Raw genomic sequence first — 457,926 nt, forward strand, 5'->3', positions numbered from 1 at the left:
TTTTATTCAGTGTTAAAAGTTTTTTATGAACCTCAGCAAAGATGAGTATAATGACATCTCTAGCGCTGACAAAAAAAGGAAAGTTGACAAAATTGCTGTATGCTGCGGATATGTACTAGAATTTTAAAATACAACTTTGAGGACTTCTCAAGAAAAGTAAAGTGAGTTCTCTTCGTAAAATCAGCGGCGTAGCCAGAAACTGTAAAAAAGTAAAGCCGACCACAAGTGAGCCATGATATAAAAGGTCTCATTTATTCATTTATTACACAGGATATTTGTTAATAAAACATCTGCAAAAAATAAAATCAACCTCACTCTGTAGATCTCGTGTTATAAGGGTATATGCGACCAGGATAATTTTAAAGCACAAAAGCTCAGACTTTCTTTGCATAGACTGCACCACCATTAGTTCCCATCAAACACTCGTATCAGCTTAACAAGGCCGCACAGTACAAAGCACTGACCCCGTTTAATTCGCAATCCTCTAGAGTTTACTTACCAACGGGCCCCTTGTGTTTGGATTCCTCTTTGTAAATGGAAGGTAAGAGCATCATTAATTGCGCTAATTGACCTGAACTCTTTTTGACTATGATAGTTTAGCTGTCGCTCTGCAGCATTACAAACAGTTTGTGCAGAGTTTAAAGGGGTGTCTGGAACATCTGGAGGCAACGGTGCTACATGTTTCTATTTTCCTCCTACTTTTTTCTCATTTGTGAATGTAAAGTTCCTCTTCGTTTTATTTACAGGTCAAAAAAACAAAGGTAAAATATTTTCAAAAATACACCATAGCTGATTTTATTCCTCTAAATTGGTCCATAGAGTAAATGATGAAGAGAGCACAAGGTTATGAGCTATCTACCTAGTTGTCTAGGGTGCACATCAAATTAACAAATGCCTTAATCCCTACAAGTAATCCCTCAAGTAATCACCATAATTCATAATTCTTTGAGTTCATTTGAATGTCAGTGTTTATTTACATAATCAGGTTTGGGGGTAAAAAATCAAAAGTGCTATAAACATCGTGGAAGGTGTTTCTAATCATGTTTCGAGTGTTTTCGTCCCTTTATGGCTGAGCTGATGGTGAAGCTGATCATCAAAGTGCCTTCATAGTCAGTAATCCAAGACATAGACATATTCTTACCTCACACAGGTATATAAAGAAAAGAGGAAATTAATATAAAGAAATCCATTTCATCCAGCAACGCTGCCAGCGAACGTCTGTGTAATTAAATTTTGTCAAAATTAAACTGATTTTGTGTTATAAGACCAGACTGATGTTGCCATTTAGCTTTTAGTTAGACTCTAATCTGAAAAATGTTTTTTTCTTTCGGCAAATTGAATTATGGATAAAAGTTTCCACCTCAAAAACACACCAAAAAAAGAAAACGTAAGGTATCAAGTATCACAAATTACACACCATACCATCATATCCAGTGTCCACGCTTTACCTTGCAGAAATTCAAGTGATGTACCATCTGAAGTGGGGAAAAGGCTAGAATCTATGTTGCTTAAACTGCAAGTGGTCAATAAAATTACATAGAAAAGCAGACTGGCTTGGGAAAAGAACTGCATTTTCTTTTGTAATTGATTATAAGGATGTCTGAGACAAAATCACATTAAAAAAAAACCCTTTTGAGTCACACCTTATGTGCCCATTGAGTCTTTCCGTGAAGTTTCAGCCCACAGTTGTTCCAGAAATCTGAGAAATCTGCAGACACGTCAAGTAATCTCTCACAAAGAGGTCTTTTATTCCAGCAGTGCGCACAGCTGCCCCCCATAATGTCCGAGTTTGTACGTGTTCCAGGTCTCCTGTCCACCATCGACACAGGCCACATTCATGATTAAGTGCAGCGTCCTTTTTAAAAGGGGTCAGTGAAAGCAGCACCTGTCAAGTGGCGTATTTCAGCTTAGGTGTCTGTGAATTACAGGAGAGACTGGAAAGAGAAGCGATCCCAGTGGTGGTCGCGGTGCCTTGGCTCTCCACAAACATCGGGTCCAGGCAAGCGACTTTGGCAGCGAAAAAAGCGTGAATACAGTGAAGCACTGCGAAGAGGTTTGAGAACTCCAGCTCCTGAGAGAGACAGAAAATCAATCCTCAAATCACACACGAGCGATTAATTTTTATAGAGCCGTGCTGCTTTGAAAATCTTGTTGACTTATTTTCTGGCATGCAACATTAAACATCCGTCAAATTTAATTACCTTTGCTTCGATAGATTTGGAGTCTTGATTTTGGAATAAAAACTTGATCTTGCTTTTCCCGTCGTCAGACGACCCTTTTAGTTGGGAGAACTTGTATCTCCACAGCACTGCCTGAAACGCAAACGCAACAACATAACTAAAGCAAAAACAATATGTCTTTATTTTCCGCGCTCAGATTTGTGAATCATTTCTGGTGTCACTTTTTTCATGAATAAGTCACGTTAAAATCCACGCGGATCCGGTGAGAAATGGGGCACGTCAGCAGATCAACCAGAAACTGGAGTGTTATTTTTACCACTGGGGAAATTTAACCAGCCACAGTAATTTCACCTGCATAGCAGAGCTTCGGTGATTCAATTAATGCCGAACCGAATAAACAAAAGCTGTGCATTGACTCAGTTTCATGGCTCCTCTTGTAGACAGCTAGCCAAGTTATTTGCACATTCCTATACTGTTGAAACAACTCCCAGCAGCCTAATTAAAACTGCAACATCAGTCTGATTAAATCTTTTAGCCCTGCAATACAGATGAACATTTTTCATTTAACTTAAAGCAGATATTCACGAAGCATTTTCGGTGTGCAGCCACAGAAGTGTCACCTCTCCTCTGCTTTGCCTTTAAAATTCAATCTGGCTCTCGCTAACCTTGTCAGAGGTGCCAATATCACCATCTCCTTCATGTCAATCACTGCATTTCATATTCTGTATCTTTCTTGCATGAAAGATAAAGAACAAAATCAGCTTCCTCCTAAAGCCACACCCGACCAGTGCAATGCTCATTTTTATTCCTGCTTCTACTTTTCCTCTATTTTGTACCACAAAATCAACACATTAATTTGCAGTTCATTCACAGATGAAAAGAAAGAAGTAAATATTGATACTCTGATATGATTAAATTACCACAAATCCTGAACTAAATCAAAGCATCTCCATTTTGACTGCATGAAGCATTGAACCAAGGCTTGCACATTACTGTGTCAGTATTACAATCCAAAATATAGCAGTACGAGTGCTTAATGACCTGTATAATGAGAATGTTTGTAACAATCATTTATATTGCTTATTTGTTTTAAATATTCAGTTTATTGAAATCAGATATTATTTTTCATTCAGAGGGCAACTGTAATGCTTGATAAGGAAAAGCTGCTTGTGGTGAGTAGGTCATATACAGACTATATGAAAACCTATCATTTCAGTCTTGCTGTTCATTTCAGGGACAAATGATCTAATTAACTGCAAAATAACTCACCGCCCACTTTATTAGGCGAGTGTATACCCTCCTAGTTCCTTTCAGTATTGCACTAATTCCTCAGAGATTTGGTCTGTATTCACATGACATCATCACACAGTTCGGCAGAGTTGTCGGCTGCGCATCCATGATGTGAATCTGCTGTTCCACCGCCATCCAAATGTGCTCTATTGGATTGCGATCTAGTGACTGTGTTGTGGCCATTTGAGTACAGAGAACTCACTGTCATGTTCAAGAAACCAGTTTGAGCTTGTTTGAGCTCATGGTGTGTTATCCTGCTGAATCGATCAGAAGATGAATAGACTGTGGTTATAAAGGGATTGACAGGTTTAGCAACATTACCCAGGAAGGGTTTGGTGAGTAAATGATCAGTTGATATTAAGGAATCCAAAATGTGCTGAGAAAATACCCCCCAGACCATCAACACCACTACCACCAGCCTGAGCGACTGATACGAGGAAGCATGGATCAATGCGTTCATATTGTTTACGTCAAATTCTGGCATTACCATCTGAATGTCAGAGCAGAAGTCGAGACTCTTCAAACCAGGCAATGTGTTTCCAGCCTTCTCTTGTCCAGTTTTGGTGAGCCAGTGTGAACTGTAGCCTCAGTTTCATGTTCTTAGCTGACAGGAGTGACACCTGGCGTGCTCTTCTGCACGCTGGTTGTAACGCGTAGTTATTTGAGTTACTGTTCCCGCTGCATCTGCTGCATCCTTTGATGCTCTTTACCCCAAAGAACTGCCGCTCACTGGATATTTTCCTCTTTTTTGGACCTTGTACTATAATCTCTAGGGACAGTTCTGTGGGAAAATCCAGGTTTTTGAAATACTCAGAGCAGCCAATGCTCAAAGTCACTGAAATCACCTTCCTTTCCTATTCTGATACTCAGTTTGAACTTCTGCAGATCCTGTTATGGGCTGATTAGATATTTTAGCTACCAAACAGCTGAATCTAATTAAGTGGCCGGAGAAACAGAACAAAATAAACAGCAAGAAGATTTTAAAGATGTGATGTTTTCAACGTTTCTCATTGATTGCATACTTTGTCTCCAGTAACCAAAGTTATCTAACATAGTGACCTAGTGCTTGGTATTTGCTCTGATTATTTTCTATTGTTTTGTGTAGGTTAAACAGCACTATAAGTGCCTCAGTTTTTTTTTCTCCAAAAATAAGCACCAGAGTGACTGCATCAGTCATCAGTTTAACAAGAGAAAGAGTGTCAGCGGGAGCCATGATTTCTTTGTTTCCTGTATAAATCACTGTTACAACTGTTTCTTCCAGGGTGTACATCTTTTTTATGATGCACGAGTGGCCCTTTGATTTAAAATCTCCAAAAAAACAACCATCAAGAAAAAAATGATGTTTTTTTCTCTTGTGTTTTTTTCACTCAGCCTGCAAAAGTGGAGGATGTGAATATTTGTGTTGCATGAGTGTAATAGTGCACTGTAGGCTGAAAAGAGACTGTCTTACACACACAAGTTCTAGCCACATTTACATTATACATGTTCCTGTGTTTGCCATATTGTCTCCATATCTTATCTTATCTACTGTACTGATATCATACTGATAGCTTTCACCTTTTAATTGTATGTTTCATTAAGATTTTTTATGGAAAGGCAAATTCTGATGAAAAAACACCTCAGTTATATTTCTGCCTTTTTTCTTCCTCACTGAAATTCACATTAACCCGGTTTTTAAATCCTGCCTTTTCCAGCTTTCAATCATGGAGTAATTCTGCTCCATGTATTTGTCTGCACTTGCAGTTTACATTTGGATTGTAATTTGTGCATTTCTGCCTGTAAACAATATTCTGGCAACATTTTTTATCATCCCTGGGGGACACTGGAGCTTCATATTGCAGGAATTAGGGCCAAAATCTTACAGAACAATATGTCAGTGCTTGTGTCCTGCTCATCCACATAATGTGCACCAGTTGAGTAGTCTGCTCTAAGACCTGGTGAAAGGCCAAAATGAACTGCAGGCAGGAGTGAGACGTTTGAGCTTGGGGGAACCAGCTGTCAAAACGAATGTGCTCAAACTCAAAATGCACACAGTGCAGAATAAGTTAGCAGCACCATAAAAAGGAAAAGGGGAAGCTGAGGTGCCGTGATTAGGTTCATCAAACTGGGTAAAATAATGAATCTCCTATTGTAAGTGTCCCGTTTTTGTGTTGATGACAAAACACTGTCCTTCACTCACCTTTGACGCAGCATCAAAGCACACAAAGCCCATGCCGAAGTCAATAGTGAGTCCCATAAGGTGGCTTTCCATAATACAGGCGTACGTTTTACACTGCAGAACAAGAAAAGAAGATGTCAACCACAGGAGTTACATAAGGACACAAGAGCATCTTTGCTCTTCTGCTAAAAGTCATGTGGGCGTTATCAATCTCTGCACTAAAACAACTGAGAAGGAACCGCATGCAAGATTTAAACTGTCACAATTCCCGGCACATTTCCTGCCGTTCAGGCGCAGACCTGTATCCTCTCCACCTCCAGGAAAGTGGCCATCTGGAAAGCTTTCTCCCAGATCAGCAGCTCACACTCCAGCTCCACGCTGAAGAACATGTCCTCCCCGCTCTCTGTCTGAACACTGAAGCAGTGCTTCCTCTTGTCCAGAAGGTCACTGTCCTAAAATAAGTACAGCAAGGCAGTCTCCTGAAGCGAATTGCTGAAGCATTTTAGCAGACAATGTTTTCCTCTAATGGGTCTTTGCATAGCTTTACATAACCTAAATTGTACAGGCAGTCTAAGGTCAGCCTACTGTATATCTGATTGAATATGTGAATCTATATGAATTAGGTTTGCCATAATGAGTTTCTAGATAATGAACTCAAGATAAATTCCCACTATGAAATTCAAAGTGACCTCGAACCTGGAGAGAATGAACAATGAAATGTGAACCTTGAGTGTCTCTGTGGGACTGGAAAAGAACACATGCAAATTAATAAGTGAGTTATATAAGGGCATTCCTCAGATTCAGTTTGCTACTTAGTATTCTCAGTGTATCCGATCTGAGAGATGCTTCTGTAAATGTTCAGGGAAGCAGATTAAAAGAAGGACTGACGTACCTTTAAAATCTTGCACATTATCTCGTACACAGTAAAGCTTTTCTCTGCTCTCGTCCAGTCCCATGTTGTCACCTGAAAATGTCACATCCAATTTTAAAATTTTATTTGAGGAATGTATTTGCTTTGGTAGAAATACTTTTAAATAATATTGCAATTATTTGCAAAAAAAAAAAAAACAATGTCAGGACAACATAAAGATAAGTTTGTGTTTCATTCTTGAAATATAAAATCAAATAAAGAGCCGCTATATTTACTATAAACTCCAAAAACTGCAGTTCCTCTAATGACCACTTGAGGCTATCTCCAAAAGAGGGGCCAATCCCCATAGAAAGTTTACAACAGAAAGACACATGGATATTGACTTGGCCATTTTTCAGCCATCCTGTATTAGATTTGCTGATGTGATTGGGATCCCTGTCCTGTTACATGATCCAGTGTAACAGGACAAACCTTAGCTTCCAGAGTCAGACTGACATTCAGGATGACTCAGTGACTGCAGGGTACCCAAATCATCACCCCTCCACCACCGTGCTTGACAGTCAGTATGAGGTGTTTGTGCTGATATGCTGTGATGTTGCACATTGTGGGTAACGTCTCCACTTTGGACATTGTCCCAGAAGTCTTGGAGTTTGTTCAAATGCAACTTTGCAAACCTAAAGCTGCCATGTTCTTTTAGAGAACAGAGGCTCTCTCCTTTCATACTTACTGAGTCTTTCTCTATTTGTACTGTCATGAACATTTTTTTTTTTGCAGTTTCTCTGAGCATTGCATGGTCTTATCATGTAGTAAATTTGCAGGGACATCCACTCCTGGGAAGACTGGCATTGCTGATGATCAGTTCATTGTTTAGCAGCACCTGGCTCCTACCTACTCTATAGATTCTTACAGTGATACTAATAGGTAACATCATGCTGGCTCTAAAAAGTTTATATAGTCTGTTGTACTGAGCAAGAATTGTTTTTACTGTAATCTTTTACCCACTGATATAAAACAGTTGGTTAATGTTATGTAATTTAGAACAAATCCGAGGTTACACTGTAAGTAATAACACAACAGATAAACTCATTTATCAATCTTTTACACTTTAACGTTTACATTTTTGGTTTTGAAAAGTCTACAGAAAAGAAGCCACCAACCTATACTCTTTATACTTTCATAGAAATGTTTGAAATCCAAAGCCCTCGAGGCTTGCCGTGCCCATCCACAGATTTCTAAAACATGACTGTACAATAACCATTTGTGTCCACAGTTATTGATGAATGGTTGTCGGACTCAGCTGTCTCCTTGCCACGTGAATGGAAATATTTGTCACAGGTAACTTCAACACTAAAGAATCTGGTCGTCACTGCTGAATGGGCAGGCTCCTACATCCCACCATCTATTCACATTAGCATTTTCCATTTATATCAGCACATTCACATTGAGAAGGCAATTTCAGTTATCTATCAATCTTTTCTCATCTCCCGGACCATCGACAGCTTATCCCTCTTGTCATAATCACCTAAGTGGCTGGCAGAATGTAAACAGATTTAATGATCGCCATCAATCAAGTGAAAGATCAATGCAGCACAAATGATTATGAGTGAGCTGCTTCCTTTTTGCCTAAGCATTTTCTCCCTAAACAATACATTAACATCAAATGAAAATCTCCCGATGGAGCTGAATGACATCCATTCAAATGCAGACGCTGGCAGGAAAACTTACAGGAGGTGCAGAAAACTTGAAGAGGGAGGAACCCCTCAAAGCGAGGAACTTTGGTGAATACATTCGGTCCTGAACGGAGTCCTGCTCCTTCTCGTCAACCCAGCCCATGTAGATAATCTATCAGAGGGTAAAGACAACAATAAAAAGGCATGTTATTTTATGCCACTCTGTAAAATCTACTAAATAGTTGTTAAAAAAGCTCTAAAAACAGACTTTAGTCAGTTTAGTTTAGTGGTTATTCGGTGCTGCTATATTTGACCGAGTACAAATGGCTCAATTGGAGCCTTTAGCTTGTACAGTAGTCATAAAAGCAGTGCACTGTAGTCTTTTAGAGAAATACTGATCTAATAGTAAAGTTGAATAAACTTTATGGGTTTTATGATCCTTTAATAACAAAAGATTTAAATTAAAATCTATTTTCCATCGAGCTCAGGCGTCTCAAACGTGTGGCTCCACGGCTACATACAGCTCTTTTTCCCATCTGCCTTTGGTTTCCTGTGGCTTTCACAAAAAATTAGATGAAAGGGAAAATAGCAGAGTTAATTGTTTAAAATTGTATTTCTCATCAAAGTAAAAAAAAAAAAAAAAAACTATAAAAAAAACTTTTAAAAAACTTAAAAAAGTATGTCTATGTTCAAGGGTGTGTCCAGAACCCCACCATGGGGTGGCACCAGCCCCCCTGAAATATTACTTGGTGTATTCTTCCCACCAAAGCACTAGATCAGAGTACTGTTAATGTTGTGATCTCCAACACCATTAGAATGGAGCATATTAGCTCTTTAACGAGTACTTTAACGAGGTTTGATTTCCACGTTATTCTGCTTTTATTTTGAAAGCTTTAATTACTTGTTATTTCGTTGTTAAAATGTATTATAACAGATCAACAACAATATAAGTGATTAAAATCAGTCATCAACAGCTGCAATATGAAGATTTACATGTCAGTAATTCAATATTCAGTAAATATTACGTATATGGCCCAGAAAGCAGTCATTCCACCTAATGAAAACATTTACTTTAGCTACTTTAAATATATTTTGAATATGTGACCTGTGCACTATTAAGCTACGTAAGTAGGATTGTAGCTTTTATTATTATTATTATCTAAATACTTTTTTTTCACTTTACAAAACAATTTTCCAACACAAAATTATATTTGAACCCTTGTGCAGCGCCACTTTTCACATAATAATAAATTTTTAATATGTCACAGAGATGACGGGGGGGGGGGGGGGGGGGGGGAGCTGTTTCTACACTGAGTCAGTTTAAATACTCGGATTTCCTGTGGGCCCCCCTGCTAACTGAAACAGCCCCTGCCTTTAAATTTATTTGTTTTGCTAACATAAATTTATTTGCTGGCTTAGTGTATCTGTCGCTGGGTTTTAGTCAAAATGCGATTAAAACTGGCTAACCCCACACTTTTACTATTTTAAAGCTATTATATGTTTTATGCTATATATTTTATTTTTGAGCATTATTGATTATTATTGAGTCGTTTATACAAACACGTGCAGGGCTCATTGAAGGAGTACACCCTGAACCTAGAGTTGCCAACGTCTCACAAAGCTAACTCTATAATTTCTTAAAAGCAAATAGAATATGTTATTATTCTAATAAAAGTCCAAAAATAAAGTACCAAATTATCAATTATTATAAATAACCCAGTTCAGAATTTCCAAATTGGCCAAGATCAGTGAACAAACTGGTGACTGGTTTTCAGGGTCCCTGCATTTTGGACCCTGAACTCTTTCTGAGTTCATGATTTGTTTTGGTTTTAAGAAATGATTTATCAGGTCTCTCCACTCTGCCTTCTTCCCTCATGTGTGTATTTAAGTCCTCAGTTCTTTGTCACGTCGTCCTCTTGAGCTGCATGTTCCCTTTTACCTGTTTTCTCTTAGATTCTGAGTCTCCTGCATTTTTGACTCCAGCTATCTTAGTTTTTGCATTTTAGTTTTCCTGTGAGTTTTCCAGCAATAAAGCTGTTTTGAGTTTAGTTCTGCTTCTAAATCCTGCAATTGGGTCCACACTCTGCCTTGTGCCGACCAGTGTTGTGTGTGTGACACGTAATTCTCGCGAAAGACGCTGGCTTGTTGTTTTACACTGTGGGTTTTTTTTGGAAAGATTAAACACATAAGCTACAAGGTATTAATGATTAAGCTTTAGAGATGTTGTAGGATTTTGTTATTTTTGGAAAGACTATCCTTTTCCCAATTTCCTGTCTCAATGCTGAGGGTGGTAGCTTCACGTTTAGCACAGAGAGTGAAATCAGAGTCTCAGAAAGGACAGCGAATAAGTGAATTTACTAAAATTACAAACTTTTCTTTTAGGATTGGAAATCAATAGTCTTTCTTTTTTTCCAACAGATTGAAAAACCTGATAAATTAAGGTCACAAAGTAAACATAAAAACACAATATTAGAAAGCAACAGTTTATTAGATTTGCCCACAAAGGTTTACAATGCCTACAGGTGTTTAATACTGCAGTATGACAGGTTTAGTTACCTATTAAGCTTTTGAAAACAGCATTTAATAAATAGTTTATAGCATTTTGTCCCATTGCTTTAAGCAGACACAAGACTTTTTTTAGGGGTTATATTTAATAAGGGGCCATCATTGAGCTTTTGTAGCGACCTACTGCAGGTGTTAGCTGTCATGGCCCCTGTTGTTAACCTAATTTGCCTTGTAGGACAATAAACTATTGAATTGAACTGAGCTGAAATATATATTTGACCATAGCTTCATATCACCTGTAAAGCTATAGTGACTAGTATTTGATTGTATTTGAGTGCATTTTTTCTTCTCTGATGAATTAGTTTAAAGTTTATTAATGTGAGTCAAAAAATTAACCCGAAAGTTTCATTTCTCACACTTTACGGATCTGTTTATGTGTCCAATTACACAAGTACACCTTTTCAGTCCTTTATATTGTAGTCTGACCAAAACAATTACATGTGATGTGTGTGGGTGAGGAAAGTTACAGAGAAAACTGACACTGATTCATGATGACACACGGCCATCAGCCACGAGATTAAAACCACCTACCACCTGCTACGGTGCAGCGTTCTGCTCAGAAAGTTTGGTGCCTGACATTCATGTGATGTTACTTTGTCTGTTTTAATGTTGTGGCTGATGTGTGTACTTCATTCTTTTCCGTACCCCAGCAAACGCTTTGTAATTTAGCACTCGCAGCAAGGACAAGCAGCTAGACAGACGGGGAAATGAAGAAAAAGAAAGCAAAGCCTCAATCGGCAGTGCTGCAAGACATCAGTTCAGATATTAAACATATCATAGCATCACTCTTCAGGAAGCCACAGGTTGACTGTGCCAAGAGAAAATTGTTTGTTTGCTTTTCTTTTTGCAGGTTTTTGTTTGTTTATTTGGGTTTTTTTAAAAAGAATTTGCAAGCAAGTGAAAGACTTGGGACAAGCACGTCTCACGCTGTTTCATTTCTTGAATGAATTGTCAAGTGGATTCATGTCTCTTTGTGGGCCAGAAAACCAGATTGAAAAAGTAACAAAGAAGAGCCTCGCTGTGGTTTTTTAAATGAAAGATGACGCACTGCGAGTTAACTGGCTGAAAGCGCTTAAACAGTTTTCTGATCATGTCTCAGTGGACGGACAAAAATGATGCAAACGCTCCTCTTGTGCTGCAATAGATGGCTTCTTTTTAATTTATTTATTTTTCTTGACTGGTTATATTCACTTCTGATTGTCAGGATAAGGATGAAATGAATGCCCGACAACGCAAAATGAAGATCTTAAGACGCAACCGCTGCAGGAGGAAAAACATCTTACCTGCTGGTTAACTGGAAAATTCCGGTTAATCTTCTTCACCTGTGAAATTTAATGAGAATGTCAGTAACTCATTAAAATATCTCCTGCTAACAATCAGACACAGCTGACAAGGTCGACATATTTGCAGGACCCCACGAGGCCCGCCAATCAGTGACAAAGCTTCCAAGAATAAATAAACATGAATTACAGTTTCCGTGCTAACATACTAACCACGGCACTGGAGGAAAACGGTTTGAGATACTTCATTTAGTCAAAGCATGCAAATTTCAAAATGAGATAGAGTCATTTCCACAAGGACCCGAGGCTGTTCCTAAAAGAAATCCTTTTTTTAAAATCCATTCTCTCTGTGGTAATAAAAGCGGGGGGACTACAGAGTGAGCAGTCAGCCTTTAAATTAAAACATTCTCCTCAGATCACAGGTATCGCTTGCACCTAATCCACACTTTACTATCAAAATAACTCTTCCTTAGGAGCTGAACACCAAATTAAGCTGTCTGGTCCTCATGCCGTCCTCCTATAGAAGGAGGAAAATGTCGCAGCAGCTTACTGTGAGATGTAGCTGAAGTTTGGGTCCAGAGAGAAAACAAGATTTTTGGGTTTTTTTTCCAGAAGATGAACTGTCAGGATGTGAGCCGGGTTTGAATATATGTGAGCGGTGACGGTGGGTTTGTTCAGATGGCAGGTCTATCCTGTTCTAACACAAATTAGGAAATTCTGAAGGGTCCGGTTTTTCAAGTTTTGCAGGAGCTTGTGCACATTTCACCGTATCTAAAAATACAAACAGGAGAAGTTTGACTGAAGTTTGTGGGCGCCCTGGAGGTGGCGTTTTCACACCTATAGTTTGTTCATTCTGTTCATTCTGAGTTGATGAGCTTGTGAACTTGCAGATTTTCCTCATTGTTTGGTTTCTTTTTGCACAAAGAAAACTCCAAGTGAACTCCAAGTGAACCAACATGCGTCATGAATAACCAGTCTGCTTACTGGCCGGATGTGTCTGAGGCAGGAGCCGCAAAAGTAAACACAGAAAGAAGGAACCGTATTCTGTATTAGTGGAAAACATGGATAATTTACTCCTAATGAGTTTTTATTTATCTGTGGGATTTTTCAGGCACCTGAGGCAAAACAAACAAACTGCTCTGGAGTTTGCACTCTGAGAACTGAGAACACCTCCTGTTATTGGGCAGATCTGTCTCAGGCGGGAGCAGCAAAAGTAAGTACAGGAAGAAGGTGCTGTGTTCTGGACTAGCGGATATCAAGTGAGCCCTTGGTTCATTTTACACAGCTATGATACTTTTCCACATCCCGGGCTGGAAAGCATACCTGGCAACAGGATAGCGTACACCTGGTAGTTGGGTTGGATCAGGCTTAAATCACATTCTCACCTGAAATAAACCACTTTGGAGTTTGTTTGTAACCGCACAAAGACCACCTCCTCCAAAGGGTCTTTTGGTGGTTGCTTGGTCCACAAATGAGTGCAAGTGCTGCACAAATGAACTGCACCAAAGGCTAACGAGCCCAGCAGCAAAAACACCCTATATTCATATAGTTATATAGTATAACTGCACAAATTTAGCACTTGCACTTCATAGTAGAAGAAGAATACTATCCACTGGGTACCAGACTCTCCAACAGGTGATATATGCAAGTATATGATAAATATCAGGGGTTTTTAATAAATCTATATAATAAATGTCACTGTTCAGCAGAAGTGAAAAAAACACCTTTTTTTCTTCCTTGTTGATATCTTCTAATTTACTTATTTGAAATCTTAAAGTTAACAGCTGCAGTTAAAACCTTTAAATGAATAAATATTGTTTAGTTCAAATGAAAATCATCAGAGAAAATATAAATAACTTTATATTTAAACACAGTACTTGTATAAATATACTTCGGTGTTTCCCACCACTGGGGGCTTGTGCTTTATTCGGGTGTTTGTAGAAACTAAATAACAGAGCAATTCAGTCTTCGGCTGTTATAAAAACAACTAAATTGCCTTCCAATTTAAGAAAATTGGCCTCAAAATTCATGACAGCACACTGTAAACCAAACAACTGCATAATGAAAGGTGAACAGCTCGCTGACAGGGGTGGACAGACACTTAACAGTGGAGCTGCTCAATGCCACTGAGCTACAGCTTTGAAAATTGCCTCAGAATCGAATCAGCACCTCTGAGCCCAAGTCTCGGCAGAAAATACTGGAACGAGCTGGAAAACCTGAAGCACAGCTGTGCTAAAGAAACCACAAGGTCAAGGCACAAAGACATAACCTGGTGTGGGGAGCAGTAAACAAGAAAGAAATGAGTCATGACGAATGAGTCACGATTCAAGCTCATTCTTACTTCTGATTTGATTCACAATTACATTTGGAAGGGAGGCGGCAGGACGAGTTCAGCCTACGATATCTGTTGCTTCGCTGTGCAGCTGACTAGTGGGAGTTGTTAGAAGCAATGGAGTAAAAAAAACTTCCCTTCATAATGTTTCCACACTCCTTCAAATGATGCCTTAAAGTGCGCTGCTACATAAATTAAAGAGTGGTTTCATGAACACCGGGATGGCCTCTCCAGTCACCAGACCTGAACATCATGGAGTCTTTATGGGGATTTGTGCAGTGCTGAGTGGATTTCCTCCTCCATCATCGCCTAGAGAACTGGAGGCACTTTTTTCGTGACGAATGCTTCAGTGTTTGAGTACAAACAGATCAGCTGAAATGTAAGCGAGCGAAGGATGACCCCCGGCCCCCATTAGAGCCTTAATTTTAATATATCTCTGTCTCGTTTCCATGATTTTCTCTGGTTCTTAAGTCACTCTATTAACATTTACTTTGAGTTCACGATGCAAAGCCACAAATAAGTTTGGCGGTTTTATGGTGTTTTTAAAATCTTTGTAGGACAATTTGTGGCTGATGTGCAGCACAATCAACCAATCAATAAATCCTTTATTTGTCTCTGGAGCGTAATCAGTTTTATAGTGGTGGAATAACAACAGGATGAAACCACAAAGCACATTAGCATGTAATATAAATACAATTATTATGCAAATTCTAAAATATGCCAGACCCTGACTGGTTAAAGTGTATCTGGACTCACAATGTAGCTGGAAAACGCAAATTAAATAGTTATGTAATACTCTCTAATACTTACAGTATGTGTGGTTAGCTACACTGTGCAGACATGTTGGTCTGGTGATTTGCTCCAGACTAAAATATCTCAACATCTGCATCTGGATTTAGATTTTGGACAGATTTGTGATTCCCAAACATGCATGGAAGGAGTCGCCATGATGTCACCTAAAGCTTTATGTTCAACAGTTTCGAAGCACTAGCAGGAGGAGCCTTGATTTCTCCCGTAAGACTATTTTTTTGATTTGGATCATTTTTAAATATATTTTCAATGTAGTAACTCAACAGCATAGTGGTTTACACATGTGCCAACCATGGTTTGATGCTGTGAGGAGACACAAATTCCTTTGGGGTTGCGTCAGGAAGGGCATCAAATAGTCCTTTCACCATCACACATGCTTACTCAAAGGGGGCTGTTTATTGTTGGAGGGTCTTAACCTTACAACATAAAGCATCTTGAGACAACTGTTGTTATAAATTTGAAGCCATAATAATTAAAATTGTACTGAATTCAACTGAAAATATGCAGAGCTACCCACTGCAGTGACTCCTTCTGAATAGGGGACTAGATGAAAGTGTTCTTGGGTACCAGCAAACAGCAAAGAGAAACCTTCATAAGCATGTATACAGTTTAATTAGGTTTAGGCAATTAAATTACCTGATTAGGTTCAAGAAAAGAGACAAATGCGTATCTTCAACGAGTCTGTCTCACAGAAAGCTCTAAAGGCCAAGACAATACGCATGCCCTACTTTGTTGTTGATATTATAAAAAATGGGAACATTTTATTTAAAAAAAACACAAAGACGCTATCTTGAATACGCTTTGAAATTAGCAATTGAGACCATAAATCATCAGCAAAATGTTTACTGAGGTAACAAATACAGTGAGTAGTGGGCTACTTTTCTTGTAGCCCTACTGCAACCTTCTCCTTTTCGTAATCAGATGAGTCGCCTCCTGCTGGCCATTAGAAAGAATGCAGCTTCCACTAGCTTTACCGTTCACACCTCGAGGCTATATCTTTCAGTTAGTATAACAGATTTGTAAATCCCAAGAAAACAGAGTGCAATTTTAAGACAGGGAACCTCTGACATTTTTTCAAAGCCCATCTTCATCTTCTGACATTTGTGTTAACAACTGGACAGCTTGCACTCTCAGCCTTTTAGTCATCATCCTCTCATCATGAACTGTAATCACATTGATGATCGCATAGTTTTAAATGTGGAGTTTTAATTTATTTGTGTGCAATATTTCACTGCATTTTCCTCAATCTGCTCACTCCTACAACAGTGAAAGGTTGTAAATGATGCAGTGTAAACAACAACAATGCAGTTTGTGACCATGGTGAGTGGTGAATGGATGTGTATTTGTGTAACACTTTCTAGTCTTGCTGAGCACTTAAAGCATTTTTACACTGCGAGACACATTTAACCATCCACACATCATACAGTGCTTTTTTCCAAGCACTTAAGCTATCACACCAGCTCACACACCGGCGGAAATATCCAGGGCAATCTGGGGCTTAGTATCTCGCTCAAGGACACAAGGCCACCACCAGCAGTACCGCTGAAGTCGGTGATGCTTCATGAACAAATCAGTGCAGAAACCCCCCCCCCCCCCCCCATCTCACATGGAATATTACACTGCATCTGGACATTCTCTGCATTCACATTCACATGCAATTCACATGCTGATGTGAATTGCTCAGTCACATCAGCATGTGACTAAAAGACAAGTGACAAGCTGCAAAATGAACCGTAAGATCACTTTCTGATGAGTGAAGTCAAAATAAACATTTTTTTAAAATGTCATGCAATAAGACACATTTTATTTCAGCAGATCCATCTACTGTATGTTACCAGCTCACTCACATCCTTCACTAAGTACTCAGGCCAGAACAGGAATACATTCTCAACTGTTAAAACTGCTGGCAGTGAGTCATCAGTGTTATGTTTAGTATGTTCCTCACTTCGTCCACTCTAATTAATCAGGGCTCCATTATCCCCCCAAGACTCTCTCTCTCTCTCTCTCTCTCTCTCTCACTCACACACACACACATGCTGCCATGCCAAGGGACACATGATAATTACAAATCCCTGATTTTAACTGCTGCTCAGTCGGTCCCGTGTTTTTATCTATCTAGTAATTCCCAAAAAATACCAGAAGTTTCTACATGGAAATGAATGAAAATAAACCAAAATACAAAATGTTAAATGTATCAATTTTTCATATATGAGCAATGATGTGCAGCAATGGAGCTTGTTAAGCAGTATTGGTATTTCAGACCCCTGCTGAGCATGACCACTCATCTGAAAACACATAAACAGGTTTTCCACAAAGCTGAAGTAGAGCTTGGAAAATTGTATTCACAATAAGAGAAAGAATAAAACGCAGTCATTTCTCTGTTTCTTTCTGCCTTGTGACTTCATTTTAATGCAATATTTTTGGATGAATTATAGATAATATGAGTGCATACTGGCAGCTGGAAGGATAAAGTGTAGTACAGCGAGGCTGCTGTTATTGTGACTTTGAGCACTCAGGAATAAAATTTAACTTTATTCGTAGTGAGGCCCACTAGTACGTGTCTACGGCCCTTAATGTTGTGACATTCAGAAAGGAACTGTTAGATAATCCACAAACTGCAAGCGTGTTGCATGAACACCCAAACCAATTTCCTGCTGGTTTACATGTGGGACCACGAGAGCTAACAACTGTTATTGCTTCTTACTCACATTGTGCTTGGTGAGGCTGGAAATGTTGCTTGCAATTGCCTGAAGCCAGTCCAAGCATTCTTCTGCTGTGGGAAACTGTATAACTCCACTGCAAACACCATCCACTGCTATGACCTGGAAAGCATTTTTCCTGAAAGAGTAAAAAAAACACAAGCCAAAGATCAGGGGAGGATTTCAAATATTTTACACATTCATATTTAGTTTCTGTTTTTATTTTAAAAGGGGATTAGAGACAGTTCATTGCATCCCAGCATTGGAAACTCTTCCTCTGGGATTCCTGTGATAACAAACTAAGCAAAACTGACTGTGGTGAAAAATGCTGCTGTTTAATAACTTGAAAAACTGAGTGTCCAATTTTCCAAGATTAATTAATTTAGCAACGTAAGCTAAGTGCAAGCTCACTAATTAGTTACTTTACTTGTTTAGGCGATCCACATGCATAATATGAAAACAGATTTGGGGGAATTTATATTTCTTTCTCTCTTTTAATTTTTTTGAATACTGCACTACTTTTGGAACAGGCTGGTCAGGTGATGAAACACCTCAAAATATTAAATGTTCACTTCTTTTTTTTAATATAAACCAAAAGCCGTGCCTGCAATATGAAAAATAAATGCAAAAACATATCCAGCAATATGCAGTTATTGAGATAAAACCAGAACAGTTACATATGTGATCTGCCCAGATTCCAGGTTTAAATGCATTTATTGGCAGCTGTATGGCGTCATATGCCATGTTCTGTTTCTGGTTTGTGTTCACACAGTTAGTTTTTTTTAAAGGGAACCTGCAGGAGTAAATATAAAGAGATGCAGACAGTGAAGCTGCTCATACTTATGAAATGCCATCTAATGGTAGAGGATGGTTAGTCTCTGTGTGTTATACAACTCTTTCTAGAAACACATATTAAGTCCTCTGCTAGTTCAATAAGGAGAGATCGTTTGGACGATTTAAAGATATTTATTGAGAAAGAGAAATGAATGAATTTATTCTGTGATAAGACTCGGAACGAGATCCCATTGGTGAGAGGATTTAGGAGTTGACCTCCCAATGTCTAGACACTGGTGGTGGTGAAGATGAAGATGAAGGTTGGATGGAGGTCTGAGTGACTCAGGTGAGGTGGAGATGGGGAGGAGGTTGGTTGCACAAATGAGAGCCTGAAAGGAAGAATGACAGAGAACACAGACTTAAACCATACAGAGTAGAGGCTGATTGGCTCAAAGAAGGTGATGTTGGCATTGAGTTTGATAGTGTGTGAAAGTGGCAGTGATGTAATGAACAGACTGGCAGCCTAGGAAAGCGGCTCGGTTCACTCTGGCAAAGCTGGCTGCTGGCAGAGCCGGCGGTCATGCCACTGCAGCCCCCTCTGGCTTCTGCTCCGTGGCTACTGGGTGACCCCTCATCTGGGGCTCTCCTCAGCTCTTCCCATGAGGGTGGCACGAATGCCCCTCCGGTGGTCCGCCTTGGGCTCTCTCACTCTGGGGCCTCTGGATGTCTGGAGGCTGGATCTCCTCCATGCCTGCTTCATGCCCTGGGGGACAGGGTTATGGCTCTCTACATCCTCTAGCAGACCATTACACAGGGAAACCTTTTGAATACAAGCGCGCTGATCCACACAGGTGTGCGCACAGGTGTTCACTGTTCATAGACATAAACTACACCTTTATTGGCTGCTATTTCCAAGCACATTATGCGCTGTCGGTCCTGCTTGCTACACAACAACATTCAATATTTAGTATTTACTGCTGTTTACACTTAGCTAAAGATTATGTTGCTCTGGTTTTTTTTTTTGCTTGTTTTCTCTTCTTTTTCTCTCAACAGGTGATCCAGGAGATTTTTTTTTCTTCTTTCTCTTTTTAAGTGCCCTTTCTCACTGTCCCTCTTCCCTTCTGTTTTTCTTTTCCTTCATCTTTATTTCTCCCTTTCCTATCCCTCAGTCATGTCTGTCCCGTCTGTAACAACTGAAAATAAAATAAAATAAACAATAACAACAAAGGTTGATCAAATGGACCAATACGGCAAGGCCGTGATGATCCATTTGGCAAAGCAAATCCATTGGGTATCCTTGTTGGTCTTCAGACAACAATTCTGACGGCTAAAGAACCAAATGGGACAGGCAAAAAAAATTTTTTTTAAAAAAGCAGGCAGCTCAGTGATTACAGATCTTCCTTATTGAAGTTACATATATAGAGCTTTTCTACTCTAACTGAGCACTTAATACAAGCTTTGGGTGCACAAAATCTGGGGTTCAGTATCTTCCACAAGAGTACTTTAAGGTGTATTTAACAGCAGCCAGGGAATCGATCCACCAACCTTCCGACTGGTAGATGATCTGTTCTACATCCTGAGTCACAGGTGGCACCGGGTGTTTCCTACAGGGACTGTATGATTGTGGGAGTTCATGCTAATATTGCAGGGTTTTACTTTACACTGTAAAGCACCATCAGACAGCTGTTGTGAACTGGAACTACAAATACAGTGTATGTACTACTGTGTATATAAAATAGTTTCTTTTGCTTTGTGGTAAACTTCACTATCATGTCCCTTTTCTGTTCCAGACAGGCGTCAGGCAACGAACTATTGGCTTTTTGGTTCAGTTACTATAATCCTTTTCTCTGCGTATCCAGGGCTCGCAAAATCGCTAGCCCGACGTCCCGGGGCTAGCGATTTTTCCAGTCGGGCTACCAAAATCTATCTCTGCCCTGCCCGTCGGGCTATTGTAGGAAGGAAAAATATATGTCAATGCTTTTGCATTCTTTCAGAAATGTAGCTGGGTAATTATGTCATTGGCATCGGTGAGCCACTGTCAATATGTGACATATTGAAATCGTGTTTGAATTTGCGCTTGTTTTTTGCTTTCACTTTGCAATCGCGCGAACTGTGTATAGAGAGCGACAGCACTGATTGGTAAGTGATGATAATTTGCGCACCAATTTCTCTGACATCGTCTTATCAATCGTTAGCTTACTATGCAAACATGACAAGTGAAATCTCCCGCAGCAAGCTTAAACATATGAGAGGTTGATCGCGCAGAGAATCGCTGACCGTTATGTGAGTGCGTGTGTAAAAGCAGCAGGATATATATTTCAGTTCTGCTGAGCCAAATAAGACAGGTCAGGGTGAAGAAGTGACAGCCAAAGAAAAGCTTACCACAAAACGGAAAAGTTATGACAAATCAGACTATAAGGCGAAAAGAAAGTGCAGCTTTATGGTTTCATGGACAAAAGAATTTCTGTGGCTGCAATATGACGAGCTAAATAACCGGGGCTGCACATAAGTGGTCCGCAGGTGCGCATTCGCTGTCAAAAAAAAAAAAAAAAACGCGCACAAGATATGAAGTTGCAACGCGTGTTTGCATACATAAGATTTTCTGGAGGAGGACAGACATTTGTTTAAAACTCTTAAAGATGTCGAAGAAGCTCCTTTAAGCAATTACTTTGGTGTTCCTCTACCTCCAAAGAAATGTCAGAAGGAGTCCGAACCACAAAAGAAGCACGTATTCTCGGAAAAGTGGTTGCAGGAGGTGAGCTGGCTTCAAACAAATGATGAACGCACAGAGATGTGGTGCGGAATGTGCCGTGAAAATCCCACTCTAGCGGACAAAAACAGTGCTTTTTATATGGACGCAAACGCGCGTTGCAACTTCTTATCTGGTGCGCGTCTTTTATTTTGACAGCGAATGCGCACCTGTGCACCACTTATGTGCACCCGTGTAAATAACATAATGTTATTTTGAAATTTTGAGAGCCCTGGTATCCAAAGAGTTGCCCAAACTGACACGAGCAGAGGAACATAAATCTGGCTTTACTCACTAACCCAACCAAATCACAAGACACCAGTGAGGCATAAGTTAAAGTGTTAACCCAGCCAAATACTGATCGTGTGTTTAATGGGACACTCTACACAGTCTATTTATAGATGGAGCATTGCAGTGTGGTCTATTTGAAAATCCCCAAGCATTTAAAATGTAAGAGATCTCTGCACTAACATCTTAAGAAGAAAGAAACTGACACTTCAGCACGAAGTCCCAGAGCTCACCTGGAAACGTCAGAGCCGGGGATATACTGTGACAAGCGTGAGTGTAGCAGAGGAATAAGGCGCAGGTCCACCCATCTCTTCTCCCAGCGAAGCCCTGGGGACGTGGGCCAGGACGAGCAGGACAGGGTGTCCTGCAGAAGTGTGAAACCGAAGTTAGAAGAGATGGCCCTTTCCCACCTCCAGCATTTGAAGCTGTTCACATGTCAAAGAGCCCGAGTCCTGCTGCAACTATACGGTTGTTGCGGCTGCACAGACAGCACAAGCTGCAGATTAAAAGTGATTTGCCATCCTCAAAAGATAAAGATAGAACATCCTAGCTATCAGCAAGCAGTGACAGTTGCATGGAAACAACTTTCTGGCATCTGCTGCTGCGTAGTTACAAAAGAACAGCTACTAAATCAGCCAATCAAAAGAAAGGCTAATGAAAAAGTACCGTGTTGTTAGGATGGTAGTTCAAGTGCAGGCCACTATCACACAGAGGAGAGGAGGTCCCACTACTCTGGTCACTGGGGATGCCTGCAGCACACAGGAAAACAACAATAAACCCACAGCTACACCCCCGTCTATTTCAAGGTTTCTAGCAGCAATGAATCACAGCCATCATCTAAAGCGTGTTACTTTGTTCTGCTGCTCAAGTCGGCTCCAGCTCTCTGCCAATTTGTATTCCGTTGACTGGCTGGATGGCCAGTCAACCTGCCCTATATACGCAAATGAAAGGATTTCATGAAACGCTTTCATGTCTCACAATAAAGCTCTGACATACGAGAGCAATCAATCCCGAGATTTTGTTAATTACTTCAGTTTAGTCTTTAGCATCTTTTCTGAAGCTTGAGATGGGTTTACTCCTCAAAGCAGCATCTTTACTCAGTGCTTAACAAGACAGGAAGTCCAAAATAAATGGAGCAGGAGCTGGGTGTATTTTTCTTTATTTCTCTCAAGTCGACTCAAATTTATTGTTTCAAGGGCGACCAATTCTAGACAGGAAAAAAAAAAAACCCCACCAGCTATAAATACTCTTGGCCAATTATTTTCCACAGCGGTAATAGTGATTATGTACTTAGACCTAATACCGGGGTGAATGAGAGGGTTCTCACATGTACAGTCCTCACAAAGGGGCAGTTTCAAAAAGGCTGGAGTCTTCTTTAAGAAAGAGACCGTGAGAGTCACTTCTTCACCAGCATTTCTTAAAACCTGGACCTGGAAAGCAGAAAAACAAACAAACCTTGGGAATATTTTTTTTTTTTTGGTCTTCTTTACAGAAGCTGTAAACTGTGAGGTTTTTCTCGCTGAATGCTTGCTGTGATGAAACATGGTGTGCCAAAGCCTCGCTAAGAATGGAAATCCAAGATAAGGGATTTACAGAGTGCAACTTTTATGCTCCTTACTCACACATATTGCTTACAGATGAATTTAGGCAGGAATGAAAGAGAAAAAGAAATGGCTTTACATGTCAGAAAGATACAAATCATGAAGTGAGACAAGATAAGCTGTTGAAAGAGTTGTTGCAGCGGTGAGAAACTATGAGATATGAGCTGACAGCTTACCACTTCCTCGTGGCGATAGCTCCTGACATTTATTCCATTTATCTGGAAACAACAATAACACGGTTAGCCTAAATGATACTGCTGGCATCATATCACTGTAGCTTTATCTTCAAAATGATTAATGGGGCCAGCATAATAATTGTTATGACATCTGCGGCAAAAACTGTTGCCATGTGGGAGATTTTCTTTAATCGATTTATTTATTTATTTTGGCTGAAAGAGATGCAACAAATTAAAGACCTTTATTAGCCTATAGGGACGCATAATTACGCCACACAGTTTTATGGACATGTGGCGCATGAATTATTAAAGAACGAGGAAACGTGTTAGCTCGCGGTGTGGGATGAGATGTGTAAACGCGCACTAATGCGGCGTGTTACCTGAAGGATGCCGTCTCCGATGAAAAGCAGCCCAGACAGTTCAGCTGGAAAGAGAACAGTCGCTTTAACGCAAACAAACAAGAGGAGGGGGAAAATGACGGGAAGTGGGGAGAAAAAACCCTGATGTTATACCTTTCTGCTCCTTTGATATTTTTGATATCACAACAGGGATTTTGTGCTCTGCTCCACCCTAGAGAGAGAAATCAAAAAGAATTGGATTACGAAGGTATCACAAATGGAGAACAAGACTCTTGAGATCAACATCCTTGGCTGACACAGTTGTTGCACATTGACAAGGAAATAATCAATACCACTTGTTCAGACTTAATTCTAGGAGCTTGGGAGGAGCGGCCCTAATCTGCTGGGATCTAAATTACCTTGATGCTCAGACCGAACCCTCCAATCGTCTGTCTCCTGATCGTTACAGTCCTCTCCTGCAGTTAGAAAAGAAGAGTTTAGACTGCAGGACATGATTTCAAGCTGTGGAAATGTGGAATTAAAACGATCTAACTCCTGAAGCTTTTCTTTAACTGTTTTAATGATTACAACATTTTTTAATACAAAACAGGAAGGTGGTTTATTGATTTCAGCATAGGTTTGAGCATTTTACAAATATTTGCCTTCTTTTGGTACTTTTTGTTGTATTGGGTGTGTTTTCTTCTCTCAGGTGTAGTTTATGGATTTTCTTTTACAGTGCCTTACTGGCCACTTTAGTAGGTACACCGGTTCAACTCTTCGTTAATGCAAATATCTAATCAGCCAATCACATGGCAGCAACTCAGTGTCTTTAAGGATGCAGAAATAGTCAAGACGAGCTGCTGAAGTGCAAAATGAGCATCAGAATGCAGGGGAAAAGGTGATTTTGAAGTAGTCTTGATGTAGTATGGTTGTTTGTGCTCAGAAACATGTTTCAGAAACTGCTGATCTAATGGGATTTTCAAACACAGCCATCTCTAGGGTTTACAGAATGGTCAGAAAAAAGTAAAAATATCCAGTGAGTGCTGGGTGAAAATGCCAGGTCTGAGGAGAATGGACAGACTGCTTCCAGCAGATGGAAAGGCAAATATCAGCTAGTTACAATCAAGAACATTGAAAGACGTGGACTACAGCAGCATAAGACAACACCAGGTGATATTCCTGTCAGCTACGAGCAGGAAACCGAGGATACAGTTCATGTTCTTAGTGGGCAGGAGATTGGAAAACATTGCCTGGTCTAATGAGTCCATTTCTGCTGCAACATTCAGATGGCAGGGACAGAATCTGGCAGAAACGTCATGAAAGCGTGGATCCATCCTGACCTGTGTAAACATTTCAGACTGCTAGTGGTGGTGTGATAGTGTGGGGGATATTTTCTGGGTTTTTAAACACCACAGTCTACCTGAACACTGCCACACAGAAGACCACATCCATCCCTTTATGACCACAGTGTACCCATCTTCTAGTGGCTGCTTCCAGCAGGATAACGCAGCATGTCACAAAGCTCAAGTCAGACTGACAGACAATAAGTTCACTGCAGTCAAATGGCCCCCACAGTCTCAGTAGAGCACCTCTGGGTTGTGCTGAACAGGAGAGTCACATCGTGGATGTGCAGCCAACAAACCCGCCGCAACTGTGTGACGCTGTCGTGTCAACATGGTCCAAAAGATGATCTCTGAGGCAATGTTTCCAGCACCTTATTCAATCGATGCCATGAAAATTTAAAGAAGTGTAGGTGAAGGTGTACCTACTAACGTCACCAGTGAGTGTATTTTATGTTTTGCAACAACTTTTGAAGCTAAAAGTTGTCTCGGGTGGGCTCTGATACATTTTTCAATGACAGTCAGGTTTGTATGGCATCGAATTACGAACACTCTGTTGCTCAAGGTGCATGCATGCAGCGTATTCAGCAATTTCTTAAATGAAATGTAAAATTCAATCCAAATATTCAACTGAACTTGGTCACCAGCACTTGGACTGATACGTTGCAGTTGTATTTGCATACCGGTGCCTTTGCCCTTTTCGCTGATTATTAATGATGTTTCACAGGACACAAACCTCCATTTGTCATTTGAGGATTTTTATCCAGGAAAATGTTATTGAATGAATAATTCCATTTTGGGAAAGGTCACGGTCTCGGGTCTCAGCTGAATATTTTTTTTCGCACAAGAAACCCGCGCAATAATTAATGTGAAGGAAAAGTTGTCAGGGGTGATGACAAGCGAGAGCTAAATGTTAAACTCAGTAGGTGAATTATTATTTAATGACTACACTTGATTTATGAGGAATAGATTCACTCATGTAGGCTTTCCATTAACACAGATACTGAGCTGTGTTCTCAGCACTTTTGTGTTGTAACCTTCATTACCCTGCGCTGCTGTATACGTTACTGATTTCAGCGTCTGTAATTATGGCTGGGTTACTTACGCTCGAATAGAAAGGCTCTCCTGACACACAGATGACATCTTGCTCTTGAATGGTCAGAATATCTTTGGCCAAGTGTAGTCGAATATTAAACGGCTCCTCATTACCTTCTTGCATCAAATAAATCCCAGTCTTTGTCTGTGAACAGTCAGAGAGATAAAATCATTCATCATCCCTCCATGACTAAATTAACTGGCCATGAAATGAAATGTCATTGAGAATACTCGCTGCAGAATGAACATGGAAATTAGGAAACAGGGTTTTGGTGTCTATTATTTTCTTCTTTTTTTAAATTACTCTTCTTGTTAAGGATAATGTCGGACCAAATAACCACAATAGCAGCTCTGAGTAATAAACAACCAATTTGGATAACAAAATATACAAGAAAACAATTGATATATGGCTTATAAGCCGCATTCTGCAAGTCCAAATAACACTTTTGTACCCTCTGTTCCACGCTGAGACACAGAAACCCAAATTATATCATCACATTGTATTATTATATCAAATGGTGACAAATTAAGAAGCTGTGAAATTCAGTGGCTCAAATCAAATCGACCTCTGCATTTGAATCTCCCTGCTTTCCACGAGCGAGTGTGAGAGCGGCGTGTGTGTTTCCAGTGAACCGTTTAAAACACGCTAATCTGCATGCATTTGCATTCTGCGTATCCTTCCTCATCCCCAGCTAATTGTGATGCCTGTCCTGTCCTTGACTTAAAAAGGTCTACATGAAAGGAGCACCTTCACCTGACAAGACTGCTAATAGAAGAAAGCCACCAGTGTCAGCATCCTTGTCGCCCAGGATACGCCACTCATCGGTTCACAAGACAGGCTGGTTGCATGACTGCTATTCTCAGACAGAGAGAGAGCGAGAGTATCTCTCAAAATTGCGGGTCGAACTTGAATCAAAGTCAGTTTGCGGAGCATATTATCTTTCACCCTAAATGAGGAACGTGAAGAGCCAAGCCCTCGCCTGCAGCTGCAGCGTGAGAAATGAAATGAGGGAGCCATTAATTCACATTATTTGAGGTAATGCGTGTCTGTGTGAAAGTCATTAGCCAAGCGAAATGAGGGTAGTAGTGTTTGTATATTAGCCGGGTCAGACAGCATCTCAGGTGACTGAGCATTATTTGACCCGCTGCAGTGCTTGTATAATAATGAATCTCATCCTTTATCCTATTTTATAATTCACTATAATTCACACCAACCTCCGAAACACCCCACCATTATCAGCTGTAGTCTGCTGGCGTGCATGTGGCAAACTATGAGGGAATCTTCTTTTAATCAAGGGCCATTACAGCGAACGCCAAACGAGATTAATTTTTTTTTTAAAGGAAAATAAATTTTTCTGATGTTTCCTATCAAGAGGACCTGCAGTGAACTTTGTTGCATTTTGAGAAAAGACGGTCGAGGAGCAAAAACGGAAAACCAGCTTGTCAACATCGCGTGCCTCACATCTCAGCTCCTCCCAGCTGTGAGATGCGATGCAAGGCAGAGATGCCAGGAAGCTGCCCAAAGAGAAATCCTCGGTTCCTCGGGTCAGTCTTTAGCAGCATCAGTTACTTGTGATGTGCTGCAAAACTGTCAACCCCAGCTGGTACGAGTGCCCACAGAACCTCTTCTCTAACATAAAAAAGAGGTCTTTATTCGTTCCGATGTACACTTTGATCAACATGGCTGCTCTGTAACAGCAGAATCACTGTTAATGATTTAGTTATCATTGAACATTCCTTTTAATCTTCTAAGTCAGTGTTGCTGGGGTGGGTTTTTTTTGTTATGATTTCTGAGCTATTTATTTACTTGCAGCACCATCTGCACAATGATGCACCATACAGCAGCGTCAGATTGCAAATTCAAAAAATAAATAAATAAAAAGCTGTGGCTTTGATGATCTGTATATTTTACATTTCCTCATTCATCCATTAAGCGAGTGAAAAAAGCTGCGACTCTGTGACGCCAACACATTTAGCAAGTAATCAGCCTGTATATTCTGAACTGTCAAGATTGATCACCCTCCCATGAGTGTGTATTGTGTTGCATCACAACTGCAACTTTGTTCTGTCATAGGCGCTGCAAGAAAAAACTTGCAGCATGTATACATCATTCCAGCATATAAAAGACTTCAGCACAGGGTACACCTGTGTTTCCTCACTCTTACTCATCCAGAAGCCTCCACTCTCCGTGCATTTTCCAGGTCAGGGAAGGAGAGAGGATGCAAGTAAGCAGAAGTTAGCATGATGAAAAGCACAGAGGGTTTCAGTGTGCCTTTGTGCCGGCATGTTACATGGCTAGCCTCGCTAATTTATGATAGCTGGGTGATAAATGAAGCGGTTGAGAAACGCTATCAGAGAGTAAATCAGCTGCAGATCCATCATCACCACCTTCCCTTGTTGCTCAGGATGTCAGATAAGATGAGCTCATAAAGTGAAAGCTAAAAGACATTAAGTGGTGTGTTTTATTGTGTAGCTTTACTTGTTTTTTTTGTGGGGGTTGTTTGCAGTTGACAGATTAAAGGGGGATAAAGGGGGCCCAGTGAGACTGCACATGCACAAACTGCACTGTATGTGCCCCGCTGCTGTTGTAGCCACAGGCTCTCAGATACCTTGCATGCTTTAACACTGTTTCCAAGTGCCTGAAAATGCCTCGCTGCTTTCTATAATCTTGCTCAATTGTTACATTGATTAAATTCTACCAACCTCTTCATTTGAAGTCTTGAAATCCATGTGCTACTATGCAGTGAGGGATACTGCAATAGAGAAAAACAAGACTGAGTTAGTCGGAGGAGACAAATGCTTAAAGACACGACTGGCCTGCTGCAGCAAAACCAAAGAGCTGATTTAAACCAGCATTGTTAGCGGGATGCCTATTCTCATTATAGTCTCATACAAAACACAGACAAAGGAGAGAAATGTTTTTTTCATCGAAACGTGCCTCTTCTAAGCGACAAGAACAAAAGAAAATCCTCACTGAGCAATGTCAGGAGACAACCGGAGACCATTAAGGGTTAATGAATAATTTATTACAAAGGTGAGAGCCCAGGTATCCTAATAAATGTTTCAATATCGAATCCAGCGCTCCCAGAAATGAACCGTGTTACTGGTGGAAGCAGAAGACTGTGGAAAGTGCTACTACAAAACTACTACAGATTATGTGTTTAGAAAGTAAAAGTGCGCTCTGCCCAAAATAACATGCACGCTTTTTAAATTATCTGACTGCTTCCATACAGACGCAAGTAGTCTTTGAGTAATGTTGTGAGAAAGCCGCATTTACATAAACCGGTTCCACTCAGTTATAATCAGACATGACTGCCACTTGACTCGACAAAACGAACGCAGAGCAAAAATGGCTCATACTTGAATTATAGAACCTGTGCTGCAGAGGGAGTCGGAGACTTACCTCAGCAGAAAGGCCCCCAGCTCTTTGTACGTTCAGCCCTAGCCATCGAGCAGTGAGTTGATCCCCGATCCGAGCCGTAGCAGAGGGCCTTCCCGGATCATGGCTGTCAGACTTGGGTGGTGGGGGAGCAATGCTGTCACCTCTCCTGCTACTCTGTAAGTGCTGCAGGATTATTCCCAGAGGAGCCGGTGCTGGAGAGCAAAAAGAGGCTATCGTGAAGTGAGGTTTCTCTCCTCGAGGTCCCTTATCGGTGGTCGTGCTGCAGTAACAGGAGGAGGATGTGGCTATGGTATCATCCTGATCCTAGAACCACTCGAGAGCTGAAACAAACAAACAAAAGAAAAGAAAATGCAAGTCTTCAAGTAATGCTCTGAAACAAGGCTGACTGTTGATTACATGCTTCTGGCTACGACTCAAAAGATGTAATCTTAATACAGACAAGTGTGTTTTCACTGCAAATGCTGCGTTTATGTGGGATGTTGAATCAGAAGCAAATTCACAGCTTTTTTTTTTTAAATAACCACCTGGTTAAAAAATACAAACAAAAAAAAGCAGAGATGCAAGCACAAACTCACAACTGTGAATCTCGTTTCTCAGTCTAAGATGAAGGATGCACTCAAACACCCCACTGTCGATTCATGAACGCAAATGCCGAAATGCAATTAACTCACATTCTTCGCCTTTCTTGTGTTTTTCGTATGCTAAGCACACATGACTATCTCAACACGTTTATTAACTTCCAATTGCTCATCCTTGAGAAACCCTCCTCGTTAGTATGTATTTTTGGCTCGTTGCCACCCTTTTGTTGAGTTGCGGCGTTGCTACTTTGATCATTGTTCCGCGCGATTAAAAGAACTCACAGTATATGCATTTGAGGCCACATTTCATGCATAAATCACTGACTTCTGATTATACTGTAAAAGTAGACTTAGTGAAACTTGCAAATGTTTGTTAATCACTGGAGAACAGAGAAGGGAACAAGAGCGCGAGCACCTTTAAGGAATATGGGCTGAATCGAAACAGAAGAAATTTTCAGAAAACTCTCAAATACTAATATTATGTCAGAATCAGCGCAAGAACTCAATATAGCTGTGTGATATCATTATTCTTTTAAAAAATGATCAGTCTCAACAGATCTCCAGCTGCTGATTCAAGCTGTTGGACAGAAGTATTGGGCCTCACCTCTTACTTAAGTCTGGGAAAGAACGGATCATATTAAAAGGCTTAACATAATCGAGCGTGGTAGTGTAGGACGCCACCAGTGCAACAAATGAGTCGGTGAAATCTTCTTCTCTCCTAGATGGTCAGCTATCAACTTTAAGAGGTTTTATTGCCAAGTGGAAGAGTTTAGATAAGCACCTCAGCAGACCACGTAATGTCACAGAGCAGGGTCGCTGGTTTTGGGTCCCAAAAACCTCCTCTGACATTAAAAGCAGAACAAAAACTGTGCGCTGGGAGCTTCGTGGGATGGGTTTCAATGGATGAGCAGCTCCTACGGGTGCAGCGTGGATCTTTTAGTCAGTTTCTTTTAAACTTTCTTTCTCATGCTGTGTTGCATTTTGGAAACTTGAATGTTGAACTCTTTAAAATGAATAATGTCTGTTTAGTGTTTATTCTTTTTTACTATAGCTTAGCTACGCAGTTTTCTTTCACCTTTCATTGTGATGATGTGAGAATGTTTTTCTGTTACATGAGCGGACACACGAACAGGTAAAGGCAAAGTAATCCTGAAGAAACAATCATTTACTGAGTATCTACTGAGCAAGATGCTTTATTATCTGAGGCGGCGTGAAAACAGTAGCTGATAATTAAAATAAGTAGCGGATCATTATGATCTAATTATTAGCTAATGACTCACCGATATCTCCTCGCTTGGTCTTTAGAAAATAAGCAAGTATTTGTTTCCCTTAGAAAGTGTTTCCAACACAGAACAATCAATACACCTAAAATAGATTAAATACCAGCTAACACAGTGTAATAAAGCCCACAATGACAGTTTCAGTGTTTGTTTTCTGTTGAATGTGATTCAAAAAGGTGTTGATTTAACCTCTCCCAGGAGAGAGGAAAAGTCCTCACACAAAGTCTGAACTGGTGACGACTGGTTTCCAGCATTAAGCACCTTAATGCTGGAATGAGCTGCAACACAGCTTGAAGCTGTGAAGACATTCATTTCTCTGGGTAGCTGTAAAACTTTACTGGCCCATATTTCTCATACATTTTGTGTGTGTGTGTGTGTGTGTGTGTGTGTGTGTGTGTGTGTGTGTGTGTGTGTGTGTGTGTGTGTGTGTGTGTGTGTGTGTGTGTTTAGCAGTTGTCTTTAGCGGATTATATTACTACAGAGGTTTTGTGTGCAAAAGAGGTCTTCATCTCAGTGGGATGTCCTGCATAAATAATCCTTCACTAACTAACTATAAATGAGGTGGATTTTTATTCACCTCTTCAATATTATTAACCTCAATTTATGGCAAAAAGATCCATTTGTTTGTGTACATGGTCCCAAATTAGCCTGTGTTTATAACACAGTCAGCATAGCTTTGAGTCTTTCAACAGGAAGCATGTTTCCAGCCTGAAACATGTATGTTGTGTGGTCTTCATAGTTACCCTGGCAACCGAGAAAGTGGAGATTTGAAAAAGTGGCAATCATTTTTGGACCTTTCGTTGTTTATTTGAAATTATAATTAAGTACTATTTTTCTTTTGCAAATGTTTTATTTGGAAAATTTTAAAAACACAAAAACAATCCTTGTAGTCCTAGCTGGTTCCCGTGAGCTGTGAAATGATGTAAGCCACTTCCAAAGAGGACTTTTCCTCTTTTAAAGGTGGGAAATCTTCAATTCAAGTTCATGGACATGAATGAATGAATAAAGCACTGATCTGATGCAAACTCATGCTCAGGTTAACAAAAATAAGGAGGTAAGATTCCCGTCCAGTAACACACGCTCAGGCTGTTTCACAAACTGCAGTGAGACTGTGTTGCATGAGAATATACTGCACTACATTTGCTTTAACAATATGTTCTTAATAAACTGGCATCCGGCTGTAGTCTGAAACTGTTCTTTACAGTGTAGTGTGAACTGTATTGCATTATAGTACCACTACTAGTTAATAAGAAGAATTTATCTTTACCAACTTTGATTCGATTTTTTTAATTCCATCATTTAATGATTTTTGTGCTTTTCTCTATGTTTTCCAAAAATAATTTGATTATTGGTAAGTTTGAATGAATGTTTATTAAGATAAAACCAGCTTAAATATGCAAAACCTGGATCTTGTGACTCCCAATATTAGAAATTTCCTGATGCAGTAAACTGAAAGGATGAGTGGGAGATATGGAAAGCAGTAGTAAATGTTGTAGTAAATTAGATTTTAGCATCTATGACATGAACTGTCCTGTTTATTTCTGATTATTATTACAGAAGAATAAATGTTTGTTTTTTTACCTATGACATGTTTTTTTTCTAAATTTGTGAAAGTGTGTTAGTTTCACTGATATACTGATTGTGCTAAGCGCTGTTGCTAACTTTAAAGGTTGAACTTTTTAAGGCTTTTGCCTCCACTTGCTCTCCAAACTGTTAGAGTCAGGCCGGCTGTGTGTAACGGATGTAAGAAAAATCCTGACATCATTTGCAAGCCTGCTTTAAAACTGAATGCCTTCACATGGTCAGCTGAAAAATGTGTCTGCAGCTCTGATATGAGCACTTTGTCTTCACAGGTGCCCTCCTGTATATCCTGTCAGATGCCAGCGCTTCTCCAAAGATGAAATAGGCCAAACCTTTTGTGCCTTTTAAGTCGAGTCAGCAGAACTCCTTTTACAACCACGCCATCAGATATTTTCAGTCCTACCAATTTGCCAAGCAATGTTTTTCAAATAACGCTCTTGTGTCTGACACAATGACTGAAAACACAGCAAGAGAGCAGCGTGAGATTAGCTAGATGGTGTGGAGATTGTAACGTGACATCTCCATCTCGTAGACCTGAGGACAGCTGTGGCCCATACAGGATGATAAATGGCCGTTTGTGCGTAGGTGGAGCAGCTGTCTGCAGAGTGCTCCGCCACACGTAGCTTTCCCTCTCGAAAATTGAGATGGGTTTCACTTACTGTATGTTCATTTGTTCTGCAACCTGGAACATATGGTGCCTGAGAGTGCAGCTTTTTTAATTTGGAGAGCGATGATAGGAGGTATTATGTTACTCAAATATTATGGCGTCTCAGAAGCAGTTCCACTCAACAGCAACGGCATTGCACTGATGAGATTTCACAAGATCTGCCAGTTCACGTGAGAAAACAATGACACTTCTGTTATGAGCTGGCAGCTTCATCTAATGCCTGATATGTTTACCTTCTGAATCCAGCCTATAACTTTTAAAGCTGTAGAGACAACGTGGGCAAAGTATGAATTACATTTAGCGCTTTGTAAAAAAATTTACATCATCATATCATCATCCTTCGACAGTTATTTCTGATCTGTGATCATAACTGTTTATCATTACAGACAAGCAAGCAAGAAACATGACTTGTCTTGCTTTTTAGCAAGGTAGAGTCATTCATTACCACCAGCATTACAAAATAATATTTGGATTTAAGAACGTCGGTGCAGCACAGTCATGGAAACCGTCTTGTCAGTGCTCTGTGCGTTGAATATTTAGCAAGTGACAAAAATACGACACTACAAGTTTTATAGTTTTATTCATGTTTACATTCACTGCTGCTGTCTTGAATTGTTGGCTCAGGGTTAGTGGAGCAGCTCTGGCTTTCTGAGAAGGAAATCCGAGGTTAAGGGGGCACCAGAGAGGTAAAAACTGACTTAATCTGGAAAGCACCAATATTCTAATATACTGCCAGATTTATATTTATTTCAGATTCTTGAAAGCTAAACAGTTTTTTCTAGCATTTGTTACGTGTGGTTATTTAATGACTCCTTTACGCTTACACCTGCTCGGATCAGCTGGTTGTTGTAATTGTGGCATTCCAAACACGTGTGGCCAAAAGGGAAGTTAAAGATTGCCATTTGGTGGGCAAACTATGCAACATTAACAGTGATAAGATATAGTCCTTTTCCACTAGAACCTTCTCTGCTCGGCTCGGTTCGTTCCACCGATCGGCCAGTCAATAGCATCACTCGATGGATCATGAGAGCGACTCCTTAAAACCGCCAAACCCGGCAATAAAGCAAATGCCTGCACACAAATCACGGGTAACCAAATCTGACAAACGCCACACACAGGTATACCATCACCTCCTCGTCCTCCATTGTTGTGTTGTGTTTGAGTCGCATACAATGACATAACGGGACTTTTGCTTACACTGCTATAACCAGGGGTGCACATACGTGGTCCGCAGGTGCGCATTCGCTGTCAAAATAAAAGACTCGCACCAGATAAGAAGTTGCAACGCGCATTTCATAAGATTTTCTGGAGGAGGACAGACATTTTTTTAGAACTCTTAAAGCTGTCGAAGAAGCAAGCTCCTGCAATTACTTTGGTGTTCCTCAACCTCCAAAGAAATGTCAGAGGGAGTCCGAACCGCAAAAGAAGCACGTATTCTCAGAAAAGTGATTCCAGGAGGTGAGCTGGCTTCAAACAAATGATGGACGCACAGAGATGTGATGCAGAATATGCCGTGAAAATCCCACTCTAGCGGACAAAAACAGTGACTTTTATATGTACACAAACGCGCGTTGCAACTTCTTATCTGGTGCGCGTCTTTTATTTTGACAGCGAATGCGCACCTGTGCACCACTTATGTGCACCCCTGGCTATAACAACCCCATGCACATTTGGTGGTACTTAACTGTAACGGAAAACAATCAAAATCAAAGTGAGCCAAGTAGTCTTGTCTCTTCTTGTTATATCTGTTATAAATGCCGATACCAGTAGATCAGTGCAAAGTATCGGTCTGCTGATATCAGCCAGGCTCGATCAACTCAACACAAACAAAAAGACAATCATCTTTATATTTGGTTTGGTTGGGTCTGTTTCCTCTAGGTAGGTACGAATTAAAGTTTTAAGAGCCAGCACAGTGATCGGCTTTGACTTTGTCTTCTGGTGTATGAACTATATGCTTCATAAAAAACCGAACAGCACATAAAGAAAACCTTCACCTTACTACACTTGACTTTATAGCTATAATTGTCTTCTAAAATACAAATATAAATACAAAAATTAAAATACAAAAAGCACTGAAGTTTCTGGGATCGATGATCCATCACCCAAATAAATTCCATTTTCTACCAAAGAAGACCAAAAATGCAGCAACAATTACATTTGAAAAGCTAAAATCTATGAATTTTGATAATCTGTGAATCGGCTGTTACTTTCATAATAACAGCAGGCAGCTCGAAGCAGTAACAACAAATGGACACAACTCTGAAGCCAGAATAATTCTCTGCTGACTGATTATTTGGTTTTGACACGAAGAATTGTGCTAAAAGTGTTGTGTGCTGGCTTGTCTGCTGCTGACGCTAATAAGCTCACCCCTCAGCCTTACTCCAGCAGTGAACAGGCTCATGTCAAGAGGCAGCTGTTTGAACAGTTGCGTATTTACAGAGTACATCTTGTATTCAACAGGGCCTGTTTTAGTGTACCGCTGGAGGTGCTACACTTCTTTCTTTTTTCTCTGATTACGTTGGAGATTGATCATTGGGGCGAGATGTAAAGAACATCTCCCCACGTTTTCAGTTCTTTTAGCGTATTTGTCAAAAAAAAAAAAAACGTATTTTATTACCTCGTAAGTCGATACCTGAGATCTCCAGTTACAGCCAGCGGCACTCTTCATGCCAGATGCTCGTGAATGATAGGCAGAGGAGTAAATTAGTGATAGACACATTTATAGACTGAGCTCATGACCTTCCTGACTATGATTTATGTTTTTTGGCAGCAGGGAGCCACCAGATATCAGGTAGGTGCCAACTTAAATCAGTGAGAATCATCTCACAAACTGGTTCCCTATTACATCGCTGGATATCTGGGGGCAGAAACAGGCACACGATGGATAACAAACTCTAAACTAAACCGATCCCGCAGCATGTTTGCTGCTGACAGGTTCTTTAATTGAATTGCATTTTTTTTAATATATATTACACATGACATTATGATGCAATGCCTAAGGATAAATAGGCTGGGCAATTCAAGCATGATATCGTACACGAGGGTCTTAATTGGGTTCATCAAATGAATGCCACAGCTTTTATACCACACTGAATAATAGAATTCACTCTCCTAATTATGAACAGATCCTAAATATATATACAATGTGCATGTCATCATTTTTAGATTTTAACCAATGAAGCCTGGAGTGCCTCACAGGGGAGGACTTTGGGGCCTGGAAATGGCACCATGCTGTGTGTTGAGTACATGAAAGGATTAAAAAGCTCAGCATATTGCTGAAGGCTGGGCTACGCTGAAATGATGCTACACAGTCGAGGGACGCAGCTGTTCACTTACTAAATATAAAGTAGAAAAGTATAGAGCCATCTCTCAAACGCTTGGACAAATTATTTATAAACTCATAATGTGTGATGTGAAAATTACTATCTTGGGATCGGGTAGGGGGATTGATGAGCGTATATGTATGTTGTGCATGGGTAAATCTTCTGTTTGGAAGATTTTTATATGAATTAATACAGGAAAAAGCCACAGAGATATGAATGATTCCTCTGTGGTCATTTGATCTGCAACATATTTACCAGAAAACTGCTCTTAAAAAATCCCTTTGCATTATCCACAAACTTTTAATGCTATATAATATGGGGAAATAGTTTAAAATGCTCATCAGAGTAATATCTTCAAAAATGCATTAAAGTCAACGTGATTTAAAACACAAGAAGAAAACAGTAAATCCTCACAATCGAGAAGCTGTAGCAGTATTAAAGCTTGATTTTTTTTGGTGATGTCTCACTACTCTGGAGAGATCTATAAGGCTCATGCTTGGTGGAGCCTTTGCAGGAGTGCAATGATCTAACCTTGAGGTCTCTGCTGAGGCATCTTTAATCAGTAGGTACCAAGGACCAGCCAGGCTTCCAGGCTGCTTATTATCTAATTTTAGAGAACCTATATGTTCTTCCTTTTCTGCTCTTTGTGGAAGGATGCACTCGAGAACCGGATGAAAGTCCCTGATTTTCCCCTTTGATATCAAGTATTCCAGTAATAAATGTATCTATATTTTATCATTTACAGCTGCTGAAGCTCTTGAAGTTATTCCTGCATGAGTGGACGCCACGGTGTTTCATGGCTTAAATAAAATAACTTTGGCTGACTAGCTGCTTCACCCAGACATAAACTTGTGGTGCGCACCGATCCACAGTTGTTTAAGTTGGGCCCATAAAATTGTTCCACAACTGTAAGTAAAAACTGTGCAGCTGAGGGCTGTTTTACTATGTTTGCCCTATTTTACTATTCACATGTTGAATGAACTGCAAATCATTCACAAGGAAACACAACACCGCAGTTTACAGTGCACAGGATCTGCTTCCACTGAGGCTGATTTGCGACTCTGGCTTGCTGTCAGGGCAGCAGTGCTTAATGAACAAGCAGATTCTCCACATTAATCAAATGTGACCTAAAATTGTCCGGCCTGGGCTCCTTACAGGTTGTAAAGCACAAAGGAAACACTGCTCACCCTCAACAGAAATCCACTCGTGCCGATATAAAGGTTCTCTACACTGGGTTTTGTTACTTCCAGCATGCTTGTCTCATTTTATCATTATTGGTATTATAAGCTCTTATTGGTTTTCTCAAAGCAGCTATCATCTAGGTGTAGCTTTCAGTGAGTTAAGTCTACATTGCAGTCTCAAAGCTCTAAATCAGATGGGCTGGTATATGAGGTGCATATAAATGAGAGTTGTGTCTTCTGTCTTCCCCGCCATGAAGAGTTTGGTGCGCATTTGCTTCATTAGCCATCAGTCTCTGCTAAGCCAGACTAATGGTTTTCCTGTTGCATGACAGTGACTTTGTGGCACAGACCACTAATATATTTTCCCCGCGCGCTCCCTCGGAGAGAAATATACAGTTCTCTTTTTATTTGCGCTGCTCATACATCACGCTGCAAATAAAAGCATATGGCTCCTCCTCTGTGGATTCAACATCTGGAGCAGTTCGTATGGATGGCTGGACAAACAGTTGCTGTAAAAGCCCCACAGACACATCAGGTGTGATACATTTTTCCTCTCTGCTTTTTGGCTCTGGGGCTAGATTGTAATGAAGATGTCCGGCCTTTCAAATGCCTTTCAGATAGAACAACTGCTGGAGGTAAAATGTCAGAAGGACTAAAACACTTCCTTTAAATGTTTTCATTTTCACCTTCTATTTTCCTTACCCTGGCTGCCACTATTTGAGTTTCCTCTGCCACCGTTGTCAAGAAATTTGTGCTACGTTTTCAGCCCGGCACTCATTTTTATGATCAAAATAGGTCACTGAATAAAGCCATGTGGCATTTTAAAGAAATGAACTTCTGCCTCGCTTAGAGTACAGAAAGTGGAACCCTTGAATATGCAGAGTAACTCTTATTACATATCAAGCTGCTGGCTAATGCTGGGGGAGTATAACAGCACTTCGAATGTGTTAACATGTATAATTAATGGCAATGTGTACATTCCCTGCTTCTAGTGATGCCTTAGAACGGCTTCTCCCACTTGTGTATTTCAAGACGTTTAACTAGTCCCAATTTTTAAATGACCCAGTGGGATACAGCTGCAGGAGGAACAGCAGATTATTGATTAGTGTGTGGAGGAACACTTGGTTGTGCAGTGCAGACATTGTTTCCAAATCAATCAACAGTGTGTGTGTATGTGTGAAGGTTTTAGATCATGATTTTGTTGGGTACAACTCAGTGTCTAGTCTCCAGTTATCAGCAGATCCGGAGAGCAACACAGCAGCATGGAGGATTCAAACAACTTGTCCCTGGCTATCTCGCGCCTGACATATGGAACATCAGCACAAACGGGATGGGAGGGAGGCATGTGCTAGGACATAAAATCATCAATGACATGTCAATGTGTGTGTCCCCTCCGTAAGAAGTGAGACCCACAGTATATCAAACAGATTGCACCTGACCTATGACCAGGGAATGGAGCAGCTCAGCTCAATATGCCTGTACGAGCAGCGAGCTGGATACACTGAGGCTACAAGCTGAAAGCACTGAAGTGAAGCCCGATTTCTACATCTCAGTGAGCTCCATAGATGCACACTGCACTGACTGTCTGTCAGCCCATAATGGATTAAAAGCAAGCCTTCCTTGTAAGCACCCTGCCACACCAGCTTATAGCGAGAGAGGCATCGTAAATTTTGTGAAACACTCAGGGATTCAAGAGTTTTCTGCGAAGCTAATAAAGCACACAGGGCCAGCAGCATCATCCTCATCAGCAGCAGCAGCAGCAGCAGGCTGAAATACTCCTCAGGTTTACCACAGATGGACGTTTGCCTTGATGCTTTCTGTAAGAAGCAGAAGCTGGGAAGGCTCGAGAAAGAGGATACAGGGATGATGATGGATTTGTGAATAGTTGTGTGACGTTTGAGCTGTAAAAATGGCCTTTTTTTAAAAGAAAAGTGGGAATGTTGTCGATTACTGGCATCCAGGGCAAAGAGACTACTTTAACGCAGCTGAATAGCACTATGGAGGTCTGCTGCCACTGCACTGGCTGGAGGAACTGCGGGTGCTGCCTGTGTACCTGCACCGAGCCAATGTTAAAGGTTTCTACAAGCCCATATATCGCATGCATGTCATCTACTAAGGAAACTGATTTATCACGAGGCCCATCGCAAGTTCCGCTAACTGCATCACACAAACGTAACTATTGGTGGATGCCACGGTTTATTATCCATTACACCATAGGTGACTGACAGATACATCTCAGCGCACCATTAACGCAAATAACATCTCCACCAAGAAAAAGTGCATTGCGCGTGGGTTAATGCTTCATTTCAGAGATGCTGGACATTATAATTAAGTACCAATGCTCGTCATGGGCTGTGAATGTAAAAGCAACAAAAAGGTATGTGAGGCTTACCTGGTTTTCTAGTAACAGGTGGTGATGTCCTATTAGATTCCTTTGGACTCCAATCAATCAATCAATCAATCATGTGATTGTTTTTTTCTCCTTCTTCTTCTTCTTATTTTAATTTATGCATCGGTTGCTAAAACATCTCTGCGAAATCACAACGTATCCCTTGTGGCAGCATCGCCCACACGGCATCCTGGTCCACTACACTGTAGCAATATGCAAAAACCGACAGAAAACAGCCCGCACTCGCACGCCGAACCAGATTTGTCCATATTTCCTGGGCAGCGGTGGTTTCAGGGATTCCTCTCCGTCGACATCTCTGGCAGAAGGTCCGCTTTCATAGCTCCGCGTCTGTCTCTCTCTCTCCCTCTCTCTCTGTCTCTCTCGCATCGCGCTGCCAAAATGACTGAGGCTGGAGATCACATGCGGCTGGTTCAACGCGCGCGTCAATCGCCTTCGTTTACCCAAGGCACCCGCACAACTCCGGATCCATAAATATTACATGATTCTACTTTTTTCTTTGCTGTTTTCAGGGACCCCTGTCGCTCTGTCCCACATTACACACACTAATATATCACAAAGCATTTTTTAAATTATTTCTACCAATCACATTTGCGTGCACTGCGGTCCTCTGTGCTTGCGTGTGCTTGTGAGCTCGTACGTCTATCTTTGTTAGGACCGGTTTGAATTTTAGACCTTGGGATGGGAGGACATTTGTGAAATGTGAGGACATCGTGGCCGTTGCTCACTTTTAAAATAGGGCGTGGGGGTGGGGGGTTAGTATTTGGTTCATTATTTGGAAACTACAATCCAAAAGTGTGTGTTTATTAGTATTGCACATGTTGTGCAGACATAAATCTGTCCAAACTGTCACATTGTGGGGATCTGGCTAAGATTTGCAAGCCCCTTTGGCATGAATCACTGATTTTTTTAGATTGAAGCTGTGGTCAGGATAAGGTTAGGCTTAGATTAAAGGGTCAGGTTTCTGATAGATTTTTCTACCAAGCTATGCCCTGGTGCAGATGACCAAAAGAAAAACATTATTTCATGTCTGCTTACATGTGTAGACCATTCTTAAAAATGATTGGCGCACGTGAGTTACAATGCTCTGAGCTGAATGGTTTATAAAAGGGAAAAAAAGGCATGGGTGGATTTTCTCAGTCTTGCACAGTCAGACACTGACTCAGTTTTTGCTGTCAGTGAGCACATGCACATACACACACACTGTATATGCATTCAGTCACTTGGTAGTATTTGGATTCTCTCCCTCAGGCCCTCTCGTGAGCAGCTGCGCAGGCTGACCAGGTGCTCCTTATTTTCCATGCTGTCATCATGCCAGCTGAAAGATCCCGCTGTTTCCCCACATGAAGCAAGTTGACTCCTCTGACGTTTCAAGCTGCCTTCTCGGGCAGCACTTACTCATAAACTGTGCAGCACTCATACCACATTCCAGTCTGAAGTCCACATATACCGGATTTCCAGCCTGTTAATTAAGGCTTGTTAATTAAGGGTCAAAACCTGCTGCACTGGACGGCACAGTACTGCTGCAGCAACCTGCAGCTGCTCTCTTGGTTCTCTATGCCAAGGGGAGATGTGTGATTGGGAGATAATAAATAGAAGTGCTCACTGACTTCACACTTCACTATACAACAGCAGCCTCTATAGGTGTCTTCAGCAGTAAGGCTGTCCTCCTCAAAAGCTTAACTGTGATCCATTATCACCAAAGCTAATTCACACCTTTACTAATGTTGTTATATATTCCTCAGGTAGGTCCCAACAGAAGCCTTGGAGATATTTTGACCTTATTACAACTTTAATCTATTTGACTTACAGTTTCTTTGGCTATGTCATTAAAAATTCAGACTTTCCACCATCACTTGCAATAATTCTGTCATAACTATTATGGCAGCTGACTCAGCTTTACTGCTTTAGCAGGCAGGCCATACAAGTTATTTCAATGTATGCCACTCCCTAAAGACTTTAAAATCAAGAAAAATTGGCCGCTGTGTCAGATTAATCTGCATTTTAGGTACACCATCAAAAACTGGACTGTAAAAAAACAACAACAACAACAAAGGTGGAGCAATGGATCTATACCCATTTTCTTAATCAGCTTCTTACTATGAGTGATGAGGGTCTGCACGAACAGACAGTTATGTGCCAAAACGAGGACAGCTGCAGTTATTTCACATGAGAGGTTTCTGTGCGTGCGTACGTGTTCTCGTCTGTGCTCTCCTCACTGGTCCAAAGTGGGAAAGGCTCATTAGGAAAATGGTGATAACATATTCGTGCACTGGTTGGAAATTGAATTTGAATTCAAATGTGATGAAAGTCATTGATCGTTTCCTATTTGCTGGGGAAAATTCTTTGGTTGTGATATGAAAACGTGACACTGGGAAAACAGTTTGAACCTGCACTGTCCTGATGGATCACACTCAACTGCAATGAAAAACATGACTGTGTGGCAGAAAACACCTGTGCTTGACCACACGGTCCTGTTCACATTTTAACCGAGCACATTTAGTTATTTATTTATTTTGCTGGCGTTACACTGTCCTGATTTGACATAATGTAGGGCCAAGGATTCAAGGCTTCCTCTCCGTTAATTAATTTTAGAGCTCATGAAGTACAGCCTCTGCTTTTCAGAATTAGTGATATGATTTCAGTTGAGCCCCGAGCTTCTGCCCACCCTCCTTCATTACTGTCAGTAGAACAGCATCCTCATGCTCTGAATGCAGAGAACATAACTGAAGCATGAAAACTGCAAGGAGACATTTTTCACCTAAGCATGCACGCAGTGCTTCACTTTCTTGCTGGGTAATATTGATTTCAAAGCATTACCTTCTACAGTGCACAATGTTTTCTGCTGGATCACCACCAAACACCACCATTTCTCACCCATCCTACGTGCCTACAGAGTGCTGAATGTGTGACAGTAGCCGGGAGTTATTATGCACAGATAACCTTCCCTTCCCTTTATAATCCAAGCAGGCACAAAGGGAAACTATTCATGATCTGCAATTATGTTTTCTAGATAAGATAAGCAGTTCACAATTAACTTAAGGCTTGCCCCAGACATAAGGAGCTTTTCATATCTGCTGACCCAGCCAATCAAAGTGCTCCAGGAGCTGCTTTTCAATATCACCATAGCTAAGCCTTTGCCTTTGTGGCTTTCTGTTTTTTTCCTGCCCTGTTAGTTTAGATGTAAGACTCACACCCTGTCTCTTAGAACTGACTCCAACACAAGGGGGCGTACACTGCTAAGTTTGCCTCTCCCTCTCCAGTTCAGCAGCAGCAGGGATAAATTTGATTATGGTATGATGCTGACCTTGAGAGGGAACTACACTTAAATTTACATTTAAAGGATGAATGCCTTATTGCATTATTGGCAAGGAAATGTGTGGCTTTCCCCGCAGAAAACTGCATTAGAAAGGGACCACTCTTTGCCTTAGCCAGTGAATGAGAATGTGGATGGCAGCATGCAGTTTTGCCATTCGGTGGTTTGCACTCATCCTGCAGTCACTTGCCTGGTTAATAAACATGTATATATAAATATGTGTGTGCACTATAAACCTCCCCTTTCCCTTCAAGCCATTTATTATCATCATCAACATTATTATGCATGCTGGTGTTGGTGGGAGCTTCCCCCAATTCAAGCATGCCACCCATAAAGGATAATCAAGTCCCCAGAGGTTTATAACACAACAATCATCAGTGACACTGTGCACACTCCGTGCAGTGATTGCATTAGCGATGGCATTTTAAGTAGCTAATCTATGTCACCCTGAAGTCCTAATTCCTTTTCTTTCGCTACTTCGATATTTAATAAAAAAACTCTGCTCCTTTTCCTCATCTCACTGCACTTAACTAACCCACTTGCACGCTTGAATCACAACCAAGTTTTTGCACATCTATGCACAAAGCACCTGTCTTACTGGAATAAATGGCACTAGCCCAGCCCCTTAGGGGTGTGCAAGCACTACCATAGGCTAAACGCGCATTTTGCAGTTCAGCGGTACACACGAAATGTAATTGGTTTGAGCTTCCAGTTTATGTAAATAGCAGTCGGTGGCTCCTCCCATGCACCTGATAGGCAGTATTTACAGCTCTTTACAGCTACACTGTTTCCAAGTGCGCAGCGACGCAGGATGACACTCCACTGGACTTAAGCAATAAGGATTTCCGTCTTCGCGCAGCAAACTGACGCTCATCTCCTTTTTACTAAGAACTAAAAAAAAAAGTTTGCCAAAAGTTGACTTCTTGTTTTCCAAGATGCCACGCTCCTTTCTGGTCAAGAAACACATAAACTCCGCAAAGAAGCCAAATTATAGTGAGTTGGAAAGCCCAGCAGGTAAAGTTTCGTTTGATGTTTTTTTTTTGTTTTTAGAAATAAAGCAGCAGTGTTCACTTTCTAAAAAGTTTAAAAAGTTGTGTTTCCCACAGGCAGACGCGTTTCATGTTTTTTTGTTTTTTAACTTTGCAGAAGTTAGTTTCGTTTCAAACTCACTGGACTACCTGATTTGAAATCTGTGTTTTTCACTGAAGTCATGACAGCCAAACATCTCATAACCCTTGCTGTCTTTTTTTGTTCCAGTGTTCATCACACCGCACATCTACAAGGCTCTTCCCCTGTCAGTCATCCCCCAGCCGGAGATCCTGAGCCCGGCGGCGTACAGCCCCATCACAGTGTGGACTACCAGCAACTTGCCGCTATCTCCGCTCCCCAGTGACCTCTCTCCCATCTCTGGATACCCCTCATCGCTCTCTGACACCTCCTCTAAAGACCACAGCGGCTCCGAGAGCCCGAGGAGCGATGAAGACGAGCAGATGCTGCCCAAGCTAACAGACCCTCACGGAGTTGAGGCAGAGAAATTCCAGTGCAGTTTGTGTAGTAAATCCTACTCCACGTACTCTGGACTGCTCAAGCACAAGCAGCTGCACTGCGACGCCCAAACGAGGAAATCCTTTAGCTGTAAATACTGCGAGAAGGAGTACGTTAGCCTGGGGGCTCTCAAAATGCACATCAGGACTCACACCTTGCCTTGTGTTTGCAAAATATGCGGGAAAGCTTTCTCCAGACCGTGGCTGCTCCAGGGACACATCAGGACGCACACTGGTGAGTTGACTTGGTGATAAGAGTGGGGCCTGCTGTGTGAAGAAGCAGCTTTAGATTCATCAGGAGCAGATTCAACATGCTGATATATGATGTAGTGGTTCTAACAGCTCCCCACTGTGTTGTAGTGAGACTGAACTCTCAGACTGATATTCTTTTTTATTTTCTTTTTCTCCTTTTGAGTCATCAGCAGTGCTTGCCTTCTAAACTGTGTTGCAACCGTTACAAAAATATATAGTCCACAATTTCTCTGTGTGTGCAATCGCTGACAAACTTCTTCTCTCATTTCTACTCCAACAGGAGAGAAGCCCTTCTCCTGCCCTCACTGCAACAGGGCGTTTGCAGACAGGTCCAATCTCAGGGCTCACCTACAGACCCATTCGGATGTGAAAAAATACCAATGCAAGAACTGCTCCAAAACCTTCTCCAGGATGTCTCTTCTGCACAAACATGAGGAATCTGGTTGTTGTGTAGCACACTGAACTGGGATACCTTTTCCACCACCACCAAAAAAACAAACGAAAGAGAAAAAACACCCTCCTCTCTTTCTTCTTTATTGTTTTTTTTTGCCCAAACCCAGGAGAACTGTCAGGGAATCACACCAAAGTGGGTTTGTTCACAAATTTACAGACTTTTTTTTTTCTTCTACTACCGGCCGATTTCATTTCAGAGTGCGAAATAGCTCAGTGCTCGCAAGCCTCTCGTTTCAAGCAGTGTTTCTGTGATTGCAATCAGTGTCGAGCTTTGTCAAACCATGTACTCACCTACCTGTGCTATTCATGCACTTTTCTGCATGTCTAGAAGTTTTATATGCCTTCACAATGTTATCTACAGTGTTTGTACCAATGTCTCTCTCAATGGCTGTTAAGCAGTTTATTATTGTTTTTTTTTAATGCAAGCAATACCAAAAGGTGCATTTTGAATGAATGGCAGTATAACCAGAGGAATATTGAAGCCATTGCTAGTTAGGGAACAAGTGCAAACTTAGACTTAGGGTGAATTTATTATAACTTTTGCACAGTCTTTAGAAACAGTTCGCCAGCACTCAGAAAGCAATAGAAGTGCCTCAGATTTACTCAGCAATAATATGCATTTTCCAGCGACAGGTTCCTTTTTCTATTTTTATATATTGAATGTAAGTGTGACTGAGATGATTGTATATTAACAGTGAAAACTGTGATGCTAAATGATTTTGATATTTTCATATTATCATGACACTTTTGAAAATAAAGTTTCATGACATTTTGTATAATTCCTTTGGCATCGTGCATGAGTTGCTTTTTCCTCTGTCAAGCCTTCTTTGATTTACGAGCAGCTCCTTTGACTGATCGTCGCACGCTTCAAATGGAATAACGACCACAAAAGTAAATGATATATAATCCGGCTTGCGCCATCCCGTGCTGTGAAGATGTACAAAAAGGAAAAAAATGAGGAGAGAGGTGACTCAGCTCTGAATCAGGCCTGAACCTGTTCCCTGTGAACCTGTCCAGGCATCAAACAATCTTGAAATTTAACACATACTGGCTATATTGATCTGCACTCACTTGTTATACCCTCCTAGGGCCCGCGACACCCTCTTCGCCCGAGTTTGTGTAAGCTGTAACTGTGAGGGGAGTTGTTCTTATAGAAAGCCGTCCTCGCTTTTGAAACCCGTGCCATCAAAGTAGATAAACCAAAGCAAAGTTGGCTTTCTTTTATGTTCCTGCTCAATCACAACAATCACTGCAGGGTGCCAGGGCATACCAATCTCCAGGTTTTAATATGTTTTTACAGAAAGATCAAATTTGCATCTGCTTTGACGACCTCCTTGAATTCTGGGATGCTTGCCATAAAGGATTAAATAGACTTCCCCGGGCTACGTTTTGTTGTCTTTTACCATATGCCGTCTTGAAGCAGATAGAGATTAGAGCCCGAAAAAAGAAAGTACAATGCCTTGAGGGATACAGTCAAAGCTGAACTCTTTCTAACAAACCCCAGAGTGTGCTCCCATTTGCCCTAATGCCCCAAACCTGCGGACCAGAAAGATGTGATCTGACAAACAGACACTTGTTTTTCTAGCTGCGAGGGGCTGAACTCCTCTGTAGGTAGATTCTCCTCGCTCTGAGTCATCGTCAAGCTATTCCAGGTGCTCGCTGCAGCTCTTTGGACTGGGCCAGGTGGCTCCAGGGCTCTTCAACCTCGCTGAAAAGCAGGTGCAGCTAGAAGGACATTAAACTGCAGTCACCACAGGTCTGCTGATACTGTAGAAACCACAGCCATGACCTAATGTGCAAACGTTACAAGCGGCGGGCCCTGTTATTCAGATCATTTGCCTCATAAAAGGAAAGTGCCATCAAGAGGGCACTCTAAACTATCACAAACACCGCCTGTCCTCGCTTTTCTTTGGAGAACCTAATATCTTCTTTCCATAGGCAACACTTTATCATTCTGGTGTCAGCTAGGAGAGGGGAGGGGGGAAAAAAATGATGCATGCATAATGACTATTAGCTTCATAATCTTGCAAGATTTTCCTTTTACAACAACAATTAACTGCATGACTGATTTCTCAGATAACAACAACGTGTTAAGCGCTTTCCCCTCCAACACGAATATTTGATTTAGCTGCTGTGATAGTAGTGGGTGGAGATGGGGAGGAGAACGAGCAGGAACTCATTTGTTCCAAAGCATATGGCTATTAGAAGATGTGCTAAAGGATGTGATATCAAGTATTTGTTAGGTGTGGAGACCGTTACTAGGCGCGCTAGTCTGTTTTAAGCTGCAAATCTACTGAGGATAAATGCAGGTAGATACCCTGTGGGTGTTTTTGCGGGTAGATTCAAAGGGAAATGAAAAAAATGTAATGTTTTGAAGGATAAACTAGAATAGTCATTTCTTCCCGGTCTGTTCTTCTTTAGCTGTCACTCAGTTTGGCCGTGTACTGCTTTCATTTGTTTCCCCCAAAAAATCTAATAAAATGAAGAATTTAATTAGGCAATTTAGCACATTTAAAGCAACCTATTAGCCCCATTTAGTACAAATCAAGGCTGCAACTGGCAATTGCATCATGTTTTATTAATTAATCTGTTGCGTCTTTTATTAATTGATTTTTTTTTTTCAAAAAACCTAACACTAAATAATTTTCCCTTAGCCCAAGGTGATGTATTCAAATGGTTTGCTTTCATGGACCAAAGCCTCAAATCAAAACGTATTTAATTACTTTGATAAAGGACAAAGAAAAGCATAAAATCCACATATTTGAGAAGCTGTCACCAGAAAATCTTTTTTCCTTGAGAAATGACTAAAATGATTAACTGGATATCAAAACATCTGTAGTAATGGATTCATCGGCTAATCCTAAAATAAGATTTTGCCACTCCTTTTCTTCAGATGTTATTTAATTATCACTTCCCGTCGTTTTCATCATTGACCACCTTTAAAGCCTGCATTCATAAGGCTGTTTATTTCATCGCAGGCATTAAATCACACATAAAATAAATGTCCTCACTCTGTGGATTTACGCACCCACAGCGACATATTAAAGAAGCCTCAGAGAACAGTTGTGCTGAATGCAAAGCGGGGCATGACTCCCCCCCGACCCCCCAAAAAAGTCTGCTGACTTTATGGTGAATCGGGGAGTGTGATTCCTTTATGACAATCAAGTGGAACAAATACAGTTGAGGGCGTCCTCTGAGCTCCAACTGCGTTGGCCGGAAAGTGATCCCCAGCCCTCCTCTCTAACCCCAGCACATCAGAAAGGAGATGATTGTGTATTCCCCTTCGCTCCGACCGCCTCAAGGAAGGTTTGCCTGCTTATTGAGCTCCCGCGTCTTGTTAAAGACTATTCTCTTTTATTTCCGTTGCCTCCTCAAGTGACTGGGTAGCTATTTAGGATGATTCTGCTTTCTTTTAGCACATTCTCCAGATAATACCGTTTTCCTCTAATTGTATATTGTCCTTTGTGTTTGTTGATAAATTAGATTCATGTGGATCAAGCCAGCGTGATTTAATCAGCAGGGAAGATGAATTCTTTTGAATTTCTTTTTCGCTTTCTTTCAGTTTTATGTCTTTATCTCGTTAAAGTAAAAGAATTAATTCAAACAGTTGTTTAAAGACTCTGAAGAAATTGGATTATAGTTCGATGGAATAAGGATCAGACTGCCTGTTTGATGTGCGCCAGGCTTGAGTCTTGCACCGAGGGATGGCAGCTGACCCTCCATGTAGGTCATAAATTATTTTTTTTCTTCGGCACGTCATTACGAGCAGTGAAGTGTAGAGTCCAGCAGAGACAGACGGCGCTCTGTTGTCTTAATCAATAGCTCTGTGGCCTCTTTTTGTTGCCTTCTTCTCGAGCAGAGGTCAGCTGTCAGAGAATCCTGTGATCATATTCACTTGATTGTGTTTCCTCCTTAATGTTTAGCACTAAACCCCATGACCACAGCTGTAAAAGAACATCACTGTAAACAACACGGCCCTTTGTGACCACAAAATGATCTGATAGGCTTAAAGGTGCCCTTTTTTTTCACTCTCTAACAGTTTTCGCAACTCACACGTTAAACTCTCAGATTCTCAGTTTCTTGCAGCATTTAAGCGGTAAACAAACCAGCAATAAATGATTTAAAAACACAGACGCATTGTAAGGCAGAGATAAGGGTTTATTCTTTCATCCATTAGAGACGATCCACAAAGTAGGGGAGCTCACTGTTTCGGTCCCTGCTTCACAGATTAATCTATTCTCTAAGTATTTTTAAGTAAACACATCTGGAGGGTAAATAAATCACAATAGACTGCAGCCTTGTTGTTGGCAAAGAAAACCAGCTTCACCCATGACTCAAGAAGATGTCTTACCACCAGCTTATCGTGTCACTTAAGACCGTTACTGACGAAGTATTTCTGCATGTGATGTTTGCACTTTAACCGCAGCATAGAATTATTTTTCGAGTTAATTTTAAACGGATGGGTTTATAATTCTGTTATAAAACAGCATGCATGTTTGAACAACCATTAAAATCACGATGTAAAGAATTCAAGTCTGCTAGAGCAAGTTAAGATTACTAGTTGTAAAATTATCATAGTATAAAGCCTGACAGTTAGCCTTTTAGACTGGTATTAATACACTTTATACACTTACAGGCCTATATACTTTCTGAGGAATGTAATTCCAGCAGTGATGGAGCCAGACAGTTTTATTGGAGTGGACAGGTTGAAGCCATTACTTACACTGGGGTGGCACAGGGAAAACTGGGACAGGTAAATGGCTCTGTAAAAGGTTCTACTATAAAAAATAGCAGTTATTGCATAAAACTTCAGTTTTAAGTTGGTGCACACCCTCCGAGCTCCTCCCCTAATGGGCTTTACTATTGGTCGCCTGTGGTGGAGCATGACTAGCCCCTGACCACCTGTTTGCTTGACCCCTGAATACAAGCAAGGCTGTTTTTGTTCTGATTCTCGTGGCTTCTGGATGAACAAGATACAGTTTAATACATTTGAAAATTAGATTCACTGCAGAGATTCACAGCAAAGTGCATAATTTTTACTAGAGTCAAAAACTGAGGGTAGTTATAAAGCTACATTGTGCTGAATTTAGCTGTGGCTTTGATCATGTTGTTGACTGTCTTGATGCTAGTGGAGAACCAAACAAAAATCATTAAAAATTATATTTTTTATTCATCAATAGAATATGGTTTAGAATTAAGCATTAGCTATCCGAGTAGCTCTATTCTTTTAATGCCATGGGGGTTTTTCAAGCTCACAACCTGAACAACTGCATCGCACAATCATACCTCAGCTCTGGGAAACTACCCTGACCGGCCACTTCACTAGTTACAAGTCGGGTACACTGGGTTGGAAACAAACATCCCTCATAGATTTTGTTCCATACTGACATAACATCATCAGACATTGCTGCAGATTTGTTGGCTGCATGTCTGTGATATGAAGCTCTCCTTCCAGTACATCTCAAAGGTAATGCATTGGATTGATATGATTGTGGAGGCCATTTGACTGCAGTGAACTCACCATAATGTTCAAGAAACCAGTTTGAGATGATTTGTGCTTTGTGATCTGGTGCGTTATCCTGCAGAAGATACACTGTGGTCATAATGGGATGGACATGGTCAGCAGTGATACTCAGGTAGGCTGTGGTGTTTAAATGATCCTTGGCCTGAGCTAAGAGACTAAAAGTGTGCTAAGAAATATATCCCCCATACCATTACAGCATCAGCATTCTGAACCATTCATATAAAGCTAAATGAAATAAATGAGCTAAAATGGATCCATTATTTTATACATCAAATTTTCTATTCAGTTTGTTGAATCCATCTGAATTATAGCCTCGGTTTCCTGCTCTTATCCGACAGGAGTGACACCCAGTATGGCCTTTTGCTTCAAAGTTTAATGTGCTGTCTGTTCAGAGATGCTCTTCTGCATACCTTGGTTATAAAAAGTGGTTATTTGAGTTACTGTTGCCTGACTATCAGCTCCAAGCAGACTGGTGGTTCTTCTCTGACCTTTGACCTCCCCCAGAGAACTGAGCCTGGTTCTCCTGGAGGTTTCTTCCTATTAAAAGGGAGCTTTTCCTTACCACTGATGGGGTTTTCTCTGTATTATTGTAGGGTCTTTACCTTACAAAATAAAGTGCCTTCAAGTGCTATATAAATAAAATTCAATTGAATTGAACAGAACTCAAGTATTCATACCACCCTGCCTGTCACCAACAACCATGCCACTTTCAGCAGGTCATCTTGACCATGTCTACATGTCTAAATACACTGAGTTGCTGCCCTGTGTTTGGCTGTTTCAGAACTGGGTGTAGCTTTTTAGTTTAAGACACTGAGTAGGTTTGTTTATGTGTGTAGATGCATATCATTCAAGATTATTCTATTTTAACAGTGTAACAAATGAAACTGCTGGGTTAACAGTTAAGGATGTTTCAGAGGCTGCTAATGTAGTTGATAAATAAACCCATGATCACAAATGCCTCTTTATCTCTGCAAAACTACATTACAGTGTGTTAATAACAACTGATTGAGTTTGTACACTTGTTAGCTTGAAAATAATGCTCTGCTGCAGTATTTTGTATGGTATCACTCCATTGTGAAGTCACTCTGAGAAACTACTTTTCTGTCATCTGTCGCTGGACCGACTCTACTTGTTAAACCTACAAAGAGCTTAAAAGCTTGTAGTGTTTTGGTGGCTAAATTCCAGCCCTATACCCTTTAAATTCTGCAAGTTTTCAATACAGTTGTGCGAAATTCTCCACGACAACCTGTTCTTCATGCAGCTCAGTCCACTTCCTTTCCATCCTACAGGAATAGAGACCATCTAGGAGTCTCCTCTACTGAGTTTCAGGACGAAGTAATACTGGATGTCCGTCAGATGGAGAAAATTATAAACCCACAGATCCTCCTTGAATGGTTGTCAGTTTCACAATGTGGTGCAGGAGACTGGTGGTTTGACGTAAATCTGCTGTCACACTAAGTGGGGTGAGCCTGCTTTTAATTTGAATAATGATGATGACATTCTTTGAAAAGCAGATGCAGCAAATTGCTCATTTTTAATCCTTTTAGTACTCAGAGCTGCCTTTGACACCGTTGATCATCCAATTTAAATTTGAATGCCGTAAGCACTGGGTGGTATCACCTGTCCTGTGCTTGACTGATTCATCTCCCTATATAACAGAAACTTTTATTTTACATATGGGAACTCGTCTTTCTCTTCAGTGAACATGATATTTGGAGTTCCTTCGGGCCTGTGCTCGGGCCAGCCCTCTTTTCATTCATGCTTTATTCAATTTGCAAACACAATGTTTGATTTTGTTGCTTTCCACAGGTTCTTTTAAAGCCTCCTAATCCAAATATTGGTGACATTTAAGTCCCATAACTGCATCTGGCAGCAGATCTGTGCAGATGTTTTAGCACCCTCTGAGCTTCGAGGTCAGCAGAAACTGAATTTTGCTTACTTTGTCGATCCATTAAATTTTTCCTCTAGCGCTACCATGAAGTTCATGTGAGATTAAGAGTGAAATGACTTGATAGCCTTTGGATGGATTCAATGGAATTTGCTTCAGAGATTGGTGCTCCCATCAGAGTGAATAATAAAAACTTGATTTCAGTTTTAAAAGTGTATAAAGATGGTGTCCTGAAGGCCAAAAGACCTGCTCTTGTAATTTGTCCAATACTACTTATATGTCACTTATAAGAAAAAACCTGCACAGCTCATGCCTTTTGGATCAGCCCCAATAGTTTGTGATTGATGCCAAATGAAATAAATCTGTAAGCTAACTCATTAAAGTTTCATTAAACTCATTAAAGCAGTTTTTAACTGACCTGCCATCCACCTGCATTTAAGGAGATTTTAAGCATGATAGTATGCTAAAAAATCTCACAGAACCATATATGTGACCAGAGTAATCATAAAACAAATATTAGACCTCATTCACAGAAGCCGAAAGAAAACCATCCAGCACTCACTGGTCATGACAGAAAATCTGTATTCGCTGACTGGTTGGCGAGCGGTTGCTGAGGTGAAATCATCCACAAAGAAGACACTGCACAAAAATATTCCTTGTGATTGCTGTGGTTGCTCACAGTTTACATAAAAGACACCAACTTGACTGCAAGTCGCTAACTACTGGGTTAGTGGTAGTAAAACTTGAAAAATCCTTCAGAAAAAGTTGTCTCACTGCTACAGCAGTGCAACAAGTTTTCCATCTTTGATTTGCATCATATCTTTCATAGGTGGTTACCACTCAGAGCAACTGTAGGAATCTGCTAGTGACCAAAGCAATCACAAGGAGGTTTTTTGTCCAGCACTGTATACCTCTTTGCAACTGGTTTCAACTTGTGAGTGCCAGCAACCTCCAGCAACCACTGGTTTCCAGTGGGTTGCTGATCAGTCTATAGACCTGTATGGCTGGGGCGTAACGGCTTAGTCACATTAGAATAAAAATAGGATGACAAGCTATTTGCAACTAGGAAAAGTTGGTGATTGTCCAAACTGAAGTTTTTCGTATTAGGCGAATGACTGCAAATAAGTTGCAGTGACCAACTTCGGCACAGGTCACCCATCGGGGGGCAATGCATATCCAACCAATCGCAGACAGATTCGTAAACACAGAGAGATTACAAACACATTTCAATCAGTCTCAGCCAGTCTGTTGCGATGAGCATCACGTGTCTCTTTGCAGTAGGGGATCTGACTTAACTGGTTGCCAACTGCTTGTATTCCTGTTATATTCTGTGTAAAACCAAGGTTGCTGATTTGCAGTTAAATCGCCAGCCTGCAACACTTACAAAACTAAATTTATGTTTCAAATTTATGAGGTTCTGGCTGGACTCTAAATAAGCTTTCAAACAACTATTCAGAGGCAACAGAACATAAGTTTACTGTGCATGCTCGCAATATATTTGGTCATGCCATGGTCTCCAACCACTGTTTTCCCCAGTGTAACTGCAGCATAATCAGAGCATAAAACAGACTGAAGGTTTGAGGAAGAAAACAATCACAAGCTGCATCATCAGTTTAATTGTATTGCATAGCATTTCATTTATTTTTTCTTGTTCGGCTGAGACCGGGATATTTATTGCTGACCTTTGAAACAAATGTTGACAAAAAGATCTCACCACAAGTTTCATGTAGCTGTTCGGGACCTTTTTGATTATCATTTCTCCTGTGAATGGAGCTGAATTTAGATTTAAAATAAATTGAAAAGTTCCTCTCATCTGCAGAAACAAAACAGTGCTGATTAAATGTCTTTTTAAAAAGCTGCGTAACTATAAAAGAGTTCAGGTGATTGAGCCATCGGGAAAAAGGGATACACCGGAAGTTTTCTTTGCAAGGTGTATTTTTTAAAAAGTCCGGTTAATTCTCTCTGTTTACCATTTTTTAACTAAGATTTTCCCAGTCTATATATATTGTCACTATCTGTATGCCACTTGTTTCATTTCAACATTATAAATAGATCATGTGGAGGTGTTTTGTTTTGCATTCGCATCTCAAAGGTTTTGATCGTTATTTTCAGCAACAGAATTCTCAAAAACATGAAATATTAATATTTTCTTCATTTACTAAGCCAAAGCAAAACTTGGCATGCCTCCTTCAGAGGATGTTTTGACAGCGATCGGAAGCTACAAGTAAAGTGATCCCACTGGAGCTTCACATACAGTCTGTTCACACAGAATGGTAGGTTCACAGTAATTGGTTATCATAATAAATTTCAAGCGCTGGCTGTTTTGTCTTCCACCAAACTCAAAAAAGCATAAACACTAAAAGGTAGGAGACAGGTAATAACGAAGGTAGTTCAACGGTTAAATGACAAATCAGGAGAACAATAGCGTGGGTTTTATGAAAGAAAGAAAAAAGCTTCAGCTGTAAATAAGCTGGTAAATGTTTATTGTGAAAGCACATGTGGGTGTTTGCCCTTTGGGATCTTAACTCAATCCAGCTAGAAGAACCAAATCTTGGCTCTCCACTTTCAGACGTGATTATACAATTTTACAATCAACTCTGCTCTGAGCAACAAATTAACGGTGGGAAGGTCCGAGCCAGTTGCATATTTACCAGCCGTTTGTGTCCAATAGCAACTGGGGCTGCATTCATTCGCGTCCAGATAAGGAGGAGAAATGAGAGAATAGAAACAGACGGACTTTAGAAGACAAATGGAAACAGGATGTCCTCTCTAATTGTACAGCTGTGTCCCGAGTCACTTATTGAAATTACTGTCCTCGCTGTTGTGGGCCGCATGTTGCATGCCAGTGCGTTTATTTTTCAATCTATCTGTGAATACAGAAAATTTCACCGGGCGCTTCTCATAAAATCCACTGATGAGGAGACACATAGTAAAAGCTATTATCCTACATTGATTCCAATCTCCAAATCCATAATAATCACACCGGAGAAGACTGAAACGCGGAGGACGAGATGGCTTCATAAGACAACAGTGGCACTAAATAGAGGGTTGCAGGTAAGAGGAAGATTACTGCGCATTCATTGTGTCTTATTTTTATCACTGATTATTTCTGAGCGCTGTAGACGGGGCACAGCGGTGTATGTGAGGGTATGAACGCGAGATGATCCCTGAGAGGCCAACAGACAGAGCCAGTGACCTAATTATGATGAATCAGGGCTGGGAGAAGCTGTCTAGCCACCAGCCGTGTCTAAGTGGTTGCGCACGCGACACCAAAGGGATGCACGGCCTCCACACACCAGCAAAACACAACAGAGATGTACTCAGCACCACAGGGGTGATCAGGGAAGTTTCATGACACTTACTGTTATTATTGAGCACAGGAAATGCAATGAAGGAGACGTGAGGTGATATTTTGGTGACAGTTTTTTATAAGAGTAAGCGAGAAACAGAATTCCAATTTTGTGCAAATATGAAACAAGCAGTGGCTCATTTGCTTACTATAAAGCCTGGAAACAATTGCAAACAGCTAGCCAGACTGTGTGATAAAATCCACTTAGCAGCACCCGTAAAGCGCACCAAAGGCCCATGTTCAAGACTCCCTCTTGGCTGGGTGCAGTGATGTTCTCTGTTGTAGCCTGCAGTGGTCATCTGGCAAATTCATAGCAAGAACAAGACTCCAGAAAGCCACCGATCCCATTGGAAGATAGACATCGTTACCATGATGTCACCCACTGGTCCGTGAAGCTTCAGCAGTCTTAGGATTTGGTCACTTCTATGTTTGTTTGTGTTTTTTAACAACAGAGTGGACCACATCTGGAGAGGGTGGAATGAGTTTTCAGCTAATCCTAGAAAGCTTGTGTTTTGACTTTCAAACCTGTCGTGTCTGCAGTTTTTGTAATCAGAATCATGATCTAAATGCTGTTGTGCCAGAAGTATTCGCTTTGTCAAGACAAGCTCGCTAAACTCTTTATAGGCTTGTGTTATTAGTGTTTATCTTTTCTGTATTTATCTATTCATTTTTATTATTATTCATACGAGTAAACAGTCGACCCCGCCTATTCACGGTTCGGTATATATAGCATATCTAAAATATTCACTAATTGTTTTCATTAGGATGACAGTTTAAGGTATATTTAGTGTTTAAACTATTAAAATAGGCAGTTATATCCGTTTTTAGAGAAAGTCTCAAGTATTTGTGGATATCAGCTAATCGCAGGCTGTTGTCATCACTAACCTCGACTGTATAGCAATGTCTAATATAGCAATGCCAGAGCTGCATTGCATGGGTGCAAAACAAATCAAAATGATCATTTCACCCACCAAAACTGGAGCACACACTATGTGGACGGGCTGTAAGTATAGTTAAACATAATGCCATGTTACTTTGTAGTAATAAAGATGGCATCAACACCACAACAAGGCTGAAGCAGTCTAAATAAGTGAGTTGAGGTTAGCATCAAACTGTCATATAAAAGATGTATGTAGCTACCTTGACCGTTTAAAACAGTTTAAAACAAAATAGTGATTATTCTGAACTATTTCATATTTGCGTTTAGTCTTCTTGTTTTGGAAAGGTGCAATACAAATACAAAATAACATAAAATGTTTGTATTATTGTATTCTTGTTTTATAATCATTGTCATCTTATTTTTTAAATTGATTAATTCATTATTTTTATTTATTTGGTTTTAAGTCACCAGGATAAGCAACAGGGGTCATACCATGCCGTAAGCATGCCCAGCTAAAGAAGTGATTATCCTCTTATTTATTTAACTTTCAACTAAAAAGTAAAAAGTAAAGTAAAACGTTTACTTTTTACTTTTTACACTTTTACTCTTTATTTTTAACTATAAATGGTTGGACTTTACAAAATATAATTTAGTCTTAAATAAATCTCAAAAGTAGCAACTGAGACATTAAACACCCCCCTGCTGGCCATTAAAAATAATGCAGTCTTACCCTTTACTCTACGTCCATCTTCCATATACAGTTAATGTCCTGACATGTGAACTTTTGAGACGTTTGCCTCTCTTTTCTGTCTTTTTGCTAACCTAAACAAACTGTAACTTCATATTTAAGAAATACCTGAGTTGATCTTGTCATCAGACTTTTGACAACATGATAAATAAATGCATTTACAAAAACATCAAACTATTCCTTAAAGACAAAAAAAAGCTCATATTGGTCCAAATACTGTGAGCTTGTGACTGGAATATGCCTATGCCCATTGAGTCCTAGGTAGCAACATCAAAGAGCAGCTGTTCAGGGACACACACATTACCGCATGACCTCTCTTAACTTAGAAGTAAATAGTGAAACTGAATCTTCTTGGGGTCTTGAGAAAGGCCCTCTCTGTAGTTTGGCATGACATTGGGCCCCTGAGAGGTATTAAGAAAAAATCCACATGATATTTAGGCCTTGAAAGTGTTCTTTTGGATTTCTTAGCTGGATCTTTTAGCCCTAAAGCACGATGCAGTATGAAATCATACTATAATATCCACTATGACACATTCTGCAAAGAGCCAGTGGCAGCTAAGGCTTCTCTGGAGATGGTTTGGATTTTTTTTCCACTCTCCTTTTACTCGTTATCTGATCATCTGTGGAGGGAAAAGGTGAGTATGGAGTGTGAACAAAAGGTGCTTGAATAAACTAGCTCCCGGCCACATTATTCAGACTCCGGGTATTGTACTCGGCTGACAAGCCTCAACAAGACACGAACCTCCAGAGAAGCTTCTCTAGGGATGAGTGCGACTCCTTTGCTTGGAGATCTCAGTGGATTAAGGGGAAAAAAAGTGTGTAGATGATCTGTATCTTTAGTTCCACATAATCACAACTGTTGTAGTACATTAAAAAAAAAAACTACCTCGAGGATGTTATACAACTTCACACAGCAGCCTTGAAGTAAATACTTTCCATTAAGCTATTACTAACAAAGCTGCTGTGCGTTGACTTAGCGGTGTGTCAGTTTGGACGGTTGTCTTCGATTATGTATAGGTGTTACGCTTTAAACTACAAAAATGTAATCAAAACAGATATAACTAATCTAGACATTTAAATGGGCCAGTAGCGCTTTGCAACCTTTTTGGTTGGAGTTCAAAGGAAGCCAACAGGTAAAATCAGCCAGGAAAACACAGGTGAGTGTAAAACTGTAAGCAGCTTTGTTCTGTTTTTCTATCACCTTGTTATTCCTCAGATTTACTTTGCAACCCACTAATTGCAGCGACCCCTTGACCTTTCCTCATGCCTAGCTTCACATTTACACAAGCCAACGCCTCGAACGCACTGTAATGCTATGGATATTTACCCAACACTTTCAGTTCCCAGACGGGAAATTAATTTGGTGTTTGATGTCTGTTATTAGAGCGTTAATGAGTCGATGAGGCCTTTAATAGTCTGAACCTGGTTATCGCTTACAGAAAAGAGCCTCGTTGTTTTCAGTCTTGCTTTTTACTTCCTTTTGGTGTGTTTTTATGTACACGGATGCGTGGAGGAGAATTTGCCCCTTTCTGATTTCTTTGTTTTTTGTCCCAATAACACGTTTGTGATCATCAAACAAATTTTGATATTAGACAAAGATAGCCTGAGTAAACACAAAATGCAATAGTTATCCAAACATAGCTGGCCCTGTGTGAAAAAGTAAAATTAAAAACTGGTTGTGCCAACCTTGGCAGTAATAACTGGCAATATTTTGCAGAATTGTTTTAATTAACCACATTGAAGGGTTTTCAAGCTTGAGCGGACTTTGATGAGGCCAATCTAAAACCTTCATTTTGTTCTTTTGAGCCATTCAGAGGTAGATCACTGTGGTGCGGCACAACCCATGTTTTTGGTTTCTTTAGCTCGTGGCTCGATATGTTGAGATCTTTTAATTTGCTTCACTTTGTCAGACAGGTTCTGTTTAAGTGATTTCTTGATTCCACAGGTCTGGTAGTAATCAGACCTGGATGTGGTTGGTGAAAGTGAACTGAGCTTTCCAAGAAGCGTGGTAAATCACAGTTAATTCATGATTTAAAAGGGGCAGCTTTTTTCCCTTAACAATGGCATTTTTTATTCACTCGGTTTGTTTTTGTCTACTAGTGAAATTGGTTTGATGATCTGAAACAAGTGTGACAAATGTGCGAAAAATGTAAATAAAATAAATAAGAAATCAGGGAGGAGGCAAATGCTTTTTCACAGCGCTGTATAGATCATATTTTATTTTTTAAAGATTTATGGACTGAGCGCTTGTACTTCTCTGCCACGTTTAACAAAACTGTTGGTTACATAATCACAAAAAGACAACTTCAGTATGTGTTTTTTTTTTCTTTTTAACACAGATCTCTCTGTGATCACTGGAACAGAATAGACATAACAATGTTTACAGCAGCATCCAATAAAACTGCCCACGGTGAAGTGTAAACTCCTCAGGGACTGCCGGTTTTTATTTATGCTGAACAAAACTTGCTTTTGTTATTTTCCTCTTTTTTCAAGAGGGATCGGAAATATTTCAGCACTCTAAGATTTCAAACACAACCCAGCAAGCAGCTGAATATTTGTATGGAGCGATGTTTTGCAATTATGAGTCTTATAAACACTGCATCAATATTACAATCCCCCTCCGAGAAACAGATTGTTTGTCTTTCCAAGCTAGTAGTCACAGCCTTCCCTGCCATAAATATCTTCTGTCTTTGGTGCATTCCTCTGCTCTCACCGCAGCCTTTGAGTATTTTCGGAGATTGTCTGGTCTGCACCAATGCTCTCATTCCAGTGGACTGATCACAAGAGACCAGATCCAGCTGTGTCATGAGCCGCAAAGAAAACCACAGCTGATAAGAGACAGAGAAGACGCGGAGTGATGTGGGATAAGGCGTGCCTTTAAAGGCAACGAGCATTTGGATTGCATTAGGAGATAGGGCTAATGACGTTCAGATTAAAACAAATTTAGGCCGGTGTGATTGAAGTAACACTAAATCAACCAATGGCTGGAGATCACTGATGATAGCGTCGACATGAGACATGCCGCTGAGCACAGGAATGGATATGGATCGAGGGCCTGCAGGGGCAGAAACGTCATCGTTGAACAACAGCAGCGTTGGTTGCCACAGACAGCTGGAATGTTCCACCGGGATGACAGAAGGTGTGTCCAATCACAAAAACATCCCCCCCCAATCTCTCTCAACACCACCCTTTCCCATCAACATGCCTCCTGGTTGACCCACACCCCCAGGCTCTAATCCCTCAGTCTGAGGTAACTGGTCAGTCGAGACAAATGGCGAGAAGCTGCCTAGTAGTGAAGACGCAGCAGGTGCTGCGCTGTCAAAAAGCCACTTCACACTTCTCTTTCTCTCTCACATCTTCACCACTATCAGCCCCCTGCAAGCCCTGGCCACCCTCACCACAGGAGGGAAGAGCAGGGCTCTCCAGGGTTTAGTTTGTTATCAGCGTACTCCAGCTTTGAAGTGAGCTGGGACAAAATCTGGACTGTGTTTACTTGAAGCCATCTCCCTTGTTGTGTGTGTCAGCCCGAGGTAATTACAGCTCAGCGAGTTGCCCTGACCGTGATGACACGGTGTGGTAGGTGTGGAGAAGTAGGCAGGGCTCAGTGTACATCAGCGTCTGGAGCTGCTCTTACTCACTAGGATGTGGTTTAGACAAGAAAGCTTCCAGAGGGGGGGTGGACGATTTGTTAAAAAAGACGACCATGGCCAATATTGTCCTATAATTGTATTGTTATCATCGAGTGCAGGCCTGCTGTGATTTTTTTTTGACTCTGTAGGGTGTCACATCAAAGCAGTAAACTGGAAAGTGCCATTTTTGTTGCATAATTTAAAGGGGCACAGTGTTAAAGTGGTTGTTTTGGCATATTGATGTTTGGTAAAGCACTTTTAACTCATTCTATTTCACTGTTGGACTCTTACATTTTGAAATCTTATTAAGCTTCTTACTTGACTTCATACCAAGAGTAAGTTTGTCATGCAAAATACAAAACTGATGGGAAACAGACAGGTTTTGTGTACGCTGCGCGCTGTTTATGTGCTGTTTATGTGCAGTTTATGCATCCGAAACTTTTAAATAAACTACATTTTTCTAACAAACACTGAAATATCGGAAAGTCCGGTTGTTCTTGATTGCATCACTGCTTAGTTGTTCATGTGCGCAGCTGGGAGTCTCCGTCTGTGTCTTTTTGTGTGCTGAGTCACATATATGCTGAATATATTTTACATGTGTCTAATACTTGCTGATCTTTCAGCTCCAGGTCTAGAAAACACAGAAGCTTTAAAAGAGAGTCATAAAAATAGACAGGTGACACATTAAATAAAAATCCTGCATCTTTGACCTCTACAATGAGGTCACCATCTAGGGTTTGTCCTGGTTTGCGTGCACTTATTTCCCTTTTAGAGTGGAGGATCATTGCAAACAGCCATCGTGTTATGATGAAACACATTTCTATCCTGGTAGGTGGGGTCTCGTCTAACATCCACGGAGCACAAAGGGTCACTGAGCGGTCTGATGAGTGTGAAAAATGGTCAAATCTCAACCCAACTTAACAGCCGTGTCAAATTTTGGACTGATAACTACCACTGTGCTCTACCAAACAAAAAAAGCAAATCTAAACACGTTTAACATAATGAAAGAGCAGGTTTTAGAGTTTTTCTGACAGTAATTTAGGAGAAATACATGGCAGTATAAGGGTTTCTAATTACGCAGGCAAAACTTGCTGGTTTTGCTCAATTAATAGGATTGTTGCAAAAAATACACCCGTTACTATTCTTCACTTGGAGCTTCAGCTGCATCACAAGCGTCCTGTGAGATTATTTTTGCATTTCAGCAGCTCTATTTCTAATAAAGGACTCAAAAAGACAAGCCAGATCTATCAGCGTTATTCCAAATACACTGGGCACACACTGCTCAGGCTCTCTAGTGAGTGTTATATGATAATGAGGTTTTCCTCCCTTCAGCCTGTTTAGTAGCCAAGACATGATCTTGGTAGCTCTCAGAATACCAATTAACTGCAGAAGCCTTCAGAGCTGTTGGGGGGCAAAAAAAGGAGAAAAAAGAAGAAGTGAATATGTATATTAGAGTAGTCAGGTTTAAATGTCACAGCATGCGCTACGATACAGGTTTTTATCATCGATTGTGCTGTACAATCTTGTTTCCCCGACTCCAAACATGCTGATGATGTCACTGTTAGCATGAAGTCAAAGGTCAGATTCCACATAATGCTGCTGAAGCCTCGCAGAAGGGCGGACTCGCAGACCCAGGCGCGCGGACTCTGTAATCTGGAACTAAAGTGCTGCTGGAGCTTGGTGCATTGCAAAAGGCCAGATATCCCCCTGCAGTCCTAATGCAGTTGTCAGAGAAGATGTGTAAGCGCTCCGTCACAGTAATACCACAGAAAATAAGTCTTGTATCATCTGTAATATCCTGTGAGGTAGATTCTTCTAACCTCGTGCATCATTTGAGCGTATTACAGGGTGACATGTTATGAAATCCTGTCCTCTTTGTGCTGGCTGAAGATTTCACTTTATTTTGCTGGTGCACATATAAAAAAGAAAAGAAAAATCTGAGCACAGTTAGGATATTTATCTTGTCACTCTCTTTCTTTTTTATCTTGCTACAATTAATTTTGATTGTTATCCCGATTTAATAGATTGTTCTCACATCTGAAAGACTAATCGTCCTTCTGCTCTGAACAGCGCTGCAGCACACGGCTAATTTGAAGAAAAACGTAAATCAAAATCTCTTTACCGAATAAAAGCTTTCATTTTAACGACGTGCGCGCACACAGGTGACGAATCGCACATGGCAGGTGATTTAATGTGACAGTGAAAGCTTTTCTCTTTTTTTTTACTTTCAAAGTGAGTACACACACAGATTAGGGAGGATCTACAAAGTGTATCGCAATCTGATAAGACTTGTGGTGTTTTCATTGGTGAGTGTCCCTGCTTTTATCTCCCACAACTGCCGAGTTTCTCTTATCATGTGCAGCACAGTCTGGAATTCCAGCCTCTGATAATTGTCTTGTAATCTTTGGTCAGCCGAGCAGAGAGTTAAACTATTGAGGACTGTAAAATACTTCAAAAAAACAGATCAGTGAGTCACTAAATTTACCACGAGGGATCTCTCACTAATACAATCTTTGCATTTTGTTGTCTTCCCCAGACCCCCTCAGCTAGATCTTCTGGTTATGATCAGCTGAGGAATGCAATTGAGTTTGGCTGTAAAGGAGCAGCAGAAGATAAAGATGCTGCAGAGGGAGGCTCTGCGTACGTACAGCCTGAGCTTTAAGGCTTGTTTCGGTTCGACGTGCTTCGCTGACTGCTTTTCTCTAAAGTGAAAGAACATTTTAGGGATAAACATCATTACATCTATTATAATAATCACAAGATCATAAGTAAATCCTTTCTGTGCTGGAAGAGGTGGCCGATCATATGCTGCGCCTTTTGAAGTCTGTTCATTGCTAGCAATTTTGATAATCAATTCTTTGAACTAAATTTATCAAATAAGAATATCAAACAGTTGCTATTTTCCAGTTTCCCTCACAAAAGGATTGATGCCACTCACGCACGCAGCTTAGTTTCCGATTAGCGCAGACTATGATAACTAATCTGCCTTCCAGCACCTCTAAAGCCTCCTAATGAACATGCTGCATGTATTTCATGGATTTATTTGATCCATATAAAAACTAAAATGTGAAGACAACATGTTCCGCTTCAGCTAACTCACCGGCTGCAGGCTCTAGCTACACAGAAAATACAGATATAAGAGTGCTATTGGTCTTCTCATCTAAGTGAATAACCTTGACCATGTCATTACAATGTTCTGCTAGGAAATCTTGGGTCTTGTCATTTCTGTGGATGTTACTTGACACATAACATCGACCTGAACATTATTGTAGACCAAGCTCCCCCCCCCCTCCCCCCACCCCACCCCTCCCAGTGGCAAAGGCACTCACCCGACAGAGTCTCTGTACCGCAGCAGGACAGTGTCCCCATCAGAAACGACTCGAGGAACATGACAGAGCGCCCGAGGTGTTTGCTTAGTCTCCAAACTCCCCGGATCCCAATCCGATCAAGTGTCCCATGGATGCTTTCTGAAACAGCCAGAGCCACATGTGGCCCAATGCCAAACACTACAGGAAGGCTCCAGTGGTCCCTGTCAGGTCAGAGCATACACAGTACCAGGCAGGTGGTTTTAATGTTGTGGCTGATCTACAGTGATTAAAGACTACAGTGACTTTGTATGTTGTACTCCTTGTGATCTTTGAACCTGCTGCCAGTGTATTGTTATGTTTTGCCAATAAAAAAAAGTCTCTAATAAGAGTTGGAAAATATGTATTTCATAAAGTGTTTTTTGCAACATGTTTTTAAGGCTGGTTAGATTTTCGATCTCCCGCTGCAAAATAAACCCGCTAACAAGAAGCCCGGAGGAATACAGCTTGAGCATTAGGTAAAGCTCCTCTGCCTTGATGCCAAGAGAAAGCCGAGGCAATGGCTGACCTTGTCCTTCTTTGCTGTTGGTCTGTGGGTTTGGGCCAGGGACAGGAACTCCCTGTACAGACACTGTGTCTGCGATTGCTAAAACTACTCCACAGTAGAACGCTTTGTTCACTGCCACCAAGGAAAACCTAGACAACAAAAACACACACACTCTGGAAAAATGAGCACTTGAGAGGGGCCGTTTTCTCCCCAAAATGTCTTGCTTGGGTTTCAGTGGTCAATAGTATTCCCTTCAGAAGGGGAAAATTCATGCAGCTTTTTCTTTATTTTTTTAAAGGAATACCTCAAGATAATGCATATAAGACCTGTTGTTATCAAACCATTAATCTATCTTTACAAGTGTTGAAGGGCTGTGATTGGACGTGTTAAAAAAGAGTGCATAACCGCACAAGACTCAAGTTGTTTAACTGCGGGGGGAGTGTGACTTGAGGGGAAACTTATAACTGATACGGTTTGGGGGTCATGTGGTTATTTGTATCACTTATCTTAGCGATCTTAGCGTGAGCCAGCCAAAGGAAATAACAGCATAGCAGTAGAGTTTATTAGATAATTAGATTGTATGCACAAATATAATCTAATACTGGCTCGGCAACTCTTGTGACAGTATATTTAAACACCAGATATTTGGCACCCGCACGCTAAAATAAATATTAATGTTACAGCAACAGTTGGTGCTGTGCGGGCATTCAGCATTTGTCATTCACTTCCAATCCAGCTGACCAAATATCGCTGGCAAATAGTGTCATTTCAATCACAGTGCCCTCAAAGCTGATAGGTTATCCAATTATGTGTGTTGATGCATTTCCTGTGAAGCTAGGACATTGCTCATGACCTTTTCTTGATAGAAATGAAATTTTCTCCCCCTCAGGCTAAGCAAAATCTCACAGCACTCCACCCTTTGAGTGAGTCATGCTGGGATAGTCAAACAAGCCTACACGATGATGAATCTGCAGACGTTACTCCTGGAGAAGAGCTGTTTAGAAATCAGCCACCGTGCTCTCCGATGTGTCACATGGCTCTCTTTCCGCACTGGCATGTCTCGGGGCGTTAGAGAGTTGTCGACTTTGGGGGGGTGGCGGCGGCAGCGAAGGTGGTGGTGGCGGAAAGTCCTTGCCGCTCTTTGCTCAGCGTCTTAGAGCAGGTTATCTCTCCCTGCAGCAAGCCGCCACGCGCCTGTTGCACCTGATTGTCTCATCGGCACATTCCAGGTGAGGAGGCCTGACAAGCCAGGACAGAGCACCCAGACAGTGATACACTTGTTCAGCAGCCGCAGGTGTAGCTGTCCTCTTTTTCTCAGCTCTCCCAGAGGTGTTTGGCGTCGCGGAGGAGTGAGAGTAATTTGAAGCCAAGACAGGGAAAAACCAGTGACAAATTACTTTTTTTCTATGAAGCACAGTAAGAAAAGAGCAGCCATTTTTTATGTGGTCATCTTATTGACCCACATGCCCATCCATCACTCAAAGTAGAGTCTGGAGTAAAAAGAAATAGTAATAAAAAATACAATAATTGACTGAGTTCAGAAAATATCCGCTGCGAGAGGGAAATTTTCAATGTGCACATTAATTCTGCAACTGGGTCGAGCATTATGACATTGTTCAGTCAAGAAATTGAGTGCAGCAGACTATAGGGGCAAAATAATAGGAACACCTTATAACACGGTAAAATCCAAGCGGGAGTTAGCTTGAGCTCGCTGTTCTATATTTTTTTTAGTCAAATTAATAAAATAGCTGTAATTTTCATGCACAAAAGCAGCCACCTCGGCTTACGAGACTTATTCAGATAATATAAGTGGGAACAAGAATTTGTGTCAACCACAGATACAAAAAAGAAAACCAATAAAATACCAGAAATCAACTCAGGATGGCCCTTTAACAGCACGCCAGTCCCCTTGTTCTGATGTTCTAAACCGTGACCGCTCAGTAATCACCAGTACTTCATGACATCAGCAGTCGTGAGTCAAACCACACATGTATTCACACTCAGCGTTCATCTGCAGCTCAGCTAACGACCTGTTTTGTGTCTGTGTCCTGCACATCTTTGACGCTGTGTTGTTTAAAATCTGTCGCAGACAAACACCTGCCAAGGTACTAAAAACCACCTTTTGTGGTTGTTCCCACTACAAAACATCATCATGACACACACACACACACACATATACTCACAAGCTGGAAACAATACCAGCCACGTTGCCATGGCTGCTAATTATTCAGGCCTCCCTGTTGACAGAAAACAACCGTAAATTATACATCGTATAATTATATCATTAAAAACATCATAAGAAAAACTAATAACGAGCCCATCTTCTTTTACAGGTTTGTGAGAGAACAAAAAAGTAGGTTTCGATATTTACACTAGAATATTTCAGAGGTTTTGTAATTATTTTTTTATTTTTCCATACTTAGTGTGGCCTTTATATCATATATCTGTCTGCAGTGGAAGCTCTGTTTAATCTTCTTGTGGTTTGTTGTTTTTGTATTCTTCCAAAGTTGTGTTAAAACAATTACTTGTGACGTCAATAAGTAGGAAAAGCACCAGCAATTTTCATCGTGATTTCATTACCTTATTTATCAAGTAAAAATGTCCAACATTTGCTGTCTGCTTTAAGATGAATAGATCGAGTTATAATATTCATATCTGTAGGGTGTTGCATATTAAAGATGATAGGTTTGTAATAAGCTAAAAAAGATTTATTAATGAAATCCTTGAACTTAATTCTCTAACAAAGCGTCAACAAAAGCATGAGCATATTATACACCCCTATTATCTTTTATATAACGGTAAGGTGTTCCTGTGGTACCACTCCTCTACTCCTGCACCTAAAGTAGTTTCTGATTAGAAATTTTATTCCACCCCTCCGAAACCAAATAACGATCCTACGCTGTGTCCTCCCCCCCAACATTAATAACGTCTGTTCATCCCCACTGGTACGTGCACCTTCTAAATTTAGGACTTCATGGGTTTGTTCGGCCGTCGCTGAGGGGCGATCAGCCATTCAGGAGGAGGGAGGAAACAGGAACTGAAGCATTCTGATGATGTAATTGGCAGCAGATGTGGGGGAAGACAGAGATAAAGGAGAAGGAATTCAAAATAATATCTGTTTGGGCATGCATGAGGGAGTTATCATGAGCGCAGTGGGATCGTGTTTTGACTTTTGTTTCACTGATTCAGTGTTGACCAAGTGCTTTCATTTTACAGTGGTCTGAGCGGTGGAAATCTGACATTTCAGTCCAGAAACAGCAGTGGAAAGATACCGAAAGAGCCCTTAATGAAAACATAGCTATACTTCACTTATCAGCGCGCACAGAGGGCCTGGAAGAAATAAAGTGTATATACTAATACTTGTTTTGAGCTGTCAGGGAGCTATAACATCAACTGAAAGGAGGATTTTAAAACCTGGCTTCCTAATGCAGGAAACAAGCAAAAAATAAGCTCGCATGTGAAAGTCACGGCAAAGACAGCGACTGAAGAGGGTCAAGTAGCCACTTTTTCCTGCCTTCCTTGTGGTCTGACAATGAGGCGGTGAGAACAACAAGACAGGACTGAGTAAGAGGATGCAGAGGGGGGCGGATGCAGGCTGGGACCTGCTTCGGCATTAAGTTATGCCTTTGTAAGGCAGAAGCACTTGCCTGTGGCAGGTGCAGGTAGCAGACGTGACGCTGCTGAGGTGTTTCTATTGAGAAGTACCCAACCTGCTGAGTTGTCGGGACAAGTTAGAGGACTCAGTCACCACCCTGCTAGAAAAAACTAACCAGATCCGCACACTATGACTTGCACTTCTAAAGATGCGACGGAGGAACTGGAAAATCCCAGGGCTTGAACGTAAAATTATAGGATTGTTGCGACGCTTGTCATGGAAGCTAATGTGGAAGATAATACATCATAACAGCAATTACAATCTCAGGGATTGTCTCTTTTATGTACCACCCAAAAAAAGCACTAAAGGCAGATTTAAATAAAGGCATATATCATCCACGAAGTGCTCAGCAGTTATATTTAAAATTTGAAATGTTAGCTTTTATGGGAGTGGACTAATCCTAAAGCTTGGGTTTAGAGGGATACATAATAACCAGGGCACTTCTGAAGCTTTCCAGGAGAGGATTCACATTTTCCACTGAAGTCCCAGTCAGAAATGTTTCTTAATAAAAACCCATCCTTCCTGTTCATCGGGGCCCTCGCGGTTATTCGTCCTTCTGGCTCTGTGTGCGAGGATGATTAAAACTCAGCCTCCCCTGTATTTAAGCCACAGAGAGGCACCTGTAGCTGCCGTCATACACTGCAGCGGATCGCCAACAAATGGAAGCTTGCAAGCCTAGCCATGTCAGGTGGGATTCCTGTCATCGCGGCGCAACAGTAATCATCGTCACAGAGGAGTCTGAGTGAGGGAAAAAACAGGAATGAAAAGGTTCAGTGTGTTAAAAAAATGCAAAGAAGAAGCTTCTGAAGGAGACGTGACTCACCATGTGCAGCACTTGCTCAAAACATTTTCTTGTTGTAGGAGTGGCAATGAAAAGCCCGAGGCAATCGTTTCTCATCAAAGATGCTGCTTGCAAACTTGTTTCTGACATACTGCAGAGAGAGAGAGTGGGGGGGAGAGGGTTTCCTCGATGCGATGGTGTTTAGCTATAACTTATCAAAATTCCATATCAGGATGTTTGCAGTTGAATCTGAGCTCTGATATTTAAGATTCAGAGCCTGTTTCAGCCTGTGTTGAAAAAGAGAGAGAGGGGGGGAAAAATCCCCCCCAGTGAGATGATGTGAAAGATTTTTAGCCCTCATGCTGGTTTAGAGAATCAAAGATCACGTCAATGCCCACCAACACAGAGTCACAGGAATTTAAATTTACCTCTTTAAGCCCTCTTTAAGCCCCACAGCCTTGAGCATTTTATCAGCAGGGAAGTTCAGTCTGGACTTAACACAATATGCTGGTATTTAAAAATTGTCTTAGTCCCTATAACTAATGGGGCAAATGCAATGATATCCATCTAAAAGCACAAAGTTTAGGGGCAATTACTGTGGACACCTGAAGGACTGGAGGGTTTTAACAATGAGAGCAAAGTAAGCAAAAGGATCCGCCTTTCCCTCCCCTGTTTGCTTTGCCTGAATGAATAGCAGATCCACCAGCATGGCAGTGTCAGAATAGATTAGCGCCATGGTCCATCTCCCTGCCTTCACAAAATAAAATCCTCTTAAAAGCAGAGGATGTCACTCAATCTCCCGAGACACGCATTTGCTTGGTGGACTCGGAAGCTCTCGCTTCTGGGAAATATACCTGCACAAATAGAGGAAGTTTAAACTGAAAATGAGCTGCCAAAGAGGAATTTGCCAAAGTATAAATCTCCCACACTGACTGTATTTCCTCAGACAGGAATACACGCGCTATTAAAGTTACTAATTTTTAAGGCAGCCGTGTATACTCATGCATTATGGAAGTGCAAACAGTCATTAACTTCAACAAATGATGCCCACTTAATCTTTCGTTTTAAAGAGAATACATTTAGGTGGCCATCTTTAAAGGATCTTTACGCCGCCTGCAGCTATCTTTTATTTTATAAACATAGCCCAGGGCTGCGAGTAAAAGGAGGATTTTCCAAACCGTTCTGTGTTTTCAGTGCGTGTAACTAAGAAAACAACAGGAAGTTCCTCTATGAGAGCCCAAAGGCAGAGGTTAAGAGTTCAGCACTCGCAAACCACTCTGCTGCTTTCCTTACAAAATAAAAGCCTTTATTTATTCAAAATAAGAAACTTGCAGGATAATGAATTTACAAAAAGCGAAGCATGAAGATGAAAAAAAAACACATAACTAATAAAACACACAAGGTGATATAAAGAAAAAGTGCAATTCTAAATATGCCCACATTTTGAATTACGCAGAGTATAAGATGGAAAAATCTTAGGCTTAGGGTGACGGCATGCTTCTCCATAGTGATTTGCACAGTCTGAGACTAGGAGGAGGCACAAACTCCTTGGGGCTTGCATTATGAAGGGCATCTAAAAGAAACAAATTTGTGGAGCTACCTTCTGTGGTGACCTCTTGTAAATAAGGGAGCAGCTGAAAGTGGCACACAGTCTGTTCATTCAGGCAATTTTTTACATTTTCCCTACAAGGGCACCTAAAAGCAGAATAGTACTATTGGCATGGTCCCGGCAGGCCTGCTCCTTTTGCTTCCCCTTGTCTCTCCCTCTCTCTGCTCTCAGGTGGAGTTGGGCAGGCCTTGGTGCCTTGCCCCCTTGGGTGGAGCATTTCTGCCTTTAGTCTAGCCAGCACACCTTTCTTCCATTAACTCATTATCTCCTGGGAATAAAAGGCTAACTGAAACCACGCTTTGCCCGATTGTCATCACCTTTATGGTGGTAATCAGCCTATAGGTGGGTTTAGGGTTTTTTTTGTTTATACCTGACCCTGTTCTCTAGTCTTTAATCCTAGTTTCCTCCCTGTGTGTGTCTTGACTGGACTCAAGTAACTTGCAATCTGAAAGTCTCACTTACTGTTCACCCAAAAAGCAAGGATATACCTGCAAACCCAAAGCTAGCCACCTCTCATTATGACTTACCTAGAAACTTCACGTGCCTCCCCCACCTGTACATCACAAAGGGAAAAAAAAGTCAAAGTTTCACTGGTTGTGGCAGCTTCAACACCAACCTGCCAACTCCTCTCTGGCACTTCCTTCTGCCCCCTTCCCCCGAGTTGGTGCACGCTCAGAAAGACCACTTACCTGAGATTAATTTACCAATGCCCTTGCTTTTAAATCCTGTTGACATAAAAACATTTAAAGCTTGCATTGATCTCAGTTGTTCTGCTTTTAAGTCAGTTTGTTCCTGTAACTGTGAAAAATATAATTTTAATCAAATTAAAACCAGTTTTAAAGTCATATTAGTCACAGTGTTAATTGATACTGTGCTTGTTCGTTTTTAAGGTTATAGTTCATGCAGTTTGAATGTATTATATTAACAAATGCATTTAAAATTAAATTAGGAATTGGCTTTTATAAAAAAGGGGGGAAATATTCCACATATTACATATATGCACATACTAAGCAATAAATAGGCCCAACACATGTTAGCTAAGAGCATCTCAAAAAAGAGTCGATGAAGGACTAAGTAAGTTGGTGGGTGATATTTCCTTGATATTTCATATTTTTTAAATAATGTGAAAACTTTAAATAGACTGTGGGATAGACTGATAAATATGCAGAAACATACAGGGCTGAACACACTGATTCCACCACCTGTCGTAAAAACAAGAAAACACAAATATTTTCGCAATCTGTCAAAAACTTGTTTAAATTTGAGGCACACTGGACTTCAAAGAGAGTCAGAAATTAATCAGCTATAACATGCAAACACTCTTCAGCAAAGCAAGTAAATATGTTTAGCATCTTACTGAATGAAAAAAATAATAATCTGCTTTTTTCAGCTTTTTTGTAAAACTGGATAACATTAATAACAACAATAATTCTGTTTTAGCATTAAAAATATTTTAAATAAGTTAAAGCACTTGCACATAGTGGTGGACTAACCAGGTGGTGGTCTAAATATGTTGAACTGCACATTATGTATTATTTATACTGTACTCAGACATAGTCCCGGTATAAGTATCTGATGTAATAGTTGCTATGCCACACAATTTTGAAATAACTCCTGTGTTTTGTGTTTTTGTTACCTACCGCAAAATTACAAAAAATCCAAAACAATAAAACAAACTTTTATAAAATGTAGAACAAATATGAAATTAGTGCTGACTTTATCTTGGCTACAAACACTATGAATCCTGGGTAATATTTGACATTAATCTCCACTAGAAAATATTTATAAATAAAAGAGTTGTTCAGCTGTTATAAAGATTTAGATTTATACGTTTATTTTGAGTTTTTAGCCCCATGGCTGCTTCTTGCTTTGAACCCCACAGACCTGAAAGATTCATGCACTCCATACTTTCTATTCATCTTCATCTTCCAAGGCTTTTCTCTCCTGTAAAATACTTTCTAAGGTCCTCTGACCAGAATTTTTTTTTTTTTATCAAACAGATGATTGGGATAAGATACATGCACTCGAAGCTCTTTATTTGTTATCGTCATAATTTGACAGCACAGTGTGAGGAAATGATGATTCAGATGTTTTGACTACATGCACACAAAAAAAACCATCCTGCAATCCATTTTATACAAGTCACACACAGACACTATAAAGGGCAAGGTGTGCAGGAAAATGCAACAGCCGACTGGTTTTCTGTGCTTGATATGTACAATGTTACAACCTTTACTGTGTGTATGTGTGTGTGTGTGTGTGTGTGTGTGTAGTTTAACACACTACAGAGTGTAAGGTGTGCAGGAATAGCAGGCAGGTTCTCAGTGCAATGTTATGTCGAGTGTCAGCCTGAAACGTTTTTTTCATTACAGTCAGCATCACTTTCAAACTAATGCACTGCAATTGGAAAAATGTTTTCTGCCTGCACGATGTATGTTTTTGAAACTTCCCTGAGGGGGACGCGTCACACTGGCAACCAAGAAAAGGCAGCTTTAAGTTTTTTAAAGATTCCTGCAGTTTGATCACAACTATTACCAAATAGCTGATTGCCTGTAATTAACCAGGTTTGATGCCTAAACCTCACCGATTGTTGCCCCTAAACTCAACCAAACAGCACGTGGAAACAAAAGTAAGCAACAAATGAAATGTAATCCAAGAGAAATTGTTAATAAATAAAAGCCTGCAGACTGTGGTGTGAGCGGGAATTCATTTAAAGGTAGAAACAATATCAGTACACAAAGGTTGGTGTTCATGTATACATGAACTGCCATGAGCATCTGTGTGTACGTGGTGCACAGAGCAGCTGGGAGGACTATTTTATTTTTGCCACGTTTTATTGTTTTCATGTACAATCATTTCCACACTTATTTCTTATTATTGCATTTTACTCTCAGGTCCAGTGAACCTGACTGTGTAGGGAATATACAATCAGTTTCTTTCAGTGTTCTCAGTAAATATATTGGTGTTCTTTTTTTACAAGTAAATTTATTAATTTTTCTTTTAATAAAGACTGAGAACACCACACAGGGGTGAATGGCTAATCTGCTGTATGAATCATTTTCTAACCAGATAATTCAATCAAACTACAGCGAGCTGGATCAAAATTAAAAAGAAAAAAACAAGCTTAATGAATTCGAAAAAATTCAGTGAGTCAATACTCTTACTCTCAGTCTGCTGCTGCGCTGCTGTCAGAAATGTTGATCTGCTGTGTTGCACACTGGAAAAACATATTTCTGAGAAATGTTGGAAAAATTACATGGAAAATTGGAACATGTCTCAAGGTAAAGCAACATAATATATATCTGACAACCCATTAACCATGTTTAGACCACATCTAACAATAGCCTTCACTGACTTCCTAGCTCACGTTACAGGATGTGATACAATGGTTAAGCTAGAAATCAATTTTAAAATATCAACACAAGTTCTGCACACAAGGCTGAGTAAAAATGTATTATTGTTGTTCTGGTAGAGACATGGCATTTCATTCAGTATATATTTCGCCATGTATTTCTGCGTAATGTTTGTTTAGATTTCATCAAACACAAACGTGTCTGCCAAGCACGATAGCAGCAAGTACAGAAAAATGTCTGCAGTGTAACTCTCAAGGAGCAAATTAAGCTAAAGCAGCAGCAAAAAGTGCAGTTCCTCTGGTGGCCACTTGAGGCTGGCTCCAAAAAAGAAAATTTGTCTCAATACAATCCGATGTTAAAATGCCTGAAGTTACTGCATTAAAAAAAGCGTGCTTACGGCTACAGCTGTGTAACATCATATCCACAATAATACCTGTATACATTTTTAAGTATCATTATCATTGCTGTAATACCATCATGTGTTTATGTTCCCTAGTACAAGAAAAAAATGAAACAAGTCTGGGCAACTCAGGGAGTGAAAGCAGCACATCAGCCTAAGATGACAATTTAGCAACTTAAAAGGTGCAACTTCCACAGCCTCCAATAAGATACGATAGTACTTTGCTACAAGAAAACTCTTCCTGTCGAAGGCTACGATGGAGGAGATATTAGCAACTGGTGATGTGTGACCCAAATGTCAACAAATGACTCTACCAAGCCTTGCTGGAGCACTCCCTAGCTGCACTCCATATGACAGGAAGAGCAAACAGAGGATGGAAATTAATGATGTTGTTCCACAGTGGAAAAACTGGACTTTAAGCAGCTGGTTAAAAATCCAGACCCAAGTTACAACATCCCAAGTAGAAACTATTTTTCTGTCTTGTTATGCAACAGCATTGTGCAGCTCCTGGTGAGTTACACGGTTACGTTACTTTACTTAAACTAAAGTGTTCCAGGGGAAACACTAGCTAGATAGGCTACTTTGGTGCTTACATTTAAATGACACTGCGTCACTACAACTGTGCTGCTGGTACACCTGTAAATAATGCTTCCTGCAAGCATCAATAAAACATTGTTCATTCTGTATTTTTGAAGCTATATAACCCACACCCCACTTTTAGCCTGTTGCAAAATATAATTTTTACCTCTGTGGAGAGTTAACCTGCATGGGCAGAATCTTTTGATTGGTGTCTGCTAGTCCTTATCCCCAACTTTGAGTCAATATACTGGACCTCTTCATTGTCTGCTGATATTTCTGGTGCCTTCCTGTGAAGTAGACGCATGCGCTTCAGTTTTGGTGGAGCAAGGCAGAGCCAATGTTAATAACCATTATTTGGTGCTTAGCTTAGCCAGGTCAGTGCTCTGTTTATGACTTATTTACTTACTATGACATAGTCAGAAATATCAAACCATGGTTAAGCAGTTTTACTCATGTTCGCTGCTGCCATCCCAGTTGGCGAATCAGAGTTGGTGGAGCTCCAACTTTCTGGGTTGGAGATTCAACTTGAGAGCGGCTTTCTGTCTGAGAATTCCTGATTTCCAACTTTCCACTTCAAATGGGACACAGCATAAAGAGCTGATATGTCTGTATTTGCGTTGCATAGAGTTTGAGACAGATTGCCAACCAAACTAGCATTAGCTGGTTAATTAGCATTCCACCTTTTCATCCTAATACCATGTTGATTTTTGGGGGCTTCTGTCTCAAAAAAACACAACATGGTGGGCAAGACACTAATGCTGAAGCTTAAATTAAGATTCCAAAACGAGTAAGGAGCATCGCTACCATTTTTTAAACCGTCTCTGTCTCAGTATAGTGATTGAAATACCAAGTTAACATAAATCTATGCACAAACTTAGCTGATCTACTCCACTAAGTTAAATATACTACTAATAGTCATACCTTACTGTTAGTACAAAGCTGTTTTGTTAGCATTGTAGTTCTGTATACAAACTTGTTTAAGCACTAGCCTAGATCAGTTGACGACCATTTGGCAACCAACATTCACACAGGGTAAATATGTATATTCCACGAGTGGTAGGTTGCAGGCCATCAATGTGAAAATGACTGCAAACATCCCAGTCACGCAAGGGCTGGTGCTAGGGTATAATTAATATAACAGTTAGCATTATGAGCTTTATTTTAAAAAGACCGTTTGAAACTCTGTTTGGTTATTTTTCGGCAATGAGGTTATTCACACATAATTATCATTAATATAAATGGCCTGTATTTGTATAGCACTTTACTTAGTCCCTATGGACCCCAAAGGGCTTTACACTACATTCAGTCATCCACCCATTGGTGATGGCAAGCTACATTGTGGCCACAGCTGCCCTGGGGCGCACTGACAGAGGCGAGGCTGCCGGACACTGGTGCCACCGGGCCCTCTGACCACCACCAGTAGGCAACGGGTGAAGTGTATTGCCCAAGGACACAACGACCGAGACTGTCGGAGCCAGGGCTCGAACCGGCAACCTTCCGACTAGAAGACGAACTGCCAACTCTTGAGCCACGATTGCCCCACAATATAATAGAACAGATTTATTTTATAAGCTGTTGAAACTGTTATTAATGCAATACTGAATAAGGTAAGAAAAATGCTAGTTCTCTCACCTCATGATGCCACAGACTGCCCCCTGAGATATCCGGGGACAGTGACCTGTAAGGTGGATTGGGAAGGAGACACACTGCTGGCCTGTCAACCTGGTGCCTACAGCAACATCCAGAGTCTGTCAAAATGATCAAGTCACTGCAAACCCAGGCTCACAAATTATGTAGAAGCACACATCAGATCTACACACTCACAGTGTAAACATTTCATCACCGTCCATGGTTTTTGTTTGATGTGTGGAAAACGGTTTTGGTCTGAGGTTTAGCTCCTTCTCATGAGCTACAGAGAAGTCAGATTTATTTTTCCTTTTTTCTGAGCTTCTAAGTAGGATCAGCTGTCATTTGAGGCAAGGACGTAATAGTCTACATTTTCAGCAGAGCAGCGTTTCTCTCTTCAAATTGATTGGAATCACTTTCTGTACCGCAAGAAGAATCCTCTCCCGTTCTCCTTTTCATCTCTTAGTCTCACTGATCATTGGTGCTACTGAGATACAGAGTACAGGTGTGATCATCATCCTAATGCATCTTTGAGCATGCGTGCGTGTGTGTGTGTGTGTGTGTGTGTGTGTGTGTGTGTGTGTGTGTGTGTGTGTGTTGCACAGATAACATTTCAATAGTGCGATCTGAAACTAAAAGAAATGAATGTTGACACAGCATCCGTAGTCATCCATAATTTATATCAGCTCAAAACACTTTGCAGAGCTTTTTGAATGTTGATTTCCATCATCCCATTGAATATAATGTTGTAACAATTTGGTGCTCAAAAATAGGCTGAATCGTGCTGGAGGAAGTGGACAGCGCAGTATGTACACGTGTTTATGTACTCCTGTGCCTGCATGCATATGTGTGTGTGTGTGTGTGTTTCAAACCTGGCATAATGATAGACTGACGCTGAGACCGACAGCACCACCCCAAGCAAGTAGAAAAGCCCTGCATTCCTGGGCTGCGAGCTGTGAAGCACATATTGCAAGTTAAAACATGCAGCCCGGAGCCACCTATGTTTTAGTAAATAGTTTTAGAGGTAGAGCTTAGAGATCATAGCTTCAGGTCAAGGCTGGGATTGATTGAATGTTTTGTGGTTGTCCACTTTTATGGAGAAGTGTAAAATAAAGGGCTGGATATTCAATGTTTTCTGATGCTTTGAAGTTGTATGTAGTTGTGTGAAGAAAAAAGGCACTTTCCTTTTTATACAGCAATCGGAAGATAAAATTTTTGTGATTTTCATGTGTGCGCTGTATGATGCTACACACAGCACCCTATTAGCGTGGTTTAGCAATAGAAACTGAAAGCAAGGAGAAACAGCCAACCTACTTCTGTCCAAACATGATCTGGCCTCCTCCTGAAGCTTCTTATTAAACTGGACGTGAATGTGACATCAACGCGCTCATCGAATTCTTCACTAAAATAAACATTTCAGAAAGTGGTGAAATACGCCGTGCTAAAATAAAGTGTAAAAGCAAGTTTGTCCTTTTTTAAAACATGTCTTTAACTCATACATGTGTGCAAGTGGCTTAGAAACTGGATGGGTGGAGTTTCATTGGTAAGTGCTTTAAAGTGGCTCTGTTTGTATTCCAGCATGCTGTAATAAGAAATCCTGTTTTCATTGAGTGGCTCACTCTAGCCGCATAGATCTGCATAGATCACCACCTGCCACTCAAATCTGAAACACCTGTATTCTCCACAGCATCCACAACAGTTGGCTCTCTGCAGAAAAACCCTAAAATAGCCATAAAAAAATGACTGACTGAGCCCAGAAACAGAGCCTGATCATTTAAGCTCATAAATGTAGATAAGACTATCTCACAGCTCTTGCTTATCCCCCAATTTTCTAATACTTATTCCCTCTCTGTGTGCTGTTTGTTCTTCTTTCATTCCAGCAGCCCGGGGGGTGCTTGAGCTATGAGAAGAACTTTCTGAGTTCCCTTCCAACATAATCAAATAGAAGACAGTCACAATAATAATACCCACTCATGGCATCTACTCCCTAACCTTTTCCCCTTTGTCTTTAATTGACACATTAATCAAACAGACACGTTAGTTAGATTGTGCCGCGCTCGATATTGCCAGACTATAACGAGAAGGAATGGTGATTGCACATCAGCGTGCTTTACAGTTAGATGGTGGAAAGCTGATCAAGCTTCACGCTTGGAGGCCACATATAGGAAGGAGGATCCACTCCACCTGCAGGATTTCACTGGACACAACAGAGTTTATTTCCCTTCAGCTGTATTGGCTCATCCCAGCATGCTCTGCTGATTCCTTTCGACTTGACTTGATAACGAGTGTATTTGGCCTCCTGGTTCGTGTGTCTGCCTCGCTGATTTTCTCATTGTAATTCACTGCCGTTCTGCAGAATTCTGACCCGCTCTGTTGCATATGATTGTGTCTGATCCGTGGGGCTCCTTTGAACGCTTTTCACATCTTCGGGCCTCTTCCTTGACAATTTTTGAAGCTTCTTATCACCTAGTTTTCATTCTTTTGTCTGATCTCTGGTGGAAAAAGCAACGAGATACTTTCGTTCAGGAAAGAGAGCAAAAATTCAGTGCAGAAGTATTCCATTACTAGAAAAATGACAGTTATAAATACATTTAGTTATAATTAATAGAGGCTCAGGAGAGCTGATATCTTTAGTATGAATTGTGAGTATTAAAAGCAAATTAAATTAATATTATATTCAGTATAAATGTCACTCAGGCACAGTTTGCTGTTTTGTCTCTTTTCAAAAAAGACAAATATAGAAATACTCCAGCTTATAACATGTAAAGATGGACTACTACTGATCCAAAAGAAAAACACTTTGAAAATGTCCTTTATTGCTGTGAAAAAACTGTGAATGTCATTTCTAAATACTTTCAGTTAGAAAAAACTTTTACATTTTCATTTACTCCTTAGACTGATAAACTCATTGATTAATCAGTAAATTTATGAGTAGATTATTCAATAATGAAAATCAGTCGGTATAAAACAGAAATGTAATCCTTGCATCAGTCACACTTTTTTACCTTGCAGTAGGATTGATGCTAGATTTAAGTATACACTCACTTCCTTGGTTATACCTGTTCAGCTGCTTGTTAACCCAAATATTTAATCAGCCAATCACATGAATCACATGACAAACACATAAATATCTAGTAGGGAGCAGTTGAGACAACTCAAATAACCACTTGTTACAACCAAGGCATGCAGAAAAGCATCTCTGCATGCTCTATATTGACACTATATTGACACTCACACTATACTGAACCTTGAATCAGTTGAGCTACAGCCACAGAAGACCAGACCAGATGCTCCTGTCAGCTGAGAACATTAAACTGAGGCTACAGTTCAACGAAATTAGACAATAGAAGTATATAAAAATGCTGCTTGGTCTGATGAGTCTTGATTTCTTCTGCGACATTCGGATGATAGGATCAGAATTTGGTGTAAACAACATGACAGCATGGATCCATCCTGCCTTTTGTTAACAGTTCATGCTGCTGTCATGATGTAATGGTGTAGGGGATATTTTCATGACTCACTTTAGGCCCCTTATGAGCATCGTTTAAACTTTCTTGCTTGCTGCCGACCACGTCCGTCCCTTAAAGACCACAGTAGTTCAGTGAACTCAAATGGCCTCCACAGTCACCAAATCTCAGTCCAACAGAAAACCTTTGGGATGCAATGAAATGGGAAAATGACATCATGGATGTGCAACTGAGGAGTCTGCTGTAACTCTGTGATGCTATCATGTCTATATGGACCAAACTTTCTGGCGAATCTTTCACTTTGTTGAATCTGTGATGGCAGGAAGGTGTTTAACGTGACACTAGTATGGTGTACCTAATGAAGAGGCTCTGTGTGTGTGTGCATGTGTGGTTGAGAAGATTTATTCATAATAAGAGAGAAATATATATTGTATATAAATACACCTTCCTACTTTACATTGTGTAAGACACACATTATATATAGTGAAAACAGGTTTATAGGATGCTATATGTGGCGTTTTGCTTTTTTATTGTTAGATCGACTGTTATTTAATGAAATAATTGATGGAATAAATCCCTCCAGCTTGAACAGTCAAAATCCTGGTTGCTGTTTGTCAGACAAAGCTGCTTCAGCTTGTCCAATTTGAATGACGCAAGCAGAGTGGAGGATTTCCAGAACCTGCTTCAAACTTGAACTCACTGGACGTTTTTCAGCCATTGTTTATGGATAGATGTCAATTTAGTCCAAGTCAAGTAGTGATGCATTCAGTCCTCAAAATTGCTGGTTAAAAACGGCTATTTTGTTGGGGGGAAAGGCAGTAAGTTTAACAGTTTAATGAAAAACAATGTCAGCATTAGCATTAATTTATCCCAGTGTGAGCAGAATTGCAGTAATGAGGCTATTTAGCTCACTAAATGGAGGTTAAACAAATTAATTTAACTGATTATAGTATTTTTGTTCTCTTGGTAACTTTTTTCTATTTTTTAACTAAATGAGAAACACTTTGAGGCTATTAAAAAACACAAAGGGACATTTAACATTTAAATCGCTAAAGGTAGACTTATTGAGTTGGGATCGTGTGCTGTAGAGTAAAAAAAATCCTCCCATTTTAACTGCAGTGTGTAGGAGTGTAAAGTGTTTGTTGTACCCGATGAAGTGAGGGCCTGTTGCCACCAGCTGGAGCAGAGCTGCAGTGCAGCATCACCTGCAGGGAACACCTGGATCCAAACAGACAGGTGTGTTCAGTCATCCTAATAAGCATGTGTTGTTTATACACACATAAGCATTTGTTTGGTCAGAGTGCCATGTTGATGAGAAAAGGTGAAATTAATGTGGGAAATTTGTCTGAATTCTAGAGAGGCTGCTTATTATAGGCAAAAAACAAGCTTTTTAATTAACAGCAATCTCCACACAACCGCGGCTGTGATGTGTTTAGCGCTCTGTGTGAAACTGATGAGCATGGCAGCTTACTGATAACATTTCACATGAAACCTGGCACACATTATTGCATGTCACTGGAAAATAGTTGAAAAGGTAGGGAGCAAGGCCTGCTGAGTGCCGTGAGCGATGATTCGCATGGTTTTTAGTGATGAAAAGGAGGAGGATTCGTTAGAAGTAGTGGTGGAAGAAGTATCCAGAATCTTTGCTTAAATGGAAGTGGCAATTATTTAGCATGCAAACACTCAATTACAACTAAAAACTAATGCAAACTATTGCCATAATTAGGTTAAAGCATGGTGGCAGTGTGGTTAGCACTGTTGCTGCACAGCAAGAAGGTCTTGAGTTCAATTCCACACCTTTCTGTGTGGAGTTTGCGTGGGTTCCCTCCGGGTACTCCGGCTTCCTCCCACTGTCCAAAGACATGCAGCTTGTGGGGATAGGTTATTTGGATAATTCAAATTGCCACTAGGTGTGAATGTGCGAGTGAATGTGAGTGCGAATGGTTGTCTGTCCCTGTGTGTTGGCCCTGCGACAGACTGGCGACCTGTCCAGGGTGTACCCCGCCTCTCGCTCTATGACAGCTGGGATAGGCTCCAGCACCCCCCGCGACCCTGAAAAGGATAAGCGGATGGATGGATGGAATGGATGGAGGTTAAAGCATGTAAATGTTATCATAGAATGCTGATGCTTAAAGTGATGTATCAGCAATATCTTCAAACTGATATTTTTAATGGTACATCGATTATTGATACTGCGTGGGATTGTACAAAATATTTAAAAGAAGTCAGAAATATTCACGATGATCACAAACAATATCCGACATATGAGCAATACATTAAAATGCTCTAGCGATGAGATCTACTGTCACTCCCAGCATGTCACAGAGTGATGCCTGGTCGGGATATTTGGAATCGCTGTAGTGTAATTTTTAACACACGGACTTTAATGGTGTTTCTGTCACAGGCTGACATTTAAACCATAGTGTGAGCTCTTATTAGTTCTGAAGCCAAAAACGTACCGAACAATAACAGAAAAAGGAAAAGTCAAAAAAAAGGAAGTGTAAAAATAGCATTCCTAGCAGCTAGCTGAACTCCTTTTTTCTAGGAAGAAACTGTGAGGTGTGATTATCCCACCGGCAGCCCACCAGCCACTCTATTCAGTTCAGTTCAGCTTTATTTATATAGCACCAAATCACAGCAGCAGTCATCTCAAGGCTCTTTATTTAGCGAGGTGGAATATTCGAGAGAAAACCAAATCAATGAGGGTATCCCCTACGAGCAAGCTCTTGGCAACAGTGGAAAGGAAGAACTCCAATTTAATAAGAAAAGACCTCTGGCAGAATCAGGCTCAGGGAGGGGCCCCCAGACATGGGGTGATGGGAAAAAGAAGAGAAAGGGAGTACACACAGAGACAAAGACAACAAACAAACCCTTGGAGGAAAGAGAAAACAAACATTAATGACACACGGTAGCAGCATGTACAGTAAACGCATCAGGGGTCAAAAGAGGGGAGTGGAGAAGACAAGCTCAGTGCACCATGGGAAGTCTATTCCAGCATGGTTCAGGGTGACCTTATCCAACACCCAACTTTATAAGCTTTACAAAAAGAAACATTTTAAGCCTATTCATAAAAATAGAGAGGATGTCTGTCTCCCGAATCCAAACTGGGAGCTGGTTCCACAGGAGAGGACCTGATAGCTGAAGGTTCTGCCTCCCATTCTACCTTTAGAAACTCTGGGAACCACAAGCAAGCCTGCAGTCTGAGAAGCAATTGCTCTGCTGGGCTCTGTTGGCATTTTCCCCCATTCAGCAAAGTGTTATTCTGCAGCAGTTCCCTGCATGCTGTAAAATTACTCTAAAAGGGTACCTGGAGTGTTAAAATGGGACGAGAAGGGGTTGTGACCAAGCATCAGTACATTATTGACTTAGGAGTAGGAATGTGTTGATCAAACACACTTCATCTCCATTTCCTGACACCGTGCATCAGTCAGGCATGGATAAAGGTAAGCCCTGAGATGCAGTGAAACAGTAAATGCATGATTAAATTTCTCTTTCATTCAGGGTTCAGTGGAAATAAAGAAGAGTGAATATTTGCAGAAAGGAAGTGTGCATCCTAAGTACATCCATAAATGGGGTTTTACTTACTGATTAGATCTCTCCTTGGGAAAGCAAAGACATGTGCAAACTGCTCTTGACTGACATTACTTTTACCCTGTGATTGGTTTTGTTCTATCTGTTCTACACTGTCAAACTTACACCGGACAGTTTTAAAGATTTAATAAAAATCAATTCAGCAGAAGCGGACATATAAATCCCTAATCAAAATCTGGCTTCTGCATTACCCACAATAAAACTCAGTCTGTTATGATACCAACAGCTAATGGAGCCTTAAGACATGAGGAGCACATTTGAGTTAGGTCACTTCTTTCTACGATGATTTTTAAACCATTTACAAGCAGGTAATCTTTACTAAGTCCTCAATAGCTGTCAGCAGACGTGGCAATTTCAGCCACTCCCTTATTTACCAAAGGGTCGCCACAGCAGATAGATCCTCCTTATTTGATTTGACACATTTGCCTTTGCTGACGCAACCTTCCCATTTACCCAGGTTTGGGACCCTCACAAGGAGTAATAATAACAATAATAATGGTAATAAAAACCTTTATTCATGTAGCACTTTTCTTTTCACCTTTTTGTCAAACTACTGTTAGCAGTGCTCTACGTAAACTACGCCTGACAACAACAGTAGATGTAAACATTTAAAAAAGTATTCAGTAACTATATCCTTCCAATAAATATATATTTGTCTTTTACATGTGGTAGGTATATTTGCACACCTCCAAATAATGAATTAATGTCTTTGCCCATAAGTACAGTGTTGAGCAACTGCACTTGTTACTTCACGCCACTGGTGAGGAGGGCTGGACTGTCAATGGGAGCAAATCTCCAAAGATCAATGGCTAGTGAAACAATGGCATTGGGAGTGAATGCAGCAAGTGGCTCTGAATCAAATTCCCGTTTGCACAGGAAGCTGTAGAAAACCAGGAAAGACACTGCCCTCGCTCTTCCTTTGGTACGTCAAAAATACTCCAGCTCACGGCACCAGACGCTGCCCGATCAGGATCCTGTTTTCACTCTTTCGTTTTTGTTTTTTTTTTTCTTCTGTTCAGCATTTCTAGCTTCCAAACAGGAGAAGGGTCAAGATATCATTAGCTCTGTGCCATACATGTGACTCCTACTATAAGGGAAGTTATAATATTCTAGCAAGGCATCTAATTTTAGTGGATACATATGACCGAGTTGGCTGATATCTAACTGTACTGTAGTCTAAAGACATTGAAAGATTTGAAGAGTTTGTTCGGTTTGAGGAAGTGATTACTGCAGCACTGCAATGATTCACTGAGCTATTTCTAACTCATGAATTCTAGTCACATTATTAAAGTGACAGTGATTCATAAGTCACTTGACATTATTAAAAACTGCTCGTGAAAACTCGAGCTTTTCTCTCTGACCTTTAAGATGTCAGATGTCCAGTGTTGGAGTTGTTGCTTATTTTCTCTCCAAAGAGGGTAACCTGGTAATAAGCACGACACATTACACAACGTGGTCTAAGATGTTTGCAACACAACATAAATGGATAGACTGCACTTCATTAGATACACTTTTCTAGTACCACGCCTTCAACAAGGTGCAGTTAGTCCAGATTTTATAATTGCACCACATCCCAAAAATACTCTATTGCCTGGAGACCTGCTGACTCTGGACGCCATTTGAATACAGTGAGCTCATTGTCGTGTTCAAGAAACCAGTTTGAGATCAGTTGAGCTTTCAGACATGGTGTGTTATCTTGCTGGAAGCAGCCATCTGAAGATAGGTTCACTCTGCTCATAAACAGATGGTCAGCAACAATACTCCGGTAGGGTGTTGTGTTTAAATAATGTTTAGTCGGTACTAAGGAGCTCAAAGTGTGCCAAGCCTGAACTGTTGATGCAAGGTAGGATGGATCCATGCTTCCAGGTTGTTTACACCAAAGAAATCAAGAATAATAATCTTCTGTTTGGTAAGCCTGGTTGAATTGTAGAGTTTTCTGTTGTTAGCTGACAGAAGTGGCACCCGGTGGGGTCTTCTGCAAGATTTGACATGTTTTGCTTTTAAAGATGCTCTTCTGAATACCTCTACCTGTTGTGTCCGGTGGTTATTTGACTTACTGTTGCCTTCCTTGAAACAGACTGACCAGTCTCCAGTCACCCATCGACTCACACATTCACTCAGTGCTTCTGTCTGTCACACACACACTGAAATGAGGACTGAAGGAACTGGAACTGCACCACTAAGCTGCCTGCTAGCATACAGCACAAATCCTTACCTTTACAAGGATATACACAAGATGCTAAATCTCACACTCTAGTCGTTTCACACAGCGAATTAGCAGTACTGTGAATGCCAGAATTTAAATACGCTTGATACAAGATCTCGTAATTATGAGGTGCATATGTGCTCCTTGGTAAATCCTGTGCACTTTGCATTGCTAAGCATTAGTGTTTTGTTTTTGCTTGTAGCTTCCTAAAGAAAGCTCTATACTGTAGTCTTACATCTCAGGAGTGTCAGAGTCACCAAAGACTTAAAAATTTAAAAAAAAAAGCACCAAGTACAGTTTATTTTTTTAATGCTTTGAATGGGTCTGACCCTTCAAAGCATAAACAAGCTTCATCCATCGGTATCAAAAGTTACTTTCAGCAATAGTTTAGCATTTGATGCTTTGAGCACTTGTTATTGACAAATGTGCTACTTGCAATGAAATATTTCTATGTCTGAGTACTTCCTCCACCGCTGGAAGCACAGCAGCAGCTTGGCATACAACACAAGTAATGAAACAGAAATGGGAAAGTACCATGTAATGTAGTATCTGCATTCAATCTCCATCTCCTTCCTTGTTAAACTATAGCTGTGCTGCACTCCTGCTAAGCACAGAGGCTGAACTTCCAGCTGGAAATGTTCTATTGGGCTTTGGGCCCATTTCCTATAATCTTTGCTTATTAAAAGCAGCCCCTCCTGCTTTATTCACATGCTCTGTGCGACAGAATACTATAAATCCTTGTAAAAGACTGAATGTGTGAGAGAGACCAAAAGACAGAGAGAGAAGGAGGGAGAACAAGAGAGTGAAAATGAAAGAGAAAGAGGAATGGGCAGAGCAATTATTCACCATCATTATTACCATCTTGATCCATTATCCTACTAATTACTGGCTCTCCAAAGCAGGACAGGGGACAATACTTTAGAGTGAACTCAGCATGCATGATTCTTCATTTGTTCCACTTCTTTTAATGACAGAATGTATTACGTTATGAATAATTTGCAAACTGCTGGACAAACACTACGACAAAAAGGTGTTTCGTGTAAGTTTTTATTACCTGATGTATGGTTTTGATATTTGCCAGTGATGAATGCGAACAGGACATCTATAATCAGATCTCTGCATAATCAGGTTTTTGGTGCTTTTATGTTGGACTGAATGGAAAATGACAAATTAATAAGACCTTTCTAATAGGAAAAATATGCAGTTTTAATTAATCGTTTGGGGTATATTATTGATACCGATCGTGCTTCACTGCACAGACATCAATTTGCAACACACTGAGGAAAACTTTTTTCTTCTTCTTCTTCTTTTTGGAAAATTAGTTTCAGACTTTTAGTTTGTTTTAGGGTGCATAAATTTCGTTGCAAATTAATGCTAATAAAGTGAATCCATTTAATTAAAATTTAATCAAATGTTTGCATAAACTCCAGGGCTTGTTTTTCAAATTACCAGGCGCAATATCACATGTCAGGACAATCTTCTTACAGCGAGCTGGGAGGATCCAAGTGATACACATGTTCTGCCACGATCCGAAGGGACCTCCACGTCATTCCCAGCTCCTAAAATTAAAATCAAGATTCCTTTGAACTTCCAGGCTTCTCGAGCAGTTAGAGATTTTTTTTTAAAAGGTTATTTCTGGCGAAGAAGAAAACAAAGATTATCGAGCAAAAGATTTTTTTGATCTTTTCCTCTTATTGTTTTTTTAAAGGCATTTTCTAAATTTAGATTTTTTTTTTTTTCATATGTTTCAGCTTCATGGGCATGAGTCAACATGCAGGCAGGGGCTGTGGCAGCATGCTTCCTTAAAATAAAAACAGGGGTGCAAGTCACTCCATGAACAACACAAAGAGATCAATAAATTGCGTTTGTTTGTGCGTGTGGGTGGTTTTGTGTGTCCCTCTGTGTGTCGTGGGTGGGGAAAAGTCATAAATGCACACACACACAAAAGAGACTGCGGATGAAAAGCTACATAATCCTGAAAGTGTAAGCGCACGCGTGTGTGTGGCGTTTTGTGTAGTACTGAGTTTGCATTTTCTCTAACAAGGGTCTGGCGTCCCCACAGCCGTCAGTGGGATCCACGCTGGGCCCTTTCGCAGTAATCAGCCAGACTGTCTTGCTCTAATTGTTTCCAGATTTGTGTGGGAGGTCAGAGCCCCAGAGTGCTGATCCTTGCCAAGTTTATAAACAGAGCAGTGTTTCCAGATGGCCACTGGCTCCAGACTGGCTAGCAGGTTGATTGGGACCAGAATAATAACAGGTGGAGAACAGACAATGAATTCCTTGACACTTTTTACCTCGCGCACACACACACAAACGCAGACACGCTCGCAGACGCACCGACACTGTCTCAAACGCACAGTAACACGCTTTCAGTACGGTGAGCAGGAGACGCTGCCTTTGTGGTTCGACCTCAGCCGCAAGAAGGTCTGAGAGAAATCCACAGCAGCCTATTTGAATATTTTATACACAAGAAAACGAAGAAAAACGAATGATTTTAACATTTTTAGCTCTGAATTTGAAGATTTAGTCAGTTTTAATCTTGCGCTGTTACAAGAAATGACTTCTTGAACTACATTCAAAAAAGAAACCAGTTGCAGATTTGACTTCTCTTTTGTGTTGAGCGATGTGTGACGTGGTTTTTGTTTTTTTATTTCTTACAGTGTCATTTTCCGGACTTGGCCTTGTCTCAGCTTTATGAAACCTTTCCTTTTTGTGAGGAACAATGTCAGCCGTGAATTGCAAAAGACGAGGTTACAAAATATCAGGTTCCTCCAGGAAACCATCTGCTTTCCTATGTTGTTACTGGATACCATGTCAGTTTGTGAAATGATTTCGAACCTGTGAAGCTTCCAGTCATTCATGTTTTTACATTGCAATCATACATATATAAATATATTTATACACACACACACATACTGTAAAATCTATGTATAATTCAAATCTCTCCCTCAGTATTTTTCCCTTTAAAGTTGCCACTTTTCAAAGTCTTCATGTTGCAAACTTTGTCAAAGCTGAAGGTTCACTGTGTTCATACACACACACACACACACACACGCAGTCACACTTTCAAAGTGGAGACTTCAGCAGCTCCGATGAAGACATTCCCACCACAATCACATCATTAGCTCCAGCATGTCTCTTAATGCTTCTCTCAAGTTTTTGTTTACAAAATCCAGTCCTTCCAAGGTCTTTATAATAGCTTGAGATCTGCACTCTGAAGAGAAGGGGGAGGGGGGGGGGGGGGGGGGGGTTTGAGGATGTGTGTCTGTGTGTGCGGAGGGGCTGCCTTTCATCGGCTTTGCTCGGCTACACTTGTTTGGGCCAAGGTTGGCCCCTGTTTTTCAGTAAGCGTACTCCACTCCAGATGTGCGGCGGCTCCAGAGTGGCTGCCATGTACAGTAAATCGGCATCTGAGGGCTCGTCAATCTGTGGGGTAGAGCGCTGCGGTGTCGTCAGCCCCAGCCACTGGTATAAACGGAAATTTGTACTGCTGAGCTCCCACGAGGCCCCGGGGGAGGTGGAGGTGGTGGTGTTGCAGGGAAAAAGGAGAAAAGGGGGGTATTTGGAAGTGAGAAGACCAAACTGCAACTGATGAGTAGCGAGGGACAGGGATTGTTAACATGCACAAAAGATGCAGCAAATGTCTGAATATTCTCATCCAAAAGAGATAATGAGCTCAGCTGGCTCAGCCGCGGGTCGCTAAATGAGCAAAAGAGGATGACGTCGACGGGAGACTAAATGATGACTTTTGCAGAGAACTTTATCCGCCGCTGAAATAGGAGACATGAGTGTGGAAGCAGGTCACAGTCGGGGTATTTCAGGGCGCTTTCAATCAAATCTTCCAGCTCCAAGTAGATAAAATGATACAAGTTCATAAAGCGAAGAAACAAGAGCGTTCAGCAAGCAAAACCAAATAAAACCTGATTGTGCAGGAGGATTTTACAGAGCTGCACTGTAGCTGTTCTTGTGAGTGGAAGTGTCTGAGCCAAGCGATAAATACAGAAAAATGGAGGTTATTAAACAATACAATATGACTGAGTTAATGTAAATACACAAGGCTTGAGTCATAGTCAGACTTGAGTGAGGACACAGAGCAGACTCTGGAGTGTCATCAGGGTAGACAGCATTTCCCCCGCACATTCCTCTCTTTACATTTTCCCATGCTCTGAGCTCAGGCCCTGAGTCAGCGCCATTATCGCTGAGACCAAGTCATCGGAAAGCTGCTGATGACTTGCAGAGTGAAGCCCTCATGTCCAGACTAATGTTTTAGCTCCACGTTCGATGTGGTTTCCTCCCGCCTGATGTTAGTGAAGGTCAGCCGCGCTGCAGTGTGAGGCATGAGAAAGCTACAGCTATGAAAGGAATTAAGTGGATAAGCCACTGATTGTGTCTGGACTATTACCTGAGCAAAAGCTTTATTAGAACAATAAACAATGTTTGTGTACACTCAGATGACTGGGTTATGGCTTTTGTATGCAGTGTAATTTTGGGCTGACGGCAAATTTAACACCAAACTTTTCACTGTGAAATTTAGAACAAAGATCAGTGCGCTCCAAGTTTTGCCAGACAGTAAGTGGTCAGCTCCACATCTTTAATGATATGAACAGATGCAATCTAATAAATAATTTTTTAAAGACATTTAATATCATTCTTGATGCAGAACTTCAGTCAAATTTCTCATAAGGAAGATATATACAATTAGTTGGAATGCAATCTTGTTATTGTTGAAATTGCTTAAATATGTTACAGAATATTTTGTTTTTGATCACCTAATTAAATATCTGTGGCAAAACTTGAAATCCCAGTGCTGCTGCTCTCCTTGTAGAATTAGTTTTTTTCTCTAGCTTATGGATCGTTTTCTCTACTTACTGTTTCATCAAGCATCCAGATAGATAGATAGATAGATAGATAGATAGATAGATAGATAGATAGATAGATAGATAGATAGATAGATAGATAGAAAGGGAAGTGCCCAAAAGGCAGACTTTCTGAATAAATGATATATGAATTATGAATTAATGATTTGAATTAATGGATGATATAAATTTATAATAACGATTTCTTTAATAGGATCTATGGGCTTAGGTGACTAGAGAAATCTCCTTTCAGCAGCTAGATTGAATAACCACGTAACCATGTTTCTAATCTCGTTCTAACATCTACATGTACAAGACCAAACGTGGGTGACTGCAAAGTAATGGATCGTCAAAGCTGCTGGATACCGAGTGCATATCTTAATTGTTGCTCAGTTGTTGTCCTTGTGTAGGAATGCCCACATCATGACCTTTTCCTCTTTGAAAGACAGACTCACTGCCCAAAGTCTGTCCCAGCTTTCCTCTGGGATCCCCCACACTCAACTTTGGGTTCCCTCCCCTCCCTGCCCGGTAACGAGGCAAGGCGTCAGAGGCCTGATTATTTGCACTGACCCGGGTCTGTCTCCTCAGGGCGGCTGCCTCGGCACAGTTGCACTGGATCCCATTGACACGGTGAGAGGGAGAAGACGGGGGGAAGAAAACAGGACCTGGCTCCAGTCAGTCGGCCCTCCTCGGCAGGTTGATGAATGTCCAGGACTTCACGAACTTTGCCACCCAAGCCAGTGGAGTCAGGCTACAATGAGTTACAGTCTCTAGGTTAGAAAACCCTCCTGCCTGCCACCAACACCACCACTAACCCCCACCGCCCCACCCCTGTCAGCCAACCCACGAGCCCCACAGTCCCCCCAGAACCCGAGCTGGCTGGCCTCCCTCCCTGCACAAACACTGGAGGTCTATCCTTGACTGCACCGCGCCGCACTCCTGCCACCACCTCCCTCGTCCTTTGCGCGTTTCTATCTGGTAGCACGCACACACTCGCAGGTACAACCACACAAGTTTGCCCCAGCGTGCCACTTGGAGCTGCTTATGGCTGCATTCATGAATCTGACACCTGACTGTGACTGAAAACATACCTTGAAGTTAATTGTAGTTTTCCCTGTGACGGAAACTGCAAATAGAACATTTTGTCCCCCTGAGGGTGACACACATCGCCACCAGCTGAAATATACTAAATAATAAATGAGATACATATTTTTTTAAACCCTCCGCCTTTCTTTGCTCCTTACATCACAATGCGTCTACCTTGTAAATGCAAAACAGAGGCAAAAACGTGTGCCTGGGATGGCCATAAAACTAAAACCGCAATGGCAAGAGGAAAACAACAGCATTGTTAAGATCAGCCCCCTGCTGCTACAGCTAATTGTGTTTCAGTCACAGGCTATTCAGAGTCACAGCTACAGTAGCTGGAGGCACGAATCAACTGACTAAGAAATTCTCGCTCAAGTGTTTCTTCCATCATTTGCGCTTTAATAATGAAGAATGGGCTGATGATAGTGGCTCTGCAGAAGGATGAATGTAATCACAGCCTCATACAACTGCTGTAATGTTTCGTGACACTTGCTGTCTCGTGTGAATGCAGTCTCCGAACATGTTTGTGTCAGTAGGCTGAAACTTTGCTGATAAGCTGAAATCATTGGAATGAAAGGGGGGAAAAACAGCGGGTGGTATGATGCAACACCACAGAGCTGAAGTCAAATATGCCATGCTATTAGAATTGCAATTATTCATTATTACAGCAAAGCACACTCATTATGTTACCCTACAATTGAGACTGGCAACATTCGCGGTAATTTGATGACGCACAAGTCCTGATGCTTTTGGCTGAAGCGAGTCTGAGTCTGAGTGTTTAACGCCATTTTTCCATCTTTAGCCAGAAATCCAGGCTGACCTTTTTTAATCACTGCAGATTTTTCCCTCTTTCTGACTCGTTGGCCCACTGGGGATTTGTTTAATGTGAAAACATTAGAATAATTCCACCAAGTTCTGACAACGTTGTTTCTCTGAGAACTTTATTCATTTGTTAACTCAAACCCTATGAAACATTGTTGGGGGAGCACTGAGTCAGCACTTGACTTGAATCTAGAAGCAGGTTAAAGTTTGTCTTGTATGAATACGTGTTGTTGCACGCAGACATTTGTATATATGCCTCTCGTCTAAATCAATGCATGCATGTACCCTCATATCAGGGTTTAATGAACCTGTATATGTCACGAAACCATCCATTTATGAAGATTTGGGGTAGATTGATATATCAATCATGAATCTTTGAGGATGGAAAGTTTTAACCCTTTAAACTCTAAACCATGAAAAAAAAACCACTAGCAAAACTTTTGAAAATGGATTGTTTATAGAAACGTCTGACAAATTAATTAAAAAAATAAATTGAATATTCATTTGCTTTTATGGATTTTAATTTGGACCAAATTTTCTACATCCGGCATTTTTTTATTTTTATTTATTTATTTGCAATTTAATGTTTAAAATAGTATCATGGAATTTATGTAGGCTTTTTGGGGGTAAATGATGTAGAGGACTTAAAAAACTCACAAACACTTGCACGTCAAATATGGTGTTAAAGGGTTCATTTTTTTAAGTTTCACTGACCTGAATACAGTTTGCGTTATTCAAACCACTCTGAATTCCCTAAAAGTTCAATTAGATAATTTCAGGTTTGTCTTGTCTTCCAATTTACACGCAGTACAAAAACTTCAGCAAACGTTTGAGCTGTCACTCGAGAAAGGATCGTGCCAAAAACAACAGAAATCAGTTTTGACTTGAGAAAAAGAATAATTGAAGAATAATTGCTCACAAAGCAGGAGATGGATATACAGCATATATCACAGCGTTTCCAAGTGTCAAGAACTGTAGTGAGAAGCGTCATCAAGAAATTCAAAAAGAGCGACAGAGTACAGAACAAGCCTGGCAGAGGTACGAAGCAAAAAATGTCAAAGTCTTTGGAAAGAAAACTAATGAGAGATGTATCTAAAGACCCAAGGACAACTGGCAAGACAAAAATGAATGACTTAGCCAAGTCACCAATTGTAGTCTCAAGAACATAATCACTAGAAGACAGCACAGGAATGAACTGCAAGGTTGCAGACCAAGAAAAAACCCAAAGAACAGCATCCCCAGTGAAACACAGTGGTGGTAGTATTATGCTGCGGGGATGCTTCAGGGCATCTGGAATTGGGAATGTTATCAAGGTGGAAGGACTCATAAAGAAAGAAGAATAAGTGAAGATTTTAAAAGAAAACCTCAAACAGTCAGCAGCAAAACTGGGTCTGGATCATTGCTTTGTCTTCCAACAAGACAATGATCCAAAACATACATGAAGGACTGCCTCCAGAGGACCAAAGTAAAGCTTAAGGACTGGCCTGCAGAAAACCCCGTCTTGAATCTCTCTGAAATCCAGTGAGGTGAACTGAAGATCAAGGTCCATGCCACAAGACTATGAAAGGACTATGAGGAGCTTAAGAGCTTGAGAAGAAGAATGGGCTGGGATTGGTTAGGAGACATGTGTGAGACTTGTTGCAAACTACAACAAACAACTGCAGCCTGTTACTCAGCAAAAAGAATACGCAATTGTCTATTAGCATCAAGGGTCGTAATAATTTTCGCCCTGGTAGTTTTTGGTTTTTGTGAAAAGTTTCAAGTACAAAATAAAATAATGTAAGCAAACTAGGCTGTTTCCTCCCTTGAGATACTTGCTGCTTTAGCTGCTCCCTGCCTCCAGTCTGGTATTTCATAACAGTCACCCACGTTTCATAAGAGTATGCTCAGTTGGGTTGAGATTAGGTGACTGACTTCACCACTGAAAAATATCCAATTTCTTTGCATTGAGAAACTCTTGGGTTGCTTTCGGGTCATTATCCATTTGTTCCGTGAAGCTCTGTTCAATCAGTTTTTGGTCTTTCATGCCTTTTGGTGTTGCTGAGCTGGCCGGTGCATTCATTCTTTTTAAAATTGGCCCGAAATTGTTGATTTGGCCACTTGTAGCATTTTTTTCTATCTCTCTGAAAGGTTTATTTTGGCTTTTGAGTCTAATGATTGTCTCCTTCACTCGGATCAACATCTCTTTGAACCTCATGTTGAGAGTTTCGATAAACAACTACAAAATGTTACTTCGGCACTTGATTTTCAACTTGATTTGTCATGAAATAACAAGAGAACGGGCCTCGTTTGGCCATGAAGCTGCTTTTCAGTCAATTGACTAATTAATTTTGAGCCTCTGAAAAAATCCTACAATCACATGTGGACTCTTTGATTTAAAATCTACTGTTGTTAAGTATAGAGGCAAAGTTATGAAAAACAACAACATCCTTAACATTCCTCAAAATATAGTGATGTAGAGGAGTTCTCCAGAAGGAAGTAGTAATGGAGAAATTATTAGAAGTTATTAGTTTTGGTCCTTAACTGGATTGGAGGACTAAACAGGCAGACAATGTCAATATAACACTGCAGTGTCTGTGAGGCTGAAGTGTTTCTTCACATTAGAGAAAACAGCCAAAGGACTTGTAATCAGCTGACAAAGTCTCTGTCAAAGGACTCTTTGAATGGCTGTTCAAAGGAAACACTGTCCGCACACGGTTCATCTGTCTGTTCCCTTTAAACCATGTAACTTCCGCTCAGCTGCCCCCCCCCTCTGGTGCAGGAGACATTCCTCACAAGACGGTTGAATGGCAGTCCTGTTGCAGGTCAGCCTAGGCGGCAACAACAGGCGATTTACAGGGTCCCTGCTGTGCGGAGCTGTGACCCGGCCTCAGAGCAGTGCTCCCAGGTGACAAATAAAACACTGGCCCTCACAGTGGCTGACTTCAGGCTCCACAATGCTAATACAACACAATGTGTCTAATTGTAGCCTATTCCAGAGTGGCTAGCAAGATCCTATGCCAGCCATTCAGAGGATTACTGCTAATTGGGAAATAAATGTGTAGTAAAAGAGTCCGGGAAGAGGTAGTTTATGTGGAGCCATCTTAATGGACACTTAGAGCTTATTAGGTTCATTCGCAGAAAGTATTGTTTGATCAGAAAGGCACCATTATTTTCTCTTCATGGGTTCCTTGAGATTTGGGATGCAGATTGTTTTGGTAGGCGCCACCAAAAGGCAGCAGCAAAGATGTTAAGCAATGTTGCTGCTAAATATCAGTTCAGCTATCTAGTCAATTTCATGCCATGCATTAAAGCATAAGAAGTCATGGAAAAGTGTATTTTAGTAACAGACATGAGCTGCTATAGATACAGACTGGTCATTAACAAATCCAGAGACCAGACGGCTGCAGCTTATCGTTGATGGCTTTATTTGATATTTTGTGGAGCAGCTAATGTGAGAGCAGAAACTATGGACTCTACCAGTCCTTTAAGCGTATGCCAGCTTTTGCACAACATGATCTAGAAATCAGTAGGTAGGCAAGCCTCTTTTAAAGGGGTGGCTATAGCTCAGATGGTAGAGTAGTTCCCCTACTAGTTGGGAGGTTGGTGGTTTGGTCCCCGTCTGCTCTAGTCTGCATGCTGCTAACCCCAATTTACATCATGGAACCATGCTCTTAAAAACTGGCATAGATGTAGTGCTTTGAGAACATGTGCAGGGACTCACCCTATGCAGCTGAGATGGGTTCTGGCTCCTTTGTAACCCTGAACTAGATAGGTGGAAAAAGATTCAAGAAAACATTCAAACTTTAGGTGATGCTCTGTTAGGATTCTCCTTAATGTTTGTTAATGCTGCACTGAAAGCACTTGCATGAGTTAATTGATGGCTGAGAGCTGCTTTGCCGTCTCAGGTAGGTGTTTTTATTTTTGTGGCTGATCAGTGTAAATCTGTAACTGTGATAAATCTCCAAGTGCTGATTTAGCTCATATAAAATTACACAGTCTTAAAATTGCTGTTATTTCTTTCTATATATCAACAGGTGAAAAAAGCTTGAGATCTATGATCTTATTTCTGTGTTCTGTGTTTTGACTTCAAATGATTTATTGCTTCAAATTGATGTATTTTTTAAAATAGACAGTTTCCAGTCTGACCCAGAAGGTGTTTTGACCTAGAAATAGCTGCCCTATATGTTGGTAATATAAAATTGCTATCATTTCGGAGGCAGTGCTTTAAAATAACACCTATCTGCTGTGCCCTCAATTTCAAGTTTGGAACATCAAATTGAGGGCTTAGGTAGTTTGGGTCATCAATAAGACATATGGTCTATAAAGCGAGACTCACTCTGAAACATTGCTGCATCCCATTTGTTTCAGCCAACAGCACAATGTTGTTTCCTTCTCAATTAAGGGCATGAAGATGACCCTGAAAGCAAATTGAAACTGAGTGTTAACTGTGTAGGGATTAAGCTGAAAGTCTGTGGGGTAAGAAAATACCAGAACTGGGCCCTGACCAAATATGCTGTTGTTTCAGTGGCTGATGAGGCTCTTATTTATTCGTTTCCATTCACTTGTTGTATCAGTAGCTTCAATTATTCAGTGGACCTCAGCAGACTGCAGGATAATATTTTGGTAATTACCTGCGTGACAAGAAGAAATCCACAAATATGAGCCCAATATGTTTAAAACATGTTCAGCACATGGCACAGGAAGCCTGTTGTCTCCGTGCAGGAGACTGTTCATGTAACACCTACATCTTGTAACTTTCACTGACCTTTTGCATTTTTAATAAACTGCGTCTCTGGTTTACTCAAAAGGTCACGCTGGTGCTTTTGCATAATTTCGCCAATTCAGTAGAAGTCACATATACTTTGCATTTCGCTGACCAATTTCCTAAAGCAAACTAGAGCTTTTAATACATTTATCATTTTAAAACAGCTGCAGTCAACTGCTAAACAGCAAACGTTGTGATTAGAGTAGTTTCCAAATTCAATTACTGTCAAATGAGGCTTTTCATAAGAACCACATTTGGCTTTTGTTTGTGGAAAGAATTTAGAAAAATAAAACTTATTTTCATTCAAAATGTCTGCACTGCATTATGTCATAAAAGCAACGTCACAATGATAAATGCACTCACCGGTCACGTTATCAGGCGCATCGGTTCAGCTGCTCATTAACAAATATCTAATCAGCCAATCACAACTCAGTGCATTTAGGCATGTAGAATGGGGAAGGAAGGTGATTTAAATTACTTTGAACCTGGTGTGGTTGTTGGTCCGAGTGTTTCAGAAACTGCCTGTCTGCTGAGATTTTCCCACACAAGCATCTCTAGGATTTGCACAGAATGGTCAGAAAAATGAAAGTCATCCAGTGAAAATGTCTCAGACTGCACTGAACTAAACACTGTTTAAACACCACCGCCTGCTTGAGTATTGTTGCTAATCATATCAAACCCCTATGACCACAGTGTGCCCATCTCATGATGGCTACCTCCAGCATATCACAAAGCTCAGATTATCTTAAATTGGTTTCTCAGTACTCAAATGGCTTTCCAACTTCAACAGATCACAGTCCAGTAGAGCATCTTTGAGATCTGATGGTACAGTAGATTCTCATAGATGTGCAGCCATCATGCCATTTGCATCAACTTTGTGATGCTTTCACATCAATAACATCAATAACATTTTCCAAGGAATGTTTCAAACACTTTATTATAAGGTAAAAGGGTTTCCAACCAGGTACTAAAAGGTGTACCCAATAAATAAGTGTAAATGAAACATGTTGCTTATTCTTGTATTCAGTTGATTTTAATTCTCTTTTATATCAGTTATACACTATATACCTGTCATAAAACAGTAAGTATTACACCATTACATCGGTCAGGTTATTGACTTGAAACAGATCAAGGAGTCTTTTGTCATCATGAAGTCATGTGACCATGTGTCAGGTTTTATAAGCATCAAGTAATAAAAGGTTTATTAATGATTAATCAAGAATTTTATATAGCTCTCACAAGCTCCTAATGTCATCTCCTGGCTCATTTCTGGGTTGTACAACATTCCTTTGTGTTTGGTTTTATTGCTTTTCAAACAAGGACCCTTACCAAATGTACGATTATGGACTGGATTTTTTAAAAACATAAAAAAATATTTTTTTCTGATGACCTATAAAAACTCATGTGCATTTATTAATAAATTACCAACAATTATTCTTGAAATATTGTCATATTTTGAAGCTAATAGGTTTTTATTAATAATATAACATGAATGTATAATAAATAACAATTATTATACGCCCAAGAGAAACAAACTTTAGCACTAATAGCTATTTCTGTCTTCCTTGAACCATTTTTTTCAGTAAATTGACCTGCACTTGCCTCTAGTGTGAAGAAACTGAATCTTGAGGATTGTAAATCTCATTTTGATATGCAGAATGAGTCGCCTCTAGATCACCCACCACTGAGATATCCAAGAAAGCCTCCCACAGAGCAGCCTGCATTAAAAAGAAAAAAAATCCTCTTTTGGTATATAGGACAAAGAGTCTGTGACCTAAAATTGCTAGTTTACATATCAAACTTGTTCCTGACTTTTGAATTAAACTTGACTTTTAAATGTGTCCTTTATGGGTCAGGTTTTTTTTTAAATATAGACACATAAAGACACATTTTTATTGTTGGTTAAACACACTTTAGTTTAAAGGTTGGATATTAGTGTGGATTTGTATGAAAGGAGACCAAACATGTGCATACTTATCTACAGGATTATAAATGAACTTTCTGATATAATCAAGTGGAAGACGCTGGTTGTAAAACAGTCCCAAGCAAGCTGTTTCTGGGATCAAATGGGCAGGTTCTCAGCATGCTATCAGCACTGTTAACATTGGCTGTAAACCAAACCTCCCTGAAGGTCAAAGGTCGAAATGTTTGGGCTTCAGAGAGACGCCACAGCTTGAGCATGGCCAGGATTTAATATGAAGTATGACACACAGTTACTGCCTGTGAATAAGTGACCCTCACATTCACTCTCATATATGGAGCAAGACAGTGAGGAAGTCCAGATGTACATCATTCAGGCATTATATGTTTTATATAAACATATAAAACATATAAACATATAATATGCATTGTGATATATAATTATACATACTTCTTCACAATATTGTTTGTTTTTTTAGCAACATGGCAACACTCTGTGGATCATGTTGTTGCGGTATAACAACTGAGGTTATTATAGTTACTACAGCTAAACTAAAAACTAAAAGTAGATGTCAGAAGTAAATATCAGAAAAATGTGTTTTTTCGTTGTGTGCTTACAAAACTAAGTGAAGTATAATAAAAATGTGATCCCTTCTGTTTTAGTGTTTGTGCATGCGGTTGAAAACAACAAGCTTCAGGGGGCTTAAGTACATTTGTTTATTTAGACTGGAATGTCTAAGTGACATAAGGTTTTGTGTTTGTGGGGCAATACCCACTCTGAACTTCACCTAACACGACAACTAATAAAACTTCTAAAATAAAGAAACATGTTTCAAATAATAAAAAACAAGAGAACTCACTGGAAATTGACTGAAATTAAATTTGAAAATGAAAAGTCAAAATCAAATAAAATTTCAAAAACTGTAACTGTAACCACTGTAACATCTCGGTGGGTTCCTGAAGGAAATTAGTGTGTAAAAGTTCTTAATAAATATTAAATTGATCATCATTAGGTTTGATGCGTTTGTCCATCTTCCCCAGTGGGAAAAACTGTAACACTCCTTTTCCCCTGTTTGGGGCCAGTTAGCAAATGTTAGCATGTTAACATAATAAACAAAGAAAATAAATATGGTAAATTCTTCACCTGCCACGTTAGCATTGTTATTATTGGTATATTAGCATGCTAACATTAGCATTTAGCTTTAAGTTGTTACTGTGGCTAAGATCAGGTGTTAAAGTTGGCCAGAACAATCCGGAATGGCCTATCCTCGTTTAATAAACAATTACATCTGATAGGAAGGTTAACACTTAATTCTGTCAAATACGTTAATCATCAAGTGCTTCCACTTACACACACAATATATACTTTTGTCTTCTCACCCCTCACAGTAATAAATTAAAATCCATAAAAATATGTTACAGTTTACTATTTTAAAATGAAAGAATTTTCTTTAACAATTTTTTAAGAATGTTTTAACCACATATTGACATTTACCACTTACAGAAACTTCAGAGGAAAAAGTGATAATGTACTGACAGAAAGTTACCATTACATTTTGTTTGTTTGTTTGCTCTTTTACTTGACCCCCACTAAGTAGGATGTTGTAAGAAAGAGATGACAGTAGAGGAATTATTTCAAAGGTTGCTCAACAAGTGAAATTTCATAAAGGGCAAATTTTAAGTTCCTAAATAATTTAGAGCTTTTTAATCACATGATGTGCATGATGCGTGGCTGAAATAGTTTTTCCATGTTGTGAAATGTCTTTTAAAGCAAACTGAAGCATACTAATTTTGTGTTATTCAAAGGCCCCGTGAGGCAGTTGAGTTGAGGATAAACTGGTTAGTTTGCAATACTGAGGGGAAGTCTATAGTAATGCATTATGTCAGACTGGTGCAGAGCAGGCTATGGTGTTCATGGTCAGTGAAAGGTTACATTGAGGATAGTGGACAGTAATTCAAATTTGAGGTGATGATGCTGATTAGATTCACTCACCTTCATACTAGCTGTTTACCCTATGTGGGTTGAAAATCTATGGAAGCTTGTTTCCACCACTGAAAAAGAAAAGGTTAATTCAAAATTTCAAGTTATTATCTAAAGAATTTAACTTACCAGAGTAGTATGAATTTCAAGTACCTAACTCAAAAGTTTGAGTTATTAAACCAAAATTTCAACGTATGACCCTAAACTTTTGACTTTTGAAATCAGCTATAGCCGCTGATTTAACATCTGCTTTTGTCTTGTTCAGTTCAGCTGTTTAAATACACAAAAATGTACTGGAACTCAGATTTCAAATTATCATACAACTTATTTCTTTCCAATTTCCAATCTTAGGATTCTCTCACCTGCCAAATCCTACTTTAGCACCTGGCTATGATTGTTTTTCATCATATTAACAACTATATTTCCATCCACCAACTTAAGTTTGGTATCATTGTTCTATATATTTTGTGTTTCAGGGGGTGGATCAGTTGTCTTCTGGTATAATTTATTAATCACATGTTAAGCTTCTTCTCCAAATAACCCCTGTTCATACTATTTAATTAATAATAATCCATTACAGAGAATAGGCTAATGTAGAAAAGTCAAAAATATGCAAGTAAGTACACAAAGAGAATAAAAAACAAATGATTAGCAAACAAAACCTATGCTGTTGTAATTATAATCCTGGGGAATTTACACCTCTTTCCCTTGACACAACAGGAGAGAAATTAATAATAGTGTACCTCATAGTTGCTGGACCTCGTAAAACACGATGATACATTCAGTCTGGTGAGTGTACAGCACTCAGTGGTGGTGCTGGATGATTTAACATGATACCACATCAGGAATCTGGAAACTTGTGTGTGGTGTGCATTTGGATTAACCCCGTTCACGTAGACTGGAGCAAGTGTGTCATGACGAGCTGTCCCGTGACACATTCAGGTGAATTTTCTTGTGGTTCTTTTGATTTCATTGTTTAGTCGGTCACCTAAAAGAGAATTTCTTTCGAGTGGTTTTAAACTTGGGTTTTTGTTTTCTGATATTATCTGTAAATTTCCATCACAGCTGTTTCTGGTTACAACTAAAAGGCTCAAAGTTGCTTCCATTGTGAGAATAGACAGAAGCAGCAGTGTAAATACTAATGCAACAGACATAAACAAGGTGGGGGAGTTGTTTCATAAATACTAAGTGACAACATGGACAGTGAAAAAGATAAGCAGTAAGCCCCCAAGCTTGTAATTCATTTTCATAGGTTCAAAGGCTCCATTAAGTTAAACAGGAACTTCACCAGACAGAAAAGCAGTTTGTTGAGAGGACGAGGTTAATTTAAAACACAATAGTTTTTTTCCCCTCTCTGAGATGCTTATACGATAAGGCAGATAGTGAAAGTGCTTCGACAACGTGGCCAAAAAAGCTACACTTCTGCGTGCACTGCCTAATTGAAGGTTGCTTCAAATGAATTATTTCTTTAAAGAAATTTCAGTAACACCCCAGATAAGAGACTTAGAGCACTCTTGCCTGCTTCCCATGCTTGCTCTTCATTTGGAACGCATTTTGGCAGCCACCTCAATGCACTGCGCTCCAGGCTGGTGCAGATGATAAAGGGAGAGGAAGAGGGGGGCAGGGAGAAGGACATCCTCACGATGGGGAGAAGAGAAGGAAGGGAAAGTGGTCTGTTATCAGCAGCTGGGAGCAGGAGCTTTTACCTGAGACGTGCACCTGCTGGTTCAGCGGGTGTACTTGCAGAGGACAAACCTCCCACCGTGCTACATCTGGACACACTTGGAACGTGGAGCCTAATTACCAAGAGTATTAAAGCGTCCTGTGACTGGTATCACAGAGATTTGTACGCACAGCACTCTGCAATGGCGCAAAGCCTAATTTTCACACATTTGGAGGTCAACCAAACTGAGCACAAGACATCCAACTACATGCGCACAAACCATGGAGACATGATAAATGAGAATAAAGTACTACAATAGTTTGGTGGAGTACGTGTTTTCAAGAGGAAAACTTACAGCACTCTTATATCTGAAAAGAGCTAGGAGCTCATTTTTTTATCAAACTAAAGGTTGTATCTAGTTTGGTCTTTGGGCCATGTTTGTTTGTATTTTGATGTGAGAGTGCTAGGTTAACAACTAACCCTTACTAGCCTTGTTTGCAAGCGGGGTTAACCACACTTACCTGCTAATTAGTGCATATGTGCACTCATCAGCAACTTCCTTAGGTATACCTGTTCATCTGGTCATTAAGTCAATCACATGGCAGCAGCTGAATGCATTTAAGCATGTAGACATGGTTAATACGGTCTACTGTTTCAAACCGAGTATCAGAATGGGGAACGAGGGGGATTTTAGTGACTCTGGCATGGTTGTTGGTGCCAGTGTTGGTGGTCTGATTTTCCCACACTAGAAAATGTCTTGTTTATGCTAGAGGTCAGAGGAGAGTGGCTGGATTGTTTTGAGCTGATAGGAAGGCAACAGTAACTCAAATAACCACTTATTACAGCCAAAGTGTGTAGAAGAGCATCTGAGAATTCACCACTTGTGAAACCTTGAATCAGATGGGCTACAGAAGGCCACTCCTGTCAGCTAAGAACAGGCTCACAAAACAGGCTTTGCCTGGTCTGAAGAGTCTTGATTTCTGCTACAACCTCTTTATGAACACACTGTACCCATCTTCTGATGGATGCCTCCACCATGATAACTGATTTTTTGAACATGACCATGAGTTCTATGTACTTAAATGACATCCAAAGTCAGCATAACTCAGTCCAATGGAGTACCTTTGGGATTTGCAGCCAACAATTCTGCAGCAACTACTCGATACTATCATGACAACATGGACCAAAACCTCTGAGTAATGTTTCCAAGACCTTGTTGAATCTTTGCCATGAAGATGTACAAGCCTCAGTGGCTTTTGGCTTCATTTTCCCACCTTGGAGGGAGATTCCACCTTGGCCTGACTCTATATGAAGGCAACACAATCCATCTATCATAAAGCTTATTTATGGAATGGATATCACATTGATATATATAAAACCCAAAGCGTAACAATCACACCATTGTATAAGATTAACAACATCTTGTGGCTTGATTTTTAAATCAAGCCACAGCTAGCAGCTGGTCCAGCTAGCAGCTGGTTAGCTTAACTAAGCAGGAAGTCTGGAAAGTAAACAGGGTGGAGATCTAGCCTGGCTCAGGATCAAAACTTATTTTTATATCAGCATGCTTAAAGCTCAGTAATTAACATCTCATATCTCAATTGTTTGATCATTTTCCAGCTCGATTTTTTAATATGGATTTAACAAACATGATATAGTGGGTTAATTGGTGAGCTTTAGAGGTGCTCATACATGGATTATGTTATCTTTGGACAGAGCTCGGCGAGCCATTTCCTCCTGTTTCCATGCCAGGCTAAGTTAGCCGGCTGATTGCTGCAGCTACATATTTATTTTTAATGGTATCACACTTCTTTGGCAAGAAGCTAACTATTTGTGTTGTGTTATCTTGTTGTCAGCTTTACTCATAAAAGCTAATCAGTCGTTTCTTCATTTGTGTCTTTGTGAGGGGCTGATTACCCTCCTGTCCCTCCTGTGTGACTGAGCCCAAGATGAGAGCTATTGTAGGGCGCGCTAATACAAACCAGATGTTAAACTTGTGTCCTCAAAATGAATGGGTCTATTGGGAAACCAAAGCGAGTCTCGGGGGACATTCCATTGGAGGCTAAGCTGATTGGTTCATATTGAAACAACATGGCCAAGATAAACTGGGATTTCAAGAACGGGGGTCTCTGGACGCTGGAGTCTAAAATAAATCGTTAGGGCTAAAGGAGGAGCTTAGCTCATCCTCTAAGGAAAACAGTGAGTTTTGCAAGTGACTGACACACATGATGACTGTGGCGCCAGGCAACCTCAGTCTACAGCCCAGTTGTGGGCTGCATGGGAAGTGGAGAGCATCAGGGGCCATGCTTCTTTTGTGCTGATGTCACAAAGCTGTGGGGTATTACTTTTTCCAAATTGTTGTATTTATTTTCCCCTCATGACTTGACTGTTTTTGGCAAGAAGAAAACTATGGCTCAAGTGGTCTTGTAAAGACAAAGATTGCCCTTTTAATCATAAATTTAAACACTGCTCATTTGTTTAATCTTGCATAAAGACATCAAAGGTATCATGTGTGACTTCATAACTTTGGAGACAGAGCTCTGTCTTAATCTGCTCACTTTAACACAGTTACTTAATTCATAAAACGGATATAATGAAGAGCAGAAAACCATTTAACGGTCCTCTCCAGTTGATTATCATTTCAAATCCTTTGCTTTTCATGTATTCATCATTTAAAGATTTGGCTGACACACAGCCATACAGAGTACAGTGTTCACTGATATATGTGTGAAAGACTGAGACCTACATACAAAGACAAAAAAAGAACATTTTAAAAGTAGAAATTTAGCAAAACTTTAAAAAGTATGTTATCATAGATGCGTAACTGCTGCTGGCTCCAGTCTTGTTTTCGTGTCAGGAGGTCATTTGCCGAAACATTAAAACCATTTAAAACACATTTTAGGATTTAGGGTTTAACCCTTTTGCAGATTGCATCGAAGGTAAGTAAGTGTGCACTGCATACTTTTATTGGTAAGTGGGAGCGCTATATTTAAGTGCCACCATGTGTAATGGTCTGCTTTTCTTGCGTGAACTGATGTTGTCTCTTGTTTGTAATCCGACTATCTTCATATTCTTGACTTACTAGACTGCATTTTTTTTCTCCAGGAGTTTTCCTACTAATTAATCTATAACTGAGATCACCAGATACTTTTCTTTTCTCGGCTTCTTCTTCAGTGAGCGTTTCGGTTCCACATTCGGTGCAATTAAGCTTCTTCTTTGACGTTGCCTCATTTGCCCTGCGTGAAAACTTGAGGTGCAATCAGCAGTTTCTTATGCAAATGATAAAAAGGAGAGTTTCTGCATCAAGTGAAAACAAGCTTGTGCGTATCCCTAAAAATTTCAGGTTGATTGAGATTTATGAAAGAGGACTGCATGCGTGCACAGCTTGATAAGCGTGAAGAAAAGAATGCATATGCACTCCTCAGTTTTAGTCATGAAATGAGCTGCATGCATCTGGGCCCTGGACTGTTATGACCCTTCGTTGGCATTTCCTGTTCTTCTTCTTCTGTCTGCTGCTCCCTTTGGGGGTCGCAGCAGCAGATCATCTGGCTTCATCTTACCCTATCCCTACCATCCTCCTCTGTCACACCAACCCTTTGCGTGTTCTCCTTCACTACCTCCATGAACCATCTCTGTTTGTAAACCATATTTTCTATTTTAGTCATTCCACATAAAAAAAAACTAAAAAAAACCTCTACAAATGTGAATATTTTCGTCAAAACTGAATAACACCTCAGGGTGCTTATTCCTAATTAAAAATAGAGTTTGGGCGGCTTGGAAGCATGTGCACAGGAGTGTTAACAGCAATTAAGCTAACGGGACTGTGCTCGCGTTATGAGCCTCTCACCAGCTGAGATGATGTAATAGCGTCATTGTGCCCCCTGCTACATATATCCACCATAGAGCTTCATACATTAAAAAAAATGTAAAAAAAAAATCACACAGATACCAATTATAAGAGGTATTTTATGCCAGTGAGTTTGTGGATTCTCATTATAGCATTTCAGCATCAGTGGTGCGAGCAGTTTTGTAGCCATGTGGTCGTCACAGTGCTACCACAGCTTGCTTCCTTTAGACTTTTTTTTAAACCTTTATTTAACCAAAAATTGAAAATACAAAGAATAAAAGACCAACGTATCTTCCAGGTCTGAAAAGTGAAGTCCTTGAAACCTGTATTCTGTTTAATGGCCACCAGGAGCAACTATTCCTCTGGTTTCCCAAAAGGCATTTGGTCTTATTGAGGTTTTGTAGACACAGGACCACTAACCAACGGACGTTAACTTGCCCACCGTTTTGGACGTGTCACAATCACGGTGACGGTGTAGGATCAAGTGAACAAGGCCGCAGTCACGCAGGCTTAGAGAGCCTGACACCCAGCGGTCAATAAGGATACATTTGTATTCCCCATCTGGTTGTGAATGGTAGCTTTGAAAATTATTTCTAGCCCCAGTCACACAGACTCATCATTGGCCCCCTGACAACCACCTGTCACGGGAGAAAAGTATGCATTTCCCAACCAACCTGTTGGCAAAAACCTCCTTGTGACTGATTTGGCTGTTAGCATGTTGTTGTGGTCGTAGTTTGAATGGAAGTGACACATTTGTCTGAGCAGTATTTGAACTTTGAAAAGTGCAACGCAAACCGGAAATGTTTACCGTCAAAGTAAAGAAGTTGCACCTTCTGAAGCAGGATGGCTGCAGCTTTGAAGCACAACGTGTACTTTAAAGTCGAACCTTCTCCAATTCTAGTTTGTGTCGCTCTTTTTCAAATTGTACTGCTGCTGAACTAGTAGTTAGCAAGTGCTTATAGACAAACAACAAAAACTACATGCAACAATGGCAATCTGCTAGCAACCAAAGCAATCACTAGGAGGTTTTTGGTGCAGCGGTGCAGAAACTTCTTTGCAACCAATGTCCCCCAGTGACAGCCAGCAACCTCCAGGAACCACTGACAACCAGTCGGAGAATACATGGTTTTCCCTAGCAACCAGAGGTTGTATCACGTCCAATATGGCAGATGCCCATGATGTCATGTGGATATTATACATGGTTATGCTCAGGATATGTTGGCCAATTTCCACTGGAAATGCCTGTTGGTTAAACAGCAAGGAATTTGCATTTGCACTGTTAAATTTTTATATAGCTTTAATGTACATAAAAACAGCTGCTTGTTTAAGTGAAAATACACTCAGTGGTTTTTTTTTGCACTAATAAAGTTGTGGGGTTGTAAAGTATTTTGTCTCGCTTCAATTATATCATCAGTTATATCGTTATTGCAAATTTTCAAATATATATCGTGATAAATATTTTGGGCCATATTGCCCTGCCCCACCATGAACTCATCAGGTAAATCTTTACTGAGGTCATGGACTTTGGTACTAGTTTCGAGTTCATTTTGTAAACTTTGGTTATTCTAATGGCCGAAAGCAGGATTATACAGGGAGGGTGTGCTGACTGGGTAATAATTTGTGACTGACAAGTGTTTAGCCAACGACTGTGCAGTTAGATCCACCTTTTGCTTATCACGTCCGCTTTCAAAATATCAAGACTGCAAAAACTGCATCAAGACTGCAAAAACATTCAGCTCGAGGGTTGGAAAAAAGACTTTGTCAACCAATGTGTTACATCACAGTGGCAACGTCAATATTTTATACTCGCTCTGAGAGTAAAACCATTGAGATAAATAATCTCTTTTCTCCTGAGCTATTAAAGCTATCAGGTTATCCTGGCAGGTTTTTCGGCGGTGGGAGGAAACTTGTGCAAGTACGGAGAAAACTTGCAACAGCTCACCGGAGCTTGGGACACTCTTACTGTAAGGCAACAATGCTAACCAGTGAGTCACCGTATTCCTGTGTGCTGCCCAGAAAGGTTGTGATGTAAAAATAATAATAAAATTCTCAAGGTCACAACAGTGGCATTTAATTACCATCAGTCAGTCATGGAGGTAATTGCTGGTGCCATGTCCTCCAGTACTCTGAGATGTCAGACTTCACAAAGAAAGATCTAAAAAGAGAAGCACGCTTCCACACAATAGCTGGAAAGCGGGAGTGCGGCGGTGCTTTCCTCTGTCAGTGAGCCGGCTGGCCTGTTTTGTAAGCACTTCCATCCTGTGAAAGCCCCCTGGTAGACCTCCACCTGCTAGCTCGCCACTAGTCTGCTGCGACTTCTCAGAGAGAAGTGAGCCAGCCTCTCCCCCTCATTTCACTGGCGCCAGTGCTCAATGGGCCCTGCACTTTGATTATTTGTGTTAACAGTTAATTTAGCACCACAGACACATGTGCCAAAGCTGGCTTCACTTCCTCATGCATCACCAACAAATGTGACTTTTATGAGTTCCTTTTCACAGGGCCACCCCCCCCCCCCCCTCGGCTAAGTTCTCGCTTCTCGGCTCAGTCTCCCCCCACCTCTCACCCTGCGCACACATACGTACGTTCACCCGTGCAGACACCATCTCCTCACCTCCTCCTCCTCCATCTCATTTTCCAACCTCCTGCCTCCACTCACTTATTTCTTTGGTTCAGTCTTAATCTCTTCCACATCTTGCCTGGGAGAGTTATTTCTGGCTCCCCGGTTCCCGATGTTTGCATTATCAGGAATACATTTCATGTCAATTTATTCATTGGTTAAATACCACAAGAGAGTGGCTCTCTGGGAGATTTGAACTGCAGTCGAGAAGAATGATTATTCCCCCAAAAGAGGGTCCTCTAAACATTTTGTGACTGCTCTTTCCACTTGGATCAGATCTTGCAAAAATAACTACTCGGGAGGAATGAAAGAAAAAACAATTTTGTACAGTAAGCTCACTTAAAAAGACATCGCAAACCACAAAGTATGCACGCTTTATTCCGATTGATGATAAATGTGGCTGTCCTCCAGAACACTGGCTGAGAATAGCCACTATTGAGCAAAGTGTACCAGATATCAAGTAAAACCTGAGAAGTTGACCTGCACTTTTCACTATTAGGTAACGCAACGATATAATCTGCCTTTATGAAGACCTCTAGCCTCAATACCAAGTGGAGCCACAGTCTGGAGGGGAGTGGGAAAGGGAGCACAGAGGACTTTGTCAATGCCTAGTTAGCACTGACATTGATACTTAAAGACTGGGAAAGAACTGTGCTGAGGGAGCACAAACTAGCCGCACACCGATGAGCTCATGCCAGGACTATGCAAGCAGAAGGCCACAGGAGCCATGGAAATATTTGGACATCTTTTTTGCTCCCCCGCTTGTCTGTAGTGCAACCCAGTGCATCATCTTTTGTGGTCGAGAGACACGTTTTCAAGTGGCCAGAGGCAGAACCTTAAAAGGTCGGGCTTGCATTTTTTTTTTTTTTTTTTTTTTTTATTGTGCGACTGCATTTCAGCCACTCAGCAGGAGCAATTTGCAACCACATCACGACACCAGATTCTTCTTCATTAATTCCCCATCCGTGCCATGTAGTCTATCACTGCTTGGGCGCTGATTCATGCGCAGTGATCTGTAATAGCTTAGCTCGGCCACTGTAACGCCCTGTTTTCAGTCAGACGAACACGGTCGCTGCTTGTATCCTGAAGCGGTGTTATATGTGACGAAACAGGTTGTGGAAACACGAGAAACTCACACGTAATCGCTGCTGCTTTAACATGTTCACAAAGGGTCACTGACATAAATTAAGCTACATTTCAGTATGGATTCAAATGTCATTCGAATTTCCCGTATCGAGAGGAACAAAAAAAGTCTTGACTTCAACTATCAGCATTCATTTAACCAACATATTTATTTTTATGATTATTTTATGCAAATATTTACTACATGGGCATAAGGTGTTGTATTAGCAAGTATTTCTAGCTGTGGCTAGCTTGGTTAGCAAGATGCATTCATAATTGTCTGTTACATCACAAGGAGTCCTGGTTTAGAGTTGTGAAAAACAGGATTTAAACAAAATGCACTTACTCTAGAAACAGCTGACTGCTCAGAGTAAAGGCAGATTATGCACTTTTCACCCAGAGCTGTTCACAAATTCACCTCACATACAGTCAGGTGAAAAAGCAAGCTTTCACTTTGACAAAAAGAAAGTTATTCAGGCCTGTGAAAAACTAAGTACACCCCATGATTAAAGAGCTTACAGAGCCAGTCGCTCAGGTGGTTTTGGAGGAACTTTGGCCCACTCTTCTTTACAACACTGCTTCAGTTCAGTGATATCCTTGGTCATTTGTTTATGCTGTCTTAAGGTCCCCCCACAGCATTTCAGTGAGATGCCTGAAGGTGCCTGAATCATCGCCCCTCCACCACTGAGGTGTTTGTGCTGATATGCAGTGTTAATGTTTCTCCAAACATGGTGCTTTGCATTATAGTCAAACATTTCCGGTTTGGTCTCATCTTTCCAAATGTATTTCGTCACCCTGTATTCATGCATGTGTAATGACAATAAAGTTGAATCCTAATCCAAAGGACACTGTTACAGAAATATTGTGGTTTGTGGTTCAAATGCACCTTTGCAAACCTGTGAGTCCCATGAAATCTTTCCGATTCCACAACTATGAAATGTCAGGAATTGTGAAATTAGCTAACAAAAGTGGCTTTCATTTCTGCTGGGAGTCTATGGGGATGGACTTACTTTTGGAGTCAGCCTCAAGTGGTCATTTGAGAAACTGCACCTCTATGTTGGCTTCGTATTTTAGCACCAGAGGTTTCTGCTAGTTTTAAGTCTAAAAACATATAAAGTACCATTTCTACATTGCTCCCTCTGCTGATGTAAGTAAACTTGAAAGGGAGTTTTTCAAAAATTATTATCATAAATGAACCTGGATGCTACAAATATCTCATTTTAAACATATTAAACTTAAAGTTTTGGGCCAAATCATGAAGCCAGCATGGGCCTACCTCTATTAATTACAAAACCATGAATTGTACAAGTGTAGGAAGTGTGAGTCAATATGTCCATTGTCCTCGGTCTACATTAGTGTCATAAACCACTTGTTAAGAGGTTCAATGTTGCGTATAAATGCTAAATACGGGCATTTAAATAAAGCTTCTGAAGCCAACCAAGTGATGGGAACACCTAAATTAAAAATGAATAATACCGCAGAGTAGCTGGACAAGAAGCAATCTGTAGTCTCGTTCCTTGGCCATGCAAAATGCAGAGGATGACAAAGTCTATCCTCCGGGGAAGTGGGGTTGGAGGGTGTCACAGGGGAGTGCTCTCACAGACACCCGGCTGACCGGGCTTCTGCACACAGCTCCGGGATTCCCTCCTCTTCCTTCCCAGTATTGTCTCACATCCTGCAGGGCCACATCTCCTCTCCTCTGTGGCCAGCGCTGCCACAATAGCATCAGCGGGCACCGGGCATTGAGGGGTGACCAGAGGGACACCAGCAGTCAGCCTGACAGGATGTGACACACTTCTCTCAACAATTAATGAGTACAAAAGGAGCAGCTGACACGACATGACAGCTTAGCGTGGCACTTCAGGCCCTAATGGCTCTCTGAGTGGCAACTTCACACACGGCCATCGCGCTCCGAAACAGAAATGGCCAGCGATGGAAAAAAACACGATAAAATGTTAAACTCGACAGGAGGTCATGCTCTTGTAAGGGAGGAAAAAAATGACACAGCATTAGGAAATCGGTGACAAAGCTCATGCTCACTGGTAAAAACAAGTGCACTTGTGGATAATTGTATGTAGACATTATGATTTAGAGCCAGAAATGTCTTAATAAACTGCACCGGATTGCTTAAAACACAGAATACTGCATGCATAGTGATGCCCTGGCAATAATAACCCAATTTTATAACACTTACAGCCAGCTGCCTAATGAATATTTAGACTTTTAATACTTAAAGTACAACTTGCTGCTCAATCTGCACTTTTATTTCCTGCAACAAAGCTCTTTCCTAGCAGCAGCTTTAAGTAAAATCACTTCACCTTCTCCAAAGCCATTAAATAGTAAAGAACAAAACCTTGGCCCTCACCGAACTTAAAGCAAAGACAGTTATTTGTTGTTATATCTGTCAGGAAGAAGCCTGAAAAGGCGCCAAGATAAAAACCTTCAGCAAACTAGTATTGATATCTTCTTTCCCCAGTGACTTCTCTGGCCTCCGTAAATGAGCATCAGAGCTGAATTACTGCCTCCTTTTGGCATCTGCTGCCTGTGAACAGCAGCTTTCTCAATATTAATAATAATATTACCGATGGCAGCGCTGAAATAAAAAATAAAAAAAAGAGGGATTAGCGCTCATACTGCTGGATGAGAAGTCACTGCCTGGCTGGTATACATGTGGGGATTTGATTTGACTTTTCTTTAAACACAGCGAACGGGAAGCCAAAAATCTTTTTCATTTAAGAGCAATTAAGTGGATCCCAGAATCACTGGCTCCAGCACGCCGCCGAGGCCTTTTTTTTTTCCCCCTGGTTTTATTACCCATTTCCTCTCCCTTGCGCCAGCAGAAGGAATGCTCACTTTTCTCTCACAAAGCCACATTTCCAGCGTCAGAATCACACAGGGACCACCATGATTAAGTGCAAACCAGTGCTTCCCTAAACATGTGAGACATTACCCCCCCCCCCCCCCTCCCCCCTCCTCCTCAAAACACTGGAGAAGTGTTGTGTTCCAACATTTATGTGAAGTAATTAAAAACATCCACCAGTAATTTAATAGTTCTCACCAAGCAGAGACATGAAGTCTACACAGTTTTTTTCTTTTTTTCACTCTGTATAAATAACCTGGAATGCAGTGAGTACACAGACAGACGATTTGGTCATTTTCTCCCCCCCCTCCCTCCTTCCTGCTTTTTGCAACATTTTGTAAGAAGCCCTGTTCTGTGTCACTTTGACCCGCGATGAGGTTGTTCACTTACAAGCAACACGCTCGGCTTGACTTTTAAATTCATGTTCCCGATAGCGTACGTCCATACATCATACGCTGACGGCAGATTCAAATCAAAGCTTCCCTATAAACTGCAGGCTGTCACTCTGCGAGTCTCTCTCGACATCAGCGAGCATAGAAATGACCTCGAGCTCTCGGCGTTGCATCCGAATGTGGACGGCTGTGTGAAGTGCATGTCAATAGCCCAGGGAGCAGTGCAACAAGACATGTGGTTCCAATCTGTCTCCTTTCTCACAGCAAGAGTGGGAGCGTTCATTTATCTCACTGTAAGTACAGCACTTAAACACTTATGCACACACGTTTCCAAGCCCCCAAATACTGTCTGTGTGTGTTTGATTAGCTTATGCGAGCAATGTCACTGTGTTTTTTTACCCCATTCTCTGCCACCATTTAAATGTATTATTTGAATCTGTTTAATGTTTGGATGCAAAACTCTGTTCCACATTAAAACCTCTGTTTGTTAGATGGGGTGAGGTAGCTGTGGCCCAGGAGGAGGTGAACAACCGGACTCCTTCTTCCCGCCTAAGAAAATATAACTTAATTGATAAAGGAAGTTGAATTTTCTCGTTTAGGGTTGCTGCGACTATCCACCTGTTTGTGATTAAAAGGTGCAAGAGAAGAAGAAAAAAGCCTGATTAAGCTGGCTGTTTTGTTTTCATGGCACATGTGTTTGTTTTAGCCACAGCAGGGCAAAAAGCTTGGATAAAAGTCGATATGGGACCCGATCAGTACTGCTGATCCCAGTGGAAGGTCTGGCAGCTTTGCAGTGTCATATTTCCAAGAAGCAACCTGAGGAGCTTAAAGTGCAAAAACCTGCATTTCCTCTAGTGGCCACTTGAGGCTGACTTCAAAAGTGAGTCAACCTCTATAAAGTGCCATGTTTAAACATCCACTATACAGAAGTCACAGCTGGGTGTCACATCTCTCCAGTTAACCTTGTTCCAGTAGCTTTTATCGCTATTTCATGTCTATTGTGTGTGTTGTGTATAGATACACCTGTAATTTTTACACCTGCCTGGTATTTTCTAGAATTGCTTTAAGCTTTCCACAGAGATTAGTATTACAGAAGATATTCTAAGCACTTCCCTTAGTCACCATGCATATATAGAGAGGGCCATCTCTCTGGAACAGTTTACCTACATCATTAAATCAGTAGCTACATTATCGCTGTTTAAGAAACATCCAAAAATGTTTACAATTAAACACTTTTTAAATCATATTTTATATGTTTGTCAACATATCTCTTATCTAAATGTAATTTTGTTGGTTCTTTTAATTTAAAAGCTCTCTTCCACAGTGTGTCTTTCGTCCCGTCTCCCTCATCTCACTCCCAACCGGTCGCTACAGACAGCGTCCCTGCCTGATCCTGATTCTGCCAAAAGCTTCTTCAAGTTAAAAGGGAGTTTTTCCTTCCCAATATCACCAAGCGCTTTCTCACAGGGGGTCGTCTCGTTGCTTTCTATTATTGTAGGGTCTTTACCTTACAATATAAAGTCTCTTGAGCTGATTGTTGTCATGTGGTGTTATATAAACAAAATTGAATTGAACTGAATAAATTCTTACTGTTGCCTGTGTTGATATTTAGAAGGGTGGTGTCTTAGTGCGTCTCTTTTGTCTTCTAACCTTCGTCCTATTTTATTTTACTTTTACAATGAGTTTATTTCTTTTTATATAATGCACAGATAAACTACAGTAGTAGTTGGAAAAATGCACTTTGTTCTCCTCCAAGCAAGGCAGACACTCAGCTATCAGCAGCAATACAACAAGCACAAAGCAATGCCAGTGTTTTTACACCTAAAAGTGCTGCAGCAGCACGTTCACAGATAGAGCCTGGCTCTTTCTGTGTGTGACTTGTTTACTGAGTCACAAACACAATACAGTGGTAGTACAGATTACGAGTTTTGCAGTTTTACTGCTCATGCTCACTGCTGCCATCTTGGATTGCAAAGTTGGGGTTGGCGTGGCTTCTTCAACTTCTTGAGTGAGAAATCTGCCTTGTGGGCCCTTTCCAGATAAAAATTTCCACCATCCCACTTCAAATGGAACACAGGATAAAAAGCATGGACTCTGTGGATAGTTTACACTATCAAAACAACTCTAGTTGAGGTACAGCTTTTATAGCTCATTCATCTAGATACAGGAGCAAGAGCTTTAAATGATAGGGGTGCCTGTGAACAGGCAACTGGTGGCTGAGGTGACCTCACGTTTGCCTCACTGAACTGTGCTGTTGGTGCCTTTTTTCAGTGGGCTTTATGTTTTGTGCAGTCCATCCAAGGAATCAGTGCTTCAGTTTTTGTGAGTAAGATTTTAGTCTTTTCTTAGTCTGTTACTGTTTGTGGAGTCAGTAAACATTAGCAGATATCTTAGCACTCCGCCCTTTTGTCCAGATAACTTAAGCTAACATGAGACTGGAAATTGTAGAGTCTATATAGGATTCCCTCAGCACCAGGTGGCGACCAAAATAGAGAAAAATCAGAATCACATAAAGGATTTAGATTCAGGGTGCTACAAATTACAATAAAACTTAACTAAAGCAGGTTAGCTTGGAATAAGTAAGTCAACATGTTGCTAAATGGGTCAAGGTCTCAGAGGATGCAGTTTTCTACAATTTTACAAAGTGCTGTTCTTCATATTCACAGGTGATCCTCTGGTTCTCATCATGCTGGATCTATGATATTCTGCACGTTCAAAGGAGCCAGTTAAGGTGGGTCGGGCATCTGGGTAGGAGGTTTTCTGGGCCAAATGATATATCTCGTCTGGCCTGGGATCTCCTTGGAATGTTCCAGGGAGGAACTGGAACGTGTGGCTGGGAAGTAGGATGTCTGGAATACCCTGCTTAGGCTGCTGCCACCAAGACCCCACTTTGGATAAGCGGGAGACGATGGATGGATGGTACAACACATGTTCAAAGAACCTCAGTGCAAAATATAAAATGTGTCTGACGCCAATATCAATATTTTAGAGAAATCTGACATTCTGCATTAGTGAAACACATGAATAATTTCTACACATGGGTACATTTTTTTCATATTTCATATCCTGTTCATAGCCTGTACATAGCTTGTACTCACTACAGCCTGTACATACTTATAGTTATAGCATATTCATAACATACTTCATACCGTGTACATTATAACATACCATAATAGACCCATTTCTGTAATATACTTACATATCTATATTATTACTAATATATATTGTAATACATCTATATCATGGCTAAAGCACTTCTGGATGGATGCAAAGTGCATTTCGTTGCCCTGTACCTGTGACATGTGCAATGACAATAAAGTTGAATTCTATTCTATTCTATTCTATGTGCAAAAAGCCAATATCTGTTAGCTGCAGATACTATAGATATTTATGACTTAATTACAGGGGACTGTTGGGAGTATGAGGTTACCCTGAATAATGCAGATTAGAAAGGCGCTCTTCGCTTTAAGACTCAAAATGTAAGTGCATGGGGAACAAGTAGGGTTTCCCAGGAAGACGGACAGTCTCTTTTTAGTGGACATAAAGAAGACAAAGCTTTTTACAGTATCAACAGACACAAGACGCGCCCTTTTGGCCCCTCGGGGCAAAAGGTGAGAGCTCTGGGAGCAGAGGCCTGGTTCCAGCAGTCTGCCGGCAGACAAGACGTATGTCCTCCTCACCGCATTCCTTCCCATCTTAGATCACTGAACAGCTCTCTCCGGCTTTGTGCCTCGAGTCCCTTCCAACCCAGAGCAATATAACTCTTTATTTTTGCCAGGATGGCACCTTAAAAAGAAACTAAAATAGCACAGTTGGTACAAGTGTAATAAGCTCAGTTGGCTTCCAGTGCTGCTTCAGATGGTGCTTTTGTGCAGGTGCCTGAGTCTAAAATTCAGATTAGTCTGTTGGGACTGGAGGTTAAATAGTCAAGCAAGGATTTCCTACTTCCATTCAAATGAGATTCCCCCCCAAAAAAGAAAAAAGTGGTTCAGAGAAGTCTACTCTAAAAATTCATGTGGTGAATAAAGGACTAAGCCTGTGTAACCTGGGGCTCTGCCTTTTATATATATGGGAAGGCTGAGCCGCTGAGTGAACTGGCTGCAACACAAGCCACTTCTGATTTCATATTCATGACTTCCAAGGGGACAAGAGGGAGGAAAACAAACAAAACAACAAGCAGGGAGAGTATAGCTGATGGAGGCTAGGCCCATACACTAACTGTCACATCCAGAAAGTCAAATCCCGTCTTGCACAGACTGAGGATGAGCGAGGTCATCCTCCGCAGCAAACACTGACTCATCTCACACCCACATGCACGCACACCAAGTCGAAACAGGAACATTTGCCAGCTTTCAGATATCCATTGGCTTTATAGTAGAAATGCTAGTTAAATGTGCACAACCTCAGCTCCTTTTATAAAGACACATGGGGACACCAGCTAGGAGCCTCTGCACAGCAGCAGGGCTTCAGCTCCCTGAGCAAAGTAAAACACATCATGTTTCTAAAAAGTAATGACAGCATGTACAAATGGAGCCTGGAAGCATCGCTGCCTTTTCAGACAAGCCATGTCCTCTAAACACAAGTCCCTTCTCAGGGCACTGCTAGGGACATACGTGAGTTTGGAGCGCCCTCTAGGGGACAGAGCTCTGATTTGAGAGGACACAGTGTGGCCAAGCACACAGACACACACAGACACACATAAAAGCTTATTCTTTGCAAACAAATTAGGAAACAAGTTACTCAGCCATGTCTTGTTTTTCTATAAATGACGCTTTCTCAATTATGCAAATGTGTAATTTCCTGCCATGTAATTAAAAGATTCCTTTGTAATTCTATTCACATTCAGCTCACCTGTTTTTTAAGTAGCGTATTTATTTAACATGTGACTTAAGTCAAAAGGCAGGGTTTTACCAGCTATTTAACAAGCTGCAGACATGGCAGACAGGTGTGCATTCATCTCAGCCCCGAGACGAGACAAGCTGCCCACAGGCCACAGCGAAGGAGATATACAGCTGGGAGGTCACACAGGTTGATCTAGGACCACTGCTCATCATTTTTAGAGGTCACACGCTCACTTGGGGCCTGATTAATAAAGAGCTATGGTAATTTAGAAAAGTGGCCTTGCACTTTTTAAAATTCAGCATTCATCGTTGCAGCCCAGTGTCTCACCTCCACATAAAGGAAGAGTTATGAAGACATTAAATGTCATTTTCACTGGGATGTAACTTTGTGTGAACGGGCCAATATTAATCCTTTCAAAACACGTTCAGCCTGCTTCTTGTTGATTGTGGGAATTTAATTCAGCAGAAATAATGCAAACTGCAGTGTTAACCCTTCTTTCACAACCCAACACCCTCAGAGGAATAAAGGCTGCAGTCTTATTCAATCTTCCTGGTAATTAAAGTTTCAATATTAAGATTCAGACACCTCACTGCACAGTTTGACAGATAAATTTAATCTGCTACATATACACTCACTGGCCACTTCATTAGTCCTACATTGTTAGTACCAGGTCAGGCCAACTTTCACCTTCACAGGTGCCTTAATTCTTTGTGGCATAGATTCAACAAGGTGCTGAAACTTTCCTCAGAGATTTTGGTCCATATCAGCATGATACGTTGCACAGTTGCAGCAGATTTACATCCCAAAGATGCTCTATTGGGTTGAGATCTGGTGACAGTGAAGGTCATTCGTCGTCATGTTCAAGAAACCAGTGAGATAATCTGAGCTTGACATGGTCCTGCTGGAAGCAACCATCAGAAGATGTGTACACTGTGGTCACACAGATGGGCGCGGTCAGCAGCAATAACGAGGTGGGCTGTAGGCGTTTAAAAGATGCACAGTTGGTACTGTGGAGCCAAAAGTGCACCAAGATAATATCCCTCACACCATTACACCACTATCAGCCTGAGTCATTGCTACAGGGCAGGATGGATCCATGCTTTCATGTTGTTTCTGACACCATCATCTGATTATTGAAGCAGCAGTTGAAACTCATTAGACCAGGCATTTCCAGTTGTCCGGTTTTGGTGAGTCTGTGTCAACTGTGGCCTTGGCTTCCTGCTCTTACATGACAGGAGTGACACCCACCGTGATCTTCTGCTTCACAAGTCCATCTGCTACAAGGTTTGACATGTTGTGCTTTCAAAGACCCTCTTTTGCATACCTCGTTTCTACTGAGTAATTGCTGCCTTCCCATCAGCTCAAAACAGCCTGGCCCTTCTCGTCTGACATCAAGTTGTTTTCACCCAGAGAACAGCAGCTCACTGGAAATTTTCTTCTTTAGACCATTCTCTGTAAACCCTACAGATGATTTTGCAGGAAACTGCCAGTAGCTCAGCAGTTTCTGAACTACCAATCACCATGTCACATCTAAACTGAAATTACTTTTCCTCCCGATTGTGATGCTGTTTGAAACTTCAGGTCCTCTTGACCTCATCTCCTTCTAATAGCACCAAGCTGCTGATTAAATATTTGAATTAACAAGCAGCCTAATAAAGAGGCCTGTGAGCGTAGATGATCACAGCATCTTCTTTTAAACACTCTGATATGCTCATTTGGTTTATTAAACTTTACGACTAATCCCACAGCTGCACAGAGGAAACCTTGCTTCTGCTTCTCAGAACAGATAAAAAGATTTTTATTATTCTAACTGGCACAAGTGACTGCAGCGTGGTTTGAACCGGCTTTCCCACAGCATAATCCACGAACTGTGTATGTATCCGGCTGTTTAGAGGAAGTCTATTTGTCTGGCAGGGCCCTCTGGTGGAAAAACTAAAAAAAAACACTAGGTGTGGGAGTCAAATACACGACGAGCCTTTTTTTGCAGACAGTGATTTAATTTGAGAAAAATCACAAATTCATACACCTGCCATTTCCACTAGAAGTTAAATGCAAGGGTTTCAGAACCGAACAGGCTTCAACGTCTGTTACATGTCAAAGAGCCGCAGAACAGAAACATATTGGTATCGTGTCAAATACAGATATATATATATATTTATATATATTTATAAAAAAAAAAATCTTTCTTACCTTGTGACACTACTTTTAGACTACAGCCACAGTATTCAATATTCAGCGATCTGCATGATATTTCAAAGAACCTGCTAAATTTTACTAACATCTCAAAAATGTGGCTTCTCTTTGACTAGGTATTAGTTACAGAACATGCCTTCATACACCCCCTTCCCCCCAATCTTGCCTTTTACTTCAAGCCATTTAAACAAAAGTACTGGGACTCTGGTACAGCCTCAATGTGGCATCATGCTTCCCTCTTCAAGCCTACTCAAGCTGGAACCGGTCAAAACAGAAAAGTCATTGTCAAAGAAACTTTATTATAGGCAGATAAGTGTGGTCTTGTAGTCTTTTTACTATCTATTCAGTGCTTAACTGCAGGGACTTTTTTTTCCATTTTTTTGAATGAGCTATGTAATAAGAAAGTCCAATCTTGCTCTTGCAGACGATACTGTTGATGTGCGAAGTGAGCCTCTTGATGATTTTACACAATATTTCTAAGAGAGTAAGGTTTAAGACAGAGGGTCGAAACAATCCATTACGATTAAGTGCTGTAGGTCTGTCCTTCTGGTGGTTGTGGAAGCTTCATATTTTCTTTGGACATCATTAGACGCCTTAACTCTTGAAGAACAATTTTAATGGTATAAGAATTCTGCCATTTTGCTAATATTGGTATGCTACGTGAATCCACCTGCGAGACAAAAGGGGAGAAACAAAAACAAAAAAAACAAACAGAATCAGTCATTGTGACAAGACTGCTGACAGTGAGTTATTGCACGGCTCGCATCCGAGCATCACAAAGCTGCGAAACAATTTCACAACTCCCGAAATGATAGAGAAGATAGCGAAAGCCATACATAACCTTGACAGATCTGTGATGACACTCACCGTCCCGTTGGAATTATTTATCCCATTCATGCTAATTTTTGTTACAAATCTAACGGTCGGTGCTGTCTCTGGGTATCTAGGTCCACATTCCACTTTCAGACTGTATATCCTGTTCTCGTAATTGGTCTGAGGAAGAAAAGAACAGAATGGCTTTGGTTACGGTGTCTAATATGAATAGCGGGCAGTGTGTTCATTCGCGAGTTTCCCGTGCTTACTCTCGCTGGTCCGATGATCATGCCTGTCCATCGTGTGAGAGTCATGTCTTCGTCATCCTCCAGGCCCCAGCTGACTGTGCCGTCGCCTTCGCCCTTCTGGCCCTCTTCAAGCTCTTCCAACAAGCGAAAATTGCGTGGGACTTTAACTCCTAAAATAACAGAGGAACGAAGAGAATACGAGGATCGATTTAAAGGTGTTTGCATGGCCAAAAAAGACAAAAACTAGCCATTCTTTAATGGGTTGAAGAGATTATGAAACTCTCGGCTGATAACAGGACTTAAAATAATTTGTCTATTGGTCGATGGCATTCGTTTTCTTGGGCCATTTTACTTAGACTAACACAAAATCCCCAGTGAATCTTTCAGCTCTTCACCGTGCCATCTGTGAACAGCAAAAACACATCAGCCAACGCAATAAAGTTGCGTCAAAAGAAGCAACTATGTGGCAACCAGAGGCCACATGAAGTCAATGACATTCAGCAACGTCAGCCAATGACAGGCAAAATAACTGCTGCCAAAGTGAAATGTACATTCCCGAGTTACATCAGCAACTTTTTTTTTTTTAATAAACACTGTCTACCAGCGAGGATGAATGATACTACTCACTGACGTATGACAGTGTGTCAAATAACGTGGAGGGTTACCCAGGCAACTACTGCCTAGAACAAGCCCTAGCGACAGCTACAAAACCACTACAGTGAGACGTCAAGGGACAAATTTTTATAAGTCATCCAGCTGGATACTTCAGGTACAGAAACTAATTTCCACTATTTAAAAATAAATAAATAAATAGTCGCGCATAAGACAAAATTTAAGGTCATTGCCTAAAAAAAAAAAATGTACTCAGATTTTGAGTCAAAAAGGCAAGAATTTTGAGATATGCGACTTGAAATTTGGAGTTGGATGTCCCCGTTTGTCCTCGCTTTTTCAGGAACGCATTAACTCAGGAGTGACGTTATTCCCAAGTCGAACATCAGAGTTCCGAGGTATCCTGAACAATAACCTGAGCGATAGCGGCGTGGCTGCTCTAAATGACGCATGTCCAGAGCCAATCAGCGTCGCCAGGCCTCATCCACTGCTTCAGAGTCATTAAACTAAAACTCTCCACAGCATTGGTGCCTTTTGCAGTAACGCATTATCTGACTAATATTAAGGCTTGCTGCATGCATAACTGGATCGTTTATCACACATATCCTCAGGAGGCAGTGATCTTAGGACTAGGAATCGCTAACAGGAGAGCAAACAGAGTAGTGAGGCTCAATGAAGTCATTGTTTTCTATAAGTTTAGCTTTCACGAGATTTGTAACTAAAGAAAAAACTAAAATATTCATAAAGTATAAACAGATATGTCCATAACAGCTGGTTTAGAGCTGTAATGATCACCTGGTTTTATGGGAAAGCTGCATTTTGTTATGTAACATTTGTCACCTACTGAAAATCCTACCAGTCTGAATTTGCCTTTCGCTGTTTGTATGCAAATCACTTTTTAAAATGCCGATCTGAAAACGATTTTCACTGTATGACAATCTACAGGTCAAAAGATCAATTGCCTGACTGAATATATGGCAAATTAATTGGTACAGCGCACGAAGCTGAAACAATTAGCTGACCGGCAGGAAAATATTCAGCAGCCACTCTGATAATCTGCGGTCTGCTTTTTTCCGCTGCTAGTGTTTCATGAAAATTTGACTTCACACTTCGGATCAAAACATGCAATCCATGTACAAGAGTGAAGCAGTCAAATGTACGTAAAACAGGACAAGATGATACAAAAAAATAGCTCGGCAGACCGTGGCTCACAGTATGTTACGTTCACCTTCTGTGCCTCGAATTTGATACCTTGATCAGAAGTCACTCGCTGAAGACATGCGATGCCGCGTTAACACTGAAGCTTGAAATATATCGGCGCTTTGACAGCTGTTTGGAAATGGTCACGAGAGCTGAAGCACATGGGCCTATACTGCTGATTTTTAACACCTGATTCAGAGTAAAATCCATCTTATGACCAGCGTCTTAATATCTGGGCCGATGAGAACATCGCTCAAAACTCTTCAACCCAATGTTTGGCTGCTCGGGGAGGAGGGTTGATAAGTTGGCATTAAACACATAGCCTGACAGGCACTCAGCGGACTGTAAATGATGAACTTCTTACAGGAGCAGTGGCTGCGCTTACGTGAAACTACTGGTATTCATAAGTATGATCCTAAAGACAAACCAGCAGAAAGGGAAGTGAAGGGAGTTATTTTCTTCAAAAACAAACAAAAAAAAAAAAAAAAAAAAAAAAAAAAAAAAAGACCACATGCCTGGAGCGGAAGGCGAAGAAATGTAATCTTTCATTTCACCTCATGGTCAGACTTCAGAGATAAGTTCTAAAGAAAAAAAAAATATCAGCCCTTCATCCGAGACTGAAATGGCTGACTCTTAAAATGTCTCTGCTCCCTAGAAACTGTTGAAAGATTTCAGTCATTGCAGAGACACCGATGTCAACAGGACTGTCTGTAATGGGGCTGTGCGATATGACCAAAATCTCATATCCTGATATAAGACATCTATCGTCCGATAACAATATAAATCACACAAATGTAACATTTTCTGTAAATTCTGTGAATCTCAGGCAGCTCGACTTGCGTGAAGTGTTTCCAGCTGGGTGTCGCGTACCTGGAGTCGAATGTTTTAACCGATGCATGATACTATACATTTTTAGACATAAGTTGTAACGGTCGCCGTTTTCTTTGGGAGTATTTATTACAAGGCGTGCTGCGGGGAAAAGCCTGTTCTAACGTCTGAGTCTAAGGTTTATTTTTTAGCACCTGATGGCTCTTTTTCGCTTCTCATCCGTAAATACTCTGCATACTCTTTCACGTGATTCAGTTTATTTTGAAAAGTCTCAACAGGATCTTGAGCTTTATTGTGAAAGGTTTATGTGGAAAATAAGTAAGCCACACGCAGGGATTTACCGTCGTTGTTGCTAACGACAACGCATAAAACAGGCGCTTGTCCATCCGTAGTGTGGTTATATTAAATATAAGAGAAAGAAATAACTTTAAGAAATTAATATAGCCACTACAGTGACCATCAAAACGATGAAAAAAATATTGCCGTAAACAGTTTATTTTGCGACACCACGAAACAAACGATAGCATAAAATGAAACGATTGACGTTTTTATATCGTCATCTGATATATATCGTTATATCGAACAGCCCTAGTCTGTAATAGCAACATTATAACTGATTGAGAAAATAAATGACAAGTTAATTGACTAATAACGGAGTTGAAGATCGTCAAAAGATGCTCAGAAATTCTAATGTAAGACGAGGAAAAAAGCAAGACTTTACATTACATTTATATTCACTGTGAATGGCTTTTTTTGTGCAATTTGTTTTATTAAACAAAAATTATTTATACCTTTCTGTAAATACTTAGCTAATTACAAAGTTTTAGCTCTGGGAAAGAAATTAAATTCCCAATGGGAAATTTGTTGTTTGCGTTTTCTGGTAATGGTCTGTTTTTCAAATGGAAGATGAGCCACTAAGTGCAACGTTTTGGTCACAAAACATACTTTGTTTGTTTGTTTGCAAAAATTCAGCAATTAAAAATGTAAAATACTGATTTATCAGTCAATATTATCTACATATACACACACCAGGGTAAAGTTTAAGTGAAAGAAAGATTAAGTAATAGAGCACAGGAGCGATCTTGAAATGTCAGCTGTGCTAAAAACAGTCAAGAGGAGCAAAAGAAGAGGCTCTAAACCAGTTACCAGCATTTTTGTCTGTAGTGCTAGTTAAAGATTATTCATTAACACATAGATACGGACAAATGCGACTGGTTAATATCAGCAGACTGATTCATCAGCTGGTCTCCACAACAGCACGAGCCGAGTTGGTGACTGTTGGTCTATCATGTCAGGTTGGTGCAAAGGCCACAGAATAAAGGATCGGCTTAGTAATGAGTGTGTTCGCCACATCCATCACTGTCCAAACTGAATGCTAGTTTTGTTGCCCTCACCTGTCTGACAAGTATTATCAGTTGCAGTGACGGTTAAGGGTATTGCTGCAATTCAAATTAAGAACTCGACTGGAAGACATCTAAACAGCTCCCCACGTCCCCACATGTGTGTTGTTAATGGGGCAACTTAAATCTTAAACTAGGTTAAAAATGAATCGGCAGGTCGCGCCAACTTCTCAGTTTCGATTACGAACTTACTACTTTCTCTACTTCGCTCCCTTTTGCCGTTTCGTCTCCGTTATGGTTGCTTAAGATCTGCACAAAAATAAAAGCCGTTTGCTGCGACTTGCTATTATTCATTTGTTTTGTCGTTCAGGGCGTTTATTTTGCAAATTTGAAAAGCCACGCTTCCTGTTGGAGCGCTGAAGGCAAGCACGGGCCCCGACTACTTGCTGAAACAAAGCGTGCCCACTACAGCGGTTGTAGTTAATCGATCTGGTGCTCGACTATCTTCCCCGCCCTACAACTGCAAATACCCACCTCGTGTAAATACAATACATTTTTTTACCTAATGGAAAACGGGTTAAACAAAGGCGTTAAGCGTGTCACAACAATAGCGAGCAGCGTGCTAATGAAAGCAGAGGCGGAACTGCTCCCCACATTAAAACATTTCCGATACCATTATGTGTACTGCCGTGTGCGATGCTTCATGGAGAAGCTATACAAAATTTCTCATAAAGCATGTTTAACTGTTCGGTTATTGTGCTTTTGTTGCCATTTAATCACAAAATACGCGTTTACGACATTCATATGCGATAAGAATATTCCGATCAAGCTAGCTGGACAAAATGGGAGTGAGTGCCGCGCGGTGCTGGAATATTCTAGTCGCTAAGTTAGCTTCACTAGCTAATGCCATCTATGGTTGTTTGCAAAACACATTAACAGAAACCTACAAACCAAATCAAAAATTTATACTGGATTTTTATAGCTAACGTTTGTTTCACATGCACGGTGTCCGTATGGGCCACAGTGAAGGCCACCTTAAGCTATTTCAGCTAACTCACGGGGCCAGCTAGTCACTTCTTCGCTATATAGCTAGGGTTAGCCAACACACCAGTTCCGTGACATAGATGGCTCCCGTGAGGCTCACTGCTTCATCGACTGCAGTAAATTACAAATCAAAGCGATTTCATAAACCTCTCTCCTAAGTAAAAAGTCTCAGTGTCGTGACTGAAATAACATCGAGGCCTCGACTTGTGCTGCACATTGCGTCGCTGTATATGTTAGTTTGAAGACACACAAACCTGAGGAGGCCGCCATCTTCTTCAGCCGAGTCCAGAAGCACACAGATGTGTGACATCACGGCGGTTAAAAATCGGGCGAGCAGCATCACATCGGCGGAGAGCGGCATTGCACGCTGCTGACAGGCTGTTCGCACCTGTCCACTCTCACTCTCGTTCCATTCTTTCATGTTTCATATCGTCAAACTAATTTCAGTGTTAGACAAAGGTAAACACAGCAAATAAAAAGTAGTTTTTAAATTCCATTCATTAAGGTTACAAAGTTACTCAAACCTGCCTGGACTTAATCCTGATTACTGGTTGTGGCACCCTTGGCAGTAAGAACTGCAACCAAGCATTTGTAGATACTGGTAATGAGTCTTTGACATTGCTATGGAGGAATTTTGGCCCACTATTCTTTGCAGAATTGTTTTAATTTAGCCATACTGTAAGGTTTTCATGTATACAGTGGGGCAAAAAAGTATTTAGTCAGCCACCGATTGTGCAAGTTCCCCCACTTAAAATGATGACAGAGGTCAGTAATTTGCACCAGAGGTACACTTCAACTGTGAGAGACAGAATGTGAAAAAAAAAAAATCCATGAATCCACATGGTAGGATTTGTAAAGAATTTATTCGTAAATCAGGGTGGAAAATAAGTATTTGGTCAATAACAAAAATACAACTCAATACTTTGTAACATGACCTTTGTTGGCAATAACAGAGGTCAAACGTTTACTATAGGTCTTTACCAGGTTTGCACACACAGTACCTGGTATTTTGGCCCATTCCTCCATGCAGATCTTCTCGAGAGCAGTGATGTTTTGGGGCTGTCGCCGAGCAACACAGACTTTCAACTCCCGCCACAGATTTTCAATGGGGTTGAGGTCTGGAGACTGGCTAGGCCACTCCAGGACTTTCAAATGCTTCTTACGGAGCCACTCCTTTGTTGCCCGGGCGGTGTGTTTTGGATCATTGTCATGTTGGAAGACCCAACCTCGTTTCATCTTCAAAGTTCTCACTGATGGAAGGAGGTTTTGGCTCAAAATCTCACGATACATGGCCCCATTCATTCTGTCCTTAACACGGATCAGTCGTCCTGTCCCCTTGGCAGAAAAACAGCCCCATAGCATGATGTTTCCACCCCCATGCTTCACAGTAGGTATGGTGTTCTTGGGATGCAACTCAGTATTCTTCTTCCTCCAAACACGACGAGTTGAGTTTATACCAAAAAGTTCTACTTTGGTTTCATCTGACCACATGACATTCTCCCAATCCTCTGCTGTATCATCCATGTGCTCTCTGGCAAACTTCAGACGGGCCTGGACATGCACTGGCTTCAGCAGCGGAACACGTCTGGCACTGCGGGATTTGATTCCCTGCCGTTGTAGTGTGTTACTGATGGTGACCTTTGTTACTTTGGTCCCAGCTCTCTGCAGGTCATTCACCAGGTCCCTCCGTGTGGTTCTGGGATCTTTGCTCACCGTTCTCATGATCATTTTGACCCCACGGGATGAGATCTTGCGTGGAGCCCCAGATCGAGGGAGATTATCAGTGGTCTTGTATGGCTTCCATTTTCTGATGATTGCTCTCACAGTTGATTTTTTCACACCAAGCTGCTTGCCTATTGTAGATTCACTCTTCCCAGTCTGGTGCAGGTCTACAATACTTTTCCTGGTGTCCTTCGAAAGCTCTTTGGTCTTGGCCATGGCGGCGTTTGGAGTCTGACTGTTTGAGGCTGTGGACAGGTGTCTTTTATACAGATGATGAGTTCAAACAGGTGCCATTCATACAGGTAACGAGTGGGGGACAGAAAAGCTTCTTACAGAAGACGTTACAGGTCTGTGAGAGCCAGAGATTTTCCTTGTTTGAGGTGACCAAATACTTATTTTCCACCCTAATTTACGAATAAATTCTTTACAAATCCTACCATGTGGATTCATGGATTTTTTTTTAAATGTAAGGAAACAGCCTGTTTAACATCATGCCAAATCTGGACTTGGTCACTCCAAAACCTTCATTCAGATCTTCATCCTGCTGCATAATCCAAGTACACTTGAGCTCCGGGGCACAAACAGATGACTGAACAGTCTCCTCCAGGCTTTTTTAGTAGCGTTGTTTCTGAAGTACCATAGTAGCCCCAGACCATCACACTACCACCACCATGTTTGACTGTTAGTGTGATGTTATTTTCTTTGTTAGTTTGTAACAAAGAAAATGTAACAAAAGCTTCCCAGAAGTTCAGCTTTTGTCTCATCAGTCCACATAACATTTCCTCAAAGGTCTTGGGAATAGTCACCATGTTTTTTTTGGCAAATGAGAGACGAGCCTTTGTGTTCTGTCAGTTATTTGATTGTATCGTCAGAAGACGGCTGCATTTATTTGTTAACTTGCTTCGTGTGGTTCAGATTCTGTGCTCTTACAGTAGGCCTTTAACTTGCTTGGTACCATCCTTGGCAAACTGGGGCTGAGGGGCATTAACGAGTGGAAGTGTTTTTACATTCAGCATATAAAAGAGGGGCACAGCTGGAGTTTGCAAACCAAAGCAGTGGCAGGACTTGATTTAGAGTCATGAGTTAACCTAACTGGTCACAGTCCAAACTCCATGTGTTTGGACTGTGAGAGGAAGCCATGCAGGGATGGGGATCATGGAAACTCCACACAAAGTGGCCCCAGCCAGCCAATGCATTCAAACCCAGGACCCCTTTGTTGTGAGGCAGCAGTGCTAACCACTGCGCCACCATGTTGAAATTAAAGTTAAGACTAAGTCAGTGCAGCTTCTTTTTGATTAGGATTAGAGCCCTAACAACTTCACTAACAGATTTAATATAAATACGTGCAGGCTGTATTAGTTTTCTATCATACCCCCATACTTTGGACATTATGACCGACAAAAACTATCATCTTTTTCTGGTAAATTTCAGCCTGGTTTCAGCTGACAGCTCGGCAGGTTAGGATTTTGCACACGTCACACATCACCGTTCAAAATTAAGTGAGCATCTCCCAAATTGTCGGGCTTTTGACCTTCTTAGACAAAACCTCGTCTGCTGATTTGTAGAGTTCAGTTACATTTAAAACAGGATGAGAAGGGTCAGATATTTCACAAAAAAAAAGATTTATTTTATTTTTGAAACTTTAAACACACTTTTGTGGATAATACAGGTGTCCATTCCAGGTCCAGAATTTATGCAGGTTGCACTGTTAGAAGGAAAGAAACAGTTAAGCTATCAAGAGCAGAGATCTGAGAGATTCGAGACACATCTGGCTTAACTGCATCTTTTCAGTGGTCAGGTTATTGGATAATTTAATCTTACAGATCTGGATTAAAGGTTTTTTCTCCCTCCAATATTTTATCCATTTATTTGGCTAATGTCAGACCTGATAAAATTGGACTACAATAAAAATACAATAGCAAAAAACATACTTTATACATGTATAATCAGGCCAGAGATTAACTGCTAGAGGATGTGCAGCAGATTTGGGAAGCAGATGAAGTGTGGTCACAGATAAGACAAAATGGTGGATGTAGCTGGTCAAGTCACCCACTCTCATCGCTGACTCTGATTGCTGCCATGTAGCTGTAGTTGCTATAGCAACACATCATTCTGGCTCCAGCTGCAGGTGTACAAACTCCGGGGTCTCCACCATAATCTGAGATAAAGCCACAAAAAAAGAGCCGCTTGGCACGTCCGTTTAAGCATGATTTTATACGACAGCAGGCTCTCGCGCTCATGTTTTACCACTTCAAACCCCCCCCCCCCCCCCCACCCCCCTGCTGAGTAGGACAAACTAACTTTTAAATTCATGGCTCAGATTGCTTCACAGATATTGACAGATATTGAGCTAAGCCAGTGTGAGTGAAGGACTGCACCAAAGTGCCAGGGAGCACAAAAGCAACAGTACACTGAACACTGGGACAGATAGAGTCTGACTACATTTATTCTAGTTTGGGTCAAGATAAATGAAAAATGGTTGGTTGGTTCTAGTTTTGATGATATGACACAATGCTACCAAGACCAAAAGTTCTTAATTGAAAGCAGAAATGACTATCATACATTTTGACCTTTGGGAAAAAAATGACCTAAAATAGCCACTCTTTCTGAACTGGCCATCTAGTTTTGATTAAATTGGACTCTCCTGAATAATCAAAGTATGAAAGTCAAATTAAAATGAAATTATGATTTTGACCCTTTGACCTCAATTCTGACCTTGGACCTTGACCTTCTGGGAAAGGTCTGGGAAACTCAGAAATGCTTGGAGAGTATATTTTTGAAGTCTTTTTAAACCATACTCAATTATTCATGCACCAGTGAAATGCTTTCAACATTTGCATTTCCTCTGCTCGAGCCCTACATTGTTAAATGATAAAACGGGTTTGGTAGTGGAGACATTCATAGACAAGTAGACACATGACGAGACCAGCATGTCTACATGTCATTATTTAATGGTTCATAATAAGTCTCTGTATTCTTTTATCACTTGTTACATAATGGAGGAAAACTGCATTACTGTGTAGAGTGGCCACACACTGATCATCAGAACAAGGAAGAGAGATGTCTCAAGTGACTTGTAATGTGGTGTGGTTGTTAATACCGTTTCAAAAACTGCTGGTTACGAGGATTTTCCCACACAGCCATCTGTAGAGTGTACAGAGAACTGTCCAGAAGAGAAAACATGCAGTTCTCTGGGTAAAAATACCTTGTTGATGCCAGAGGAGACAGCTTTGAGCTAATAGGAAGGCAACAATAACTTAAATGATCACTCCTTACAACTGAGGTATGCAGAAGAGCATCTCCAGACCCATGGGCTATAGCAGAAGACCACATCAGGTACAATAAGAAAGAAATTAAATTGGAAAAACATGTAATAAGTCAGTTTCTGACATGTGACTTGGATGATGGGGTCAGTATCAGTGTAAACACGAAAGCTTGGATCCACCCTGCCTTGTTTCAATGATTAATCACTGGCTCACCTGCACATCAGAAGCATATTTGGCCAGGATACTGGAAGCTGGAACAAATCTCAGTCCATTTACTACCAAGATTTACCCAGTAAAGTCAGCAGTAGGCTCTTCCGCATATATGATACAGCTAGCAAACAACTTAACATAGAGAAACTGGTGAAATATGCAGGTCAGAAGTAAGAAACCTTTAGTGAACATCATTTTATTTATTCTCTATAAACAAATAGTCAACATGAGCTACTCAATCCAAAAGAAAAAACACAAAGTAAGTTCAAGCTTGCGTTAACAGTTTCTTGAAGACAAAGTCTGCGATTATAATGTACAAGTTATCCAAAGAACTTTTTAATCACACCACAAAACAAGTTAACAAAGAAAATAAGTACTTTCAAATATGAGCTCTTTAAGTCAACACTGGATGCAGTTTTTACACATTCCTATAAAAACTGCAACAGGAAACCAGCGTTTAATGAGTCATTGGGTGCATCTGAATCACCAATCTGGGGTCCTATAAACATCTAATACACCCAGATATTCAGCACATGCTGGTTCGGTTAAACAAATACGTTTTTTTACAGCACGAGTAAAGAAGTCGACATGGGATAGGATTTAAAATTAAGGACTGTACATAATTGCAGGGTGTGCCTCAAGCAAGGAGACGAACAGTCTTTCCAGTGACTGTCAAGTAATCCTCGTCAGCCAGAGCTCGCAACGCCTCGTCGAACAGCTCCTTAGTAATCGCCTGCAAACGGGGCAAGACAGGAGGAAGCCATTAGAGAGGAAGTGATGCAAAAGTGCAGCAAATACTCAAAGAGTGCAAACGTGTCGACGGCTACTCTGGCTGAATTTTGTGATATTTCAGAGGATACAGAGAAATGTTAGAGCTTGGCTTTTGTTCAGTCTAATGAGGAACGAGTGCCACGCTACAGCCATAGCGATCGCCATCTGAAGAGCTGAAATCAAACTGATATTTGAGCTTTGACTTCATGCTGGCTTAATAAAAATAAAGATTTAAAACACTCACAGTTTCAGACTGTCCTCTGAGGTCATCGAGCAGCTGCTGGTATTTCATGGCTGGCGTCTTCGCTTTGGCCTGGATCAGCTTCTTCAGGGCCTGGGCTACCTCCTCCTTGCGCTTGCGTGCTGTGGCACTCATGCCTGTAATCAAGCAAAGAACAATGCATAAACCCTCATAAAGTGCATCTTTAATTTCTCATGTCAGCACCTTTAGAAATACTTTCATTGTCTTCCGTACCTGTTGTCAGAATAGAGATGTCTACAAATCCTGTTCTAGGATCTGTGGCCGACTGTTTCAAGGCCTCTCGGTGCAGCCGCTTGGCCTCCTCCACGTCAATGGTCTCCACTTTCTCGGAGAAACGTACCTTGGCGTGGGCCTCTGCCAAGCGGATCAGGGACTCCAGCTGTCTGGGGTAGGCGGACACCATCCCACGGCCGCTGCCTATCTTTCTCATGTCAACGTAGGCCTGCGGATGAACGTAAACAAGGTCAGCTGCATAGAACTCTAAGAATCGACTGAAATGTTTGCTAAAAGGGTTAAATTAAGCCACAGAGTTTCCACAGACCTCAATGAGGGCCTGGCTGGCTTCTTCGCTCAGTCTTGGGTTGATGTACGTTCGCGCGTACGCGATGTAGTCCTTCAGCACGGCCATGTCCAGGAACTCTTCCTCCATCTGCTCCTCGGTCTGGTAGTAGAGAGACACCAGGTGGTGAGCCAGCCTGCGGTCGTAAGCCTCATCCTGGGGATCCAGCATCAGGAAAATGAGGTCGAATCTGACGGTGCAACAAACACAAAGTTACGTTTAGTTTGCAACACAGCAACATGTGGATCGGTGCATCGGGAGTTTCAATGCAGTGATGTTCACCTGGACAGGAGAGTGTGAGGCAGCTGGATGTTCTCGATTGTGGTCTTTTTGGGGTTCCACTGGGATTCCACTGGGTTGGCAGCAGCCAGCACGGCGGTGCGGGCGTTCAGCTGGCAGATGATTCCAGCCTGAGGGCACGAAAACACAAACGCAGTGAGACCGAAAGCTCCTTCCGTTTGCGTACTTCCAAACGATTACGTATTAAATGTGGTGACATATACCTTTGCAATGGAGAGGGTCTGCTGCTCCATGACCTCGTGCAGCACGGAGCGTGTGTTGTCGCTCATCTTGTCGAACTCGTCGATGCAGCAGATGCCGTTGTCGCTCAGGACCAGCGCGCCGGTCTGCAGCACCAGCTGCCTGGTCTCTGGGTCCTTCATCACATAGGCGGTCAGACCCACAGCGCTGGAGCCCTTTCCTGACGTGTACTGGCCGCGGGGCACCAGGTTGTAGACGTACTGCAGCAGCTGGGACTTGCTGGTGCCGGGGTCTCCGCAAAGCAGGATGTTCACCTCGGCACGGAAGTTCCCGCGGCCGGTCTGACTGAAGTCCTTTCGAGTGCCCCCAAACAGCTGGAGCAAGATGCCCTGGTACCAGGAGACGAAGAAAGAGACACAATCAAATCACAACTTTAATCTAAATTCATCTTCAACCAAAACTTTTATTAGGGCATTTCTGCATTTCACCTCTGCTTAAAATGCTCTTTTTTTAAAAGCTGCAGCAGAGTGACCGATATGCAGGAAAGAGGGCGTGGCTGTTGTGGGCCTTTTTGGCTATGTGATAGCCAAGTGTTTCCACCTTAACAAGTAGCCTTTGGTCTTACCTTTTTGATGTCTTCGTGTTCGTAGATGCTCGGTGCAAGGGCAGAGGAGAGGCGTTCGTAGACGTCCGGCTTGGCTGCGAGCTCCTTCAGGGTCTGCACGCGGTCTTCGGTGAAGAGCTTCTGCTCGGCCTCTTCGTCCAAACCGTGCAGGCGCTTTTCGTCTGTCTTGCGGAAGTGGATGGCATCTATGTGAGTCTTGTAAACCGACTTCACGTTGCTCTGGCGTGGGTTAACGCGCATTGGGACGGCTCTGTAGATACCTGCACAGACGACGAAGGCTGTTAGTGATCCGACCACAACGTGACCTTCAACGACCTCCTTGCAAAAAATTTTTTAAAAAATGCTTTAATTTCATGCCAAACACTTTAAATCCACCTGATGACTTTCTGCATCCAGGAGCTGCCCCCTGCTGGTCATTAGAAATATTGCAGCTCAGCTCTTGCTTCCATTTTCAGCCCCATCTTTTACTCTTCATACAGGTCATCATGAAATTAATATTATCAAGATATTAAAGAAATCTCACCAGTGATGTTCACCCTGTCTCCTGGCTGCACTTTGTCAACTAGATCGTTGTGAGCGTAAACGATAGTGGTGTGAGGCGTCTGACCGGCCGGCATGTCTTCGGGAGATTCCTGAATTTTTATCTGTTGCGAAAGGAAGAACGGTAAACAAACAGTCGCCATGACCTCCGCAGCAACACATCGGCGATTACCATCCGTGTATTCTGAGATAAGGTGTCGCTGACTATGAGCAAACTCTCACCATCTGTTTGTCTGAGAAGACGGAGCGATTGTGAATCAACGCCAGGCTGTGGGTGGTGTTGCAGTGGCGACACACAGCCGGCTCGGCGATGCGCCCGCGATCCACCTCCACGCGGGTGCTGTAGGCGCACACCTGGCACTGGAAGAACGCCTCCTGCATCTCAGGGATGAGCTGCGAGGTGCGGATCACCATGCCGCTGATGGTGATCAGCTGATCGATGTCTGTGGAAGAAACACAGAAGCTGACACCTCACTGTTTACAAAAAACAGAAGACAACATTGTTCCCGTAACATGTGTGACGTCAGTTCAAACCTTCTGGGTTCAGGCTCCTCATGCTTTTGGTTTTCACGGCGTTGTAGGGGCGTACTTGGATCTGATACTCAAGGAAAGAGTCGGGGAAACGCTCGAAGAAAAGCTCGTTGACCGCCATGTCAAAAGTTGGGATGACTTCCTGAAAACGACATAGTTAACTCCATTAATACGCAGCCAAATTCCACAGAATTTCTTCCACAGAAACAGGGAACGATTTAATCTTTAATAGAGTGCAGATGCCAGTGGTCCTGTGGATAAAGTGACTAATAATATTATAGATGGATATAACAATAAAAATTTAAATAAACCCTTCATAGAAGAAAAAGTAAAATTTGCTTCTGTATTTGTCTTTGGATTCATTCACCTATCCATTTGTTTTCTATATAATCTTGTTTGCGTCACATTACACATCACTTCTCCCTTTGCATTTGCATCCACTTATTTTATTTTTATTTATTCAAGACATCACCGTATGGCATTACTTCATTATAAAAATCAGAAGGCCGCCATTTCACTCATCAGGGGCTCAAGTTTTCATCCTCTGTTTAATCCGTACTCACGAATACACCGAATGACGTAATAAAAACAACAGCAATGAAAAAAAATAAACAAATGATGGCAGATGAAGCGAGCTTTACCTGTGGGTAGCAGGTGAGCTGTCTGTAAAGTTCTGCATCAAAGGACTGCACGTGGCGGCAGTTCACGTTCATCACAGGATCGCCGACGACGCTGATCTGTGGGACGAGAGGAGAAACATTGATATTACGTCTTTGAATGCAATCCCGCGCAACCGCCTCCTCCTGTATTCTCTCATTTCTTGGCTGTTGTTCATCATTCAGAAACACCATCGTGCAGTGCGAGTCTGACTTAAAAACGTTTGGAGCAGCAAACAATAAAAATTGCACCTCCTCCAGCTTCTGCATGTATAACGGCTCGTTCAGGTCCAGACCAGCGTTCTCATCTTCAGTGGAGGTCGGGTCAACAAACCTCTGGAGAAACCTCTGGAAGCAGCGAAACGCAAAGCATGCCGATGTTAACTCATGGACTCCCTACAGGACATTTATTATGGGATCTAGCTGACTCGGCTTCATACCTGAAACTTTTCCTTGCAGGTGCCGACATTCACATCAGTCCCCCAGATCACCAGCCTCTGCCCGGCGTTCGACTCGCTGGCCACGGCGCCATCTGTGCTCGGCTGAGAGAAGATAGTGAATAGTTAACTTCTGAGGGTTCAGGCTTCATGTGAGCTCAATACATGACAAACACAAGGTTACTGACCGGCTCAGAGTGAAGATCAACTTGGGGAGCCTTCCTGACCGATCCCAGATCAGGACGCTGCCTGGCTGGTGTGCCCCGCACTCCGCTCCGTGGGGTTCCCTCAATCCTGGAGCTGGGAGTCCCGTACATCAAGGGGGAGCTCATGTCCACCTCGTTAGGAGGCACTGTTAAAAGGAGGCAGACTTATAAAACAATTTAAGAATCCAAACTTGAGTCCACAAGACCACAACAACTCAAACACGTCATACCTGAAGGTCGGGGGCTGGAGAGCAGAGACGTATCCGGGGGTGCTGCAGGACTGAGAATGTCCGTGGCTGGGGAGGTGGGCATCGGCATCAGGTCCCCGGTGGAGGAGTCCTGACCTCTGCGCCGCTGAGAGGGAGGCGAGGTGGGGTCCTCACTGCTGGCTAAAAATCGCACAGACATGAAGAAAAGTAGGCAACGGTCATCATACAATCACAGGAGGTCCATATGCAAAAGGATGGAGCAGGTGGGGAACTTACGTGTAGGTGGATTGGTGTTCCTTCCACGCTTACGGCCACCAGGGGTTGAAGCTGGAGAAGACATTGCTGCTGGGAAATCAACAAAAGGTGACACTCAGTAACGGAAATGTAATAACACTTGTTACATACTGTCGCTCTGGCTGTAGGACATCACTGATGGCTTCAAGTTTGACTGAGCATTTAGAAAACTGACATTCACATATGTGTCTGGCTGAAAAACTTCAACTATTTCCTTTTTGTTTTATTAGATCTTTTTTCAGCTTTGTGGAGAAAATGACATGAGATGGATATAAACTGAGCAGCCTGCCTTTCGCTGCCTCGTTAACAGCCCGGTTATAATTACATGCAATGAGGTAATATTTGATGTAGCACAAATAACCTTGTGTAACAATTAGTCTTTAATATCCAAGGTTGGGGCATAAAACAAACCAACTGTTTTTCCTTACATTTGGTACTTGGATCTATGTTATGAATGCGTGCTTGAATCGCTTCCAGATATCAGTCAAACAGCACGAAAAGTTCACTTAACTATACAAACAACACTTCCGGCGCGCTGATGTGCTACACTGCGTGTCTTTTTTAGATGTTTTGAAGTGTCTTATTTTCACTAAAGCACTAACTGCATTAAACCCTCGACCTCCATTTGACATGTGGCTGCGGAGCACACAATAAGCTGATCCTCGACTGCGACGATTTAACTTCGATTAACATTAAACGTCAGCGTAAAACAACAAAACACCTTCGTGCACGTTTAAGTCAACCTGATTAACGTGTCACGCTTTCACGAAACCACCAAAACTACAGATGTAATAACCTAAAAACTATCATTATATACGTCTCTTCTTACCTCTTCTTGTGTATACGTCCGAGCGGAGAAGATGTGGCGCGAAACTGCGGGTGACGTTATTTTCGCGGGGAACTTTGGGCCAATGAGAGGCTGGGATTGACTTTCTTTTCTTTCCGGTCGATCCCTTCACCGAAAAAGGGGGGGGGTTCTTGTTCAGCGTTTACTTATCCGGCTTCAGTTTAGCATCTTGTAGACTCAATAAACAAACAGATTAAATAGGAAATAAATAAATTAACTTTTACTTTTAATTTGTGATATGTCAAATAAGATCTGCGTTTCCTGTGCGCTCATGTGCTCCATCAAACCCTCAATCGATTTGGTTTGGCCCAGCAGTAAGGGACTTTTTTTTTTTGCCCCTGCCCTAATCTTTATTGTAACGATGCAAACAACACGCAAGTGTGAAACCGCCTCCCAAATACAAAATGACAGCAAATCCGTGACAGGCTACGGATGTAAAGATGTAACATTTGAATTAATACAACAGCAGAAGCTAACCGGGAAGTACTATTCACCCTCTTTTCCTACTCTACATGTAGGATGTATGTTCACCCGGTTATGTTACAGCGGTGGTTGTACTGGTTTCACTACAGGTAGAGGTACTCATGTATGCCAGTGGGTGAGAAGAAACAGCTCTCAGTATGATGAGGTCCAGCGCATCCCACATTTCTGTGTTCACAGTAATGCACAGAAGTTTGTGTACACTCATTGTGGCCATGACTGTCATGATGATTTGGGGGTTTTAATGATTTCTTTAACTGATTTTCCCCCCCTGTGTTGAATGATTGTACAGCACAACTCTTTAATGGCTCCACATGCAATCACTTAAATCTTTTTATAACTGGTGCTGAAGGTTCTGCAGTGTCTTTTGACTCAACAAGGAAAGGGCGTATTAATTTCCCATTGTCGATAATGATCGACTATAAGTAGTTCATCTCTCCCAGCATTAAATTGATTTATTTAACAGCACTCATTGGATTGACCAATACTCAGAACAATAGGAAAGTCCAAGGAACTCAGTGAAAGTCCAAGAATGAGATTTGCAGATTTCCACAAGTTGTGAAGGCTTATTGGAGCCATTTCCAAACAACTGCAGATTCCAGGGTCATCAGTTCAAACTATTGTAAATAAGTATGTGTTATTCAGATGTGTCAGTTCACCAAGGTCTAGAAGAAAACCCTTAATTGTCACCCCCAGATTACAGGAAATTGGTTAAGATTTTCAGGAACAACCCAGAAACCACTAAACGTCAAGCCTGCCAGCATTACTGCCCACAGTGAAGAGATTTTTACATCAGCATCAGAGACAATGCTGACCAACAGAGAATCATTGATGGCTACCAAAAGCATCTGGGTGAGATGCAACTTGACATTTGACCAAATATTAGTAGGGCTGTATAGTATATCTGAGTCTGTATGTATACATTGGACCCTGGAAAATGAACAACTCAGAAATCATTAAAAAACTCAAATTCACCATGACATCAATGCCCATGATGAGCGTGTGCAAACTTCTGACCACAGTTGAGACTCGTGGATGTGGAGAAGGAGGACATGCAGAGGTTCGGCGTGACAGAGGAAGATGCTAGGGACAGGGGGAGATGGAGGCTGATGATTCACCGTGGTGACCCCTAAAGGGAGCAGCAAAAAAAAGAGAAGCCTAAAAATAATTTGAATAATTTTACATGAGTTTAATACATCAAGTCATGTCATATAAAACCAACGACTACAAAGCATCTGCACTTTTTGTGCTCGTTAAGCAAGTTTATGGCTTTGATCATATTAGCACTCTCACCTGTATCCTCTCCATGAAGCACAGATTCAGATGCATTCACGTAGCTTTGATCTGCTTCACCCACAGTGAAACAGGTGGTGTACTCTGCACTGAATCAGCTCCACCCTGACCAAGGAGAGGCAGAACTCCATTCTTCAGAGACATGCCCCACCCTCTGGTTTGCACAACATGCAGCAAAATAACGACCCCAGAAACACCTCAAACTCTACGAGAAGTACTTGCACACTAAAGTGTAAAGTTGAGGATTTTGCTCCACAATCACCTGAACAAAACAAACTTTCACTCACAATTTCAGAGCTTTGAACCCCACTCTTCCCCCTTTCAAAAGAATCCTGAACAGAGATATTTGAAAAGTAAGAGGACCAAATGTTTGTCCAACTTCAAGACTGACTTTGCCACCTACAATACTATGTAAACCTCTCAAGTCATCTCTCAATCCTTTTTTTCCCCTCCAAGGATCCAAACATGTGGTCTGGAGCAGCATTTCTCCAGGCTTTCTGGAAGTCAGCGAAGGTTTTTCTTTGTATTTGGGTTACTTTTTCACTTATTCTCAGTAATCCCGGGTTTGAGGCTCACCTCATTTTGAGTCAAGTTATCGTACATCATGACCACAGTTTGCTCATTGGAGATGCCATTCCTGTGGACAGTCTGGTAGGGATGGTAAGCACTGGTCGGCGCCTGTAGTTGTACCAGCTGTTTGAGTTGGCCACTGCTTTGCGGTGCCTTCCTCCTGGGTGGGAAACCCATTAACAAGCCCAAAAGTAAGACAGAGCAGAATAGGACAGACCAACACATCTCCTTGCCTTCTGTGGTATTCGTTTTCTAAAACAACACAGGTGGCTCTGGCTCAGGTGGTAGAATGGGTCATTTACCTCTCGGAAGGCTGGTAAATCAATCCCTGCCTCCTCCATCCTGCAGATACTGAACCTCAAGCTGCCCCCAACAACATTCACATTTTCCAACATTCACAAACACACTCACACTGGGTGTGTTTGTGAATGTTGGAAAATGCTCATGTATAGATAAAAGGGCTGTATGAATGTGGGTGTGGTTGGGTGAATGCGAGTTGCAATTGAAAATGTTTTGATCGCTCAACTGAGTAGGAAGGTGCTATAAAACTACCACCCCATTTATCATTTAAGTCCAGTCTTTGTACCTGAACATTTTCAGAGGAATGCTTTTTGTTTGTTTGTTAAGCGTCTTCACACTGATCTATGAATCATTCATGCATGAAAAAAAAAAACCCTAATTCAAGAGATGAATGAGTGTCGTGCCTACATATAACAGACAACTTAGTAAAAATTCAATTTTCATTTGTATCTTTAAGCACTTTGTTAAAAGTAGCTTGTCTAATTTCTTCCCATTTGTTTGATTTAATCTATGAAAAATAACATAGCTTGACAATGTGATTCATAAAGAACTATAAGCTGAAAGCCCTGCGGTGTGCAATGCGTCCTTCAAAAAATCTGAGGAAACTGGGCGAGTGGAGGACAAAAGAAGAAATGGAAGGCCTAAGGAATATCTATATCAGGTGAAGAGTTTCTCAAAGTTAAGTCCTGAAATAGAGAAAAAGACCTAACACAGGACCTGAGAGATCTAGCTCTTCAGTTGATCCATCTACTGTTCACTGATGGTTCGTCAGAAGCTTTCTCAGTGAAAGGGTGGCTGTCAAGAAGCCATTCTTGAGGAAGGGAAACGGGGAGAAAAGGCTGAGGTATACCAAAGTACACAAGAACTGGACTGAAAATCAGAGGCGATGGGTTGTTCAAGTAGATGCAGCAAATATTAGCAAATATTAAAGATTTGTTTCAAATCATCAGTAGAGGTCAGCAGAGAGCTACAAGACTGAGTCTCTGCAGTTATCTGTAAAACACAGTGGAGGCTCTTTCAGTCAGTGGTGTTGGAAATCTTGTGAAAAGTGACAGAATTATCAATGTAGAAAATTTCTGTCAGATTTTGATCCACCATACAACACCATCTGGCAAGCACCTGATTAGCAACGGCTTGATTTTCATCATTACCCTAATGATCCCAAACACACTCCCAATGCAGTAAAAGCATAGCTCACAGACAAACACACAAGGAAACACTATCAGTCATGGACTGGCCTTCCCAGAACCTGGACCTTAACATCATTGAAGCAGTGTGGGATCATCTCAACAGAGGACAGAACAGAAGTCAGCCAACATCCAAAGAAGAGCTTTGAATGTCCTCCAGGAAGCCTGGAGAACTATACCTGAAAGCCAGCCAAGAGAGTTCACGCTGTGTTGAGGAATAAAGGTGGTGATACCAAATGTCGACTTTCAAGCCTGTTAGAATTGTACAAACTTTGTTTTTTCTTATATGCTGTATTCCATTTATGCTTGCACGTTTCTGTAAAGTACCACAAGTGTGATTTCCCATTTTCCTAGCAAACTTTGAAGAAGTGAGGAGAGACTCAATACTTTTTCACAATTCCTGTTAAATCCAGAATCTAATTTAAAATCCCTCTCCTCACATACATCCTCTTTAAGAATCAGAGCCCATCTTATCTTAGAGATCTCATGGTACTGAATCACCAATAGAGCTCTTTGTTATCACACTGCTGGCTCACTTGTTCCTAGGATATTCAAAAGTAGAATGGGAGGCAGAGCCTTCCGGTTTCAGGCCCCTCTTCCATGGAAGTACCTCCCAGTTTGGATTTGGCCTCTCTGCTTTTAAGATTAGGCTTACAAATTTTCTTTGATAAAGCATATAGTTAGGGCTGGATCAAGTGATCCTGAATCCTCCCTTAGTTATGTTGTAATGGGTTTAGACCACTGGGAGCTTCCCATGATGCACTGAATATTCCTTCGTCACTCACCTTTTTCCACTCACTATGTGTTTACACACTACTCTGCATTTACTCATTAGTTATTATCAATCTCTGTCACTCTTCTACAGCATGTCTTTTATCCTGTCTCCCTGCCGTTAAAAGGGAGTTTTTGCTTCCCACTGTTGCCAAGTGCTTGCTCATCAGATTACTTGTGTATTATTATGGGTTCTTTATCTTACAATATAAAGCACCATGAAAGGACTGTTTCTGGGACTAATAAGAGTGTGTGAGGGTGACAATAAGTGTTACTTAAAATATCTGCAGGTGCAAACGGTGACCAGCGTGTGGCACTGTTTCCATTTCAGAAAGGCCAATGAAAGAGGACAAATACTGCAAACTTCCAAAGCGGAAAACATTGGAACAATTCCCAGAAGTATCGCAGTAGATATTTGATTTATGGATAATATTCAAAATATATCTATATATGTAGAGACAGTTGGAAAAAAAAAACTTTAAAAGTTTCGGCACATCTAATTCGAGGCTTTCTCGTTCACTATAAGAGCTGAATGAGTGCTTTACAATGTAAAACTATTTGAAGCATGTTTAGCTCCAAACCAGCGCTGACTCTGAGAGCTGCTGGGAACTGGTTTGTGTCAGAAAGTTGACTCAACTTTTGAAAAGTGATTAGAGACGTGTGCTCCCCCTTGTAGTTTCAAATAATTGTTACATGAGTTGCCACACATCTTTATGATGTAGCAGCATATAACTACTGCCACTGCAGATTGTGAATGAATGTCTGTAGGATAAATGGGTGTAAGGAAGGCAGCCTGTGGCCTTCGGTTTCTGCTGGTTTCCCCTCCTCTATAGCACCTTTTGTTAACTTGATCCCAGAATCGAAACTTAATCGCAAATTAGAAATGACGTGATATAAAAACTGAACTATGAATCTGAACTATTATAAAAGTCTATTTAAAGCTAACTAGAGAAAAATAGGACTGTAAGATTGTTTGTTTCAGTGAAATTTCTCCCACTTTTACACTGTTATTACCTATTATTAAATAAATAGTAGCTAAACTGAGCTTTACTATAAAAATAAAGCATCGATTAAGAATCCAATCATACATGATATTAATATTGATATTATGTATTGTTACTTTCATTAAATACTTTAATTACAGTGTCCGGGTACTTGCAGTATTTTTTAACATGCTATGGAGTATTTTTCTTGCTTCTTATACTTCAGTAATATTCTGAGCACTTCCTGCGCCACTTTTTATCTCTGCTGTGAAATGAGTGCTGGTCCCAAACAGCCAGAGCCGAGCCTTCACTATGTAAACAACTCTGCACCATTCATACGATCATAGTAAGGAGTGGGTGGCACGAGCAGCACGCCCCTCGCTCCTCAAATGGGAAGTTACGGTGCACCACGTGACAGCCTTCTGGACTTGACTGGCTCGTGAAAGGGCGGCGTGTGTGACGTCAGCTGGTGCAGACGATACAAAACACTGCGCGAAAGTAGAGCCGCTTCAGAGAAGTGACAAGAGGTGTGTTAGGGTTGAAAGGGACGGGAGCCTGACAGTCAGCACCCAGGGATAAAAAGCCAAAAAGTTTTTTAATATCGCAAAAAGGGAGAAAAGCGCCTGCGCAGAAAGAGAAGCCGCAGCAGGATTATCGCGCTGCAGAGCTGTCACACCTGAGGGGTATCTCTATAAGAAAAAAGTTTATTTTCTCTCTAAAACCCACGTGGGACAAGTCAGCAGGGTTCATGTGTGACATATACAGCCTGGACTCGCACTGCGTGTCTCCACAATGCAACATGAGCTGGTCCGTGGAGCCTGCTAACTTCTACGAGAGCACCAAGCTGGGGGGTCCGCAGCAGGGGGTCTGCAAGCCGGGCAACAGGAGTGACGGCCCGGCGGAGGACGGCACCATGGTGGAGCTGAGCACCACCCCCGCCATATACGACGACGAAAGCGCCATCGACTTCAGCCAGTACATCGAGTCCATGACAACCGTGCCAAACTTGGAGCTGTGCAACGATGAGCTCTTCCTCGACCTGTTCAACACCGTCAAGCAGGAGAAGGCGGGTTTCCACAACATGCAAAGCTCCGGTCTGCCCGGCGGCATGCAGCAGCTGTCAAACGCCTACACAGCAGAGAGGAAGACGGACGGCGCGCTGGGGAAGAGCGCCTTCAGCGCACCCATCAAGCAAGAGTCCGATTGGAGTGACAGCGACATGTCTTCATCTCTGCCTTCCCAGATCGAGACCTGCGCGCAGACCTCCGTCAGCCTCCCCACGGGGCAACCGACCCCGCCGACCACCCCGGAGCCAGTCTCCGCCGTCAGCTCGGCCAAATCCTCGCCTCGTAAGCTGGGCAGGGAAAGGGGGAAGAAGGCGGTGGACAGGTTCAGCTTGGAGTACCGACAGAGGCGAGAGAGGAATAACATTGCAGTGAGGAAAAGCAGGGACAAAGCCAAAAGGCGCAACATGGAGATGCAGCAGAAGCTGATTGAACTGAGCGCCGAGAACGACAGGCTTCACAAAACCATCGAGCAGCTAACTAGAGAACTCACCGGCCTCAGAGAGTTCTTCAAGCAGATGCCCAGCTCCAGCTTTGCGGGCTCCACGAGTGCAGAGAGCCGGTGACAAATTCTCGAACTGCTTTGAACTGAACTTTCAAGAGACATACCTCAACAGACACTTGTTTTTTGTTTTTCTTACCATCTGTACCAGATGTATTAAGCTTACCATAATGGCACTGGAAAATATGATGCTGCCATATTTTTGTGGGATTTTTCCTCTGTATTAAATTATTTTACCACTGCATTTATGTGTTGTTATACCTGATATGGTACCTTTTTTTTTATAATTCCAAACTTTCTATAAGAGCCAGAGCATGATCTTTTATATAGTTTGTATGAAACCTTGAAAAGTTTGTTTTTGTTATCTGTAATAAAAACATTGCTGGAAAAATTGCAGAACTGCCTGGTCTGTGGGTAATCTTTGTGTGTCATGATTTATGCTTGAGGAAACTGACACAAGAAGTGCAACAGGAAACAGAAAGTAAGGTCAGCAAAAATGAGCCTTTTATTGACACAAAACGAGTTAATCTTAAACACAGAAAGGATGACAAAGTTTAAAAAAAGACAACATTTAAACCCAGAAATCTGAAGTTAATGAACCCACGTGGGCTCCTTTTGACAGCCTGCATGCCACTGCTCTACCCTTGGGCTGTCAACCCCTGGCTGGTTAGATCACATATCATTAACACAAACAGGACCTTGTCTCTTCACAGCCTGTTCCCTTCAGCAGAGCCTCAAGCTGTCAGGGGGAGGCCTTCAGAGGGAGGGAGGAGGATAAACTGGCTCGGACCGAGGCCCAGCGTGCAGATCCTTGGAGCCAGCTGAAGCCTGAGGATTGATCTCATTAGTTCCTTGCCCTGACAGCCTCAGAGGCAGATTTCTTCCAGGCCCATCCACAGGGCAGGCTTCCTAGTGATGACTCTGACATAAACGGGGATGGGGCCCACCTCTTTTCCCAACACGGCCTCCACATCGTATCCTGGGAACTGAAACAGCGAGGTTAAATCACTTGGCAGTGTTAGAGCGTTCAGAAAGCAATCAACACTTAAAATAGCTCCCTCCTATATCTCCCATACATAAAAAAAAAAAAAAAAGTTTGACAGTAATATGCAAGCATCCTTAAGCTCCCTGACCTCTGCACTCTGGCTCAGCAGTAATTCTAGTGATCTAAGTCTGAAAGCGCACATTGCATTTGTATGTTAAAAATAGCTCCAACAGCACCAGTGGGTTCTTGAGGTTAGTAAAAGCCAAAAAATGATAATCAGGCCGGGAAAAAGAGTGTGTCAATATTTTGGAAACTAATTCCTTCAAACATATCAATGAACAGCACGTTTTTTGTTTTGTTTTTTTCAACTCAGCAGAGAAAACTTAATGCTGACTCATGACATATTGACAAAAGATCAATGCGCTCTTCAGATGAGCTCAGAGTTATGTAACAGCTTGATAAGCACACCTACCTCACCCTCTTCCACCTCTGCGGCATTCAGGATGGTCATGATCGTCCTCTGCTGCAGCTGATTTTTAATAAAAAAAAAGAAGACGTGGACACAGTAATGACTTTTTAATCATCACCTCAGTGCAGTAAATCCAAAACCAATGCTGCACCATGGCACTGTGCCCTCTGCTTAGTGACAGCTCTCAAGGGTTAATGTATCAGCCGTTCGATAAGAACAACTCTGATAACTTTATCAGTTTGGCTTGCTTAGCTTTCTGATTGCAAAGTCACACACCAGCCTTTCCACAATAAAATATCTTTATGCAGATGTGCTCAGCCTTTAACTGTGCAGAATGTGGTTTTTATCTTTATGAGTCTTGCTGTAAAAGAAGGCCAAGGCAGCACGGGATGATCCACTGTCCTCAAGGATGGACACCTGATCTATTCTGAATTCTGTTATTTAATAAACACTTTTTTTTTTTTTTTTTTTTTTAAAGTGTTGCTTAAATCAACAGCTCAGCACCTAAAACATCCATTCATTTACCTTCTTATCGCTGTCACACCTGTGTAGTCAATATGAGGCTAGGCTAGATTAACTTTTCACTTGTTTGTGCAGTGCAAATAGCTACCCGTCTCTGTCCAAAGGACCTTTCTGATTATATTTTGTGCACGTGTAGCTCAGTTTTTCTGTACTTTGAAGGTCCAGCTAAGGTTGGGCATTGCAAAGTAGCTTGGGCTACAAATACTGCGGTTTGTGGCATGGTTCAGGAGACTAATTAAGACTTTATATCTGATGATCTGCTGTTCAGAGAATAAGAGAAGTCACTACGTGTGTCATTACGCAGACTTGGACAAAAAGTGACACCAATTTTCACATTAAAAAAAGTGTTTCTGCGATAAGTGGTCATAAATGTTTCTAATTTCTTATCTGGCAATCGGATGAGGAAGTGCTTTCAGTATCAGATTTAATATGACTGCTGTTGTAGCTCTGTTGCTTTCATAGCATTAAAGAAAATAACAGACAAAAAGTTGAGGAAGTGGCCGTCTTATGGTGGGCAACAACAACTGCTGACTGCTACAGAGGGACTTTTCTGTTGGGGGACTGAATTTCTCCTTTTTGAAAGACCTCATATTACAGATATTGACCAGAAAGTTACTGTCCCAACCCAGAAGAACCGTAGCACATCATTCCCTGTAAAATACTGAACTGTCTTTTCAAATCTCAGGTTTGTGTGGACTGAACAGACCAGATAATCTGTCTAAATCAGTGGCCTGGTAGGTGGATTCACTTACGACTCAACCTCCTTGCAACTAGTTAAAACTCATGGTCGCCTGGTGACTGCATTACATTTTTTTTCCTGTTGGAGACCGATTTCAAATGGTGCAGCAAACTACTCCTTGGCCATTGCATGCAATTCATTTGTGGTAATACGATCATTAACTGTGATAAACAACTGAAAGATGCAAATCCGTTGATGTCTACGTGCACAGAAATTCACATAACTACTTAAAACTAATACAAAATATTTACAAATAACTGACTGTAAAATGACATGAGTGCTTGTTAACCTGCTATAAAATAAGACAACCAGAGTACAACCAGTTGGCAGCCAGCTGAGTCAAGTCCCCAACTGCAAAGAAGATGAGTTGCAGACAAACCGCGTTCATTGATGTGCACCAACTCAAATTTATTGCAACATGCTGGCAGTCAGTGTTTATAAATTAGCAATTATTAGCAAACCTTCGCCAATCTGTGTAGGAGTGACTGCAGTCAGTGCGAGTCAAAATTGTGATTGTTTTGAGACAGGTTGCCTCCCACCAGGCGATCTGTGCAATCGCCTTGCAGTCGAAAGGTTGCTGGTATTGCAATATGCATTGGTGAGCTTAACTGGTTGTATTCTCGTTATATCTTTTTACGGCAGAGTTACCACGCACCTTTATTATTTTGCAGTTGGTTATGAGCTTCTGGCTGAAATCTGAATCGAAGCCTTTGAGGTTAATCACCATATTGCCACAAAGAAAGTGCATGCAGTTGCCAACTTGATCATATTCAGTTGCAAACTCACATCAGACTGAATTGGTCTTATTGTTGCTTTATCACCATCTTGAAGAACAAAAGCTGCTTTGAAGAAGAAGGCAACTGACTGTGAGTGCTTGCACACCTATCACTCTTTTCCCTTGTGTGACTGTAGCATTAGTTCAGAGCCAGGCTGATGCTAAACTAACTGTCTTCAGGTTGTTCTGTCATGCACGAGTGGTAGTGATCTTCTTATCGAACGGGGCAAAGAAGTACAGTGCTTAACAAATTCATTAGACCACCTGTCACAAAAACAAGAAAACGCCAATGTTTTTAGAAATCTGTCAGAAACTTGGAGCCGGCACAGTGGACTTCTCTGAGAAGTCGAAAAATTCATCAGGGTGTGTTGATTAACCATCACAGAAACATAAAATGTGAAGAAGTAACAAACAATATATTTTTTAAATATTACACTATTCTTTTAAGTACAGCCCTGAAACACTTGGATTTTTTAAAGCCTGCGATGCTGTTCTCACCTTCACCTTCATGGTGCAGTTACTTAATGAAGAAGAAGTCAGGAAGACTTCCAGCTGAGTCTTTGTGTGCGGCTTATCCACGGCAGACTTACAAGAAACACAGTGGAACTTCTGACTGCAGAAAAACACAAATATAATGTGATACATCTGCCAGGATGACAAACATGAAGCTAGTTTGCTTAATTGTGAGGACCTACGGCCTTTCAGCTGAAAGCTCTAAGTTGTCACTTCCACAAAGATTACAGGCAGGCCACGAGTACGCCGTGCTCTCATCCACACCGACAACCACGCCTGCAGACAGAAACAAAACCATTAGAAATGACAGGGGGGACATTCATGCATGCTGCACAGCTCTGCAAGACTTTAGTTTCTGTTTTTAACCGGTTCTTTTTCATTTCTTGATATTTTTAGCCAAAGGAACAGCGATAAATGTTCGACGCACAAGTTTGAAAATGTGTGCATGCTGGTGACAGGGTGTAAGCGATAAACACATCCCTTTCAATTTTTATCTGAGATTGTCATGATAAATGCAGCAAAGACGCACTCCCTGCCTAAACATCATCACACTTGACAACCACAGTTGCAGCCCCACGACTTTGTATCCTTACACAGGATACTAAATTCAAACCTGATAATAACTTCTTGTACTTTCCATTTTGGGCCTTTTTTTTCCACTGGTGATTTCCAGAAGGTGTGAGTGCAAGACACAAGCTTGTTTTATTTTCATTCAGCCATCTGACCAAACATGTAGAGCAACAGAGGCCAGAACACAGTGTGATTTTCGCCCTCCATGCTGACATGAAATCAGCAGATGTAGATTATTATCTGCTTGAAGCAGCTCTATAATACACCACATTTACATAATTGTAGAAAAACAAACCAAGAAAGCTTCAAAGCAAGGATGTTTAACCAAAGTAAGTGAGGTTGGTGGCAATAAATTTAATCAGTTGATATATACTTTAATTAGAACTCATACGAGTAGTTTATCATTTATGTTTCAGATGTGGCAGCTGGTGGCGATCATAACTGGTGTTAGCAAACATTATAAATCCCTAAAAGCAGCAAGACTGCTTGTGTGCACAAAAAACAATTGAGGGAAAATGCCAACGTTCCCTCAAACTGTAACTCATTGTCACCAGAAGTTTAAAGCTTCGGGGGAGGCAGGCGGTTTAGTGAAAAAAAGTAACAGGAATGGACAAGAATCCAGTCATTTTTCATGTTTTTGTTTGCAAAAAAATCCTTTACAATTCAACCTGAGGACAGTGACTAACAAACAGAGTGCAAACTCCTGCATCCACACCAAAGCCTCTTCTTGCGCTGTAAGCACACACTTGCCATGTTCTCCAGGAATTGAGCTAAATGGAAAAGCACGGTATCGAGTGAAAGGCAGAAGCAGACCTGTGAGAGTGCAGAGGGAGTTGGGTGTGGTCTCCAGACTCAGTGGATCCAGTCTCGCAGGCTGGGGCAGGGTCTTCGCCTCGGGCTCAGGCAGCGACTGCAAAAGTAATTCTGGCCTGTTTGTGGACTCGAGGCAACCGTCGGAGCATACCTGAATAACTGACTGCTCTGCGCAGAGAAGGACACCTGGAGGTGCAAATGCCAAAAATGAAATATCACAATGAAAGAACAAGTTCTAGTCTTAAAACTGCTACTGTGGTAAAGATGTAGAAACTACCAAGTAGAAACTGCCAAGGGAAAACAGGAAGCACCGCATGCTTCTGATGGCTGATTTTACAGGTGGGCTTCAGCTGGCCATGCAGAAGTACAAAAAACAAAATATAATGTAGTGCAAGTACGGTTAGGTTCATAAGTTTCTGGGCAATGACGTGTTTTAAACTTTTCCTCTGTTCACCACCACAAAGGCTTTTAAATAAAATGCAATGTGATGTAAATAAAGCGCAGCTTTTCAGTTTTAATATGAGCGGTTAACCAAATGTATTGGAATAACTGGTCAGGAATTGCAGCCAATTTTATACTTTGTCCCCCTTAAAGGCTCAAAATTAATTCGACTCTTGGTTGACAAGCAGTTTTGTGACATTTTCGACATTAGGTGAGTCCCATTTTCTAATTTTTCCACAACAAATACAAGCAGATAAAAAAGTTTTGATGATGTGACTGATAATAGAAGTAACAGGATGAACTCTGATGTTTACATATCTATACTCTCTGCTCAGATTCACAGAAAGATAATGACCCAGAGCAAACTGTAAAAGCAACCCTAAGCGTTTCTCAAGTCATCCCCTGATCTCAACCCAATGAAATATGCTGTTCAGTTATAAAACTGAATGCAGAGAGACCCACAAACGAGCAGCAACTGAAGGCGGCTGCATTAAACCCCTAATAGAGCAAATGAGGAAACACAAAACTCAAAAGGTCTATGGATCCATGGTTTCTATACTTCAGGAAGACACTACAAAGGATTCTCAACAAAGTATTAAAACAACCCTGATATTTAAAATTATGCTAGTTTGTAACAATTGACTTTGAGGCTATGAACATGGGTTACTATGAATAAAAAAAATGACTGCAATTTTGAAACAGTAATGGAAATCCCCTCAAATTAAAGCTGAATGTTTGCACTTTGATCACATCTTGATTAGGTGAAATAAAATTAAATAAAAAATAAAAAATGTGCCACAGTCTGAAACTTATGGACATAACTGTATAAATACTGAAAACTAGTGACTAACTTCTGTAAAAAAAAAAAATGAAGAAAAACACTTTTTTTAGTATAATTCTTGCAGCTCAAACCCCGGCAGCCTCATCTCGTCACATTTCCCATACCAGCTGTGAATCATGCTGACTTTGGCTAAATTTCTGGAAACGAGGACTCCCTCTGGGAGCAACTGCACTGAGCTCTCCGGAGCTTTCCAACAAATGTGACTTTTACAATAATAAAATGTATTTTTTAATGTCTGATTGAACATAAACACAGAGTATCTGTTTGTTCCAGAGTGACCACTACATTCAGATGCTTTCAGATAGGTGAGCTTGTGCACATCCGCTGTTGAGAGATCAGCAATGTGTGAAATTCACCTGTATTTTGATCCTACGAATCTGCCACTAGGATAAATAGTATGTAAGGAATCATTTCCATATTTTTAATTCTTGGGCTCTACTCGAGTATCTCTGCAGTTAAAAGAGGCGTGTGCTTGTGTGACTGTTACTTTAAGCTGTTTCCAACAACACTGCCTCACACATGAAAACAAACCAGTGTGTGCAGATGAACTGATAGACATTAAGTCAGCCAACAAGTTGTCCAATAAAAAAATAAAAAAAAAATAACAAAAAAATCATAAAAACATCTGGAAAGATTCAGGAAGTTCACACTTTTTGTAACGGCATACAACTGTTTGTGCAACTTTTCCCACACAAGAGAAGGAGAGTGCAAAAATAAGTACAGAGCTACAACAACCACAGTGATGGGAACTGTGCCTGATTGAAATTTAAAACAAAATCCTCAAACTACAATTTTGAGGTACTTACACTTTCCTAGTTAAAGCTTCAAATGTCTGTGTCCTGTTATCAGTTTCACCAGAAACATTTCACCTCTAAACTTCTCACCTGCTTTAACCTTTCTATTTATCCACTGCTTTATTCACAGCGCTCAGGTCCTCAGACCAAACTCATGTTTGCAGTCGTTAGGCCTGATGGCTGTGCCCTGCAGTAGGCACCTACTGCCTTCCTGGCACCTCCATCCTCAACATCCTTTATCCAATATATCCATCTGTACAAAGCTGTCCAAACCATCTCAGCCCAGCTTCTCTAACTCTTCTCCAAGCAACTTTTTTCTCAAGCTGAGTTGTCATTTTTATTCCCATGCATCCTGGTCACTCCAAATCAAAATCTTAGAATATTAAGCCCCGCCTCCTGCCATTTTTCTCAGACCTCAGGGATTAATAACCATGAACATACTTCTTCCTCTTCTATTTCAAACTTGATGATTAGTTATTTAGATTTTGTTTGAGCACATATGTGTAAACATCTGTATGCGTACTTGTATAAACAGGCATCTGTCTAGATGTGTATATGTATAAATTGTTGTTTTATGTCTGAAATGAAAGGTTATCAACATCATCTGCCCTAAAAAAGGTATTTGTATAGCAGCTGCTTTGATGTATGACCTTTGTTGGGGTCCATCCATGTGGTTGGGAACTACTGAATACCACCTCAAACAGTCATACAGCAGTTTAACAGTGAAACATATCATAAAATTTGTAACCATAGACGTTTTATTTTATACCTACCAGTGCTACAACACTAAGTTTATGAAGCTGATGATCCCAGTTTTGATTTCGTCATGAACACAATTTTAAATGCAGCTCTTTTGCTTTCCCTCCCTGTCAGAGTGACTTTTGCACACATGAGGCCACTGTTAATGCTCAAATGGTTTACATAAAGCTCTACCGTGTTCTTTGATGGCATCGCTGAACGACAGGCGACACACAGCGGGAGAGTTTAGTGTTTTGAGGACGGAGGAAGTGAGCACACAGGAAGTGTTCACACACAGAGGCACAGTGCGCCTGCACGGCCTCTCTGACTGCTCCTCCTGTAGACTCGGGTCGGTGAGCACCAACCAAACCTCACCCTGGCCTACATCAGTGTTCTGCAGAAGAAACAGAGGCAAAGACAAAGAACACAGGCAGGGAATTACGTGGAAACCCAAATGACCTAGAAAGAGGCCAATTAAAGGAAACATGACACAACATAGCTTACAAAGCAGAAATCAGATGGTATTTATCACTTCTGTAGAAGAATTGCTTGAAAAGACCTACGAAAAGAGGAATCAATCAACAAACAATGCTGCTGAAGGAGTGCAAGAACACTAAAAAGTTAAATAACTGTGTTTCAGTGCGGTGAGTGCATGGCAAAGTCCACCACTTTGATCTGAGCTGTTATCTCATCTTGGTCAAAGTTTAAAGGTTTCACCAATCAATGGTGAAGAACAGCGAGGCCTCGCACAGGCTGTCATAGACCGGGCGATATGAACTCTGCAGTCTACGTCAGAGCTTATCAGCACGTTGGTTCAAATGATCTCAACAGGAAGACTGCGGCGCTCCAGAGGGAAGAGTGTTTGCTCTGTTCTTTAACAGAGGTTCAATTAAATTGCTCTTTTTGTGGCGTGACAATAAAGATACAATACCTGCATTCTCTTGTATAAAACAGTGGCAATAAAAGTGCAGCGGCAGGTTTTCGTCTCGCTCTGAAAAAGAAAAGGTTCAAATCAATCTGCTGAAGATAACTTATCTCAATCTGCTGAAGATTTCTGTGTGCGTGCTCTGAGAAACTGTTCACCTGCAGTATATCTCGTAAGGTACGTTGTGCAGGGTGAAGGTAAAGCAGGGAAGCAGTCTGATCCTCGGTGGGCTCCACTGAGCTCTCTTGGCCTGACAGCAGGTAGCAGAAACTCGGAGATGGAGCCAAAGGTCGGCGTTCCTGTGGACACAGGACACGGCTAAGTCACAGAGCGTTCTCAGCAGTCTACTGCCTTCACACGGCCCTGAGAGCTCTACACACTGAGACCAAAGGAGATGAATGAAAACACATTTTGGAAATTGGCAGTGTGGATTTCTCTTTTTGACGTTTTCATGGATTCATCTAATTTAATTAAGCTGCTCTATGCTGACTTCCCCTTTGTTAAAATGATCCATTTGACTCTTCAGCAATGCTACATTCCTGTTTTATTGCAAGAAAAAGCTGGAAATAAGAGACAACTGCAAACTCAAAGTGGTTCCAGAGCTCTGTGAACCACCGCCCACATCTCAAATTTGATATGTGATTCAGGCAGGTTGGGTGGTGTGTTCAATAATGACCAAGCAGAGTTTAGTCAGTGGGTGGGGTTAAGAAGGGTGATTTTATCTGTGCTAAAAGTGCTGTGCGCAAGGATGAAACAAATGCAGTTAAACAAAAACTGTGACTCTGAAATGTCTTTCTCTTATTTTCTTTTGTTTTGTTGGGACAAACTTTTCACCGAAATCTCTACCGCAGGTTTCACGTATGCTGGAAGAAAACATCAGCTGGTTGCTGCCAACTTATAGATCGCATCTCTGAATGAGCGAGCATGAGGAGGAAAGAAGTTCAAAGTTCAATTTGGTTATCAGGATGTCAACTAAATTCACAGTTTATATAAAAGCAGTTTCATTCCTGTTGCGTTTCAGTTGTCACAGTTTTCGGGGATTTCTTTCTGTGTTGTATAACAATGCAAACTGAACATATGTGTAATTAATTAGGGCTGCAACAGTAGCTGAATTCATTCATTATTAGTTTGTGGTTTTACTTGACTCGCAACGTAAGCATGGTCAGTCCACGTCCTCTTGTTCCTGCTTTATTGGAGGGAAATATTTCATCTAATTTCTGATCACCGAATTTAAAAAAAAGAAAGGATTGTACTTGGAAATAAAGCATTGCAAAATAAACAAAAATTGGTTTAGAAATTATTTTACTACAGTGCTAATGATTTTGTTTGGGATCTGAATAAAAAAAAAAATAATAATAATAGACTTTTCAATCACAAGTTTTAAATGCTGCCTTGGGCCATTTTAAAGGCTTAACAACTGATCAGCTGAATACAAAACTATCAGCAGGTTAAATCTGGTTTCAGCTCCTGTTATAGGGCTCAGCTGAATTATCTCTACAGTGAGGACTTACACTTGGCATACTAAGTGAGTCTCCATGATCCTTGAGAGGCATCGCTGGGGGCCACAGGCTGTCTATCAAGCTGAAAAGCCTGGAGCTCCTGGGAGTGAGACAAAAGAGAGAGAGAGAGAGAGAGAAAATACCTTGATGTATGCTCAATCATCCAGGTAATCAACAAAAAGTTGCTTCTGTTATGTGGATGTTGTGTTTTCAGTGGGAGAAACGTTTTATCACTCATCCAAGTGACTTCTCTGGTCTCAGCTGAATGCAGGTTTCTTTAGGGTTTATAAGGTTGCTGAAAACACTAAGACCAGATGAACTGAATCAACTTTTTGGGAGAGAGAGAAAATGTGAAAAGAGGGGCACGGGGGTGGGGGGATGGGGAGGTGAAACTAGTGAATAAGTGAGATGGAGAGCTTTCACAGCCAGTTTCACTTCCACTGAAACAGTTTTCTGCTAAAACAGAGCTTGTCCTAACAGCACCTAGAATTAACAGTGAGCATGCTCGGGCTGGCAGAGAGGAGAACCACGCTGAAACTGCTTCTTACCGGCAGGTTAAAGGCTGGGAAACATTCACACCCTATGCAAATTATGATATTATTGTGGCACAAAAATAACAAGGTTTGGAAAACCAATTACAAGTGACATGAATTGTCTGTGACTTTAAGCCCTGATGACTGACATTTGCCATTTCTCACCGCAGTCTTAATCACCGGAATGACAGACTGGAGCAGGATCAAACTGGATGTGCTTTTATGATGTTTAAGTGACGTCAAACTCCAAGCAAGGACTCAATAATTACAAACGGGGGAATAACAGCAAGTCGCAACTCCAGCATATCACGTCAGTCTCCCGCTCTTTTGTCTCTCTTCTAAGAAGCCCCTTCTGAGTTCTGCTTAGGTGAGAGCTGCCAACTTGTGCATGTGTGAGCTGTCATATCACCCAGTGGTTAACAACCTGTTAGTCAGCCTCTAATCACAGAGTTTCTTTGTGTGGAACTGGTTCTGCAGCCCAGTCGAGTCCAGTGAGGACTGCTCAAGGATGAGTAATGACAAGCTAACAGGTCTCATTCAGGACGCGGTGATTTTAATGCTGCCTTTGAACACTTAGTTTAACAAAAGTTAAGCACACGCATCTGAATGCAACGAGTGGCAATGGCCACCGCAGTCTGTTGTTAGTGATACTTAAATCTCTTTTGTTAGTGGGTGATGACTGATCATTACACATTTTCTATTTGATTTTGTTGGCAAATCTCCAAAAAAACAACAACAAAAAAACCCAAAAAACCCACGATCAATCAATCATTTCCTTAATGACAACCCATACGGCTCACATGCCAGGCTGATACAGTAACAGAATAGTTCAACCATTGTTCGGTGACAAGGGTTTATTGACACTCACATATCTGTCTCTAAAATAACATCAAGTTAGCTCGGGCTACGATAAAGACCTGAGGAAATCTGATAGCCTAAAACAACTAAAAGACACCTAAAACAAGTGTCGTTATGTTGACATACAGCCCTGCTACATGTAGCCTGATATTTAATGTACAGACACGAGAGTTGTGTTAAACTTCTTATGTAACAACTGGCAAGACAGCAATATGTTTGCTAGCTGAAACGCGTGCAGCAGATTTAACTGATCTCCATCAATTTCAGATATTTCTGGTTTGGCCAAAAAAAGATCAAACCAAGATCTGCCATATAACTGGTGTATGACACTATGAAGTAACTATAACCAAGTGAGCATGAGTTGAGGTTCAAATACAAATACAAAAAAATTGTTCTCTATTTATCAGCAGCAGTGACTTCTTGCAGTCTTGTTATCTCAGAGGTGTTAATTAGTTTGCTTTAATGTGGATTTATGGTCTGTCTGAATGTTAGGTTTTTGGTTCTGGGTGTACAAATCTATCCCACTTCAACGTTTCACATCTTTAAGACACACTATGAACAGACATGGGTGGAGAGCACGTCTTGTTGTGAGAGACTGTAAATTTCTTTTTAGGGAATATAAAGACTAAGAGTATCACTCCATGCAGTATCAAACATGCTGTTTTAGTTCCCTTCCCTCCGTTTTTAAGCTACCTGCTTAAGCCTGTTCCTCGCAAACAGAAGGTTTGAACAGCAGGTGGGTGGGGCTGCAGAGCTGTGTTCCTGAGAAGACCATATTAGGCATATCCACCCTTACTGACATCACACAGAGCAAAGAGTTAAACAAACTGTCTGAAGCTGAGTCTGATCCACCTCATTTACTCGTACATACTCTGACCACGATTAATATGAGCAGCCACCATTGCAACAAATGACAAAAATAATAAGGGAACACATAATAGGTCCACATTACGGTATGATTTCTAGGATATGCTTAGAAGTCCAGTAGTCACAATTTCTCAGAAACACATGCCTGATTTAACTCAACCTCACGTGTTTTGCCACTTGAGCTAATAAGATGGTCAATGTGCACCTCTGAAGATAGCCCATCCATCAGAGTCTCACCACAGACACCCTCTGGGGAAATTATAGGCTGCGATGGCACTGAAAATACCAAGGATGTAAACATACCCTCAGTCGGTGTCTAAATGTACCCATGTCAGTTCTTCTAACTGCTACTAATCTGGGATCTTGACTATGGAAACTCACGAGGAAAAGCGAGTATGCACCTCAGTATCATTTTACATGTAAACACAGTCACACTGCTGGCAGAACAAAATAATCTTGTTCAAAGCCACAGCACTGCCAGTTCTCACTGTATTGTAAATGTGGTTGTTAATGCTTTAAAAAAATCAGGACATCCAAAGACAAGCATACTGGAGAGTCACTGAGCACAGCGCATATGGTCCCCAGGCTACTTTACAAACACTTCTTAAAAGGACTTGTCTATCACAAGCATCCACCCAGGGCAGTTTGTCCCTGATGGCTAAAGACTGACAAGATAACCTGTGAAGCAAGATTGGTATCAGTCATAGCACGAACTTCCCCCAATTTCTGGGAACTGAAATCTAGATAAAAAGGCAAAGAGGACTTTGTGTGTGCGTGTGTTTGTGCTCTTTTTTAATGCGCTATTATTGTGTATCCTGTTAAAACCAAATGACAGCACAGGTGGTGAGGGCGAAGAAAGGGGAAGGGGGACTATGGATTACATAGTTCTTAAAGCAGGGTGATTATGCGATTAGAACTGTATAATATTACAATATTACAAAGAGAAGTGGAAGATATGGGTCTCACCTTTCTCGTGTGACCCGCTGTACCACTTTAATGCCTCTCAGCATGCAGGTCTTCCCCTGCCACATCTGGCAGTACCTGCTGAGGTCATCCTCACAAGGCAGGAGTTGCAGCTGGACCACACTGAACATCCCGTAGCTGTCCTGGACGAGCACACACAACCTGGGAAAAGTTAAGTGATTAACTATTAACATATTAAGTAAATCACTTTTTTTTTTTAAAGTTGTGAATCTCCTTCTATAACCTTGAAGATACGTATTTAATAGACATGCCTAATGCATTTCCTTCCTCGTAAGTGCTATTCTTATTTCAGACTCCTCCTTTGACTGAATAGAGTAAAAAGAAATCTAAGGTTCATTTTCTATCTTAAACAAGCCGTTCTTGCTTCTCTCCCCTTAAGCCTGCTTTCTTCTGATTGGTTGACCACCACAGACAGAAGGTTTGAACTGTAGGGGAGTGGTAACAGAGTTGTGTCCCTGAGGTGAACATTTAGGTGATGTCTGATCTAGGTGACTTAGCCAAGAGGAGAAAAAACAGAGCAGTCTGGAGCCTAAGCTTTAGGGCTTACAGGGCTTATTTCTTAAATGCTGACCTCACTTTTTCATTTGAAACTGGATACGTATTGTAACAGATACATAAACAATGTGGTATAAGGAGGATAAGTGCATTTGACTCTTGTCGATGGTCAGAGATTTATAGAAAACTATAAATATTCGTCATAACACCCTCTGAGAGGATGAAGTGAAGTACACCTGACAGCTTGAATCAAATGACGGTATTTTTTCAGGTCACTAAGAAGTCACTTTTCTTTCAGGACTCTCTGCATTAACGTAAGGTTCAGTCGTTCACCTCTAGCTGACCACAGATGCCTACATTAGGTTTGTCCTCCATTTCTAATTGTTGTTGATATCAAGAGAATCACTGACAGGCCTTCGGGACCAGCATGAAGCAAATTTTTCTGCCTAGTTGACAAATTTTATCACACATAACTGGCATGAATTTGCGTCTCTGCAGACTTTTAAATGTAACCATAGTTTAGTTTCATTTGCATTTAGCATGAACAGACCCAAATATTTATAGACAGACTATATGGCCATGATATATATGCTAGAAGCAGTTTAATTTAAACTGCTTTCCACAGCATGTTGGTGTGTTTTTTTTGGGACACCGTTCACCACCTTCCAAACTCCAGATATATTTAAGATGTGTCTTTGAAAAGGTGAACAGTACACACAAAACCAGAACCCACTTAAACAGCGTTGCTATTTTGCACCTCAAAACTTCACGCAATATCCTTTAAATGTATGTTTACACGTTATATAGATGGATTTTTCAAAAGAAGCAGATAATTACAAGCATTTTCCACCAAATACTTGTCAGGGTTTGTTATTCTGTAACAACAGGATTACTTTAATCAAACTCAGCAGCAACTACTGGCTTGTTACATGGGTTGATTGTAAATGCAAATTAACTGATCAATAAATAATGTCGAAATAAATGGTTTAGCACAAGTGTTTGTGTTGAAAATATTAGTGTAACATATTTTCTTATTCCCCTTTAAATGAAATAAAAATTTTATTTACACCCATGTAGTTCAGGATTAGTCCTGAGATTTATGACTGTTAATGCTGGTGGCTGGTTTGACAGGTTGCCGCTGACACAGAAGACCTTTGGCATACAAAGTTATGAGGCAGTGAACTGCTGTGTATGCCTGCACTCTGCTGCTCCCATTGAGCGAAGAGCTTGAACTGCTACAGGCTCCACTATCTCTCCCAGTCAAGCCCAGACACAGCCCTGTACCAGCCCTGAGAGTAAACAGGAGAGTTTATATCCCCTGGTTAGACAAGCAACGGCCAGAGAAGTAGAAGAGAAGGAGGAGGAGGAGGAAGAAAAACAAGGGAAAAAGGAGGACTGTCCATAATGCATGTGGATGCATGTGCATACAACAGACAGAGGAAAGTTTTGAGACTGTTTTTAACCGACTGATTGGGCCTACGAATGTTTTCTGTTGCTATACTTGGGTTCTGTCTGTATTTGTTTTGAAGGACCTGGAAATAGATATCTAAATATCATTCCAGACATGACTCTCGGTGGTATAAGCCAAAGATTTAACCAAGATTATTTTCAGTTGTTTGCTTAATCTAAAATCCCAAATCAGACATATACAACACTTTGTTAAATTAACAAGTTATTTTTGACACACCAGACCGAGACAAATGCTGCCCTCTCTGGGGTTTTTTTTTTTTCGCTTACAAAGCTGTAAACATGAGTGCAGAAGTTCAGCCTGTATAGCACAGTAAATGAACTCCTGCTCATTTTATACATGATGTTTATCAGAGAAAGGAACAGCCAGCAAGTCAAAGACAAAACTTTAAAATTCTTCCAAAACACAGTAATGTTTAAAAACACATTTATATCTATATCTATATTGACTACAGCTGGAGGAAGCATGGACTCCTACTAACACTATAACTTGATTAACCAGTTCTTTTGGGGTTTTTTTAATATACAGCCACACCTCGTCTGAACCTTGTTTTCAGTCCTATTGCCACCGGTGTATCAAATCCAGCACGTAGCCATGCAGTCTGCCTTTACAAACATTTGTAGAAAAATTGATAGTTTTAAAGAGCTCTCTAAATCTGAGTGTAGTTCTGCAATAGGATGCTGCCATTACAGCAAGTCTGTTTGTGATATTTCTTCCCTCCAAGATACTCCACCCTCAGCTAGAACTGATATTACTGTAAAGTGCAACCATTTGCACCTTTTCAAATTCTGAAGTGGAAGCATTTAGGCAAGTCAGCCACAAAGTGTTACACCACAGAAAGTCACAGAGCAAAGTTACAAAGTGCATAAAATAGAACAGACTCCCACATGAATCCCCACCAAAGCAAAGCATTTTATGTGCCCTAGTAATCCTATGAGGTATGTTGCTGGGGTCAACCTGGTAGGATCTCCAAATGCCTATTTGTTTTAAGTTAATAGGCGGGCAAGGTGATTTTTATGGAATTAAAAGAAACAAAACAATGGATCGTGGTACCTTGCCCAATCCAGGAGCCAGGCCCAGGACAGAGGCGTGCACGAGAGTGTCTGGTGGTCGGGTCACAGGGGCCACCCGTTCTGTAGACCTATACCTTCCCAATCTCCGGTCACTCCATTATCCTACTGAGCAACTTCACCTCTGACATGCGCAATGATACTATGACCCTTTGGGGTGTAGTTGGATGTGACACTGCAAGATCTGAGGGTAGCATGTTTAAAACTGAACTTCCAGATCTTACACCAGTCTTCGGGTGTTTTCACACCTCTGGTGTTCAGTCAGTTTAAATCATACCCTTGATGCACTTTGTTTGTGCAGGTTGAACACAGTGCAGTAATTGTACTCTGGTACAGACCAAAACAACTGCACCGAAACAACTTTGGAGGAAGTGGTCTTGATGTGATTCCAAATGAACTCCGGAGTGATTCGATTATGATGTGAACAGGACCCGACCTCTATCCAAATCAACTACCAATTGGTTGCAAGTTTGACCGAATAACCTTCCCGTAGACAACTATGCTTTATATTCCAGGATGCGGCAAGGTACTATAAATGTATAAAAGGATAATTCTCCAGTAGCCCAGAACACAGCACCTTCTTGCTGTATTTACTTTTGATGCTCCCACCCCAGACACATCTGGCCAATAAGTGGACTGAACATTCTCATGTAGTTTGTAGAAACACATTTTGGTTCGCTTGGATTTTTCTCTGTGTGAAAACAAACCAAACCACGGGGAAAAAATAACTAACCAAAGAAAATGAACTATAGGTTAGAAAACACCATCAGAGAGGAAAAGGGGCTATGCTTCTTACTGCTAATGGGAAAAAAACTGTTACTTTGTTGGTTTTGGACTTCATTGTTCAGAATCTGGTCCCAGAGGGCGACGGGAAGAATAGGTGATGTCTTTAGTGGGTGTGATCCATTAGGATACAAATGGCTTTCCCTCGCAGTGGCCTAGTGTGACTATTACCAAAGAAGTATAGAGTTCCACTGATAACATTTTCTGCCTTCCTCACCACTTGTTGCAGGTCCTCTCGGTGAACCACACCATACAGCAGTAGGGCAGAAGGCTCTCCAGTGCTGACTAACAGAAGTCGGTCAACATGTGATAAAGGAGGTAAAAGTTATTGCTGACTCAATAACATCAGCATAAACTTCGCACTAGGGGCTTTGTGGCATGGATTTCCATGGCAAAGCAGCTCCTGTAGGTGTAATGTGTAGGTGGCCTCGTATGCCCCTAACATATTGTGTATTTTGATCAACTAATAACTAAACCTCGAATCAGAGTCATAGAAAACAGAGCAAAGCAGCAAATCTTCTCACTCGAGTATGTGAAACCACAAACTGCGAGGTATTTTAGATAAATGGACGACTTATCAGTCATTTGCTTAAATACAGGATGAAGTATTTTTTATGATTTAAACAAAAACTTGACTGTTAAACATATCATTAGCACTTGGGAATTCGCTCTCTAATAACTATTAAATGGTTTGCTTGATTATATCATTTAGATATGTTAGTAATACAACTGGCTCAACTTTAAACGTTTTTAATATCTTGAGAAAACAGGCTGTCTGTATTTTTTGCATGTTTGTTTGTTGGTTGACAAATCCCATGAACAAGTGCAAAAGTAACAATGCTTTTCTGTTTGTCCAGACCTGACCAAGCCTGGTGTTTCCTGCTGGAGGTGTTCATATTTCACTGATCCAAACGATTATTTTCTTAAAGGACATAAATTGCAGTTTTTCTAAACCAGGAGTAAATAAAGTTCACATTGAAAATCTTTTAGTTCATTAATACACATTTCTAATGTTCTATTGAGTATTTATTACAGCATATTTGCTACTGATAAACACTCAATAGAACATTAGACATTAGAAATGCTAATCACAGCTTGTTGTGATTCTTATGCACTCACTAATAGTTTTGGAGGTCTATAGCACAAAGTTTTTAGTATTTTCATTTAAAAAAAGAAAGAAATTCATCATTTAAAACCACAGTTACCAACAGCACAAAGCGTGGGTGATTAAAAAAGCTGCATTTTATCAAAACAAGCCAGACATTGTCAACAAATCAACATCTGACCTTTCCTAAAATATAAATACAGCTGGTAGAGTCTTGCTTGGTGTAAATGCACTTTTACTTTTCGTAGAGCATGTTCAGTCTTGAAGCATGAAACTTGATAGGACACCTGACAGACTGGAGAGAAAAGGGTGACGGGACTTGTTGTGGTGCTGGCTTGTCATAAACAACTACCTCCCCCCTCTGTCAGCCCTTTTAGCTGTTCAAAGACCTACTTCCTCACTCCCCTCACTCCCACAAAAAAAAAAAGAAGAAGAAAAAATATCCTCAGTCACTGGCCAGTTTTAGCTACAGGCCATTTTCAGGAATTTGTTTTTGTGAGCGATCACAGAATTCTCAGCAACTCAGGTTTTCTTCCAGGAAGTGCGATCCACTGGGTCTGTGCTTACACACATATGAACTCTTTCAGGCACACTGCGAATGCATGGAAGCCAGCGCACATTCACATTACTTGGAAAAACACCAAGTTAAAGTCCCACACATTAAGAATACAGCAGAGAGGCCTCATTGGCGGGGGGCGGACAGGCGGGATTCCTTCCTATGTGCTGTCCACCAATCACTGCAGGCAGAGTGATAAACACGTTTGTAACAGGATCCCTGCGGCACATTGTGTTCCTGCTCAACGAAGAAAAAAAGAAGGAAAAAAAGAAAAAGAAAAAACAACCAGTCTCTCTCCACTTCCTGCAAACAGTTAATCTCCTTGTTTATTCCATCCCAAATTTACGGGAACTTAACATCTTCTTCAGGCATAAATATCATACTGGCCCGTCTCCCTCGTGTTTTAACACAGTGGCTAAACAACAAAAGGATCAAATAAGAGCGCTGACCAGGCGAGTGAGTCATAGAGGCCAGGGACACAACATGAGAGGTACAAACTGTCCTCGTGTTTACACAGAATGAGCCCAGTGGGCTGTGAAGTAAACTACACCGCTCTCCGCAAAGCAGCCATGTATTCTGAAAAAAATAACACAAGCAACAGATTGTAGCACATGATGTTACTTCTGAGCAGCAATGCAAAGCAAAGACTCTCATAAAAAGACATACAAGTGATCAAAGTGATGCAAAGCTTGCCCATGTTATCAAAAATAAATAAATAAATAGTAAAAATTATAGTAATAATAACAAAAAATTAAATTCAGGAATGGCTGGGAAACAAAATAAACTTTGTGTACCATGTTCACATCTGTCACAATAAAGGCGGCTGAGTCATCCTGATATTCTAAACTTGAACCCTCGTGATCGACTGCTAACCTCAGCCCCACCTTCATCCTTTCACTATAAACCCGAGGCTGCTGAATCTGGTCGAGCCAGAGAGAAACTGAGGAAAGGGTAAGAGTGTTTCCGGTCAGAGGGCAGCTCATTTGTTTACCAGCCACAGAAGCAGCATGGCAGGAGTGTCATGTTACAACCGCAGCTCATGTAGCCTGTCAGCTGACCGGGGGTCTCCTCCCCTTACCGCCGATGGTCCCTCGGGTCCCTCTGCTTGGAGAAACCGCTGCTTTTATTACTCAGCAAAAGGACAAAAACAACATGCCTGGGGAAGGCCAAGGAAACTGAAGGTCATACTTACTGGATTTGCTTCAAATGTAGCACTTACTGATTTGTAAGACCACACGAACAAGTCATTTCCGTAAGACAGGAGGATTTTTGATAATTTAGCATGTATGAAACAACAAAAAACATATTTTCTTGTATCTGCAGTGGAAACAAACCTGCATTTTATGTGTGGCAAATCCACAGATTCATTACTCATCCCTGGTAGTAAACCACAGCTCTACTGAGCATTCGAGCATGTTTCATTTCATTGCAACTTCACTGTTTTGGTTCAGTCTCGGCGCTCTCATCTGCGTCATTTGCTGCCACACTCTTATGCAGCGCTACATACAAAGTAGGACATTTGGTAACTGAGGAGACAAATATTTATCTCAGGCATTGTTGGAAACAAAAACAAAGCTTGAAGGATTTTTTTTAAATTTTATGGGTGGCTTCAAACACATCTACAAAGAAACGCTAGTAGACGTGAGACTCTGAGCGGCTACCACTTGGTCATGGCTGAAGGAGAGACCTGTACCTCGCTCACATGACTTAATGGTGATGCTCAGCAAAGTGGAAGCGAACAATTTGGTGCATTACGGTAATCAGAATCAAACGGGAAAGAAAAGCTACTTTCCATCCTTAGTGGACAAGTATTATGCTCCCATAATCCTGTTTACAGCAAATAAACTTTAATGAGCAAATGACTCAGTCTACGGAAACATGATCCATACTGTCAGAGGATCATAAACATGTAAAAAGTCTCAAGGCAGACGATGAAATACTTACGAAAAGTAATCAGATTTATGTTCCTGGAACTTGATTTTTTCCTTTCTTCATTTACTATTTTATTGTTGGTGTCATAGCTAATCATTTAGCTACACAAAGTGATGCTGTTCCAGGTCTAAAAGGACAAAATATGCCCATATTTTTGGAGCCTAGTCGGGGTGACGTAAGTAATTACTCCTCTCATACCAGAGACCGCAGCTCACTTCCCACACATCGTTTTTATACTTTCTTTGGAATTACTTTAACACTTCAGTTGCTTTTTTTTTTTTTTTTTTTCAAAATTCTTTCTTTGACTGAGTTTAGACAATCAAACTATTTGATTAGGGTTAGAAAAGGCTAATGATTACATTGAACACAAGAACACAAAGCTGGAACTTCATCAACAAGTGCCCTTGGTATATTACAGTTCAAACTCAATACAGCCTTTTCAAATTAAAAGCAGTCTAGTTAGGTGGCTTTTATTGTGAAATATTTGTAGTCAGATATTAAGAGTGTGAAAACCCCCCAAAACCGAGCGAGTCTCTGAATGTAAAAATCTGTTCGATTTTTGCAAAGTGTAACTAACTGGTTATTAGCAGCAAAACAGTTGTCTACAATGTCATAGGTGGGTGACTCTGCAGAGCCCAGGAGGGCAAACCGCCTTTCAAATACACTTCACAGTAGAAGACCACACGGTTGTCAGTTTCCCATCGTTTTCACAGACCACATAACAACTCAGAAGTGGAAATACAAAGACATGTGAACAAACTGTAAGTTCTGGGCCCTTACGATCCACATACAGCCCTTCTGTAGTATTACAATGACTAAAAATAGCAAATATCTGCCAGAGAAACAGTTTCACAATGATTTAGAAATGAACTGTAAATGATATACCTACAAAAAAACAAAAAAAAAGTAAGGACAGCTATATGCATTTTCAGGTAGGATGGGAGTGAATTACAAGGGAGAAGAAATTCCTCACCTGAGCCAATTAGGTGCATTATTTATTTATTTTTCTGTTTGTTTTAGGGCTCACAGTCTTATTTATCACTGAGGGCAGACAGGACCTGGAGCTTGGCAGCTGGATTACAGTTGTACTAGTCTGCCATTGTGATGAAAGAAAGTCTATCCAGAGGCTTACTCTTACCCACAGCCATGAGCTTGTGACTAAAGGGATCACATTCAGACTCAGGCCTGATTTAGACAGGGAGGAATCGTTATAGAGCCTACGGCATAACACGCACAATTTGCCAACATCTTTGCCGGAATTGACGCTTGTGCTTGTGCATGTGCATGTGCATCATGGGTTATTTACTATGTGGTGGTGTCCCGATGACTTAGAAACAAATAAAATGCTGGAACTTTTTGCATCCTGGGTATCAATTCTTTGTTGGGGTTATTTTTTTGTGGGGCGGAGCTTACGTTTTTCTAGTGATTTGTAGTCAGAAGAGGAATCCCTGCACCTTTCTGGTGAAAAAAAGCCAGAAAAAGTGGTGCAGGTATCTGATCAGGTTGTTGCTTGAACGCCTCCCAAGGGCGAAACATGGCAAACTGGGTTATACTGTGCAACTCTTTTGGTCAATGAATGCTAGAGGATACTAGGCTATTTTACCAAAACAGCAGAGTCCATAAGCAGATTCTGAAGACTGCAGATAAATGACTGACAGGCGACACACAGTGTAACAGTTAATGTTTTGTCTTAAAAAAAACAAAACAAATGAATAAAAAGATTCTTAAATTATTTGCTGATTGAATGAAGGAAAAACAAATCTGCCTCATTTGTTTATGACCATACATTTTCTGCAGTACCAAGAGGAATTATGTTTTAACATGTGAAGGAAAAACACTTTGGTTTCCCCTTATTAAGGTAAGAAAAAAAAACCTGCTACAAAGCTGCTCCACCCAGAGGAGTGCGAACGGGCAACAATTCAACTCAGACTTGCTGGTGCACGAGATTCTGAAAACATCATGCTGTCTTTCCTGAGAATTGGCCAGAACCATTCACAGAGGGGCTGGATTCAATTAGAAATGTTTGTGTCCTTTGTCAAGCAATGCCATATGGCTGGAGACAGCATGAGCACTTTGTGGGGCCTGCTGTGCTGTGAACAATAGCTCGACCGCTGAGACACATCGTGCCACCGAGGAGAAGCATGCAAAGCCCGAGAGCAAAGAAACTAGCATGAAATTTGAACAAAAAGAATAATCTCAATTGGGGCAGAGCTCTCACAGCAGATAAAATACGATTCATTTTTCCCAGCTGTTTCTGGCTTCAAGTGACAAACCAAAAGGCCTCCCTGGGATCCCAATTATGAGCTCGCCCAACAATACCTTGTTTTGCCTTTCTCTGCAGGAGGAGCTGTAGAGGACCTGAGGGGAAGTCTTGGTTTGAGGATGGACACAGGAGAGCAGTCAGCAATGGGGATGGAGTAAACTCTCTGCACAACCACCTCTACATCTTGCTCCACAGAGCCAGCCTGGCCGAGACCTTCGATAGCTTCCAGGAGAGAGACGCAGTATCTTGTCAAAACTCCAGAAGGCCCCAAACTGCACTGAGCAACCTGTAACAGAGAAACGCAAGAAAATAACATCACATCGCCCCAAAGTGTGACTTCTCAGAGCTGAATAGGTTATTTAATCAATTAGCTGACTGGTAGAAGATTACGCTGATAAGTACTTTGATAAGTTTGTAGGCATAAACAGTCAACTGTCACTTGTCTCAACATCTCAGATATGAATGAATGAATGAATGAATGAACATCTGGATTTCTTACTGAGCTTAAAATCAAAGTTAACTGGATAAAACAATACATGTATTGAATCTGGAAGTTAGTGATAAGCAAACAATTCATTCACTGATAAGATAATCAATAGATTATTTGATATTTAGAGATATTTTAACATTAACATTTTAACATTAAGAGACATTAAAAAAATGCAGGCATGTCTTATTATTAGAAAATGCCCTATATGACACTCACCAATACATTCAAGTATGAATATAAGACACATCTTTGTTGGAAGAGAGTGCAATAAGCTCCTAGACTTTAAGGTTGTTTGTGTTTTTAAATAATTAAGCCTTTTTTTTTTAAGATAAATGCATAAACAATACATAAATACACAGACGAACATGGCCAGTTTACACTGTTCTTAAAACACTCAGACAAAGAAATGAAAAAAAGACTATAAAAGCTATATGGGCAAAAGTACTGGGCCACCTACACATTTCACAGGCGGAGGTTGGCCAATGGAAATGCTGTGTGGCACACAGTTTTTTGTGCTGATGTTAATGTCAGAGGAGGCAAGCAGCTCTGCAGATAGTGGGTCTTTTTTATTTATTTAATTTGTTTTAAACACACTATATGTCTCAGCACTCGGTAACCTCACTTTATAATGTTACGTGGTCTGGGACTTCTTGGCTGAGTTGCTGTGGTTTTTAAACACTTCCACTCTGTAACAATACCACTTACAGCTGATTGTGGAATATCTTGGAAATCTCACAAACTGACTCACTGTAACAAAGGCATCCTATTACAGTATCATCCTTGAATTCACTCAGCGTCAATGTTTGTAAAGGCAGACTGCATGGACTTTATACACCTGTGTTACTTTTGTCCATGTAGTGTATGATCCTTCACAAGTAAAAGAGAACTACAATTTCTGCCTTTCTTAGCTCCATAAAGGAGAAAACAGCTAAATGTTCTTTTTTTAGTGGATCAACTAAACTTCATGAAAGTACTGCTATTAAAACTCACTCAGTGAATCAAACATATACATATATCAATCACTTCTGATTGCGACAGCAGCAGAATAGAGTGATTCTGCATCCAACTGAGACCATTTATTGTTTATATCTGAGATCTGTATAAAGTGAGCATGATTAAACCTGGGGAAAAAAACAACACTCTTTCAGTGTTGATTTCATAATTATAAAGTCATAAAAAACATTGATGCAAGCCTCAGAGTGTTTTGTGTTTATACATATTGACTAAACCTGAGCACAAACCTTACAGCCAGTAGAAACCTACTGCACACATAATCATAAAGTGCAGTCATTTTCTTAAACCGATGACAGGAGTTTTAGAGGCATAATACGGTTTGTATAATCTCCTAAACGCCTTCCTCTTTATGTCAACAAGTACTTTACATTTTGAATTGAAATAAAATGTTACACACTTGACTGTAAAGGCGATAAAACACACACACCTGCTTCACATTGCTCTCCTCTGTGGTCCTGCATGCATCCAGCACTCCGAATGTTTTTCCCAAATAATACGGCATGCGCCTTTCTGCAAAGACTGGGCCTCTAGGAACAGACGCATTGGCCGATTTGGAAGCACAGAAGACCTTCTTGCTGAAGTGTGTGTTGAGAATAATAGGACAGCTGAAGCCCTCAACAGAAAGGCTCTGCCTGCAACAAGTAAAGTTCATCAAGTTTAGATTCAAGGCAAATCTGGTATAGCAGCTGTTTGAGCGTTTCTTATGCTGGTTCTTAATAAAAGGAACCACGGGGTTTGAGTATTTTAATATTGCATGAAATAAACATCTATAAAGTTGAAGGGCAAAGATAAACAGCTTTACGTTATGATTGTCTTGATAACACTTGAAAACAGTCAGATTGTGAATTAAATGGAAGAGGCTGTTGCATAAACGTAGAGGGGTGGGGGCTGCTAGCTCGAGAACCTTTTGAATGTCAAACTCAGATAAGGTACCAGCCACCTCCACAGGTCTGTTCGCTGCGTACCACCCAGCACAAAGTACAAGTTCAAATACGTTAACCTCCTCCAAGACGAGAGAAGAACGCAACGGATGCATGCGTCCTCTTTTGCTTTACCTAGTGAAAGACAAAATTTCCAAGTAATTACATGTCGCAGTGCTCAATCTGGGGGATGCGGGTGAGAATACTTTCCAAATGTGATGTCATGTGTGGAAAAATACTTCAGTCGTCACAGTCAACAAGCCTGAAAGTGAACTGATGAAAAATCAAACTCAAAGTGTGTGTATGTGTGACCTGACGTGCTGATCTCGCTTTAATTTTTTTACTGTTATCAGCTTAGATTTCACTCATCTGTAAGTGGCACAGAGATGCTGAACCACTCCTTTAAAACCTAAAAAAACAAAAGGAAAAAAAAACAAAAAAAAAAAAACACCTCAGGTCTGGTACTTTGGCTCATTGACATAAATACGGCCCATCTGAGTGGCACCAGCTTAAAAAAAAAGAAAAAAAGTAGGATAACAGTAATTATATAGCACTGTGTTGTTGGTAAGTATAAATTACGACTTTTTCCACATGTAACATTGATAATACCGTGATGATGGCTTATCGCTGAGTCAGGGCCAAATGCACTCTGTGACTGGAACCTCTGTGCATGTCGCAGCTCGCCCAAGACGTGTGGTGATACTTAAACACGCAGATAAGTGTGGAGGGGGGGACTATTTGTTTAGACATATAATGAAAACACCGTGGGAAAGAATTTATGAGCCAAATTATTAGATTCACACGGTTTATGTGCACCCACATTTAATGAAAGGGAGTCTAATGTGACCTTAAAGAGTTCAGACTTAAGAGTTCTGGATTTACAGGAATTACTTTATTTGCTGGTCAGTTTGGAGGCTTTATTTTATTTATTTTTTTTATAGTCCTTACTGTGTAGTACTGATGAGTGTTTCTAATATTTTCCACTTGTCCACTTCCACATGTCTTTATTAAACAGACTGTAGCTGTAAAGTAGAGCCATGTTTGACAGCAAAAGAAGAAAAAAAAAAAAAAAAAAAAGCTAAACCACACAAGTATAAGTTCCTGCCACAGTGTTGTCCCTGATTGCGCTGGACTGTACATACTGTTACTGGCATTGTTTCCATCCCCTGGAGCATTTTTGTCTTCGTTTTTGGTCATGCAAGACTACCAACTACACAATGACTATGGAGAAAATCCAGTAATGGGTTTTTACCACTGCAGGTGGAGACATCTGTGACTCATCCACTGCAAAATAATCTACCCTCTTAATGGCAGGTATATATCAAGTACACATATATGAAAAGAAGTTTTTCCTTTCTTGGTGGCTCTATATCATAAAACAAAGGATAGTAGACTTTTTGGGGCCAGAGACCCTGCACAGGGGATATTTTCTACTACAGCCTCAACTTGTTCGGATTCAGTATCACTTGACAGTGCAGACTAGTATTATTAGCCCACTGCTTTCCAGCCAAGCAGTGGGCTAATAAAGCAAGATGCTTATCAGCAGGGCAGTTTGTTGCACCTGAGAAGACAGAGGTGCTGTGTCACAATCATATGAGTTCATAGTGGCATAAAATTATGACACAAGACACACTATGCTAGCTTTATGAACAAAAATTGCCCCCAGTCTACAGCTTTTAATGCTAAATCAAAACTGTAGGATTAAGAGTAAGATATTGTGCAGAGTTCTGGTGGTCTCCACTTAAAATAACCACTACCATGAAATCTCTGTGATATTTTAAAGACCTCATATTGTAATTTTATCTTACCAGAGCATTTTACTCTCAGACTGTAGACTGACAGGTTCACAGAGTTCATAGCTATCAGGATCCTATCCTGTGGAACCAGCTCCCAGTTTGGATTCATGAAACAGACACTTGCTACTTTTAAGGTCAAGTTTAACCCTTTCCTTTGTGATAGTTAGAGTTGTATCTTGCAAACTTGAAGGACCCCTAGCTATGCTGCTACTGTTATTTACTTCCTGAGACGCACAGTGTCTCCCCTGCCTATTTTTTTTTTAAATATATCACTACTGCATATCATGAAATTTTGTCTCTTTTCAGTGGTTTGTGTTTTTTCTTCATCTCCCTATGGTCTCCTTTTTCCTCACTTCAACTAGTTGTAGAAGACTGCTGTGCCTCCCTGAGCTTGGTCGTGTCAGAGGTCTCTTCCTGTTAAAAAGGAGTTCTTCCTTCCCACCGTCACCAGTTGTTTGCTCACAGTGGAGTGAACAGCGCTTGAGTGTTGAAGTTGTATCTCTAAACCTGTAGGTTTTTCTCTTGCATTATAAAGCACCTTGAGGCAACTGTTTTTATGATTTGGCACCATATAAATAAAACTGAATTGACCTGAATTCAATTGAAATGTCAGTACATAGTACATGATGCAATGTTACCAAAAATAAAGGAGTTATATGATCTACACTATTAAAATAATACTTACATTTTAATGCATCAATACAATAGTATTGTTATCTGAATATCTGGTTTCTTCTTTTTGTCGTTCAGCAGCATTTAAACCAATTCCTGTGTGGTTTGAGTGAGTGTAAGTATTTCTGGTGTACTTTAAATAAATTTGCATGTTCTAAATACCTTAAATAATGTTTGCCAGTGCTTTTATACAAATAAAACTTCTGAATGCAGGACAACTTGAAGTGTGGTATTTTTAGAGTGACGGTACCTTGCTTACTCTGATGATGAGATTAGTTTTTTTTTTTCCACCACAGCTGAATTTTGCCAACCTTAAAAAAAACAAAACTAAACAAGCACAAGACAAGCAACGATTAAGCCTCAGCGATCGTTATCTGACAAGAGATCACAAAAACAATCTGTAAAAGCCGTACTCTAATCTTAGCAGAGCAGAACGTGCTGTTCATATTCACATGAACAACACCCTTACAGGAAGCATGATCCATTGTGAACAGGTGAGTGGGCAGTTGTCATCATCAGACAGGTAGCCAGGTTAAGGAGCGGCACTGACTGCTTGCGTCACAGCTTGTAAGTGAATAATCCCTGCAGGTATTTCCGCTCGGGCCTTGGCCCACTTAAAACAAGGCGTGGGAGGTGGGAGGAGTCAAACTACTCGTTGCAGGAATTATGGGGGTGGTTAACCCCTCGAGTGTCACACAGGAAACTGATAAGAGGAATTTTACCAGACAGGCTGCTCATCTAATTTCTGTGTTTTTTCCACTTTGGCCTGGCCTGTAGCTGTTAACATTAGACTCAGAGAACATCCACTTTTTCTTGCTGTTATGATGTGCTTTTATACAGGCAGAATACTGATTGATTTAAACTGTCAACCCCACACATAAACAGAAAAAGATTTTAAAATACACGCAAAAATAATGCTTTGAAGGAGTAAACGGTTGTGGCTGAAGAGAATAAAACAGGAAAGGAGAGGTGCTAAAGCCAGAGATCCTCTCAAACCACCATGTGTTTTCAATCTCAGGCCTCTGGCTCCCTCCACTCTCTACTCCCAAATGCTCCAGAAAATAATCCTACTGTGTTTTTTCCCCGGCTTGCTGGAAATGACCTAACTACTGCCAGGAAGAGGAATGCGAAGCATTCCCTGGAGCTGTTTGTGACGTCAGAGCGCTGAGGAGGCCCCTGCGCTTCCGCCAGCTTGGATGTTCCAGATCGACCCAAACTCCCAACAGCTGGAGTCAACCGCTACCTCGCTCCAACTCCCAAACAATCCCAAAAACAATCCCCCCATGTGAGGCACTGCTCTTCACATCTGGGTCTCGAGTATTTACTATTGTAAAATGAGAACACCAGGTTTTTACACTTAAAAACACACAATTGTACAACTTGAAAGATTTTTGGCATGCAACTTCCAGCAAACCTCCTATTCAATGTCTTCTGAGCTCCTTGCCCTGCATGTACTGTGTCACTCGTGCATTGAGTAATTGCCCGCAACAGTGTATTTTGCTCTGTAGGTTTTGAGCGTTGGCCAAGAGATGATTTAGAAAGAAAAACCAAAGATGGGGGGAAAAATGGTTTCACTGACCGATATAACTCCCCAAATGTGTCACCCAGTCCCAGTGCTATTTTAGACATTAACAGAAAAAATGCTCTAATTCTTAAAATTTAATTATGTGCCTATTACAGCAGATATAATTCATCCATTATTCCATTAAAAAAATAAAACAGAGGTTTTTCTTCTGTCGTTTGACCATCTGCTTCTCAGTGTGAGGAATTTCTTCTTCTCTGCATTTTTTGACATTTACATGGGACGTCTAAATTTAACCAAGTACCCTCCAGCACCACATCCCCAGATTCAACCACATGTGCCTAATAATAAAAGAGTTTAAAAAAATTAGGACATTAAACATTTAAAAACCCATTCATTGTTATTTTAAATCATAAAATAACATAAGATTATGTACTTTAAAAAAAATCTTTCCTCAAAATTTGGTCCAGAGTTAATTCTCTTTACTGTATTTTTGACCTTTGCACATCATAACAATGGCTGCAAACTGGTTTTGACACAATAGGATCATCTTCTATTCACAAGTGTACATGTCTTACATGTCTTCCCCCACACACCTTGCCTTTATCTGTACAAAGACACTAAGTAGCAGGGCTGGTCAAGGCCAACTGTACCAGTTTACTTCCTTGTCTTCACCAATGTAAACTATGTGCTAGTTTTAAGCTCTTAATACTTTGTCGGTTCTGTCTGAATATTTGTGGTCTGAAGTTTAGTTTCAGCTCGGTCTCCTTGTTTGTACCGTCACAAATCAGCCATATTTCACACTTCAGTGCTGCATTTTCAGGTGCATCAGAGAAGTCACAGCTGATGTAAACACTAAAAGCTTTCCACTGGTAAATGTGGTGCTTTTTTGTGGAGCAGTTAAAGTAACTATGATGTGTTAACCACAGACTGAGCACATCTTCACTATCAGTTTAAGTGGCGCAGTGGAAAAATAAAACGCTGCTTACAGCTGCTCACAGCACAGAACTATTAACACCAGAAAAAATATAAATAAACAAACTCTGCATTATTCACAGTTCAAATTAAACCTTATTCATCTTATACTGAACTCTGGTGTGTTAGTGGGCCTCAGCTTGTCTTCTTTTTAAAACAAGTTGTTTAGGCGGCCATATTTCTTAAGGTTGAAATGTAGCAGCTTGGGTTCAAGTCCAACCTGCAGCACTTTGCTGCGTATTTTCTCCCATTCTTTTTTTGTCTACTTCTTCACTCCTGAACTGTCAAATAACCCAAAAATAAATATCTTAAAAAATAAAATGAGCTGTTTAGTTCTGGGTAAGGCCCAGCTTTCTTCTGAATGGCTGTCCCTCATGTTTGAACAGCAGCTAAGAGAGTTCTCTATGCTCGTTTTCTGACTGATACCACCATAGTAGGAATATCTGCTCTCAGTGACATCACAGAGAGCTAAAAGTAGAAAAAACTGGAGCCACCTGCAGTCCAAGGTTTTGGCTCACTGGAATTATTCTTATATACACTGACCTTTTGAAACTTAAGCCATGTTTAATATGTAACTATAACTTTGTAACAGAAAATAATGAAAGGGGTCAGCTTTAAAAGTGTGCCCTGTGCGCCATCTGCTCACCATGGTGGATATATGTGGATGATGTCACTGGGTGCAGGAATCAGCTGTGCAGCTGTCTCTCTGTTGAATAACACCAACATACGAGCGCTCTCCTCAGAGACCGGGTTAATGTGTTGGTGGCCGTCTCCGGGGGGTTGGTGGTGCTCGCAGTGCGCCAACTGCATGCTGCACTCCTCATGAACCTCCAGCACCTCGAGCACCAGCACGCCAGCCCTGTCCACTGGAGATCAGAGCAACAACAACAACACAGATGTTTAATGCTTGTGTGTGTCTGTGTCTGTGTACACAGTGTACTCATGCTCTCTGTGGGACTCATTATGCATTATGAAATTCTTTTTTAGCATCAGAACAACTTGCACTGCATATCTGTAAAGCTGTTACTGACTCAGCCTGAGCTGGATACGAGACGCAGTAAATCCCAATGGATGACTGCACAAATATTTGGAATTTCACCACAACGCTGATTGCTTGGCGTGAACTATAAAGTCCACAGAGATACTTAAGAAGAGCAAATCACAACGATGCCCTGCAGCTGTAAACCAAAGCGAGATAGGAGGGAGACTTGGCATCATGAAAGCGAAGTGTGTAAACTTGATTGCATTGAATTGTTAAAATTGCAGAAGAGAAGGGGCAAAGTCAATGCAGCTCATTGTGTGTGTGTAGGTAAGTGGCCAGAGGGGGAATTTTAATATGATACGAATGAATCAGATCAAGGAGACTGTTGGAGAGGTATTAGGTTTTAACAAGCATTTGTCCAAACATGAATGTTAAGTGGTTCATTTGTGCTCTGTGCATTGAGATCCCAAATAACAAAATCATTACAATAACACCAGGCAGCACGCCAAAACCGAGAGAGTACTCGAGTCCTCCTCTTGACCTGCAAATTCAATATTTTAGGAAACAACTCAACATCTGCATACTTGTTTTATTGTGGGGTATTTATCTTACAATATAAAGCGACTTGAGGTGGCTGTTATTGTGATTTGGCTCTATATAAATAAAACTGAATTAAATTAACCGTAGATAAGTCGCACACCATCACAATCAGATGTCACAGAACAGGGCGATCCAGTCTGCATCAGTGTTGTTATTGGGAATTATGTGTTCACCAAAATATGAACGAAACCAATGTCAAGTCACTGCCTGGTTTTGGACAATGTTATCATATTCAGATGAAAATGTGGAGTCCTAAGTTATCAGTTAGGGCGGGCTTCACTGGACTTAAGCAAATGACAGACATGTTCCTTTGAATTACTGTAATTCAATTTTATTTAATTAGCACCAATTCACAACAACGGTTGCCTCAAGGCACTTTACACTGTAAAGTAAGGATTCTACAATAATAGAGAGAAGACCCCAATAATTGGACAACCATCTATGATCAAGTACTTGGCAACAATGGGAAGAAAAAAAAATCCTTTTCAACAGAAAAGCACCTAAAGGAGAACCAGGCACGGGGAAGGACATCAATCTTCTGTGTGTGGTTGGGGGGGACAGCAAAAGGACAACAACAACAACTTTAGCGACACTGCTAACTTAAAGTCTAACCGCATTCTGAGGCCTCAAAATTAATGTTTTATTCACAAGCTGATTTCCACAGTCGAAACCCTAGTTTATATGGAAGCCACCAACTTATCTGCAAACCCTCGCCAACTACTGACCGAATGGCGGTGAAATTTGTAAAAACGTGCGACGCAAACCGGGAACAGACTGTTTGCCTTAAAAGTGAAAGTAGCACCTTTTAAAACGTGTTAGTTTCACGAACATTCTCCATTTCCAGTTTGCGTTGGACTTTTTCAGTTTTCACTATCGCTCAGCAGCTAGCTAGCACTGTCTGCAGAGAAATTCGATGTGTGTCATGCAAACCATGGGCAACAAAAGCAATCACAAGAAGGTTTTTTAATGCAGTACCATCTTCGTGACCAGGTTCACCTAGCAACAGACAGCAACCTCCAAGAAACACTCGCAATGAGTCGGGAATGCACATTTTTTTCCTTTTGACCAGAAGTTTCAAGGGCATCGCAGACAAGTGTCTAGGCCTATGTGACTGAGACTTTAGCAACCTGCATCCATAACCTGCTAAATCTTGCTTAAAATGCCAGAATTTCACTCAACAAAACAGAAGCACAAACTCCTCGGCTGAACTCTACCACACAGCGTAGCATTTACCAGATAAATGCCATTAAAATGCTCCGAAAGGCACCAACTACACAAACGTGGTGGAGAGGTGCAAACCAGGTCCAAATTAGCAGAGAGGCCTAGGAGACAGAGACACTCTGCACGTGTGTGTCTTCACACGTGTCAGTCAAATTGGCCATTCTGTGAACTCTGAGCCTTATTAACATCCAAATGTATGAGTCAGAAAGAAGTTCACTCCCATATATATTATAATGAAGGAAATTATTCAGAGAGGCCAAAACTGCCTTTATATGAGGCTGAAAACATGACTTTTAATGCTACTTAATTGGTGATTTGAACCATTGATTCCATGGCGACTGTTTGGCCTGGAGTTTGCGGGTTGAGTGTAGCAGATTAAATTGTGAAAAATGTTCCGGAAAAAGAACATTTTGCACCAAAAGATATATTTTTTTTATATTTAAAAAAATCCTGATGTCAGCCATGTGACGTTAATGGGTTGAAAAGACTAAACAAACAAAAGTCTTTGTGCAAAAAAGACAAAAGAAAGATCAAATATTGATTAGACTTCGAAACCAGGTCAAGTCAAAATAAACTCCTACATTTCAACCCATCTTCGTAGCTCGTTACGCTAGTCAAACCATCGACTGACCACAAACTCTAAGTTAGATCAGGTGGGCGTTTTCATTTTCCACAATCAACTGTCACCTCTGAGTCAATGCTCATGTCCTATTACGAGGAGATACTTAACAACAAGACAATGCAAGTGGTTTGGTACGCCGCGGAAAGGAAAAAAGAAAAAAAAAGGTAGGCAAGCAGCTTCCTGTCACCTACATGTCGAGTTCACAGTTCAGCCAGCATTTCCTCAGCGTGGCCCCTAAGTACAATCACATGTATGGTAAAAAGAAAAAAAAAAAAAAAGAAAAAAAAAAAATCACACCTTTCAGCCAGGCTTCATCCCACTCACAAATCAAAGTTCACTGTTAAACTTTAAGTGATGATTCACAGGTTTATGCGTGTATGATCCTGGTGCGATCTGGCAGAGGACTCGTGTGACGTGGATCACCTGTTGTGGTTGTTGCTGCCGAGGAACCAGAGACGGACTGGTGCTTCCAGAAGCTGATAGCTGACCTCTGCCTGCCCTGAAGTCGATTCAGCCTTTCTGCCAGACCTCCACTGTGAAAAACACACACGCGCACGCCCCCCACCCCCACAGAGGTAGATGATGTAATGTGATAAACTCACAGAGCGCAAGCAGTCTAACCAACGCACAAGCAGAAATGTTTATTTCAAAGTGAAGTAAAAGATTTTCTGATGCACAGAACCAGCTGTCAAAGACTACAGAAAGCCATCTGTCAGATTTGGTGGGCTTAGAGATTGCAAACGACATTTAGCACCCACATTGTGCCACCAGGTGTCCCTTTCATCATCAGTTCTGGCGTGGAAACATTGTCACCAAAGTCTGTCTATCACCTGGCTGCAAGCAATACATCTTGCTTTGTTTGTTCGTATTGTGAAGCAATGCACTATCACACATATTATACGCTCAGGTGCAATTTTTATTAAAACTAACACCGTCCTGCAGAAACTCTAACTCCATGAAGGCTGCAAAGACCAGTGTGGTTTCTTGAGCGTCACTGACGTAACTTTATGATAATTTTGAAGGCTCACCTGTGTGAGGTTAATGTTATTTAACTTGACTGATATCAAACTTCTATAAAACTAAATTCGGTGCAGTAATATGATACGCTCATATGCTGCGTATCAGCAGAGGTACTAGGCATTTAAAAACAGTGGACTGGAACAAAAGTCACACCTTTGAAACTTTCTTCTCTTTTTGGCAGAGTCTTCTGGAGTCTTGGGTTGTCTATTGACTGGTTTCTGGGGCGTTTGCAGCATCGCCTGAGCAGATCTCACCCAGTTGCTGATTGACTTTTTGCTGCCCTCACCAGTTTGGAAAGGAAAGATCTCAGAGTCCAGTCTGCTTGAAGTCACTGGGCTGCCAATATCCTCTCCATCAGACACATACCCTGAGATCTCAGGCTCTTTAACCTGGGAACAAAGTAAGCATTTGATGTGGAGAACAGTTGTAATTTTGTAGTTTGACATTCTTGAATGAAAACGTTAAAAATGCTCAACTGCAGTCAAATGCAACTGTATGTTATATGCTGACATCCAGCTCCACATTTCTATTCTAGGACTCTAAACACGCTCTGAATGATTTACATCTCAAAGTAACCCTTATTTGTCTTGGTGCAACCTCTCAAAAAACTTCATACTAGAAACTGCCAAGGGTTCATTTTGAGCCCTTTGGTATTTTAAAAATCCTGTAGGTTTGTTAAATTAAAATTCAATCATGTCATATTTTCTGCCATTTTCAAAAATTGGCTTATTCATCAAATACTCAATTTTGGGGTGTGGGCGATCAAAAGAATTAGGACAACTTTTACCAAAGCCGAAATGTTATGTAATGTAAAACCACTACTGCAGCACAGCATGTTGCTTAGAAACATGATTGCTTTACACACATTGTGAGGTTGTGTGTAAAGCCTGCCACAAAACGAGTTACAGCTAGGTAGATGTGACTGATAAATACATATAGAGAGTGACTGTAGTTAGATAACACATGAATAATTATTGCTGGGCACATGATGAGTTGGAGCAGAGCGGGGAGTGTTTGACCGAACAGGGCAGGTTGCTGGCTGTGCAGAGCAAGTAAAGTAAATCCAGAGCACAGCTACCTGTGAGGTCAATTTTAAAATGTAGGCAATCAGCTGTTCAACCTCATTTACATTTATTCTAATGTGTATTTTTATTTCACATTCTGTAAGAAAATGCTGTAAATCATTAATAAAACTAATAAAACCCCTTAAAATGAATCTTAAATATGTATTTTGTCAAATCTTCCTTAATATTATAAAAATTTAGATGAAAATTAACAACCTAACTTCTTCAAGAAATGATGCCTTTGCTATTACTGCTGTTGTTACTGCGGTCAAAATGATCCTCCTAGTGTTAAATTCCTTCCCCTTTCTTCTGATTGGCTGACCCTTGTAAACAGAAGGTGTCAGCAGGTGAGTGAGGTTGCTGCGTTAATGACCAGGATATCCTCTCCCTGTACAGAGCTGAAATAGAAAAACTGTCTGAAACAGTGTTTAAAGCCATCAGAAGTCTAAGCTTATTGCTTGCACATACACTCATTTCAACAATAGGAGCACCAATCCCTATAAAAGTGTAAGTGTGTATATTATATATAAAAGGCAAAAAGTAACGCTTTTAAAAGGGTTCATCCACCTGTAACATATTCATGAGTAATTAATGATTAATAAAAACAATAAAATCAATATCAAAAATCAAGAGGATGATACACCGACATGCAGTCAGGCTGATTAATTGTCAAATTAGTGCACTAAACAATCTTTCTTGCTGTATCATTGCTGGCTACACCTGAAGGAATCTGTTCTCATGGAAAAATCCACGAGAAACCTGAGTTCCTGTCATGTGCAGACAAGACCAGCATACCAGGCCCTGTCAGCCAATATGCTCTCTTCTTTGAATCAACTTGACCCTGCTAGGCAGCGTGCCAGCAGACGTCACACTCCAACCAGCTACAGAGAAAAAGGAACACTATGTTCCTGGCCCCGGCTCAAAAATGTTTTCACCAGCACTGAAAGCATTATAAGTACACAGCTCTACGCAGCCTCTTCCACTCACTCAAGTTCTCCTGAACAAACAGTAGTAAAAAAGTTGTTTATAGCCCTTCTCGAGCTCTTATGTGGTGTGGGTGGTTGACCCTTTAAGCACCGATGTCGGTGGGTGTCGGACCGAGCAACACACTTCATCTGGGAAGCAGCCATCCCCTTTGGCCTTGAAGCGCGGAGTCGCCTATACAGCTCCGCCTGTCCTCTCTTAGCGGCTAGTACAAAAACACAGAAATCTGGCAGGGGCACATTAAGTGACTCAGCCATGCGTTTATCTGGAGTAGTAAATTTTGCCTAGGATTAGGATCCTTCCCCCCTCCCCCTCCCGTATCCTGTTAGATCCGGTTTGATTTACAATTGGAAATGTGTAAGTGAGCTTTCCGGGCAGCAAATAAAAAGTCCAAATAGGCCAGAACATTCTGATATTCTAATTAAGTCAATATTTACTGTGCATATACTAAATTTAATCACACTGATAATCGGATGCAAGAAAGCTATGTACTATTCCTTTCAAATATGTAACATTTGATCTGCCAAAACTACCCCGTGCACATATTTCAGTGCGACTACATTAAACTATAAAAGTAGGACTCTAAAGGCTTCTTTCTAGAGGCCCTCTGACCACAAGCCTCCTGTTTGTTGATCTTATATTTTTTTGACCCCAAAGAGCTGATAACAGCAAATTATAAGTGTGACAAGAGGAAGTAGCTGGGGTCTGCGGGACTGATGTTAATCTCTCGTCAGGCTTCCTCTCGATATATCGAGTTAGTGCTTTTTGCAGCCTCAATAAAGGAGCGTAAGCGGCAGGCAGAGGCTATACCAGTACCGAGACAAATGATCACCGGCTTCAATCTGACCCATCCTCGTGTTCAACGGTGTTCTCACAATCCGCTATCTAGTCGACCGCATTCATTCAGTTTTGCCACAACCTGCTGATCTTTTTGTTTTTTAAATTGTAATATGTGGTCTAACAACTAAACTGCATGTGTGTGGTCTATGAGCTAAACACTGTCACCACTCCTTGTACATTCTCACCATGCCAGCCCTGCCTTCAACAAACAGTACCTCTGAATGGCTTGTGAGCGGGAGCAGTCGAGCCACTGTGGGGGGGGGGGTCTTTCATTACACCGTTGAATCTGATGGTTCAGTTTGCATGAATTATGTTTTGTGTTTTGGATTTAAGAAAAAAAAAAGAACAAACACTTCAAAAATATTTAATTTACTTTGACAAAGTACAAAAGAGGAGCGCAAATCTGCACATTTGTAAACCTGAAAGGTTCAAATATTACTCAATAATTTCCATTTTCTCTGTGTCGCAGCTCTACAGTGTTTTTATTTCTATAAATAACACGAGTGGAAACTATGCAATTCTTTACATATTGTACTTAAAGAGAGGCAAGTGCTTTTTTTGTGAGTTTCACATCACGCATAAATTAGCCCCAGTGTTCAGATCTACTTTGCCCTTCACATTAAACCTGTGTTTTACTGCTGGCTCAGCTTCTGAACTTTGACAGAACATAACCCGAATCTAGAAACTACTCTGGTTTGAGCCTATGGGGCCTTCTTAGGACATCAAAACATGGCTGAGACAATGCTCCACCTAGTGGTTTTAAGGCTAAACATTCAACTGCAACAAAATGAACAAAAAATTACTGAAAAAAACCCCCCCAACAACTTTGAGACAAACACTAAAATATAATATCTACATAGTATCTTGCAAGAACACAGGCTTTCATGCAGCATCTGCTACAGCTGCAAACAAAACCATCAGATTAGCAGTGAACAGTATTCTCCAGCAGGACGCCAGAAAAGTTGTTAAAACACACAGATGAGCACTTCTTAGACAAATGCATCAACTGGCAGTCAGCTGATAATTAGAAACACAGTTGGTAATATACTGGACTAAGTTAGTAAGAGCTTAGGAAGGCATATAGCCCCACCTAGTGTCCCCTAACACAAACAGCACTGATCTACAGATCAGTGTGCCTCACTATGCAGGTGTTTAAAAAACAAAAAAAAAAAAAAAAACACTTTCACGGCACAGATAGTTTAATGTTTACTTACATCTTCAGTTTTAGAAGGGAAGTCATTTGGCTTCTCTTCAGAGGAATCACAGTCTGAGATTTGTTGCCCACTGTGCTTTTCAACATCTTCCTGAGACTCATCACCCAGATCGCTGTCTGTGTCAATAACGGGAAGGTCATCTAGGAATGAAAGAAAGAGCTGTGCTAGTGCTGTAAATTTTATCTTATGGCGTTTATCAGACTATAGAGATAACTGAGCTGTTAATATATAACAGAAGTTTATCACCTTAAGTCAATTGCTTTTACTAAGAAAAATATGGAAATGGACCACAAAGTAGACTGAGTTAAAGGAACAGTTAAGCTTTCTAAGAAATTAGTAAATTTACTGTATTACCCAGCGTTACAGACAATAAGCATTTTTTTTTGTAAATTTGCATCTGTACACCAGCACAGTAGGTTAAATAATGAAAATCTGATTGAAGGCCACACTTTGAGATTTTGATTCAAGGGGTTTAACGAAAGCGGTGCATTAACTAGTCACGAATTATAGCCAATACTACACTTAGTCCAACTAGCCCATTCTTGGAAAGCAGGAATGCACTGATCAGCTCAGCAACACCAACGGAGCTGGAAAACAACAGAAGACAACTTTCTCGAGGAGTTAAAGTTTACAATAAAGACATGCTTTCACTTTTTGCACAATGCTCACTCTTTTGCACATTTCAATTGCACTGTTGTGTCTGTATCGTTCTGTTCTCTCTGGTGTTGCACTGTTTTTGTTGTGTCTTGACAATTTTTGCACATTGCACTTTATGTAGTCCTGTGTTGATTGTCTGTTATATGTCATATATAGCACCATGGTCTTGGACGAACATTGTCTCGTTTCACTGTGTGCTGTACCACTGCACATGATTGGAATGACAATGAAGCCATCTGACTTGACTTGATAATGACCCAAAACATACTGCAATAGCAATCCAAGAGCAAAGAAACGGTTGTCTACTGATCTCGACTGAATAAGGGACGCTTTTCAGTTATTAAATAAAAAAAACTGAAGGCAGAGAAACCCACAAACGAGCAGCAACTGAAGGTGACTGCAGTAAAGGCCTACCAGAACATCTCAAGGGAGGAAACACAGCATTTAGTAGTGATGGGTCGGTCGCGAACGAAATGGCTCTTAGAGCCGGCTCTTTGACGTGAACGACGCGAGCCGGCTCCTTATCGCGAGCCGTTTTTTTTGTTTGTTTGTTTTTTTTCCCTCTTTCTCTCACTTTTTTCCGCTTCACTCCGCATGCGAGCCTTGTGCTTTACGCTGGGAAGAGGGGCGGTAGTTACACTCAGTAGCACAGGAACAGAGCAGGAGGGAGAGAGAGAGAGAGAGAGAGAGAGAGAGAGAGAGAGAGAGAGAGAGAGAGAGAGAGAGAGAGAGAGAGAGAGAGAGAGAGAGAGAGCGCGCGCGCGCGCGCGCCAGGGACAACAACATCACATTAGAAAGGTATAGTAATCATCCACAACTATTTTCAGTTGCAGATGATAAAGGATTCAGAAAGTTTATTCATGCAGGTCCATATGACAGAGAATATGCATGTTCTTTTTGTTTTCATATTATAATTTATATTTAATTGTGTTGTGGTTTGCAGTGTTTTGTGTTGTTTCACTTTAAATTTGTAAAAGGAAAAAGCGGAGAATTTAAATAGTTAAAAGTTGAAATGTGAATAGTTGATATTTGTATTATATGATTTATTTATTAGATTTTATGTGGAGTGAATAAATAAAAGTATATTTACGGTGGCTCCTAGAGACAAAGCACGTAAAAACTTCAAATAACATACGAACCCTGAAGCACGTACAAAATCCAAAACACGTACAAAACACAACAGAAGTGCTCCAGGATGCTAGGGGCAGTGTTGAACTTTTGTTACCTAGTGGCTACACAAGCCAGCAAGTACCAACGACCGGATTTGGTGTATGGTAGTAAAAGGTAAATGAACATTTTTTTAAAATTATTATTTGACTATATATGAATGCTTGTGTATAAATACACAAACAATACACATATGCTTTCAATTGTGTAATTTAAGTGATCTAGGTAGCTCTGTTTTGGAAGTTCAGTTCATGCTAGAAATGTGTTTTGGAGTTTGTACGTGTTTTGTCTCTAGGAGCCACTGCATATATTTATATATAAACATATATAAATAAAACCACTTTTTTTTTTACATTAGTGATTCCTTTTGTGCATAATTTTATATTGTTGTTAATAATAAATAAATTAAAGCAACAAAACAACCTGAAGAGCCAGTTCGGAGCCGAAAGAGCCGGCTCTTTTTAGTGAGCCGAACCGAAAGAGCCGGTTCTCTAAAAAGAGCCGGAAATCCCATCACTAGCATTTAGTAAAGTCCACGGGTTCTAGTACTCAGTCATGGACTATAAAGGATTTTCATCTAAATATTAAGAACTACTTTTACATTTAAATGTTATGTTGGTTTGTCCAATTCATTTTGAGCTTCTAAAAATGGCAAACTGTAAAAAAAAGTAACTGTAAATGAAGAAGACTGATAGTACACCAACATATGCTTTTTTGTCATAAAGACTGAAACAAAGAAAGCGCTAGTTTGACCATAAAGCACCTCCAAAGGTCAGAAACTATTTGTTTTGTTGTTAAAAAATTGACAAAAAAAAGAAATGTTTGAAGATAAAGGTGAACTTCAGTTAGAATAACCTGAAATGTAAAATTTCTCCCTCAGCAAGTCACAACTTAATTTTATACCTTTATCAGTGCTGAGCATGAGCAGTGCTCTGCTGTAAGACTGAGTGGAAGCTGTGGGTCTCCCTCGACTGTTACACTGCTGCTGCCTCTGTGCAGTAACTCTGGATGGATGCTGCTCCTGGGTCTCATCATCAGGCTGCTCAGAGTCACTGGAGCTCCATGCAATGTTCACTGGGTCCTCCTCACGGTGAGGGGAACTGCTCTGAACTGGGAAACACATACAGAAGGGGACAATGCAATGTTCGAATTGAATCACTATGAGGTGCTTGTTAAAACTGGAGACTTACTTCTGAAGACTATTGAAGAAATTACAAGAAAGCTTGCCTATAACAGTTGTTGCTGTGCTGAAAAATAAAGGTGGCCGTATAAATACTGACTTTCTAGCTTGCTAGAATTGTACAAACTCTGTTTTTGCCTCAGATACTATTTCCATTTAGGTTTGCACATGTTTTAATAATTACTATAAATCAAGCATGCCCCATGTTTTGTGTTATGTGCGCATATACTAGGTATCACGTTAAGAGAAACCCACTTAAAAGTGATCTTCAGGTGAAGGTGATTTCAAGATTGACCAGTACATTTAATCTGTCATTAATTATGTAATGATTCATTAAATAAGCAATGATACAGAAATCAATATGAAAAGTAAATTTCAAATGACAACTAAAAATATGCAAATATGACAAATATATTAATAACCCTTTTTAAACATTTCCATTTTAAAAAAAACATGTACAAGAAATTCACCGTTTCCACAGACTAATTTCAATTTAGATTAAGAGCACACACCCCTAAAGTGTTTTCCAGTCAATAACCAAAAAGTATGATTTTGTATTTCAAAGTAAAAGAAATGGCATATATGAGCTCTTTTTCATCTGGAAAGCTTCAGAAAGCTATGATAAGGAAACTTCCTGTTTCTACTTAGTAATTGCCCTGGAGTAATAGGATACACCCTCACAGTGTCACCCAGTCTAATTGTGCATTTCAAAGTAAAAGCCCTCTGAAACATCATACATTAGATATTTCTTTTCCTCTGGAAAGCTTCGGACAGCTATTATAAGGAAGCTACCTGTTGCCACAGACTAACTAATTTTATAACTGCTGTACATATTTCCCATTTTCCTAACAAATTTAAAAGAAATGAGTGGGCCCTGACTTGTGAACAGTACTGTACACTTAAGTATGAGGTACTTACAGAGTATTAAAAGTTGTGAGGTTAGATAGAAGATAGAAAAGTCTGAGATGGACCATAGCAAGAAAGGCCAGCAAACTGAGCAAGATACCTGCAGCAGACAACTGTTTCAGCTTCTTTAGAGTAGATAGTTTTCTTCCTGAAGACGGAATGATCTGCAACAAAAAATAGAAATCCACAGTATGAACACAGTTGGAGTAGCAGGGTGATAATGCTAAGAGATGGACGGAAAGCTGTTGATCTTTATCACCTTTGTCACCGGACTATCCAAAAAACTGTCTCCACACTTCTCCCAGCTCTTAGCGGATGAAAGGGAAGAGAGCGAGGAAGGCTCCCTGCCCACTTTCGGGAGAGCATTTTGGATATCATCGGGAAAGAAAACGCACTTTATGTCCCTGGAGTACCTTTTACGCTGCAGAATATTAATGAAGAAGTAAAAGGGGTTAGCTTAATAATAATAATTTTTTAAAAAGCCTTTAACGGTTTTTGCTAAGATAACCCTGCTGGAGGCTTTAATGATAATTTCACATGTATTTACTCTGACAACCGAATTACAAATGACAGTGGATATATTTGCTGTTATTAATAGTTAAAATATGATTCTAGCAACACATGCCTGGCTGGTAAACCCCTTTCCGCTGTGGGCGGGCAAAACCGGATAACATGGGCTGCTAAAGCTAACTAGCTATACTCCATTGAGTAGCATTAACTGGCTAGCTAGTTACCAGACTTCTTACCTTCCTGGAACTCATTGAGAAAAAAAAAACAGTCAATGCAGAGTTACTGAAGTGGTCTGTGTGCGTGTCCCCAAAGCGTCATTAGAAATATAATATATCTCGAACCCATCTTTGTGAAGTTACCGGTGTTTCCTCCCTCACTAGTTTGCTAAGCGCAGGAACAAACTAGTGGCGCTTACCCAATCTGGAGGTGCGTTTCATAACTCACCAGCGTGGACCGGAGGCGGATATGGGTGAGATTCTCACACCAAATCACTCAGTTATGCCTGTAAAATTTAGATTGATTCACTTTTCTTGAAACTCTTAATACAGTTTTCTTCTTGAGTTTGCTTTTCTGCACTAGGCTGAACTGCACAAGTTTAAATACGTACCAAAGGGTATATTATTCTACTGATACAGGTAAAAGTCCAAAAATCATTACTACAGTAAATATACAGGCCAAGTTACTACTCTTTATAAAGAGTCATATCACACTGTCATTATTATTTTTATCATTATTATTATTATTATTATTATTAATTGGAATTGGAATCTATGGTGGAAGCCTCTTAAATGCATTTCTCCTTTTTGCATGGAAGCAAAGGGACCTTCTCTTTAATAATAACAATAACTGTTTAAAAGCCTTTAAGCTTTTCAAGCTTTTCTTCCCTGCCCAAGCATTCAATGCCCTTTATGCCTCATTCTCCCATTCATACAAAGAATGTTAGAGTAGCCCAGACATACATACAAACACTTAAGCACTTTGACACATATTCACACTCTGATGGATGCATCGGAAAGCAACTTGGAATCAATATCTTGTCCAAGGATATCTGGCGTGCAGAATAGAGCAACCAGCAAACCACCAACCTTCCAAGTAGTAGATGATCTGCTCTACCTTCTGAGCTACAACCACTCCCATTTTGAATCCAATTATTGCACTTCTTACTCTTCTACTTCTTACTACTTTTTAAAATGCTTTAGTTATGTATTATTCCGAAAATTAAGTGGATTTTATTACAATGTACAACCTCTGAACTATTAACCTACTTTAAGTAAAATATCTAAACACTTTTTTTTCTGCAACTGAACTATCCATCACAAATTTTGGTTTAAATACTATGCCTTATTGTGTGAAAGGTTCTTTTTACACAATAAGAATGTGATAGGATCCAGGGCTCCATATGAGCTTGAAAATTATGACAGCAATGAAATGAGTCTTGGCTTGCTAAACTTTGCATGGCCACAATCTTGATTTTTGCATCACTGAAGTAAAAAATCTTGAGCAGGACTGTGCAGAGACCTCTACAACAGAGGGAGCTAATTCCTTGGGATGTTCGACTACATATCCACTTCCACTGCTTCTTAAATGTTGAGTTGACCAGACCTTTCTAACCTTGTGTCTTGCAAAATTAGTCTGTCACACTGCTAGCAAAGCCTACACATCAGTTGCAAACGTATTTTTTTTTATCAAATAGTGACTTATGTGAAGGAGAGGATTGTAGAAGAATTGAGTTACGGTACCAAATACTGTAAAAAAAAAATAAAAAAATTAGCACATCCGAATCTACAAAGAACTGTGTCACAAATTTGGATCGAAATATGTGCTTCAGACTGTGATGGAAAACAATGATGTGACTGTCGTTCCAGGCATTTTGGAGGCCTTAAAAGCACAGCTCAAAAAATCAACCCAAGAATCTTCTCTTCCATGTTTTGTGGTTTAAGGAAGACAGTCGCCTGCTGCATAACCACTGAATAACAGAGACAAGGAAATATTTATTTACATGGGAAGTTACAACCCTCTTTTCAAAATATAAGTGCATAGGCTGCAGCAGATGACCACCCCTTACTGACCCTGGTTCTGCCAGGGGTTTCTTTCTGTAAAAGGGAGTTTTTCCTTCCCACTGTTCCCACCTAGTCCTTGGTGGTCCTAGGTGACACACTGGAAAGATTACATTTGTCTGATTGTCAATTTCCTCCCTAATACTGTGAGGTCTTTACCTTGCACTTTTTGGACACTCTAAGTTGTTCACATAAATTGCCTCTTAATTGGAAAATAAAACTAAACAGAAAATGAAATAAATAGATGTTTGTGATTTTCTCAAGAACATTTGACTTTTTGAAGGCAAAGGGGGAAAATGGTTTGTAGTAAATCTAATAAATGATAATATAGAAAGAGGTTTTTTTGGTTGCTGATTAAAACAAACTATAAATGCTGTACTAGATACTAGGGGTGCAACGATACACAAAATTCACGGTTCGGTTCGGTTCGATACTTTGGTGTCACGGTTCGATATTTTTTCGATACAAAAAAAATGTTCATGCCTTTTTAATTTGTCATTTATTAAAATTATAAATATATATTTTAACTCAAAAGTACAGTTTTTAAATTTAATGTTGCTGAAACAAAAGTAATTAAAAAAATAAATATATCACTGTGATTGAGGAATCACTCATCTTTGGAAAAGAGAGTTTATTACAGAGAAATGGCTCTTTCCAAAATAAAAGTTATACTATACGCTTCTTCTGGGCTATATTCTCAGCAGCATATTGTAGCGGGTCAGGGCTGTTCGGGGTTCTGTTTGTACAGTTATGTTTTGTTTATGTTGCCATAGTGACAGGTGACACCCTCTCGCTGCGACGGTGTGTCCTTCCGGGGTCAGAGGGCGCCCTGTGTGTTGTTGTTGTTGCTGTGCGGTTGCCACGCTGAGCAGTTAGCTAGCGGCAGTGTTCTTCTGCAGATGTCAATAAACGGCTGTGCTCCCTGGCTAGCTCACGGGAAGCAAGACCAAACAACACCCCCGTCTCCTCGTTGTCTGAGCTCGCCACATTGGTGTCAGAAGTGGGATGATGGTGGCACCCCATGTTCTGACCCGAGTGACTTTTCTCCCGCCGGTCGTGACCGGCCGGTGCGCCAAAAGAAGGCACCTGGACATTTGCAAAGTGAAAGCAAAACACAAGCGCAAATTCAAACGCGATTTCAATATGTCACATATTGACAGTGGCTCACCGATGCCAATGACATAATTACCCAGCTACATTTCCGAAAGAATGCAAAAGCATTGACATATATTTTTCCTTCCTACAATAGCCCGACGGGCAGGGCAGAGATAGATTTTGGTAGCCCGACTGGAAAAATCGCTAGCCCCGGGACGCCGGGCTAGCGATTTTGCAAGCCCTGTGTTACAGGCATGGCCCTTTAAGGATGAAGCCTGATGGGAAATGTATTCGGGATGTGTGTTAGCGGGACTGCCTGGTGTGTGTGTGTGAGTGAAGAGAGAGAGCGGAGAAGGGGGAAAAGTAACGGTTAGCTACAGAAGAGACGGAAAGAAAATAAATAAAAGGAATATAATAACTCCCTCGACAGCCAGAGTTGTGTCAGCGATGCTCGCTGTGAGTAAACTGTTTCAGCCCACTGTACGCGGTGTTCGTGCCTTAGAGAAGAAATAAAGTTCGGTGAAGCAGTTTCCTGCGCCTCCTTCGATCTTTTTGCTAGCGGAGTTGACCTGTATAGTAAGCTGTTGCCGGCTACGAGTCAGTTATGGAACCTTCAAGTAACTGCCAGAGGTTTCCTTACTACGGTTCGGGCCGCGGATCTGGCGCGGTAACACCTGTATCTGATTGAGGAATCACTCATCTTTGGAAAAGAGAGTTTATTACAGAGAAATGGCTCTTTCCAAAATAAAAGCTATACTATACGCTTCTTCTGGGCTATATTCTCAGCAGCATATTGTAGCGGGTCAGGGCTGTTCGGGGTTCTGTTTGTACAGTTATGTTTTGTTTATGTTGCCATAGTGACGGGTGACGCCCTCTCGCTGCGACGGTGTGTCCTTCCGGGGTCAGAGGGCGCCCTGTGTGTTGTTGTTGTTGCTGTGCGGTTGCGGCGCTGAGCAGTTAGCTAGCGGCAGTGTTCTTCTGCAGATGTCAATAAACGGCTGTGCTCCCTGGCTAGGGAAGCAAGACCAAACGATACCTCCGTCTCCTCCTTGTCTGAGCTCGCCACAATATTAAACATATCAGGTCCCCATAAGGAGAATCATGTGCTAACGGCTGTCTAAATGACCCGGGTAAAGTTTGTAGCATGCATGCTTGTTGTTTTTGTCTGCTTCCACTTGTCTTTGCACTAGGATGATGTCGGCGTAAATGTGCAGTCATATTCGTTGTGTTCCCACTAGTGCTGTCAGCGTTAATCTCGTTGAAATGACGTTAACGCCACAACATGGCAAATCTCCGTTAACGAGCTACCCCTGCGTGGGGCTAGACGGCTAACACGTTAACGAGCTAACTGCGCGCTAACACACTAGTTCCCACCCATGTAATTGAGCATTGCGTGGCACATCCAACATACTGTTTTACTTTAGTCCATGACCAAAATAATTCCAAACGTCAGATCTGAATGAGGGTGGGGGAGGTTCAATTTGCCATGTTGCAAGGAGAGCTTAACTTCTGTCTCGCTAGCTTGCCCTGCTCTCTTCCTTCTGATGATGCTGTCTGTGTTGAGCACCCCTACTAGATACACTATATTGCCCAAAGTATTCACTCACTCACTGTGTTCCAATCACTTCCGTAGACACAGGTGTGTAAAATCAAACACCTAGGCATGCAAATTGCTTCTGCAAACATTTGTGAAAGAACGAGTCGTTCTCAAGAGCTTAGTAAATTCCAGCGTAGTACCATGATAGGATGCCACCTGTGAAACAAGTCCTGTTGTGTAAATCCCTCAGTACTAAATATTCCACAGTCCACAGATGTAAAGAAGTCCTGTACCTTCTACCTGTCCCCTTAAAGCCCCCGATTCATTTGGAAAATGAAGATAAAATTTGATTTGTAATTCCTTCTGTCTGAAATCAGCTACAGAATAAATTAAATCTCAGGTCATGCTAAATTAATTCAGGGTCATTCTGTGATGATACTGGATATGACTGGGTCTTTTTAAAGCTTTTTAGTTTTTTTGTCATTCATAGATCTTTATATATTCTTGAGTATACTGGCATCTTTAGTTCTTGTTGTAGTTAAGTGTTCACTTAAGCTTTAGTTATGTTCTCACTTCCTGTTTCATAGTTTCGCCTCTAGTGTGCTTAGACGGCTGCCCTGCGACCCGGCCCCGAGTAAGTGGAAGAAAATGGATTGACGGACAACAACCTCCCGTGGACTCAAAAGGTGATTTTTATTACAGCAAATCCATTCGAATCTCAACATCTTTCAAAGAGCAGGTTAAACATACAAAAGCTCACTTAACATGTTTTTTTTTGTTTTTTTTTATTAAATATGTAAAAAGCAGGTCAAGTTATTCACAAATAAAATGCAAACATGCAACACGATTTTTTGTCGGGGAATGCATAATGAGTGGGACATAAAAAAAGAAAACAAAACATTTACCATTCATTAATTATTGACAGTACATGTTTACATTCTTTTTCATTTACACAATAATATATGACTAAAGCATCGTGGTGCACTGCCCAGTTCAATATTAGTAAATGCAATATTAAGAAAGGGTATACAATGTACTTACTGGAATATAGTGTAACAAATTGCTCAGTGAACTGACATCTCCCTAAGACCTGTGATTAAAAAAAATAATAATAAAAAAATATCCCAACAGTTCCAGCGGAGGTTTACAACTTAAAACTGCTGCTTCATCATAAGACTACTCCACAATGTTTCTTCCTTCCCTATGTTTACGGTTTAAATCTCTATCACTAAAGCCACCTTGTGTGGTGGGAACAAACGCTAAGCCGAGCACACTGATTATCTGAAATCTTGTAATTTGTAATGACAGCTGTGACACAGTCATACAGTTGGGATTTAACTACATTTTATTATCCTCCTTCACGAGGATGCAATTCAGATCCTTGCACTATTCCTAAGTCTTAATAACAACAACAATAATAAATACGGTGAGGGTCTATGGACAGATTGTCCAATACGAAGTCAAATGTCAGTGCAACATATGGAAGGAGGTTAAATAAGAGCTACTACGAGCCCTTCCAGGGCTTTGCTTATTGCATTCTTATGATTAATATTGTTGATATGAAAAAAAAAAAAAAAAGAAATAAAAATAGCAGGGAGTCTAACACTTGCACTGACAGGTAGTGGTTACCTGTCTAAACTTCAGCATTTCATCACATCTACTGCAGGATTTGAATTGACTTTGCGCCCACACAGTCCTCTGATGGTCTGAGCTTGTCCGCTGGTGGAGGTCATTGCCACAAACCCGCCACAGCAGTTCACCAAAAGTCACAAGAAACATTGAACAGTGAGCAGAGGGGTACAAAAAAAAACCCAAACAAAAACCTGTGATGGTGCTTCTTTCAGGAGGCTTCTTCATGTGCTCAGTTTCGGAGAAGATGAAAAATGAGGACAAATGAAAATCCTTTAACAGTTCTCACATAGTCAAAAAAAATTAAATTAAAAAAATAAAATAAAGAGAGAGTGGGGTGTAACTGCGGTGAAGGATGATGGCAGTCAGTATTCATCCTGCTCCTCCTGCTGATCGTCTGGCACCTCCTCGTGGGCTTGCTGGTCCACTTCCTGTCCGTCGCCCTCAGCTAGCTCCCCTCGTTCCTAAAAAAGAAAAGAGAGCGAGTTGAGGCAAGTGCATGTGACTGCACACAAACACTGAATTAAATCCACATGATTTCCTCAACAAAGAATAAGAACGATCCTGCTTGGATCAATCTAAAGGCCCGGACTGACCTGCTCATCGGAGGCGTACAGGATCTCCATTAGCCGATCGACAAACGGGGCGTTTTCCTCCCCCTGTTCCTGACAGAGCAGCTCCACCTCTCGCAGCTTGCTGAAGTAGTAGTCTCGCTCCTTCTCCACTCCTTCCAGTGCCAACTTTAGTGTGTTCACCTGCAAAAATAAATGTTCAAGCATTTCAAAACACACAAACTCTGAACAGACTCCCAACGTTAAAAGATAAGCAGAGAAGAAACACAAAGCTGATTAAAACTGATCCGAATGATTCTTTCTAAGAAAACGACTCAAGATAAACTGTTTAACTGACACAAGTTGTCTTCAGTTACATGTGATTTGAGCACTAGAGCAGCTCTGAATGATTGAATGCAATCATTATATCAGTAAAGGATCTACTGATCAGTTAAGTCTTTGTCTTCTATTCACCAGTTTCTGCTTAACAAATGTACATAAAATAAATAAATAAATAAAATAAAATGCTGCCTGGCAGCATTTTCTGGCTTGTGGTCACTGCACAAGAGCTCCAAGCCCGCTTCTTCTTAGTTTAATCCTTGGCTTGAATCTGACATGTACTGTACCAAATTTAATGCAGCCAGCAACATTTTGGATCTCAGAGTGGAACAACTACACAATATCCACACAGCATTTAGCAGCTTTGTATGCACAGGGGTTTTTTTTTGTTTTGTTTTTTTAAACCAACCACATACAGTGCCTTTAAAATGCCTCAGTGCTATTTTTAATATTTGGAAACAAGTTGAATGTATGCTAAGATTTTAAATCTCTAGTACTTTGAATCTCCAAATATGACGTGTCAGGTGTAACATTAATCACAGCCTATTTCTATACCAGCTTTCTAAGGAACCATTAGTCTATCCACAGAGTGAGAAGTGGATTTAGGTCTGACTCCTAATTTGACACAGACTGTATATAAAAGATAGATGTAGCTCCAGGTCTGAAAAGTGAAATGTACAAGTGCCTTAAATCTGCACCCTTTCTTACAGCCAGCAGGGGGCGACTTTGGCCATGTTCCACAAAGCAGGTTTAACAAACTCAGTTTGAGTTTTGAGTGCCACAGAAGTTGATCACAGCTATTAGTTATTATTGAATCATTTCTGAGTATGTTCTCTCTCAGTCAAGCGTATGTGTAGCAGAAGAAAAGCCATCATCAATGGAGCTCCAATACCAGGATTCACCATGGCAACAAGTAAATGAAGAGACGACCCTCCATTTTAATCCAGTGGACGGAGGAACACGAATCAGTGTCAGTGAGGACCATGCCAGGAAGCTAGAAAACAGCAATTTTATTCTGGCATTCGCCCACACTGATTACCAACCTGATTCAGTGAGGGCCAACCAACCAATTTTACATTGGACCACAACCACGACCAAACAGTTAAAGCCTGGAGGGACAACATGCAGACAACTGAAGATAAAACTATATCTTATCAAAGAGAAAAGACGGTTTACTTACCGACCTGTAATATTAGACCCAGTAATACAAATCTGGGCAATTTGGAGTGAAAAATGTGTCAAAACTCCTGCACTTAACGACTGTACTTCAACATGAAATGACTCGTCTTTCAAATTTAGTTCCATTCAAAAATATATACATAGTAAATTCAGACTCACACATCAACTCCAACACGATGCCAACTGTGACGGGCAGTTTTCCATTAGTGCAACTGATTATGACACATCAAATATAATTCACATTGATTAGTGGTTGTGTGTCTCTGCAGTTTCATGCAGGCTGATTTACACAGTGATCACCGCAGTAACATATGGGAGATTCAGTGCAGGGGAGCTGGCTGACAGCCTGACAGAGACAGAGTCTTCAACCCTATTTATGCTCGCCGCATTGGTCACTTCTCACACCGATGTGCTGATATTGCACAGCTACGTCCATTTCTACTCGTCACTGTGGCGCTTTTGTCTCTTTGCGACCTTCTTCAGCTGCTGTAGAAATCTTTCTCCATGAGTTCTGTACCATATGGGAATCCCTGCGCTCCTGCATACATGTGTCATATATATGCCCATATAGACTGCCTTGCCTCAAGCCTGTCAATTTTTTAAATAGCTGAGGCTGCAATAGCTCCAAAGCTACGTAAACTGAAAAGGTGCACGGCTGGCCGAAAAAAATGCCAAAACATGCCATGCCTTACTGCAAGTGACATCACTTCTGTCATTTGGTGAGAGCAGTGAGCATAAACTGGCCCTTAGATAAACATAGAATAAATTCTACAGTCTATCATTCTATGATGTTAATAAATTAGGATCCAGTTATTTGAGTCACAATAACATTGAGTAACAATTTTAAAAATGCTAGGTGACTTCCTACTTAGTTATTGCATTCAAAAGATTTCCAGAAAACTTGACCTCTGACCTTGAGGTCACTGAGATTCGAACTCATCCAAGATTTTAAATAGATACACCTGTGTTATCACTTTCAAAATCCTACATTTCCTCATTTTCAAGTTATCACATTCACAAATGGATGTCCATGCCGCCACCCGTTACGGTATTGTTATCGCCCTACCAGCCATTTACAGCTGAAAGGTTTATAAAAAATTAACATTTTAAAAAAAGCTCACAATTGAGCTGTACACAGACATACCTGCTCAGTAAGATGCGTGACTTGTGCTTCCAGTTCTTTCTCTCCTTTGGCAGGAGTTGACACGGATGCGGGGATCTTTTTGGCGGACGAGGGTCTGGATGTTGGCGTTGAAGACTTAGGAGTAGTAGAGCTCGACCTGGATGCTCCTGCAGCGAAGAAATATTTATGAATAAAGGGTCGCTTGTCACTATATCTGAGTGTAAACTTGACAAATCAGACCCAATAATCACAGGAGCTGATATATGAGCAGGAAAAGTAACAGTCTAGCCATTTGATACCATATACATCCAGTGCAAAGGTGTCAAAAAAAATGTGCAGATAACAGTAAGCATACATGCATAATTTATAACCTTCGTTTTGTTTTATTCATCAGTTCAATCTTACCTGCGGTAGGAGAACTGGCTGCATGGTGAGACTTCTTTGGCAGGTTGAAGATTTGCTCACCGGGATCAGGCGGGGGGATGGCATCCTGACCCTGCCTGGCTGCAACTGGGTCGTAATCTTTGCCATCGTAATTGGCGTCAAAGAACTTCTTAAACCACTGGATGAAATCGAGATTGTCCTGAAATCTGCCTTTGACCAGTTTCTCCACAGGAATAATCTGAACAAAAAAAAAAAAAAAAAAAAAAAAAGACTGTTAAAACCCCCGAACAGTAAAGCGAGGTGAAAAAAAAAAAAAAAAAAAAAAAAGGAAGGTAAAAGATATTCAGGACACTCACCTTGTCCACGTTCATCCTTTTGAAGGATGCCTGCAGCAGTTTGAAATTGTGAATGTACTCGTGTTCTAGTTTAGCTTGAAACTTGACCTTCTTAAGACTGATGCAGCCAGGGAAGAGCAGATCCATGAACTGGCAATAAGCAGCTCCTAAAGAATTATTAATAATAAAAATAGTTAAGCACCACAAGAATAATTATGTGTGGGGGGGGGGGGGGGTGGAGAGCAGAACACTGAAAAACATGCCGTGAATAATCCTGACCACACTCTGCACCACTTACTCTCTAACAGACTGATGGTGCTACCACAGTTACAGGAAATCTTTTCTACTCGTGCAATAACTCTTTAAAATACACACGTCTGTCGGGCAGGGAATCATCTGTTCTCCCATGTTAACAGCTTAAATAAACTCTGCCGTCAGAACACTTAAAACTGTGTACAATAAGCAACTTTATTGCACTGCACTGTTATACGGAGTCACTTGAATGTGATTTGATATTTACTGTGTTGTTACTACGTTTAGCCAGCTTTTTTTTTTCTTTTCTTGGTTAAATTTGAGATATTTTACTTTGTTATATTATATTATTACCTATTATTTCATCTTTCCAGCCTGTCCTGGGTCTGTCCTGCTAGCAAGATATGTACAAAACACTTCACCTAGGAGTCATCCTAGGTGAACCACCTCAACTTTCTCAGAGTAGCAGCTGTACTAAGATTTCCTCCTGAATGACCGGTTTTGTCACAGCGCATTTTATCTTATTGATCTATATACTATAAACCCATTTTCTTAAAGGCAGTGTTTAATCTTAAATTTTAGCTGCTGTAACAAAAGCATTCACAAAGTTTGGAGATAAATAAAGTACATCTTATGTTATTGCACACAGTCTACAATTCTTTTTTTTTTTTATGCCTGCCTTTGTACATGTGAGGCTTTTCATGTCCAGATCCTTGACCTCATTTCTTTAAAAAGACAAATATTAATGAGCTTTCACATTAACATGGCTCACATAACCTGAAGCTTAGTGATCCATTTGAAAAGAGGACACCAACTCAACCTTAGGTAAAGCTCACATGAACCCAACCAGGGAGCTCATGAGAAAACCATCTAAACCAAACCACACCCTGAGAAAAGGGGGTGGGTGTGCATGTGTTTGTGTAGGCAGAGGGTGATTGAAATTGGATTACTTGGTCACAGCAGGAGAGCACACGGCAGAGTTTATTTATAGACAACTCTCTTCCAGGGAGAGGTGAACATGTTTCCACAGGTTGCTTTAACCGCCAGCTTACACCGAAAGCTATTCAGGCGAAGACCAACCACTAAAAACACACCCCCCCCATTTCAGACAGCGAGTCGGGCACAGGAGGAGGAAGGAAGAGGATGAGCTGAAGCGAGAGAGAAGAACAAGTTTTTTTTCCTTTCTTTTTAAAGGTCCGTCTGATCTCACCTGAGGAGAGCTGCTCCACTTTCGTGTAGTTTAGGCAGAGGATATCGTTAACCCAGGCAGTAATGTCATGCCTGCTCATAGTCTCCTGGGTTATTGAGGTAGAGTATACGTTGACCGCCATCCCCCAACTGCAATAGAAAGGAAACAACACTGAAAAACAAAAGCTAGGTTGCTGTGATAGATGTCCTATTTCTTTCTGTCTCAAGTCAGTTTGTTGGTCTTCAAAAATGGGACAACTTCTCAAATAGGTTAAGATTTTAAGACATGGTGACAAGGGGCTGCTATTTACTGTGAGACGATGTATTTAAAAAAAAAAAAAAAGTCTCCTCAGAGACTCAGCTATCTGCAGTCCCTGGGAAAGTCAAATAAGAATCGGTAATACACAAAAAAACATCAATAAACAGTTTATACTAATGCAAATTCAGTTGACTATTCAATATACAATAAAACAGCCCGGCTTAAATTATTTCAAAACACAAAGACAATATCTAAATCACATTTCCTTTTCACATGAAATACATTAAAATTATGTCTCAAGACTTTAAAATCTAAAAAAGACCACAAAAAAAGAGCAGCTGGACAGTTAATGTTGTTTAATTAGAACAACTACTGGCCAAACAAATCCTAACTGCTTTGCTCATGTTTAGCCCAATCAGTTAAACTATACAGAATTGTATAATCTCTTAAATAAAATCTTCAGCCTGGAAACCAAACAGTGAGACTGCATCTAGACATAGCACACGAGTTGATCTTTAGCATTTCTCCACATGCCCAGACTGACCCGCAAAGAAGCCCAGCAGCATAAAACATACTCTGAACCCCCCCCAATGCCACTGGACCCCTGGCTGCTACATGTCAACAATACTAATGTCCACATTATCGTCCTCAGGTGTGACACACAGAGTCCAAAGCCCTCCCTAACAGTCTGTCATAGACTGTTAGGCAAACTATAACACAAAGCAGCAGAGGTGCAGATAAGATCACAGTTTGATACTGGAAATACAAGTTTGGGCTTGGAGATTGAAATCTGGCATGAATCAATGTTATCTTGGGCAAAATGATCTCTGTATGCAAGACTATCTGCTTAACAAGTTAAGTCACATTAAAATACCCACACAGCAGTGGAACACGGGACAAAAGCACAGCAATAAATTTAAGAAATTACCCTGGGTTTGTGGGGGTAACTTTGTCTGCAAACTCAAAGCAGATTCAATTATCTCAGCATAAACAGTTCTTTGCTATACACTTTAAGAAACAGTCATATCTGAGCAGGGACTCTCCGCCTTTTGGTTTTAGAACTGAAAAGGCTTCTCAGATGAGAGGTGAAATGTCTTTAAGAAGTCCAGTCCCTTTATTTCCAAGCTCCTTAAAATATATGAGCAGTTTTTTTTTTTTAACCAAATCAATGACTGAGTGAGGTGATGATGTACTGTAGATACTTATAATACATTGCAGGATGAAAAAGGGATCTTTTAATTTGACTTTTCCTGCACAGCGGAGCAGACAGAAGCTGTTGCAAAGGCTGATTAGATTTGATCTGATTGCAAAACTGTGACTTTGGAGGCCTCAGGGCACCTGCTCTACTTGCAGTATGCATACTGAAAGCATGCAATGTGCCAAAGATACATCAGTAAACTCAAACTTTGACCCTTAAGCTACACATTTAAAAGAAGCCAACAAAACAGTTATTTCTTCCTAATTCATTGTTAACTCTTAGCGTGAGACACTGTGGAAGGAAAGTCTGCACATGAGTGGACATCCCACCTGAGAATATCTGAAATATGAAAAAAATATCATTCAGAGAATTGCAACAGAGCATCATAATAATGGAAATGAGCTCTTTAATACACAATCAGTAATATATAAACATGCAAATATGTCATTGCACATATTACTGCAGCTTTATAATGTTCCTGTGCAAGGAGCCAAGCTGTGCAACAAACATTTCACAGACAAGAATAGCTGCATTAAAAGAAACACCCATCTGGTGGTTTTATAACCGCGATAATATGGTGCCAAATCATCCCCCTCAAACAGACACCAGGATATGCAGCATAATAATAACCCCAACCATTCAGCGTTAAAGTTGGGTTATCAGACCACTGCAGCAGCAGCAGCAGCAGCAGAGCCTCGGCTCTAGGAAGGAAACTGGGCCAGCCCCTCTCCATGTCAACAAAGCGGATGTATGCGCCACTTAGCATGCTTTGTTAGCCTTGCAGGGATAGCCTGCCGACACCAGGGCTGGGCATGATGCTTCAATTCAATAAGAAGAAACCGGGCTTGTGCGGCAAGTCTTAGTAGAGGGTCTCCCCCTTACAGACACCCACAGTACAACACCACCCAGACACATATTAATGGCGACAGTGGGGGGGATTCAGTAGCTGCGGAGTGTCAAGTCACGATGGGAATATTCTAGCAGCAGCAGCAGGAGGAGGAACAGGAGGAGCTGTCTGTGTAGTCCTGTCATCTGACAAGCTGGACCCACTCCTCCAAAAAACGTGCCTGTACCATTGCGCACCACCAAATACAATAAAACAGTTGACAGCGTTACATGCTAGTCCCAGCAGTGGTTTCGGGTGCTACTGGAGAAGCAGGGGGAGGGTTTAAGCTAACTTAAGAGCGATTTACGACACAGTGTCGGGTACAGAGGGCTAACATGACAGGGGAGTGTGATTGGTGAGTGGGGGGAAAAAGCGGATGGGTGCAGGGAGGAAAACGCCGAAGAAGAGGAGGAGGCCGGATTGCGGGTTTTTTGGGGGGGTCTGCAGCGGTGTGATTTTCTTTTCCTGACATTAAACCAAATGCAACATTTCACTGGTTTACCTGTAGGCGCGCTCTCCTCGCACTGTATTTTTCCTGTAAGGAATGATGTTGGTTCCGTTGTCCTGGACGATGTCGTTGTTATTCTCTCCATTTGGGGAAAGGGCTTGGGTGGGACCGGGCATTTGGGTCTCTAAAATGTTGAACAGAAACTCTGTTCTCTCTCTGGCCGAGGGGGGACGAGGGGAAAAAAAGCAAGAGGAACGATGCAAAATGCTAAGAAAGTGCCGCACCTCCGGGGCTCTCTCTCCTTCTGTCTGCTTATTCCTCACAAATCTCTGCCCTAATGACGTTGCTGCTCCCTGTACCACGTGACTCGCGGGGTTGGCTGCCTGTTTTCCCTATGGTGGGCTATTTCAGTACACCAAAATTTCATTGATTACTTGAGTGCTGAAAAGTATCGCCGGGGAGGTCAGATCGATGTGTGATGCTCGTCGCTTTTTGAGGTGCGGCGAGGGGATTTATTAAAAGGGAAAAAAAACAACAACAAAAAAACTCAGAGGCGACAACCAATCAGCTAAAAAGAAGGGATGGGAATAAAGGGAAGACGCAGCATACCCACTTCACCTTGATTAGATCATCAGATAGCTGATTGGTATTAAAGCAGATGTAGGCAAACGATACCCAGTAGTGTTGGTGATAAAATCATGTCCATTCATGGTGTGTGATAAAATGCTGTTTTGATTACTAACCACGTGATTGAATCAATTAAATTGTGTCCATGAAAATCAGAGGTTGTTGTGTTGGCTCAATATGGGCCCGTGGAGAGGGGGGACTGTGCGCATACAGTTAAAGCAAAGAGTCCGTTACCTTACTAACATAAGTGTAAGCATTTCCTGTCAGTTTTTGACCATTTTTGTTTGAGTTGATTAAACCCCAATAAACAGTCCTGGGGGTTTTACTTTATTGGAACACCAAAACATCTTGAATTTCAGTCAGAAGTTTACACACGCTCATCATGGGCATGAATATCAGGTTAACTTTTAATGATTTCTTTGAGTTGTTCTTTTTCCAGGGTGGAAATACTGTACAGCATACATTTTTTAAAAACATGGTAGTGGTAGCATTATGTTCTGGGGCATCATGTCTAGTGGTACTGGTATATTGCACAAAGTGGACAGAATAATGAAGGAAGACTATCTCCAAATTGTACAACTTCACCTAAAATAGACTCGAATAGACTTCCAAAACCCAAACCTCAATGCCATTGAAAATTTATGGACTACGCTTAAAGCTGGGTCTGTGCCACGAAACCAACAACTTTACCGATTCTCGTAAGAAGTGTTCAAATATCCAGCCAGAGTTATGTCAGAAGTTTGTTGATGACTACCAAAAGAGTCTGGTTGAAGAGCATCTTGCTAACAGACATATAACAAAATTTTAGTGGGGGTGCATGAATATTTTTGAGGGTCTGCGGATTAGAGTAAATCCAAAATAAGTTCAAACCAGTTCACAAAATTTAGTTTTTTAAAAGTCATTTAAGATTAATGGTTTACAACAATTCCACCCTGGAAAAAGAACAGCTCAAATGAATCTTTAAAAGCTACAAATTAGCATAACCCTCATGACCATGATGCATGTATGCAAACTATCGATCTAATCAACATCAATTACTCAGCATCATCACCAGTAAATCAACCGAGAACAAGAATCCATTTTATTTTACTTTTTAAATGATCCGAGGAATCTACTTATAATCACAAAATGTCCAATCAGTAAAATAAAATAAAAAATATCACTATTATTTGGGATGTACCAATTGTGAAGCTAATGTGAAAATCAAAATTATGTCATTGACGATAGTCATTTCACCTTTGTTCCAGAGAAACAAAGCAATCCATCCATGTTCTAAACCGCTAACCTAATTTGGGGTCACAGGGGGGCTGGAGTCCACCCTAGTGGTCATACAGTGAAAGCCAGGGTATTTTACTATTTTAAATGTAATTTTAATTATCTTATTTTTTAATTTTTATCTTTATTTTACTTTTATTTATTTTTTTTAACTTATTCAATGTATAATTTCTGGCATGTCAAGTGTACAGCACTTCATGTTCAGCTGGGAGTTGTTCTGAAAGTTCTATATAAATAAATTGCTTCCTTGCTTATACTTTTCTAGCTCTTTAGTACATTTTCTTTTAAATAATTTAGCCATCAAAAACTGATATGACACAAAATATAAACACACCACCTCAATCACAAATACTGGCCTTTATATATCAGTGCATTCTAACCATTACCCAAAATGCAAGTGGTGTCTTCAAATGTCATGAAATCTAAGACAAACAGCAGTATATTAACAATTATGACAAGTAGTTTTCTTTGAGAAAGTGGAAAAAGCATTCCTTTTGCAATTTTAGCTTTTACTAGCTTTGCATCAACATATTAGTCCATAGTGTTGCCTACTAAAATAAACTAAGATTATATTTGGCATTGGCAGCTGTATCACAGCATTTTTAAGCTGGATATGTAGTTAAAGACAGTGTAAAAAAGGATGTAAAGCCTTTAAAACTGGTATTTCGTATTATTTTTGATTTGATTGCCTGACACAAAAGGGGAAATGAATAACAAACAAGACTATATGAACAAATATGCTAAATCAGCATCAACCATAATTTGAGAATAGGTCCATTCCCAATTTCAACATTTACAGATTAATTTTCTGTTCAACAGCAAACCAATTAATCCGTTTATAATTCAGCTGAAACGTACGTTAAAATGTATAAAATGTGTGTAATAGATGTAATTATAAACCACATGAACATCATAAATCAGTATGCACGGGTCTGTGGTTTAAGCGCAAACAACAGTCCTGTGGTTGCTAAGCTCTCTTCTGTTTGTGTTACCAATGTGTTGGTGTTAAACTGCTTTGTTTTGTGTTGCTTTTATCACTGCTGGGCAACCACAGTGAAATGGGACACAGAAATAAGGTCTAAAAAGTGAGCTCTATATAGTTTAAACGCATGTGTGAGTCACTCTATTGGTTTTAGTTGTTGTACAGCGCTTTGTAACTTTTATGTCTGTAAAAGGCATTACATAAATAAATGTAACTAATACAAATATCTCATTTGTATTGATTTTAAAAATGAATTTCTTTTTCACACTATAAGAATAATGATTTGTGCAAATAGCCCAGTATTAATCTGATAATATCAAAATAGCAGAGTCAGTCCAGCCTGTTATGGTTAGTAATCAAGAATGCAATAGTACACATGACGGTATTTAACAGGGATGATGAAAAGCTTTATAACAGCAGGGGACTACGCTACCTGCTGAAAACAGTTAAGCAAAGATGCAGGGATTTTATGCACAAACTATGTTCAAATGACAAAGATGAAGCATTTCTGCTCCTGTTCTATTGCCTTGATTTCTTTCCTACTGTTTCTTATATTTTCTCTGCCACTCCTTTATTTAGAAGACCTAACTGCTATTTGAGACTGAGGACAGGCTTTTACAGTTTACATATAAACTTAAACGGTGATGGTGCAAGAAATACAGGTACAGATGTGAAGGTCTATCCTACAATCTATTCACCACCATCATCGGTCCAAAGGTAAACTCACACCTGAGGTGACTGGACTTTTTCATGTCAGCATGTTTTTGGCCTGCAATGTAAGGGAGCAACTTCCGTTAAACATTAGCAGGGCTTATTTACTGTAATTTGATCCTCAAGTCAACACTCACTCTGATGCAGGGGCCAACAATTTTCTGTCAAAATCAACAATACTGCTTCTAATGTCAAATACTCACAATTCAGAGTCAACAGTCTTTGTGCTCAGCTGAAACTCTTAAATAGAACTCTGGTGCCACCATCAGGCCAAAGCTGAGGTCACAGTTATAAATCAATAAATTTAACTCTAGATGAATGTTTTAAAAATGGAAAACGATATATATAGTCCAGTTTTACTCACTTCTTGTCTTTTGATAATACAATTTTCAGAATAAATATAAGGACTATCTTTTTTAATTGCCCCATATGTACACTCACAGGCCACTACGTTAGGTACACCTACTACTCATTAACATAAATTTCTAATCAGATCATTACACAGCAGCAGCTCGATGCATTTAGGCATGCAGACAGGGTCATGGCGACCTGCTGAATTTCAAAAAGTTGAGAATGGGAAGGAAAGGCAATGTAATCAACTTTGAATTTAATATGGTTGCTGGTACCAGACAGGCAGGTCGGAGTATTTCAGAAACTGCTGATCTACTGGGATCCCAACATAACAGTCTCTAGAGTTTATAGACTAAATAAATGGTCAGAAAAAGAAAAGCTCATTGTCTGAAAATGCCTCAGTGATGCCAGAGATCACAGGAGAATGGTCAGACTCAAAAAGGCAAACTGAGGTTACAATTCAGTCACCAAAATGGGACAACAGAAGATTGGAAAAATGTTGCCTAGTCTGATGAGTTTCAATTTCTGTTGCTACATTTAGATGGTAGGGTCAGAGTTTGGTGTAAAAAAAACAAAACCATAGAGCCATCCAGCATTGCATCAGTGGTTTAACCCGTTTTTGGGATATTGTCGTGGCACACTTTGGGCTCCTGAGTACCAAATGAGGATTGTTTAAATCCCACAGCCTGCTTCAGTACTGCTGCTGACCCCGTCCATCCCTGTATGACCACAGTGTACCAATCTTCTAATGGCTGCTTCCAACAAATAACACACTATGTCACAAAGCTCAAACTCAAGAGTTTTGAAAGCAAAAGGAGATCCAATCTTGTACTAGCATGGTGCAAGTGGCCAGTGAATATACAGAGTTTTATTAACTTAGTTATGAAATGATATAGGACAACAGCTTTTAATATTTTTTGTATCCAAGACATACCAAAGGGCAAGTCAAAGTTTAAAAAGAACACTTGCGCTTACATGTGCAGAAAATAGTCATCTGTTCTCTATCATCTGAAATTTCATTAGTTCTTTTTTTCATTATACTGCCAGGTGATGAAAGCACTTTTGAATAGAACACCTATCTTTCTTGCTCCACTAACAAACAGCTTTAATACAATCAAAACAACAACAACAACAACAACAAAAAGAAAACAAATCAGTTTTCTGTTTCTGGTTCAAATTTTTTTTCCTTTTATGTCATCTGCTGAAGGCTGTGGACATCAACTTTTCCAGTTTGTATTTTACAGACATACACAGCCAATACGGTTGTTTATATGTAAAAAAAATCCATCTCTGTTGGAGAAGCAGCTGAGGCATTGAAGGCTGTACTACCCAGGGGGTGCAGTCAGTTTGTTAGCTTGGAAAGCACCCGCTAACTCTTCCCAAACAAATGACAGAAATGTCACTTGCTGAAGGATGTGTACATTTCTGGTCCAGAACACAGGACAGGTAGGTCTTACAGCAGTTTCTCCTGACAGTTTTATTGCTTTAGGTGTATGTTGTTTTCTCCTTCTGTGATCAGTTTTTACCCCCCTACAAATGTCCACATCAGTATAAATCAGGGCCTTCAACATGTCAAAATTCCATGCATTACTTTTTGTACACTCACAACAGTAATTATAGGGCTTCAACATTTGGAAAACAATGCAAAAGAGCTTTAATCTGAAGCTGCAGATTCCTATATTATTTAACTGTGAAGTTGCTCCCATAATTTACACTATGAGTCTTATTTTTTTTCCATTTGAATCACTCAGATGGAGGTAACAGAAATAAATCAAGGCAGTGAACAGTATGCATAATATTAATCTCTAATTTAACTTGGGAATCTTGTGTGGTCACCCTGAAAGACATTCCCTCTTCTTCTTCTGTAAGGGTGTCAAACATCCAGCACAAGGAACACCCAAGGGTCCAAATTGTGAAATAAATGTAAAGAAGTCATCGATACTTTCAATTAGTCATTAAAGAGTACAAAAAAGTTCATGACTATGTCATGGCAGTAAACTAAGTGTGGAAAGCTGAGTTTGCTCTTATTTTTCATAAAGACTGAGGCTGCACTTCATTATTTGTTAATTTACTGAATATATTTGGTGTGAGGTTTTTTTTGTTGTTTTTTTTTAAATGAGATATTAAGAACTAAGCCCACATTGCTAGTAGTTGGTTTTACTGGGCTCAGCTCATTTGAGAGCAAACTCAAATGCAAGCAGCCCGCAAAACTGAAATGAATTTGACACCACTGCTCTGCTGGGTCAAAAGTACTCTTTGTGTAGTAGTCTACACAAATTCCTGCAGAGCTGAACACAAGGCATAACCAAGACTAATCTCATTAATGACTGAATTGCAGACACTTCCACTGACAGCCACAGGCATGCAATGCTACTTTTCCACTATGGTAATGCTAGAAGCCCTTTCAGACTGACAAGTGACAGCCATACCGTAGCACACTGGGCACAACACAAGCACAGAGGTCTGCTTTGTGTCTGGCAGCAGCACACAGTGAAAGCATGTCATGGTCAAACTTCAGGGAAGGCATGAAAACAGGAAAGTGCGCTCGTCCCAGTGGCCAGAAACTGTACCCCCACCATACCGTGTCACTGCAAGGTGGGTGGGTTAATGTTAACTCTAGGCTGTCACAGGAATAAATTTTTCACTTCCCAATCTGAAGGGCCTGAAGAGGTGGAGCATGCATAGCTTTTTCTAAATATATGGTCAGGTTGTAAAGCCCTAAGAATGAAATATAAACACACACATCCTCTGGGTCTATTACTGCTTACTTCAACTGCAGAGGGATGTTCCTCCGTGCTGCACTTGACAAAAAGAAATTGAAATAAAGAACAGAAATTCTCTTAAAGACAAAAAATGTCCAAGTGCCATTTGACCAACATTTTGAAATGTACAGTATCATCGCAATCTGAGGCAGGTAGCTGATGCTTACCACTACATTACAAAAAAACAACACACTTATAGTTATTGACTGAAATAAAAAGTAGAGTAGATCCATTAACATGAACGCCTATTAGATGCTAAAACACTGTATGGTAGGTTATAAAAACAAAAAAGGAGCAGGAACAAGGAAGCGTAAAGTGCACATCTTTTCTAATTCACACAGGATCAAAGTATATATACAGGCTCACAAATATTCACTCACTCAAATCTTTTCATAAGTGGTACTGAAGGTTGTTGATGGCTACCAAAAGCATCTGGTTTAGATGCTTTTGCTAAGAGACATTTAAACAAATCATTAGTGTGGGTGTACATATATATGTTTGAGGCTGTGTGGATTAGAGTAAATCTAAAATAAATTCAAACTCGTGCACCTAATTTTGTTTTTTTTAAAGTCATTAAAGATGTATGGTGTACAATAATTCTACCTTGGAAAAAGAACAGTTCAAAGAAATCCCAAATTGCCATGATATTCCTGCCCATGATGAGTGTATGTAAACTTCTGACCAAAACTGTGGATAAGTAACAGCGACATTGCTTGATTAAGTCATGGCAGTGGGACGGTAGAAATAAAAGGTTTGTGAGCTTTGCTAGATTGTTTTGGCTCAATTTTAAAGGACCTAATCATGAGGTGAACACAGTCATCCCTTTACAAAAAGCATCAGCATGTTTGGACTAAAATATCCAATGCTGGAGTTTTCCAACTAAAAGTGTCTCAGAAGCTTTTTTCAAAACGGTCTCTTTAAGCTGTGTGGATGCGAGACAGATTAGGAAAAATTACATGTTTTGAAAACTAAAGCATAGTTTTTAGTATGGATGTACCCTAACACTAAAATGAAAAGATATACATCAATCAAATGATGTGTCACATAATGTAATCTTGAGAAACAGCAATCTTATATAATCCCTTGATATAGTTTTAAATGGGGTAAGACAAGGAATACTGAGAGTGGAAATATGGTGACCATTTAACATTCATTCATGTAATTTTAGGAGTACAACTATAAGTTAACTCATAAGTTTTACTAACCTAATAATATGTTAGTTGAGTCAGACTTGAGTAAGACTATGAGTAAAAATGCATTTAGGCTGCAAATTCTTTATCTTTATTCAGTTTATTTATATGACAAGAAATTAATGAGAAATCCAAAAGGGTATAGGTTAAAGGTGAGACTTTTGGAACACCTAAAATCAGCAAAAAAGGAACATTTTAAAAAGAATCGCAACTAAATAAGAAAAAGAAATAAATCGCTCATGTCAAATCCAGCTACAGATGAACTCTCAGTACTTAAAGCATCTTCACACTAAACTGGATAATCATCATCATACATCGTCATTTGTATTCGTTATCCCTCATTTTAAACAGCTTCTGGATATTAAGTGGTAATTGTGGATTGCATGCTTTGTACATCATTTAAACTATGTTATAGTCTACTAAATCTTTGAATTTCTGTGTATTTAATTGAATAAATAATGGATTTAATGACTAGTCATAGAGTTTGTTATCGTTCATATGGCTTTTTTTTAGTAGTAAAAAGACTGCTCGCCTTGTGTTTCCCCACATTCCTACACAGTACGTCATATATAGAGCAATAAGTGAATCTTTTTTTTTTTTAACATAAAAAGTCTTTAAGTGTAAGGGAGCAGCCAGACAGCCGAGAGCTTTTTTTGTCTTGTGAATGCTGCTTGCTGAGGGTTTTGTAAGGGTGGGGTAGCATGTCAGCCCACATCTGGAAGATGATGCTCTTACAGTAAGTGTTGCTATACGTTAGCCTGCAATGAGTCAACACTGGGCTGTGAAGCATCAGGCAGAGTTGTGCTTGCCCTTTTCCCACTAAGAGCTACCCAACCTTTGGTAGAGGATCCCAAATGCACCTCTGTTAATCCGAGCTGCAGGTTGTAGAGGTTATCCAGAAAAACGGGTTAGGATGATATTAAGGGAGAAAAACCCTGTTAGACTGCGAGGAGTCTTTTCCTAAGACCTGAGAGATTGTTAACCCGCTACTTTAGAAAGAAAGTTTTCCTTTGGCATTTAGAAAGGGCATTATCTGCACCCAAGACAAAAGGCGACACTCGTCTATGGTGACCCCTTCTTCATTTCTTCTGTCCCTTCTTTTAGCTGTGGTTGCTGATGAGGGAAAACACCAAACAGTGCTCCTCTTTTCTGAGATTTTTTAAGCGCCTCCACCGCCACCGAGCAGCTAGCTGCTGCACCAAGTCTCGTAAATGAAGCTAACTCAACTTTGTATTAGAAATGACAGACTGCCTGGAAAAGCAAGCTAATGCTATCAAACAGACTTTTACTAAGGTAGACGTGACTTATAAATACAGTATTACATCTTCTCCGGCTAACAGTCAAGTTACAGTTGGCTAATATTTCCTCCTGCCATTACTTTGACAGTGCTGTGACAGCCGACGTATGTCCTGACCCCGGGCAACATCACGGTACAAAACAGCGACCGCCGCTTAAATACGTTCATATTTCCGCATTGATTTTCGCCGTTGCACGTTTCAATTCAAATTCCACACTGAAAATTTTCAGTAAAAGCAAATCTCACTCACCAGTGAACTCCGATCCGCAGGTTACAAGGTGTTAAAAAAAAAAGGCTGTTTTCCGGCTGAGTCACCCCACCCTCAAACGCCCATTCTCGTAAGACGGTGAACTGCGAGCGGAGAGCTGAATGGACAGCGTCTCATCGCTCTTTCTGCTGATTGGTGCGTCGCCGACCTCTGTCATGATATTGACCAATCGAGTTGTGATGCGTTGATCGTTCACAACAATCAGACAGCTTTCTGTCCTGTCGCCTCGTGTCACTTCACTTTTACTCCAGGAAAATGCAAATCGTCCATCTGAAGATGCACGCAGCTGAACACCACCGTTTATAAAATAAATATGTAAAATAATACGAATGAAAGACCTCAAAATTAACAACACCCACACAGGATAAATACTGCTGTATTGATCTGTACACATTACCACACCTACTGCACTCTATGTACATACATTTCGGTGTTTGTTTGTTTTGTTGTTGTTGTTGTTTTACTGTGTATAATGACCATTTGTATATAACATAGTGTTTTGGCATCTATGTACACTATTCTTGTTATTTATTTTTCGATTTTTATTTTTCTAATATAACTAATTCATTTTTCTTCCTGACCCTAGTAATAAATTAATGTTCCCAGTGTGGGATTAATAAAGTCTATGTTTATGTCTAAATCCTGGAAAACTTGTGTATATAGTCAGGCATACTGAGTGATACAATGATGTTTTTTTTTCTCTTTTCTTTTTTTTTTTGCACTGAAGAAAATGGTATTGCTGCTGATATGAGACAGTGGATGCATTTGGCTGATTAATTAATTTCCAAATAATAACTACAGGGGTTTAATCAAGCAAAATTTCCATATATTGTCTGTTTTCAGCACTTGAAATGTAAGACTGGCTGAATTATTTAAACTGAGTATCTGCATATTCTGAGCTGTTGTTCAAAATTAAAATTATATTATTGAAAAAGGTTGTAAGTTAGACATTTGAAGCCATTTTTTTAATTTATGCCCATTATTTTTAAATTCCATATATGGAATGATTGATAAATATAATCATCTTGTGACAATATCATCTTGTAATCATATTGTCATAATGAAAATAATGTTATATGAATACTGCATCATATTATTGTCTCTTGTCTAGTATTCATATATATAATTCATAGATTAAGTTAAATATACAGTTAGATTTTTTTTCCCTCATGTACATGCTAGTGTATTGAAAAACCCAGAATATGATTAAAGTGTAGACTTTCAGCTTTAATTCGAGGTACTTAACAAACATTTTGCATTTACTGTTTATGCTTTTTCAGTGGCTCGTAAATAATTGGGCAACTGACTAGCAAGCAGTTTCATGACCAGGTGGGGCCTTATGTATATCTGTGTGAAAAATTCAAATAAACCTTTCACACAGTTGGCAAAAACTGTAGCAATGGCTAAATTTGATACATGTCTAAAAATAAGGAATGCACTGACTGACTGTCAGTAACACCAAAATGTCCCCCACAAAACACAAAGACAACCAAAAGGGATGATGGCAGAATTATTTCCATGAAAAACAGCTTCACAACACCTAAACAAGACAAGAACGCACTCTGTGGAGGCAGGTGTATTGTCCACGACCACAATGAAATACAAATGATTTACAGCAATGTGCAAACTACTGGTTACACTCACTTATCATAGAACATCCAAAAGAGCCTAAAGCTGAAAATCAGTTCATTATCTTGAGCATACCACATCATATATCAAATATGGTGGAGGAAGTGTTATGATATGGGCATGTATAGCTGCCAGTGGAACAGGGTCACCAGCATTTATTGATGATAGAAGAAGTAGGATGAATTGTAAGGTTAACAGGGCTGTACTCCCTGGTCCGATTCAATCAAATGCTGCAAAACCAATTACACTGAGCTTAACAGCACAGATGGATAATGGCCCAGAGCATACTATAAAAGCAACACAAGAGTAAAGGTAAATAAAAGGCATAGTCTTCAATGGACAAGTCAGTCACCTGAACTCCACCCAGCAGAGCACGCTTTTCACTTACTGAATGCAGAAAAGCAAATGAAAAGCAACTGAAGGCGGCTGCAGTCGAAGCCTAGCAGAGCATCTCACAGCATTTGGTGATGCCCATGGGTTCTAATCTTTAGGCAGTCACTGACTGCAAAGGATTTGCATCCTGGTGTTAAAAACAATCCTGATATTTAAAATTGTCATACATTTTCCCATTACTTCTGAAAATGTATGAGTCTGTCTAAAAACATCTGTAATTCCTTAACAGTTCATGTGAAACTGTTGCACTTCAATGTTTTCCTCCCCCAACCCGGATGACCAACCCTCCCCAAGCCTGGTTCTGCCAGAGGCTTCTTCCTGTTGAAAGGGAGATTTTCCTCCCCGCTGTCACCAGGTGCCTGCTCATAGGAGGTTGTCTGTTTGTTGGAGTTTTCTCTGTATAAAACACTTCGAGGCGACTGCTGTTGTCAGGTTCTTCTATAAATAAAATCTTTGTTGATTGAATTAAAATCCACTGTGGTGGTGTCCAGAAGCAAAAATACAAAAAATAAAAACGTGTCATTGTCCAAAAACCTATGGACCATAATACATCTTTAGTTTTTCCACCAGAGACACAAAAAGTGAATGTTTCTGATTTACCGTTGAAGCTGCACTTCTCCGCGTTTACCACCAGGGTGCAGTGATGCACTTTTGAGACAGGACAAAAGTGCCTTGGACTATATTCTTTGTTGTATTGTTAGTTTTTGTTACATATTTTACCTGAGTACACACAACATGGAGCAGATGAAGGCAGAATATATTCTTTATATTGTGCTGTCATAAAGTGGTTAGTAGTCTGTAAAGAGTTGGAGATGAATGTTCAGTGTGTATCTATTTAAGCGGTCTTCAAACGATGAAATGATTGGCCTTCGTTTGTGTGTTTAAAAAAACAAAACAAACAAACCTCAAACCCATATTACAATAATAAAGCCTAAAAATCAGTTAATTCATATGCTTTTGATGGCGCCTGAGCCAAGAGCAAAAATCTCCCTCCTAATATGCACATGACTATGAGATTCAGTGCCGGATGGCTGCTTTTATGTTACCTCAGATGGTGGGTCTCTGTGATGAATTATAGACAATAGGTTGAGGGCAGTCAACAGTGCATTTATGACAGATAATAAATGTGCACTGCCAAACCAAGCCAATTGAAGTGTGCCGTTCTGGAATGGAAAAAGAAAGAGAAAGGAGTTCATAGGCGAAAATTTTGATATTGTGTCAACACTTTATTATGCACCACCACCATGCAAAATCACTGCTATGAACTTGCTCAAAAATCAAACTAGATATTTCACACATTTATGATTTTAGATTGGCTTGCCACTTTTCCTAAAGTGACTGGGTAAAGTTTGGTGCACACTCAGAAAATACATCGAGTGTGTGTGTGTATGTGTGTTTGTGTGCAAGTCACAAAGATTTGAGTGACTAGCAAAGGGAACAATGGCAGATTATCTATGATTTAACCTTAATTCATAAACCACTGATAGTAAATGCAGTTTCTTCGATGCCCTCATGGTTGTAAATCTTTAAGTTTGAGTGATTTGGATCCATTTGTGTCATCTCTTCTTCCACTTTAAACAAACATTCCAGACATCAGAACCAGTCATCTATATCTTATATTTAATTGACATTTAATAGACAGCATACATGATTGCAGACCAGTTCCCTCTGCAGACAAACAAACCCTACTAGTATCAGTATTATCATCTCCAGTGAAGACTTCCAGCATCGCTGCAGGTTTTGTTGAAAGCTACATGCTGCACTGACAGGTTGAGCAAACTCCATTGAGAGGTCATCCAATCAGCTAAGGCAGTGTGAGTTATTATTAACACTAATGTATCAAATAAAACAAACGCATCCGATTGGCCAGCTCAAAAAAAGAAAAAAAAAAAATGCCAAAGCAACTCAACAGCAGCTGTAAGAAATATACTAACATTTGTTCATGGTAACCTGGCCAGGGCAACACGTTTACAAAAGATTTCAGCTTTGATCATTTACATCATCATCATCAGCTCCAACGTAATCCCAGGCTCATTATCACAAATTATAAAGAAGATGACAACAATTTGACTTCAAAGAATCACGGTGTCCACCCTGTGCTAACAGTGCAGTTGTACATTTGCTAAACAACTGATATATAGAAAAAAAACAAAAAAAAAAAACCCCGATAAAAATTAAGAAATAATTTCCCAAAATTGTGTTCTTTCCTTTTTCTGTTTTCTTCCTTATGGCACCTGTGGTATAAGAGACAGCTCAGGAATTAATCTCTTTACATAAGCTCACAGAATTACCTTAAATATGTGCTTGGTTAAAAATATATATCTTTACATAAATGTATTTTATGGTTGGATTTAGCATAACTTAAATTCTTCATGTCCGCAGTGCTCTATACTGTCGGCCAAACGTCGTCTCGTCCAGTGTCTTCAGCTGTTTTTGCTTTTCATATTGCTCGCCTGTGAAGAATAAGGACAACGTTAGAAGGCGTGTGAGTGCGTTATTCAGACAAATCCCAGCTCTGACAAGTGTGCTGGATAAGCGGTAAACAAATTGGATTGATGGAAGGATGACTGTACTCCCATAGTAACATCAGTACTGTAGCTCGTTTGTGCTTCATCCGTCTGCCATGTGGGCAAACGATTCATACATTTCATGTAGAGATCAACTTAAACGTCTTAAAATAAGCCTGATACAACATCTGCTCTTCACTACATGACTGGTGAAAAGAATATATAGCAACATCTGTAGAAAAGTAGAAAGAAAAAAGAACTTCAGACCAGCTCTTTATTGAAGGGACAAAGTTTTGCTCCCTAAATCATGCACACAGTTTTCAAACTAAGGTGCATTTATTTAAATTTTACTGGAGTATCATCGTAATCTGCTGCTTTAAGAACTTTACATAGATGGAGAGAGGTTTGGGCCCCAAGTCTACATTTGAGACTCTCACAGTGTGTGAATGTGAGATTGAATGAATAGTGGAATTGTAAAGTGCTTTGAGGGTCTTGAAAAGCGCTATATAAATGCAATCCATTATAACTTAAATAATAATAATAATAATAATAATGCTTATTTAACAGCTTGCTATGAAGCTGAAATGGTTCTTCAAACAATTAGATGTCCATCTAAATCCAACTTGGCTAAACAGGAAAACGCAGTTCTTATTTTTGAGATAAAAATTACTGAGGTTTTGACACTTCATATCGATTTTAACTATTTCCCACCAAAATTGTTTTAAAGCATTTATTCTGAAAACTGGGAGACAAAACCAGAGATGCACATTTTTGCCAGTTTAGCTTAAAATACAACAAAGTCAGCGTGCTCAGAAGAGTTTGAGGAAATTGTTGAAATTGAGCATGCTACCGCATGTTATTCACAAGCTCAGCATGATTCTCTGCTCTGCGATTGCCAAAAAACCCCAAAAAACTCCTGGACAACCTGCTTCATGGATTTCAGGATTGACAGAAACACCTTTTTAAATTTTGCCTTCACTTTTCTGTAGATCAAACTTATTTCTTAAATGCTGAAACTCACGTCCAGTTAGTCTAGCTGTCCAGTTCTTGGACGATAATAAATTAAAAAGGAAACAAGGGGGAAAAAAACAACAGAAAAAGTAAAATGGTAAGATTGTAACTAAAAGATATCATAAAACATCCAAGTCCAGGCACTTAAGGTCAGCTTGGAAAAGTAATAAAATGTCTTTATTTTACTGGTAGATATTTTCAGATAAAAATTTTTTTACCAGTGTATACTGGCTTGTGCCTTTTTTAGGGCTTAGAGATACAAAGATATCAACAGAGCAAGCCTCAGACACCACAGCTGTGCAGCAAGTACTTGCATCATTTTCTTTTGCCTCTAGGGGCAATGGTAAGCCCTTAAGGACATCACCTGACAGTTGTTGAATTATCCTTTGGCCAAGCACTGCACTGAAGAACATCATGGAAGTAATTCAACCCTGAGAGTGTCAGGTATTCAAACTGTTACTCTTGATTGGGTGAGGATAAAATCAAAGGTCTCAAAGAGAGGCAGTTAATTTCCCCCAGAGGCCACATGGGAAACTGAGACTGTTGTGGAGGGCCACACCAACAATACAGAGACAGCATTAATATTGAACAGAACTGACTTCGGCCTATTGGGGTGAACCTGCACAACAGTCTCAGTTTCTCATGTGGCCCCTGGGGGAAATTACCTGTCCACTGCTGCCCTAAGCCCATCAGTTACCCTAGTCTCACTTAGACTTCTCATATTTTTATAGGCAATATCATTGTTATAAATTATGGTTACTGTTTTCGCAATTGACCAGAATTAACCCGGGTTAATTGTTGTTGATCACCAACGACACTGTAAATTTCCTTTTGCGGTGGCTTCAGTGTATTTTTTTCCCTTTTGTTGCATATTTTATTGTGAATTTTAATTTATTGTACCCATAACATCTTTGGTTAGCCTATCACAGAGCCTTGTGCACCCTTACATTGGTATGATGATGTGCACTAGAAACTAGAGATCCAAAAAAAAAAAAAAAAAAAAAAAAAGGATCTACAGCTGACAGGTAGAAATAACTTACCAGTCACCCGGACCTACGTGGTCACTGCTGCAGAGTCACCTGCGCCACATAATTAAAACCAGCACAGCAGGTCAGAGCAGGTACTGACAAGGGGCAATTTAATAATTCAGAACACACAATATGCCACCTTCTCCTGCTATTTCAGTCTTGGAAAGCTATAACTCACCATGCACGTTTTGTCCGTTTCCTGCCTGTGCTTTTTCAGTTCATCCAACTGGAGCTCATCCTCCAGCTGCCGCTCCAGATCCTTCTCAAAGCACTCCTCATCGGCAGCGCTCGCAGGCCTGTCATGAAAAAACAAAGCAGTTTAAAACTGGGAAAAAAAGGGGATGGATGCAACTGAATAGTTCTCTATAAAAGTCTAAGATATGACCTACGTATAAAGTGCTTGGTGTACTCAAAACGGTGAACTGCCTGAACGCTTTATGAAATACAACTAAAGTTCTTGAATTTGCACCCACTCCACTGACATTTTAGCCAAATCAAAGAGAAAAATCAGCAGCATTCATAACAAAATTCCACATTTTTATAACCTGTACTCAAGCATAATACTGTTCAAGATGATCACAAATAAGAAGAAGGTGCATGGACTTCCTCTCAGTAAGTAAAACAATCTCATTGCCCTAACTGTTCTCAGTCCCACAGACAGCTGAGCGATGCAAAGGGTGTGCACGCCCAGAGCCCTGGAGCCAGTGCTATCACTTGGTCTTCAGCTTTTTTTCCCCAATCCATGCATCATTATTATGAAAACTGCAGTAATGGGATTTCAAAAACATACAGTAGTATAGTATGAAAGGGTTTGAAAGTTTAATATATGATCAGATTAAATCATGTCATAATAGTGTAGGTTGTAGCTGTGGGTTAAATGTCAACTATCCATTAACGTGAGGAAAGCATAAACAGTTTATGGGAGAAAGGCGCACTCAGCAGGTCAGCAAAGCATAAACTGTCAGCAACAGCTGTGTGAGTGCTTCAGTTCTGCCTCCTGTGCGGGGGGGGGGGGGGGGGGAGGTCACGTGACGCTGCTAGCTGAAGCTCACAGGAGAACTGCAGCTTTGACATTGGATGATGTGTCGGCGCTACCAGAGTAGGCTCAGACACATATTAGCTGCACCCTCTGACGTCTCCTGTGGGGGATAAGGGAGCTTGTTGTGGATTTCAATCATCATTTTCCCACAGCTAAGGCTATCTGACGTTTCCTGTTGGCGCCTGCTGAGGTGAAAGGCTCTTTTTGCAAAGGACTGTTTAGGATTAGGATAACGTAAAGATGCCTGAAGAGGCAGTCACTTATCGCTGTTCAATCAAAGCTGTCAGGAACAACTTGAGCAATGACTTTCCCCCCCCCAAACAGACAGAAGAAAATCTGTTTTCGGTGGGATAATCCGCCAAAGTTTAAGTCCCTCACATGTATATACTGCTTTTGCATGGGTACATATTATAAATGTAAATAATGTCCAAAGTAGTAATTTAACATGACAAAACAGAAAAGTTCAAAGCAATACACGGTGTATTTATAAGCAGCCTTTGCTATTGTGTGATCAAACTCTACTCTTTGCATGAGTGGGTTAAGTCGGCTTGTGACAGGTTTGTGACCACGGCACAAAAAAAAAAAAAAAAAAAAAAAAAAACCCGGACGTGATAAACCGTCCACTGTGCCCCGATGCACACGGTCGCAGCCCAGAGGCGGCGGAAGCCAGAAGACACCTCTGTGTGAGTTCTTTAAAATTCTTAGATACTTTAATCTGAAGGGCTAGAAGCCCCCCAAAATGTTCAGAAATAAACCAATGTAAGAAAGAAGATTGAAAAAAATCTTTATCGTTTATCTTTTGAACTGAGCTAAAATTTCAAACTGTTTGTACGGGCCTAAAATTAACCAGACTTTAACCCTCCACCTCTTCAGACTCTTCTCCACCTGCTCCATACTCTCGCTACAGATCACAATGTTGTCTGTAACATCATAACGCACAGAGACTCATGTCTGACCTCATCTGTCAGCGAATCCATCACCATGACAAACAGGAAGGCGCTCAGAGCCGATTCCTGATGTAGTCCCACCCTCACCTGAACCCATCTGTCACTCCAGGTGCACATCCCGCCTCTGTCTCACTGCCCTGCATGTCCTGCACCACCTTTACATACTTTCACTCGTGAATTCCTCATGCAGTACCACAGTTCCTCTCTCACCACCCTATCATATGTGTTCTCTAGATCCACAAAAACGCAGTGAAGCTTCTTCTGATCTTCTCGATACTTCTCCATCGACACTCTTAAAACAAACCTCACATCTGCGGTGCTCAGCATGACTCCTGCTCAGTGCTCATCACCTCTCTTATTAACCTAGCGTCAACATCTCTTTCTCATATCTTCATGGTATGGCTTGACAAAAAAAGACTTTGTGTGTACTTTTATTAATAATATCGCTGCTTTTGCAGTATCTTAAAGGTACCTTGGTTTGTAAGCGTAGAAAGGATCTGAGGAGTTTGTGGCCAGTAGTTCACGTCCAAAATCTGAATCCACAGTGCTCTCCGTTTCACTTCCACCCTCTGTTTATTTAAAAAAAAAAAAAAAAGAAAAAAAAAAAGATAATAAAAACAGTTCACGTATAATAAGTCTGAATGTGACTACTGTTTTCCCTCCATTCATCTTTACCTGAATTGAGCTCCTTAACCAGTGATGACATTGTATTAGTGATGGAGTCAGCAGCAATGAGCAGGTCGTTTCTCAGATTTCTCCTTGGACCTTTTGGGGTCAAACAAACAAACAAAAACAGTTTAAAGTGGGATCCTGTGCAGCTTCCAATAACAAGGACTCAGACCGCTGTGGTGTCGCTGTGTTACCCTGAGCGAAGGCCTCCTGAACGTCCCCGCCCACGCCCATGAGTGAGTCCTGAGGTGTGTGAGTCGGGGTCGTGCCGGCAGAATCCGAGTGGATTGGTGTGGGAATTGGCCGGTTGATGGTGTGGCTGGGTGAAGAGCGCGGCGAGCCAGGACCCTGAGTCTAAAGGATGTAAACATTTAGTTTTTCTTGTAAGAAGAAAGCCTGAACGACTCCCATGCAGTATAAGGCAACATGCTACTACAAACAGAATCACATTCTTAAAAACCACTTCAAGTATTTGCAGAGAACAAACCACAAGATGCTGAATTAATATTTATCAAAGTTTCAAATAATCCAGAACATCATTTGGCATGTAAAGAAATGGAAAATGTCCATTAGTAAACAATTAGGTTTCATATATGGTGACCAATGACACATTATATTGCCAGAAGTATTCTCTCACCCATCCAAATCATTGACTTCAGGTGTTCCAATCACTTCCATGACCAAAGATATATAAAATCAAGCACCTAGGCATGCGGACTGCTTCAACAAACATTTAAGAAAGAATGGGTCGCTCCCAGGAGTTCAGTGAATTCCTGACAACCTGACAGAACACCTTTGGGATGAATCTGAGTGGAGACCGTGAGCTGGGCCTTCTCATCCAACAATAATGTCCGACCTCAAAAATAGTCAAAATTTCCCATAAACACTCCTAAATGGCATCGGAAGGTCTTCAAAGAAGAGTTCAAGCTATTATAGCTGCAAAGGGTAGGCTGACATCATATTAAACCCTATGCATTAAGAATGGGATGTCACTTAAGTTCATATGCCTGTGAAGGCAGATGAGAAAATACTTTTGGCAGTATAGTGTCTGCATCTGATACTGTGGTCACATTATTGTGAGTATAAGACATGTTGTTCTAAAGATATACACACACAATGCATTTACAACAAAAAACACACTTTTCTAAAAGGGACATCTCACTGGTATTGTATGTATTTATTTCTTGCAGATGCCACACACCCACACCAAAGGTTTCATTTCAAACATGCATCCTGGCCTCTTTTTCCTCTCTTTCACACTTACAGCTTGATTCCGCTCCTCCTCCTGCTAAAAAAAAAAAAAAAGAAAAAAAAAGAAAAAAGAAAGAATGTCTGACGGCTCATGAAACAGCAGCCACGTCTGTAAAATCGAATCGCACTTCCGCAAAGACCTGGTCAGCACGCGGCTTCCTCGTGCAAGTTTAGTGGATTAACATTGATCCTATTGGGCTAATTAGATTAATATCTTCCCCACTTAAGGCAGTATTGCAGGCAGGCTGTGCAGGCTTTGAGAAACTTGCATTATGTCGACTATAGATCAAACTCACCCCCCCATAGTAGAGGGTGGCAGACATGTCTTCTAAAGCGTCCTCTGAATTAAGATCCCATGTAAGTCTGCAATCCGGCACCACTGAATGGCATTGGAAAATATGAAGGAGGGCATAAGTTTTGGATTTTAAACTGTATTTTCACAAGTTTTACAGCTTTTCCTAGTGATAAAGACCCCCCTTTATCACTGTTCTCTTTTACAGCAGTTGAATTCACTTTTATTTATAAAGCACCAAAATCACAAAAACAGTCATCTAAGGTGCTTTATATTGTAGGACCCTAGAGTAATAAAGAGAAAACCCCAACAATCAAACAACTCCCTTTGAGCTAAAAACTGGCAACTGGGGGAAGGAAAAACTCCCATTTAACAGGAAGAAACCTTCTGCAGAACCAGGCTCAGGGAAGGTAGGCCATCTGCCATGACTGGTTGTGGGTGAAGGGAGGGAGACAGAATAAAAGACACACTGTGGGAAAGAGCCAGTTTGACATTCCCGAGCTATGATGAGTCCTCACAGCTAAGACAAATAGTAATACAAGGAAAAATCCCTTATCGGAGCATATTGGTCACCACCTGCTGTAAAATAGTAATAATAACAATAACAATAATAATAATTATTATTATGTATATATAAGCTCACTATAGCCCACATGTCCATGTTTTCTATGTAAACAGTCTGCGACGGATATGATTCAGTCCAAGAAACTCTGGAAAAAGGAAAAATAGCGTCTGCTCCTTCAGTGATCAGAAGGAATAAAACTAAACTGTTCACTATCTGACTGCACTGCGCTCAGAGATGAAAGGCACATCTGTAGTACCTTGAGAAGCATCATTAGTTGCTCCAGCTGCACCATGAGTTCCCTGCGACTCTCCTGCAGAGTAGACATTCTTTGTTCAAGCTCATCTTTGCGTTGCCTAACAGAAGAAACAAGTTGTACAGCATAATGAAGCCACAATGTCACGTCAGTGGCTCAAACAACCCCCCCAAAACATAATGAACATCTGCAGACTGAAAAACATAATATTCATTACACATGTTCTTTAGCACCCTAAGCAAAGCTGTCTGTCATAACTCATTTGCATTTGGTAACGCGACGCAGGCGGAGCTACCTGAGGAGTCGTAGCTCAGCGAGCAGGGTGGGGTTTTGCTGGCCCCTATCTGGTGGCGGCTGGGAAGCTTCCTCATGCTGAAGGCGCAGTCGCTGGATTTCCTGGAGGATTTCTCTGCGATGAGTACAAACATGTGCAAGTGCCACGTCAAACCGTGTTTCTGACAGGAAGTCAACAAGATGATCTAAACCTGCAGTAACTGGTATTTCTGACCACTATGAGGCAGCAGAAACAAGCTGCTCATCAGCTCAGTTATTTATAGCATCCAGCAGACACAGAAGAATATAATTTTCTGACTATATCAGTTCAACTATCGCCTTCTCTCAGCTGTTTGGTTTCAACTCCTGTAGGAAACACCTGGCTCTTCAGCAGCTAAATGCTCCAATACGAAACCCCTCTACCTTTTGAATACTGGTACACTGATACACCATTGTAGTGTCCACAGGCCAGTATCTGGTTAATAGTACACAAATATTTATTAGGCAAAATGAATAAATAGTTTAAAGCTCACAATTCATTTGAAATCATTTTTGTTTATATTAATGACATTAACTTTCAGAGATTGACACTAGGATTGACCTGCATTCAGTAGAACTGCAAAAGCTTTGATTACATTTGAAAGAATTTATACAACATTAAACACAGCTGGAAATCCTTGAGTGAAGTTGTTGTTGATTAGGAAGTGATTGACAGGCTGGTTGATTTCCTATAGTGGGCCATAAGTCGAGTATCAGTGACTTGCACTATGTTTTTAGCGTTTTGGTTTTTTAAATTTAAATTAAACAAACTGCTCTCTGCTGCAACAAAAAAAAAAAAAACACCCCCCCCCCCCCAAAAAAAAACCCAACAAACAAACAAACCGCAGTATGAAAGTGGTAAAGGTAGAACAAGGGAGGATTTGTGACTTGTCAGATTAGGAAGAGCACAGGTGTCACATTATCATATCAACTCAGTCCTGCAGGACCCTAACACTGAGGAATACAGAAGCTTGTTTCCACCAATGTAAAAAACTGTTTTCCATTAGGATGTTCAGGTAATTATCTCAAAATATTGACTTAAGAAATCAACATTTTAAGTTCTTTCTTCATTTTTGAGTTATTTTCTCAAAGTTTTGAGAAAAAAAGTTGAAATTTTGAGATAATAACCCTGAAATTTTGACTTATGGATGGCAAAATGTAATTTTTTTTTTCAGTGGTGGAAACAAGGAAAGAAGTCATAGATCAAAAATACTGATTACAGCTTCCTAGTTTTGTTACTTTTTACTCAACTAACTGATCCTAATCATATAAATACAATAAAAATATAATATTACTACACAGGTTGAAATAAATTTTAAATCCCTAACTTCAAACAAGCTTCCATAGGAGGAAGATAAATAGAGTCATTAATATTTTTTTTAAGCTGATAAGTCCAAATGTCTTTGGTGCAGACACATCAGCTCAGGGAAAAAGGAGAATAATTCTGAGGTCATATGATCCAAGGTCAAGCTAAAATTAATGATTACAGCCTTCTGGTTCACATTTTCTACTCACCTTTGCCTCCACCTTAATATAAATTTCCCTAATTTTATTAAACATTAATTTTTTTTCACAGCTACTTCTTTTACATTTCTTAATAGTCTTTGTAGAATCATATTTTATGTCTTTTTATTAGCAATTTTAAACCACTTCAAAGAATTATTCAAGAATAATATAACTGAAATGAAATAGGTTTTATTTCCTTAAATAATGACTTTCAGTTGCAGTGTTTAAGTTAGTATTTAATGGCAGCCTGGAGTAGTGAATGCTTTTTGAGGTCTGTTCAGAGATGCCTTCATTCTGAAAGGTAAATTTCAAAAGAAAGGAGGCGAGCAGTTTCTCCGACGCAGCCATGCCTAACCTGTTTTTGCTCTCAAGCTCGGCAATGAGCTGTCTCTGCTGTTTGTTGGCATCGAGAGAGCAGGGGAGGTCTGTGGGGACCCTCTGCTGTTGAGCCTGTTGGTGAAACCAAGCGAGAGACATCACGTGAACTGGCTTCACCTCTAGGTGATGTCATCCACCAGCTTATCACATATCTCACAGGAGGGAACAAAGCAGTTAAGTCACCAGCCATCCATCAAGACCTCCGATAAGAGCATGAGCAGGCACACGGCTCTGGTTAGCGCAGGTGGCTAACGTCTCTTTAGCAGAAATACAGATTTAAAAAAAAAAAAAAAAAAAAGTGTTTAAAAATACTCTAGTAAAAGCTGAAATACTGATTTGACCAATTTACTCAAGTATAGTGAAAAAGTACAGGGTGTGAAATGTAGTCATAGTATAGTAAGTGGCTCTTTGGAGGACATTTCGATCAACTATGTGTGTGCAAAAAAAAGGTTATTATAGTTGAAAAAACCAAAACCAGATGTTAAAAACCATTGTTGTTAAGTCAAATAAAATCATTTCCATTGTAATAGCTGTACTGATCTTCCCAACTCTTGCTAATGACTTACATACAATAATATTTAAAAAGTCTAAAGTCTAAATTAAATAAAATATTTTCCCACAACAAAACTGAATTTAAAAACTAAAATGTCAAAATTAAATAAAAACAAAAGCTAATCAGAAAATACAATAATAACTGGTGCAAAACTAACTGATACTTGTCATGTTAATACAATGATAAAATAGTATTAGCACATGAGAAATCAAACTATCTCAACCTAACTTCTAATTCTAATAAAAGTTTTCAGCTTGAACGTCTGTTGCCCACGCTGTGGATGGGTCACTCTGCCTCCACATCTAAACAGGAAAATGAGCCCAGTCAGGGGTTACGGTGGGATTTGGCTGCTGTGGGAACAGATCAGTTGTAGTGGTGGCGTGTAGAGAAGAGAATCACTTAGAAATTAGTCACAATAATTTCTACTGTGAGCTCCAGTAGATTTTGTGTGCATGCTGCGAACACCTGACCTGTGCTGCTGCTCTTTGTGGATTTAGCCAGCTGAAGTTAACTAGATATAAGCAGATGTTACATGAACTATCACAGTTGATTTCTAACCCTTAGACAGTGTAAAGGTGGAATTCAGTGAGTGAATCTAATTAGCATCATTGGCTCAAACTCAAATTGTTTGTTGCCCTGGTACACTGACCATGAACGCCACAGCTGCTCCACAATAGTCCAACACAGTTCATTACTCTAAACTTTGCCACAGCAGAGTACTCACTTTAGCACTAAACTCTGCATAACACAAAATTAGCATACTTCAATGTTCCAGCAGTCCATCTTGGATAGATCCAATATCTGTTCAAAGCACAGAACCAAAAACCTGTTCTGGATCATTCTGACTAACTTTAACCCATGACTATAGCGCTAAATGATACATAACTCTCTTAAAATTCAAATTCCTAAAGTAAAGAGCCTTTTCGGAAAATGTACGGAGTATAAATTTCTAGTAGAAATAGTAGTAATTTCTAGTAGAAATTTATGCAGAGTTTAGTGCTAAAGTGAGTACTCTGCTGTGGCAAAGTTTAGAGTAATGATCTGTGTTGGACTATTGAGGAGCAGCTGTGGCGTTCATGGTCAGTGTACCAGGGCAACAAACAATTTGAGTTTGAGCCAATGATGCTAATTAGATTCACTCACTGAATTCCACCTTTACACTGTCTAAGGGTTAGAAATCAGCTGTTATAGTTCATGTAACATGAACTATCCAGAGTATAAATTTCTAGTAGTAATACTTCCCTCCTGTATTGGTTAAGAATGATAACAGAGAATGATCACCTTCTTGACTGTAAAAAAACAAAAAACGAATGAAACCCTCTAACGTAGAGTAGCAGTAAATGTCAACTCGAGTTTTTTTTTGTTGGGTTTTTTTTTTTTTTTTAAAACTGGACAGTGATGAAAGATGTTTGTGTGAAATGAATATCTTTTATCTCACCGCAGCATCAGCAGCCAGTCTAGCAGCATAGCGAGCAATGAGACTGTGCTCGTCATCTTGATGGTTACTGCTCTCCAGCAAACTGATCAAGAGGAAAACAGAGACGGGAGAAAAAAATACACAGCACAATTAAAAATAAAACGTGTATGTGGACGCAACATGAGCACTCGAAATAAAAAAAAAAAAAAAAAGTAAATAACTTTTACTTTTCTGAGTCAGATTCGGTATGAAAGCTTCGACAGGAAGTAACACTAAGCTATTCGCGTGAAACGCAAAACAATAAATTAAGAGGGGTTAAGTAAAAAAGTGGAGATACAAAGCAATCGATCGCTTTGTATTTGAAAGCTTATCTAATTACAAATACAGTAAAAACAACAACAAAAAGCAAAGAAACCATACAGCCCTGTATTTACACATTTATGCACACACATGCATACAGTAGGGTCAAAAGCTGCTACAATAACACAACACGTTATCTGGAAGTCATTCACCAATAAAACACACATATAGGCATTTTATCATAGGCCACACAACAATAATAGAAAATATGTCAAATCACCTGTAGTAAATTAAAATGATTAAAAGTCACAGGATTTACAGGATCAAACAAACAAAAGACTAATAAACAATTTGATACCAGTTAACTAAACTAATCTGTATTGGAAGTTACACAAAATTAAAAAGCTGCCACTTTTAACTTGATAAATTTCACTCAAAGATAACACATGTACACTACATGGAGTTATAGAGTCATAATGTTTGAAGAAATAGACCCTGTTACCCACTTTGGATACAAATCAGTCAGAAACACTGCCGGAGAATGCAGAAAGGGTCAAAGGTCAAAGCAACCAGCCTCTAAAACAGTCTGACAGCATGCATCGTTAGGACTGTAACACACTCTGACTAGGTTAGGGGGAAAGGCGGCAGTTCAGCGGAGCACATAGTTTCCACTAGTGTTTGGCAAACACAGCGGCACACCCACTAACCATGTTTTGGGGTTGTTTTGGAGTAGGTTCACATAGAGGCCAATGAGTACATGTTCGTCAGCAAGTCTATCGGCAACATCGAGGTTGTAGTTCAACCTGGAACAGTGCAGGGTTTCACAAAACACAAGACATTACGTTACACAGGTGACAACGGGGTTGAGTGGGGACGGGAAAGAGTGAGGGAGGCAGGGAGAGGACACGACAAAAGAAAAGAGGAGGAGAACAGCTGAAAAGCAGCCATTCATGGGTGACCAGAGCGAAACAAGGCCATATTATGTTTGGGAGAGACACTGCCGATGAAGGCTAAGAGCAGACTGAGGGCATGCCAAGCAAAAAACAAAAAAAACAATTAGATAAATACTCTACAGGTACTTAGTCATCTATTACTAAAACTATCAAAAGTCTATTTATTGCTTAAACATTCACGTTAAGTCAGGTGTGCATGGCCCCTTTATAGAGGCCACCCACCAGGATTGTAAACATCTCTAATGTAGCGACCATGCGGTTTAAACAATATTTTCAATAGCAGCTTCTTTTATTAGCATTTACAAGTACATGTAAGTTACAATGTCAGAAGAAAGCAGTGATTACAAGGGCAGCATCGTAAGCAGGAATGCCCAGCCCTGTCCTTCAGCTCATCCCAAACCAGCAGAGAGATGTAAACTCTCACGTGGGTCTATCCTGGAGCCTCCCCCTCTAAGGACACGTCCCACCTAGGAGGCACCCAGAAGGCATCTTATTTATATGCCCAAACCTCCACAGCCGGCTCCTTTCAATGTGGAGTAACATGGACTCTACTGTGAGTCCCTCCTGAATGATTGAGCCTTTCACCCCATCGCTAAAAGAGAGCCCAGACACCCTTGAAATGAAAAAATAAAAAATAAAATAAAAAAAACCCAAAAAACCCCCCAAAAAAACAAAACCCAAAAAAACCAAAAAACAAAAAACAAAAAACACAACCCCAAACCCAAAGGCTACCACATAATTATCATGGATGTTCACTAGCCAGTACAGCATACTGACCCGACCTAGCTCGGACGTATGTGATGGAAATCAGCTGTTAATGTTTAAGACAGCTGACGTGATCTAAATGAAACACCATTCATTTATTGTTAAAAATAAAATCCTTTTATTTTGTAAATTGCCTTTATTGGGCAATTTATAGTTAATTAGTGAAGTATTAAAAGAAAGAAAACCATGAGATAAAACAACGCTCCGAGTGAAGTTGCAGATATATGCATGGATATATTAAGAATTTATTAGCACAACCCTTGATGGCAATTGTTCCCAGTGGCCATGCATGGTACTGCAACAACAACAACACCACCACCTTTTTTGGAGATCAGAAATGAGACACCTCATACACTACCCTCCTTGCTCTTTAACATGCCATAACAACACACCTCCCTGAACTACAGGTACATTGTTCTCATTGTTGTGCCCCCCCCCGCCTCCCCCCCCCCTTTCTCATTTCTCACACCTCTCATTAACACATGGGGGTCTGCCCGACGCTGCCAGTCCTCAACCGCAGCCTTAGATCTGTTCTTCTCCCAGGATGTGGCCCCTGCTAGTGAATTATTTATTATGACATTTCACCGTATACTGTCCATGCTTCTAAACCTGTAAAGTCATACATTTATTAACAATAATCCTTGCTGTCTTTAGTTGTAGTCAGCTACCAAACTTCTAAACAGGCCCTGTAGCATATGGGATTATCAGCCTGTTCAACGGCGACTTCAGTGTCAGTTATGAAAGCGGGCAGTGTGCCCAAGAGGAATGCTTTCGTCTCTCAAGTGCAGGTACAGAAGTGCACAAATTCCTCTCACTAGAAAAATCAACTAAACTACATCTCCTAAAACAACATTATTACCGACCGGGGAAGCGCCTTAATCCCACTTTGTCTAAAACGAATATACCTACTCACATACACCGTAAACAATGAACCTGGGAATTTATAGCATAGCATATGAGCTGACTGATGGTAACATTCAAAGAAAATGGCAGTTAGTGTTTCCCATATCTGTGTGAATGAAGAGATTATAATAGGCACTCTAAACGAAGCGCCAATGATCTTCATGATGCATGCTTCATCTAGCGTCTTTGAAACAGCCCCTAGAGAATAACAGTGTACAGCCTTCATATAAGAAACCCGGCTTGCTAATAGTTTCCTCAGGATGATAAGCACTCTAGTTAATGCGTATGATTATTATCTATATTAGTTTGCGCATGCATTCGCGCTACAAAGGCATTCTCATATGCACACCTATGCCACTTACCCTCTCCCTTTCAGCAGATGTGGAGCAGCCCCAGTCAGGGGCTTTCTCTGCCCAACAACATTATTCTTGCTGTAAGGCAAGCCATTTACATTCAGCTCGAGAAAACACATTAAATGGTGATGCACAAATCTTCACACATGCACCCAAACCATCACAAAGACTTCAGGAAAATAAAGACAGCGTGGGTCATGGAGTTCACGGGGCACAGGGTCTTTAGGGAGCACGACAGATTGAAAAGATCTGTTGTGAAATCCAGGGCACCCGTTGTCAGCTGGGATGTACTCACTTTTTGGTGGAGTAAGGGTTCCCTGATGTAGGCATGGAGTGGGAGAATGAGTAGTCATTGGTGATGTTCACTGGTCTTGGTGGCCTGGACAGTAAACACGTGTTAGATTTTAATTTGATCTGACAGAAAAGCTAAAGAGACAGAAAACACCAGTTAGTCTTTCATTCTTTCAGTCTTGAGGATTTTGCTCAACTGCATAATCTCTGAATTTCCACTTGAGTGGTTTATACAGTATGATATCATGTAGGAGAACATGCAAGAATGAATGAATGAATGAATCTGGGAATTAACAAACAAAACAGTGTTTGGGACACGTCACAAGTGGGGAATGTGAGTGGATGAGTCTGACTGTACACGATTAGCACAATACAAAGGATTCAATCTACAGTAACAATCACGTATGATTCATATTAATCAAAGCAAACTCACCACGTATCTCTATTGAGGAATGTAAAGAACAAAGAAAGGGATAAATACTTGATTACATTACAGCAGCACAGAAAGAGACTATAATACATCAAAAACAATGAAAAAAAAATAAGAATGAACACTAAATTGGGCATCCACAGAAGACATTGCCCCAAATCTACTGAGTTTATAGCATAATTCAGTGCAGTGAAGAAAGTGAAGAAAAAGTGAGTTTTTAAATAACTGAAAGTAGCGATGCCAACGTACAGTGTACATATAAACCTGCTGGTTTGTAGATTAGATTACAGGTTAGCCTCATGAAATTGCATCCACCCATTTTGTTTCATGCATGCATGAAAATTTGCACACTTCCTGTCACCTCTACAAATTAAAAAAACAAACAAACAAACAAACAAACAAAAACCCTCACACCTTATGTTAACGTCATTATTAGTGTTGTAAAATCAAAAATATTTTACTTTTCTTTCTTCTTTTACTGAGCCTGAATTAAAACTATACTCTGTTATTAATTATTGTCTCTTTAGACATGATGTGACTTATGTGCACCATTAAAACGACGGTAATGAACTTTTTGTGGTTGACATTTATTACCAAATTACAGTTTGTCTGACAAGTTAAAAGCAATTTTCTATTTACCTAGTTTGCTATATCAGATATTCATAAGTAAAACTATTAAAAAACTTTCTTTTCTAAAGAAAAACATGATCTTCCATTTAATATTGAGCAAAATCAAAGATCAAATTATATTTTAATCCTAGAATCTGTTTCTTAAACGCCTTATGGCAGTCACACTGTATATGTTGAAGGCTTTTACTGTGAAAGGAAGGGACAGGAAGAATTTATTTTTTCAATTCTAAAATATATTAATAACCAAACTTTCGGATCTCATGTTATCTTTACCTCTTAAACTAGCATTGAAATCTATTACCCATCTGATTTTCTGTAAATATGTTGGCAGCATCATTCTGAAAATTTTGGGTCATTTGCAGGCTATAAAACTGGGACAATTAACATAACAATTAACTTTAATTGCAGGAATCATAAAAATGGAATAATCAGTGTGTTGTTTAGCTCTCAGCACCAGAAGTGACTTTATGTCTGTAAGATGGGCTCTAATAGGCAGCAGCAAAGTGCTTAAAAGTCTATGCTTTCATGCCTGATATTTGTTTCATTATTTATACGACGACATTAAACATCAAGGAAAAAGTAGCAGCAGCGCTGCAGATTACAAACAATCCCAAGGCTGTAATTAAGCCTGATTGATCAGTTGACCTAAGAGATTGACTGGAATCACTTCAGACCAAGGAAGCAGCTACAGGATCATTACCAGCTGAGGGATCAATTTAAAACATTTCAAGGTTTCAAACTGGCACTGAATGCACTGAATGCACAAATCCTCAGTTTCAGTGTTATAAAGGAAAAAAAAGGGAGCGAGAGCAGATGAACTTACACAATATGAGCTAGGTTGAGAGGTTTATCTGGCATTTCAGGAAACAAGGGGTGAAGAGGCTCTCTGCTGGATGCACAGCTCAATGACTTACTGAGGGCGTGGGATAACTTCTTAGCGGGGGATTTCTGGGTGATACACAGAAGCAAGGTGACGGTTGTGAGGATGCGAGGATGCTCATTTCTTTTTCAAAGCACACGGTACATCACCACGGTAACACTGTCACCTGGACTGAATCTTCAGATTCCTCATGTTGTAGCGAAGCAGAACAAAAATAGCCACAATGACTGGTCCGGTGCAGACACACCTCCCCTAGCCTCCTCCCCCCTTTCCTCCCTTCCTTACCCATGATGTATACTCCTTCATTTGGTGCTGGTTGCTATGGGAACCGCTGGCATGCCCCCTCCAGAAGCAGTCCTGACAGAGCTGGTAATTATGACATTGCTGGCAGCGGTAGCGGAAGCCCATCATACTCTCAGTATGGCAGTAGGAGCACTCGACCGGGTGAAACACTGCAGGGAGGAGAGGAGGAGCCAGACACAGACACACACACACACACGAAGGCAGATGCATAAGCGCGCACACACACACCAGATGTGACTGTAAACCCAGATATTTTGCACATTGCAGAGAGCTGATAATAAATTTTCATTAATTTAAGGACAGATGTGCTGGGATATCTCCCCCCCCCCCCATTTTGAGCAAATAAACACAAAGCAGCACAGCATCGAGCTCTATATGTGCACATATATTAGTGTTTCTTCTGCTTGTGATGAGTGCATCACAGATATACACACTCATACACAGGGTGTAAGGTCCCAGTGGGTCATCTTTACTGGAGGTGTGTCTGTGATGGCGGTGACTGAAAGACCATGATGCAAAGCCGAACTTCCCCGCTTGCGCTCCTGCTAAATATTCTTCAGCGCGCCTTACCATTCTCCACGTTGGCGAGGCGGTGCATGAGCGGCAGCCACACCAGACACTGAGGGGGCGGGTCTGACATCAACGTATCGAGGAATGTGTTGAGGGAGACCTTTTTCTATTGACGTGCAGCGCAGAGAAGAGTGAGATTCACCCACACCGTCAATGCTAAAGCAATCACACACTTACTGACATCAAAATGCTGCAGGCGTCAAACCCTCACCTGCTGCGCAAAGCACGTTCTCGCAGCTTGCTCGGTGTAACCAAACGAGGGTCCCTCGAAAACCGCCATGGGCAATTTAAGAGCCTCCCTCAGAAACTGGTCAAATTGCGAGTGCACCATTATTCCAGCAGAATCTGATATGAGTGAAAAAATATCTGGAAACAACGCAGAGGCATTACACAAATTAATCAAACTAATTGTTGGCTGCCACCACAGTCGGCTAATTATAGCATTACACAATACAATTATCCCACTTATTTGTGAAAACAAATCAAAGTGCAGCAGTTATACAGATCCATTCTAACTATACACCAACCCTCCTTTTTACCCCCCCCCCCTTTTTTTTTTTTACAAGCTGCTGCCCCCAGAGATTTGTACATTGTGTAATAAACCCTATCCTTCACATACAGTAATGAATAATGACTGCTCCCGGCCATGAAGAGCCAGGGCAGTGCTAGTGCTGCTGCTACTTGTTTTAAAACCAGAGCAGACACAGAAAAAAAAAAACAGGTCCTAATAATTTTACATTACTTAGAATAGGAAGAATTCGCTGATTTATTACTGGCAACATAGGCAATTATAATTTCATTTTTCACGATTAAAAGTAAGATAAAGATTTGTTGTGTTTCTTACATCTTAATTTATCCAGAATTTTCCCACCACAGATGGTTGCGAGGGCCATTTTCACAACAAAGATAGATGTCTTGCCGTGGCCCTCCCTAAAAGACAAAAGAAAAAACGAAAACATTAAGCTCATGTATTCTTTTAAAAGGAGCTGTGAAGATGTAGGCTGCGTAGTGTTCCTGCTATAATCGCATGAAATCAGCTGTGTTTGTAAAAAGCATGTGCATGAGTCAGCCTACAAACTTATCCGCTCTACATCCGCGTGTTGTGACATTAGAAGGGGAAAAGAGTCTGGATTTTCACGGTCACATTTCACACCGCATCAACTCACGTCAAAACCTCCGAGGTGAAAGTACACAACCAGCAGCCGGCTCGTCACGTGATGCGTTTACTCACGGGTCATAGGCTGCCAGCAGGAAGTTGAGCAGCAGGCTGATGGACTGTTCCACGTTTATCTGATGCGTGGTGGGCATGCGCTTGTTCAGCTGGTAGAAGATAGTGGACAGCACAACTTCTAGACGAGCCACGGAAAGCTCAGCGTTGAGGTCCATGGCGTTGAGGCCGTTCTCCCGGAAAGCCTCGATGACGTTCCAAATGTCGACCAAATGCACTGAAAACGGGAAGACGTCAACGTAAGCCTTTTTGGCTCGGCCACGTGCAACATCTCAAAAAATAAATATATAAAAATTCATACGCACAGTTGCATTTCTTCTGCACAAATCTGAGTTTGCAGGCTGTTCTGTACGTCGACAGTCGTATAGAATCCAAATCCTGAGCCCCTGTAGGAACATCACTCTTTAGTCCTCAAATGACCAAATATGTGCCACTGATACAAGTGATAGTGATTTTTATTTTATTTTTATTTTTTTTTACCAAATTAAAGTTTTAGGCTTTATTGTAATTTCCCACTTCTTATCACTGCATTTTAAAGTTCTGCAGTGAACCGTAGCTTAGATACTTAGTGCCTAAAATGACTATGAAAACAGCTCAAGCTATAGAGATGAGTCGGGGTAACTCCTTTTTACATGAAAATGACTGAACACCATAATTACCTTTGAACATTTTATCAATAAAAGAAAGAGTACATGCATGATAGACACAAATGGAGCCATTAAAAAAAAGTATTCCTGTACAATTTATAACGGGGGGGAAAAAGAACAGGAAAGCTTGTTCAGTCATTTCAGTTGTTAAAACAGGTTGGTCACTTGAGAGCTAATACTGAAAATGGAATACAAACTGTTAAATATTATATATTTAAATATGCCATTGAGAAAACAAGATATGACTAAAAAGAAAGTACTCTCTGTCAATCAGGCTATCATAAAATTGATCTAGTCCTTAAAAGCTTACTTTTTAGTATAAATGAACCACCTCTAGCAGCAACAACATGAAGCAGTCATTTTCTGCATGGCTTTATCAGTCTCTCACATCGCTATGAAGAGATTTTGATGTCTGGGCAAAGACAGATGCCTTACATTTGATTCTTTATACAGAGGATTTCATGGTCGACTCAATGACTACAAGGTGTCCCGGTCCTGTGGGTGTAAAACAAGCCCAAATCATCACCCCTCCAACACCGTACCTGACAGCAGGTATGAGGTGTTTGTGCTGACATGCTGTGTTTGGTTTCTACCAAATATGATTCTGTGCATTCTGGCCACACATTGCCACTTTGGTCTTGGCTTTTTCTAATTGCATTTAACATGCTAACTGAGGCCTGCAGAGTTGAGATGTAGCCCTTGGGTTCTTTGCATTCTCTGATCATTGCAGTCTTACCTTGGGGGTGAATTTGTTAGGATGTCCACTGTCTTGAATATTTTCCACTTCTGAATAATATTTCAAAATGTGGAAAGATGATTTGAAAGCTGGTTGGAAAAAGCCTTATAACCCTTCCCCGAATGATGGGCACCAACATTTGCTTGTATATCATCATCGCTGATGTCTTCCCTCCTTGCCATTGTGTAACACACACCTGAATGCTCCAGCGCAACAAACTGCCAAAACTTATGATTAATAGAGCTGCTCACATTTGCTGATGATCAATTAATCAAATGCATTTGATTAGCAGCACCTGGCTCCTACTTAATTCTACAACCCTCTTAATTCCTATGAAAGCAGTAAAGATGTATTTAGGTTTTCTGCTTCTGCATTTTGGCTTTTTTTTTTGCTAAATAAATAATGACACAGTGTAATATATCATGTTTTGTAGTTTATCTCAAGTTGCATTTACCTAGTTTCAAGACCTAAGAGCCAGATTATTTTTTACTATGTCCGGTGTGTCTCACAGTGAGAAAGTTCTGGGTTTAAACTGCAACTCTAAACTGGTTTGAGCTGCGAATGTGGATATTTTCACTTTTAAGGACAAGATAAACCCCACCATTCATCCAATGTCCACAAAGCAGCTCTAAACACGATGAATGGGAATACTTACCGGATGAAAGGATGGAACCAATCAAAAACTTGAACAATAAATGTTTTTTGTGAAAATATTTTATATGAAACAGTGTTATATTAATGAGCTGTATTTCAATAAATTCAAATTAGCACCTTCACACTGTGTGAACAGACAGCATGAGGTCATATTGCAGGCCTGTGTGTATAAAAATCAATGTGGTTGACACTTGATCTTTATGATATTTGCTGTACATGAAACTTACAGAGAGACAGGGAGAGAGAGAGAAAGAAATTGCCAGTTTTACGGTCATTGAGTTAAACAGTCAAGCAAAGATCACAGTGAGCTGCGGCCCTGAGCACTTACTCATCTCCACCAACAGTTGCCTTCTATCTGCCATGGTGTCAACGCTCTGCCCGCAGTCTTCAATCATTCTGATCAAGAGGAGAGAAAACAACGTCAGAACCAGAGTGCCTCAGCATTAGCAGTCGCAACCTCAGGGTGCTCTTCCTTAAGCTTAACATCAACATTAGACACACATCGTTATGACTCAGCGATAATGGCAGTGGATTAAACTCTTGACTTTTAAAGCAATGACTCCTAACCTTGATACAAACACAGCTTCTCTGTTCTGGTTATCTAAAGTTTAATCAGTTGTGGATATCCTAATAATTCAGCTAAAAGTTGGCTAAGTCTTTCCCCTGACTTTTTCCCAAACAAGGGGACAGATTTACTAAAAATGAGCACATGAGCACAATTCTTTGCAAGGAATCGCTTGATATCATTAATTTTGATAACAAGCATGTCTTATTTCTTGCACTTTTTTCAGCATTAAATATCGATGCAATTAGCAGAAAACTGCATGTCCCAAATATTAATAAATGTTTGCACACCCAGTTTTAATATTCTCCTCCCAGAAATGCATACGCACCAAGGTCAGTAGCAAAACTCCCACCTCTTTCAACTTAAAATATCCAAAAAAAGTCTGCTTTAGATTGCAGGAAGGATGACAGAGATGGAACAAAATTAAACTTTCACCCGTGACATGAAGGTTTTGGCGCTTTCTCAAGGTTAAGCACATGTTATAATTCTTGAGTTTGCTAGCTTACTACGACAGCAGAAGATTTCTCGTGCACTTCACCATAAAACTGCTAAGCATTGCTTCCAATTTACCAGAGATAATAACAGCATTAAGACGGCTACTTTATTTTGGTATATTAAGGACAGACAGCAACTGACAGGAGCTCATCAACCTGTTGATGACATCCAAATTTGGTACAGGACATTAATATTATTAATATTTAGTCTGGTGAAGTTTTAACGTGGTTAGCCAGTTATTCACTTCAGATATGCCAACAGCAACACAGGTCAACACGGTGTTTAATGTATTTATCACAGTTCCCTCATTTTTTGTGTTTGGAAAGTCTAGTAAAAGGTCACTGCTCTTTAATTTCCCTACATAAAGAGAAATTAACAGATAAAAATGATGCCATGCAAAACTCACAAGAGCTGTCGGTGTGTAAACTTCTTAAAAAACAAAACAAAACATCAAAGGGAGCCAAAAGGGGCCCACGGCTTATTGTGCCCCATCATCCCACTGCAGGACAATCCGGCCGTGATAACATCATGCTATGCTCCAAATTTGAGAGTATTCATATTTTGTAAACTGCAACCTGAATGCAGCGCAGTGCGGTGGTTATCAAAATATTTTTAAGTTGGACAAGGAGAGGAGTTTGAAAGGGGCAGAGCTGCAGAGAGAGAATGCTCACACCATGCCTCGCTGCACACTGTCCGAGGCAATCTAATACACCTAGTCATGTGGTTTTGTTGCTATGGCAGCAAAGATCCTAGCCGCTTCACTCGTTAAAACACACACTCATACACACACACACACGCACATATAACACCTCCCACTGCAGACGAGCAAAGTTTGTAGAGAAAAGTTTTACACCAGTAAATATCTTTTATGAGATAACGGTCGGCGGGCTGATACTTGAGCGCACAGTGACACTTCTTGGGCGAGTGGCTTGAAGACGCTTTTTCTGTGAGACAGTCATTCAGGCATGCTTTTTCAAATTACTCTGACAGTAATTGGTAGACCAAAATATTATGCTGCAGATATGCGTGGTGCAGAAATTAGAATTCACCTAGTGTTAAAAAGCAGACAACACCACAGTTTTCTGGCCCCCCCACCTCCTGCTTGCCTTCCTCTGATTCTTGCCAGTGCAGGCAGTCAGTTATGGAGCACTAGGAATGTTTGAAATCCACTTCAAGAGGGGAGAGATTAAGCTAATAAGTTAACTTGGAATTATAGGATAAAGTGCAGTATTTCAGTAAATTACTTCACAATAGAGCACAGATCAAAACGGCCACAGAGGAATTTCAATGCTGCCCTCTAATATCACAAATAATAAATCTCATCAGTTTAAAGAGAATGATGAATACAACCACAGCGCTTTTAGATGCAATTTAATGTCAGGCCACTGCCAGCAGACCAATGTCATCATGAAAGCAATGGATATTCAATCCCATTTATCACTTCCAGACTAAGCAAATATAAAAGTGTACAAATATACAGCATTGTCTAGATTAAAACTGATACCCTTTGCCACATCTCATTCAAACACATCCAGAGTGCCAGCTACGTGACCTTCTGCGGTCTGTTTTCATCCTTGGAAATAACTGAGATTGATACAATCTATTGCCAGAGCTGATATTAAACCAGTGCAGGGGAAGGGAATGACATGATCAACCTTACCTTTCATAAAGCACCATGTTCGTATCCCTTTCCCCTCCTTTCCTGAGCAGAGTTATTACAAAGCCAGGTCGACCTTTCTCCTAAAACAACAGTCCATGACACAAACTCCTTTCAAACAAAACGGGCCCGTGCGGGCGGGCCTATCCGAACACATCTGAAACTAGAAACTGTGAGTCCGAATACAGCATGTGCTGTCACTATCTTTAACTACAAATGAGAAGGTGCAACATTCTTCTACAGCTTTGCCGGCTCTCTAGTTGCAGACCCCCACAAAACATGGTGCCCGACATCTGGCCCTGGCAAACATTACTCACTCTCTGTGGCACTGCCACACTGGAAGTATTAGAAAATAACTGCCCTTAAAAGAGCAAATCATCTTTTACCACTAACAGTCCAGAGTTAGCGTGACTCATTCCTGCAAGACTCTTGGCCGCGTTTAGCCCTGCCACTCTCTATCCCCCACCCCCTTCCTTTTTTACGCTGCACAGCATTTCTGCTGGACAAATATCAGACCAAAACAAGCCTTATTAGTAAGTTATTTACATTTTTGATTCCATTTCTGCAGCAGCTCGATTAAGAAAAGAAAAAAAAAAAAACCTGAGGAGAGTGCTGTTAATTTATGTCCTCCGTGTACTTGGACCAGGCTGACAAGCAACAATTCCAAACACAAGCACTTACTAGAGTTACAGTCCAATCTGTGCCGCTGGCTCGGGACAGTACATCGCAGCTGTTACCACTGATTGGCCAGAGTTATTTTTATATCACGAGACTGAACTACATTGGCATCCAAATCCCATCTCCAGACAGGAATTAAAAAAATAAAACAAGAGGGAAAAGCTGCACTGCTGACTAAAGGTAATCAGCTGTTCTGCTCTGGTGTAGTAAAGGTAGTGAGACATGTTCTCCTCATGCCTGGTACCAGCTGGTGATGTCTGCCGGTAGGGCTCTCTGTCACCTGCTGATGATCACCATGGTTTCAGCTGCAAAAAGGGGAAGAACTTTGCTACCCCGACGTTAAAAGAGTGCAGACACTGATTTATGGGTAGCAAATGTCTCAGTGAGTTCTTTGCATGAATTAAGAAGCTTGAATTCTGTAATGTCACAAGAAAACAAACAAGTGGAATAAGTTTGCATGGTTGCCTGTCTAACTATGCAATGTGAAAGCCAACATGGAAACACAAATTTGCACAGAGGAGAAATGCACCTCTGGGTATGGACTCAGTGATGTTGCCCTGTGGAGGTTAGGGCAGCATTACTAAAATCCTACAAAAGGTAGCAGAACATTGGGGGGTGGGGGTGGCAACAGGCACCCTGTGGTACACGCTCAACCCTCATGCATCACCTGTCATACTCGAAACACCTGTGTGGACATGAGACAAAAGGTCTCACTATTGTAGGAACATCTACCCCCACCCCTTCCTTCCCATTATCCGCGTTTCACTACCTGCACATCTCCCGTTTTAAATCACCAAAAACTTGCCAAACTAATTTCACCCGGTGGGGCAAAGTGGGTTAAGCTCGCTCCTCTAGTTACCAGTCAGCCTCCCTCCTCCCGCGACTGCAGCAGCAGCACTTTGCACAACACTTACCAGAATTTATTTCGAGGCATGCCATGCAACATCACTGTTTTTCCATCCGCGAATCCGTCGTCGTGTCCCGGGGCGCGATCACGGTTTCTTTGGTGTAGGCTGGTGCATCGCTGCACGTAAGCGGCCGTGCTCGAGCCGCTCTCCGGCACCTCCGAAAAAAAGCTTGTGTTGTGGAAGAAAATGTTTTTCAGGCAGCGCACACTGGCTGATCGGAACAAGGCAGCTTCTGCCTCCAATATGTGGCCTCCGCGATGACGTAATGCGGAATCTCTTCACTTGCGTCAGCGTGGCAGCAAAAATGTTAAAGTTTGATACAACAAAATATTTTAAAAAGATGCTAAAAACAAAAAAGAGCAGCTTATGGTGCATATTAACGTGGTGTTATATACACGCATACATTAAGTCGTTTGCAAGTTGCGGCATCATGTGGCTTAAAGAAGATGACGTCATGCAGATGAAACAAGTGCAAAGCTAATAAAACCAAGAGTGGACAAATAGTTGCGTTAATGGTGACCGAAGTGCAATAATATATCTATAGGTAGAACACCTTTGACTATTATTTTTAATCTGTTTTTGTAACATGCCCTCTTTTCATCATTTGTTTGTTGTTTACTTTAGCGTTTATCTTTTCAGTTGTTCTGATTGTGTCGCACTCTAGTTTTTAATGTTTATATGCGCTTTTATGTTAAATTTCTTTAAATGTAAATGGAAGAAGATTGTGAGCTATTCAGGGAATCATAACGAAAACCTCATTATAAAATATTAACAAAAGGAAAACCTAAATAAAGACACTACCCTGCCATTACCACACACACACACACACACACACACACACAATAATAAAAAAAACCGCTTAAAAAAAGAACAATAAAATATTACACTGTTAAAGATTACATTTTTGAACATAAGTGTAGAGTTTTAGAAAGTCCTAAAATGTTTATTCATCGTTAAAACAACCAAACACATTTTAAGAGAGACATGATATGGTAACAGCATAGCAGCAGTGATGCTAATTCAGTGCGTTTCAGTTTTACTTTTATATAGTACAATATTACATACAGACGTTCACATGGCTTCACAGGCATAACAAACGTTATCAGATTTGATATCATCTTTGAACAGTTTCTTTTAAAACAGATTTGCCTGTTAGTTTATAAATTCAGTGGCTTATGTTTTAATGGTCACATATTTTATATGAAATTTCAAAATAACTCTCCAAAGTGCGTTCCAAGATGGCTGCTGAGTGGTGTTTAAAAGTATCGCTTTCGGTGGGATTCTTGGAAAATAGGTTACTGAAGTAGGGTTGCTGTGTCTATAATCGCCTAAAAACATAAAAAATACAATTTGAATTTTAAATTAATCCCACCTTTGAGAAAAATAATGTGTTTTAAAAAAATAAAAAAGTACCTAATTTCACATGAATCGTAGGAGACCTCCCCGTGCAGCTAAACAGCTGCTGCTCTTGAATGTAACTCGCCCTTCCCGAGCGTACAGGCCCCCTTGTTGCTAAGCAACCTTCGAAGAAGATTGACAGCAACTTTAGTTGATTCATTCGAAGAAAACTTTAAAGAAGGGGCAAGTTGTATTTGTTGCTGGTCAGCTGCGAGGTGTTTAATTCAGAAGAGCAGTATCACAGTTTAAGACAGTTCTCTGATGGCTGCCAGCCAGAAGCGTATTAATACAAGTAAGTTGATAGCCATTCATTTTTCCGCTTTCACTTTGTGCCATGACAACGACCTCCCCTAGCTCATTAATTTGTCATTAGCTCAGTTAATTAAACGTTAACTTAACGTTAGCTAAAAGAGCGGCATCCGGGGATGAGTGAAGGTATCAACTTGCAGTTAGCGCAACTTTGACCCAAAGTTCAACGACAGGAATTAAATCTATTATAACAGAAATATTTAGCTACCAATTATATTTTTTTGTTTTTTGGAGCTAAAGATCCAGGTTTAGATTAGACAATGAAGGTTAACTGATGTCTCTCCCGCTTTTACAGTGCGCTGAAAAGTTGCTTTAGAGTCAGCGATGTGTTCTTTTTAATACATTTTGGGAAAGTTGCAGCAATGCCGGACGTGGAACCCCTCAGATTCCCATCCAGGGAAGGACGACCAAGTCAACAAGGTGAGAAGAGAAGCGATGCACCTGCAAATAAATCCACTTTAACTCTACACATTCTCTGTTACAACAAGCAGTCTAAATTAATAACGTTGTGGATGTGTTTTTTTTACGCTAACACCTTGTTTAAATGTAGAGGCTTGTTATGTGTTAGGCAGTCTTCCAGGCAGTGCTTAAGCATCTGCACCACTCAGAGCTATTAAAATGCTGTGTAAATGTAATGATATTTAATGATGTTGAAGAAATGTCACTATCTAACATCATTGGCAAAAATGGCACTGCAAGTGAGGCTCACATGGGCCTCCTCTGTGGCTATAATACACCCTGCCAGTATGATTTAGAGCTAATTCAGCCCACCACTGACATATTGCCTTAGCACCTTCCTACCCAACTTCAGAGTGTATTATTCATCTCAGCTGTTCAGCAGCAGATGGTCTTCTTTTTAGTTTTTCCCTTTTTCCCCCCAGTCTCTTTACTTAGTCTGAGCTACTTCACTCAGAAGCTGTTCTGGAAGCATCATGATAAGATAACTGGTCTCAGTCACGTGGAAAAGGTTGCAGATGTCACTGTCTCAGTCTTTTTGTTGTTGAGACGACTTGCAAACCCCTCGAGGGCATACACTTTCTCCTGTGAAGCATAGGTAAGGTTGGTCAGTGTCCGTGTTACCTTACTTAATAGACGTCTTTGGATTTTCTTGCTGTTTTTGGCTTTTAATAACAAAAATGTATTTTATGCTTGACTAAATTAAACCCCAATTAAAAAAATATTTCCTCTGGTGGACAGCTAATACTGTCAGGGTTTGGCTTTGTTGTGCTTTGGATTCTTGTTTAGTATTTATTGAGATTTTGGTTCTTGTTTTGATTAGACCCTTGTCTTTGTAATGTGTTTATTCGCTCTCTGTGTTCTATTGTTTTCCCCCTCACTCCTCATTGTTATTATTATCATTATCATTATTTTTGATTACTATTGAAGGTTTGCCTTTTCACTGGGTCTTACATCATGCTTTTGGGTCTTCTCTACACCATACAACCTGACTGAAGCCAATTTTCTCTTTATACATAGGAAAAACCCTGGGGGCATTTGTTGTTGCATATGGGCTTCACCTGTTTATCACATCTAAAGGACTGGAACCACAATCCAGCTATGACTTTCAGCCTACATTGGTGCTTGTGTGCCCCGAAGGTTAACAAGAAAAGGTCTGCTATAGCTCACCTGTTTGACTGGGTGACCCACATGCTAAAAGCCTGCAGGGGCCTGGGTTTAAGTCTGCCCTGCACCACTCCCCCTTGCTCTCAACCCTACTTTCCTGTTTGATCTTTACTAACATTAAAAAAAAATTAAAGGCTAAGAAGAAAAGATTTAACAGGTTCTCTCAGATCAAGGAGAGCTCAGAAGATGTCTTGGTCTGCTCAGACTTGACCTAAGTCATACAAACTAATGGATGAGACCAACCAGTGGAGATTTTAACTCCCCCCCCCCCCCCCCCCAAAAGTGGGACCCTGTGAGTTTTTGTCCATGGCATCACTGTACTCCCCTTTTCCCCTTCTTCTCTTTCCACTCTTTACTCACTGACTGGTCACAGCATCTTCCTGAGAATGGTTATCCTTGAAATCTCATCCTGTTAAAAGCGAGTTCTTACTCCCCCCTGTCACCAAGTGCTTGCTGATAGGGGATCATCTGATCACTCTAATTGGCTCTAAAGCCATTTTACACAACTGTTGCTATGAACTGGCGGTATATAAATAAAGTTTGACTGAATAACATGTGCTCATTGTTGCATAATTACAGAGTCAAAGAGCCTTGGGCAGTAAATCAGTTGTTGTGGTCATGAAAAATGTTTTGTACTGAGAAAATGCTTTAGGTTTTAAAAGTAAAGAGAGCGTGCTTTCAAAAAAGGCAACAAATACTTTTCACTTCAAAGTGCAGTAAATAGGATGACTGCCTTTAATACAACACACAGGTTGCACCCAGTTGGCCTTTACTGAGATCAAGATTATTTAATACAAATACTCACAGACTCTGAAAGAATAGTGTATTCTATAGGCTTAAAAAAGAAAAGAAACTTTCACTTTTATTTAAGCAGATTTCTTTGAAATGTTTTTTCAGATTAAAAATAAGTAAATAATTGTGAACTAAACTGGGACAGTCTGGAATTGGAAGTGAATTTGGACTTCTGTGGAGATGTAAAGGAAAAGTAAAGGGAAAAGGCTGTGCAGAAAACCAAAGCAGCAGACATCACAGTCACTGTTTTATTTCAGTTATATTGTTTTAAAAATGGGTTGAACTGGTGCCACAGTTCTTTGAATTAAGGGCATCTTGTTGTCTATTGTCTCTTCATATAATCCTAGACTAACTTGATAATGTTAAAGTTTGGTATCTTACTGACTCTTTGGTCTTCTAATGCCTTCTGCTGATGCACTGAACTCAGCCAGGAGAAAATAAGATATAAATAAGAATATAAACATTTACAACTCAATCTTAGCTGCGCTTATGCACAGTATACCAAAAATGAATGAATGTTTCCTAGAAAGTGTAACTCGTTTTTTTTCTGTGACTGCTAATTAATCACTGATTAAAACTAAGTCCCAGCGTCACAGAAACATTCGAGCCTACACTGTACTGTTGTAATAGACACCAGGATCCATTTTTACATATAGTGTAGTCAAGTGAATTTACTGTATGTTTGGAATGAATTTGTAGTAACGCTGTATGTTAAGAGGCAGTGTGCAGTCTAATTTTTAAAAACAGCATCACTTTAGTCTTTATTCATCTGAACTAGCTTATCAAAAGTCTTTCTTCAATACTTGTGCAGGTTCGTAAACTGCACCGCTTTGTGACAGCCAGATGGCGTCCTTTCACCACCAAGATTTGCACCCTTTGGTTTGTGTTGAGACACTGAAAGGACTTCTCTGTTCTCTCACTGATGCTCCCAGTATTTTGCAGTCTGTAAAACTAGAATCAAAGTGCAAGTAAAGAAGCACACAACAGCTTTCACAGCCAAATACATTTTATTAATTACTTTTCCAAAATTAATTAATTCATTTGAGCGAGTGTTTGCTTCAAATAAACAGAGTCTATTCATAAAGAAAAAGAGATAAACTGTGTTGTAGCTATTTAATATTTAATATATAGTGTATGGATTGTAGATGTGGTTGGCCTTTTACTGACCGTATGCTGTTTTATCTGTCTCAAGATCAAGTAGATCTTCAAGCTGTTTGCTCTGGTAGACGTCGCACCTGTGCTTTGCTCAACAGTCCTTCACCATGGGTCAACAGCATTATCTACCATATCCAAGAGATGAAGATGACAGTGGAAAACAGGTGTCAGCAGGTAAAATAATGGCATCGAGTGGTCCAACAGGTGGGAGATTGTAACAAAAATATCCTGATAGGTGTTAAAAGAAACTGAAAGATGCATTTTCCCTTTCATTTTGTGGCAGTCTGGAAGATATCAATCACAAGCTAAATACAGCAAAACTTTAAGGTGAAGTATTTCATTATTTTTAAATATGAAATGAAATATGAAATGAAATGAAGTATGAAATGTGACATGAGGTCAACTTGTTTTGTCAGATTTCAATCCAGAGACTCAGATTCTGACTCTGTGATGTCTACAGATTTGTATGTTGAAGGCTTTGCAATTTGTGCAAGAGGTAAACGTGTAGATTAGATAGCTTTGGGAATCTGACTTTACATATTTATTGTTGTATTGTTTATGTTGTTGAAATATAAGTTTTCTGTTCCATAGAAAGTTGTCCATTATCTCCACTACTGAAGAAAATAAATGATGTCCTCAGCGAGGTTGTGTATCTGATTGAGCGGCTGGAGGCTGATCGGCAGCATGCAGAGGAAGCCCTGCTTAAAGAGAAAAAAAGGAAGAGGTTTTTGGAGAGCAAAGTGGACAGTATTTCACTGTGGGGGCAAAAAGAGCATGCTTATGTTGTGCAGAAAGGTCAGTGACCATGAGGTGTCACATCCTCATAGAACTGCTTGCTGCTTCTTGTGATGTAGCCGATTTTCTTTTTCTTCTTAAACTCACTGAGTAAGCTTTTTAATTAATTTTTGACTATTACACTTTTAGAACACGAGGCTTGCATTAGAGATATCACTGAATTAAAGTGGCAGCTGAAAGTGGAAAGAGAGAAACTTGACCAAGCCCGAGAGAAACTGTCACACACCGAGGGGTTGAATCAGCGCCTACACAAGGACATCAGTTTTGCCAAAAAACAAGTTCCAATTGTGAAGGAAAAAATCGACCTCCAGAAAGACCTCGTAAATGAGATCGACGCTAAACAAGCGGAGGTAGGCTGTAATAGGATTTATTTGTAATTTCAAACAAACATCTGCACATTTTCAATATGCAATATTGGTAGAAGATTAAGATTCGTGGAGTTATTTTCCCAAGAATTCTACAAATGTGTTGTTAACACAGCACAAATATGTGAAAGTACAAAATCCAGGCAAGATTAATGTGCTTTTATGTTACACTTCAGAATGAAAAATAACAACTGAGTTGCATTTTGGGTGATTTTATTGATCGTGTTTAGTCACTGGAACTTGGGTTTGCAACTGTAGTTTACAGGTGTGGAAGGGTAAAGTTTTTTTCATTCATTTTGACTACTACAGTATAAGAGCACTTGTCATATTCTGGGTGTTCATGTAAAACCTAAAAAGTTGCACCATGATTCTAGTTTTTGTAGCTCACTTTCAGTAGCCTGTGAGTTCTTCTGTATTTCTATTTGTGATTCACAAATAGGGAAACGCTCTGGGTTGCATGCTTGTTGATGTATTTATCCACTTTCTATATAAAATGAAATTTTAATTTGTTAGTGATATTCATGATCCTCAAAGAGTGAATCGTGTTCATTTACATTTTCCACTTGCCACTTTCTATAGTTTATGATTGAATTAAACAGTGCGACCAAATTCAACCTAATCTGTGCTTAAAGCCTAGTGCTTATGTGCAGATGTGCTTTTACTTTGTGCAGAAAGGAAATGATTGGATGACAAAAAGTTTCAATATGTAAAAGCCCTTCTAAGCGTGCAGTCAGGCTTTTAGCAGTGGATCCTGTTGGTAAAAGACTCACAGTATGATTTCATAACAGTTTCATGTTTTCTTTTATTGTATATAAATGTGTGAAATTCATCATGAAACATATTTCTGAAAAATACTAATCCCATGACTCACGCTCTTCTTTAGGCTAATGACGTTCGCTCAAAAATACAGCATGATCTCCTGTTAGCCCAGAATAGGTTTAAAAACATGGAGCTGGCTGCTAAAAAAGAGAAGATATCAGCAGACCAAGAGCTACTGGCACTGAAGAATACTCTGGCAAAAAAACTGTGAGTATCCACTGAAACACACTAGAAACACATTAGAATAGATCTTCAATTAAAAGTCTTCCTTTCAAAGTCACTTTTATTCTTGTAGTTTTAACCTTTTTCATTGAATGTAATTATCTTTCTATGATTTTTTTTTTTTTTTTAAATGTTTATTATGGGCGTCTGTCTGAGAAGTTGAGAATACTTTATGGGATACCCCAGGCTTCTGTTTGGTCCTAAATGTTTTCTCCCAGGGCTATTTGCTGATGATACCAAACTTTCCAGCTAAATATTTAAATGACTATAAATAATATATAAATATTTAAAAAAATACCTTCGGTTTGAGGCTAAAATATCTTTACACTGAGTTTAAACTCTTCAGGTACGACAACATATTGTTCGTGCATTCATTTTTAGCCATGTTTAAAAAAAATTTCATATCCAGATATATTCTTTTCATTTGCCTTAATGTCATATAGCTAAACATATTTTGAACCTTGTGGTTATTCTAGGTTCATCTTTGTTTTGTACATATATAAATTCTTTTCTTTTTATTATGGGAAAATAATATTGATGTCCTGATACACTAAAATAATTATATAATACTTATACACATATATAGAATTATATATAACTGATTTTTTGAATGAGGGCATATTCCTAGACAAAATTGTGTTTTATTTTTTTTCCAGGGAAAGTTTAAATCAGTTGAAGATGATGGATGATGGTCTACATGATGAAATAAAGGATGCTGAAAAGACCATTGCTCTTGCAGAAGAGAAGTGTGCACTTATAACTCAGTGTATCCCTGAGATGATGGAGCTAGAGAAAACTGAAACCGACACAGTAAGTCACACAGTCCATATTTATACTAATTATTAGCACTTAGGAGTAATGATATTAATGTTTTTCCCCCTGTTGTTTGTTGAACCTTTTTTATAGATTGCACAGTTAAATGTTCAAATTGAGGGTGAAATACATACGAATAAGAAGTTACAAGAAAAACTAATTTCCCTGCAAGAAGATATTGCGAAAACTGTAAGTAGAACCACAAAAATGTTACAAAGTCACGAATACTCTGCACATCTCCTCATCATTTAAGAGGCCCTATTGCTACCTATGTTTGTCATAATGGCTCACTTGGTAAGACTGTATGCAGTGTTAGCCACAGAATTATCTGCGTTGTCCCCAAACCCTAGCATAAAAAAATGAATCTAAAAACTGAAATCAGTGCAAGTGGAAGAAAATGGACAGTGCAAAGTTTATAGTCTAAGAAGTTTGAAATCGGTTAAAATTCTGAGTTCCCCAAGCTTTTGAGGCTCTACTAGTAAGGAAGGTGCATGATTTTCCTTTTTACAGTATAAGCTAGTATCACCAAACCTAAAAAAAAGCCACCAGCTACTTTATAGCCATTCCTATAGAAGTTATGTGCATGTTTTTCCATAAATGTAATTATCCTTCAGAGTCAATGAGCAATGACTGTTACAGAGTTATACGTCTTATATATTCCCAGTAGAAAAGCAGGAAAAGCAGTTTCCTTTAACACATTCAGACAAACTCTTCCAGAATCTTTGTCGCTTTGTACTCTGCCATTAAAAATGAGTAGTGTGCTCCTTTTTTTCTCTGCAATTGAAACAAATATCAAGAACATTTCACTTAAAACCATGAGTATAAAATAAGTTTGCGTTAACACTGGTCCATGAAGTTCGTCTTTCCATGTTATCCACAGAAACTGAATGGGGAAGCAGAAGTCTCCCGCATAGAAGAACAACTCGAATCAAAACGCAAAACTTTTGCAGCTCTCCGTAAAGAAAACATACAGTATGAACAGAGTGTGGAAAACTACAAGACAAAAATTTTGGAGAGGTACCATGGAAAAGCCAGAACATGCATCACCTTTTCATAAATATCATTACTGTGTACAGTAGTCCTCGTGTGTGTATGACGTTACTTCACTGGGTGATTTTTGTTAGCGAGAAAGGAGTGAAGCAGATGTGTGAGGAGAGGAAACAGATGCTCCAGAAAATCAGTGACAATGACGAGAAGTGGGAAAGGGCCGAGGAAGAAGTGACCCAAGTTGTATCCCGGCACAGTGTCATTCAAGCTGAGCTCGAAGAACAAGAGCAGCTAACCTTCGCAGAGAAAGAGAGGGCCAGGGTCAGTGGCAACATATGTATAATGCTCATGGGTTACAGTGTAAAATGTGAGACCACATCCTCTTTGTATGCTCTTTCTGTGCTCTACAGACAGAGATTGAAAACCTGAGGAAAGACCTGACAGGTCAGAGGACTACCCTGGAACAACTTAAGGTATATTTATGAGGTGTTTCAGAAGTAAAGTTTAGTCAGTTTGATCGACTTTGTGCATTCCCATTTCCTGGTGTTGTTTACACCTGTTGAGGTCAGTGTGATGACATTCTGGCTTTCATGTTTCTATTCCATCAGACTCAGTGTGCAGATCTCGATGAACAACTTAAACAACAGCAAAGGAAATCAATGCTGACGAATCAGCAACTTCAGAAAGAATTTGAAGATGCATCCTCAGTGACAAAAGCCCTGGAGACAAAAATGGAGGTAGCAGAATAACTTTATAGTAGTTGAGGAACATTTCAAAAGTTTAAGCAGGTACATTTGTAACTATTCTTTTTTTAAAATAGGAAATTAAAAAAATGATAGACAATTTGGAAAGGATTTCATGTGAACACAGGAAGACATTAATCAACCTTAAGAATGAGAAAGACCTCCAATGTGATCATCTGAAAGCTGCTCAGGTAAGAAGGACAAGGGTGCATGAAGCAGGTTGCTAAGTCAGGTTTACTCTGTAAAGCTCATTGAGGCCAAAGCTAGTCATGGCTATGTATCAAAACAATCTCTTTCTTTCAACAAAATAGGGTTTAGACTTTTTGTAAATTCATGCACCTCTTTGTTTACAGGATTTACACAGTGCTGCTGTACAGAAATATGATGACACTGTGGGAAGGATGAGTGACCTTATGAATAAAAGTGAGGAATACCGGGATGCTTCAGATAAAATGGAAAAAATAGCTGAAAACATCCCAGAAGTCACAGCAGAACTTCAGTAAGTTGTGCTAGGTGTAATATCTTAGAGTGAGGAAAGGAAGAAAAAAGGCTAATATACAACCTCCTTAGTACTTTGACTTAAATGCTCAAAAATTGTGCCACCTTTAAAAAAAAACAAAACATAATTATTGCAATTATTAAGCTTTATGTGATTTGATGTGTTTGATTTCTCCTTCCAGGAGTGTTTTTGATGTGCTGGAGTTCAGAAACAAATCAGCTGCTCTCATTATGAGCACCTTGCAGTTTGATATTAATAACTGCCAACAACGAACACAGCGATCCATGCAGACACACACCGCTCATGTTACAGCAAGAAAAAAGCAAATGGAAGACACCAAGGTAAAAAAAAAAGAAAAAAGAAAAATGTTTTTCTCAATAACTCTCTGTTAATACATGACTTTTGTGTCAAATACTGTGAAATCAGAGACAAGCTGTAAAAAACATCTCATTGCTTATTTGTTTATGGATTAGTGTCAGCACATTGCTTGTCACAATACTTCCCTTAAGATACAGAGAAAAGAGCTGTGTGCAATTAAAATTACAAGCCACGGTCAATCTCGTTTAAGTGCTTTTTCCGCAAATGACAACTCACTGTTGTTATAGTCTTTTGTCTGGACGAATTTGATGATGCATGTCGTGGTGAGATGCGGTGTTCTTTTTTTGTTACCTGTAGGCCAACATTTTCAAGAGCAGTTTGAATGTAAGCCCACAGTTCACTACATCAAATAAGCATATAATCTGGACCTTGCTATATTTATGTCTGAAAATAAAATGTGACTCTGCTGTGCACAAAATGGCAAGCATTTGAACACTCCTTTGTAAGAGAAACCCCTATTTATTGTAAGGTTTTCATCTGCAGGATTATCAGCCCCAGCCAGAGCCTCTTTGCTGATGGGGGTTTCACATGGCTTATCTAATGTGAAATCGCCATGTGGTATATAGTTTCATTAAACGGTGATCAAGAATGCATTAGTTCAAAACAAGAAAAGGCAATGGAGCTTAAGCCGCCATGCATCCAAGTGCAGCAACTTTAAAGAAGTTGTTGGCGTGAGACAATTTAAGAATTAGAAGTCTTCCTCATAGACACAACTCCCATTAGCCAGATAAAAGTTAGTCATGCAAAAAAGGGTTTAGTCTTTTTCACTTGACAAAATAAGATGATATAACAACAATACTTCTCACTAAATAAAAAGATCAGAGACAAGACTGAGGTTCTAAGGAAATTGGTCACTAATCATTGGGACCAATATGAAACATGCATAATGTGTACAGTGGCAAAACATCACGGGGCGCGTGTGCATTCAGAAATCACAGTGCATGAAGCAGAATGATAGAAACCTTTATAAATGAGATTTTATTTAAAAATATGTGACCCCATCCCCCCTGTTCTTCAGAAACCGATGCAGGTTAGTATAACTAAAAGCTGCTGGAAGCATATGTGTTCGTTTTTGAGTATGTGGTTGTTGCACACGCAGGGTACATCAAGCTGAAATAGGTTAACTGGTTAGAAATCTGTGGTGATCTCTATTCAAAGCACACTGCACACACATGGAAGGCACCTATTTTTTTGATTTGATCAGGGCTTGTCGTCTGTCGAGGACAAAGTAAACAATGCAAACTGCCGACGCTATCAGTTTCTTATGGGCAATGAAGTGTAATTTGTTCCATTTACACTTCACAACAGCATCAGATGGGCTTTGTCAGTGCTGCATGGAGTAATTAAACCTGAAATCAATAGCAGGCATTTGTCATGTTTACAGCCCCTCTTTCTGCTGGGTTAAACTCATCACTTTAGTGCTGTTCTGTTTTACTGCAGAGACACACTTCATTATGTCTGCAGGTAGAGTTGAGATATTCACACCCTTATCCAGTACTCAGGAAACATTGTTCAAATGAAAAAGGGACATGCAGAGAGACGCATCCTCACTGTGATTTATTTGCTTGATTTCCCAGAAAAGCGTACGGCGCTGTATGGCCACTGTTTATGTCGCCTTATTTAACAACACAATTACAAACTGCCTATCGTACTATATACACACACACACGAAGCAGGTCAGTGGTGCAGCTTCTAAATGGTCAGCAGGGGCTTACTGTACAGCACTCAAAGTGCTCTATATTATATCTTGCTTCACTATATCTATATATAATCTTTTTTTTCTGTAGAGCTGTGAGAGTCTCTTAAACAAGAATCAGTGTAATTATTCAGTATCTATTTTGTATATGTAATGATGCTGCCAGTTCTCCTACAAGCAATCTGATGAATTAGCCCTACCGATACTTTGCATTTTTGTAAATTACTGTCAACAGTTGGAGGTGAAACACCATATTGGTGTCGGTGTTGATACCACCCTTATGAGTCAGTATAAGTATCACCCACTATGTAACTGCTAAAGTTTTATTGGTTAGTTTCACTATAATCTGTGGTTAAGTTGTTACATCAAAATAATTCCTGACTCCCACTGGAGTAAGGTATGCAGACTTAAGAAAACAAACAAACAAAGAAACTAGTATTGGGCAAGTATCCAATACTGACACACTTAATCTGAATCAATGTTTTAGATGGCAAAATGTTGAGGATGTAGTGCAGGTATGTCACAGTAGTTATAATACTGGTCTGCAGTATACTGTATGCTAATTTTGGGGGGAACTATTTCATAGTTACTGTAAACACTTAATATTTGATCCTGAACTTTTTTGCTCATGCTCTTTCAGGAAGCACTTAAAATTGCGCTAAAGGAAAACACACAGCTGGCAAGCCGGTATGAAGACCTTAGGAAGATTCTCATGGAGGCCAAACAGGAGTCCGTGTCTGCACTGAGTGAGAAAAACAGCGCACATAAATCTTTTCATTACTACACACAGGTACATTTTATATAACCTTGCTATCTGTTCCCCTCCTTCTTCTGTTATTGTTGTTTCATGACCTAAGACCTTTGCCTTATGTTCCTTCATGTTTTATTTGGTGGTATCCTACTTTGCACCAGACACCACTTCTTTGCATATAGGCAGTCATTTTAAGGTTTTAGTTTGGCAACCAGTAAGGAGGTTACTGCAGCAGTCTAATAATGAGATAACTCGAGTGGAGGAGGATGATGGATGTGACATAATGTAATGATAGTTTTTCCAGCAAGGGGAGTAAAGCAAGAGGTTGATGGTACATGTAAATACTATAACTTCAACATTTCCCTGATTATAGTTTTGTAAGGTGGCCAGAGGTGAAAAATCTTATCATCGTCGTGTTACAAATTTGCCCTGCACACCGCAGTAATTGGTGAAGGATCAGCAGCAAACACGGGTCAGGATCAGACAGTGCTAAAATAGCACTGGAGGTCTGACTAGTTGAGGGAGACAACTCAGCAGCATTTTACTGTTTAATCTTTATAGATTTTGACACTATTTAACTAGAATAGAATTACACATGACAAGCATAACACCAGGAAGAAGCCACACTGTTCCTGCAATGAAAAAATACATATTATTTGTTCCAAAAATGACTAATACCTTTACTTGAGCAATTCCTCATCTAACTGCATGAATGTTATCAAGTGAAAAATGCATGCAAAAATAAAATCCTGTGGACAGGATTTTCCACGCTCATGATCAAAGCCTGATTTTCTTTTACTCCGGATTCAGCCTTCACCATTTTTGTTTGTTTCAACTCCACACTTGTACAACAGCAGCCTCTCGGCTAGTGTTTTATGGCTAAATTTAGTTGTTTTTCTTTTTTATTATTTTGGTATAACAAGCTCATAATCAGCAATGTTTCTGAAATGTAGATGTCGGCCTAACACATTTAATCATTTAATCTGATTTATACAGACACATTCAAATGCATTTCCTTCCTGTTTTAAATTTCCAATTATCTGTATAATGCTTGCATATTGTGTCCCAGTTAGTACATATGTTACACAATGTGAGTGCTCTTAATTGATTTGTTTATAACTGGAGGCAACAAGGTAAATGCATTTAACATTGTCAGGATCATTTGAGAGATCAGTACATTAGTGCAAGTGAGTGAGATGCCAGTCATTTGTGTTTTTCAGAGTCCATAATCTCTTTTATTAAATTTAACTGAGGGGCACAGTGAAACTCATCTCTAAGGTATCACTGAAATATAGTTAGGTATGGAAACTGTGGGCAGTGACACAGTTTTTTTTATCATCTTCAAACCCTAAGCATAAATACTACTTTAACTGTCATGGAGGAATTTATATACCAAGCTTCACCTTTCAGTACTTTTAAAGTAATTGAATAGATATGCAATATTCTTTGGTTATTTTTTCACAAATTAAGCAGATAAAGGTTTTGGGTAGCCTGTGAAGCAACAATATGCAGTCAAAGGTCTGTTTGTCTCTGAGTACAAGTAAAACAGCTCACTCTTAGGCTGCAAAATAAATTGATCACAGTGATACTGAGAAAACTGAGATTGGCCAGATAAACCGGTTTGGTAAATTCTGAGGAAAAGAAAATACTGTTTAGGAAAAAATGAACGAAGAAAAACAACAGAAGAACATTTATCAGGAGGTAGTTATATAGTTATCCAAGTCTACCATAAAGAGAAGGGCAAGGGCAAATAAAGACTGTTCACCACAAGGTGAAAGCTATTAATCAGCCTCAAGAACACAAAAGGCTATATTATACTTAGCCAAAATAAATAAATAAAAGCCAGAGCAGTTCTGCAGCAACATTCACTGGACAGATGAAACCAAGATTAACCTGTACCAGAATATTGTAATGGAATGCTTGGGATAGTTTGTGATCCAGTCATAAAATATCACCTGTAAAACACACTGGAGGCCGTGTGACATATGTGCATGCACGATTTCTAGTAGCACTGGGTCACCAGTGTTTGCTGATGACGTCACTGAAACTAAAAGTATCTGGATTCATTCTAAAGTGGACAGAGCTAAATCCCCCTCAGATTTAGCCAAGTACTGCAGAGCTGGCTTTACAGTGCTTCACAGTAGAGACAGACAGTGATCCAAAGTATACTAAGAAAGCAGCCTAGCAGCTTCTGAAGGTAACTCACTTTACCTCTACTTTGTGGAGCTGCATGTCACTCCCTGAAAACAAAGTAAAAATTTGAAGCCTGGCAAAAAAAAAAAAGAAAGAAAAGAAAAAAGTCAGAGTTCAGGCAGTTAATTCATACCAAAGGAGATAAATGTTATTAACAATTATTGAAACCAAAATGTATTTATGTTGATTTGTTAAATAGCATTAAGCCCTTAAAATATGGGACTATATATATATAAAAAAGGACATTTCTCAGCCTTTAAGGTAGAACTTGAACCTTGAATTAAAGCTTAGAGTCTGTGTTTTATTGTGTCATTTTTAGTCTACTGTGGTGGTGTATTTGGGCAAAATAGTGAAAATTGTGCCACTATCCAAACATTTTGGGATCTAGCAGTATAATGCTGACAGTAGGCATCACTTGAAGTAGTTCAAGTGGCAAACCTAAAACAATCTTCACTTGGTGTTCAGGACAGCTGCTACATAGCAGAACATGTCTTAATATACAGGGAGTGCAGAATTATTAGGCAAGCTGTAGTTTTGAGGAATAATTTTATTATTGAACAACAACCATGTTCTCAATGAACCCAAAAAACTCATCAATATCAAAGCTGAATGTTTTTGGAAGTAGTTTTTAGTTTGTTTTTAGTTTTAGCTGTTTTAGGGGGATATCTGTGTGTGCAGGTGACTATTACTGTGCATAATTATTAGGCAACTTAACAAAAAACAAATATATACCCATTTCAATTATTTACTTTTACCAGTGAAACCAATATAACATCTCCACATTCACAAATATACATTTCTGACATTCAAAAATAAAACAAAAACAAATCAGCGACCAATATAGCCACCTTTCTTTGCAAGGACACTCAAAAGCCTGCCATCCATGGATTCTGTCAGTGTTTTGATCTGTTCACCATCAACATTGCGTGCAGCAGCAACCACAGCCTCCCAGACACTGTTCAGAGAGGTGTACTGTTTTCCCTCCTTGTAAATCTCACATTTGATGATGGACCACAGGTTCTCAATGGGGTTCAGATCAGGTGAACAAGGTGGCCATGTCATTAGTTTTTCTTCTTTTATACCCTTTCTTGCCAGCCACGCTGTGGAGTACTTGGACGCGTGTGATGGAGCATTGTCCTGCATGAAAATCATGTTTTTCTTGAAGGATGCAGACTTCTTCCTGTACCACTGCTTGAAGACGGTGTCTTCCAGAAACTGGCAGTAGGACTGGGAGTTGAGCTTGACTCCATCCTCAACCCGAAAAGGCCCCACAAGCTCATCTTTGATGATACCAGCCCAAACCAGTACTCCACCTCCACCTTGCTGGCGTCTGAGTCGGACTGGAGCTCTCTGCCCTTTACCAATCCAGCCACGGGCCCATCCATCTGGCCCATCAAGACTCACTCTCATTTCATCAGTCCATAAAACCTTAGAAAAACCAGTCTTGAGATATTTCTTGGCCCAGTCTTGACGTTTCAGCTTGTGTGTCTTGTTCAGTGGTGGTCGTCTTTCAGCCTTTCTTACCTTGGCCATGTCTCTGAGTATTGCACACCTTGTGCTTTTGGGCACTCCAGTGATGTTGCAGCTCTGAAATATGGCCAAACTGGTGGCAAGTGGCATCTTGGCAGCTGCACGCTTGACTTTTCTCAGTTTATGGGCAGTTATTTTGCGCCTTGGTTTTTCCCCACGCTTCTTGCGACCCTGTTGACTATTTTGAATGAAACGCTTGATTGGTCGATGATCACGCTTCAGAAGCTTTGCAATTTTGAGACTGCTGCATCCCTCTGCAAGATATCTCACTATTTTTGACTTTTCTGGGCCTGTCAAGTCCTTCTTTTGACCCATTTTGCCAAAGGAAAGGACGTTGCCTAATAATTATGCACACCTGATATAGGGTGTTGGTGTCATTAGACCACACCCCTTCTCATTACAGAGATGCACATCACCTAATATGCTTAATTGGTAGTAGGCTTTCGAGCCTATACAGCTTGGAGTAAGACAACATGCATGAAGAGGATGATGTGGACAAAATACTCATTTGCCTAATAATTCTGCACTCCCTGTACTGAGATATGCGGACAAATATAAAAGATTACAGCTAATATGAAGTTATTCCCCACGACATTGTCCATCCAAAGCCATACATGTAAAAACAGCTAAAACAAAGAAAGTTAAAGTGCAAAATATTGTAATTTTGACTTTCCCCCCTCCGGAGTCACATGGTAAAATGCAGGTTTATAATCATTATTAAGCTCATAAGCTGCTTTTTACTATATTTCATTGGACAAAGCACTTAGTGTTAATCTTATTTCTGTATATAGAGTGAATTGGTAACAACTACCTGCCTTTAATAGTAGTCAGCAGTGGAATATAAGTTACTATTCCATTTTATTTTACTTATATATATATATACACATTCCTAATAATTTATAGTCGTTTAATACTACAGGGCCATTGCCTAGATGAGCACTTTGTCCTAAGAGTTATACCTGGCCTTTGTTTGTAATGAATTATGGATTGAATTTGTTTTCCTTAACTAAATGATCACCGTTCTTTTAGCGTAATGTTGATTCTTTCTTTTTTTATTATTGAATTAATAATATAACAATAATAAAAGAGTCTGTATTCATTAAATTTATTGCCATTGTCAATCAAGACAGGTTAAAGCCTAAATTGGAGAAATTATTAGGCATATAAACGTGTAACTTTCTGAGCTAAATAATCATATTGCTTTAACACCAGTACAGATGCACAAATATTCTAGATTTTAACTATTACAGTCAGTCTCACAACACAAAATAAAGCACATATGTGGTATGAAAAGTGAATTATATTTATTAACTGACTAATGAAGACTCATTTAATTAATCTAATATTAGAGTTGGTAGTTTTTCTTTTAAAGACAGAAATTTCGTCATGTCAAATGTATTTACATTAGAATGCTCATGAAAAAGTGTAAAGACATTCAAGTATTCCTAATTTGTAGTTGTATATTAAAAGATACATGATTAATTAACATCTTATAGCGTGTCCCAGCATCTCTGTTATCAATATCCTTTTGAATCTACTGTACATGTAAGCACAGCGTTGTTTATGTAGAGGCTTTCAGCTCCTGGGTTTTAACAGGGTACACCATAAAGAGCATTCTTGTTATTGTCTTTTCTTCAGGAGCTGATGACTGAGCTAATTCGCTTTAGTTTTCAATGCACTGGGGAACACATTGCCAAGCAATGATAAGCTTTGTAGGAAGAGTAGAGAGATGGAGGGGGAAGAAAAGCAATGGCATCTATCAGAATTTAAACCTCTTTGCTTGAAACTGTGTTCAAATAATAAAGCAAGCAGCATGTCTTTCCAAGAGACTAGGAATAATTTCTGGTTTCAGTGGGGGGTTCATGACTCTGTGTGTATGTGTAAAATATGTCTTGAGGGGATTGGTATAAAGTTAAACTGGGTGAAGTAGAAATATTTTACTCATCAGCTTTGCAGTCACAGAGTTTGCCTCGGCTAGAACAAAACTGCTGAAGCATTTAGAGAAAATTAACCCCCCATCCTGGCAGCCAGATGTGACTGGATTCTGATGAGTGCACACGAGTGGGCAGAGAAACCAAGAGACTGTGAAATTCCTGTCAGGCCCGTGTACTGCAGAATGGGCTATTGACTGCTTTCTCTATTCCCCTCCATCATTCTTCTTGAACACTGCCATTAATTTCCTCTCCTGCCTTACCAATTCCTTTTCTCTGCCTTCTCTCCCCCTAGCTCTCTTTGTTGCAGAAGAGGATGCACAAAGCTTTGGTGAAATACTTCAAACAACGCAGCCTCTACAGCCAGGCTGAACTGGACCGGTGCCAGGCTCTTTCTCAAGAGACCGACTGGAAAATAAAAACAGCCCAGGTATTTGTACATATACATGTAAAACAGGCTGGAAAACTGCACCGACTGTCACCATTCATTTAAATGGCAAATCCTTTTATTCAACTTTCATCCCGGTCTAGGTATTCTACCGGATGGCAGCATATTCTTTTGCATACTACAGTAACTCCATGTTATGCTTGGCATTGTTTGAGCCTCATCCGGCTAGTCAGTTGCCTTGTGTCTTCTTTGCCAAGCAAGAGCAGCCAGGCAAACATCCACCAAGGCTTTGTGCGTCACTGCTATGGCGGAGTTTAAGACACCACTCTTACAATGCAGTCTGTACATTTACTTATCAGATCACAGACTGATGTGATGGATGATGTGCGTGTGCTACGGTGCCTTCTGGGTGACCCTGTGTCTAAGGCTAGCTCTGCCTCTCTTTTTTTGTCTGTATATATGTGTTGTCACATTGCATTAAGATTCGAGCCCGTTTTTGTTTTTTCTTTCCTTTTCTTTTTTTACACTTTGCATCTAATTCAGAGTTCATTACAACACATGGAAGATGTCCATGCCGTACAGCTTTTTTTGTGAATAGTATAACCTTCTGTCTGTCTCGCAGAAGAGTTGGAGCATATTCTGCAAGGTTGAAAAGTAAGGATCTTCAATTAGAGGATAATCGGTGTCTAATCTGTGCTGTGATGTGCGATGAGGTCAAAGCGGACAGAGGGACAGTGATGAATCTTTATGAAATGTCCTGTCCAGTATTACTGCAGAGCCAGGTGGCATGCAACCATAGTATGAACTACTTCCACTTTTTCACTTCCTTTTTACTTAGGCAGTAGGATATCCTAAATCCCTCGACAGCCATATTTGGCAGTTGCAAGCTGTTGTTTTTGTGTAAAATTCTTATTTTGTTTTTGTCGCTTAATTTGATCCAACAACAAATTTAGCAGACACGCTGCAGGCAAAATACGCTCTGATTTTGATGGGAGGCTTTCCAGGAGGGTACCTAGTAAAGTGCTATCAGGTGGTTTCCTTCTCAATTTCTCCTCCTCTGACTACTTGACATATATTTTTTTTCTTTTCGATGGGTTCTGGTCCAGACATTACTGGAAGCAGCCATGTCTCAGCGGCCCAGCCTCAAAAGGCCCCAGCAGATCACAGCTCAAGGCAGGGAGGAGTGGGGCACAGGGGGAGGAGCTATCAGAGAGCTGCAGAGTGTGAAGGACAAAAGAGCTGGTGTATTCAAGCGCACCACACCGTCACCCGTCACAGCTCAGCACAGGGTCCATCAGAGCAGGCAGCACTCACTTTAAACAGGCTCCTGATGAAGAGTCCAGCTCAGGCTCTATCCTCCAAAAAGTACACATGGAACAAAAAAACAAAATAAAGCCCTTTTGAGCTCAACTTTAAATGCCTTATGAGATTACGAGCAGGCATAATCACTTCACCTATCCAAATATTAAAACCTTCACAATTCCTATAACACAATTAGTATTTCTGACAGGGTCAAAGTTTATCAATATCAACTGGCAGTTTAATAGAAATAAAGGAATCAATAAAACTGACATTGGCTGTAACTGCAGTGAAACCAGGCTGAATCCTGATGAGGCCTGTGCTAATCCATCATGTCCACTTAACCCCACGAGCAGAACATAAGAGAGGTCAGGTTAACGCTTTCACAGTTATAGTGCTGGAATAAGAAGCCAAATGGCAGTTTGTTCAAAAGTAGCTTGAGGGAAGGGAGGCCAAGGAACCCTAGGGTGGGTGTGTAGGAGTGGGTGGGGGAGGGGGGTGTTGTAGGAGTAGGGAGGGTGGGGTGGCGGGCTGTCATCCTGTTACACTCCTGCCAGAACTGGCAGTTCAGCTTTGTGTTCTGCGAGTTTACACTGGGGATGGCATAATTGACAATGGCTAACAGCGGAGAGCAGTGCAGAGCCTTGTTGAATGGCCAGTAATGATTGGAGCAGACGCCCACTGCCCCAGTCCCAGGGGACAGTAATCCAAGATCCTGTTTCTGATATAATTGTTAGTCAGAGAATTTCTGCATGGCTAGGCTGGTTCAGATTCCCAAGCTGGTTGACAGTGCCAGGCAGTTTAATAGAAAAACTGGATGCTGAGGTTTTTAAAACAGAAGAGCACTGAACCTGGACGCGGTTCACCAGGAGCCTCTTGTTCTCCTTCCTGACGAAAAATAAGAACAAGACGGTAACTTTACTCTCGCAGCTGCAGACACGTCAACTGTGTGCGCAGGAGACACATGAAACGAAGATGCTTTATTGGTGCCTTTCTACAAAAGCAGCATTTTCCTAATTAGCCTGTTTTCATTTATTCTGTTTGTGCCTTATTTCAACAGGAGGAGATGTCAGAGGAAAGCGAACTTATCTCAGCCTTCCTACAATCCTTGACAGATGACTCTACTACCACTGATGATGCTACGGGGTGAACAAACAAGCCAATCCAGATGCTGCTGGATCCAATGAGTAGATGCCTTCAGTTCAAATAGCAGTGTAATTGGACATTCACCTGTACCAGACAACTTACTTACCCTAGCACGCTTCACTATTCCCCCCTCTTTACTTGCAGCAAATCCATAACAATGAAACAGGTGACTTTCATGCTGCTGTCAGGACTGATCTAATTTTAGCTGGGTGAATGATTGCAATTGGCTTTGCCTCATCAGATAATTAATCTATGTCACCATTAATTGGAAAAGAGAATAATTACAGGCAGTGTTGACAGAAATTCTACGCTTCTCCAGATTCCAAGATCTAATTACAACTAGTGAAACCCCATGACCTTAACTAGCACTTAGTACACCTTGGCCACCTTGACCATGCCCATGCGAAGCCCGTCGTCTCTCCAAAGAACCTATTTTTTTGTTATTACAGCTCACACTCTTCTGCTCTCTTCACTCACTGAAAGCTGTCTCCCTCAATCACTTTTCAATATTCAATCTTAATTTTGTGGAAGTTTAGCATTTTCAATGAGCTGGAGATGAATGATTAATGAATAAATTTAAATGCTTCATTTTGTCCATGGATCATTAGTTAAGTCCTTTGTGGGAAGGACCTGAGAAAGGAGTGAAAATTATTGAGACATTAGCCTGGAGCAATCCAGGGGTAAATAGTGTGCACAAAAGGATGTTGTGTGTGCACTATCCACTGGCTTTCTAAAGAACCCTGGGGAAACACTGTTTTCAATTTGGAATCTTAACTGAATCACATTTAGTACTTGTAGAAAATTGATTTTTCTTTCATCATGTTTAAACAATGTCATACTAGTGGTAAACAACACAAAGTCTGCTCTGTATAAATGCTAAAGTGCAAAAAGTGCGAAATCCCTAGATATTTATCATTTCCACGAGAATGAAAAGAAGTTAAAAAGCAAACAATGTTTATATATTAATCTAAATTGTACAAATTATGTTTATGCTCATTAGAATTTTAGTAGCGTCAAGGTTAATGCTGTTAGACTACTCCTTGGAAAATATGTTACCCTTTCCTTCTGAGTTGATAGAGATGCTGTTGTTTTGTTGATAACAACAGATGCCTTCCATACTAGAGGAGACAGAAGGGGGCAGTATGGACACAACAACCTTAGCAAATAACTGACTGAAACATGTCTCAGTATCATGTTATAACACTAAGCATAACATCTCAAACTAAGTCGGCTTGAAAAAAACAAAATAAAACAAGTAAAAATATATATATTTAAATCAAACTGACACATTATCTCTCATGTGGGGGGAAAAAAAAAAGATTTTTTCAGATATTTGGTAAAGTTTCTTTACATAGGTTTTTGGGCCAACTGTATACTATAGAACAAACATTCAGCATGACACTAACTTGGTCGACTGCTCGCAAAGCCACGACGCCACTAGCTCCCTAAAAGCATCTTGAGGAGAAAAATGTTCAGTCCGTCTCATATTCTGTACTGACTATATGGCAATTTCTCAAATGAAGGTGCCTCTCCAGCACATTTATCTGCTCTCCTTGCATCTAATCAATCCCTTAAATAAATGAAAGTGAGCCACAACTAGATGTCATCACATCTATCTGCGGGCGTGCCTCAAAGTGCACACACCTTAATGCTGCTACTCTAAAGAGGATGGACTGTGGAAATACTAATGGGGGGGTGTACTTGACAGCTGAGGGGCATTACATGCTTGTTTCAGTATGATGAGAATAAAACATACAGCACATGCCTCGCTGTGCTGTTGCATACTCTGATACCTCAACGCTGGTTTGGAAGATTTTTTTGTACTTTTGTATCAAGGCATATTTTGCAAGAGGCATGTTGAGAAAATCTGATTTACAGGCAGCATGATTCTCAATTTCTGCCTGGCGCCACCATGCAGACGATGGGCCCGTTTCATTTGGATTCACTTCAGTAATCACTTCTGATCACTGGAGTGAAGCCGAGTGAATCAGAGCAACGTTCTGTCTTCTTAAGCTAACAAAAATTCTGCTCTGAGATCTTTTTAAAACCAGGAAAACTGAGGCGTCCTCTCAAACCGTCCTCTCTTTGTTCATGAGAAAGTGGAGAGTTGAGCCATGGAGCCGATGGAGTCGAGGAAAGAATGTGAGTTGAGAAAGGTGCTACTGTGTCTAAAATATCAATGAGGGAGATGCTGCCAAGTTTTGGAGCACACGAGAGGAAATAGGTTTTCGGTAGTATAACATGAAAGTGCACCCTGGTACACCCTATGTGGTCAGTGCTGATAACACTGTAATCTGGGAAGATTTTCTTTTATATTACTATATAATCGTCTGATTTTTATTCATCTGACTTGAGTGTGTGTTCCTTTAAAGTTTAGGTAACTACAGCATCTGTCATTCAGTCATACAGTACCGCTTAACAATACACTGGAACAGTGTGATTGCCCAGGTGAGTCTTTAATGTGGAGCTCAGCAGAAAAACATGACAAACAAATTCATCAGTATAACAATACATGTTCCTCGCGTTTCCACACTCATTTGATTTCAAAGATATTTATCTTAAGAGGATAATAATTTGTGAAAGTCTCTGACATTTGTGGCTAGCTAGCATGATAATAAATCCATGGCTTGGAACATTTTTTAGTTAATTAGAGTCAATCAATCCAAACTTTGCTCACTTACCGGTGTGAAACCGGAGTATAATGAGCAGAAATCAGCATGGTGATTGGAAAACACAAATTACAGCTGTTAAAGAGAAACTCATCCACTTTTCTTCTGTTGATGCAAATGCCTGCTGCGAGGATTTAAAATTAGCACGGCATTCCTTTAATGGATGTTGAGGCAAAGTGCTCCTCTATAATTAAAAAAACCTGTTAATATCCTCGTAGGCTAAAATAAGAGGGGTTAGTATGATTGCATGACACCTCTTTAAAAGGACACATTGGTCAGTTGGCTATTACACAAAACAAAACTGTATCTGCTTTTATTTAGTTTTATTTAAATCATGGAACCAGTTTGCCTAACACTACTTAGATTCACTGTATGCTGTGTATATATTAAGGTGCTTTTTCCCCCATGTTTATCCGCATTATGAGCAAATGAAGTAACCCTACATAATGGTGTGTGACCATACCAGTGAGATGGTCAGCACTGCTGCCTCAGTAAGATCATGTGGCATGTTAATGAACTTCGCTGACATATGGGACAGTCTTTGCTATTAAAGGCTGTGTATATCTCTATGTTCAGGGCTACATTCATATATTCCTGACATATTCCACGCACCTTTCATTCATGGTGTAATGATGTGAATAATGACCTGCTGATGTTAACAGTACCATCTGATCTAGGGTCCCAGACAGTAACATGACATAACCTCCCGGCTGCTTGTGTCCACGATATATATATATATGACCTCACCGCTGGATGTAATTTCTTTTCAAGAGCTCTTGGAAAGGGAGAGCTTATGTTGTTGAGCTCATGTCGTCAAGGCTGGTAACAGCAGCTTGCCATTGTATTAATTATTGTCAGGGAATCCAAGGGGTGTAGATAATACAGAATGCACTGGTTGGTCCCATTTGTTTCACTTGTCAGTGGAGTGAATAATTGGGAGTGCTGACCATATTAGACACAGAGAATTTCTAAAAGATACGACTCAAACTGTTGCAACACAAAAGTACTGCTTGGAAATTAAAAAGCTTAATGTGTGAGAATTTCAAATCAGTATGGAATAATTTACCAGCTTCTCATTGCCAAAGGAATTTACTGAAGTTTAACTCTGACAGCAGTCATTCTGATACACAATGAAACGGCTCCGATTGTGAGGGAAACTGTTTACTGCGTCCTACTTTTTTTTGTTTTGTTTGTCCAAGAATTAAGTTTCTTTTGGTGAATGGCAAAAAACGTTAAGTGTCAGATATTTTGCACCCTGACTTCATTCTTCAAAGGTTTGAGAACATTGATACAATTCTAGTAGAAGAGGGGTTGCTAATACAATGGGGCTCATCTTGCAATTCTCCCAAGGAATAACTATCAGTCCTGCTACAGCAGCTTCAGCGTCCCTAGGTGACCGCGCCACTGAGCCCGTGTTCGCTCCATCGCACCCCACTCCACGCCTGCTGCCACCCTGAAGGTAGATGCATCACGCTGGGGAGACTGCACAACAGCAGCCCCCTCTCCTCCAGCCCCCAAACCTTCTCCACGGCACAGTGGCCTCCTGCGGCCCCTATACACAACTTTGGGTCTCCATTACAGCCCCGGTCCCAGCAGCCCAGACTCTCCCTCAGGTGAGTCTCCATACCACCTCCGTGTGTCGTCCCACCTGAACTGCACAACTGGTATCCTTTTGTCATTTGAGAATGCCACAACACACACACATATTGTGCACACGCACGCATACACACACACACACACACACACACACACACACACACACACACACACTCTCTCTCCTGTGCTCACTCTGGAGGGGACACCGCCTGTTCCTTTCTGCTCACCTCCCGGCTGCCGACTGACTCTCTGAGCCGTGTCTGTGGTGGCTACGCCATGTGTGGGGATCTAGGGGTTTAAAACAGCAGGCCTCCCAATACTCCCTGAATGGCAAATATAAGTGCTTCCAATTTATTACACAGTGGACGTTTTATGAATCATCTCTGACTAACTTTGATCTGAAATGACAAGCATGTGCTAATCGGTCCCGATATCCAAAAAAAAGTGCTAAAAAAACAGGAAACAGAAAACTGGATGAGTTGAGATTTTACAATTAATTGAAATAAACTGAACCTGCTAGTACAAATATTGCACTTTTGATGACCCTTTCTTCCGTTTTTCACAATTATAACAACTACCTCTGATTAAGCAGCCTGTTCCTTTAATGCCAATGCTACATTTTTTTAGAACTAATCTCTCTATAGTATAGTATACGGTTTGGTTTCCAAATCCAAAAATGGTGCAAAATAATTCCACACAACTGTAAACTCTTCCAAGATTGGGGAGGGAGGCATAAAGAGAGCCCTGCTTGTGTTCATACATACAGTTAACTGGAACTAAGGGGGATCTTTAAATGTAACTTCTAAGAGCCTTGTAATGAGTATTTACTGTAACATGCAGTTTGCATTAATTTTGTCTCACCAAAGTGTTTCTGAAGAGGCTCCCCGCAGCATTTTCAGCTTTCCTCCTTTTAATATATTTTTTATCATTAAAAAGGGGCTTTAAACTGCAGCACTTTTGCTAAAACACAAATTACAACTTTCACTTTATAGGTTGCCATACCACACCACACTTAGTTAACAAAATATTTTACAAACAAGATGATATCACCCTCTCCATGATATTAATATGATATGTTCTCTGATCTGTAAACAGCTGGTTATCTTGCTTTTCCACGATAAGAGAAAGTGCTGAGGATTTACGCTTGGTGAGCACATTTGGGCTGAATCTTTCACACGTCACAAATTGCAGATGGGAAGCAGTGATCTTGAACAGCCGATCACATTTCCGTGACCATCTGACACCTTCCATTTAGGAAAATAATACTTTCTATCTTAGCATACCCCTCTGCAACAGCCAGCAAAAGGAATTATGCCTGGTAGACTTTGCTATTCACAACTTTGGAGCTTCTCCTGTTGTTTTGTTTCATTGCACTGATTAGATTAAATGTTCGCTCTTTAATCAGTTACCCAAGGCCACGATAATGCTGACAGTTTGTGTTTTGCTTCATTTTTATGTGTTGTAATGGGCACAAAATTATGCTGAAGGAAACAATAAGGAAGCATGATATAATGCAAGCATTACATATGAAGATGCGTAGTATCTGGGGGTAAAATCAGGGGCTTATTCACCAAACAGAGTAGATGGTCAGTGGCTGGGAGCTTTGTCTGCTCTTAAAAGCTTATATTATGAGTATACTGCAGTATTTAAATCTGATCTAACTGCGGTTATTTACACTAACACCCCTCCTTTTTTCATAATGTTGAAGACAAAAAAAAAAAAAAAGACTTTTTACCCATAGAGGTAGATATGCTATCTGAGTAATATGACAGAAAGAAATGAGTCGGGTTAACTGGTACAGAGAGTTGTAAATCACTGTAGTGTGATTCTTTGTCTCAAAGGGTTTAATTAGTCTAGAAATTCTTCTCTTATCTGATGACCCCCCCCCCCTCCCTCTGCACACTGCAACAACTTACAACCATAAACGCCCTGCAATCTGAAGACCAGTGGCCTCAGGAGACTGAGTTGCTACAAAGAGCTGAAAGAGTTGGAAATGGTCATTTTATTGCGTTAGAATAGCTCGCTCGAGACTTGGGTAATGTAGTGCTAACTGTGTGCTGGTAAAGATAACAATATGTGACTCCAAAGTGAAATACAGTGAATTACTGTAGTGCTGTGCAGTGTCAAGACCTCTGGAAATGAGGTAACGAAATAATCGTGGTAAACAGTAAAACAAAGTGCTTTCATAGTGGTTTCAAACTGCTAATTAATATTAGAGTAGTATAGTTTTCCTTCTGTGACGATGATTATTTGAGATGCAGCGCACAATCTAATCAGTCATCACCGCAGAGTTCATGTAGAATGAATTTCCTCGGCATAACTACAAGTTGGGGATTAGCAGGCTGTGTGCTTGTCAAACACTTGAACATCAAAACAGCATTGTGGTGCCTTCTTATTATAAATGCTACCAATGTATGGTCCGCTATTGCTTGACGGTAGCATGGCGCTGCTCTCTTTCATAGTATATGAACAAAGCCATTTATCCCTATCTGTCATTTCTTAAGTTGTGAAGTACCTGTCACTTCTGGTCCCATGGGAGTCCTACATGTAAGTGTATTTACTCTAATTGAGCTCTTTATGTAATTGACAGTTTATTCTGGCCTAATAAATCCTTTCTAACGGTTTCTGATTAGCTGTGTGAGCATTTTGTTTGCTTTTTGAGGTGATTATATCACCTTATATTCATGTGATGGGGGTAAATGAAGGAATCCTAATTTTGAGATGAGATGTTTCTGAGTTTTTGAAAGCTCTCGTTGTTGTTGAACTGTATGCAGCTATACCAAAGTGATTTGACAGATTAATAATTTAGCAATGGAACTACTTAGTGCCTCACAGCTGTTAGTTTGTTGTGGTGGTGACAGAGTGTTTGGTGCAATCCATAAGTTCATATGAGCATTCCCAACCAGGAGTTTTACTATGTGATTCATCAAGCCACTTCCTTTAGTGGATTCACTTTGATCTTATAGACTTGGAGGATCTCTGGGGGCAAAAATGCAGGTGTATGGATATAAACACTCCAGCAGAACTACTGTGCACTAATGGACACTGTATTAGGTTACAGCCCTTGGTGTTTTCAAGCCTTATGTTTTTAACAATGAACTGATCAGACATGGTAATAATGAATGAAAACAATATATATGTTCTTTATTTGTGCTTGTTGTTTTTTTTTTTAACTTTATGTCCCTTCTGTACATGTGTGGCATTTCATAGTGCTGCTTCAGTGTCACACTAAAATGTAGAAAAAAGGAGGGTATTATCTGCTTTTAATTAAACATGATAAAAGTCTGCACAGTTGTCTGTACATTGAGGTGGGTGCTGTTTATTATACAGATGTATAACTTCAGTTTGTGTAGAGCACCTTCTTTTGAAGGACTAGTAGGAGCAGAATGAGATGAGGGGTTATTTTGGCGATGGAGATTAAGGCAGGGGCTTTTTGTCATTTGTGCGAGACAAGCCATTCATCCATCCAGTTCACAGCCAAAAAAAGGCTGGTCCCAGAAATTAGCAGTTTCAGCTCAGCAGCAAAGTCGTCGGGCTGTGAAGGCAGAGAGAAATTGACTAATTAGCAATGCGCACTAAAACTTGACGGTTCTCTCTATAACAGCGAGGGAAAGACTCGGTTTTTCTCCCCCTTTCTCTTTTCTTTCTTCCATAGATGTTTGAAATCGCAGTCATTTACGCTCGACAGTTTTTACAATAGCCTTGAGCCATAATTTTGCGAGTCTCTCCAGCATCCATACCCCTGCATGGTCTCTCTCCACCGGCCATGCACGACCGTTTCTCTCCCCAACCGTGGATTTCCTATTACTCTCGTTACGACTCACTGAGCCCCAGGCCCAAGGATAATGATGTGTTGTTTCTTGGTAGCATAATTTGTCACACGTATATTTCTTCTTCTTCTTCTCTTGCAGAAAGCACAGCTCCCTCTCACACACTCACACACTTCTTGTTAATTCAGAAGAACAAATGATCAACGTCAACAAATAACCCGAAATAGTGACTTTATGAGTTGGAATCAATGGTTATTTTGAGACGCCATAGACTTTAAAGGAAAAAGGACATTTCTTAAAAGGAGAACAAAGGAAAATTCAAGTGAGATTATTGGGAACCCGAAGCTTACTTTCCTTTTTTTTTGGTCAAGAGCTGAAGTCAGGTAAGTTTGGCTCCTTCTCAGGCAAGCTGCTCACATCATTTAGTTGTGACAGGCGCTTTTAGAGAATCTGGCGACAACGGTTACGGCACGCTTGTGTCAAGTTTACACACATTACGCACATGGAAATAGCTTTTGTAACAGTCTAAGTATGAAAAAGATATGCACATCCCATTTAACTTTAGCGAAAGCTGCATTTCAGTGAATATTTTGTCGATACTCACGTCCGCTTAACTCAGGTAGGCTAAAAAAGCAAAACGCACCCGTACCGCTGCTGACGGCTCGGAGACAAACTAATTGCTTTTGTATGACTCCGTAAATCTGTGCGATGTGTAATGTCCTCATTGTGGGGGTGTGCAGCAAGGCAGGAGAAGGGATAAGTGTTGGCTGAATGCTGCATGTTATCCGTCCACCGTAGCGGCTGTCTCTTTTTTCCTTATCCGACAACTTCAGCCGCGTTACCGAGGGGGGGAAAGCGCCGCAGCATCTCCGTATCCTCCGATTTTTTTTTCTTTCTTTTTTTTTTTTTGTTTTGACAGCGCCCTTCAAACATCAGCCTCCATTTAAAACCATCCGCTTCTTGAGTTAAGAATGAATAAGAGTGGCACGCTGTGGGAACTGCTGCGTTTTTGTTTGTTGCTTTACGACCAGAGCTCAAAGTTGAAGGCGAATGAAGCCGTGCTGGATGTAGATTGTCGCCGGCTGGCGTGGCATGACGGCTCTTCCCCGCTGGATGGACGGGCGATCTGTTCAATAACTTATTCGAGAAATCGTTTTCTGCTGTAATAGTTGACTGATAGCGATGTATAGGCAACGTGTGTTGTGGAAATAAATGACCTGAGGTAAATGGCTTGCATGGTTTATTTGTTGCCTAGGTGGCGTTCACATTCAGGAAGTCATGTCCAGATCGGGTGATAGAACATCCACCTTTGACCCAACACACAGTGACACCCTGCTGCATGGGCTCAATCTCTTGTGGCGAAAGCAGCTTTTCTGTGATGTGACTCTGACTGCCCAGGGACAGCAGTTCCACTGCCACAAAGCTGTGTTGGCATCTTGCTCCCAGTATTTCAGATCCCTCTTTTCCTCCCATAATGTAATCAACAATGAAGGAAGCAAAGGGGACCAGGGCAGCAGTGGGACCCCTTCATCCTCTCCTGATGACAAGCTGGTGACCACCAGCACCAGGCCCATAAATAACCTAGTGCTCCAGGGCTGCTCCTCCATTGGACTACGATTAGTGCTGGAGTACCTGTATACTGCCAATGTTACTCTTTCCCTGGACACAGTGGAAGAGGTGCTGTCAGTCAGCAAGATCCTCAATATCCCCCAGATTACCAAGCTTAGCGTGCAGTTCCTTAATGACCAGATCTCTGTGCAGAACTACAAGCAGATCTGCAAGATTGCTGCACTCCATGGACTGGATGAGACCAAGAAGCTGGCCAACAAGTACCTGGTGGAGGATGTGCTGCTGTTGAACTTTGAGGAGATGTGTGCCATGCTAGATGCTCTGCCACCCCCAGTGGAGTCAGAGCTGGCTCTCTTCCAGATGTCAGTCCTCTGGCTGGAGCATGACCGGGAGACTCGCATGCACTATGCACCGGACCTTATGAAGAGGCTACGCTTTGCCCTTATACCTGCCCCAGAGTTGGTGGAGAGAGTTCAGTCTGTTGACTTCATGAGGAGTGACCCTGTGTGCCAGAAACTACTCCTGGATGCCATGAACTACCACCTGATGCCCTTCAGGCAGCACTGCAGGCAGACCATGGCCAGCAGGTGAGAACGAGACAGATAAACACTCAGACATAAATTCACACAATCACACCACAGAGCTGTTTGAGACTGGGCAGTGGTTAATTAAATGCCTCCCACTTGTTAAATTTGAACAAATTACAGACACAAGCATTATGCACTTGCTCATGTATTGATCCCACCGCCTGTTTAATGTAGAGCATGTAGGTGGTCGGTGTAGACCATGTAGGCAGTGTGGCATTTCAGGACTAGTTCATGAGGATTTTGGTGCTCCTGTAACATAATACCTGCTGCCAGAGGTCGTGATGCACTCTGTGCTCCACTGTATCCATCATTACAATGTTCCCTCCTGTTTTACAAAAGAAAACATGTCTTTATTTCCTCACACATCTGTGCAATTACTCTCTAATCAGTGTAGACAAGATTGCTACAATCTAGATAAAGGTTATGCATTTGATTTGTAGCAACTCTCGTGAATACAATTTGAAATGCTGTAATTGAATTGTGACCAGAATTAAATGGTAATTGCAAGATGCTTATGATCCAAGTACAGAGATGCCCTGTTACTGATATTACAATGAAGACAAATATAATACATTCAAAATGTTTGTTTGTTTTTTTTTTAAATTTGATTTGATGTTTAGAATTCCTTTTCATGAGTTGGACAATGCTGCTTACATTCGTGTTGCATGCACGTGTCTCACTCACACAAAAACATGGCTTACTTTCATGTTTGTCCTGATCTGCACTTTTAGGGCTGGTTAGTACATGGCTATTGTCTCTTATGGTGACAACTGATCACAGTCAGACAGCTGAGACTTTTTTTTTTTTTAATCGATAGTATCAATATTCAGTTGTTGTTGTTTTTTTTTATCACTACACTTGTGAGCCTTGGGGAAAAACAACTAAAAAAAAATTGTGACATGAGAGAATCTAAACTTTATGAAAACATTTGGAAATTACTGAAATAATCAGGACATAAAACCATTCTACAAGTACCTACTTGTACATTATCCCAATAATATATCTGATCCCACATATGGACCTAAACGAGCAAAGATTCAGGAATCCTCATAATTAGTTTCACATGCCACTGTTTCTCTCCCCTCAATTAATCACCATTATCTATGTCCAGGGGCTCATTTGCATATGAATAACCCTAAAACACTTCCGATTGGGCCAGCATGAGGGAGAATACACCGAGGCGACGGTGACTTACCCAAGCATAAAAAAGTAAAATATGGAAAAGGGAAAAAGGTGAATGTGTCTGAATCTAAAGGCCAGCTACTCTTAATGTTTTAGTGCATATTGTGATAAATTGGTAGATTTGTGTTGAAATCCATTAGGAGCCAGATAATGGTCATTGATGTGCAGTAAAGTGCACGGCTTTGAGGTTATATATCATATACAAACAGCAGGAAATTTCCAACAATTGGCTAAGGCATGTCACATGAATCACTGTAGCCAATGAAATGGAGACATTGTATAGGCAGGTTTATGTTCTCAATTGTGCTTTTAGCCTCCAGCATGGCACCCTACAGGACTGTCCTCGCTTCACAGCTAATTGAAAAGATATCTTTAGAGTGCAATAACGATCCAATAACACATCAAAACGATTGAGCAATTTTTATTAATCACAATAAATGTGGTCGCATATTTCCTGATTAGCAATCTTGAGTTTAGTAGAAGTACTTGGATAAGAAGCAGTTATTCATCTAGCTGTGCATTTATTCTTTATTTTATTCACAGATTAATTCATTCATACAATCAGCATCAGCAAAGTGAAAAATAAAAATACTCCAGGGAAGCTCTGTTAATATCGTCGTAGTAAATCAAGGAATTAAAGGTGTCAGGTTGAAGCTGTGCTTGTGTTTTTGTGTTTGCATGTTTTATTCCAGGCCTTAATATGTCTTTTATTGCATGTTATTGAACACTTGTCCGCACACCCACACTTTTGACATTGCAGAATCCGTTCCAATAAGAGGATGCTGTTACTGGTGGGTGGTTTGCCTCCTGGACCTGATCGTCTCCCCAGTAATTTGGTCCAGTACTATGACGATGAGAAAAAGACATGGAAGATCCTTACAAGTGAGTAGAAAGGCTGTGATTTAAAAAAAAAAAAAATTTTTTTTACATTCATTTATTTATTTATTTATTACCTGAGGCATCCCGTGTTACTGGCTTTTATGATGAGAAATAGTTGTTCCTTTGGATGACTTTAACACTGGTTAATTTTCACCAAAAACGAGGGACAAGAGTTCCCTAAATCCTTCAGGTAATAATGTGTCACTATCACTTTTAATATAAGTTTTTAATCAGAGCGTGACTTCACAGCACTGTGGAGCGTCATGCATGCTTTCCCTTGTTTTTTTGCTGATATGTGCTGGCAGGATGCACGATGCGATTTACTTGAATCTAATGATCTATTGTGGCTGAGACAGAACGTTAAGGAGTGACATCTTTTCCCAATTACTTTTAAATGCAGCGTGATTACTCGTTCATATTGATCAGCTCATAACACTGAATTAACCCACACATGGTAATACACGGCGTGGCAGTTTAGCCTGTTGACCTGGTGTCGCTGTTGATATTGGGTTTACTTAAGGTGAATAAATAGCACAGAGGGGTTAGTGGAACACTGCAGCTTAAATGTTGATGTCAACCATTCTTAGGTAACAGGGACAACAATGGAAACAAAAGCAAAAATAGATTTTATCTCATTTTATCTTATTTTTTAATATTATAATGAAGGCAAATTGTGATAATTTCCTAGAAAACCTTTGTGAGATTTCAAACACATCCCTGCTGCACTCTCCTCTGTAGAGTGCACTATGCTCTTCTCTCTCTCTCTCTCTGTCTTCCCTGACCTTTTTAAGGCTCACTACTATATTGTTGCCATATTGCAAAGGTCAAAAAAAGAGCTAATGAGAGACCGCGTTTCTCCTTTGCCCCATCATTGCTGGACATATTGAGTTTTTGTCCTGTGTTTTGGTTGCAGTCATATCTCAGGATCACCTATCCATTCATATATATTAGCTATAGGTCTGCTTTCTGTCAGCTCGGCCCTGTGCAGTTTATGTTCTCCCTTTATGGTTCAAATTTGAATAAATCTGGTTTTATGCTTTTGCTGTCGGGTCTTAAAATCACCAGCAGTCTCCGACATGGTTTCTTCCTCTGCTCAAATCATAACATTTCCTGGCAGCAGTCTGATGTTTTAGCTCATGTTTGTCCAAACCTATTAGAGCTTTTTTTTTTTTTTTTTTTTTTTTTAACTGAAGGAGCCATGCATACACAACAGCCTGAAGCTCGCTGTTTATGTTGTTGTTGTTGTTGTTGTTTTTGTCATTAAACTCTCACTCATTGGTACAAACTGCACCAGGCAAAAGGTCAATAGGGATTTCCATCACTCAGAACTAAAAAAGTTAACACTCAAATGGTCCGTGGCCAAGTGGAAGGACAAAACTGCAAAATCATCCCCTTAACACATCAGTGACCACCTGATGTAGCCTCCTCACAATGGATGTGGAATAGAAGATTATTAACATTCAATCATAACTTTTCAATGAGCCGAAACCTGAGAGGGACAGCCTTTGATTAAGACATTCATCAACACAATTTGGGAAGAATCTGATCCCTTTCAGTGTATCTGATGTACACACTGCTCGGTGATTCCAGTGTAAAGTTTGCCATCTAGTGTACCCACAGCAGCGTGGACCAATGCAAGACAAAGGCAGGCACAGATTCAGCCACAATGCTAGGTTGTTCTTTTCTTCTTCTTTAAACCAACCTAATATTAAAATCTGGATCTCCATGCTGCATGTATGGCGTCCATGCAGCATGGCCTAGAACAAAGGAATTCAGCTCAGTGGGATGCAATTGTAGCGGTGTTAAAGGCACATCAGAGATGGAGCAGCAGTGGTGCATTAGCTGTGGAGTCATTCAACCGACCCTGACTGTGCCTCTATGCAGAGGTTTCTGACTCCCTCTAGTGAGCCCTAGAGCTCACTGTAGACCGGAGTGATGGCGTCCATCTCATAGAGGACGTGCTCATCCTGCCCTCCTATGGCTTTTCACACTCTTGGGTTAGTGGACAATTTGGGTTAAAAGGGCACAAATAGGTTAATCGGATTCACTTTCTCAGGTATAAATACTGTAGAAGGAAAAATAATTAATGCATTTATTTTTCAGTGCACAAGATTAGCATAGTAATTCCAGTTATTATACCCTGCTACTGTAATTATCTCACCGTTCACCTACAGTATATCCCAAATGTCCCAAAACCCACCGCAGTACTCTAGATACTGTGGTCTGTGACATATTGTAAAGCAATAATCTTCTTCTCACATGGGTACGAGATGATTTTTAGTATGAGTACAAGTCACTAGACATCAAATAAAAAGCCGCCCATCCATGTCCTATATACTGCTGACTGAATGATAATGTAAATAGCATGTAAGGGAATTTGGCAGTCGTATGGCACTCGTCTTTGAGGTGCACTGGAGGCAGGCAACCTAATCCCCTCGTTTGAGATAAAGCTGTGTTTAGTGTATGTAGTATTAGTTCCTATCTGAGACTTCCCTCCCATAGAGGACCGGCACATGTCAGCCAGCTAGAGTGAGATTGCAGAGAGAGGCCAATTGGAAAGAAATGAGATTCAAGGCTGTCTAATTTTGCAGCAACTGTGATCCATCAGACGGTGGGGAGGTGACAGTGGAAATGACTGATGGAGACAGACAGGTGGGCTTTAACATTTCACTGATTTGTGCTCAAAAAGCACCGGGCCTGAGATTTATTGAGTGAACATGATCATGTTCATTATGACTGTCACCTAAGACCATTTCTCTACATCTCAATGGGGTCACTTTAGCAAAAGAAGATGAAGGAGAGAAAGGGAGCACGAAAACATACACAAAGGAAAATCCTCCATGAGGGGTCCTGCTTCAGCTCTGGGCTGTTTATGCTATACTGCGCTAACATACGACAAGGGGTATCATCCACCCAACATTTTACTTATTGGACAGTGTTGCTAAGCTAGTTTCTAAGAGTCGAATTCCCAAAATAGAAATTGGTGACCTATCCAGTTAAATAAATGCAAGGTTACAAGTAATAATTATCTGATTATTAAGCAATCTGTCAATTACTTTCTCAATCAACTAAATAATTGTTTTATCTACAGAATGTTAAAAAATGTCCATCACATTTCCAAACCAATGATATTCAGTTTACTACCACTAAATACTTTTTTTTCCTGTCCTTTAAAGTGCTGGAGGTTTTTATGGCATCGTTATTCGAAATAGCTGAAGTCACATTCCTGTGACTGGATGGTCCAGAGAATACAAAACAAAAAGAGCAGAAAAACCTCCGTGTGTGTGTGTATATATATGTATATATATATATATATATATATATATATATATATATATATATATATATATATATTTATTATTTAACATTTTGCCTCATGTGAAGAGAAAATAGCAAGAGCACATTCTCCGCCACAACCGGTGCATTATACTGCAACTGAAGCCTGACTGATTTATGAGCAGGTCAGTATTATCTGCCAGTATTAACTATTGGCAGTTCTCCTAATAGTTGCATTTATAATGGCCAATAAATGGAAATTATAGAAAAAAGAAGAGAAGGGAGAAACATCCTGTGGGCAACACCTGTTTGGAAAGTGAGAAACACAACAACTAGCTGATCTGAAGACAGCTGGGCAAAGCATGATAGAGTAAATAAAGACCCACACTAAAAAATATGTTAGGGAAATCTGTTTAGGTTTCATATGTCTGAAAAAAAATGCCGGTCAATATATCAGTATATTGGATTTTTAAAATCACTAAATATCAGTATTGGTATCAATCGTAAAATCATATATTAGTCTGTCTGTAATCGCAAGTTTATAGAAAGTAATCCAGTGAAACTTTCTTTGCTCACCAGCTCTCCATCCAGACTTTTTTTAAACTTCTGTTTGTGTTTTTTGTATCTTGCTCCAAACAAAGAACAAACAGTCTGTGTGAAATTTACTCTGACCACTCCTGTCAAATTACAGAACATTTAGCACTTTCATTATTTCCTATTCAAAAGTTAACATAATACTTCTTAGATGTTCAATAAACCTCTTTGGTCAGTGTCTCGGACAGTAATTGGTAGAAAGGCTTGACCTGTGGGTGTGGTGGAAACATTTAAGAATTAATTGAATTTATTTAAGGAGAGTGTAGATGCCATTTACTTTCCCCCTTTGAGTATAAGAGCGCAAACAGAGTTACACCAGATGTGTTGATGCTCCATCCATCCATCCATCCATCCATCCATTTTCTTATGCTTATCAAATTGAGGGTTGTGGTTGGGCTGGAGCCTATCCCAGCTGTTACTGGTCAAGAAGCGGTGTACAGCTTGAACAGGTCGCCAGTCAATTGATGGCTGTGTTGATTCTGATTAAAAAACAAAAGTTGCACGTGAATCTATTTTCTATATGATTTTGAGACAAAAGAGGTTAAAAAGTTATCCAGATGCTACAAAGAGTGGCTTTTTTTGTTCATGGTTCAGTGGCATAACTTTTACTGTTACATGGTTCTTATTTTAAATGACCTGACAGTTTTATTAAATGTGAGACTTATGGTTAGTGCTTTCTAGACTGCAATGTGTCCTGAACAGAAAAGTACTGGCCTGTTTTTAATTCTCATATTTAATGATACAAAGTAATTGCTAACCACAGTGGATGTTTGAAACCACCAGCACAGTACACCTATAACAGCCAGGGCACACTCACAGGGTACTGTTTATATACAAATTTCTCTCCACATGTTTTTAAAACTGACTTTTTGACTTTTTGTCTGTCACCTAGTAATGCCTTACAACAGCGCACATCACTGCGTGGTGGAGGTGGAGAACTTCCTGCTGCTGCTAGGCGGAGAGGACCAGTGGAACCCCAATGGTACAGTCGCTGCTTTCCACTGATTTCACACAGCAAATTTTTCATGTTCACTTAAACTGGAGTTTATGTAAGTTCAAGCCCATCAAGTTAATGTAACACTTTCAGATGGTTTGAAACACTCATCCTGCAGCCAGATCAGCTCTGAGTGGACAAACAACACTCCAATCAACACTTGTCAATAATTGGCACAGAAAAATTACTGTTGTTTATGATGAAATATTTGCGATGTAGAAGTGTTAAGAGGGCTTTTTGCAAAAAGGTGGCAACACAGTGCCATAGTAAGAAACAAAGACTGTAAATGATCAAAGATTCTTACTCTGCCTTTTTGTTCTTTCACCAGCTATCACAGTAATACAACAGCCAGGCAGATGTACACTGCACTTAGTGAAATTAGTTGTTTATTCAGTTTTGAGAGTAGGAATCAGCTTACTACAAATGCACATCATGAGAGATGATTTGCAGTCTTTTGAATACAACATTACCAAGAGGTGATCTCTCTGTGCTTAGAAAACATGACTTCAGTCAGCTCTTGTTAGCTCAAACAGCAGCAAAAAGGCAAATCATCACGTGTGGGCGGTGATTAATGAAGACTGGGGAGAGTTGCATTTGTGAATTTTATTGGTACACAACAAACAACATTAGAAAAGATGTGGCCAATAAGAACTGATCATTACATTACCATGTCTAAACTGTACAAAAAGAAGCTTTATTTTGAGATAAGTTATTTGTATTCTACTGTTCTGTTTTGCAGGAAAGCACAGCACTAATTTTGTCAGCCGCTATGATCCCAGATTCAACAGTTGGATACAGTTGCCTCCAATGCAGGAGAGGTGAGCCTTTTTTTGTCCTCTCAGAAATGTTGACATCAGTACTAGCTTCTGTTTACTCAGCTTCAGTAACCCATTTTCTCTCATCCGTCTCTCATTACCGTGTTTTGTATATTTCTCAGAATCTCACCACTCATTGCATCACCTAATAAGAAACGGAAACCTTTATGACCTTAGTGAAGTTCACAAGTTTTGGCATTCATGAAGATGCTACTTGGATTCTAGTTGTAATTTGTGAGATCCAACAACTTCACAAGTCTTCTGTTCAGCTGTGATAGCAGATGTGTAGTTCTCTTGGGAAATGGTGTTTAGAAAACCTAAAAATATAAACATCCAAATAAGATAAAAAAAAAAAATGCTACTACTCTTACCTAGGTGTACAAAACCAGCCAACAGAAGAATAAAGTAATGCTCATTGGGCTGTGAACAGACCTATGTGCTGTTTTTTTTGGTTCAAAATCATTTTACAAGGTATTACATCATGCAGAAGTAAGCAAGCCCATTACACAGGCATGAAAACAGATGCTCACAGCCTAGAAGCATGTACATGCTTAACTTATCTCTCGTCTTATGATGTTTTTTTTTGTTTTTTTAAGAATGATTTGCACCTTAGACAGAAGCTGGAAAAAACCAAAAAACAACAGTAGTGATTCTCATCATAGGTTTAATGATGTTGTCTGGTTAATGCGTCCTCCTCAGGAGAGCCAGCTTCTTTGCCTGTCGCCTGGATAAGCACCTGTACGTGATTGGTGGCAGGAACGAGGCGGGCTACCTCTCCAGTGTGGAATCCTACAACCTGGAGACAAATGAGTGGAACTACGTGTCGTCTCTGCCACAGCCTCTGGCTGCCCATGCAGGAGCGGTGCACAATGGCAAGATCTACATATCAGGTCAGTTACAGGAGCTGTACACGAGTCGCATGTATTATTATTATTACGCCTTATTATTATGCAAAAAGGGGCGCTACATGGAGGGAACTGTACAAAAAGACACATTGTGTTTATGGCACAGAGAGGTTAACACATCCATTTAATTACACCACAAAGAAAAACCAACTCCACTCCACAAAAATGATTAAAATCAATGCATCAGGACTGATTATTCATCTTTGTCAAAACTGCCAGCAGTTCAGTTGGAGCTTGAGGTGAGCTTATAGCGGCTAAAGTAGACTTGAGTTTAAAAAAGAGAGAGAGAAAGAGAGAGTGAACCTCTTCTTAGTAACAGCACAGCCCCAGATTACCATCCAATATTACCTCAGACTCCCTCAAGAGATATGTTCATGTAAGTAGCAGAGTTTCTGAAGCCCTGTAAAGAGGCTTGAATGTATACATCAGTTCTTCTTCAAAGAAATGGCCACAGAAATAGTTCAAATTTGTAATGCTTTTTATTAGATATATTTCAATATAACTTTGGTTTGTATAATTCTTCTACTTGCTGACACCAGAAAGTCATATATTAGATTTTAGTGATACGTCAGTGAACCACTCATCACCTCCCTGCAGGAAAATCCGGAAGTGAAACCCTCCTCTTTTACAAACTGACTCTAACCAAAGTTTTCTTGAAGAGCCAAAAACGTTTTTCTTTTCCAGTTATTTACTGTATATCTGGGGATAGTACTACATTTGGATCCAGTATGTCCACGTGCCGCGTGCTGTAGCTCCACAGAGTATTAATGACACACTGCTGTGTTTACCTGTTGCAGGAGGCGTGCACAATGGCGAGTATGTCTCCTGGCTTTACTGCTACGACCCTATAATGGATGTGTGGGCGAGGAAACAAGATATGAACACAAAGCGTGCCATTCATGCTCTGGCTGGGATGAATGACCGCCTGTATGCTATTGGTGGAAACCATTTGAAAGGTAAGCACTCGAGCTTTTCAGACAACGAACAGAAAGCAGGTCAAGATTGATACTTTTTTGAAAAGTACGTGTGAAAATCATGTTGCCATTGTGAGCAGGCAGTGACCTTAATTACCCTGTGCAACACTGTAGCCTCCATTTCTCGCACTCTTTAGTATTCATAGTACAAAATGTGAAAAAGAACAAAAACGTGTGCTGTTCATTTGCATTTGTTCAGGAAAACTGAATGTGGTCATGGGAATTATGACAAGCTCAGCTTGTCTCTCTTTGAATCCTCTTTAGCTACGCTCTTTCGTTAAAACACTGTTAAACAGATGTGTTCAGTTGGCTCTTCACTGCTGCAAATTCGGCTCATAAAAAACCTGCACGTGCCTCTGAGTATGACTGTGTCCATATCCAAACTCGTGTTTCCTCACGCTCACCGTAGGAGCGAATCTGTGCACACCGATGGCTGTCTTGCTGGTTTGTGTTTGTGAGTTGGTGGTGAGGGAAGAAACCTTGAGATGTAGTGAAACTGTGAGGGAGGTGGAACCGAATGCGGCAGATGGAAGAACAACAAAAATTTGTCTCTATCAGCAAATAGACAAAAAAAAAGTAACATGTCTGCAAGAGTTTAACTAAAGGGGAAACCCATCAACTGGACACAAGGAACATACTGGACACACTGGCGAGAACAGAATAAAGATTCAAACCATGAGAAGCAAAATAAAGCCTAACGCCTAAAGCATTATGTTGAGAAAGAGAACGGCTGTGGTCAAATATCAAATTGCGCAAATTCTTTAAATACTAAATATAAATGCTTCAAAGCTTCCTTTATTACCTCCTTTAGCACAGGATAAACTGAACCATCCTTTAGTAAAGGAAAGAACGTAATGCCACATAGTGAGGGACTGTAATAAAATTAGCTTTTTGTCAAGGCGTCGCTTTAAATCAAAACTTTAACTATATTAACGTTTTTTTTTTTAAAGATTATTATAGTTCTGTTTGCCTTAGTTATGCTCACTGTTGTATTGACAGGCTTTAGGAGTCATTCATTTTTTTTTTGGGGTCAGCTGGGATAGGCTAAGTGAAGGATAGAATGAATTGACTGAATGAATAGTTTCAAGAAAAAGGAGGAAAGGAGTTACACTGGACCATCTCCCCAGCAGGAAAAAATAAGAAAAGATTTCTCTCATTTCGTAGGATATAGAGCGTGCTCTTTTTTTCTTTAAAATTCATATCTTTTTAGTGAAATAATATTTTTTCAGCGGTGATTCCTGTAAGAGCACAATGGGGTCGTTTCAATATGGCACACATCTGCTGTCATGTTGTTAACCAGCCTTGTGTCAGTGCATTCACGTGGTGGTTTGTGTGGATTTCATTTACAGTGGTACTGTAGCGCAAGCACATGAAACCAAAACGGTCTGAAACCTGATTGGTCCACAGGAATGTTTGACTTTAGCGTTTTTGGTCTAGTTTTCTTTTTGTGATGTGATGATGAGTTCAGGTTTTATGCTATTGTTAAGGGTACTGAGTTTTTTTAGTTCGATTAATAAAAAATAATGGTATACTCATAAATTAGATTATGAGTACAACATTATTATTACACACCAATTAGATAGATTAGTAATTAATTAATACAACAAACTCATGCATTTTAAGAAACTTAGAAAATAATCTCTTAGAAGTACACAGGAGCCAGCGCCAGTTTGTGGAATCCGCCATGTTGCTTCGCCATCTTGAATGCATTTATTCCTGATATTGTCGCAATTATTTACTGCCTACAGATTAGACATGCGAGTGTCAAGCGTAAGTGTAGAGCAATGTTACACAAATTTCAAAGACAATTTCACTTGACAGTTGCTAACAGTTGGTAACAGAGGCTAACAGCAGCTAACAGCGGCAAAAAACAGAACTTACTGACAAGAGCAGTCCAGGATATCCTCAGCAACTCACCTCACAATCACTGTCTTCGGTCAAAAGTGAGCTTCACTGACTCATCGGCTTGTATCGGACTCCTTTCACAAAGCTTTACAGCCAAGGTTAATATCAGACTGATAGCCTACCCAGATAGCTAAAAGAATTACTTTGCTAGCTGGGTGAATGGTAACTAAAATATCCCAAAACATTTAATGTAAGTATTGATATTATTAAAATCTATTAAAATATAGTGTGTGCAAAACCGGTAATACAAACATGGTGGCCAGCCACAGCTGTTATGGGGTATAGTCTAAATTTAATGTTTTTGATCTCTCCTGTCTAAAACATGTTTGTCCCAAAGCGGCCACCGTAGCTGCCTGTCTTTGCTTCCTGCTGTCTTGTGTTGAGTGCCTTCTGTGTTCCTCTGCCTCTGTTATCACATTCAGTGTGAGTCTTCTTGTGTTGGCGTTAGTTATTTGTCTTTTGGGTTATTTCCTGTATTTCTTTGATATATTGTTTTCTTTCTTTGTTGGATTGCTAGTTGGATCGGGGTGATTGTGGCTCAGGAGGTGGAGTGGGTTGTCTTTTAATCAAATGGTTGGTTGTTTAATCTCCGGCTCCTGCAGTCTGCGTGCCAGAGTGTCTTTGGGCAAGACACTTGCACCTGATGAATCCATTGGATTGTGATTCTGTGTGATAGATAGAAAGTCCTTAAGGGCGTGGAATAAGTTATGCTCCCATGTTCACCACGTGTCCTGCCCTCTGTGTCACTGTGGATTTGTGCTTTTCTTTGGGTTTCTGTTCCTTTTAGATTTTGTTTAACTTTTGGGAAAAATAAACACTTGCCTTTTATTTCTAACATCTGCACACCTTTTTCACCCTACCTCTACTGTAACCTAAACCTACGATGACAGGGTATCTTATCTTATCTCTGTCATGTAGGTTTCTCCCATCTAGATGTAATGTTGGTTGAGTGTTACGACCCAAAAGCTGACCAGTGGAATATCCTCCAGACACCCATCCTGGAGGGTCGCAGCGGTCCAGGCTGTGCCGTTTTGGATGACAGCATTTATCTTGTGGGAGGCTACAGCTGGAGCATGGTATTTAATGTAGTACATATATGTCTTTATCTATCTATCTATCTATCTATCTATCTATCTATCTATCTATCTATCTATCTATCTATCTATCTATCTATCTGGGGTGTGTATTGGCAAGAATCTGGCGATACAATATGTATCATAATACAGGGTAGACGATACGATATATTGCAATACTAAAAGCCAGACGATATTTGTGTTTAGTAGGACTAAATTTAATTAGGAAAACTCAAGTAAACAGTCCAAACTGTTTAATGCTTGACATGAAACATCTGAAACAAAAACACTCCTAAGTTCAAAATGAATGGAGAAATTAACATCTGCCTTATTAGAAGTCATGTCAAATAAACAAACAAAAACTACTTTACTGAAATATCAAGTATTTTTTAACATGAAAAAAGTAAACATGTAACACTGAAGTCTTTCTAAGTACTATGATTGTAAAATACTTATCCAAAAACTGCTCTATGGAGCATCAAAACAAAGTACTTTTTATGTGACCTTAACATAAACAAATATAAATCAAAAATGAAATTGCTTGAAGAATCCATCCAAGTAAACATTAACAAAAAATGTAAAGTGCTATTACAATTAAGTGTTAATAAAATAAAGTACAGCTCTGCAGTGTCCATCAATGGAACACTTTTAGTACAACCTGAAAAAAGGAATTTACTCATCTAAATAAGTGCTTATGAGACTCAACCAAAATGTCAAACATTCTCATATCAGAGATTTTACATGTGTAGTGTTTTCTCAGTGTTTATTTTTCAATTTCCAGATTTTTGTGCAGGAATACAAGCTGATCGACATGGTCAGCTCTCAGGACACTTCTCTGTGCATTTACTATGTCTCCTGCAGAGGAGAAAACTCTCTCTGCAGAGACACTTGTTCCAGGAATGCATAGGAAACTCCTTGCTACTTTGGATAGCTGAGGCAACTCTAGCCGCGAGAGCCATGTTTGGTGCATTATCGGTAACAACAACAAGGTCCTTTGCGTTCAATCCCCATTCAGCCACAGCGTCAGTTAGTAACGCTGCAATGTGCTCACCTGTGTGACTGTCATGCATGGCTCGGGTTTGTAGTACATGAGACTGAAGGTTCCACTGGTCCGTTATGTGATGTGCTGTAACAGTTACGTACGATTCAGTGGCTCTCGAAGTCCAAGCGTCGCATGTCAGAGCAACTGTCTCAGCCGAGTTGAGAGAGTCCAGCACTGTCGCTTTGACTTCTTGGTACAACTTTGGCAGAGCGATGTCCGTGATGTGTTGTCGAGAAGGAACGGTGTAACGGGGCTCCAGCGTTTTAATCATATTACGAAATCCTTTATTCTCCACAACACTCAGAGGGCGCATGTCTTTGCAAATAAAAACAAGTACTGACTGCGTTATTTTTGTTGCACGAGTTGAAGTTGCTGGTAGTTTCGAAAAGTTAACTTCTTCAATTGTCCGTTGAGAGGGATCACCTCGTTTCGTTTTAAAATTAGCATTTGACGCTACGTCGCTATGGTGTCTAGACACGTGTGTTCGTAAATTTGTTGTGTTACCGGAATATTTGACTCTGGCGGTGCAGATTTTACAGACTGCATAGCTCTTGTCATAGTCTTTACTGCCTTCTTTTGTCCTAAATCCAAAATAAGTCCACACATCAGCTTTGAAAGCTGCGGGGGCCGGCTGTATCCTCTCCTCTTCAGTCATCAGTTAGCTAGCATCACACACGTCCACTGACTGTTCTACTTCGTTCTTTTGGCAAACTAGACGCTTCTACAGTTATCGCGAGACCTCGTTTTTACGTCATAGTAAAGGCGGTGAAAACTGCAAACCAGTGGCCGGAGTTTGAATTCCAACATACAAAAGAAATAAACAGTAAATGCATGTCATTTTTCAATTAAAAAAATCGATAACAGTGATTTTAAATATCGATTCAGTATCATTGCGCGAAATATCGCGATATTTCGTTGTATCGATATTTTCTTACATCCCTAATATATATATATATATATATATATATATATATTAGGGGTGCAACGATACTCGTATCGATATTGAACCGTTCGATACAGTGCTTTCGGTTCGGTACGCATATGTATGAACAATACAAAATTTTTAATTTATTTTATCAACTTTCCTTCTGACGATGCTGTCTGTGTTGAGCGCTCAATGAATCTGCGCTCGACAGTGCAGCCTAGGCGGAGTAGTCGAACGCAGATTCACTGAGCGCAGGGCAAGCTAGCGAGACAGAAGTTAAGCTCCCCTTGCAACATGGCAAATTGAACCTCCCCCACCCTCATTCAGATCTGGCGTTTGGAACTATTTTTGTTTTTATGTGAAGTATGACCCTGAAGGTAAGCGCGTCATGGACAAAAGTAAAACAGTATGTCGGATGTGCCACGCAATGCTCAATTTGTGGGAACTAGTGCGTTAGCACAGTTAGCTTGTTAAGGTGTTGACGCTGTCAAGCCCCATGCACGGGGCAATCCGTGGTAACTCGTTAACGGAGATTTGCCCCGTTATGGCGTTAATGTCATTTTAACAAGATTAACGCTGACAGCACTAGTGGGAACACAACAAATATGACTGCACATTTACGCGGACATCATCCTGGTGCAAAGACAAGTGGAAGCAGACAAAAACAACAACCACGCATGCTACAAACTTTACCCAAGTCATTTAGACAGCCGTTAGCACATGATTCTCCTTATGGGACCTGATATGTTTAATATGCTGCTGAGAAAATACCCCAGAAGAAGTGTATAGTATAGCTTTTATTTTGGAAAGAGCCATTTCTCTGTAATAAAGTCTCTTTTCCAAAGATGAGTGATTTCTCTATCAGATAGATTTTTTTATTATTATTTTGTTGTTTCAGCGACATTAAGTTTAAAAACTGCACTTTTGAGTTAAAAAAAAAAAAAATATATATATATATATATATATATATATAATAAATGACAAATTAAAAAGGTATGAAAATTTTTTTTGTATCGAAAAAATGTCGAACCGTGACACCAAAGTATCGTTGCACCCCTAATAAATATATATATATATTAGGGGTGCAATGATACTCGTATCGATATTGAACCATTCGATACAGTGCTTTCGGTTCGGTACCCATATGTATCGAACAATACAAAATAAATTTTTAATTTATTTTATCAACTTTCCTTCTGACGATGCTGTCTGTGTTGAGCGCTAAGTGGATCTGCGCTCCACAGTGCAGCCTAGGCGGAGTAGTCGAATGCAGATTCACTGAGCGCAGGGCAAGCTAGCAGACAAAGTTAAGCTCCCCTTGCAACATGGCAAATTGAACCTCCCCCACCCTCATTCAGATCTGGCGTTTGGAACTATTTTGGTTTTCATGTGACATATGACCCTGAAGGTAAGCGCAAAGTAAAACAGTATGTTGGATGTGCCACGCAATGCTCAATTACATGGGTGGGAGCTAGTGTGTTAGCGCAGTTAGCTCGTTAAGTGTTGGCCGTCCAGCCCCATGCACAGGCGATCCGCGGTAGCTCGTTAATGGAGATTTGCCGTGTTGTGGCGTTAACGTCATTTCAACGAGATTTACGCTGACAGCACTAGTGGGAACACAACAAATATGACTGCACATTTACACCGACATCATCCTGGTGCAAAGACAAGTGGAAGCAGACAAAAACAACAAGCACGCATGCTACAAACTTTACCCGAGTCATTTAGACAGCCGTTAGAACATGATTCTCCTTGTGGGGACCTGATATGTTTAATATGCTGCTGAGAATATAGCCCAGAAGAAGCGTATAGTATAGCTTTTATTTTGGAAAGAGCCATTTCTCTGTAATAAACTCTCTTTTCCAAAGATGAGTGATTCCTCAATCAGATACAGGGCTCGCAAAATCGCCTGCCCGACGTCCCGGGGCTAGCGATTTTTCCAGTCGGGCTACCAAAATCTATCTCTGCCCTGCCCGTCGGGCTATCGTAGGAAGGAAAAATATATGTCAATGCTTTTGCATTCTTTCGGAAATGTAGCTGGGTAATTATGTCATTGGCATCGGTGAGCCACTGCCAATATGTGAAATCGCGTTTGAATTTGCGCTTGTTTTTTGCTTTCACTTTGCAATCGCGCGAACTGTGTATAGAGAGCGACAGCACTGATTGGTGAGTGATGATAATTTGCGCACCAATTCCTCTGACATCGTCTTATCAATCGTTAGCTTACTATGCAAACATGACAAGTGAAATCTCCCTCAGCAAGCTTAAACATGTGAGAGGTTGATCGCGCAGAGAATCGCTGAGCGTTATGTGAGTGCGTGTGTAAAAGCAGCAGGATATATATTGTAGCGGGTCAGGGCTGTTCGGGGTTCTGTTTGTACAGTTATGTTTTGTTTATGTTGCCATAGTGATGGGTGACGCCCTCTCGCTGCGACGGTGTGTCCTTCCGGGGTCAGAGGGCGCCCTGTGTGTTGTTGTTGTTGTTGCTGTGCTGTTGCCGCGCTGAGCAGTTAGCTAGCGGCAGTGTTCTTCTGCAGATGTCAATAAACGGCTGTGCTCCCTGGCTAGCTCACGGGAAGCAAGACCAAACGGTACCTCCGTCTCCTCCTTGTCTGAGCTCGCCACAATATTTTAGTTCTGCTGAGCCAAATAAGACAGGTCAGGGTGAAGAAGTGACAGCCTAAGAAAAGCTTACCACAAAACGGAAAAGTTATGACAAATCAGACTATAAGGCAAAAAGAGAGTGCAGCTTTATGGTTTCATGGACAAAAGAATTTCTGTGGCTGCAATATGACAAGCGAAATAACCAGGGCTGCACATAAGTGGTCCGCAGGTGCGCATTCGCTGTCAAAATAAAAAACGGGCACAAGATAAGAAGTTGCAACGCGTGTTTGCATACATAAGATTTTCAGGAGGAGGACAGACATTTGTTTAGAACTCTTAAAGATGTCGAAGAAGCAAGCTCCTTTAAGCAATTACTGTGATGTTCCTCCACCTCCAAAGAAATGTCAGAAGGAGTCCGAACCACAAAAGAAGCACGTATTCTCGGAAAAGTAGTTGCAGGAGGTGAGCTGGCTTCAAACAAATGATGAACGCACAGAGATGTGGTGCGGAATGTGCCGTGAAAATTTAATAAATGACAAATTAAAAAGGCATGAACATTTTTTTTTGTATCGAAAAAATATCGAACCGTGACACCAAAGTATCGAATCGAACCGTGAATTTTGTGTATTGTTGCACCCCTAATAAATAAATAAATAAATATATATATATATATGTGTGTGTGTGTATGTATATGTGTGTATGTATGTATGTATATATATATATATATATATATATGTATATGTATATATATGTGTGTGTGTGTGTATAAAACTGTTTTCAGTACAAGTTAGAATAAAGCTCAGTATTTTTGGGGCACTTTCATTTTTAGAAAGGGTTGCTCAGGCAAGAAGAAACTCTGGGATTAATACATATATAGTTTAGTAATTCCCCACAGAAATCCAAACAGCACTAAGAGGAATAAAGAAAATCAGTTGATTTTCTTGTTTTTCTTTTTCCCTCAGGGGGCGTATAAGTCTTCGACCATCTGCTACAGCCCAGAGAAAGGAACATGGACAGAGTTGGAAGGAGAGGTGGCAGAGCCTCTAGCGGGCCCAGCCTGCTCCACCGTCATACTGCCCGCCTGCCTGCCTTTTAACAAATGACAACTAATCCAGCCGACGGGTGTCGAGGGTGATGGGCAGCAGAGTGATTGGGGGGAGGACCATCAATAAGCAAAACAGTTGTCAACAATTTCATGACAGATTTTCCAGTCATACGCTGGGGGTGTGTATAAATTATTTTTTTACAAGTTTGACCAGAGCACTTTCGTTATTCTCTCTACTGAAGGATCGAAGAAAAAAAAAAAGATAATTGTGTGAGTCATGTATTTAAACTCATCTGTGTTCTGAGAAATGGTTGGTTCCATATTCGATTTTTTTATTTAAGCGGATAGTAAGTGTTTTTGGCTTCTCTTCTATAGCACGCATAGTGTTGAGCTGAATTATAGCTTTCAAATCCATTGTATCTTGTATTCAGTAGCGGCATAACTCCAGCTAAATGCAGTGTTGTTTCAAATTACATCGGGACATGAAGTTACACTAGGACTGGGTGAGTAACATGACCTGTGATGATCAAAATGTATAAATAGTCTTCATCCGTTATGTTATTGCTCATTGTTCTATGGCTGGGTACGCTCACTTATTACCTGGTTAGAGAATTATACAACAGTTTTGTTGTCTGTCTCTGAAAATGAACATATTTGCGCAATCAAAAGGGGACATTTTCAGAAAACCCTAACAGCTGTCACTATTTAACTGTCACGGTATGTGCAGAAATGTTCAATTAGACATGGAATTAGACATGAAAGTAGATAAACAACCAGGAAGACACTTAAAAAAGACACAAATATACTCATTGATCTTTTTGAGCATGTGTCCACATGACCCAGCCCTATTTTTTGATCTTAAAGGGGGTCTATTATGTTTTTCCTTTTCCTCTATCATGTATATACTGTGAAAATGGTGTTTTCCTTCATTAAACATGGTCAAAGTCTAAATAGTGTATGTGCAAATAATCCCCACAATCACTTTCAAACAGTTTTTCTACTTTTGGCTCTGTATGATGTCATAGAAAGTGGATTTTTTCAATATGATCATCTCAGGCATGCATTTGAGCACCGAAGCCCCACCCACAAACCTTCTGCTTATGAGGAACAGCCAATCAAAAGGAAGTATGCTTAAAGAGTGTGGGAACTGGAGTTAAAACAGCAGAAGATTAAGTGAGGGGCATCATCAAGACCCAGTATAAGTTAAATAAGGGTTTTTTTTTAAACTATAAATCACACAAAGCTGTGTAGGACTCAAAATTTGATGCTGAAAATGAACATAACAGATCCCCTTTAATGATTTAACTTGTTGAACGACGCAAAACTCTAACCAATGTCATGCTGCAGGCAAGACAATTTAAGGATCATTATTGATTCCTAATATTCACATGAATAACTTATAATTAACTAATGTTAATTAAACAATGATGGTACAATCAAATTGTAACTACTAGCCAACGTGTTTCTGGGTAGCACGTTGGGCTAAACTGATGCAGAGGACACTTGTGTAGCTTGTTCTCCTGTACAGCTTAATTTTAACAGGCCTGTTTGTGAGGCCACATAGCATTACCTTGATGAGATTTTAATCTTAATGTATAAAAGACTAAATCAAACAAACATACGGTGGGCTTTAATGCACTAATAGTGAACTTTTATTTCAGCAAAGTTCACTAAAATGTAAAATGTAAATTACTGAATGTGCTGTGTTTAAAAAAGTATCTTCAGTACAAATGAAGTCCAGTCTTGTCTACGTTATGAGGTTCAAAAACCTGACTCTAATTATTGATGCAGTACCTGTTGAATTCTTTAAAAAAAAAAAGAAAAGAAACGTTGATTTCATTCTTGTAAATAATCGCCTGCAGTGAAACATTTTTGTGCACTCAACCTTGGATTTATTCTCAAATCCTGTTATGTCCTTTGCATTTTAGAATATGAAAATAAAATGACTCTTGATGATTAAAATGTGTCTGAGTTTGTGACATTTGTTCAAGTCCAGCGACGAGATCTGATCAATCCCACAAGGGTAACTACCTTTAAACAGAAACGTTTCTCAAAATCACGTCACAAAAATCTGCTTAAAACTTTATTTAATAACAATAACTTTATTAGACCGCAGATACTCAAAGAAAAGCTAACCCATCAAAATGAACCCGATTCCTCCAGAGTTCAGGAGCTACAACCTCAAAACCACGATCACCTGTAGTTTTCAAATAAGAAAATTTTAAAATCAGATCAGAAATCTGAGAAGTCAGCTGCAGTGATCAGGTCTCAGTAGTTCTGCTGTATATATGTAGAAACCAGTCAATGTAGCGAAAGAATGGGAACGATGTGCAAGTGTCAGCACGCGTGTGCTAGCACACTAGCTGCTGTGTTCTGCACCAGATGCATATGATGACTGAGCTACAATAATCGAGACGGGAGAAAATTTAAGTGTGTACTAGAAAAGATCAGAATTTTCTCAGAAGAAGGAAACAACACTGGATGATCTTTGACATATGAGATAACACAGATGTTCTTAGCAGATAATTTTGATGTTGGTGAGGGGACCAATGTAATGACAGATCTCCTTAGCGAAACTCTCAGGTATGAACAGAAGAATCTCAGTTTTTTCAGGATCAGGAATGAGGACATTTGAAGGCATCGACTTATTAATGGTAGTAAAGCGTTCATCGATGTAGTAGAGGCTGTATTTAAAATACAAATACTGTGCTAAAATTAGAAAGCACCTGCATTTCAGCCCACTGTAGTCAACAGAAGATGACTTCTGTCTTCAGGAGTTTATATTTGCTGGCATGCCTCTGTTGTTGGAGTTCCACACACATATGTGGAGCAGCATCAGATGTTGCATTGGTTAAGTCAAAAACAGAATACAAAGGGTGACCTGGTGCAAGGGTGGATTACAAAGTGGTTTGCAGGGGTGCAGTCACTGTGGGCAAGTTAGAGCAACATAAATTCAAGCCCTACTGGATGCCTAGAAAGCCGAGGTGCTCTGACCTTTGAGGTCAGCCTGCCTGAACTAATGCTAAAAAAAAAGAGGAGGAAAACAAAAACACCTTGATAAAGCAAAGACAGGAACGTTTAGTAAATTAAGGGAGTGCGGTCATCAGTTCATGAAGCTCAGGCATGGTTGGGTTATGCAGCAGGACAATGATCTGAAACAAGTCCACCTCTGAATGGCTCAAGAAGCAACACAATGACTGTTTTGGAGTGACTCAGTCAAACAGTGGACTCAAATCCAACTGAGATGCTTTGACCTGGCCTTAAACAGGCCGTGATCGAACACACCAGTGTGGCTGAATTCAAACAATTCTCCAAAGAAGAGTGGGCCAAACACAATCACAGTCACTTGATTGCAGTTCTTGCTTCCAATGGGGCGATAAAAAGCCCCATTATAGTTTACACAGGAATCTTTTTAATAGTTCAATTTGTGTTTATCATAACTGCACACTTTCCTTTATATTTATGTTCTAAAACATTCAAATTGAATTAATTATGGGTTTGAGTCACTTTTATAGAGAAATAAGTTAACCGAACTCATTGCCCCCAACTGTATCTACCTTAAGGCCTCTGCTGCAGTAAATATTACTAGTCTAGGTTTGCTTGGTTCCCTGTAAAAATGTGAATGTGGGTGCCAGTGTTATTAAAGCACTCAGTAGAGGCACGAAAGCACAAATAAAAAGTAGTTTAAGTTTAAGCAGTGATTAGTGTGAAATTACAGTAAAATTAGATATAGTGCTTAGAGACAAATACCCACTCACCACACCCACTGCATGAGTTGATTCCTGGAAAAAGCTGGAGGAGAAGTGGCTAATTTCCAGTAGGAATGATTTTTACTGATAGAAATACAAGTATAAATCTAAATCTGGGGTCATGCTGACCCTACTCGGTCACTCGACGATTAAAGAGACGCCTGTTAAACCTCTCAGACTGACTGTTGTAGATAATACCAGTAAAGACTTGTCCTCATACTCTGAAACAAGCTCTTCCAACAAAAGGCAAGACTGTTAATACATTTAAGCTTTTGGCACCTTAGGATACCAAAAAAAAAAAGAAATCACACCCTGCAAGAATCTTCAAAACGTGAAGCAGCAAGCATACAAACCAAACCTGATGTTTACCCCGAGGGCGGCCTCTCATGCCAGACCAGATTTGATTTTCCAACCATTTATTACCAGCTGTCTCGTGCACAAAACGGCACGCATGTCTCCCTGCACATACACCTGATGTTTCCCGTTTCAGTGGAGGCAGTTTGTCTGCTTGGCGTCTCCATTTCACGCATCCACTTGGCCACGTGCCCAGAGGATAAGACGGCAATTATTTCCTCACAGAGATGATTCTGTTAGATTACATAAATCCATGTCTAATTCTCTCAATATGGCGTCAGGACACTAGAAAATACTGAGCGTGCTCCATGTCAGAGTCTTTAGAGACATGTCTGACAACAACTACAAAGATACTGCAGTCTGTGAGCTCGTTCTTTGGCCACTGGTGGCTAGACATTATCGCTATCACTTGAGGAGACTTTGGGTAATGAAAGAATAGCAGAGTCTTGATTAAGACAAACACATGGAGTGGCGTCCAAGGAGGAAAATTAAGAGGTTTAGAGGGAGAAATGCAGCTTTAACTCTGAGTGTGTAGCATGCGTGGACTTGAAGTCTTCATTTACCCTTCAGTGTTGGTGGCAGCAGATGGTTTCTGCAGTGCTCTCAGTCCCACCGCTAACACTTCTCCTCCTCAGTGCAGGGAATACCGGAATTGCTTAAAATGAACATGGCTGACCTTTTAATTAACTATGTGGACCATCATGCTCTGTTTTAATTAAAGGGAGAGTATTCTCTGTCCTCGGCTCTAGTTTAATAATTATACAGGAGCGTATACAGTAAAAGGGCTTATAAAAATACAACCTCAGATGATCAACACATGATTGCAGTATTTCAGTATTTATTTAACAAAAATTAAGCCAGAAGCACCGTGTGAAAATCTTCAGCTCCAATAGGAATTAATAGGGTAAGTAGCAGTCACCTGCTGCTACACATATGCACTCAGTTAACTGATCATTAGGAAATGTGAGCACCTCTATAGAAGAAGTAGTTTGTCTGGAGCACTGAGGTGTTGATAGGTCAGTGCCAACGAGGAAAGCATCAGTAATGGTCTCAGAGAAAAAAAGTATGGCTGCCCTTCAATCTGGGAAGGGTTATAAGGTCATTTCCAAACAATCTAGAGTCCATCAGTTTACAATGATGAAGATTATTCAGAAGACGATGCCAATACAACTGCTGATTTTCTCGGGAGTGGACGTCCCAGCAAATTCACCCCAAAGTCAGACAGGACAAAGCTCAGAGAAACTGCAAAAAACCCAAGAGCGGGGTCTCACACTCCACAGACATCAGTTAGCATGTTAGATGTGAAAGTTCATGACGGCACGATTAAAAAAGCCTGAACATGTTTGGCTTTTTTTTTAGAAGGGTTTCCAGGGGAAAACGTCTTCTGTCCAAAAAGCACATTGCAGCACGACTTAAGTTTGCAAGGTACATCTGAACAAGCCACAAGACTTGGTGGTGGTGGAAGGGGGATGATTTGGGCTAATTTCGGAGCCACAGGACATGGGTACCTTGTAGTCACTGAGTCAGTACCTAATTATTCTAGAGCAAACTGTCCAACAGCTAAAGCTCGGCTAAAATTGGGTCATGCAGCAGGACAAAGATCCCAAACACAGCAGCAAATCTACAAGAGAATGTGCAATGAAACCTCAATCCACTGAAGGAATGTTGTAAAGAAACATCTTCTACAATGATACAAGGGGCTAAAAGTTGCACAAAAGACAAAAGAAAAGGTGATTCTACAAGCTACTGAATCAAGGTGTGGACTTAGTTTTTCACATGCTGCTTCTGCAGTTTTGCACTATTATTGTTAAATAAATACTGACACAGTGCTACTTGTTATGTATTGTTGTTCATCTCAGGTTGTATTTGCCTAATTTTAAGAGCTTCTGAGGACCAGATTTTTTAAATATATATACGTTTATATCCTGATATGTAAAAACTCTGAATGAACAGAGGCTGAGATGAGTTTTTAAAAGAACGGTTAAGAGACCAAACTGCAAAATTTGAAAGATAGCATCACGGTCAGTCAGACTGATGCTTAAACATTTGTATCTTTTCATTTAAGCACTATATATTCAGATCTTCTACCTCTGTGTCGCTACTGTTTTGAATGGATATAATTAAGTAATTTCACCATCAATCTATCCTCAGTATCTCATAATGATAAATTATTGTCTTAAAAAAAATGATAATCTTTCATTTACGAGACTATTCAGACTCTGCTGTGGTACTTCAGACTGCACCCTGTTTTCTTTAATTAAGATGTGGTCGAAACTCTGAGCCACCTGAGGCAAATTTTATTGGACATAGTTTAGAAAGCCACACTGTGTACATAAAGATCCCACGTTCCTGAAGGCACTGCCGGCACAAAAACTAAATCACGAAGTCTAAGAAATTCACTTATGGTGAGGCATCAATCAGGTCAGGGGCAAAAAAAAAGGTACTTCTAAAAGCATTCAGTGTCCTCAAGTGCACCGTGGCCTCGATAACTGAGATGGAGGAAGTTTTGAAGCACCTGGACCCTACAGAGAGAAGGCTTCAATCAGAGGAGGTGACCAAGAAAGCCCTTCTAACAGAGTTTGAGAAGTCTGCTGCACAGAGGAAAGTACCTGCTGGACAAAGACTCCATCATCTCCATCAGCTTTTATGGTGGAGAAGATCGAGTCGAGTTACAGAGAGTTACAGAGAGACGACAGCCGGCGTGGAGTCTGTCAAAAAGCAGCTCAAAGGGCGAAGAACAACAAATCTGATGAGTTAAAATGCTGATCAGCCTCTTGAACTAAGCACAATCAGTCAGTTCCAAACAATATCAATCAACTAATGCTCCAGTTTTACCATTTTCAATGAAGCAATGCACATTTTTACCTTCATACTGTTAATATTTTTTTCATTAGATGTCCTTAAACATGTAGGGGTGGGCTGATATTTGGTGTTTGTATTTAATGCACCTTATCAGCATTTTTGAGCCATGATAACTGATGACTGATAGATGCAGCTACATTAAATTTTCATGGCTGAAAAACACATTAAAACTCTTTTAAAAAGTGCACACAATTTAAAATTCACTCCAAATGTCAAACTAGACTAAAAAAATGACATAGCTTAACATAAGTAAATCAGTAAAATAAGATAAGATAAGATGTACTTTATTTGTCCCAGAAGGCGGGAAATTACTTTTACAGTAGCCAAAACATAAAAAAAACAACTTAGCTCCATAAATAAACACAATATAGAAAGATGAAAAAAGAATAAAGTAGGAGTTCAGTTAAAAAAAAGAGGAAAAGTAAAGCATTCAGTGAATCTAAATGTAAATATGACATCAGAGGGAACTTTAATCTAAAAAGACTTCAGGTATTGTGGTATGAGTTGGTAAAGATCTTTCTGTATCTGTATATTGCACTAATGATGATGATAATCCGCTATTATAATAGTGTCCCATAATCTGTAGCAGTGTCGTAACGAACAAGGGATTTATTTGTGTGATTTTAGTGTTTACAAAGGTGCCCAGAAAGTCTGGGGATGACGCTGCGTGTGCAGAAGTAGAAGCAGATGCACTTTGAGGACAGACGTGCACTGCTCGGACTGTGGTGGCTTGTATGGTCGTCTCCCAGAGGAACCTGCGCATGTGTCAGGTATGCGGCTTTAGTCCACCATCTAGCGGTTAATCGGCTACATGCGAATACCTGGGTGCTTGGGCTCACATCACCTGAGCGCAGTTTCAGATGAAGACCTGTTGCATTTCTCTCCCTCTCGCCAGACCTCCTGTGATCTCGGCACAGGTGAATCAGCTTCCTGCGCTGAAAAAGAAAAAGAAAAGCCCTCGAACAGCACAACTCAAGACAGTCCAGCCTAAATTTAGTTTGAAGACGCCGCCATTAATTGTAAACCACATAAAGTGACTCATATGAGGCAGCCAGCTCGTGAAAGATGACTGGGATTACTCCCATGTCTCCTCGCTCCTGTCCCCGTGCCTGTTTACGTTCATCCGCGCTACGCTCCTCTGGCTCCCAGCCACCTCGCGGTATTTATAGCCATACAGAGGTAATGATCATCACTCAAGGAATCCTCGCGAAATCATCCTCAAACCACCAAACTTGGACTGAGTGAAAGGGCTGAATTTAGCATCCACCTGATCGGGGCTCGCCGACGATGAAGGCGCGCGCCTCACCTCAAGGTAAAGCTGTCAAATTCATCAATCAATCCGTGACTTAATTGATGTTTGCATTTCCCGCAGCACCGATCCTCCTTTATGCAGTGAATATTTTTAGCACGCTGTGCCTCTAAGTGTAGTTACTGTGACTGCTGCTTTGCTTTTCTCCTGTCTTGCTCGTGCGTCAAAAACACTTAACTTCACGAGGATAACGAAGGAGCAGGAGCATGAGTTTAATTAGCGATACCTGTTAACTGGCTGGTTAACGCACATCTAAAGCGACTGTCGACCTGCAGCTGATTAGAGGAGAGCGGTCGCCTTGTTCCGGCAGGCTTTGCACTGGTTGCACTAATTAAAGCGTAGGAGATCTCAGCCAGGAGCTGGAATCTTGAATTTATAATAGAAGAGCATCATCTCCACACAAGTGTTTGAACTTGAGTGAATAATGCAGATAAGGTGTGAAGCTTGCTTTGGTATAATCATTGTGCAGGCTTCTGATCTACCTCCACCTTATCAGTGCTGCAATTTATGTTTGTTTTATGTGTTTTTGTCCAGATTTCACGGACCCACCCTGCCAGTTAGGTGTGCCTCTCCATACAAGTGCCGTGACATTTAATTTCCACACAGCCCTGCCTGCAAGCAAAAAACAACAAAAAAACAACCTTCCTGACTAATAATAAAAGCTATCAGATTTCTTTTGAACTTGAATGGCTGCGCTAAAATCAGAGACAGCCCACCCATGAGCGGCACAAAGCTGCGAGCGAGCCACCCGTGTAAATGCGCGCGCTGACCTTGTAGCCTCTCCCGGCTTTCAGGCGGGCGCTGCGCTCTGTTCGAGGGCAGAGCTCAACTCAGACTGTGTCCAGTTCACGTCTGAGGAGCCCTGCTGCTGATGAGTGAGTCACCGAGCCTTTGCTTCGGCTCCTCCACACTCAGTCATCTTCCTTTCAGCTCCGGCTCAGTGGAAACAGCCTTGTTTCGTCTGTCTCTGACTGGCTTCGCCACAAACTTGCTGTTTTCCAGCCTTGCCACCTCATCACCCCCATATTTCTCTGTCTCAGTCACACACACACGCACACGATTAACTGGACAATAGCAGCAACAGAATGAGGGTTTAAGTAGTTCTTTATGGTGTGCTCAGCTACTAAAAAAGATGACCAAATCTCTTTTTATGTCATTACTTTTACTACACCCACTTTCTGTGCAGTCTTGTTCCGCCCACCAGTATGATTGCTGGTACTATTTCTGTATGGCTGCTGGTTCAAAGCTTCTGTTCATCCAATCATATGCACCGCTAGTATCAAAGCTCCCCATGACAGTGCAGTTGAATGGTGGCATCCATTCTGAGTTTAACTGACCCTGTTTGGTTGGAAATAACTGAGGTCAACAGGAAGTAAATCCTGAATCTTTTCTATCTTCATTTCAATTCGGTTTCCTAAAACGTTAAATTCTAAAGTTTCTTTTCTTTCACTTGCAGTCAATAAAGTTAACCTACCAATCAAGTTGGGCAGGTGGAGAGTTCAAATGGCTCAGTGTTTTAACCCCTTAATGCCCAGTTTATCATACTTGACGGGTTTTTTTTATCGGTTTTTGACACCTCTACATCATCAGTGCCCCCCCCCCCCCCAAAAAAAATAAAATTAAAAAAAATAAAAAATTAAGTGAAATAAAATAAATAAATTGCAAAAAACAAAACAATTACAAAAAAGCCAGATGTAACAAATATATGCAAATTAAATATTTAATGATTTTTTTTTTTTTAAATGTCAGAAGGTTCAATAAACAGTCTGTTTTCAACAAAAAAAAATATTAGAATTTTCTGGAAATTGTTTCATGGTTAAGTCTTAAAGATTTAATACCAGGTAAGAAAAAAACTAAATCGCGTTGAAGCCGTTTATCCTGTTATAAGAGAGCTAAATGGCACTCAAAAAAAATCCTGATTGAAATTTGCAGCATCTGCAGATGTTGCAGGGATGTTTGTGGTAAAAGTAACTCCACCACCATTGGGGTAGGAAAAAACATCTTGTTTTAGCAGCAGACTCTTTAAGCAGACTCAGATCTGACTGGTGGTTTTATTTGTGCAGTTTTTATGTCTCAGTGACGACTGAAAACAAGGTTAATTCAGACAATGCCTTCAAATATCTGCCAGAGTAAGTGCCAGGATGCAGTTTGAGATGGTGCGTGTCGAGATTTGTTTTTAGAATGTTAGTTTTTTGGTTTATAAAGACAAATATGCTAGGCTTCATGCTAGCAGCAGTTTCCATCAGCTGTGCTCAGGTACAGAGATGCATTTTGCACAGTTGATGGAAACTGAAGATGTATTTGGTCATAAAAACAAACAAATGAACTGGATATTAAGATTTTTGGCCCGGTGGTGACAGTAAATGAAAAACAGTGTGTGGTAACCAGAAATGTCCATTTAGAGTAATAGTCTGACTTCCTGGTTGTGTTGAAAAGTCTCAGTGATATCTTCAGTCACCCACTGAGCTCCATGAATACGATCTGAACTTTCATCCCTTTGATAGATGGTGAGATGGTTGAGTTTGGGTCAGAGTGACAGCCTGGGCAAAGGACATTATCATCCTCAGTGTCACATTGTTTGATGCTCATAATGAAAGACAAACAAGAAGGAGACAGGCAGGATGTGCCTGAGCAACGTTTATGAAATATTATTGCAGTGCTTTTCACCCATCATCCTCTGCCTCTCTCTCCTTTTTCTCCATTTGCAGCATTATGCTGAAACTGCCACAGACCGACCTCTGTGGAGATGTTCACCAGTTCAGAAAAGTCCCTCTCCCTCTCCCTTACACCCAGCTCTCCAACCATCGGCGGTCGGCGTGGACAGACACACGTCCAGTCCTCCCTGTCCCTCCCTGAGCCCGAAGCCTGGAGGCGGTCTAGCCCCGCGGCCCGGCCCGGGCTGGCGCAGGGAGCTCGCTCTTGCTCCCTGCAGGTCCCTCACGCGGTTCCCGAGTGTCTGGGGCTGCCCCCTCGAGCGGCCAGCTTCGATGTGCCATGCGGACAGGAGGATGGCTCGTCCGATCAGGGCTCGGGGTCTCTGAGCCCTCACGGCATGCTGCGGCGGCGCGGGGGACTCGTGGAGCAGAAGGACATCATCATGGCCCACCAGGCTCATAAAATACAGAGCACGCCGCAAGCCCGCAGGAAGGAGTGGGAGTAAGTATAAAAGAGATTCAGAGTCAAAGGATTCCTTTTAAACTGTACGTGTAAAGATGATAAATCTCCATGGAGGAGGATGAAAGTGCCAACGTGAAAGAACCTAGATTCTGGATATGAAGTGTAACTTTTCAAACTGCACATCATTAGATCCCTCAAGGTTTACAGGATATGGATGAGGATACAGATTTGATTTCAATATTTCAGTAAACATGTCTTTTTAAAAATTTTAGAGCAGCAGATACTTGTCAAGGCAAGACAAGCCCAGGCGTAATTAAGAGCCTTAAATCATGGCCTCATTTCATTCAAGGATCCAAAAAAGCCGTGCGTGAGAGGAAGCATGCATAATTGCATGGCTGTTGAACTGGAAGTGGAATGTAGCTGACACTGATGGTAGTAATTACACCTGGTGCTTTTCCTGTTGAGATGCATCAAAGTCTGTGTGACAGCGAGACATACTGTAGCTTCAACGAGCGAACACACGGGCTAAAGAAAAAGAAAATCCAATTTTCCTTGTGACTATCAAAGAGTGTTTTAGCTGTTCCATAGTTTAGCTTCATTTTCAGCATTTCTAGTTCAGAGCTACAACAGGCAGCATGAAAGACACCAACAGAGGATTTAGCAGTTTAGGAGATGGTGAAGGCAAACATGGAGCTTCATCAGGTGGTCATAAATACAAATACGACTGCAAATGCATGATATCGTCAAAATTGATGGTTTGTGTTGTTTTACAAGGCGATAGTCTTTATATTCAGCTAGCCCCTTTGCCGTGGAGTGACAAAAAAATCTATTGGGCAAAGGGGAAAGTAGTAACCATCATGAAAATCCAAAAAAATTGACGTAAACAAGTGGTTGGTGGGGATGGTTGGACATTATGCAAGCCACACACCTTCAGATCTGCTCTTTTGTATATGTACAGTTTAAACAAAGAATACTGAGTCTTTGTATTTAGTCATAATAACTGATTAATCTGTAATAGTCAGACTTAAAGTTTGTATTCCTCCTGCTCACTAAAAGCTGCATAATTCAACCTCAAGGGAACATTTAGAGTTAACCCATGGTATTAACTGTTAACAGGAAGGTGTTTTGTTTGTTGGCGATTTCCGATGAAGGACTGAAATTCATTCCCTGATCATGCAAAAGATCCTCCGCCTGAGACCGGGAGGAGATACAAACCCAGCCTCAGGAGGTCACGAGCTAGTGTACTCCCAGTGCCGGCCCCAAGCCCAGATAAATGGGAGGGATGCATCATGAAGGGCATCTGGTATGAAATCTGTGCCAAATCAAATATGTGGATCCATCCGCTGTGGCGAACCCTCTGGGAAATAAAGGAGCGAAAGAACCAGCACCAGATTAAATGCAACGAAAATTGATATCAAAAACAGCAGGCCAAGCCTGGACTGCCATATGCACACTTACTTTGTAGTACATTTGCACAAAAACTGTAAACACTCCTGCCTGATGGTATTTTCAGCAAATCAGTTTTCTATTGATCTTCTGGCTGGATGCAAACCGTCTCTGTGGTGAGACTGGTGCAGATAAACCAGCAGGCAAAAAGCTGACCCCGTGACACACTTTAAGGACAGCTCATGTTTGTAAAATGAAGCAAAAATTCATAAAGAGACAGATAGATAGACAAGCTTGGGAAAATACACAGGGAACATACAGAGAGAAAAATGAAAAACACAAATATGAACTTAAATGAGATTTTTTTGAATTAATGAGAGCTACACTTATTTGCAGACCTTTATTTGTTGAGTTATTTAGCTGTATTTTTAATTTCATTTTTATTTTCTGGCAGTTTTTGCTCTCCATGCTTTCACTAAAATGTGCTATGTGGATTATTGAGGCTTAATAACGACGAGAAAGAAAATTTTCAAGCCAAATCGTGAAAGACCTTGTAACCAGCAGCCTTCTTCTTCTTTGCCTTTGTTTGCACGTTGCTTCAGCAGTGAAATGATGTAATACCATCAGCAGGGCAGTGTAGTCACAGCAAATATTCCACAGGACATCTTGCAGGGTAAATACCAAAAACATAGAGTGGAAATTATTAACCATTAGAGTATAAAGTGCAATGCTTCTTATTGTTACCACTTATCCTTGTTTTGTTGCTCAGATACAAAGTGCTCCTTTCAAAAGGTGCTCCATTGCTGCACTACATACAGCGCGCAGACGCCTTTGTTGTGCATTGTTCCACCAATGAATCACTCGATCAGTTTCCACCTCTTTCCTCAGCTGATTTGATTTTTTTTCTCCTCCTGCCTGTGCAGCACGGCCGGCTGCGGTTTACTGTAATCAGATGCGGTACAGTGTTATTAATGGCAGGGCTCAGGGTACTTGCTTGTGAACTTCTGAACTCTGGAGCCACATCGCTCTGATTATCCGCTTCCAGCCACTTGAATGTGGAGTGCCACTCCATCAGCATGACCTCTAACCTTACAGTGAGTCCCCTCTCCCCTCCACCTCCTCCTCCTCCCTCCATCCCCTGATGTACCCTTACAACCCACTGCATGCCCACTTCACAGGTGTGCTGTCATGTTCTCTCTTTTGTTTCTTCTTCCATTTTTTCTCTCTCACATGTACAGACACAAAAACAAATTAATGCTTTTGATCACAGGCATTAACATTTTCTATCTATGTTACCTGCAACTTCAGGATATTTCCATCCATCCATGCTCTTTAACCCTTATCCATTCAAGCCTATTTATCATTCATGCTCACATCTGCTCAATCAGACATAGGGAAAACATACAAACACCACACAGAACCCCTCCTCCCCCCCAAGCGGGTTCAAACCCAGCATTAACCCCTGCACCAAGAAGCAGGACCTAATATTAGGGATGGACTGCTGCTGTATGTGTATTGTGCATATTTGTCCATTAGGGGATGCTAGGGAATCAAAGTAGAGAAGCAGCAGGGAAGCAGCACATGATGCCTTCTGAGTTTATCAGTAGAGTTTGGACATTATGGAGCTTAACCTCGAAGTGCTGACAGCTTTTCTGAAGACAAAATTAACATTAATGGCATACACTGAATGATTTGGCATTTCAGTGCAACTTCTGTCTTCTTGTGAAACTTTTATTTATTCATTTTTGTATAGATGACCAACACACCTCTTTTTTTTTTTAGCTGTTTTAGGGGTTAATGTAAACATCTGTACCATTGTTCTGAACCCACAGGTGCGATTTAAATATGCTTCAGCATCACCAAATCTGCGGTGATACGAGAAGCAGTTATTGGTCGACTCAAACTGACACAACTCAGTACTAGAGGATGTCTGTTGCTAGGGAACAGAGAGAAAAATAAAATGCTATAACCACTCCAGTCAATGTTGGGTGAAAGCCTGTCTGCAATTATATAAAAGCTCTTCAGAGTTCTGGCACAAAGTACCTCCCATTAACGTTTTCACTCTCGGTGCATGTCACCTGCAGGCTCACTTCATCTGTCTTCCCCTCTATGTGGTTCCTGTCGCGTGTGCTTCAAGCATCTTGTAAAACGAGGCCCGTTTCTGTTAAGTTCAGTTTAGGCCCAGGCAGGCCGATAAAACCTTTTCCTCCTCTGTGGCTGGCGGCTATTTTTGGAAGTAGGTTGCAAGCAAGAGCAGAAAAAAAAGTCAGAGTGTAAAGACAGACTACACCTGGCTAGCCACCTGTAGAGTATTTTTCAGTCATCAACAGTAAAGCGATGGTGCTGTACAGAAATCGGTCAGTTTCCTCTGTCAGGATGACCCCTTGTGTGTGTGTGTGTGTGTGTGTGTGTGTGTGTGTGTGTGTGTGTGTGTGTGTGTGTGTGTGTGTGTGTGTGTTGGGATAAACAGATTTCTGTAGGAAGAGGTTGCTCTATTGTGCAACATGGCTTTTGTTGGCAGAAATGAAAAGAACGGAGCAGGAATTCAAGAGAGCTATGTCGCTATGGAAACAACAGCAAAGAGAGAGAGAGAGAGCTGGAGACACACACACACACACACACACACACACACACACACACAGAAACATGCGCTGTTTGCAGAGATGGACAAATATTTTTGTTGCTAAACATACAAATAGATAATTTTTTAATTTATTTTTTGTAATGAGCGCTTTTAACATTTAATTAAGAAAGTGGAGCTGAATGCGGGAGACGTTAACACAGGCATCATCAGCTACATGTTGATATTCATTGTCCGCTGATTTTTACACCCTGCACTCGGTAGGTCAGTGCAGCCTTTTGTTGCTGCCCTGCTTTGCACGACACGCCCGCCTGCTCCGTGCAGATGAAGCAGAGGAGGAGGCAGGGCTCAGTGTTTGGAGCTCAGTTAGGAACTTATTTGCAGATCCCCCTTCTCTCCCCCAGATCTCGGCTTGTTTGCCAACCATTCGTCACTCTCTCTCGGCTTGCTTTCGGTGGCTGTCTGCAAAATCGCGATACCTGCACTGAGTCGAGTCTGTCAGTCAGCAGCCGAGTGCGATATTTCTTGTCAGGGTATCGGCGCTGTGGTTGATTTTTATTGTGACAAGCCTCGGACATGAAATAAGCCTCGGCTGAATAATATTGCGTCTGTGGGGGCTGAAGTGGTCATCTTCGGAAAACAGTGGGGAGGGGGAGGAGAGCAGCAGATGGAGCGAGAGAGCCCGGTTGCCTAATGAGGTCTCACTTGTGGCACTGAGCGTGAAAGAGACCCTGCTTTCTTTTGCTTTCCCGCAAAAAAGGGAGCAGCCCTAAGATCTATTTCATGCTCTATTTTTACTCCTGACTTTTACTCCAGTATTAGCACAATGGCCTAGTTTTTAAATGTTTTAATAGTGCAAGTCTGTCTCTATTAAGGGGGGAAAATATGACAATGCTGTCTGATTGTCAAATGGTGAACGTGCTTAAATAGGAGAAGCTCGCACACACACACACACACACACACACACACACACATACACACATACATATATATATATATATATATATATATATATATATATATATATATATATATATATATATATATATATATATGTGAGTGTGTGTGTGTGCAACTTCTTTACTTGCTTGCTCGTTCCATGTACCCACACACCTGTTGTCTTTTCTGTGCATTGTCTAGTATTTGGTTTTATTTAGCTTTAACACCCCTCTCTTTTCCCACAGCACCCACAAACATCTTTACATAATGGATTCTGAACCACATACCCACACAGCCTGCTGAATATAGTCTTCTGCTCTTTTTTTTTTTAAGGAAAATGTTTTTGTTCATCCTCAACAAACTCTGATTGCTATGGTAACAAAATATATGTCCCTCCTCTCCGCCAGCCTTCATTCAGATGGAATTTACAGTGAAATAGTACTGTGGGAGGGGGCTGCTGCTGCTTATGCGCTCTTGGCTGATAATTTTCCAGCAGGTGATAAGACTGACTGATTCGTCTAGGCAGGCGAGCCTTGCTGCTGCACGCAGGAGTTTCGGGTTTAGTCGCGTTAAACGGGCTTCCTTTCGCACGGAAGCTTCCTTTCGTCAAGTTCGGGAAGATGCGCAAAGTTTGGAAAGACTTTCCTCGGATGTCTCCGTCTGATGAGCTCAGAGTAGTTTGTGATCGTGTAGCTGCTCCCGGTTTGTCAGATCAAAACGAGCTTGGATGTTGATAGAATATAAAAGGTTTTAACTCAGTGGATTTTTTTACCCCTCCTCCGCTGCCTGAGTTTACGGTAGAGACGCGCGCGTTAAAAGTTGCTCAGAGCGGACTGTTGGCGCGGTTTAACAGATGGGATAGCGGAGGTTTTGTTTGTTTGTTTGTTTTTTGCAGCTTGTGCACCTGAATCTTCATTAAGTGCATGGAAGATTTTCCTGACCCATAAGCCAACTGAATGCTATCCCCCCCACCTTTTTTACCCTCTTGTGGATATGGAGTGATAGGAATCTAACTTTCTGGGGAATCTTGGCGCTCGAAAAGCTGTCAGTGGATTGAAGGTGGATCTTTTTTCCCCTTTCTTTTTGTTTTAGCTCCACTTCACATTTGCCCTTTCCTCTTTTTTTTTTCTTTCTTTCTTTCTTTTTTATCTTATTTGAAATCGCACTTAAGTAAAACACTCTAAGCCGGTCGTCTCCTCCTCATCTCTCTGTAGAATGGCTCGTTTTGGAGACGAGTCGGTTCCCACCGCGGTGGACTCCGGGGATGGGGACTTGGAGCGAGGCGGTGGCGACGGGCAGGACCCGGCGGCGGCGGGACTGACTGCTTCCATGAAACAAGCCAAGGCGCAGCGGGCCCGGACCATGGCTCTGTACAACCCCGTCCCCCACCGGCAGAACTGCCTCACAGTCAACAGGTCGCTCTTCATTTTTGCAGAGGACAACATAATTAGGAAATACGCGAGGCGAATCATTGAATGGCCATATCCTTCCTTAAAGCATTAGAGTTCTGTTAAAAACTGTCTGATGAGTTCTGTTGTGAGTTTAGCACCATGGACAGCGACAGCCAGCATGTGAGCAAGTTTAGGAAAAAATCTAACTCCTCTTAAAGTCCACCTTCTAAATCTCAGTCCCGTCTCTGTGTGTTGTGCATGCTGCCATATACCCTACATCTCTGTGTTTAGCGTCTCCATAACCCACTTTATGATTTCCAGCTGCTCCTGAAAGCATCAAACACAATTCTGATTTCTAACCTGTTCATAATTCTGCTAACTAACTTAAATTCATCTGTGGGCTCCATTTTTTTTGTTGGCAGCAGCCAGAAAGTTAGCATGTGGTGATCATTAGAAGCAGCTCTGCTCACTGTGGGGGTGGCATGTAGGCACATCTCTGATGCCTTAGTGCTCATTGGAATATGAACCTGGCCATGAGTAGGTGTCAGTTCAAACCTACCAGGCAGCATTTCTGCGCTTCCTGCTGCAGAACTGGCCAACAGTTTCTCTCTTCTGAACTAGTGCAAATCTAACAAAGCTTATCTGGGAAGTTATTTATCCCATAGATACAGCAGCCATGCACAACCGTGCACAATCCCTTTTACAAATTAGTATTATTTAATTTTATTTATTTATTTTTGTATTTTATCTGTTCCAGTTTGGCTTGTTTTCCTGCTTCAGTGTTTTGATACCAAAATCAGTTTGGCAGCACCTCTGAGTTGCCATATCTGCCCACTGCTCCTCCTGTCTTACACCCCCTCCAGTGCCGCGTGCCAGTCTCCCACTGTTACCTAACCACAGGCTCTGTGGGTGTGTGGGAGTGGGGCTAGTGGTCAAGACTAGCTGGCCACTGACAGCATGGTAATGTGACTGTCGGTATCACCGAGGCAGAGGTATGTGGGAGAGAGCTGGCCAGTAGTACTGCCGTGGATCGTGGGCTGTGAGAGCATCACTGTCATTAGTGTTGACAGAGTGAATAAAGTTTCGAGATTTGAGGTTCAAAATTTACAGGAACGAGCTACACTGATTGGCGGTGCACTGATAGAGTGTATGCTGCTGCAAATGTATACCAGAATATTAGAATTTGCGCAAAATATCAATGACTGGGACATTTGTAGGTAAAAAAATAATCAGGTTAAATAAGCTGCACCATCCCAGCCTCCTGCATGTTATTTAGTCTTTATAACTACAGTAATCAATCGATTTAATTGATCTAAAGAAAATGATTTAGTACATAAAAATCAGTGCCAGCTGTTTTTTTCAATATTACAATCTTTATCTCACGGAGGGACAAATCACGACTGCTGACATGTTTTGCTTGCATTATATCCTGTAGATTATAAATACATCATTCTGCCTTGCAGACAGCCATTTGTTTCCATTTACTTGCATGCAACATTAAGATCCTCTAGCAGACTCCTGACACTCTCTTTAGTCCCGTTATCCATCACATTAATTATTGTCAAACGTCTTTAATGTAGCTTTGACAAAACAAGCTGTGAACTGCCTGGCTATAATTGATTGCAGTGTAAAGAGTTAGCTTCAAATATGTTTTTACTGCCTGCTTACTTCATATTCAGTGAAGGAAATCAATCACTGCATCATCATTTAAGTCATTTCATTAAATTATTCATGTCCTTTGTGTTTGTAGACACAAAGGACATGAAGCATGTTTGGGTTGACTGCTGTTGGCTGTGTAAACTCATTTGGGCTTTAGACAGTAGAAATTGCGGCAGAGGAAGAGCAATAGGCTGTTCAAATAACTGTTACTTTGAGTGCTACACTGATTTGGTTGTTGCTCAGTTTCACATATCATTATTATTATTATTATTATATGGTTGATTTGATTTATTTTTTGTAATTAATATTTTATTGCATTTTTATTGGAAAAACACCACCAGTCCAGTGTAAATACAAACCACATGAGGCAGAAATTGCATCAGCACGACAGTAGAGCAGTGGGGAGATCTGAACCAAACTAAAGAAGAGAGAAAGGGAGAAAATAAAGGGTGGCGGTGGTGGTTTATCTATGTGGGACTTAAGGATAGGATCCCAGTGTCCATTTAACTCTAAGTTTTAATTTGATCATTTTATTTTTGAAAATGTATGGATCCCACTTCAGGTGAAATCTCTCCACTTTATTCAGTAGCCTGTATGAGGGGTGATGGATTACCTAGAATGATCATCTTGGCGAATAATCTTGGCGAAAAGGGAATAACCGACCTCAGTCCAAAAGTTTGGGGTTTTAGGACAACTCCAAATCATATGTGCCCACCCTAGTCTGACATCCCTCTATAATCTATGTGCTCAGCGGTAAATTCGGTGTAGTAATTTGAATTGGGTTAGTTTTGTTCTAAGTTCCCTGGACATGGATTTGATTTGATACAACACATGCAGAAGAGCTGCTTCTTGGACAGAGTGATGTTCTGGCTATAAGCAGTGAGTGTGATTCGTGTAACTGGGCTAAAACTTGCATAATGACTAATACTTAACAGGTAACAGTTAACAGTTAGCAACAGAGTGGGCCCATTAAGTATTTCCCACTTTAGCTATTTTCATCCACTTTCAATGGCAACAATGCGGACTTGTCAATGTGAGTCAGTGTGGGTCCCAGAGGTCCTCATCTCAGCGCTCCCTTGTGAGTCAGTGACCCCATTTCACTCATGGCAGGAAAATTAATAATGAGGAGCGCCGACCTCATGGGAACTCTGAGAGACTGAAAGTCACAAGTATTGGGGTGCATACAGTCACACGCAGCGTATGCCACTGCTCATGACCATATTGTGCACCCCTTGGGCCCATGCATGTATACAGGTGCAGACAGATGTTTCACTCGCAAGAAAACTGGCAATGATCCGCTCAGGTCAAGTTGTGTTAGTTTAAGTTATGTTCATATTCTGCATTTAAACCGCTAAATTTAAAATCACTGATTTGAAGGAAAAATGGTTTAATATTAATATTTTAGAGCCAACTACGCACTGTTTTTACAGTTGGTACATCTGTGATTTTTCTTATTTATTTTTAACTTATCAGTTCTATGGATAACAAATCAAGCTGACTGATACTGGATTTTTGAAACAGTATCTATTACAAAGCATGTTTGCTGCAACATGTGCAGCAAAGTGTATCTCTCATAGGTTGTATTATTATACGGTCTTTACCTTACAATAAAAAAGCACACTGAGGCCAATGTTGCTGTGATTTGGCACTATATAAATTGAATTAAATAGGACAATATGACACCGACCATATTATGTGCCAACTTTTGTCTAGTCTGACTCTAAAAAAAATCTCATGACAAATTTCATAACTCTTTTTTTTGTCCAACTAAGACTTCAAAAAGAAAGTATTTAATGTCACAAGAGACAAAGAAAAACAGCAAATCATCATTGCTTGTGCGTGTAAATAATTTCTATTTTGCTGTTGATCTGCTAATTTCTTTTAAATAAGTTCAGTTTGAAAACACCTTCAAACACGGGATTTAAGCCTTCAGTACCTTCCATTATCATTTATTTGTACATTTATCCTCTAAGTATAAAGGTGAAATTCATAATGGATGAGAGTGACTTAAATGTAACATTATTTTCATATTAGATACATATCACCTCTTATCAGAGCTGACGTTAATGATCATTTAGAAACTGATTGCTCTCTGAAGTTCAACGTGATAACCTCACAGGGGTCCGCATCGGTCCAAAACTGCTTTGCAGTCAAATAAAACAGAAAATTCAAACTTTAGAAAAGCAGGAAGCATGAGTGACCTACTTTCTTGAAGAATGTCCTAAATGATTAAGCGATTATCAAACTTGATGTTGAGTCATTTTCTGTTGATTGCAGATGAATGTTGGATTGCTTCTGGCTTCATTTGGAAAAGCTCGCTCATTAAAACCTCACAATGAATTGAATTAGCCTAAAACTGAGCAGTCTGAGGAGCAACCTTTCTTTAGTTGCTAGCAGATGATGTTTGAACATGCGTGTTTGTCATACAAAGACAATGTGTAACGCGTGCTGTGTCGTCCGCTGCGGCGTCGGCTGTTGTTGGCAGTGAAAGGAGCCGCGGGAACTGCTGCCTGTAGTTTGTGCAGTAGACCACTCAGGCCAAGGTGACTTCACAGTGCTCTCATTCCCTCCCTAACCTGATCACTTTCTCTTCATGAAAAGCACTTTTAAAAGCAGGTTGCCATGGTTACCGCAATCTCTCTAACAGATTGCTTCCAATACCAGAGAATATGAACCATGCCATTATTCATCTGTCATTTAATCATCCTCATGCATCCGTCTAGATTTTTTTATTTTATTTATTTTACCTTCCACTGAACCACTGAACCTTTAAAATATTCGCTACGATGTTTCCAATAATTGCTGCGTGTGTGAAAAACTGTGATTGCTGTCAGTGTATTTAAGCTGTAAACTCCAGGAGAACTTAACTTGTCTTGTGTCATCAGCTTTATCTGTTTTTATGTGGCGTCTTTGTCCTTGCACTGTGAAGAAAAAAACTTTCCTTAACTTAGCGGCCTTTACACCATTTGAGTACATGATCCTGGCCACCATCACCGCTAACTGTGTTGTCCTGGCCTTGGAGCAGCACCTCCCCGGAGAGGATAAGACCCCCATGGCAAAGAGACTGGTGAGGACAAAATCTGCTGTCATGACACACGACACACACACACACACACGCATGCATGCACGCACACACAAGGGTGTACAAAATGTAGCCTGTATATAAAAGATGTACACAGCCATCACGCTCTCACCCACTAGCTTTTAAAATCCCATTTTATGCCTTAAGCTGAACATTTCTGGCTGTTGCCGTTTGGGTGTTTTGACACCATACATCATAAAAACACGGGCAGCTCTGAAAAAAACAAAATTACAAGTTAGCCATGTTCTAAAGCTCTAAATTATGGTGGCCTTGTTTAGGACTGCCACATGGATTGTGTAGCCAGCTAGCTGTGATTATACTGTGTAGACTGGTGCTAAGGGCGCTGCAGTGATCTCCTGAATAACAAGGGTCACTATATTGCCAAAACCTCCACATGGGCTCTGGTATAGGAGTAGAAGAAGTTGAAATCTGAAACAAAAAAACTGCAATTTTTCTTCCATAAAGTCTCATCTTTTCAAGCTTTTCCAACATGTTTCTGTATAATCTGGAAGTCCCAGAGCCCATGTAGTGATATGTTATTGAAATGGAAGTAACAGCTAGCATGACTGTGTCATCAACATGGACATGGTGGCTGTACTACCTTTGCCAAAATCCTTTAGACATAATTGGATCTCTGAGAAGTGGGTGATGTTTTACTGTGCAGTGTGAGCCGTAGAGCTTTTCCACTTCATCCACACCTTCCTCGCTGAGATTATTACTTTAGGAGCAGGAGGCGGAGGAAGAAAACAGTTTTTGGAAATGGTAATTAAGGTTTCACCAAACACACTTCCCCCACTTCACTCCCCTCTCCCACGTTCTTTTTAAGTCAAGGAAGTTTAATTTCAATTGTTTCCATTCACTCTAAGACACGAGGTATAAAAGAAGCATTGTTAAATATCTTATTCTTCATTCTTCTGTCTGTCTGTATATTTGTCTATTTGAAAGTGTAAAATGACTTTTCTGAAGACCCTGCTGACCTATATATGCATGTCATTCCTGCAGGAGAAGACTGAGCCATACTTTATTGGGATATTCTGCTTCGAGGCAGGGATCAAGCTGGTGGCACTTGGTTTTGTTTTCCATAAAGGCTCCTATCTAAGGAATGGCTGGAACGTCATGGACTTCATAGTCGTGCTCAGTGGGTGAGTAACATCAGTTGGTCTCCTTGACGACCTGAATTTTCAACAAAGTGAGAAGTCTTTGTCTCAAACATTGTCAAGTTATTACTTGCCAAACATACTGGCGAAATCTGTTTTTGGAGGAGGAAGAAATATCACTTCTGAACATCGCCATAAACTCTCTGACTGGGAGCCAATCAGATCTGAGCAAAGCAGGGAATTTGAGAAGCAGCCGAAGTTTCTGCCTGTGTTCCCATCTTCTTTTGAAAATGGTTAAAACAGAATTTAACAATCCCGTAGGTTTATGTAGTTAATGTAACCAGATTTCAGTATTTTAGCTTTTCTTTCTGTCATCTTGGCTTAAAATACTACATCACGCACAAGACTCTTCTGCTGCAGCTGTTGAGAAGAGACCAATCATGGGGTAGCAAATGAATTATTTTTGATGGTACAGCTGCGATTGGAGCGTGAAATTGAAAACATTTAACCCATAATATGACATTAAACTCACATTCAGTATATGAACTGTAACAATAAGACCACCTTAATATGGCTCGTCCCTAAAAAAAACTGCTTCCATCTGTGAGGTATAGACACTGGACTCTTATGGGTGTCCGCTGGTGTCTGGCACTAGCACACTGGCAACACATAATTTGGGTGCATCCCAAACAGGCGCGATCAGATTGAAATTCTAAGATTTTGAAGGTTGGTTCAAAGTCATCCTCCTCGTCATGTTCATAGAGTCAGAACAGGTTTCTTGAGTAGGTTTTCCATGCTGGGGAACACTGTCCTGCTTGGAGGTGCTGAGAGCTGTAAGAGCTGTCTTGGTGCAGTTTTGGTAATATGTGCAAGGTTGTGATGACGTCCCCAAAAAACCTTCACTTCATAGCTGAATGATCGGTGTTATTCACCTGTTAGTGCTTTGAATCTTGCAGCTGATTGGTGTAAAGACTGCAGATGGAGTTGTTTTTGCGGGGGGGGGTTTCAGCACTGTCGTGTTTAGTTTGCACCTGTCCTGATTTAATTCCACTTGGGGTTAACGATAAGGTTGTTTTTTATGTACAAGGCTTCTATCTTTTACTTTCTACGAAAAAAACAGAGATTTTTGGCTATTTCTTTGCTATTTCTTTTAAGATTAACTGGAAAGTTTTATGCGATCGAAGTTGAAGAAGTGAAAGTCAGTGTGAGTTAAGATCTGCCTGTTAAAAGGGAGTTTTTCCTTCCCACTTTCGCCAAGTGCTTGCTCGTAGGAGGTTGTCTGATTGTTGAGTTTTTCTCTGTATTATTGTTGGGTCTTACAATAGAAAGCACCTTGAGGTGACTGTTGTTGTGATTTGGTGCTATTACTTAAGAGTAAGTCGCATAACATTATAAAATAGATAAAGTAACATGGCTTTAACATCTGGAAACAGGGGTGCCTGATATGACTACTTTAGACTTCTTGATTTGATCAGTCTATTGAAAATAAAACCACAAAGTTTACAGCACACCGGCTCGATCGATTAAAACACAGCATAAGAACATTTTATGGAGATCTTTTTTGGGGTGGACTTCCCTTTAGTCTTTGGATTCATACTCCATTTTCAAGCTTCCTGCAGTCTTTTTTCTTCTCCTGTTTGTCTGTCTGGATACTTACCAAACATTTTTCAAGTCTGCCATGAAGGACTCATGTAAATAATAACATTAATGAAGTTGCCAGTAAGTGATTTCATTGATCTAGTTTGAGTGTTTCTCCAGCACCTAGTTACATATGGACATTTCAGGACCTCTCGATATCAGGATTATAATCTTACTATAATAAACCAACTCCTCCTACTTGATCAGGAGGTGAGCAACAAAAATTGGCACACAGGTACATCCAGTGGGAAAAATTATAGTTCACTGGGGGTAGCATGTTGTTAGTCCGTTAGCAGCCTGTGGGCAGCTTCGGACTTGCCTGTCTAACCACAGTGAGCGTCTTTTGTCAGGGGTCAAAGTCAAAAATATGTGGTACAATCTGTCTGTGTGCTACTTTTCCTTGTGTTATTGTTGATACATCAGGCAGCTGCGGAGAACTTACAACAAACAAAGAGCTAAATGGATACCAGGTGTTCAAAGAAATGAAAAGTGCAGCCACTGTATGTACTTTGTTTTTCCCTTCCTGCTCTGGACCACTTGTCAGCAGATCAGCTTTTGACTGTCGCATAGCATCTTCCATGTCGAACAATTTGCAGTTATGATTTTGGAGAACTAGTAGTTGAACAATAAATACCTCCCCGAATGGACACTACCGCTGTACTGTAAACTAATCATTAATTAATTGGTTCTTTTGCTTACCTTTAAAATCTAACTTTGGGAGCTGCTCTTTCCACATCGCCAGCTGTTACTTTAGCTATCGTTGATTGAAGTCGCTTAATGCAACTGAATCGTCTATGGTCGCCACTGCCTGTGTGGACACCTGTTAAGAATAAAAACCACAACATAAATGCCATTTCAATTTACAATTGCATATTGACAAATGTGTTATTTACACCAGCTAAAGCCCTTTTCCTTACTAGGCTAAGCTAGGAGTTATCTAAACAGAGACTAAAATATTCTTTTGTTATCGTTCACATTGTCTAACAGTCCTAACTGTACATACTGTACATGCTAACTACCTGTTCCACTAGCTTTAGAAGGTATTATATTACCTTGCCATTAGCAATAGCGCTGAGCAGCAAAAGCTCTGACTTCTAGCGGGAATTAGATTTAATGTCCAGGAGTCAATGCCTTAGTAAGTACTCTAATGCCATGTTTGCATTTAACATGTATTGTGTTTAGCTAACTGACAGTGATTTAAAATCAGAAGTTGTGGTTATGTGCCTGATGATGGTTAGTTTAGCTAGTTCACTAGCTAAATGCTTACCAATGCTAATATAGTATTTATAGCATCTAGCCACCGCATCCCCTTCTTCCACCTATAACTTTACATTTTAAAATTTTGCTTGGCACTACCAGGTTGGGACATTTTCTAATTTTTTCTGTGTGTGTTTCTATGTGTGCGTTTGACTAGGTTTTAATCACAAATCACACCTTTTAGTGACAGAGTTCATTTTTACTTACAGGCGCTGGCTGCTGAAGCAGAAGATTGATTTCAGACACCTATTGTCGAGTTACGTTGGCGCTTTCATGTAGTTGTTTCTGTTTATGTCAACATTTATTAATACCTTAAGCTGAAAGGCTTTAAATCCCACCGTGCTGCAAGCCTGGGTGACATACAGTAAGGAATGGTCGACCGCTGGGCTGGTCTTCGATTGTTGTTGATATATTTGTTTTTCCTAAGCACGTACATCTTTATACTCCATAGATCCGCAGGAAAACATAACACAAAGAAAAGTGTGTGTTTCCACTGCACAGTCAGGCTCTGCAGTCAGGAATAGGTGGGTGGATAAGTGGATTGGCAGTTGTGTCTAAAACCTTCTTTGGTTCGCCCCCAGGACCTCTGTGAATTAAATGTGAATGTAGCGCCGGAGATGTTATGCAAAAGCAGAGAAGGAGTGGATGGATGGAGAAGAAAGGAGACAGAAAACAAGCGGTAGAAAAAGGAAGATAAAAAGAAGACAGACTGTAGAAAAACACCAAGAGTCTTAATTTGTTCCCTATAAAACTGGCTTTAGTGAATTAATCATGCGGGAGTTGCCCATTGTTATTGCTGGTATGCTGTTTATGGTTAAGTGTACATTATTTTACATTCAGGGAAGATTGCTGTTGGCATGTTGACATCTCATTTCAATCTGACACCCACATATTTTTTTTCCTCTGTGTTTCTTATTTCTCTCTCTCTGCCTCTTACATAAAAGGGACATCAGCATCACGTTTACATACCAGTTAAGGCCGGCATAAATGCTCAACAGCTGTGTTGCTGACTGAGTTTCACAGAATTTGCAAGGTCAAAGCGTTCACTCGGTTTAAATAATTCATCCTGAGCGGTACTGATTGCTTTCAAATTCTCTCGTTGGGCATCTGTAAGAGTTTGCAACAAATTATGTGCTTTAACTTTTTCATTAAGAGACTGTCTGGCTAAAAGAAACAAAGCGCTATCTGACTCAGGAGCTAAATGTCAGTTCAAAAACATATTTTTCTGTTAGTGGAGTATGGCAGAACCAGGGATTATCTGTTATAGGACATCACAGGCATGCAGGATAGTCTAGAACTTAAACCTTAAAGCACTAACTTAAAGCACTGAGCTAAACATGCTTGGACGAAGTCTAAAAAAGATGTAATTATGTAGCTGCCAAGCAGGTTTCACAAATTCAGAACCTTCAAACAGCTACAGAAACCATACCAGCAGCACAATTCACGTCTCTGTTGTCTCTTCACACGTCTCTTCAGTATTTACCAGTTATCGTTGCAGCAGAAAAGGGTGACCACAGCTGCATTTTATTTTATTTTGTAGATTATCACTTGAAGCTCCAGTGGTGGAGTTTGTGTACTGTTCAGAGAGGTTATTACTACCAGACCCAACTATAGTCAGCCTGTTCTGTACCTAATATCACAGAATTATTGTTTAAATCTGAAAGGATGTGTCTTAAACACAGAGATCTCTGAAAAACAATTGGTGATTCATCTTTAACCTGTTGTACTTTTCCTTATTTTCTGTCAAAGATATACTGTTAAAGCCGTGGATGTTCATATAAACATGGCCAAAGTTTCAAGTATTGTATTTAAGAAATCTCTCAGGCTTCAGAGTGCTTTAAATATCCTGTTCAGTAAGTTTTTTTTCTAATCTTGGCTCTGTATGATGTCACTGAGAGGAGATATTTCTAATATGGTCATCTCATGTACACAGTTTTGACTGTGAACCCCAACTTGCTGTTCAAACCTTCTGTTTGTGTGGGGCAACCACTCAGAAGAAAGTTGGTTTAAACAGACAGTTTTCTGACAGTGGATGAACACAGGGACTACCCATCACCCAGTCAATCGCACAAAGCAACTTTAATAGAATCCAAGAATAAAAATATGGAGCTGATAGAGTCCCCTTTTACTGTAAAGTATGAAATATGTAAAAAGTATTTCCAGAACCTACTTTTATTTTATACAGTGATAATTATATAACTATAATTAATCAATCTGGATGAAACCTACTATAGAAACTGCTTGGGGTACCAGGATTATCAGTATCTATAATGCTCATTGGAATTATTTCTATGACACTGAAATCATTACAAATTATATATATTATGTGTAACAGATGATTTCAAAACAAAAAGTGACATTACATGTATGTAGGGAAGGTTTTTGCCAGTTTTTGTAATTCACTGAGCTTCACTGTACTGTTGTTTCATACCAGGTCTGAGCACTGCATGAATGTGACCATACAAAGGATATTGGCGGGGTTATAGGATTTATTTCATAGTGTTCTTATACGCCAAAGTGTAGTTTACAGGGATTAGTGATTCGTCTGTTGCTTTGTATCTGTCAGATGGACAGTAGCAAACAGTCCTGGCTGTGATTGTGTAGGTAAACTTCTTGTGTCTTTCCCTTCTCATTATGTGTTAACCAGAAATATCCTCTGTATCTACTGGTTAAATGGTGTCAGTTCAAAGTTGAGGACGAGCAATTTTATTGCTAGTCATCACTACAAGTCCCTGGTGTTGCATGGTCTCCTGGTTTCACCCTTAGAGAGGACTAACGTATACGTGGGAAAAACGTGTCTCTCCAGAATGAGCTGCATAAATTGTTGAATGTTTGAAAAATAAAATAAAATCAGAGGGAGTGGAATGACAAGAAGCGATGTTGCCAGACTTTTGACTGACGTTAGGAACGGTTGGCACAACACACCAGAATCTCCGGCTGAACTGCGGGCTCTCAGCAGCATTGTGGGTAAAGTGAGTCAGACTAAATTATAGAAGCACAATGCTGAGTCAGTGGAGTTCTCATTTACTTAAGTACTGTACAATTTTGAAGATAGTTGTATTTCACTTTCATTTTATGCTATTTATTAGCACTCATTCTTCTACTCCACTAGACTGCAATTCACAGAACTTTGTTGTTTTGGGGTTTTTTTTTCTGCTTGTTGTTCTCCCATTAATGGGCTTATAACCGTGAAGCCGTATTGTGTGATGCCACCGACTGCTGGGTTGGAAAATGCCAGCTCAACCTCGACCAGCACGTGCAATAAAATAATCAGAAACCAGTCACAGGGGTTCTTGTGCAGAACGAGACGTTTCCTTGTGATGCGTTTAGCAAATTTAGCTGAGTTTTAAAGAGGATCTGCATTCCTCCCCCGACACTGTTAAAGAGCAACAACAACAGACTGAGGAGTGATGTCTGGTTAAGAGTTTCTGTATGATCTCACCTGTGCAATCACTGATTGGACATGTCGAGTTACTTTTAAGAATGTGGCATTTTGTGTAGTTTTTGAGAACTTCCTGATTGAAGTTAAGCTTTCAAATCATGTCACTTACAGTGTGTTCAAAGTTGTCAGTGTACTTTGTGCAGCTAACAGATCTTCTGTGTTACCAAATCCAGTTGTGGCTGGAATTGGTAACGGACGACCTGGTTTCCTGCCACCTATCTGACACATTTTCTGATGGCACATATGCCGCCCCCCTCACTCGCACACACTCCGACGCTCTGGCTCTGGTGCCACAGCACAAGTAAGTCAGACTTAAAAGAAAACACACATGTGTCATAAAGGCCCACTGGGAATATAATCGAGGCCACTGGGCCAGCGCTGGCGGCATTCATTTCATTTCATATTAATGCATTGCTAGAAGCAAATCTGCTGGGACACTGAGCTCAATTAAAATCCCTAATCTGAGCAAAGAGTGTGTAGCAAAAAAAGGACAACAGCTAGAATAACTTACCCACAATCCAATTTAAATCACTGGGATTCCTAAAATGGTCAATTATATCCTGCAGCAAACAGATTGGCACAGGTGGACGCGATGCTTTGATTAGCAGTGAAATGACTCTCAGATGAGTTAGGCGTGTGTGTGTGTGCATGTGTGTGCTTATTACTCTATTTCTGAGGTCACAGGTACAAATTGTTGCCAGTGAACCTGTTGCCCTCCTGTTGGTAGATTAGTTCTGACAACTCCCTCGTCAGTCATAATGATATTGATCCCAGCTGTGCCTGCACTCATACCTCTGCGAGTGTGACACTTTGCTAAAATTGTTGCTCTTTAGACAGGATGAATAATACAGCTGGGTGGGAGTTGGGAGTGATTCATTATGCCATCTGGCACAGAGACAGACACACGGGAGTGAGACAAGTCATACATACATTTAGCGTCTCTCCCCCATCAACCATTTTCTGCACACTATCGCTGCTCAACTCTCATCAAGCACAGTGAGCGCAGTGATGCGTGGAGCTAAAAGATTTAGATTTTATAAGAAGCTCAAAAACCCATTTGCTATTATTTGATTTATTTATTATTTGATTTACAGGAAAGGGCCACAAAGGTGAAATAATAATCTAGAGGTAAGGGTTAAAATGGGTTAGGCTGGTGTGAGCTGTTTCTAGAAATTTACACCAAAGGATGCTCATTGCAAAGTGACATTACGAGAAGTACTGGATTAAAATTCACATATCTAACATCAAATTAATGAGGTTTTGAAGAACATTTCATAATGATACAGCAGTACTGTCCTGGTAAAATAGAGATGTGTGACCATAATGTACTTCATCATATTTATGAAAACCAAACATAGCACATCATCACAAACACCTCATAGCAACTGCGAGGCACGGTGGGGAGTGATGATGATTTGGGGTTGTTTTGCAGTCACAGGGTCTGGGCATCTTCACTGAGTCGACCATGAACTCTTCTGTATACAAAGTATTCTAAAGTCAGATGTGTCTGACGGCTAAAGCTTGACCAAATAAGATCACACAACAGGACAATGATCCCAAACACAGCAGCAAATCTACAACAGAACAGCTGAAGGAGCCAGCCCAGACTTCAATCTGAGTGAAACGCAGTGGTGCAACTTTAACAGAGCTGCACATGAACAAATAGCTACAAACCTCAATGAGCTGAAGCAAAATGCCTCCACAGCCATGTGGGAGACCTATAAAGTCACACTTCAAGCAGAATGTGGTTCTACAAACTACTGAATGGGGGGGGTACTTTTCACACACTATGTTGTTCACATGTTGTTCTTCACCTCAGGTTCTATTTACATTATTCAGGGATAGTTTTATTACATCATATTATCTAAAATCTTAGAGCTGACAGAGAGTATACTGTTTTTACTATCTTAATGTTTAAAAAAGGCAATCGGTGCATTTTTGCAAAAGTTTCAAATCGTGGCTCATTCACTGAAGGGGCCTCCTGGTGCTACAATGACTAGATGGGGCATTTGTTGTTCTCTAGAGTTGTGTTTGAGAGGTTTTTTCGAGCAGCTTCAGTTTATTCACTCACTGTTATAAGGGTGATATCCACTCTCTAAAGCACAGATTTGATTAGGCAGAAACATGATTGTTAACATTCGGTGACGTTTTGTCAAATCTCACTCTGGGCTGGTGACGAGGAAAAGGAGACTTATCGTCTGTTATCCTTCTGAACAAATCTGATGGTAGCTTTTCAAGTACAGTATCGACCAGTAGCTGAGGGATTAGGGGGTAAACTTACAAGTAGTAGACGTACCAATGACAGTCTAGTCCTGGAGATCTGGTGCCGATTTGCTTGCTCGGTAATGTCGGTTGTGTGTGTGTCTGTGTTAAAGGTTTGGTGATGTCTACCTTCGAAACTTTGGGGTAAATTTCAAATCGGGCACTTGCTGTCATTGGCTCCAAGAAATAATTCAGGAATTATGAGCGTCCAAGATCCCTGACAGCATCACGCGGTGTAAAAGAGCTGCTGCAGTGGTCTCAGCCTCTAATTTCACTGATAATTGAATCAAATAAACAATAGCTTACGGTCCCAGGTGGCTTTTCATTGGGAAAACATATACTCAACCATTTATTCTATGACTAATTATGAGTACACTTTATGTAATCATCCCATTTCAGCAGAAGAGTATTAACGCTGCCATTAGACACATAGTTTATGTTTCCCCAGATTTAATTCAAAGCCATTAATTTGCTGATGCATTATGTTAATGTTGATTCAGCTGCACATTGCCATCTGCGGAGCTGTGCCGAACTGGTAAGCAACGTGATGCTGCTGATTACTGTAGTTTTTGGTGGTGTTCTTCGTGTAGGTGGAGGTGTGTGGGAGAGGCTGCATTCTGTGCATGTAATGAATTCAGCCTCTCCAGAGCCAGTGTGGTACAATACTGTGCAACAGTGCTTCACTTAAAGAGCCTCTGAGGAAGAGATTAGCCTCTCGGTGTGAACACAAACCCGCTTTTTATACTGTCACAGAGTCAGGTCTTTAGAGTGCATGTGTGCAGCTATTCCACCTCTTTTATTATCTTATTACATCACTGATAGCTTTGCTACATTGATGATATTTTTCCATTTCATTAACTCAGATGGGAATTTTCTGCTGTATAAACAGGGCAAATTATTGATGTTTGAAACAATTCAACCAAGGACACTCGAAAAAAATGGAAACTTTAAGAAATTATCATTATTTATTAAAAAGAAGAATACTAAGAGGTGATTTAAAGCCTGTTTTCATTGTAAAAGTTAGAGTTGGGGTTGAGCTTTGCTATGTCTCCTTTATCTTTGTCAGGAACCAGACACGACCGGCTCCTGACAGAGTTGCAAAGATGTAGTTTTTTTGTTTTTGTTTTTTTTTTAAAGAATTTTGAGTTGATCCAAAGATAAAAAACCAATTGTATGCACCCTCAAGACATTTCATTAGGTACATCCTTCTAGTACTGGGATGGACCTCCTTCAGTACAACTTCGTGGCACGGATTCATCAAGGTGGTGAAAACATTCCTTGGATATTCCTCAGTATTCACAGCTGCTGCAGATTTGTTGGCCGCACCTCTATAATATGAATCTCCTGTTCCACCACAACCCAAATGTTATCTGTTGGATTGAGATCTGGCTACTGTGGAGGTTATTTGAGTACAGTGAACTAACTGGCATGTTGAAGAAGCCAGTCTAAGATTATCTGAGCTTTGTGACATGACGTGTGACCATTAGAGGATGGGTACCCTGTGGTCATAAAGGAATGGAAGTGGTCAGCAACAATACACAGGTCGGCTGTGGTGGTTGAACGATGCTCAGTTAGTTCTAAGGGGCCCAAAGTGTGCCAAGAAATTATCCTCCACACCATTACACCATCAGCAACCTTTGATTCAAAGCAGGATAGCCCTGACCCCACCATACGAATGGCACAGCAGAAATCAAGACTCTGCAGACCAGGCAGTGTATTTCTGATCTTCTGCTGTCCAATGTTGGTGAGCTGGTATAAACTGCAGCCTCAGTTTTCTGTTCTTAGGTGGCAAGAGTGGCACTCAGTGTGGTCTTCTGCTGCATTCAGAGATGGTCTTCTGCTTACCTTGGTTGTCATAAGTGATTATTTGGGTCATTGTTGTGTCGCTATCAGCTAAAAGCAGTCTGGCCATTCTCCTCTGATGTCTAGCAACAACAAGACATTTGCCTAGAGAACTGCTGCTCACTGGATTTTTCTTTGTCTCATCATTATCTTTAAATCCCAGAGACGGCCATGTGGGAAAATCCCTGCAGATTATCAGTTTCTTAAACAGTCAGACCAGCTTGTCTGGTACCAACCATGCCAAGTTCAAAGTCTCTAAAATCACCTTTTCTCCATTCTGATGCTCAGTTCGTGGTTTTCTTGACCACATCTACATACCTACATTCATTCATTTTCTGCCATGTGATTGGCTGATTAGTTACTTGTGTTAACAAACAGTTAGAAAGGTGTATTTAAAGCCATGACACTGAAAGCTGCATACTAAACAGTGGTGGGTTGCATGAGTTATGATTGTTTTGGGAAATTCTACTTCTAACAAATATTTTCCAAACCAAACATATGAAAATGACCCCCTATGAATGTGCAGGGATGATTCACAAGCTACCACAGCAGATTGAATATTTGCTTTAATTTCGAGAGAGCCTGAATCGCTGTGCTCGAAACGCAGCCTTGAAGGTTCTGCACCCCTGCCTGCCTTTGTTCACTCTGTTTGGTTTGAAGGCTATTTCCACAGACTCCCACTTCTGTTCTCCCGCTCCGTCTCAGTGTCTCTCGCTGTGTCATCTCTTTGTCTGACACACTCTCTTGCTTAGTATGAACATGCTCGCTATAAAATCCAATTAACACTAATAACTACGCCCTGTAATAGCGATTGTTTAGTATCCTCGTTAGCGCCACACGTTAATGGAAAGGAAATAGATGCTTTTTGTATCTATTAGTTGTTGTTTTTGGTATTTAGTTTAATTGAATTTAAAATCCCACCTCTGCTGCCTCTGCGTTGTTTCTATAAGTCTCAATAATGCTTCAGACAATTTAGAAAGCATTACACGATGTCAGGCTTCTATACAATTTAGTGTATGCAGTAGTGTGACACACCTGTAATTATGTGCTATATAGCCTCTAATGATCACACAAGTGCCAAGCCACCAATGCTATTTCAGTCCATTTCTTCTGTTTGCCGTTTAGATGACACACAGGAATTCGAACTGCAATTTCTGTTTATTTTCTCCCAAGTTAAACGTATTCAGAGTGTTTTGTCCAGATTAGTTCAGTCATTTTAAATTGTCTTAGTGGATCTGTTAATGTCCTTGTGATGGCACGACCACAGTGATAGTGCCACAGTGCTGATGATAAGCAGGTATCATGTTTACCATCTTTGTTTGTGTACATAGAACCTCAGCTATCATTGTATATATTGTATTATCTTATTTATTTTGTATTTCTTGACTTTATATTCTGGTATACTCTTTTTAATCTTCTGCTATCTGTACCTGAGCTGTGGTAACGCACAAATTTCCCTACCGTGGGATCAATAAAGTCTTATCTTGTAAAAATGCTAAAAATTCCGAAGGAAATGTAGTTTTTTATTGTTAGTTTTGTTAATATCTAGCTATAAATATATATTGTGAGCTTCTTTTTGTCAGTCAGTTGAAAACCTCATTATGCATTTAAAACAGAATGTGCTATAAAATTGCATTATAAATTTTAGATGGGTAGTGGGAGCGGTTTGCCTCCAGGGCTTTCTAAATATCATAGTTTCAATTTTTACCTGCAGTTTGGTTAAATTTAAGCTCCGAGTGCTTGGTTTCTGTTAGCAAAACAGGGTTTTCCTCTTTAAACAGATAATATAGAGCCTGGCAGAAAACCTTGAGGCAAACTAGTTCTGTGGGCTTTTGTAGGCTGACTTACGTCAACACTTAATGTTTCAGTTGCATCAGCTTGGAGAATTATATTTTAGTGGCTTTCAAATTCATTAACGTTGCACCAACTTGGTGACAAAACTGTCATATTGCTGCTGTTATAATAATATATAGTATATTCATATTTGTAGTTAATGTCCAGAGAGGCTGACCAAAACTCTCCTCTGTTTCTTGTTGTTTTTAAAGCGGGAACTTGGATGTTATGAGTGTGCGTGTCGATCTCAACAGCATTTTTACACCTTTAACAAAATAAGCTTGCTCCAGCCTCCAGATCATTTCCATAATTTGAAGGAATTCTGGTTCCAGCTATTATATATTATACACTGTGGATACATCACAGATCTAAGACTCTGACAGTCATGTCAACATGCATGACGCTGAGAGGACATGCAAAGTCCACACAGCCAGTGGATTTGAACCCAGGACCTGCTTGCTCTGAGAGCACAGTCTAAAGCGCTGCACCACCCAGAATTCTGATTCCTTAATTGCATAAAAGCACATCAGCTCACTCTCCAAGAAACAGGCCAATAGTATAAATTCTTTTTTTCCCACCAGTTTTGCTTTTTCTTTATACTTAGTGATCTATCTTGCCTATAACATGACAAAATGGTTTCTAAATTTCTTATTTTTTCCCTCTTTATCATTCTGAGCTGCTGCATCCACGTGGAGATTTTACATTTTGGCTTTTATGCACCTGTTACTTAACATCTGCTCAACAGTATTATATAATTTTGTAAATATATACTTTTGCTGTAAAATAAACCCATTGTTTCAAATATGAGCACATTCAATTTAAAACAAATATAAAACTATGCAACCAGTTGGCGACTTCCTGCTCAAAGAGGAATCTTAGTTTTTATAACCCTTGGCCGTTAAAGGCTGATGGGGGTATTGTCGTCACCCCGCCGGGTGGGAGGGGAAAGTTTGTGGTCGCAAATAATATGAATAACTCAAGAATGACGGAGTTTAAAATTGATGCCACAGGTGCATCTACAAAAAATCCTCTTCCTGAGTGGTTTTGTTTATGTTTGGTGTTTGTTTTTTTGTTTTTTTTGTTGTTGTTGTTTTTTTGCAGATTTGTGACTTTCATGTTTCAGATCGACAAACAATTTTAGTTTTAGACAATGATAGCCCAAGTAAATCCAACATGCAGTTTCTAAATGATGATTTCATAATGGAAACAAAGCTATCCAAAGTAACTTCTCCCTAAACCTAATAACTGGTTGTGCCACCCTTGGCAGCCAGAACCATCCAGTGTTTGTGATAAGTGGTAATGAGTGTTTGACATTGCTGTGAAGAAATTTTGGCCCACTCTTTTTTGCAGAATTGTTTTACTTCATTATTGATAATTGGAGGGTTTGAGCATGAATGGCTTGTTTAAGCTCATGCCAAAGCATCTCAGTTGGATTTAGGTCTGGATGTTGACTCGGAGCTTCATGACTGATGGCCGGACATCCTCCTTCAGGATTTTCTGGTAAAGCGCAGAATTCATGGTCCAACAAAGCAGCCCCAGAAAATCACACAGCGACCTTCATGTTTGACTGCTGGTGTGATGACGTGCTAGCTTCACACAGGATGTAACGAGACTTAAAGCTTCCATAAAGTTCAACTGTTGCTTCAGCAGTCCACAAAATATTTCCCCCAAAGTTGTTTTTGTTTTTTGGCAAGGCTTTGTGTTCTTCTTGGTCAGCAGTGGTTTTCTCCTTTGAAGTGACATTTTTGCCCAGTCTTTTTCTTATTGTTGAATCATGAACTGTGACCTTAACTGACAGTTACTTTGATGCTGTTGTTTGATTATGTTCAGGATTCTTTTGTGACCTCCTGAATGAGTTGTTGATTACTCTTGGAGTAATTTTGGTCACTGCTGGGAGGGCTAACCACTGTTCTAAGCTTTCTCCATTTGTGGTTAAAGGCTCTCACTGTGGTTCATGAAGTCCCAAAGCCTCTGTAACCCTCATAGATGGATAGATATCACTGATTTTACTTCTCAGTTGTTTATTTAGACTGTGGCATGATTTTGAGATCTTTAAACCTACTTCATATTGTCAGACAGGTTCTTTTTGGTGATTTCTTGATTCAGCGGATTTGGCAGTAATCAGGCATCAGTGTAGCTAGTGAAACTGAACTCCAGGCAATGTGGTTAACCACAGTTGATTCATGATTACCTTTTCTGCACAGCTTTGTTTCCCCCAATTAAGTCATCATTTAAAAACTGCCTTTTGTATTTGCAATATTTACAAAATGTTCTTTGATGTTCTGAAACATCTGTGTCACAAATATGCAAAAAAAAGAGAAAAAACCCCAAAGAAAAAACAACTCAAATCATGAAGGTGGCAAATTCTTTTTCACTGCGCTGTAAATTCTTTGAATATGTTTTAGTTTGCAGATGGATGGGAACAGCATCCATCGTTGTGCACAGCCTTCATGCAGACAGTTAGAAAGGTTCTGAACGTGGTGTTATAGACGGTGAGCTTTCAGCACTTATAAAGCGTTTTTTTTTTTTTCAGATTCATCCGCATTAGTGTGCACATGGCCTCACTCATTCACTCACTCACTTGGCCTCTCTCCCTCCCACTGCTTTCAGGAGAGATTCTGCGTGGGTTTACACTTGAGTTTCTGCCATGTGCTTTCTACCCCCTGCTTACACACACACACACACACACACCCTCCCCCACACTTCTCAGCATTGTCCAAAGATTTTGTAAGTTTGTATATTTGTGTCTTCTGTGTGTGTGGAAACAAAGAGAGAGAGGTGGACAAATCAGGGAAAAATAATTAAGATGTTTTTTACAAGTCTGTTAAAATATTAGCGAGCAAATTAGCAGAAGACGCTGACCCGCTTGTCAGTAAGAGCATTAACGGTTTAATTGACGTGGAAATGAATTTTTATGCCGCTATTATTGGTGCGGTTTTGTAGCTTCAGCTGTGCGATTGCTACTATTATAATTAAAAATAACAAAAGAATCTGCTTTTGCCGTTCCGGTAAGAAACATGCAGATGTGATTTTTCTGGAGAGAGCTTGCCTGTCGCCTGCTCCCGATGCTGTTTTTCAGTGTTTGTGTGTAGGTGGAGGGACATCAATGTGTGCGTGGGCAGATGTGAGTAGAGATGCCTGCCAGGTGTATGTGGCTGTGCATTCTTTGTCTCTCGCCATGCAAGTGTGCTACACCGAATGGAAATACTGTACCACTCACAGGCCTTACAGCTGTGGGGATGACAGCAGATCATATTTAATATTTCGAATGAGTCATTTCCAAAAGTGTCCTTCAGATGCATCCGTTTGTGCCTTTTTATCTATTTTTGCGCTTCATTTTTCAGACGTCACAGGAAAATAACATTAATCTCAAGAAAGGAAAGAAGTTTTGTACCAGATTTAGCTGCTAATGGATGTTTTTTATATGTCCCTGTTGTATAGTCTGTAATTTAACCCAAATGTCTCTCTCCTTTTTTTAGGCCACCAAAAATAATGATAGCTATTAATCCTTGAAAAAATATCACAATGTCTTTCCAGTGTAGCGTCCCTACCATCAAAAATGTCTTTGAATCTCTATAATGTGTGCCTCCACCAGGATCCTGGCCACTGCCGGTGCCCACATGAACATCCCAGTCGACCTTCGGACCCTGAGGGCTGTTCGGGTGCTGAGACCTCTCAAACTCGTCTCCGGCATTCCCAGTGAGTCAACTACTGACCTCAAACTAAAAAGCACTTCAAGGTCAAACACACAAATGCAAAACCTGCAGTTTCAGAATGTGTTAATTAGGAAGAGTTTCATAATCTGGACTTGTATGTACAAAAACTGTCAGGATGTCACGTGAGTATTAACATGTAGGCATTACATGGATTTTTTTAGTTTGCCTTGTTGTTGGACTTTTCCTCCAGGAAGTTGAACCCGTTGGTCAATTTACCTCATAGTACGCACTAGTTCCTGGTCCACTGTTTCCTATCTGCCACATGTAAGCACTTCACAAGAAACAGAAGACACAGAGTAATTTTAATTGTATATACGCCGTAGAAATTCTTGTGTATTAAGAGTTTTTCCATTAATGACATTACTCGATGCTGTCCTCAGCAAGGAGCCAAGTAATCCGGAGTTGTGCACCTCCCTGAGCTTTGTTTCCAGGCTGTGGAAAATCCAGCCTTGACAGGCCAATCACTGGTCTTTTCACACCAGATCAAGCGAGTAAGATAAGATAAGATAAGACTTTATTGATCCCACAACGGGGAAATTTTTGCGTCACCTCAGCTGAGGTACAGATATCAGAAGGAAATACAAAAATACAAATAAGTACAATCAATGAAAAAAAGTAAGATAATACACTATATACAATGGTAGCATACACAGTATGTGATTATGGATATGGTTGGAAATATGGAAGACGTAAACTATATAGCTTGATATAGCTATTGTACCACTACTATTCCTATTTATAGACATGTACACACACACATGTACACACTAAATATACATATGTATACATACATATATACCTGCACATGTCCATACACATGGAAGGTCCATTATGCATGAAGTGGTGACCGAGTACTATAAAGTAGTGTAAAAAAAAAAAACGCCCACATAAAAATTAAGCTGGGATGTTGCATTGAAAATATGAAGGACCTTGAACTGAGAAAGCAGGGTTTGAATTCTGTGTGAAGCCAAATATTATTTCTACCTGCTGCAAATTTAAACTGATAGTAATGCAAATACAGTAACTATTGCTATTTAAAATTATCTTCATGAGCAGAAATAATAGCAAAGGCAAAAGTCCTTGACTGTTTTCACAAAAAAATGTAGCTAACCATGTACTTGGGAACTTTGATTGTTACATTGTCTTTTGTGTTATTCTTAAAGACAGTATCTGTTTCTGTATAAAACCTCCAGGCCTCCAGATTGTGCTGAAGTCCATCATGAAGGCCATGATCCCCCTGCTCCAGATCGGTCTCCTCTTGTTCTTTGCCATCCTCATGTTTGCCATCATTGGTCTGGAGTTCTACAGCGGGAAGCTTCACCACACCTGCCTGCCATCAGACGACATTCTTGGTAAGATGAGAGCATACAGTACTGTGCAGAAGTCTTGAACCACTCCTCATTACTTTATATTTTACTTCCAAGGAGCCCGACATTCTTGTAATTTCTTAAAGTGGAGCGACAGTTCTCCAGGCTTTCTGAAGCTCTTCCAAAGTTTTTCTTAGGACATTTTCTGCTTTTTCATCCATTTGCAGTCCAGTCCTTGTGCATGACCATTTCCTGACCAGAGGAATATTTATTGGTTTGTTAAGCCATTTGTGAAAATTGACCTATGAATGATTAAGGCATAACAACAGATTGAAATTTTCCCAAAGAGCTATTAGGTGAAAACTTGGCATATCTAGGCACTGTGTGTCCTTCAAAACTGGACAAGTGGAGGACAAATGAAGAAGTATCGGGTGTGAAAGAAAAAACAACTGTCTATAGACCTGACACAGGACCAGAGAGATTCATCTACTGCTCACTGAAGCCTCATCAGAAATGGTCTTAGACAGAATTTGAAACCTTTGGTTCAAATCATCATCATCATGTACAAAGGAGTTCAACAGTGAGTATCTACAGCCATCTGTAAAACACAGTGGAGGCTCTGCCATGGTTTGGAGCTGCGTTTCAGCAAAACACACTGCAAATGCAGCAAAAACATACCTGGATAGAAAAACACAGAATAGAACACCATCAGTCATGGATTGGCCTCCCGAGAGCTCAGACTGCAACATTGTTGAAGCAGTGTGGGGATTATCTCCAAAGAGAACAGGACTAAAGGCAGCCAGCAGTCACAGAAGAGCTTTGAATGTCCTTCAAGAGGTCTGGAGAACTATTCCTGAAGACAAGACTAAGAAATGCCTGAGCTTGCCTAAGAGAATTCACTGTGGGCTGAAGAATAAAGGCGATCATACCAAAGCTCCTTGGAATTGTACAAACTTTCTTTTTATATAGACTGTATTTCTACATATGTTTGCATGTGTCGGTAAAACCCCTGCACCTTTTTCCCAGTTTTTCTTTAAAAAAAAAAAAGAAAAGAAATGATGAGTAGGGCTCAAGACTTTTGCACAGTGCTGCACAGAACACTGGTGAAATGGTAGAAACAGGAAAAAGCTCACAGTGTAAGCATTTTACACAAACACACACACAAACCCACAGATTAAAATGCTTTTTCACTGCGGTGGCGATGTCCTTGCAGTTGTTATAGCTTTGAGTGCTGACAACATGAAACCCAAAGACATCCACAAGTTTCAAGGGAGAAAAATGTTGTCGCCATTTTAATCATCGCTGTAAACACCATGATTTAGAATCCTAAAATCATGATCAGTCTACATGTACTTTATACTGATTACAGGTAAATGACGCCTTTGATTGTATTTTATTATCAATTTGAGGGCTCACGTGCCGCCATTGTATCGCCGCTGAATTTAGAGGCATATTTTCAGGGTTTGTTTTGGATGCCTTGTAACTTACTGTGACTGATTCGCCAGGTAAGCTCAATGTGTGACTTACTCATTGTTCTCTAACAGAGGGTGTGAACATCTTTGTTTGAGAAACTGAGGCCTTCATAGATTACAGTAGCAGCAGGCTCGGAGGTATTATTAGAGTTGTTGCTGGCTGATTTAGCTACTGCTTAATTACTCAACAACTACTCTGTAATCACACCACTGCACCATAGCATTTACTGTCCAACACAGCTCAAGGATGGATCGAGGTATAAAATTTTAATATTATAGCTGTCACGGCGTTCAGACCAGGAGAAATAAATTGCTCCATTGTTCCCACAAAATTTAAAGCTTAAAGAGATGTTTTCAAACAAACAAAAAAGTTTCTTAAATTTATTTAAACCTTCTTCCATAGCAAATTTATAATAACAACGCATAAAAATATGAATCATAAGGCTTCACTAAATCCTGCTTGTATCTCATAAAGCGAGATTTAAACTAAGCAAAGAGATTTTTACTCCATCGGCAGATGAACAGAGTGTTAGTGAGGGTCAAGGACTAAGGTGAGACAGCAGAAAACAAAAATGTATTTCCAGTGGAGGATGGCAGTGTATAATGTACAGGTCAGTGATTGTTTCACCACAGATATTAAAAGGTCGTTCGCTCACATCTAGAGCGTAGAATAGCAAACACACTGGAAACACTAACCCGACTCTTCACTCTGTACAAAAAGTGTAAAAAAAAAAAAAAAGACAAACAATTGATTAAAACAAGCGAGCTATACAGTAACATGTTATCAGCTGTGTTGGTGTTGCTAGGTTGATTCTTGTAATGCTTTTCAAAGTGCCAGACTGGACTGTTTCCAGGGTTTATGCTGAAATAAGATAACCATCTGCCGGCTTCACCTTCCATTTGAGTGCAGCGAAAGAAATGAAGAAACACAAGAAAGGAAAACATTACTTCCCCAAATCTTCTTTAACTACTTTGATAACCTCCACACACTACTAACCTAGTACCTCAGACCCACCAGATCCAGATGTTACAGTGTTATATAGTTGAAGTTGGGGTATGATATAAAAAACGCAGACAGATTTTGTATGCCCTGCATCTGCCAATCATCTGTGAATATCCTCTCTCATAGCCAGGATGTGAGTCGTGAAAGCTTTCTCTTTTCTTTTTTTTTTTTTAGCACTGCTGCTTGATTTTGTTGCTGTGGAAATGTGGATCCAGTTTGGATGCTGGCACTGGTCCGTACCTCCACATCTGTATTTTGTGGTAGAACTCGACTTTCACGCCTGTCCTCATTTGCCCTCCACTTGCACATTGTCTTCTGCACTTTAATGCAGACTTTCAGTTACCAGACTGGGGGGCGGGGGGGATCCGTAAGGACCACAATCAAGAAAGCGGCAGTAGATGAATATCTGGGGTCATTATGTTTGTGCTTCAATAAATGGGCGCCGTGACATTTATGTTTCGTGCTTGTAGACAATGAGACTGTCGACTCGTCAGAGCTGGCATTTGCGTGCGGTGTGAGGAAGTGTCCTGAGAAGTACGACTGCAACGATACCTGGATCGGGCCCAATGACGGCATCACACAGTTCGACAACATCCTGTTTGCTGTTCTCACCGTCTTCCAGTGTATCACCATGGAGGGATGGACGGCTGTCCTCTATAACGTGAGCAGAAGCATTCAGCCTGAAAGTGAACCCTTAAACCCTTAATGCCTAGTGTTTCATATTTGATACACGAGTTTTTGAGACCTCTACATCGTCAGTGTGATCCCTCACCCCCTTGAAGGCTTGAGCACTGCAATGATGCTGAGTGTTTAATAACATAAAAATTATGGATTTCAGACCAACGATGCCTTGGGTATAACGTGGAACTGGATGTACTTCATTCCTCTCATCATTATTGGCTCGTTCTTTGTTTTGAATCTAGTTCTGGGAGTCCTGTCTGGGTAAGTGTGCCTCATTTATGTGAACATTTCTGTCCGTATTATGAGTGAAGACAGCTGCTTTCATATGTTTTATTTTTTCAGAGAATTTGCGAAGGAGAGAGAGAGGGTGGAGAACCGGAGGGCCTTTATGAAACTGCGTCGCCAGCAGCAGGTGGAAAGAGAACTGAATGGCTACCGAGCCTGGATAGACAGGGCAGGTACTGGGCAGCAGAACAACTTTACATCTTTTATTACAGTGAGTGTGGAGAGGCTTCAGTGACTTAATCCTGGATGTTTTGATGAGAAATGCAACGGCTGATGAACTGAAGAAAAATGTTGAATCAATTAATCGATCAATTTTTTTTCTTTTTTTCTGGTCGTGGGAGAATTTCTATAACCAATTGTTTCCACATTGTTATAATACCACTAACAGTTCACTGTGGAATATTTAGTAGTGAGAACATTTCACAGCTGGACTGGTGAGTGAATGCTTTTGGCAATGTAAGGTTGAAACAAAGTGTTAGCCAGGATTCACTGTTCAGAAATATTCCAGCACGTACCTCCACCACAGTTTTGCTTCGCATAGCTGTTAAACAGAGTGAGCCAGGCTACCGTTTCCCCTTTATGTGCCGATACACTGAGTCTCTTCTTTTAATTGAAATGTAATCGCCCTGTTAAAAGCGACACAGTGATTTCATTACATTTTTGAAGAGAGACTGGTTTGCTGCAGACACCTTCAGACTTTTGGATCCGCAGCAGAGTAGCTGAGTTGAGTTGCAGCAAACGCACAGTGCTGTAATGGCAATCTACACTGCTAGGCTCCCACGCAAGCAGAGGGTGAGAAAAAGGTGATACTGACTCATTGACTTAAATTTGTGTGTGTGCTTATATACACGCGCTTCTGTGTGTTTGCATGTGCGTGTGTGTGTGTGTGTGAGAGAGAGAGAGAGAGAGAGAGAAAGAGAGTCGTTGTGCATGTGCAGTCATGTGTGCACGGGTGTGGGAGAGTGTGGGAAGAGGGGGAGAAAAGAGAGTGAGATATTGCGAGATTGTGAGCGAGAAAAGGAGCTCTGTCTTTAAGAAGGTCACACCGGCCTCTCAGTGCAGTGTTTGCATCAGTTTGGCCTCGGTTACAATGGGCGCTATGACTCTGAAATGTGGGTTTTAGCTGCGGCTTGATTAAAAACAAATATTTCTGCATGTAACCTTCAGTTTTATTGTATTACAGAGGAGGTGATGCTTGCAGAGGAGAATAAAAGTTCAGGGAGATCACCGTTAGATGGTAAGTTCACATACTTTGCCCTTAGAATTATCTACATATACAGAGTGCATCAAAAAGAATCATCAGATTCTGAAAGGTTATATTTTTTAAAGTAATGGACAAAGAAGCTCGCAGTAAATTTTAAAAATACATGGCCAAATATAAATGTTTACATTTAAAACTTACCAGTGCTCAATGTGTCCCCCTCCTGAGGCACGACATATGTACGAATGATAGTCCCATACTTTTGCGAGCAAATCTGAAGTCACTGCAGCCGCTGCTAACTACCGGCAACCCCATGAAACTCACGAATCCCCTCTAACAGCACCTGTTTCGACAGGTATAGGTGAACGGCTGTGGAATTAAAGTGCTTCAAAATACACCGTGTATTTGTTGTGTTTGATACTGCAAATTTTGGTATTGCTCCGATACCAAGTAAATACAGGGCCAGTGCTGCCGATACCAATTCCGATGCTTTTAACTTAGAAATGAGAGAGCGGTGTGTTAATATTATTATGATGAATCATCACCAATTTTCATATTGTTAACACATTTAATGACCACTAAATCAGTGTGATCTTTATTTTTTCACAATAATTAGTTAATATAATAAACCACTTTTCAGCTTTTTATGTATTTTGAAACATTTTGTTTATTTGTTTTGGAGACCTGTAATGGAAATGTGGCTGCCTCTAAAGCACTTTGGATCATCCTCTGTTGTTTAAATGTGCTATGGGCTATAAATAAAATAGACCTGACAGTCAGCACAAAAAGGTTCAAACATTTTTTTTTTGGTATATTTTTTCATTTCCAAAACAAAATAGTTTATTTAACACAATTCAGTGGGCTGTTTACTGAAGTTAGAGGATGGAAACAAAGTATCAGTATTGCTCCAATACCAAAACCAACGTCGGTATTGATACTATCGATATTTGTATCGATCTCACACTTCTACCATGGATATCTCATACATATATCTCCTAACCTATAATGACTACTCAGACCTTAAACATGACTCAGTATTTTATTGATAACCTGGAGGTAACCATTGCAACTAAGCTTATATTAATGTTATATCAATTTAATGGGTTAAAAAACGGGAAGTGCCTGATTTTAATGAGTTGTATTACAGGCACAGCTGTTACTGTTATGTTATTTATGTGGACCTTTAGTGTGACAGCAGAAGTCACCATTTCACCCGTTGTTTTCATTTTCATTTCTGACGTAAAGTTAGCAAAGTTGAGGTTTTGGTAAAGTTGAACTTGTGTGAAACATCTTTAGTGCTGAAGAGATCAAGTAAGAAGACGGGTGCGCGGCGAGGAGCACCGGGGGATGAGAAGTATACAGACATGTCTACCGCCAGTGAGTGAAGCTCAGTTACTCACTGTCTTTACAGTAGGCTTCTTCCTACTTTCTTTACAGGATATCACCTGTGTCTGAGCTCTTGAGTTACTTATATACTGTACCTTTCACATGCATATGACTAACTCGAAAATTCCCCCGCCTCCCTCTGTAAAAATTCCTTTCTTATTCTCCCTCTTTCTCCTTCAGGCATGTCACGATCGAGGATGAATTTCCGCAGCGGCCGCCGCGGCCCCGCTGCCTACTTGCGACGTAAGGAGCGCATGTTGCGCATCTCCATCCGCCGCATGGTGAAGACAGACACTTTCTACTTGATGGTGCTCAGTCTGGTGGCTCTCAACACCATCTGTGTGGCCATTGTCCACCACAATCAACCCGACTGGCTCACCATCTTCCTCTGTGGGTTTCTTTTGTGAATGTCTGTGCTGTTTGCTATTTTTTTTTTTTAAATCAAAAAAGCGAAATCAGGTCAGAAAATACCTTCTTTCTGGCTGCACCCTGCTTCATTCTGCTTTCTGACTTTTGCTTTTTCCCCCTCTTTAATCTCCAGACTATGCAGAGTTTGTTTTCCTGGGGCTGTTTCTGGCTGAGATGTTTTTGAAAATGTATGGTCTGGGTTTCCGGCTGTACTTCCACTCATCTTTCAACTGCTTCGACTGTGGGGTGAGGTCCTTCATCTCCTTTTCTCACTCTGTGCTAGAATATATACATTTCTTGTGCTAAATGAAGACTAGGCTACTTAACGTCAGGGATACAATTTCTTATTACTTGAATAGATTATATAAACCAAAGTGAACCATCTTTACCAAGAACAAAGGGAGGACTGGACTTTATACACACAGTGGGCTGATTAGAGATATAATAATCAACACAGGTAAAAATGATGAAGGGACTAAAACTGAGCAAGAAAACCAACTTTCAAAGTAAATTAGAACATAAGCGAGAGAACTGATGGCAAAACAAAAAGAGGATTTCTACATTGCTGCACAGGTGAAGCATACAGAGCTTGATTTTTTTCTTGTATGTTTCTGACATGTTTTGCAGGTTATTGTCGGCAGCATCTTTGAGGTGGTGTGGGGTTTCTTCAGGCCTGGCATGTCATTCGGCATCAGTGTGCTCAGAGCGCTGAGACTTCTGAGGATTTTTAAGATCACAAAGTAAGTGGGGCAGCAGGACAGTTCACAGAGAAAGTAAGTCATGACAGCCTGGGTTGCACGATGGTTGTTGAATTTTTACACGTTCCAGCTGACAAAAAAACCAACTAAACAAAAAAACCCAGAGGGTGTATTATTTTATTATTATTTTTTTTCCAGATACTGGGCCTCTCTCAGGAATTTGGTGGTGTCCCTCATGAGCTCCATGAAGTCCATCATCAGCCTGCTTTTCCTTCTCTTCCTCTTCACTGTGGTGTTTGCTCTGCTGGGGATGCAGCTGTTTGGAGGGAGGTGCGTACTGACATCCTTAATTGTCAGTGAACTCGGCCAAATCGGTTTTCCTTCTGATTTCAATAATAATGGCACCGTTTTGAAAAACAGTATCTGCTTCCTAAGATCTAAACAGCAGTTTCCTCAATGGTGTCCTAAAATAAGAGGAGAGGAAGCGATATGTCCAGATGAAAATAGCTCTGCATCCTCCTCCTCCTCTCCTTCCTCCTCCTCCCATTCTTCCTTGGTCATATCTGACCCTGCTTTCTATCTGCCTCCCCTCTAGGTTCATCTTTGAAGATTACACTCCCACCAACTTTGACACGTTTCCAGCTGCCATCATGACAGTGTTTCAGGTTTGGCTCCCACAGATCCCCTCATTTCTGCCTGCTCTCCATGACACATTGCACCCTGGGATATTTCTCACCCCAGGCGCAGATTAAACAACTCTGCTCGCTCGCTCGCTCGCCACCCCCTGCCTCCGCCATCATCCCACACATCCATGCACACATATGCGCACATGAATATCAGACAAGGGAAATGTGGAAAAAGTCCACATCGTATCTGCTACACATCCGCTGCACTGTAAAAGAGTGTTTTGATCAGCAGACGCTGTAATTATTGCCTTGCTGCCATTTTAATACTATACTTTGAACTGGTTGGTAGACAGTGACTTTGTCTCCTGTACAGTGAATCTGATGTGAGCAATGTGCAAAATATTCTGTGAATTTGCCCACAGATTTTGACCGGCGAAGACTGGAACGAGGTGATGTATAATGGGATCCGCTCGCAGGGAGGCGTTCAGTACGGCATGTGGTCATCCATCTACTTCATAGTGCTCACATTGTTTGGAAATTGTATCCTTGTTGACCTCAAAAGTGGTCAGAGAGCGCTGATAAAAAGCGTGATGCCTATAAGTGGTGGAAGTATTTTAGATAAAAATAGCGACATACCCGAGTGTTAAAATGCTTAATATCAACAGAAGTACGCCGAGTTAAACTAGTATAAAAATGTTGTATCAAAAGTAAAATCTTTAGCAGAATATCCTCTTAACATTGATGTTCTTTGTGGTCTTTATTGGTAAATGCAATTAAAATAGATTTGTAGGTGAGTAAAAGGTGAAAGGAAAGTATACAAGTGGCTGATTAATGACCAAACATACCTACACCAGATCACAGCAAGTACAGTAGGGGTCAAAGGTGAGTCAGCAGCTGGGTGGAGAAGGATCAAAACAGAAATTTATATTTGACACCAGAGAGCGTCTTTGGATGGAAACAAGTGAGCAATATTTAGCACTTTGGTGACATGACGGCATTTGATTTCGCGCTTTGCTTCGGTAGTCCTGAAGAGCAAGCTAACTGACATTCATGCGGTCGCCTAAAATGTGATTTTATTTGTACTTTTTGGCGTTTTTGTCCTTGACCGACATTACGACAGACACGCTGCTGAATGTCTTCTTGGCCATTGCCGTGGATAATCTGGCCAATGCACAGGAATTGACAAAGGTTTGCACTGTTTTTAAAGTTTGTGCTGTATGTGACACACGTTCTGCTGTTAACCGCTCTTCGATTGCGGGCGTGGTCTTCTTCTTTAGGATGAAGAGGAGGAAGAAGAGTTTTTCAACCAGAGATACGCCAGAGGAAGAGACGGCCTGATAGCTGAGTAAGTTACTGGTCGACATCTAACAAAAAACCCACGTTTAAGATGAGATAACCACAGTCTTCACAGCTCTTAAGTAACTGAATTTGAAATTGGACTGAAACTCTCTCACAGTTCCTCATTCTCAGTCGTTTTTTTAGTGTTTTTCCAAGTCATTTTCCAAGAAGTGAAATGAAGCTAATACTTAAGATATGAATGCTGTGGGGAAACTGATGGTTCCTCATCTTACTCTATTAGAGGGGAGATGTGTTAAAGTCAGATTAAAATAAGTCAAGATCATTTATTTCCACCATGAGAAGAAGTTGTAGGTGTAAGTGTCAAATGTTTAAAACAGTATGTTCCTTATTTCTTCAGCTGCGCGGTGAATGCAAGGTAGAAAGGCATGTTTAACGTACTGATGCCAAAATTATGAATGTAAATTGAATGTGCCTGATTTAAAAGCATGAGTCATTTCCGACTCTCCGAGCTGCATAACTGAAACTCCTGTGACTGCCTTGGCTTGTGATTGGTTATGGTCAGCCTCTTTTGTTAATCAGAGGGGTAATTCTTCACTGATTTCCTTGCTCCTTTCTGCGACCTGGCGGCTTTCCCACAGGTCTAATTATCCCATAAGTTTGGGAGGAGAAGGGCGGGAGGTGTACTTCAAAGGTTGTCGGGAACAGTGGGAAGTCTGAATGTGTGACTCTACTGGGAGGAGGCACACTTTGGAGTGGGTCTGATTTTGACCAAGTTTGCCTGATTAGTGTGACTCCGGCTCATCAGAATTTCCACTGTGACAATGACATTTTTTTTTTGGAGGGCATAAAGATGTTACGTAACATCTGGGTGTCCTGCAGAGGCACGTTAAACCTCTCACTGAGAACACTGACCTGGCTAGATTATGGCTGCACCTGTCCTTCCTGTGTTTTACACCTCAGACCTTTTTCACAGCAGATTTTCACTGTATTCGCAGGAAATGCACAGCTGCATTCAGGAAATCTAATGACGGCTGATTTCTTCTTGAGGAGAGTATTGTGGAGGCTGGCGCTCTGAATTAGCATACTGGGACATTTAATGGGCCACCACTAACATTTGAGCTATGACAAGTCAAAATGGCTGCTGTGAAAAGGGTCCATTAACTACAAATGTTACTAAGTCAGATTTTCCTGACCATATATAATTAGAGATTGATAAATGTGTTTTACCTTCTTCCCAAGTAGGCTTTTATTTATGGTGCAATAAGAAAATCAACTTGCAGAGGCTCAAAGCTTCTTTTTTACAGAATAGTTTTATTCAACTGTTAATGTCTTGTAGTCGTTAAAATACTATTATACAGTAATGTTGAATAAAATGACTCTGTTGGTGCTTTTAGGCTTTGGTTTTAAAGTACAAATGTAGCAAACTTCCAAGAGTAGACAGTACTGTGCAAATGTCGTGAGCCACATCTCGTTTCTCTATATTTTGCTTCCAAGGAACCAGACTTTCATGTAAGTTTTTAAAGTGGTTTTGAGCAATAGTTCTCTAAGCTTTCTAAATGTCTTCCAAAGTGTTTCTTTGGAAAATGGCTGCTTTTTCACCAGTTTTCAATCCAGCCCTTGTACCTGACCATTTTTAGAGGATTAAGTTTTGTTTGGTTTTTTTTTTTGTTTGTTTTTTTATTTGGTTTTATTTTGAGTTACTTACTCTGCATGATTAAAGCATAAAATGCACCTAACTCAAGGGACAAACCAGCGTAGTGTTTATACATAACAGACATAAAACAGTTTAAAATTGAATCTTAAACTATCATTTGTTCCAATTTCTTTGGTTGATCCTACAAAAAACAAGAGACAACAGAGTTTGACAGACATAAAATAGCATTTTTCCACCAACAAGGTGATTTCCAGAGAACTAGTAGCTGAAAACTTGCCATGTCTCAACATGGTGTGCAGTGTGTCCTTAAAAAAACTGAAGAAACTGGACAAGTGAAGAAGAAGAAGAAGTGGAAGGCCTAAAAAAATTATTTCAATACAGCATTCCAGTGGAAGGGAAGCAGGGAGAAAAGTCTGTGGTATTCCCAATAAGAAGTGCATGGAAAATCAGTGGCAACGGGTTTTATGAAGCAGTTATATAATACAAATTCAAATCAATATGTATGGAGCGATCAGGACACTGAGCATCTACAGCAGGGGTCTCCAACTCCAGTCCTCGAGAGCTACTGTCCTGCAGCTTTTAGATGTATCCTTGTTCCGACACACCTGAATCAAATGAATGGCTTGTTACCAAGCATTGCCAAACTTGATGGCGTGCTGAAAAGGTAATTCAACCTTTTGATTCTGCTGCGTTGAAGTAGGCATGCATCTAAAAGTTGCAGGACAGCTGCTCTCGAGGACTGGAGTTAGAGACCCCTGGTCTACAGCCATCTGTAAAACATGGTGGAAGCTCTGTCATGGTTTTGGGCTACATTTCAGCCAGTGGTATCAGAGGCTTTGCCAAAATTTATTTGATTTTCATCCAGCATCCTGCATTATCTGGAAAGCATCTAAATGGCAACACCTTACTGCTGAAATTGAAAAATTAGAATTGAAATTTATGCGTAGAGGAGGTCAGAACAGAGGTAAAACAGTTGAGGCTCTGTCATGGTTTGGGGTGCATTTTAACCAATGCTGTTGGCTCGAGAACTATTCCTGAAGACTACTTAGAGAAATGAGAAGAAAACCTGCCTAAGAGAGTTCAGGCTCTGTTGAAGAATAAAAATGGCCATACCAAATACTGACTTTCACCTTGTTTCAATTGTATAAACCAAATTTAAACAAATGAAGGGTCACTCAGTATTTTTTTTAAAAATTTAACAAAAAAAAAGTATTAAAAATTATTCTTTAGAGATATGGCATAGTGATGGGGAAAAATCCTTCTGAACTTCTAATATGAACTTGTCTATTTTAGCTACTTCCAGTCAAGTCAAATCAGAAGCCGTTCAGCCAGGTTCCCCTAAAAAATAAAGAATTTGTTATTAGTGAATTAGAGAACAGACGCTGTGAAACAGAGAGTAGTAAAGGATATCAAAACAGTAGCAACTCTAGCATGCCATGCACATATTGTAAAATACTAGTGTCCACAAACAGCTGAGGCTGTACTTCTTTTTGCTGCTGTTCAGCAAAACACAAGGGAGCACCGAAGGGTGTGGCTGATGCTCCCATTTGTTTTAATTTGAAATGACGGTGCTATATTGTGACACCACCAAAGTCTCTGCAAGCTGATTTGTTACCATATGGATCAGGACTAGCTGCTGCCTGCACACCTGATCTACTCTGATCACCAGAAAAACATGACAAAAATCCCCAAAGCGATGCGATGTCAGGACACGCCTGCATAAACTCTCTCTTACTGGTCTCGGACTCTAGCTGTGACACTGAATGTATCATTTGTCTGTTACATATTTGAATGTTAGTCTCGTAAGTGCTGCAACAATCGAGGTGCTGATTTGATGTGTATTACAGTGTTCTTCTGGCTCCATCATGTTGTCTTGTTATATGCTTGTTACGTGGCACTGACCAAAATGTTGTGTTCGATCATATCAATTGATCATCAGCCATCAAGATCTTTGAATTTTGAATATATTTAATGTAAAACGCCCAAAACTATACAGCGGCCTTGAATGCAAAGTGTGCATTATGATAAATTAAATGCTAACTTCAGTCCTCTTTTGGATTCAATTCCAATTACAGTTTGTTTCCTCTGGACGCGTTTTGTTCGGTGCCACAGCAAATGTTCTGTGTATGTTGTTAAACACTAATGTCTTGTTTTCAAATAATCACTCATTGATTACATGGACAACAAAAGAATCTGAATACCAGTAAGTATAACTGTATGCATCTGTGTCACACAGAATTTCTCTCTTGAGTTTTCGTACTCAATTTCCCGTAGATGTTACACAATGTTTGCACCTTGATCCTGCACCCTTCGTTTTTGTTCTCGTGGGTTTTTGTTTTTCTCTTTTACTTTCGATCTGTCCTTACTTCTCAGGCATTGTTTGAGTTTTTTGGATGCCTTTGTATTTTTTGCACATTTTTTTTTTTTCATGGGAATTTTTTTTTGTGTGTGTTACTAATCAACTAACATTATAAATTCACAGAAAAGGTCTGTCCTTTTCTTGCAACTTTTATTTTACTTGTTTGTTTTTTAAAATATATTATTGGTATGCTAAATGAATAATAGTGTTCATGTCTTTTTTGGTCACTAATTCCTTAAGATGAATTGCAGAATATTTATTTCGAGTACATTGTGGTCCTCAGTGGCAGAAGAAGACCCTACCTGTATCGGAAACGTGCGATCCACAGGGGCCGGCCTACCTTTCCAGATGAACCGGATGGTGCACTGGCTGCTGCAGATGAGCAGCCCCTAAATGGCTCCAATGCCTTTGCCAACCGCCGCGAGAGGAGGAGAAAAGTTAACATGTCGGTGTGGGAGCAGAGAGCCAACCAGCTGCGCAAACGGCGCCAAATGGCGAGCAGAGAGGAGCTGTTCAGCAGCCCTACAGAAGACACCGCCGAAACTCCTACCATTCCCCACCACCCCTCCAACCTTTCCTCAGAGGCCAGCCCAGCTCACCTACCTGAGTCACCGATGTCGGTGGGGATGCCTCTTCCCGAACCTCCAATGTCCATCTCTATTCCCATGCCGGAGCCTCCAGCAGCTGAACCTCTGGTAAACCTCAGCGAGGAGAAGACAGGAGGACCAAACCACCGGGCGGCAGGTGGTGGCAGACACAGGATGGCCCGAAAGTTCAGGTCCAGTCAGGCGCCAGAAGATGGAGCCCGTCATAGACGCCACCGCCATCGCGAGGCTCGTATTGAGGCGAAGAGTCTGGACTGTACGCAAACGCCACACGAGGTGCTACATATCAGAAGGTCGCTCAGCCAGGAGAGAAAAGTACTGGATGAAAGAGAAGAAAGGGAAGAAAGGGAGGACAAAGAAAGAGGAGAGGAAGAAGGAAGCTCAGTCCACGATGATGGGACATGCATCGTTAACCCCTATGCAGAAGTTGGAGAAGATTGTATAAGGTAAGCCTGCTCTCATGCATTTCTCGACTGGTGGAAAGAAGCTAAAGTGTTTTAAATTTTAGGTCATTTGCATCATTTTATGTATAGATAATATTTTTACCTTTTATGCTATGCTATGCTTAGAAATAAACACCAAAGGATTACGAGGTAGGACACTCGTTCAACAGATGCAACAAGGAAATGCGTATATGGATACCGCAAAGCTGTGGCACAGTTTCTCCATGTCATGAAAAAAATTGTATTGTTACTTCAATTTAAGTTTATTCTGGAGCAGTTAAGCAAAAAGCAAAATTCATTTGTTCTATAGTAATTAGTTATATGGTCAAACATTCTCGGAGAGCAGCAACATGGCGTTAATACAGAGCAGACCAGGTGTCAGTGGCAACAATAAAGGAAAAGCTGGGGTGGATGTGGGTTGCAAAGAGGATTGCATCAGTGGTGTTGGGAAGGTTACTTTTAAAATGTATTCCACTACAGATTACAGATTACATGCCCCAAAATGTATTTTGTAATGTATTCCGTTACGTTACTCAGTGAGAGTGACGTATTCTGAATACTTTGGATTACTTAATATATTATCGTGCTTTTTACAACTACATGAATGTACTATTGCTGTGTGATTTATTACTTTTACTGAACTAGATTTTTAAATCTTAATATAAAATGAATAACAGTAGGTGGACATTAGGTAAGGCTGCGCTTTATGCAGCGATCTCATATAGAAAACTATTCCGCGCGTATGTAAAACAGGTCTGCCGCTCCGAACCATAGTAAAGGGACCTCTGGCTAATACGTGGGTTCCGCGTTGGGCTCATAACCGAAAACTAGCTTCACTTTGTTGTCTGGGTCAACTTTGCTAGCGAGAGACAGAGAGAGGCGTAGAAAGGCTGCTCCAACAGAACTTATTGTTTCGGAGGAAAACACGAACACGGTGTACAGTCGAATCAATAGTTTACTTACAACGGAACTCGTCAGGCACTCTTTTTGGCTGCAGTGGTTATTATCATATTTAAATGTTTCCATCTCCCGTTTCTGCTCGGTGACAACTCGTACTTTTCCACTCTCCTTTTCGACTGTAACGGAATACAGTTACTCATATTTTGTATTTTAAATACGTAACGGCGGTACATGTATTTCGTTACTCACCAACACATGTGCATCAGTTAACTGACGTGGGCTGCTCTTGAGGTGATCTGTTACCACCTGATTTATTAGATTATCATTGTGCTCAGCTGTACTTTGTGATCTGCATGAATTAATGCCATGCTCGGTTTTGGTGAGTTTTTTTTTTTTGGTTTTTTACAGAGCTGCTGAATGCAGTGCAGATATTCCTGATCCTCCTCAGTGTGAACAGATAGTGGACAGTACCTGGTCAGAGCAGGTTGAGGGTGGCCACTCAGATCAGTATGAGCCACTGTGCCAAAACATCCCAGTGGAGACTGCTTTAGAGGCCACAGAGTTCACTGTGAGTGCTATAGAGTCAGAAAACCGTAAGGCATCCATCAAACGGGACAAGTCTAACCTGGAAGACAGCGTGACCATCGAAATGTCTGCACAGCCACTTCTGGAGCTCACACCCATGACAGGTAGCACTGTGACCACTTCTCATTGCAGTCCTTTGCACAATGCATCACAAAGTGGGATTTAGTGTCAGTATCACTGTACCACACTGTGTAGGCGTTCTTGACATCTGATAAAAGTGGCCACTAGTCTTTTTTTTCCCCCTGAATCCACTGTGTTGGTGACTCACATTGTTCTTCCTTTGTCAGCTGTTCATGGACAGCTAAAACATTTTTTCTTTGCTCTCATGTGTCTGTCTGGGGTTTAGTGAACAATAAAGAGTTGGAGGCATACCAGTCTGACCAGAATGAAAATGAGGAGGACACAGAGGAGGAAGAACCTCCAATTCCTCCAAAACCTGTACCTCCAGACAGCATGTTCATCTTCAAGGCCTCCAACCCGTAAGATGTAGCCCAATCTTCCAAATCATTGATTATCTGATGGAATACAGTACTGTGCAAAAGTCTTAAGTCACCCATCATGTTTTAAAAAGATTTCAGTAGGAAAATGAGAAATAAGTGAAACATGAAACATACAGAGTGTATAAAGTGAAAACAGAGCTTGTACAATACAAGTAGTCTTTGTAGTTTATAGTTAAGAGTCAATAATTGTCATTGATGAAAATGAAGCCTCTACCAATCAGATAGTATTTCATGATGGATCAAAATCTGATGGCACCTTCTGCATTCATGATCCCTTCTCAAACACCACTGTGTGAAAGGCAACCCCAGATCCTCCACCATGTTTTACAGGTTGCCGTAGACACTCACTGATGTACCTCCCTCCCCAGCTCCTTCATGCATATTGACGATGTTGTGAACCAAGACTTTAAAATTTGGATTCATCACTCCATGAGACCTGTTGCGACTAATTTTCATCACAGTTCTTGTGTAATTCAACATACAACCGCCTTCTCTCTCCGTTTACCTTCCTTAATATTGGGTTATTAACAGCTGCCCTTCCACACAGAGATTTCTGATGAGGCATTTTAAGAAATTACAAGAAAGTTCGGCTCCTTGGAAACAAAAGAAATAAGTGGTGACTCCAGACTTTTGCACAGCATTTTAAATACTTGCTTTCTTCTTGTTTGTAGTAGCAGTAGTTGTTTCTATGCATGCTACTCACGCAGTTATATGCATCTTCTTTGTTGTAATGTAGCATCAGGAGGATTTGTCATTATGTGGTCACTCTCCGCTATTTTGAGATGACCATCCTGCTTGTGATCGTGGCGAGCAGCATTGCACTGGCTGCCGAGGACCCTGTGTGCACTAATTCAGACAGGAACAAGGTGAGCTCAGACAACATCTGTCTTAAAGACTTTGTTTTTTTTTATGAAAATGAGATTTACACAATCAAAATGATCATCAAATCACCCTCAGATGTCTTCCAGATGGCCTGAAATGGTCTCATGAAACTGTAGTTCAGTGCAAGTCTTTTAGGTTTGATCTCTAGTTGACATAACACTGTGTCAGCAACAATGTGCTGTGACACATTTGCTAGCGCGCACATACAAGGTGGCAAGCAGCCTGATAGCTGCGCAGTTTGTTTTTCACGACTTTTCACTCGTCTAAGTAGCATGGAGCGTGTCAAGAGTGACCGAATAAGGACATATGAGTAAAATCCACACTGTGCTTGGGTATAAGTCGAGTCAGTCAAGTCAACAAATGCTGACAAGTGCTCAACAACATCAGGTTAAAACACGTAATTTAAGGGATTAAATGAAAAGTAGGCACAAATCCCCATCAACGAGTCATTTTAGATTTTACACAGTAGCTGCTCTCACTCACCAGTACCTCTATGGTGGTTAACACCTTCACCTGACATACGGAAAAGCACCAGTTTAAGCCTCAAGGGGTCAAAAGCTTGTGTACTGCTAATGCTCATTCGAAGTCTGTAAAAAATGGGAGGATTGCATCAGGATGGGCATCTGGCTTAAAATTTGTTCCATATCAAATATGCGGATCCATCTGCTGGGGGGACCCCTTGGGAAGTGAAGGAGCAGCTGAAAGTACCCGGCTACTTATGCTCACTGGACACGTCATTAGTTACAACTTGCTGCTACTGAGTTGGGTTCAGAACTTCCTTAATTTCCAGTGGCACAGATTCAACAAGGTGCTGGAAACATTCCTCTGGGATTTGGGTCCATATTGACATGATAGCGTCAAACAGTTGCTGGAGACTTGTTCGCTGTACTGCCATTTCATTGCATTGCAAAGGTGCTCTGTTGGATTGAGAACTGGTGACTGTGGAGGCTGTCTGAGTATGGTGGTGTAATTTTCATGTTCAAGAAACCATTTTGAGACAATTTGAGCTTTGTGAGACCAGAAGATGGGTACATTGTGGTGTGAAAGGATTGGCATGGTCGGCAGCAATGGTAGACTGCAGTGCAGGAAAATTTCAAAATTTCACACCTTTACACGATCACCGCCAGCTCAGGATGTCTGGCCTGCAAGGCAGGATGGCTTTGATGTCTGTGCCAGTTGTGACCCTACCAGTTAAATGTCACAGCAGAAATCAAGACTCATCAGACCAGACAATGCTTTTCCAGCCTGCACTTTTAATACAAGACAGGATGGATCCATGCTTTCAATTCGCTAATGTCAAATTCTGACCAGGCAACATTTTTCTAATCTTTTATTGTTCAATTTTAGTAAGCTTGTACGAATTGTAGGGGCACCCGGCGTGGTCTTCTGACCATCTACTTCATTTGCTGACGAACTGTGCATTCAGAGATGCTCTTGTGCATACCTTGGTTGTAACAAATGTAACAAACTTCCTACCTGCCTGTGCGTGTGGCAGGTCTTTTGTGCGTTTCTACAGGAACTGGAGAGGAGGTGTGGCTTATTTTTAACTAACAACACTGGCAGCACCTGGGCCCTGAGAGCTCAGTTCCTGGGCGGTTCTTCTCCCCGAGACACCTTTTTGGATTTTGGTTACTCCTTCGTTTGTTCTCTTGCATTAAACAACCTTGCACATGCCATCTCTTCACTCATGCACTCATTTACACCACTGACAGTACTGACCACACAGTTTGTGGTTAGTGTAACTTATTTTCTTGTTAAAAATCAAAAATTTTAATTGTGTGCATCTCCCTTGTAGTCATTGCTGTGTGCCCCGATTTGTGACACTGAGCTACTGATCCCTTACTAACAGCTTAAGTTATTCTCCACTGACCTCTGGCATCATTTTTGTTCAGAAAACCAACACTCCCTAGATATTTTCTGTTTCTGACCATTCCCTGTATACCATAGAGATGATTGTGTGGGAAATCCCATTAAATCAGCAGTCTTTGAACCCAACACAGGTGTTAAAAACCCCAATGCAGTCAGTGGAGCCATCAGAGTGTGTGTTGTGTGGATCTTAGTACTCTTCAAGGTCAACAAAAGAACTTAAAGGGGCACTCTGCCAGTTTTGCATATAAAAATAAGTTTACTTATAGCACTGCTTAGTTTGTAAAAACAGCTTTAAGAACAAGGTTATTAAGATTATTTGTGGAGTCAGTTGACAGATGGTACCATCAACGTGAATTTTGGGGAATGTAGGATCCAGCAGAAGGATTTTGACCCATGAGTCACTCAGCTGAATGGAATTGTTAAACGACATTACTGGAGGAATATCTGGGCTGGTTAGGGCACCAAACAACACGTGTTTTGTGTGTGAAAGTATGCAAAGTGACCCAGAGCCACACACAGTATATAAAATTTCTGTCTATAATTTTCTCAGTTGAGTAATTGAGTTGGTTACCTGGAGCTATACTTTGACACCGCTCACAAATGTACTGATTCATTCTAAGAAGATGTGTCCTGAAGCATTAAGGTGGATGAATCATGCCAGCTTGATGCTAGCAAGTTCATTGCCACTGGCAGGATGGGGAAAAATGTAAATTTGATTTACTCTTGAGGAGCTTTACGCGTGGTTGTGTGTACTGTCACTGATACTAAATGCACCTCAGAAAAATCTCAAACTCTGGACTGAACTTTTAAAAAGTCATTTTTTTCCCTAATTTTGAAATTATCCAGGTCCTCCGATATTTTGATTACGTCTTCACTGGAGTGTTCACCTTTGAAATGATCATCAAGGTGGGTGGCTGAAACATTTTCTCTTCTTTCATCGCAATTTCAAAGACTTCACCTTTGCCAGTTTGTAACCCATCCGTGTGGATGTGTGTGTTCGTCCCCCAGATGATAGACCAGGGTCTCATTCTGCACGATGGCTCTTATTTCCGAGACATGTGGAACATGCTGGACTTCATTGTAGTGGTGGGAGCTCTGATTGCTTTTGCTCTAACGTGAGTCACATTACAGTGCTGCCTGTCGATGACTAATGAGTGATTCACTGCAGCAAACAGTTTCTGAGAATACAGTATTGTATTAAACGACTTTCCCTCAAAGACTCGCACGCTGCAAGTATGGAGGCATGAGAAGACCTGTGCAGCGCGGAGCTCAGATTTAACTGTTTTCTCTGTGTAATTTAGGTGGTGTGGTTAAACATGGGTAGTGTGTGTTGCAGCGTTTTGTTTCTTTACTTTTGAGTGCGAACATTACTAACTAAACTTTTTGTGCTTTTTGTTGTAATGTAGAGAATTGTATGTTATTTTCTCTGTTGTTGATATAGCTGTGATCCTTTGAGCTTTGCTCACAGTGTATCTCTTTTTTTTTTTTTTTTGCCTCGTTTTTTTTTTCTCTGTTGTTCCTGTGGATATTATGACTGTTGGGGCTCCCAGCAATGTGATGGGGTAAAAATTTCAGTCGCACTAAATGTAAATGTGTCCCATAAGCCACTCATATTTCTCATGTTTTCATGTCTTCTGATTTGTTGTTTTCTACATTTAAAAAAATATATTTTTTTATTGTCTGCCTTTTGTCTGTTCGCTTTTGATTTTGTCACATTTTGACCTTTGACTCATACAACGGCAGAGCCTGGCAGGTATCGGGGGGGAAATGCTGATAATGAGTCATTTTGTCTATCAAATCATCAGTTTTGCATGAAAATGAACATAAAACAAAAGATCTGCGAAACACTAAACGTTTGTTTAGTGTTCCAGTATATGCACACACAGCTCACAACAAGGCTAATATTAAGATAATAACATTAATTCTCACTGTGATCTAACTTTGATAGAATAAATATATTTATTTGAAGCCATGAGTGTCACGATGAGCTGTGTGGCTGGCAGTGGCTGGATCCAAGTGCAGGACTCCGAGACAAAACATTAACTTAAGACGGCAGCTTTATTTGCTGGCAATACAAATAACAAAAACTCAAACTAGGATTGTTTAACTATACTGGGGATGCATGGCATGGCCTAACCTGGTGATAGAAGACGAGGGTTACACACACACAACAAACATGGAGGATGCAACAACTGGCAAGGAAAAACACGGGGCTTAAATACATACTGAGGTGATTAGGGAACGTGAAACAGGAGGAGAGCACAGCTGGGAGTCATCTGACATGACAAGACAAAGGGAAACTCAACACGTTGACATAGTACACAGACTTTCAAAGTAAAACAGGAAACACAACAGACACAGACTTGACTAGACTACAGCTGACAGAGAACAAAGGGAACACACTGGCAGAAATGACTGTACACTAAACAGAAGTAACACAGAACCACAACCTAAGAACTAGAATACAAGAAATGCTAAGGATCCAAGGAGCTAGGAATACTAGAGACAGAAACCAAAACCAAGAGAATCAAAACAAATCATGGAATCAAGGATAACTAATACAAACAGAAAAACACAGACTCAGGACCGTGACAATAAGCGTGCACAAACTACTAGTGTAATTGAATGAATCTGCAAAAATATTTGATTTAAGGGTTGAAAAAAATACAAATTATCAATTATTTTACAGCTGAAATCTGTCAAGCTCCAAACATACACCCTCAAGTTGAATGTTTCCCCATTCATTTGTGTTTACATTCAGTTTTTACTGTGTTTTTTTGTTGTTGTTTTTGTACTTGTCTGTGTGCATCAGTCTGACTGTACAGCTATGTTTCTCAGTGCTACATTTCCAATGTCAACAGAAACAACAAAGGACGAGACATCAAGACGATAAAGTCCCTCCGAGTTTTGAGAGTCCTGCGGCCCCTTAAAACCATCAAGAGACTTCCTAAACTCAAGGTGTGATGCAGACATCTGCGAACAGTCTGCTGTTCTGTTTTCTGGTGTTGTTGCACTAGTCCTTGACAGATTTTGTCTTTCTCCTGCGCAGGCTGTTTTTGACTGTGTGGTCACATCTCTGAAGAACGTTTTCAACATCCTCATTGTGTACCAGCTCTTCATGTTCATCTTTGCTGTCATAGCAGTGCAGCTTTTTAAGGGGAGGTTCTTCTATTGCACTGACAGCTCCATGAATACAGAGAAGGAATGCCAGTGAGTGAACTCCGCTTCACCCTCGTCTGTTCCTACATTAATGTTTTTAAAAATATATATACTTTATATATCTGAAACTCCTCCTACACATTGTCACTCAAAATGCACTGGTACTGCCACGCAAGATCATTTTTAATGTAAAATATGAATATGAGGAGTTAAGCTCTAAAAGAGGTTTAAAGCAGTAAGTTCCTGGAATATGCTCATTCAAGTTAGATTACAAGACTAATACCATCCTTACAGCCATGTGTGGAAGAAAGTTTATACAGGACTCCATGCAGTCCTGTGAAAACACTAAGTATGTCATTATTGCTTACGCAGCATTTAAGAGGGTAAGATGCTCAGATCTCAGATTCTGCAGTCAAATGTGAGTCCATCTGTCTAACAGCTAAGGCTTGGGTCATGCAAGAGAACTTTTCTGAAGAAATTATTTAAAATGTCATTCTCATTTCTGAGCTGTCTTAACCGGGTTGAAGATGTTATGACTAAGACTGATTCTGTGTGATATCTTACACCATATATATGGCTTTGTTTTTGTTGTTTTTTTTAATCTGTGCAGTATTGTGGTGCAAAATCAATATAAATCCTTCTATGGGAGAGTATTACTTGGTTTTAAACTCTTTAAACAACTTTAAGGAAACCTACCCAACAAAATCACAACAGGAAGAAAATAAAACATATAAAATATTTTTAAAAAGGGGAAAAAAACACGACTTTTCTGACAGCAGCGTCAATCAGAGAAAATGCAAAAAACTTCAAGCCATGACAAAAAAATCCTCCCAATTGAAAGCAATGAAGCAGAAAATTACAAAAAAGGGCCCAGATGTGCAGCTTTGCTTATTTCTTATATAACCTCAGATAGTCTGTCATTGTCTGCAGATGCCAGTGAATAGCATGAGAGTAACAGTTACTTGTAACAAAGGCTTTAATGCTTCTCCTTTTGTTAAAACCGCTGGTCTAATCAGTGAATTAAGTAAAATGATGACCTCTGGGCTATTCTATTCCCCACAGAGGCTACTACATTGACTACAGCAGAGACAAAAAGGAGGTGAAGAGGAGAGAGTGGAAGAGACACGAGTTTCACTATGACAACGTCTGCTGGGCTCTGCTCACTCTGTTCACTGTTTCAACTGGAGAGGGGTGGCCTCAGTATGTCTCCTTGCGTGTTTATAGGCTTTAAGCTCAGTTTTTCTCAGCACAAAATTGCTTTCTATAACTTATATGTGCTATAAATGAATCAACCACAGGTAATATGATTTTTTTTTAAATGTAGGGTCCTCCAGCACTCTACAGATGTTACAGAGGAGAACATGGGGCCGAGTCGGGGGAACCGGATGGAGATGTCAGTTTTCTATGTGGTCTATTTTGTGGTCTTCCCGTTCTTCTTCGTCAACATCTTTGTGGCTCTTATCATCATCACTTTCCAAGAGCAGGGTGACAAGATGATTCAGGAGTGCAGTCTGGAGAAGAATGAGGTACGGAGCTGTGACAGCGTTTCACACAAATTCAAGTAATTAGGCATCATCTTTTCACACATAATGCTCATTTTCTCTCCATCAGAGGGCTTGCATTGACTTTGCCATCAGCGCCAAGCCGATGACCCGCTACATGCCCCAGAACAGACAGACCTTCCAGTACAGACTGTGGCACTTTGTGGCGTCGCCCTCGTTTGAGTACACTGTGCTCGTCATGATCGCCCTCAACACTGTTGTTCTCATGATGAAGGTAAGTGGTTCATTCAGTAAATGTGGAACAGTATCACAAATCATTTTAGATTGATTTCCCGAAGGCCCAGAGAAACACTGGTTTAATTTCATGCCAGATTTTTTTAAAAATCAACTTGCAGAGTATTGAAACTCAACTGTAAACTCTAAGTAGCCTCAGTGAGAAGTGACTTTAAACCTGTGCCACCAAATCAGTCCTTACCCAGGAGACATGGACTCCAAAAGACCTCTAAAGGTGTCCTGTGTGTAGATCACTTTTTTCTTTTTCCTAAAAGATGCCACAGATGCTCAAGCAGACTGGAATCCACAAGCCAAGTCAGCACTCTTTGTCACTTTATGCAAAAAACATGAGACTGGTCAGATGAGGCCAACTTCTTCGTTTGCTTCATACTCCAGCTTTCACATTCATGCACCCATTGTAGCGCTTTTACAGTGAAGGATCAGCACATGCACTTTCTATCATAGCCCAGCTGGCTAAGGTTTTCAGCATTTTTTGCTGTAGCTGCTTTTCTATGGACTCCACTGCCTCACAGGTTTACCAGTAGTCCTTCATTTTTACCTCACTAGATACAAACTGCTGCATAGCGGGAACAGACGAGATCTGGTATTTTGACGGGACGCTGATACTCGTTTCTTGCTGTCACAGTTTTGGCCGTGTTGCTCATATATCACAGCCTTCCTTGTTTATTTTTTGTTCTGTTTTTTTGTGTTGTGGCTGATTGGTTGTACACAGTGTGTAAGTTTGAAGATTTATACCTAAAAGCAGGAACTGGGTGTTTTTTTTGCTACAGCGGAAATTTGATGGCTGACTATGAGAGAAAACCTTAGAAGGTTTGCAGTAGACATAAGAGAAGATTTACTTTGTATGGTATTCAGTAAATTGCCTTCATTTAATTTCAATTAATTAATAAACAATCGCTTTACAATTGCTTTGGTCAAAGCAGATAGCAGATTACCACAGTCACAGTAGTTTACATGGAAGATGCTGAGGTGTCTGCAAATACTTGCAAAGTACTCACAGAGTGGTCGTGAAACTGCAGAAAGCACGATGCAAACATTCGATTTCAAAGTAAAAGTTGCACCTTTGGAAATGTATTGGTTGCAGCGGTAAGCCACAACTTTCACTCTGAAGTTTCACTAAAGCTCAGTAGTTGATGAGTGTTTGCAGACAAGTCGACGTCTTCCATACAAACTATAAACTACCAAATAAATCTCAGGGAAGTTTTAGGTGCAGCAACCACTCCCCAACCAGCTGAGGATTACACATTTTTTCCTGGCAGCCAGAAGTTGCTAGGGGGTTGCCGGCCGGTCTCTGTTTAACAGAAAATGGTTGCCGTAGTCCCCCATGCTTTATTTATCTAGTTATAGCCAAATCAAGATATTTAACGAGTTTCTGAGATTGTCTAACTCTTAAAATGATTAAAATCAATGTCTGAGTTTTCCTGAAGTTCAAAATCCTGTAATTACAAAGTTTTGTCTTATTTTTGTTTTTGCTTTTGTTGTGTTTTTTTTTTTTTTAATTGACATTTTGGAATCACTATACAATACCATCAACTTCAGCAATTTGTCACTACATATATTTTTCTTTTTTTTCTATATTTAAACAACTAAAATATCCATACAAAAAGAACGAAAGAAGAAGAAGAAAAAAAAAGAAAAGAAAAAGAAGCAAAACAGTTTTTGTTGTGTTTTAATTGAACTTCAGTAGAAACCTTCAATTTCCATTGATCTGTCTTATTTTTTTTACTGTTAGGTGCCTTTGTTCAGTTTGTTTTGTTGTCTTTTCTCTTCCTTGCGCTCTTCAATCAATGGAAAGGTTGAATTACACAATAAAAGAAAAGAAAAACGTTTTTAAAACAATACAGTTCAGTACTTTTCATGCTCACGTTCATGTCTTGTGTATATGTGAGCTGTGTTTTGAAGCTTGCCTTGTCACAAGAGAAGGTTTTGGAGCCACCGAATCATAAACACAAAGATAATGTAACTGTCAATACGTGTGTGTAAACACAATTTCTATTCATATGGATTGTCCGTCCGTTTTAATTCTTTGTATAACGTGCTGAAATTAAACTTAGAGAGGCAGCTGCAAATCCATCATTATGACCTTTAAAATTATGCTCGTCATGCTCACCAAAATGTCACCAATAATTTACTAATTATGGTAATAACTGATTGATTGAATGTCAGTTTGACCTTTTGGCCTGTTTTCTTTGTTCTTGCAGTACCACTCAGCCCCGGCAGCTTACGATACAGTCCTGAAACACCTAAACACGGCCTTCACTGTCCTCTTCTCCATGGAGTGCATACTGAAGATCATGGCGTTTGGTTTTGTGGTGAGCAGAACAAAAGACTTTAGATCACATTTAGTTGAATTTCTCCATGTGCGATGGAATTAACCGAAGCGTTTCCTTTTTCCTGCAGAACTACTTTCGAGATACTTGGAATATTTTTGATTTTATCACTGTCCTTGGCAGCATCACAGAGATAATTGTGGATTTACAGGTAAGCCCCTGCCAAGACACCATTCGTTTTCACACTGTTGTGACCCTAAAATAAAAAGACAAGAGCATACTTTCTTTCCAAGCTTCCTGGTGTGTTACCCTTCCTCCAGACACAACTTAAGTCATGTTGTGATGAAATTCGCCATCTGTGTTTTACATCCTGTCTCTCCCTTCTGTCGCCACTCTCTGTCTCTCTCTCCTTCTCTCTCTCGGTCACCCTCTCTCCAACCACGTCTGTCCCAGTCGGTGAACACCATCAACATGAGTTTCCTGAAGCTTTTCCGAACTGCCAGGTTGATCAAGCTGTTGAGGCAGGGTTACACCATCCGTATTCTGCTGTGGACCTTCGTACAATCCTTTAAGGTTTTCCCACTACCTTTGTTTTTTATTATTTTAAAGATGTATCTAATATGCTGTAAGATATTATAACAAATTACAAGAAGTTTTGATAAACTGTATTTCCTGTTTCTTCTCCACCAGGCTCTCCCTTATGTCTGTCTTCTTATTGCCATGCTTTTCTTCATATATGCCATAATTGGAATGCAGGTAATATTTTCGATAATTAAACTACATCACAAATATCATAACAAACTCGTAGCTCTCACTTAAGGTCTGCTTGTTACTATTTATTCCTCCAACCCAACAGTTTTTATCGATAAAAAGAAGGATTCTCCTTAATTTAGCATCATTTCTGTACATATTTTTTCCTGGTATATCCGTGCCCTATCAGTGGGGCCACAGCTTGAAAACATCATGGTCATGTACAGTATAGAATAATCAAAAAGCACGCACATCATATTCAGGATATTTATTTAGTACTTACTCGTGTCTGCACTGTTATTTGTATGAGCTAGTTTGATTTTAACGGTTTCTGTACATCCATTAGTTACTTTAAGCCATTTGTTATACTATGCTTAGTTCTGCCTGAGGTTTCTTCCTGTTAAAAGGGAGTTTCTCCTTCCCATTGTTGCCAGTTGCTTGCTCAAATGGTGTAGTTTGATTGTTGGGTTTCCTCTCTGTTATGGTAAGGGCTCTACCTAATAATATAAAGCCTCTTGAGCCAAATATTATTGTGATTTGGTGCTATATAAATACAGTTGAATTGAATTGAATTCAAGTATTTGCTCACATTTTTGTTTGGCCTGTTCATGCTGTTGGGCCACATTGAGAAAAATAAAAAGATGTATTTATGTGCCAAAATTGGTAATTTATGCCAATCTTTAGCAGTAGTTAGTACCTTAGGATATACATGAAGTGTTGTAAAACTAAAGGATAGGATGCTTTAGTAAAGTGTGTTGCATAAAGTCTAGAAACTGGTCATTATAGTCTATTGCTAGATGGTTGTCAGGCAGTGTAAGTTTGATTGTTGGTGCTATATAAATACAATTAAGGGCATAGTAATATACATGTGGATCAAAATTAGATGCTATTGTCATGACATGTAAATGACAAGAGACTTTCATAAGGTGATATAGGTGCGTAAATGCTTAAAAAATAGGTAATTGGAGATCATTTATCCCAATTTCAGGAGTGGGACCACACCTCATACACGCTCCTTCCGATTCTCTGTCTATATATGTCTATATCCCCAAACCACAGCCTCAATTCATGCTCACGCCGTCTGCCATTATCTACTTCAAATGCTGTCAAGTCTGTAACAGGATATGGTCCCAACTAGTGAATTTTTGCTTGTTGCTACAGTACGTGGTTGTTAGGGCTCATGATGACATCATACTTTCTCATATAGATAAAAACAATCAGGAGTCTAAGATGTACTTGTTTGCCAAGTTTGGTTTCTCATCTCCAGATGGTCTAAGAGGAGTTCGTGGACAAACAAACAAACAAACGCACAGACAGAGATTTTGTGTATTATAGTGTGATTTACTGATTTAGTCCTATTGTTAAAGTTTGTTTCTTGGTCCCACCTCTTAGGATTGTTTTAGTGTGTTATGTGGATATTTTTAATGTTTGAACTCTAGAAGATTAGCAGCTGCTATGGGAGAAGCTAGCAGCTGTCCGGGAAAAACTATGAATTAACGAAGCCAGCTGTTTTCTGCAGGTGTTTGGAAACATCAAGCTGAATGACGAGAGTCACATCAACCAGCACAACAATTTTAAGACATTTTTCAGCGCACTCATGCTCCTGTTCAGGTGAGCTCAAAACTACATTTAGGCAGTGCTGCTGTTCTGAGTAAAGCTCCTTTGTTGGTGTTTGGTGTTAATCATCTATGAATGTGTTATCGGTCAGATGTCAGCTGGATATTTGTTTGTGTTAACACCACCAGGAGTGCTACAGGGGAGTCCTGGCAGGAGATCATGCTGTCCTGTCTGTCAGGGCAGGAGTGTGAACCAGACCCCTCCATCGCCCCCCTCACTATGTCTCCGGACCACGAGGGCGGCTGTGGGACCGACTTTGCTTACTGCTACTTTGTGTCCTTCATCTTCTTCAGCTCATTCTTGGTCAGGACCAACAAAAATTTGCCTTTTCAGGTGTGTTGCAGTCTGCTGTGCCTTTCCTCTTAGGTTCTTGCCCTTGTGTTTTTTAAGATGCTGAACCTGTTTGTGGCTGTGATTATGGATAACTTTGAATACCTGACACGAGATTCCTCAATCCTGGGTCCCCATCACCTGGATGAGTTTGTCCGAATCTGGGGGGAATATGATCGACTGGCGTGGTGAGGCTCGCTCTTTTATCAGTTTGTGATTTGAAGCAGACCTGATCAACATTTAGGTACTGTATTTATCCAGCAGAGGGCAGCCAAAGAGCATAAATGTGAATGCTTTGATCTTTGAGCGTAAGGAACACAAGCTGCTTTTCATCAAGTCCACAGTGGCATTTAGTTTCATCATTCTAACTACTTTCAGAAGAAAAGTCTGCTCTGTTTGCATCTTCTGTCTGCACATCCCCTCACTTCTCGTTTTTGCTTTCCCTCTGAAGCGGCCGCATCCACTACACAGCCATGTATGAGATGTTAACACACATGTCACCACCCCTGGGCTTGGGTAAAAAATGTCCTGCTAAGATCGCCTATAAGGTATGAAAACATTTTATTTAACACAGAAAGGCCAGATAAAATGAAAAGTGAGAGTTTGGTTATATAAAATAAATATAACACACAACAGAAAGGGCAAGGCAGCTAGTAATTTTGTTCAGTTATTCAATTTAAAAAATGTAGAGAAAGCAAATGATTGGTCTTTGTGAAGTTAAAGAAGTCAGTGGTTATGTGCATATGTGTGGCTGCTGTGTGTTTTTATGTGATTTAAAAGGTCGCTGGAGGTATTGGTTTACGGTCTAACATAGAAACTTTCCCTCCTTTGTCTTTGTCTCTGGCAGAGGTTGGTGTTGATGAACATGCCCGTGGATGAGGACATGACCGTCCACTTCACCTCAACTCTGATGTCACTCATCCGCACAGCTCTGGATATCAAAATAGCTCGGGGTTAGGGTTGTGATTGCTTTAGTTATCATCTATCTGCGTTTCTTTTGTTTTGCTGAGCAGTTAATGTCTTCAGATTTCACATTTTGTTCCATCAACAGTGCATCATTAAAAAAAATGGTTAAAGGTGAGTGTTTGTCTCAGGTGGTGAGGACCGTATCGCTCTGGATACTGAGCTGCAAAAGGAGATCAGTATTATTTGGCCTTATCTGCCCCAGAAGACATTGGACCTACTGGTACCTATCAACAAAGGTCTGGCTCTAACTAAGAAGGTGATTCTCACTGTAATGCTGAGAGATGAGCAGTGACAACTAATGGAGTGCTCCTGCTCTCACAGATACTGACATGACGGTCGGGAAGATCTACGCTTCGATGATGATAATGGATTACTTCAAACAGAACAAAGCCAAGAAGCTCAGGCAGCAGCTGGAGGCTCAGGTCTGCTCAGCACGTCACTATGAACTCTGTGACACCTTCTTTTTTGAAACTTTAGTTTTTTATAAATTTACTTTTTTTTGCACCCAGTTTGTTCAGGAGGTAGAGTAAGCCATCTCACCTGACCTTTAAAGGGGACCTATTATATATCCAGTTCCTGATTGCTTTAAGTTTAGGTTTCTTTTGTTATTTACCATTCCTTAAAAAAATTCTTGACCATATTAATGATATCTCCTATCACCGATGTCCTACAGAGCCAAAAATGAAGTGTTCAGAGCAGCTCTGTGTCCGAGCTTTTCCCTCATAGCCAGTACTTGCTCTTTGGCCATGTTAAAGACAGGATGTTTCTAATTTCAGACATACTGTGCAAATACAAAACCTTAGTTCTACATATATGTTTAATATGCACAATAAAAGACACATCCTGGTCTAAAATTAGTCCAAGAGTCCTCACAGTGTTAATGGAGGCCAAGTTAATGACATCTAGAGTAAGCATCTGATTAGACACCATATTTCTAAGATTTTTAGCACCATAAAATAACTTCAGTCTTAGGTGATTAAGAGATTAAAGAGCGATTTAAGAGAGAGGGAAGCATGTATTTTGTAAACAGAAATGGTCCCAGCATGGAAACCTGTGGAACTCCATAATTAACCTGAGAGTGTGAGGAAGACTCACAATTTACATGAACAAATTGGAGTCTATTAGATATGATTCAGACCACTGCAGCGCAGTACCTTTAATACTTATAGCATGCTCTAATCTCTATAATAAAATATTATGGCCAACAGTATTAAACGGGATAACAGGATAAGCCACTGTCAGAGAACATAAGAAGATCATTTGTAACCTTCACTTAAGTGACGTCTGTACTGTGATAAAGTCTGAAAGCTGACTGAAACTCTTCAAATAAAACATTGCTCTGCAGATGATCATTTAGCTGTTTTACAATTGATCTTTGAAGAGTTTTTCAGATAAAAGAAAGGTTGGAGGTTGGCCTATAATTAGCTAAATTAACACAAAGTTGTCACGAAGACGTCTTCAGACTTTTCTGTATTTGTCTCATTTCAGAAGAGTAGCTTGATGTTCAAGCGTCTGGATGCTTCTGCTCTCCCCGAGGACATTCTGTCTAACCAGCCACTGCCAATGATGCCGCACAGTGCTGGTTCAGCCCTGTGAGTCTGCAAATGCTTGCAAAAGTCTGTACTTATGTGTGATTCTGAATGCCTTTGCTTACTGTTTTTCTCCATCTTGACACAGGACCAGGGGAGGCTTTGTGGCTTTGAGCCCCATTTCACCTCAGGAGCTGTTTTTGGAGCCCATGAGCTCTGACGTTGATACCAGTCAACAGAATCTGGTAAGACAAAGGACCAATATAATTGTAAAACATAAAACATTATCCCCATGGCAGGCTTTTTGGCAATGCTCTGACCTTTTAATTTATGTAGTTTTTGACTCAGAGTAATTTGCACTTGAAAGCAGAGCTTTTCTGCTGCTTTGATCTTATGAATAAATGTTACCGTAGCATCAGTGTGCTGCTTAGCTTTAATATGCCAGAGCAAATAAACAAAAGCAAATACTTTATTGCATATATTTTATTTTTTACTTTTAACTCCAGAGGTGTCATCGAAAAATTCAGCGACTCCAGCCATCAAAAATCAAAAAATCATACCTGATTTAAATGTGATCTCCCTCTTAACATCATGTCTTTGTGCACCTCTGGATCACTTCCAGGACAACTGCTTTTTAAAAATCTCTCCCTCAAACTCCTTTTTCAAACTCCAAACTTGCTTAGCAAGGAAACATCATCTTCTGTGTCAAATTGGCTGTCTTTTATTCGAGGATCAACAGAGCATAAGAGCTGGGAAACCAGCTGCGAACCAGCAACCAAACAGCAGCTTTCAGTGGAAGAAATCACAATTCCACCAGAACCATGTTTGTTGAACATTCATGGAGGTTTGCACCATGAATTCATCCCCCAGTGAATGAATTCACTGTCTCAGACTGGCAGCGCTGCTCACTGGCATCACCTTGAAGGTGGGATCAGCAAAATTTGAATAAAGGTGTGTTTTTGTTTTGTTTATTTTAATTTTTATGAGCAGTTTCGCAGAGTGGCTCTGATGGCACGGCATGCTGTTCTCCAACACGAGATAACTTGAAATTGCAGCTTTTCTTTTGTGCACTTCCTATTTTGTAACCTCTTCAGGATCCTGACCATCAGTTTGGGAATCACTGTCCTCACAGCAAAGAGTTTTACATAAAAATGTAATAAAGCAAAGTGTTTGTTTAGGTGTAACGCCACAAAGATTGTATAAACATGTGATGACTGATGCCGTTTTCTCAGTGCCTTGCAGGGCACCGCATCGCTGCTCTCTGTGCGCCTGTGTTTTATTCCTGTGGAAGTTGGAGTCAGAGCAAAGGGAGATTGTCAAACTGTAGATGTCTGCTGTGTCTCTACTGTCTGGTTTTAATGGTCTCTACTGCTTGTCAGTTGAATGATATAAAGTTGATCTGGAATACTTAATTTGCAGAGGAATGCGTTTGGCCCTTAGACAGGCGTTGTCTGGCTCTGTTTGTATAGCCATTAACACCTAAACATGCATGACTGAATGCACTTCCAAGCTGAAAAAGTCCATCTTTCGATGTGAGCTGATATCTTTGTTGTCTGTTTTTCTTTTTCTTCACTCCTTGCTCCTCTTTTACGACCGCACTCTGTTTCTGCTCCTCCTTGAAGTCAGTTTTCCTGTTGCAAGTTCTCCTTCTGTTTTTGGCTGGAATGGCTTTTGACTGGATGGCGATGGAGATGGCTCTGATAGATAGTACTTTTGTCAGTGATGAAATGGCTTGTCTGCCCCTCCTCTCACCTAAACAAGATGTCCATACGCAGCGGGAGTCCTGGCAGGGATGAGCCTGATTGGTGCTCTGTATTTCCTTGCGCTTCCTCTCTTGTTTCTGTACACACCTAGGTGGGCGAGTGCAGTAGGGGGATTGAAGCCCCACTGGAGCTTCCACTAGGGAGGGGCCTGTGTGTGCGGGCCTCTTCCATGCCTCGTCTGGCTGTAGAGTCGCAGGTACACACATCTCCCATGACACGGCTTCTGGGCTGGATCTCGAGGACGTCAGGGGCTGCATGGGCTCTTATGCCAAAGTCTGTCGTTCCTTAAGTGCACGTGATGCTGAGAAGTTCAGATCAGTAGAGTTTTGTTTCGACATTTGTTACTTTGGGAGGCTGAATAAGGTCCAATGAGTTGCTAGAACGGGCTGTGATCTTCGAATGCTGTTGCCTCATCTTGTTATGACCATTACTTTCAACCACAGAGTAAAGGAAAGACTAAACCTCTCAAATCTTTTAGGCTGCACTGCACTTTTGCACTGGCTAAAGCATGAAATATCATTTTTATTGTTTGGATCAAATAATCTGGTGGTAACAGAAGTATGCTTACTTATTTCCTTGTGTTTGTGCCCTGTTTTTCTATGTTTGTTGTGTGTGTTTTTAACTTCAAGCAGGCAGAGGTTTCTAGTGGCTCCATGAAGCGATCAGTCTCCACTGTTGCAGATCAATGTGTGAATGGACTTTGGCAAGAGGAGAAAAGCCCCGAGCGAGTCTATCGACCTCGTCACAAGAGCTATAAGGCTGCTGGTTAGTCCTGCTCGCCTGCTGTTAGGCAACTGTGTTCATAGATAATGAAGAGCTGAATTGAATGTAGTCCTATGACATTTATATCTTTATTTTCCTTTTCTTCTTTTTCTTTTTTGCTCCCTTGTATTTTTGCATTTCCTGTTGCACTCTTTCCTGAATGTCCCTTTAGTTTCTCGCTCTGAGCGTGGCGACAGGGAGCGCGGTCGCTCTAAGGAACGCTGCCACCTCCTGTCTCCAGACACGTCTCGTTGTAATTCAGAGGAAAGAAGCTTGCAGCCCTCACGATCCTCGAGCGTAGAACGAGCAGATCCCCAAGATAAACAGGTAGGTATACCTATTTAACTAATCATTAACACAAATATCCAATCAGCCCATCACATGGCAGCCATACAATCCATTTAGGCATGTAGACATGATCAAGATAATCTGCAGAGGTTTAAACCGAGCATCAGAATGAGGACTTTGAAGGTAGTATGGCTGTTGGTGCCAGATAAGCCGGCCAGAGTATTTCAGTAACTGCTGATCTACTATAATTTTCCATTTACAGACTTGAAAAAGATAAAATATCCAGTGAGTGGCAGTTCACTAAAAGAAAATTCCTTGTTGATGTTAGATGTCAGACGAGAATATCTAGACTGCTTTGAGCTGATAGAAAAGCCACAATAACCCAAATAACCACTTCTTACAACCAACATATACAGAAAAGCATCTCTGAACCTTGAAGCAGAAGACAGCAGCAGAAGACTGCACCAGGCACCCCTCCTATGAACTAACAACAGGAAACTGAGGCTACAATTCTCACAGGCTCACCAAAATTGAAGAAGATTGGAAAAATGTTGCCTGGTTTATTGAGTCTCAGTTTCTGCTGTAACATTTGGATGGTTGGGTAAGAATCAACATGAATGCACAGATCAGTTGGGCCCATTAGTACCATCTGAGCATCATTTAAAAATCACATCTTACCTGAGTATTTCTGATGACCATGTCCATCCCTTTATGGTCAGAGTCTATTCATTCATATACAATTTAACTTAACAATTCAGAGACCCGTGCAGTGGGGTTCACCATCATGTACAGTGGATACCCAAATACTGATAAGAAGAGAAGAACACATCAGAAAAATCACCTGCTGTTTTCAGAAGACAGTTAATGGTCTTCTGAAAACAGCAGAAGACCATTTCCACCACTCATGTAAATCAAGAGAGCAGGCCACACATTCAAAATGGGCAGAAAAAAGTAAAACATAATAAGTTGTCTTTAAAATGTTGTTATTGGCGATTGTTGATTAATTTATTCTTTACTTTCGCTTTCAGGGCAACAGCTCAGACAGTCCGATGCCATCCACATCTGAGTCCAGCACTCCCAGTGGTCGACGACCTCTATCGCAAACTCCAACCCGCTCTCGCCCTCACATCTCCTACTCCCCCCTCGTGTGTCGCACACAAGCCTCCATCGGTGAAGATGAGGATGAACCGGGCAGCCCTGAGACCATGAGGCGGAGCAAGCCCACACGGAAGAGCCAAGAGGGAGTCCCAGGGGAGAGGCAAAGCGAGGCCACCCGGCGCACATCCCCACCTCGACGCTACCCTTCTGAGCCCTTCCTGGCTTTGCAAGAGGACGACCACAGCCCAGACCCCTCTGGTCCCATGGAAACGTTGACCTTCGAGGCGGCCGTGGCCTGCAGCCTGGGACGCTCAAACACCATCAGCACGGCCCGTCCACGCTCGCGGACTGGCTGGCAAGTCCCCAACGGACACTTTCGAAAGCGTCTGGCACAGACAACCTCAGTCGCTAGTTGTGACCCTCTAAGCGACACAGAGGAGGATGACAGGTGCTAGGGACAGGAGGCGCAACATGAACGGAGGAAACAGAATGCCAGAGAGATGTCACAGGACGCTGTATGACCGCATCCAGAGCGAAGGTTAATGCGACTCTTTCTGCATCAGTGCTTCAAGGCCGCGAGCCCGCTGGATGTTTGGTAAAAAAAAATCCAAAATGACGAAGAACAATACTTCCTGAAACTGTAGTTGCCAATTCACACAGAACACTGACAATAAATAAGGTCTATTTCCTGACTTGTACTTGATGATAGAGAGTAATAATATGTCACAAAAAAACAAATGGATGGGTCAAATTATGTCATTTGTGTCAATAGGTATTTTCATTTTCTGGAGATGTTGCTCAATGATTCAGTGTTGCTCTAAACAGTATTTATCTGTGGGGTGTGTGAATATGTAACTACATTTTCTTATAAATCTATTGTTTTGTAAATACATTGTGATCATTACACCATCCCCATATATAAATTAGACCAGATCGACACAACAAGCCATCATGAGGAGGCGATCTGATACTTACCAGACAATGTGGATACTAATAAGTAACACTCAATGATGCTGGATTTTTTTTACAGTATGAATGAATGTGAGGAGGGAAAACTGCCTGATTTTCCCCCATCGTTTTTTTTCTTTTTGCTATTGAACATAATAAGTTGTGAGAAATGAATACAGTTATAGAATAACATAGAATATGATGCTTATTTGTTATTTCACCATGCAGTGTTGTAAAGCCATGCCACCACCGAACCTCAGATATTTGCAGACTTTTAATTATCCTTTGGAGATGGTATTAAACTTTTATTTTTACCAGTCCAAAAAAAATCCTTTAAATGAGAATTTTTCCCAACCATAATTAAACAGGATGTTTAATTGTTTGCCATGAATACAAAATATTTTCATCTAGTTTCGGTTTTGTTCTGTTTTTTTTAAAACTGTGAATATTATACGAACCATATATGAACACTGCAGACACACCACGATGCATTTTGCTTCAAATCTCCACATTGCTCTATTACTTACAAATAATGTACAGAGAAATTATGCTGTTTGTATTATGTAGAGAGAGAGAGAGAAAAAATGAAAACAGTGTCAGCTGATGAGCTTTAAACGTAAAGGAATCCTTGGAAAATACTCATTTTAAGGTTTGTGTATTTGTTTTATTTGCCTGATGAAGGCCAATTCTGTGAAACTCACTTAACCAAAAACTTGGAGTTCCTGGAATGCAAATACTTTGTGGGTTTTTATGTGTAAAATAGTTGTATATACAAATAAAGGTGTTCACAAGTTGCCATTGTTACTGTTTATCTTTTTATTTCTCATTTAGGAGGCCAAGTGAGACATCAGAAAGCTTTGTGACATCTTGAGCACTGCAATTAAAAACCAGTCCGAGTGCAACTGGAAACTGTCAGTCTGTACATTTAATTCAAGTACATATTTTGCAAGGAAAACGGCAAACAAGCACAGAAGTTTATTGAAACGTGCAAACATACATGGAAATACAGATATGATTCATCAAGTATATCCACTATTCCGCACATGCCTAGCCTTGTTTCTCTAACTTTGTGTCCAAACTGCTCAACCCGAGCTGTCCCTCTGACGTACTCATTTCTAATTTTGTCCATCCTGCTCACTCTCAGTGAAAATCTGAGCATTTTCAGCTCAGCCTGCTGTCTTCTTCTAAACCTACACAATAGCAGTTCTCACTACCATCTTGTAAAACTTGGCTTTTACTCTTGCTGCTGTTCATCTGTTAGAAATCACCCTTGACACTTGTCTCCACCTGCTCCACACTGCCTCCACTCTCTTCTCCACCTCTTGCGCACTGTCCATTGCTTTGGATGGCTGACCCCAGGTATTTAAACTCTTCCACCTACACTACCTCTACTCCTTGAGAGCTTGAAAAGAAGGCAATTGGACTTTTGTAAGTTTTTGAAGCCATTTCGCCTCTCATCCAAGAGGCTTCAGATGGTTGAGAGTTCCAGGCTGTAAACCCCCAGTGTGGGCTGCCGCATTGGAGATGGTCCCAAGAGTCACTAACAAACTATTTATCTTTTGAATTGCCACCTAAGCTAAGGAGTGAAAAAAAGGAGTCACTGGGGCCAACAGATAAAACCCCTGTAAGACACTGGCCCACCTCAACAGGATGAGACTCAGGTGTACACCTGCTTTTAAAGGAGAAAGGACACTCTTTAGAGGGTGTCACTGTTCACATTTTTGGACAGAGAGAAGTAAAGGAGGCCAACTATGCCCAGTGTGAATGACCATCCTTGCCATAGATGGTGGCTGATCAACTGCCAGCCACCTACAATGTAGTCCTAAGATCCCTTCCAGCGCCCATTGACACTTTGCCTCAGATGACCTCAATAGCTCACGTGATGGCTGGGTGGTGCAATTTCTCACAGAGGCTTTATCAGCTGGCCCTGGCATTTATAAAATGGCCCGTGACTAAGGGTGTAAATACCCTGTAATTGAGTGGAATTTCAATGTATATTATTTGAAATTACAAAAGAAAATCATATTAATATACAAATGCTTGAAGGTAGGAACACTAGAGTAAGGTAGTAACAAGTCAGGCTTTTACAGGAAACAAATAATTAAACTGTAAGTGCAGTAGTGCATATGTAGATTTAAGAACTGCATAATTTCCTGGTAAATTAGCAGAAAAACAAACACTATTTCCCCATTTTGGACCATAAGTACTTAACTCAAAGGTATGCTGTACTTTTGTGTATTACAGGCAAACTTGCCCAACTTCTGAGTATTTTACAGGAAAGGAGAGACATATTATCCTGTAAGAAAGAGTAAGTAAAAAATGTAAACTGAATTATAGAAAACCCATCATTCACATTGAACATAATGAATATTAAATGATGATGTAAAAAAACAAAACGATGCAAAAAGATAACATTAATCCATTTCATATTAAAGCCCACTCCCTGAGAAGTACAGCGTACCTACAATGTAAGACTGAGAAATATTGTTTCTCTACAAGATTAACAAACTATTTAAAATTAGTTATGCTGTACTTCAGTTATTACTTACTTAACTGTGTCTCCTTTCCTGTAAAATACCTGGAAGTTGGGGAAATTGAAACCACTCCATAATATGGTCTGAATCCCAAAAAGTACAACATATTTATAATGAAAGATGGAGAAAATATTGTCTTTCTGCTAAATTGCCAGGAAATTACACAGTACTTAAAATGATTTATGCACAATTTAAATTATAATTATTTCTGAGTATCCTGTAACACCAACCCAACTTGTTAACCCCTTATTATAGTGTATCTACCATTAAATATTTGTAGGTAAATATAATTGCAAAAAGGGTCATTTCAAATCAAATACACTGGAATTCCATTTGATTACAGGGGAATAACATTCTTAGTCGCAGGCCGTATTATAAAGTGTTACCCGGGTTTATTGCCTTGGACTCTCCACCAATATCCTTTGCCAATATCCAAAGACAAACTTTGAAAGACCTTTGAAAAGCCCGATGATCTATTGTTCAAGACTGCTTTAAAAATTAGAAGGAGGTCTGGGATTCTTGGAAGCAAAATATAAAGAAATAACGGGTAACTCAAGACTTTTGCACAGTACTGTTTGAGCTAGCAAAAGCTAGCCTCACCCCCAAAATTGATTTTCTCTTTGGTGCATTGATTATTTTTCTCTCTGAGTCACTATGAAATGTAATAATGGGGTCTCCTGTGTATATATTATAAAGTCAGTGTTTGCAAAGAGAGAGTCTGGTGAAAGAGAGGCTGTAAAGAGGTCAGAGAGTGAAAGAAGGGTTTGAATAGGTGCACTCAGTTTATTAGAAGCACCAGTCCAAACACTGCGGAAAATATTACTGCTAAAGTTATATCCTTACAAAAACTTACTTCAGGGAAAGTTAAGAAATATTATCAGGAAAAGTTTCTCTGTAGTTCTTCCACAAATCTGTTACTTAGTCCCAAATGACTAAATGTCATGTGAGACATTTAATCATGTGCACACGTGAGATATAATCATTTAAAATGCAACTAACAAATGAAAAAAACAAACAAACAAAACCCCCTTCTGGATAACAAACAACTTGTTAACACCTTACATGTGGAAAAAGGTGCACCCAGATGTATCAGTAATGTTCCCAACCCCTCCCCTAACTATTTGACATATTACCTAATTTCAGCTTCAGATGAGGTTTAAATAGCCAGAGACGAGAGGGCTGTAAGACAGCTAAAAAGTCATGAACTAAACATATATAGGCATTGTGCTCTAAAATCTACATTATGTATTTAAAAAAAGTATAATGTAAAAAATATATAATGCACATGCATGCACCAAAACTGGAAATTAGATTTTTTGCAATGAATTACAGTGTTAGCTGTGTGGAAAGTGAAACCATTAGCTTCTAAGCAGGACTTTAAATGTAATTATCTGCTCAAAAAAAGGTTATTTATATACTTGTAATACTCTATAAGTATTCCTTCATATTAATATAGTCTTTTTTTGTAGCGATTAGATATTTAGAAATACTTTTTAATAGTTATTTATTTTTTTGGCTCTATTTTTCTTTGGCTTTATGTCCAATCAGCATGCAGAACTACAACCTACGTCATATGAAACGGACTGATAACATATCCTTTGGCTGAAGAAAGAGCTAGCAAGGAAGCAAACTGTTAAATAATACTCACGAAGTTAAAGGGCGGAAATGTCTGTACATTCAGACACCCAGACAGCTGAGTGACTCGGCCAAAGTTACAGCTGAAGTAGATATTTTGCAGAGACTGCGAGTCTTACACAGGAATGAGCGATACTTATAGAGGAAGTCGCCCAATTGGCTAGCGAAATAGTAGCTAGCTCAGTTGCTAGCTGTCGTTAGCGAGGGGAGTTCTTTGTTTTGTTTTTCAGGTGGAGGTCCAACTAAACATGAAGAGTGACTATTAGTATTTAACTTTTACTTAGGAGTTTTATACGGATAAGCATGTAAAGAGTGCCCACAGCGGTAGTTAGCTGAACAGTAACTAAACAGTTTGTGGTGTAGAAAGTAAACAGCCAAGGGGGGCAACTTTAGCAGCAAATATCTTGTTTGTTGGCGTGGGTCAGGAAAGGACACGACGACATGGGTAACTGTCTCAAGTCTCCTACAGCAGACGACATTTCTTTGCTCCACGAATCCCAGTCAGACAGGGCTAGTTTCGGTGACGGGACAGACCCGGACCTGGAGCCGCCTCCGCCCTACCAGGTGAGTACAACCAGCTGCTGCTGCTGCTGAGTCTCAACTTTCAGGTGTTTTAATCCAAAAGGGCCGGGGGGAGGGGAGCGGAGCATGCCCGACACATGAGTAACATCATAGTTTGTGAGGTTAATGTCAGTTAAGAACATACATGCTAACATTCAGTAGGTGGTGATAACAAAGGATAACTCAGTTTCATATCTGTGGCCCTTTGAGAAGTAATCATACATTTAGTATGTGTTAACAAAAGGCATTTATCAAAAGTTGTCAAACCAGACAGCTGCTGCATTATTCACCATATCCCAGCACAGAGCCTAATCTAGTCTGACCACTTTCTTCAGGCACACAGTTAGCTTATAGGGGGAAGCACATGTTTTGGTTTCATATTGTTGTTTTCCTGTTTGTGCTACCAGGAGCAGGCTCACATGCCCATGTACCATCCTACACCCAGCCAGGCTCGTCTGGTCACCCAGCTGACAGAAGAGGAACAGATCCGCATAGCTCAGCGCATTGGCCTGATCCAGCACCTCCCTAAGGGCGTTTATGATGGAGGGCAAGACGGCTCAGAGAAGAAGATCAGAGAGTGAGCATTTTACATTTCTGAAATATGATGAGCTTACAACAAGCAGGGGTGCTGGCCACAGGGTTGCGTTTTTTTAACCTAAGAACTGAATAGACATTTTGGCACTCAGGCTGGTTGCTTCTCAGGAGTACATCGTAACAACGTTGTTTAGGAGTTTGGCTGTTTCACAGTGTGTCACACTATTGTTATTATTAACGCAGGAGTATGTCCTTATAATAGAAAATTATTCTGTCAGAAATGTGTATATATATATTATAGGTTAGATATAATAAAACATAAACAATAAACTTAAAAATCTGAGGGTATGAAGTAAACTCTGTTTAGGTCAGATGTGATGTTGCAGCTGTTTTCAAACAAAAGCAAAATCTGGCTCATTAGCTTGAAAACAAACTGCATTTGTACTTATTCTTTCAACTTTTGTGGCACAAATTACTCTGTCATCTGTTAAAACATCTGTTAGCCTTAAGTAACATGTTTCCTTTAACTCAGCTGGTTCCCTGTTGTGTCCAACATAGTAACAGTGACCAGAAATGAAGCAAAACCACAGTCCGTTTTCAAAACTGAAAAACTTCCTCTTTTGGTCCCAGGTTTTTTAGAGCATCTCTGGTCTCTTTAGTTTATCCCCCATCTGTCTCTTTACTGCTGTTAAACCCAGTGACAGAGCTCCTAAGTAGCTGTTAACAGACTGCTATTATACCTCGCTGGCTAGACAGCATTGGAATTTTAGAAATGAGCTATGTTTCAAAAATTAAAAAGCGAGTTAAGAAGTGTTAGTATTAATTGTTGTGTACATTAGTTTTTGCTTCATGTGATTGGGAATGTGTGTAAGGAAGCTGCACAGTTAGAAGTTTTGATGTTGTGTCAAGCGTTCAAAGTGCAGATGTTTTGAAACACTGCTGCGAAGTGTGTTTCAAAACACCCAGGGCACATGGCTACGGCTAGTTGAAGTTTCGGTGTGTTTAACCCCAGTTTTGACAGGTGGCTTACCTGCCGTTTCCAGGTTTGATTGACATTGTGTAGAACAAACCTGATGACACCACATACACCCAGAAAACCTATAACTTTTTATAGGATTGGAAAAACAAAGGAATCTACAGACAGTTGTGGGATCTTTTTGACAGTTGGGTTGGTGAAACCCACAGAGTACACACAACACAACTGCTGATGCCACTGTAGAGGTCAAAAGATAACTGTTGTTGCAAAAAGACATGATTCACTAGTATTTTGGCAGGAAGTTGTGTTGTATAGCCACACATTTATATCATGGCAAAAAAAAATACCAACACTATGTATACTCATAACAAAAGTGCCGCGTGAATGGATTTTTTTGGAGAGGTAACATATAAAAACAGAAGTTGATTCAGCCTGAAAGCAACCAAAAAACCAAATTTTTGAATAAAAATCTTTTCATAGGGCAAATATAGATGTTGTTACTTGATCCTTTTCTCTTATTCATCTTCGTCAGCAAAATGAGCAACATTCACTCCAATGTAGACAAAACATCTTCGACAAAGATTATTGGCCTATACTTAACCTACCCATCACAAGAGAAAAAAATTAGGCTATTCAAAAAAACATAAATGGCTCAGAAAACCTTTAAAATTGAGCACACTTTAATTGAACAAAATTAAACATTGGCCAAACAAATATTTTGTTTATTTTTTACAAGATGTAAGAAACTGTTAAACAGGTACCTTGTTAGTTAAATCACCTTTTAAATGTAATTTTGTGCCATTTATAAAATTGCAACACACACACACACTGTGTCAGCACTAGCAGCAGGAGTATCGGTTTCTTCCACGTTAGTGTCCACACCATGAGGTTACACGTCGCTTTTTACTGTTTAGCCATTCAAAACCAAAACCGATAGTTATTTATTAAGCAAATACGCTAAATTTTATATCCGTTTGAACCGACACACAGTACTTCTGGCAAGTCAGAAGTCTATCAAGCATAACATGAAGAATACAAGTAAGTATGAATAAATAAGTAAATGGGTAAATGTGGTTCGCCATTTTAATCAATTAATAATAATAATAATAATAATGATGTGCTTTGCTGTTTTTTTTTTCTGCATTTCTGTAAAATTATATATTTGAAAATTCTTGGATAATAACAGTTTTTATATCTTAACATTATAAATATTATTTTGGCTAAAGAGTTTGGTTATATTTATAGATTAACCATTACAGAAACATGAAAATAATTTTTGGTAATTACCAATACTGTTAATTTTGGGCAGCTGTGACATAAACCTTACACCAGGTATTGTTCTAATAAATAAGCATTATGGGTTTTTTTTCATAACTGCTGTTGTACATAAGTAAGCATAATGTGTTTAAGTGACTGGGCAAGGGTAGAAACATTTTAAATGTCTAGTGTCTCCATGGTGTACTGGTTAACATGTTGTTCTTACTCATGAAAGAGCCCCAGTTTGAAACCAGAGGAAGACACAAGCAGAGGGTCAAAAGCTAGTGCACTGCCTGTGCTGTTCCCAAGCATGGGTAAATGGGAGGTTTACATCAGGAAGGGCATCCGTTGTAAAATCTGTGCCAAATCAAACATGTGGATCCATCCACTGTGGTGACCCCTTTGGGGACAATAAGAGAGCAGTTGAACGTAGCTTTAAAAGGACTGAAAATGAGACTGAAATGAATTTAAAAACCAAACTGAAACGAACAAATCCAATCTGGAAACGTACCGTGGCTAAAATTAGTTGAAAACAAAGAGTCAAAGCGAAATAAAATAAAAACTAATTAGAAAATACGAAACTATTATAACCGACAATTGATTTCGGATACCTGTGGGAAGTCTTTTTTTTAGAACCTGTAATATAATGTTCGTGAGGGGCCGACACTGTTGCTGAACGTTATTCTTGTGTGTGGTGCATTGTGTGTTAAAAGCCATGTGGTTGTGTCCCGGCAGTGTACATGCAGTGCCAGCCAACCGAAACAAATAAAATGCTGGGACTTCTTTCCCTCCTGGGTCTCTGCTCTTTGTTGTGGTCAGGTTTTTTAGGGGGGGATAAACATTTTTGTCCCTGTAGTTTTCCCACTTCTTTGTGCATTCCCTCACATCCATCCCAATGGTTTCAGTAATCTCCCTCCAGGAGAGCATGCTTATGTTGGTGATTATTATTCCTTATACTAATGCTATGAATATTATTCTCTCACTGATACATTTAAAAACAGTGGTGAAAAAGTAGCGGGATACGCAGAGGATTATTTGACTGTATTGAACAGGCATGTGTAGTTCAATTTCTAGGGTGCAGATCAGGTTAATGCCTTAGATTTACCACTGAAGCATAAATCCCCAATTCAACGCAAAGTCTAAATCAACCTTTAGTTGTGTGGACATTTTTACGGGTTAATGATTAACTACTGACTATAAATTGGATCTGTAAAATCATAAGCTGTGTAATTGTTTTAGTTAGACTGATCAAACAAAGCAGATTGGAATGAGCGCTGGGTCTGTCTCGTCACAACTTCCAGTGACTTAGAGCTGAAAATTAGAGGGTATAAATGGAGAATATTTTGACATTTTATTATTAAACAGTCAATGATGAATTGATAACGTGTAACTGCGCTACATTAAAGCATGAATAATTTCAGGTTTAGGAGAACACTTCATGTAGAAAGTCTGAGAAGATTTCTGCTGTCATGTGTTTACGCTGGACTGTTTTATCTGTTTTCAGATGCGTGATCTGTATGCTGGACTTTGTTTATGGGGACCCCATCCGGTTCTTGCCATGTATGCACATCTACCACATGGACTGTATAGATGATTGGCTTATGAGATCCTTCACCTGCCCCTCCTGCATGGAGCCTGTGGATGCTGCCCTGCTCTCCACCTACGAGACCAACTGAATTTTCCATCCCTTCTTCCACCGAATCGATATATCAAACACGACCCCCTCCAGCTCCCAAAACCCAGCAGCTGCCCTCTTATAGAGCGAGAGGAGCTGAAAGAAAAAAAAAAAAATGAAAGTGTTGGCTTTTGTCTTGCACTTTAAAAGTTTCCAACTCACCTAACGTTGGCCTTTCATACCCCTGGTCTGATTCCAGATTGAGCTGGTCTTAAACATCTGTTACACAAGTCGGTAAAAGACAGGTGTCCCAGCGACCCTGCATGGTTGTGTTTCTGTGTTTCTGTCATGCCTAGGCACTCTCCAGCTTTGCCGCTAACAGCGAGCATGTGGCATTTGTGTCTAAAAGAGCTGTTTGGTGACTGCGTTTCCACTCGAGCGGGTCTCAGTGGCGTTCTCCCCATCGGCCTGCACCTTTATTCATCACTGATCACGACTTAAATGAATAATTTGGTAAACAAATTATTGATGAAAATGCTCGGATGATTTGCCAGATATGTGTTGGCAACAGTAAAGAAGACCTTTCAAACATATTGATCTGTTAAACACATTAAAGTAGCCCTACCCTTTGGATATGTGGGAATACACTGCTGACATTTACACTGTTGGTGTAGAGAAGAAGCCAAACACGATTACAAAAAGAAAACACTTTACAGAAGTCACCCAAAGTGTAAAAGTATACAGTGGTGTACTTTATTTATATCAAAACTACTTCATATGTGTCTTTAGCCGTTCCTCTAAAAATATATTTTGAATTCAAGGGAAAACAAAGTAGAGTTTTGTAATGTTTGACCAGACGATGTGTTGTAGCTGACGGCCAGTGTAAAGGGCTCATTTGTGCATGGGCAGGTGGATCAGTCAGTGGAAATTAGAAGCGCTTGCACACACTCTTCATCTGATCCAGAGATTTGCACTTTACTCCTAGGACATTATGTAAAACAGTATATTAATATATGTACATTATAACCTTGCACTATCAATACTTCATTCCTTTTATCTCCTGAGATGCAAAAGTTATATAGCTGATAAAGATGTTTTTAAAGCCGTCAGTAGTCACTTATCACATTGAAGTAATCCTAAACACGCATTTCATGAAATCTGTGATTCATGTCCACTTTTTTGTGCAATTTCTTTGATCTTTTTTTCTTTGTGTGTGTGTAATTGAAGGGACAGAGGCTTGCTCAGCTTTAAAGGAATGGTTTGACATTAAAGCTTCTTCAAATTCTTGTTGAGAAGAATTTTTAATTTCTCATAGATCTGTTAATGATTTCTTATTGGACTAATTTCCAGCTCCAAATGATTATTTGGGGGTTTTCTTTATAGAGTAACTTTGCAGGATTCTGATTGGCTGGCCCTTTAGAACAAAAGGTATTTACAGCACATGTTTGTGGCTTGTGTGGTCGCAGCTGCAGCCGTGCACGTGACTGTATTAAAAAATCTGCTCTCGCCGACTTCATACAGATCCAAGAGTAGAAAAAATGCACATATTCTTCATTAAATGAAGCTTTTCTCCATAGTTAATATGAACACCACCGATTTAAAAAGTGTGTCTGTGACAGAAAGTAAGAGATAAACATTTTAAATACAGAGGGAGAACGTTCTAACCTGGATCTCACCGAAGTCCAAACCCACACCAGCATGTTCACCATCATCATTTTTTTCCATCTGAAGATGAACAAACAAGATTTGAGTTGTTTCATGATTTAATTTTATTGTGGTTTTTGTGCTCTGTAGACGGAGCCGGGTGAGCTGTTCCCACGCTTTATGCTAAGCTAATTGCATTCCCTAATCCAGCTTCATCCCTAACAGAGATAACCTTTGTCTCTAAGCAAATAATGTTGAACTGTTCCTTTAATAAAGAAGCATTGTGTGGCATAGCTGGTTAATTCTGAATCTACATGAATACAGTTTTAAATTCTACGCAAATATTGATCACGTTTCTTTTTTGTTTTGTTGCGCATTATTGTCTTTATTTCTGTAGTAGACGTTACATTTATTGCTTTGCTTTTTACTTGTGCTGTTTTGGTGGTGTCGGTGTCTCTTTCACATTTTCTGTTATGTGTGTAAAACCCATCTTGTATTGAAGTATCCAGCTGTTTGTTACTGTTGTTCCAGTCTGGTCGTGCAAACCTGTCCTGGCTGAATTTTCAGAGTGTGAGAGTTTTTCCTCTCATGGTGTGACAGTTAAACCTGAGATCATCTTTTTCACTGAGCTTTCCTTTGCTGTGTTTTCATGAATATTTCTTTATAATCTTCTTTTGTTTTGTTTTTTTGGATGGCTAAGGACCCTTTGTGTAAATAAAATAATAATAATAATTAAAAAATTGAAAAATGATATGCGGTTTTGGTTTATTAACATAGAAGCATCCATTGACTTACCCCGAAACTGCTCACATCAGCCAGTGAAGTGGGCTAAATAATGGGGCAGATTTGTGGCCCTGTGATTACCAAAGTAAGAGATTACAGAAAACACAAAAGCAAAAACACTCCTTTTGAGCTTTTTCATTAATGCAATCCTCAAATCTGGCAGTGGAGTGGAGAACGTGACTACATAATGAGCGCTGTGTGATTTGACTGATGTAGCAACTCAGGCAAAGCCACTTTGTTTCCTCCGCTTGCATCAGCTGCCGAGGAAAACATGAGCCCAATTGGTGCCCGTTTCAAGCGTTTCTATATGTGACGCTCAAATATCTGAGATTGGAATTACAATTGCAAAAACCACAAATTTAAATCCTTGTTTTAAGTACGATAAAATGTGGCGTAAAAAGGCTGCGCGTCCATTTCTTAAGCACCCTTTTGAGACGAATACATTGCAACATGCGCTTTGTTTCCTCAGATATAAGAACCGACACAGTTAATCAGCTTTGCAGTGCTGCAACATCTGTGTGCCTTTACTGTTTTTAGATTAAAACTCAGACAACTTTGACAAACACGAGGACAGACGTGGAAAGGTCCCCTATTCGTTTGCGACCATAATGAGATTTTTGTGTGGCAACATATTAAAATTGTACTAATGTCTCAAGAGTTTAGGCTGAAGGATTAGTTGAACTGCTCGTATATGCATCGCTTACTGAGAGAATGCTTGATTTACTCCTCCCTCATAAATAAAAAACAAAGTCTTTTTGTCTCAGTAGGCAGTCGTGGAGCTGGCAGGAATGCAGTGTTGCTCAAAAATTTGAAAGAAGCAACGCAATACAACAGAGAACTTAAACCTCAGATGAAAGGCAAAATACTTTGTCACTCTGTGAGTAGCAAATGAACATGGTGTAACAGATCAACACAAAATAACAAGTGCATTGATAGTTACGCATTTATTTTTGCATCCATGACCCATTTATATGAAAAATCATGTGAACAGATCCTTTTTTTTCTTTACCAGTACTGACAGTTCAAGCTTAGACATTTTAGTTGAGATTTATTATCATGGCTCAGAAGGCATCCAGCAGCCTACGCTGCCTGCAAAGGAGGACATGCAATCACTTTCTCAAAAACAGCTCGACACAATGATCAGTTTGTGCCATTGTTCTAATAATGAGTGGCAGCTGGTCACAGAGAAATATGCAGAGTCACGAATCATTAGGGTTTGTACATCCCATGAAAGGTGACGGGAATAGTACACTCCACCTCTGCCCTGGCAACCTCAGAAAGATCCTTGGCGTTGAGGATGAGGAGGTACGCTGGTCTCTGGGCACCGGGAGCTGCAACAATGGTAAGCAGCACACCTGTGGGGACAGCAAACACCAGCCTTGCTTAAAAATTACTTCTTACAATACAAGTAATTGTTAAAACACACTGCATGGAACATTATACTTTAACTGCTGTAGACTTACCGTCATCCTCATCGACAGCATCAGGAGTCTGTACAAACAACGGCTCTGAGGGGTAGGAGTCGGGCTCCTGCCATACCCAGGTCTCCTTGGTCTTCACGTTCAACTTGCAGATCTACACAGAAATCAAAAGAAAAAAATCAACCAAAAAAAATATTTTTCTACACTCACAGTCTGAAATCTGCTGCTCTAGTCTCTTACCCTGTCTGGTATGAAGTGGTTGAGACCCAGGGCGTAGGCGTATGTGTAATTCTTGCCGCCATACCTCTTGTAGTTAATCTGAGGAAACTCAAAAGCTACAAAACCAAAGAATAACAAAAGATCACTCAGTAGCCATTCATCCCTTTTTGTCCACTTATCCTATTTAGGGTTTGCGATTGAGGGTGGAGCTGTCATAGAGCAAGAGGAAGGCTACACCCTGAACAGATATGCTAACCTTCACACCTACAGTCAGTCACCAGTTGACCCTGTGTATGCTTTTTGGATGTTTGTACTCATAGTCCACACAGAAAGGCCCCACACTAGAATCAAACCCAGCACCTTCTTGCTGTGAGGCAACAGTGCAAACCAATGCACAACTCAATCATTCAGTAAAGTCTAAAAATGTCTTCTTGAAAAATAGCTGCATTGTCACCTTGGTGAGGACTGGAGAACAGCACCTCAGGCTCAAGCCAGGTCGACCCATCAGCGTACATGGTGGCTGTAGCTGTGGTGTACGGCAGGCTCACCAGATTCTTCCCCTGCTCCTCCTACATCAAATCCGGATCATGGTCAGAACAACCAAACCTTGCATTTGTTTGTGGAAGATTTTATCAGTCTGATGAAAGAGAAAGGTGCTCACCTTGTGGACATCCAGGGGAATGACGTATCTGCGCACCTCCGGCTGGGGGGCGAGCATGGCTGCCTTCTTCACCTCGTCCCAGTTAGCCCTCAGGTTGGCCAACCAGAGGTAGTTGTAAACAAACTCAAAGCTGCAACACAAAAATGTTCATCAGTATTAATCTTGCTGGATCAAACAAATGCGGTCGGTCGAATGCTTCAGTTACCCTTTCCAAGCACAAAGGTCAACAACAATGAACCCCTGGTCCTCGAAGGCATTAATGTGATGAAACATGCCAATAGGTGCTCCTTTAAACTTGAGATCGATGTACTCTCCTGGGTCTTTCTTGGCAATGTGGAACAGGGTCTACAAGAGAACATCAGAGCTTCAGATGAGATTATAGAAGGAGAGCAGCCAAAAACACCAGTGTGGGGTTTTTGTGGATTTAAAGATATTCGTTCGGCTCCTTACTCCTTGGCTTTCATTGGATTCGAAGCAGTCCATGTAGTTGCAGCCACGGATACTCCAGGCGCTCAGGAACTTCAGCAGGTTGATTTTCACAGGAGTCTCCACAAAGACAAAGTAGTTGTCTGTCATGCCGAAACTGAAGTAGATAAAAACACAAAACAATAAAAACCCATCAACTAAATTCAGTTCAATTCAGTTCAATTTTATTTACATAGCTCCAAATGACAACAACAGTTGCCGTAAGGTATTTTATATTGTAAGGTAGAGACCCTTCAATAATACAGAGAAAACAATCAGTAGACCCCCTGCGAGCAATCACTTGGGCGACAGTGGGAAGGAAAAACATTTTTTAAGAGGAAGAAATCTCAGACAGAGCCAGGCTCAGGGAAGTGCACCCATCTCAGAGTGTGAGGCAGGACAAAAATAACACTGAATCACGCACACAGACTCACAGACATGTGGACACACCTGTGCACGTAGGAAGGCTTGAATCTCTGATAGCTGGGGAACTGCACCACCACCTTGGACTTGTCGATCGGATCAGATTTATCTACAAAAGAAAAAGTTGTGGTGTTTTAAAGGGATCACTCACTGTTTCGAAGTCTCTGCTTGGTCCAACACTTCATAAAATCTATATGATGTTTACACTGACAGAAAATACGACCTTTTTCATAAGTAATTTATATTTTTGCACTTTAACCTTACTTTCTATGTCTGGGGTACTCACACTGTTGTATTTTAATCCGTGGGTATATATATATATTTTTTAATAAAAGGTAGAAATAGCCATTGTAGAGTAGATTAAGCATCATAAGTACATTTACTTATTCATGTTATTTGGAAAATAACCATCTTTTTAAATTCCATCTTATTTTTTGTACAAAATGAACTGAGTTTAATGAAAAACAAGTGTTTGTGTTATTGTTGCATGCGGGGTTTATCTAAACCTTTCTGCGTGGGTGGGATCCTGACAATATTGTAGGCCAGTGATGCTCCTTTCCCCATGCAGTTTCCAATGTTATACACAGTACCGTCCCTCTCAATATGAGGGTGGGCAGTCACTCCATTAATATTGACATAGCTGCACATATCGACCTGCACAGAAAATAAAGGCGAAAGCTGTAAAGGTGAAAAGATTGCTCGCTCTCGTCTCAGATTCAATGTACTTTATTGATGTACCTTCTTCAGAGTCTCCAGCGTATCTGTGTTGACTTTAGTGATGTAGTTGGTTTCTGTTACAGCATAATAATCCTCACCAATAGGGTAGACATTCACCAAGCAGTTGTCTGTGACCTCAACACCTTGGAAGTAAGTGAAAAACCTGCAGCCGAAGAAAAAACAGGAAAAGACTGCAGTCTATACAGGATTGTAACAAAAAAAAGGGAACTTGGAGGTAAAATACTGCAAATATTTGCAAACTTTGAGACATTTCTCATTTTCTCTCAAATGTGTGCATGTGGAACCAACCTGGAGAAGATATTCTTGCAGGGATCAGGATATGCGAATGTACCAAACTCAGTAATGACCACACGCTTCTCTGTAATGGCTCGCACATAAGCATCTGTCCTGATAAACCTAAATGGAGGAAAGAGAGCAAATGCAAAATCCACTTTACGGGTCATTGACTACCCCTCAGACTTCCCATACATGCAGCAAGTGGAGGGGAATGTGCTAAACGAAACAATCACGTGTTTGCAGGAGTGTTTCATGCAAATGTGTTTGGTATCTATGAGTCAAAATCTCATGTCAGGACTCAACATGAGCAAACTGGCTCGACTGTGTTAGGTAATCCATGACACCATCCAGTCTTATGGCAACATATGATGTTTCACACGAAATCACACAGCACCGGCTACTCAGCTGCAGTTCAAATGCAATATGTGACACTGATAAATGACCGCCTTACTTCCGGAAGTAGGTGACCTGGCCATTCTTGAAGTCAAATTTGTGCATGAGGGCCTGGCCATCGAAGAGGTGATAGAAGGGTTCATCTCCGACCTCAAAAAGCCCGGGTCCCAGACGGAGAAGGCTTCCCTTCAGAAACGAAGGAATCCGGCCTGCAGAATGAACGTGGATCACAGAAAGTTTTCAGTGTGCTGAGTTATAAACTAGAAAGTATAAATTTCCAGAAAAGTGCAGTCGATATGCAAATGTCAAAAGAGTTATTTTCGTGTCTAGTCTATTTCTGTCTGAAAGATGTAAACAAACCTGTGACTGTTGCGGGAAGAGTCTCAGACAGCTCTTCACATGTCTCAAAAAGCTTCCTGTAGCCACCAGCTGGGTGTTCAAATCTGTTAGTAAAAAAAAAAAAAAAAGAGCAAAGACATCAAGAAACACTGCAGCCAAAGAAATAATTGCTGATGGGTTTTCAGCAGGTTAAAATTATATATCTTTCAGCTTTAAGTAATTTTAGGATTTCTGATGACTTGCGCCCATGAATGGTCAGAAACCCAACCTGCTCCTGACTACCTAATCCTGTGAAAAACACCACAGGATTAGGTTAAAGATTTCTCTACCAAAAATCTAAATAATTAATTGCATTCATTTCCAAAAAGTACTGAAACAAACATCACAGTTTTCACCTAACAAATCTGTTTACTTAATTCACTTAAAAAAAAATTCTACCCTGCTTGTCATTCAATAAGAAATATGAGATACAATTGAATACATTAGAAACTGACCGGCTGACCATGGTTCCTTTTTGCTGTTGAATATAAAACAAAAAGCAAACTGTAACAAAAACCTGTGGTCACTGGTTTAGTAACTGGAAGCCTCTGATCTCCCACTGGATTTGAGGTATTTATTCATCTGGGCCTCCTCGGAGTCAATCTACGCAATCAGCGCTGTAAAGCTTTGTCCCAGCCACTCATGTCACATGGGGAACAAGTATCCCATTGTGCCAATATCCTCTTTTGGGTGACCCAATGGCTACCCCTCTCAACCTGGATTTATTGCAGAGAATATGCACTGCAAAAAGTGATGCTTGGCAAGAGAGTTGTGTTTGTGTGTTGGATTTCTTTTTCTTTCTATTTTTAACTGTTCTGATTTATGTGTTAAGATAAAATTATGCTGAGTCACAGACAGTTTATTTTAGCACTCATGCAACATGTAGGTCAACTACCCATTATGAAGAAATATCAAGAGTAGAAACTTTGATCCACATAACACTGGTTTTGCACATTGTGTGAAATAAAGACAAACACCTTTCTCATCTAAACTGCAGCTTTTATCCCAAGTGCAGTCCGTATTAGTGCCAAAACGTTTATTACTACACTTTCACTATTTTAATTATATATATATATATATATTTGTAATTTCAAGTATACATAGGGTAAGTTGAAGCTAGGTGCTGCTAATCAAATGAACTCTAAATGATCATCAGTAATCTGTGAGCATCTCTGTTAAAGGTTTTGGCAGTTTGCAAGTGTGGAGCATTGAGATGTGTTAACACAATGCCACAATTTTCCCAGGAGTGGACCCCAAGGTCAGACTGTGTGCCTCAGTTAGCATGTTAAATGTTAAAGTTCATGGCAGTATAAGACCGTTTGGAAGCAGTAAAAAGAACATGGTAGCACAGTTTAGTTCAGTGTCCTCTGAACAAACCATAAAACTCCTGGAATGCTGTCCCGTATATCATCTCAAACACCTCATACTAACCGTGTAGCACAGCGGTGGAGGGGTGCTGATTTTGGCTGTTTTGCAGTCACAGGACTTGGGCAGCTTTCATCACTGAGTTGACCATGAACTTCTCTGTATATCAAAGTGTTCTACAGTCAAATGTGAGGCCATCTGTTCAAAAGCTAAACCTTGTCCAAAACTGGGTCATGCAACAGTATAATAATCTGAAGCCCAGCAGCAAATCTACAACAGAATGGCTGAAAAAAAGATGTTGTGGTGGTCCAGTCCAAGTCCAGACCTTGACCTGAGTGAAATTTTTGTGGCAGGACCTTTAGAGAGCTGCCCACAAACCTCAATGAACTGAAGCAATGTTGTAAAGAAGAGTGGGGTAAAATTCCTCCACAACAGTGTGAAAAACTGATAATGTCGCACAGAGAACAATTACTTCAACTTATTGCTGCTAAAGGTGATTCTACAAGCTACTGAACTATGTGGTGTAGTTACGTAGTCTCATCCCAGGACTGCAGTCACAAGTCATGAGAAAACTCTTTTTCACTCTGACTGTATGTGGGGAAAACAAACAGGTAATTTTGACCCAGAAATGAAATAAATGAGATAAACTCACTGCTATCTGCACTTTAACACTATTTTTTTTCTTTTTGGACATTAGTACTTAATAAAAATAAGAAATGTTTTTCAGTTAAACCTCACTGCCATCATTAAGTGGGGTTGTACAATGACTGTTATACAAAATGCTACTTGGATGAAATGTGGCCAGTTGTTCTTTGCTCTGAGCACAAAATGCCTTAACTTGCTTGTCTCAGCGCCGCGATAATCCAGGTGAAAAGGATTAGCCTGAAGACAAACGCTGTATTGTTCCTCCTGGGGGGAAAAACACCGTTAGGAGAGAGTTGTGTCACCGCTGTGTGACGTAGCGGCCTCAGCCAACACATGAACTGAATGAATGGGAAACGCAAAACATTGTTGTGATAATCTCTCGGGAAAGAAACAAAGCATCTCTGAGTTCTACGGTGATAATCGCAGCTTTAAGGGGTCGGCACAAGTAACACATCAAATATAATCAGCACCCAAAACAGTGAGTATAAGAAACAAACAGCTGATTAGACCACAAACAAGTCAAGTAAATGCAAAGAAACAAAGAACACCTTTTAACCTCCGTCGGTCTGCAGACTGCTTTACGATGTTTGCACAGAGCATCAAAATGGACTAATATCGAGCACACTAAAGCGAAGATTAGAGTTTTTTGAGGATTGATGCCTTAGAGCATGCAGTCACAGTAAAGCAGCTTAATCTCTGCGATCACAAGCAGCAAAGGGTCTTTGATGATATCGCCAATACAAATGAGACAGTACTCGTCTTTGAACTGAAAAACAGGTGGTAGACTGTTCATTATAATTTCAGCCTAATGAGACTCTGGGCTTGAAAAGAGATCTTTTAGTGTATGATGTTGCTGCACCTTATTTTATCCAGGCAACAGAGTGGATCGATGCTGAGAAGCTGGTCGGTTTTAAAAAGAGTTTTTAAAACAGAGCCTTTTTATGATGTGATTGCATTTCATTGTGAAAATATAAAAAAGATACACTGGATGAGCTTTGGAAAGAGTCAATGCAGCTGATAACTATAATTTGTTACTGCAAATGTGTTGATGCTGATACAGCTGCAGTGTCTGCAATAATTTAACTTACCAAATCCAAAGTGTGCTCATTCAGCTGTTAACACCGGAAGTCTTTAAACGAGATCTCACAGCTAAAAAAAACTGTTAGAAACGCAATATGGCCTCAGGGAGGATCTGCGACAGTAATTTGGCTTCATATTTTTTCTTTTTTGTATTTTAAATGTAATGATTTTGTAAGAAAAGAAAGAGTAAGATAATATTTCAAAATCAAAACAAGATCAGTGAGATTTTAGAATAAGTCACGAGACTGCAAGTATGACTTAGATCTGGAGTTTTTCATTTTTGAGGAAGTTGTAAGCTTTGGAACAAAATAGTTTCAGCTTCATTGAAAAAACACTGCTACTTTTCCCTCCTCTGGCTCTCAGCTACATCCCCCCGGTGGCGTTTGTTCAGATGTCAAGTCTGCAGGTCATTATCACCAATCAGATCCATCTCCAGACAACTTCACCAACTTCTTCCACTTGCTGAAGCCATTTAAACCACGCAGTCTACTGAAAGTCAGTAAACATAGTCTAAAATATCCGCTTTAGATTAAACTCATGAGTGAAACAAGTTGTCACACCACTCCCACTTTTATATTTTCTTCCATCTAGATAGTAATGACTGCAAGGTGAGGATCACCATCTTTAATTTCTCGAGTTCATGTAACAAAAGCCAGGAGCTGCGACTGACAGAGATGAAACATGTCCACAATCTCATGGATTACTGACTACCTGACAGGTAGGCTGCAGTATGTGAGACTGTCTGTTTTATTGATGGGCAGTACATGCCACCTACAGAAATACTCTGACTGATTGTGGAGTGGATGGATCTATTAGTGATGAGCAGGAAAAAGAATACAGAGCACAAGTTGATGATTTTGTTGAGAGTTCTGGGAGGAATCATCTGCTTCAAATCCTTCAATGTGTGCTCAAGGTTTTCTATCACTCAGTTGTAGTGAGCACATTGTACTTTGCTGTGTTCTGCAGGGGGAAGCAGCATCTGAGCTGGAGACACCAGCAGACTGGATAACCTGAAGAGGAAGACAGGCTCTGTGATTTCTTGCAAACTGGACCCTTTTGAAACTGTGGTGGAGAGGAGGTCACTGAAAAAACTGTAATCCATCATTGTAATCCTGACCACCCTCTGTACCACTTACTGGACAGGTAGTGGAGCAGCTTCTCTAACAGACTGACTCAGCTCTGCTGCCTTAAGGACAGACACAGGAAATCTGTCATACATCATGTTATCGTTGCCTCTATTCAACATAGCAGCCTGGCAGATAATCATTTGCAAAGATAATAATGGTAATAGAGAACCTCATGGAATGGGTGGCTGAGCAGCTGCAAGCCTTGCAGTAGTTTACATTGCAATGCAAAGTTTTGGATGCAGTGGTGTAAAGCACGCTGCCACTGGATTCTAGATCAGTGGAGACATGTTCTCTGTCGTGACGAATCACGCTTCTCCATCTAGCAATCTGATGGCCGAGTATGGGTTTGGAGGCTGCAAGGAGAACTGTACTTGTCTAAATGCACTGTGCAAAAAGTAAAATTAGGTGGAGGGGGCATTAGGGTCTAGGGTTGTTTTTCGGGAGATTTGGTCAATCTTCATCATACAATGAAGTATTACATGCTCCCAACTTTGTGGGAACGGTTTGGGGATGGCCCCTTCCTCTTCCAACATGAGTGTGCACCAGTGCACAAAGCTAGATCCATAAAGACATGGATGAGGAAGTTTGGTGTGAAGAACTTGACTGGCCTGCACCTGGCCTCAACCAGAACAGAACACCTTTGGGATGAATTATGCATGTGAAGGCAGATGAAGGCAAGATAGATTGATAGATATTATTATTCAACTTTATTCCACATTGAATGGCAATCATATTCTCAGTTAAACGCAATAAATCCTTTTAGAAATGTCATAAAGGGATGGCTTTTTCTAAATAGCTTTAGTTGACCAGACTGGATTAATTCATGTTGGTTGGTTGAAAAGCTTTTCAAGTAGTTTCCCCAAAACTTCTCATCAATACTGAATGAGGCGCTTTGGCCACGTCTTGTATGTAAAAATGAAAATAAAGGGCGCCCTCTGCTGGTAATTAATTGCAGGTCAAAAGTATTTCTACATAGTACAAACCTTGTAGTACGCTTCTTTAAAGGACGATCGATTTATTCCATGAAGGTAAACTAGCCTCCAGACTTGATGATGTGCTGTTTTAATAATTTACTTTAAAACCGCCAGTTTCGCTACACGCATGCGCACTTCAATCGACAATTACCCAAGATGGCGGCGAGACGCTACAGTTTGCTGTAGTCGCTAGTTAGCGCATACCCAGAAAAAAATTACCAAAAAAACCCCAAAATTGGTTTTGTAACCAGCGGATAGACGGTAGTGTGGTTTAATATTAGCAGTTGGCGGTTGTGTTACAAAGGTTTTAAGTCGGGAAAATGAGCTACACAACGAAGGTGGTGCAGGTGACGAACGTGTCGCCGAGCACAACGTCGGAGCAGATGAGGACACTGTTCGGTTTTCTGGGAACCATCGAAGAGCTGAAGTTATTTCCGCCAGAGTAAGTTAAATTATTGTCTGTGGGCTTATTAGCGGCTTTAATAATGTAGTCACAGGCTGTTTGGTCGTGTTTCCTAGTAGACTCGGTAGACTGGTTAGCATGCACGCGTAGGTCCATGCTAACCAGTGACCTGGCCCGCAGTCTTTTATGTCTTTGTCTGGCCTCATGAACCACGCGTTAATCCTATTTATTTCTTTGATAGTCTGCTTATTTCCTAAACACGGATAAAAACGTGTATTTAGGCTTAATATGTCCCCCTCGGTGTTTATTTGGGTCTTAATGTTACCGTAGTGTCTTGTTTTTCAAAGTATGTAAAGTCTCTTTTTATCAATGAGAGGAAATGCAGCAAAAGTGATTAATAATTAATATAAACACGCCCAAGGTGAGCTTGTGAGGAAGGAAAAGAATTAGTTGTATTAACTTTAACGGTCTCTCCGATGTTTTGTTAGGGTTAGGTTAGGGTAACTCTACCCCTCCTTTCCCCAGTCGTTTTTATTATAATTGTGAGTCTTTCCAACAGTCCACAGTAAATTTTCTTTTAAAGTATACAGTCAGGGCCTGGGTACTTGTATTTATTTCTGTTTAAAGTGTATGTTATAAATCTGCTTTAAACTCTGTCTGCATATATTTGTTGTGTGTCAAATCCACACTTAAGTGACTAACACAGCATGTGGGTGCCACTGGACCACATCAGGTTGTCAGAACATTTTTCTCCAGCTGCTCCCTTTAGGGATCCACAGCTGACCATCTGCCTCCATCTCACCCTATCCCTAGCATCCTCCTCTGTCACACCAATCCTCTGCATGTCCTCCTTCACTACATCCATGAACCCCCTCTCTGGTTTCCCAATTTTCTTCCTGCCTGTTAACCCCATATTCAACATCCTTTGTCTAATATATCCACTGTCCCTCCTCTGGATGTGTCCAAATCATCTACCGTAATCCTTTTTCCATGTGCTGTCCCTCTGATGTACTCATTTCTGATTTTGTCCATCCTGCTCACTCAAAGTCAAAGTCTTAACATCTTAGCGTCAGCCTCCTGTCTATTTGTCAGTGCCACTGTATTTAAACCATACATCATAGCAGGTCTCGCTACAGTTTTATGTACTCTTTCTTTCACACTCGCCACCATCCTTCTGTCACAAATCACCCTGACATTTGTCTCGATCCACTCCACCCTGCTCCAATCTTTTCTCCACCTCACTTGTGAACCGTTGATTTGGACGGTTGATACCAGGCATTTAAACTCCTCTACCTTTGCTATTGCTGCTCCTTGCATTTTCAGTGTTACATCGGGATGTCAAAAGAGGCTGAAGAAAGCAATGTTTTTTATTGCAGTTTATTCACGTCATTCTTCTTTACCACTTCTATAGTGATTCGCCGATGCCGGTGACATCCCGGGTGTGCTTCGTGAAGTTCCAGGAGCCAGAGTCTGTTGGTGTGTCTCAGCATCTGACTAACACGGTGTTTGTGGACAGAGCGCTGATAGTGGTCCCGTTTGCTGAAGGTTTGTATAAAAGCTCATTGTTGAATGAATTGTGATGGTGCAAGACTGTAAAAAGGTTGTTGTTGGTTTTTCCCGTCTCCTGTGAATTCACCCTGGCATGCTTATATGAGCTTTGTAAGATAATTTTGAATGAAAGTGGTATTGCCATTCTCCTCCCATGGCTCGTGTGTTTAAAGCAGACTTCTGCTGTCAGATTTGTGGTGAACTGTTTTAGCGCATTGCACATCTGTTTTAGCACAACAGCCCTTAAACAGATCTTTGTTACCTGGAGTTAAGTTGTTCGGGATATAGTGAGGTGTTTGTCTCTGACTAAAACAGTAATGTGCTCTGCGCTCAGAAAGTTCAGTGTACCAAACTCTGCTTTACACACCAGGACACGGACATCTGTGGGCACCACAGGCACGTCAAAGTTCAGAAGTGATGTACTTGAAATGCTTAACCAAATGCATTTTTATTCTCACCATATATTGGACTACCCCCTGTTAAACTTCTCTCTGTTATTTGTGTGTGTATGTGTGTGTGTGTATGTGTGTGTGTGTAATTTTTGTAGTGAAGAAGGCAAAAGCAGCCCCCTCGTTGATGGCTGAAAGTGGTCCTCTGCCTGCCAACAGGGAATTGTAGACATTTGCAAAGGCCAGCAAGCATACAAGCCCCACCACTCTCTCTCTCTTCTCATTTTGTCTCCTTTTTTTTCTTTCTCTGCCTTATCTTTTTCTTTCCTTCTGTCTAAATTGTCTTTCCCAGGTGGTTTTGAGATAAAGTTCAGATTTCTAGGGCATAACCTGAAACTGTGCAAATTCTGCACTATTTAACGACACTTTTGAGGGCTGCTTGGTCAAGTGTTTTATGGTTAAGAAACGGTTCTTTTGCAGATAAGGCTGCCTGTATTCATCACTTTTTAATGTCAACAAATCCCATGAAAACACAGAGGCCATTCAAGTCCACAGACTAGTAAATGCTTGTTTGTTCATTAGGGTAATTGCAGCTGATGCAGTTTATTTAGAGTCGGTGCCTCAGGCACCATCATGCTCTTTTAAAAGCTCACTAGCATACGCAAACAGATTTTAAACAACAGCTGGAAGTAGTCCCCAGCAGATGGACAGTTGTTTGAATAACACCACAGTACTTTACGTTTACTGTATGTTTTTAAAGAAACCACTTCGCCTTCTATAGAAGTCAGACAATATATTTCTGAAAGTTTTACACCTGATCAGCTGGAAATCTGTGTCGGAAATCTGTGCTATCACATGATGTTATGATAACATAATGAAATACAGCCGCAAGTACGGCAGTTGGTCTGTTCAGCACCGCCGATTCCTCCTGTGCATTTCAGAAGTTGGAGGGAAAATATGTTTGCATGTGATTAATAATGACCTAAACAAAGAACAGGGACCCAGGAGGGGGAAAAGATCCCAGAATTTTACACTTTTATATCAGCTGGGACTGCATGTAAAACACGGGGACATGATTACACAGTAATTTACACATAATGCTACAGCACTAGCATAAATGCTGGTAACGCAACCACTTGTGTAGGTTGTGTTGTAGCCCCACAGAAGTCTAAATCAGGCATGAGATGGTATTCACTAGATTTGTGGACAGTAACAAGAATATTTCCAGCCTCATCCTTTTTTAAAATGGCTTTAAAAAAACAACTTGGGAGTAACACCAGTTATTTGGCTCTGGTGCAATAATTGTATATGTCAGGGGTCTGGGTTATTTTTTAGTTAATACAGAAACACACTAATGCCAAAGTAGCCTACTCTGCACAGAGTAGATTTAAAACATTTTTTTAACCTCACGATGTAATTTCAGACTTGACAAGGGGAAAACTAGTCAGTGATTTAATAAATACATGGAACTAAAACTCTCTGGTATAAATCCTCTGAGATAGGCGACCGACATGACGTAGTGTTGGTCCAGTATCCTCTTTAACAGTGGTTTTCTTTTGTTGTTGTGTTTTACAGTTCTTTTTCCTGGCTCAGCCAGTCCTGTATACCAGGCCCTGCTGAAAATACCATCCAACCGTTTTGTCTCCTGCAGCATTTTCTCTCTCCAGTGTGCTCTTGTGTTTAAGTGTTGTGTGTCTGTATTTAGGTGATGTCTCTTTGTGAATGGATTAAGTGTGAGATGATGATGATGATGATGAGCTATTTGAAAGATAAAATTGGAGGTATTTTGCATTTTAAAATAAACAGCCCACCATCCTCTGTCCAGGTTTGGTTAATTGATGCAGTGACAGGTAAGGATACTGAGATAATGATGCAGGCAGCATCTAGCCTGAATTTTGTTATTGCCATTTAGCATATAAACTACTTAATTCTCTGAAATGTGTTTGTGGTGAGTAGACGCTGATGGTTTGCATAGTGTTCTTGCCGAATCCCTAAAATTCTCTCTGTTGTGTGTGTATCTCAATTTTTCTCTGTGTGCTTTTAGTAGCGAAGCCGCCAACGTGAATCGCTTGTTTCAGTAAACGTCAAAAATGAAAATTGAGGGCACACCGAACTGGAGAAGCAGCTGTGCTTGCTAACGTTTGGTTCATGACTTAAAAAACACATTCAGGTGATCTATTCTTGGCAGTGTTCATTGGAGTAGTGTGATTTATTCCAGCAATAGTTAAGTCACTGCAATGATTATGTTGAATTAAGGGAACTCTTCTCTGATGTATGAGGTAAACATGTGAAGAATTGTGAACACTTTTCTCTCTCTTTTTTTTTTTTTTTTTTTTTTTTTCTCCAAAATGTCTTCTCTGTAGTGTGTGTGTGTGTGTGTGAGTGTGAGAAACCTTTCTTCTCTCCTAATGCCTTTTTCTTTATCCCTGTAGGATCTATTCCAGATGAGGCTAAAGCTTTGTCACTGCTGGCGCCAGCAAATGCTGTTGCAGGAATTCTGCCAGGGGGAGGCCTTCTTCCGATGCCTAATCCCATCCCCAATCCACCTGTAAGACCTCACTGTTTAACTGTGTTGGATGTTACATGGTGACATAACCAAAAGTCTTAACATTTTTGCTCTGACATGACAAAATGTAACTTGAAGCCTTTTTTGAAAAAGTAATTATGCATTTAAAGACATACAGAAGCAGAGTGTAAGATAACATAAAAATACGACTCACAGATAAACTGGCTTTTGTTTATTTTTGTTTTAAAGTTGGATCATTTCAAAGTCCATCTGGTAGCTTTTCACCTCACCAGGGGGAGTTTGTATAGTTCTTTAAATCTGTTTTTTCTCCCTGTGTTGTATTTCTGTTTTTTTGGTAATTTGTAGGATTGTGGTAATGCAAAATTGTATTGTGCTCATTCACATCCTTTTAGTATAAATGGTTTGAAGCAGTCAGTCATGTTGCCGAGTTACAGGTCTCTTGCCAAGTTGTGACCAAGCAGTATCCTGTCTACGGTTTTCTTTCATCCACTCACATATCCATCAGTTACTCCTTCGGCTCTGCCATGTTTCTGTCATTTCAAGTCGAAAGCGTATATCAGCATCGGTTAATGTACAGCTTGTCTGCTTACATCACATCTTTACCTGCCTCGCTGGCCATTTACTAATGAGAGAAATTAGTCTCCTGCACATAAACAGTGATTTTTAGCCCAGTGTATCAGATAGCACCAATATAATTACATAAACACTTGTTAGGTGTTCATATCTGGATATTCTTGGCCTGACATAAATTTGTTTATTCCAGCTTGCGAACCCCTTTGGTGCACCCAATATAGACGCAATGGCAGCGTTTGGATTCCCCGGAGCTGGTATGAATCCCCAGGTGAGAGGTTTTCTGAAATGGCAGTGAACGAAGTTGATGTTGAATGTTTTGAACTGACAGTCTTTATCCTCCCGTTTCCACACAGGCTGCTGATCAGCTGTTGAAATTGATGACGGATCCAAAGTAAGTCTCTTTAAAGATTCTTCTTTGAGTGCTGTGCATTAGGGTTTTTCTGTTTGTTATTTTTCCCAGGCACTATAGAACAACTGAGGCACAGGAAAGAAGCAGTTGTTTTGTGGTAATGAGTCAACTAATTAATATTTATTTGTTTAGACTGAATCCCCTGGCGGCTGGAATAAACCTGAATGCTGGGCTGAAGGCTGACGCAGCTAATAAAGAAATCGAAGAGGCAATGAAGAGAGTCAGAGAGGCCCAGTCGCTCATTTCTGCTGCTATCGAACCTGGACGTGAGTGCATTAAAGTTCAGAAGATCTTGTTGCTAGGATGTTGGCTTTGCGGTATAAAACAGTGTCTGGATTGTTTGCACTGCTGTCATTACAAACACTTATTAGGTCAGCTTACTTCCTCAGATGATTTCCTTGGCAGGTTTTCATGTTTGCAAATAGTTTGTTTTTGCTTTTGTTTTCAGTGTTAAGAAAAAACGTTTGTTAACCCTTTAAAACCGGATGGAGCAGGTACGCTCCGTTTTGCGTAACTATTTTTAAATCCCTGTAGAACCGGAACCACGTAAGCTAGCACAATAATTTTTTTTTGCACATGAAACCGGAGGAGTTGTACTTACATCTTATGCCATCAGCTCGTCCTAGATTACGGTTTCCTTCCACATATAGTTTTGCAAAAAACAGCATAAAAAGCACTTGCAGCAACAAAAACATAATATTCCAGAAACACGCTTTGCCAATTCGATCAGCTGTTCATAACACTTCCTACGTTGGAATAGACGTCAGCGCGAACTATCGTATGTCCACCATTACCTGGCCGAAACCGGAAGTGGCATCATTTTTTTTACCATTTCCTCTTTTTTGTTTTTTACCTTCGGGGCCTTATAAGCCTATACTGGTGTTCTTAAAAGTCATGTTTGACTTCATGCTTTTCTGAATAGTTTCTGGGATGCTTAGAACTCAAATTGCACTGCTGGAAATAGTTTATTTTGATGCACATGCTGTTTTCTTTGCAAATTTGCATTATAATATTTATTTTTGTTTTTCCAGCAGTATGTAAAAATTGGTGTATCTCAAAAATAAAACTATGAAGACACTCAAAATAAATTTTCTGTTAGTAACTATTTTGTGCAACTTTTTTGTATTTACAGTTTTAAGGGATAAACCTCTTAAATTTCTCTAACTAGAAATATATGTAAAAAAACAACAACAAACAAAAACAATTTTCAATTTTTTGTAGTTTATTGAACTTTTTTGCAATTTATGTAGTTATTATAGACTTAATGCTTACATCTTATTAAAATACATGTAAAAATATAAAGATAACTCTGGCGGACTTGGTTCTATGGTAGGTCTTAAAGGGTAAAACACAGAGTACTGGAACTTGACCTGTATTTCATTTTCCTGACGTGCAGATAAGGAGACAAAGAAGAAGCGCTCTCGGTCCAGGTCCAGATCCAGAAGGAGGAGGTCCCGATCGCGTTCAAGACACAGGTGATTTACTAAAACTTATCATCTGCAGAGCTGAGATGAGGAAACTTTGCATTGTTTGTTTTCACATGAACAGCAAAGTTAAATGTTGTGAATGAATGGTTTCAGGCGAACCAGAAGCAGGTCGAGGCGCAGATCCAGATCGAGAAGCAGAAGACGCTCCAAAAGCCCGCGCAAGAGACACACCCACTCTAGAGACAGAGGGAGGAGATCTCGCAGCAGATCCAGGTGTGTTAACTGTGTAAAAACCTGTCCTCGAACCTGTACTCTGAGGTCTGCAGCTGGGAAACCTGAGATCTACATCTATATGCATGTTTTCTTTTTATCTACAGAGAGCGAAAGAAAGAAGATGCAGGGAGAAGGAAATCCAAAACACCACCCAAAAGCTACAGCACAGCGAGGAGGTCACGCAGTGTGAGCCGGTGAGTACAGCCAAGGTCTTCAGCTGACAAGTGCTTGAATTCTATTCTGGTAAAGACCTTTTAATATTAAGAGAATTTAATGACTGTTCTATGGTCAGATTTACCAAAGTACAAAATCAACAGGAACAGAATAGTTAAATGTACGTTTTTAAGTATAGTACTTCCCTAATCACGATAAAGCTGCTAATGCTTTAACAGGAAATAAGATTTCATTCATATGACAGTTATTAATGAAATGCTAGATTTTTGGTTTTCAGTCAAATGTATTTATTTCAGCTGCTTCTAATATCCTGCGTATGTGCAAAACTTAAATTATTTTGTTCTGTTTGCAGGAGACGCAGGAAAAGTCGCAGCGCCAGCCGTTCTCCTAAGAAGTCTCCTAAAAGGAAAAATTCCCCGTCTCCATCTCCTCGAAGGTTGTCTGATGTGTTTAATACCTTCTGGCTGCACTGAATGTGTATTTTAAGTTTCTCCTGAATGATTTTTTTTTTTTTAAAGGAGAAGTAAACATATATCCATTACTAATCTTATTCTGGACTTTTCACTTTCCATCCTGTTCAGACACAAAAAAGAGAAGAAGAGGGAGAAGGAAAGGGACCGGGACCGTAGGAGCGATAAAGAGCGCGGCCGTGAAGAACGGGAGCGCTCCAGCAGCAAGAAAAAGAAGAGTAAAGACAAAGAAAGGGAACGTGACCGGAAATCAGATGCAGAGAAAGATGTTAAGGTTGGTGTGTTGTGGTTTTAGACCCTGTGAGCATCACTCTTCTAATGTTAGCCAGTCGGAGGGAGTTTGTACTTCTTTACTTTTTTTTTTCGAGGTTTCTCATGCATCGGCTTCTTTTCCCAGATCACCAGAGACTACGATGAGGAAGAGCAAGGATACGACAGCGAGAAGGAGCGAGGCGACAGGAAGGACTCGGACGATTCTGCTTTGTCTCCTCGGTCGGTAGAAGGTAATGGCACAGCACGTTCCGCGAAGCAGGCCAAAGTTAACGGTGCCGATGATCGCCACGAAGAGGACATGGACGTCAGCGACTGACTCGTCCGTCCCGTCCTTTCCCACATTCTCCCTCCATGTTGGTTGTGAAAAAGCTACATCTTTCCCCCCTTCCTACTGGGCTGAATCTGAAAATGTGAATTGTTTGAAATGTATCAGTTTCTGTCACAGGAGGGAAGCGTGCCCTTTTGCAAATGTTTGATGCTAAAAATCGTCTGCCCTGACATTTTTCTCGGTTTGTCACATTTACTGTAAGTGGTCTTTCTGCTCTTTGCTGCTACAGATGTAATAGATTACAACTGGAAGTAGGCTTGCTTTGCGTTTCTTTAGCTTGTGTTACCAGATTTCTTTTTTTTCTTTTTTTTTTTTTCTTTGTCTTTACATATGAACCTTTTTCATTTCTGTTGTGTGGGGTGGTGTGATGCACGGGTCTCTTGTCTTCACCAAAAATGCAAGCTTCTTAGCTTAGCTTCTTGTTATCTGAGAGTACTGATTGTTTTATCAAGGATTTCTTTTATATATTAAAGCTTATTTAAAGAGCTAAGACTGTGAAAATTTATAACTTCCACCTCAGGTTGGGGGGGCTAATGATACAGATATGAAAATCCTCACATCTGGTTTAAAAACACTTAAATCACAGACATGTCTACAGGTTCAGCTGTTTGATCACAGAGACAATTTTGCCTTCAAACTAGTCAAAGGCAGATGTGCCTAAATTGGTAATGCTAACCTTTGGCATCACGTAGGTCCAGTGCAGCAATACTACATAAAGTCTTTATTGGCATAAAACTAATGCTGATGGAGGATTTCTAAACATAAATTTTCCAGTTCAGTTAGATCATTTTACATGTGGGCCACATATAGCCCACTTTGATGTGAAGTGGGCCGGACCATTTAAATAAAGTTGTGTAATTATAAATTTAGAACATATGGTTTTCATGAATTCACAGAAAATGCTTGTGTACTTCGGTGTCGTGTGGCTTGATCAACAGGAAAAGCAGTAAAACCGATGAGAAGACAGGTAAAAGTTGAAAATCTAAGCATACCTTCACATTTTCTTAAGCTCGGCCAGAATGGAGTCTTTGCTGGGCTAATTCTGGTCTCTGGGACTTGTGTCTAAAACCCTAACTTGGACTAATCTGGCATAGGTTTCTAGACATTTTTAGGATGTTGAATATATTAAATCTCTTTCATATTAAAGTGAAAAGAAGCCCAGGCTCTGAGAAATTAAATATTTTTCAGATAAAATGACCAGTTTTATTTTGCAATGTCTGCACTAAACACTGAAGCCAAACGGACAGTGCTCTGCTAGTTTATTGAAACGTACGCGTCTTCACACACTGACGATAAATCAGGGGAAATTTTATAATCTTTAGTATCTTGGGATAAAACCAGCTCTCCCTTCTTAGCCTCACCTCTTTAATAAACAGACTACAATATTGTCTTGAAGCATCGCCAGATTTGACCTAAAATACCCACTGAAGCGATAAGAATCCCCAATATATCAAAATATTTGTCCACCCCTCTGGAAGCCTCATAAAATTTTTATTACAAACACGCAGTCAGTTGAAAGATGATGCTGGTGCTTTATTTAAAGGGAAGTGAAGTAGGTATGGTTGCAGTACATATTAGCTGAAGCCAGACAGCTCAATGGATCAGATAATGTCTTATCTGGAGAGTTGAGAGATCCAGCAACGATCAACTTCACAGCTTGGTTCCCTCTACTTGCATTTATATATGTATACATATAGATATATATATATATAAAAAGATAATCATATGCAGACAACAATCAAGGAGAATTTATAAGCACTAAAACATTTTCTAAGAGTCAGTGTTCTAATTTCCAGTTTCTCCTTAAGTACCAGCCAGCCTGCAGGTAGTAGAACAGAGAATATACCTTTAAAGATGCATGTGATCCAGGAGGCCAACACAGCCAGAGCATGCCTTAAATATACTTCTTATCAGTGCAGTGTTAAACTAAGAACAGTTTACCTGATATCTCACCTGGGTTCTCCCATTCACAAACGTACACACAACAACCCCTGGTACAATACAGTTACTCACTCACACACTGAGCACATACGATCACGACAGACATGGAGAGACAGCCGAGAGGTAACATGAGCTAACCTGAAGATGCAGGAGACTGCGTCCCTGCGCAGGGGAAAAGGCTCGGATATCGTACTGTAACAATGGAGGTCTTCTTTAATGCTAAACCTTATCCCAGCTGGTTAAAAACATTCTTAAGTACCGGAAATGTATTGCTACACAGTGTTACTCATTTGAGTTCATCTCTCTCTATATATTATACATAATATATAAATGAATATTAAGCACAGTTTGAGGATATAGCTATATCTGCTATTCTTTTTGTTGTGAAGTACAGACGTGAATTATTTACAGACGAGGGCGTCAGTGCACTTTCAAGAATGAGAAGTCAGTTCTCTGTCCTTGAAGATGAGGGGAAATATTTAAATAGTGACGATGAAGTCTGACAGCTTTCAGAGTAGAGAACAGCAGCATGGAGCAGTGGGTTTAACTGCTCTGTTGAACAGCGAGTACAATGAAAGCTATCATCGATTTCACAAAAACGGCTCCCGAAGCATCTACATGTGAGGTGGCGCTCTAAAACCTGCTTGCATTGATTTGCTTTGGATCCATCAGCCAACAGAGCAACTGATCACTAAGACCGGCCCCCACCCGCCCCTTCCTTTTCACAGCTAATAAATACAGAATAAAACAACACAATATTCCTCTTTTTTTGTCTGCACTCCCAAACTTGCTGGCCATATCCCCGTTTACAGATCAGAGGTCTGGGAAACGACTGGGATCTTCTTTGTAATCGGCGGGGATGAAGAAAATTGACTCTTCGAATTCGTCGTAACGGAATTCCTGAAAGGTGACGGTCGCTGTGATCGTGGGGAAGACGGGGATGTCTGTGAGGCAGGAAACACACACGCAAAAGAAGGTTATTGGTGATCCTGCTCCTGAAACTCATCTACTCACAGGAATGCAACGACAGGTCACTTCACATACCGAGTTTGACAGGAAAACCAGGCGGAAGTTTCATCTGGACAAACTCTCTGAGTTTGTTGAAGTGCTTGAACGGAGCTATGACCTCCAACACATTCAGTAATCTGGAAGCAGAAGAGAGTAAATCAGAACCTCACAAATTCTTACAAAAATAAATAAAAAATTAAAACAGATTCAATGCAATTCGAGATTTTGACTGAATTGCAAATCTTGGTAGAGGTTCAGCCACTTTCTCCACTCGACCTTCAGCGCACCCACACACACACACACACACACACACACCCACCCACACACACACACAGTTTCAAGTCATTCTAAGTGGTGATCCTCTGAATTTATTATTCATAACAGACAGATTCACATTTGATCACGATGTCATATGAAAGGCAGATTTTGCCTGGTTTGCTGTAATAACTTCGCCTGCTGATACAAGATTTCTTCGTCATTTCAAAGTTGCAGTCTTTGCGTCGCGCTCCTAAGCGGCATTCTAAGGAAAGAACATTTCCCCTTTAAAAGAAATATTCACTTGCATTGTCTAAATGAAACTATTCCAGCATCAGCATTGGCTCTAAATGACCCTTTGATTACATCTGAGCTGAAACTAGATCACTTAAATAAATTTAAAAACAACAAAGTGATAGCCAGTATGAACAAGAAAGGTAATCCTGTAAAATGAACACAAAAATTTAAAGATCTTATATATTTATGGACTTTATACTTCAGGTTAACAATTTCCATATATTATATAGTTTGATATAACACATAAATAACAAGAGGATAGTTGATACCGGCTATCTGCCGATATGTCGTAATCGGCATTTAAAAAGTAAAGGGAAGGCGGGAGAAATAACCTTTAAGCATGCTATGAGTGTTGATGTTTCATAGTTTCTCCACTAGAGGGCCTTCTGCAACTTCCCTGTTGGCAAGACGAGAAATCCATGACTTGTCGCAATAATCTTCTTATCTTGTCATTTTATCTTAGTAAGGACTAATAAATAAATAAATAAATAAATAAATAAATAAATAAAAATAATAGAATGGTTTGTGTTTAATGTCTGAAAGAAATATAAAAAAAAATATCGTCCTATATATCGGATTTTTTAATTACAAACTATCAGCCTTAAAAATTCTACATCGGCCTGGCTTTAATTTCTGTGAAGTACTTTTTTGTGCTGAAGTCTAAGGAATGTTAGAATTCCAGACTCAGGAAGTTATTTGTGCATACTAACTCATTTTTAGGACAAACGCACGATAATATAACACAATTTAACAGGTAGTAAACACTCCCATTTTATTTACCCCTTCATTCATTCATGCACATATCAACTTTACCTCACTTCCATGTGTGGCGGTAGCTACAAGTTAGCCGTCCAGGTCTTTTCTCTTTCATGACTAAAACTGCCTTTCATGTAAAAGTTAAACCTAAAACACTGGAGTGACACTGATGGCTGCCCGTGATGATAATAAATCAGTTTCTGTGAACCCCCAAACCGATTCACAAGAAAATAGTCCAGTGTTTTATTTCATCAATCACACAAATCACACACACATACAGTTTAGAGTGAAAGGTAAGCGGGCTGGGGAACTACCAGCACCAAGGCTGGAAATGATGCAAGAAGTGCAAAAGGTTTATCATACAAATTATATTATTTATCATCAACAACTAGAGCACTGTCTATTTTGGGTCATGATGACATTAAAACCGAAAACGATCAAATACTAAACATAGCATATTAAACATTACAAAGCAAAATATGCAAAGGGGAAAAATTACATTAAAAAACATTTAGCTCTGATAAAGAGAGGTTTTTATTGCTGTCTCCATTAAGGTTCATTCAGTAGACAAGATAAAGCAATTTATTGCCTTTACTAAGTTCCCGTAATATTTAACAGCATTGCCTGTAACCCATTACAGGCAAAACCCGAGCCACATCCCGCCTGAATCCCAAATGAGGGCAACATGAAATGATCTTTTAAAGTGCTGGATCTTTTTTTATTAGTTCTTTCCTACACAAAGTCGCCAAAAGACTACTTGTGACCGCAAATAAAACCAGAACAGAAGGGGAGGAGCTGGGAACGTGCAGCAATAACACTGAAACCAGTGCTTCTTAGACATGAAACATTTAGTTGATTGATGATGGAATTAAAAGCCAACTTTCTGATGCACAAACATGCAATGCACTGAAAGGATGGTTTAGTTCATTACGTCTCAAAGATAATAAAGTATCTTTGGGATTAAGATGATTCCAAAGAGTTCCTGAAGAATTTCCTGACACATACAAAACAGTTTATCAAGGATTCACACCTTGGCTCATCTGAACACTTACATGATTAGCAGTAGGGCTGGGCCATATTATACCGTTCACGGTAATACCGGTATAATGTTAGGCAACGATAGGAAAATGAAATATCGCGATAGAATATGAGTAAAACGCGCACGCGCAGTGCCTTTGTTTTCATACGCACATGGCCGATTGTTGAGTGAAACAGATGAACCAGAATTGGTTTGTAGAAATGGTGCAACTTCAGTGATGTGGAACTGGTTTGGTGTTTGTCCGTCAGATACACGACAAAGCACATTTTTTTGCAGAACATGCAAGCGGCCGTCGTTATTGTCGTATTTGTCGGACTAAGATGCTCTTAAATCTGGGAGTAATCTGGGTCCTAAACTCCGTATCTTCAGGTCAAACGAACACTGCAGCATCACTGAGAGTTAAAAACTGTCTAAATTCTTTCATCTTTAATAAAATGATCAGCATTGCTGCTTTACCAGGTGTAACTATGAAGTTTAACTTCCAGGCATCCATGAAAACAAAATGTATTACATTTAACGGAGTTAGAAGTTAGCAGGAAGCTAGCGGAAGTTAGCTCGCTAGTTACCTAAGCATGATATAGCATGTTCTGACTGAGAGATTTCTGAAAAAAATCAAACGTACAGCTCTGCTATCATTTCCAACATAAATGAAGACAGGAAACTAAACAGCAGTGACGTTTGTAGGGTTACTGAAGTTGGGCTAGCTGGTATATAATTATGTGCTACGTGCTCGCTAGCGACACAGCTATGTTAGCATAACATAAACAGTGAAGCTGGAGGACGAACACTAACACTTTTCCACTTATAAAAGTTAACGTGAAGGTTCCTCATGGTTAGAGACAAATGCAATCGCATGGCAGGATGCTGTAAACGGACCAAACTTCAGTCAGAAGAACAACTGAGATAATCCCTCCACAATACGAGGTTAGTCATTAATATACTGCAACAACATGGGAATAGAGCAGCTGCCAGAGAATTCAACATTAATGAATCAATGGTACAGAAGTGGAGGAAGCGAGAAGAATGAGTTTAATAAAGTTTGATTTATCTGACTGCTTTGTTTCGCTTAATGTGCCTTATAATCCTGTGCACCTTATGGTCCGAAAAATACGTACTGCACACTGCAGTTTAATGTTGCAAAGCACCTCTTTTTCACTTCAGTGGATATTATACATGGTTATGCTCAAGATATGTCAGCCCATTTCTACTGGAAATGCCTTTTGGTTAAACTTTCAGCAAGGAATTTTCATTTGCACTGTTAAATTTTTATAAAGCTTTAATGTACATAAAAACCAGCTTCTTATTTAAGTGAAAATAAATGGAAGGTTGTCTTTTTGCGCTAGTAATGTTGTGGAGTTGTATTTTGTCTCGCATCAATTATATCGTCAGTTATATCGTTATCGCAAATTTTCAAATATATATCGTGATAAATATTTTTGGCCATATCGCCCTGCTCTAATTAGCAGAGGGACAACAATCCTCAGGACAAACCCCAACACCTGTTAAATACCTGGGAGCCTCCCATCAGTGGCTTTAGATCTAATTAAGCCTCTTGAATGAGACGTGAAAGTTTCACAGACTAAAAAGAAGAACCTACACTGACTTAATCAAGTCAGATAAAATATTTTTTGGGGAAAAATCTTTTCCAAAATTTATTATCAACTCTTGGAAAAAAACAAGGTTTAAAATATAAAAAAAAAAAAAAAAAAAAAAAAAGATTTAAAACTGAAAAACTCTTATCAGCCAGGCCCATCATTTGGCCCGACTCTGAGAACAAGTCTTGACACACGAAAGCCTTGCAGCTCCAAGGTTACAGGTGCATACAGTAAGGCATGAAAAGAAGCGAATAAGAAATTTTAACTTCAAACAAACCGTGCCGGGTTCCCATGGTGGCCAAGCTGAGCCAAAGAACATTTTTGGTGAGGGTGGTGAAGGTGGGGGAGTGTTTGAATTTTGTAATCTTCTCATCAGTGGCTCTCTCCCACAACCAGTTGAAGCCCTTTTGTCTACCTGGCCCAATTATCTGATGTGATTCATCTCATCTCTGCACTACCCTTTTCTAGTATCCCAAGTGTATCCACCCAGGCTCAATCTGCACAGAAAGCTTCGCAAATAGATCTAAGGAGCAAGGGATGTACTTACGACTCAATGCCTAGAGGGAAATCCTGGCTCATGGCTACAGTAGCTTTGAAGTTCTTCTTGCTTTCCTTACAAACAAGCTCTCTGCCAAGATGAGGTGGCCTGAAGGTGAGAAGAGGCACAGACGAACACAAAAAGATGTTATTTCACACTCAGCAGTTATACATATTTTCTTCTACCTGCCCTGAATAAATTCCTAATTACAGTGAGGACTGATGACATCGTAGAAAACACAAGGTGCTTACTTTCCGTGCTCCGCGGTTATGTACTCCTCCCATGAAATTGTATTGGGTGCTGGAGCTGTGAGGGACTGCCTTCTCACGGGCTGGAGGGCAGAAAAACATCCATCAGTGTTAGCACCATTCACCGCTGGCGGATGAAGCCACGGCCCTGAATTCTTTCCTTCTCACCTCAAAACTCTGCTCACTGATGCTGCCTCCTTTACTTAAGCTCTCCATGATGGCTTTGTTCCTCAGGATGTCTTCTTCACTTAGGTGCTCCCGCCGTTTCCTTGACTCCAGCACCAGACCGTTCACTGCATAGAAGTCAGCCAGGAAGTTTCCAACTCTCTCCTGTACAGGAAACAAACAGATGGTGCCATACTTCCAATGCAACAGCAGTAAAAACAAAATTTCAAACTTGGGATGTGCTGCACAGGCTCTATGGAGGATCAAAGTGAGGCTTGTGATGCCTTCAAGGGGTCATGAGGTAAAACCTAAGGGCTAAGTATGTTTATTTCCCACTGTTGTAATGTGGTTGCTCAGTTTTCTCCAGAATACTGTAGGATTTTTAACCTTACACTATAAAACGCCTCGAGGCAACTGTTTTTGTAAAATGGGAAAAGTCCCAGTGCTTAAAAACCCCAAAGTTCCTTTAATATGTTTTTTCCCCCCTTCTTCATCCTAATGTTGTCCCATTGCTTTTGCTTTAACCATACTGTGAAATAAGCCTTACTGTTTTATCCTCTCTGAAGAGCCAGCCGATCTGACTACGGGAGAAAGTGATGGACTTGGTAGAAAGGGTTGCAGAGTAGACGTCGCTGCTCATCAGAATATCCACCTCCTCTTCTGTCTCCATCTCTGACTCCTTGGGGCAAAAACACTGAGTCAACTTCTTGCTGTTCATTTCTTTCACATCTTTCTGATAACATGATGTGAAACAGAGGTCTCCTTATGCCCCCCCCCCCAGTTACCTCGTGGTGTATTCTTTGGTACACTTTTGCTTCATTGTCCAGAACCACAAAGGACTGGGACGGTGCGGCGTCGCCGTTGAAAATGAAGCTAAGATCGCCGCGCTGACATTTCATATCGGTGAAGTCTATGAGAGTGGTGTCAAGTCTAAATCAAGAGAGAGGAGGAAGAGTGTGTGAAGATAGTTACGCCCTACTTTTCAGAGCTAAAAGAAGTTCTCGACCTCAATAGGAAACATATGCTACATTAAACACACAGTGGTGTAGATGGGGGCAGACTTTAGCTAGTATTTATATCTTACCTGATATTGATGCCCTGCTTGTAGATTTTACAGGCATCGGATGGCAGCATCCGGGACAATAAAGGCACTACAACAGATGAGACGTGCATTTATTCAATAGTGACTTCCTGCTGTGTTCGCACTTAATGGAGGGTTTTGGGTGAGGTTACAGCTCCGGAAATTTTCAAAGGATTTAAAAATCAAAAGCAGCCTTATAAACTATTACACGCTGTAGCTGTGTGTGAGAATATGTTGCAGAAAATTTCACATTTGTGTGAAAGTTAAAACTCACCCCAGCTCTGAAAGTCCCAGTGCAGCTCCAGATAAAAGTCACCGAGCTGCACCAAAGCATTCAAACACATCAAAAGGTCAACGCACAACATAACAGAAAGTTCAGATTATACGTGCATCATCACTTGATATTGCATGCTCACGGGTAGTCAGCAGACATTTAACCAAATCAATACAGAGAAGGTTTTTCAAACTTTATGGGACTAAAGGTTTAACGATGTCAGTGGAAAACCTGAGTTTGTCATCACAGTGTTTAAATGAGTCTCACCTCTCTGAGAGCTTTGAGTAATTTTGGCCTCTTGTCCTCCACACTCTCCCTCGACTGCTGCTTTAGTTTCCGCAGTATTGCTGTGACTGGGGGAAGACAACAGGGATGGATCATAATGGATGTGTATTATAAAAATGTGGTATGACTTTCAAACTCATTTTTTACATTGTGTGCCACATACAGGCCTCTGTGATCTTAAGTGGGCCGGGCAGGCGAAACTGTCCTTTCTGTCAGCGTAAAGATGTTTAGCTACACATTAAATCCCTGAAATATCTTAATATAAGAAAAAGAAGTGGCAATTTTAACAGCATGTCCAAGTTTTTCTAAATGATTTCATTGTTCAGCTATTACTTAATTCCTCTGGTTTGCATGAATGGTCATAACGCTATCTTTACCAAGACTGTAAAACTTATAAAAATAAAGTTAAAGGTCCCCAAAATGTATGCCCTCCTTCACATTTTCAGCCTGCCAGTGGGCCAGACTGGAGTCTTTGCCAGGCCGATTCTGGCCTTATGTTTGACCCCGATCTAAAGTCATAACTGTGCATTTTAACAGGAGCTGCTGAGTGCATGTTATTAATACATTTTTAAACCCCTAAAGCATGAGTATTGGCACAAGCCACAAATATTTTATGGTGGTCACCCTCTCTTCCAGCATTTTCAGATGACCTTTCGCGCTGAGGGAGATATGAGTGCCAGGATATGCATATTTCACAACCAGTCCACAGGACTGAACTCTGTCACCCAAATCCCGACACACTGATTGCCACAACGCGTCAGTTAAAATTGTGTGATTTTCATAGATTATTACATAACACAAAAACACTGAATCCCACCCAGCTTTATATAATTTATATAACTGTGCAGACACCACAGCCGTGTTTGGATCGGCTGATGTAACCCGTTGGCTCGTGAAGTGCACGACTTCCTCTCACAAACTGACCAGCGTCCTCTCAATGATACCAGAATGAACCACAAAAAAAAAAAAAAGAAGAAAAAAAATTATATCTCAGCATATCTCACACGTATCCTTGGTTATTTCAGCCAGGGGAAATATTAGGCAGAAAATAGACGTGACCGTGAGGAGAGAAGTGCTGACGAGGCACACGCTGCTGCACTCGGGTAGTTCATAATCGCACGTCCAGATAGCGAGCTGCTGACACGATGGGCACATGTGTAAAAGTGAAAGCTGATGACCAATGACAAGACTGCAGTGCTTTGTGACAAGCTATAACACACACAAATAGACACTTGACATTTGGCAAACCCCATTATTATTCCTTGCTCTCTGTCTCTCTTTAACACCAGCTGTGCACCGGCTGTAATTTAGCCAAAGATTTAAATCTAAATATCCTTTGTCACTGGATTATGAATTTCTATGCATGGTTTAAATGCACCCGGCCCCCTCTCTGCCCCTCTGCCACCCCTTCACCCTTGTGAGTGATGTGACCTTCTCAAAAGCAAAGCTCCCGGTCCCAGTCCCAAGACAGCCTGCCACAGCAAGCACAGAGAGCCGAGACGCATACTAACAAAGCTGAGGGTCATTATTCAAACTACCAGGCCTCAAACGCTTTGTCGCAGGCTGTGTAAGAAAATGATGCTCATAGCTCACTCGTATCATCTATAGAGCCAAAAGCAAGAACTAAAAATGTGCAGCTCAGCACAGCTACAGAAACTAAAATAAATTATTTACTATTCAGCCCTTTTAGCAGACAATTTATATGTTACTTTAGCTTGAACAAATCGCACTAACTTAACCCAAAACCTACAAGGACAGAGGAGCGAATATATCTCCAAAGCATTAGCTGGGACCTTTTACATGTCATTTGACCCATTTCACTAGATGTCGAACCTAAAAGCGGTAGCATCGTTAAGCAGGGCAGTGGCAAGCTTTAAGCTTGGGGCTAACACTAAGCCATTGCTAAGGCAGCGTTCCAGCCCATCTGGATGGTGAGTGCTCAGAGAAAATCCCCACCATAGCTTTTTAGATGGGATGGCCAGACAGCACTTGTTGTGGTTAAACACTTACATGACTAACAAATACTTACGACAATACTGGAGGAGACAATTTGCTAGAAATTCTATATCTTCAGCCTTATTACACAAGTTTTATTTGTCAAAAAAAAAATGAAACACTGATCTAACCCTCATTTAATGCAGACATGTTCTCTGAAACTTAAGATTTCATCTATAATCAGAGTAACTCATTTGATTCCTGATGTCAGTGCAAAACACGTGGGGAAAGAAAATCCAACCAAAACACTGCAGCTATCAAGCTGATGTTCAGTAACACCACTACAATATGAACATTCATACAGAACACCTTCCCAATTACCGATATGACTGAATAACCCACAAATACTGTCTAAAGAACACATTGTATATCTATATAACCCTCAGATAGGCAGAACTCAGCCTAAGTGTCAAAACAGGGAGTGTGTATGATTGCAGGTGTGACACTGAGATTGCAACAAACAGATCCAAATATGAAAAGCTCAAGTCAGTCTACAGCTATTCAGAGTAGTTTTTAAAGGCTTACTCATTTGCCTGTCGCCGTAGCTGATGGCTTCTGCTAGAGGACTCCATCCCTGTGCATTTTTTATCTTTACAGGTGCATTATGGGCCAACAGGAGGAGAGCGCACTCTGAAAACGAGGAAAAAGAGAAGAAAACAACCAAACAATGAGTGACAAATGTGATTAGTTCTACAGTTCTGTTACTGCTGCACTATCACTATTGCATTGTTATTAGAAACAATTTTAATATTTGCAAAAGGCCACTATATAGTGTTCTGCACATGCTCAAATTATGCTCATTTACAGGACCATGATTTGAAGGGTGGGTAAAACGGGTTTACCCACAATAATGTTTCTCATGCTGTATACTGCTGCAGCACTCTGTGGACTTCCTGACTAAAGTGCTTCTCTTTAAGGATCCTCTCCCAAAAAAAAAAAAACCAGTTTGCTTTAATCGGTGAGCTGGCCTGACAACATGTTTAAAGCTGTGGGTGCTGAAATCACACCACAACCATTGCCTTTAACTTATGTGAATGTAATCTCATCCATTACAATGTCAGGGTTTTAACAGCAGAGAGCAGCAGGTTCAAAAATGGCTCGAAAGCGACATGTGGTTGGTATTAGTCATAACGGGCTGTGTTTGTGTCACTGTTTGACAACTGAAATAACAAAGTGTACATCAGAGCAGCTTCAATTTAGAGTAATTTCTATAAAGACACAGCACATGGGCGCAGAGAGAGCAGGAGAGAAGCAAACAGATGGTAATGCTGGCCACATTAGAGACAGACACATGCTTACGCTAAACATTTCCTGCATGTCGGCGGAGTTGCCATAAAAACTAAAAGTAGTACACTTGGTCTTCAGTTACTCAAATGACAGGAGAGCATGAAGACTCTTGACTTTACTCATTCCTACAGTTATACTTGGCAGATTTGGCTCTAGCAAGGAAATAATGGCAGACTGTGAAACAGCTGTCTGCATCTGGATTAAGTTGAGGCAGCTGTTCTGTCTTCATTTGATGGCATGCCAAACTAGGCATCAGACAGCCACTTTGTTAAACAGTGAAGTAGGTACGGGGCAGCTGTGGCTCAGGTGGTAGAGCGAGTTGTCCACTAATTGCATGGTCGCCAGGGCAAGAAACAAATTCTTTTCTAATAGTTCAGTTTAATCTGTACCAAATTAAGGTTTCAGGACTAGAGGACTTTGCGTGGTACACAGACTACAAAGAGCTTTGAGTCAAATTTGTGATATAATTGACACATAAATGAAATTGTGTCTCTGTGCCCATAAATTGGCTTCTTTGTATGCAATTACTGATATATGTGGATTTCTCTGAGCCTAACTAATGTGTCATACCAAGATTATGTTATCGCTGCTCTGCAGAGGTCAGATAAGACACGGTTATGCGCACAAAGGGTATGTGGGCTATTCCAACACAGGAATAGGGAACTGCTGCGTTCAAAGGGGGCTTTTAATGAGGATTCAAAATACTCTTTTAATAAAGCCATGTTAGGCCACGGAGAGCACGGCAGATTTAGTCAAATTTCCTGGGTTTAAGCAGATACTGGAAGATTACTTTTTCAGAGTGCTCTTGGTAATTTTGTTTAATCCAGTGCAAGGCAATAATAATAATAACAATTTTAAAATGAGGTTATTTCATTTTACTACTCTATGGTTCAGCATTACCTTTGTGGCCCAACATGACAGCCAAGTGAAGAGGTGTGTTTCCTGGAATTAAAAAAATAAACACATCAAGTAAATATCAGCCTCTAGCACAAACACTGTAAATGGAAATGGAAACATGACAGCAGAAAGCTTACCATGCACATCCTTCTGGGAGATGCTGTGGGTCCTGATGAGAGAGGAGAGCCTACGCACATCTCCCTTAAACACGCATTCATGCACAGGGAACTCCAAGTCGTCACTGGTCAGGATTATTGGGTTCTTGTTGTTGTCGCTGACAACTGATGAGTTACCGTTGATGTTGTTGGCATTGAGCTGCTGCTGTTGTTGTGCCGAGGTTTTGATTGACTTCTGGAAAGCCTTGTTGGACTTGAAATGCTTACTGGTGCCGTTAGAGATAGTCCCGTTGGAGGTCTCATCGTACGTGTCCATTATCTCGTCATTTTTGTTCGGTTTCTTGTGGTCCTTTCTCATGGTGCGTATCTTCTCACCTGTCATGATGTCTATCGTGCGGTAACTGGGGAACTACACACGAGGCTAACGTATGGTGAAGATGCGATATGGTAGTGGGCATTAGCAAAAAAAATCCACAAATATGAAATCTGCTCAGTCCTATTAGAAATTTTGAGCTAACGGCGACGCTTTTTCGCAACGCTTCTGTTATTAAAATAGCGGTACGCGGTTCCTAGGACACGTTAGCTAGCTGCAAGAAAATGAATATGGTTTGATTTATCTATGGGTGCGGCGATGAAAACAAAAAATAAAAAATAATGACAAACATTAAAAAAAACCACACACACAAACAATGAATCGGGAGAATAAGAAAGAAGAGCAAACGACTACATCGTTGTCTCTTCTACCGCGTCTCTCGGATGCAGGTTTTAAAACGGTATCGACGCTTTGCGGCTGAATTCAGGAGAATGGGGCGATACAACAATACTGAGCCTCAGCTAACATCTCTGCTAACCCCGTTAGCAGGCAACTGACAGATCTCGCGAGATTATTCTATTGCGTCATCTTTATGAGACGCGCGTACTTCTCCAGAAGCAACTCGCTGGCTAGCTAACGAGCTTGTTTTTGTTTACAAGAATGGCGACCTCTAAGAAAGGGAAGAAAGTAGTTAATCAAGAGGAACTTCGACGGCTAATGAGGGAGAAACAAAAGCAAGCCAATGACAAGAAACGCGTCGAGTCTCCGTTTGCTAAATACAACAGTCTCGGCCACCTCAGTTGTACCCTGTGCAATGTGCAGGTGAAGTCCGAACTACTGTGGCCGGCGCATGTTCTTGGGAAACAGCACAAAGAAAAGGTTGCTGAGCTGAAGGGAGCAAAAACTCAACCGGTGATACCGCAGAGTCAGCCACTGAAGCGGAAAGCACCCGACGACGAGGACGTTAAAGGAAAAAAGGCGAAACCCGCAGCGGCTCCTGGTCAGCCTTCGTTAGGACTGCCAGGAAATTTCTTTGAGAAACCCAGCGAGAAGGCAGCTGCTTCTTCACAGAAGACTGCAGGACTGAGCCTGCTGGCTGGAGTCTATGATGAGGACGATGATGATGATAATGAAGCTACTGGGGAGACAGGTGAACAGGTGGCCACACATCCGCCTGCTCAGAAGGATGAAGCTGCAGGACTACCAGCTGACTTCTTTGACAGCTCCATCCCACCCACGCCTGCAATCTCCCATTCAGGCTCCATCCTCAAAGCAGACGTTCAGGAAAAGATCCCAGAGAAGAAAGACAACACAGCCGAGGCGCTCCCGGAGGGTTTCTTCGACGATCCGGTTAGAGATGCCAAAGTGCGCAACGTGGACGCTCCTAAGGATCAAATGGACAAGGAGTGGGAAGAGTTTCAAAAGGAGATCCGACAGGTGAACACAAAGTCCGAGGCCATCGTGGCAGAAGAAGACGAGGAGGGGCGACTTGAACGTCAGATTGATGAAATTGATGAACAAATTGAGTGTTACAAGAGGGTGGAACTACTGAGGGACAGACGGGATGTGGTGAAGAGCAAGTCTCTGCCCAGAAAGCAGGAACAAGTGGACACTGGCGATAGCACTGAAGAAGAGGAGGAGAATGAAGAGGAGTTGCTGGGGCTTTTGTCACAGGACTGGAGAGCCAAAGGAGCTCTGGCCTGACTTTCTCTTGATATGTGTGACTGACCTCAGTTTTATTCAGAATATTGTTATAGCCTTCCTCAAGGTGGATGCCAATGTGTTCCAGTTTCCAAAAACTGTGAAGTTTGTGAAAATGTCTATCAAATCTTTCTCCCTTTGTATATTTCAGACTGGACTGGATATAATTCTAGTAAAAGACCTGAGTGCCACAGACACATGAGAATTGCCACTTTGTCTTATGACACATGGGAATCCAACAATCAAACCTTTAACTGTGTGTTTATTCATTGGTGCTCAAACAAAGACATTCATAAAATCTCTCATTTACATACAGTAGCAGCATGGACCCAAAATCTATGCAATGGCGACCAAAGCCAGCTAACCCATGTCCCGCAAAAACAATTAGTCGCCTACGTTAAGTTATAAATAATGCGTTCATGTTACATAAAAAGGAACATGCAAAGCACAACAGAATTAAAAAATGCAACATGTTGGATTATGTCTCTAAAGCAATTTTTTTTATCAACCCAACCCCATTTACAAGGTAACTAGATTAGAATACATTTTTACAGCATACAACAAAGTCTGAATATGACAAATTTATGATGTAAGTACAACATTATTAGGCCATTTAAATGGCATAAAATGAGTCAAGTCCAGAGTGACGATCAGTGCTTCTTATACTACCTGTTACATATTGTGAGCTATGTCTTCTGCCTTTCCACTGCAATTCTACACAGGTAACATCTAAATCATTTTGTTATTGCTACATATGCCTCATGAGTTACGGCTTTAAAAATCTTTTACGTGACTTTAAGTGTTTGTAGCCCTTCAAATCTGCAAAACATCAGGAAAATGCATAAAACAGAACCACAGTCACTAGATATACATGTACAGATGGATAATATACATGATCCAAACCATCTGAATAAGGTAAATGAGGAGGAACAATCAAACTTGTATCCAGCGTAGAAAAGAGCATACAAAAGTATGTTTTTGGAGAAGTAAGGAAATTGTCTAAAACCAAAACAAAAGCCTGACAAAGCTGTTTATAGTAGTCATTTGTAAACATTCATAAAATTTTATCCCATGTTCTATAAATAAAGTTTACGTGAGTTGTACCAGGTGCCGGCAGGAGGAAAGTCTGCTATACACTGACAGTTACAGCCTCAGTAAAAGCTAAATACACAAAAACTTTACATCAAGATGAGACAGTTGGTCCAAGGAACGAACAAACCAACCAACAAATAAAGACAAGTACATGAACACTGCAAGTCTTAAGATTCAGGGTAAAGCAAGAGAGTCAAAATAATTCACACTTATTTTCCATGGATTAATAATATAAACCGAGCCGTTTGTTAACATAGGAGCTGGATGTTCTATATACAGATACTCATTTGGATTGCTGTTAAAATTTAAGATGCTTTGGGGCTGACACTGGGTCGAAATGGACTCGAGGATGGGGAGCGAGTACGGGGAATGTCAGTGTCACTTTTTCCACAATCAGTATGATAAATATTCAGTTCAGGAAAGTGCAGCAATTACAGAAAAGAGGTGGAAACCCCAAACCCCACAGACCCAGCTGGGTATTCAATACTGTTCACTGCTCTCGGTGATGATGATGTGCTCACAAACCTAAAGCAGCTCTCAGCTCCTTCAGCGAATACTTCTGATCCCCGTCAGTGTCAAAGCACTTGACGATACGATGGCTGGGTGTTGATGTTCCAAATATTTCCCTCAGGTCCTCGTAGGTCAGACTCAATGAATTTTGTTCAGTATCTGTCTGCTGGAACATGCGTTCCAAGTCTGTAACAAAAAATATTTTAATTACAAACAAAATTTGTACACTTTGGAAATATTTAATTTTCTGCTAAAAGCAAAGCAACAAGTTCTGGAGCCTCCTCACTTCTGTCCTGTTAGTTTGTTTTAAAACATCACATAGCTTATTAAGATTTAAAGAAAAAAAAATCATAAAGAACATCAGGATTCAGCATTTATGATTTTAGAGTTAGAGCCAAAATAAAAGGCATATACAACCACCAACAAAAAGTTGCCCAGTCTTCAGCAGATACATGTACTGCACATATAGTGACTGGATGGAAATGCAAACTGCATTTTCCTAATTGTAAACAAATATGGTATATAACTGCCATGGTTGGCTCAGTTTACCACACAAAACTGAACCTGTTTAATCCAGAGGTTGTGGCATCACTGCTTAGAAAGTGACCGCTCACAGTAGTGTCCTTCTTCCGTCCTGCAATCAATACCTGCACTCATGAAATTCAATTATTTGCTCTTAATTATGTTTCATTTCATGCCAGGACATTTGACAGAAATCTAATTTCATAGGTTTAGAGCATGTCCACACATTTACAGTTTTCTAAGAAAAATGCATTTCCGCACCACTCTAGCATTAGGAACCCTACAACTGAGTCTTTTAGAAATGCCTGATATTAGGTTTGCTAGTATGTGTGGAGATGCTAAAACATTCTTCTGACAACAGATCATTTTCATATAAGTGTGGATTTAGCCTCACTGTACTACAAGGATATGAAAGGACTGCGATGGTTTTGTTCTTGCAGCGCCTCGAAAGCTCATTAACGCAATGTATCCCTTTTGCTGAATCAATGCAAAAAAAGTATCAAAATAAGATTAGGGGATTATGCGCTGGGCTATTTGTTGGCTGAAAGGTAGTCTTATCATCTTGGCAAGGTTGCCAGGCAACAAGCAGAGACTCCTTTCATTACAGCGAAGAATCAATTGTCTCATTTAACTTCACAATAAAGCCAGCGTGTGTAATTCCCAATATTTTGGTTTTTTTTCTTATGAATGCTGAGATATGTATTTTATAGTGTTAGAGCGCACCTGTCAGAGAACCAATGCCAGGCAGTGACACAGTCTTTGGACATTTTGTCCAAATATGTCTCCTCGAGCGGTTTGCAGTTAAAAAGGGAGGATGCCTGCTCGTCTGTGGCTCTGTCAGCGGGGTGGTGATCTCTGTCAGAAAATACATAAATAAAGAAGAAGTAAGCATTAAAATGCAACACGGGGCAAATATGACCTCTGTGATAAGCTCCCTTTTGTCTACACTTTACCCTGCACATCCTCCGGTGTTGCTTTGGTTGTTGTAGCTTCGTTCACCGCCTCAGTTGCTGGACTTTCACTGCTGACTGCCGCTTCAGGTGCTGGGTCATTGTTGTTCAACTGTACAGCAGAAGATAAAATAAAAAGTGCTTACAGTGTTCCTGTAAATCCTGGTATCAACACAACGCCACAAAATCATCAAAGGGAAGGGAAAAAAAAGGCTCATCATATTACTGACGCTTTGTTTTGAGCTGTTCTCTAATGAGGCCACTCTCTGATGAAGATCTGCCACTGTAGAGAGGAGGATGTGGATCTGCTCATCAGTCCATGTGTGGTGCTGCTCCTCTGTCTTGTTAACCTCACTCATGGCTTTTCTCAGGTCTGTTATGTCCTATAATGATTAAAAAGAACATGTCAACCATCTCATAGTTAAGGGAAAATAGATTTTATACCAAGGTGTTAACAGGTTCAGGTTGACAGTGTACCTCATATGACTGCTGCAGTCATGGTATCAGGTAGATGGAAGTGTACAATTACTTTCTGTGTGTCTTTTATCTTCCTGTTGTGCTAATGAAAAATAATGTGGAGAAAACATTCTGCAGTCATCTCGGATATTTGACCTAGTTTCACTCTGCAAACTAAAGCATCTAAGCTCCCAAAATAGATTGGCACTTGTTTCATGTATTATGGATGGAAACACAAGGCATGAATCCAAGAAATGACAGGACCTTCTTAACCCAGCAACTCCGTCAATGTAAGCTTGACAAGAACTGCAAAAGCATGCATGCATTTGTGGTTTAACAAGTTAATCTCGCTGTGGCGAAGTTCACCTCAGCTTCTGGTTTGGATCTGTGTAACAGTTAAGCAGATCAACTAACATTTCATCGACTGAAACGCCTTGGTCATGTCTGAGTAGATATGTCTCAATTCTGAGTGAGACTGAAAGTACATTAGACAGCAGGACACCAAGTTATTTAACGCATTCATTCCAGTGCGCGCAGTACTTGTTTTATGCGCACAACTGTCTCTATACGTCCATACATAAATAATAAATAAGATCTGCAGCCTTCAGCAGCATTTGAAGGGAGCAGAGATGTAAATAAAAACAGACAAGCTGTCAAACAACATAAGTGAAATCCAACTTTGACAATGACTCATAAAATAATTTTTCAGCTTTGCTCATGTGAAATACTAAAGCTTGAAGCCCTATCCTATTTCTGAAGGAATACAGCTACTGATTATTCTGTGATGGTTGTCAGCTGCCAACACTGCATTAACCCTTCAATATTTGTGAAAAACAGCTGGGAAGGCTATACTCATGGACCCTTCTGCCTCTCACACAATTTATCAACATTGAGAAACAGTCGTAACTACTGAGACACACTGAGATATATAACCACTGGCTACTTTATTAGGCATATCTTGATAGTGCCAGCTAGGATCCCCTTTTTCCTTCAGAACAACCTCAGTTCTTAGTACATAACGAGTGGTTATTTGAGATACTGTTGCCTTCCTATCAGCTCAAAGCAGTCTGGTCATTCTTTTCTGACCTCTGGCATTTTCACCCAGAGAAGTGCTGCTCACTGGATATTTTCTCTTTTTCACACCATTCCCTGTAAACCCCAGAGATGGTTATGAGGAAAACTCCCAGTAGAACGACAATATGTGAAATACTGAGACTAGCCCATCTGGCACCAACAACTATACCACATTCACAGTCACTTAAATCACTTTTATCCCCCATTCTGATACTCATTTTGAACTTTCGCTCATCTTGACCATAACGACATGCCCAAATGCATGAAGCAGCTGCCACGTGTTTGGCTGATGTTCCTAAACATGCAGTTGAACAGGTGTAACTAATAGAGTGGTCACTGAGTGCATGTGGATGATTGAATAACACAAACAAGAGGGTTGTGTACATTCTAGAAGGAAAGTAAAAAATTAAGAATAAAAATAGTTACATTTAAGTGACTAAAAATGTTTTTTGCATGTGTAACTACACAGAGCAAATTATTAAAGGGAATTTTTTCTGTTCTCTCGTTTGCTTAAATCTGCATAATTAACAATTAAAACAAAACGTAAAACCTAATTGCTTATACCTATATACACTTTCTGAATCAAGTAGCTTTAGCCATTTTCGCTTCAGTTTAAAAGACATTTTTCCTTCAGAAATATTAAAGATATCTGTGCTCCCTGACATGACACTAAGACAAAAGAAGAAAAACTGAGTGTTTAAAGCAGTCTCAGATTTTTGCTTTCAGAAATTGTTTGCGCATTTAATGTAATTATTACCTGAAATCTTTCCCAGGTTTATTATCAACATACATTAATGTAACTGCATGCAAACAATGGCCAAATAAGGAAAAAGTACAATTAGTCAACTTCAAACATACACAAGCAAGAAGTACAAAAGCAATCTGAAAGTGTGAATGTGTGGAGGAAGCGCTTTCAAGATCTGATATGCTCTTTAGTCACAACATGTAGTTGTACCAACTGTCAGTTGTTCAATCCAAACTATTACAAATGTGACTGATAAATTTACCACTGTCTCCTTCAAGTCGTCATCTTTCTTCTGAGTTTCAAGAGCAGCCTGCATAGTCTTCACATCGTGTTGTACACTTGTAAGCGTGCTCCCAATTGTAGCAACACTCTGGAAAAGAAAAATATTTGTAAAGTCACTTCTAACAAAATTTTTAAAAGGGGGAAAAAAGTACAAGGCATCTTTTTTCTGTTTTTATTACCCTTTTCTTCTCACCTTTTGAAGCTCTTCTACTGTTGTTGGAAGGCTAATTAAATCAGCAGCGGATTTCAAGTTTGCCTTTAAATGGTTTACAGCAGAGTCCAGCAAACTGATCTGTACAAATAAAAGACACAAACCATCCACTTTATTAGGAACACCTAACAAAAAATGCAATCTAATAGAACATCCCTCAAATTTACCATCACTAATGTTACAATATTCTGTTTGTTTTACATATTTAAAACAAATGTATGTGGTGCTTTTGGACTGTATTACTATTACATTATTATACTAGGTATGTTATTTTGTCCATCTTGCTTTGAATTTGAATGTTTCAGTAAAAATGTAACATGTTTGTTAATAAATTACTAAAAAGCTGACGTCTTAGTCTGGTGACTTCAACAAACTGGAATCTTTATATATTCAATCATTTTATCTCAGCAAACCTAAACTTAAGACTAAAGAGACTAAATAAATGTAAAAATCTTCTTCTTTGTTCCTACCTATCATTTCAGAAAATTAAAAAAAATCCAATCCAATTTGTAGGAACATAAATTATGCATTTTTCTTTTTACAAGTTAACACCACAAATTTAAAAAATATACTTTAACTACTACTGTTGGCACCACTTCTATTTCATGTATTATATCTGCGATTTCGAAAACTTTTCTAAAGCAATTTTCAGCTACATGGTATGAAAAGTGCATCATCCTGAGTTAAATCTCACTCTAAGTTTAACTACCACTCAGCAGCTTATCATTAACAGCTCAGTTTTGTATGTATGACTGAGTAAATGTCGAGGTGGTTTCAAAACCTCCAGACAGACATTATGACTGACCTTTCGGTTCATTTCTGTCAGATTGGACCAGAGTTTGTTCAGGCCTCTGCCACCGTTCTCAATATCATCAAGCTGTCTCTCCTTGTTTTTCAGGTCCTCGCTTAATTTTGGTATTTCACTTGACGAAACCTTCTGGCTGGATTCCACTGTAACAAAAAACAACATAAGTGTTAAAATAAAGGAATATGTGACTGTTTAACTAGCATATAAAAAGCTTGTGTACAAAGTACAAGACCTTTTTTTTCTTTTCTTTTCAGTGATAACAAAAAGATAACAAGGTTTGTCTAGGAGTCTTACTGCTGTGCAGCTTTTCTTTCAGGGAGTCCAAATCTTCTTTCAGAGCAATCTGCATCCATATGAGCCCAGCACAGGCCATGACACAGGCAGCTAATATGATGAACAGAAACAAGGGATAGCACACATTGCAGCACTGTGTGTAGCTTCTTCTGTAAAGAGAAGAAACACAGTAACGTGAGACAGCTTTACAACCGTACACATTCTTCCATTTTTAATGAAGTTGATATTTTCAGAAGGCTGTGTGCTATGTTATGGGAATTATGAGGATTATTTCTAAGCAATCATGCTTCAGAAATCTGGATGGGTAGATTCTATACAGTCAATGATTTTCCTGATGCTCCGAGCACAGAAGCAGGAGAGTGAATTGATCTGACAATAAAGAGGTTTTCTTTTAATCTCTGCACTATAAAGGCAGTGTGCTCGATGGGAGCTGACTGTTGAAATGATGCTGAAAAACATATTTATTATTTTTACATTTTCCCATGTATCCCTGAAGTTTATAAAATAGTGACAAGGCAGTCCCAAAGCATGACACATTAAAACACAAGCACACGTTATTAAAAGTGAATTCAGAGGTAGAATTCACTTTCAGATTTTCTTTAGAAACTCAAAGTGAATTTAAGGCATCTTATTAATGAGGTCAAATGCGTAGGAAAAAAACATGCTAATTATACACACGTAACAAAATCTCGTTGAACTGCTTACTTACTTCCCAAAGTTGACTCCGCCGTTCATGCCGTTGAAGTCGTCATCGTCGGAACTCGAGTCCGATTCCGAGTCCGGAGGCTCGGTTCGGAGAAGCCGGTGACCGGAGCCCTTTTTGGTCTTCTTCCTCTTGCTGTCCCCGAGACCAATCAAAGCATTTAGCTCCTTCCTCTTCTTCATCTTCTTTTGAGGGGTCAGCGAACCCGCCGAGCCCGATTTAAACCCCACTAAATCCAATGTTTTGTCCAGTTTGGTAGATGTTAAGTTTACGGAGCGGAGCTAAGCTAACTTAACGTCCTTTGCTAGCTTAAATTTCAACCAGGCAATGGTGCAAACAGATAAAAACACATCGGTTTTTTGGATTCTTTACCATACAAATAATACACGAACAAAGTGTTCGGTGTGACGTTACCCTCCGACAAATAAAGGAGCTTCTCTAAAATAACTTGTTCAACGCGCTACCGGTTACCTTCCTCGGCTAGCATCTGACAGCTTGCTAACGTTTGCTAATGCTGGTCGCCGCTGTGCTCTTACAACATCTCATTGAGTTTTAAAATTTGCTGCTCCGAGCTGTGTCATTTCCGAAACACAGCATTCAAGTGTTTAAATAAATCAATACAACCTGTCGGTCATATCGTAAACATATTTCCAACAACAATTTGTTCTGCTGCCTGTGTTGTTTGGGTAGGGCGTCCCAGTAATCTCACAGCTCATTGGTCCAAAACGGTGCCACTTCCTGCGCTCCGTTTTGACAGGGAGCGAGCCATGGGAGCAAAACACCAGCCGTCCCCGACAGACAGACAGCAGTCGCACGGTCGTGTCAAAAAGTGACAGATAATATTTAAACTGTTGTAAATGACTTATAATCTGTCACTGTGAGCCAGGGTTTTGCAAAACAACGAAGACCGATAACAGTGGAACACAGAGTAGGTGCAATAACGCTGAGTCATATATAAATATATATGGAAAAAAAAATTGATGGAGCTTTAAAGAAAACAGACGACAGTCTATGAATATTTAATCATTTGATTACAGTCTATTATATACTTTAAAAGCACCTGTTGTCTTGTAATGTTCCTACCTTTCATGCTTTGCTGAGGGAGGTTACATGCAAATGTGTCAGCCAATTGATTCAGAAAACCTGGTCGTAATAGTTTTAACTGTGCCTTCTTTAACTGATAAGTGATGTTTTCCTACTTCTCAAAACACTGGAAAATTTCACGGTGTAATCACTGATGATTGTATTTTTGTGTTGTCTTTTATTACTTTTTTGTTTTTTGGTTTCAAGTGGACTATAATGACTGAAATAAATAAAGTTCACTTCAGTTCAGGATGTAAATTACAGTACAATAATTAAGAACAGTGTTGTGCACATGGCACACATAATTTAAATATCAGATAAATATAATACAATATAATTCTCTCTCTTATTTTGTGTATTTGTGATAAAATTGGGACAAAGTTTATAATAGCATAACAATAGGGGTTTATATGTTAACTTCTTGGTTCTTTCATTTTTCCATGTTTTTAGATGAGGCACTGTTTTAAAATATAGGCTTTAATAATGTTGCTAAAATACAAATCATGATGACATTTTATAATTAACATGGAAAAAATTCTTATTGCAAATTAAAGATATGCTGTTTAACAACAGGAGGAGTTGTTGTGGTTAAAAAATAACTTAGTAAACACTTGCATCCACTTACACCTACATTAGAGATTGTACTCGTTCAGTTATGATATTCTTTTATAAGATCCTATTTATACACTTTAAAAATAGGGACTTAAAGTAGTGATCATTTTCATCCACAAGTAAAAGAGTTTATGCTTTTTTTTTTTCTTTTCTTTTTTTAAAAAGAAAATTCTTTGTACTTTTATTCCCTCAGCAGTATTTACTTATTCATGTATTTATTCTTTTTTTTTTTTTTTTAAATGGTAACATTAATGATTCTGGGCAAAAATTAAAAATTAAAACTACTACCAGGTAAAATGAATAACACTGATTATTTTTCACTCACTGTGCACTGCTTTGCTGGGAAACATTAGGTTCTGGCTTTCATGTGGATGGTATATTGACACCCACTTACACACTAGTGAAGATCAATCACACACCCTGAAGGGAATGGACTCCCCAAGCAGGACAACATACCCTGTCAGCCAAACCACAGAAAATACTAAGGAATGGCTGAAGGGTAACAATAATAATTCACTAATATTCTAAATAAATATTTAAAGGAAAAATCTTTAATTGAGTCAGAGCATCTGGGCAACATTATTCTCACTGCAGGATTAAGTTCCCTGAAAACTTGGCTTCAAATCTTACAATCCTCCAAAGAATTAAATATTTATGAACAAATAAGCAACAATCAAAGTTAAAGCAACGAAGAAGAAAAAAACCCTCAAGTCTGCTCTGTGTTGGTGATATTTTATCAATGTCATCATATTTTGATGGAAAATGTTGCCAAGTTGTGATTTGTTAATAAAAAAAATTCCATGCTACCTTTTTCCTCACAGGTTACCTGCTGTGTCAAACAAATGAGAAGACTAAAGAAGAAATACGTTAATTACAGTTTTCCTCAGTCGCTTTGGTTCAATTCTCACAGCACAAAAGTCATTCTCACTACTCTTACTGCAGTGCTCCAATCAGTGACGCATTTCCTCACTTACATTTGACATTCTCATTGTTTTTACACACTGCTATTGTTTCTAGACAGACTTCACTTCTAAAAGTATTCGTTACTGTGTTCACACACTTCTACCTTGAATCTGACAGCTCATCAAAACAGTTTGTACTTTTGTCACAAGTCTAGATTGCTCGCTTTCCCGAATACTGTCCAGCATTGCATTAATTTTTTCAATCGAATTACTTTAAACTTTTTTCAGATATGTGTGAAAGAATAAATGCAGTAACACACTGTCAGAGGTTTTCTTGCAACAAATAGAAATGCTCCTCTGCATAGTTTGCAGGCAACGAGTTGAGTTACTGTTGCCTTCCTATCAGCTTGAAGCAGTCTGGCCATTCTTCTCTGACATCAACATTGTACTTTCACGCAGACAACTGCTCCTCACTGGATATTTTCGTATTTCAGAAACCCTGGAGATGGTTGTGCAGGAAAATCCCAGTATATCAACAATGTCTGAAATACTCACACCAACCTGTCCGACATTCCTTATTCCGATGCTCGGTTTAAGCCTCAGCAGGCTGTCTTCACCATGACTACATCTCTAAATGCTTTGAGTTATGCTGGATTACTGTAATGAGCAGTGGAACAGGCGTACCTAATAAAGTGGTTGCTGAATGTATGTTGTTGACTTTACTGGACTGTACAGTAGTTGATGCTATGTTCTCAGTATGTATATTCTTTGGCTGTTTTCTGTTTCTGAGCACTATTTTGCTTTTCTTCATCAGTTTTGTAAAGTTTTTTTTTTTTAAATCCTTCACATTTCATTTCCAGAACTCTTTCCAAAGTAAGTAAGGTTTTGAGAAAAAACCTCAACATTTCAAATACTCAGTCTTTAAATGGTGTTGAAGCGATTGATGGACTCTTCATGCTTTACCAAATGGCAAAATGTTTGATTGTTGGAGTGTCTTTTGCACAGGTGAGCTCTGTTATGAAAAATTAACTGTTTTGAGAACTGCACGAAGAGTGGTGAGTCTGACTTCTCTCTTATGAGAATTGAGCCAAATCAGCCTTGACACAGGCTCTAAACTCCCAGTCACAGCCTGCAAACAAAGGGATTTACTGCCACTGTGTCAAAGACCACAAGACACCCGCTGTAGGCCACATGACCATGTCCCGACAGCTCCCAGCTGTTTCTGCACTGGTGCTGTGCGACACTGCCCATTTTGGTATCGATCCTCTACCAAGTAAATACCAATACTGATACTTTCATCTTATTAAGGCAGCTTACGGAAGGTGTTGTGTCAGATCTAATGAGATGTTAGATGATTATTATATGTATTATTTCATTATTACAATTAATAAATTCTGAACACATTTTAATGACCACTAAATCTCTGTGATTCTTTCCACAACAATGAGTAAACACAACAAAACACACCATTCAGCTCCTCATATATTTCGAAGCTGTGGTTTTTGGAGACCTGGAATGTAAATGTGTCTGTCTCTAAACAACTTTGGCCCAAATTCTGCTGTTTAAATGTGCAATAGGCTATAAATAAAACAGACGTGGCAGTCAACACAAAAAAGGTTCAGGCATTTTTCATACTGGATGTCCGAGGTTTATTTTTTCATTTCTAAAAGCAATAATTTATTCAACACAATTCAGTGGGCTACAGACTGACCCTAGAGGATAGAAACAAAGTATTGGTCCTATCATGCTAGTATTAATCCAATACTGATACCAGCATTGGTATCGATATTACAGATATTTGCCTTTATTTGCCTTATCGTGTTGTGGATCAAAATCAGAAAACATGTATATTAATTTCAGGGCCTCTGCGAGTTGCAACAGTCTGCGATTCATAAATTAAATAAGTTCGCCGTACTGTGGCGTAGAACGAAGAAAAGCTGCAAATCCTCACATCTGAGAAGTCTGATACAGCCTCGATAAATCACGATCCACATTCATGTTTACAATTATTCTACAATCTGCAGCAGGTTAGCTCCTTGCCAGAGTTTTTCTTGTTTGCATAATATTTTCATGAATTCAACTCAAACTATAAAACACAGTTTAAGTTTTTGTTTCAATTTGTCACTTCCAGCATGGGGTCTTCCAGAAATCCAGCTGACCTGGAGTGCTATTGGGCTGACCCAGCAAGACACGTGAGTAGACGCTGGGCCTCTGCAGACTGGCCTTTAGCTTTTTCTTTTCTTTTTTTTTGCACTGAAAACAGACTCCCACTGGTCTGCTTTTGGCTTTGAAATATGTTCTTTTATGTGTCCGGCCCCCATACTAACACAGTACAATACTAATAATAATGATATTGAAAGAAAACCCCTACACTGGATGAATTTTCTCACACACAAAGGGACTGAGATGCTCCTTAGAACCCCAGTATGAGTTGATTATTGAGTGCAAAAGATGAGGCCTACTGCTGATGCTTTATTATCCCCGAGAAAAGAATTTCTCAAGGCAATGCTTGTCAGTGCACAATAATAGCACGATGCCATCCACGGAAATACAAAGCTTATATTATCATAGCTTAGCCAGACTATGTGGCTGCCCTGTTATTTAAGTGCATTAAAATGGAAGGCAGTTACTGTATTGTTTTGAATGCATTTGCTGTGAGCCCAGCAGTGTTGTATAGGTAGCGAAGCAAAATTCAATCAGTGGCTCATCTCCACTAAGAACACCTGGTGAGAGGACAAGCATCATGCTGCGGGCCTGTGCAGAACACTGTCAGTGTGAGGCTGCAAATCAAAGCATCAGAGGTGTTTCATCTCTCCACTGCAATCTCCAGTTTTTTATCGGAGGTTACGACTGAAGGGATGACACTTCAACTTATGGCTCCTCACATCTACAGCCATGAGGTGGGGAGCATCATGCATTAGAAGCCCACGTCTCTGATTATTACAAAACACTTGTTTTCGCACTTTGTTCACAGCAGGGTTACTCATATTCTCACCAGGCGTGATTCCTGCAACGTTCGGGCATGGAGCTGCCTTGGGTGCTGACAGGGAATGTAAATAGTGGTGGCATGATAGAAAATACTGAATAGAATTGACTGCTAATTGAAGGCTTTCATCTGACTTGGCAGACTGTGTGAATACAGATTATCATCATTTGGAAGCACGGCTGCTGTTAGAATACCAATTTTTTCCCACCGGGCGATTTTAACGTTTATTTAGAATCTTTTAGCCATTATGTTGGATGACTCAACGCGTATACATGAAATTTTAATTCATGCTTTTCTGGCTGACACATGAAATGGGATCTACATGGTATTTATAACTGTGACAAATGCTTGAACTTATGAACCGGATTTTTCTGACAGCTCCAGTATGATGCCTTATCAGGGCCCAGGCATATAATTTACAGTAAAGTACATGCATGAGCTTTTCCTTTATTTTCCCAGTTTGCACTGCTCATTTCCAAACTATTTTTATGTTGCTGAAAGGCATTTGAACCATTTTTAATTCACCTTTTTTTACTACATAAACACATTTTTGTGCCAAAATCATAAGAGTTTGGATTGGTTTCTGTTTACCAACTCTGCCTCTTGCATGTATCACTGCTCTCACCTCTTATATGTTTAGTAATCGAACCTTTTATGGTATTGCAGTCATTGGCTACCGTCTTTTCCTGGCAGGAGAAACTAGGAATGAACTGATGGTGAAAGTCTTAATACACCACTACTAATGTTTAAAATCAGAATCTGACTGATACCGATACCATATTTTTCAGATTTCCTCTTTTGTGCCAGTAAAACAAACAAACTTTATTGTGACATCGAACCTTTCAGTCAGCACAAAATTAATGTGACACAACAGCTAAAATATCGGCCACTTATTTGTCTGATATCAGTCAGCACAGCCGATATCGGTCGATGCAAATGTTTGGCCAAAGTATCTGTCAGCCAATTAGAGCTTTGCAGAATGCGCACATACTCACAGCAGCTAGCCCCAGACACGAAAATAGCACAAGAAATATGACAACAGGCAGCAGATTGTGCTGATGCAGTTATACAAGCTGTTGTCAGGGAACCAGCTGGTAAACAGTTGATATGAACACAGTTGCCAGATGAACCTATATGGAACAGAATCTGGAAAACCTGCAGACAATAATGTCCTGTTTTCTCTAATAGGACGCATCTCAAACTGTTATTTACTCAACTTGTGTCTTTTTGCTGACATGATGTTTTCTTGATAGAGACAGTGCTTAGTTCTTAAAGTGATGTTACATAAATGTAAAAGTAGTGTGGCCTTTTTCGTGAGGTACAAACAGTTGATGTAGATAAATATATAAAAAGCAAATATTTACTGCAAGGATGTTTTTCTCTTTCGTTTGTGTATGATTGTATATGCAGGGTAATTATAGTAACTGTGTGCAAATGATGGGTACGAATATTACAAATGCCTGTATGTGTGTTATACAACTTAGAGATATGGGAGTAAAAAGAAGAAAAATATGTAAAAATGCAAAATATAGGTAACACATTATGCATAATGTTTGGTAATGAATCCAGTGCACAATTTTTTTATAGCTTGAGGTACACGGGTCTTAAAGGGACTGCAGATTGCAGTTAATCCACCTTCTCAGTCTAATGTATGACATGATGTCATGTTTATTCAACCATCAAAACTACTTAGCCAGAATATTAAACCTCTTTAGAGCTTAATTTTAGATCACAAATGACTTAAATTTAATAACATTAGATCTGTGGATGTGGACATTCAATTCAATTCAATTTATATAGTGCCAAATCACAACAACAGTCGCCTCAATGCGCTTTATATTGTACAGTAGATCGTACAATAATAGATTCAGAGAAAACCCAACAATCATATGATATGACATTTGGATAGTACTTGTTCTTCTGGTTCTTCTGGTTCCTGCTGCTGTGTGGAGGAAACCCTCCCACTGCTCCGAGGGAGTGCTGTTGCCACGGGGGGTCTTCTTTGTGTGCAACAATGTTTAGGTGGGCGGTCTGTGTCAAAGTAACATACACATGAATGCCAGCACCCAAAAGGTGGTGTCAAATATTTCCATGAATAAATCAGTTTTATTATGGAGCAGTTTGGGTCAGTTTTGAATTTCTAAACTCTAAATAATAATAATAAAAAACTTCAGCGTGTTTTCCCCTTTTCAACTTTGATTGCTGTGTATTTAGTCATGAATATTTAATGCTGTAGAGAAAAGTCAGATTTGAGGCCAAGTTTTTCAGCATCTTTAACGCTGCAGCGAGAATAAAGCGTTGCCCAGATGCACTGACTCAATTAGTGTTTTTCCCGTGTTATAAATATTTATTTGGAAAATTACTGAAACGTTTACAGTCCTGAGACTTTACCTCGTTTTTGGTTTGTAACGTCCATAAAAATATCGGCATCATACTGAGAACTTGACGTGCCTGCTGCAGCAGAGGAAGCTCAGAAGAAGATGACACCAGCTTTGTGACATGAGAGCAGAGAAAGGAGAGAAAAAAAGGCGTCAGAGATAAGATGGATCGCTTTGCAGCATTTGTGTGACCCCCCCCCCCCAATCCCACATGTCTTCTGTCACTCAGCTCCTTGCTTGTAAGGGTTTTTAGATAGTGTACAAAATGGAATCAGCAGGGGGCAATGTTCTCACATCAAAAAATACCAAACACGTAGCATAAAGGCAACACTTGAGTCAAGGACAGATGAGCCTGGAATCACAGGCTTGGCTCTGATGGTAACAATGCTAATATTTTTTTCATATCCAGCAGAGTGGTCTTCAGTGATCATGTTTATGCTGTGATATTGATTGCAATATCTTGTACAAAGGTAATACAATCACAAAGAGCTTGTAAACCTTAATATTACACACATTAGGCTCATAGGCACAGAGTCAGCTTTGTTTAGGAAGCAGAACACATTTGAGACGGTGCGATTAATGCATATGTAGCATTTGCCTTTGTGGTCTGCTTGGAAACTGTTACAGGATGAAAGCAAAGACAGACTGGGGGGGGTGAGAGCTTGATGGCTATTTGCCTCTTTCATCGTAACTCCCATGTGTGCAGAAGAGTCAGCTAAAATGCCTCACATGTTAAAGGAAACATAACAGACAGGACTACTGTGCTTTAGTGATTCATTCTCTGTCCTCGGCTTCATATCGCACAGTGGCGACACATAACTGTATATGCTGCCACTGCAGTGATACAGCAACTGCCTGATATCATCTGATATGGATTAAAGGGAATAGATTAATATATTAAGCAAATGAAAGGGGTGAGAGAGGAGGGGAAAAGCACACAGTGAGATCGCTCTTTGATTGAATTTTGTGGAAAGTTGAAGGCTAACGCACAGTAAACTCCAGAGCTGCGCCACTTTTATTGTTCGGCGCTTCTCGTATATCACACACGACTCGTAAACATGTTTATAAATCAACATGGGAGCCTGTGTGACACAACACATGCTATTAATAAAGTAATAATAGAGAGTGTAGAAATATCAGACATTTTAAATTCAATGAGATTTAGGGATTGGTTTCACAGAAAGACAGCCAAAGTTCTCTTTTTCAGTGTATTAGACCAGGATTAGTTTAATCCATGTCTGTGAAATAGGCCCTTCATTTTCCTGGTAATGTCTTCAGCACACTAGGTGTCTTCTATGGTTTTTATATCATCCACCGAGGTGAAGAAAAAAAATTGTGGACAATTCAAATCCATATGATCACTTTTTTCCCCTCCGATCTTTTTCTTAAAGTGGAAGTTTTGCTGGTTTGCAGCCCAGACGAGCAAAAGGACGGAGCGAGAATAAAAGAGAACAGACGGAGAATAAAAGAGACAAACACGAGGAAGAACAGAGAGAAGCAGCTGACATGCAAAGAAATCAGAGAACAGAAAATAGGTGTGAAAGAGGCCACGTGGAGTCTTTGAAGGGGGGAAAAAATCATTGAAGTTTTGCAGATTTGATTAAAACTGTTTACGTGAGTGGTTAAAGCATGACAGAGGGAGGATTGATTTTATTGATGGCAGCTTTTCTGGTGCTAGGAGAAGAGGAGAACAATGCTAATTTTCCACAATTGTTTTCATAAGGTGAAACATGGTTCTGCACCTGTTTTTCCCCCTCTGAGAACACGCTGGGGGTAAATAGTGGTAAATAGAAACACTTCTGTGGCCTAGATTCCCCTCACACCCTGGCTATTTTATTAAGTACATCCAGCTTGCAGCAGACCAGACTCCCTTTGCTGCAGCTGATGGGCTTTGTGCTCTGAAATGCACCCAGCTGTTGTTATCAGGAATGGAAATGTGAGATTTTTAGAAACTGAGGTTTGTGTTTGCTGTAGTTTTTATTAACATATCAAGGCATGTTAGAGCTCTCTTTTTTTATTTTGTTAGGTTCTCCACAAAATCTTCTGTTAATGGCTTAAAAACCTCTTAAGAATGCCTTTTAGATAAATACAGAGAGCATGTTTTTCCGCCTCAAAGACAGGGAGTGAAATGTGACATCCTGGCCCACACATGTAATTTGTAAGTTGCATTGGCACTTTTAAAAATGCTACTTTTGAGTCTTTGGGGGTATTTTGTTGAGAGGCTTTAACATTTGCAGAAAATGGGACAGTTTTAGTGGAGGCACGAGGAAGTAACAACATAGCAATTTTGGAAATGCTCTGACTAAAGGTGGTGCATTCAGATTTTTTTAATTAAGTAAAATATGCTGCCCAGATCACTCTCAGCATCAAAACAGCCAAAGTGCAGAAGATGTACTGCAACAAGTAACTTTTCTTTCTTTTTCGTTTTCTTTTTTTTTTTTTTTAATGTGTGTACCTCCTGCTTGCTTTAAGTGCTCTAGGTGATCATTTTCACCTCTAAAATCTAATTTTCCCACTCTCATAATTCTGCTAACTCTAACAGGAAAAGTGTGAGAATTTAATGATTGATTATAATCATTAATGATTGTGCTCCTAATTCTTGCCACATGCATCGTGGCTTGTTGTTGCCCGTTTTCATTCACAAAGACCTTTTACACATGTGGGGTTTGAACTAACAGAAACATCTGCCCAGTGTTAATGCAGCCTGCACCTGATTGGAGAAACTGGGAGTGTAACGGCTGCGCACGAGTAATGGTCTAATCACATCCATACACATGGGCATGAAACAATTTAAGTCTTGTTACAGTATTTACTTATAATTTACTGTAAAATGAAGCCTGGAAATCTGCCTGGAAAAGTATAAAAAAAAGGAGCATGTAAACAGTTGGTGTAAATGCAGTCATTTGGTACATTTTATGTTGTTTATGAAATATTTAAGATAGCTTAATAACATTGGGATGGAATGTGAGAAACCGAGCTTCCCAGTCCGTATTAGTTCCAGCATAAATAATCATGAAATTGTCAAAATTGGTTTTGTTTTGTCTTGTGCATGTCTCAAAGACAAAACTGTAGATGGGTTTAGGTAAGAGAAAAGAATAAACAAAAGAAAGGGGGGAAAAAACACATGCAGGCATTTTAAGCATGTATCCAACATCGTGCCGTTCCTCTATCTGAATGGCACACTGTGCTGTTATTTGCTTGCTGGTACTCCACCAGTTCACTTGATTCCTGCTAGCTGCTCTATCCTGAGCATTAATGAGCTGGGTTTTGTTTTTCTCTGTCTCACTTTTTTCCTCTTTTTTTTTTGCCAGGCTGGAGGTTTGTGGGTTATCCAATATGTGAAAAAGAGCAAAAGTGGTTTCTTTTATGAGATACTGGAAAGATCATGCTCAGCAAGGACAATCACAGCAGCACCCTCAGCGACGCTTAAGTCTGAAAAGCTTAGTCTGTCTGCTTTGTCCTGCGAAAACCACAGCCATGTGCTTCTGATCCACCGTCTGCAGATGCACTCTAATGGATTGCGTAATTTGTGTCTAATATTCTCACCCGTTTTCTAACTAGTGCGGTTGATGAGGATGTGCCCCAGTTATGAAAGTATTTTTATTTCTTAAGTTTAGCTCTTATATACCAGCATCATTTCTTCTCTGCACATTTCTTTCTAAATGAAATGTGCCTCATGCTTATGTTGAGGTGCAGGCAATGCTATTTAGGCTCTTTGTGCTTGGCTGCATTCATCTACTGTCAAGCTGAAGTTGATCTGTAATTCTCTTTGTACCAGATCCTCTCCCAGCATCTACGATCCAGACGCACAAGGGAGGACCCTGACGAGGCGCATGAGAGGAAAAGCAGCACATTTGGGTATGACTAAAACCTTCAAAGCTCTCTTTCCGACAGCCAGATCTTTTTTTGTGATTCATCCTATATAGTACAGACGTGCAGCACATGGAAAAAGATATTTTATATTTTTTGCAGCATGTGTTATTTGTGTTTCTGTGGACCTTGAGGTTCACGGAGCCCCCGCAAAAATGAAGTGTGAGCTTGCAGCAGCTGCCTGACGACTTGTAGTGTGGAAATACTACCTCCTCTGATGAGGTCGAGAGGAAAGGCAAATTTTTTAAAGAAGAAAGGAAATAAGAGGATTATGGCTGGTAATGTGTGTGAAACCTCCCACCAGGACAAGTGTGCATTGTGCAGAATACCTGTGGCTCATGTAAGGACTGTTTACAATAGATCTATAGACATTCACGAGACAAAGGAGGAGCCGTTGGATTGGTTGGTGCGTGGTGTGCGAAGCAGCTCTGATTTGATCTGAAATCCACTCGAGGTCTAATGTATCCTTAGACGTTTCACTCAAGCACATATACTAATGACAAAATACAACCCAGTGTCACAGAGCCTGAATAAAAAGAAACAGAAAACTGAAGGCACTGCAACTCTGGAAAGCCTTTTGCTGTTACCACATAATTTGTTGTTATTCAGTCCAAATATTTCAACAAAGCGTGGGCAGAAACACGTTGGCTGCAGATGCAGAAAGATGCCAACATCCTCCTGAAAAAAAATAATATAATAATAATTATTATTATTTTATAGTATTGTTCTATTTATTTTTATCCTCCTGCTGCTAAACTAATTTCCCCTTGTGGGACAATAAAGAAATTGAATTGAATTGAATTGAATTAACAATTTTAATAAAGTGTGAAAAATGATCGAACAAGTGCCATTATCAAAATGAGACTTTGTGAAAGTCACTGCACTGTGTCGCTCACCATGTGCAAAGGATTTGCTGGTAACCCTGTGTTTTTCTTTCCAGCTGAAAAAAAAAAGAAAAATATTATACTCAAGGTTATCCGTGTCCAAATTTTGCAATCGAACTAATTAACCAACTCAGTGGAACACGTGTTTATTTACTTAAAGAGAGCAGCAGGAGCAGGCGGTTGCAATGGAAAAATGCCAGAGAACAAAACTAGTCCCACATTTGACCTATTATCAAATCCAGGTAATAAAAGGTTTGATTGATGAGGAAGTTGGCGGGGTGGCGAAAATGGCTCTCTTGCCATATTTATGTTTGGTAAATCACCTCCAGCAGAGTGAGCGATTTGGCATTTTGTGCCATCTTCAAACATTAATATGACATAAATAAATAAAATGAGAAAGACAGAGAGAGAGGTGATATGTGATATATATATTTATATATATATATATATATATATATATATATATATATATATATATATGTATGTATGTATATATATGTCTGAAGGGATTCTTTAGTTCTGGCACAAGGGTTTTAGCATTTTGTACCGGCTCCCTCTCCAAGCCTCTATCAGCTCCCTAAGTCATATCAGATGTTTGGGCTTTATTGGGACTTGAAATAGTTATTAGTCTGAGCACCCACCCTGCTGAATTTATCTCCTGCTAAATACAGAGCCACACAATAATGAGCTCTGCTTAGTGTGATATCGATTCCTGCTATTCACTACTTTTCTCCCTTTAATCCAAAACTATGCCTTTTTGAAATATGACAGCAAGTGACATGGTAGTTAATATAAGATGTAATATATCTCTTGAAAAGATGAATATCCTTGAAATCTCACTTGAGATGAAAAAAAAAAAAACATTTAGAAAGCTAGCCTTAAAGAAACTGCTTCTGCTTCTTCTGCATGAAAAGAAAACCTCAGTTAAACTATGATCAGTTTTCTATTCAGGTTTCCATTCAGAAACACGTGCGATTCTGAACTGGAACCTTATTGCTGTCTGCAGACAGTTTGCTCACTCTGCACTAGAAACCTCCAGCAGGAGGGTTTTTCAGGGAATGCGGAGCGTTTATGCCGTCCACGGCATGTTTCCTAAATTACACTATGCGGGTCATTTCCATAGGGGGAGAAACTAGGCCTGCAGCATATCTAATTTGTCTGTAATACCAGCAGAAATGGAGAACCTCCTGCCAAGCGGCATCCCATCGCTTGCTTTTGTCTGACATCCGGTTGCAGGGATTGGAAACTTTGACAATGCAGCCCATGAAATGTAAAAATGTAAAAGGCAAACAAACAAAAACAACAAACAACAGCTTTAAATTAATTAACTGATGATTTAATTACCTTTCTATTACAGATCCTGTTCCAACTTTTATGCTTCTTCTTTTTTCAATTTAATAAGGATGTTTTTGAACACACAGCCACAGACTTTGGACTTTACCAGAGTAACTAAACAGTGAAATATTAAACAGCTTTTTTTATTTTATTTTATTTATTTTATTTTTTTTTGTATAACTGAATTCATTTCTCTAATGCTTCACCCCCTGTTTCCCTGCACTTGGCACAATGCCTATGAATCAAACGCAATAGTCCTTGGACTCCATGGAAATCCTATTCATGGTGAGCAACAGTACAGAGAAAGCGAACACAAAGAGAAAGCTTTTCTTCTCGATGAGGAGAAATAATAAAAAAAGAAACCGAACCAGTCATTCCTCTGCATGTATGAAACGTACAGTCATGGTGATTTAATTTAACACTGCTTCAGGAGTCAAAAAGCTAAATAAGTAGCAGGAACAGTGTTAACCGTTAATTTGTGCGTTTTCAGAGCGTCGCTGTGTTTGTTTGCCATATCTGCAAGGCGGGAAGAAAAAAAGCTTCTCAGTTTGCTCTGTTAGCAAGCTAGCTAAGCGGCGCTAACAGTTCAGGTGTTGGTCAGAAGGTTTGACTATTTCAACCTGATTACAGGGTGAAGGATGGCCTCTAGTCCTAAATTTAGGAAAGCTTTCGCGTCTGAGATGATTGATTTTAGGCTTTTCTTTTTCTCGTGTAGGCTACAGTCAGACTGCTTCCTGTCGCTCAGGGTCACAAGCTGCTCCTGTGCTTTTGTGGAGTTAGGCGCAGAGCGTAGATCACACCTAATGCAGAACGACAGGGAAGCCAAAGGAATGTCAGACTTTTCTTCTCAATGTCGAACTGGTGCGTTTTGTAATTTTCTGCCTATGTTATGAATTTAATTGTCTCTTCTTTAATAATCAGTGATATTTCTGCTATCGCCTCCTTTAGCCACACATGAAGATTAACCTTTGCTTGATGAGGAAGAGAAAAAAAAAGATAAGAAGACAGTATTTTTTCCCCTTTTGTGCCTGCTTCCTTTGTGCCCTAGTTAACATTTATATTATAAATAAAAAACCAAAAATAGAGAAAATAACCTTTTGTTCTCACACAGTTTGAGACTTGAAGCCCTCTGACAGACTTTTTTTTTCTACTTTAGCTTTTACTGTTTCCATACAGCTATATTTGTAGTTTCAGTAGGAGTCTATTAGTAAAGTAGTAGAGAATGATTTTTGCCATTTGCAGGTCTGTTAATTAGAGCAGTGGTGCTACATATATGTACACTCAATATTATACGTCTAACATTATATGTTAGAAAATTCTCATAATAAAACTGTGTACATCTTATATACACAGTTTTCTTTTTTGGTAATCATGTTATGCCCTACAACATTGTACATTACCAGGCACATAATTGTACACTACCGTAACAGAAAAGGAAATAAAAATTAAAAAAAAAAAATCAATATTATATATTAATTAAAACCATTAATATGGATAAATGTACACAGCACTAAATGGACCAGTCTTAAATTGAACAAGGCTAGCGTCTGTGAAGGCTTGGAATAAATTCAGCAGCTTTGGACTAATTATCCACAGCAAAAATTTTAACCCTCTGAAGTCTGGCAAAGGATCTTTAGATGTAAATAAACATCCTCATCACCATGTGGTCTTGGGAAAAATGATTAAATCTAACACAGAAAAGAATGAACAGTTTGTAAAACTCAATTTCCTCATTTAATAGTAAATAATATCTCGCTCTACCTCAGACAATAAAAAATAGGGCGGGATCATTTTAAATCACCTGTGAGAGGTCACAGGACCATGACCGGTGGCAATAATATCCAATCACAACCACATCTTTCACAGACAAATAGCTGATAAATAATCTACGAGTAGTACATATCGCCTCGGCAGAGGTCAGAATAATCAGAGCTAGAAAGACAAACGGGAAACAAGAACAAGTAAATGAAGAATGATTTCTCTAAAATGTTTCATGGAGTTAGTTAGATAAACATAACACCTCTTACCTGATTAACCACAACGTGTCACATACAGTCTCTGCTATAAAAAAAAATGAAATCAGTTTCAGTGTCTTTCTCTGGCTCTTCAATGCTATTTTCAATTAAATGTTACCTTTATTTCATAAAGTAAATATTAGCTGTGTCAACGTCAAAAGTGCTCATAGAAATATTTACGTATTTTCTCGTTATTTAATTTTAATTTGTACAATCTTTAATTTGGGCTTTCGGTTTGCTAACACAGTAGAAAATCTTTTATTTTCTTACAAGTTCATGAAAAAAAAGGCTGAGGTAATCTTTTACAAGCTGGGTAGTTAAAAATAACAACTTGGAGTTTTTAACGGTGATAAGAGCAACACAATAATTGTGACCGAAATATCTTTTGACACTCACACTTAAGGTGATCCTGAGTCCGTGCCATAATCCCTGCGCTGCTTATGTTCTTAAACGTCTTACTGCTGTAGAGTTCGCACCGCACCACTGCTGTGTGACATGCCATGTTGATAACACCGCAACGCATTTGCCAGTACACCCTGTTTAGTTTGTTCTTCCCATCATTCTGTGTTTGGATAAACATTTGGGCACTGTCAGCACGGTAAACTGAGTTGGGATGCTCGATGGGAACTCTACTTAACATCGTTCAGCAAGACAAGGAGCGAAATGCAGCCACTAGGAGCCTGAACACGACCAGGATAACAGCAAAACAGCAATTGGCTGTTATTAGTGTCATTTCTCTTGTTAAGACGACGAGTGCCTGTCTTTATGTAAAAATCCACATCGCTCGATGTTGTCATGACATGTCCTTTTCACACTAACATAATTCCTATAATAGGTGTCCAGCGACTCCGGGTGTGTACTGTATAATCAATGCAAACAGCCCTAGGTGCTAAGCTTATTGTATACAATGAATATCATATGGACGGGTCAATCTCTAAAAGCAAAAGTGGGCTCTTATAAAACTGCAGAGTTGTGCTCTTGCTGTTCTTCCTCACTTTCTGCAGATAACTTCGTGAAGATCTCTACAGCTGAAGAGCAGATTCTGTCGCACTGTATGGTGCTTAAAAGCAAGAGGTTAGGAAAACATAACCTGCTTGTCTGGGGCGATGTAGTGTGATCTGCCTCGACTCATTCTGAGGGCAAGAACATCCAAACAAGTAGAAAATATCAGCAGGAAAAGCCTCAGCCAGCGAGAGAAAATAACACATGTTGGTGGGTCTAATTCTGCAGAGCCGAGGAAGAAAGCATAATCAGATAATTGAGTCTCGAAAACGACAAAAACCGAATTAGTAAAATGTTTGCATCACAGCTGGTGATAACCATGCAATTTTTGATTTTGACAGCATAATATTTTTATGAAGGTGTGCGAAGCTCTGCCAAATGGAGAGAAGTTAGCCCCCCCCCAGAGTGTGCCAGTAACATAGTAGATACCCAAGGGGGAAGATTTTCAGTACAAGTGGCCACTCTCAATATTACTGTTTGTAAGTTTGGATTAAACGCGGTTCTATGGAGCTCAAAAAAAATTTTAAAAAAGAAAAACGAATGGATGAATAAATAATGTAAATTAGTTTTAAATGACATTAAATTAGGGGTGTTTTTTTTATTACTACTTTCGTACTCTATTTAGTTCCTTACATTCCCAACACAGCACTTGTCCTTTCCTCCCAAGTTTTCATAAATATGCATGCAAATATAAGATGCATTTTCACCCAGACTGTTAGCTGGTAGCTACACATTGCTCATAATTTTCACTATGTTATAAAGCATGCTTTTTTTAATGACAATGCTATAATGCCATTGTGCTAATCCTTGTCACATTCACCTCTGCAGTATGTCTAACCTTGTTTTGCTTAAAATTCACATCAGAAAACAGAAAAGAAAAAGAAAAGCAAAAGGTTGCCCTCTTGTTGATAGAAATGTATGCCGCGGTTTAGTAATTACCTATGCTCTGTGGAAATGATTTTGGAATGAAACTCTCTGCTTGATGCGGATTCATCCAATTATTTTTGTATAGTTTGCTGTTTATTAAAGGCTTAAATCATATTCAGTCTTAAATGAACCAAATGGAAAAGCCAGCTACTGCCAGAGGTTTGCTTGCAAACTGTGAAGTTGCATCCATCCCGGTAGAAACCTCTGGGCATTACCATGGGAGAGATTAACCCTGTCCTGCGCCGTTTGATGTGGTCAACTGACGCAAAGCGGCACATTCAAGAGGAACCAGTCTTCATGCTAATGCTCGGAGCTGTGTGTGCTGCATGTGGAGATGGTATAAGGAGCATGTTCTGCACTAACCCTCTTCCTAACAGCTTCCAGCCAGGGATGATGTCACTTTTTTTGCCCTGCAGAGGAGTAATCAGTCTCCTGCATGCCTGAAGGGCCCCTTAGGAGTGATCAGTCTTTGATAGTTGTCTCTATTGCAGCTGATTCAATCTGTAACACCACTTCAGGCCCTCCGCGAGCATATAACAAACATACTTAATCATTTCTGTCGTTAGAAGTGGAGAAAATCCTCACCCAGCCTCAGTTATGTTCTAGTTGCGCAGTATTAATATCAGAGCAGACAAAGTGCTACGCCTTGCAAGACGTATGATTACATATATGACAGAGAGAGTCAGAGAGCGACGGGGAGCGCGCGCAGATACGCACGCACACACCCGCAGGCTAATACAAGAGCACAGAGACTCACACACACAGAGCTCAGTGTGCCACTTCCTCATCTCCTGCTGCTCTGTCCTTAAACCTCTTCACCCTCCATGCAGGGAGCAGACACTGTGCTCTTTTCTCTTTGTCATGGTAATAACACTAAGCCTAACTGTCCCCCATTTTGCCTGTCAAGTTGCATTTATTTTGTTTTCCTTTTTCTTTTCTTTCTTCAGCATGTACTGTCAGGTTTCTTAGGATATGTTCAAGTCCCTCCCAGCATCATTCACCACTCCTGGAACCAATTATATTATCCGGCCAGCCTATTCAACTCCTACAGAGGGAAGGACAGAAAAATTTGGATCTATTCTCTACGCCAGCCGCATCACACCTTTTCCTATCCTATTCATGAGATCCCACTCGAGAGGTTTTCATTCTTCGATCTTTTCGGTCTTCCCTTCTCAAACTTTTCGCTCTGTACTTTTTCATTCTTGCCATGACGCGTCCCCTGACAGCGTGAATAAGGGTCTTGTTGTTGGCGACACCAACATACTGCTGCGTGACACATTATCTGGTGTAGTCTGCCATTGCAGCAGGATGCTTGCCTCAGAGCCTAACGGTATTGTCTGAGCTTTTCACCTCACCGCTGGCTATCTGCTGTGCTCTGGCTTAAGGCTTATCCCCAGGCCTCTGCAGAGCTGCTGGGCCAGTGAACACTAACAACTTTCCCTTTGTATGCTAGGAGAACCTCTGCACACCAGTGCTAGCACATTTACCTCTTCCATCTCCCTCCTGATGTTATTCTGTCTGTTAGTGGTGTAACTATATGCTTCATTGTATCTGATTGTTGAGTATCAGGTTCTCAGTTCAACATGTGCTGTTATAAACAACTGGCCATACACAAAGCAGACCCCATGTTTTGACATCATATCTAGATCCAGATGCATAAGCGTTTGCATATTTTCAAGAGTGAAGACTGCGTATGTGCAAAGGGAGAAATGTGCATATGCATTCTATGGCACTGGAATCTTTCAAGGATATTCTGCACACGTGCGCAAACATAATTTCCTCTCCAAGCATGTATGGATGTAGATGCTCCCCTAATTAGTCATTTGAATATAAAAATGCTTTTTGCACCACAAGTTGTTAGTCATGGCAGTGGGAAAAAAACGGCAAAGAACAAGAAGCACTCGAAGAGCACAAACCTGCAGCAAGGCAGCTCAGTCTCTGGGCAACTTTAAAGGGAATGTGTTCATTTTGTTTTTTCTTTGTTCTTTTTAAACCTGCTTTGAGAAGTTTGTAGTGCAGTTAAAAATAATGCATCCTGGAGTCGACTTGAAAGAAAGGCAAAAGTGAGATTAGAGGTCAAATTTCAGATCATATTTAGATGCAAACTACAGTATAATGTGATATTTAGAATCCCCATATATGAGTCCCTACACACCTACATGCTCTCATAAAAACAATAGTTTTAAATAGCTCTATAGAGCATAATTATCACTTTGACCTTCAGAAAAATTTATTGACTTTGAAGGAGAGGTCAGAGGTCACATTTTAAATCCGTATACAGTACTTTCTATACATTAGAAACATAAAACGCTTTGGTTAGTTTATAAGCCTTTTGTCAATTTTAAACCAATGAATCATCGAGGTGACCTTGAAGACCTCAGTCAATGTAAAGCAAATGTAAATGGATTGCTAACCTACCAAAAACATAACCACTTTGGTGGAGGTAATTAATGCTCGGTGTAAAGTCTTCTCAAACATGACATAAAACTAATAAACTGATTGAATATGAAATAAAGTGGCAGAAACTATCTGCTCAATAATTTCTGGCTGAGGTTTTAAAAAATGGTCAGATTACAAATATATACAAATACCAGGGTCCTTCAACAATGCCAGAGCAGCATCTATTAGCTGCACATACGTACGGAAATATATGAGAGTATCCCAGAAAAGGTAGCACAGTTGTTTTGAGAGAGAAACAGTGGCTCAAGAAACAGTAGTGTCTTAGGTGGATACCCAAGAAAAGGCACATGTTTTTCAAAGCGTGTCCTCGGGAGTGAAAATGTTTAAAAAAAAGAAAGAAAGAGTGAGAGAATGAATCACAGGGACTTGGGCTGCAATAACTGAGGCAGTAAATGTTGTGTCCTCTGACAAAGAAAATACATTTGACATTAAAGTTACTGCAACAACAACAAAAAAAAGAATAACAGACCAGAAGAAAAAGGAAGAATGAAGGTGAAGGACAGAGAGCACATGATCTGTCAGTCCAGGATGACAGACTCGCCGCAGGTATTGGAAAACATCCACTGGTGGTGGGTTAGCCTGTTGCCAGGAAGCGAGGGTGAAAGTCACAACATTCAACAAGGATGAAAGGGGCAAGAATTTCATGGTTAATTCATCATTTTTTTTATTTTGAATGCATTAATAAATTTACAGTTTTAAACACACTTTTCTACTAAATCCTTTTTGCGCTTTTACTAATGAGCATTTAGTTGAAAGACGTGCGTACGTCCACATCTGCCCACCTCCCGCAATCAACAATAGAAGTCACGACTGATGTTTTGCAGCCCGCAAGAAATGTTGCCACCCGAATGGTGTCACATCGATGTCCAATTGGCTCCCGGGTGCCTTTGTCACATTTTGTGACACCACTTAAAGGTGAAAGCAGTCAACACCCCCCACCCCCCAACCCCTCCACCCCCCATGGCACATGTGGAGGTTTTTCAAAGGCGTAGAGGGAGACATCACATGGTTAACTATTCTTTCATCTGCTGCGATTGCAATCAGACAAAGCTTCGCCCGTGTAATCATTGTCTTTGATATGGAAGCAGTTCTGTTGAGATTTATCATCAACTCTTTTTATGTTGCATTCCCAGCTGTCTGATGTTGGTTTACTCTGGCTGTAAAGTGATTTTCATTCAAAAATACTTTGTTCTCTCCTAAGTTTCTGCCTCTGACTCTCCTATGGCTTTACACGGAGGTGAGATCCAGTAAATGGGCCTGATTGAAATTCCGGTGCTGCATTCAAAGTTGTCCTCAGTTTCAGCTGAAAAGAGGTCCTATGTAATTATCCTAATCGCAGTTTTAAAAGCAGTGGAGCTGTCAAATACACCCATGCAGGATAATGCACACAGGAGCCTGTTCGGACAGACGCAACAATGTGTCAGAAATGTCACAAGCTGAACAAAATGCCCTCCATTGTTGTTCTGTGACACCTGTGGCTACCTTTTTACTGACAAGCTATAATTAAGTACTCAAAGAAAAGATGTAGATGGGAAACATTAATGCTAATTTATCTACTTTAGCATTTTTTAATTTATTATCTTTTATCATTGTTGTTGTTGTTTTTGTGTCTCCTTTTTATGCCTGTTGACCTGAACCGGCTTTTGCCATTGTTATAAACGTTTAAATGAAAACAATTAGGACCAAAATGAATACATAAATGCATTTAGCCAAGAAAAACAAGTGGAGTAAAATCTGTCTAACATGCATAAACATCCCTCAGTGAGGTAAAAGAAATTCAGGTCTAACATCCACCATCATCAAACAGCCTTGCTTTAGACTTTTAGTCATCGATGCTCTCAAAAGACATCTATCTATCACATTTAAACCCACAGTGTTTTACACTTTGCTACACATATTCAACACTTTCGAAAAGCTTGAGGGAAAACGTACATCTTCAGCTCCGGATTTAAAAGTTGTTACAGCAAAACCACGAGTTCCTTTGGAAATCAGCTTTGAACACAGGATGATCGGGAATGACTGAGAAACAGACCCTAAACACAAACTAGATAGATAGATTGGTGCAGGCCCTCGCTTCTGCCACTGTTTTATCTCCTTTTCTCCTCCCTTAAATCCAGCTTTCTTCTGATTGGCTGTCTGTTGCAAACAAAAGGTTTAAACAACAGGTGGGTGGGGCTGCTGTCCTCACAGCCAGACCTGTAAGATTATTATGGTTTCTGCTCAACCTGAAACAAGAATAGAAAAAAAATCCCCACCGTATGAATGGCTGTTTAAAGCAGTTGAAGCCTAAGCTTTTGACTCACTGGGATTACCCACACTGACCTTATTATTTGATCATGTTTAATATCAAAATTTGAAAGTTTCCCACTGTCTAACATGGACATCCGCTGTAATGTTATATGATAGAAAAGAAGGAAATGCTAAGTATTCTTTCAGACATCATTAGGATTCTGCATTCGAAGCCACCGTGCTGTGTTATGCACGGGGAATACTAAGAAGAGCCGGATACCTAGTAAAGCTTCCATGGACTGCTTGTAGGAAAACATCTCATCGGCTGTACATACAGTATACTCACATGGCGGCCTCTTTCATGTTTGCATGAAATATGGTAATGTTTATTCCGGCTCCCTCACAGACAAAAGTCGAATCCGCAAACAAACTTACTGAATGTGCAGGTCAACAAAACATGCAGCTAAGATTTGGGAAGTGTGCACAGCAACTCTTCTGCGAACCTCTGTGGCCTTCTGTTTACCACAGCATTCTTTTCTGCTTAGGTTCATGGAGATGTTAACAAGTGTCTTTGGAGAAGCGTAAATCCAGCTCTACAAGAAAATAGTCTGCATAACCTTCCAAGGAAAGAACCCTCGGGATTGTTCAGGATGCTTATTAAATGGCAAAACTGACTTAAAACAAACACACACACACATGTGTGTGTGTGTATATGTATATATATATATATATATATATATATATATATATATATATATATATATATAATATTTTACATGGTAATTAATCCATCAATTGCAGCCGCCAGTTACGATTAATATATTTGATGTGGGATTAAAACATACAGCGAGCATGCAGCAGGTGCCGTCTGAAGTTTGGCTCTTCGTGCAGGGTGGCGCTCATATCTGCACAGCAGCCAGGTGTATTGATCACAGGGTGAAACGCCTGTGATGTTGTCATGACAATTCCAGAAACAGCTGTTTCGGCAGCATGGTGCAAAGCAGGCTCCCGGTGAGCTGTACAAACCCTTCATGTACACACACAAACACACACCGGGCAGATTCAGCCGGAGCTGCTCACTGCTCAGGTCACTGACAGTTCACATTTCTGGTCGTGCCATGTGGAGAGTCGGCCGCTGCTGCGAGGAGGTGCACACAGAGGCTCCGTAGCTCTGCAGGCACAATTCTTATTTATATTCAGTGTATAGATTTACCCTGACTCATCATGCTGCTGCTGTATATCACTGGAAGAGTAAAAAATGATTTACCTTGTCACTGATATCGCCACGCATAAAAGCCAATCGGTCACTTAGATATGACAGGTGGCCATCAAAGAGAAACCCCTGACTTAACACATTGCTTACAGTTGTATTAATTCCCATTTTTCAGTGCCTGCACAAAAATGGCGAGTGGATTGCTCAGGATATTTCACAGCTAACTTAATAACGGCAAGTAAATGCGAGATTACCGGCTTCCATCAAAGCCACCTCAATGCTGTCTGATTATTTGAACGAGTCGGCATATGTGCGGCCTGTCCGCCGCCTTGTTCTGCGCGAGATGAAACAACGCAGTCATACGGTGCTGCAGAAGGAGGTTTCATCATATCAGAATAACAACTGTTATTCTGCCACAAGCCACAGTATAGAAAATTCGCAGCTGCCTGTGTTTAAGGGTCTATTAATTCCAGCCATGACTGCTGAAAGATGAAACAGCTGGCCATAAACTATCTTGACAAACTTGTGAGTTGTGTGGAGAAAAAAAGAAAAGGATAGCCGTATCGTTAGGCAGCCTTTGTGTCAGTGAGTTTTTTGTTCCCTCTATCATCGCTTGTTCTACATTTCCCCAACTCTACTAGAAACGAAAAGAGAAATGACAGAAAGAATATTTGATTTCCTAACAGTTCACTTAGGACTGTTTCCTAGGAGTCCTTAAGGACTTTACAGGTGGCCCTTTTTCAGGGGTTTAGTGCTTGCTCTGTGCTTCCACTGACATGAAAAATTAAACGAAAGGATTCTGCATTAAACATTTGGGACTTAACAGTACGGCGAGTCTCCTATCGAGATCCTCTCTTGTCCAAAAGCAGTAAATCAAACTTTTAAACGGCTTCTGTATGGATTTAATACATCTAAAATCTACACTCTGCAGCCAATGTGGAGTTTAACATTTAAGCTATTAGTAATGTATTTGAAGATCGGCCTTGAAGATGCTTCCTCTTCCTGCCTGTGAAACCAGCACCTCTGTGGGGCAGTAGAGGCATCAACACTTCCTTTCATCTCATCCTAGCTGCATGAAAGGGGCAAGGTCAGAGGGGATTTGAGCTTGACTCACCACCACATGTTTCTGTGCTTGCCCAGTCTTGCTTTAGGCTCAGATTATCACCATACTCTGGCGACTCTTAGAGTCTACATTTGTGTGGCGGCGCAATGCCAGATCCTGATTGATGTATCAAGAGACTCTTTGCTTCCATATTTATGCCACTAAAGCCCCCTTTCCTTACTCCACTGATAAAAAAAATATACACAAACATCAAGAAATTTAAAGAGCTCCTTAAAGGATTTACAGCCAGCTGAGCCAGAAGCCTTTTAAGAGCTTTAACTTGAAATGCTTCACCTGTAAAGCCTGCATTGCTACTGTAAGCCCTCCCTTACTTCTTATTTATGTGCTACATCAGCATTATAATAAAAAGAAATTGTACTTTTTTGTATTTCTTTGCTGCTTTATACAATTTGGCCGTTCGGGAACCATTTTCTCACCTTTTATTAGATTATTTCCACCAAAACCTCCCAAAAGATTATTTGTGTGTGGTTGGGTCGACTTGCGGTCACTTCAGAGCCACAACTCACACACAGTTTACGTTTTTTTTTAATGGAGACTGAATAAAAAGATATTTAATATGACTCTGTGACTCAAAATGTCCCTTTTCCTGCTGTTCCAGCTGACGCACATGACCTGTTAAGGAAAATAGTTAGGGATATTCTCTATTTCCAGTACAGGTGATACGGCTCCATTTACTTTCCCCCATTTGAAAAACCCCTGAACTCTGCTGACAAATATTTGTAACACCTTTCACCTGTAATCGATACAGAACAAAAATGCATTGTTTTATGTATTTCTTGAAGTCTCGGAAGGCCTCGGGAGGACTTTGCTCAGAGTCCCAGTATGGCTAGGTTAAAGTCATCCAGCAGTGGCCTCCGTCTGGCATTTTACCCAGAGCACATCCTGTGGGAGCGGGAGCTTTGGAGCCGGCTGCGCGACCACATCAAACAATGGCTTTTTGTTGTAAACAAAGCCAGGGCAGCTTGCCGGGGGCCCTCTCACTCTCTCTCGCCCTCTCTGTCTTGCTCTCTTTCTTGCCACTCACGGCCCATATCCAGTCTGCCTACCATCATCCTGGACTGTCAGACAAATGTGCGCCAGTGCACCACAAGCCCCCTCTATTCCATTTTTTATTTGTACACAAAGACCATCAACCTGGCAGCGCAACAGACAAATATTCAAATTCATCACAAACAGTAAAAGCAAGATGAAAAGCAAAACCGAAGGGTTGCCCCGAGAGAACAGTTAAAACGAAATCACCTGAACAGTTGTTTGACTGCACGGCATGAAGTGTAATGTCCTTATGTTTGTTTATTGGTAAATGCAATCTCTGCTCAGAGCCGCGTTTGACCAGAGGACAGAGAGCCAGTTGTGCAAAAAACATTTTATGTGACTATCTTTCCAAACATACATTTGCATGTGTTTATTGTTAAGACTCATAGGGTCGTACATTTTTCCCGGTTGCACATATTTTTCCGAGTTTGAACTTTTCTTGTCCCTTCTAAACGACGGGTCAATAAATGGGAAATAAACCATCGGTGATGGTATGGCTCAGTGTTCAGGCTGGCTGGGAGGAGTTTAAATCACAATGAAAGCTTATAAAAATATACATTTTAACTAGTTATTTTTATTTATCGTCTAATTGGACCTACTTAGTAAGCTAAAATGTTTTCTTTCAAAAAATAAACTTTATTTTGATTAATTATACGCTCCAGTTTATGGATTAAATGTTTTTCTTCATAAAAGTTTATCCAGCGAATATTAATATGTGCGTCTGATGATAAACTCATTTACAGTTGAACAGTTTAAACTATGATTCAGTGGTAATTAAATCCTACCAAGTCAAGTCTTTAACAAGAGTTTAGTATTTTCGTCTAGCTCCCAGCCCTTTCTGAAATCTACACAAATAAAAAAAGAGAAGCCACAAGATTCTTTATAACTTCTCTCATTGCGCTAACCCTCATTCTGAAAATTACTGAACCAGAATGGACCGATTGTGCTGCAGCACTCATAATACGAGGCCTTTAAGTCCCTTTGTGCCCTTTATTTCTAAATTACTAATGTGTGTTGGACTGTATATAATATGCCACTGTGCACACACGCTGGTTTTTGTACACAGAGCAACCCCACTGTTCTGCTTGCGTTAATATTTTAATTATTCATTGTTACTCCTCTTGTTTTATTTTCAGAGGTAGTTACTGTTTGGGGTACGAGGTCCTTGTTTTTTTATTTTTTGTGACAGGAATGTTAAATGTGGATTAAAACGCTTAATTTCACAACCGTTGTTTGACATTTTGCAATTACAGTGGAGAAAAAGCAATGAGGAAAATTTATTTTAGCTCCTGCTGAGGCTATCCATGGCCATCTCGCCTGCTAACTTTCACTTGACTTTAATTTTATCTCTGTTTTAACTACTGCAAAAGCCATTTTCCAATAACTGAACACATATATGGCAATACTGAAATATAGATGTTGAAAAGTCAGTGTTTGGTCTTAAGCTAATTTTAATCACGTACAACGCGGCCTGTTTTCGAAGCCTGGAGATGACGGCGTCCCTATCTCGGTATTTTAAAACCGGATGTGATGAGCGAGGGGCGTATCCAACTGTGAAACCGCAGGCTCACTTGACTAATCAATAGAATGACCACAATTTACTTAATGTTTTATTCAGTATGACCCTAACTGAGCGACTGAAACCATAAACTCAGCAGGAAAGTGTTTACAGAGGTCAGAACGGAAGTGTTTTTTCAACCAGTGTCCTTTAAAAATCCCGGATTGAGGCACTTTGGCGTTGGCTTCACTTTTCCAACCCAGATGCAATGTCCATCTTTTATAATGTCTGTATTTATAACTAACAAACTGCACTGCCTATGAAATTAGACTTAATAGGTACCCAAAGGTGCAGCACCACAATGTCAAGTTACATCAAAAACCTATTTCAAGATCAGGAACGATTCAAAACACTAGCAAATGCTGCAACACCCTGCAACCCCTGCTGTTTCATGTTAGCGCGATTACCTCTCCTATGTCTGGCCTGAACTTGATCAAAGGTGACAATGCATAGTGTTTTCACAGTAAGGCATGTGCTCATCGTATTGATTAGCGCTACGTTATCCTCGGGAGTGCTGATATAGGCCAGTGAACACACTTTAGCTATGATAATGAAAGATTTTAAACACTCTGCTAATTGAAATGGTGGCACAAGGCAGCAGCTGGGATGCATGCTTAGCCATTATCACTACTAATAGTTTGATCGGAATGGGAAACAGGATTGGAGAGGGGGAGGGGCATCTCTGTGTCCCAGGGGCACCAAAGACCCTCCAAGGCTATTACAATGGCTGTTGTTCCACCATGGCACCCGTGTATACTCTACCCAAACTGATATTCAGTCAGCAACTCATGCAGAGTGGAATTTGGAGAGCTGGTTAATTGCAGGGTTTGCCGATAACTGTTTCATTAATTCTAGCAGGCTCCCATTGTTCCTGGCCAGGCACATGGGTCCAAGCCTATGCAGAGCTTGGCAGTAGTTTTTAAACGAAGGGGAAATGGAACAACCTGCTTCACTGCCCCCACTGATCCCTTGGGTTTCAGCTAGTTTTTCCTTTTTCCCCCCTCCCTCATACCTAGTGAGTCAAGGGCATTCCCCATTTCCAGGCTTCTGGAATCATGCAGAGGTCAATCATTCTCAAAGCTGGCTGAGGCAAACAGCAGGGGACCAGATTTATGTACTCTCTGTACATTCTCTTTGACAGAACGACCAGGACGTTTGTTCCTGATAAATACCACGGCTTTAACAGTCCCGTAAACAGCCCCCCCCCCCCCCTTTAAAGAAAATATACAGTGTAATGTTCAGGCATCATTTGTTTTGTTTTTGACAAAAGGCGGATTAGCATCCTGTTAACATTTATATCCCGATTCTGTTACATATGAAGTAGAAATTATAATGGGTTGAATTCTAACCAAGTATGTGCATGCTAATCACACCGCCATGCTATTTGAGATCCACATGCTGACTGCTGAAGGGGAAAGAGGCTCCTATTGACTCTATTTGAATCCATTGGTGAGCACATGTTCCAATCTCAACACAGCAACTGGGGTTATAAAGTGTGGCGATGGGAAGTATACCAGAGGGCAGAGGCCAGTGGCTTTATTGCTATTTGGAGCACTGCTGTGTGTCTTTGAGGTTTGAAAAGTTTGAATTAGATTTGCTTCAGCACATCTCCAGCTGGGAACTATGTAAATTGACAGTAAGGGACCTTATCTGTGCAAGATAAGTTAAAGCCTCTGCCATCAGCTCTGTAGCGACAGACACTAGAATTTTATATATTCTCTGATAAATGGGTAGCCTATAAATGGTCACGTAACAATGACTGAATGGGCTCTCCTTCTTATCTTGGCAGCCATCAATAGCAAGAATGCAACCATATGAGCATATCCTGCTGATAAAATCTATGTCTGGTCCTTGTTCTTTAGGACTGAACTTTTTTTCATTTCAGGGAATTAACCCAGCATGAAAATATTTTTCAGTATCTTTTTGTTCTTTAAGAAAAACAGGATGCCTGGGCTTTTCAATTCTTGCGCAGCTACTCAAAATAAAGGAAGACTTCAGTCCCTTCGGTGTGAGGCTTAGACGAAAACATTTTGGCTTTGGATCGCACAGTAAATTCTCTGTGCTGCCGCTGGGTTCATGGCAGTCAGTGGGATGGTGTAGCCCGTAGACCCTGGGCAGGGCTTTACAGTGAGAGACAACAATTCTTCGTCATGGCTGGTGGCCGTTTCTTTCCTCAGACCGCAAAAACATGTGAGGAGCCGAAGCGCCTCTGTGTAGCAGAGGGCAGAAAAAAAAGAAGAAGGCAATCATTTATTATTCAAATGAAATGAGGTCCGGCAGATGGTAGAAGAGGGGCCATGGGCTTGCGGCAGAAAACCTCCTGCTCTGTACCTCTGTGATTTCACTCAGCCCGTGACGAAATAAAAAGTTCAAAGAGAATCAGCGATCGTGACGAATCTCATTAGCATATTTCCAATGAGCAACATTAGAAGAAGAGACGGGGGAGCTGAGAGTGTAGCCCATGCAGGAACTAATCAATGTATGTCGTCTATACATGACTGCAAGCTTTACTTGCATGTACATTTACTACTGATTGTAATAGGATGTACTGCTTTATTCTGTTTCAGACTGGATCAAGGTATGGTAACGCAGAATAAATGTAAACACTCAACAAGAAGAAGACCAGAATGTCAGTAACATAGCCGGCTGACTCATGATTCATCAGAATTCACAAGGTGTATGTTTTCTTGCTTTCTTTCTTGGATATCAGTACATAAAAATATAAGATGTAAACATGCCAGAGTACACCAAAATTGCTAATTTACATCTGTAGTTCCTGGGCAGGTCAAAGCTTTACTGCAATAAACAAAAACCTACAGATATACAACAGAAACAAACACAACAAATACATTAGATAAAAATGATGCCCAGTTGTGTGAGGATTAAAATCCATTGAGAAGTCAAGGATGCTTGAAAACAGCCACATCCAGGGCAAATTAAATTCCTTCATCACCAAATAAAGTGTTTGAGGTCCCTAGTATTGTGGCTACATGGTCAATAGTAACCAGGCACATAAAAGGCATAAAAATATGTGCTGATGAACGTGACCCTGACTGACCTTGAGCATAATTTGGCTAACGGCTACTTAGGTGATCATTTGATGATCACTTAAATAGGCGTTTTAATTCTAACATGACTGGTAAATTCTAACATATCATCTAGTTCAGTAATCATGTATCAGCCCTGTTTCTGTCCATGTATCTACAGACTTCAGTGAAGCTCTCTGCTATCTTTTTAAGGTGTTGTAATGCCTTGTCTTGTTTTATTGAATAAAAACAAGTTTTCCCAAAATAACAGCTGGTCATTCTGAGGCTCTCCAGCTTTATGTCTGGACTATTCATGTGCAACACATTAAGTGTTAAAAAAAACTTACAAAGTAACTACAGCCTGTGGCCTCACAATGTCCCAGACACAAAATATTTGAATGCTTCAGAAATGACTCACTCTCAGGCTGACTTCGGTGTGACATTAAGATTTCAGTGTGGACATTAAACTTAGGAGGATTAGGATTTTCTCATTGCGAGTAATCTAAACATGCAACAGCATATTAATGACTTACCTCATGTTGTGCATGGAGATGCTTTTGGCATCTTCTTCCTGCCATATAATGCCATTTACCCTCATTCTCTATTTTTCCAGGACTAATGTGTTTATATTAGCTTAACCACAGCTCTGTAGCTGGCCACAAAGTAGCACATCAATATGTGTCAAGTAGCTCAACATCCCTGTCTGAACTTTACTGCTAAACTTTAGCATGCAGACTAAAAATAAGACGTAATAATAACAAATATTATTACCCTGCTAAAGCTAAAGCTATTTCTTTCTGTCAAGCTGAAATACCAAAATTATTGGCAACATTATGTTTGCAAGCACCTTAATTAATCAATCAGAATCAGAGTACTTTATTAATCCCTAAGGAAATTATGTCACTAACTAACTACAGTAGCTTGCTAACACATAGCTAACATTAGCTTTCTAAGAGCTAGCTAGCTAGACATAGAGTGCCAAAACAAAATTGGTCTACTTGTCAATTATAAAGTAGGTCAACCCTACACACTACTTTATCACTCTTTGGAGACTAATGGCACTATAATTGATAACAGCCATATCACCAGCAATGTCACCAGCTTTGCTCAGTTTCTGTGCAGAGGTAGTCAAGCTGTATACACCAGTGCATTGTTGAAAGCAAGTATGTCCTCAGCTGTATGCAAGGTACAGAGACTTCTAATCTCTGTGTAAACATAGTTTTTAGGAAATGTGTCAAAAACATCTGATAATTCGATATGCTGTGTAAAAAAAAAACTTTCCAGCTTTATGATACTGCAGCCTCTTTGGTGGTTTGAAAAAATGAATATTAAGTGGTAACACACAGGAAGAGACAGGTACCGATGTGACACAGTGACACCATGAAGACTTGTACTGGAATAACTTAGTGACGCAAAGTGGGCGCAATAAATCAATCTCAGCATTGAGGTAAGTGACTGAAAACACTGCATATGCTGCCTGATGTGTTATTGGTTGGAAAGAATATCAGAGGGTTACTT

General features: G+C 40.4%; 17 protein-coding genes and 1 long non-coding RNA gene across 56 annotated transcripts; 9 read left to right on the forward strand and 9 right to left on the reverse strand.

The window, feature by feature from the left end:
• Nucleotides 1-231: 231 nt before the first annotated feature.
• sntg1 (syntrophin, gamma 1) lies at nucleotides 232-41,683 on the reverse strand. Of its 3 annotated transcripts, none has more exons than XM_040020305.1 (19): nucleotides 40,622-41,613; nucleotides 29,620-29,939; nucleotides 28,920-28,969; nucleotides 26,227-26,361; nucleotides 24,201-24,257; nucleotides 23,956-24,013; nucleotides 23,824-23,867; nucleotides 23,444-23,485; nucleotides 22,970-23,096; nucleotides 22,333-22,415; nucleotides 21,900-22,030; nucleotides 17,865-17,994; nucleotides 12,018-12,056; nucleotides 8,225-8,341; nucleotides 6,521-6,592; nucleotides 5,928-6,080; nucleotides 5,650-5,742; nucleotides 2,202-2,312; nucleotides 232-2,071 (listed from the first exon to the last, which is right to left on the reverse strand). In XM_040020305.1, the coding sequence occupies exons 3-19, from the start codon at nucleotides 28,944-28,946 to the stop codon at nucleotides 1,889-1,891; spliced, it is 1,602 nt and encodes a 533-aa protein (XP_039876239.1). In that variant the 5' UTR covers nucleotides 28,947-28,969; nucleotides 29,620-29,939; nucleotides 40,622-41,613; the 3' UTR covers nucleotides 232-1,888. The 3 variants fall into 3 exon arrangements, with proteins under 3 accessions (XP_039876239.1, XP_039876246.1, XP_039876250.1); XM_040020312.1 differs by having other exon boundaries at nucleotides 22,994-23,096; nucleotides 40,622-41,610; XM_040020316.1 differs by lacking the exon at nucleotides 26,227-26,361 and having other exon boundaries at nucleotides 40,622-41,683.
• A 3,048-nt stretch (nucleotides 41,684-44,731) lies between these two features.
• On the forward strand, nucleotides 44,732-46,980 carry snai2 (snail family zinc finger 2). The gene is made up of 3 exons (XM_040020341.1): nucleotides 44,732-44,966; nucleotides 45,210-45,731; nucleotides 46,029-46,980. The coding sequence occupies exons 1-3, from the start codon at nucleotides 44,888-44,890 to the stop codon at nucleotides 46,208-46,210; spliced, it is 783 nt and encodes a 260-aa protein (XP_039876275.1). The 5' UTR covers nucleotides 44,732-44,887; the 3' UTR covers nucleotides 46,211-46,980.
• Nucleotides 46,981-115,225: 68,245 nt separating this feature from the next.
• LOC120726629 lies at nucleotides 115,226-116,862 on the forward strand. Its single transcript, XR_005694349.1, has 2 exons — nucleotides 115,226-115,544; nucleotides 115,958-116,862. It is a non-coding gene; the product is annotated as an uncharacterized LOC120726629 (long non-coding RNA).
• A 4,999-nt stretch (nucleotides 116,863-121,861) lies between these two features.
• On the reverse strand, nucleotides 121,862-128,753 carry ube2v2 (ubiquitin-conjugating enzyme E2 variant 2). Its single transcript, XM_040020355.1, has 4 exons — nucleotides 128,623-128,753; nucleotides 123,369-123,517; nucleotides 123,154-123,279; nucleotides 121,862-122,956 (listed from the first exon to the last, which is right to left on the reverse strand). Exons 1-4 carry the CDS (start codon nucleotides 128,636-128,638, stop codon nucleotides 122,810-122,812), a joined length of 438 nt encoding a protein of 145 aa, XP_039876289.1. The 5' UTR covers nucleotides 128,639-128,753; the 3' UTR covers nucleotides 121,862-122,809.
• Nucleotides 128,754-133,746: 4,993 nt separating this feature from the next.
• On the reverse strand, nucleotides 133,747-140,080 carry mcm4 (minichromosome maintenance complex component 4). 3 transcript variants are annotated; one of them, XM_040020368.1, is made up of 17 exons: nucleotides 139,966-140,080; nucleotides 139,119-139,187; nucleotides 138,864-139,022; nucleotides 138,616-138,779; nucleotides 138,431-138,532; nucleotides 138,243-138,338; nucleotides 137,976-138,071; nucleotides 137,338-137,476; nucleotides 137,026-137,246; nucleotides 136,787-136,907; nucleotides 136,264-136,523; nucleotides 135,662-136,027; nucleotides 135,441-135,568; nucleotides 135,141-135,348; nucleotides 134,813-135,041; nucleotides 134,582-134,715; nucleotides 133,747-134,299 (listed from the first exon to the last, which is right to left on the reverse strand). In XM_040020368.1, exons 2-17 carry the CDS (start codon nucleotides 139,180-139,182, stop codon nucleotides 134,204-134,206), a joined length of 2,583 nt encoding a protein of 860 aa, XP_039876302.1. In that variant the 5' UTR covers nucleotides 139,183-139,187; nucleotides 139,966-140,080; the 3' UTR covers nucleotides 133,747-134,203. The 3 variants fall into 3 exon arrangements, with proteins under 3 accessions (XP_039876302.1, XP_039876312.1, XP_039876322.1); XM_040020378.1 differs by having other exon boundaries at nucleotides 139,119-139,184; nucleotides 139,966-140,031; XM_040020388.1 differs by lacking the exon at nucleotides 139,966-140,080 and adding an exon at nucleotides 139,565-139,903.
• A 5,990-nt stretch (nucleotides 140,081-146,070) lies between these two features.
• cebpd (CCAAT enhancer binding protein delta) lies at nucleotides 146,071-147,529 on the forward strand. The gene has a single exon (XM_040020568.1). It carries the CDS (start codon nucleotides 146,316-146,318, stop codon nucleotides 147,195-147,197), a length of 882 nt encoding a protein of 293 aa, XP_039876502.1. The 5' UTR covers nucleotides 146,071-146,315; the 3' UTR covers nucleotides 147,198-147,529.
• spidr (scaffold protein involved in DNA repair) lies at nucleotides 147,408-191,424 on the reverse strand. Of its 2 annotated transcripts, XM_040020395.1 has the most exons (20): nucleotides 191,264-191,422; nucleotides 190,777-190,938; nucleotides 190,618-190,681; nucleotides 189,335-189,541; nucleotides 186,608-186,747; nucleotides 182,659-182,894; nucleotides 181,909-182,018; nucleotides 178,707-178,926; nucleotides 172,603-172,807; nucleotides 170,728-170,957; nucleotides 160,982-161,140; nucleotides 157,770-157,857; nucleotides 156,417-156,557; nucleotides 156,265-156,324; nucleotides 155,529-155,727; nucleotides 152,520-152,705; nucleotides 151,319-151,412; nucleotides 151,122-151,236; nucleotides 148,591-148,647; nucleotides 147,408-148,119 (listed from the first exon to the last, which is right to left on the reverse strand). In XM_040020395.1, exons 1-20 carry the CDS (start codon nucleotides 191,276-191,278, stop codon nucleotides 148,000-148,002), a joined length of 2,808 nt encoding a protein of 935 aa, XP_039876329.1. In that variant the 5' UTR covers nucleotides 191,279-191,422; the 3' UTR covers nucleotides 147,408-147,999. The 2 variants fall into 2 exon arrangements, 1 of the variants encoding a protein (XP_039876329.1); XR_005694369.1 differs by lacking the exons at nucleotides 147,408-148,119; nucleotides 148,591-148,647; nucleotides 151,122-151,236; nucleotides 151,319-151,412 and adding an exon at nucleotides 152,797-152,869 and having other exon boundaries at nucleotides 152,588-152,705; nucleotides 191,264-191,424.
• A 4,961-nt stretch (nucleotides 191,425-196,385) lies between these two features.
• mapre2 (microtubule-associated protein, RP/EB family, member 2) lies at nucleotides 196,386-215,032 on the reverse strand. Of its 2 annotated transcripts, none has more exons than XM_040020552.1 (7): nucleotides 214,933-215,032; nucleotides 202,719-202,846; nucleotides 201,278-201,423; nucleotides 200,943-201,159; nucleotides 200,559-200,704; nucleotides 197,942-198,100; nucleotides 196,386-197,809 (listed from the first exon to the last, which is right to left on the reverse strand). In XM_040020552.1, the coding sequence occupies exons 2-7, from the start codon at nucleotides 202,837-202,839 to the stop codon at nucleotides 197,711-197,713; spliced, it is 888 nt and encodes a 295-aa protein (XP_039876486.1). In that variant the 5' UTR covers nucleotides 202,840-202,846; nucleotides 214,933-215,032; the 3' UTR covers nucleotides 196,386-197,710. The 2 variants fall into 2 exon arrangements, with proteins under 2 accessions (XP_039876486.1, XP_039876477.1); XM_040020543.1 differs by lacking the exon at nucleotides 214,933-215,032 and adding an exon at nucleotides 205,542-206,965.
• Nucleotides 215,033-218,206: 3,174 nt separating this feature from the next.
• Nucleotides 218,207-244,966, reverse strand: dtna (dystrobrevin, alpha). 14 transcript variants are annotated; one of them, XM_040020429.1, is made up of 24 exons: nucleotides 243,064-243,493; nucleotides 240,672-240,739; nucleotides 238,612-238,692; nucleotides 238,310-238,523; nucleotides 237,923-238,008; nucleotides 237,290-237,444; nucleotides 237,079-237,184; nucleotides 236,491-236,657; nucleotides 236,149-236,273; nucleotides 234,699-234,707; nucleotides 234,270-234,353; nucleotides 233,984-234,052; nucleotides 231,708-231,803; nucleotides 230,722-230,803; nucleotides 228,708-228,802; nucleotides 226,830-226,943; nucleotides 226,538-226,634; nucleotides 225,438-225,461; nucleotides 224,368-224,527; nucleotides 224,180-224,269; nucleotides 223,977-224,073; nucleotides 221,697-221,814; nucleotides 221,531-221,569; nucleotides 218,207-219,425 (listed from the first exon to the last, which is right to left on the reverse strand). In XM_040020429.1, the coding sequence occupies exons 1-23, from the start codon at nucleotides 243,078-243,080 to the stop codon at nucleotides 221,552-221,554; spliced, it is 2,172 nt and encodes a 723-aa protein (XP_039876363.1). In that variant the 5' UTR covers nucleotides 243,081-243,493; the 3' UTR covers nucleotides 218,207-219,425; nucleotides 221,531-221,551. The 14 variants fall into 14 exon arrangements, with proteins under 14 accessions (XP_039876363.1, XP_039876372.1, XP_039876381.1 ...); XM_040020438.1 differs by lacking the exons at nucleotides 221,531-221,569; nucleotides 243,064-243,493 and adding an exon at nucleotides 244,653-244,966; XM_040020447.1 differs by lacking the exons at nucleotides 221,531-221,569; nucleotides 243,064-243,493 and adding an exon at nucleotides 243,742-244,625.
• A 1,169-nt stretch (nucleotides 244,967-246,135) lies between these two features.
• Nucleotides 246,136-275,046, forward strand: LOC120726725 (coiled-coil domain-containing protein 178). 9 transcript variants are annotated; one of them, XM_040020623.1, is made up of 21 exons: nucleotides 246,661-246,773; nucleotides 247,235-247,407; nucleotides 247,830-247,963; nucleotides 249,961-250,097; nucleotides 250,207-250,250; nucleotides 250,340-250,419; nucleotides 250,500-250,718; nucleotides 250,848-251,068; nucleotides 251,967-252,109; nucleotides 252,781-252,934; nucleotides 253,031-253,126; nucleotides 253,818-253,954; nucleotides 254,062-254,245; nucleotides 254,335-254,397; nucleotides 254,533-254,661; nucleotides 254,745-254,858; nucleotides 255,021-255,166; nucleotides 255,348-255,507; nucleotides 257,881-258,030; nucleotides 263,941-264,075; nucleotides 265,140-265,774. In XM_040020623.1, exons 4-21 carry the CDS (start codon nucleotides 250,065-250,067, stop codon nucleotides 265,350-265,352), a joined length of 2,421 nt encoding a protein of 806 aa, XP_039876557.1. In that variant the 5' UTR covers nucleotides 246,661-246,773; nucleotides 247,235-247,407; nucleotides 247,830-247,963; nucleotides 249,961-250,064; the 3' UTR covers nucleotides 265,353-265,774. The 9 variants fall into 9 exon arrangements, 7 of the variants coding, with proteins under 7 accessions (XP_039876519.1, XP_039876539.1, XP_039876548.1 ...); XM_040020585.1 differs by lacking the exons at nucleotides 247,235-247,407; nucleotides 247,830-247,963 and adding an exon at nucleotides 246,136-246,336 and having other exon boundaries at nucleotides 246,649-246,773; nucleotides 265,140-265,773; XM_040020605.1 differs by lacking the exons at nucleotides 247,235-247,407; nucleotides 247,830-247,963 and adding an exon at nucleotides 246,139-246,336 and having other exon boundaries at nucleotides 246,649-246,773; nucleotides 250,515-250,718; nucleotides 265,140-265,772.
• Nucleotides 274,788-295,131, forward strand: klhl14 (kelch-like family member 14). The gene is made up of 9 exons (XM_040020659.1): nucleotides 274,788-274,896; nucleotides 275,769-276,669; nucleotides 278,612-278,733; nucleotides 283,493-283,582; nucleotides 284,334-284,412; nucleotides 285,109-285,299; nucleotides 286,112-286,270; nucleotides 289,112-289,269; nucleotides 294,800-295,131. The coding sequence occupies exons 2-9, from the start codon at nucleotides 275,792-275,794 to the stop codon at nucleotides 294,938-294,940; spliced, it is 1,818 nt and encodes a 605-aa protein (XP_039876593.1). The 5' UTR covers nucleotides 274,788-274,896; nucleotides 275,769-275,791; the 3' UTR covers nucleotides 294,941-295,131.
• Nucleotides 295,132-302,658: 7,527 nt separating this feature from the next.
• On the forward strand, nucleotides 302,659-372,631 carry cacna1eb (calcium channel, voltage-dependent, R type, alpha 1E subunit b). Of its 9 annotated transcripts, none has more exons than XM_040020681.1 (51): nucleotides 302,659-303,159; nucleotides 305,865-306,312; nucleotides 312,394-312,660; nucleotides 317,191-317,296; nucleotides 318,314-318,453; nucleotides 334,278-334,381; nucleotides 335,592-335,750; nucleotides 338,651-338,841; nucleotides 339,019-339,122; nucleotides 339,204-339,319; nucleotides 340,330-340,383; nucleotides 341,644-341,724; nucleotides 341,914-342,123; nucleotides 342,275-342,387; nucleotides 342,769-342,881; nucleotides 343,038-343,169; nucleotides 343,435-343,504; nucleotides 343,888-344,005; nucleotides 344,586-344,653; nucleotides 344,743-344,810; nucleotides 345,162-345,179; nucleotides 346,259-346,273; nucleotides 349,061-349,828; nucleotides 351,134-351,414; nucleotides 351,657-351,789; nucleotides 352,547-352,676; nucleotides 355,408-355,467; nucleotides 355,570-355,676; nucleotides 356,112-356,123; nucleotides 357,423-357,519; nucleotides 357,611-357,771; nucleotides 358,783-358,920; nucleotides 359,045-359,246; nucleotides 359,332-359,496; nucleotides 361,718-361,828; nucleotides 361,917-361,997; nucleotides 362,240-362,359; nucleotides 362,477-362,542; nucleotides 364,056-364,147; nucleotides 364,282-364,456; nucleotides 364,544-364,671; nucleotides 364,935-365,031; nucleotides 365,331-365,436; nucleotides 365,578-365,685; nucleotides 365,771-365,871; nucleotides 366,938-367,041; nucleotides 367,127-367,223; nucleotides 368,833-368,937; nucleotides 369,374-369,506; nucleotides 369,676-369,830; nucleotides 370,820-372,631. In XM_040020681.1, the coding sequence occupies exons 2-51, from the start codon at nucleotides 305,903-305,905 to the stop codon at nucleotides 371,342-371,344; spliced, it is 7,215 nt and encodes a 2,404-aa protein (XP_039876615.1). In that variant the 5' UTR covers nucleotides 302,659-303,159; nucleotides 305,865-305,902; the 3' UTR covers nucleotides 371,345-372,631. The 9 variants fall into 9 exon arrangements, with proteins under 9 accessions (XP_039876615.1, XP_039876643.1, XP_039876607.1 ...); XM_040020673.1 differs by having other exon boundaries at nucleotides 302,660-303,159; nucleotides 369,371-369,506; XM_040020709.1 differs by lacking the exon at nucleotides 345,162-345,179 and having other exon boundaries at nucleotides 369,371-369,506.
• Nucleotides 372,632-375,943: 3,312 nt separating this feature from the next.
• On the forward strand, nucleotides 375,944-382,236 carry LOC120726853 (RING finger protein 11-like). Its single transcript, XM_040020841.1, has 3 exons — nucleotides 375,944-376,570; nucleotides 376,975-377,144; nucleotides 380,839-382,236. The coding sequence occupies exons 1-3, from the start codon at nucleotides 376,448-376,450 to the stop codon at nucleotides 381,008-381,010; spliced, it is 465 nt and encodes a 154-aa protein (XP_039876775.1). The 5' UTR covers nucleotides 375,944-376,447; the 3' UTR covers nucleotides 381,011-382,236.
• Nucleotides 382,237-384,305: 2,069 nt separating this feature from the next.
• Nucleotides 384,306-393,638, reverse strand: rpe65a (retinoid isomerohydrolase RPE65 a). 2 transcript variants are annotated; one of them, XM_040020764.1, is made up of 14 exons: nucleotides 393,551-393,638; nucleotides 388,333-388,415; nucleotides 388,031-388,181; nucleotides 387,592-387,699; nucleotides 387,304-387,445; nucleotides 387,072-387,219; nucleotides 386,593-386,674; nucleotides 386,128-386,260; nucleotides 385,883-386,022; nucleotides 385,678-385,807; nucleotides 385,471-385,585; nucleotides 385,038-385,132; nucleotides 384,840-384,951; nucleotides 384,306-384,731 (listed from the first exon to the last, which is right to left on the reverse strand). In XM_040020764.1, exons 3-14 carry the CDS (start codon nucleotides 388,075-388,077, stop codon nucleotides 384,586-384,588), a joined length of 1,398 nt encoding a protein of 465 aa, XP_039876698.1. In that variant the 5' UTR covers nucleotides 388,078-388,181; nucleotides 388,333-388,415; nucleotides 393,551-393,638; the 3' UTR covers nucleotides 384,306-384,585. The 2 variants fall into 2 exon arrangements, with proteins under 2 accessions (XP_039876698.1, XP_039876688.1); XM_040020754.1 differs by lacking the exon at nucleotides 393,551-393,638 and adding an exon at nucleotides 388,806-389,336.
• A 47-nt stretch (nucleotides 393,639-393,685) lies between these two features.
• Nucleotides 393,686-402,825, forward strand: LOC120726821 (serine/arginine-rich splicing factor 11-like). 3 transcript variants are annotated; one of them, XM_040020788.1, is made up of 12 exons: nucleotides 393,686-393,983; nucleotides 395,356-395,489; nucleotides 398,314-398,429; nucleotides 399,172-399,249; nucleotides 399,335-399,372; nucleotides 399,523-399,656; nucleotides 400,787-400,865; nucleotides 400,971-401,090; nucleotides 401,195-401,284; nucleotides 401,617-401,700; nucleotides 401,846-402,008; nucleotides 402,132-402,825. In XM_040020788.1, the coding sequence occupies exons 1-12, from the start codon at nucleotides 393,862-393,864 to the stop codon at nucleotides 402,321-402,323; spliced, it is 1,350 nt and encodes a 449-aa protein (XP_039876722.1). In that variant the 5' UTR covers nucleotides 393,686-393,861; the 3' UTR covers nucleotides 402,324-402,825. The 3 variants fall into 3 exon arrangements, with proteins under 3 accessions (XP_039876722.1, XP_039876732.1, XP_039876740.1); XM_040020798.1 differs by lacking the exon at nucleotides 393,686-393,983 and having other exon boundaries at nucleotides 395,375-398,051; XM_040020806.1 differs by lacking the exon at nucleotides 393,686-393,983 and having other exon boundaries at nucleotides 395,386-395,489; nucleotides 397,926-398,429.
• A 1,022-nt stretch (nucleotides 402,826-403,847) lies between these two features.
• Nucleotides 403,848-416,876, reverse strand: LOC120726812 (ankyrin repeat domain-containing protein 13C-like). The gene is made up of 13 exons (XM_040020775.1): nucleotides 416,134-416,876; nucleotides 416,000-416,041; nucleotides 414,338-414,442; nucleotides 411,800-411,885; nucleotides 411,533-411,578; nucleotides 411,262-411,328; nucleotides 410,963-411,107; nucleotides 410,725-410,856; nucleotides 410,181-410,342; nucleotides 410,016-410,095; nucleotides 409,774-409,872; nucleotides 405,321-405,421; nucleotides 403,848-405,220 (listed from the first exon to the last, which is right to left on the reverse strand). The coding sequence occupies exons 1-13, from the start codon at nucleotides 416,492-416,494 to the stop codon at nucleotides 405,090-405,092; spliced, it is 1,557 nt and encodes a 518-aa protein (XP_039876709.1). The 5' UTR covers nucleotides 416,495-416,876; the 3' UTR covers nucleotides 403,848-405,089.
• A 181-nt stretch (nucleotides 416,877-417,057) lies between these two features.
• Nucleotides 417,058-418,602, forward strand: znf830 (zinc finger protein 830). Its single transcript, XM_040020830.1, has one exon. It carries the CDS (start codon nucleotides 417,086-417,088, stop codon nucleotides 418,127-418,129), a length of 1,044 nt encoding a protein of 347 aa, XP_039876764.1. The 5' UTR covers nucleotides 417,058-417,085; the 3' UTR covers nucleotides 418,130-418,602.
• On the reverse strand, nucleotides 418,372-426,490 carry efcab14 (EF-hand calcium binding domain 14). The gene is made up of 9 exons (XM_040020819.1): nucleotides 425,780-426,490; nucleotides 425,071-425,219; nucleotides 424,774-424,919; nucleotides 423,951-424,049; nucleotides 423,738-423,845; nucleotides 421,431-421,583; nucleotides 421,204-421,312; nucleotides 420,974-421,105; nucleotides 418,372-419,914 (listed from the first exon to the last, which is right to left on the reverse strand). The coding sequence occupies exons 1-9, from the start codon at nucleotides 425,953-425,955 to the stop codon at nucleotides 419,736-419,738; spliced, it is 1,251 nt and encodes a 416-aa protein (XP_039876753.1). The 5' UTR covers nucleotides 425,956-426,490; the 3' UTR covers nucleotides 418,372-419,735.
• Between the last annotated feature and the right edge of the window lie 31,436 nt (nucleotides 426,491-457,926).

This window comes from Simochromis diagramma, unplaced genomic scaffold (genome assembly GCF_900408965.1).
Source record: "Simochromis diagramma unplaced genomic scaffold, fSimDia1.1 OVJJ01000205.1, whole genome shotgun sequence".
In the NCBI taxonomy this organism is placed as follows: domain Eukaryota; kingdom Metazoa; phylum Chordata; class Actinopteri; order Cichliformes; family Cichlidae; genus Simochromis; species Simochromis diagramma.

Bases quoted from the DNA above. Each gene is read 5' to 3' on its own strand.
- sntg1 (XM_040020305.1), bottom strand. From the start codon at position 28,946: ATGGATTTCAAGACTTCAAATGAAGAG. The intron at 24,258-26,226 runs GTAAGTAACCCA...TTCTAACTGCAG, and splicing joins GAGAGCCTTTCTATTCGAGC to GAGAGGACTGTAACGATCAG. The intron at 22,416-22,969 runs GTATTAGGTCTA...TGTGTGCTGCAG, and splicing joins GAACCCTCTCATTCACCCCG to GCATCCCCAGTGACCAGAGT.
- snai2 (XM_040020341.1), top strand. From the start codon at position 44,888: ATGCCACGCTCCTTTCTGGTCAAGAAACACATAAACTCCGCAAAGAAG. The intron at 44,967-45,209 runs GTAAAGTTTCGT...TTTTTGTTCCAG, and splicing joins TGAGTTGGAAAGCCCAGCAG to TGTTCATCACACCGCACATC. The intron at 45,732-46,028 runs GTGAGTTGACTT...CTACTCCAACAG, and splicing joins ACACATCAGGACGCACACTG to GAGAGAAGCCCTTCTCCTGC.
- ube2v2 (XM_040020355.1), bottom strand. The intron at 123,280-123,368 runs GTAAGCACGGGA...TTTCTTCCTCAG, and splicing joins TGATCATCGGACCAGCGAGA to ACCAATTACGAGAACAGGAT. The intron at 122,957-123,153 runs GTGAGTGTCATC...TTTGTCTCGCAG, and splicing joins TAAATAATTCCAACGGGACG to GTGGATTCACGTAGCATACC.
- mcm4 (XM_040020368.1), bottom strand. From the start codon at position 139,182: ATGTCTTCTCCAGCTTCAACCCCTGGTGGCCGTAAGCGTGGAAGGAAC. The intron at 138,072-138,242 runs GTGCAATTTTTA...CTCGTCCCACAG, and splicing joins ACATGCAGAAGCTGGAGGAG to ATCAGCGTCGTCGGCGATCC. The intron at 136,028-136,263 runs GTAAGACCAAAG...TCCTGGTACCAG, and splicing joins AACACGAAGACATCAAAAAG to GGCATCTTGCTCCAGCTGTT.
- cebpd (XM_040020568.1), top strand. From the start codon at position 146,316: ATGTGTGACATATACAGCCTGGACTCGCACTGCGTGTCTCCACAATGC.
- spidr (XM_040020395.1), bottom strand. The intron at 161,141-170,727 runs GTATTGTTGGGC...AACTTTTCCCAG, and splicing joins GCAGAGAAAGGCAAAACAAG to GTTGTGTGTGCTCGTCCAGG. The intron at 155,728-156,264 runs GTATTGTATCTT...TTTCTTCTGCAG, and splicing joins TTTTATACAAGAGAATGCAG to AACACTGATGTAGGCCAGGG.
- mapre2 (XM_040020543.1), bottom strand. From the start codon at position 205,663: ATGCCCGGTCCCACCCAAGCCCTTTCCCCAAATGGAGAGAATAACAAC. The intron at 201,424-202,718 runs GTGAGATCAGAC...ATAATTCTTTAG, and splicing joins AGTGGAGCAGCTCTCCTCAG to GAGCTGCTTATTGCCAGTTC. The intron at 201,160-201,277 runs GTGAGTGTCCTG...TTTTTTGTTCAG, and splicing joins AAAGGATGAACGTGGACAAG to ATTATTCCTGTGGAGAAACT.
- dtna (XM_040020411.1), bottom strand. The intron at 237,445-237,922 runs GTAAGAAACACA...CGTTGTTTCCAG, and splicing joins AATTCTGGATAAATTAAGAT to ATATTTTTTCACTCATATCA. The intron at 228,803-230,721 runs GTGAGATAAAAG...TTTCACCAACAG, and splicing joins GACTGGCTGCTGATGCTGCG to GCTCAACAGCAGAGGGTCCC.
- LOC120726725 (XM_040020585.1), top strand. From the start codon at position 246,716: ATGCCGGACGTGGAACCCCTCAGATTCCCATCCAGGGAAGGACGACCA. The intron at 251,069-251,966 runs GTAGGCTGTAAT...GCTCTTCTTTAG, and splicing joins TCGACGCTAAACAAGCGGAG to GCTAATGACGTTCGCTCAAA. The intron at 253,127-253,817 runs GTAAGTAGAACC...TGTTATCCACAG, and splicing joins AAGAAGATATTGCGAAAACT to AAACTGAATGGGGAAGCAGA.
- klhl14 (XM_040020659.1), top strand. From the start codon at position 275,792: ATGTCCAGATCGGGTGATAGAACATCCACCTTTGACCCAACACACAGT. The intron at 283,583-284,333 runs GTACAGTCGCTG...TCTGTTTTGCAG, and splicing joins GGACCAGTGGAACCCCAATG to GAAAGCACAGCACTAATTTT. The intron at 285,300-286,111 runs GTCAGTTACAGG...TACCTGTTGCAG, and splicing joins TGGCAAGATCTACATATCAG to GAGGCGTGCACAATGGCGAG.
- cacna1eb (XM_040020673.1), top strand. From the start codon at position 305,903: ATGTTCACCAGTTCAGAAAAGTCCCTCTCCCTCTCCCTTACACCCAGC. The intron at 361,998-362,239 runs GTAAGCCCCTGC...CGTCTGTCCCAG, and splicing joins AGATAATTGTGGATTTACAG to TCGGTGAACACCATCAACAT. The intron at 365,686-365,770 runs GTCTGGCTCTAA...CTGCTCTCACAG, and splicing joins ACTGGTACCTATCAACAAAG to ATACTGACATGACGGTCGGG.
- LOC120726853 (XM_040020841.1), top strand. From the start codon at position 376,448: ATGGGTAACTGTCTCAAGTCTCCTACAGCAGACGACATTTCTTTGCTC. The intron at 376,571-376,974 runs GTGAGTACAACC...TTGTGCTACCAG, and splicing joins AGCCGCCTCCGCCCTACCAG to GAGCAGGCTCACATGCCCAT. The intron at 377,145-380,838 runs GTGAGCATTTTA...ATCTGTTTTCAG, and splicing joins TCAGAGAAGAAGATCAGAGA to ATGCGTGATCTGTATGCTGG.
- rpe65a (XM_040020754.1), bottom strand. The intron at 385,586-385,677 runs GTGAGCACCTTT...GATTTGATGTAG, and splicing joins TTCCCCTGGATGTCCACAAG to GAGGAGCAGGGGAAGAATCT. The intron at 384,732-384,839 runs GTAAGTCTACAG...CTGTCCCCACAG, and splicing joins TGCTGTCGATGAGGATGACG to GTGTGCTGCTTACCATTGTT.
- LOC120726821 (XM_040020788.1), top strand. From the start codon at position 393,862: ATGAGCTACACAACGAAGGTGGTGCAGGTGACGAACGTGTCGCCGAGC. The intron at 398,430-399,171 runs GTAAGACCTCAC...TGTTTATTCCAG, and splicing joins ATCCCATCCCCAATCCACCT to CTTGCGAACCCCTTTGGTGC. The intron at 402,009-402,131 runs GTTGGTGTGTTG...TTCTTTTCCCAG, and splicing joins ATGCAGAGAAAGATGTTAAG to ATCACCAGAGACTACGATGA.
- LOC120726812 (XM_040020775.1), bottom strand. From the start codon at position 416,494: ATGACAGGTGAGAAGATACGCACCATGAGAAAGGACCACAAGAAACCG. The intron at 410,343-410,724 runs GTAAGGCTTATT...TTTCCTGTACAG, and splicing joins TCTTCAGAGAGGATAAAACA to GAGAGAGTTGGAAACTTCCT. The intron at 405,422-409,773 runs GTAAGTACATCC...TTCTGCTTCCAG, and splicing joins TTCCCTCTAGGCATTGAGTC to ATTACTGAATGTGTTGGAGG.
- znf830 (XM_040020830.1), top strand. From the start codon at position 417,086: ATGGCGACCTCTAAGAAAGGGAAGAAAGTAGTTAATCAAGAGGAACTT.
- efcab14 (XM_040020819.1), bottom strand. From the start codon at position 425,955: ATGAAGAAGAGGAAGGAGCTAAATGCTTTGATTGGTCTCGGGGACAGC. The intron at 423,846-423,950 runs GTGAGAAGAAAA...TTTCTTTTCCAG, and splicing joins CAGTAGAAGAGCTTCAAAAG to AGTGTTGCTACAATTGGGAG. The intron at 419,915-420,973 runs GTGCGCTCTAAC...TTTTTGTTACAG, and splicing joins TGGCATTGGTTCTCTGACAG to ACTTGGAACGCATGTTCCAG.